At 41.7% G+C, this 497526-nt stretch overlaps 2 protein-coding genes across 2 annotated transcripts; one reads left to right on the forward strand and one right to left on the reverse strand.

The window, feature by feature from the left end:
* Positions 1–19737: 19737 nt before the first annotated feature.
* Positions 19738–210667, forward strand: LOC124722012. Its single transcript, XM_047247189.1, has 20 exons — positions 19738–19862; positions 73078–73163; positions 86591–86852; positions 88854–88983; positions 104664–104815; positions 105587–105719; positions 114305–114447; positions 125489–125788; positions 127878–127973; positions 131146–131453; positions 142445–142569; positions 166736–166896; positions 171323–171501; positions 179529–179668; positions 182836–183072; positions 183262–183412; positions 191028–191174; positions 191351–191511; positions 203287–203415; positions 209962–210667. Exons 1-20 carry the CDS (start codon positions 19787–19789, stop codon positions 210119–210121), a joined length of 3276 nt encoding a protein of 1091 aa, XP_047103145.1. The 5' UTR covers positions 19738–19786; the 3' UTR covers positions 210122–210667.
* A 17257-nt stretch (positions 210668–227924) lies between these two features.
* On the reverse strand, positions 227925–345948 carry LOC124721586 (E3 ubiquitin-protein ligase RNF170). The gene is made up of 6 exons (XM_047246635.1): positions 345669–345948; positions 339913–340001; positions 303514–303600; positions 284675–284751; positions 266335–266469; positions 227925–229401 (listed from the first exon to the last, which is right to left on the reverse strand). The coding sequence occupies exons 1-6, from the start codon at positions 345833–345835 to the stop codon at positions 229120–229122; spliced, it is 837 nt and encodes a 278-aa protein (XP_047102591.1). The 5' UTR covers positions 345836–345948; the 3' UTR covers positions 227925–229119.
* Between the last annotated feature and the right edge of the window lie 151578 nt (positions 345949–497526).

Genomic DNA, 497526 nt, shown 5'->3' on the forward strand with positions numbered 1-497526 from the left:
GTTTGTAAGTGTGGACTATGAGCAGAAGCCACAGTGATATACAATGAAAGTGCATCTACATTTCCTCAAGACACGGCACTTATGTGAGAATTGCGTGTGAAACTTGAACAGTGTGGGATATGTAGGTAAATACGCTGTGTGTATGATGTGCGCTGTTCGCGCAAGAAAACAAATGAACTGTGGAATGAAGCAACAGTCGATAATGTCACTGTTGCAAACAATTGAAGAAACTCTCTGGTTGCGCGAGAGAAAATTATTATAATTTTTAGATTTTTTTATTATGCCTTCTTTACCAGGAGAATTAATTTAAGAATTTTAACTAACATTTTAAGAATAGCAGTTTGTGTGTTTCATATTATGGACATAATTGCTGAAATATATTTCCATAAATGTTCATGAGAGGATGAAGAAGATTCTGCAATTGGTTGATTTGTTAAATGAACATACGTCATCATTAATGATATTTATTTGCAAGTGGATCTATAAAGCAATTAATTATAAGAATAATGAAAAATTTTCAAATTATTCCTTTTGTGGAGTCAGTGTCATATGCCTATGTTTAAAATTTTTCATCAGGTGTAAACTTAAATTTTATCCATAATTTCGTAATTGAAAGCAAACCTCGGACAGATTCAATGCTCTACTTCCACCTGCACTATAACAAAACGAAGATTTGATTAAAAATTTTTTTGAGAGGAATACATTCGATATGAGCTACAACAAAATTTAAATGCCCACAGTCTATTTGGCAATGTTTTGGACAATCAGCAGTTGTAATGCAAAACAACTTTGGTATTGAGGACTACAAAAAAAAAATTCGCGATTGTCAGGACTGATGGATGTTCCAGTCTAGTACAGATGGAAGAATATAAGAATCCACTCCAATTTTGAGTTCAACGATGAAATATGAACTTCGTTGCCTTAATCCACTCTCTTCCAGGGATTTATTCAGTCAGAACCTTTTCTTATTCCACTTTAAACCTGTTTCATGTTCACGTCCCTGACCATCTGTTCCTGAGATCATCTTCCTGTTTCTACGGCACGTTACCAGCTTCTATCCTGTACCATAAGCCATCGCCTGTCCTCCGTGCCGCGTCCACCAAACGCTGTACGTCGCCTACCCGGTGTCCGTACCCAGTGTTCCTGTTCCATCGACTTCACAACGAGATCGCCGGCTACATCGTCGAAAGAAGAATTTTGAAAATTTTTTTTTTGAGCAATATTGTAAATTTTTTTTTGGCTATGAGGCACTTTTCCTTCGATCTAATCTATAGAGCTTCTATATATTTCAAAATTACTGGATTTAGGCTTTCCTATCTTCTTTAATACCTGAGCTGGGGTCTATTCTTCCGGGTTTTCCAGGGTTTCCCTGTGAAGGCCAGTTCCCAAATGGGTAGACCTTTTTCGTAATTACACCAACCTACATCTTCCCTGGTTATGTACTCGGGATGCGGGTATACCCCGGTACATGTAAAAGCTACAGCTTAGGTATTCTCGTAACTTATTGTCTTAACATGTTACCCATACTCTCTATAGTAAAATTCTACTAATTCAAAATATTCATCTTTTGAATAAACAACCCAACAAATTTTTTCTGTTAGCTTGCAAAGTGTATTATCATTAACTTTGCTCGCTGCGAGGGGCAATTGTAATATCTCTTTATATTCGATGAATTATTCAGATACAATTCTACCCTTGAATGACGTTTACTAATTTTCTATCTTCATACTCGCAGAACCCATGCGAAAAGTAGCTCATACAATAGCTATGCCATGAGCGCATAAGTATTCTTTGTAGTACTCTCTCTGGTGGTTGTTAGAAAAAAAGAAAGGGAGCTTCCGAGATTGTCTTCGTGCCGATTAGCCTGAGCTTGGTTTGTAAGAACTGTAATCTGATTATTGAGATTTATCACAGAAGATAACTGATACGAACTGTACGATTAAGAGGAAATATATATAGATTGCTCCTTCATATAAAAGGTGTGTATTGGAAATATGAGAATTAATGATATTTATCGATATATTGCGTAGTTGTTAAACAGAAGGGAACTTCCGAGAGACTGGATACGAACCTGCATTTAATAATCCAAGAGCTCCATTACTTCTTCGGAAGGTTAAACTTCATCAAAGCCAAATATCCGCTTGATATGAGGTTTCCCGACTGATTATACAACGCTCCCAAAATTACGAGGCATTTTATTTGTACAGATTAGCAGACTGCCGCAAAGCACGAGCCTGCAGAGAAGAAGAATCATCGCCTGATTTCATTCTAACAAGTAAAATTTTCAGAATCATTTTGAGTGACTGAGCTATGACTGTATTTCCTATCATGAATGATTGATTGCTCGAACGAATTGAGAGCTACAGAATTACGTAGAAAAGATAGGAGGAAAAATTACAGGTTATATCCTGTTCTAAAGGGTACTAGGTGCTGGACTCGTAATATATAATGTATTTTTTGCACCACGTGCGTCGGAGTTGCTTCACATAGCGTCAGAGTTGGGTCAGATAGCGAAAGGGTAGGTTTAGCGTCTATTGAGCTTGCTACCTATTGCCCTCTGATCCATTATATTCTTTGCATGGCTCAAGCGAGTTGCACAATGTATGCTTAAAAAGTGTCAAGTGTGTAATGGTAAACTGTGTTTCAAGAACATGCAAATAAAAGAAGAAAATTGTTAAAAGTAACATAATGTTCTAGTAAAATGGAAATACCGTGTGGCTAGGACCTCCCTTCCAGTTGACCGTTCGTCTGGTGCAAGTCTTTCGAGTTGACGCCACTTCGGCGACTTTCGTGTCGATGGGGATGAAATGATGATGATAAGGACAACACAATACCCAGTCCCTGAGCGGAGAAAATCTCCGACCCAGTCGGGAATCGAACCCGGGCCGTTAGGCATGAAATTCCGTCGCGCTGACCACTCAGCCTCCAGAGGCGGACATAATGATGTAGTGACTTGTTATTTAAACGATCCTGGATAAAATCTTTTCAATAGATTATACAGCTACAAAGGAAGCAGCTCTGACCCTAGGACCAGCTTCGAAAGATAAGTGTCATTCATCGGTAAATACAATGCACTTATTCTTAACATATATTATAGCATTGTTTAAACCATGAGATTGTTATTACAACGTAATAATTGTGCTTCGTGATATATGGACATATAAGTAAGGGAGTGAATTATGACATCCATTTCGGAACTCCAGAGGAAAGGTGAGTCCATCAAGCAATTACAGAGCACCCTCGATGAAGGGTACCTCTTAGAAGATCAAGACTACGCTACTTCGACATCAGAGAAGATATGAAAATCTTACATGAGATGAATTGGAAAAATAAATGCCAATATAGAACTGCTTAGTTAAACAATGCATCGTCGGCAGCGAAGAGTTTTCATAGTTTGTGAAGCTTCCTAATAATAGTAATAAAAATAATGATGTCACAAATGATTAAATGAATGCTTTTAGTGCGACCATTGTGTGATGCAGCTCTACTAATTACGTATATGGCGTCAAATCGTGTCCGGCGGCCGAAACACGTGGCGCTGGTGCGTTGTGGGGGCTGGGCTCTGGCGGTGGCGAGGCGTGACTCCGGAAGAGCTGCGCTTCCGCTCCCACACAGGGGAGCCGCTCGCACTGTGAGCGCCCCATACATCCACTATCTCATTCTTGCATTACAGTGCTCATTACTTCAGTAGAAAAAAGGAAATATCAAATTTTAAATTTCCGTTTAAAAAATCATTAACGCAGAAGGGTCGTTCGATCAATGCACAAACTTCCGTATGGAGGCCATACAGATAGGCATCATAGGCGTTGAAACGCAGTTGAATGAAATGGAAATAAATAAGTCGCCAGATGCAGATGTAACCCCATGTCAATTTTACTGAGAGTACTCTTCGGCATTGACCCCTAACTTAGATTGCGTCTAGCGCGAATCTCTCGCCCAGCGGGAAATTCTAAGCGACCGAAAAACAAGCGCAGATGACTCCCGTATATAATAATTACAGACTAATGTCATTAATGTTGATTCGCTACAAAATTCGTGTGCATATTTCGAAATAATCAATTTCCTTGGGACAGAAAACTTCTATCCACAAATTAATGTGAATTTACAAAGCATCGCTCGCCTACATCTACATACATACTCCGCAATCCACCATACGGTGCGTGGCGGAGGCTACCTCGTACCACAACTAGCATCTTCTCTCCCTGTTCCATTCCCAAACAGAACGAAGGAAAAATGACTGCCTATATGCCTCTGTAAGAGCCCTAATCTCTCTTATCTTTTCTTTGTGGTCTTTCCGCGAAATGTAAGTTGGCGGCAGTAAAATTGTACTGCAGTCAGCCTCAAATGCTGGTTCTCTAAATTTTCTCAGTAGCGATTCACGAAAAGAACGCCTCCTTTCCTCTAGAGACTCCCACCCGAGTTCCTGAAGCATTTCCGTAACACTCGCGTGATGATCAAACCTACCAGTAACAAATCTAGCAGCCCGCCTCTGAATTGCTTCTATGTCCTCCCTCAATACGACCTGATAGGGATCCCAAACGCTCGAGCAGTACTCAAGAATAGGTCGTATTAGTGTTTTATAAGCGATCTCCTTTACTGATGAACCACATCTTCCCAAAATTCTACCAATGAACCGAAGACGACTATCCGCCTTCCCCACAACTGCCATTACATGCTTGTCCCACTTCATATCACTCTGCAATGTTACGCCCAAATATTTAATCGACGTGACTGTGTCAAGCGCTACACTAATAATGGGGTATTGAAACATTACGGGATTCTTTTTCCTATTCATCTGCATTAATTTACATTTGTCTATATTTAGAGTGAGCTGCCATTCTTTACACCAATCACAAAACCTGTCCAAGTCATCTTGTATCCTCCTACAGTCACTCAATGACGACACCTTTTCGTACACCACAGCATCATCAGCAAACAGCCGCACATTGCTATCCACCCTATCCAAAAGATCATTTATGTAGAGAGAAAACAACAACGGACTACCACACTTCCCTGGGGCACTCCAGATGATACCCTCACCTCCGATGGACACTCACCATCGAGGACAACGTACCGGGTTCTATTACTTAAGAAGTCTTCGAGCTACTCACATACTTGGGAACCAATCCCATATGCTCGTACCTTAGTTAGGTCCGAAACTCAATTCTGTTTCTTCTCTCTCGATATCCTCGCGATATCCTGCGAACCGCGGGTGCGTGGCAACAGACATATTTCATATTCCTAGACTTTTTGAAAGTGTTTTTCACAGCACCACACTGCAGACTGTTAAAAAAAGGACCGATCATACGAAATAGGTTCTCATATATGTTAATAGTTCAAAGACTTTTATAAGTACTTGAACCCAGTACGTTCTTCTGGTTGGCGAGTGTTCATCGGATGGTAGGGTATCGGCAGGAATTCCCCAGGGAAATATGATAGAACCGCTCTTGTTCAGTTCGGAACCGCGCTGTTGCTACGGTCGCAGGTTCGAATCCTGCCTCGGGCATGGATGTGTGCGATGTCCTTAGGTTAGTTAGGTTTAAGTAGTTCTAAGTCTAGGGGACTGATGACCTCAGATGTTAACTCCCATAGTGCTTAGAGCCATTTGAACCATTTTTGGACCGCTCTTGTTCTAAACTGTGTCGTCGTTGGGCGGCTGTAGTAGGAAACAGGATGGTATACATAGGATCTCTATTTCGAGTGATAAATGGCAGCTTGCTCTAAATGTGGAGAAATGTAAGTTAATCCAAATGAATAGGGAAAACAATCCTGTGACGTGTTAATACATTATTAGCCGTGTGCTGCCGACACTAGTACGTCTGTTCAATATCTAGGTGTAAAGCTGCAAAGCAACATGAAATGGATCGAGCTCGTAATCTCGGTTGTAGGTAAGGCAAATGGTTGACTTCGGTTATTGAGAGGGTTCTACAAAAGTAAAGCTCATCTCTCAGGAAGAACGCGCCAAAATACTTCTGCGACCAATTTTGAGTACTGTTCTAGTGTTTGGTACCCCCACCCGGTCCGATAAAAGGAAGACACCGAAGCAAACTCATAAACGTGCTGCTAAGTTCTTTGCCGGTAAGTTCGATCAGTACGCGAGCATTATGGCAATGTTCCATGTACTCAAACGGGAATCGCAGTAGGGAAGAAGACGTCCTTCCCGCGAAACACTATTGAGAAAGTCCAAAAATCCGGCATTTGCGACAGACTGCAGAACGATCCTACAGCTACAAACATACATCTTGCGCAAAAACTTCGAATGGCAAATAGGAAAAAATAGGGCTCGTACGGAAGCATTGAAGCAGTCGTTTTTCCCTTGTTCCATTTGCGAGTGGAACAGAAAATAGAATGACTGGCGGTGGCAGTAGATACCCTCCATCATGCACTGTATGTTCGATTGCAAAGTGTATAGACAGACTTAGTCGTAATAGATATCATATCTCGGCACAGTTGTGATTAGCGATAAATTTTGCAACTTTCCTATTGGCGACAATACAACAATAACATTATGGAATGCTGTAGCAAATCGAATGTTTATTCGTACACATTCTGTATCTTCCCATTACTAAGGCCGGCAGTGGTGGCCGAGCGGTTCTAGGCGCTTCAGTCCCGAACCGCGCGACTGCTACGGTCGCACGTTCGAATCCTGCCTCGGTCATGGATTTGTGGGATGTCCTTAGGTTCGTTAGGTTCAAGTAGTTCTAGTAGTTCTAAGATCTAGGGGACTGATGACCTCCGATGTTAAGTCCCATAGTGCTCAGAGCCATTTGTACCATTTTAAACCATTACTTATTCTGACTGCTACCTCGTAAGTGCAACACTTCCAGGTAGGGGACTGTGTTAAATCGATTTAGAATATACTTTTGTTTCTGTGTTCATAACGATTGAGGGAGAGAGAGAGAACTGGCTCAGGTACACAAACATCTCGTCTCGAATGGCACCAAAGCCACCTATGAGATAGAATTTTACGCAAGATATGGGAACTTGATGCTACTATCTCTCCTCACCATGCCAGCTAACTAATGCTCGAGGATAAACACCAGCACCACAGGTACCCAGATGTCAGCAAAGGCATGTTGCATGGCTGGTAATGATCCGTCCGTTGGACGTTCAAATTAACATCTGTTGTCCTGGTTGGTTGGTTTGGGGAAGGAGACCAGACTGCGTGGTCATCGGTCTCATCGGATTAGGGAAGGATGGGGAAGGAAGTCGGCCGTGCCATTTCAGAGGAACCATCCCGGCATTTGCCTGGACTGATTTAGGGAAATCACGGAAAACCTAAATCAGGATGGCCGGACGCGGGATTGAACCGTCGTCCTCCCGAATGCGAGTCCAGTGTCTAACCACTGCGCCACCTCGCTCGGTTCATCTGTTGTCCTCTTCACACCAATCGAGAGGAGTAATCTACGTGTTGATATTGAGATTCCCTCTCCTTTTCTCTCTCATCGTCATCAACAACACAAACACTACAGTGTTCTCAATACGCATTCACAGGCACTCAGACTAAATCATTACCACTCTCACTTCCCGAACGAATGGCAGGCCTACCAAAGTGAGGCAAGGAATAAAGTTTCGTGGATCATTCAACAGAATATATCCCTCGGGCTCTACCAGTCTTCACATTATTTTCGCGATTTTTGTATCAGAGGATATCATGCTTACTGTATTTCCTTGTGCCCAGTGGTTGGTGCTCACAAAGTTTCTGCATATGAGTGCACACACAAGCATTACAAACGGACTAAGCTAAGTATCATTTTGTTTCCTTTCTATCTTTTATTTGCAGGTAGAGCCGCTAAGCCGGCCGGTGTGGTCCAGCGGTTCTAGGCGCTTGAGTCTGGAGCTGCGCGACCGCTACGGTCGCAGGTTCGAATCCTGCCTCGGGCATGGATGTGTGTGATGTCCTTAGGTTAGTTAAGTAGTTTAATTAGTTCTAAGTTCTAGGGGACTGATGACCTCAGATGTTAAGTCCCATAGTGCTCAGAGCCATTTGAACCATTTTTAGAGCCGCTACTACAGCCTGCTATAATGGGGTAGAGTCTTGGTCAGTTTCAACTGACTACACAGAATTAAGAATATATTGTTTCGTAAATGACTAGTGTTATTGCAAGATGAATGTTCTCACTCCCTAACAAAGCGTTCGCAGGTTTGGACATTGTGTGAACGAAAAACCTTTCCACGATGGACTTTTGTATACTCAGGCAAAATCTAGTTTTCTGATTTCCGACCGGAAAGATAGAGGACTGTCAAAAATACCAGAAGCGTTGAAGTGGTCCGTTCTATTTTTACGAGATGGGATGAGCACTACGGAAATCTGTGGGACGTTGATTACATGCCCGGTAGGCAAACCCGCAAAGCAATGCTGTAGAGCTTTCATGACAGAGCCAAGCAAGCTTGATTTTGACGTTAGAAACACTTTTGTCCATTGACACCCACTATTTCCTGAGCAAACATATTGTGAGTGAAAAGTCTGCAGCCTTTTCATATGACAGAACAGTGACTGCAATTAACAATAAAAGTTTATCGCTATATAATCTTAAAAATAATTTAAGCTCTAGCAAACGACCTGGTGTGGTTTCGCTATTTAATCCTTCAATTAGCGGGCACGACGAATTTATTGAAGGTTACTAGGAGTCTGCAGCTCAGCTGTGACACATTTCGAGACTACAACGAGGTCTAGTTATGAACGAAGGATGACTTCTGTACTCTCCCTCAGTATTTCAGCAAAACCACTGGAAATATATAGTCGAAGAGCTGGTGTATTTATTATCATGAATTGTGGTGTCACCGCCAGACACCACACTTGCTAGGTGGTAGCCTTTAAATCGGCCGCGGTCCGTTAGTATACGTCAGACCCGCGTGTTGCCACTATCAGTGATTGCAGACCGAGCGCCGCCACACGGCAGGTCTAGAGAGACTTCCTAGCACTCGCCCCAGTTGGACGACCGACTTTGCTATCGATGGTTCACTGATAAAATACGCTCTCATTTGCCGAGACGATAGTTAGCATAGCCTTCAGCTACGTCATTTGCTACGACCTAGCAAGGCGCCATTACCAGTTACTATTGATACCGAGTCATGTACCGTCAAGAGCGACGCTCATCATTAATGGATTAAAGTTAAGTATTCCACCAGCTACGTCCGTTTTTCTAAAGTCTAAATTCCTTGTCCTGTTCCAGACCTCACGCCAGCCTGCGTGAGCTAAAACGCGTGCCTTTCGGCTTCCTCTAGTACCCGGTGTTGGCTCTCCTGCCAACCCACAACATGAATTACACCATCGTGAATGTGATCTGCACGAGAATCTAAGAAATGTGAGAAAACTGCGTTTGATTTCCTATATGGACACCTTAGTACGAACGAATAGGATTCAAATCCCCACGCGAATATCGAGATCTGGAATATCTCCGATTTCTCTAATTACTTCAGGATGAAAACAGCTGTGGTTCTTTTAACAATAACTCTGCCGGCTGCGTCTCCAGTCTTCGCAGATCTTAACTAGCAGCAAAATTACACATTGTTCAGTATGTAGTTTCCGATATGATTAGCAACACTAGAATCCGATAATTCTTCTCCATTTAACCCACCAATACGCTGATTATATGGCGCCCTTTGTCATCGACAAGTTACAGTGATCCCCTATGCATCATTTACCGCAGACAATTTAATAAGCCAATCAATGCATAAGTATCTGTTTCAGATTTATGAAAGAAATTATTGTATACTTCCCATTTCATTACGAAATCAAAGTATGGAGATACGTGAACTGTGTTAGCATGTCACAAAGTCTCTCATATAATGTTTGTCTCCTTTTAATCTTTGCAACAAAAAAATAATTCAAATGGCTCTAAGCACTAAGGGACTTAACATCTGAGGTCATCAGTCCCCTAGACTTAGAACTACTTAAACCTAACTAACCTACGGACATCACACACATCCATGCTCGAGGCAGGATTCGAACCTGCGACTGTAGCAGCAGTGCGGTTCCGGACTGAAGCGCCTAGAAGCGCTCGGCCACAGCGTCCGGCTTAATCTTTGCACAGTAATATCTCGAGAAACATACGTTCTAAGAGAAAAAACTTGTGGACCAAGGGCTCATGATGTGACCAACCTTATTGACTTTGTTAAAGTTCCATCACAGCATGGTTCTGAAATGAGGTAGGGATATACGGCAAATCTGACCTATGATTTGATCCCGCCTTGATCGATTCAAATGTTCTGTCCTGCTGAAGAAATGTAGACTAGTTAGTGGTACTGTCAGTTCACGTTTTATTGACACTGATATATCATAACCGCTGAATTGTTGTCAACTTCTGGATACCACGGTCATCCCACATAGCCTGCAGTCACCATAATTACTACTCTAGTTTGCCGTGAATCACGACGGGAGTCAGAAAGCCCCAGAGACGTCTGAACACTGAACTCGTCCAGAAAGCCAAAACCTTTGACAGACAAAGACCGTTGCTACCTGTAGCATTTGACGAAGTCCAAAGGCAATTTTCGCTAGAAACCATGAGTACGTACTTCAAGTTTGGCATCACTACTAGACCCTGCGAGAACTGAAAAGTATCATGTGGAGTAATCGATCACTTGCACGTTGTGACAAAGCATTGTATAAGTGCACATCGACTTTGTGACCTGATGTTAGTACTCTAGTGTCATTTCCTTCAGCTTCGCTTTGCTGATGACTATCACGTTTTCATGGTTCGCAAGAGACAGACAATAGTCCATCCTTAATTTAACAGTTCTTTTATTTCTATTTCCGGATGCCATTTCTGTAAACTCATCGTCTTTGCTGTAAGATGGGAAGGGAAGTCGACTGCGATATCCGTCTACGACACGAGTAAACTTAGATCTGTGTGTTTTCATGTTTCGACTGTTTATATTTTACACACAAATCAACAAAAGTTTTGCGTCACCTCGGTTCCCAGAATTCTTGAAGATAGACGTTGACTGTGGATATTGTATCACAGGCACAGTCTCTTTGACTGTTCAGAGATGTCACTAAACACGCACAAAGATGTAAACAACCATGCATGCGCAGCGCCTGTTAGACGGAGGGTGTCCGACAGCCGGTCAGTTCCAGTCATTGCACCAGGAAGGAGGTACACGGCTTGTGTTGGCTGTCGTTCAACTATGCCTAGACGGTCAATTCCGCAGTTCGATCGCGTCCGCATTGTTACTTTGTGCCAGGAAAGGCTCTCAACAAGTGAAGTGTCCAGGCGTCTCGGAGTGAACTAAGGCGATGTTGTTCGGACATGTAGGAGAAACAGAGAGACAGGAACTGTCGATGACATGCCTCCCTCAGGCCGCCCAAGGGCTACTACTGCAGTGGATGTCCGCTACCTACGGATTATGGCTCGGAGGAACCCTGACACCAACTCCACCACGTTGAATAATGCTTTTCGTGCAACTACAGGACGTCGTGTTACGACTCAAACTGTGCACAATAAGCTCCATGATGGGCAACTTCACTCTCGACGTCCATGGCGAGGTCCATCTTTGCAACCACGACGCCATGAAGCCGTACAGATGGGACCAACAACATCACGTTCTCTTCACCGATGAGTGTCGCATATGCCTTCAACCAGACAATCGTCAGAGACGTGTTTGGAGGCTACTGGGTCAGGCTGAACGCCTTAGACACACTGTTCGTCATCGTAGATATACACTGAAGAGCCAAAGAACTGGTACACCTGCCTAATATCGTGTAGGGCCCACACGAGGACGCAGAAGTGCCGAACACGACGTGGCATCGACTCAACTATTGTCTGAAGTAGTACTGGAGGAACCTGACACCATGAATCCTTCAGGGTTGTCCATATATCCGTAAGAGTACGAGGCGTGGAGCTCTCTTCTGAACAGCGCGTTGCAAGGCATCCCAGATGTGCTCAATAATGTTCATGTCTGGGGAGGTTGGCGGCCAACGGAAGTGTTTAAACTCAGAAGAGTGTTCCTGGAGCCACTCTGTAGCAATTATAGACATGTGGGATGTCGCATTGTGCTGATGGAATTACCCAAATTCGTTGGAATGCACAATGGACATGAATGGATGCAGGTGAGTAGACAGGATGCTTACGTACATGTCACCTATCAGAGTCGTATCTAGACTTATCAGTGGCCCCATATCACTCCAGCTACACACGACCCACACCATTCTAGAGATTCCACCAGCTTGAACAGTCCCCTGCTGGCATTCAGGGTCCATAGATTCATGAGGTTGTCTCCATAGCCGTACACGTCCATCCGGTCAATAGAATTTGAAACAAGACTCGTCCGGCCAGGCAACATGTTTCCAGTCATCAACAGACCAGTGACGATGTTGACGGGCCCAGGCGAGGCGTAAAGTTTTGTGTCATGCAGTCATCAAGGGTACACGAGTGGGCCTTCGGCTCCGTAAGCCCATATCGATGTTGTTTCGTTGAATGGTTAGCACACCGATACTTGTTGATTGCCCATCATTGAAATATGCAGCAATTTGCGGAAGGGTTGCAGTTCTGTCACGGTGAACGATTCTTTTCAGTCGTCTTTGGTTCCGTTCTTGCATGATCTTTTACTGGCCCCGGCGATGTCGGAGATATGATGTTTTACCGTATCCTGATATTCACTGTACACTCGTGAAATGGTCGTATGGGAAAATCCCCACTTCATCGCTACCTCGGTGATGCTGTGTCCCATCGCTCGTGCCCTGACTATAGAACACCTTGTTCAAACTCAATTAAATCTTGATAACCTTCCATTGTAGCAGCAGTAACCGACAAATGCGCGAGACACTTGTTGTGTTATATGGGCTTTGCCGACCGTAGCGCCGTATTCTGCCTGTTTACGTATCTCTGTATTTGAATACGCACGCCTATGCCAGTTTCTTTGGCGCTTCAGTGTAGGTGTTTGCCACAACTAGTGAAACGTTTCACAGAATATGTAGAGAATCCCAAAGCGCCAGTGCCCAGTCCCACAACTAAGGGTACATAACAAGATTTCTGGTACTTGTTTTGATGTTTTGAACTCTTGCTTGCACTGATGGGCTAGACAGGGTGTCCCAAAAGGAATCTTCAATATTCAGGGACATGACAGGAATGATCATTCGAAGCAAAAATATCTAGTAAATATGGACTCTAAAATGCATACCTTAAGAGCTATGTGTACATTTTTCATGTTCGCTATTGTGAAAGCCATCTAGTCTACTGAACAAGTGCTCATAGCACTTAAGAACGCATTTTAGAACCCGTGTGTTACATGACAATTTTTTCTTGTTTTGCTCGATATTACCTCCTCCCAAAACATGGAAAGCAAAGAGCTTGAAATAGAATAGACTTGTTTCATAGTATCGGAGATGAGGCGCTCATACCTCTTAACGTTTGCATTTTAGATTCCTTATTTACTAAACTTATTTCTTCGAATGATCGTTCCTGTCATATCCCAGAATATTGACCATTCCTCCTGGGACACCCCCTATGTGTACCATAGCTACAGCAAAGACACACCCACGCCACCCCCAGACCCAACCACCATGTAAGACATGTTGAGACACGACGCGTGCAGCAGCTTCATGTATTAATCGCTGGCGACGCGGTGTCAAATTTAAGCAAGGTCACATATCCGAAGATAATACGCTTGAAAAATATACCTACTCATGTACCTAGTCATCACGGGTTTTGACAAGATCAATGTGTAGTGTACAGAAAATCCCCTGGAATCACATAATATGCTGTGACAAAATTAATACGAATATTTCATATCAAGCCCGTGTGGGGATTTGCCAGTTACCTCGATCGGGTGCATCCCCATTGGAACTGGGTCTCGCCGGGTCTTTCGCCAGCAGTGTCGGAGTGCAGTGAGGAAATAAAATATGCACCGTGACAAAATTACTGGACTATTCCTCCAGACTGGGGGTTGGGCACTGGTCTAATAACGGGACCCATAAAAAGAAACATGGTACAAAATGTCAAGAACATGCCTCAGATGAAAATGGAAAGAAGGCATATGGAAAACACCATACGAACAAGGACTTATTAACATTAGAACTTTAGCAGCACGTGAGGCTCTTAAGATTTTGGTAGAACAACTCGAGAGAGATGATATGGATTTAGTTGCACTACAAGAAACAAGATACCTAGTAACAGGAAAACTGGAAACGGACTAACACATTTTATACTACATGGATGGGACGATGAGAAATTTCAAAATGGAGTAGATTTCATGGTTATTAAAAAATAGCGGCGCAGTAATTTATTTTCAATCATTTGATGACAGAATAACTGAGTTAAGGCTAATAAGTAGATTCACAAAAAATATAATAATAATTACGCTACATGCTCCAACTAAGGTAGCGGAGGAGGAAAAGAAAGACAGTTCCTATAAAATATTTGATGGGGTGTAGTAATGAACTAGGATATGACATTTGACATGAAACTTATTGGTGGAGATACCAATACTGAAGTCGGAAGGGAGACCTTTTGGAAGGGAATAAATGAGCACATACTTTCCTCGGAAAGACATTTACAAGGCAACTTGGGTTACCAAATAGGTCGTCTTGGTGGACAAAAGGCACAAAATCAGTCTAATGAATGTGAAAACCATAAGAGGTGTCGAGGTAGGCACGGACCGCTCCTTAGTCACAATAGCGGTACGGCAACGAATAGCTATAGAAAAGCGAAGGGGAGGAAGTAGCATAAAAGAATGGCATATTGTCGCAGACAAACTGAAAGATAATGAAAGGTACCGGAGTACGTCATTAAGCTTCGAAACAGATTTGAGTTTCTAATAGTGGAAAATAACCTCAACATTGAATGCCAGTGGGAAACGACGAAAACAAACGTGGAAGCAGCAGCAGCAGAGGTGTGTGGAAAAAGAAACAGAAGGAAGAAAAAATCCATTTTTTTCGGAGAAATGTGAGCAAAAAGTGAAAGAAAGATGAGTAGCAAAGGAAAAGCACCTACAGGAAGATTCGAATGAAAGCAAAGAGGCATATGAAAATGCTGACAGGAAAACCAAAAATATTCTCGTAAAGAAAAAGAAAGAACATATCGAAATTCTAGTTAAAAAATCATAAGACGATAAAACTGGAAGGAATGCTAGAGATTTTTACAGATCGATTAGGTTTTTCAGAGAAAGATACACATCATACATGTATGGCACTAAAGATAAACATAATATAGTTTTGGAAAGAACAAAAGCTATGGAAATTTGGAAGGGATATTTTGAGGAGGTTTTAAACGTCGAAGGTGGAATTACGAAAACGGAGGAACAACGTAAATATCAGAAAGTAGAGCCCTTAGTTGTACTGCCCAGATTGAAAGAGATAGTAGACGCAAGCAGAATACTAAAAAACAACAAAACTCCAGGGAAAGATGGAATAACAGCTGAGCTACTAAAGAAGGGAGGTGATACAATCGCGAAACATGTACACAAAATCGTGACCAACATTTGAAACGAAGAAAGAATGCCATCTGAGTGGAAAGAAGCGGTCATAGTCCAAATCCATAGGAAAGGTAATAAGCAAGAATTCAGAAATTGTAGAGGCATCTCATTAACTAGCACAGCCTACAAAGAGTTTCCAAGATTTTCCAGAAAAGATCGGAACCGTATTTAAGAGAGACAATAGATGAGAAACAAGAATGAAGAATCGATCCACCACTGATATTTGTAATGAAAGAAACCATATCAAAATATTGGAAATACAGCAAAACAATGGCAATATTGTCTTTTGGTTCTAAGTAAGCCTACGATAGTACAAACAGAGAAATTTGCGGTAGAAAAGTCAGAAATCTGGAATAATGTAGAATATTCCACGACTTTTGTCATAAAAACAGGAGTCAGGCAAGGAGACGGAATATCACCACTCTTATCATTGTAATAATAAAGGAAGCACTGGATGGAACAAGTGAAGGAGAGGAGTGAACTATCACAGGAATAAAAATGAATGTACTGTCATTTGCAGACGATGTAACATTAATCGCCGAAAATCTAGATTACCTGAAAATACTGGCAAGAAAGCTATTTCAAAAAGCAAAGGAAACTGGATTAGAGGGGAGTGACGGGGAAACAACACTTACGAGAGTAGAAAGAAATTACAAGACAAAAAGGCGGTAAACCATACGGATTGATGACCACGTGTTCGAAGAACCAAAAGAATTTAAATATCTGGGAATTGTAATAAATAACGGAAACAACGAGAAACAAGAAACAGAAACGAGGATAAAAGCGGAATCCATAGCATCAACCAATTAATACCTATCAAAATTTTATGAAGAAGAACCAAAATATGGATAAATAAAACTATAATCACACCAGTATTACTACATGGGGCAGAAATATGGAGAATGGATAATAGATAAAAGTACAAACAAAGGAAGATAATAGTTTTCGAAAGTAAAATCCTGTGGAAGATATTTGGACCAACTTGTGAGGGAGGACAATTGCGAAGAAGAGAGAACAGGGCGCTAAGGGAGGTACCGTATATAATGAAACAAATACTTCTGTGGAAGCCAAGACAAGGAGGTGGTCCAGGGGCATCTATAAGAGAGAGAGGAAGGATCAAGATTGAGAGAAGTGTCTGAGAAAAAATTCGATGTACGAAGACCTATAGGCAGACCGAAAATAAGTTCGAGAGACCAGGTGGCCAAGGATCTTCAAATACCTGGTGTAAGGGATGAAGATGCCAAGAACAGAACGCTGTGGAGGAGGTTACTTGACGAGACTAAATGCTGACTTCATTTTTTGGGACCAGGACAGTAAGAGTAAGTATTTCATTTCAAGGCTTATGCGTATTACGTGTTTACCCGGCCCACGGTTTTTCGACGGTTCACACGTAAACCTCATCGCGCCATGTTGGGATGTTCATTGGGTATATATTTGTCGGCTAACTTTATACAAGCAGATATACAACGTTTGACTGAACTATAAAGCCTTCATTGCTACTGTGAAATACGAAAAATTGTTTAAAGAACCTGCATTGTTTCGTGGTATTCGCTTCGATTTTATGTTATACAGTGTCCATGGAGGTCATAATTGGATTACGATGTCTAACATTCTGCGTGGTGTCTGTTTGTTCTATATCGTGTCTCCATACCACCCCAGCTATGTGACTTACTACTGGATTTGCTTATCATGTCAGGGTTTTCATGGAAGGTGTTGGATTTGCCTGACACCTTACAGATGGCTGTCTTTCGTGCCGATAATGACCTTAGATCTTAGACAGTGCAGCGTCCTGAATTGACAGTTTCTCCAGACTCCAGGACATCCAAATGAACCACACCCCGGCTATCCCAGAAGACTGTGCACATCACTTTGCCTGCATACGGCTGTGTTTTGAATTTATTCTTTGACGGAGAATTCGCATGTCGCCATTCAATTGACTATGTTTTCGATTCCGGCTCGCTGTGTTGACACCACGTCTCGTCTCCGGTGACGATGCCATTCAGAAAATTGTCACCTTCAGATTCAAATTAGTCCAGCAGGCCCCGACAAATTTCAATTCGATGAATTTTTGTTCTTCTGTAAGCATCCAAAGGACCCATCTCAGACAGACTTTGCGACAACCAAGATGTTCCAACATTGTTTCCAAGGCATTACAGCCGATATTCAGCTTTGCACACAATTCTCTGACCGTTATCCTCCGATCAGCACGGATGAGTTGATCAAGATGCTCCTCATTGCGAGGGTGACAGCTGCGCAGGGTCGTCCGAGCTGTGGCTTGTTATGCACACCCTTTACACCACCTTGAAAATGCCGTACCAATTGCCTCACATTGCTCACATCTGTTGTATCGTCTCCATACACCTCAGCCGTGAGGAATTCAATCACACATCGCTGTTTTATACGCACTTCCATATCATACTTCATTTTGGAACACTCATGTGCTGGCGCCAACTGCCTGAAACTATTTTTATTTTAATTTTGTTTTTTAGAAGTAACTGTACCTTTAGCATAAAACTACAAATTCTGTTGCAAAACAGAGACATCTAGTAGTACTCTGAGGTACTTCTGCGAATGTAGTGTACTGTAACAGTCACTTCCTGCTTTCAAAACAACAGTCGGTATGGAGATAGTACTGTGTGATTGGAGGTTGTGACGTGTTTTTTTATATAGTGATCATATTGAGGAAAACATCGACAGCGGAAGTAAGTATATCTGAAGTTATTACAACGTAAATTTGCGTTTATACTACTGCCGGTATGAGTGGTTTCCATGAGAAACCACTGAAGCAGTATGTACTTTTGATATAATTTTTTAAATTTAGCCGCATTTTTGTTTGTTATTTAGGACTGTAATTTGTTTTGGGCATTACGAGTTCATGGGAGTTTCGATATATGGGATTTTGTCTCGGAAAAATGCGAAATTGCTTTCAAATACCTCTCCTGAAATCATCTGTGGTTAAAACTGTAGCTTCCATTCGTTCCAAAGTGTAACTACAACTATACTACAATTGATGGTTTACTTCTTGCCAGTTTCTTCTTGTATTCGTTGTTTACTGTGATAATAATGGTTAATTTAGTGAAAATCATAAAATTATATTTCAAAGTGGAACCACCTCCTTAAAATAATTGATGTTTATTTTTTTTGCCAATTTCTTCCTGTATTTGTTGCTTACTATGATGAAGGTCAAATTTGTGAAACTTTTTTAAATTTTTTTTATATTGTTGGGACTCGAAGAGTTAATGGACATGAAGACAAGGATTGCATTTGCAAAACAGGCATTTATGACTAAGAGAAACATTTTAACTAGGAAACATACGCATGTAGATGTCAGAAAATCTTTTGCAAAAGCATCTGTATGAAGTACACTGCTCTATGGATGTAGACGTTGGACTCTGGGTAAATGGAAAACGAATCGACTTGAAGCTGCTGAAATATGGATCTGTCGGAAAATGACAAGAACGAGCTGGAGCCGGCCGGAGTGGCCGAGCGGTTCTAGGCGCTACAGTCTGGAACCGCGCGACCGCTACGGTCGCAGGTTCGAATCCTGCCTCGGGCATGGATGTGTGTGATGTCCTTAGGTTAGTTAGGTTTAAGTAGTTCTAAGTTCAAGGGGACTGATGACCTCAGAAGTCAAGTCCCATAGTGCTCAGAGCCATTTGAACCATTTTTGAACGAGCTGGACGGATAGAAAAACCAACGTGGAAATCTTAAGGGAATTCAAGGAAGAGATATCATTAAAGGAAATGGAAAAGAAAAACTTAAAATTTATTAGATGCGTCATCAGATACAACACCTCCAGCATTAAGACTCTTGAAGGGAAAGTGCTGAGAAAGAAAGGAAGAGAACGGTCTAGGAAGATGTATTTGGAAGACATTGAGGGGACGATAGGATGTGACATTATATGGAACTAAAACGAACGTCAGTGACAGAAGCCATGACCGCGCCACACCTCCACCCCTCACTCATCCCCCCCCCCCCCCCCCACCTCTCTTGTATCGATCCTTGGACTCCTCGGTGCGAACAGCTGAACAGATAAGTCCAATGAGAGAAAACGCTGTTGAGCAAGCTTAGGCAGCGGCGGCGCCGTGTGGTCCAGTTAGGCGGACAAAGCTGCTCTGAACGGAAACGGGATCACAGCTGAAACTCGAATTCTTGCAAGAACGGAGATAACAGTTTTGATTTCACAGCACACAATTAGCCGTTCCATACAGTGACCCCTGCGCCAGGAAACGGGCGCACAAAAGAGCGCTTCCGGCGCGCCAAGGCCGCTGGCGGACTGGCGAGGGTGTGTGGCTGGCGGGGCGACCAGCGGCCAGTTCGTGCCTCAGTTCCAACATGAACGCATGAGTCCCGCTGCAGTACACCGCCCAAAATGAGAAGGAAACACTATCTACCCACCATGGTGCACGCTATATCTGTCATCACCGTTCTCAAAATGATGGCTAACGGTAAGTTCGACGCACATTCTAAAGTTCGCCGTCTATTTTATTTCTGTAATACACAATTTTTTGACTAACGAGTTGAATTACTGACAGTGACAGAGCAGCTTAACTTCGGAAGCCGATATACTTTTATACATAGCACAGAAATACCTATCGGGTCCGCCATTTACTTTCTTCCATCATAGCTGGCGTTGATTTCAATGCAGAATATTTTTTGGATGCAATCCAATGCGCTATACTTTTAGTCTGTTAACAGCTCGCTGCGTACTTCGCACATTCGCAAAAGCTAAAACAGTCCTTATGGGTGATCGGGTCAGGGAATATTCATCCAGCAACTTGCTGGAAATTCTCGTAGACTCTGATGCGTGTGACCAGTACCGACTGTGAAATAGTCACTATCGTACAAGAAGGGTTGGATTCACCAAACCGCCAAGCCGCTGGCTCTCCGGTGGGTCGACTCTGAGGGAAACGAGACTGCGCGGTAGAAAGAGCTCCACTTGGCACGTGATCTCTGCGAAATAAGGCAATGGCCGCAGCAGACACGTGACTCTGGGGCACGGCGCTCTTCCAGTAATCGCTGGAGTTTCGTCATTGGACTCTATCCGAAGTTTTTTTAACTAATCTTTCGTAACAGTTGTCATGAGAAGAACTATCCTAGAACGAAACGCTTAATGGATCAATCACATTCCCGTAATTCCAGTTGTTAGACTGCCGTATTTAACTGAGAGTGTGACTGGGCTGCCACTTCATCTTCTGTTTATAATCCAACGCTATTACTATTCACATAAGTACGATGATCGCAAGAAGTAAACGATGTTTACTAAGACTACATTTCATTGTTTGTCAAAAACGAAACGTGGAAAAAATCACAGACGACAAAATAAATCTGACATGCTTGAAACCGTATCATTAATGGTGCTATCTTCTCTCTATCTGAATTAGTTTAATTGAGTTAAGAAATGCCATTATTTTTTGCTAGAGCGCAGTAATTTTCAAAATTAAAGTATTTGAGAATGAAAGCATCGTATTCTTAGAGGGTTTGTATGAACCTATTGTGGCCATTTTCAATGTGGGTAGTGATACCACCATAGTGCACGCCATTGTCGATAAATGATCTACTAAGGTCGTTTTATGTTCTGTTTTTTTGATTAAAACTTGCGGTATATATGCTCGTAAACGTTAGGAATGTAAAACTTTCTTGTAGTTGCTGAAATTGTTAATTTGTCGTCCTTTTTAATACAATGTATCTACGATTGGCATCCTTCTAATAACCTTCTAAATTTTGATGCCTATCTACTGGCCTGCGTTGCTACTACTGCATAGTGCTTATCACTCTCCAGCAAAAAGCCGTCATTTGGTGTTTCTTTAATTTTAAATGTTAGTTGTTATACTGATTTTCTTCTTTTTCTGCTTTAGCGAGTAACAAGTTAATTTGCAACGTTACTATATATACATATATTGTGTAAGGATGGTACATGATGCCATGTTGCGTAATTTTTCTAATGTCGGCAGTCATATCACCCATGAATTATTGGTTCTAAACATCCCCGCGGTTTTAAAGTTTGTGTTCTTTTTTAAGGGAGTGGTAGGGAAATTTTTGATTTGTTCATTGCATCTCAGCGGTGTTGGTTGCATAAGCTTAGCATTTTTTGTTTACTGGTTGTGTGGAATATTGTTGTGAGTGTATCAGCTGAGCTTCTAATCTCGCGAGTTTCTTGTTACGACGTTCATTGTTTTTGCTATTTCAGATTCAGAAGATAACTAGAATCACAAACTCAAATATGTATTTGAAATTGTAGTTGTAATCTCTACATCACCTTGGTAAGATGTTTCTTTTTATAAACATGACACGTTTAGGTTGAAAAATACTGTTCCTGAGAAACTACTAAGGCGGTTTAGCATTTATATCGTGGCTTTTCTGGGCGGTAGTTTGCTATAACCACTCGATAAAGCAAATTCTATTTCGTTTACTATGCTGTATTATTTCGTCTGTTGTCTCCACTTGGTTTTTAATTGTTACGTCTGACAAGCATTGCAATACATTAGCAACAGTACTTTTTTGCACAAACAGTTAGTTTCTTTTAATTATTACTAGCTTTTGAGTGGTAGTAAACAATAGTAGCTTTTTCCGTGTGCATTAGTGTTTTATTCTCAATTTCTTCCTGTTTCTGTTTTTACCTGAACTATTCTCGCACGTGCACTGTAGGTTCACACCGTCATAAGCCCCATTGTCCCGCGATTCGAATACATCAAAAGATCTTGTTCAGTAGTGCGTTAGCAAAGAGTTTTGGAGTACTTCGTTTAGTACATGCTGTTAGTTCTTTAGATAATTCGGTCTGACTGCGAAAGTTGACAAGAAACTGTATTAGTTGTGAGTCGATACAGTGGGGGTGTGCCACAGTCCGAAAAGAACTGCGCTGGCCATGGTCGACAGGCATTAGCCTGCTTCTCTGGACTGTGGTGGCTCTTGGATCTTTGTGCAACGACTGCGGAACCTCAGATGTGTCCGGCGTCACCTTGGATCCTTGACGCGACAGCGTCTTTCTTGCGCTTCACCTTGCAGGTTCGTCTTCACCCGAAATTCAATAGCGGTTAGTGACTGGGTCGGAAATGTCCAACCAGGAGACGAGTGTGCATAATGGGCACACGGCTATAGATATAGGCGTTTTCACCATGCGTTAGGGGGTTGACTTGATAAGACGAATGACCCGTCACGAGTGGCTCCATAGTTATGACTACGGCCGATATTCCAGAAAGATCTGTACTTCCACAAAGGAAGGAACTGCTCAAATGTTACGCACATGATGTAACTCCTATGAAAAATAGCAGTCAGAATGGGAAGGAAGAAAAATACCGACTTCTTACGCCTACTGAGATTTCTCACTCGAGATAAGTAGTGGGCGACATTGGCAGCTGTCGAACACACTGAGTGCAGTCAGCAGCAATTCATTAATGTCAGCATCAATGATGATTTTGACTTTGGTTCTCAGGTAATCATTACAGCCTCCATTCAACGCCTGGCCCAAGTGGTGAAAATGTCTAATTTCTCTAGCGAGGTAGAACCACAGCTCTCGATTTTTAGCATCCTTCCGAGAACTGACAGCGATCCTTTGATTTGGGACCTACTGGAAGCATAAAATAGAGGCTCCGTCGAAAATGTGACGATTCAGTACGCAGGTTTTTTGCCCTTTGCTATCACATTTGGAACTAATAGGTCTCTCTGAATAGGTCAGGCGTGAATTATACTCCGGAAGTTGCTACTCGCTTAACGAAGTACGGGTCGCATGCATATAAATTTTTGTAGGTCAGTCAAACCCATTTTCCAGTCACAGTCTTCATCATCCACTAAGTAAGCGCGCACAATATGCTCGTCAGCACAAGTTCATATTTCTCCGGCGGGTATGTGGTAAAACTGAAATTAATTGAATTGCATAAACCACTTCTTTACCCGATGATCTAGCCGCGCGGTCTAGGGGCGCCTTGCCACGGTTCGCACAGCTGCCCCCGTCGGAAGTTCGAGTCCTCCATTGGGCATGGGTGTGTGTGTTGTCCTTAGCGTAAGTTAATTTAAGTAGTAAGACTAGGGACCGATGACCTCAGTAGTTTGGTCCCATAACAACACAAATTTCCATATTTCCCTATGATTCCTCTGTGAATATGGAACACATTCGCATATACGTTTATTGTCGCAAGCGTATTTGTACGAGGGCAGTTCAATAAGTAATGCAACACATTTTTTTTCTCGGCCAATTTTGGTTGAAAAAACCGGAAATTTCTTGTGGAATATTTTCAAACATTCCCGCTTCGTCTCGTATAGTTTCACTGACTTCCGACAGGTGGCAGCGCTGTACGGAGCTGTCAAAATGGCGTCTGTAACGGATGTGCGTTGCAAACAACGGGCAGTGATCGAGTTTCTTTTGGCGGAAAACCAGGGCATCTCAGATATTCATAGGTGCTTGCAGAATGTCTACGGTGATCTGGCAGTGGACAAAAGCACGGAGAGTCGTTGGGCAAAGCGTGTGTCATCATCACCTCAAGGTCAAGCATGACTGTCTGATCTCCCGCGTACGGGCCGGCCGTGCACAGTTGTGACTCCTGCAATGGCGGAGCGGGCGAACACACTCGTTCGAGATGATCGACGGATCACCATCAAACAACTCAGTGCTCAACTTGACATCTCTGTTGGTAGTGCTGTCACAATTGTTCACCAGTTGGGATATTCAAAGGTTTGTTCCCGCTGGCTCCCTCACTGTCTAACCAAACACCATAAAGAGCAAAGGAGAACCATCTGTGCGGAATTGCTTGTTCGTCATGTGGCTGAGCGTGACAATTTCTTGTCAAAGATTGTTACAGGCGATGAGACATGGGTTCATCACTTCGAACCTGAAACAAAACGGCAATCAATGGAGTGGCGCCACACCCACTCCCCTACCAAGAAAAAGTTTAAAGCCATACCCTCAGCCGGTAAAGTCATGGTTACAGTCTTCTGGGACGCTGAGGGGGTTATTCTGTTTGATGTCCTTCCCCATGGTCAAACGATCAACTCTGAAGTGTATTGTACTACTATTCAGAAATTGAAGAAACGACTTCAGCGTGTTCGTAGGCACAAAAATCTGAACGAACTTCTCCTTCTTCATGACAACGCAAGACCTCACACAAGTCTTCGCACCCGAGAGGAGCTCACAAAACTTCAGTGGACTGTTCTTCCTCATGCACCCTACAGCCCCGATCTCGCACCGTCGGATTTCCATATGTTTGGCCCAATGAAGGACGCAATCCGTGGGAGGCACTACGCGGATGATGAAGAAGTTATTGATGCAGTACGACATTGGCTCCGACATCGACCAGTGGAATGGTACCGTGCAGGCATACAGGCCCTCATTTCAAGGTGGCGTAAGGCCGTAGCATTGAATGGAGATTACGTTGAAAAATAGTGTTGTGTAGCTAAAAGATTGGGGAATAACCTGGTGTATTTCAATGCTGAATAAAACAACCCCTGTTTCAGAAAAAAAATGTGTTGCATTACTTATTGAACTGCCCTCGTACAATGGTCTGATTGTTAAATATACAATACGTATTGGCTGAATAGAACCTACTGTTATATTATACCACCTATGAAATTCGTTCGTTGGAGTGTGATTTGGTGGAAAATTGTTTCGATTATACGTCTCATGTTGCAGTGACTGTTGCTACCGCTGTCCCTTGCTCGTAAGAGGAAAGCGAAAACTTTAGACTGTGGCTGAATCTTCATATACATCTTGGCTAAGTAGAGCTCTTTGTCAAAGGGTACTCCAGACATAATATTTCAGCCACCCATTGCCTTTCACTTACAATGTTGCTAAAGAATAATAGGCCTCTCTGTAAATCAGCCATCGCGTTATAATTGCCTCCATTTGCTGTCGCCATTGCAAGATTTGTGTAATAACCATTTACTGTTATTACGATTTGCTTGGATCTGATTAATTCGCAATGCATTACCGACGATATCGAATGTATTCGGAAAACACACTTTGTCATATAACATACTAGCTAAATATTTCCAATTACCGTCAGAATATTGAGTCATAATACTGTCTCGACTGAAAACGGTGGTGCAACGTTCAAAGAGACAGAAGAAGTTCCGGATGTCCTTCAGAAAAGTATGATAGGTCCATTTATGTTTGTAATATGTGTTAATGACTTAGTGGAGAGTATTGTTTGCAGTCTCAGGCTTTTCGAAGATGATGTGGTTAGTTGTGAGGAATTGATATCGGAAAACAATTTTACTAACTTCCAATAGGATCTCGATAAAATATCAACCTAGTACACTCCACTGTAGATAAAGCAGATGTCAGGTATCGATTTACTGGTATGATACTGGAAAAACTTAAGTTTTCGTTACTTAATCAGTAGTAGTCGTTACTGAATAGAAGGTCGCGTTACGAAACGGGAGGCGAACTGAATCTGTGACCGGTTTTGATTGGATGGTTACGAACAGATCAATGACACGCGTCATTCCATTACACGTGTTCCAAGTAATACCCTGTGGTGCATTCTGTAACGGTAACAGGAAGTAACTTTACCACATGGTAACGACAGAAATGTCATGTAGTCATTCCTCAGATGTGTTCAGAAATTGCAAATGCATGGTGGATTATATGAACTGCAGAATTAACGTTATTTAGCTGCATTACACTGTTGAGTATGGTACATTAAAATGACAGGAAATAGCGCCTAATACTTTCAGTAGACCGAGAAGTTTGTTGTGGGTGCCCAAATAACGACTAGGACTAATGTCCTATTTGGAGTCTACGAAGTGATTTTCCGTTACCTAGCAACCTTAACATCTGTCAGTCTGGTCATAAACCAGAATTCGGCTACTCGTGCGGTGTGTTACATCTACATCTATACTCCGCGAGCCACCTTACGGTGTGTGGCGGAGGGTACTTATTGTACCACTATCTGATCCCCCCTTCCCTGTTCCATTCACGAATTGTGCGTGGGAAGAACGACTGCTTGTAAGTCTCCGTATTTGCTCTAATTTCTCGGATCTTTTCGTTGTGATCATTACGCGAGATATATGTGGGCGGTAGTAATATGTTGCCCATCTCTTCCCGGAATATGCTCTCTCGTAATTTCGATAATAAACCTCTCCGTATTGCGTAACGCCTTTCTTGAAGTGTCCGCCACTGGAGCTTGTTCAGCATCTCCGTAACGCTCTCGCGCTGACTAAATGTCCCCATGACGAATCGCGCTGCTTTTCGCTGGATCATGTCTATCTCTTCTATTAATCCAACCTGGTAAGGGTCCCATACTGATGAGCAATACTCAAGAATCGGACGAACAAGCGTTTTGTAAGCTACTTCTTTCGTCGATGAGTCACATTTTCTTAGAATTCTTCCTATGAATCTCAACCTGGCGCCTGCTTTTCCCACTATTTGTTTTATGTGATCATTCCACTTCAGATCGCTCCGGATAGTAACTCCTAAGTATTTTACGGTCGTTACCGCTTCCAATGATTTACCACCTATGGCATAATCGTACTGGAATGGATTTCTGCCCCTATGTATGCGCATTATATTACATTTATCTACGTTTAGGGAAAGCTGCCAGCTGTCGCACCATGCATTAATCCTCTGCAGGTCCTCCTGGAGTACGTACGAGTCTTCTGATGTTGCTACTTTCTTGTAGACAACCGTGTCATCTGCAAATAGCCTCACGGAGCTACCGATGTTGTCAACTAAGTCATTGATGTATATTGTAAACAATAAAGGTCCTATCACGCTTCCCTGCGGTACTCCCGAAATTACCTCTACATCTGCAGATTTTGAACCGTTAAGAATGACATGTTGTGTTCTTTCTTCTAGGAAATCCTGAATCCAATCACAAACCTGGTCCGATATTCCGTAAGCTCGTATTTTTTTCACTAAACGTAAGTGCGGAACCGTATCAAATGCCTTCCTGAAGTCCAGGAATACGGCATCAATCTGCTCGCCAGTGTCTACGGCACTGTGAATTTCTTGGGCAAATAGGGCGAGCTGAGTTTCACATGATCTCTGTTTGCGGAATCCATGTTGGTTATGATGAAGGAGATTTGTATTATCTAAGAACGTCATAATATGAGAACACAAAATATGTTCCATTATTCTACAACAGATTGACGTAAGCGAAATAGGCCTATAATTATTCGCATCTGATTTATGACCCTTCTTGAAAATGGGAACGACCTGCGCTTTCTTCCAGTCGCTAGGTACTTTACGTTCTTCCAGCGATCTACGATAAATTGCTGATAGAAAGGGGGCAAGTTCTTTAGCATAATCACTGTAGAATCTTAAGGGTATCTCGTCTGGTCCGGATGCTTTTCCGCTACTAAGTGATAGCAGTTGTTTTTCAATTCCGATATCGTTTATTTCAATATTTTCCATTTTGGCGTCCGTGCGACGGCTGAAGTCAGGGACCGTGTTACGATTTTCCGCAGTGAAACAGTTTCGGAACACTGAATTCAGTATTTCTGTCTTTCTTCGGTCGTCCTCTGTTTCGGTGCCATCGTGGTCAACGAGTGACTGAATAGGGGATTTAGATCCGCTTACCGATTTTACATATGACCAAAACTTTTTAGGGTTCTTGTTTAGATTGTTTGCCAATGTTTTATGTTCGAATTCGTTGAATGCTTCTCTCATTGCTCTCTTTACGCTCTTTTTCGCTTCGTTCAGCTTTTCCTTATCAGCTATGATTCGACTACTCTTAAACCTATGATGAAGCTTTCTTTGTTTCCGTAGTACCTTTCGTACATGATTGTTATACCACGGTGGATCTTTCCCCTCGCTTTGGACCTTAGTCGGTACGAACTTATCTAAGGCGTACTGGACGATGTTTCTGAATTTTTTCCATTTTTGTTCCACATCCTCTTCCTCAGAAATGAACGTTTGATGGTGGTCACTCAGATATTCTGCGATTTGTGCCCTATCACTCTTGTTAAGCAAATATATTTTCCTTCCTTTCTTGGCATTTCTTATTACACTTGTAGTCATTGATGCAACCACTGACTTATGATCACTGATACCCTCTTCTACATTCACGGAGTCGAAAAGTTCCGGTCTATTTGTTGCTATGAGGTCTAAAACGTTAGCTTCACGAGTTGGTTCTCTAACTATCTGCTCGAAGTAATTCTCGGACAAGACAGTCAGGATAATGTCACAAGAGTCTCTGTCCCTCGCTCCAGTTCTGATTGTGTGACTATCCCATTCTATACCTGGTAGATTGAAGTCTCCCCCTATTACAATAGTATGATCACGAAACTTCTTCACGACGTTCTGCAGGTTCTCTCTGAGACGCTCAACTACTACGGTTGCTGATGCAGGTGGTCTATAGAAGCATCCGACTATCATACCTGACCCACCTTTGATATTTAACTTAACCCAGATTATTTCACATTCGCATTCGCTAATAACTTCACTGGATATTATTGAATTCTTTACTGCTATAAATACTCCTCCACCATTGGCGTTTATCCTATCCTTGCGGTATATATTCCATTCTGTGTCTAGGATTTCGTTACTGTTCACTTCCGGTTTTAACCAACTTTCCGTTCCTAATACTATATGCGCACTATTTCCTTCAATAAGAGATACTAATTCAGGAACCTTGCCCTGGATACTCCTGCAGTTTACCAATATTACGTTGACTTTTCCTGTTTTTGGTCTCTGAGGACGGACGTTCTTTATCAACGATGATAATGTCCTCTCTGGTAAGCCGTCAGGTATTTTATCGTTTCGCCCAAGGGGGGGTCCCTCTAACCTAAAAAACCCCCGTGTGCACGCCACACGTACTCTGCTACCCTAGTAGCTGCTTCCGGTGTGTAGTGCACGCCTGACCTGTCTAGGGGGGCCCTACAGTTCTCCACCCAATAACGGAGGTCGATGAATTTGCAACCATTATAGTCGCAGAGTCGTCTGAGCCTCTGGTTTAGACCCTCCACACGGCTCCAAACCAGAGGACCGCGATCGACTCTGGGCACTATGCTGCAGATATTAAGCTCAGCTTGCACTCCGCGTGCAATGCTGGTTGTCTTCACCAAATCAGCCAGCCGCCGGAAGGAACCAAGGATGGCCTCAGAACCCAAGCGGCAGGCGTCATTCGTTCCGACATGTGCTACTATCTGCAGCCGGTCACACCCAGTGCGTTCAATAGCTGCCGGAAGGGCCTCCTCCACATTACGGACGAGACCCCCCAGCAAGCACACCGAGTGCACACTGGCATTCTTCCCCGACCTACCCGCTATTTTCCTAAGGGGCTCCATAACCCGCCTAACGTTGGAGCTCCCTATAACTAATAGGCCCGCCCTCTGTGACTGTCGGGACCTTGCCGGAGAATCGGCCACTGGCCCAACAGGCGAGGCATCCTGTGGTGGCTCGGAAACGATGTCATCACCACTAGGGAGCACCCCGTACCTGTTGGAAAGGGGTAAGGCAGCTGTCACGCGGCCAGATCCCACCTTCGCCTTTCGGCCAGGCACGCGCGAGCCCACCACTGTCCGCCATTCACCCTGGAGTGATGGCTGACCGGTAAGATGCTCACTGCCGGAAGACGCAGCGACATCAGGGGTTCCATGCGATTCCAAGGCCACCGAAGTAGGCATAGGTCTCACCACAGTTGCCCCAACGCCACTACGAGCCGACGCCTGCGCCTCGAGCTCGATGAGCCTAACAGACAAAGCCTCCACCTGCCCCCGAAGAGTGGCCAATTCTCCTTGCGTCCGCTCACAACAACCACAGTCCCTACACATGACTATGTTTACCCTACAAGCGAACGGTGTACTCGCCTTATTAGCAGCAGGAAATCGAAGTGCTCTCTCACTGACGGTCTAACCGACACTGAGCTGTTCTAACCAAACAAACAAAAGCCTGTACGATACGAGGGTCGATAGCAACGGCGATACTGTACACTACACTGTTATTAAAATAAAAGGTTGTGTCTAGTAGGCACTCAAACACGCAAGAAATTACAAAAATAAAATAGTAACTACCCAGATAACTGAAAATAAGTTGTACCTGTTTGAAGCTCGTAAAAATGTGTAACAAGCGAACGGTGTACTCGCCTTATTAGCAGCAGGAAATCGAAGTGCTCTCTCACTGACGGTCTAACCGAAGAAATAAGTGCACATTCAGCGCATTTAATGAAAGCGTATATACAGGGCGACTTCAGTAACTATTTTATTTATCTGCATGGATTTAAGTGGCTCGATGAGCGTTTGAAGGCTAAATATCTCTTGTCCTTACAGAACATGATGCACTAGTCAACGTTTAGTTATTGTGTTGTAGAGTGACGGTCTATTATACAGGCTGATATTTTCTACCGTGTACAAACTCTAGGGATTGATCGATGAGAGGATACGGAACAAAAAAGGTCTAATAAAATTATGTCCGAAAATGTAGAGACCGTTCGTTCAATCATACATTGTTACAGAGACTGTGGTCTGATATGCGCTGTACCATTCAGCCATAGTTGCAGTATGTGCTGAAAATGGTTCCATGTGCATGCGTGTACGCGCCGTATCATGTTCTGTCTCACACGTTCGCATCGGTCGGGATGCATCCAACAGTGTGCAAGGCAGCATGAATACGCTGTTCCAGTGTCTCCACACCTGGAAGAGGCTACGCGCACACGATACTTGTGAGATGACCCCACAACCAGAAATCGCACGGGTTGAGATCCGCTAAAGGAGCAGGCCATGCAACTGGACCCCCTCCTCCGCGCCATCGAGCAGGGAAGATACGATTGAGATGCGTCCGGATGTTAACGGCCAAGTGGGCTGGAGCACCATCATGTAGCAGCCACATAATTTTTCGAATCATCAATGGTACTTCTTCCAGCAGGGGAGACAAAGTCACCCACAAGAAACGCCGGTAGTTCCGGCCTGTTAGATGACGTGGAAGGAAGACTGTTCCCAAAATACAGTCGCCAATTATCCCGGCCCACACATTCCGGCTGCACCGATGCTGATGATTCGCTGTCACCATGCCATGAAGATTCTGCATACTATCCCACCGATGACTGTTATGAAAGCTGAAGATACCACTGCCCGTAAAGGTGGCCTCATTTGTGAATAGGATGTATGACACAAATCCCGGAATCGTGGTTGCCTGGTGAAGAAACCAGTGGCAAAACTGCTCCAGATGTGGAAGATCTGTCGCTAGTAAGCCCTGTACACGCTGTAAGTGATAAAGGCAATAACAATTTCTTTGGAGAATGTTCCAAACGATCATCTGGCTTACGCTTTACTGGCGGGCCATCTGCCTGGTACTGACACGGCGGTTGCCTTCCACATTGTTAATCACATTTTCCTCCAAGTCTGGTGTCCGAACTACGCGTACGTCCTTCATGATTTCCTGCTTCCTGAAACGACCCTGTCTCAGACAAACGGTGAAACACTGTTGCAAACATTGAATGCTGTGGTTATTGTCGCCGGGGATAGGTCTCCTGATAGAACCTTGCTGCCCGCCGCCATTTGTTATTTGCCTTTCCACAAGTAAACACCATGTCGGCAAGCTCTCGATTCGAATACGGAACCATTGTGTGCAACGCTGTATCAGATCCACTACAAGGTGAGTCAGCAACAGAAGTGAATGGCACACAACATTACCAGTTACTATGGAAGGAGGCGGCGCTAGGGCATGGGGTATGAGGAACGGTACCACCTACTAGGAGGGAGCCATGCATGCTGTAGCTGTGGCTGCATGGTACACGCGTATTAGACCGCAGTCTCTGTAACAAAGTATGATTGAATAAGTGGTCACTAGCATAGAAATCCTGCATTTCGGACATAAATTCCGTATTCTGTCATCGATCAATCCCTAAAGTTTGTACACGGTGGACAAAATCACCCTGTATTCTTCATCTATTTTTATCACATCGTGTTGCAAAAACATATATTTCTCTTACGCTCCTGAAACATGAATCCTATGCACATAATGAGTTAATTTAATATATAACTAAAATTTATTTATTTGCAGTTCAGTTACAATATGTTATCATGGTTCTAAAATAGACATTAAACAGTATACTATACAACACATACTATAATGAACCACAGAACTTGCTGTTGGTGCCTCAGCTATACAGATAGCTGTACTGTAGGTGCAACCACAATGTGGGGGTAACAGCTGAGAGGCCAGACAAACGTGTGGTTCCTGAAGAGGGGCAGCAGCCTTTTCAGTACTTACAGGGTCAACAGTCTGGATGATTAACTGATCTGACCTTGTAACATCAACCAAAACTGCCTTGCTGTGCTGTTACTGCAAAATACTGAAAGCAAGGGGAAACTACAGCCGTAATTTTTCCTGAGGGTATGCGTCTCTGCTGTACGGTTGAATGACGATGTCATCCTCTTGGGAAAATATTCCGGAGGTAAAATAGTCCCCAATTCGGATCTCCCGGCGGGGACTACTCAGGAAGATATCGTTATCAGGAGAAACGAAACTGACTTTCTACGGATCAGAGCGTGTAATGTCAGATCCATTAATCGGGCAGGTAGGTTAGAAAATTTAAAAACGGAAGTGGACAGGTTAAAGTTAGATATAGTGGGTGTTAGCGAAGTTCGGTGCCAGGTGTAACAGGACTTCTGGTCAGGTGAATACAGGGCTATAAATACAAAATCAAATGGAGGTAATGCGCGAGTAGGTTTAATAATGAATAAAAAAATAGGAATATGGGTAAGCTACTGCCAACATCATAGTGAACTCATTATCATAGCCAAGACAGACACGAAGCCCACACCCACAACAGTAGTACAAGTTTATATGCCAACTAGCTCCGCAGATGATGAAGAGAATGAATAAATGTATGAAGAAATAAAAGAAGCTATTCGGATTATTAAGGATACGAACATTTAATTGTGATAGGGCAATGGAATTTGATAGCAGGAAAAGGAAGAGAAGGGAAAATGGTAGGCGAATATGGACTGGGGGAAAGAAGTGAAAGAAGGAGCCGCCTGGTAGAATTTTTACAGAGAACAATTTCTCATAACAAACACTTGGTTTAAGAATCATGAAAAAAGGTTGTATACGTGGAAGAGATCTAGAGACACCGGAAGGTTTCACATTCATATATAATGGTAAGACAAAGAGTTCGGGACCAGATTTTAAATTTTAAGACATTTCCAGGGGCAGGTGCGGACTCTGACCGCAATTTATTGATTAAGAACAGTAGACTGAAGCTGAAGAAACTGCAGAAACGTAGGAATTTAAGGAGATGGAACCTGGTTAAACTGAAAGAACCAGAGATTTTAGAGAATTTCACAGGGAGCATTGGGGAATGATTGACAAGAACAGGGGAAGGGAACACAGTAGAAGAAGAATCAGGAGCTTTGAGAGATGAAATAGTGAAGGCAGCAGAGAATCAAATAAGTAAAAAGACAAAGTCTGGTAGAAATCCTTATATAACACAGGACATATTGAAGTTAACCGATCAAAGTAGAAAATATGAAAATGTAGTAAATGGAGCAAGCGAAAGAGAATACAAACGTCTAAAAATGAAACTGACAGGAAGTGCAATATGACTGAGCAGGAATGGCTAGAGGACAAATGTAAGGATTTGGAAGCATATATCGCTAGTGGAAAGATAGATGCCGCCAACAGGAGAATGAAAGAGTCCTTTTGAGAAAAGAGAACCACCTGTATGAATATCAAGAGGTCAGACGGAAAACCAGCCCTAGGTAAAGATGGGAAAGCAGAAAAGTGGAAGGAGTATATAGAGGGTCAATATGTACTTATATTATGGAAATGGAAGAGGACGTAGATAAAGAAGAGATGGAAGATATGATACTTCATAAATAATTTGACACAGCACTCAAAGTCTTAAGTTGAAGGAAGCCCCCGGGAGTAGACACTATTCTCTTAGAACTATTGACAGTCTTGTCAGATCTGCGCGGAGTGACCGCGCGGTTTGAGGCGCCATGTCACAGATGGCGTGGCCCTTCCCACCGGAGGTTCGAGTCCTCCCTCGAGCATGAGTGCGTGTGTTGTTCTTAGCATAAATTGGTTTAAGTAGTGTGTAAGTTTAGGGACCGATGACCTCAGCAGTTTGGTCCCTTAGGAATTCACACACACACACACACACACACACACACACACACACACACACACGCACGCACTCAGACACACACACACACATAGCCTTGGGAGAGCCATCCATGACAAAACTCTTCCATTTGGTAACTACATGTATGAGACAGGCGAAATACCCTCAGACTTCAAGAAAAATATAGTAATTCCAGTTCCAAAGAAAGCAAGTGCTGACAGGTGTGAAAATTACCGAACTATCAGTTAAATAATTGACGATTGCAAAATAATAACACGAATACTTTGCAGAAGAATGGAAAAACTGGTAGAAGCCTACCTAGAGAAGATTAATTTGGATTGCGGAGAAATGTAGGAACACGCGAGGCAATACTGACCCTACGATTTCTCACAGAAGATAGGTTAAGGAAAGGCAAATCTTCGTTAACAGCATTTGTAGACTTAGAGAAAGCTTTTGATAGTATTGACTGGAATACTCTCTTTCTAATTCCGAAGGTGGCGGGAGTAAAATACAGGGAGCGATGGCTATTTACAATTTTCGCAGAAACCAGATGGCAGTTATAAGAGACGAGGGGCGTGCAATGAAAGAAGTGATCGAAATGCGAGTGAGACAGGCTTGTAATCTATCCCCGATGTTCGTTGAGCAAGCAGTAAAGGAAACAAAAATAAAATTTGGAGTAGGAATAAAAGTCCAGGAAGAAGAAATAAAAACTTTGAGGTTCGCTGATGATAATTTAATTCTGTCAGACACAGCACGGGACTTGGAAGAGCACTTTAACGGAATGGACAATGTCTTGAAAGGAACATATAAGATGAACATCAACAAAAGCGTACCGAGGATAATGGAATGTAGTCGAATTAAATAAGGTAAAGCTGAGGGAATTAGATAAGGAAATGAACACTTAAAGTAGTAGATGAGTTTTGCTATTCGGGCAGCAAACTAACTGATGATGGTCGAAGTAGAGAGGATATAAAACGTAGACTGCCAATGGCAACAAAAGTGTTTCTGAAGAGTATAGATTTAAGTGGCACGAAGTCTCTTCTGAAACTATTTGCACTGAGTGTAGGCATGTATGGAAGTGAAACATGGACGATAAACAATTTAGACAAGAAGAGAATAGAAGCTTCTGAAATGTGGTGTTACAGAAGAATGATAAGTATTAGGTGGGTAGATCACGCAGCTAATGAGGACGTACTGAATAGAACGGGGGAGAAAAGAAATTTCGGACACAACCTGACTAGAAGAAGGGAACGGTTGGTAGGACACATTCTGAGGCATCAAGGGAGCACCAATTTAGTACTGGAGGGAAGCGTGAGGTGTAAAAATCGTAGAGGGAGAACAAGAGATGAATACAGTAAGTAGATTCAGAAGGATGTAGATTAAGTAACTACTCGGACACGAAGAGGCTTGCACAGGATAGAGTAGCATGTAGAGATGCATCAAACCAATCTTCGGAATGAAGACCACAACAACAATAACATTTGAATAAAATTTAAGCTGTCTTACTATGTTTTATCATTATGCTTTTTACGAAGAAAAGTAAAATAGGTAGGAGGGAAAGAAACGTGAAAAAAAGGAAGAGAAAGAGAGGAGAGAAGAATGATTGCACGTTAAGAAAAGGAATATGTGTACTTCCTAGTGATATTTGTGACTGGATTAAGGGTTTCTTGGTAGGGAGGACGCAGCATGTTATCTTCGATATTAATTTCAGGAGTGCCCCAGGGAAGTGCTTTTGGACTTTTGCTGTTCACGTTTATTATTGACCTTGCAGATAGTGTTAATAGTAACAGTAATTTTTCACAGATATTGTAGTTATCTGTAATGAAGTACTGCTTGGAAAAAACTCCACAAATGTTCAGTTAGATCTTGACAAGAATCCGAAGTGGTGCAAAGATTGGCAATTTGCTTTAAATGTTCAGGAATCAAAATTTTTCATTTCACAAAACGAATAAGGTAGTATTCTTTAACTACAATATCAATGAGTCACAGTTAGAACCACTAAACTCATACAAATACTTGGGTGTAGCTATTAGTAGGTATATGAAATGGAACGATGATATAAGATCAGTCGTTGGTAAAATAGGTGGCAGACTTCGGTTCATTGGTAGAATACTGTACTACCAAATAAGATTAACAGGAGATATTGAAACTATACAAAGAAGGGTAGTACGAATGGTCTCATATTTGTTTGACCCACTGGAGAGCGTCACGGAGGTGCTGAAAGAACTGAAGTGGAAGACGCTTGAAGATGACGTAAACCATACCGTGAACGTTTACTCTTTTGTTCAGATTTTCGTTGGTTGGTTCTACCTTTTTCTTTCTTGTTATAGAGTGACAAGCCTGTTTTTGTTTAATAAGGATTTGTTCACATCATCCAGATTTTGTAGAAATTTTATGCCTGTTATCTTTCTGCCAGTAATATCTTCAGTAAATTACCACCAAACCATCTACTTCAGTTACAATTCTTAAATCTTAAAATTTTCTTTGAGTTATCTCTTGTTATATCGTTTAAGTATTTCTATTCATTTCCAATTGCAGTAACTGAAGAGCTATTTGCCTTTATTTACAAAATCCTCTACGAATTCCTGACATATTATGAGGTCTGTGAGTTTTGATGTATTTGGGTGTGTGTGTGCACGTTCTGCCACTGCCTTTTACATGAACATTTTAGTTAAGAAGAAGTTTGAGTGACAGTCCACTCCTGACAAAAGCTATGCTTGTTTTGTGATTTCTCTGGAATATATGATCAATTTGATTTTGTGTAATGCTATCTGCAGAGACCCATGTAAGTTCGTGTATATTTGTGTGGGGAATTAATTATATATAATTACAGTATTCCTTGTAACAAAGTCTAGGACTTTGATTGCATTATTTTTTATATTTACATAAACTATGTTCCCAAACTGCTGTTATAAAACAAAATTTGTGACCTATTTTTGCATTTAAATCACCAATAAGCATCTTAATACTTAGGAAAAGTGCCATAAGTATCTTGATGCCTTTCATCAAATTAGTCTTTAGTTTCGTCTTGTTTTGCTTCTATAGGTACACATACATTGATGATAATTGTAGATATCTACATTCAGTTATGAGCTGGCCAATCCTCTCATTTCTTGCCTGCAGTTTGTTAACAGTGGGGATGATACTGCAGTTCGCTATGAAACCAGTTCCAAATTCATATTTTCCAGAGATATTTACACAATAAAGTATTGTGGTGTTATCTTTTGACGCGGTAGCTTCATTCTTGTTCCATTCATTTTGTATCTAAAGACTTCTTCAATTACAAAGGATATTGTGCTAGGTTTATAAGGGTTACTTACATTCCATGGACTCAAAAAAATGATCTCAATGGGACGATCGTCACATTTCTAATGTATAGCTGAATTGTTTATAAGGTTAACAATTGATTTTGTTTGTAAAATGATTTCGTGGTCAGTTCGTTAGTCTATGCACAACTGCTAACCTGAAAGATCAAGTGATTTGTCTTTGAAGTTATATTCCTGTAGTCTTTGAAGATCAGTTGCTCACTGGAATTAGAACTTTTTAAAAAAGCATTTTGACCCACCAGCTGTATATATCACATTTATTCTAACCCAGTTTCAGTTTTAGAACCATCAACACAGGAAAATTTGTACACTGATGAATTAGAAATTAATTAAATTGAAACAGGATGCAGCTGCAAGTATACTATAAACATGCTCTTTAATAGCATGCATAAACGCAGTAACCTTAAGAACAGTTTGAATCAAAAAAAATGGTGTATAGTATATATGTGCATGTTGTTGTTGTTGTTGTTGTTGTGGTCTTCAGTTCTGAGACTGGTTTGATGCAGCTCTCCATGCTACTCTATCCTGTGCAAGCTTTTTCATCTCCCAGTACCTACTGCAACCTACATCCTTCTGAATCTGCTTAGTGTATTCATCTCTTGGTCTCCCTCTACGATTTTTACCCTCCACGCTGCCCTCCAATACTAAATTGGTGATCCCTTGATGCCTCAGAACATGTCCTACCAACCGATCCCTTCTTCTGGTCAAGTTGTGCCACAAACTTCTCTTCTCCCCAATCCTATTCAATACTTCCTCATTAGTTATGTGATCTACCCATCTAATCTTCAGCATTCTTCTGTAGCACCACATTTCGAAAGCTTCTATTCTCTTCTTGTCCAAACTATTTATCGTCCATGTTTCACTTCCATACATGGCTACACTCCATACGAATACTTTCAGAAATGACTTCCTGACACTTAAATCTATACTGGATGTTAACAAATTTCTCTTCTTCAGAAACGCTTTCCTTGCCATTGCCAGCCTACATTTTATATCCTCTCTACTTCGACCATCATCAGTTAGTTTGCTCCCCAAATAGCAAAACTCCTTTACTACTTTAAGTGCCTCATTTCCTAATCTAATTCCCTCAGCATCACCCGACTTAATTAGACTACATTCCATTATCCTTGTTTTGCTTTTGTTGATGTTCATCTTATATCCTCCTTTCAAGACACTGTCCATTCCATTCAACTGCTCTTCCAAGTCCTTTGCTGTCTCTGACAGAATTACAATGTCATCGGCGAACCTCAAAGTTTTTATTTCTTCTCCATGAATTTTAATACCTACTCCGAATTTTTCTTTTGTTTCCTTTACTGCTTGCTCAATATACAGATTGAACAACATCGGGGAGAGGCTACAACCCTGTCTTACTCCCTTCCCAACCACTGCTTCCCTTTCATGTCCCTCGACTCTTATAACTGCCATCTGGTTTCTGTACAAATTGTAAATAGCCTTTCGCTCCCTGTATTTTACCCCTGCCACCTTTAGAATTTGAAAGAGAGTATTCCAGTCAACATTGTCAAAAGCTTTCTCTAAGTCTACAAATGCTAGAAACGTAGGTTTGCCTTTCCTTAATCTTTCTTCTAAGATAAGTCGTAAGGTCAGTATTGCCTCACGTGTTCCAGTGTTTCTACGGAATCCAAACTGATCTTCCCCGAGGTTGGCTTCTACTAGTTTTTCCATTCGTCTGTAAAGAATTCGTGTTAGTATTTTGCAGCTGTGACTTATTAAGCTGATAGTTCGGTAATTTTCACATCTGTCAACACCTGCTTTCTTTGGGATTGGAATTATTATATTCTTCTTGAAGTCTGAGGGTATTTCGCCTGTTTCATACATCTTGCTCACCAGATGGTAGAGTTTTGTCAGGACTGGCTATCCCACGGCCGTCAGTAGTTCCAATGGAATATTGTCTACTCCGGGAGCCTTGTTTCGACTCAGGTCTTTCAGTGCTCTGTCAAACTCTTCACGCAGTATCATATCTCCCATTTCATCTTCATCTACATCCTCTTCCATTTCCATAATATTTTCCTCAAGTACATCGCCCTTGTATAGACCCTCTATATACTCCTTCCACCTTTCTGCTTTCCCTTCTTTGCTTAGAACTGGGTTTCCATCTGAGCTGTTGATATTCATACAAGTCGTTCTCTTATCTCCAAAGGTCTCTTTAATTTTCCTGTAGGCGGTATCTATCTTACCCCTAGTGAGATAGGCCTCTACATCCTTACATTTGTCCTCTAGCCATCCCTGCTTAGCCATTTTGCACTTCCTGTCGATCTCATTTTTGAGACGTTTGTATTCCTTTTTGCCTGTTTCACTTACTGCATTTTTATATTTTCTCCTTTCATCAATTAAATTCAATATTTCTTCTGTTACCCAAGGATTTCTACTAGCCCTCGTCTTTTTACCTACTTGATCCTCTGCTGCCTTCACTACTTCATCCCTCAAAGCTACCCATTCTTCTTCTACTGTATTTATTTCCCCCATTCCTGTCAGTTGCTCCCTTATGCTCTCCCTGAATCTCTGTACAACCTCTGGTTCTTTTAGTTTATCCAGGTCCCATCTCCTTAAATTCCCACCTTTTTGCAGTTTCTTCAGTTTTAATCTACAGGTCATAACCAATAGATTGTGGTCAGAGTCCACATCTGCCCCTGGAAATGTCTTACAATTTAAAACCTGGTTCCTAAATCTCTGTCTTACCATTATATAATCTATCTGATACCTTTTAGTATCGCCAGGGTTCTTCCATGTATACAACCTTCTTTCATGATTCTTAAACCAAGTGTTAGATATGATTATGTTGTGCTCTGTGCAAAATTCGACCAGGCGGCTTCCTCTTTCATTTCTGTCCCCCAATCCATATTCACCTACTATGTTTCCTTCTCTCCCTTTTCCTACACTCGAATTCCAGTCACCCATGACTATTATATTTTCGTCTCCCTTCACAATCTGAATAATTTCTTTTATTTCATCATACATTTCTTCAATTTCTTCGTCATCTGCAGAGCTAGTTGGCATATAAACTTGTACTACTGTAGTAGGCGTGGGCTTCGTATCTATCTTGGCCACAATAATGCGTTCACTATGCTGTTTGTAGTAGCTTACCCGCATTCCTATTTTCCTATTCATTATTAAACCTACTCCTGCATTACCCCTATTTGTTTTTGTGTTTATAACCCTGTAGTCACCTGACCAGAAGTCTTGTTCCTCCTGCCACCGAACTTCACTAATTCCCACTATGTCTAACTTCAACCTATCCATTTCCCTTTTTAAATTTTCTAACCTACCTGCCCGATTAAGGGATCTGACATTCCACGCTCCGATCCGTAGAACGCCAGTTTTCTTTCTCCTGATAACGACATCCTCTTGAGTAGTCCCCGCCCGGAGATCCGAATGGGGGACTATTTTACCTCCGGAATATTTTACCCAAGAGGACGCGATCATCATGTAATCATACAGTAAAGCTGCATGCCCTCGGGAAAAATTACGGCTGTAGTTTCCCCTTGCTTTCAGCCGTTCGCAGTACCAGCACAGCAAGGCCGTTTTGGTTATTGTTACAAGGCCAGATCAGTCAATCATCCAGACTGTTGCCCTTGCAACTACTGAAAAGGCTGCTGCCCCTCTTCAGGAACCACACGTTTGTCTGGCCTCTCAACAGATACCCCTCCGTTGTGGTTGCACCTACGGTACGGCTATCTGTATCGCTGAGGCACGCAAGCCTCCCCACCAACGGCAAGGTCCATGGTTCATTGGGGGGGATATATGTGCATACTATACTGTATTGTATTCTTATGGCTTATAGCACTGGACATGCAGCTGTATATTATTTGAATGTAACGTATTTTTGATCCATCGATGTACAGCTTCTGCTCCATGATGATGGTTGCTAAGACTGAAACCAGTTGGGAATAAAGGTGTATACATAGGTCTGGTGGCTCAAAATGCTTTTCTTCAAATTTCCCACTGGAAGGCTTCAGCTGCTGTCTTTCGCCCACACCAGTTATTTCAGTTTTCTGCTAAACAGCAAAACTATTGAGCCACAATGGGAAGGCACACAATGAGAGAGCAACAGCTCTACAGGGGATAAGTCACAACAATGAATAAAATACAGGGACAAAAATGCTGTATTATCAAGGGTGCAGAATATGCGATGCATCATCACTGTACTGGAAATCATAATCATAGTAAATAACCAAAGTTAACGAATACTGAAACAGAGTAATGATAAGGAGTATTTGACTGGCATGCTATATCATGTGACTAAAAGTGATGAGATGGACATTTGCAATTGCAACTTCAGTTCATATTTAGCTGCTAGTGGCGCTAATACGAACTCTCACTTATCCAAGTCTACTTCCCATCAAGAGAATTGAGGCTTAGAGAAATGGGTCGTCCATTCATCACTGACAGCTGCAACAAAGGAATTCAGTATATTTACAACGACATTCAAATCAGAATTCTAAGTTGTGTAAACCCTAAAATTAATGAACTCTTACTTTTAGATTCATACCAGTATTAATTTCCGATATTCGATGTTGGTAGGTAACAGTAAAGTGCTCACAATATTAGGTTTTTTTTTCATGTCACTAGCATGTAGAGCAGCAAAACCCCCTGAGTGTCTTGTGGGCCAAGCAGAACCGCATTGTAAATCCTTCTGCGTACACAACACTGCCCTTGGTATATCATCCACAATATTTTCTTCAAAGTAATACGCTTCCATTGGAGAACGACATGTGGACCAGGATTTACTACAGCAAAATAAGAGGGGTATATTTTAAATAAGATCCATTTGTGAATGAGAGTGAGTCTGACATGTCACTGTTGCAGTGGGCAAATGCAACTGCTCCCAGAATGCTTTGCGCGTGTTTAGATGTCCTGTCAGCCGTATCGTCTGCCTGTCTGCTGAGATGTAGAAATTTATAATTCCGAATACCACTGAGTAGCTCGCTTACTGTGAAATAATATCTGTAGTTCCATTCATTAGTGGAAAAAACTTAGCACCAACGCAAATTCACCGTCAATTTTGTGAAGTTTACGGTGACAATGTTGTGAGTGACAGTAAAGTTGGAAAGTCGGTGAGAATACTCAAGGACAGGCGGATTAATGGGCATGAGGTTGACCTTTTCCTATTTCTGATGATTTGCTTCCTGATGTGAAAACCAAAATTCGAGAGGATTAGTGAGTCACGATTTCGAATTTGCCAATTTAATTTCCACAGATTTCAAGGTTCGTTCTATAAAACATTGTTTCTAGAAACTGAGTTACCAAAATTATGTTCTTGACGGATTTCAAGCTTGTTTTCTGATGATCACAAAACAAACAAGGGAAGCTGTGCTTTATCATTTTTGACTCAGTCCCATCAGGAAAGAGATGAACTTTTGGCCCACATCTTTAGAGGATCTGAAACTTGAGTGTCTCACATGACTTCTGAGACCAAGCAACAGCCAATGAAATAGCGACATACATCGTCACCAATCAGAGTGAAACCCAAAGAGACAACCTAAGAATGAAAGATCACAACAAATGTCTTTTGGGACAGGCTAGGGAATTTGTTAGTGAAATTTACGCTGAAGGGTACAACAATCAATTATGATGCATATTAGATGACCTAAGAAAATTCTGGCGTGCCATAAAAAACACGCAACATGGCTGACTGTTTTCCGATGTGATGTTGCTCTGCAGCAATGCGAGGCACAAAAAACAAGGTCTACTCATGTCTTTTGGAGGGGAACAATTGGATCATCCACCTTGCAACCCAGATATTGCACCCAGTGATCTTCAATTGTTTCAGTACTTAAAGGAGTTAATTAGTGGTCAATGGAACAAAGATGATGAAGGAGTGACAATTTCAGACATAGACTGGGTTCTTTCAAAGGTGGAAGATTTTTTTGACATCAGAATTCAGAAATTTGTTGAGTGGTATAACAGATTTGAACAACAATTGAAATTACGTGAAATGCATACTGTTGTAATAAGATCCACCAAATGTGTCTTTTTGTGTTGTATGTGCTACTAATGGTTTCGAACAGTGGCTCAGTTTCAAGTTGTATCTAAATACAATCAAGATATCACCAACAGATAACCATACAATTTTTGGTTGTGTTACAACTCTTTACTTATGTTATAAGATCTTAAATTTCATTTTTCAAATATGATCTACTTTTGTTTTGAAATATTTGTGCATCGTTGTTACAACATAGATGTATCAAAGATAAAGTTTGTTATTAAATTCATATTTTTGAAAAAATTCAATTTATATTACATGTAAAATTTAGGACTGTCTATTGTTCTGAATTATTTATGACCAATAAGAGGTTTGTCGAAGTTCTCAATATATCTTTTATTCCTAAATTCTGTTTCTTTATTTAAAACATTATTCATATCTTTGCCAACTGTGTGTAAATTTCTATTTCCTCTAAGATGTTCATCTTTTTTCTAGTCTATGAAGAATATAAAGATTAGTGTTTATCTCTGCTAAAGACTGTCAATCTTGTTGAAGATTCACACTAAATGTGGAGAGGTTGCTTTCACTTTTCTTTACATTTTCTTATTATACTGCAGTAAATTTTCATCATGTTTGTCTGAGCTAGAACATCTCACAGTTGTTAATTTAATGTTATATATTCCTAAGTAATGCTTTTTGTCTTTGTCTGTTCTATGTTTTACCTTCACTCGTAGTTTATTCTCTGTGTGATAGCTAATTTTAACACTAGTATTAAGAAATGTGTTACGTAATATTGTCAAATATTTTCCATATATGGTAACATAACGAATATTTGTTTCTTTTTTCTTTCTCCTTTTGTTAATGTTATTTGTTAATTTTTGTTTGAAAATTTGACCCAAATTTTCTTTCTGTATATTTTATCACCTTTGTTAGGACTGCAGTCATGATCTGTGGGTCCAGTTGTAATTGTACACTATGCTGTCTTTATGTCTTCTTTGGTGAAGCAAACTCTGGTGACATGATCTACTGCAATATAAAAATATTCCGTTTTATGTGCTAATGGGTGACATGACACATAATGTATTTTACACTCACTTGTGGTTGGTTTATGAAATATCAAATTTAAAGACACAATTAAAATTATTTACTTTGATGTTTAATAAGTTTATACTTTTTACTAATTCCCTTTCGAAGATAAATTTGAAGCTATTATTCGTTTTATTTATTAGACAATAAAATAATTAATTTTGTCATTATTTCCATTAAAGAGAAAGAAAGAATGATCAATATAGTGTTGGTAATGAGTTACCTTCTCTGAAAAGTTTAGTTTCTAAGTAATTATTTGCCATATTTCCTGTAAGGCAATTTCCCAAAGCTAATTCATCTTTTTCCTTGCATATCTTTGATAAGTTCATATATTTCTGGTTGGCTAATCTCACTAAAATTTAGCTGATTATTCTTTGCAATGTTTATGGTTTCTGTAATTGGCACATTGGTATACAAATCAGTAACTTCCAATCATATGAATTTTCCATTAACTGGCATTCTTGTGTCTTTAATCTGATTAATTAGGTCCATACTATTTTAATTGTTTATTTCTTGGTGTATGTATATTTATGGTTAAGCAATTTATTTAGTATTTTAGTAAGTAAGAGTACTGGAATATTTATGTAATTTAAAACAGTCTAATAAGAATCCCTTGTTTTTGTAATTTAGGTTGTGCTCTCAGTTTAGATGCTTGGGGATTGACAATTATACAACCACTCATTTTTGTGCTAGAAAGTATAAAATCACGTTTCTTAACTACTTGTTTAATAAGTGTCTGAAATTTGTTCATTGGGGCTATCTCTAATCACTCAGTCTTATTCACTCTGAAAAATTATTACTTTTTATAACATAGTCTTCTTTATATGCAAGTATAATTGTGTTGCCTTTATATGCTTTCATTGCTACAGCATCCTGTGATTATAGTTTTTTTAGTTAGTAAATTCATTAATATTATTTTTAGAGCTGTTAAACTCCTATAGTTGTTTACTGATGAGACCTGCGATTTTGCTGCTTATTTGGTCATCTGTTCAATTTTTGGTAATTTTGGCATCTAATGATCCTTTACTATGGTCAGTTATATATTTGATATTAGCGTCACTAAATGTTGGAGGTATATTGTAGTTTAGTTCTTTATGCAACAATTCTGCTTCTTTCATATTTCATCAACCATCAAAGTAACCTTAGGTGCATCTTTGCCTTAATCCTTATTTGTTTTCACAGTGAGAGCAGTAAAATTTTTGACGTGTCTTTGGCTGTTCACTTCACTTTCTCTATACACATTTTGGCACTGTTCCCATTATTCTATCTGAATGAGTCTGCAGTGAATTTTTTCTTAATTTTGTATGTGCTAAGTAGCCACATAACCAAATAAGCAGGTAAATTACAGGTATTATCAATAAGCAACTACTGGAGACTAAGAATTTAAAAATAATAACGAGGAACTTACTAAGTTAAAAAACATCAATAATAAATTATAATAACGTTATCCCCCCCATGAACCATGGACCTTGCCGTTGGTGGGGAGGCTTGCGTGCCTCAGCGATACAGATAGCCGTACCATAGGTGCAACCATAACGGAGGGGTATCTGTTGAGAGGACAGACAAACGTGTGGTTCCTGAAGAGGGGCAGCAGCCTTTTCAGTAGTTGCAAGGGCAACAGTCTGGATGATTGACTGTTCTGGCCTTGTAACAATAACCAAAACGGCCTTGCTGTGCTGGTACTGCGAACGGCTGAAAGCAAGGGGAAACTACAGCCGTAATTTTTCCCGAGGGCATGCAGCTTTACTGTATGATTACATGATGATCGCGTCCTCTTGGGTAAAATATTCCGGAGGTAAAATAGTCCCCCATTCGGATCTCCGGGCGGGGACTACTCAAGAGGATGTCGTTATCAGGAGAAAGAAAACTGGCGTTCTACGGATCGGAGCGTGGAATGTCAGATCCCTTAATCGGGCAGGTAGGTTAGAAAATTTAAAAAGGGAAATGGATAGGTTGAAGTTAGATATAGTGGGAATTGGTGAAGTTCGGTGGCAGGAGGAACAAGACTTCTGGTCAGGTGACTACAGGGTTATAAACACAAAATCAAATAGGGGTAATGCAGGAGTAGGTTTAATAATGAATAGGAAAATAGGAATGCGGGTAAGCTACTACAAACAGCATAGTGAACGCATTATTGTGGCCAAGATAGATACGAAGCCCACACCTACTACAGTAGTACAAGTTTATATGCCAACTAGCTCTGCAGATGAGGAAGAAATTGAAGAAATGTATGATGAAATAAAAGAAATTATTCAGATTGTGAAGGGAGACGAAAATTTAATAGTCATGGGTGACTGGAATTCGAGTGTAGGAAAAGGGAGAGAAGGAAACACAGTAGGTGAATATGGATTGGGGGACAGAAATGAAAGAGGAAACCGCCTGGTAGAATTTTGCACAGAGCACAACATAATCATAACTAACACTTGGTTTAAGAATCATGAAAGAAGGTTGTATACATGGAAGAACCCTGGAGATACTAAAAGGTATCAGATAGATTATATAATGGTAAGACAGAGATTTAGGAACCAGGTTTTAAATTGTAAGACATTTCCAGGGGCAGATGTGGACTCTGACCACAATCTATTGGTTATGACCTGTAGATTAAAACTGAAGAAACTGCAAAAAGGTGGGAATTTAAGGAGATGGGACCTGGATAAACTAAAAGAACCAGAAGTTGTACAGAGATTCAGGGAGAGCATAAGGGAGCAATTGACAGGAATTGGGGAAATAAATACAGTAGAAGAAGAATGGGTAGCTTTGAGGGATGAAGTAGTGAAGGCAGCAGAGGATCAAGTAGGTAAAAAGACGAGGGCTAGTAGAAATCCTTGGGTAACAGAAGAAATATTGAATTTAATTGATGAAAGGAGAAAATATAAAAATGCAGTAAGTGAAACAGGCAAAAAGGAATACAAACGTCTCAAAAATGAGATCGACAGGAAGTGCAAAATGGCTAAGCAGAGATGGCTAGAGGACAAATGTAAGGATGTAGAGGCCTATCTCACTAGGGGTAAGATAGATACCGCCTACAGGAAAATTAAAGAGACCTTTGGAGATAAGAGAACGACTTGTATGAATATCAAGAGCTCAGACGGAAACCCAGTTCTAAGCAAAGAAGGGAAAGCAGAAAGGTGGAAGGAGTATATAGAGGGTCTATACAAGGGCGATGTACTTGAGGACAATATTATGGAAATGGAAGAGGATGTAGATGAAGATGAAATGGGAGATACGATACTGCGTGAAGAGTTTGACAGAGCACTGAAAGACCTGAGTCGAAACAAGGCCCCAGGAGTAGACAATATTCCATTGGAACTACTGACGGCCGTGGGAGAGCCAGTCCTGACAAAACTCTACCATCTGGTGAGCAAGATGTATGAAACAGGCGAAATACCCTCAGACTTCAAGAAGAATATAATAATTCCAATCCCAAAGAAAGCAGGTGTTGACAGATGTGAAAATTACCGAACTATCAGCTTAATAAGTCACAGCTGCAAAATACTAACACGAATTCTTTAGAGACGAATGGAAAAACTAGTAGAAGCCAACCTCGGGGAAGATCAGTTTGGATTCCGTAGAAACACTGGAACACGTGAGGCAATACTGACCTTACGACTTATCTTAGAAGAAAGATTAAGGAAAGGCAAACCTACGTTTCTAGCATTTGTAGACTTAGAGAAAGCTTTTGACAATGTTGACTGGAATACTCTCTTTCAAATTCTAAAGGTGGCAGGGGTAAAATACAGGGAGCGAAAGGCTATTTACAATTTGTACAGAAGCCAGATGGCAGTTATATAGAGTCGAGGGACATGAAAGGGAAGCAGTGGTTGGGAAGGGAGTAAGACAGGGTTGTAGCCTCTCCCCGATGTTGTTCAATCTGTATATTGAGCAAGCAGTAAAGGAAACAAAAGAAAAATTCGGAGTAGGTATTAAAATTCATGGAGAAGAAATAAAAACTTTGAGGTTCGCCGATGACATTGTAATTCTGTCAGAGACAGCAAAGGACTTGGAAGAGCAGTTGAATGGAATGGACAGTGTCTTGAAAGGAGGATATAAGATGAACATCAACAAAAGCAAAACAAGGATAATGGAATGTAGTCTAATTAAGTCGGGTGATGCTGAGGGAATTAGATTAGGAAATGAGGCGCTTAAAGTAGTAAAGGAGTTTTGCTGTTTGGGGAGCAAAATAACTGATGATGGTCGAAGTAGAGAGGATATAAAATGTAGGCTGGCAATGGCAAGGAAAGCGTTTCTGAAGAAGAGAAATTTGTTAACATCCAGTATTGATTTAAGTGTCAGGAAGTCATTTCTGAAAGTATTCGTATGGAGTGTAGCCATGTATGGAAGTGAAACATGGACGATAAATAGTTTGGACAAGAAGAGAATAGAAGCTTTCGAAATGTGGTGCTACAGAAGAATGCTGAAGATTAGATGGGTAGATCACGTAACTAATGAGGAAGTATTGAATAGGATTGGGGAGAAGAGAAGTTTGTGGCACAACTTGACCGGAAGAAGGGATCGGTTGGTAGGACATGTTCTGAGGCATCAAGGGATCACCAATTTAGTATTGGAGGGCAGCGTGGAGGGTAAAAATCGTAGAGGGAGACCAAGAGATGAATACACTAAGCAGATTCAGAAGGATGTAGGTTGCAGTAGGTACTGGGAGATGAAAAAGCTTGCACAGGATAGAGTAGCATGGAGAGCTGCATCAAACCAGTCTCAGGTCTGAAGACCACAACAACAACAACAATAACGTTATTCTATAGTAATAAAAGCAGACAAAAGCAGTATAATTATACTTAAGCATAAAGAGAACTATATTACAGAAACAAAATAATTTTTCAGAGAGACTAACATTGTGAGATTAGAGAAAGACCAACTAACAAATTACAGAAATTTGTTGAACATGCAGTTAAGAAATGCGATTTTCTACTTTCTAGCACTGAAATGAATATTTGAATAGTAATGACTCAACTAGCATCTAATCTGAGAGCACAATCAAAAATACACAAAGAAAGGATTACTATTAGACCTATTCTAAATTACAAAATACTTACTAAAAATTGCTTAGCAGAAGTTATACATACACCAAGAAATAAACAATTAAAATATCATTTACCTAGTAAATCAGAGTAAAGTTACAAAGATACCAGTTAATGAAAAAATCTTTTCATTATAAGTCACTAATATGTACACAAATGTTCCAGTTATTGAAACCATACACGTCATAAGCACTCCGTCTTCTGGCCACGAGTGGCCTACCGGGACCATCCGACCGCCGTGTCATCCTCGGTGAAGGATGCAGATAGAAGGGGCGTGGGGTCAGCACACCGCTCTCCCGGTCGTAAGATGGTATTCTTGACTGAAGCCGCTACTAATCGGCCGAGTAACTCCTCAATTGGCATCACGAGGCTAAGTGCACCCCGAAGGGGAATGACCAAATAAATTTTGGCATGATTAGCCAACCAGAAATACAGGGGTTGGACAACAATATGGAAACACCATGGGAAACGATTGCTTGAATATAAATGCAGATGCTAGCCAAGGTTGAAGGTTGAACTGATGTATTTCACCACTAAAATCATCTCTGTAATGGCATAAACACGTTACAAGTGTCAGTTGTGGTCAGAACGGTGTTCTGTGTACTGGTGAGTACATTGTGTTGGAGCTAAGTGACTTAGAAAGTGAACAAATTGTTGGGCTTGTATGGTGGGTGCTACCATAATTAAGGTAGCTGAACTGTTTGGTGTTTCAAGAGGCATCATATCGAAGATTTTGTACTGCATACAGGGAAAAGGAAAAGTATCACACAAAGTCACAATTCAGAGGAAAGAGTGTGCCGAGTAATTATGACAGGCAGTTATTGAAAAGGATTGTAACGAAAATTAAAGGGCGACAACCGCAAAAGTCACTGCAGAACTGAATGTCACATTCATGTATCCTGGCAGGGGATCCCATAAGTTAGGAATTGCAGAGGGAACTGTAACTCCAAAACCACACATCAGTGATTCAAATTTCTAATGCCAATAACAGGAAAACATGGTGCCAAAGCCATAAAGCCTGGATTACTGAACAACAGAAAAAAGTGATTTTGTTTGATGATTTTTGTTGCACACTATTTTCAACTTCTAGCTGAGTTTATGTCAGAAGACTCAACTATGGTGGGGGTTCAGTAATGATTTGAGCAACCATATCATGTTATTCCATGGGCCCCACAGCTACTCTGCAAGCTCACATTCTTGCTGAGTGTTGTGTGATCATCCCATGGTAAAAAGTTTCTTTTCACCAAAGGTGATACAGTGTTCAAAGAGAACAGGACTCCTGTTCACACAGCCCACATGATCCATGACTGATTCTGTGAGCAAAAAGATAAATTGTCACGTCTCCCCTGTTTTCCCCTGTCCAAACCCTGAACAGATCTCAATATTATTGGGCCTCTGTGATCTACTTTGGAGAGAGGGATGTGTAATCACTATCTGCCACCAACATTCTTACCCAAACTTGCCATTATTTTGCAGCAAGAATTGTGAAAGATTCTCTTTAAAACCGAAGAGGACCTGAATTTTACATTTAGAGATGACTAGAAGACATTTTGGATGCCGCCGGTTTTCCTACACCTTATTAGGCATGGTAATGAGTTGTGTTTTTGGTGTTTCTACATATATGTCCACCCCTTGTAAATGAATTGATCACTCTCCAACAAACAGTGCTGTCACACAATTATTTCACTTTTCAAGCAGATATATATATATAACCAAAATAAAGGTTAGCTATGTGAAGTAGCCTTGCAGGAACCCTGTCAAACATTTTCTTAGATCACTTAGAAAATAAAATTTTTAGAGAACAAATCCAATAGGCTGATGAAGTCACTTTATACTGACGCTATGTTGATGATTCCCTCATACTCTCCACGAAAATAATGACGAAATTATCTATTTTGACTAGCAAATGATTAAAATGAGTAATAGCATTAAGTTTATCATCGAATTTGAAACAGAAAAGAGCATAAACTTATTAAAAATAAAAATAGATAATGATATTGTGTCCATAAATTTGACGTATTTCATAAACCCGCAAGCTTAGGAAACAAAGTATTTAATACTACAGTAGAACATGTCATTCGAGTTCTCCTAACTAAAGAAAATATAAAGACAGACTCGTATATAATTACAACTGTAGCCATAAATAATGGCTACAGTACTAATATAGGCACATTAAGGAAACTAAGGTCAAATTTCCAAATGAAAATTAATGAATAACATTAGAAAAATTAGAAAGAAAGAAAAAATAAAAATTCTTTATGCTACCATATATGGGAAATATTTCTCACAAGCATGTAAAAAATTTCGTAATACTAATGTTAAAATTAGCTTTCACACAGAGAAAAAACTAGGAATGAAGGTAATACATATAACAGACAAACATAAAAAATATGACCACTTAGGAGTATATAACATTAAATGCAACAACTGTGAGATGTTCTAGATCAGACAAATAGGATGAAAATTCAGTACAGTATAATAACAACATATAAATAAAAGTGACAGCAACTCCTCCACATTTCACATGAATCTTCGAAAAAAGCTACATTCTATAGCAGACATGAGGAATAAGCCTTACATTCTTCATAAAGACGAAAAAGGAAGCTACTGAACATCTTAGAGGAAATAGAAATGTACGCACCTGTGGCAGATATCCAAATAACATTTTAAATGAACATGCCAGATGTAGAGATAGAAAAATATATTGAGAACTTCGACATTACTCTGATTGGTCGTAAATAATTCAGAACAAAAGATACTTCTAAATTTTAAATGCAATCTGAATCGACTTTTGTCAAAGATATGAATTCAATAACAAACCTTATCTCTGATACATGCATAAATGTTTTGAAATCCAAGTAGACCAAATCTGAAAAATGACATTTAAGATCTAATAACACAATGAAAAACTGTACATTTACATCTATAAATATAGGTATATATGCTGAAAATAGCGTGATTGTATTTAGGTACCGCTTGAGAAAAAGCCATTGCTCAAAACTGGTAGTGACAATTAAAATACACATACAGCTGCTTTGATATATCTTATTATAACAGCATGACTTTCATACGATTTTTTGAAGCTGCAGAACAGCAGGATATGCATATTATGTAGAAAAGTAGATAAAACTATGTATAATACAGACAAAAATATTTTAATGATATTTATAGCATTTTTCTTGTTATTAAAAACTGGACCTTATTTAAAAAATACATCTCATAGACATTGACTGGAAGTTAACAACTACTGTGCCAAATAATCATGACTGTGGAAATAAATACTAGAAGGTCATGGAATTCTTGAATGACAGTGGTGATAGAAAGAAGTTGGTTTGCTAGAATGAGCTTACCAGTTCACTACCCTCTTTGACAATCTAAGAACATGTGTAGCTAAAAGACTGTGTAAGCCTTTGTTTTCCAAAGAAGACAGCCACGAACTAATAGCTCTTATTGAGATGATTAATGGCCATCATAACCCTTGTCACTAATTTCTGATACACTAAATGTGGGCATTTTCCCATTATTTCTAAGACTGGTGAATAGTAGTGCACTGAGCAGGCTAATACATAGTTTAAACTATTTGATTCCTAACTATATGATACTATATATATATATATATATTAGTAAAAAATAACATTTATAAACATTATTTTCTTACGCATCTAATATTGCATAACAAAATGTTATTATGGATTGCTCCTTTTCCAGTAGCAATTTATATTCTTCCATTGTAGCAATTGTTTTCATCATATGCTCCTGTTTCCATTACCTGACTTCGACCTTTTCCTTACCCAGTTTCTTTTTTCGTCCACATAACACGTTCATTGAACTTAAAGGAGTAATTTCTTTATCTGGAAATGGTTTAAATCTGTTTGACACATTGGTATCGTTTTCTAACACTTGTGGAACAAAATTTTCGTGGGACCCATATTAATCCGGTAACATTCATATTTGAAGGTATTATGGAGAATAGTGCCCTGGATCGCGAAAAATATGTTTCTCCAGCTTCAATAGTCCGTTCCGCCTCTATAGTTGAGTGGTCAGCACAGCCGCTTGCTAAGCCAATTGAGGAGCTACTTGACTGATTAGTGGCGGCTCCAGGGGCAACTGACTCCACGGCCCACTCCACACCACATCCAATGACACCACTGTCAGTTGGTACCAATGTGCCTGCCAGGGACTATGGATAAAGTCAGAGAGAGCTTTAATATAACACTTCTTTATAATACTTATATTTTCTTCGTTGGAGTCTGTGTTAACAAATTGTAAGTAGTTTCCACATAAATTAAAATTATAGGCAGACAGAACATAGTTAATAATCTTTTCTCGTTCTTGATTGTCCAGAAGTTTTATTTGTACACCAGTCGTCTTTTGTATGTTCTTACGTCCCCAGTAAACAAATTTCAGAACGCTGTTAAATACAACACAGCAATTGTTTCGTACTGTATCTGATAATTTACATCACACAGGAGTGATTATCACAGAGTACAGCAGAGCATATTGAAAATACTAATTTTTGACATTTAATAAACTTAAGTCTTCCTGTGGTTCAAACATACCATCAATTCCATAATTATAAATTGTAGCTTACAGTATGATCATTCCAAGGTCATTAGTCAAGGAAGACGCAAAAGATTCTTGTAGATTCATCTCAGAAGACATTATAAAATCGATGAGATGGCTAACTTTGTTCATTCTTTGACTTATGATTTCACATGTAAACTTGTTACATATCTTTATTCTGCAGTTGGAGCACATCCACGTTAAACAGTCTTATCGTTGCATACAATAACAACGCTGTTTCCTTAGCGCTCGTCGTGCACACAGAAGTTATGGTTTGAAATTAGGTAGTCACACATCTCCATTTGGTTGAAAATCCCAGCAAAATCTTGTGTTTACGCAGGTCCATAATCGTCTACATAAAGATATTGCAATAGTCCAGGCAGTTGCTCCATTAGACAATTCATTTTAATGTCAGCCACTATATGTGGTGTAGTCACAGGATGTTTAAATCTTTGTGAAATGGTTTCCAGTGCTCCATTGCCAGTTTTATCCAATATGCTTCTTACTGCCGCATTATTCCTGCCTTGTAGGAGAAATGGTAATTTCATCTTGACACTGTTTCTCTAGAATGTTTCGTCTTTTCTTTATTAAAGTACAAATATGTTGTGTCATCTTCCTCTTGTATCTAGCACAACGGTTAGAATTCCAAAGTTTCTGTTACAAATTCCGATTACTTCCCTTGTATGCTGATATTTGTAGCTGTGTCTTGAAATGAGTGGGAATTACAAAGGATTCTGATACACAGGTGTAGACGCAGCTCTGGACGAAATGTCACGAACCGAAAAATTTCTTCGAACATGGCTGTACAAACCAGAAGACTCCTCAGTATCTTTGATATAGAATGTTGGTGTGCAGGCCTAAATGTCTTCACGAATGTAGACAGTGTTGTAGATGGGGGTCGGGAGTAAAATGATGTTTTTTAAACCTGTGGAAGACAGTCTACATCAACAAATGCCTGTAATGTGCCGATTCTCCTCTCACAATTCTACATTATGGCACTAAAACATGATTCTTTGATGGTGGCCAGTTTTTTAGAATGAAGTGTTAAGATCATGATGTAATCATATTAATCTATCTACCTGTTATCTGTCTTGGTATAGAATCATACAACGGAGGCTTTCATGACTGGATGAGATGTTGATGAGTCTTCCAGGTTGCATGCCCGTGGTCAAAGAAACAGTTCGATTCCTGACGTTTCGTCCAGAGCTGTGTTGAACATCTTCAGAGGTACTCCTGGCGAACGCTGTCAGTAGTCAGTGGTAAGACGGCACGACTCAGCGTCGCCAGGAGTATCTCCGAAGATGTCCAACGCAGCTCTGGGCGAAATGTCACGAACCGAAAAATTTCTTCGAACATGGCTGTACAAACCAGAAGACTCCTCAGTAACTTTGATATAGAATGTTGGTGTGCAGTGCCTCGCTACAATAAAACAGCCACAGCCATTGGGCATATATATTATACAACGTTTTTGCTAACACCACCTTAGGAACAGTGGCTGGGTATCTTTAATTCTACGTAAAACATGCAGAATATCCAATACATCTCTTATATTCTATATCTCTCACGTCTGAAGTAACATTTAAAATAACGTGCATTGCTATATATCATAGTAAAACTGCCTTTTGTTACATAATTATTATTGTCCTAATTACGATATGGAGTTTAATAAATTATAGTGACGAGGAAAGGGTAGTCCTAATTGGGTAATGCATTATACTGATAAAGGAAAGGAACCCCATCCATGCATGATACCTCAGCCAACCGGAGACGAGCCTGTCTTTTGTACTCGAACCAGTTTGCTGACAGGATGGCAAGGAGGGGGCTGGGAGGGAGAGGGGGCTATAAATCATCCTAGACCACCATGACGGGGTGGAAACTGCGCTCGTTCTCTCGTTGCTTCAACGCTCACTGTCAGCCAACAGATGCTTCCAACACCACCTTATTTACATGGCTTAGCGAACTATTCCCTTCACTTGGGTGAGAGGAATGCCTTCTGTTCTACACAGCAGCCTTCTCTTATTCCTGGCTGTTGTAAGTTTGTGCCCAAACTGCCGTTTTTGTTATAGGAAGAATTATTAAGGTCATACAATTTTTCGCTGATGTTCTTTTGTGCGGACTTCGGTTTGATGGCGCTGTGGTCAACTTTTTGTACAGGAGGCAATCAAATCTTGTGCAGACCATATCCGTCGTTTCTTTCATTTCCTCACGAGAACGCTACATTGGTTTCTTCACCATCTCCATAATCATTTAATACTGTATCTTTGTCCAGTTATGCTAGCTGTTCATCTCTAAAGAGCTCGTTTCGCTGTATTTCATCCCGCTATCATCAGCGGTGTTGTTTCGCAGTATTTTCATTGTAAATTACGTTAAAGTTTGCACGCTACTAGATAGTAAACTGTTCGTGTACCCAAAAACGTCATACGAGTAGCAGACAGCTGCAAACAGAGTACATTGAGATAAGGAAGCAATGGTCAGACATAAATATCCCAGGCTTTAAGAGGTCAAGAACGAGCAATGCATGAGAGGCACGTATTTGCAAACTGTGGGTATTTCATAACAAACAACTGCATTCTTGGCCAGGATTCCACTTCTGACCACTTCGGTGACTCGCACGTCGATGATGATGAAATGATGATGAGGAAAATACACACACCCAGTCTCGAGCGGAGAAAATCCCTGACTCGACCGGGAATCGAATACAGGGCTTTGTGATCCAGAGTCAGCAACGCTAACCACAAGGCCACGAGCTGCTACGTCAGCTGGTTACAAAAACTTGTAGACATACATTTAATGTATGGATGTAGCCCCAGGAAAGTCGAACGACTGTATAGAGAAAAGTATCACAACAGATGTCATTCTCCTCTTTCCTGTACTAACTATATCATATTTGTCAAGAATAATTGACTTCGTTACAGGGTTGTGATGCCGTTATCAACATGCCTGAAATACCCCGTCAGTCAAAAACGTTTCGAGACTGGATTAATAAAAAGTAGAGAACCGTTAAGATTTTGGTGTGCTTCATAGTCCTCCCCCCCCCCCTCCTCCTCCCTCCCCCGCACACTTGAGTAAAAGACACAGAACTTCAATACAACCATTCGAAATTGTCAGAAAAGTTCTTCTTTGGGATGTTGTTCAACTAGAGCGTCACATCGGTTTGAATGTCGGTTACGTCGTCAAAGTTTAGACCCTTCATATGAATTTATGCACTCTGTCTTTTCTGGACGGTTTGTATTCATAACACTAAATGTCATCACACGTTATGAATTTTTACAGAAAAGAATAGTCTCGATTTTGCATTTCAATCAAATTGCCGTATGCGTCCACGTATCTTTGATTTGGTTCAGGAGTCACGGTGTATGTAATGAACTTTGTACACACGTTTCCCCTCTTCAAAACGTTATGGAAAACGTCTTGACCACTTGATTCAGAGATGTTGCTCAGTTGCGATTAGTGCCATAATAACACTGACACACTACAGTCACACGTCCACTACTTAACATTGCCTGCTCACATCTGTCTGATCAAATACACATCTGTTGTTTACAGATATTAGTTGAAGCTGCCACCGTAGTTACTGTGCTGACGTCGCTTATACGCTAGGCATAAAATAAACCTCCGAACGTTTTGAATGGACCGTATATATAATTGTTTCTGCGACAATTCTAACAAAGAGGCGGTTTTGATTATGTAGGTGTTGACTGAATTCGATATTCCATGTCCTCTGGGAAAAACAATTAAATTCATCACAACATATATGTTGCAGGAACTAATCACTGAGATGGATTTCTGTTACTCCTCATTCTCTTCTTCACGTATCTACGTTTGTGAACTGTATACAACATAGTTTTACCATAGCCGCGCAGCCGACTCAGCAAGGGACAACAGTGTGTTACTAGTGGGGGAAATGCTGCGTGACTGGGTTGAATATACACTGTTTGTCAAAAATGGTGGAACCCCATAAGACATAATCGGATGTCAATGTAACTTCCTACATATTATACACACTATCAGCAATGATATAAATCATTAGAGTTGCAATAGTTAGAATGGCCACCAGAATGCCTTAGTATCGATCGTGTTTAGTGTTGTTACCAGGATTGGTAGGGTACATAGGGAGCGCTAACAGCATCAGGTGCTTTGACATCACTTTGAAAGGCACGAAGATGCTGCGTACTCCTGTGAAACTGCGTTACCAGTATCTGAGAGTTTTAAAGGGACCTCATTGTGGATCTCGATGTTGTCAGATTAGGGAATTGTGCAATACGTAGATTTTTAGGGCGTTTGGACGTGACACTGGGCCAGTGTTGGACAACTTGGACCGTAAGGGCACCTAAACTCGTCTTTAAGATTCCAGCCGACTACATCTGACCACCACAAGTAAGGATCGCCAGATAGTACAACAAGCACGTCGTAACGCCTTCACAACTGCGCCTGCTATCCGATAACAAATAAAACACTCCCTGTAACATTCTGTGACTTCCTCCACCATTGGTCGCAGACTATCAGCCGCATATATAGGGAATTACCGACCCACATGTAGGCTGCTGTTGAGAACACAATACAAGAAAAATGTTTCAAATGGCTCTGAGCACTATGGGACTAAACTTCTCAGATCATCAGTCCACTAAAACTTGTTGTTGTTGTTGTTGTGGTCTTCAGTCCTGAGACTGGTTTGATGCAGCTCTCCATGCTACTCTATCCTGTGCAAGCTTCTTCATCTCCCAGTACCTACTGCAACCTACATCCTTCTGAATCTGCTTAGTGTATTCATCTCTTGGTCTCCCCCTATGATTTTTACCCTCCACGGTGCCCTCCAATACTAAATTGGTGATCCCTTGATGCCTCAGAACATGTCCTACCAACCGATCCCTTCTTCTGGTCAAGTTGTGCCACAAACTTCTCTTCTCCCCAATCCTATTCAATACTTCCTCATTAGTTATGTGATCTACCCATCTAATCTTCAGCATTCTTCTGTAGCACCACATTTCGAAAGCTTCTATTCTCTTCTTGTCCAAACTATTTACCGTCCATGTTTCACTTCCATACATGGCTACACTCCATACAAATACTTTCAGAAATGACTTCCTGACACTTAAATCTATACTCGATGTTAACAAATTTCTCTTCTTCAGAAACGCTTTCCTTGCCATTGCCAGTCTACATTTTATATCCTCTCTACTTCGTCCATCATCAGTTATTTTGCTCCCCAAATAGCAAAACTCCTTTACTACTTTAAGTGCCTCATTTCCTAATCTAATTCCCTCAGCATCACCCGACTTCACTCGACTACATTCCATTATCCTCGTTTTGCTTTTGTTGATGTTCATCTTATATCCTCCCTTCAAGACACCATCCATTCCGTTCAACTGCTCTTCCAAGTCCTTTGCTGTCTCTGACAGAATTACAATGTCATCGGCGAACCTCAAAGTTTTTATTTCTTCTCCATGGATTTTAATACCTACTGCAAATTTTTCTTTTGTTTCCTTTACTGCTTGCTCAATATAGAGATTGAATAACATCGGGGAGAGGCTACAACCCTGTCTTACTCCCTTCCCAACCACTGCTTCCCTTTCATGTCCCTCAACTCTTATAACTGCCATCTGGTTTCTGTACAAGTTGTAAATAGCCTTTCGCTCCCTGTATTTTACCCCTGCCACCTTTAGAATTTGAAAGAGAGTATTCCAGTCAACATTGTCAAAAGCTTTCTCTAAGTCTACAAATGCTAGAAACGTAGGTTTGCCTTTCCTTAATCTTTCTTCTAAGATAAGTCGTAAGGTCAGTATTGCCTCACGTGTTCCAGTATTTCTACGGAATCCAAACTGATCTTCCCCGAGGTCGGCTTCTACTAGTTTTTCCATTCGTCTGTAAAGAATTCGTGTTAGTACTTTGCAGCTGTGGCTTATTAAACTGATTGTTCGGTAATTTTCACATCTGTCAACACCTGCTTTCTTTGGGATTGGAATTATTATATTCTTCTTGAAGTCTGATGGTATTTCGCCTGTTTCATACATCTTGCTCACCAGATGGTAGAGTTTTGTCAGGACTGGCTCTCCCAAGGCCGTCAGTAGTTCCAATGTAATGTTGTCTACTCCGGGGGCCTTGTTTCGACTCAGGTCCTTCAGTGCTCTGTCAAACTCTTCACGCAGTATCTTATCTCCCATTTCATCTTCATCTACATCCTCTTCCATTTTCCATAATATTGTCCTCAAGTGCATCGCCCTATATACTCCTTCCACCTTTCTGCTTTCCCTTCTTTGCTTAGAACTGGGTTTCCATCTGAGCTCTTGATGTTCATACATGTGGTTCTCTTATCTCCAAAGGTCTCTTTAATTTTCCTGTAGGCAGTATCTATCTTACCCCTAGTGAGATAAGCCTCTACATCCTTACATTTGTCCTCTATCCATCCCTGCTTAGCCATTTTGCACTTCCTGTCGATCTCATTTTTGAGACGTTTGTATTCCTTTTTGCCTGCTTCATTTACTGCATTTTTATATTTTCTCCTTTCATCAATTAAATTCAACATTTCTTCTGTTACCCAAGGATTTCTACTAACCCTCTTCTTTTTACCTACTTGATCGTCTGCTGCCTTCACTACTTCATCCCTCAGAGCTACCCATTCTTCTTCTACTGTATTTCTTTCCCCCATTCCTTTCAATTGTTCCCTTATGCTCTCCCTGAAACTCTGTACAACCTCTGGTTCTTTCAGTTTATCCAGGTCCCATCTCCTTAAATTCCCACCTTTTTGCAGTTTCTTCAGTTTTAATCTACAGGTCATAACCAATAGATTGTGGTCAGAGTCCACATCTGCCCCTGGAAATGTCTTACAATTTAAAACCTGGTTCCTAAATCTCTGTCTTACCATTATACACTCCTGGAGATGGAAAAAAGAACACATTGACACCGGTGTGTCAGACCCACCATACTTGCTCCGGACACTGCGAGAGGGCTGTACAAGCAATGATCACACGCACGGCACAGCGGACACACCAGGAACCGCGGTGTTGGCCGTCGAATGGCGCTAGCTGCGCAGCATTTGTGCACCGCCGCCGTCAGTGTCAGCCAGTTTGCCGTGGCATACGGAGCTACATCGCAGTCTTTAACACTGGTAGCATGCCGCGACAGCGTGGACGTGAACCGTATGTGCAGTTGACGGACTTTGAGCGAGGGCGTATAGTGGGCATGCGGGAGGCCGGGTGGACGTACCGCCGAATTGCTCAACACGTGGGGCATGAGGTCTCCACAGTACATCGATGTTGTCGCCAGTGGTCGGCGGAAGGTGCACGTGCCCGTCGACCTGGGACCGGACCGCAGCGACGCACGGATGCACGCCAAGACCGTAGGATCCTACGCAGTGCCGTAGGGGACCGCACCGCCACTTCCCAGCAAATTAGGGACACTGTTGCTCCTGGGGTATCGGCGAGGACCATTCGCAACCGTCTCCATGAAGCTGGGCTACGGTCCCGCACACCGTGAGGCCGTCTTCCGCTCACACCCCAACATCGTGCAGCCCGCCTCCAGTGGTGTCGCGACAGGCGTGAATGGAGGGACGAATGGAGACGTGTCGTCTTCAGCGATGAGAGTCGCTTCTGCCTTGGTGCCAATGATGGTCGTATGCGTGTTTGGCGGCGTGCAGGTGAGCGCCACAATCAGGACTGCATACGACCGAGGCACACAGGGCCAACACCCGGCATCATGGTGTGGGGAGCGATCTCCTACACTGGCCGTACACCACTGGTGATCGTCGAGGGGACACTGAATAGTGCACGGTACATCCAAACCGTCATCGAACCCATCGTTCTACCATTCCTATACCGGCAAGGGAACTTGCTGTTCCAACAGGACAATGCACGTCCGCATGTATCCCGTGCCACCCAAAGTGCTCTAGAAGGTGTAAGTCAACTACCCTGGCCAGCAAGATCTCCGGATCTGTCCCCCATTGAGCATGTTTGGGACTGGATGAAGCGTCGTCTCACGCGGTCTGCACGTCCAGCACGAACGCTGGTCCAACTGAGGCGCCAGGTGGAAATGGCATGGGAAGCCGTTCCACAGGACTACATCCAGCATCTCTACGATCGTCTCCATGGGAGAATAGCAGCCTGCATTGCTGCGAAAGGTGGATATACACTGTACTAGTGCCGACATTGTGCATGCTCTGTTGCCTGTGTCTATGTGCCTGTGGTTCTGTCAGTGTGATCATGTGATGTATCTGACCCCAGGAATGTGTCAATAAAGTTTCCCCTTCCTGGGACAATGAATTCACGGTGTTCTTATTTCAATTTCCAGGAGTGTATAATCTATCTGATACCTTTTAGTATCTCCAGGGTTCTTCCATGTATACAACCTTCTATCATGATTCTTAAACCAAGTGTTAGCTATGATTAAGTTGTGCTCTGTGCAAAATTCTATCAGGCGGCTTCCTCTTTCATTTCTTAGCCCCAATCCATATTCACCTACTACGTTTCCTTCTCTCCCTTTTCCTACACTCGAATTCCAGTCACCCATGACTATTAAATTTTCGTCTCCCTTCACTATCTGAATAATTTCTTTTATTTCATCATACATTTCTTCAATTTCTTCGTCATCTGCAGAGCTAGTTGGCATATAAACTTGTACTACTGTAGTAGGTGTGGGCTTCGTATCTATCTTGGCCACAATAATGCGTTCACTATGCTGTTTGTAGTAGCTTACCCGCATTCCTATTTTCCTATTCATTATTAAACCTACTCCTGCATTACCCCTATTTGACTTTGTGTTTATAACCCTGTAGTCACCTGACCAAAAGTCTTGTTCCTCCTGCCACCGAACTTCACCAATTCCCACAATATCTAACTTTAACCTATCCATTTCCCTTTTTAAATTTTCTAACCTACCTGCCCGATTAAGGGATCTGACATTCCACGCTCCGATCCGTAGAACGCCAGTTTTATTTCTCCTGATAACGACATCCTCTTGAGTAGTCCCCGCCCGGAGATCCGAATGGGGGACTATTTTACCTCCGGAATATTTTACCCAAGAGGACGCCATCATCATTTAATCATACAGTAAAGCTGCATGCCCTCGGGAAAAATTACGGCCGTAGTTTCCCCTTGCTTTCAGCCATTCACTAAAACTTAGAACTACTTAAACCTAACTAACCTAAGGACATCACAAACATCCATGCGCGAGGCAGGATTCGAACTTGCGACCGTAGCGGTCGCGCGGTTCCAGACTGTAGCGCCTAGAACCGCTCGGCCACTGCAGCCGGCAACACAATACAAACGGTGGCGGTTGGAGTAGAGCCATAGCCGAGAAAGACGGGCTGCATAACATATCCATCAGGGACATTTCAGTCCTCCTAAAGGTCCCAAGCCGACCTAGGTGATGTGATTGTGAAGTGGAAAGGTAAAGGAACGATCACAGCTAAACCAATACCAGGGACATCTCATTTACTGACTGACTGGGGCTGTCGTGCACTGCTGAGCATGGTTGTAAAAAATCACATGAAATCAGTGGAAGGAATCATTCGTGAGTTCCAAACTGCTACCAGCAGTCCAGTTAGCAGAATGAATGTGTCTAGGGACAGTGGTCGAAGAGCTGCTCATAAGCCACAAATTTCTGTAGCCAGTGCCAAGAAACGCTTGAGGTAGTGTAAATAGCGGCATTACTGGATAGTGAATTAATGGAAATGAGTGATTTGAGAGATGAATCACGCTATATTCTGTGGCAATTTCATGGAAGTATTTTTGTCTTGTTAATGAACCATGGAGCTTGCCGTTAGTGGAGAGGCTTGCGTGCCTCAGCGATACAGATAGCCGTACCGTAGGTGCAACCACAACGGAGGGGTATCTGTTGAGAGGCGAGACAAACGTGTGGTTCCTGAAGAGGGGCAGCAGCCTTTTCAGTAGCTGCAGGGGCAACAGTCTGGATGATTGACTGATTTGGCCTTGTAACACTAACCAAAACGGCCTTGCTGTGTTGGTACTGCGAACGGCAGAAAGCAAGGGGAAACTACAGCCGTAACTTTTCCCGAGGGCAAGCAGCTTAACATCGAGTATAGATTTAAGTGTCAGGAAGTCGTTTCTGAAAGTATTTCTATGGAGTGTAACCATGTATGGAAGTGAAACATGGACGATAAATAGTTTGGACAAGAAGAGAATAGAAGCTTTCGAAATTTGGTACTACAGAAGAATGTTGATGATTAGACGGGTAGATCACATAAATAATGAGGAGGTATTGAATAGAATTGGGGAGAAGAGAAATTTGTGACACAACTTGACTAGAAGAAGGGATCGCTTGGTAGGATATATTCTGAGCTATAAAGGGATCACCAATTTAGTACTGGAGGGCAGCGTGGAGGATAAAAATCGTAGAGGGAGACCAAGAGATGGTTACACTTAGCAGATTCAGAAGGATGTACGTTCCAGTAGGTACTGGGAGATGAAGAAGCTTGCACAAGATAGAGTAGCATGGAGAGCTGCATCAAACCAGTCTCTGGACTGAAGACCACAACAACAACAACAATGCTTGGAGAACGTTATCTGCCATAATGTTTAGTACTAACAGTGAAGTACGGAGGAGGTGGTGTTGAAGTATGGGAGTGTTTTTCTTTGTTAGTGTGTCGTCTCTTTATTGCCTTTAAGAAATCGTTAAATGCGGGAGGATATGAATACATTTTACAGTACTGTGTACTGTGTACAGCAGAGGAATAGCTCGGAGACGTTGATTGTTTTCTGTCAGCATGACAGTGCATACTATCATAAAGCAGCATCTGTGAATCAATGGTTTGTGGACAGTAACAGTCCTGAAATGGACTGATCTGCCCAGAGGCCCGTTCTGAACCAATGGGACACCTTTGGTATGAGTTAGAACATCGATTTTGCTCCAGATCGGGAAGTCTAACATCACTACCTTCACTGATTTCAGCTCTTGAGGAAGACTGGCCTATTCCTCCACAGACGTTCAGATACTTCACTGAAAGTGTCCGATGTAGGGTTCAAGCCGTCATAGAGGCGAAGGGAGGATACTCCCCATATTAAAGCCTGCTAATAGGTATCTGGATACTGCTTATCAGATAGTATATGTCAGGATGGCTCACCATCGTAGAGACAAAGCTACGGCGCGTCGCAGCTGTTGCCAGCGGTTGCGACACGCTGCTACGTAGATGTGTTCTCTCAACTGCTCACGAACGTGGTATAATGTCGCAATAATCACCATTCAAGACTTATAAATTAGGATTCAGACTGTTTTGTGTACCTAAAGTTATCGTACTTCACTGTAGACGAGTATTCGTACTATTTTCTTCACTCTTTGTATTCTTAACTGGCAAACGGCTATCCACGATCTTATTACATTCTTGTCCCTTTGTTTGAAATTTTTTCTTGAAATAAGGTGTTGCCATAGAAAGTTACATCGTAACACATTAAGAAATGAAAACAAGAAAAATGATCATCAATGACATCATTTTTCCAAAACTGGTTGTCATGCGTGCCACGGCAGCTACAGAGCTCTAGAGAAAATCAGAAATATTCTTTTTTCTCATTTTGTTTCCTTGTGAATACGAACAACTAAGTGCTCTGAACTTTCCATCTACCTACTAACTTCCCCCAGGCACAATGTTTCTATTTTTATTACTTGAAGTGATGGTAACGTTATCTGGTAATTCAGCTACGGGAAAATAGTTTTCACACTCTCCAGTACGTACTGTGGGAAATCACTAGCTCGATTTTCCCTGAATTTCTCTGGGAATTCTTAATGTACAGTATAGGTGTCAAAAGTAAATGTTCAACGGAAAAGGGAAAACGCACGTCATGGGAAGAATACCTGCAAATTCTTTCACAGATGACAAACGTAATTTAAAGCCTTATATCATTTTAAATACATCTGATTCATTCATCATGTCTTGGAAGTATTGAAATATACTACACGGTAGACCATTATAAATCGTGTTAAAAATTACAACGCAATAGACATTGATAGCGCCAATACAAGGAAATTGCAACTGAGAAGACTGTTAACTGAGCAATGCTGCAGCTAAGGATTTAGGGTAAGCTAGAGGAAGTAGCTGATATCGGTATTAGAGTGAAGTCGTAGGCGAGTCACTCACCATAGCGGCTTGATACCTAATACACCAATTGCAATTGCACGTTCAGCGTGTCGTCTTGTAGAAATATTTAGCTATTATTCAATTCCCTTATCCTAGATATCAGAGCGATTCTCAAAGATTCTCCTTCACAGACTGACTATTATCTTCAAAAATTAATTTTCTCTTCTTATTCACGTTCGATTTTTTAATTGTATTTTAACTCGTTTCTTAATATTTCATCTCTTTCTATCCGATAAGAGAGAATCTGGTTAAATGCATTATCGATGACTGCTGCTGACAATTAATGAAATAAGGCAATTGTGACCGGAAATTGTTATTGGAGTCCTGTCCGAAGGAACATTGCTCCTGACTACATGAGACAACACAAACACTGCACTACAGTATTTCAAACAATGGCGAGGCGACACGACGAGACGAAACAGTATCTCAACCTGTGCGAGAATCATGAGAATATGATGTTGCAGTGTATGTGTTATTCCAATTACGATGCAAAGTTCGTTTGGACATGCATGCCGGCACGGTAGCTCAGCGTGTTCGGTCAGAGTAAATGGGTGTCATCGGACGTCCGCCCCGAACAAGTTCAACGAACAATATAGAACGAAATGAGATCAATAAAAAAGAAAAAAAAGATAAGGCGATCACTCGCAATCAGTGGGAAATCCGGGTTCGAGTCCCGATCCGACACAAATTTTTATTTGTTCTAAAATATCCTATAGCTGATGCTGAACCGTAATCGCAGATTGCGAGTTCATCCTATTTTGTGAGTGTTTCTGAATGGGAGAGCAAAATAATGAAACCTGAAATTCACCCGTATGAATAAGGAAAACCACAAAAAAAACCATACTCAGACTAACCATAATGTGGCCCCCGAATAGCATCGCTTCTCGTCGATCGAAGCAACATGCATTTGACTCAGTTGTGTAGTAATACGCTGATGATCGCTAAAGGCGACCTTTAACGAGTACCTTCGAAATTTGTATAAAAGAAAACCGCCATTGTTAAGGTAGATGATTACTCTTATGTAGACTGCGTTAAGACGTTTCCCAAGACATTGTCGATGCTTGCCTTCCAATCTAGAAGTTGTGACCACTTTTCATGGCTTCTGCTGACTTACACTAAGAAATCCTCCTCTACTCTCAAGGGTATCAGTCCCATTTTGTCCAGTGTTGCGTTCTATATGTCGTTACGAATTGCTTTGCAAATGAATGAAAGGGACAAGGTTTAGCCCGATGACAACATATAAACTACTCCTTTCATACAACATGTTTAGTTAAGCCTCTCAAACATTACAAGTCATCATTCCACCAGACACTGCTGAGTTATTTGAGATTTAACCTTGGATACTTTCTCACATTCCGGTGAATAGAAATTGAACACGGCGCCTATCCTCATTACAAAACTTTTCTCTCCTTATCAGGATTCGAACCGGTTAGCCCATAATTCGACATCACGTGTGCGTTAGGGACACCAGTCACAGTCACCGTTTTCTCATGACACAAACAAACTAAAAACTACATGTGACTTCTATCCTGTAATTTAGTGTACAGTATAGGATGATCACAACATGGATTTTCCACAACAGTTCACAGGATTGCCTATACATTATGTATCCTCAACAATGTAAAGAACACATTTCGGTCATTCATCATCTACAATGCTCTGCAAAATGAAGCGTGAGCTAGATAAAGGAAAAAGTGAAAAAGTAAAGTCGTATGGCGTGAATGGCCGGGAGATCCCTAGGGGCATGTTCAGCCGCCTAATTGGATAGATTTTCCCAATCCTTCGCGCCAGCAGGCACCTTTTTTTAGGGAACTATGAGATCTGTGTGTGCCATTCTGTTAAGTGAAGGTGAGTAGGCGACTGTAATGGGTGTGTGTTCGTATTGAAGATGAGAGAAGACAGAGGGGGAAACCCGATGCCAGCATATAGTCTATTCCTTTCCAAGAGTACCAACGGGACAGCCGAGCTTAACGTCGCCATCCAACGGATGGATAAACAGTGTCAGTTGCCCTCACTTCATGAAACACTGCGGAGAGGTTTGGAATTAAATCTAGGACATTGACGCAAAGACCTTATCCCACCACCCCTCCTGTCCCCTCTGCCGTAGAAATTCGACAACAGCAAGTGGCGTACCCGCACGTTACCCATCCAAGTACTGGTCACGCACGACGGTGCTTAACTTCTGGAACCGGTGTATCTACCTCGGCACGGCCGTTGAAAGATAAATGAACATAACACTAACTATTCGGTGGAAAGGAATGTAAGTATGGGAGCATTTAGTCAACGGTCTCACACTCGTGCACAGAAAGATGGACGTCACATAGCGTCAGGTCAGGGTGACTATAGCACCAAATGGGGCTGGCTCGCAACACGAGCCAGTTGAAGGAACGGAAAATACAGCGAACAAATCAGCGAGCAGTTACGGTGCACTGTGGTAATGTTCTTCATTACAATATGACCTGGGGACAACATCAATATGACTTCACACAAGGAAGAATCATCGGGAAATTGAAAGAAGGACGAAGCAGTCCAGGTGTTTGGTATTTTTCACAGAATTGTTTCAGGTGCACTGGGAGCGTTCCGAACCAAAGGCACTGTTGCCCGGAGGATAGAACGTGGTCGATCACGGCCAACCAGAGCAGCAGATGACCGCTACATTGCGCAACAGCTAGAAAGCGACCCACGCGAAACAACGGGTGTAATTGCAACCACATTTAACAGGACTGCAAAGCACCACAGTGGCACGGCGGCTGCATGGGCGTTGTATCGTTGCCCGACGACCAGTATGTTGTGTTCTGATGACATCCATACATGAGCGGCACTGTTTAGGATGGTGCCAAGGGAATAGGAATAGAATCGACGAGGAGTGAGGTCGCGTGTTCTTCTCGAATATGCAGCCTGAGTAGTACTTCTAGACTTACCCTCACATGGCGAGAGATGCGAACACGTAATGCACCAGTAACAATGTCGAAAATGAGCGCTTTGGTGGTCCAGTTGTTATGGTATGCAGAAACATAAAGTTGCATGACCGTACTGACTTCGAAATCTTTGAACTCGGTACTCTCACCAGTCAACGTTATCGTGACGTTGTACTCCTTCCCCATGTGCGACAGGGTGCATTCGACGCCGACTTCAGTTTTATGGATGATAAGGCGCGACCTTATCGAACAGCTCTGGTGGGAGAGATCTTGGAAGGAGAGGATATTCAGCGAATGGACTAGCCTGACGTTCCCCCGACTTAAATCCCATAGAGTGAGTGTGGGATGCGTTGGGCAGACGTACTGCAGCGCGTTCACGTTCACCAACGACAGTCCAGCAGCAGTGAGCGGCGCTAGTGGAGGAACATAATGCCCTACCACAGGAACACCTTACCAACATTGGCGCTAACATGGGAGCACGTTGCCGGGCATGCACTGCCATCCGTGGCACTCACACACCCTGTTAAGAACTATATCCTTACGAAGTTCCCAGGGACTATCATAGATTGCGATGACTTTAGTATAATTATTGTCTTTGAATGAAAGTGTGATTTCTGATCGCCGCACTCCGTATTTCTTTCAGTTACCTTCTTTACTATACGTAGCAGTTCTTTCTGTGTATGGTCCAAGTTTCATCGAGGTATATCAGTTGGTAGTGACACACCAGGCGAGAGTTATTTTCGTCCTTAAATTTTGCACCCCAGTGCATTTTACTAAACCAGTATCCCAAAACCGAAAACCAATTGCAGACTGCCTATCTAAAGGCTTCTATGGGCAACAAAAATTGGTTTTTAGTCTTTCTCGAAATTACTGACCTAATTTAAAAATTTTAAATGCTGTCATAATGTAATCAATAAGAGGTATAATCTTACGTAAAAAAACTTAACACAATAAAACAAATATTACAGCTAGAAACTGTGTGTTTGTGTTGAGGTAGTGTAACTGATGGCGCTCTAATACCCGGACTTATTCATCCAATATTTGAGAGTGAGAGCACTTAGGGACATGCACCTAACTTTGTACATAATTTTAAACCTTTATGAAAGTTTTTGCTCGCTGACACCCCCACAAAATGATGAAAGGAAAAACGTTTATCACTTACTACCATTTCGCTGTTCGTGTTGTCAAACTTCAGCGTCAGACATGACGTTTTAATTTGTTACTTCTTTGCTGCTATCTCTATTTGCAATACACTTTGCAGACAGTATCTACATACATCACTGAATTTACCTCCAAAGTTATATTATTGTACGGCACACAGTTCAGGAGATATGACGTCACAAACATTGAGAGGCGAGAAAAACTAGCTTTTACTTAAAATGGGGCGCAAATTACCGAGACTATATTCATCCAGTGATTCATAATGAGAGCACTTAGCGAATTCCAACAAGATATGCATAATTTCAAACCCTTCCTAAACTTTTCCTCGCTTACATGCTTAAAGTCAAGTATTTAACCCATTCACACATTTTAACGTAATCAGACACACGAAGCTGTTTTATACATGGGAGTTACAGACTTTCAAGAATTACTGTTAAAATCTACTTCATCGCTGAGGTCCGGATGCTTCGATAGCACAAACTTCTCTGTAGGTGCATCAAAAAATGGCTCTGAGCACTATGGGACTTAACTTCTAAGGTCATCAGTCCCCTACTTAGAACTACTTAAATTTAACTAACCTAAGGACATCACACACATCCATGCCCGAGGCAGGATTCGAACCTGCGACCGTAGCGGCCACGCGGTTCCAGACTGTAGCGCCTTTAACCGCTTGGCCACACCGGCCGGCTGTAGGTGCATCGTTCTTAATACAAAATGCCGGCGTTGTGTCGTTGAAGCGAAAGTGCACATACTTGTGTCCTCTTAAGAATGGTGGTGAAAGTCTAAAAACTGTCCGCAGCGAACATAAGCAATTGGCAAAGATAGTAACACTGTATCTCTCAGCTTCCACGCATCATGTACACTATTGCATTGTGTTTGTGCCACATACGCACAGAAATACGACATATACCTGTACACGTGTACCAGCGACGTAGTAAAATGTGAAATGAAGTGTTAAGCTTAAAATACACTATGTGATCAAAAGTATACGAACACCTGGCTGAAAATGACTTACAAGTTCGGGGCCCCTCCATCGGTAATGCTGGAATTCCATATAGTGTTGGCCCACCCTTAGGCTTGATGACAGCTTCCACTCCCGCAGGCATACGTTCAATCAGGTGCTGGAAGGGTTCTCGGGGAATGGCAGCCCGTTTCTCACGGAGTGCTGCACTGGGGAGAGGTATCGCTGTCGATCGGTGAGGCCTGGCACGAAGTCGGCCTTCCGAAACATCCAAAAGGTGTTCTATAGGATTCAAGTCAGGACTCTGTGCAGGCCAGTCCATTACAGGAATGTTATTCTCGTGTAACCACTCCGCCACTGGCCGTGCATTATGAACAGGTGCTCTACCGTGTTGAAAGATGCAGTCGCCATCAATGAATTGCTCTTCAACAGTGGGAATCAAAAAGGTGCTTAAGACATCAATGTAGGCCTGTGCTGTGATAATGCCACGCAAAACAAGGGGCGCAGACGCCCTCCATAAAAAACACGACCACACCATAACACCACCACCTCCGAATTTTACTGTTGACGCCGCGCGGGATTAGCCGAGCGGTTTGGGGCGCTGCAGTCATAGACTGTGCGGCTGGTCCCGTCGAGGTTCGAGTCCTCCCTCGGGCATGGGTGTGTGTGTGTGTGTTTGTCCTTAGGATAATTTAGGTTAAGTAGTGTGTAAGCTTAGGGATTGATGACCTTAGCAGTTAAGTCCCATAAGATTTCACACACACATTTTTACTGTTGGCACTACACACGCTGGCAGATGACGTTCACCGGGCATTCGCCACACCCACACCCTGCCATCGGATCGCCACATTGTTTACCGTGATTCGTCACTCGACACAGTGTTTTTCCACTGTTCAGTCGTCCAATGTTTACGTTCCTTACACCAAGCGAGGCTTCTTTTGGCATTTACCAGCATGATGAGTGGCTTATGAGCAGCCGCTCGACCATGAAATCCAAGTTTTCTCTCCTCCCGCCTAACTGTCATAGTACTTGCAGTGGATCCTGATACAGTTTGGAATTCATGTGTGATGGTCTGGATAGATGTCTGCCTATTACACGTTCCGACCCTCTTCAACTATCGGCGGTCTCTGTCAGGCAACAGTCGAAATCGACCTGTACGCGTTTGTGCTGTACGTATCCCTCCACGTTTCCACTTCACTATCACATCGGAAACAGTGGATCTAGGGATATTTAGGAGCGTGGAAATCTCGCGTACAGACATATGACACAAGTGACACCCAATCACTTGATCACGTTCGAAGTCTGTGAGTTCCGTGGAGCCCCCCATTCTGCTCTCTCACGATGTCTAATGACTACTGTGGTCGCTGATCTGGAGTACCTGGCAGTAGGTGGCTGCAAAATGCACGTAATATGAAAAACGTATGTTTTTGGGGGTGTCCGGATACTTTTGATCACATAGTGTTTGTGCTTGTACAAAATGCACGGTTGAATTGCCTAATTGCACAGGTAATAAACAGATTACAGCCTACTTGGACCATGTTTTAATTATCAAATCATGTTAATGCTGTCTCATATGAAATATTTGTTACAGCTCAAACGACCTGCAACCAAGGTATTGGAAGGATCGTTTACGAGCGACTACCGGATCAACAACTCCAGGGCTTCGATGATGATGTGGTAAGCTAAACTAGAGTTTGTTCGCTTTAATAAATAATAGAATTACGCTTGAGAGAGAGAGAGAAAACTACTTTCATATTTGAGCTCAACTGGTAAAATTACGACATTAAATAAATATCATATCGCTCCTTAACACGGGATGTAGTAATGTAAATAGTAGAACTACGAAAATTCCGTCCACAGGCACTGGTGGGCCAATTGGTACCAACCGACCGCCGTGTCATCCATTGCTGATGGCGTCATTGGATGCGATACGGAGGTGTGTGAGGTCAGCGCAACGCTGCTCCGCCGTGGTCAGTTTTCGTGACCTTGAGCCGCTACTACTCGATCAAATAGCTCCCCAATTGGCATCACAAGGCTGAGTACACCCTGTTCCAGTCCTCCCCCCAAAGGCAAAACCCCTGTCGGTACCGGCGATAGAACCCGGGTTTTCCGTGTGGCAGTTAGCTGCACTGACAACTTAGCTACGGAGGCAGAACCTACAGAGTGTCTTGTCCTGTCTTCGTATGGCGAGCGAGCACGACCCTTGCCATTATCGGTTAAATATTTGTGATGAGCCGGTTGTCTACCGCATGGATTTGGCTCTGCTAATCCTGGGTCGTGCGTCAGTAGCCTCGGTTATCCAGAAATTGAACGAAGTACTTAGTCTTCCACTGCGACGCGCGAGCTTGCCAGTGGTAGACCACATAGCGAGTGGAAGAGGGAACTACGTGTCCTGATTCCGTTTTACAGTGATTTCCCTAAAGCTGCGGCCTGTTTTCATGTGTCTTTACCCTAACCGAAATTGAGTACGCACCCTATTTGACTTAACTAACAAAAATAGAGCTACCTATCATATTTTGACACTAAGGTATAAAACAGAAGCTATACCAACACGGTTACATCCGTCTGACATAACAACACTACATAAAAAGGTAAAATAACCATTTCGGTTTTCCTTTGATGCTGTTCTACTTCCCTTAAGGGTAGGATGAGAAATTGGCGACTGAATCAGTTATTATCCATCCCGATATTGGCCTGGTTTTGGAGTATGGAAATCTTGTCAACTATAAAACCTATAAGATGCATCTCGATTTTTCGATAATGACTATCCCATGTTACACTAGACTCTCCCCATTTACGTAGTAAGCTGGAAGTCAATAGGCCTCATACCACATAGTTATAAACTATTAATCAAAGTACTGGTCAAAGAATTTCTCAAATGTTTAATGAAAAATTGCCATTGGAGCAGTTTAACTGATATGAATTTACAAGCCACATTAACACTGAACACTGGTTCTTATTTTTATAGCTTTTTTCCATTACATGGAACTTTGGAGTTTTCAAGTAAACAACATTTCAAAATAAAAAGGGTAACTGAATATAGAGAGAAAACGGCTCATAAAAATTTTATTGGTAATGGCATAAGTCGGTTGGCCAGGATCCTCAACAGCATGAGATCTGGAGACCTATTGTTTTCGGAATAAGCAAAGAATTAGGTGAAATAACAAAAAGTTGAAAACGAAAAGTAAAAAATTCAGATGTAAATAAGTTTGGAAAAGGCTGCTTTACGACGAACGGGTAAACGCTATCACAAATGGTAGCTCAGGTTCGTTTATTTAGTGTACAAATTGCTAAACGTACAGAAAATAAATCAAACTTATCAAGGGCAGATTTTACCTTCAAAACAATATTCCGACTCAAAATTTTTAAAGTAATTTGGAATTATACCTTGATAATGCGTCTGTACAGATAGCGTCGTGGTTCGAAGAAAATCTAAGTGATTTGATGCAGTAAACCATTCTAAGCACGAATATGAGTCCTACTGAACGCACTTGAAATGACCTAAAGAGCTGGTAGAATGAAAGACACCTGTAATTCGTCCTAAACTGTGGTAACAACTATTCGCCAGACCCCAGGAAGAAATGAAACAAATTACAATTTAGTGCAAGGACGACCCCTAAGATTAAAGGTTATAGCAGCAGTAAATCGAGTTAATATACGCTATTAACTACTTCGTATCTGGTGTGTTTGGAACTAATAACGACGCGTTTGGTCACATAACGTATATTGCACAGATATATTCTGCCACAAAAGACTGTGTATTTGGCACAGACATTTTCCCAGCAGATGGGAATAAATAGCTAAAAACAGTATCTGTTTTGTATCCTATTCGGCGAAGGTAGAACACAGTTTATGACACTCGATCTTGCGGCGTCGCAGAGACTACTGGAACAAACAGACGGTTACTGTGGTCGTTGACAGAACGTCCATAGTATAGCGAAAGTAGTCGTAAGCATGCGGAAACTGTCCAGGGAGCCATCCGAACCGAAAAACAAACACAGGTAAGGTCAGTCAATCTATCAACGGCATGTAGCGAAGGCTTCAGAGTCTACCGAAAACTGTGGGGCAACTGTGGGACTGCCGGCCTGTGTGGCCGTGCGGTTCTAGGCGCTTCAGTCTGGAACCGCGTGACCGCTACGGTCGCAGGTTCGAATCCTGCCTCGGGCATGAATGTGTGTGATGTCCTTAGGTTAGTTAGGTTTAAGTAGTTCTAAGTTCTAGGGGATTGATGACCACAGATGTTAAGTCCCATAATGCTCAGAACCATTTGAACCATTTTTGAACTGTGGGACCACGGCATTTTACGGACTCTGTCATGTCAGTGGATTAGCCCATATGACACGCTCCCTGCGGCGGTGGCGCCTTCCGCGAGAGCAAGCTGCGGCCATAGTGTGAAGCCCGAGTATCTCTGGTTTTTCTTCCATACTCGGGCTCGGCAGGGAATCGGAATCACTGGCGGATGCTGACAACTGGATAAAGCTGAAGATGTTATACGTCTGAATGAGTACCCTGAGAGAAAGATAGTCGTGGAATTTCGAGAAACAATATATCGGTGCAAGCAAATGACAGACATTCTAAAGACATCGGCAAATTAACACCATTTTCATAGAATGGGCGACAATCTGTATCGAATAAAGTACTCGAACAAGGAGACCGTAGGAACTTCCCTTCACCGATTTAATTCGTATTGACGCGGTGTGTAGGGCCCGAGTAGGACTTCGACATGTGTAAATAGGAAGACGCAACACTCAACCGTTTTCGAGAAATATAGTTTGAAAATTATATGCGTACTTATATACTTTGTATGGTTGCTGATATTCCAGGAGTCCGCAGTAGAGCGAGTAAGCGCTTAGTTTCACATGCATGAAGTCTCTGGATCGAATCTCACTGCCAGTACGACTTCTTTTTATTAGTCATCTGTGGTCGTGCGGTAGCGTTCTCGCTTCCCGCGCCCGGGTCCCCGGGTTCGATTCCCGGCGGGGTCAGGGATTTTCTCTGCCTCGTGATGACTGGGTGTTGTGTGCTGTCCTTAGGTTAGTTAGGTTTAAGTAGTTCTAAGTTCTAGGGGACTGATGAGCATAGATGTTAAGTCCCATAGTGCTCAGAGCCATCTGAACTATTTATTAGTCATCTGCACCAATATTCGGTGCTATTTTTCGATACGCGTGGTGCACCAGGACACTTTGGGACGATCGAAAACTATTTATGATTGTAAACCACGTCTGGTTTGCAATGGACACATTGAAAAAAATCATGGACATGCACAAATTCTGAGTTCATTACTTTGTTGTATATCGCAATAATTATTGTTTTGCATGTTTCTACGGTCAGTATCATCCTGATTCGTGCAGTGCTGCAGAGGTAACACATTATACTTATCGCAGATGTAGATAGAATGATATAAATAAGATTACTACACTGATTTGATGAAAGTGCACTTATATCCTTTTCTTGTTTCCAATCTCCTTAAGGGAGGAAAAACTATTTCTCCTTTCTTCATGTTATAGATTAGGAAAATAGTAAATGAATTACTAAATACTGATACTTTGCACGGTCATAATAAATATGTTGTTAGAATTACATTGGAACGAAAAAAGAGCTACCGGCAGCGAGATTCGATCTAGAGGCCTCGCGGTTGTGAAACTAAGCGCTTACTCGATTGCCTGCAGACGCCGTGCACCCGCGCGGTCCTACAAATCGTACAGCATAAGCACACCTATAATTTTAAAACTCGATTCTCTCGAAGATTTTGAGAACTGCATCTTGTTGGTCACAGACGTTAAAGTCCTAGTTGTGCCCTACGCACCCTATCAGTGTAAAGCAAATTGATGAGGAAAAGTTGGTACGGTCCCGTGGTAAGATGTTAAAACCACTGATGAGTTTATGAACCTTTGATCGGGCAAAGCCTCTCCTCATAAACTTGAAAAGTAGCAGCCGTTTAGTGACAGATCCAATGAATGCGGAAGTGTCAATCTCTGCCGATAAGCAGTTTTTGTAGTGTCGCTGTCGGCGCATATCGTCTGATGGATGAAATGCATGGATAACCAAGAGTTACATAACAGAGACCGATCAGTAGAAACGAGGTGTTAGGATTGCACGGGAAACAGCCTCCGTTTAATGTAACTGAAATGATCCAACTTCTGCTAAGTAACTAATATATTTCCACACAGTCCAGCGATCAAGGAGTAGATGCGTCTCGCCATTAATTGTGTCTTAGCGTCTGAGAGTCAGTAGCGAATCGTTCCAATAATCCACCACCACTCAATCATGATCTCACTCGAAGAAAGGTCAGGTTCATAATGTATTTTGTGCCTCATCAACACACAGCTAATGCGTACAGCTGCAACCGTTATCGTATTATCCCCACCCGTTGTCAAAAGTAATCATTATTAGGCTAGTGCGTAAGTTCGTAGCGTTTTTTCATAACTCTGGCGAAGACAACAAATACACATAACAGAGACTTTCGTCATCAATAATATATTCTCCTTCACTATTTACAACAGCCTGCCAACACTGGAGTAACTTTTCGAGTGTAGGAACTAGGTGGTTTTCAGACGAAGAACTCGTCAAGCCATGTTCGGAACGCATTATCATTCGGAAAGGAAGTTTCTTGAAAGTTGTTCGACTGACAGCGGAAAGGCGAAAATTTGAGGGTGCATGGTCAGGTGAATAAGGTGGGTGCGCATTGCGGAATGACCTCCAATCCAAATTCTCCTTTTTAAAAAAAAAGGAAAATGCAGGCAGGCGTTATCGTGGAGTAGCGTCACTTCCTGCTATCTTCCTCGTCGTTGTCGTAGATTGCGTGATTGCGTCTGCAAAACGTCTCAGTTGGTGACAATAAATACCAGCAGTGATGGTTACATCTCGGTGAAGTAATTCGTAGTTCACCACACTGTCGCACTTCCACCAGGTGCATAGCTTTGTCTTCTGTAGATGTGCGGAGGTTTTTGTATGGGGAGTTGCTGCTTTGTTTGGGCTCAACCATTCCTTTCTTTTCTTATAACGAGCAAGCAGAGATGCACATATGACCACCTGCTGATTTCTGTGATTTTGGCTTAGACCATGCAGTACCCGTAAACACGATTTTTGAACCTTTGGCATTGCATGCAAATGTCGCCAGATGGTGGAATGATCACAGTTCATCACATTAACCAGTTCTCGAGGACACTGACGGGGATCAATGTGGATTCATGCCTTTAAACTATATTAATCAAACCCCGGAGGTCTTCCTGAATGTGGAGAGTCACTAGTGTCAAAACGATTCTTCTGAAAACGAGAAAACAATTTTCTTGCGGTAGTCTGCCCAACGACATTGTCCCCATACACGGTGCAAATGTTTCTGGCTGCCTCCGCTGCTCTCCTATTGAACTCAGACAGAAGAATATGTCGGAAATGTTCCGATATCTCTACTTGGCACTCCATTTCCTAGCGTCCACAGCATATGCACTATTTCCAGATGACAAAATGGTAACACGTAAACTCAAAAAGCAACAGTGAACTACAAATAAACCATGGCAATCGATAATTAAACCCACAACAACCGAAATATCAACATGCAAAACAAAAACGTTTCGAATTTATGCACTAATCTAGTATTTTGTAGGAGCTGAAATGAATCCGATCTGAGAGAGCAAGGAAATATCACGAACTGGTCCACAAGTTAATGGAGAAAACAGTCGACTTCTTCAGGTGCTGCAGGAGACAAAAGTTGTGGGATAACGTAAGCCCTACGACATCGTGGGTGACGATATATATTCACGCAGTTCACTTTCAAAGACCATGTGTCACGATTCGTCTTTTCCTTTGTTGTGTTACGTCCTAATTACTTAGCGTTTTTAAATAGGTTTATATGACGCGCGCCCATACATATATATCCGCTCTTTTCCAGTATACTAGTGCTATTTGTTAGAGTTACGCAAAACCCGGCTTGCGTCAAGTTTATCAAATAATTTGTGTTAAACGATCTGACAGTTACATTGTAAGTTGTTAACTTAATCCGCGATGCATGAGTTTTCTCTACATCTTCCTATCTTTATTTTGTTTCTACTCTTGAAAAAACCTGTTCTCATCTTAGTTATGACACTTCAAGAGTGGACACTGAAAACGTTCTGTGCCGTTAAAAAATAAATAAATAAAAAGTTTTTAGTGCCATTGCGTTCTCGGTACACTGTTGCATCTCCCTAGATTTGTTCCATGTGTCAAATCATAGATAAAATGTTTCAAACATTCATTAATAGATGGCGCATTGTCCTAGTGCCAAGCAGTGCTTCTCAGTTCAGTTCCAAATGACATGCGCCATTATGCCTGGAATGGTTTGAAGAGATAACACACAGGTTTTTGGTGAATGGGCACACCTTTTTGACTTGCGACAGAGAATTTGCAGTTACAGAGATGTGAAGAAAGATAAGCAAGGCCTTTGTTCCGCAAGGTTTACACGAGAGTGTTGACTCGGCTAAAGTTACGAACCCATTGCTTGTAATTCTAGTGCATACAACTGATTTCTTTGATTTTAAAGATACTGCTAAAGCACTCGCCAATGGAGACGTTAAATATCCCCAAATGCAGCATAATTAAAGTGCCTTATACTCATTCATCTCAAACAGCTATCTACAAATTCCTACTTTGAAACAGGAGAATGGGAAAATGTCAATGTATTGAAAAGAGGAAAGACAATGGTAGAAGTATACCGTACCGCACTTCATGTGAAAGACCAACCACATTTATCAGTTGTAAAACAGAAGAACCTGTCGACGATAAATTTTGGAACATTTGATCCAAAGAGTCGAGTAGTGTAAGAAACAGAAGTCTGTAATCAGATATTTTTCTTGAATTTAATTTTGTTACTCTCTTGTAAAAAAAATTAAAAAGGAGCAAGGTATGGTTTTTGTTGAACACAGTTCTGCTAGTTAAAATATCATTGTTGTGTTTCTGTATTGTATTATCACAAATAAAACCTAATGCCTCTGTATTAATGCCACTTGAAACAAAAACTTTCTTATTGGCGCTTAGAACAAGTCAGTGTCCTGGTATGAAACTTAGGACGTTCTTAATAAATTATTTATTTTCCAATTTGTCTCATCATTTTTTGCAGGATATGATGGATAGCATAATTTTGTGGTATCAGAATATATGGTTCTGACTAAACAAGACGGGTTGCTGACGCAACTATTTTGATCTAAATGATACTTAATGATCGAAACATGTAATCTAATTAAAAATGTGCAACTGAGACGGGACAATAAATAAGAATTATCTTAAATATCAACATTGTTGCTGAATCTCTCAAGACGAATATGTCGGCTATCGTATCAGAATACCTTCTTAATTTATGGATAAAAATAAGTGATGTAAAGGAGATAGGAGATACATTGTTCTTTGATTCTTCTGACAAATGTGGGGGTTGGCAGTTACATCATTTCCCATTTCTACTCTCCACTTGTTTCTGTAGTCAGATGCCTTCCCTGGCGCCATGTCGTCTTAATCTGTAGGGGTAACTATCAGGTACGCTATTAGCCTGCGTTTCATGTAACTCTATTCTGAAAGAAGATTGTAGCTTAACGACACATCAACTGTGACGTCACTGGAAACAGGGCACTAGCTTAACTCAAGGAGAGAAAAGGAACTAGCCCGTGGCCTATTCAAAGGAACTATACCAGCATTCACTCGAAAACAAGCTATTGTCCTAACCATGGGGCCTAATGAATCGGTATATCACTATCCTGCGTGTTTTCTTGATTTAAATGTCCATGTGTTGGGTTATAGAGACGGACATAAGGAACGTGCTCGTTATATGAGAATCTGTATAGGACGCGTTTCTTCCGCGTCCCGGAGCAACGGGTGGTTACCGTAGCGTGCGTATTACATCCGGATTTGTTTCACCTTTCAATCTCACAGGCTCTCTCTATTTTTGCGTTGCGTTGACATTTCTGTCAAAACTAAAAGTTTACTACCACCAAAGAAGCGTGTCAACTGCAATACTTCGACCAGTGACCGTTTTTTCTCATTTTTACATAAAAATTAGTTTTGAGCCTTTCTTTTGCGCTTTTGCGCTTACAAAAAGTTCTTATGGACGTCTTTCAACGGTAAAATCCGTATTTTAGGTGCGAAACTGGTTAGCTAACTGTGGCACTGGGCCGAGTGAAGTGCGCAGCGGTTAGCACAGTGAACTCGCATTCGGGAGGACGACGGTTCAAACCCTCATCTGTCCTTCTTGATGTAGGTTTTCCGTAATTTACCTAAATCTCTTCAGGAAAATGCCGGGATGGTTCCTTTGAAAGGGTACGGCCGATTTCCTTCCCTAATACGCTGGGACCGATGACCTTGCTGTTTGGTCCCCTCCCCCAAACCTTTGGTGCTGAACTTATGATCTGATTTTGCTAATTGTTCATGGTTTCTGTGAAAGCCTGCGACTGTGAAATCAATGAGTTCGTTTATAATTAATTTTTCTGCTACCAGTCACTATTTTCTTTTATTCATACTTCACACGGCGCGTTTCAGAAAATGATTCCCATTTTCAAGTATGTTTTCTCTTTGTACTTTGCCATTTTTATGTAATGTTTTCGTTCTGTGACATTCTGTTTTGTTTTGTTGGTTTTATTTCAATATATAAAAATACGCACAATTTTTAGTTAGTTACCTACTTTTTTCTACTTAGTTAGTGGCGAAATTTGGAAAACCGGCACTTACAGTTTTCTTATTGTCCCCTTGTGCAAAGTCTCACACATGTTAAACATCACACACAATTTTTAGTGTAGGGTGTACATCGAGAATAACTTACATAAACAGTTACAAAGATGATTTGAGACGTAGTTGACAGAGAAAATGTTACAGGTGTTCCACAGTCAACTTAGGACAAACAGTCCGAAATTTCAACACCAGGTACAGAGAGCGCATTAAAGCCTACACACACAACAGATAGACACCAGTAATAGCCACACACAAAATTAACACAGGGCACCCATTTGTAAAAGTAGAGAAAATTTTCAAAGTACTCCACCGACTAAATAAAGAGCGTAAACTCCGTTTGTTACAAGAACTGGAGATATATTCACATTACAGAAAATATGAAGACAAAATGTTAAATGGTAAACTTGAAAATCAATAAGTGAATCTCTTTAGATTCTTTGACAATCTACTTAAATAAAAATAGTAACACATAGAAATAAGCAGCACTGTAAAAAAAATAGATATAAGCAAATTATGATCCATACTTTTAAGATAAGTACCCTCTGTATAAAAGAGTATCATAATCTGTGGAACACCTGTAACATTATCTATGTCAACTATATCTAAACTCACCTTTGTAACTGTTTGTTTATGTAAGTTATTCTCGATGTACACCCTGCACTGAAAATTATGTGTGATGTTTAACATGTGCGAGACTCTGCGCAAATGGACCATAAGAAAACTGTAAGAACAAGTTCTTCTAAATTTCGACGCTAAATATATACAAAAAATCGATAACTAACTAAAATTTGTGCGTTTTTTATAAAGTGCAGTAAAGTCAATAAAACAAAACAGAACCTTACATATCGGAGACAATGTAAAAATGGAATAGTACACAGAGAAAACACACTGGAAAATGCGTATCATTCCCCAAATGCGTCGTGTAAAATATGAATAAAACAAAACAGTGGCTGGTAGCAGAAAAGTTGTTTATAAACAAACCCATCGTAAACTTTTTCCGCTACTGTGCTCTTCCCACTGCCGTTGCGCGGCTCCTCCCTACAGCATCCACGGAAGAATCGCGGGCTGTCCCGCTGTAGGGCGCGCCCGGAAGTGTACTCATCAATAGGCGCACTTCCACTTCCGCCTGCCGGGCCTCTCTGACGTCATCTAACGGCGCTACTACTCTCAACTGCGACCGCATTTCCAAGATATTTGTAACGAAGTAAAAACCTCCCATTTTAATTTATTTTCTAGATTTGACATAATTAAGCCACTCATTTCTTTCTATACCTGCATCAGTTATAAATAATTAATCATTCCATTTTAGCCACATATTGTGTAACAGATACCATACCCCTGTGACTGAACGGTTGGCGTATCTGATTAATAAGATGGGGACTCGGTGTCGATCTCCGATACCACCAGGGATATTTCTTTAATGAGAGGTCTGAAACGGGATCCACAGTCTCGTAACGACAGCTTAGATGGTATTTGAACGAGAAGCAGCAGCTCTGCCAATGTTATTCACTGGAAGAGCTGTACGGTGACTCTCCGCCATCGCAATACTCCAAACAAGGCGATTAATACACTACTGGCCATTAAAATTGCCACACCAAGAAGAAATGCAGATGATAAACGGGTATTCATTGGACAAAGATATTATACTAGAACTGACATGTGACTATATTTTCACGCAATTTGGGTGCATAGATCCTGAGAAATCAGAACCCCGAACAACGTGATGGTACGCATTTCTCCTCATTACACGCTTCTGTAGCACGTCATCTTCGTGGTGCAGCAATTTTAATGGCCAGTAGTGTACATTGGACTAGTATATGAGTAGTGGGATTCAAACGCCGTTCAGTCAGATTTAAGGTTTCAGCGATTTCCCTAAATTACTTTAGGAGAATACGTGGATGGTTCTGTTTAAAAGGCTACGGCTAATTCACTTTCCCTTCCTCCTCCAGCTTATCTCACTATCGGGGGTGCAAAACTTTACCTCTCCTCCTTATCCTGTGTCGCAGTTACACCACAGAGAGAGGATGAAGTAGCAGTCACTCTGGAAGAAAAATGGTTCAAATGGCTCTGAGCACTAAGCGACTTAACTTCTGAGGTCATCAGTCGCCTAGAACTTAGAACTAATTAAACCTAACTAACCTAAGGACATCACACACATCCATGCCCGAGGCAGGATTCGAACCTGCGACCGTAGCGGTCGCTCGGCTCCAGACTGTAGTACCTAGAACCGCACGGCCACTCCGGCCGGTTCTATGGAAGAAAAAGTCTTGCCAGGACGATGGAACCACAATGTTAGTATCATTTTTTCTTGTTAACAACTCTATTTTGAGGCATTTGTTTTTCATAGTGGGTAGCTATCTTCCTTTCCTGTTCATGAGAGTTTAAGTTTTCTTCCATATGTTTCAATAGCAGATCCCCCATCCAAAATAACGCGAAGTTTTAAATAGACCAAGTCGCAATCTCTACCAAAATGAAACAAGAAAGATGAAAATGTAGTTTTGTCTCATTTCATACCCACAAACTAGGAAGGCTCATAAACAGATACAATCTTTGACACCGAAAAACTAAAGCGAGCGCGGAGTTCCTGAAAACGGTTCTGTCAAGCGAATATGACTGTAATGAATATAAAATACGTCTGAGTAGGCTCTGCATGGAGCTCACGGAAATCAAAAGAAAGAAAACATTATATTTCTAATGGAATAACACCTCCAAACCGGTTTTCAAATAAATCTATAAAGCGTGGAAATTAAATTATAAACTAATTCGAGAACCTACTGCAAATCTTTCAAAATAGAAGAGACCAAATATCTGGAGTGGTCAGAACTGAAAAATGCATTTATAGAAAGTTTCATACTGAAAATACAGAATAAACCTGTAAGGGAAGAGAAAACATTAAGTAACACAGAATCTTTAAAAGGAAACTCATGAGCTGAAAGCTAACGTCGCTGTACTTTCAACGAAAGGCCGGTTTGTTCCGAACCGGCAGGACTATATTAAAACTCGAACAATCGGCGGTAAACGCACAGGACTTATCAAGACGGTGAAAATTACATCCAGCTTCGGCAGAGTACAGGTTTGGCAGCCCCAGTCTTCACGAGCTGAGGGCTGGTCAGCAGTACCACTCCTACACTACCTGATCAAAAGTATCAGTACACTCCGAGAGATGCGGAACTATTAGATGTTACGAAAGCCGGACCGTCAGTATAACAGGAGGGAAGGGTGGAGTATTTTGTTGTCAGTACAGAAGCAGCAACATGAGAACTCTGTGCCTTCGAATGTGGACTAGTCATTGGATGCCACCTCAGTAAAGAATCATCAGGGACATGTCAACCCCTCTAAAGCTGTCCAAGTCGACTGTTGGTGATGTTTTTGTGAAGTGAAAACAAACAAGAGCAGGCAGATCTCATGTACTGACCGTCGAGTATTGCGGACGGTGGTTGTAAAAAATGGCATGAAATCAATGGAAAAAATCACTCATGAGCTCCAAAATGATACCAGCAGTCCGCCTAGCGTGTTGACTATGCGTAGAGCGTTAAGAAGAATGGGGTAAAATGGCTGAGCAGCTCCTCATAAGCCACATATTCCTGTCCTAAGCGACAGCTGAAGTTGTGTAAAGTGCGACGGCACTGGACAGTGGATGACTGGAAACTGAAGTATTTAATTTAAAAAGCTCCAATTTTACATAACGTAACTAAATTATCTTCTCCATTTCGTACCTAAAGCCTCTTCCGTAGCTTAAGTGTATCTAGTGCTTAGCCTATATTGTTTACTTGAAAAGACAAGAAAAATCATAAAAACGTCCGTAACATCTAAAATAAGAACTGTAACAAAATATTATTTTCGTGGGGCAGTTTTCAGTTGCACTAATATCTTAGTGCAAAATTTAGCATATGTAGCTATTAAACTGAGCGTCTCTGAAAAGACCGTAAAATTGCTAAATTTGGTCAAACTACATGATTTAATATTTCCAATATTTATTACACCCTTTGGTTGATGGTATATCTGTACTACCGATTATTTGGGAAGGTATACCACAACATTTCAACGCTCCCTATGGTTGCGGTAAAGCCACGCCTACATCCCTGATAGACCAGTAGGTATCTACAATGTAAACACAGATTTTTTAGAATGAGCTGTATGTCCATTTGAAGTCATATTTTGAAATAGCGCTAGTGCTTTTGTTCTGATATTTGCTCAGGTGAAGATTACTTTTTTTGTCGCTCACAAGGGGAATTCCTAGCAGACTTGAAGAATGTATAGAATTATCCACACTGTACAGACCACTGAATATCTGTGCGCAGTGCATTTATATATGAAGAATAGTCATGTGTCACTGTTACAAATGTTTGTTAACAGCTTTTTGTTAATTTCAAATAAAGCCTAGTTTCATTATCAGTATTATCATATTTGTTTTACAGGTGAGAGATACGTTGCCGCCATTCAAGGTTTTAGAGAAATGCCAGGATTTGTGCCTACGAGATCGGACTGCTACGAACAATTTAGTCAGGACTTGCACATCATTTGACTTCCAAGCAGGAAATCGTATTACTTCGTTCAGTGGATCATCAGAGTATGAAGAATCAACGTGTTATTTAACGAGAGAACAAGCTCATCCAGAGGGTATCGGGAACCTTGTCTTAGTACCGAATAGTGTACACTTCACTGAAGTGTGCTTGATGTGTAAGTAATTATGCTAGTAATACTTTCGTTTTTAATATTCCTTATACCTTATCTGGTAACAGTTAAGTTTTGTAAAACTATTTCTTGTATTTACAACGTGAAAATGAAATGGACCCATTCTTCACGTCTTGTTCATTAGATTTCTCCAAAGTCTAAAGCTGTTGAGAGAGTGCTGACAATGAAATTACTATTGTAACACCATTGTCCTGTGATATAATTTGGATCCTGAAAGTTTGATATTATTCTATAGAAGGAATCCACAAAATATAAATGAAAAAAGAAAGCATGACCGCCAAGAAACTGTAGTAAGAGTATTTATTCATGTCTAGTTTCTATATTGTAGTCATCTTCTTGTTGAGATAATCAAATCATACTGGCTTGCAAGGATGAGCGAATGCCATCATATATTGTGAAGCATTAAGCATTATAGAAAGTTTCTGTAACCGTACTTGTAAAATTGGCATACTATGATAATAGTGTGGGACTGGGGAGCTTTACAGTAAGCATTTACGTCATTATACAGAGTATTTTCTATTATAAGTACAAACGAAAGGGCCGAGCAGAGGACCAGGAAATAAGTAAATAATTCTAATAGACACAGGTCCGGAAACCAATGGATGCAAACTGCAGATATGCACTTGAGAACAAACACTTTACTAGTATTTCACGTGGCAACCGTTCATGTGAAGGATAGTTTCAGCATGTTTCATCATAGTTGGCCGTAAACGTTCAAAAATCTCAGGCGTGTTCCGAATACATTGCAACCATCCAAAATGCGTTCCCAGAGTTCGTCGGAACTATCAACGGGACTAGAATACACCAAAGCTTTTAAACCACACAAAAAAATCCAAAGGGTTCAAGTCGGGGTACCTGGCCACGCAGGAAATGTGGCCCCATCAACCGATCACCAACGACACCTTCTCAAACGTTAATGGAGAGTCTCCGCTGATGTGCGACCTCAATGGTTGTATGAGGGTTTCCATAAACCCAAACGTGTGTGATGTGGATGCTCATAATACCATCTCGATAAAGCATGCTTCATCTGTAAACAACAAGTACGCGAGGAACTGTGTATCATTCCCACATTGTGCAAGGATCCATTGATAGAAGACAACCCTGACTGAAGAGCCAGGTGCGGCCAGTGACTGCACATTTTGTACGTGATATGTGTATAACTGTCCTTTATCTAATATCTGCCATATGAGGAAGGGCGAAACGCGTTCTGCTGCAACAATCCCTCTGGTAACTGTGCCCGCACGCACTTGATGTAATACACACTCCCGCTATCGTGGTGTCGACATTGTTCTTGGTCTACCTGCATATTGTACGTTGGGTTTGAAAGAACTGGTCTCGCGCAGATACAGACGGGACAAGCTGCTGTCTGACTGTCTACTCTGAAGATGCGCTTCGCAATCGTGCTGCCTCACGTGCATTACCATTTGCACGCTATTATATGAGATGGATGTCGACCATTTTGTCGTTTGAAAATGTGTGTGGAGCCACGTCAACCGCTTCAAATTCTACTTGTGCTGTTCACTGTAGGAACCGGTACCTGGACTGTAAGGCTAAGTTTATGCTGCAGCTTCGCGGCTGGCACATCACTGTTGGTTAGTTGAATACTTTACTTTCACTGGTGACGTGAAGAGTGACCTTGAAGACATTAACAGGGTTGTATCACTGACGTGACCGCGCATGGGGGAAACCATTCGTTATCGGACCTACTTTTATAAGGATTATTTGCTTGTATTATTGTCTCTACTCCCCCCTTTCGTTTATCTTATAATAGTCAAGCATGCTATATAATCAGAATATATTTGATGTAGTGTATACACTGTCTTGCACCACATACCAAATGCTATGTGTCTATATGTCTGTTGGCGGTCATGTCTATCTTTATCAAGTACTTGGTAGCTTTGGAGAACCACCCTCACAAAAAATAGTGAAGTATAAATGGTTTTTCATTCATTTGTTCATTTCATAGTATATTCTTCTTCGTTGCAGCTAGCCGCATCGAGAGGGATTGTCCTAACCGTCATTACGTCTTTGAAAGGCATCCACGAAAAAAACTGAAGCTTCCAGCAAGTGACGTCAAAGATGTGACAGCTTCTAATCGAACAGATTGTGAAGACAGGTTAGTTAGAGACTTCGACTAAACTGATATATGTATATTAGATCAGAAGTTACAATAGATTTATTACGAATACCGCTATTTTTCTTACAGCAAGTATGTTTCTTTCGAAACAACCTGCATGTTCCCTGTCAATTTGTAATTTCACGCTTAATATGTCGTCAGATCGATTACTTTAGTGTACACTTACGAGTAATTGTATCAGAGATGACGGCGATCTCACGAAGCGAAGCTTCCACAAGCAAGACGCTACCGAGGGGGTGGCGAGGTAGGTCCCCGCCAGAAGCACAGGCACAGAGAGAGCCCAAAAACAGACAAGGAAAAATGACAGTTCAAGAACGAACCGGAGGAGATACATGACTCTCTTACACCTCGTGTTCCTTTTTTCTGCCCACAAGAAAAAGCCGTTCACTCGACATACGACTGTAAACGCACGATGTTGCCACAGTGTCATTTCTAGTCATGTAGTCCAAGTAGCATCATAAACAAACGTCTACCACTGAGCTTCTAGGATATTTATGGCAGTTCTAGTTACTGCAGTGTATCGTGAACGGTAATCAGCAAATTAGGGATGATAAAAAACTACTTAAGGTCGATAGTTGGGAACAAACTATTGTGTCGATAGAATGCAACATAGCTGCTAAACTTGACTTCAATGATTAAATCAGTGAGTTTGCTTCACTCAAATCAAGGAAATGCGAAGTATAATTGTAACAACAACCCAAGAGATATTTTCTCAATTCTTAATTATATCCCTTTTTCATTTATTTATATTAAATAATTTATGCTCTTTAGGAAGAGCAAATAAAATCTGATGACCTGTGTCGTTGTTGTTGTTATTGTTGTGGTCTTCAGTCCGAAAACTGGTTTGAAGGAGCTCTCATTGCTACTCTATCCCCTGCAGCCTCTTCATTTCCGAATAACTGCTCCAACCCACATCCTTTTGAACCTGCTTACTGTATTCATCTCTTAGTTTCTCTCTATAATTTTCAGTCTCCACATATCCCTCCTATTCTAAATTGAAGTTTCCTTGATGTCTCAGAATGCACCCTATGAACCGACCGCTTCATGTAGTCCAGTTGTGTCACAAGTTTATTTTCTCCCTAGTTCTATTCAGTACATCCTGATTAATTACGTGATCTACTCACCTAATCTTCAGCATTCTTCTGTAGCACAACACTTGAAAAGTTTCTATTCTCTTCTCGTATGAAGTGCCTGTTGCCTACGTTTCACATCCGTAAAAGGCTGCACTCCAGACAAACACCTTCATAAAATGTTCAAATGTGTGTGAAATCTTATGGGACTTAACTGCTAAGGTCATCAGTTCCTAAGCTTACACACTACTTAACCTAAATTATCCTAAGGACTAACACACACACCCATGCCCGAGGGAGGACTCGAACCTCCGCCGGAATCAGCCGCACAGTCCATGACTGCAGCGCCCTAGACCGCGCGGCTAATCCCGCAAACACTTTCATAAATGACTTCCTAACACTTAAATTTATATTCGATGTTAACAAAATTCCCCTCTGCACAAATGCTTTTTATGCTTTGTGATTTTATATCCTCTCTACTTCGACCATCATCAGTTATTTTGCTGCCTAAATAGCAAAACTCATCTCCTACTTTTAGCGTCTCATTTCCTAATCTAATTCCCTTAGCATCGCCTGATTAAATTGTTTTTGATTTTGTTGATGTTCATCTTATGTCCTTTCCAAGACGCTGTCCCGTTCAACTGCTCTTCCAAGTCCTTTGCTTTTTCTGACAGAATGTTACAATGTTATCGGCAAACTTCAAAGTTTTTATTTCTTCTCGCTGAACTTCTTCAAATTTTTCTTTGGTTTCCTTTATTGCTTATTCATTGTATAGACTTAATAATGCCAGAAATAGGTTATAACATTGTCTAGCTCCATTCTCAAACGTTGTCTCCCTTTCAAGCCCTTCGATTTTTATAACTGCCGTCGGGTTTCTCAACAAGTTGTAAATAACCTTTCGCTCCCTGTACTTCTCCCCTGCTACCACAGAATTTCAAAGAGTGTTTTCTAGCCAGCATTGTCAAAAGCTTTCTCTAAGTCTACAAATACTATAAACGTAGGATAACCTATGTTCTAAGAGAAGTCGTAGGGTTGCATTGCTTCGCGTGCTCCTACATTTCTCCGAAGCCATACTGATCTTCATCAAGGCTGGTTTCTACCAGCTTTTCCGTTCTTCTGTAAATAATTCATGTCAGTATTTTGCAACCACTACTCATTAAACTGATAGTATGGTAATTTTCTCACCTATCAGCAACTGCTGTCGTTGGAATTGCAATTATTACATTATTCTTGGGCTTCTGAAGATACCTCACACATTTTGCACACTGGCTGGAATAGTTTGGTCATGGCTGTCCCTCTCAAGGATATCAGTAGTTGTGAGGGAATGTCGTCTACTCCAAGGGCCATGTTTCAACTTAGGTCTTTCACTGCTCTATCAAATTATTCACGCAGTATCAGATCTCCCATTCCATTATCACCTAGTTCTGCTTCGCTCTCTATAATACTGCATCCAACTCTTTTCCCTCACGTAGCACCTCTGTATATTCTTGCTATCTTTCAGTTTTCGCTTCTTTGTTTAGCACTCTTGATGTTCAAACAGCTGCTTCTCTTTTCTCCAAAAGACTCTTTAAGTTTCCTATAGGCGGTATCTACCTTACCCTTTCCTATACATGCTTCTGTGTGTCCTCTAGCGATTTCTGCACTTCCTGCAAGTCTTATTTTTTTATACGTCTGTATTCACTTTTGCTTGCTTCATTTGTTGCATTTTTATATTTTGTCCTTTCATTAACTAAATTCAGTATATCCTGTGTTATCCAAGGACTTTTACTAGCACTTCTCTTTTTACCTAATTGATCCTTGCTCCCTTCACTACTTCATCTTTCAAATTGACCCATTCGCCTTCTACTGTATTCCTTTCCCCAGTTTCAGTCAGTCGTTGCCTGATGGTCTCTCTGAAACTCTCAACCTCTGGTTCTTTCAACTTATCCTCGTCCCATCTCCTTAACTTCGTACCTTTTTGCAATTTCCTCAGTTTTAATCTATACTTCATAACCAACAAACTGTGGTCAGAGATCATTTATGGCCCTGGAAGTGTCTTACAGTTTAAAATCTGGTTCCGAAATCACTGTCTTACCATTGCATAATCAACCAGAAATCCTGTAGTGTCCTCTGATGTCTTCCATATATTCAGTCTTCTTTCGTAGTTCTTAAACAGTGTGTTAGCGGTGATTATATAATATTCTGTGCAACATTCTACCAGGCGGTTTCCTGTTCCATTCCTTTCGCCCAGCCAATGTTTCCTTTCTTTTCCTTCTCCTCCTTTTCCTACTATCGAATTCTAGTCTCCGAACACAATTAAATTTTTTCTCTCCTTTATGTGTCTGAATAATTTCTTTTATCTCATCATACATTCTTTTAATCTCTCCATCATTTGCGGTGCTAGTTGGCATATAACCTCGTACTACTTTGGTGGGTGTTGGTTTCGTGCCTTTTTGGTTACAATAATGCGTTCACTATGCTGTTCATAGTGGCTTACCTGCATTCCAATTTTCTTCATTATTAAACCTACACCTGTATTACCCCTATTTGATTTTGTATTTATAATCCTGTATTCATCCGACCAGAAGTATTGTTACTCCTGCCACTGAACTTCACTAATTCCCACTATATCTAACTTCAACCTATCCAGTTCTCTTTTTAAATTTTCTAATCTACCTACCGATTAAGGGATCTAACACTCCGCAATCCGATCCGTAGAATGACATTTTGTTTTCTCGTGATAACGATCTCCTCCTGAGCAGTCCCCTCCCAGAGATCCGGGGACTATTTTACCTCCGAAATATTTTACTCAATAGTATCTCATCATCATTTAACCGTACAGTAGAGCTGCATGCCCGCGGGAAAAATGCGGGAAGCATAGCAATGCCATGTTGTCTAACGTTACAAAGACAAATCAGACCGTTAATGATAATGAGCGTATGGCAATGTTCGCCGGGAGGCTCCATGCGGGGAAGTTCGGCCGCCGGATTGCAAGTTCTTTTTAGTTGACGCCACTTCGGCGACTTTGCGCGTCAGTGATGATGAAGAACACACGACACCCAGTGATCACGAGGCAGAGAAAAATCTCTGACCTCGCCGGGAATCGAACCCGGGACCCCGTGCGCAGGAAGCGAGAACGTTACCCCAAGACCACGAACTGAGGACATCAGACGGTTATTATAGATCTACTAAAACCAATTATAGGAGCTGCTGTAAAGAATAAGATATAGCTGCAGTTTCTTGTACTTTCAATACTTCTAAAAAGTTTGTACAATTTGATTTATTTAATTCAGCGATGCATTTCATTAATTGTGTGCAGTATTTTCGTTAATATACTTCATTTAGGTACCATTATATTCGTGAAAATTGCTTCACTTTTATTAAACTTGCTTACAAAATCACAAAATTTTCTTAAACTCAACAGAATAAAATTGTTGCAGGAACATGGTCTTTTGGAGGACGGATATCATAATCACGCTGTTGATCAATGCAGAATCGTTCGCTCCCAACGACTCTTCCGACAAAAGTATCTAGTGGATATCTTCAAAATTTTCCATAAACAAGTGCGAACGGTCTGCGAATGTATCTCTATCCCCAGAACAAGAAAAATATTACATACGTGTCCCAGATATGCAATAACAGTATACTGCACACATCGTGAAGATAACTATGAAAAATGTAATACCGAGCCATTTAAAAATATGTAGAGACTACTCTGAGTGCCAAAACTTCAGATGACTGGGCTATTCGTAATGCGTTGTTAGTCTGGTAAACTAATTTGATATAGTAATAATTTTTGACGGACAGTCTGAACGAATTACGGGTATCAGTTGCTCCCAAAGTGTTTTCAGTCATTTTTTCTTTCATCCATCCATCCAAAAAGTAGTCCAGTACGTCAACTACGCCATCCTACCAACTTGTTGTGCAGACATGCTCTTTTATTACATTTCATAAAGTACTAAAGTACACTTACGTCGTTACCCATGAATTACCTTATCGCTATGTAAAAAGATGCACTTCTTCCAGGGCAATCTGTCGCTCGATAAAATGCCACGCTGTATATCCACAAGAAATCATTTTTCCAAAGTCTGCAAAAAAATCTTGGAATTTACACGTAGACCTCCAGTTGTGGTGCGAGTTAGACGGTGGAGTTCAAGCCTCCTCACCGTTGCCCAAGAATTCATGGTGTGAATATAATTAAATCCATCACATCTTTTCTTTACAAGCAGAAAATGTATGGGTGTGCATTACATGCTAACACCTAAGAGCACGGCTTGATCCGTTTATCGATCATCGCCCTCATTCCACTTTTTTTTTTCTTTATTGTATTTCAATTCCCCATCAGGGCGGGCTGGCAGCAGCATATGCGCTGCTCTTCAGCCCAAAGACATAGAACAAACAATAGAAGACAGTGAAAAATATACAAAGGAGAGAATATGGTGAACATAGATATAAAAAAGGGGGAACATCACGGAAGGCAATAGACAAAAAAAGGGGCGACTGTAAAAGGGAGATAAAAAACTGTTTAAAAGTAGCGCACACAAAAAGCCACACACTGTGAAAATTAAAAGAACACAAGGCACAGTATGACTGGAGCATAAAAAGTATCGACAGATGGTGTAACACAAAACAAACACTGACAGCGAACCTCAAGGCAGTACACAATTAAAATCACACCTCTTGGCACACAGGAGAAGCAGCACTAAACACAACACTGACGTGGCACACTGGCGATGATCAAAACGGAGGATCTGCCAGGCACAAGGAGATGAGGGAGACCGGAAGAAGGGAGGGAGGGGAAGAGAGGGGGGGAGATGGGCGCGCTGAAGAGGGCCAGGTAGGAAGGGATGCGGGAAGGAAAGAGGCAAGTATGGGATGCAGGGTCTCAGGGGGGGGGGGAGGAGGAAAATCCGCTCTGGGAGAAGGAGGGGAGAGGAGAAAGGGGGCCCTGGGGAGTGGGGGGGACAAGGCCAGGTTATAGTTGGAAGGAAGGGTAGATGTCACAGCAAAGTTCGTCATCCGAGAGGGGGAGACACTGGAAATTGCCCTGATGAAGGAGATGGAGGGTGTGGAGGTGGAGAGAGGGAGGGACACAGCAATAGAGGCACGGCAATGGGTGGGGGGTGGAGAGGAAGGAGGAAAACACAGGGTGGGGGGGGGGGGGGATCAAGCCTGCAGACAATGTAAAGGATGTGGAGATGTTGGAGGAACAGGAGGAGGTGGGGGAAAGGGATCAGTTCATACAGGAACCGTGTGGGGGAAGGAAGGCGGATATGGAAGGCCAGGTGGAGCACATGGCGTTCAAGGATTTGGAGGGCCTTGTAAAAGCGGGTGGGGGCGGAGATCCAGGATATGCTGGCACAACAGAGGATAGAACGGATGAGGGATTTGTAGGTGTGGAGGATGGTAGAAGGATGCAATCCCCATGTCCAGCCAGACAGGAGTTTCAGAAGGCAGAGGCAGGAATGGGCTTTCTGCTTGATGGTCTGGAGATGAGGGGTCCAGGTGAGGTGTCGGTCGAGGGTGAGGCCAAGGTATCTCAGGGTGGGGGTGAGCTCGATGGGACGACCATAAAGGGTGAGGTAGAAATCATGGAGGCGAAAGGAGTGAGTGGTGCGTTATATGATGATTGCCTGGGTTTTGGAGGGGTTGAGATGGAGGAACCACTGGTTATACCAAATGGTGAACTGGTTAAGGTGGGTTTGAAGGGTACATTGGGACCGTTGAAGGGTAGGAGAGAGAGCCAGGAAGGCGGTGTCATCAGCATACTGGAGAAGGTGGACTGGTGAGGGTGGCTTGGGCATATCAGCCGCATACAAGAGATAAAGGAGAGGGGAGAGGACAGAACCCTGGGGGACGCCAGCCGTGGTATAAAAGATACAGGAGCTGGTGTTGTGGAGGGTGACATAGGAAGGACGGTGCGAGAGGAAGGAAGCGAGTGTGTGTGTGTGTGTGTGTGTGTGGTTTGAGGTTTTCGGGCGCTAAACAGCGTGGTCATCAGCGCCCAAACGCATAGAAAATCGAAGTGAAACAAGTAGGTAATCGTGACTGGCGGACCTCTTACCTAAAGCCTGGGTGAACCAGTCACCCAGCAGCACATTAAAATCCTCTCCCTAAAATCCGAGGCAACAAATTGGACAGGACACAAAACCGTAAGACCTTAACCACAGTCGTTGCGTCGCCTTGCAAAATAGAGGGCAAATCCGGTGGCAAGGAAACCACCGCCCTCTGGTCAGAGAATAAAGGACAGTCAAGTAAAATGTGGCGGACAGTTATCTGGACGCCACAAGCACTACAGATTGGGGGGTCCTCCCGCCGGAGTAAAAAACCGTGCGTTAAGGGACTGTGCCCGATGCGGAGGCGGGTGAGGAGAACCTCATCCCGCCTGCATGACTGGTAGGACGTACGCCATGGCCGCGTGGTGGCCTTGACCAGACGCAGCTTATTTTCACCGACTGCCAGCCACTCCTCTTCCCATTGACGCATAACACGAGAACGCAAAAGGGAGGTAACAGCATGGAGGGGGACGGCACATTCAACAACGTGAGGGAGGGAACATGCATCATTGGCAGCCACATCCGCCAGTTCGTTTCCCCTAATACCCACATGCCCCGGCACCCAGCAGAAAGAAACCTCCTTCCCCTGCCGTTGCAGGTGGAGTAGGGCATCATGGATGTTCTGGACGACCGTATCCGCTGCGTACAAGTGTTGCATGGTCTGAAGGGCACTCAGGGAGCCAGAACAGATGAGAAACTTAAGACTGGGAACACATCTCATCTGCTCCAATGCCCGCAAGATCGCAAACAATTCGGCTTCAAAGATGGTAAACGCTGCAGGAAGCCGTAACTTGACGACTCGATCAGGGAAAACAACAGCACAACCTACAGAGTCCCCCTGTTTAGAGCCATCCGTAAATACTGGTACATGGTCTGCATGCTGGTTTAAAATATCGTAAAATAAGGAGGTAAAAACAAACGCAGGAGTGCAGCTCCTCCGGTACTCTGACAAGTCTAAAAGGACGCTGGGCCTCTGGAGCAACCAGGGAGGCAGGCGGGTAAAACCCTGGAGTTGGGGTGCCACACGCTCCACACCAAGGGACTCAAGCAAATGCTTGGCACAAATCCCAAATGGTCTCGTTGCCCTTGGACGACTGGAAAAGAGACGTTCCATAGGCGGTCGGGCAACAGTAGGGTATGCAGGGGAGGTAGGACAGGCAAGGAATTGACACACTCGTCGCACCATGAGGAGTTTCCGCCGGATGGCGAGCGGCGGTTCCCCTGCCTCGGCACACAGGCTGGGGATGGGACTGGTACGGAAGGCACCAGTAGCCAGCCTGATACCCTCATGGTGTACTGCGTCAAGAATCTTCAGATACGAAGGCCTCGCTGACCCATACACAGTGCATCCATAGTCAAGACGCGACCGGACGAAAGCCCTATAAAACTGCAGCAGACGCGCCCGATCTGCTCCCCAGGACCGATGGCTCAAACACTTCAAAATACCAGACGGACAAAATTGATAGGCAGGGCGTAGGTTTCGAGTTTAAAGAGGAGACCGGGATGCCATACACGGTCATAGGCATTTTGCAGGTCAAGGGAAACATAAATGGCGGAGCGACGGGAGTTGAGCTGGAGGGACAGAAGGTGAGCGAGGTTTAGGAGTTGGTATTCAGCAGAGAAGGAGGGTCGGAAGCCACACTGGGTAAGGGGGAGGAGGTGGTGTTGAGTAAGGTGCTGATGGATACGGTGGGAGAGGATGGATTCAAAGACCTTACTGAAGACGGAGGTGAGGCAGATGGGACGATAGGAAGAGGCGGCAGAAGGGGGTTTGTTGGGTTTGAGGAATAAGAGGACGTGGGAGGTCTTCCACAGGTCAGGGTAGAAGCCAGGAGAGAGGATGACATTATAGAGATGGGCGAGGACAGTCAGGAAGGAATAGGGGCTTTCTCGAAGGTGGCGGTAGGTGACACAGTCGTGACCAGGGGCCGTGTTGCGTTTGGACCGGAGGATAAGTTTAATGTCTTGTGCTGTGATGGGAGTGTTTATGTCGGACGGGGGCAACTGCCCCGCGTACTGGAGACTAGGAACATCATTCCACCTTTTTCCTTTCGGAGATAGTTAGGGATCGTAGCCACGTTTATTGTTGGGCACGAATCATAAAATAATGAAGATTTTGTCAGCTACGAACACAGATATTGGACGCACTTGTCGTACGTTGGAAATGATCAGTTTTGAAGGGGAAAAGGGTTATTTTCAAATGACCAGTACAAAACCAGTCATCTAGAACTTCTTGGATCCAGAACAGTATCGAAAACCGACGGCTGATAGGTGGTACAGTTGTGACACTCGATTGCCCTTTCTGGAGAAATACAATTCAAAGTCGAGTCCTGAATTGTGTTCCAGGTTTTCGGTGGTTCCCCTATATCATTTAATGCAAATACCGTGATGCTCCTTCCACTGCGTGCATTGCGTCACAACTTGGGGGTCATTAATCATTGAAGTGTTACCAAAGAAACGAAAGATGTAAGAAGCAAAATACAATGAACTCGCTGATTTGGTTACAGAAAGTTCCATAATGGCTTTACTGCCGCAGAAGATTTTAAGGTATTACATTCACACCCTTTTTCTTATGTTCGCGTTTCTTTACCCTGATACAATACAGGTTTATCTCAGTGAACTGAAGCATTCTAGAGACCCGTGAAGAAGTAGCTCCAGTGGTGTTTCCTCATCGCACCTCTTGGAGGGCACTGCTAGCTGTAGATCCTCCGTTCACAATTAATAAATAATCGCTTTGTAATGCGGTGCCAGGGAAATAAACTCGATTTTTTCGTTGTAGAATATCTATGGCACTATTCCCGCTTGTTGGGGCTCGCTTCAGATGATCATTCGTTTGCCGTGGATTTACTGCTCTTTTATTCTGGGGCCGAATCTCTTTCCTGTCCTCATATCATCACTTTAATCTGAGATGGCAGGGAATGTAAAATATAGCAGCTGCATGATGGATGTGAGAATGTTTTACGGGTTTTGTGTTTTAACTTTACTAGTACCGTGTTGCTGAAGTGAAGACGGTGAACCAACCAGGATGTTTCCCAGGAGGGTGTAGTAACTACCCGCAAAGCTTACACTGAGGGACTGACATGTAAACTGAAGACTAGAAACCAAGCAAAGTTAAGCCGGCCGTGCTGGGTGGTTCGGTGTCCCCTTACCGTTTATCTACACGATCAAAATTATGCATAGGACCCTAAAATGAACATTTTCAGGTAAAGAACCACCAATGGTTGCAAACTAATATTTCGAGAGTCGGGAAAATGTATATGAGCGATGCGATGTTCGGGAACCACATGTTTGTAAACTGCTTCTGTTTTAACTTTGTCACTTTCACGTGTTTGGCGCAAAAATGGTTCAAATGGCTCTGACCACTATGGGACTTAACATCTGAGGTCATCAGTCCCGTAGAACTTAGAACTACTTAAATCTAACTAACCTAAGGACATCACACACATCCATGCCCGAGGCAGGATTCGAATCTGCGACCGTAGCGGTCGCGCGGTTCCAGACTGAAGTGCCTAGACGTGTTTGGCGCTACCTTAAAAACAATATACAATCGTTTGTCATGTGTCCTCCACTAAGTTGTTAAGTATTTATACACTCCTGGAAATGGAAAAAAGAACACATTGACACCGGTGTGTCAGACCCACCATACTTGCTCCGGACACTGCGAGAGGGCTGTACAAGCAATGATCACACACACGGCACAGCGGACACACCAGGAACCGCTGTGTTGGTCGTCGAATGGTGCTAGCTGCGCAGCATTTGTGCACCGCCGCCGTCAGTGTCAGCCAGTTTGCCGTGGCATACGGAGCTCCATCGCAGTCTTTAACACTGGTAGCATGCCGCGACAGCGTGGACGTGAACCGTATGTGCAGTTGACAGACTTTGAGCGAGGGCGTATAGTGGGCATGCGGGAGGCCGGGTGGACGTACCGCTGAATTGCTCAACACGTGGGGCGTGAGGTCTCCACAGTACATCGACGTTGTCGCCAGTGGTCGGCGGAAGGTGCACGTGCCCGTCGACCTGGGACCGGACCGCAGCGACGCACGGATGCACGCCAAGACCGTAGGATCCTACGCAGTGCCGTAGGGGACCGCACCGCCACTTCCCAGCAAATTAGGGACACTGTTGCTCCTGGGGTATCGGCGAGGACCATTCGCAACCGTCTCCATGAAGCTGGGCTACGGTCCCGCACACCGTTAGGCCGTCTTCCGCTCACGCCCCAACATCGTGCAGCCCGCCTCCAGTGGTGTCGCGACAGGCGTGAATGGAGGGACGAATGGAGACGTGTCGTCTTCAGCGATGAGAGTCGCTTCTGCCTTGGTGCCAATGATGGTCGTATGCGTGTTTGGCGCCGTGCAGGTGAGCGCCACAATCAGGACTGCATACGACCGAGGCACACAGGGCCAACACCCGGCATCATGGTGTGGGGAGCGATCTCCTACACTGGCCGTACACCACTGGTGATCGTCGAGGGGACACTGAATAGTGCACGGTACATCCAAACCGTCATCGAACCCATCGTTCTACCATTCCTAGACCGGCAAGGGAACTTGCTGTTCCAACAGGACAATGCACGTCCGCATGTATCCCGTGCCACCCAACGTGCTCTAGAAGGTGTAAGTCAACTACCCTGGCCAGCAAGATCTCCGGATCTGTCCCCCATTGAGCATGTTTTGGGACTGGATGAAGCGTCGTCTCACGCGGTCTGCACGTCCAGCACGAACGCTGGTCCAACTGAGGCGCCAGGTGGAAATGGCATGGCAAGCCGTTCCACAGGACTACATCCAGCATCTCTACGATCGTCTCCATGGGAGAATAGCAGCCTGCATTGCTGCGAAAGGTGGATATACACTGTACTAGTGCCGACATTGTGCATGCTCTGTTGCCTGTGTCTATGTGCCTGTGGTTCTGTCAGTGTGATCATGTGATGTATCTGACCCCAGGAATGTGTCAATAAAGTTTCCCCTTCCTGGGACAATGAATTCACGGTGTTCTTATTTCAATTTCCAGGAGTGTAGTTCACGACTGGGTGTCGAAAATGGGACATTACTCGTTACAGGAACTGGGAGACATGTACGCAACGTATGATTCAACAATATGTAGTGACCAAAAAGCCGGGCACAAAAGTTTCTCGAAGGTAACATCCTAATTGAAAGGAATTTATTGCCGTGAATAGAAACTGTGCCGTTCAAATCACCGAAGACTAGCCACGATTCGCGAGAAAAAAATGTTCTCACAATAGAACTTTGGGAGATAGTTTTGATCGTGTGAGAGAAGATTCATTAACAAGCACCCGTCAATTTGTGAAATTTAAAACTTTCCTGGGATGTAGATTGTGCCACGAAATTTCGGGTGAACTGCCGGATGTCAATAACTTGCTGCCATGATATTTCGCTGCAGAGTTTTCTGAACACACTGAGTTCCTCCATCAAAAATCTCGGCGCTTCTATGATCAGTCAAGGACGACGTGGAGCTGCGCACGGCAAATGTTTATAAGATTTCGAGTGAGCGCGGCAACTCATATACAGGCTGGTCAGAAACTGTCTGAAAAGCTTATAAGGATGCTGCAGGGTAAGTTGCGCAGAGAAATAAATGTTAAGAAAAAAATTCGATACGTTGCGCCGTTCCCCGAGTCAATAACAGTTGAAGTTAGCCAATCAGGCCGTTGCGCGCGTATATTCAAGCTTCCGCCAGGCGTAATTAGTGTCAGTTGTTCTTATAGCATAGATGAGAGCACACGAGACTGCTCAGCCTTTGGCTCGTGTTCGATTCTTACTACCGTCCCATGTCCAATTTGTGTATCGCTCTCTTTTCGGTTTTAGAAAACTAAACGAAGTAAACGTTTGGCGGGACCGCCTCTGGCGAGCCGCTTGAATTAGGGCGCGCAACGGCCTGACTGGCTGCCTTAAATGCTAACTAATTGGGAAACGGCGCCACGTATCTAATTTTTATCTTAACAACTATTTGTCAGCACATTCTACGCTGCAACATCCTTACGAGCTTTTAGAACTGTTTCTAACCACCCTGTCTAGCGTAAGTGACGCGTGGTTCTGAGGACACCTTCGTCTTACTAGTCTCCTTCAAGCCAACAAATCTGCTATCGCATAACAGTGTATTTTTACTGGTAATTCGATGAAACACAACGAATCATACGTTGACCTATATTTCAAACTTTTGGGGCTCTGAAACTTCCTGGCAGATTAAAACTGTGTGCCAGACCGAGACTCGAACTCGGGACCTATGCTGTGAGGACGGGTCGCGAGTCGTGCTTGGATAGCTCAGATGATAAAGCACGTGCCCGTGAAAGGCAATAGCTCCCGAGTTCGAGTCTCGGTCTGGCACACAGTTTTAATCTGCCAGGAAGTTTTCATTTCAACGCACACTCCGCTGCAGAGTGAAAATTTCTTTCTTTTGGGACTGTTGTCAATAGACCAGCGGAATTACTACTGTGTGAGACCCTTATCAATCGTGACGGCGGTTTCCAGTTAGATAATGGACGGAGTCCTGCCGTAGAAAAACTTGGTGTTCTACAAAGCCGCCGTCGTTCTGCGATTTTACAATGTGAAGACGATCGATCTGACATCAATAAGGAGAGCTTCCACCACGAAGGGCGCTCACAGCTATGCACAGACTTGCAGCAGAAGCACGTGCGCCCTAACAACACATGCGTAGTGACAGCTGTGACAACTGAGTACATCACGTATGCGCCGACGGGGTCTTAAATAGGGAAACTCAGTGTACTTTCGCCAGAAACCAGCCGAAAATGACAGAGCGGGATGCCTCAGTGGTTGGCACACTGTACTAACATTCGGCAGCTCGATGTTTCATATCCTAGTTCGGCCATTTTTATTTTATTTTTTTTAATTTTTTTTTTTTTTTTTTTTTTTTTTACTATGGGACTTAACATCTGTGGTCATCAGTCCCCTAGAACGTAGAACTACTTAAACCTAGCTAAACTAAGGACATCACACACATCCATGCCCGAGGCAGGATTCGAAGCTGCGACCGTAGCAGTCGCGCGAGTTCGGCCATCCAGAATTAGATTTTCCGTGATTTCCCTAAATCGCTCCAGGTAAATGCGGGGATGGTCCCTTTGAAAAGGACACAGCCGATTTTCTTTTGCCAACCTTTTGTAATCCGAGCGCGTGCTGCCTCTCTAATGACCTCACTCTAGACGGGAGGTTAAACACTAAACTTCCTTCTTTTTACACCTGAAGATGGCCAGACGACTCTGTGCCGAAATTTCGTGGCAACAAGTTGCTGACATCCTGCAGTTAGCCCTAAATTTCGTGGAACATCCGTCAACTTTTCCCGTGAAATGTGCATTTTGAAGAATGCGGTGTTGAGAGTAGTGATGGAACAGCAATTACACCGCTATACATACAACGCTTGCAAGAAATGGGCCAGTTGATTTTGAGCTTAGATATCAGTTTCATCAACAGAGTGTGCTGTACTGCAAGCATTCAGACAGATGGTCGTCATTTTGAACAGTTGGTATGAGCTTATATTCTTGCTATAAGGTATAAGTTCTTTATGTCAATAAAATTAAATATTCATTTCTGACCCTTAGTTCCTCATCTTAAAATGCCCGTTTAGGATGCTCTATCACCCGTATAATGTTGAATTCAAGTGAGAATCTCTGGAAGGAAGACGACGTTCTCCTCGCAGAACACTATTGAGAAACGTTAGAGAACCGGCATTTCAGGCTGACTGCAGAACGATTCTTCTGCCAGCGACGTACGTTTCACGTCAAGACCACTTGCTGCGGTTCTAGGCGCTGCAGTCCTGAACCGCGGGACTGCTACGGTCGCAGGTTCGAATCCTGCCTCGGGCATGGATGTGTGTGATGTCCTCAGGTTAGTTAGGTTTAAGTAGTTCTAAGTTCTAGGGGACTGATGACCTAAGATGTTAAGTCCCGTAGTGCTCAGAGCCATTTGAAGACCACATGCATGAGATAAGAGAAATTAGGACTTGTAGGGAGGCGTATAGGCAGTCGTTTTTCCCTCGCTCTGTTTGCGATTGTTACAGGAAATTAAGTGACCAGTAGTGCTACAAGGTATCCTCCGCCACACACCACATGGTGGCTTGCGGAGTATGTGTCTAGATGTAGATATAGAATAATAACTCTCAACATGAATCCTGTATTGTTTTTCCCCAGGTATGAAAGGATGAAACAGTTAAATATCACACACTCGGCGCTCGTCTTCAACGAGACCTAATTCTGATATATTAATCAGAATCTTCCCACACGCTGGAAAGCGCAGCTTATCACAATATATTTATGCTTCATTCCAGTAGTATGTTTTTGGATGTCCTTAAGCCTGCCACAAGTAGGAAAACGTTAGATTGGAGCGAGCTTAATATCCCACGTCATTATAGATCCGCAAAACATTTTAGAGGAAACCCTAAGGGCGCATGCGTGATTACTTAAAAGTTTTTGCATTTGTGGTTCATGTGGTAAGCCATCGTTGTAGACTATTTGAGACAGAATTTGTTTTATTAATGAATATTTTCAGGCAAGATTCAAGTTTTAAAACACTTGTCTATCTATTTCCAGATGTTTAAACGAATTTGCTTTCGTTTGTCGATCTGCAACGTACGATGCATCTGCTAGGAGATGTTCTCTCAGCAAGTTCACGTGGAGAGCTCGCCCTGATCTTCTCGAAGATGATCCAAACTCTGATTACCTGGAAAACACTTGCTTGGATGGTAATACCTTCAGCTTCTTACGAGATTTTCATCTTAAATTATGCATAATGTATTTACTTACTGTCTTGTCAGTTACGCAATTATTTTAAAGTGAGCCACAGTACAACAGTCGACAAAAGTGTACAAGAAGAATTTTTTTCCTGAAATAAAAGATTAACAAAAAAGGTATCTGTACAAATAAAAAAGATAAGTATTGCGAACTCTCAGGTTTTCTCGGCGTGACTGATTAATGGTATACAGCCGTGTTGTTTTGTCACCGTATCATGCACAACGCATAATACATAAACAACAACTCGGCTGCATACCCGGAAGCACGTCATTAAGATTAGCATTTCTTACTATCAGAATCTGCCAAAATCGCTTCATGTGATTTCAGACTTTCACGGAAATTTTTTCTGACCAGATATCAAGAGTATGACTCATAAAACACGTCTGTCAACTACGGGAGACTCACCTGTCAAAATAATTTTATGTCTTGGCTTCGTAATAAACGTTTCGTTTCAGTGTAAATCACAATATTGTTCATAAATTGGAAATATACAGCGCTAATTTATTGAAACACTCGGTAAAGCATATTCCAGTAAGTTTAAATGCAATTACATTCAAGAAAAACGGGTAAAACAGACATCGATTGGCGAAAAATTATGGAACCTATTCTCACGAGGATATGAGGGAGCGAAGTCTCCTAAGAGGCGTAATTTGCCACATGTTTAAAATAAAATGTTTTGGCCCTTCCGTGATATTTTGTAACATTTTCTTTCCTTCTTTCAGCACAAAGACGGTGCGACGGTCTCACTGTTTTCATCAAAGAAGAAAATAAACGACTAGGTGGACCATTCGAAATAGACATTTTTAGCAATCTGACTGTTGAAGAATGCCAAAGTCAGTGCGTATGGTCTGAAAAGTAAGTCTTAAAGCTTTATACAATCATCTCATTACTTCCTTCTTTCGTTAACAGCCTGATAATTTCTCTTATACACTCCTGGAAATTGAAATAAGAACACCGTGAATTCATTGTCCCAGGAAGGGGAAACTTTATTGACACATTCCTGGGGTCAGATACATCACATGATCACACTGACAGAACCACAGGCACATAGACACAGGCAACAGAGCATGCACAATGTCGGCACTAGTACGGTGTATATCCACCTTTCGCAGCAATGCAGGCTGCTATTCTCCCATGGAGACGATCGTAGAGATGCTGGATGTAGTCCTGTGGAACGGCTTGCCATGCCATTTCCACCTGGCGCCTCAGTTGGACCAGCGTTCGTGCTGGACGTGCAGACCGCGTGAGACGACGCTTCATCCGGTCCCAAACATGCTCAATGGGGGACAGATCCGGAGATCTTGCTGGCCAGGGTAGTTGACTTACACCTTCTAGAGCACGTTGGGTGGCACGGGATACATGCGGACGTGCATTGTCCTGTTGGAACAGCAAGTTCCCTTGCCGGTCTAGGAATGGTAGAAAGATGGGTTCGATGACGGTTTGGATGTACCGTGCACTATTCAGTGTCCCCTCGACGATCACCAGTGGTGTACGGCCAGTGTAGGAGATCGCTCCCCACACCATGATGCCGGGTGTTGGCCCTGTGTGCCTCGGTCGTATGCAGTCCTGATTGTGGCGCTCACCTGCACGGCGCCAAACACGCATACGACCATCATTGGCACCAAGGCAGAAGCGACTCTCATCGCTGAAGACGACACGTCTCCATTCGTCCCTCCTTTCACGCCTGTCGCGACACCACTGGAGGCGGGCTGCACGATGTTGGGGCGTGAGCGGAAGACGGCCTAACGGTGTGCGGGACCGTAGCCCAGCTTCATGGAGACGGTTGCGAATGGTCCTCGCCGATACCCCAGGAGCAACAGTGTCCCTAATTTGCTGGGAAGTGGCGGTGCGGTCCCCTACGGCACTGCGTAGGATCCTACGGTCTTGGCGTGCATCCGTGCGTCGCTGCGGTCCGGTCCCAGGTCGACGGGCACGTGCACCTTCCGCCGACCACTGGCGACAACATCGATGTACTGTGGAGACGTTACGCCCCACGTGTTGAGCAATTCGGCGGTACGTCCACCCGGCCTCCCGCATGCCCACTATACGCCCTCGCTCAAAGTCCGTCAACTGCACATATGGTTCACGTCCACGCTGTCGCGGCATGCTGCCAGTGTTAAAGACTGCGATGGAGCTCCGTATGCCACGGCAAACTGGCTGACACTGACGGCGGCGGTGCACAAATGCTGCGCAGCTAGCGCCATTCGACGGCCAACACCGCGGTTCCTTTTGTGTCCGCTGTGCCGTGCGTGTGATCATTGCTTGTACAGCCCTCTCGCAGTGTCCGGAGCAAGTATGGTGGGTCTGACACACCGGTGTCAATGTGTTCTATTTTCCATTTCCAGGAGTGTATGTTCCTTAACAGTTTCTCACAAACGCATTTCTTTCGTTATCACAAGGTTGAGACACCATCAGTTGGTTAGTTCATTTTTGTCTGTAACGACAATGCATCTCGTGCTAAGTAAGATCGATCATTAATCATCGCCCGCTGAATATATTTCAGTGTCAGATAACTGAGTGTTTCAAAGTAATCACCAGGAGATTTCATTCTTATTAGGCGTTTCATTTAATTGTGCAACGGAAACAATGATTGCCTCTTCATAACAGCTTTACATTCTGATTTGAGTACTACTCCCTACTATTTTCAACCTTACCAACCTCTGTACCCTTTTCAGTATATTATTGCTGGACATGAAAGTCGCAACCTCAGTAAACTACTTAATTTTCCGTATAAATACTTCTCAAGAACTACATTATTGCTACTCTTAGGTGCGATAGTCGATATCTCAACAACAGTGCTACAAAGTTTTGCCTTCGTCTTTCTTGTCTGCTCATTACTTTTGCACTGATGAGCCAAAACATTGTGGACACTGCTCAACGTGAGGCTGAAGGCGTTCCGGGCACGCGGCGCGGTAAGGAAAATACAGGGTGTTCATAAATGAATATCGGGGATTTAACGCTTTATAATATTTATTATATTAAACTTACAGCTATAAATGATATGTCAAATGAAAGAGAAACTCAAACAGTTTTACCAAGAACCTTATAAATGTTCAATGTGAGGACCATTTGCCACACGGCACACATCAAGTCTATAGTCGAGTTCTTCCCAAACGTTGATAAGTGTCTCTTCAGTGATTGTAGCAACAGCTGCTTCAATCGGTTTCTTAATTCAGGGAGGTCTGCTGGTAGCGGAGGCACGTACACACGATCCTTGATGAAGCCCCAAAGGAAAAAATCTCATGGCGTTAGGTCGGGTGAACGTGGAGGCCATGCAAAGCAAGCCCTGTCATTGGGCTCCTTGTGGCCTATCCAGCGCTTGGGTACAGTGAAGTTCAACCAATGGCGTACTTCGCTATGCCAATGCTCACATTGAACATTTATAAGGTTCTTGGTAAAACCGTTTGAGTTGCTCTTTCATTTGACATATCATTTATAACTGTAAGCTTAATGTAATAAATATTATAAAGCATTAAAACCTCGATATTCATTTATAAACACCCTGTATATAAGCGGAGCTGACACGAATGGGGAATCAGTCTAGCGACGGTACGGGCCAAAAATGGGGAAATAAACTGACATAAGCGACTTTTACGCCCGGCGCCTCGAGCATCACGGAAATGACGATGCTGATCAGCTGTTCGCATGGTACCATGGAAAACTGTTTAACGATGGTGAAACCACGAGTTAGCGACAAAGATTTGAACGACCACTGTTCACCACAGATCGTGGAGGTCGGAAGCTTGCCTGCTCTCTAAAACAGAATAGGCTGCGATGTGTAGCAGATATGATGACAGAGTATGGTGCTGGTGCAGGCACAAGTGTTTCAGAGCATACTATTCATCGTGCATTCTTGAAGATGGGCACCGCAGTAACGGACTCCTGTGCGTTCCCATGTTGACCCAACGACATTGCCAGTTACGATTGCCGTGGACGAGTGATCGTTGAGAGTGGGTTTTGTGTCACTGAAAACACGTCGTTTGGTGAGAATCGCGTTTCTTGTTACAAGTCAATGATCGTGCCCGGGTACGTCATCGTCCAGTTGCTCGAATCGTGCTCCGCGCCACGAACGCAGACCGGTGGAGTCAGTATTATGCTATTGGGGACAGTCACCTGGACTTCTATGGAACCTATAGTAACAGGCACTGTGACAGCGGACTATGTGAACATTATTGCGGACCACCTGCATCCCTTTATGCCTGATGTCTTCCCCGACGGCAATGGCATCTTCCAGCGAGATAACTATCCTGGTCGCAAGGTCAGAATCGTGATACAGTGGTTTTATGAGCATGATAGTGAACTCAGTTGATGCTTTGGCCACGAAGTCCTATTGATCTGAATGCAATGGGAAACGTTTGGGACGCTATCGAGCAGCAGCTCTGCAACCACAAACCACTGGCCCGTAATTTACAGGAATGACGTAATACGTGTATGCACACGTACTGCCACATAATACCTCCAGAAGCCTACCGAGGACTTGTTGAATCCATGCCACACAGTGGAGCTACTGAGGTGATCGCTGTGATGGCCTTCAAACCTACATCCATCCCTTATAACACAGGAGATATAGTAACACGTAGGAGTTGCCTGCGCTTCTCAGCCAATATCTGTAATATATTCTCAAAAGACAACATAATAATTATCGTTTCTTCACTCGTTTCAGTTACATCGAATACATCAATAACTGCGAAAAATCTGCATCCATATTGTTTTTGGAATATTTATATAAGTGGAAAAATATATGCATATTAGTTAAAATAATAATACCAACTTTTTTTTATTGCTTCTCGCTTGTTTCGCGGCGCTACAAATAACTTTGCTGGATTTTTCCATTGTTCCTTTGGCTCTTTCGTTAACCTTTTAAGTTATTATGCATTTTACTTGTAGATCCAGAAGACATAAATCTAATAATATTAACCCCCAAGAATTAATCATACTCTGGGAGCAGGCTTGGCCAGAAAGTCTGTATACCAAATTACAGGTGCCATAGCTGGCTGATATTCTAAGTTTGACTAACTCTAAGGTGCAGACATAAATACACTCCTGGAAATTGAAATAAGAACACCATGAATTCATTGTCCCAGGAAGGGGAAACTTTATTCACACATTCCTGGGGTCAGATACATCACATGATCACACCGACAGAACCACAGGCACATAGACACAGGCAACAGAGCATGCACAATGTCGGCACTAGTACAGTGTATATCCACCTTTCGCAGCAATGCAGGCTGCTATTCTCCCATGGAGACGATCGTAGAGATGCTGGATGTAGTCCTGTGGAACGGCTTGCCATGCCATTTCCACCTGGCGCCTCAGTTGGACCAGCGTTCGTGCTGGACGTGCAGACCGCGTGAGACGACGCTTCATCCAGTCCCAAACATGCTCAATGGGGGACAGATCCGGAGATCTTGCTGGCCAGGGTAGTTGACTTACACCTTCTAGAGCACGTTGGGTGGCACGGGATACATGCGGACGTGCATTGTCCTGTTGGAACAGCAAGTTCCCTTGCCGGTCTAGGAATGGTAGAACGATGGGTTCGATGACGGTTTGGATGTACCGTGCACTATTCAGTGTCCCCTCGACGATCACCAGTGGTGTACGGCCAGTGTAGGAGATCGCTCCCCACACCATGATGCCGGGTGTTGGCCCTGTGTGCCTCGGTCGTATGCAGTCCTGATTGTGGCGCTCACCTGCACGGCGCCAAACACGCATACGACCATCATTGGCACCAAGGCAGAAGCGACTCTCATCGCTGAAGACGACACGTCTCCATTCGTCCCTCCATTCACGCCTGTCGCGACACCACTGGAGGCGGGCTGCACGATGTTGGGGCGTGAGCAGAAGACGGCCTAACGGTGTGCGGGACCGTAGCCCAGCTTCATGGAGACTGTTGCGAATGGTCATCGCCGATACCCCAGGAGCAACAGTGTCCCTAATTTGCTGGGAAGTGGCGGTGCGGTCCCCTACGGCCCTGCGTAGGATCCTACGGTCTTGGCGTGCATCCGTGCGTCGCTGCGGTCCGGTCCCAGGTCGACGGGCACGTGCACCTTCCGCCGACCACTGGCGACAACATCGATGTACTGTGGAGACCTCACGCCCCACGTGTTGAGCAATTCGGCGGTACGTCCACCCGGCCTCCCGCATGCCCACTATACGCCCTCGCTCAAAGTCCGTCAACTGCACATACGGTTCACGTCCACGCTGTCGCGGCATGCTACCAGTGTTAAAGACTGCGATGGAGCTCCGTATGCCACGGCAAACTGGCTGACACTGACGGCGGCGGTGCACAAATGCTGCGCAGCTAGCGCCATTCGACGGCCAACACCGCGGTTCCTGGTGTGTCAGCTGTGCCGTGCGTGTGATCATTGCTTGTACAGCCCTCTCGCAGTGTCCGGAGCAAGTATGGTGGGTCTGACACACCGGTGTCAATGTGTTCTTTTTTCCATTTCCAGGAGTGTATGATCTGCATAATCTCGTAAACGTTCCTAGGCTCCAGTATGAGACTGGTAGACACTGATGTTACGTAATCCACATAGAAATGCATCTTAAGAGATGACTCCTCTTACATTGCACTTTTAAACAAGCATGTGCCATCAGTTAGTTTAGTATTATATATGCATCACAGCGTACAGTTTTACGTACGATAAGGAGCACTGGTTTACCAGAACATATTAAAAACCTGTCGAAGAGCCAGAGATGCTATGAAAAATCAGTGTGCATTGGAATAAGATACTTTAACTTCAAATATGTGTACAGTTAAATAAAACTTGTTGCAGCCCACAGAAAAGAATTAACTTCTAAGGAAATTGTGTCACTGCGGTTCTGCTTAAGGTGCTTCCTTCAAATACCGATCTTTAGCTGTTAGATCTCAAGGCAGAAGAATTTTGTGTTCGCCTGAAAAGTAACGTACGTTTTACAGTAACATCAACATTAAAGACTGCTCTCCCACGTTTCAACAAAGAAGAGGTGAGGATGTCAGTCCAACAAATCTTGGACGTGTAATTGAGTTTGCGAGAAAAGTTGCAAAAAATAAAAAATCTTGAGATTTGTATCTCCCTGTACAGTTAGGAATTCTTCTCATCTTCCAGAATGTAGGTCCACCTCGAACTCCACTCAGGTTCTCTTTCGCGTTTTTACGTTAACTTGAGACGCTATCGATACTGATAATAAGAGTATATATAGTAGAAAGAGAAAATATATTATCTATAGACTTAGAAAATCTCAACACATATTACAAAGTATGCAGACTCCAACCAAATACAGTCTGCGCATTCCACTTAAACACCAGAATTGCAAACCAACAGCTCAATGTGAACTTTTGTCAACAGAGGATTAGACACTATTTCCAACCTAAATATTTCGGTGTCACACTCGATCGGTCTTTGACATGTAAAATACACATGGAAAACACTAGCCAAACGCTAAAGACCCGAAATAATATCACAAACAAACTTGCTGGCACAACCTGGGCTGCTGCAACATCCACTCTACTGACTGCAGCTCTGACATTAGTGTAACCACTAGCAGAGTACTGAGCCCCAGTGTGGCAACACAGTGCTCATACAAGGAAACTAGGCATCCATCTGAATGAATCAATGAGAATTATTACACCGATCCCTTGTCTGAACACCATCAGTAACATTCCACCATCTGAATTGTGACCCGAAGAAGCAACCGGTCGAAAATGGAGGAAGCTGCATCATCCCGCCTGCCCCGAAGGCTTCCCAGTTCATACAGTCTTAAATGACCGTCCTCCAGACCGCTTGACATCACGCACTCAACTGTGGCATAATGGAAGAAACAACAAGAAGTTTGACCTTAAAGAAAAGTGGTGCAAGAGATGGAACGCTTCAACAATAAAAGATCAATGTGTTCAAGATCCATCTGCCAGTCTACTAGAATTTGATCTGAAGAGAAGTGATTAGACACGATTAAACAGGATAAGAACCAGTAACGTCAGTTGCAGTGCTCTGATGCACAAGTGGTGACTCCGAGACTCTTCAGCGTGTGGTTGTGGGGCCCAAGACCAAACCGTACTGCATGTTGCACAAGATTTGGTACGTAGGCATCCGCAACTGAGAGGCATGATAATTAATTTAGAGAGATCTGCTTCCGTTGTACTAATTATTTATTCGAACCACGACCGGTTTCGGGATTTTAGAATTTCATCTTCAGGTGTTCGATATTATTGTATTTGGTGACACATAACATGCCAACTACTAGTAGTTGGCGTTCCTACTGTGCGGCTGCGCGACGGCGGACAGTTTGTTACCAAATACAGTTATTTTATACACTTGAAGATGAGATTTTAAAATCCGGAAATCGGTAGTGGTTTGAATAAATAATTAGTACAAATGAAGTGGACTTCTCTAAATTAATTAATGTTCAGCATATTGTCAGAGACTGCTCTTTGAGAAAGTACCGAGGACCCTTCAGTGCTTTTATAAATGTTTCTCCCTCTGCTACCAATTGGCTTCATTCATTAGATGTTGAACTCTGATTAAATGTGTGTGTTCTAATTAACAGCCCTAATCTTGTAGTTTAAATGTCATCAATTCAGTATTATTGAATTATTAACTTTAAGAATGTGTATATATTAGCTCTGTCCCTCATTTCTTAAATTTATGATTTTAAATTGTATGTATTTCGTAATATTTGATAAATAAATACAGTAGAGTATCGACTATCTGAAAAAATCGGTAATGGAGGGTACCCGGTTAACTGATTTTTCGGATAATCAATCATTTACGAAAACATATTGTACCAATGTTCATATAATTTTCAAACACAGAAACGATAAATTTAACACGAAACTGTACTATACATTTTGCATCATACGTTTTATGAATAACACAGAAGACTGACTACATAGCCTAGTCTGAAAAGACCAAAACGGCCATTAGAGGTGAGACTTTTGTGCCGCTAAATCTCGCAAACATTTCAAAGACAGCAATTGGAAAGCATCAGGTCCTTCTTCTTGTTGAAACCTGTTCATAGCCGTCTCAAGGTTCCGTCACTGGATGGTTCTTTCCCGGCACGGTCGCTGTCGCAAGAGCGTCGGTCGTCGATGACACTGGCAATCATTTCATCACATTCGAGCCAGTCTTCAATATTTTCCTTATCGCATTCTTCAATTTCTGAAAATTCCATAGTTTCCAACAATGACGACTGGCAAGGAAGGGAAAACCGCCGGATTGGTCTGCCCATCGTGGAGCCAACCCAGTGTCTGCGGAACTTCTATATAACACGCGCGCAAATTTAAACTTGGCGCATGAAACGCTTTTGGTGAACCGATGTTTCGGTTGATAGATATTCAGATAACTGATGCTCTACTGTTCTGACTACAAATCAAACGGTATCTTCTGCCTCGATTAGTTTGTCGCCTAGCGTTGCCATACGCTTACAAGAACAGCTTTCACGATATGTTTTGTTAACAGGTTCTTTTGTCGCGCAATTGAATACAACGAACAGACTCAACTGTGCATTCTTCTGGAAGAGGACTCCATGTCTCAGAGAGATGACCTGCAGACGAGCAACAGCCCATCACATCACTTATTTGACTTGGTGTGCCTGGATACGTGTAAGTGGCTTTGTTCGACTCACATGAAAACTGGTGCACGTAATGAGATACTTTAAATCGGTAACAGAATAACCTGTCATCCTGAATTCCAGTTTAATTTTATGTGGCAATAACATATTGCACTCAAAATTCAAAATTAAGATGTAGTTTATTTTGTTACTCATGATATATTTCGAAAATTAATTCCAATCTTCAACTGATAACAGCTTTATATCATTACATTAAGATGTGTACTTTATAACGAGCAAGATTTAATCTGACAAACCACAAAATTCAAAACTGCACTGGTAAGAAGGCACACATTGGCATCTTACTGTAACAACGTAAACTTAATATTACTCGTAGATTAGTGTGATTTTCCGACTCGTGATGACAACAGAAAAGTTTAATCTAAAAGTAAGAAGTAATTTTATAGTGTGATTTTCTTTATTAAAATCGGATACCTGGCAGAGTGTCTGTAGAATGCCGCACTGTTTTTCTTTATTTGTGTACTCATGCGCATAATAATTAACACGATGCACTTTCTTGCTAGGATACAATTTTGTATTTTTTATGCCCAAATACGTTTCACAGTTGTTTCTGCATCTTCAGTGACCGTTATTTTGTAATTTTTGAGGTTCTGATAGTAGAAATTACTTCAGTTTAGAATTTGTGGGCACTAAATTTATCGCTACTGGTTATGTTATACTTCTACATCTGAAAACTGTATTAAATGCGGTTCATGGCAGTTCGCCTTTATTTATACAGGATGAACCCGAACTCCATCGACAAATTTTCGGGGATTGTTCAGAGATGTTTTCTGAGTGTTTTAGTGTAAGTGACTGTGGTCTCTGGTGGCTCATTACAGAGTAATGATGTAATAATGTCTCGAACAGATTGTTATCCCAACAACCTTTGTTTTTGTGAAAAATCCTTCACAACAACGAAAAAGCCTGTGGTATGCAATTACAAAAACGTTCAGTAATAACACAGAGCAATGCATAAAATCCCAGATGAAGCAAAAGTTCTGTGCTGTGACTGCCGTCCCTACGGAAACAGCACAATGTAACGTCGCCGTGTCGTTCTTCCACTGCATTCAGTGAACACATGCGCAAGGCGCATCTCGGCCAGCATTTCATACGTAAGCCTATCCACATTACTGTGTGTAACTGTTGACGTACAACTAACACTGCAGGAAGAAAAATCCCGATATAGAACCAAACAATCTTGAATGCGATATTGAAGGCAAAAAGTAAAGTGGGTGAGTGGACGAACATCTTCCAGTTGAAAAATGGCACCACGATACTGTCCTATGAGAGGTAACACATGAGGACGCAGGATGTACTGTTGTACTGTTAGTTTCCTCTGTCAATGTCAGCCTTCACACAAAGCCATACAAGATGGTTCTCCCACGCACTGACTCCAGCAGTAACACAGCTGTGCTTCTCCAAAACATGCGAAGATTGAGACCTCTCCCCACATCGCCACCATACTCGATGACGATGATCATCCCTGGTAGTGCAGAACATAAAGCTATGCCATTCCCTACTCTGACTGCTGCTGGTCTCAGACCAATGATGTGGGATGATACTGAAAGCTGCAGGGAGTTTATTACTTGTTCTCGGATGGCAGGTGCAGATGTGAAGAGGTTAAGATGTGCTTGCTGCACAATACGGCGAATCTCTTTTGTCGCAGTCAGATGCGGTCGGCCGGAACCTTGACAAGTATGCCTCCCGTCACGTTCCCACGCAGTCCAACATTGGGCCACTGTCACATCCGAATGCCGCACAAACCTGTGCGATTCGACCAGCTGGTCAAATGGAGGGCCACAATGAGAAGCCTTTCAAACTCTGTGCCAGGTGCTGGTAACGGCGTCTCTCACGAATACGCGACATATCTGCGTTCTTCACAGCGATCACTCAATGTCTGATGCTGTTCACATCCCAGGCCTAGTAATATTACTGAACTCTAACAGTACTAATACACTGTTGATGGCTGTCGTACCCATTACAGAGAATTGCAACCCTAATCATTTACATACCCACCAATGGCGCATTCATTTACAAAGTATTACATTGGCATCCGATGATGTGTTCTGGTTGCTTCTCTTTTTGTGTCAGGCAAAGTACAGGGTGTATCAAAAAGAATCATCTGATTTGGCACGTCTATATTTCTGAAACTAAGAAACATATACAATGAATTTCATTTTTTGATGAACGGGAAACTCAAAACGTTTTTTCGTATCTTTTTATAGGTGTTCAACACGTCTCCCTTGAGATGCATGGCCTATGTCAAACCGAGCGAGGTGGCGCAGTGGTTAGCACACTGGACTCGCATTCGGGAGGACGACGGTTCAATCCCGTCTCCGGCCATCCTGATTTAGGTTTTCCGTGATTTCCCTAAATCGCTTCAGGCAAATGCCGGGATGGTTCCTTTGAAAGGGCACGGCCGATATCCTTCCCCATCCTTCCCTAGCCCGAGCTTGCGCTCCGTCACTAATGACCTCGTTGTCGACGGGACGTTAAACACTAATCTCCTCCTCCTCCTCCTATGTCAATGCAGTATTCAAATTGTTCCCCCACTGCAGCGAGCACGTCTTGAGTTACAGCTTCCACAGCTGCTGTTATGCGATGTCTTAGTTCATTCATTGTTGTTGGTAACAGAGGCACATAAACAGTCTGTTATAAACCCAACAAGAAATAATCACAGTCAGGTCCGGTGACCTTGGAGGTCAGTAATGTAAAGCTGAAACATTCGGTATAGTAATACTTGGATTTAAAAATTCCCGCACTTCCAGATGCCAGCATTTCCGTGCCACATCCTGTTGGTAAACTAAGTCATTCGAATCAGTCTCCAACTGTAGGAAAAGAAAGTTCTCAAGCATATCGAGATATATGCTTTCTGTAAGGCTAGGCGCGTATAGCGCGTGTGGCGCGACGCATCGCAGCGCGCGTTTTTGTAACATCACGGTTCAAATGGGACCGCGCAAATTGCGACGCGACGCGACTGGGACGCGACACGCGCCTGCGCCAGGTCGCGCGGCGTTGTGGTTGAGGAACAGTTTCTCGCGCCGCGCGTCGCGCGTGCCTCGCTAGCACAGTGAGAAATTTGAGACGGGGAGCGGAACCGGCCATATGCTCTAATCGGAACGACGCATATGAGCAGTGGTAGCATTGCCCATACGATAAATTTTGCCTTACTGTGTACTAAATTTTATTGCCTCTGGGTAGTGTTTCGTTTATCGCCATTTAAGCGCTCCAGCTCTCTTCGTAGGTACATTATGCTTTTTTGTTATTTATATCTGTATAGTTTTGTTTTGTTTTTCTTCTGACAAGAAAAATGCATACTTCAGTAACTGTTGAGCCATTGGCCTCTGGAATTGTATCATATGTCTCCACGATGTTTTCAGATCGCAAGAAGGGACAGAGGGTTAGTGAATAAGGAAGCAAGGAATATTATAAAATCATGTGATTAAGAAACAAGGCAGGAAAGTAAAACAAGGTTATCTTCTCGCTGCCTAGTATGCTGGCGTATCTGTACGATCTGTTACAAAAATTTAGAAAGGGATAATGGCAAAAATGGTTCAAATGGCTCTGAGCACTATGGGACTTAACATCTGAGGTGATCAGTCCCCTAGAACTTAGAACTACTTAAACCTAACTAACCTAAGGACATCACACATATCCATGCCGGGGGCAGGATTCGAACCTGCGACCGTAGCGGTCGCGCGGTTTCAAACTGAAGCGCCTAGAATCGCTCGGCCACACCGGCCAGCAGAAAGGGATAATCTCCACAGGTGTGATACCTTTGTGCTCCTGATAAAATGCATCGAAGATCTGAAGTATAGGCGTCTCAGTGTGATTACGCTGATATGGATGTAATAATGTAATACGACACACTGTACTACATGCATGTGAACATCACATTTCCACTGAAAGCTAGAAAGAGTCGAAAAGCAGTCACAAATAACAGTGTTTCAATTGGTTCGCCGTTATGAAAAAAGCACTTCAATTGTTGCATGCACATTATCAGCATTAATAAACTAATTATACAACAGCCTACACAAATGAAGAAAATGGTCGGTATTATTACGAAAGTAGGAATATCCTAAAAGAGTGTTATGTTTAGATATATTTAATTTGTTGAAATGTGCTGTTGACAAAGGCAGATCTACTTTCATGACAATGTTCTTCGAACTCTATCTCACAAGGCACACATGGCTAGCTTGTGCATTCCTGTCGCGCGCATTATCCTTCGCTGCTGACAATACACTGACGATTGTGTTGTGCGACAGATCAATTGTTTATTTTTCCCAATAACAGCTATTTTATTCGCGATCACGCATTGTCAGTTTGGCAAGCCCTCGGTGAGTAAACAGTATCTGGCATGTGCCTATCATTCCGACTGAAGGAACGCTCGTCATTATTTTAATACTGCTCAGATCAAGAGAAGGAATAAAATCCTTTGGTAAATTTCCATTCCAGTCGCTCAGTGTTAAAAATACGATGGGTTACGGGGATTCCACCAAAATTCCAACAGAATTGCCAATCTGTTTTTGTGTGCGTTGTTAACCTTTTCTCATTCGAAGAAGCATCACCACTTATGTGTAAAGGCCACATTTCTCTTGGTGACTGGTTTAATTGTACTTCCTTTGTCACAGTGTAATTTGCCAAACTCATCTCACAGCAGCTATTGAGACAGAATTCCGAAACGGAGGGCCTCATTAAACAAGTTATCGGCAATCACAGAGCTCAATAGCTTACGAAAAACCTCATAGTATCGGTCTTCAGTAAAATAAAAGAAGAAATTTCATGTTTATTTTCATACGAGAAAGCTCTTGTTTCGCTAGCCGTCGACAACACTTCAAAAATTACAGTCACTGGAGTGAAATAAATAATAAGGGAAGTATAAGTACTGATATATCGCCATAGATAAGAAAGTTCCGTGTGTTTAAGAATTGTCTCCTCCTTGTGTGGCATCATTCGCCAAACTTTCGTATCGATGTCTCGAGCGGTTTAGGAGATATGAGAGATGTTGCGAGTATTTCATTCTCGCGGGTAAGATCGGAAGTGAGCGCGCTACGTGGGATCCATTTTCTCGAGATCGGAGGCAAAGAGAGACCTCCTCCCAAGTCTAAACAAAAATTCAGCATGTTAGCTAAACTTCGTAATACGCACCAAACGGAAAATCATAGCGACCCATAATTTTCGTTGCAAACTTTTTGAGTTTTGCGTAGTGTCTTACGAAAATGTGTACATCACAATTAGAATGGTCATTAGCGAGGTGATGGGCACTTCGCCACGAAGCAGACATATAACGCTACAAGTAAGGCAAAAGTCATGTATTTTCAGTGAATAGTTTCTGTAAAATCGTTTTAGAAAGAAAACAGGCTGCGCGCGCTTCAGTTCAGTCAGCGCAGAGCGTCGACAGTCGGCGCGTGCGAAGTATGGTGTATGCGTCGCAATATGCGCTGCACCCGCGCGATTCGTGCGGCACGTGCGTGTCGTGCTGTAGTGTCGTGTCACGTCACACGTGCTATACGCTTCTCAATTTGCGCCTAGCCCTTGGCTAGGCGCAAATTGAGACGCGTATAGCGCGATGCAGCGCAGCGCGCGTTTTTGTAACATCACAGGTTCAAATGGGACCGCGCAAATTGCGACGCGACGCGACTGGGACGCGACACGCGCCTGCGCCAGGTCGCGCGGCGTTGAGGTTGAGGCACAGTTTCTCGCCGCGCGTCGCGCTTGCCTCGCAAGGCGGGGAGTGGAAAAGTAGCCTGGCCATATGCTCACATTGGAACGGCGCATATCAGCATTGGTAGTATTGCCAATACGATAAATTTTGCCTTACTGTGTACTGGATTTTATCGCCTTTGGGTAGGGTTTCGTTTCTCGCCATTTAAACGCTCCAGCTTTCTTCGTTAGCACGTTATACTTTTCTGTTATTTATATCTGCATAGTTTTGTTTTGTTTTTCTTCTGTCAAGAAAAATGTATACTTCAGTAACTGATGAGCCATTGGCCGCTGGAATTGCACCATATGCCTCCACGATGTTTTCAGATCGCAAGAAGGGACAGAGGGTAGTGAATAAGAAAGCAAGGAATATTATAAATCATGTGATTAAGAATCAAGGCAGGAAAGTAAAGCAAGGTTATATTCTCGCTGCCTAGTAAGCTAGCGTATCTGTACGATCTGTTACAAAAATTTAGAAAGGGATAATCTCCACAGGTGTGATCCCTTTGTGCTTGTGGTAAAAAGCGTCCAAGATCTGAAGTATAGAAGTTTCACTGTGATTACTCTGATATGGATGTAATAATGTAATACGACACACTGTACTACATATTTCCACTGCAAGCTAGAAATATTCGAAAAGCAGTCACAAATAACAATGTTTTAATTGGTTCGCCTTGATGAGAAAAAGCATTTCAATTGTTGCATGGACATTATCAGCATTAATAAACTAATTATACAACAACAGGCTACACAAATGAAGAAAATAGTCGGTATTATTACGAAAGTAGGAATATCCTAAAAGAGTGTTATGTTTAGATATATTTAATTTGTTGAAATGTGCTGCTGACAAAGGCAGATCTACTTTCATGACAATGTTCTTCGAACTCTATCTCACAAGGCACACATGGCTAGCTTGTGCATTCCTGTCGCGCGCATTATCCTTCGCTGCTGACAATACACTGACGATTGTGTTGTGCGACAGATCAATTGTTTATTTTCCTCAATAACAGCTATTTTATTCGCGATCACGCATTGTCAGTTTGGCAAGCCCTAGGTGAGTAAACAGTATCTGGCATGTGCCTATCATTCCGACTGAAGGAACGCTCGTCATTATTTTAATACTGCTCAGATCAAGAGAAGGAATAAAATCCTTTGGTAAATTTCCATTCCAGTCGCTCAGTGTTAAAAATACGATGGGTTACGGGGATTCCACCAAAATTCCAACAGAATTGCCAATCTGTTTTTGTGTGAGTTGTTAACCTTTTCTCATTCGAAGAAGCATCATCACTTATGTGTAAAAGCCACATTTCTCTTGGTGACTGGTTTAATTGTACTTCCTTTGTCACAGTGTAATTTGCCAAACTAATCTCACAGCAGCTATTGAGACAGAATTCCGAAACGGAGGGCCTCATTAAACAAGTAATTGGCAATCACAGAGCTCAATAGCTTACGAAAAACCTCATAGTATCGGTTTGCAGTAACATAAAAGAAGAAATTTCATGTTTATTTTCATACTAGGAAGCTCCTGTTTTGCTAGCTGTCGATAACTCTTTAAAAATTACAGTCACTGGAGTGAAATAAATAAAAAAGTAAGTATAAGTAGTGATATATCGCCATAGATGAGAAATTTCCGTGTGTTTAATAATTGGCAAAACACTCTCCTCTTTGTGTGCTATCATTCGCCAAACTTTCGTTTCGATGTCTCGAGCGGTTTAGCAGATACGAGAGATGTTGCGAGTATTTCATTCTCGCGGGCGTGAGATCGGAAGTGAGCGCGCTACATGGGATCAATTTTCTCGAGATCGGAGGCAGATAGAGATCTCCTCCCAAGTCTAAGCAAAAATTCAGCATGTTAGCTAAATTTCATACCCAGCAACATATGGTTTAATACGCACCAAACCAAAAACCATAGCGACCCCTAATTTTCGTTGCAAACTTTTTGAGTTTTGCGTAGTGTCTTACTAAAATGTGTACATCACAGTAAGAAGGTCATTAGCGAGGTGATCGGCACCTCGTCACGAAGCTGACATATAACGTTACAAGTAAGGTAAAAATCATATATTTTCAGTTTCTGTAAAATCGTTTGAGAAAGATAAGAGGTTGCACGCGCTTCGGTTCAGTCAGCGCAGAGCGTCGCCAGTCGGCTCGTGCGAAGTATCGGCAAAGAAAAATGGACCATACACATTTTCCCATGAAACTGCACAAAACACATTAAATTTTGAAGAATTTCTCTCATGTCGTACAATCTATGTGGTTGTTCGGTACTCCATATTCTCCCATTATGACTGTTCACCTTTCCATTTAAATGGAATGCTGCCACTAAACACTAAGCGTGGAAGAAAACTGTCATCCTCCATATTGGCAAGAACGAAATTACAGAACGCCACACGTTGTTGGTCACCTTCACGAAGAGCTTGCAGTAGCTGAATTATGTACGGTTTGATGTGTAAACGACGACGCAACACACGCCAAGCGGACATCGAGGACATGAGCTGTCGAGCTGCACTATGAACGGATTTCTGCGGCCTCCTTGCGAAACTACGACGGTTGCGTTCGGCGTGTGTGTAAGACACTCGGGGACTGCCCGGCGATTTGCCTTTACACAAACAACCTGTTTCTCGGAATTGTTCATGCCACCGTTTAATGCTCTGTGCTGTAGGAGGATCCACACCATACCTAGTACGAAAGTCACGCTGAACAGTTATTACTGAACCGCACTGCGCAAAACGTAGAACACAAAACGCTTTCTGTTGTTCCAACATCATTTTCACGAGAACTGAAGTGGGCGCACACTGGTGCTACCTAGTGGGAACCAAACAAAACTCCAGAGTTTGCTCTTTCCAACAGTACGTTGTTCACACACATGTCTCAGATAACATAATAGTTACGATTTTTAAGCAGGTGTTGATAGATGTGAAAATTACCGAAACATTAGTTTAATAAGTCACGGCTGCAAAATACTAACGCGAATTCGTTTCAGACGAATGGAAAAACTGGTAGAAGCCGACCTCGGGGAAGATCAGTTTGGATTCCGTAGAAATATTGGAACACGTGAGGCAATACTGACCCTACGACTTATCTTAGAAGATAGATTAAGGAAAGGAAAATCTACTTTTCTAGTATTTGTATAGAGAAAGCTTTTGACAATGCTGGCTGGAATACTCTCTTTCAAATTCTGAAGGTGGTAGGGGTAAAATACAGGGAGCGAAAGGCTATTTACAATTTGTACAGAAACCAGATGCCGGCCGCGGTGGTCTCGCGGTTCTAGGCGCGCAGTCCGGAACCGCGCGACTGCTCCGGTCGCAGGTTCGAATCCTGCCTCGGGCATGGATGTGAGTGATGTCCTTAGGTTAGTTAGGTTTAAGTAGTTCTAAGTTCTAGGGGACTGATGACCACAGCTGTTAAGTCCCATAGTGCTCAGACCCATTTTTTTGAACAGAAACCAGATGGCCGTTATAAGAGTCGAGGGGCATGAAAGGGAAGCAGTGGTTGGGAAGGGAGTGAAACGGGGTTGTAGCCTATCCCCGATGTTATTCAATCTGTATATTGAGCAAGCAGTAAACGAAACAAAAGAAAAATTCGGAGTAGGTATTAAAATCCACAGAGAAGAAATAAAAACTTTGAGGTTCACCGATGACATTGTAATTCTGTCAGAGACAGCAAAGGACCTAGAAGAGCAGCTGAACGGAATGGACAGTGTCTTGAAAGGACGATATAAGATGAACATCAACAAAAGCAAAACGAGGATAATGGAATGTTGTCGAATTAAGTCGGGTGATGCTGAGGGAATTAGATTAGGAAATGAGACACTTAAAGCAGTAAAGGAGTTTTACTATTTGGGGACCAAAATAACTGATGATGGTCGAAGTAGAGAGGATATAAAATGTAGACTGGCAATGGCAAGGAAAGCGTTTCTGAAGAAGAAAAATTTGATAACATTGAGTATAGATTTAATTGTCAGGAAGTCGTTTCTGAAAGTATTTGTATGGAGTGTAGCCATGTATGGAAGTGAAACATGAGCGATAAATAGTTTGGACAAGAAGAGAATTGAAGCTTTCGAAATGTGGTGCTACAGAAGAATGCTGAAGATTAGATGGGTAGATCACATAACTAAGGAGGAGGTATTGAACAAAATTGGGGAGAAGAGGAGTTCGTGGCACAACTTGACTAAAGAAGGGATCGGTTGGTAGGACATGTTCTGAGGCATCAAGGGATCACCAACTTAGTATTGGAGGGCAGCGTGGAGGGTAAAAATCGTAGAGGGAGACCAAGGGATGAATACACTAAACAGATTCAGAAGTATGTAGGTTGTATTAGGTCCTGGGAGATGATGAAGCTTGCACAGGATAGAGTAGCATGGAGAGCTCCTAACAACCCTACCACAACAAACGTAAAATTTAATTATGATTGTAGTGTTGCTCACGCTGCTAAATATTGCATATTTGGGCAACAACAAAGTTACATTACGTGGCAGGTGTCATTAGAGCACAGTTAATAAAGTCATTTCATGAAATATTGGATAAATTAGGCACTCATCTTTTCGTGTTTCCCACGCTGGTCTCGTTGGTCTCGTTGTGAACTCATGGCTCAATCGTCGAAAATCTAGGTAGTGATGATTCCAAGCTCGGATGCAAAGAGGCCTAGGTGTTATTCTGCGATATTCAAAAGTTTTATAGATGTGTTTCATAAACCATTCTTGGAGATAAACTTTTGCAAGTTAAGACAATGGTGATGTAAAAAAGGAATCGGCACTCTGAATTTAAGTTACACTTATTTTTTATTACTTTTGTTGCAATATCTCGTAACTCACAAAACATCACAATATAAAAAACATACTTGAAATTATCTTCCTCACTGTTAAAGTTCAGATTTTATAAACTGACTACAATTTGCGTCTTTTCAACGTGACGACCAAGACTTGACTCTCTAATAACCGCTTACGCGCCCAAAAATCAGAGTTATAAGTACGTCAAAGATCATAGTGACAAAAGAAAGAATACACATAAGAATAATATCATTGCAATATAAGCATATCGATGTATCAAAGCACTTCTACATTAATGAAATCAAATCTGAATGTTGTCTCAGAAATATGTTAACTACTTTACAGAAACACAGTACAATATTGCTGGTATCGAGAGGTTGAGGTGAGGTGCCGTAATGATTACGTAATTCAAGTACCATTACAAGCTGCATCAAACCAGTCTCAGGACTGAAGACCACATCAACAACAACGATTTTTTAAACTCGGATGATTCTTTTGATACACCCCGTATTTTTCGTGTATATAGCGAATCCCGTTGTAAAGGTAGAGTGCTTTTCTTTTGCAGCTCGAGGAAGCGAGTTCCCCGACAACTCGGTGACGCAGCACCTGTTCGCGGACGGCAGGCGGCCGGACACGGCGTTTCAGCGGTACCGGAACAGCCGTCTGGGCGGCGACTTCCAGACGGAGATCACGGGCCGCACGCTGAGCGAGTGCCTGGATGACTGCCTGCGCCAGGCCAGCTTCCAGTGCCGCTCCGCCGTCTACAGCGACCGCTTCCGCATCTGCCGCCTCAGCCGTTACAACCAGCGCGACGGGCTGCGCATCATATACGACGCCGATTACGATTACTACGAAAATCTCATGAGTCAGTAAACAGTGCATCACAGTTACCGCTTTTAAGTAACTCGACGACTCATCTTTAACACTTACGCGCATGTCTCAAAGAGCAGACACTGTAGATGATGCATAGCTGTACGAAATAATTAGAAATTAATTCGCTGAATGCGAATTCCTTGACATTAGCTTTATTAGGTAATACATCTATTACACAGTACTGATATACAGGGTGAAAAGTATTTAAACCGACAAACTCTGGGAGGTTGTAGGGGACATCAAAACAAATATTTTTCCCTAATGTCATTTTTTCCTATGAGGATTATTTAAACCAGTGGAGGCCGTATTACGCTCTTCAGTTGTTAGAGGCCGTATTACGCTCTTCAGCTGTAGGCAACTGCTGTCCACCAGTGTAGTAGTGCATTGTCTCTTATTACTAATGGAGCGATACACCTGGAGTGAGTATGCTGATACGGTTGGTGCGTACCACGTAGCGCACCACAACGGACGAGCTGCACAGCAGGTTTATCAACAACAGTATCCTAATCGCCGTGGTGGTGGTGGTGGTGGTGGTGGTGGTGGCGGTTAGTGTTTAACGTCCCGTCGACAACGAGGTCATTAGAGACGGAGCGCAAGCTCGGGTTAGGGAAGGATTGGGAAGGAAATCGGCCGTGCCCTTTCAAAGGAACCATCCCGGCATTTGCCTGAAACGATTTAGGGAAATCACGGAAAACCTAAATCTGGATGGCCGGAGACGGGATTGAACCGTCGTCCTCCCGAATGCGAGTCCAGTGTGCTAACCACTGCGCCACCTCGCTCGGTATCTAATCGCCGTATCCCGCATCATACGACCTTTGCTGCTGTGTACCAACGTCTGCGTGAGACCGGGACATTTAGCAGATTACCTGGACAGGGACGCCGTCGCACGGTAAGAACGCTGCAATTTGAGGAAGCTGTCTTGCAGCATGTGGAGCGGGATCCTTCAATCAGCACTCGTGCAATTGCACGTAACATGGGGACGAATCAGGCGAATGTAAGAACAGTCCTTCGAGAGCAATTGTTACGTCCATTTCACTTACAGCGTGTCCACAACCTGGAACCAGTAGATTATCCACCCAGAGCACAGTTTTCGCAGTGGTACCTGGGACAGTGTGAAATGCACCCTACATTTCCATCCTCTGTGTTGTTTACCGATGAAGCTACGTTCGGGCGTGATGGAGTCTTCAATGTGCACAGTTCGCATGCTTGGAGTTGAGATAACCCACATGCCATAGTTACTAGCGCTCATCAAGTGCGGTTCTTCGTTAATGTGTGGATCGGTGTTGTTGGGGACTGTTTATTGGGCCGTATCTGCTACCTAGTCTATTATATGGCAGGCACTATTACAATTTTCTCGCCAGAGCATTGCCAAAATTGCTGGAAGACGTCCCGCTCCCTATAAGACAACGCATCTGGTTCCAACATGACGGGGCGCCAGCACATTTCAGTCGTCGTGTGCGTCGATTCCTGGACCGACAGTTCCCAGAAACGTATCATGGCCTGCTCGATCCCCAGATATGTCCCCTATGGACTTTTTTGTGTGGCGAGGGATGCGCAACCTTGTTTACGCAACTCCTGTTGCATCAGAAGAGGATCTGGTTGCCCGGATAGTAGCAGCAGCAGGAACAATTCAGGATACTCCTAGGGTTTTTGCCCGTGTCAGACAGAACATGATCCGACGGTGTAACTTTTGTTTGCGTGTCAATGGAGGCATTTTTGAAAATCTACTGTAATTGAAATTGGTTTGTGTTAATGTGTTGTCTCTTGGTCATAAAAAAAATGCAAAATTGTTTGTTGGTTTAATTAATTTGCCGCCAGAGAAATCTTCCTCTACCGGTTTAAATACTCCTCATAGGAAAAAATGACATTAGGGAAAAATATTTGTTTTGATGCCCCTACAACCTCCCAGAGTTTGTCGGTTTAAATACTTTTCACCGTGTATACAGGGCCAGCTAAAATTTTCATATCACTTTTGGGTGGTAGATCTTTACCTAATACAGCTGATGTCAAGAAATTCTCATTCAAGGGATTAATTTCGAATATTCTTTAACAATCGTTGGCCGAAACTGTCTCTGTTTCAGATCCTTATATTGGCGATGCGCCAGGACCTAGCTACCGTCCTGATCCCCTTGGCCAGGATTCGAATCACCACGGGCGGCCACCTTACAATGCCTACCGTAAGTGCCATCCTAATAGTAAATTATGTCGTATTATAGAGTAAATAAGTCTTTATTTACTTACATTCGCGACTTATTCGTTAGATAAGGTGATTAATCCCACCTTGAAACTTTCTGGTAGATTAAAACTGTGTGCTGGACCGAGACTCGAACTCGGGACCTCCGCCTATCGCGGCCAAGTGCTCTACCAAATGAGCTACCCAAGCACGACTCACGACCTGTCCTCACTGCCTCAATTCTGCCAGTACCTCGTCTCCACTTTCCAAACTTCACAGAAGCTCTTCTGCGAACCTTGCAGAACTAGCACTCCTGGAAGAAAGGATATTGCAGAGACATGGCTTAGCCACAGCCTGGGGGATGTTTCCAGAATGAGATTGTCACTCTTCAGCGGAGCTTCTGTGAAGTCTGGATAGTAGGAGACGAGGTACTGGCAGAACTGAAGCTGTGAGGACGGCTCCTGAATCTAATGGAACATCCTTGGGATGAGTTAGATCGTCGTCTTCGCTCCAGATGCCAGCGTCCAACAGCGCTCCCTTCTCTGGCTTCTGCTGTAGAGTAAGAATGGGCTGCCATTCCTCCACAGACATTCACACACCTCATTAAAAATGTCCCCAGCAGAGTTCAAGCCGACATAAAGGCGAATGTTGGACACACGACTTATTAACATGCACTAATAAGTGTCTCAAATGGTTCCAATGGCTCTAATCACCATGGGACTTACCATCTGAGGTCATCAGTCCCCTAGACTTTGAACTCCTTAAACCTAACTAACCTAAGGACAGCACACACATCCATGCCCGAAGCAGGATTCGAACCTGCGGCCGTAGCAGCAGCGCTGTTCCGGACTGAAGCGCCTAGAACCGCTTGGCCACGGCGGCCACCGCAGTACTCCAAACAAGGCGATTAATACATTGGACTAGTATATGAGATTAGTGGGAGTCAAACGCCGTTCAATCAGATTTAGGGTTTCAGTGATTTCCCTAAATAGCTTTAGGAGAATACGTGGATGGTTCTATTGAAAAGGCTACGGCTAACTGGCTTTCCCTTCCTCCTCCAGCTTATCTCTGTATCGGGGATGCTAAACTTTACCCTCCTTCTTATCCTGTGTCGCAGTTACGCCACAAAGAGAGGATGAAGTAGCAGTCACTCTGAAAGATAAAGTCTTGCCAGGACTATGGAACCACAATATTAGTATCATTTTTTTCTTGTTAACAACTCTATTTTGATGGATTTGTTTTTCATAATGGGTAGCTGCCTTCCTTTCCTGTTCATGGGAGTTTAAGTTTTCTTCCATATATTTCTATAGGAGGTTGAAATGGCTCTGAGTACTATGGGACTTAACTTCTGAGGTCATCAGTCCCCTAGAACTTAGAACTACCTAAACCTAACTAACCAAAGGACAGCACACACTTCCATGCCCGAGGCAGGATTCGAACCTGCGCCGGCCGGGGTGGCCGATCGGTTCTAGGCGCTACAGTTCGGAACAGTGCGACCGCTACGGTCGCAGGTTCGAATCCTGCCTCGGGCATGGATGTCCTTATGTTAGTTAGGTTTAAGTACGGGGGTATACACAAAGTACATTACGTTTTGGAATTAAAAATAAATAAAGTATTGGAATTTTTTTTATTATATACAGAAGAAAGCCACACTTAAATACTACTTTTCTACATAGTTGCCATTTAAATTAAGGCACTTATCGTAGCGATGGACGAGCATGGAAATTCCTTCATCGTAAAATTCGGCCGCCTGCGCCTTCAACCACGTGGTTACCTCTTCTTGAAGCTGTGCGTCGTCATCAAAACGCTGCATAGCCAACCACTTCTTCATTGCAGGAAATAAGTGGAAGTCGCTCGGTGCCAGGTCGGGACTGTACGGCGGATGAGGAAACAACTCCCACTTAAAAGATTCAAGAACTTCACGAGTCGCGTTTGCCGTGTGGGCCCGGACGTTGTCGTGAATCAGCAAGATCTTTGAGCCCAACTTTCCCGTGCGCTTGTTGTGTATTGCTCTTCTGAGGTTGTGCAAAGTTTTGCAATACCTTTGAGAGTTTATTGTAGTGCCTCTTTCCAGGAAATCCACAAAAATCACACCTTTTCTGTGCCAAAAGACAGTCGCCATCACCTTCCTTGCCGACATTGTCTGCATGCATTTCTTGGGTTTTTGGGGGGAATTTGTGTGCCTCCACAGCATTGACTGCAATTTTGTCTCGCAGTTCACATGCTTAACCCATGTTTCGTCACCAGTAACGATGCGATCGAGTACTGAGTCGCCATCTTTCTCGTAAGCGTCCAAAAACGTTAACGCTGCAGCCATTCGCTGATTTTTGTGAATTTCTGTCAAGATTTTTGGTATCCATCTTGCACAAAACTTGTGGTAACCAAGCCTTTCGGTAATGATTTCGTGCAACAAACTTCGTGAAATTTGTGAAAAACTCATAGAGAGTTCCGTTATTGTGAAATTACGGTTTTCACGGACCGCGGCATCGACTTTTTCGACAAGTTCGGCAGTCACTATGCTGGGTCTTCCACTTCGCTCTTCGTCGTGAACGTTAGTTCGGCCATTTTTAAATTTTATGACCCATTGACGCACTCCACCTTCAGTGATTATGTTGTCCCCATACACTTCACAAAGCTGCCGATAGATTTCAATCGGTGTACAGTTTTTTGCAGTCAGAAACCTTATTACAGCACGCACTTCACACTTCGCGGCATTTTCAATTAACGCTTTCACAGTAACTCAACGGAGTACAGCACGAACCTCTCACTAGCACGGCAGGATGCCGACTGAGCGGCGGAATGCCATGACACCAAGATGGCCGCGCTAGCCCCGCCCCTAACGGACACAAACGAAAACGTAATGTACTTTGTGGATAGCCCTCGTACTTCTAAGTTCTAGGGGACTTATGACCTCAGAAGTTAAGTCCCATAGTGCTCAGAGTCATTTGAACCATTATGATTCGAACCTGCGACCATAGCAGCAGCGCGGTTCCGGACTGAAGCACCTAGAAACGCTCGGCGACAGCGGCCGGCCGAGGAATAAGTGTGGATACTTTTGATCAGATAGTGTAGCTAGGTAAAAAGAAAGGGGTCTCGCCTTCTGGTTCTGACAGACTGTAGCTGTTGAGTTGCTCTTCTAATGTAATGCAGTGTAATAAATGCTCTGTTTGGGACAGCTGGCGGACCTGGATACTCTCCTCCACACGGAGGCTACGGAGGGTACGGTGGCTACGGCGGAGGCGGCGGTGGCGGAAGCGGCGGCGGTGGCTACCCGGGCCCAGGGGGGCACTACGGCGCCAGCGGCGGCGGCGGCGGCTACGGCAACTACCCCGGGCCTGCCGGGCCTCCGGGTCCGCCCCTGCCTCCCGTACCGCCGGTGCCACCGTACGCCACAGCCGGGGACGCCGTCTACGGCGGCGGTCCGCCCCCGGGACGACCGCCCTTCACTGCGCCTCGCTGCGACGAGGGAGACAGCTTCAGACAAGTAATCTTCTCTTCTTCGTCGCGGCATACGCCGCACATTACAAAAATTGATCGTAATTGTATGTGTGAGGGAGCGCATGATCGATGTACACTGTACTGTTTTGCAGTTTGATTTACAAAACAAGTATACACTGTACTGATTGAATTTTCTCATGTTCAGAAATGAGAAGGAGCGATCTGTTTCACTTGGTAAAAAAAACTTTCTACAGCCAAGATCGCGTAACTACTTCTTTATTATCGGCAACTGGTTTCTATAGACTTTGCTGTCGCCACGCGGGATTAGCCGAGCGGTCTCAGGCGCTGCAGTCGTGGACTGTGCGGCTGATCCCGGCGGAGGTTCGAGTCCTCCCTCGGGCATGGGTGTGTGTGTTTGTCCTTAGGATAATTTAGGTTAAGTAGTGTGTAAGCTTAGGAACTGATGACCTTAGCAGTTAAGTCCCATAAGATTTCACACACATTTGAACATTTGAACTTTGCTGTCGTATTCTGGTCTTCAAAACTTTTTGTTGCAAAACGCATTCATTGTGAGCTGGAAACTCCAGCCAAGTTGTCATATTAGTGGAGAAAATGTAGCACATGATACAAAGGTTTGTAAGAAATAAAATATTTACAATCAAAAAGCACCTTGAGCACATGACTATGCCTATACATGTAGCGTTCATACGAGGGTAATCCTAAAAGTAAGGTCTCCTATTTTTTTATAAATACATAGACCTGTTTATTTCTACAATGGTTTACATCAATTTACAACGTGAATGTTCAAATGTGTGGGAAATATTATGGGACTTAACTGCTAAGGTCGTCAGTCCCTAAGCTTACACACTACTTAACCTAAAGTATCCTAAGGACAAACACACACACCCATGCCCGAGGGAGGACCCGAGCCTCCGCCGGGACGAGCCGCACACTCCATGACTGCAGCGCCTCCTAGACCGCTCGGCTAATCCCGCGCGGCTTACAACTTGAACATTTAGCTATTTTTCAACATAATCACCATTTCTGTCGATGCATTTTTGTAGACGATGTGGCAGATTTTGTATGCCCATGTCATACCAGCTCACCGCCATGCTGTTCAGAAAGTTATATTAGAGTAAATATGAACCTCTTCATTCACCTCGTCGTCGGAGCTGAATCGCTGGGACCACAATGAACGCAGACAGGTACTGTGAGACTCAATCGGGCAATTCAGAACCGGAGAAGAGGAATGTTGAGCAAGGGCGTACACATTCTCCATGACAACGCTCGCCCACACATCGCTCGGCAAACCGTTGCACTCCTGCAACAGTTTCAGTGGAACGTAATCACCCACCCACCCTATAGTCCTGACTTGGCGCCCAGTGACTATCACCTGTTCCCTAGGTTAAAAGAACATTTGGCCGGAAAGCGATTCAGCTCCGACGACGAGGTGAAACAAGAGGTTCATAACTTTCTGAAAGGCGTGGCGGCGAGCTGGTATGACATGGGCATACAAAAACTGCCACAGCGTCTACAAAAATGCATCGACAGAAATAGTGATTATAGTGATTATGTCGAACAATAGCTAAATGTTCAAGCTGTAAACAGGTCTATCTACTTATAAAAAGTAGGAGACCTTACTTTTGGGATTACCCTCGTAGATAACTGTTAAGTGCAAAAATCACAATACACAGTAGAATGCATAATAGAACACCTGTTTACGTTAGCTAGACATGTTCCATTCATTGATCTTTGGTCAAGAAAACGAAAATTACGGCAACTACGCCTATCACTTCATTAATGGCAGGCAGAAGCAGAAACAATGGAGGTAGTTTCCTTGTTCAGTTACCTCGGCTCCCAGATTTCTGCTGATGGTGACTGCAGCCACGAAATCAGGAGACGCTTGTTACTTGACAGAAAGGCAGCGTTCTACCTTGATAATGTTTTAAGGAGTAGAGACATAACTTTAATAACAAAGATCCGTTTAGTAAGAGGTGTGGTCCTTCCCGTTGTGATGCACAACAAGAAAGACTGAACGGCATAGAATAGATATCTTCGAATAGTGGTGTTGGAGGAAACTTCTTAAAGTTCCATGGACCGCAAAGAGAACGAATAGGTCAGCACTACAGCAAATAAAACCAGACTGCTCCTTGGAAGGTTTGATACCGAAACAAAAAGTAGCCTACCTTGGGCACATTATTAGAAAACATGATTCGCTGGAAAAGACGTTAATATTGGGGAAGATCGGAGGCACAAGGAGAAGTGGGCTACAAAGGTTGAAATGGATTGATAGCATCGCAAAAGTAATGTATTCAACCAGGAAAGCCCGCGGGAGAAAGTAAAGGACAGAATAAATTGGTGTGCCTTAGTTCATGGAGTCACGGAGGGCAATAACCGACTAAATGAACAGAGAGAGAGAGATCATTCATGCAGGATACCAAGACCACCAAAACCCTGTAGCAACATTCCAGAAACTGCACTCAAAATGCTTTTTTTTTTCATATGTGGAAGGTGTTAATTCACCTAAGGCTGTACCTAGAAACCGTAGATAGGTGGGTTCGGGGTATCTACTGTCACCTCCACACATCACCCTGGAAACTAACTCAGAAAAATCACCCTGCTAATGGGTTGGACCCTGCATACAGTATTACCTATACCCAAGGGTCAGCAATAAATTATGCCTCCTAGTGCCAACTGAGAAAACACAACGCCATGTAAGATCCAAGATGCTCAGACCCGCCCACTGACTATCCCCAGTTTCCCAAGATACACAGTCAGTTCCTGTGCAATCCATCTAACGAGCTGTTGCCAAGGACCGTGCGAGTTACCTATACCATACATCTGTGCTGTTGTTATCCACATGTATGTGACTGAAAAGCCCACGGATAACTTAACTGCTGAACGTTGTGTGGGTGCCTACTAAAAGGAAGGAAAGAAAATTAAGATTTAATGTACCGTCGACGACGAGGTCATTAGAATAGGAACACAAGCTCTAACTGGCGAAGGATTGGGTAGGAAACCGGCCATGTCATTTCCAGCGGAACGATCTGGCATTTACCTTACGCGATGTAAGAAAACCACCGAAAGCCTACATCTAGATGGTCGGGAGGGAATTAATACTGCTGTCCTCCCGAAGGCCAGTCCAGTGTGCGATCTCTCTCGGTCTTCTGCCTATCGACTTCATCACAGTTAAGAAAAGCTTTTAGATACTAACGAAACCCGAAATAAGAGTAACACATCACCTCAAACGGGTGCATCAGCATGCAAACCAAGCACAGAATACAGTAACAAGTGCTGTCGACAAGGGATCTCAGATCGATTCCATATTCCTAGATTTCCAGAAGGCTTTTGATACCGTTCCTCACAAACAGCTATTAATCAAATTGCGTGCATATGGAGTATCGTGTCAGTTGTGTGGCTGGATTCGTGATTTCCTCTCAGAAAGGTCATAGTTCGTAGTGATAGACGGTAAATCATCGAGTAGAACAGAAGTGATATCTGGCGTTCCGCAAGGTAGTGTCATAGGCCCTCTGCTGTTCCTGATTTATATAAATGATCTAGGTGATAATCTGAGCAGCCCCCTTAGATTGTTTGCAGCTGACGCTGTAATTTACCGTCTAGTAAAATCATCAGACGATCAATTCCACTTACAAAATGATCTAGAGAGAATTTCTACATGGGTCGAAAAGTGGCAATTAGCACTAAACAATGAAAAGTGCGAGGTCATCCACATGGATACTAAAATAAATCCGATAAATTTTGGGTATACGATAAATCTCACAAATCTAAGGGCTGTCAATTCGACTAAATACCTAGGAATTACAATTACGAGCAACTTAAATTGGAAAGATCACATAGATAATATTGTGGGGAAGGCGAAACAAAGACTGCCCTTTGTTGGCAGAACACTTAGAAGATGCGACAAACCCAATAAAGAGACAGCCTACATTACACTTGTCCGTCCTCTGCTGGAATACAGCTGCGCGCTATGGGATCCTTACCGGGTAGGATTGACGGAGGACTTCGAAAAAGTGCAAAGAAGGGCAGCTCGTTTCGTGTTATCGCGCAATAGGGTTGAAAGTGTCACTGACATGATACGCGAGTTGGGGTGGCAGTCAATGAAACAAAGGCGGTTTTCTTTGCGGAGAGATATATTTACGAAATTTCAATCACCAACTTTCTCTTCCGAATGCGTAAATATTTTGTTGACACGCACCTACGTAGGGAGAAATGATCATCATAACAAAATAAGAGAAATCAGAGCTCGAACGGAAAGATTTAGGTGTTCCTTTTTCCCACGCGCCATTCGAGAGTGGAATGGTCGAGAAGTAGTATGAAAGTGGTTCGATGAACCGTCTGCCAGGCACTTAAATGTGAATTGCAGAGTAACCATGTAGATGTAGGTGGATGAAAACGTATTTACCAGCATCATCGTCACTGAAAGAAAAATACCAAATCATTAAACAGAAACACAAAACCATGGGTCAAAAGCCATTGGGACATCATTACCAGTGTAGACTGATGACTCCAAAGGTAACAAATCCAGGGAAATAAAGGAGGTGGCCAGAGGAAACAAACCAGTCCCTCCTGTGAATGATTCAATGATATAAGTTTGCAGTCAGTAGAAAGAGAAAAACGTAGACATAGAATAACCTAAACAATAAACAGCCTTGATAGTATAGTGAAACATAAATTCGAAAACTTCAACTAGCACAGAGAGGGCCATTATGACTTTGTTTCCAACACACCCACACACATTTAGAGGCACGAATACCCTTGTGCTAAGAGGTTACAGTCTCCACCAAAAGGCAAACTTACACCGAAGAGGGCTAACGGTGGTGTACCCGTTTGTGTTGAACATATCACACTTTGCTTTTCCCCCTCACAACCAAGCAATCGCTGTAATAGTGTACTTGCTATACAAGGTAATGCTATGTTTTCTATGCCTGCTTCCTAACGACACTGTAGAGATTCGCACAGGGCTCATAGCGTACTCCCCATCCGTTCCTCGTCTGTTGGAACTTTCATACTTATAATGTACGATGGGAAGTCAATTATTATCCGCAATTTAGTTATATTTTTGTTTATTTTGGTAGTGCTGTCGTTTTACGTTGATGACGCATGCTTTGTTTATTTGTTGTTATATCTTTGCAATTTTCAAGCTGCTAGGTTAGTTTCGTTACCGCTGCCGTGCTGTTAATCATGGCTGCTCCGCTGTCTATTTGCACCAAAGAAGAGCAACGTTCAGTGATCCGTTTTTTGTGGTGGGAAGACTTTCGGCACACTACGGGAACAGTGTTTTGCCACAACGGAGTGTCTACGAATGGATTTAAAAATTCCGAAATGGTCTCACAAGTGTTACGCACGATGAAGGAACCGGACGACCGACCATTGAGCGTTCACGTGAAATGATTCTCTTAGGCAGACGATTAACTGTTGACGAAGTGGCACATCGTGTGCAAATTAGTCACGGTTCTACCTACGAAATCATCCACAACAGACTTGTGTTTCATAAAGTTTGTGCAAGATGGGTCCCAAAACAACTCACGCAGTTGCATAAACAAACGCGCTTGGAGATCTGCAAAAAACATATGGATCGCTATGGTAACGAAGGGGACAACTTCTTAGACTGGATCATTAATCCAAATTCGCCGTGCAAGAAAAAGTTCAAGACCCAACCGTCCGCAGGAAAATAGATGCTTACGGTGTTTTGGGACGCACAAGGTCCAGTACTGGAACATTATGGGGAAAGCGGCACAACAATAAACAGTGTACGTTACAGTGAGAGGCTTACTGCCAGGCTAAAGCCTGCAATTCGAAGCAAACACCGAGGACTGCTGTCAAAAGGTGTTGCGTTGTTGCACGACAATTCCCGTCCGCATACTGCTGCCCACATTGCTGAAACGCTCCAGAAACTCAAATTTGAAGTACTGGATCATCCTCCATATAGTCCCGATCTTGCACCTACTGACTATCACTTGTCTGGTCCACTCAAACAGGTACTGAGGGGTCGTCGACTTTCCTCAGTGAAAGAAGCGGTGCATTCCTGGCTCGCAGCTCAACCGAGAACCTTCTTTTATGAGGGCATCAGGAAGCTTGTACAAAGATGGACCAAGTTTGTTGACACGCAAGGAGACTATGTCGAAAAATGACCTTCTTGCAAGTTTCTTATTTGGTTACAATAAAATTTTATAACAACTTTGCGGATAATAATTGACTTACCCTCGTATTATGAAGCTCAGTTACAATGTTTCCAAGAGACAGAACTGTTAAGAAGCTGAGGTTTTCAGAGGCCCTTTATGGTCGGGAGAACACAATTGGATACTGATACATGCTTCATCTCTACCAATTATCAGTTAGTATGTTCCTTGGCGAAAATCAGTGGACAATGGTCGACACGTTTCCCTCCAGTGATTCTTTCCCGGTAAGGATACACTAACCAGATCGATTAGTGCCTGAAAATTAGGTGTACAAATGAATGTTCAGCAAGGCTAATTGGGTGCTATACAGACAACCGGCTGTAATAGCGTCCGAGATTGTGTGGCTCGCATAATGAATGGGATTCACCACCTCGCTGATGCCTCCATTACACTATCCTGATGCCTCCATTACACTATCTTCGGGCCAAAGGCAATATTTTCCTCCGTGGAGTGAAGAGTGTAATTCAGCACTCAAGGACAGATGTGCAGCTATGAGAAGGTTCAAATGCCAGCTAACTACAAAGAACCTTCCAGTGTTTCTGGTGGTCAGGACAAAGGCCTTACGACCCACTGATGAGAACAATAATAGGTCATACCAAGCATTCATGAACCAAATCAATCATTCCTCTAGCGAAAATGTTTTGTTGACATCCACCTACGTACGGAGAAATGATCATCATAATAAAATAAGAGAAATCAGAGCTCGAACGGAAAGATTTAGGTGTTTCTTTTTCCCACGCACCATTCGAGAGTGGAATGGCAGAGAAGTAGTATGAAAATGGTTCGATAAACCCTCTGCCAGGCGCTTAAGTGTGAATTGCGGAGTAACTATGTAGATGTAGATGTAGCACCATACGAGTATGGGAAACTGTCAGAAGGGGTTCCAGAAATGGCAGCCTGGAACCTGTAGTAGCTATATTAAAAGAGCGTCGTCTTCAGACAACATCAAAGGACATTAGTCGAAAAATGGTGCAACATTTCACCAAGAGTACCACCACTGGCTTCCTGGATACAGCATACTGTTGTCATGGGTGATCACGGAGAGAATGACGAGGAGGGGGAGGGCGAGGTTAAATTCAAAGCCAACAATTTCGAGTTTTGTAACTACTTCTTCTCTATCTGTGTGCCAATTTCAACACTGGCTGAGGCTCATTATTCAGCACTCAGTTATAGCGGAATCAAATACAACATACTGTGTATCTTGACTATAAATCAGAGGAAAGCATTCTAGATATTGTTAATAAAATATGGCTAGAAGTACAGCATCTTAGTTGGAATCAACAATAGGCAGGTTATTATAACAGGTTACGTTAAATAATTTTAAATTTAAAGTAAGTTTGTAGTATATGCCCAACCTGGGCAATGCCACAGTGTAGCGACACGTGGATGTTCGGTTATGTTGGATCGGTATCCACATCACAGGCAGCTAAGTCGGAGCGAACCACTTCCATGGGATGCACGCTTGCCAGACTCTCCAACAAAGAGTAGCTGTGTGTGCGTGGGGGGCGGGGGGGGGGGGGGCTTTTAACTGTTCTCGTCTTTTCAGTTTATCTGTTTTCTGTTTTATGAATGAAGGACAGTATTTTAAGTTTTAAATATTCATTGAGGATCCTGGACTTACGATAGCTTCTCAGTTTTTGTGGTTGCCATACCTAAGCAACGCACCGAGCGAGGTGGCGCAGAGGTTAAACACTGGACTTGCATTCGGGAGGACGACGGTTCAATCCCGCGTCCGGCCATCCTGATTTAGGTTTTCCGTGATTTCCCTAAATCGCTCCAGGCAAATGCCGGGATGGTTCCTTTCAAAGGGCACGGCCGACTTCCTTCCCCGTCCTTCCCTAATCCGATGAGACCGATGACCTCGCCGTCTGGTCTCCTTCCCCAAAACAACCCAAAGCCCTAAGCAACGTGAGTAACATCTCGCAACAATACACGTTGACTGGTGGGACTGTTTAGCAGACTGCTACCTTCTTTCGCCTCGGAAGGATCAGCACTAGACACAAGCATTCATTAAGAAAAAACATACGCGTATCAAAGTTAACAAATTGACGAAGACCTAATGACACAGAACTCGAAAAAACAAAAAGGTAAGACAAAATAAAAACATTTCATTTGTTATAAAGCACGCGTGAATATATAAATCATTACCTCTTGCAAATTTCTCCTCGATTACACAATATTCACTAACGTCAAAATCAGTGACTGACGAACTCCAATGTGCTCTTTACCAACAACGAATTTCGAATCCACATGAGCAGGAGTCGGTAAATGGGGTAGAATGCTCCAAATTTTTAGGTGTACATATTGATGAAAACTTGAACTGGAAGAAGTGTATTACTAAGCTTCTCAAACAATTAGATTCAGCTACTTTTGCTTTTTGTATGATTACTAACATTGGAAACAAACGTATCAGCCTCCTGACATAGTTTGCATATTTCCATTCAATAATGTCTCACTTAATAATTTTCTGGGGTAACTCATCACTTAGAAAGAAAGTATTGATTACATAAAGGCGAGTAGTAAGAACTATATGAGGTGTTCACCCACGAACGTCATGAAGCTACCTCTTCAGCGAGGTAGGCGTTTTAACTGCGACGTCACAATACATACACTCCTGGAAATGGAAAAAAGAACACATTGACACCGGTGTGTCAGACCCACCACACTTGCTCCGGACACTGCGAGAGGGCTGTACAAGCAACAGTTGACGGACTTTGAGCGAGGGCGTATAGTGGGCATGCGGGAGGCCGGGTGGACGTACCGCCGAATTGCTCAACACGTGGGGCGTGAGGTCTCCACAGTACATCAATGTTGTCGCCAGTGGTGCCAGGATCCTACGCAGTGCCGTAGGGGACCGCACCGCCACTTCCCAGCAAATTAGGGACACTGTTGCTCCTGGGGTATCGGCGAGGACCATTCGCAACCGTCTCCATGAAGCTGGGCTACGGTCCCGCACACCGTTAGGCCGTCTTCCGCTCACGCCCCAACATCGTGCAGCCCGCCTCCAGTGGTGTCGCGACAGGCGTGAATGGAGGGACGAATAGAGACGTGTCGTCTTCAGCGATGAGAGTCGCTTCTGCCTTGGTGCCAATGATGGTCGTATGCGTGTTTGGCGCCGTGCAGGTGAGCGCCACAATCAGGACTGCATACGACCGAGGCACACAGGGCCAACACCCGGCATCATGGTGTGGGGAGCGATCTCCTACACTGGCCGTACACCACTGGTGATCGTCGAGGGGACACTGAATAGTGCACCGTACATCCAAACCGTCATCGAACCCATCGTTCTACCATTCCTAGACCGGCAAGGGAACTTGCTGTTCCAACAGGACAATGCACGTCCGCATGTATCCCGTGCCACCCAACGTGCTCTAGAAGGTGTAAGTCAACTACCCTGGCCAGCAAGATCTCCGGATCTGTCCCCCATTGAGCATGTTTGGGACTGGATGAAGCGTCGTCTCACGCGGTCTGCACGTCCAGCACGAACGCTGGTCCAACTGAGGCGCCAGGTGGAAATGGCATGGCAAGCCGTTCCACAGGACTACATCCAGCATCTCTACGATCGTCTCCATGGGAGAATAGCAGCCTGCATTGCTGCGAAAGGTGGATATACAATGTACTAGTGCCGACATTGTGCATGCTCTGTTGCCTGTGTCTATGTGCCTGTGGTTCTGTCAGTGTGATCGTATGATGTATCTGACCCCAGGAATGTGTCAATAAAGTTTCCCCTTCCTGGGACAATGAATTCACGGTGTTCTTATTTCAATTTCCAGGAGTGTATTTTCGCTAATGAAATTCGTCATAAGCAATCCATCACAATTAGAGAAGAATTATGTTGCACATACCTACAATACTAGAGGGAAAAATGACCTTTATTACCCATTGTTAAAATTGTCTGTGGCTCAGAGAGGAGTTGAATACGCAGCAATAAAAATTTTTGATCATTTGTCCAATAGCATGAAATGTTGACAGGTAGCGAAGCAAGTATTAACCCCATTTTAAAATCATTTCTCTTGGAGTTAAGTGTAATTGCATGAGTAGGAATAAGATGATAATGTGTTCGTTAATGTTAACACTAATCATGTATACGTATCCTGTAAACTGACTCCTTCCATATCATTTCGATAAAAGAATCGTTCAAATGATCTATGGAACATGTAACTAGCTAACTAATTAATTAAAACTAAGACTGCAAACAATGAGTACGTATCGTAGAAATTATAAGACCACTCATCAAAGTCTGGTATTATGCACGAATAAAGTGTATTCTCAACTCCAAAGGGCAAATACTGATGAGCGACAGAAAATTAGCATTACTGACAATATTTTTTTAATGTGTACCCCCATTCTTATTAACTAGCTAATAGTCACGATTCTCTTTTGAGTTCATCATTAAGTTAAAGCAAGAACAGTTGCGAACCAGTGATCGAACCGTGTGGGATTCCCATTGTAATTTCTCCCTTTGTACAATATGTGACGTCTTTCTGTATATTACTCGAATAGCCTCGGGTGTATTGTACTGGTACGACCTTTTTTTAGTAACCATCTCGAAATACATATTTTACTAATGTTAGTGCCATTATCTTCGGCCAAGCTAATCATACACATGCTGTTACTATATTTAGTGAAATACTGAAAATTGTATCCCAAGATCCTACAACATTTGGCCATTGGTGCAAATGTCAAACATAGCCATCCATCAAACATTGTTCCTTGGAGAGCATCGCACATCAGCTGCATGTTCTGGAAGGGAAAGAAATTTTTTTGCTTCGTACCTAAAAATTATTGCATTAGTATTAAGAATAACGATATCCATAAACCGACTGTTGTTTCTCAGGTGGGCGTTCGTCTGCGCATGAGACGACAGTTTATACGGAGGTTTGTGTCGGCGCCGTCACTTCCGGTCTGTGAGCGAGAATGTGCCGAAGCGAGAGATTTCATCTGTCGGGCGTTCAACTTCAGGTAATGAAAATTTTCTCCTTTAGTAAATCCTAGAATTTGGAGAAGCTACTAAATACATTGACTTACTGTTAACCACTAGCAGTGACAGCCTGACAGTGTAATTACCGGTAACATTACCTACTTACATCTTACCTACTTACAACGCAAGCCATCTTACGGTATCTGGTGAAGGGTGCTTTATGTACCACTGTTACATTCACCCGCAACCCCCCTTTTGTTTATTCCAGTCGCGAATATTTCGCGGGAAGGATGATTTCCTTAAGCCTCCGTTTGGCCTCAAATCTTCATGGTCTTTGTGCAAGAAATTCACAATGTCCAGCGAAAAAGTTCTCGTTCTCAAAACTAAATTAATATCTCGAAAATTAAGATAGAGACGAGTGCAACAAAATGTATGTTTACTGTGAAAGCTGTAAGAATTTTAAACAAAAGTTATATGGAAATTTCGAAATTGTTCGAAAAGCTGCTAACAGATGGCGATGGACGCTGTGCAGCTCGTACAGTATCAGTCCTCTGCAAGCAGTCTTTGCAATCACATCGCTATCTTTTCTATATGTGCACCACTCGCCATATGGAGGTGGCGCAAAAGAATAACTAAATTTGCCATCACATCTTTTAGTGTCACAACGGAAGTTGATTCAGGGGTCACACAGATCGCCGACTCAAGCTCGTCCAGAGTGGTGATATGGTTCCGCTCGACAGTGTCTTTCAACGTGCCTCACAAGAAGCAGTCATAAGAGGTCAGATCGGGTGGATATGGAGGCCAATCCATCCCTGCGCCAGTAAATTTACTATAATCCAACACAGTGACTCTATTCCCGAAGAATTCATCGAGAAAGCGAAGCGCATGTTCGGTGCGATGTGGTCTGGCCCCATCTTGCATGAACCATTCAATACCTTGTCGATCCTTCAGTGCCAGCAGCTTTATGGCGACAAAGTTGTAACGTAATATTCAATAGTGATCGTTTATCATACGAAAAAAGGGACAATAATGCAGATGCTGTATACCGCAGTCCAAACAATAACTTTGGGAGAATACAGTGGTTTCTCTACACACAAAAGGGTATTTTCTGAAGCCTAAAATCACCAGTTCTGTTTATTCACGGCTCCATTCAGATGGAAGTGGGTTTCATCTGTGAACTAGATGCAGCCAACATCAAATTCCTCATTATCACTCCTGGTTCGCAGAGTCAGCCCTCTGCCGTACATATCGTACAGGTATGGCCTGGTGGCTTTGGATTTTGAATGAGAACATGAGTAGATTCTGTCTCAGTATCTTTTGCTTGCTGGACCGCTTCAAACCAGTCTCTGTTGCAATTCTTCCGACAGATTTCCTTGGATTGTGCTGAATAGTTTCAGATTCTATGGCGGCATTTTCAGGAATAACTACACTTTGTCTGCAGCCCACATTCCCCGCCATATTATCGGCCATGCAACCTGTCTGTTGGAATGTGGCAAAGAGCTTGCGAATGGTTTTCGCATCGAGCCGTCATGGAACATTCCATCGTGTTTGAAAACAGCGCCTTGTTCTAAACTGTGGCATTCTAGTGCCATAAAAACACGTTGAGCAGTGGAATACATGATTTCACCCCCTTCCTTCAGCAAACTAACCTCTTCCGTTTCAACGGTGGAACTAAAGTGCTGTGGCACACTATTTATCGGGTTGCGATTACAGCGCTATCTGTTAGCAGCTTTTGGAACTATTTCTAAACTTCTTTACAACCTGTATAGAATTCTCGCAGCTTTCACAATAAACATATCGTTTATTGCACTCGTCTATCGATCTCATTTTTCGAGACATTTAAATCTGAAATAAGGACTCCTTCGCTGGACATTGGACGAAACAATATGTTTGGTGACTCTTCTAGGAACGTATGCTTCCAGAACACTAACAGTAAACCACACCGTGATGCAGAACGTCTCTCTTGCAGCATCTACCATGGAGTCGGTTGATCATCTCCACGACACTTTCTTCCTCACTAAATGAACCCGTAACGAAACGTGCTGCTCTTTACTATTTCCTCTAACAGTTCTATATGGTACAGATCCCATATTGATGAACGGCATTCAAGTATTCCCGCTGCGAGGACTTGTACAGCAGCTCTTTTGCTGACGGTCTACATTACCTGAAGATCCGTCCACTGAATCTCAGTCTGGCACCTGCTTCCCTGCGACTACTTTTATGTGGTCGTTCACTTTAAATCGCTCCTACGAATAGCTATTTTATGGAAATAACTGCTTCTAGTGATTGTCCTGCAATCGTGTAATCATACAATAATCAGGGCCCGTTTATGGCACAAGCGAGGCAAGCCGCCGTGCGTAACACATTTAGTAGCGAAAACTGACGCGGGCGAAAATACGCAAGGGAAAAAGAGGGAGGGATGGGCGGGGGGGGGGGGGGCGCCAAATGGTAAGTCTTTTGCGTAGAAAAATGTTCTCGAACCAGCCGTGACAATAATGGGTCTTTGTGTGTATCTATGCGCAATACGTTACATTTGTTTGTGTTGGTGGTCAAGAACCATTCCTTACACCAAGGTCGATCACCTGCAGATCTTCCTGCATTTCGGTACAATTAACTTCTCTTTATAAAACAGAATCATCTGTCAGAAGCATCAGGAAACTTCCGAAGTTGTCTACTATGTCATTTACATATTGTGAAAAGTAAAGTAATGGACCTGCGTATAACGTTCCCTTGGGGTACTCCTGAAGTTAATTTTACGTCTGAATATTTCTCTCCAGTGAGAATGACACGCTGTTTTCTGTTTGCTAGAAACTCTTCAGTCCAATCTCAAAGTTGAAATGATAATTAAATCAAGCCCCCAAGCTGTCGACAGGCGTTGATATACCGGTACATCAACGGGGACAGTTGAACATGTGTGCCCTGACAGGGACTCGAACCGGGGATCTCCTTCTTACATGGCAGACGCTCTATCCATCATTTTTTTTTTTCGTTGCGTTTGGTCTGGGCGGACGTCACAAGACATCCGTTCAAGTTGATCGTTGATTCTTTGACTCAGTTTTTTTTTATTACAGAGAGCACGCAGCCCTCTGACCGAACACGTTGAGCTACCGTGCCAGCAAATCTCATTTTGTTCGTTGCATCTGCTCGGGGCGGACGTCGTAAAACATCCGTTTAAGTTCGTTATTGATCGATTAACTCAAGTTTTTTTTCATTACAGAGGGCAGCTAACCCTCTGACCAAACACGCTGAGCTACCGTTCCGGCATTATTCGTTGCGTTTGTTCGGGGCGGACGTCCCATGGCACCCGTTCAAGCTCATACTTGATCTGTTCACTCAGTTTTTTATTACAGAGGGCAGCTAACCCTCTGACCAAACACGCTGAGCTACCGTGCTGGCAGATCAAGACCCTAAGCTCAACGGGGACAGTTGAAAAATGTGTGTCCCGACCGGGACTCGAACCAGGGATCTCCTGCTTACATGGCAGACGCCATCTGAGCCACCGAGGTCACATAGGATAATGCGACTTCAGGTATTTATCCCTTGCACGCTCCCCGTGAGACCCCAAATTCCCAACTTAATTTCCACACACTACATTCATAGTGCCCCTGCCCATTACACTCATTACTCGCGGCAGTCAATCTTACCGAGTCCCGTAAGAGTTCGGGCAATGCGTGTGCATCCAGCACAGAAGAAGAAGGTCAATGGCCGGTTAGCCTTAACTACACTCCTGGAAATGGAAAAAAGAACACATTGACACCGGTGTGTCAAACCCACCATACTTGCTCCGGACACTGCGAGAGGGCTGTACAAGCAATGATCACACGCACGGCACAGCGGACACACCAGGAACCGCGGTGTTGGCCGTCGAATGGCGCTAGCTGCGCAGCATTTGTGCACCGCCGCCGTCAGTGGCAGCCAGTTTGCCGTGGCATACGGAGCTCCATCGCAGTCTTTAACACTGGTAGCATGCCGCGACAGCGTGGACGTGAACCATATGTGCAGTTGACGGACTTTGAGCGAGGGCGTATAGTGGGCATGCGGGTGGCCGGGTGGACGTACCGCCGAATTGTTCAACACGTGGGGCGTGAGGTCTCCACAGTACATCGATGTTGTCGCCAGTGGTCGGCGGAAGGTGCACGTGCCCGTCGACCTGGGACCGGACCGCAGCGACGCACGGATGCACGTCAAGACCGTAGGATCCTACGTAGTGCCGTAGGGGACCGCACCGCCACTTCCCAGCAAATTAGGGACACTGTTGCTCCTGGGGTATCGGCAAGGACCATTCGCAACCGTCTCCATGAAGCTGGGCTACGGTCCCGCACACCGTTAGGCCGTCTTCCGCTCACGCCCCAACATCGTGCAGCCCGCCTCCAGTGGTGTCGCGACAGGCGTGAATGGAGGGACGAATGGAGACGTGTCGTCTTCAGCGATGAGAGTCGCTTCTGCCTTGGTGCCAATGATGGTCGTATGCGTGTTTGGCGCCGTGCAGGTGAGCGCTACAATCAGGACTGCATACGACCGAGGCACACAGGGCCAACACCCGGCATCATGGTGTGGGGAGCGATCTCCTACACTGGCCGTACACCACTGGTGATCGTCGAGGGGACACTGAATAGTGCACGGTACATCCAAACCGTCATCGAACCCATCGTTCTACCATTTCTAGACCGGCAAGGGAACTTGCTGTTCCAACAGGACAATGCACGTCCGCATGTATCTCGTGCCACCCAACGTGCTCTAGAAGGTGTAAGTCAACTACCCTGGCCAGCAAGATCTCCGGATCTGTCCCCCATTGAGCACGTTTGGGACTGGATGAAGCGTCGTCTCACGCGGTCTGCACGTCCAGCACGAACGCTGGTCCAACTGAGGCGCCAGGTGGAAATGGCATGGCAAGCCGTTCCACAGGACTACATCCAGCATCTCTACGATCGTCTCCATGGGAGAATAGCAGCCTGCATTGCTGCGAAAGGTGGATATACACTGTACTAGTGCCGACATTGTGCATGCTCTGTTGCCTGTGTCTATGTGCCTGTGGTTCTGTCAGTGTGATCATGTGATGTATCTGACCCCAGGAATGTGTCAATAAAGTTTCCCCTTCCTGGGACAATGAATTCACGGTGTTCTTATTTCAATTTCCAGGAGTGTATATGAAGATGGTCCGAAAGAACAGATAACATCTTCATATAATCAAAGTTGGTCTTATATTCCGTACGCTCGAATTTTATTCAGTATGTGGCAGTGCGGAACTGATCGAATGCCTTGATGATGATGATGATCGTATGGCATTGTTGGCCGGGAGGCCCCATGCGGGGAAGTTCGGCCGCCTCTGAATCTCATGAACGAACAGAACGAGCTAGGTGTCACAAGGTCGTCGTTTTTCAAAAATGTTCTAATGTGTGTGAAATCTTATGGGACTTAACTGCTAAGGTCATCAGTCCCTAAGCTTACACACTACTTAACCTAAATTATCCTAAGGACAAACACACACACCCATGCCCGAGGGAGGACTCGAACCTCCGCCGTGACCAGCCACACAGTCCATGACTGTAGCGCCTTATACCGCTCGGCTAATCCCGCGCGGCGTCGTCGTTTTTAGAACCCATGTTGACTTCTATAGAGGAAGTTTTCGGTTTCCAGAAATGTCATAATACATGAGCATAAAACACGTTCCAAAATTTTACAACAAACCGACGTCGGGGATATAGGCGTATAGTTTTGTGCATCTTTCGACGACCCTTCTTGAAAATGGAAATGACCTATACTTTTTTTTTCAATCATCAGGAATACTTCACTCCTACACTGGCCTTCTCTCTGTTGAGCGATTTCAGTTGCTTTTCTATCCCTTGATCACTTATTTCGATATCAGCTATTTTCTCATTCGTGCGACAATTTGAATGAAGTACCACAGTGTGATCTTCTTCTGTGTAACAGTTTTGCTAAACACGTTCAGTATTTCGGCCGTTTCTGTGTCGTCATCCGTTTCAGTACCATTGTGGTCATAGAGTGTCCGGAGAGACGGCTTCGATCGTTTTACTGATTAAACATAAAATCAAAACTCCTTGGGATTTCCTGTCAAGTCGGTAGAGAGAATTTTACTTTCGAAATCGTTGAACGCTTCACGCATGGCTCTCCTCACATTAATTTTGACCACATTTAATTTTTGTGTGCTAGGTTTTAGCTACGTTTAACTATGCAATGAAGTTCTCTTAATTTCGTAGTAGCTTTCCAACACAATGGCGGGTCTTGTCCATCTCCCTCAACTTTGCTTGGTACGTGACCTGTCTAAAGTGTATTGTATAATGCACTTGAACTTTTTTCATTGATACTCAGCCTTATTAGTGTTGGATGTGAAAATTTCACGCTGAACGCTCAGGTAATCTGTTTCCTGTCGCTCTTGCTGAACAGAAAGCTCTTCCTACCTTTCTGTACATTCCTAATTACAGTCGTAGTCGCCGGCCCATGTGGCCGAGCGGTTCTAGGCGCTACAGTCTGGAACCGCGCGACCACTACGGTCGCAGGTTCGAATCCTGCCTCGGGCATGGATATGTGTGATGTCCTTAGGTTAGTTAGGTTTAAGTAGTTCTAAGTTCCAGGGGACTGATGACCTCAGATGTTAAGTCCCATAGTGCTCAGAGCCATTTGAACCATTTGAACAGTCGTAGTCAGTGATGCTGTAACGCCTTTGATCACTGATTCACTGTTTCTGCGCTGAGTTGAAAAGTTCGGGTCTGTTTGTCACACGCATTTAACATATTCGATTCACGAGTCGTTCTCTGATTAACTGCTCAAAGTAATTTTTGGAGAAAGCATTTGACAATTTCACGCGATTCCCTACCCCTTATACCTGATCTAATGATTTGAGTCTCCCAGTGTATAGCCTCCGCAGTTCGTGGTCTCGCGGTAGCCTTCTCGCTTCCCGAGCACGGGATCCCGGGTTCGATTCCCGGCGGGGTCAAGGATTTTCACCTACCTCGAGATGACTGGATGTTGTTGTGTCGTCTTCATCATCATTCATCCCCATTGCGGTCGGAGGAAGGCAATGGCAAACCACCTCCACAAGGACCTTGTCTAGTACAGCAGTGCGGGTCTGCCGCATCGTCCCATACACTCTGTGAAGGAGTATGGGACTTCACCAACATCAGTCTATACCTGGTAAGTTGAAATCTTCACCTAATACTGCAATATGTTATTATTTACAGTGCATAGTAAGCAGATTGGAGGACATAATCTATTGTGGCTGTTAGTTTCTGAAATAATATCAACAAGGAGCAGGAATAAAATGCACGGAGCAAAAGATTATTTACAACTTACATAGGAACCAGACGGTAGCTATAACTTGAAGGGCATGAAAGGAAAGTAGAAGCGAAAGGAGTGAGACAGGGTTGTAGCTTATTCCTGTCGTTATTCAATCTGTACATTACGCCTACAATAAATAAAACCAAAGAAAAATTTGGAGGTGTAATTAAAGTTCAAGGAGAAGAAATAAAAAGTTAGAGGCTCACTGATGACAGTATAATTCTGTCAGAGACAGCAAAGGACTTGGAAGAGCAGGTGAAATGAATGGATAGTGTCTTGGAAGAAAAATACAAGATGGACATCAACAAAGGCAAAATAGGGGTAGTGATATGTACTCCAATTAAATCAGGTGATACTGAAGGAATTAGATTAGGAAATGTGATACAAAGAGAAGTAGAAGAGTTTTACTATTTGGGCAGAAAAATAACTGACGATGATCGATACAGAGAGGTTGTAAAAAGCAGACTGCCTAAAGCATGGAAAGCATTTCTGAAAAAAAAAAGGAATTTGTTAACACCTAATATAAACTGAAGTATTAAGAAGCGTTTTTTGAATGCTATTCAAGTTGTATATTAATGGCCGTGCGGACAGTATTAATAGTAACCTCAGACTTTCTGCAGATGATGGGGTTATGTATAATAAAGTACATTCTGAAAGAAGCTGCACAAATATTCAGTCAGCTCTTGATAAGATTTCAGACAGGGTCAAAGATTGGCCATTAGCTTTAAATGTTCAGAAATGTAGAAGTGTGCACTTGAGAAAAAGAAAAAACGTTGTATCCTATGACTATAATTTCTGTAAATCAATGTTGGAATCGGTCAGCTCATACATATATCTGGGTGTAACACTTTTCAGGGACATGAATTGGAACGTCACATAGGCTCAGTCGTGGGTAAGGCAGCAGACTTCGGTTTATTGGCAGAACATTAGAGAATTGCAATCAGTCTACAAAGGAGATTGCCTACAAATCACTCGTGCCACCAATTCTACAAAACTATTCAAGTATGTGGGACCCATACCAAATAGAACTAACAGGGGATACTGAATTATACAGAGAACGGAAACACAAATTGTCACATGTTTGTTTGACTCGCAGGAGAATAGCAGAGAGATGTCGCAAGAAATGAACTGGTAGATTCTTAAAGATAGACGTAAGTTATCCTGAAAAAGCCTACATACAATTTTTCAATAACTTGATTTAAATTATACCACAGCCCCCTAAATATTGCTCCCTTAGTGATCGTGAGGACAAGATTAAATTAATTACAGCACGCACGCGGGCATTTAGAGACTCATTCTTCCCGCAGTCCATACGTGAATAGGACAAGAAATAGCCCTAATAACTGGTACTCTGGGACGTATCCTCTGCAGTGCGCTAAACAATGGTTTGCAGAGATTGGATATAGATGTATTTGTCTGGTGTGTAGCCGTGTAGGAAAGTGAAACGGGAAGAATAAGCAGTTTAGACAAGAAGAGAACAGAAGCTTTTGAAATGTGGTGCCAAGGAAGAACGATGAAGACTGGGTGAGTAGATCATATAGCTAATGAGGAGGTATTCAGTAGAACTGGGGAGAAAATAAATTTGTGGTACTATCTTACTATAAAGCCTAGTCTACATGACGACACTGGCTTGAGCCAGTCGTTGCATGCAACGAGTTGCACGCCAGTGATTTCGTATATGTCCATAGACACGGCGCCACCAGTGTGCACTTCAGTTTCGTCATTTTGTGAGTGCCATAATCGTGCGTAAAATGAAAGTTTTGGCAGCTGTACGAGTTGTCAGGAGTTAATGCTTGTTTTCAGGAAATCACCGCATATGACAAGACATTTAAAAAAATAAGAAACGTGTTTGGGTTCGTGGCTGAATAAAGGAAAGACGTCAGCTCAGTTGGTCAGCGACCGTGCTGAAAGAAATTGTACTGGAAGACCATATAAGTTATTTTAATTTTTTTAGCTACAATTTGTGAACGTAAAGCACTTCTGTGACATTCTAAATAAATTAATACTGAATAAAGAATTCAGCTTTCCAGAATTCTGTAAGCTTTTCTCCTGTGAACTATTTTTCTTAAAAAAGAATCCGCCAACTCGTACCATGGAATTTTAGTCTTGTAGACGTGGGCTGTTCTGCAGCCAGATGTTTTGTTGCGTGTATTTTTCTTAATTCGTTTTTGTATGCACTCCTATAATTTTAATTGAGTGGATTTTGCTCTACAGCTCATGTATTGTCTATCAGTCCATGTGGAGATCGAGTATGCCAGTCTCAAGCGCAGCAACAACTCGCTACTTGTTTTGGTAGTCAACATAATTACAGTCCTACAGAACATCTATGCACAGCACTTATAGTCTTATACCCATAACAGGAACGGTTTCCTCCGTTCACTACTTCATATTTCACTTTGTTTACCCTCTATCTACACACCTAACCTCAATACTCATGCAACTAGTGTCGTCAAAGTTGGAACAATCCGAAAATCTTTAGTTTCACAATGTGTTGCGCAAACGTGCTTCGCGCATGCGCACTGGCTGGTAACCCAGTTGCATGCAACCCAGTGTCGTCGTATAAACTAGGCTTAAGAAGCCGGTGGTTGATATAAGGCATTCTGAGACATCAAGGAATCATCAATTTAGTACTGAAGGGAAGTGTGTGTGTATGAGGGGGAGAAGGGAGGGGGCTTTGAATTGTAGAGGGAGATCAAGAGATGAATACAGTCGGCAGATTCAAATGTATGTAGGCTGCAGTAATTCTTCGGAGATGAAGAGGCTTGTATAGAACAGAGTAGCGTGGAGACCTGCATCAAACAAGTCTTGAGACTGAAGACCGCAACAACGACAGCAATCAATACTGGCAGAGAACTAGCTTGATGATGTTTGTGTTTTCTCTCAGTGATTCAGACAGGTTAACCGGTACCCTTTACAAAAATAACATATTTTATCGCAGTGAACAAACATTCAGCTACTCTTAGATATTTTACTGTTGCCACTGTTTGCAGTGATTTATTGCATGTAGGGTAAACAGCCTATTTATGTGCAGTATGTTACATTTACTCATGTTGAGGGTCCCTACACCAAGCGTGTGTCTTCTGCAGGTTTTCCTTCATTTCGTTACAGCCTTGGCGTTGTGACCTTGTCAGTAGTAGACTGTGGTTCCAAGCATCAAGGAAACTTGCGGTCTCCAAAAAGATCGTAATGCTCAAGCATAGAACGTGGTCTATAATTGTGCAACAGGTTGGCAACAGCTATATAGGGCTATAGTCATGTGCATATGTTTGGAAATGGATCCCACGCCATTCTTCCACTGCTTGTAAGGCTTCCTTGCTCTAGCAACCTACGATAAACTGCTTCTAGAAGGATAGCAAGTTCTTTTGAGTACTCTATATAGAACACGGGTCCAGTTGCCTTTCCTTTGATGAGTGAATGTAAGTGATTTTCTATTCAGCCATCACTTCTCTCTATATCTCATTGCGGCCTTCATCCAATGACTGAAACTACGATCAGTACGGTACTACGATCTTCTACAGTGAAACAGTTTGGGAATAGCGAATTCAGTATTTCAGGCTTCTGTCTGCAATCCTTATCCTGCATCCTGCATACCAGTGAGATCACATAGCGCCTGTGTGCAATTTGTTAACTAAAGCTGGTCAGTTGACAGAAGGGATAGCGAGGAGCGGATGAACCAAGCCCCGACCCCTACATAAGAATGCCAAGGGGTGAGGAGCCGTGTAGGGGGAACACGCCTCGCATGTCAGTCGCAGTTCAGGCACCTTCACCTGTGCTGCATGCTTTCGCTACAGTCGATGTTACACACGGAGGTAAAAGCCGCCTAAATGTTATTCGTAATCGAAACTGAAACTGTTACGCATGTGGATGTCTTATATACACTGATCAGCCATAACACTATGACCACCGACCTACTATCGATATAAAACCGTCCAGGCGATAGCAGCGTCACCTAGTGAGGAATGACTGCTAATCAGACACACACGGTGCATGAGGTATCAGTGAGTGTGCTGTCCATGTGTAGAATGTAGATAGTGTCGGAAGTTTCATGCGGCTTTTCGCGGATGATGCTGTAGTATACAGAGAAGTTGCAGCATTAGAAAATTGCAGCGAAATGCAGGAAGATCTGCAGCTGGTAGACACTTGGTGCAGGGAGTGGCAACTGACCCTTAACGTAGACAAATGTAATGTATTGCGAATACATAGAAAGAAGGATCCTTTATTGTATGATTACATGGTAGCGGAACAAACACTGGTAGGAGTTACTTCTGTAAAATATCTGGGAGTATGCGTACGGAACGATTTGAAGAGAAATGATCATATAAAATTAATTGTTGGTAATGCGGGTACCAGGTTGAGATTCATTGGGAGAGTCCTTAGAAAATGTTGGCCATCAACAAAGGAGGTGGCTTACAAAACACTCGTTCGACCTATACTCAAGTATTGCTCATCAGTGTGGGATCCGTACCAGGTCGGGTTGACAGAGGAGATAGAGAAGATCCGAAGAAGAGCGGCGCGTTTCGTCACAGGGTTATTTGGTAAGCGTGATAGCGTTACGCAGATGTTTAGCAAACTCAAGGGCAGACTCTGCAAGAGAGGCGCTCTGCATCGCGGTGTAGCTTGCTGTCCAGGTTTCGAGACGGTGCGTTTCTGGATGAGGTATCGAATATATTGCTTCCCCCTACTTATACCTCCCGAGGAGATCACGAATGTAAAATTAGAGAGATTCGAGCGCGCACGGAGGCTTTCAGACAGTCGTTCTTCCCGCGAACCATACGCGACTGGAACAGGAAAGGGAGTTAATGACAGTGGCACGTAAAGTGCCCTCCGCCACACACCGTTGGGTGGCTTGCGGAGTATAAATGTAGATGTAGATGTAGATGGAGAAGGCATGCGAGCTATCTGAGTTTGACCGAGGGCAGATACTGATGGCCCGGAGGCTCGACACGTGCATTTCGGAAACTGCACGACTTGTCGGGTGTTTGAGGATTGCTGTGGTGAGTGTCTTCAACACGTGGTGAAACCAGTGTGCGATTTGTGCTTTTACCAGTGGGGGGGGGGGGGGGGGGGAGGGATGTCTTAGGGGGTTAGTATAATTACATATGTTACTAGCTTGGACCGTGGCGTTACCCATGGTTAAACATTTATTTATAAATAGATGCTAATGCCGAAACTCACTATTCACGCGTATGCACTATCAGAAAAGCCATCCCTTGTTATATCTTTAAAAGTACATTATAGATAAAGCTTATTTACAGAATCATCTACATACATGTATACGACGGGAATTCAAAAAGTAAAAGGCATATTTGTGAAAAGCTGCACTTATTCTGATGATAGAAAACTGAAACATGCGTTATTTTTCTACGTAACCTCCCTGGACTTCAATGCAGTTTTCCCGACGTTTTACGAGGTTTTTTTTTATTTCATCAGAAAATACGTTTTTCGGTCGCATCTGTAACCAATTTTGCACCGCAACAATGACGTCTTCATCACTTTCAAATCTTCTTCCCTGTAGTGGTTCCGTTAAGGATCCAAACATGTGAAAATCGCTTGCAGCCAGGTCTGGACTGTATGATGGACGTTGCAGCACCTCGAATTTCAGCTCCTTTATTGCGTCGGCTGTCCGTTTGGCAGAATGTGGGCGAGCTTTATCTTGCTGCAGGATGACACCTCTTCACAGTTTTCCACGACATTTGGATCTGATTGCAGATTTTAGTTTCGTACGCAACACATCACATCCACCATACAATACAGACCTGGCTCTAAAGCCTCGTTTACGCTGGGGCGACGTCTTGCAACATTGTGGCATGCTACGGAAATGTGGCGTGCGTCGTCTTGTAGCATGCTACAACAGGCAACATCTTGCGGCGTATGTTGCATACGGCAGGTTAATTTATACCAAAGCCACAGAATTTGTGCCACACGTGTGCCACGTCGGTCTTACAGTATAAAGGACGATAAAGTATCGCAGCGCCGGCCTACTTGGTACTTGCACACGCAGCTAACAACGGAAATGAAAACCAAAGGAAAAGAAAACGATGGTTGAAGAGAAGAGTATTTAAAGAAGGTCCACGAAATAGTATCCAAGGAACTAGAAGCAGACGATGGTGCGTTATTTAGTAATGTGTGCTTTCCTCCCAGGCGCGTTAGTCCGCGCCATACCGTTGCCAAAAGGTGACCTAACGATAAATGTTCGCACAGGTACCGGGTCGGTCACCACCCTGTGTCAGGGCCCGGGGTGGGAATTTCAGTCCCCGGTTCACCCAACTCTGCGGTACGACTGCTGCGGTATGACTGCCACACTACTTCCCTCGCAAGCTCGAAAGTAAACGGTTGACGCACCTTAGACGAAAGCAACAATGACAACATGAGAACGATGTTTCGAAATGCTTAACTATTACATAACACTTTTTCAAAATTAATAAGCAAACATATTAACAGTAAGACTGTATTAAAAACTTTCAGTGTTCGGCTTCACAAATTTAAATTATATGTAAAGTTTTACTCCAGTGCGTGGGAAATAAACATCCCAGGTTGGGATGCATAAACTAAAGCCAGAGGAGGGGATGGTCTGATACAGAGGGGGGGAATCCCCCCCATCTCCCCCTGCAGATCGCACACTGGGTGAAACCACGTCCAGACGTCGTGGGGTTGGGCACCTCATTACAGATGTCAGACGTCGTAGGCTGGGCAGACTGGCAAAAAAGGACAGGCGGCGAACTGTAGCGGAACTAACACCAGACTTTAATGCTGGGCAGAGTACAAGTGTGTCTGAACACACAATGCACCAAACGCTCCTAACAATGGGCCTCTGCAGTTGACGACCCATGCATGTGCCAATGCTACCACGACATCGGCAATTACGACTGAAATGGGTATGTGACCATCGCCATTAGACATTGCCATAGTGACAGAGCGTAGAATGGTCTGACGAATCCCGGTACCTTCTTCATCGTGCCGATTGGAGGGCGCAAATCTATCGTCTTCCACGGGAACAGCTCCCTGAAACCTGTACGGCGGGATGGAGACAAGCTGGTGGTGGCTCTATTATGCTCTGAGGAACATTCACGTGGACATCTGTGAGTCCAGTAGAGCTCGTGCCAGGCACCATGACGGTCAAGGAGTATCGAACACTGGTTGCAGACCATGAACATCCCTTCATGACGATCGTGTTTCCCGATGGCAGTGGCATATTTCAGTAAGATAAATGTGCCATGTCACAAGGTCAGGAGTGTGATAGAGTGGTTCGAGGAACACAGTGGCGAGTTTCAATTGATGTGCTGGGCCCCCAGATCGCCAGATATGAACCTGATTAAACACATCTGAGATGTGATTGAACGTAGCATCAGAGCTCACCACCACCCTCCCTGGAATTTACAGGAATTAGGTGACTTGTGTGTGCAGATGTGGTACCGACTTCTTCCAGCGACCTACCAAGGCCTCACTGCTTCCGTTAAATCACTTAATAAATGCAAGTCTTCCGCTCCAAACTGTATACCAATTAGGTTCCTTTCAGAATATGCTGATACAATAGCTCAACGTGTAACAATCATATTCAACCGCTCGTTCGACGAAAGATCCGTGTCCAAAGACTGAAAAGTTGCACAGGTCACACCAATATTCAAGAGAGGTAGTAGGAGTAATCCACCAAATTTTAGGCCATATCATTAAGGTCGATATGCAGCAGGATTTTGGAACATATATTGTGTTCGAACATTATGAATTACCTCAAAGAGAGTGGTCTATTGACACATAGTCAACACCGATTTAGAAAACATCGGTCTTGTGTAACCCAACTAATTCTTTATTCACACGAAGTGTTGAGTGCTATTGACAAGGAGTTTCGAACTGATTCCGTAAATCTAGATTTCCAGAAGCCTTTCGACATTGTACCACACAAGCGCTTGTAGTGAAATTGCGTTCTTATGGAGTATCGCCTCAGTTATGTGACTGGATTCGTGATTTCCTCTCAAAGAGGTCACACTTCGTAGTAATTGACGAAAAGTCATCGAGTAAAACAGAAGTGATTTCTGGCGTTCCCCAAGTTAGTGTTATAGGCCCTTTGCTGTTCCTTATCTATATAAACGATTTAGGAGACAGACTGAGCAGCCGTCTTAGGATGTTTGCAGATGATTCTATGGTCTATCGTCTAGTTAAGTCATCAGAATATCAAAACAAACAGGAAAACAATTTAGGAAAGATATCTGTAAGGTGCGAAAATTGGCAATTGATCCTAAATAATGAAAACCGTGAGGTCATCAACATGAGTGCTAAAAGGATCCGCTAAACTTCGGTTACACGATAAATCAGTCAAATCTGAAGGCCGTAAATTCCACTAAATACCCAGGAATTACAATTACGATCAACTTGAATTGGAAAAAACACATAGAAAATTTTGTGGGGAAGGCAAACCAAAGACTGCGTTTTATTGGCAGAACACTTAGAAAATGTACCGTAACACATCTGCTAAAGGGTTGCCTACACTACGCATGTCCGTCCTCTTTTGGAGTACTGCTGCGCGGTCAGGGATCCTTATCAGATAAGATTGACAGAGTACATCGACAAAGTTCAAAGAACTGCAAAACACTTTGTATTATCGCGAAATAGGGGAGAAAGTGTCACTGACATGATACAAGATTTGCGGTGTACATCATTAAAACAAAGGGGCTTTTCGTTGCGGCGGAATCTTCTCACGAAATTTCAATCACCAACATCCGAATGTGCAAATATTTTGTTGACGCAGACCTACAATCATCGTAATAAAACAAGGGAAATCAGAGCTCGCACGGAAAGATATAGATGTTCGTTTTTTCCGCGCGCTCTTCGATATTCGAATAATAGATAATTATTGTGAAGATGCTTCGATGAATCCTCTGCCAGTCACGTAAGTGTGATTTGCAGTGTATCCATGTAGATAGATGTAGATGTAGAACTGTCCCATAAAATCCTATTTACAAAGTATTAAATGAAGAATCTAGAGATATTCTTCATCCTGCTATTTATTGCTCTCATACGGACTGTGAAGACGAGATCAGAGTAACTACAGTGCACCCAAAAGCACTTAAGAATTATGTGTATTTGTTATTACACACAATGCTGACAATGGGGACGAATATGAGGGAATGGAGTTTAGGGGGTCTGGAGCCCCTCCTCCCCCCCCCCCCAACCCCCACCCTTATCTTACGCGAAAAACTGGAATATTACCCGAATATCCGCTTTGTGAAACCCGTGCCACATTTTAATAGTCACGCACTGTAATTAACTGAGACAGCAACAAACTATGGAGTTGCAATGCAATAAAGTGGGGTTTCACCTCTCCCACATCCCCTTCCCCCCTTCACGGGCTCAGTCCGGAACCGCGTGACTGTTACGGTCGCAGGTTCGAATCCTGCCTCGGGCATGGATGTGTGTGATGTCCTTAGGTTAGTTAGGTTTAAGTATTTCTATGGGACTGATGACCTTAGATGTTAAGTCCCATAGTGCTCAGAGCCTTCACGGGCCCACCCCATCGCTATGCGCGCAACGGGCTGATGTGCAGCTTCGCTCTGGGCAGTCAACAATTAACGGTGACAGTTTCGGGCGTCTTGAGTCAACCGAGCTTAAACTTCGCGTGCTTGTGTTTGATTAGTCACGCTTGAAAAAACAGTGAAACCGGACAAGTCAGAAATCTGTTTTGGGGTTAGATCATCGGGGAAGGTTTTCTTGAATTCATCTACGCAGAAGATGTTTCAGCTCAAGCACTGGCAGCAACGATTATAACGCATTTCATGTCTTATGACTTGGATATGGATAAATTTATTGGGCAGGGCTTTGATGGCACTACAGTGATGAGCGGCCGGTTACGAGGCGTGAGAACAACATTTGTAGAACGATACCCAAGAGCGCAATTCAATTCAATTTATTAGCGTCCTTGTAGTACATCATCGAAATGACATAGGACTTGTCAATAAACATTACAATTTAAAATACATATACATGAAAATTTATAATTGAATTTACTTGTCACTTAGACATTACAATTTTAATAGAACTTTTAGAACATTAACATAAAAATATACCAGTAGGATAACAACGTACAAAAAAAAAAGTTAGTGATTCTCACATCAAAGATTATTTACATTCTTACATTAACACTGTTTCACACTTTCATAGAAACAGCAAGTATTTAAATGTGAGCAATTACACATATTTATTATGTCAGGGAAATATTAACTGCACTTTTATTGCCAACGATTCATAAACTCTTCAATACTGTAAAAACTATTGCTCAATAACATGTTTTTTAATTCTCTTTTAAATATGTACAGTTTTGGTATTATTTTTAGTTCTTTGGGGAGAGCACTGTATAGGATTTTGGGTTGGTATACTTTCTAATCCCCTTTGTAACCCATGTTTTGGTTTTATGTTTAGTTTTGACTCTTTTTATAGGAAAGGCAACATCGAAGCAGTGTTTGTAGCTTTCAAGGAATGAGTCAAACTTTCTGTTGACATCACCACTTGATTCACTACCCCAGTTGTTATTTTCCAGAATGTAATTAAAAATTCTTATTCTGTCATCATTTATAAATCTCCTTTCTCTGTAATTGTTATTGATAACAGGGTCCTTGTAAGATGTGACATTTAAACTCAATTTGATACCCTTGTGATCCGAGAAACCAGTGTCAATTACTTCAGTGTTATATTCACACTTGTCCTTGTTTATAAATACTTGATCTATTATAGTTTCAGACATATTTCTGCATCTGGTAACTTCATTTACAGTTGCCATCATATTATGACACAAAAACAGATTGCACAGTTGCTGTTGTTTACTACAATCATTCTTAAAGTTAACATTAAAATCACCAAGAAAAATTACATTATGTTTAAGTTCATTCAGCAGTCCCTCAAGGTTTTCCATAAAAATGGCAAAGTTGCCCAGTGGTGATCAGTACAAACAAACAATAGCAATTTTTAATTTGGTTAGCTCACATATACTGTATTCAAAATCTTTTTCTATGCATTTTAGTTTACATTTAATTTCTTTTGATTCCATCCCTGTCCTAACATAAATACATGTCCCACCCCCTTTATGGTTGATTCTACAAAATTTGCTAATCATTTCAAAATTTGGAATAATTATGCTAGACGCTTGCATTTCTTTTACCCAGTGCTCACTTATGCATAGTATGTTAATGTCTTTTAGATAGTCAGTTAATAGAACTTCTATTTCAGCTAATTTACTTTCTAGTCCTTGCACATTTTGGTATACAACTGTTAAATTTTCATGTAGTGGATTTGCTGCCCTATTTACCTTTGTACTTTCTTGTTGCTGACACTGTAAAGATTCTGCCTTTTCTTCTTCTTCAAATTGTGAAGATCCCATAAAAAATAGTCACTACGCACAGCAGCTCTTCTTATCCTGAGGCTCTTCCTTTGAGATGTCTGCAGAGCAGCTGATGAGTTTCTGGATCTAATTGAATGGTTTTTGGCTGTTGGTCTGGTTGCAGTCCTAGTTACAAGTGAGTGTGAAGCATTAAGTGTGTTGAATGTGCTGACAGCTTCATCCTTGGAGGTTTCAGGTGCACATGATTTTACACTAGGTTTGTAGGCTTTCTCATCTGAAGAAATTGTTTCCTCTTCAACTCTGCTGGATGTTCCTGACATTTCTGCTGGTACCCCATATTCTACCACTCCTTGAGATACTGGTACCGGTATGTTAGGTATCTCTCTCATCTTAGACGTTTCCTTGCAAATTTCCATTTGCTCAGTTACTGCTATGGTGAGGATACCAGGCAGTTTGTGTTGATCATTGAGATTATTTATTGTTTTCATAATTTGAGCACAGACATACAGTTGTCCTGCTCTATTTAGAAGATCTCCACTGTTTATGAAATGTTGTTTTCTGAAATCTACCTGGACAAATGTTGAATTTGGGTAGCACTTAGTTATTGTGTGAAGCAGTCTGTTAGTTTTTTTTATTTCTTCGTTAACACGAGATTTCTAAAAAAAATCGTATGGAATGCTGGTTACCATCACATGTACATTTTTGAGCTTTTCGAGCGCCTCTCTTAGCGCTCGTCTTGCTGATAATACATCATTGCAGCGGACGTCTGCTCCGCCCCCTAGGATTAGAACACAATCATTTTTCTTTATCTTGATACTTAGATTTTCGCAGTTGTTGACGATCTCTAAACTGTGTGGCGCACGTTCTTAATTTAGTTCCAGCTCATTCACGCGCGACACCGATGATAAGGAACTGTGTCGGAGCAATGAAAACTGCAGTAAACCTTTTTCGACAATCTCCACTTCGGGAGCCGGCCGCGGTGGTCTTGCGGTTCTAGACGCTGCAGTCCGGAACCGCGGGACTGCTATGGTCGCAGGTTCGAATCCTGCCTCGGGCATGGATGTGTGTGATGTCCTTAGGTTAGTTAGGTTTAAGTAGTTCTAAGTTCTAGGTTCTAGGGGACTGATGACCTAAGATGTTAAGTCCCATAGTGCTCAGAGCCATTTGAACCATCCACTTCAGGACAACCTTTTGAAGAAAATTGCGGGACAAATCAACTCTTCTCATTTGACACTTATCGCCTTTTGTAAGACGCGGTGGACCGAAAAGCATGTGGCTGTCAAAAGATTTGCAGAAATGCTTCCTGTAGTGCGCGCAATGCTTGGCACTTCAAGACGATACATGTAGGGATGTCGCCACTTCACCATACCAACTGCAGACCACCTTAGAAAATAGTCAATTTATTGTGTCGAAATTATACGAAGAAAAGCTTTTTCGTATACAGCGAAGCTAAACAAAGCAATGCAAAAGGTCACTGTTGACTTGACCAATGCTTGCAGCTATGCTAAAACAATAAAATAAATAAAAAATAAAATATCCGGAATGAAAGTCAATTCTCAATCCTTTTTGAGCAGGCAAAACAGATGACTCTGAGTGACATAGCTGTTCCAAGAACGACTGGAAGGCGATCCCAGCGCAGCAATGCACCAGCAGAAACTGCTGAAACGTATTACCGCCAATATGTCTTTTGCCCTTTTATTGACATGTGAGTATGGAACTCGATACTTGTTTTAAACATGAAGAAACGATCGAAGGGATTTAGATGCTTTTGTCTGAGAAAACCAGTAATCACTCCAGGACAAAAAGATAGCACAAATACTTCTGGGTGAAAATGCTGGCACAGAACTTCCGAGTGAATATGAGATATGGCAAAATCACTGGAAAAGTGTAGAGAAGAAATATGCCATTGCAAGAGAAGCTATTGATCAGTACAATGAACAGTTTTCCCTTTGATAAAAAAACTTGTCATCATTTTAACACTCCCAGTGTCACTGCGACCCCAGAAAGATGTTTCTCCACTTTAATGAGGCTAAAAACTTATATCAGAAATAAAATAGGAGATGACAGACTTACTGGTCTTGCTCTAATGAGTGTTCATCTTGATCTGGCAGTACATCTAGATTCCAAAGAAATCACAAATAAGTTTACAGTGAGATGTGAAAGGCAAGTCACTTTTGTTATTTACTAAATTACAGTAACTTATGACCTAAAGTTACAGTCAAATGTCAAAGTGTCACAAACGTAAATATAAATATAGAATTCTGTAATAACGTTGTAATATTTTATTAAGATGAACGTAAACAAAAGCTAAAAAAGGATAATGGAATGTAGTCGAATTAAGCCGGGTGATGCTGAGGGAATTAGATTAGGAAATGACACACTTAAAGTAGTAAAGGAGTTTTGCAATTTGGGGAGCAAAATAACTGATGATGGTCGAAGTAGAGAGGATATAAAATGTAGACTGGCAATGGCAAGGAAAGCGTTTCTGAAGAAGAGAAATTCATTAACATCGAGTATAGATTTAAGTGTCAGGAAGTCGTTTCTGAAAGTATTTGTATGGAGTGTAGCCATGTATGGAAGGGAAACATGGACGATAAATAGTTTGGACAAGAAGAGAATAGAAGCTTTCGAAATGTGGTCCTACAGAAGAATGCTGAAGTTAGATGGGTAGATCACATAACTAATGAGGAGGCATTTAATAGAACTGGGGAGAAGAGGAGTATGTGGCACAACTTGACAAGAAGAAGGGACCAGTTGGTAGGGCATGTTCTGAGGCATCAAGGGATCACAAATTTAGCATTTGAGGGCAGCATGGGGGGTAAAAATTGTAGAGGGAGACCAAGAGATGAATACACTAAGCAGATTCAGAAGGATGTAGGTTGCAGTAAGTACTGGGAGACGAAGAAGCTTGCACAGGATAGAGTAGCATGGAGAGCTGCATCAAACCAGTCTCAGGACTGAAGACCACAACAACAACAAAGTTAATTATATATTTTAATAATATGTAAAAACCTAAAATTTTACATTTTTTTCTTTTGCCATTCATAAATATGTTATTACAGACATTATGTATTTTTATTTGAAAGTGCCTAGATTAATTAGTGCTTAACTGCAGCTTTACTTGCATGTGATGTGTATTCTAATGTGCTTATGGGATTTTTAATTTTCAACTGATTGATTTTATTGGGGAAACAACAGTGACTTTTTATGGCATGAATGAGATTATGAGCAAAATCCAGTTTACCTTCCTAAAGTCCAGTGTTCGACACTCCCCTTTTAAAAGCGATAGGTATGTCAGTGTCAGACAACATTATAACAAAAAAACTTTACCTACCTCAAAACACCTTCCCACACTCTACAGGTGAATTACTGAATGATAATTTTTCATCATCATTGACTCGCAAGTCGTCGAAGTGGCGTCAGCTAAAAAGGACTTGCACTTTCTGCGGCCCAACACCCCTCATGGGGTCTCCCAGCCAACAATGCCATACGATCATTTCATTTCATTGAATGATAATTTTTTATTCATTTGTTTTATTTTATCATGAATTACATTGACCCTAGTAGCGTTAGAGTAGTTAGGATATGACATGAGTCAGTTTTTTTACAGTATTTACAATTATAAATTTTGCATAAAATTTACAGTAATGGATATAGTTGAATAAAATGTGATAGATTTATAATAATGCTCATATCAACTGAAGTTACATTATATTACATAAAAATAAATATGGTACATAATTGAACAACACATCAGAATTAATATTTACACATACACTTTGAGAAATTTATATCAGTAATATCTTAATATTTGAAAATTAATATAGATTTATGACAAAAATAATTCATATTTATGCTTAAACTAAATTTAATGACTCAGTTATACAATAACTACACACATGCATGCTCATTTGTGCTAAAAACCCACCAGTTGAGTGGAATGACTTTTGTAACTGGTATTCTTTCGACTTGCTCTTGAATTTTGGTGTTTCAGGGGCAACACTCTTCATGTCTATAGGTATAGCATTGAAAACTTTCATTCCTAAGTAATTACTTCTTTCTGCACAAGGGTAAAGTTTGTCAAGTTACTATGTAAGTCCAGATTTGACCTCATACTGTGGCCATGATATGCATTATTGGTTTTGAAAAGAGAGTGGTTTTTAACAGTGAAACATACATGGGAGGAGATATACTGAGATATCATTGTAAAATATGTAGTTTTCATAAAAGGTTCCTGCAAGAGCATCTTGGATGAACAGCATTCATAATGCATATAACTCTCTTCTTTTGTCAGGGGTTGATTACCCCAAAATATGATCGCTTAAGACAACAGTGTATCCTTATGTGCATATGATGCAATTATGTGTAAGGCAAAAGTCGTAGAATGAAGTCTTTTTGCCAGATCTAGGATTTGGTTGGGCCAATTTAATTTGATATCAAAATCCAACAAGATCTTAGCAGAATCCATTTGCAGTACTTCATGGCCATTGCACTTCATATTATGTTCCTAATGTGTCACATGAAATTGCACATAACGATGATGATGATGTTTGGTTTGAGGGGTGCTCAACTGCGCGGTTATCAGCACCGTACAAATTCCCAACCTTTACTCAGTCCAATTTCGCCACTTTCATGAATGATGAGGACAACACAAACACCCAGTTCCCGGGCAGAGAAAATCCACAACCCAGCCGGGAATCAAACCTGGGACCCCGTGATCCAGAGGCAGCAACACTAGCCACTAGACCATGAGCTGCAGATGTCTTGCCAAAAACCAAACTGACATTGACTGAGAATGTTGTGACTGACAACTAGCCTGAACACCAGTTTCTTTAGGTCTTTGGAAAAACTTGTTAGCAGGGACATTGGGCAGTAATTTGTTACAGTTTTTTCACCATTCTAAAAAAGTGGTTTCACACATGCATATTTAAATCCCAGTGGGACAATATCTTGTGTAGTGATTCACTAAATATGTGACACAGAACTGCACTTATATAAACATGACAGAGCATAGATTTCTTATGGAAATATTATTGACTTCAAAAGAACTTTTTGCTTTCATGTCTTTGACTGTTTTCTTGATCTTATTAAGGATGATATGAGGCACATAACTTTGGTTCCATTAGCTTTACACAGAAGGGCTAATCCCGTCACTCACTGAGCCTTTGCAGCCAGTTTTCTCAGCAGCTGTTAAAAATATCTCTAGCTATATAGCTGTTGCAATATTTCTACACTGACTTATATCTTTATCAGAAATACAATCCAATTTTTTCCCACTCTCCCTGTTTACAACTTGCCACATGGTTTTTACTTTGTGGCTCAAGTTGTTAATTTCAGATATGATGTGCATATTTTGGGGCTTTTTTTAATAATTCTTTTTAAAATATTACAGCACAATCAATGGCTCACCTTTTTTATAAGACATCACATACTTTTAGTGATTCTTACAAAGAAACCTTAACTTGTGGTACAATGCTAAACATCCTCTGTCATGCACTTTTGAAGTACTCTGCTTTATGTTTTTCAGTATCAGCACAACAAAGTAATCTATAACTAAATAGTTTTGCTGGATTTCTCTCCCACAGGGCATATGCTGCACCCTATGGTGCAGAAAGAGAAAACTGTGAACTAAGTGATCGTGATACAAAAGATTTTGATATCAATAATCCACTATATTTTGAGACAACAGGAGACTATGACTTCTATGAACGGTTTGGTGGAAGAATTGCAGGAGACTGTCTTGATGGTAAGCTTAATTTTTTCATGCTTTACAACAATTCAAGGGCACCTTCCTCATTCTTTACTTTCTTCTTTATAAACTTTACAATATGGGTGCCCCCCCCCCCCCTTCTGTAATTAATATGATTCACAGAATCCAGTTAGTTATGCCCTACCCCCTTCCATGAGTCACATCATATAGCAAACCAAAGTGTGATCATACAGTGTATAGTTTACCAACTGGTGCTTAATTCCTTGCTGACATCTTAGTTTTGGGACTTTGATCATGATCTTAGGCATCATCTTCTGCATAACAATCCACCATTTGCTGTTGGAAACATCATCAGTGGCTATGTAACTAGGTTTTTGAATCTCCAAATGTAATTCCTCTGAAATTGCATATTTTCTTAAGCATTCATCATCTGAGAATTTGAACACATTTCCATATCCTCTGATGTCTTCCATGATTAGACCCATAATAATCTGCAGAAAAAATGCCTAAGGTTATGGTGTAAATCTCAAAAATCACTTGTCATTGAGAATTCACACTTCTAAAATTGCAGAAAATAAACAGTGTTGAAAACTTCTGTCACTGGATTCTATTATACTTGGTTCATCACTGTTTTGATATTTTTGAAGAAAGAACATTTCATGGTATAGCCTCTGAAGTGTTGCAGGTGCTTGTTATATGAATTTTCCCCTTAGCTCAAGATTACTTTAGTATCCCTAGCACTATCTATAACTTTCCTTTCTTTTTAGTACATTCAACATTCAATCTCTCTCTCTCTCTCTCTCTCTCTCTCTCTCTCTCTCTCTCTCTGCCTATGAGCCTTGCATTCAGGAAGATGACAGTCCACATCTGGCCATCTTGATTCAGGTTTTCAGAGATTTCTCTAAATCACTCCAAGAAAATGCTGAAATAATCCCTCTGAAATCACACAATGAAGAGGTGTGAAAGTGTGGATTGGGAGGGGTGACAGGACATAGGAAGGGGAAACTGTTGGCTCGAAGATGTGGGGACAGTGGGTAAGTGGAGAATGAGGCCATGAGGATTATGGAAGCAAAGGATATTTTGCAAGAATAACTCACATCTACAAGTACATAATTCAGGAAAGTTGATGCTGGGTGTAAGGATCCTAATAGCACAGATTGTGAAGCAACTATTGAACTTAAGCATGTTGTGCTCAGCAGCATGTTGTGCCACTAGATGGTAAACTTTGTTCTTGGCCGCAGTTTGACAGTGGCTATTCATTCTACTGGACATATGACTGGTTGTCATGCTGACATAGAAGTCTGTGCAGTGGCTGTAGTAGAGATGATGTAACACATGGCTGCTATCACAGGTTGTCGTGCCTGTGATGGCACAAGATAAGTCTGTGACATGACTGGAGTTGTAAGTGCTGAATAGGTGAAACAGACAGGTCTTGCAACTGTGTCTTCCACAAGGATATGACACTTGTGGCAAGAGGTTGGTAGTGGGAGTGGCGTAAGGATAGACTACAATACCATGTAAAGTGCATGGGTGATGGAATATCACTTTAGGACAGATGAGAAGGAACTTGGGTAGGATCTCCCTCATTTTCAGGCATGATGACAGATATTCAAAGCTCTGGCAGGGGTATGGTTATTTACTACCCCAGGCCAGGGTGATGTTGGGTGATGATATGGGTGCTCCTTTGTAGAGGATTCATGGGGTTGGTGGGAGGATTTGGATGTGTGAGAATATGGCATATGCGATCTGTCTGCGGATTAGGTTTGGTTGGTAGTGCTTGTCTGTGGTGGTCCTCTTGAGGCCTTCAGGTTCACCCATGGGTGGCCAGGCTTCATTGTACCGATTTTTTTGGTGTGGGTTCTGTCAAAATGCAGGTACTGTCAGTCGTTTGTGAGTTTAATATGGACAGAGGTGTGTATGGAGCCAACAGAGAGGTGGAAGTAAACATTCAAGAAGGTGGCACATTGGCTGAGGAGGACCAGCCTAAGTGGATGGGAGGGAATGTGTTGAGGCTGTGAAGGAATGAGGACAGTGTGTCTTGGCCCCAAGTCCAGTTCGTGAAGATATTGTATATCAGCCTGGACCAGACAAGAGGTTAGGGGTCTTGGGAGGCTAGGAAGGTTTCCTCTAGATGACCCATGAACGGGGTGGCATAGGAAGCTGCCGTGCAGCTGCCCATGGCTGTGCCGCTGGTTTTTAATATACCTTCCCCTTGAAGGAGTAGCAGTTTTGTGTGAAGTTATAGCTGGTAAGGCTTATTAGGAATGGGGCAGTGTCTTTTGAGTTGGAAGGACATTGGGAGAGGTAGTGTTCAATAGTGGCAAGGCCGTGCGCATGAGGAATGTCAGTATATAGGGAAGTGTCATCAACAGTGATGAGTAAGGGTCCAGGTGGTAAAGGGGTGGGGATGGTAGAGAGTCAGTGAAGGAAGAGGTTGGTATCTTTGATGTGAGAGGCTAGGCTTCAGGCAATTGTTGGTCAAAAGAGCAGAAACTCGTTTGGTGTGAGTACAATAACCAGCTACAATGGGGCATCCAGGATTGATGGTTTGTGGATTTTGGGGAGCATGTAGAAAATGGGTGTCATGGTGACACTGGAGTGAGCAGAGAGGTGGACTCAGTGGACAGATTCTGGGATATACATAAAGATTTCAGTAGTGGTTGGAGGTTACATTGGACTGCTGTGATGGGATCAGTATGGCAGAGCTTGTAGATGAATGAGCCAGACAGTTGGTAGTAGCCTTCTGGCAGGTAGTCACTATGATTCATCACTACCAGTGGTAGAACCATTGTCTGCAGGGAGTATAATTAAATTAAGGTTTGTTTTGATGTTGTGAATAGTTGTCCTTTCTTCTATTGAGAGATTTGAATTCTTGGGAAGGTACCTGGAAAAGGATGGTGAGCCCAAGTTGGAAGTAAGGAACTCCTGAAAGGTGGCCCATGGGATGGCTAGGTGGGAGGGAGGAGGGTCGCAGTTGATGTGTTAGACCATCAAAATCCTGAGCTGGTTGGAGGGCCCTGCTCATAATGCTCCAAATGTTCTCAGTTATGGAGAGATCTGGTGACTTTGCTGACTGAGGTAGGGTTTGGCAAGCATGAAGTCAACTCTCACTGTGGACAGAAGGGCATTCTTGATGCAATGTAAGCCCAGGGTGGCTTACCATGAAGGGCAACATAATGGGGTATAGAGTAACATTGAAGTACCACTGTGCTGTAAGGGTGCTGCGGATGACAGCCAAAGTGGCCAACCAAGAAAAGGCATGCCAAACCACCAATCCAGGTTGTCTAGCATTATGGCAGGCATTAGCCAGGTTGGTATCCCACTAGTGTCTGGGACATCTCCCAACACATCTTCGCTGGACATCAGGGCTCAATTCGAAGCAGGATTCATCACTCAAGACAGTTATACTCAAGAGATTCCAGGCCAGAGATGTGTCTGTAAAGACCCTGGACAGTGGTGGGATGCCATCCTGAATGTTGTCTGCTATATGGCCTGACAATCGAGGGTGATGATCTGGTGTGCCATTTCTTTTCATAGGAGGACCCCTTTGGTTGTCATCCGCAGCACCCTTACAGCACACCTGTATGTCACCAGTATTCCACTCCCCATTTTGTTGCCCATTATGGCAAGCCATCCTGGACTTACATTTTAGAAAAGATAAAGTCCGCCTGCATAGGCTAAAGCTTCTACTGCTTGTCTTCGTGATTGCCAAACCCTACCTCAGTCAGCAATGTCACTGGATCTCTCCCCAATTGAGATCATGTGGAGCACTATGGTTGGTTGGTTTATGGGATTAAAGGGACCAGACTGCTACGATTATTGGTCCCGGAGCACTATGGGCTGAGCTCACCAACCATCTCGGGATTTTCATGAATGAACACACAATTTGGACAAAATCTGGCACAATGTACCTCAGGAGGACATTCAACAACTCTATCAATGCTAAGCTGAATAACTGCTCACGTAATGGTCAGAGATGGACCAACACATTATTGACTTGCTCAATTTGCGGAGCTCCTTCTCTTGAATAAATTATCCATATTTTCTGAAATTGTATTCATTTTTTTGTCTGTACATCTACATCACACCAATTGATTTCTGTCACATTCAGATAATTCCACCATGGAGCATATCTTTTTGTTTTTTCCACATTATCACATCCTATAGCATGCAGACATCTAGGTCATAGTTCAAGGACTTTTACTTCTCTAAAGTGCTACTGGATTCATGATTATAGGCATTAGAAACATTAATAAACATGTAAAAAATGTGACAGAAAGGTCAAGGTCAGTTTTTTATGTATACTTATACATAACGGATCATTTTTCAGATATCCAGATCAGTACCTATCTTGAAAAAGTAATTTAAGAATTTTTTCAATTTTGAAATTGTTTTTTAATACATTGTATTGTTATTGAAATAAGGAATAAAATATACATTTTGTTATTTTGCTCATACACAGTCAGCCAGCAATGTAGTGAAGATGGAATGGAATTTACTCTTAGAACACCTGAGGGATTCTTTGGCCGCATCTATACATATGGTTTCTATGATCGCTGTTTCTTCCGGGGGAATGGAGGAACACTGAATGTTTTGAGAATAAGTGGTGCACAGGGCTACCCAGAATGTGGAACACAAAGGGTTTGTTGATGAGAAAATATCATTTTCATTTTTTCATAAAAATAGTAAAACTATTTCACAGTGTCGTTTACATAGTGGTTTCAATTTTTGAATTTAGATTTTTTTGATCAGTATGTAACATTCATGTTTGATAATAAATTTCCATGAGAAATTTTCATAGTCATGTGGAAATAATAAATTATTGCCTTTTCTTTTGAAAATCTATTTCATATCTAAGGCATTCTGTGCTTCTATTTCACAGAATGGCATCTTGAGTTAAAGTTAATACACATTTGTTAACTTCAGCTTCTTTTAAAATTTTCCATCTGTGACAGTAGACAGCTTCCAATTGGTAGTTTTATTTTTTAACTAAGAAATCATTTGAATAGACAACTGGCTGCCACTGAAGGTCTCATTCTGGATCTGTGTTATATTTCATGTCAAGTCTGCTGTTATTAAATCACCATACAGATGCAACACTAATTAATTTGTAATCCTTATTTTCTTATTGGTTAAATTTTTATGCTATATATCATTAATCAATCTTTATTATCTTACTTACATGAACGGTTGAACTATAATGTGAATGTATCTGTGGTTTGTTTGTGAGCAATAACTACAATTTGCCTGTCTAAATAAAACTGACATATTCTATTTATCCTTGTTGCAACTTTGTCTCACCAGATCTTTGGATAGGTTTTCTTCCTATCAAGTCAATCCAAAAAATAACATTTTTATCCTGCAAGGCTTATTTGTATTTCTGTTTTGCACCAACATCCTGCATATGATACTGTCTTTTCAGACTTCCTATTACAATCTACATTAATTACAACATACTTTTCCTTAAACAGAAACAACATCAAAATATTTGTTTCCGTCTATCCATGGATTATGCAAAATTATATCTGTACAACTGCTTGTGATATATTTAATTGATTCTGAAGCAGCAGTCAACAAACCACTTATGTAAATAAATCACAAACACCCTCAAAATTCATATCCAGAGCAATTTGTATGCAAGACCTTGGATGTCTTCCTCGATAGTATACACTAGTGCAAAATAAATACCTTGTAGCAATTGTCTCACATGAATGAAGTTTTATTCACATACACAGTTTCATTCACATACACAGGGTGTGTATAAGGTACTATTACAATCACAGTATCATACACCAATGCACAGATGATCTTGGACAACTGTTCCAACATATCATATGCCCTCCTCTAGCTGCAGCTCAGACCAGCGATTGGTAATAGAGAAAATAATGTAGGTGTTAGCTGTCACCTTGCAAGAGATAGTGTTCCATACTGGTTCCACTTGCTGAAACTTTTAAGCAAAGGATTTAGCCTGTAATACACACCATACTAGATACAATTCCATCATGTTGTACAGAAGCCCATTGGGAGAGATATCTGCTGTCACAGGCCAAATCATTGAGCTTATTATTGAACCACTACTGCCCATTATAACACATACCTTCAAAAAAATTGCAAGTGTTTTCCCTGAAGCTTGGAAGCAGCTACATAAGCCACTACTTAAAAAGGATGTTGCCACAGCACCCTCTGACTACCAACCAATCTGCCCTCTTTCTGCACTGTCCAGCAACCTACCTAAGTACAAACAACCTACTAGATGAATACAACCAGATGTCCATAAACATCACAGCACAACATCTGCCTTAATGAAGGTAACAGATGATATGAAGCTTGCCATGGATACACAAGAGGCAACTGTCATGTGCTTCTTAGACTTCAGAAAAGTCTTTGACACTGTCAGCTTCAAAATTTTACTTGCCAAAATTAGCAGCCTGAATTTCTTGTGAAGTGCAGTGCAATGGTTTTGCACATACCTGACGTCTCACCAGTAATGTGTCCTGTCCAGGACCATTAAGTCACAATGGAGGCAGGCAGTATCAGACATCACCCAGGCTTCAGAACTAAGTCCTATACTTTTTCCACTGTATATCAATGATGTGTCATCAGCTTTGTCCTACTACAAATACCACATGTGCACCTTCAATTGTATCTAAGTTCAAAACCGATAAACTCGAAGTGCTATTGAGAATCTCAATACTGACCTGTGTGTGCTATAAAAATTGGTGCAAGATAAAGGTTTAAAAGGTTTAAAAACTCAATCCAGATGGTATTTATTGGTCTTTCTAGGCTCATTAGACTGAAACATGAGGGATCCCTACTACCTGTAATACTAAATGGAACAAATATCAGCTTCTCCCCCTCAGCAAAGAGTCTAGGAGTCTAGGAGAATCTAAATTTGACTGAGCACATAACTGCAATGTGTAAGAAGGCATCAGCATTCCTCCATGTTCTACCAAAATATAAAAAGCCTTTCCGTCTTAAAATGAAAAAGAAACATGTGCAAACACTTATACTTCTACATATTGATTACAGTACTGTTAGCCTGTTTGGTCTTTCTCAGGAAAGCTCATGGTACCTGGAACCAGTTATGAATGCCTGTATTCATTACATATGTGATGTTTGACTCTTTTATCATCTTTCACAATCATATGTGCAGCTATCCTGGCTGTGTTCAGACAGGCACAGAGATTTCCATACTCTCTGTCTTATCTACTGTCTTATCAACATACACTGTCCCTCATAACTCTCCCTCACCATTACACTCTTGTCTGAACAACATAGCAGAAACACCCATTCCCATCAGAGCAAAAACCTGTCTGTCCCACTCCGTCGTTCAGCCACTTTCTCACAGTCCTTCTCAGTAGCAGCAACACAACTCTGGAATAACCTCCCACATTATATTAGAGAAATAAATAATAGATCCAGCTTCAGAAGATAGTTAATGACTTAGCTACTGAAGCAACAATAATGATTACCATTGTCCCTGTACACACTCATTATTATTATTGTTATTATTATTATTGTTATTGTTGTTACTATTATCATCATTATCATTTTGACAGTAGCAGCAGCTGTAGAGATACTTGCCAGTATTAGCTTTATTAGTTCACAGTCCATATTATTTACCCATATTGTCACTACAGAAACTCAGATCATTTTAATAATATTTGTCATATTAAAGCTGTTGATACTTAAGTAACTATGATGCAAGAAAGGTATTATATGTGTGAAACTCTGGTCTGGCGTAAGAAAGAGCCTGATGGTCCTAATAAGATGGAGTGAAATCAATAAATAAACAAAAATAAAACCAAGTGAACAGGTATGCTAAATGAAACATGTCTGGTTGGAAATGTGTGAAGCCTTCAGTGATTACCATAGCAGAATTTTATTGAAACATACATCATAAAACCCAAAGAAATTCTGGCCAACTGTAAAGGCTGTGAGCAGCACCAAAGTTAGTGTCCAGAGAGTGATGAACAACATAAGAACTGAAACTGAGGTTAGGAAAGCAAAGGAGGAAGTGCGTAACTCTTCTGTCAAAGGAATTTCGAGGTGTACTGCCCCAGTTTAATTCTTTGGTGTAGATATTAGTGTCAGCGGCATTGAGAAAGAGCTAAAATTGAACAAAACTCCAGGGCCCAATGGAATCTCTGTCAGATTCCATACATAATTTGTGGTTGCGTTATCTCGTTTTTTAATCATAATATACTGTAATTCCCTTAAACAATAAGCTGAGCCCAATAAGCTGTGCCCACAGATCACATTTGTCTACAAAAAGGGTAGCAAAAGTGATCCACAAAACTACCCTCTACTATCTTTGATACACATCTGTTGAACAACCTTAGAATATATTCTGAGCTCGAACATAATGAGGTATCTCAAATAGAAAACTTCCTTCATTCCAACCCATATGGATTCTGTGAACACTGATAATGGGAAACCCAGCACACACTTTTTCACATGATATCTTGAAAGCCATACATTAAGGCAATCAGATGGATGCAGTACTTCTTGTCTTCCAAAAAGCGTTTGACTCAGTACTATGCAACTGGTTATTTTTTAAAGTACTATTTTATGGGGGTATCAATGAAAATTTGTGACTGGACTGAAGACCTTTTAATAGTGAGGGTGCAGTGTGTTGCGTTGGATGGAGGGTCATCGACAAAATTAGAAGTGCCAAAATTAGAGGTGCCAAGGAATATGTATTGGTTGCCACACCATTAATACACAAATGTTTTGTACATGTGGTGCTCTGCAGTTTGCATTCATAGTGTACATAAACATATTTATCTATCTGGAGGAGTGGTCTTCAGTTTGTCCTTCATATTAAACACTAACCTGTTGCCATGTGTATCATTTTTCTAATTTTCAAGTCCATTGTATCTCTGTAAATATAAGTTCCACTCACTACTGTGGTATTTCCCCGTTTAAGTTCCTCAGTCCATCAAAAATATTAATCCACTGCTTTCTTTCTGTTTTGCTCAAAAGTTGTAATTATCACTACTATGATTTTCTCCCCAAATTCCACTATGATTTGCTAACATCAACTCTAAGAAAAATGCAATGAACAGCCTCTCTTTTTAGACTTATGTAGCTGGGAGAAGACTTTTGATTCAGTCCAAAGATCTACTGCATGAACAGTTGTTGTTCACTACTAGTGTGCACCACGTTCTGTTGATCCAATTGAGATCATGATCTGTCAAGTATGGGATGACTGGAAACATTCTGTACTTACACAACATGTCTGAATTAATTATTGTCATTGTCTTAATTCTGATCTTACATAGACAGGACCATAATTATTTGCATACACTAGCTGTCTTAATATTATGTTTATCAGCCATGCTACATGGAATGTTATTAGATAATTTGGATATTGATCTTGGATATTACATTGATGAAGGTTTTGTTTGCAATATGGCTGAATTTCTCTCTGGAAACTAGATTAAGTCATACACTATGTGATCAAAAGTATCTGGACATCTGGCTGAAAATGAATTACAAGTTTGTGGTGCCCTCCATTGGTAATGCTGGAATTCAATATGGTGTTGACCCACCCTTAGCCTTGATGACAGCTTCCACTCTACAGGCATATGATCAATCAGGTGCTGGAAGGTTTCTTCGGGAATGACAGCCGGAATGGAGTGCTGCATTGAGGAGAGGTATCAATGTCAGTCGGTGAGGCCTGGCACGATGTCAGCGTTCTAAAACATCCCAAAGGTGTTCCATGGGATTCAGGTCCGGACTCCGTGCAGGCCAGTCCATTACAAGGATGGTATCGTTGTTTAGCCACTCTACCACAGGCCGTGCATTATGAAAAGGTGCTCGATCGTGATGAAAGATGCAATCGCCATCCCCAAATTGCTCTTTAACAGTGGGAAGCAAGAAGGTGCTTAAAACATCAATGTAGGCCTGTGCTGTGATAGTGCCATGCAAAACAACAAGAGACACAAGCCGCCTTCATGAAAAACACAACCACACTATAACACCACCCCCTCTGAATTTTGCTGTTGGCACTACACACGCTGGCAGATGATGTTCACCGCGCATTCACCATATTCACACCCTGCTATCAGATTGCCACATTGTGTACCATGATTTGTCATTCCACACAACATTTTTCCAGTGTTCAATCGTCCAATGCTTATGCTCCTTACACCAAGCGAGGTGTTGTTTGGCATTTACCAGTGTGATGTGTGAATTATGAGCAGTCGCTTTACCATTAAATCCAAGTTTTCTCACCCCCCGCCTAACTCTCATAGTACTTGCAGTGGATCCTGATGCAATTTGGAATTTCTGTGTGATGGTCTGGATAGATGTCTGCCTATTACGCATTATGACCCTCTTCAACTGTCGGTGGTCTCTGTCAGTCAACAGACGAGGTCGGCCTGTACACTTTTGAGCTGTATGTGTCCCTTCATGTTTCCACTTCACTATCACATAAGAAACAGTGGATCTAGGGATGTTTAGGAGCGTGAAAATCTCGCATACAGACATATGACACAAGTGAAACCCAATCACCTGACCACATTCGAAGTCCATGAGACCCATGGAGCGCCCCATTCAGCTCTCTCACGATGTCTAATGACTACTGAGGTCGCTGATATGGAGTACCTGGCAGTAGGTGGCAGTACAATGCACCTAATATGAAAAACGTATGTTTTGGGGGGTGTCTGGATAGTGTAGAAGTAATGGAACTCGAATATGCTCTCAGACCATATATGCTGTAAACATTGATGTAAATATCACTGATGTTTGAACACTGCATTAAGGATTCATCATAAACCTTTAACTATAGCTTCAGGCTTTTTTACAGAGGGCACATTTATGATGAAATCATATCTGAGAGAAACCCTGCAAAAATCTAAGGTAGACTTAAAAAGACTGCAGGTTTGTACTAGTATTTTCTGCTCAGCACATACATAAATTATGTGAAGTAGTGTGGTTATAAATTTATTGAGTGGTGATTGGAACTAGTTAAATCATGCAGACAGTCAAGAGTAAACAACTGTCAGGACATAGTCAGGATTGAATATATGCCCAGAAAGTAATGCACCACATTTTTTTTTCTGCTGAAAACAATGCTATGAATGTGAAACGTTATGTATGTATTATCTGGAGTCTCCTGAGTGAGCATACCAAGTTTCCAACACTTCCAACAGGTAGCGTAGCTGCAGGACAGTTTCAAAGTGGCATCTGTAGGTGATGTACATTACAATCAACATGCCGTCATTGTATTTCCCATTGCAGAGAAATACACTGTGTGAAATATTCACAAACACTTGTGCAAAATCTATGGACCATCTGCTGTCGACAGAAGTACAGTTAATTGCTGGGCACAGAGAGTGAGATCATCAGAAGGCAGTGCAGCAGAGCTCCATGATTTGCAGTGTTGGGGAGACCATCCGCGGCTGTCACACCTGACATGTTGCAGTGAGCTTGCATTGTCATTCACAAGGACAGATGCATTACAGCATTACAACTCAGCATTTGGTGCTGCATCTGTCAATCAGCAAAAGAAATGTGGATGCAATTATCTGCACTCTTGGATATTCAAAAGTGTGTGCAAGATTGGTCCCGCAGGTCTAATGGTGGATCACAAATCACACAGAAAAAACATTTGTCATGATTTGTTGCAACATTTTGAAGTTGAGGGGGAGGCCTTCTTGTCCCAGATTGAGACAGGTGATAAAACCTGGGTTCACCATTTTGAGCCCAAAACAAAACAAGTGTTGATGGAATGGCACCATTCCCACTCCCCACAGAAGAAAAAATTCAAAGCGACTGCTTCCACTGGTAAGGTCATGATCATCATGTTCTGGGGCTGTGAAGATGTGATTCTTATTAATGTGATGCCAAGAGGCAGTACCATTAATTCAGAAGCATATGACAACACAGTAACAAAACTCGAGATGCGTTTCCGGCAACTTTTGCACTGCAACAACCCAAGAGATGTTTTGGTGCAACATAATAAAGCTTGACCGCACACAAGTCTGAGGCTGCTGAACACATCCCAAAAGAGGGTTGGACAGTGTTACTCCATCCACCCTACAGCCCTGACCTAGCCCCCTTGGACTTTCACTTGTCTGAGCCATCAAAGGATGCCATTCATGGAAGACATTTTGAGGACAATGAGGAGGTGATTCACAAAGTGAAGCACTGCTCTGCCACCAGGACAAACATTGGTACTGACAGGGCATACACACCCTTGTTTCATGCTGGAGGAAGACCATAGAAGAGGATGAAGTTTACGTGGAAAAAATAGGGTGCGTAGATAAAAATGTTGTGCATTACTTTCCGGGTAGCCCTCGTATAAACTCAATTGTAAGTGAGGAAAATAACAGGCATACGTCCATTGGGGAAAGCTCCCATGTTCACTCTTCTACTGGTGCCAGATCGTCAAATTTTTACTTTTATTTCACTGTGACCACCAGTGTTGACTTTTCATCAAGTTGTAGTGTTACACATTTTTGTTGTCAACAATTTAGGCGGCCACATTTTCAGACTTACTTTCATGAGTCAAAAACTTGTGCTATATCCACTTTACTGTAATGTTAACTAGCTGCTTACTTCATAGTGATTTGCACAAAATGTAACTTCATTGTAAAATAACATCACATATACCAAAACGAAATTATTTTGAATGTAAATCCAGGAATGTTTATTTTCAGTATGGTGACACCATGACAAACATTGTAGTTGTACAATTCAGTGATTATGTACAAACTGGACGAGATAAAAGGTATAATCTAACTTGTTTGTTCCGTGGACCTGGAGAAGCTGTGGTTACATCTGGATACATTGGAGCTGGGTAATTATGATTTAATTTTGAATTTACTCTCTACAGTATTTGAGTTATTTGGAGCTACATTAATTGTTTGTTTGTTATCTTTATAGTTAAGTGTGATTTTGAAAAATTTTCTTGTTTTTTTTTTGCATTATTTGTGTCCGGCATTGATGTATTCAACCTTAAAATTTTAAACAATATTTTGAACCACCATATGGACTATCTCCAGTTTCCACTAGAATTCTGTATAGCCTAGTCACTTACTAGTTCTTATTTTTGCACCCCAAAGAGTTAGTCATAAACTGTGTTAATTAACTTTAGAAGAATAAGGGACATTGGTTGTCTATTACGATACCTCCAATGAGGCCCTAAAATTTGTGGCCATGTAATATCAGTATGTAACGTTCTCAGTTACATGTGTAATACATTATTAATTCATGGTATTTTTAACAGGCCTTTTTTAAGCCTCACTAGATGTAAAGTGTAACCTCAAACTTTAATACCTTCTATCCAGTTTTTTAAAAAAATTTAGAGATCATGTTCTCAAGGCTTGTCACCCACCTGCATAGTAATGCAGTACTCCATTAATCACAGTTTGGATTTAAAAAGGGCTGCTCTGTGGAAGCAGCTATTTCCGCATTCACTGAGCAGATAATGTAACTTTAAATTATATATGTCAGCAACTGGCATCTTTTGTAACATTAAAGGCATTTGACTGAGTCAATTATGATATTCTAGAAGAAGTATTTTGTTTTTATATGATAAATGGTTCAGTACATACCTATTAGAATAAACAAGTTCCAGAAAATTACACTAATATGTTCGAGTAATACATATATTTTATGGGGTTCAGCACAGGCCCATTACTGGTCTTGCTTTATGTTAATGATCTATCACTTTATTTGAATCAGGAGGCAGAATTACTAGTCTTTTTGTAGATGATACAAGCATTATAGTTAAACAAAGCAAAGAAACATCAACACAGAAAATAGTAAATTTTTTATGTTATTAGTTGGGTTTTGCAAAAACTTTGTAAAACACCATCCATCCAGTATTACACTCTCAAAAGTATCTCAACCTCTTATTAATGTAATGTACCAACAAAGCCGGCCGAAGTGGCCGTGCGGTTCATGCGCTGCAGTCTGGAACCGCGAGACAGCTATGGTCGCAGGTTCGAATCCTGCCTCGGGCATGGATGTGTGTGATGTCCTTAGGTTAGTTAGGTTTAACTAGTTCTAAGTTCTAGGGGACTAATGACCTGAGAAGTTGAATCCCATAGTGCTCAGAGCCATTTGTACCAACAAAAATAATAAATAGAGTAAAAACTTAAGAGTCCATATTGATGAAAACTTAAACTGGAAAAACTATTTAGAAGAACTATGACAGCATTAACTTAAGATACTTTTATCAAGACAGTAATTGCCAATTTGGGGCCTAAAATCAGTAAGTTAACATCTTTTGCATATTTTCATTCACTTGTGTCCTACAGGATAATGTTCTGGGGTAACTCCTCACTTGGGTAAAATGTACAAAAGAAGGTAATTTTAAACGTGTGCTGAAACACGTATAGGCATCTGTTCAAGCAATTGGGCATATTAACTATTGCACAACAGTACATTTATTCACTGGTGAAATTTGTTATCTGCAATCAATTGCAGTTTGGAAATAACAGAGATATAAATAAATACAATAGTAGCAGGAAAATGACCTGTACTTTCCTCTGGTGAATGTGGCCCAGAATGGAGGAAAATATATGACTACAAAACTCTTCAGCAATCTTCCCATGGAAGAACTGTTTTCAAATGTAGATTGAAGTCATTTATCTTGAAAAATTGCTTCTATTCCATAATAGTAGTCTTGATGGGAAATACGTAGTCAATTACAAACCTGTAAATGGCTAGAGACTGTCATGATGTGTAACTGTTGTGTTCTGAGAATCCAAATATTATGACCTCACTGCTAATGATAAATGGGTGGAAAGTTGGCCAAAGCGATCTTTCGCTGTAGGTATCTGGACAAGAAAGCAAAAGATTAGTTGACATAAGTGCACTTTAAATAAATATGATTTACTCAGATTGTGTGAAAGAACTGCTACACTGTTGACTACTTGTGGCAGCCATGGCTAGCTATAAACAATGTCCTGATGTGGGTGAGCATCTAAGTACACTGAATATTTGCCAGTAGAGGTAGATATTAACAACTTGGTCTGTGTCCAAGTAAACTGAATGTTTGCCAGTAGAGATAACTATCAACAACTTGGTGTAACATTCAGCAGTAAATAGCAACACAGAAGTAATCTCAACTAGCAGCAATCTTGAACTAAAAGACTGGTGTCCAGGTGGCTATCACTTATAACACCATCCTGGTGGTCTTCACTGGTCAGCAGCCTGGAGGATCTTCATTGGTGGTGAAGTTCAAAGCACCAGTTGTCTCTCCAACTTTTTCAACTGAAATATAGCACATCATAACATTTATTGTGAAATGCAAAATGTTATTAGGATCTCCGCAATGCTCAACAACAACTTACTTTCTTTTCTCTAAATTTTTCATCTCTCCTTCTCTCCTTAGCAAATTTCTCATAGCACATATTCATTCCTTCAGTGTATGATTATTATTATCACTGTTATCATTTTGTTACTTCTCCCACCTCATCTCACTTACATCATGATGGGTCTAACTTAGCCTATGTTTACTTTTGGCCTGTGTTTGCCAAGTTCACAATGCTTTCATATATCTCTGGAGGAAGTAACTCAAGAGTACCAAAAGAAAGTAATCGGCTTCAGTTTTTAAATTTGTTAGCATACCAAGTGTGTTTCTTTTGATTATCATCACAAAAACTCTGTTATTTAAGTCTTGAATATTATACAAACACAATTAATGTCATTTTCTGATCTCAGACTCCAAGGACAACAGCTGTTATAATATAATTATACAAGTATTATTCCTTCTTTTAATAAATGATTTTTGTTTACACTGATTATGAAACACTTTTCCAGCTCCTGTTAACACATTCCCAGATGTATCACAACCTGCTTTATGCAAATAAATAACAAAATAAAACAAAGTACAAACAACATAACATTTCCATAAGTGAAGAAACCGTTTTTAATAACATGACTTTTTGTAGTCATAGATACTTTCTTTCTATGCAACAGCATCCACAATTTGTGAAATGGAAATGAATATTTCAGGTCTGGAAGCCCAATTCCAATTGAATATTTGCCTGCTGAAAATTCATTGAGTTCAAGGGTGAGGTTGCTGATTTTGTACCAAGGACGTCCAACAACAACAATTGCTGTCGGTGATCCTTTGACATTTCGTCTCGAGGCACAAGATGGTTACAATTACGTTACTGATATTTTTGCTACAAATGTGATAGCAAGAGATCCATACTCTGGACGATCTGTGCAACTTATTGACAGATATGGGTGAGTAGATGAATAATTTAGCTAGAACAAAACAAATATTTTTGTGTTAAATTCACAACCACTGGTCTAACAAAATTAGTACCAAATATAAATGCCCATGGTTCTATATATTCTGTGAAGGGGATGAATGTTATGCATGGCTCTTTTTGTTGTTCATAATTAAATCTTGAAATATGCATTCCTTTTCAGGTGTCCAGTTGACAATTATGTTTTCCCAGGCCTTGATAGATCCAGATCAGGTGATGGGCTCGAGGCACGATTTAATGCTTTCAAAATACCTGAATCAAACTTTTTAGTGTTTGAAGCAACAGTTAGAACATGTCGTGATGGATGTCAGCCAGTATGTACAAACAAATTATTTTCATTTTGTTGCAATTTTATGATTAAAATTTTGAGAAATTTGTATGGCTTGTATAGATAAGAGGACATTATCATGTGTTGACACTCTGTTTATTAAATTATGTTAAAGGCAAAGTAAAAGTAGGTGTGTGTGTGTGTGGGGGGGGGGGGGGGGGGTTGGTTTTCAATTGCACATTAAATAATGTGTGCTTCTCAAATATTATGATTATTGACAACAAATAGTACTGTTTCATCTGCGTACATATGTAACCTCTGTGATTTTATAAGATCAGACATGAGTCATCCATGAAAATGGCATGTTACTAACTTGCATGTTGTCCTCACTTGTATGTGGCTACATCTTGGAATGTTGGAAATTTGTGACCGAATATCAGCAGCACCACTAGAAACACCTGAAATGTCATCATGATCATGATCATAATCTGCAGCAGCAGCAGCAGCCATTCAACAGCCACTGCTGGAAAAAGGCATGCTTTAGACTTTTACATGCATTACAGTTGTTATCTAGATACATCATTGTTATTCCTATATGTTTTCTCATGTCGTCTTCTGTTAGCTCATCATCGTAATATTTCTGTATCTCTTGAAATCCAACAAAGAACTTCCTTGGTCCATGTACCAAGCATTAACCTAGTTACACATCCTGCCCACCTCGATTCCATTTGGAGATAGTTACATCCTCCACTTCAACCTGTTTCCTGTTTTCCTGTTACTCCCAGTAATTAACAACATGTATCTCTACATTTCTCATTCAGAAACTCTAAGGATGAGAATTTTTCATGTTAAAAGTATATCTAAAACTGCCATAAGTTAAAACTGGCAATAACACATTTTCTTTTTCAGACACACTGGATGCTCAGTTTTGCAAACTTCTTCAGTGCACTTAAAGCACTTCAGGACACTTTATTCTTCTGTTTATTTTCTTTTTCTGTCTATCCAGTTGTTGCCTTTGACTGTCCTAAATACAAAATCTCAACAACAGATTCTATTGCCTGTTAACTTACACTTAACGTTATCATATTTGGTTCCCCAGAAACATGAAATTTCTTGAAAGGTTGGTTGGTTTAAAGGAGGGGGGGAAGGGACCAAACTGCGAGGTCATTGGTCCCTTTCTTGAAAGGCTACATTAATTTCATCAAGACAGTATACAGGGTTTATCACAATTAATAGCAAAAACTGGCCCAAGTGTAAGTATACAATACTCGAAAGCACACACATGTAGTAAATATGGGTTCACTACTGAAATGTTTGTGAGATATTTATGAATGTGTAGTTATGAGACACTACTGATTTCAGTATGAAATATTATCTTGGATAGCACAAATGTATTTTAAATGCAATTTTTTTCAATAACGTCTCCATGTGATTGGGTTTAAACATGACATAAACCCATATACTGTTGATGAGTTGACATATTGGCAGTGCTTCTCACTGAATGTGTGGTTGGGGTACTAGGTAGCCATCTCACTGGACCTCACATTCTTCCAAGAAAATTTGATGTGTTAGGGAATACACCATATGCACAATGCAACAATGGCATATTTTTCTGCCCATGTAATATGACATATAATGCACCAATATGGTCCACAATATGTGATTCAAGTATGACCTGTTCCTTGATCTCCAAGATCATTTGGCTTCAGGTATCTGAATTTTTCTGTCTGGAGTTGTCTCAAAAGTTAATTGTACAGTACTTCCATTGATTTGGTTGAAGAGTTGGAGCAGCAGGTTCTACAATGTTGTCCAGCTTTACAAGATGATCTGAAGGTGTTTAAACTAATTCATAACTCACTGCAGGGGTGAGTGCAGTATTACATCCAAATGCAAGGATGTGTATGGAACACTTCTTTCAACACACTGACTGCTGCATACATAGTGATAGATGCATCATCACAATAAAATAAATTCCTAGCAACCATAAGCTTTGTGAAAATCGATTGTATGTTTGACTGATTTATTTTGCTGTTGGCCCACTTGAAAATGGCTATACAGCCAAATTTAGCCAATAATGGTTTACATAAGCATTATGTTCTGTAAATATACAGTCTTGGCACAAGTAATATCTTCTTTTGTAAAATTTCATTTTCAGTGTATTCACTGTACATTATTTTCATCTTAGTTTAGATGATTTTGAGGTCAGCTTTCAAGCTCTGAGTGTTAAGTTCTTCCATTCATTGTTGAAGATCACCCGTACTTACGGCAAAACAGTACAATGTCATCACCAAACTGAAGATGGTTCATATTAATAACATCAATAAATGGTTCTTCTTTTTCTTCTTCTTTTATCAGTTAGAACACCTAAAAAACTTATTTCTTGATGCAATAATTTACCAACAGCCGCATGTATTGTAGAAATTTATTTTATGAACTTCTTACTGTAGGAGTGCTGAAAATAGTTTTGATGGTATGGAACCTCCTTTCCAGCTTGCTCTTTCAGTTTTGAATTTTGAAGTAAAAATAAAGAAGAAAGGAAGATTAGGGTTTAATGTCCTTCCAATGAGGCCATTAGAAAAGAAGCAGCAGCTCAGACTGAGAAAGAATGTGAAAGTAAATGAATTGTGTTCCTTGGAGCAAACCACCTCAGCTTTCACCTAAGCGATTTAGGGAACCAATGGAAAACTTAAACATGAATGGTAACGTGGGAATTCAAACAGCTGTCCTCAGGAATATGAGCTTAGTGTCTTACCACTGCTGCATATCATTTGGTGAAATATGAAGTGACAAGTAGATTGTCTTCTTTACAGGAAACATGACCAAATACTGACAGTAGTCTTCATATAACTGCTAACAGAAAAGTTAAAAGCACTGCAGTTGCTAACACATTCATCCTCCCAATCCATTATGAGCATGCAATAGATGTGTGTATCTTTCCCTGTAGTACTGCAATTTTAATGTATCATGCTATACTAAGGCATTAAAAAACTCATCTCTTCATCAATATTCATACTACTATGACTGGAGTAGATTGGAAACTTTAGCACTACAGCAGCACAGCTTCCAACATGCCAAAAATACTACTGTAAATCTTCATGGTGTTGATATTTCAAATAATATGATGCAATAAAGCTCATGCAAGGAAGGAAGATTAGGGGTCAATGTCCTGAAGAGGTCATTAAAGATGGAACATAAGCTCAGACTGGACAAGAATGGGGAAAGAAATTAGTTTTGCACTTTTCAAAGGAATCATCCTACCATGTGTGTTAAGAAATTTAGTGAAACTATTGAAGATCTAACTCTGAATGATCAAACATGGGTTTGACATGGTGTCCTGTATGCAAGTTCAGTATCTAACCACTGCACCACCACCTTCAATACCTAATCCAGGAAGTATTATCTCACAACATATCAAGGAACAGAAGTGCCATTATTTATGTCAGCAGGGGCAATTTATAAGGTCCTACTGTAATGTAAGTGTATGACTTACGAAGTTGTAACTGTAATCATCTGAAGACATTAGAGTTATCTGCAAAACCGTTAGGGTTGCAACTGATTTATTTTATGAAATATCTGTAAAAAAATAGTGTATGATTTGGGAACACACTTCAGGCCAAAAAATAAAATGTGTCTTTGAAGAGAGAAATGTGTGAAACTGATCGGCTTACAGATCTGTAACTTCAGTCAGTATTATTAGATAATGTAATCCTGCATGTTCTGTTCACATTATAGTTCTGAGCAAAATATGAGACTCCAGGCATTATATTGCAAGAGCATGTGTGTAAATATTTTATGGATATCATGGTAATAATATAAATTCCAAATCATTAGCTAAGTACTAGAAATTCTTGGCTACCACTATGTAGTAATAATAATAATAATAATAATAATAATAATAATAATAATAATAATATTTATTCAACATCGAATAATCAAATACAATCCCTAGAAATAATACAGTTTCAGGACATCATACAGATTATTCTTCTGAATACGTCAGTTTATAAATTACAAACTAAAGATTTATTTGTATTAATAAATTTTACATTTTGATGGATTTTACATTTGGTAGTATACAATCACGATATTACAAATGCTGTTTTTATCAACATTATATTAGTTGTAGGTTACTTAAAACTATGAGCTTGACATACTTATGAAGCACTTTTCATATGGATATAATACTCGTCTAGGGAATAAAAAGGGTATTCAATTAGAATTCTTTTTAGCTGATCTTTTAATTTGTTAGTAGGAAGGGCTGAGAGACTTTTTGGTAGGGCATTGGCTAGCTTCAGCCCAGCATGAAGTGCATTTTTTTCATATAAAGCTGTTCTGTGGCTATTTACATGGTATCTGAACTTTTGCCTTGTATCATACTGGTGCAGGTCACAGTTGAAAATTGGATTTATTGTTTTCACAAGCAATATAACTTTCAATATGTATACACCTATAATGGTAAGCACACCTAATTTTGGAAACAGATTCCGACATGATTCTCGAGGTTTGGCGCCACAAATAATTCTGATAACTTTTTTCTGTAGTATTAATAATGTACTTAGGTTGGCTTGAGTTGTTGCACCCCATATTTCTACAGCATAGTTTAAGTTTGATGAGAATAGGGCATGATAAGCAGTTTTTAGTACACACGTCCTTACAATATTTGCTAATCATATTTATAGCAAACACATTTTTCGACAGCTTACATGCTAAGGAATCAATATGCGTGTCCCATTTGAGGCTGTCCTGGATTGTAATTCCCAAGAACTTTGTCCATTTTTTCCTTTTTTACAATGTCACCTCCTATGGATAATTTCATGTCAAATTCTATTTGTTTCCTTGTGTTAAAGTCCATCATTGCAGTCTTTGAAGCACTTACATTTAGATGGCTTTCATTAAAATACTTGACTATTTCATTAGTTACACTAATGCACTGTACCTCCAGACTCTCATAGTCTTTGTGTTTACACACTATTGATGTGTCATCTGCATACAATATTTTTGTACAATTAGGAGAACAATACTGTATATCATTAACATAAATCAAGAAAAGAAGGGGTCCCAAGACAGAACCTTGAGGCACTCCATATTTGATATCAGTAATTTTAGATTTGTAAGACCCACTGTTTGTTTTAAGCAAGACAAATTGTTTTCTATTGCTCATATACAATTTTATTAGCTCATAGCCAGTTCCTCTGATACCCAGGTTCCACAGCTTGTCAAGTAATATGGCGATGTTGACACAATCAAAAGCTTTTTCTAGATCAAGGAACACTCCAGTTACATACTCCTTGTTCTCTATGGCCATTATTATTTTGTCTATTAATTGTGCTGCTGCTACTGATGTTGACTTGTTTTTCATAAAGCCATTCTGATTTTCAAATATTAAATTGTGTTGACTCAGGAATGTCATTAGTCTAGTATAAATAACTTTCTCAACTACCTTAGAAAATTCAGGTAAGATTGAGATGGGGCGGTAGTTTTCAATTTTAGATTTATCACCTTTCTTGTGAATCGGGGTTACTTGTGCTGTCTTTAGACTATCTGGGAAACAACCTAATGCAATTACATCATTTACTGCTGTGGCCATGGCATCAGATATGTTGTCTATGCATCTTTTCAGTGTACTAATAGACAATCCATCATAGCCTGCTGATTTTGTATTTTTTAATGACATTACTATGTTTTTGACTTCCTTGTTATTGGTTGGGGCCAAGTATATGGTTTGTTTGATTGGAATGCCCCTATATCTATTCTGAAGATTCTTAAAATGGTCATTGACAGATTTTCCAACAGAAGAAAAGTACTCATTAAAAACATTTGCAATCTGACATTGACATTTCATGGTATGCCCTTTATGGTTTATAGTAAAATCACTTGTTGGTCTGTCCTTACAATCCCTAAAGCTATTTATTACTTTCCAAACAGCTAAACCTGTGTTAGTAGAGTTTCTTAACATTGAGGCTACATATTTACTTTTAGTTTCTAGCAGAAGATCTTTATAGTAATCCTGATAGTTCTTAAATTCTACCTTTAGCCTATTATTATTGTTATTATTTATCATTGCATATTGGAAAAGTCTAAGTTTCTCTCTTGCTGTTTTTACTTCTTGATTTATCCAGTTATTTTTTTGTATCTTTTTGCAGTCATTTACTGTAAAGGTCATTTCTGGACATGAGACATTGAAGCAATAATAAAAATCTGATGAAAACTCACTGAAAGTAATGCTGTTTTTTTTTCACCCCATTGTAGGCTTTTTAGCAAACTGTTGAAATCTTTAACATTGTCATCATTGGTCATTCTTTTTGTCACATATTGTTTCTCTTTTCTATTGACATGAAGATTTTCAGCTTCTATCAATACCTGTACTGCGTGGTGCTCAGAAATGGCAAGCTTCAGAACTGATGCACTGCATGTAAAGTGGGACATGTTAGTTATAATGTTGTCAATGCATGATTTTACACTAGTGGGCTCGTTTATCAGAAATGCTAAGTTAAATTGAGCTAGTATTAGCATTAGTTTTTTAGACACAGAGTCATTGGACAGCAAGTCAATGTTTATATCTCCAGTTAGTATTATGTTAACCCAGCCATTTTTATTGCAGTGTTTACTGTCAATGTCAACAAGCAGGTCATTAAGAACATCAAAGAAACTATCTAGGCTACCAGATGGAGGTCTGTATAGGCCTATAATAATTAAGTTCTCTTTCCCCCACTTATAATTAATTGCTGCTAGTTATATTACACCCTCAATGCTGAAAGCACTTACATCTATTACGCTATAATTACTAGCACTGGCTGCAAAGATAGCTACCCCACCACCACGTTTCTCTTTTCTACTGAAGGCAGAGCAAAAGATCATGGAAAGTGGCTTACATACACTAATTAGCTCATCTGTGTACCAGTGTTCGCTTATAACTAAAACATCAGGGTTATCAATTGCTGCAATGGTATCCAACTCGTTGTGCTTATTGCCAAGACTTTGAAAGTTCTGCTGAATTAATTTGAAAGTGAGCTTGGATTGTTGAACACTTGATGGACGTGTCACCCTACCAGAACCACTTATACATTTATCCCTAAAAAAGAAATATCAGTTGACAGAGTGGGTTTGGTATTTTTCACTATCCATTGATTCAAGTTGGTCTGTTTCCATGTACTGGGAGCCTGGGAAGAATCAGCTTTACCTGGTGTTTTCAGCAGCCATTTGTCCAATGTCTTCTGTCTATACCCATTGCTGCAGTCTTCTTGTGTTGTGGAGCACTCATTCTTCGAATGTGTGTGTTTTGAGTATACGTTGCTCCTAGCATTTACGACGATTTCACAAATAATGGACGCTAAGTGACTTTTTCCGCGCCGATTGAGGTGAAGGCCGTGAGTGGTGTAAAGATCTCTACTAAAATGTTGCACGTTAACCATTTGTATATTTGCGTAAAATACAAATACAAAATAATGGCACCTTTATCTGTCTCAAATGTTAATGTTCAATAACTGCTCCATAGTAAAGTATTTCAAAGCTGTTGCACACATCCATAAGAAATAAAATGATAATCATGTGCAAATACACAAAGTCTAAATAATGAAACTGTGTTGAGAAATTTTGATTCAGGTATGGTTTCTTTTTGCTTTAATAGTGTTACATTACATATAGCATAAGTTATATTTCAGGCTTACTGCACTGGCCATTCTGGCAGAAGTGAGCCATCTTTTGGTAGACGGAAAAGGGATGTAACAAATGAAACAGGAGAAGTGGAAGAAAATGATCAATACAAAAATGGAACAGAAGAAGAGGAACAAGTTAGAGAGATGATTGAGGTAAGCTAATAACAGTTTTTTCACACCATTAAATTGTTTTTTATGTTCCTGTAGAAAAAGAATAGCCGTAAGATCTGCTTTAAATATAGCTACAGAGCAAAATTTTCCTGCTGCACCCATCACCCATCATTATATAACTTATATTATATATTTACTTTCATGTGAATACTTGACAGGTATTTGAATCACGACATGATATCCTTCAAGAGGAAACAGTTGAGCCACTGACTGCAAATATTTGTCTCACCAACCGGGAGTACTATGGGCTAATGTCTGCAGTCATTATCTTCATGCTTGCTCTCATTGCTGTGGCCAGCTTCTCTGCAGTATGTTACAGGTAAGTATATTGGGGCAGCAAACTAATTATGAATTAGGAAGTGAGGAGAACTGCAAAAATTTACCTCCAGTTGCGTACTCACACTCACTCATGCATGCATGTCACCCCTTATGCCCCCCCCCCCCCCCATTTTCAATGCAATTAAACTTGGATGGAATTATGTAAAACTTGCTATACAAAGATCAAATAAAATAAAATAAAAGATGAAAACACATTTCTGGACTTAATGTACATGTTACTGGCAGTGTCCAATCAAGGCACTGTACAGAATGCCTACGCAACTTATAGAATACCTAGAATTTTTTGGCAAGATGTTTAATTTAATACCTTTCATAGCAAATCTATAAAATGTCTAGGAATTTTACAAAATGAAAACAGATGCAGGCAAAGCATAAAGTTACAATGAAATAATATTTTCAAACTAGAAATTTTTATATTTAATGGAAGCTAAATTAGAACATGAAAATTATCGCAATTCTGTGTGTCTGAAAACTGGCTTATCCTGGAGTACATGTGTTTTAATAGTTGTTAACAATTACCTATATGTAATAAACAACTGAAAAAACATTTTAACAATTATTACAAATGCATAATATGCAATAACTGAATCAAAACTTTTGACGTTTTATGTACTTCAAAGCTGTACTTCTGTTATGCTTTATTTATTGTAACAAGCAGCAATACTGAAATGATGATTTGAATTGCAAATAACTTTTCTTTTTAAAAACAAACACTTGAGGTTCTGACATTTATTTTTGCACATTCACTTCAATTCTTGTCCATTCCCAGTATATTACCTTGTTGCAGCTGACCTAAGAGATACTTCTTTGTCCAACGTAACATCTTCAGACTTTAGAAGATATTTCTTGCATGCTGTGAACTGTGACCTCATGTACAACTGCTTTAGAATTCTTTCTTTGGTACCTAATTTATAAAAACCATCATTTTTCACAAAAACCACGACAGCCAAAATGTTGCAAACATTTCCATAACCTTTATCAATTTCAGGAACTGGAACACTAACTGTAGATCCTTTTTCAGCTAATGCGAACATTTTCTTCAAAGAAAATTTTCATTTTCTGTGCCTGAGACTAGATGTTTTGATGAGTCTGTCTGACCAATAATGACTTTTTTGTTATTTATGCAAAGGGGGCATGTAATATGCATACCAAACCTCCTCCCATTTGAGTTGAATTCCTGCAGATAACGTGCATGTAGCATTCACAGAGTGGACATTAGCACGCATCCTGTGTCAATTCTGAACAGACACAACAAATGAAATCTTGTATTTTAGACGCTTGAGTTGATGTTGAAGCCATAGGTGTAATAAACTCATGGTGGGCTTCTCCTGAATTTTCACAGACATCTTCACATTCACCGGCTTTTTCTAATGAATCAATGATCTCTTCCAATTCTTCTTCTTTTGTAATACCATTTTAAACCTGTTGTGGCAGAGCTGACATGTTCAGTCCAACCTTTATTTTGCAGCATAACAGCGCCTCATATGGAGACCTTTTAATACCAGAATGATATGGTCAGTGTCTCATTAACTGGGTGAACCATAAACCTATGCTCCAATTATTATTTTGCTTGATCTGCATCCATGTTGTCAAGATGATGTCCAAATTTTGGTTTATTCTTTAAGCATTTCCTTAAAAAAATGTCATGTGACTAAGGCCACCTGTCAGGTAGACCGTTCGCCGGGTGCAAGTCTTTTGATTTGACGCCACATCAGCAATTTGCGAGTCAATGGGGATGAAATGATGATGATTAGGGCAAAACAACACCCAGTCCCTGAGCAGAGAAAATCTCCAACCCAGCCACGAATTGAACCTGGACCATTAGGATTGACATTCTGTGCTGCTGACCACTCAGCTGCCGGGGGTGGACAGCATTTCCTTGACTTCGGCTATGACAAGATTCTCCATATAAGATTTTCAGTTGAGACCAGTACTCTTATTGACAAACTCTCTCCTGGCTGACTGGGGGATTGGTGGAGCTCTCAGAACAGTGAATATATCAATTGAGTGGTATTCTACTTCCTCAGCTGTCTTTGTTCTAAGGACATCATGTGATCCTGATGTACTTGAATGAGTCACCATCTGGATGGTTTTGAAAATCAGTTAGGTCAACCTGATATTGAGAATTAAATTCAGAAGAAATCAGTGGTTTTACTACTATGTCTTTTCTACAGCTCTTTTGTTTCTGTGGGCAGGGTTCACAGATTTGTATGAAAAGTTTTATATCATGATGAGCTATATTAACATATCTAATAGACAATTCCTGTATCATCCTGTCTTGTCCACCATGGCCAAAAGAAGAATGGGTCTCTCAAAGTATGTTAAACAACTCACCATCTGTTATATAAAATTTGGTTGCATCACATATATCATTCAGTGCTTGCATCAATTTCTGTGTTCTCTGTGCATTCATTACAGTGTACTACCTCATTAACCAGTAATGAAATGAAATGTCGTGTGGCTAGGGCCTCCCGTCGGGTAGACCGTTCGCCTGGTGCAGGTCTTTCGAGTTGACGCCACTTAGGCGACCTGCGCGTCGATGGGGATGAAATGATGACGATTAGGACAACACAACACCCAGTCCCTGAGCGGAGAAAATCTCCGACCCAGCCAGGAATCGAACCCGGGACCTTAGGATTGACAGTCTGTCACGCTGACCATTCAGCTGCTGGGGCCGGACTTAACCAGTAATAATGAAGTTGCTTCTTTTTCACAGTCTCTGAAGTTTCAATGTCTCTTATTATTTCCATGTCGTGATCATCAGAAAAACACCATTTCTTCAGGAATTGCTCCTCATAATCTGTAACTCTCTATAAAATCTTTGTTTCATTGCATATACACGATCATCAACCACAACAGTTTCACAGTCATTACATGCAGCCTCCATTTTAGTGAAAGTGGCACTCTGGCACTCTGACACAACTGAACTCCATCCAAAGTGGACTAAAACTGTTACAACAGTGATGTCTGTAGAAACTGTCAAAACATTTAAATTGTATTTCTTTCATACTTTGCCTTAAACATAACTGGCATTTTATTAGATGCCTAGGCAAAGTGTTGAAAAAGATACATTTAATACCCTTCCTAATGATTTTTTTGTATTCTATATATTGCCAAGGCATTCCTTAAAATGTCAGATTTCATAGTTTTCTGGTAACATACTCACTTACAGCATGTCTGTAATGTACAAATGGAGGTGTCACAACTTGGTGTAGGAAAATAATATTAATATATTAGCTCAAGCAGTACAACAGAGCATCTAGTGATGTGTAACACTGTTAATGATGATGTCTGTGATATCAAAAACAAACGTATGCAATTCATGTTTCAAAAGTTATTTTCAGTGAGGTAAGGGTCTGAGGATCGGAACTGTGAACATCAACAGACGTCACAAGAAGATGAAAAACATTCTCTATTAGGGAAAGTGTTGTCTCATGGTGATAAGACTGAACAAAATTTTCTCAGGTTCCCTGCAAGGTCAAGTTCTTATACATATGAGGTGTAATTAAAGAGTAATGTGATTTTTTAAAGAATCTTTATTGATTCATGAACATCAACTTTGTTCCCTTCAAAGTAATCCCCCTCAGATATATATATAATACACTTGTGCCAGTGCTTTTTCCAGTCTTGGACACACTTCTGGAACTCACTTTTCATTATGATGTTCAGCTCCTACAGTGATTCTGTTTTTATCTCATCAGTGGTGGCAAATGATATCCTTTCATGGTTCTCTTCAGCTACAGGAATAGAAAGAAGTCACAAAGGCCATGTCCAGTAAATACAGACAATGTAACAGTTTTGTTTTTGCCAGAAAATCATGAACAAGCATTGAGATGTTAGCAGGAGCATTTTCATGATACAATTTCCATGAGTAGCTTTGCCACAATTCTGGTTGTTTTCTCTGGACTGCTTCAAGCAAACAGTGCATAACTTCCAGGTAGTATTCTTTATTGACTGTATGAACATAAGACAGGAACTCATGATGCTCTATCCCACAGTAATCGAAGGAAACAGTGAGAAGAACCTACACATGTGATTGGACTTATCAAATTTTTTTTGGTCTTGTCTCTTCATGCAGTTTCCATTAGGATGAATGGGCCTTGGTTTTGATGTCATACCTGTATATCAACATTTCATCACCTGTTATAACCTCCTTTGGAAGTTTTGAATCATTGCCGGCTTCATTCAGCAATTCCAGATCTTGTTTTTGGTTGAAATTCAACAGTTTCAGAACAAACTTTGCTGCTATACATTTCATGCCCAAAACATCCAAAAAAATTGCTCAGCATGAGCCAAAGGATATGCTGACATCATCAGCAACCTCTCTGATGGTGATTCGGCGATTTTCCAGAACAATTTTCTTTACTTCTGCCTCATTTTCATCAGTAACTGATGTGCTGGGGCATCCAGGGTGGTTGTAGTCTTCAACACCTTCTTGACCCTCTTTGAAATGTTTATACCACTTAGAAACTTTTGTCTTCCTCATAGCAGATTCGCAAAAAGTCACAGTCAACATTTTGAATGTGGTGCTGCACTTTATTCCATTTCTCAAGCAAAATTTAATGCAAATTCTCTGATACATCTTCTTTAAAAGTAAAAATTCACCAAGAACACAAAAACAACAATAAACTAATTATTCAAAACAGCTAAAAATACAAATATACCTAAGGGGGCATGAGTAACAACAAGACAAAAAAATTTTGAAAATCAGGTTTACAAAGCTCATGAAATTAAAAAATTCCCATTACTTATGGATCACACCACATACATGTGTTTTCAGCTGCGTGCTCCTCAGTCATTGTCAAGTAGCAATTGACTTTCAGATGGTTTCAGGCCTCATCCTTAAACAGCCATAGTACTGGCTATGACATCACTGGTGCTCTGTCCATTGCTGTATAAGGTAATGTTTTCACACTGTCTGCCATGCCTGCTTTAAATTTGCAATGGCCAGGTTCCATGCTGTAATAAGTAACAAACTCCCATCTAACATTTATTATGATGGAGGTGGGATTACATGCAATTTTATGTCCATCTTCCAATGCATGTTAAGCTACTGACTATTTCTCTGTATACTGTAGCTCCCAACACCTCTCATATCCAGATCAGCCTTATTCCATCGTGCACACAGTCTGCTGAGCAAAATATCGTCCACACACACTTAGAACATTAACTTTCACAGGCTTGATGGATTGGCATATTTTAGGTGGAGGAGTGATTGATTTGGTGTTATATGTCTTCAGGAACCTTCTAATCTTCCCTGTCACTGAACCACAGAATGGCCAAAATGCAAACTAGATTATGTCTCCAATACCTCACATATCATGTGTCTCGCTAATATATTTTGATAGTAGAGGATCCTTTTTCCTCTTACTATATCAACAATGAGCAGTTGCATTTCAAGCTGCTCTGGACACAAAGTTCTCCCTATAATGCATCGAGATACCCATAATTGTGCCAGTTCTTGCATTAATCAAGTTGCTTGGTTGTAAACTTACATATGACTTACCGGTATTTCCCCTTTGTCTCATTATTAGTTATAATATCCACTTTCATTGTCATATGATTGGTTTTATAGGCACTATTAACAATTATTTCTATACATAGTTTGCAACAAATATATCAGTGCTGAAATGTATGCTCATACATTGATTTTGCTGCCTAGCAGCAATTCTGCCTTAAACTCTATTTTTTCTCTTTGTTGTTTATTTCTATCAGCAGCTGTCTCTACTATTAACTAACTGGTTGAACATTCTGCACATTTAAAATATCTTAATATACTAAGTTATTCTTAACCTACTTTTCATAGTTTCCCAATGTTATCAGCAAATACCATAATTTTGTTACATAGCATCTAGTCAATTGTCACTTACATAATCTGAAACAATTAATTTCATTTCTTCAGAGATGATATATTCTTCCAGAGAGTTTAAAGAAATATTATCTTTAATCCTGCTTCCTTTTCATGCCCAGTAAATAAGAGATCCCCTTCAAGAATTCAGATTCGTTTTTTCATGTCTACCTAGCTCTCTCTAAATACATTTACATACATTTGATTTATAAAATGAATACTTACCAGCAAATTGAAAAAGAAAGAGATTAGTAAAGATGTCATTTGTTAGCAGTCAGACAGGAATCATACTTCATATTGACTAACAATTACAGAGATACAGAGGGCATTCATGTCGGTCCTCAATGCTTAAAGGCCATCCAACAAGTTAGAGAGGGATAAGTTTATATTTCAGCACTCATTATCTGTAGATATGCCACAGTGCTCTACAAATTGAGTCCAAGTTCCATGACCTGCAAAGTCTTATCTACTCTCTGTCTGCTTCTTCATGATTATGTACATGGCAGTCTACCCTCTTAGTAACTGATCTCATTGGAACATCAACTGACTAACACATTGTGTGGTTTGGAATGGAAATTTGGGTGGAGGGTGTGTTAGTGGAAATTATCAGTGATAGGTGTTTTCCTTAGATACACTAGTGAGCCAAAATATGGTGACCTCCTGCTTTATAGCATGGTGATCCACCTTTGGATGCAACACAGAGCAATTCTGCATGACATGGACTTGAGAAGTACTTTGAAGTTTTCTATAGATATGTGACACCAGATGTCTATACATAGGGCACACAGTTCCCACACATTATGGGCTGGTGGTTTTTGGGTGTTAAACTGGCATCCAGTAACATACCAGATGCCAGCCTACATCAATGGCACAATGCATGTTTCAAGTAGTTCTCTGTCTGGATGACAGCATATCCAGAATGACCATCAAACTAGTGCAGAAGAAATGTGACAGATCTGACCAGGCGACACGTTTCCATTGATCCATGGTCCAATCTTGATGATCCTGGGCGCACTACAGTCATAACTGACAATATTGTTGAGTCAACCTGGAATACATTGAGGTCATCTGCTGCAGAGCCCCATGTTCAACAATGTGCACAGAATGGGGTGCACCAAAACACATATGCCTCTACCAACACTGTACTCTGTCATCAGATCAATCTCATTCCAAAGAGCAGGTGCATCTTCAACCTCCACTACCTGTGATGAAGCATTTAGGTCTAACACTGTCACCTATTTGGGGTTTCGCTGTCCTTCAACCACTTTCCATAGATGCTCACAATGGAAGTAAACAAACAGCTGAGCAGCTTTGCCCCTTCCAAGACACTCATTCCCAGGTGCCAGACTACAGCAATCTGCCATTTGTGAAAATAATTTTTGTCAATGGATTTCTCGATTTGTACCTGAATAATGATAATTAAATACAACAGCTGTATTGTAATCCAACGTCGACAATTCAAAACATGCCAGTTTTGACGCCAAGAAGTGTCATCTTCAGGCCCAAAACATAACTTGGCATCAATGTACAAACCACAATGACAAAGACCAGCAGAGTCTTCAGATGGAAACTTTGGGCAAAGTTTATAATCTTTGGCTTTGCCTCCATGTGCCTTGGAGTTTCAGTTGTCGTCTGCCAATTGCTGGGCTTGTTACAGCTACAAAGATACAGAATTCAGTTGATTTTGCTCCCTCTGCATGTGACTTTGTTGGCTGCACATGCTGGCGCATATGCTTAATAAGTCATACTGTTTCCATTTGAAGACCTCGCTGGTCATTGTCACTGAAGTTTGTACATTGATGGCAGGTTTTGCTTGGTGCCTTAAGATTATGCTTTTTGGTGTCGAAACTGGTAGCATGTTTTAAATAAGTGATGTTGGATTACAAAAAGGCTGCTGGTTTTAATAATCTCTATTCAAGTTCTAACAATACCACCACTTGGAAAGTAGATTAGAAATCAGATTAATAATGTTGCTCATGCAGCATATGTTCGCTTTATCGGGCAACAACAAAAGCACTGACTGCGGATGGTATCGTCAGAATGGAAATAATGAGGTCACTGTAAAAAAGTCATTAATTTGGCACTTATCTTGAATGGATTCCCACGTAGATTTCATTGAAATCATTATGGTTCATCTTGCTGATTCTAGTTGCTAGAAGGTCCAGATCTGTATTTTAGCAATATTTGAAGACCTAAGAAATACGTTTTCAGGAAATTCTTAATGATCAAACAATCCCAGATCAGAACAATGGTATGGTAGAAATAATTTTTGACTTGGTGTTCATGATCCACATTTTTAATAAACTTCTTGTAAATTCACATATACTTCTTCTTAATTGTCACATCATCAAAAAAACAGTTTTGTATCAATCTTCACATATTTAATTTCCACTTTAACCAAACACAAGACTTGACTGCTCTTTTACAAAGTGAAATAACAACATAACTTCTGCAAAGTGAAACAAAGACTGCTCTGTGTGCATTCACACCAAAATGATTACAAGCAAGACAAAGATTATGACAGTCTCACAGAAATGCATACACACAAGAACCATATCACTGTAATATATCGATACATTGGAGTAACTATACATTAATAAAACCAAATGTGAATATTGTCACAAAAATGTCTGTTACTTCACAGAAAAGTAGTTCGATATTACTGGTATCGAGAACTGGGGTTGGAGTGCCGTAATGGCCACGTAAATAAAGAACCATTACAAAGTACTTCACATTCGGCTGCTGTTCCACTGTCCTTGATGGATTAGCAGACTTTCCCATTTATGACCTGTATCATTGCTAGAATGAGTCACCATTTCTCTATGCTCCACTTATATAGTTTTCCTACCTTGCCATTTATCCACAACACACTAAGCAGCATTCAGTTGTGATGAGCAGTGGTCATAATGTTTTGGCTCTCACAAAATTTGTGTACTCTTGTGATTATATAGCCTACATGGAAAGCTAAATGACAAACTGACCACCCAGTTTCATGTGTTCCAATAAAGAACATAAATGTTTGTAAGAATATGCATAGGGAAAACACCCATCACTGACCTTTACAATCGACCTCCTTCTTACCTGCCCCTCCACCACCCCAGCCCCCCATACAACGTGTTACTCAGTTAATGTTTCATTGAGATCAGCTGCTGTGATATAAGAATACAACATAGATAATCATGCAGTAGCAAACAGTTGTGTTTCATCCAGACAGACCTAGCAGATCATGGAGTTTGCACTCCATTTGCCAATCTCCAGCAGCCCTAAATTATTGTATTTGACCTGTGTACATGACATCTTCTGCATTGCGTATTCATGTCTCTTTGCAACATACAGCTCACCATGAGTTGTACACAGAATGTCACAGTTGTACACAATAATGATAATGAATTAAATCCACTGATTAATTTCACTTTAGTCTTGGTATGAATGATGATCACAGAATAGCTTGTTACCATAATATCCAAGGGGTAGGCTTATGTGGGCAGTGTCTATTGTTTCATGGCAAAAATGGAATGGCAATCAAAGTAGGAGGTAAGAGCTTATTACTGTGCAGCAAAGAAGACAAAGCCATTTTTATTCACCAGAAATATTAAGACCACTGTTTTCTGGGATAAAAAAAGGTTTTTCTTTTTTATTACCCTGCTGATTAAAGCAACAACTGACGACTCCTGAACGTAAGTCTCCTTGGCCAGCTGGATTAAAAAAATGTGAGTGGAGGTCTGGATTACAATGGAAAAAAATCTCTCATCACGACAATGAAAGGTGCCATGACAATCATAAAAACGAAGGACTTCAAATATTAATTGTTTGAACACACAGTCTGTTCAGCCAACTTGGAACATTTTAACTTCCACTTATTTTCACATTTAAAGATATCTGGGACTGGAAAATATTTATGGAGCCCAGTGAAGAGGCTATGACAGCCACTGATTTGTTTCCTGCTGACCTTTCAGAACCACACTTCAGGGACAGAATCTACTCATGGGAAAGGCACTGGACAAAGTGAGTTGACCTAAAAGGGGACTATACTGAAAGCAATGTGTGTGTGTGTGTTGAATTAAGAAACAGTTTTTCACTACAAGGTCAGAGACCTTTCACCTTGCCTTTATACATCAGGCTGCTCTAGAACATGGATTTCTTGCTGGTGAAGATACTCCTCACATTGACTTGTCAGTGAGGTCTCCAGATCTTAGTTTTATCAGAGGATTCATTGATACATTGGGAATATGCAGGCAGTCTGTGGCAAATAAGCATTGTTAAAGACCTTCACACAGCAGTGTTCTTGGTTGCAGCTCACTGCCAATTGAGCCCTTCAGCCACCTCATAGAGTGCTCCCGCCCACATCCCTACAAAGGATGTGTGATACCTGGGAGGAGAGTTCATCCTGTTCACTGTTCTCCAGTTTTGTTAATTTTTTAAATGTTCATCTAACTATATATTTTGGTTGCTGTTGTACACCAAATTTCTTATGACTAAGTTACACCACGTTTTGCAAATTCAGGAAATATGTTCTTATTTCTTTATTTTACTTACTATTTGTATATTTTTACATGTGCTAGTAGAACCTTCCTCCTTCCACACAGTTGTTCTCACAGTAATAAAAATAATGCATAACTCACAACATTTAAAGTGTATGATTTATTTTTATTTGTCTATCCATAGACAATGCAAATTGTGTGGATGTTGTCAACACATAAATACATAAAATACAGACACAGGGAAAAATAAACATACACAATTACACACATAAATAGATACATACATTTCTTGCCTTACTGAGTTACCCATTTGGACATTGTATTTCACTGTTCTATTTAACATACTTTAAAATGCCTCTTAACTGCAGTAATCAATCATTAGCATAATTGTCAACAAAATTTACACATCATTTTAGGTAATCCTTTATGGTATAAAAACACTTTTCTAACAAATAATTTTAGGGTACTCCAGAAAGTACGTATTTCGCTTTTGTCTTAGATCTCTTGTGGTAGTTTATTGTATAGATTAATTCCATTATACAGCACACTATTTTGGATTTTTGTTCTGTTTTTTCTATTGAGATACAAGTAGTCACTGGATCTGGTTCCATATTTGTGTAGAGACCTGTTCATTGTGTCCTGATCCATGTCTCTTTTAACGTGGATCGCTATTTGCAAAATGTACCCACATGGGACAGTCAGGATTCCCACAGCTTCAATTAATTCACCATTCTGCTTCAGTTTTACTTTAATAATCTCTTTTTCTGTAACTGATCAGATTTATACACACATTTTCCAAAATGAAATAGTCAATGAGCAGAATACAAAATCACTCACTCCTGTTAAGTGGATACATGTAAAAAATGTATACATTGTTTTCTGTCTTCTCATTTTCAATGAGATAGCAAATTTATTTATTTTTCTCTTTCTATCTCCTACCAAGAATGATAATATTTGATATATTTCATGTTCACTTTTCTAAGAGGTTTCATTTAGTCTGCAGAGCATCCTTTCTTTATCACAAAGATTGTCCCATTTGGACAACTGTTTCTACTCATATGTTTATTCTCAATCATATTTAGATTTATTCTGAATCATATTTAGATTTCTCCGGTGGAAGCTGTTATAAGCATGTTAAAGTTTTTACCTTTAACCCACTTGTGCACATTATATTGTGAGGAAGTGAGATAAAATATTTAATTAATTAGGAAACTACACATCAAATACAGAAAAATTAGTCAGCAATGTTTTTTTGTAGAAATATGGTATTGCAGATGATGTGATATTATAATAATTCTTTCTTGCACAGTACATAAAACACTGTGAACAGTGTAAGTTATTTCAGATGCAAATTAATTTTACACAGAATGTGGCACAGATATTTTTGTACCTGTTTTTTATCATTATTTTGTGTTATTCTCTGTAGGCGCTACTGGTCTGTCCATATGAAGAATGTTGCAGCTGACAGTACACATCCAGCTAATATTCCTACCATATCAAACAGACCAAATTTCTCTTTTCTTGTTCCAAATGCCAAGAAAGCTTTTGGAAACGGGTGAGTAGACATGTAAAAGTACAAGGGCTGGCTAAATATATTTCCTGGGGAAAGTATTACAAATAGTGTTTCCTGATGAAATGATGTATTATGGTAGCACTGTTTGTTTCATATACATCATGGAGATAGTGTGCAACTATAGGCATCCCCCCCCCCCCCCCCCCCCCCACACACACATACACACAAACACACACCTTTATACAGATGGTTGCAGGACCTCAGCTGTTTAATATAAAACATCAAACCAAAACACCTTTCGGCTCTGAAAATTTCCTATTGTTATTGTATTTGTGATTCACAAATAGCATGAAACATAAAAAGACATAGCTTCAACATTTGAGTGCTTTATTAGCATGTGGAGATTGGCAGGAGATATGACATCTTTCAGAACTGAAAGCATTTAAATTAAATCTGTGGCCATTATTTTGAAATGAGTTTGTACATTGAGAGAGAGAACATCCAGTATGGAATAAAAGTTGTGTATAAAGACAGAGCACTATTCACCAACTAATAGAGAGATAGAACAGAAAACAAAGTAGAAATGGATAAAGATTAGCTGATCTTTCAAGTTAAGTATTTTTTTCAGATAGCTCACACAGTTCTCTACCAGCACTGCAGCCTGAAAAGTTGGTTCATTGCAAGCACAAATCTGTATTTTAGTTTCTCAAGACAACCACAGATCTTTCAATTCAATTTACAAGGAGAGTACAGCACCTTACCAAATAGTGTAACCTACAGAACAGGATCGTGACTTTGAATACAGTTTTACCATCTGTCTTATAGCTATTATGTTCTGTCTTCAGGTTTCAGACCATCATACACAGAACATGTGTCACTGCTTCAGTTTTACTGGGTGACAAGAACTTAATTCACTACATTCCCTCTACAAGGTTTTGTGCAATTTAAACTTTCTCTGCTTAATACATCCCCCTTATCTATGCAAGGCAAATTTTCTGCACCACTGCTATTTCTCAAGTAAATTTATGTGAATGATTAATGACAACCTTTATGAAATTTTGTACACATATCCTCCCACACCCTACAAGGAAGATGGTTGTCTTATCCATTTTTAAAGAGTATTTTAACCAGTAATGTAAATTACTGCACATAGTAATTTCTTGTAAACTGACAATTCAGCACTATGGTTTCTGTAAAGTGTTCAATTGTAGATCTCACCACACATTTGGAGCTGAGGTGACTACTGCTCAGTAAAGCAATACATTAAATATCCCAACCGATTTTTTGTAAAACAAAATCAGTTCATAAATTTGTCAAAAACTATAGAGACTGAAATGCTGGCTCATTCTTCTGTTCAGGAAGTGCAACTCCCAGCATTGCCAACAGAAACACTTGAAATAGAACACAGGATTCCTGCTTTTGGAAACAATAGTTTCCTTCTCCAGGCAGGAAAGAAAGACTGGTGTAGGGAGGTTGGAGGTGGGAAAACTGGTCACTGAGCTCCTAGGTTAAAAGGGAGTCACATTTCATGTGGACAAAGGGAGGCAATAAAGCATCTAAGAGTGCTGTGTTCTGTTTTAAATGCTTCTATCAGCAATAATAGGAGTTGAACCTCCTGAAGACAGAGATTTTAAATGATTTATTGTAATGACAAATAATTCAAGCAAACTGGTAATACTATCTAATAAGTTGAAGCACAGCTAGCCATTGTCTCTCTACCTATACACCCACTTTTAGTGGCACCTATTCACTAGGGTCACTAGGAACAAATAGCTTTCAAGCCCAAATAGGTGCAGTTAAAACTGGACAAGTTGACCTGACCAATCACAAACAAAGTGCTAGACGCCACTATGTGTGTAAACAGTGACTGGCAGAATTCAACAATTCCACAAAGCACAATATGGACTTGTGTGTGTTTCTTATTTATTGCCAACTATAAGATAAAAATTGCTGGCAGAGGGCCTCAGGTGGAACTGAGCCTTTTGGGCCTTGCAACAGGTCCAAATGAAGCCGTGGCCAAGGCATGGACCATGGAGGTGTATGTAAGTGGACCTGCAGGAAAGGTGGTAAGAGTTAAAGCGCTGAGTTCAGTATGAAGCAACCAGACACAGAGGGCAAGGGGATTCTCAGTTCTGGGCCACTGTTGCTGGAGAGATGGATTGCCATGTTAGGGGAAAGGAGATGGAAATTTGGGTGGCAAGGTGAATTATGAATCTGGGCGGTACAATTTGCAAGCAGCAGTTGCCGTCTAAGCCGCAACGGAGGAACACCAGCATCCATGTTCACTGGGCTCATTCAAAGAGCTCTTGTTGTGAGCTGAATTCCACTCTCACTGAAGTTGAATGACCATCTCATGTTTCTTTTGCACTTACCAACAGAACCTGCAATTAAATACACTGTTCTTCTTTGGCTTTGTCTCAATCCCATGTGAAAAGGTTCACAATTCAGGAGCAATGCTCAGGAACTGATTCCATGACAGATATGTAAGATCTCCTTTATGGGTGCCTACACTACTAGATGGTTATTCCAATGAATCTTTCTAGCATCTGCCTTTCCAATGATTAGTTTCATCTGGTCGTTCCCCTACGAATTATTCTTTATGTATGTTCCCAGAGATTTAATGGATGGGATTCTTCTCAGTGATTGTAAGCAATCATGTAATCAACCAATAATGGGTCTCTTGGTGTGTATATATGGGAAATACATTACATTTGTTTATGTTAAGGCTCAGCTGCCAATTTCTGTGCCAAGCACTGATCCTGTGCAGGTCATATCAGCAGGCCATATTTTTTGCATTGCAGCAGCATCATCCATAAACAGCCACATTGAACTTCCTGTGTGTTATATATATAGGGAAACATTCCACATGGGAAAAATATACCTAAAAACAAAGATGTGAAAATGTCTGCTTGTGTCTGTGTATGAGCGGATGGATATGAGTGTGTGTGCGAGTGTATACCTGTCCTTTTTTTCCCCCTAAGGTAAGTCTTTCCGCTACCGGGATTGGAATGACTCCTTACCCTCTCCTTTAAAACCCACATCCTTTCGTCTTTCCCTCTCCTTCCTTCTTTCCTGATGAGGCAACAGTTTGTTGCGAAAGCTTGAATTTTGTGTGTATGTTTGTATTTGTTTGTGTTTCTATCGACGTGCCAGCGCTTTCGTTTGGTAAGTCACATCTTTGCTTTTTTTAATATATATATATATATATATATATATAATGGCAGTGGGCAGGACATATTGCATGAATGAAGGATACAGAGATGCATGGAAACACCTCTTAAAAATGTATTTAATAACTTAAAGAGGCTACATCTCGTGTAGATTGAATTAGCTGAACAATAAATAAATAAATAAATAAATATATGAGCCTTGCACTGATCCATACAATTTAATACATATGTAGTCAAGGTGGGAACAAACAGAGTTCAGTAACATTGGAGCAGATAAATCTGAATTCAATTTTTAAAAATTTTGTGCTCCATGAGACCTTGCTTTTAAACAGCTGAATTGTGCAATCATCAAGGGAACTTTTCATCAACATTACCCATAAATCTCACAGTTATTTTGAATTGCTGTTCCTCAATCTCAAACCAGGCAAATTAAAAATGATGTGTGCATAGTTAAAAAGGACATGCACAGATTTGTCTGTCATAAATTTAATACCTGTTTTATCTGCTCGTAAATTGCAACCTCTTAATTTCCATTTGCAGCTTGTATGTGCTACCTGCAAAGAGGTAAGAATGGAAAACTCATCAATGAACTTACCGTGGATGTAATATTGTTATTAGCAATTAGAGACACTGTTGTCTTGTTAAAAATGAAAGGACTAGATGTTTCCGACTCTATATTTAAAATGTGAGGAATGAAAGTATTACACAAAGATGCCATCAGATGTTCCATTCATGGAGATGTCAGAGAATATTATGACTCCAAGTAGTATTTTACTTCTTCTCAAGGTTAAAAAAAATTGTGATGTCTTTGCAAGGAATCTGTTGTATAGTTACCTTCAGCAGTGCTAGTTTATCAATCAATATCTCCTGTATTCACAATGAAATTGTGGCAGCAGCTTACCATCTGATTCAAGGTCTTTCCCTCACAGTAAGTGGGGAAAACTTTACAAAAGCTACTTTCCATGCCTAGACAAACTTAAAATGGGCAAAGAGGATTTCTTTGCTCCCCTCTAAAAGGTTCTGAAAAATACAGTAATGGATCCTATCATGATCAGGTGATGTGTTATGAGTAGCAGACAATGCCAAATCAGTCTCCCAGATAAAGATGGGGCAGTTATACATTTCCAGAATAAATTTTCACTCTGCAATGGAAAATATGCTGATTTGAAACTTCCTGGCAGATTAAAAGTGTGTGTCAGTAGGGACTCAAACCTGGGACCTTTGCCTTTCACAAGCAAGTGCTCTGCTGACTGAGCTATCCCAGCATGACTCACAACCTGCCTTCATGGCTTTACTGACAGTGTGTTGGTACCTGCCGTCATTTATGCCTGTCTGCAGAGAGCAGCAGGTTTTGAGGTAAGCACATTTTTGCAGTCACACTTACAAAGGCAGATATTTGTGTTGGCACTATTTATCTGCATTTGTGTTGAGGCATGAGCTATCCAGATTGGGATTTTAAGAGCCAAAATAGTCACAGCAGCAAATGTTGCGAGTTGAAAAGCTCTGTATACTTTTTTGGCTCTGCTGTGTGGGGGAATCTTGTTGTTTACATGAACATGAGTGTTTCTATGAACATAGTCCTGCTGCCCAAATATTTTACTAACTTTAAAGTGTCAGCAATACTTCTCTATTCTTCTTGATCTAGGAAAGTGGCACTTTCTAAAAAAAAACTTCTTGTCTTAAGAACACACTTGTGTTTTGTTACTCTTGTTTGAATACTGTTTTCCAAATCATTCCTCAGGGGAAATGCTAAGCCATGACCTCTAATTAGGTTGAATGTTGATATGTACCAGAGGGACACCCATTTTCTGACATTTGTAGAAAAAGTCAGAAGTTACATCCTGTCCCACAGATAGGCACAATATTTTGTGGACTATAAGACACTATGGACTACAAGACACACCTTAATTTTTTAAGCTTTTTTAAAAAAATTACATTTTTATTATTAAACTGCAAAGCCAGACTAAAAAAACCTTAATTTATAAAACCGAACTGACCTTAAAAATACCTGAAAACTGTCATCTGAACTTTCATCGACGTTGTCGTCATCTCCTTCTCCCCTTCTCCTCCTCCTCCTCCTCCTCTGTCTTTGTCATCATAGTTGTCCTCTTCATATATAAGGTGGTCTTCACTGCCACGGAGAACAGTACTTATGCCACACTTCTTGAAAGATTTAACAATAATATCTCCTCTCACTCTAGACCATGACTGTTTCATCCACTGGCACACTTGTTTGATTGTATGTTGTTTTACAGCTTCCTTTGGCATAAATTCATGTTGGGTTTCATCTGTCATCCAGTTGTTCCACTCCTCTCTCATATACACTTTAAATGGTTTATTTATCGAGACATCAAAAGGTTGCAATTGTGAAGTAAGTCCTCCCAGAATAACAGCAAGCTCTTTATATCCCTGTCTCAATTTCTCTTTCACAGAATTTTTCAACTGAGTACTAAACTGATCTTGCATGAGAAGAGAACTCTTCTTCAATAAAGCACCTTTCCTTCTCTCCCACACAATGTTAATCCGTAATTTCATACCAGTCTCATCCATCCAACCCTTGTCATGTACTGATACATGAACAACACCTGGCGATATTTCAGAAGGTTTTGGTATTGTTTTGCACTCGAAAATGATCATTGGTTTCCCATGGCATCAGCAGCTATATGGGAATTTTTAAGACTGGTGGGAATTTTAAATAAAACACTGGACATTTTTACATTAATTTCGAGTATAAGACACACCTGAATTTTGAAGACAATTTTTCAAAGAAAAAAAGTGTGTCTTATAGTCCATAAAATACAGTAGACAGTCCCCATCTTGTCTGAATAAGCCTTATGCAATCATGGTGTGGTATGTGCACCAGAAGTTGCCCATTCATGGCTGTTTCAGCATCATAGTACAGACAGCTAAGCTAAGATCCCCACTCGATATGATACAATGATCCACTGTCTTGTGGCAAAGTGCTCTCTGAAATGTGCAGATATGGTGGCGATAACCAGTCCCCAGCTAAATGCAGAGAGCCTTGAGATGCTTGCCACTTGGCACAACCCATCTCATATTAGAAGTGTCCAACTCCACATGTGTGTATATTGATACACAAGAGTGAAGCTGCTCGACTCCACTTCTTTGATACAACACATGTAGTTCACTCACATTAAAACAGGCAACCATGTGAATATGATTTACATCCCCACACACATGAATTAAAATAGTTTACATTACTCATCCTTCAAAAACTTCGTATTTTTACCATAGATGTTGTGCAAGAACATGATAGCAGTTGGATATTATTATTTAAAGCTCATTTCCATTGTTACCCACCACACATTTACTAGTCAAAAATGTGTTGAAATATAAGTATATTAACATCTGGGATTATATTTATATGAAAACTGAATGATAGTTTTTCTTTATACAGGAATACAGCAAAAATAATGGATCCAGAAATGCCAAATAGATGTGGTAGAGGATTTGATGACCCAAGTGAGCCTATCTATACAGATCCATCATTGTTTGAAAGGTCTCGAAGTCTAAGAAGCATTACAGCATCACAGGCAGGACATAAAATGCAAGTATAGGTAACGAAAGCCTTTGGGTATGCAGATTGCGTATTATGTAAGACAACAAAAATGTTTCTCTCTGTTTGGTATAAAAGGCACAAACTACTGACATCTGTTTATTGAACTCCTTTCCTTCAGTGAGTAACATGGAAGAGAATGTTTGTCTTGAGATTTTTGTTTTCTTTTGAAGGTGTAAACAGATTTAATGTGTTCATTTATACATTGATGTTAACATGTTTCAATCTATTCATAATATTTTCTCAACATTTTCTGAACTTTCAATTTTTTTACTTCTATACATCTTCACTCAGCGATCAGTCATAGTTGCTACCACTTTGATTTTGAAACAAATAGTACATACTATTTTCCTAAAGCTTTTAGAGACTTTACTGTAACTAAACCGTTTTCTGCCAATGTGTACTCCTGTGACATTAAGACTTTCATCCTACATTTTATTTTCATTTTGTAATATTCTGAAATCTCAATGATTATTAACTCATGATATATATATATATATAAGACTGTAAATAACCCAATGAAAGTTTGTTATACAAGAACATAATGTAACAATTATCAGTTTCACACTATGAGCTAAATTTGTAATTTTTTAGTTATATAACATCAATAAATTTTGTAAAACATACAGATATTAAATTTGTGGACAATTCTACTTTATTTTCCCTGCAAACAAAAGTTTAAAAAAAATTGTTTTTGTGCCATGTCAGTATTGTCACGTATGATTACATTCTGAAAAGGTAAATAGAATGAAAAACGTTATTTAAAATTTCCAGCCAGGGGTTAGATAACAGTAGAAAAGTATGTATTGCCAACGACCTTGCTGCAGTGGTAACACCGGTACCCGTCAGATCACCGCAGTTAAGCGCTGTTGGGATGGGCTAGCACTTGGATGGGTAACCATCCGGTCTGTCGAGTGCTGTTGGCAAGCAGGGTGCACTCAGACCTTGTGAGACAAACTGAGGAGCTACTTGATTGAGAAGTAGTGGCTGTGGTCTTGTAAACTGACATACGACCAGGAGAGTGGTGTGCTGACCACATGCCCCTCCATATCCGCATCCAGTGACACCTGTGGGCTGTGGATGACACGGCAGCTGGTCAGTACCGTTGGACCTTCCAAGGCCTATTGGGATGGAGTTTTAATTTTTTAGAAAAGTATGAAATACTGTAGACATGGAAGAAATATACATGGTGTGTCAGGAAATATGTAACATCCCTTTTATTTCAGGAATAGTTCGAAACATTGAAATGAGGTTTTCAGCAAATGATACTATGCTAAGGGGCATATACTTATGTTCTGTGATATATAGTCTTAACTCTTAAGATGTTGAAGCAAGTATGATATTTCAAATATAATTTCTTTTTCAATGGCATTTGAAAGTGCTTGAAAAGATGAGTACAGTGATATACTGCTTCTTAATTCTGAAATTGGTAACTCTTCTCTCTCTCTCTCTCTCTCTCTCTCTCTCTCTCTCTCTCTCTCTCTCTCACACACACACACACACACACACACACACACACACACACACACACACACACACACAAAAGTCACCATTTACGTGTCTGCACTGCAAAACTAGCAGGAGCCATATCATCTATCAGCAGGTCATTTCTGCTTTGACATTTGTGCAGACACGTACAACAATGAGGAGAAATTAGACATTCTACTTCTATATGGCAAATTTAAAAAAAATGTTGTCGAAATAGTGCAGCAGTACTGGAATGTCTATCCTGATCGTCATTGTCCATCACACCAGGCACTCTCACGGATTATTACGTCACTAGTGCAAACAGGCAGCTTGAACGTCAGAGGGTGAGGACTATGAGAGCAAACGCCGAGAGCACATGAAGAAGCTGTTCTGGTTACGACACTTATCAGTTCACATGTTGGCTTGAGATGTATAGCCAACGAATGTGGAGTCAGCTAGATGAGTGTCATTCGCATCTTGCATTGACATTAATTTCACCCTTATCATCTGTCACTACATCACACACTCACTCAGAGGATGTGATTTCAAATGTCATACAGAATTTTGATGGTTTGCATTGCAGCATCTGGGAGAAGATACTTTGTACCACGGTGGCACAGATCTACATAAGATGCAATATTGGTCTGCAGAAAATCCACACTGGATTTGTCAGGTACAACCCCAATGACTGTGGTGTGTAAATGCATGGTGAAGCACCATAATAAATTCCAGCATGGGACCTCACTTTATCCTATGGGTGTTAAATCAATATAAGTACACACAATTTCTTATGAACATTCTACCTGGTCTCCTAGAAGAGGTACCACGGCATAAGCAACAATGTATGTTGTTCCAACACAATGGCTGCCCAATGACCTCTTCTCATGTTGCAGTGCTTATAATGAATGAAAAGTTTCCAACCAATGGATAGGACAGAACGCTGCTGTACAGTGATTGGCCAGGTTCCCTGATTTGATTCCTCTTGATTTCTTTTTATGAAGAGCACTAAAAGATGAAGTCTATCCTGAAGTCCCAACTATTCCAGATGATATGTGCCATCTAATTCTTACAGCATCCAGCAGCATATCATCTAATGTACTTTTCATCTGTTCATCTATCTCTTGAGTGATGATTGCAAATATGCAATGCAGTCGATGGTAAACAATTTGAGCACTGGCTTGTGTAAAGTTTAAAACTATGTTTCTTTATGAAAAGTAGTTATTTTTAGGGTGACATGTCATCAGTACATCTGAATAAAATGTTTAGTTTATTTACGGTGTATTCCAACTAATTTCAGTTTTGAGTAGAATCTACAGACACATTTGCCCAATAGCAGGTGTTTTACCTTTTAAGAAGCATTCAGACATCTCCAGGAAAAGGCAGGTCAGAGTTGTTTTTTTCCAAATCTGTTGTTGTTGTTGTTGTTGTTGTTGTTGTTGTGGTCTTCAGTCCTGAGACTGGTTTGATGCAGCTCTCCTTTCAAGATACTGTCCATTCTGTTCAACTGCTCTTCCAAGTCCTTTCCTGTCTCTGACCGAATTACAATGTCATCGGCGAACCTCAAAGTTTCTATTTCTTCTCCATGGATTTTAATACCTACTCCAAATTTTTCTTTTGTTTCCTTTACTGTTTGCTCAATATACAGATTGAATAACATCAGGGAGAGGCTACAACCCTGTCTCACTCCCTTCCCAACCACTGCTTCCCTTTCATGCCCCTCGACTCTTATAACTGCCATCTGGTTTCTGTTCAAATTGTAAATAGCCTTTCGCTCCCTGTATTTTACCCCTGCCACCTTTAGAATTTGAAAGAGAGTATTCCAGTCAACATTGTCTAAAGCTTTCTCTAAGTCTACAAATGCTAGAAACGTAGGTTTGCCTTTCCTTAATCTTTCTTCTAAGGTAAGTCGTAAGGCCAGTATTGCCTCACATGTTCCAACATTTCTATGGAATCCAAACTGATCTTCGCTAAGGTCAGCTTCTACCATTCGTCTGTAAAGAATTTGTGTTAGTATTTTGTAGCTGTGACTTATTAAACTGATAGTTCGGTAATTTTCACATCTGTCAACACCTGCTTTCTTTGGGATTGGCATTATTATATTCTTATTGAAGTCTGAGGGTATTTCGCCTGTCTCATACATCTTGCTCACCAGATGGTAGAGTTTTCTCAGGACCGGCTCTCCCAAGGTCGTCAGTAGTTCTAATGGAATGTTACCTACTCCCAGGGTCTTGTTTCGACTCAGGTCCTTCAGTGCTCTGTCAAACTCTTCACGCAGTATCGTATCTCCCATTTCATCTTCATCTACATCCTCTTCCATTTCCATAATATTGTCCTCAAGTACATCACCCTTGTATAGACCCTCTATATACTCCTTCCACCTTTCTGCTTTCCCTTCTTTGCTTAGAACTGGTTTTGCATCTGAGCTCTTGATATTCATACAAGTGGTTCTCTTTTCTCCAAAGGTCTCTTTAATTTTCCTGTAGGCAGTATCTATCTTGCCCCTAGTGAGGTAAGCCTCTACATCCTTACATTTGTCCTCTAGCCATCCCTGCTTAGCCATTTTGCACTTCCTGTTGATCTCATTTTTGAGACGTTTGTATTCCTTTTTGACTGCTTCATTTACTGCATTTTTAAATTTTCACCTTTCATCAATTAAATTCAATATTTCTTCTGTTACCCAAGGATTTCTACTAGCCCTCGTCTTTTTACCTACTTGATCCTCTGCTGCCTTCACTACTTCATCCCTCAGAGCTACCCATTCTTCTTCTACCGTATTTCTTTCCCCCATTCCTGTCAATTGTTCCCTTATGCTCTCCCTGAAACTCTGTACAACCTCTGATTTAGTTTATCCAGGTCCCACCTCCTTATATTCCCACCTTTTTGCAGTTTTTTCAGTTTTAGTCTACAGTTCATAACCAATAAATTGTGATCAGAGTCCACATCTGCCCCTGGAAATGTCTTACAATTTAAAACTTGGTTCCTAAATCTCTGTCTTACCATTATATAATCTATCTGATACCTTCTAGTATCTCCAAGACTCTTCCATGTATACAACCTGCTTTTATGATTCTTGAACCAAGTGTTAGCTATGATTAAGTTATGCTCTGTGCAAAATTCTACCAGATGGCTTCCTCTTTTATTTCTTACCCCCAATCCATATTCTCCTACTATGTTTCCTTCTCTCCCTTTTCCTACTCTCGAATTCCAGTCACCCATGACTAGTAAATTTTTGTCTCCCTTCACTACCTGAATAATTTCTTTTATCTCATCATACATTTCTTCAATTTCTTCATCATCTGCAGAGATAGTTGGCATATAAACTTGTACTACTGTAGTAGGCATGGGCTTCGTGTCTATCTTGACTACAATAATGCGTTCACTATGCTGTTTGTAGTAGCTTACCCATACTCCTAATTTTTTATTCATTATTAAACCTACTCCTGCATTACCTCTATTTGATTTTGTATTTATAACCCTGTAATCGCCTGACCAAAAGTATTGTGCCTCCTGCCACCAAACTTCACTAATTCCCACTATATCTAACTTTAACCTATCCATTTCCCTTTTTAAATATTCTAACCTACCTGCCCAATTAAGGGATCTGACATTCCATGCTCCGATCCGTAGAATGCCACTTTTCTTTCTCCTGATAATGACGTCCTCTTGAGTATTCCCCACCCGGAGATCCAAATGGGGGACTATTTTACCTCCGCAATGATTTACCCAAGAGGACGCTATCATCATTTAACCATACAGTAAAGCTGCATGGCCTCGAGAAAAATTACGGGTGCAGTTTCCCCTTGCTTTCAGCCGTTCACAGTACCAGCACAGCAAGGCCGTTTTGATTGGTGTTACAAGGCCAGATCAGTCAATCATACAGACTGTTGCCCCTGCAACTACTGAAAAGGCTGCTGCCCCTCTTCAGGAACCACACGTTTGTCTGGCCTCTCAACAGATACCCCTCCATTGTGGTTGCACCTACAGTATGGTCATCTGTATCGCTGAGGCATGCAAGCCTCCCCACCAACGGCAAGGTCCATGGTTCATGGGGAGGGTGGGGGGGGGGGGGGGTGTAGATCACATAACTAATGAGGAGGTATTGAATTGAATTGGGAAGAAGGGGAGTTTGTGGCACAACTTGACAAGAAGAAGGGACCGGTTGGTAGGACATATTCTGAGGCATCAGGGGATCACAAATTAAGCATTGGAGAGCAGCGTGGGGGGTAAAAATCATAGAGGGAGACCAAGAGATGAATATACTAAGCAGATTCAGAAGGATGTAGGTTGCAGAAGTACTGGGAGATGAAGAAGCTTGCACAGGATAGAGTAGCATGGAGAGCTGCATCAAACCAGTCTCAGGATTGAAGACAACAACAACAACAACAACAACAAATTTGAAAAAAAAAAAACAAAAAAAAAACGAACTCTGACCTGCCTTTTCCTGGAGATGTCTGAATGCTTCTTAAAAGATAAAACACCTGCTATTGGACAAATGTGTCTGTAGATTCTACTCAAAACTGTAATTAGTTGGAATACACCATAAATAAACTAAACATTTTATTCAGATTTACTCATGACATGTCACCCTAAAAGTAAGTACTTTTCATAATAAAACATAGTTTTCAACTTTACACAAGCCAGTGTTTCATTATTAAAAGTACTTATTTTTAGGATAACATGTCATGAGTAAATCTGAATAAAATGTTTAGTTTATTTATGGTGTATTCCAACTAATTACAGTTTTGAGTAGAATCTACACACACATTTGTCCAATAGCACGTGTTTTACCTTTTAAGAAGCATTCAGACATCTCCAGGAAAAGGCAGGTCAGAGTTGTTTTTTTTTTTTTCCAAATCTAAGAAAGTTAATACAGTAGTTTCCTTTTATTTGTGAAGACGGCTGCTTATCATTATGAAGTATGAACAACTGACATTTATGTTTTGGCTTTGTCACGTAACCAGCAAAGGGAAGGATTTAAATGGAAAACTGACTGACATAACTGCAGCAGTTTCCGCACAAATCTGGAAATGTAAACACACTTTAAATAGTTTTCCTAAGCCACATCTGATGTGCCAAAAGCTGGCATATGCTGTAGTTCCAAACACAAGATTACCCTGTATCTATGTCATATAGGAAATGAATTTTTATCTTAGTAGTGTAGGCCTCTCTTGCTGTATGTAACTATGAAGCATGGCATGAGAGCTCTACTTGGCACTGTTATCACTGCAATAGGTGACTCTGGCCACATTTCTTTTGAATTATACTACATTTTTTGGATTCTTTTGTAAAAGGCTTCAACCTCAGTATTAACAAGCATTGTATCTGTATAATGGTTTTCTCCAAATCTACTGAATGCAGTTATGAAAGGCATATGGTTACACACACACACACACACACACACACACACACACTTGTTTCAGTATCTTGGTTGACACCAGAGTTCAGGGCATTATCCATACAAAACATTACGTACCCCTCAGTGCACTATCAACTGCAGAAAACCTCATTTTGATACCTGGAACAGTTCACGAAATAAAAGGGGTGGTATGTCTTGTATATAGCCTCATAAATGTTTGAATACTAAGGGCCACCCTCAGTGTTCAGTATTATTGATGATGATTTATGGCTGGGGGCACTAAACAGCAAGGTCATCAGCACCTTTGAATTAATGATATAATGATGGGCATGTTAAAAATCTATGAAAGGAGGTCAATAAAATGGAAAACGCAGTTTCACCCTCCCACAAGAATTGCAAGGCAACCCCAATAAGGGGAGCTTCAGAAAAGCCCATGATTAAATCCCAATGAGACACAAAAGAATAGCTAGATAAAATAACTGTAAAAACATGGTTAAAGGAGGGACAGATAACTGCAACTGGATAACTACTTATAAATAATGAGTGACCCAGCCACTTTGTGACACACAAAAAACTTACACCCAATATTTTGGGAAGAATTCTGGACACCACACAAAAACTTAAAACACGAACAACACTCACCTCATTATCAGTTAAGACAGAGAGCAGATCCTGTGGGAGCCCCAGTTCAACCCTCAGGTCATCATATAAAACACACTCAGTTAAAATATGTCATATTGACAGCTGTGTCCTGTATCTCTGACATACTGGGGGCTCCTCCCGACATAAGAGGAAGCATGTGTCAGTTGGCACTGTCCCATTCTAAGCCGTGTTAGGGCCACTTCTTCAGACCATCATAGGCAGAAGGAGGTGAACCACAATCACACTGAAGTTTTTATGGAACATAGTTTATTATTCCTCACTTCCAACCACTTAGCTTTCCACAAACACATGGCCTTCCTGATCACAAATGAAGTGACAGCCTGCGGGGGGGACTGAACAGCGAGCAGCAGGAGGAACAGAGCAAGACTCCTTGGCAGCCACATCAGTGAGCTCCCACTGCCCTCAGGGTAGCAAACAATTCTGTGTAATAAACTGAAAACTGCTCTAGGAGCCCTATCCTCAGGACAGCGTTGGGGGACACAATAGAACAAACGAGAAATCTCCCTGCTTACATCCATATGTGTACACAGTAATAAAATCTGAATGGTGATGTAAGATCTCATTAAATTTAATTGTAAAAATATAGTCTGTGGTATAATGCTCCCTGTAAGCAGTCGGTTCTAAAGGCAATCTGGGTCTCGATAGTAGCCAGGGCGATGCCCTATTTCACCCAGGCTTTTGCCCTTAATGCCCCCACTTGTAATAACTCAAAGCTCTCCCTTACATGGATTCCAAATGACCTTGTTGCCTGTGGCAGATGACTGAACAGACATTCTAGTGGCAGCTGCACAATATAGCTGGATGCTGGCGGTGATGTAGGAACGGACAAAGCCTTATATGCTTGGTGCACCACAAAAAGATGTCGAATAGACAGCGGCGGCTCACCAGCCTCCACATACAAGCTAAGAACAGGGCTTGTGCAATAGGACCCTATTGACAGAGTATTACCCCCGTGGCGAACTGCATCTGGTATTTTGAAGTGTGAAGGCCTTTCTGACCCATAAATCTGGCATCCATATTCAAGCTGGGACGAACAAAGGCCTTATAAAGTTGGAGCAGATGTGCCCTGTTGGCTCCCAAAGACCTATTACTGATGCATTTAAGGATGCTTAAGGCCTTGAGACATCTCAGTTTCAGTTCTTTAAGGGGTGGTAGCCATGTTAACTTCTCACCAAAAGTAAGACCCAGATACTTCGCCTGTTCTTAAAAGTGAGAATGATGTCCCCCAATTTTAAAACGAACAAATTAAAAAGAGTGAGTGAATTATTAAAATCAACACAAACAGTTTTCTCCAAAGAGGATTTAGAAACTATGGTATAAGACCACTCCTCTAACCACCTAATTGTCAGTTGTAATTGCCAAGAAGCCGTTGCAAGGCTGAAGGATGCACAGAAGATGGAGAAGATGTCCACAAACAAGGAACATAGTATAGGACATCGCACTATGGATGTAATACTGTTCTTTGCAAATGCCGTGATTCTTAAAACACTCCCTTGAGGGACACCATTCTCCTACTTAAAACGGTCAAGCAGGATATTCCTGACCTTGTATCTAAAATATCTGTCCGAGAGAAATGACCGTATGAAGGTGGGTAGACATCCATGGAATCCCCACCGATGGAGCTGCGAAAAAATATTATGCCTCCAGGTAGTATCGTAGGCCTTTTCGAAATTGAAGAAAACAGCTGCTTATGAAGGAAAGCTCATTGAATTGCTTCTTCGAGAAGGGTCAGGTTATTGAGCATGGAGTGATACCTCCTCAACCCACACTGGGAACGACTGAGTAGGGACCTGGTTTCGGGAACCCACGCTAGGCACTGACTGAGCATACACACCAGTGTCTTTCCTAAGCAGGTTGTCAGACAAATACTACAACAACTACTGGGGTCTGTCTGATGCTTCAATGGCTTTCAAATTTGGATTAAAATAGTGTCTTTCCACGAGTTGGGAAAGTCACCTTTCATCCAAATTTCATTAATGAGCTGAAGAAGCACCTCCTTTGACCATGGGTCCAACTGTTTCAACATGCTGTACGTTATGAGGTCACTTCCAGGGGTCATATCATAAGCTAATGACAATTCAGAATCCAGCTCCCACAGAGAGAAAGGCTGGTTGTATTCTCCCATATTGGTTGAACAGAAATCAAAATCAGACTTCTCCTGTGTCTCCTGATATCGATAGAAAGTAGGATCCTAGCTAGAGTCAGCTGTAATGGGCTTATAGGAGTCAGCCATTGTCTGAGGTATCCCTCTTGGCAGTGTTACAAGAGACCTCTGTATCTATACAGCTGCTATTGCCAGTCAAGAGTTGCACCTAGAGATCCTCCTGATGGCTTCCCATACTTTACTTGTGGATGTGAACCTCTTGACGGGGTTCAGTAACTTTTGCCAAGACCTCTGCTTACTCTCCTGAACTATTTACCTGGTCTTGCATGCATCATTCGAAAGTTTACAGTATTCTCATATGTAGGGCATTGACTGAATACGTGCATAGCCGCCCTCTTGTGCCTGATTGCAGAATGACATTCATCATTCCACCAAGAGAGAAGTAGCCTCCGAGGTGTTCCTGTTGACTTTTGGATGGAAGCATCAACAGCGTGGTGAATCACATCTGTAATGTGAGCCACCCAGTTCTGCAGTGCTCAGAAACAGCTAACTGCCTGTGAAGCATTCAGTTAGCCTTTTTGGAACGACCATCTCGGTGGCTTCCTTTTGGGATCCGTTCCATCATGCAGGTGGATCCAGATAGGGCAGTGGTCGCTACCACTCCCCATTGAGCAGCGTCTGCAAGGGCAGGTGAGCTGAAGGGGAGGTCTATGGCTGTAGACAGACCGGTAGCAGTGCTAAAACTTGTAGCGTGACCGATGTTCACAAGTATGATATCAGTAGTGCGTACCAGATCCTCAAGTATCTGACTCTTGGGGCCAAGTGGTTTTAGAACTCCATAGTGCACTGTGTGCATTGATGTCCTCAAGGGAGGAAGGGACAGGGTAGTTCATCAAGATGAGTGAGGTTCATACCGTCTAGAGGCTCATGGGGAGGTAGGTACACAGAGCACACCAAGATGGTAACATGGGCCACTATCTGAACAGCAACTATTTGTAGTGTTGTGGTTAAGGACACATGTGAGGAGTGAAAACTGCAATCCTTGATGAAAACTGCAACCCCACCTTTCACCCTGTCACCAGTAAGGTCATCTTCTCTGTAGAGGTGATAGCCTCCAAGTACAGATGTGTCAGTCTCTTTAAAATGAGCCTCTTGAAGACAGTGGCAAAAGGGTTTCTCCTGTACAAGGAGTCTCAGTTCCTCCAGAAGAGTCATTTATCCACTTATATTCCATTGGAGCATGGGAGCCATTTCATCAGTGTGGCCTTGATTTACCCCGTCCTTACACCAGGGTGCTAAGGTGCTTGTAGAGTGAGGTGGCATGGACAGCTGCCTGCGTTCGGTGCTGAGGCATCAAAATCCAAGCCCCTTAATAGACTTTAGGGTACCGGAAAGCCCTTCTAAGCCTTTATGGATGTAGAAGGGGGACACTTTTTCAAATGTTCCCTTCTTCCTCTTGATCACTTAAAGACATTCTGATTCATGACTCCTTGAGCCCCATTACTAACAAGTTGATTATGGATGAATGGGTATGAGTAATCCCAGGTGGTATCCCCATCACACTGGGAGGAGAAGAGGACGATTTCGAGGGCTCATCTCTGTCCCACAAGCAGCTAGGGAAATAAGGGTCCACTCAGACACAGCCCCACATGTCTGAGTAAGCCTTATAAAACTGAAGTGTGGCAGGTTCCCAGAGGTTGCCCACGAGCAACTGTTCCACCTCAACGCCATGCATGTCATCAGCATGCAGCACACCTTGACATTGAGGGTTTTATTATGGAGGTTTATTCCACCCTTGCAATTCGGTTGGTCACGCAAAGATCCCTGTTCCCTGACACACACAATGTTCCACCGCTGCGCCACATGATGGTCGCTGAAGTGTGCCCACAACTTATGGAGAGACAGGACTGGTGGTGCTTACCAGTCCCCAGCTCAGGAACCCCAGGGTCACCATGCCTGTACCCAGTAAATGAATGCTGAGCCCCTGAGGGCCCAGTATTGTGACAGAGATAGACACAACCTTTAAAAATAATTTCAGTACAGTTTTGAATAAATATAAATGTGTATTAACTGGAACACCAACCACCATGAACCACTGATCGTTTGAAAGTGAGACGCCTATATGAAACAGATAACAATCCATTGGTGCAACTGCATTAGATGGATATCTGTGGAGAGGCTAGATGGACATATGGTTTCTGAAGAGGGTCAGCAGCCTTTTAAGTTGTTGCAGGGACACGTCTGGATGATTAACTGATCTGGTCCTCTAACTTGAGCCAACATGGATTTGCTATGTTGATACTGAGAGTGGGTGAAAGCAAGAGGAAACTATTATAGATTTTTTTTTCCAAGGATATGCAGATCCTCTGGAGTAAAATACTCTGGATGTAAACTGGGCTTCCATTTAGATCTCTGGGCAGGGACAACTCAGAGGAGGTTGTTACTATCAGGATAAAGAAAACTGTAATTCTATGGGTCCGAGTGTGGAATGTTAGATCACTTTACCAGGTAGGTGGGTAACTGAATTCAAGTAAGATGAATAGATGGGTTTAATTTAGATATAGTAAGTGGTCAGGTCAGTACAGGATTATCAATAAAATCAAAGAGAGGTAATGTAAGAGTAGGTCAAATAATGATCGAGAAAATGAAATGAGGATAAGCTACTACAAACAGCATAGTGAATGCATTATCATAGTCAAGACAGATACAAAGCCAAAACCCACTACATTAGTACAAGTTTATATGCCAATTAGTGCCGTAGATGTTGAAGGATTGAAAGCAAGTATGATGAGATACAAGAAATTATTCAGATCATTAAACGAGGTAAAAATTTGCTTGTGATGGAGGGATAGAATTCAACAGTAGGAAATGGAAAAGAAGAAATAAAATAGTAGGTGCTTTCATACACATAATATAAGGGTAATACTGTGACTGCGAAACCAGATTTTAAACAGCAAAACATTTCCAATGGCAGATGTGGATTCTGGTGACAATTTGTTGGTTATGAACTGCAGATTAAAACTGAAGAAACTGCAGAAAGGAAGAAATTTAAGGAGGTAGGACTTGAATAAACTGAAAGAATCACTAGTTTTTGGGAGTTTGAAAGGAAGAATTAGGCAAGCATTAATTGAAACAGGTGAAAGGAATACTGAGAAGACAAATGGGTAGCATTGAGAGATGAAATAGTGTGGGCAGAAGAGCATGAAATAGGCAAAAAGACCAGACCCAGTAGAAGTCCTTGAATGTCACTGGAGATACTGAATCTAATCCACAAAAGAAGAAAATATAAACATAAAGCAAATGGAGCAGGCAAAAGGGAATAGAGAAATCTAATAAATGATACTGACAAGAAATGTAAAATGGCAAAACAGGAATAGCTAGATGTTAAATGCAAAGCTGAAGAAGGATGAACGACTAGGAGAAAGATAGGTGCCACCTATAGGAAAATAAAGTAAACTTTTCGTGAGAAGAGAAGTACCTGTCTGAATATTATTAAGAGCTCACATGACAAGCACTTGCTAGGTAAAGAAGGGAAGGCTGAAAGGTGAAAGGAATACATAGAAGGGCTATAAAGCGACAAACGTGAAGACAATATCACAGAAGGGGAAAAGGAAGTAAATGGAGATGAGATGGGAATACAATACTGCAAGAAGAATTTGACAGAGCACTGAGAGACTTAAGTCATAACAAGGCCCCTGATGTGAATTCAGTACCTTCACAATTACTGAGATCATTGGGAGACCCAGCAATGACGTAACTATTGCTCCTGGTATACAGGATATATGAGACAAGAGAAATATCCTCAAATTACAGGAAGGAAGTAAGAATTCCTATTCCAAAAAAAGTAGGTGCTGACAGGTATGAACTGTTGCATGGTTGCAAAATACTGACGAATTATTTTTTTTAAAGAAATACAGTAAAAGCCAACATTGGGGAAGATCACTATAGGTTATGGAAAAATGCAGGAACATGCAAACTTTAGAAGATAGCTGAAAGAAAGACAAATCAATATTTATAGCATTTGTAGAATTAGAGTAATCTTTTGGCAGTATTGACTGGAATACACTCACTGATATTTTGAAGGCAGCAAGGATAAAAGACAGGGAGCGAACAGTTATCTACAACTTGAGCACAAACCAGGCTGCAATCATATGAGTCGAACACATGACAAGGAAGCAGCAGTTAAGAAGGGAGAAAGACAGGAAAGACAGGGTTGTAGCCTGTCCCATATGTTATAGAATCTGTATACCAAACAAGCAGTAAAGGTAACCAAGGAAGGAACTGAAGTTCAGAAAGAAGAAATAAAAACTGTGAAGTTTTCCAGTGACATTGTGATTCTGTCAGAGATGGCAAAGGACTTGAAAGATCAGTTAAATGGAATGGACAATGTCTTGAAAAGAAGTTATAAGGCGAATATTAATCACGTATGTTGAGGGAATTGGATTAGAAAATGAGACATTGAAAGTAGTAAATGAGTTTTGATACTTCAGCATCAAAATAACTGACGATGGGAAAAGTACAGAGGATATAAAATGCAAACTGACAATAGCAATAAAAGCATTTCTGAAAAACAGGACTTTGTCAACATCTAAAATACATTTAAGTGTTGGTTGGTTGGTTGGTTTGAGAGAGGACCAAACAGCGAGCTCATTGGTCCTGTCGGGTTAGGGAAGGATGGCGAAGGAAGTCGGCGGTGCCATTTCAAGGAAACCATCCCGTCATTTGCCTGAAGTGATTTAAGGAAATCATGGAAAACCAAACTCAGGGTGGCTGGATGTGGGTTTGAACCTTTGTCCTCCCAAATGCGAGTCCAGTGTGCTAGCCACTGCGCGCCACCTTGCTCAGTTACATTTAAGTGTTGGGATGTATTTTCTGAAGGCATTTGTCTGGAGTGTAGCCTTGTACAGAAGTAAAACTTGGACAGCAAGAATTTTAGATAAAAAGAGAATTGAAGGCTTTGAAATGTGGTGCTACAGAAGAATGATGAAGTACAAATGGGTAGATTGGATAACTAATGAGGAGGTACTGAACTGAAATGGGGAAAAAGAAATTTGTGGTACAACTAGTTTAAAAGAAGGGATTGGTTGATATGACAAATTCAGAGGCATCAAGAACTCATGCAACTAACATTTTCACATTTTCCCAAGTTTTAGTAGTAATGATGAGAAATTACTGATGTCTGAAAATTATTGCATAAACACAGTTGACAACAATGTGCTAATTTTGTTACCAAAATGGATGTCTTGGTATCTCAGTTTGATACAATCATTTGAAGAAATTTAATTCACTGTACTTTTTGTTGCATAGTAAGATTTGTTCTTAGATCATCAGTATCATTCTTGGACTAAACCGTTATCTATTACACTCTTGTTTTGAGTATGGTAGCAGAAGTAATGTGATTTGAGGTAATTCAGGTTGTATCATCCAGTGTTACACAGATCACTGATTGAAAAAAAAAAAAAACGGTTCTCAGGTTATGATACTCATGTAGGATGAATGGAAATATTTACACAGTCAACTTCAATTTTACTAATAAGATGTCAAAAGACATGGTTTATTCACATTTCAAAACACAAGAAACACATTCTTGTTTCAAAAAGATGTTACTGTTTCACTAAGAATTTCCACACGAGATGCACTGGTACTTTCACAACAAAAGGGATGGCTGTTACACAGAACATTGGGTCTCTTAAATTAAGTGTTTAGCTGAGTGATCATAAACAGTTCTAATATTTCTGAAAGTACTGGTACAATGAGGACCAGTAACTAGCCCTGAGGGAGCCGTAGAATGTGATCTTTAATTACCAATATTCACTTTTCCACATAATCACCAGGCAATTGGATACATTTCTGCCAAACATGAACAAGTTTTCTGAAGCTGTCGAGGAAGAAGTTGACACTCTGTTTCTGCAACCACAGTCTCACAGTTCTCTCAACATCTCCAGCAGAAGCATAATGATGTCCCCGCAGATCATCTTTCATTATCGGGAACAGATGGAAGTCAGACGGTGATAAATCTGGACTGTATGGAGGATGCCATACGGTGGTGAGATTCAGTCTCTGAAGTTCTGCTGTGGTGGCACGTCAAGTGTGTGGTTTGGCATTGTCATGCTGCAGGAAACCATTTCCCTTTTACTTTTGGTCCCTTGTTAGCTGTCGTTTCAGAGTTCGCAGCACCGTGATGTTACCCTCTGCATTTATTGTTGTTCCACGATCAAGAAAATCAACATGGATAACACCATCTGCTTCCCATAACACTGTGGCCATGATTTTTCCAGCTGAGGGCTGCGTCCGATTTATTTTTCTGGGGCGAGTCTTTGTGTTGATATTCCACAGGCTGATGTTTCGTCTCTGGGTCATAATGGTGCACCCATGTTTCATCTCCTATCAGAATTGAATGGAGAAATGCGTCACCTTCATTCTTGTAACGCGAGAGGAGTTCTTGGCAAATTTCAAGTCTGTTCACTTTCATTTCAGGAGTCTGCACCTGAGGTACCCATTGTGCGCAGATCTTCCAATAGCCAAGCAAAGCACTAATGTGACCCATATGTTCTTGTGAAATGCCGATTGTGCTTGCAATTTCTCTCTGAGTGATACGATGATTGTCCTGAATCAATCTGTCAACATTTTGCTTGTGAAACTCGGTGGTTGCTGTCACAGGATGTTTCTCACGCAAGTCAGATGTTCCCGCTTCAATATCTTTAAACTTACTCACTCAACGACGCACAGTACTCACATCAACACAATCACCATAAACTGCTTTCATTCTCTGATGAATCTCCTTTGGGGTGACACCTTCTGCTGTCAAGAGTTCAATGACTGCATGTTGCTTAAATAGCATTGACTGACCATTTGCGCAGTGTTCCATACTTTACACTGTAACAACACAGCCGTTCATTGCTAAGGCTTCCCACCAACAGGTGCTGTAGAGAAGAGGTTATGGAACAAACAGTACCTGCCACATACCAATGATGCCTACTGTTGAAGAGTTACGAAAGTGGAGGCATTACTTTTCAGTCAACCCTCATAGTTACAGTAGTTATACAGTGATGACGAGATGTGCATAGGATGGACTAGCATGGAGAGGTGGATTAAACCAACCTTTGGACTGAAGACCACAATAATAATTATACACCAGTGGCAGTTTGTATTTCTAAAATTGGGGAATTAAGATAATTTTTTAAAGGTCACTGGGTGTGGTAGTATGCCAATGAAAGACCTACCCTGTTGACAGCTGTGTAACAAGATGCTCTGATTTATGAAATAAAGGAATTTCCTTAACAGTCTTAAGTCTTCAAGTGTGTAAAAAGGGTTTTCCTTAAACCTCTTATGAGTCACATTTTTAAGGAGATTAAGCAAGGCATTACATGCCTGGAGAGGCAATGTACTGATAGCCTTGTATCTAAATATTCATAACTGCAGTGTGTTTTCTGAAGTATAGTTGTAGGTATGTTTGATACATATTCCTGTAAAATCATATTGATACATATTATCTCTGAAATAAGATCTACAAGACGTAATTTTTTGCACTTCCAGAGATACAGCGATAGCTATTACTATAGTGATGACTGGAATGTTACCTATGCTGGTTGTTCAATGAAAGACAGAATTCGGATGTGTGTGTCAATTTTGGACTCCATTTTGGCGTTATAACCTCAACTCTTATGGCCCATTTTGTCAGTTGTTTTGATAGATCCTCAAGGCTTGTCAATCAAAATAGAGAGTACTATTCCACTACGATTGTTAATAGTCTACTATGGAAATAGAGACTGGATTTCCTGATCTCCAAAATAACAGCAAGGTGGTACTCCTTGATTTTACAGGAATTGTTCGATGACTTGAAGAGTAGCTAAGGCAGTCATATTTTCAGTACCTTTTTAGATTTACACTAGATCTGTGCCTATCATATAACTGCTAGCAACAGTAAGTTTTTCTTTCTTGGCATTGTTGTCATGCAGTGCCAGGACTGGGGAAGGTGTAAACTCCTCTCGCTCCTCATTCACCTTCAAAATTCTGAAATATTTCAAGAACTGAATCTAAGTATATGATTGGAAAACAGCACATGGTCTAGAACATTCTGGCTATCTGACACAGACAGAAGTTCCCTCTATGTGTAATCATTGCTATGCACTCAAAAGGCACAAAGTTTTAAAAGATAGGAGGCATGTGCAGAAAATAATGCATTTTCAGTATCTCATTTATTTAATTTATGGTTACAAATAATAAATAAATTGGTTCACAAAACAGATCATGCACCTCTGTTTACTAAACAAGTCTGACAAATATTTACTGACATATTCAGTCAATGAATTTATCATCATGGGAGCTACTCCATAACAACACACACAAAGCAAAAAAATCAAACAACGTAAGTCACTTAAAACTCTTTCCTTCATCGTTATTTATTTCCTTCTAGTAAACAGGAAATCCTCAACCAAATAATATCACAGTGCTATATTTTTCTTATATTACATAATGCAGGAATAATTTACGTTTTCTGTTCTGAATCTGCAAGAGTACAACGTTCAGGAGTTCTCTCTGTAACCTTCTTAATCTTTCTAAAGCATTCTGCAGTATCATCAGTTACTACAAATGCACGAACAGTTTCTCCATCATCACTCTTTCTGTCCCAATTTTCCATACTTGGGGAGAAGTATTACCAATACAGGTAGTACACTGTGGCCCAATAAATTCAACAGTTCTTCACTCTGATTAGCTATTACTCAGTTCATGTATATTTCAACTTCTATCTGTCATGTGCTACAGGCATGAATCTGTAGAGCAGGAATTCCGTCATTTGACATTCGCTCACTGTCAATACTGTTAACTGCATATGTCAATAGGTCAACAACCATTAATCAATCAATGGTTACACATAGCAAGAGAAACCTTGCCCACTGAAACTTGGTCCACAGTTATAATAAAACGATGCAAGGTCAAGAAAGCGAGAATTACAACAAGATTAACCTCTTACCTCTACTACTTCAGTACATGAGCAGATTCTGACAGCAAAACATAGTGTCATTTCAATAAGACCACATGACAAAACTCCTGAGAGCTGAACATCAACATAACATAAAAAAGAGAAAAAGAGAGAGAGAGAGAGAGAGAGAGAGAGAGAGAGAGAGAGAGAGAGATCAAGTATAACTAAAGATATATTCAGTAAATTTGTATTAAAAATATTTAGATGCAATGTATATCAGCTTTAATTTATCACAGTTTTGCAGTTTAGCATGGATAAATAATATATACATATATTTTGAGCAAACCTATAATAATATTTTGACAAACTGGTCAGATGAAGATTTCAAGTCTCTGTCCCTAGTATCACAATCAATCATGCCAGTAAACAGAACACAGAGAACACTTACTGTAACAGTCTTCATATGCAATAGTAAGTGAATTACAATTAGTATCTGTGAGGCAGGAATGGATCATTCAGAACAAGTCCACGATATGCAACACTTACATACATACACAATAACACAAAAACAAAAAGATCATCAACCAAACCTAAAATGCCATAAACAGATTCAGGAATTATGTCCAGTGGTGACAACAAGTATGCAATTGCAACACTAATGCAGAAACCCATTCGCAACTGGAAGAGATAGAAGAGCCCTCTCACAGAAAAAAAATCTGCTGTGAAGTTGCGGATTAAAAAAGGAATATCTCTGATAAACTCTGGGATCTGAAACAGACACAAAGTAAAAATAATGAATATTAGATCATATATAATAACCACACTATCTTGTGAAGTCATTCTGGAATTGGGGGGGGGGGGGGGGGGGGAGAGATACTAAATGGCTATCTCTTATAATATCAGGGCTTCAACTGTATATAAAGAAGTATTTCATCCTGAAGTTACACGGAATACAATGCTGTCTTCACAAAACTTTTACCAAAAATACTTCTTAAACAGTTTAATTGGTGGTACAGGTGATGAGGATTTGTGTCTGATAAAGGTAATTAGTTCAGCATGCCCACGATTAGTGGACAAATTTGTTGAATCTATTCTATTTGTCATCAATATTTTGTATTTTTCAACGAGACCAAAATCCACTAAACCAGCTGATCAAGCCTTATGATGACAAAACTACTTTGGTAAATGTTATTCCACAACTGACTTGATGCAAGAATAGTGAACAAACATCGAAACCATTAAAGAAAATTTTATATCCTACTTACCTTTTTATTTTTGACGTATTTCAGTTTATATTTTGTTTCTTTCTATGTCTAATAAATATCCAGAAAAGAAAAGGGCTTTTTCACCTCCCTCTTCTAAATTCACCTTCACAAAACTCCCACTATCATCACCATCATCATAATCATCTACAGTGAGCTGTTACCATTTATTAGCCCCTCTAACTCATCATAGACTACTTCTCCTTCTTCCTCCTCCTTACTATGTTTCAGTATACCTTTTGCTTATTTTTAAAACAAGCCTTGATATTCTGTCCAAGATTCAATCGATAATGGTAATTCCTACACCCCCTCCAGCCCAAATTGTTTAAGAATCAAGCCTACACTTGAATTTCCTCACGCCTATATTCCTCTAAAATAAAATAGATGTCTTGTTTTTAATTTTATTTGGTCTTTATTTTATCACTGAAATGTAACACAACTACACCTGATCACATGCCAGAACAGCCCTCTAGTCTCTATCCAATATTGTCATTTGGCAGTCAATAAGTCAGTCGATCTATGCGTCACCTTTATCTTTGGAGGCACGAGTGCCTGGACTCTCAAAAATTCATGAGGGGGGGGGGGGTCTATAAGACTGCTACATCAGAACAAAAGCTATATATTAACACAAAACTATCACATAACAATGGGCTTGGAGGAGTGAAAATGAAAGTATTGATTATGATATTGTGACCTTCATTTTAGGATATGAAACAATATCATAAATTAGGTTATAATTATCCTGAGATAACAAACTTTCAGTTTTACTGGCCTTACACCAGGAGTTCAGCTCACACACACACACACACACACACACACACACACACACACACACACTCTCTCTCTCTCTCTCTCTCTCTCTCTCTCTCTCTCTCTCTCTTTATTGACACAATGTTCTTACAAATATTTTATGTGCATTTGCGGTATGTTTGACGATATTTTTTTTGTGTAACCAATGTGGGCACACAAAACATCATATATTTGTGATAGTCCATTTCCAGAACCTTCAGTTGTTGGCGAGTAACTCTAAAAGGTGCCATGGCTTGTAAAACATTCTTCTGGAGGGGTGTGTTGCTGACCCTTTTCTCCACATGAGGATGTACTGTTTCTTACCCTAACTCCTTCAGGAAAATTCTCCATTTATCAGATCTGTCCTCCTGGTAGTTAGGATGCTGCTGTGAAAATAATTATAGGTGCTACATCCATTACATTTGTCCATAAATCAAAAGGCTATCCTCTTGACTGTCACTTGCATTTCAATGTACATGCCTTCTGGTCAAGAGCATCAACTCCTGATTTAGTTTTATTATTGAATAAAATTCTCTCTGGCTTCTTTTTACGTTCTTCATCTACCATGGCACCGTGGTGCAGAGAACTGAACTGGATGACACTTTTGCTCTTTTTGGGCACATAACCTACTGTTGTCAAATTGTCTTCAAAACCAAATAGTCAAATGATTAAGATGAAACTTCTCTGGACTATGAGACCTTCATCTCTGATGGAATTTCCTCATCATTTTGTCACTGCTGTAATCTTTTCCTGCAATAGTTCTTCAAATGACAGGAAATGTGCAAAATTTTCCGTTCTAGTATTTGTTGAGATTCCTCTCAATGTCTTTGTTAGTGTTTTCACTGTAGTTGAAGCAACACTGGTTTGTTTTTGTGATCAGACTGCAAAAAATTCATTTTCTAAGTTTAATATTCTGCCAATTTTTTATTGATAACAATGTACCTACCTTCTAAACTAGTACAATGCACATTTTCTTCCTTCTTTGTGTAATAGTCCCACGTTTTCTTAGTGTGACAGTTACACCATCTCTTATTGAATCAGGTGCAATTTCCATGACATTGTGTACTCAAATTTTGCTTTAATCCACTCAGTTCCATCATGACCAATAAAGAAATCAGCACTTCTGTTGGCTATCTTCACTTGAAATGCTACAAGATGCAGAATCATTATCCTGGGGACTATCACTGTCTGAATCACTGTCATCTTCCTGATCAAAAAGAGCTGCATCTTCAAGCCACTCAGGAATGGTTGATTCAAAATTTTGATCACTTTTGCTGAATTCAGATGACGTTGTTTTGCTTCCAACAGATTATACGGAATGCCTAAACTATCTTGCATAATTATTTTGTTCATGAAACTAAACTTACAATCACCTGAAGCAACTGTGGCATACACAAATACACTCACCTTTCAAAAGAATACTCAGCTGTTTGCAGTACTTCCAACAATGAGTGTAGGTGTGCCAAAATGCTAGCTCTTGGCAGTAATCTTGCCAAAATGATGTACAGTTCATACCAAAGACAAATAATCAATTACTATTCATATCCAAGATAAATAAGCTATTTGAAGGATGGTTTGTTTGTTAAAGATGTGTTACTCAAGGTGCAGCTGTTGCCTGCAACTGTGGCTGGACCTGCCCACCGTTTATTGCTCAGGTATACAGGGTGGTTCATTGATCATGACCGGGCCAAATATCTGATGAAATAACCATCAAACGAAAAAACTAGAAAGAACAAAACATGTCTAGCTTGAAGGGGAAAACCAGATGGCACTATGGTTGGCCCCCTAGATTGCGCTGCCACAGGTCAAACGGATATCAACTGTGTTTTTTTAAAATAGGAACCCCCATTTTTTATTACATATTCGTGTAGTATGTAAAGAAATATGAATGTTTTAGTTGGACCACTTTTTTCGCTTTGTGATAGATGGCGCTGTAATAGTCACAAACACATGGCTCACAATTTTAGACGAACAGTTGGTAACAGGTAGGTTTTTTAAATTAAAATACAGAACGTAGGTACATTTGAACATTATATTTCGGATGTTCTAATGTGATACATGTACCTTTGTGAACTTTCTCTGAGAACCCATGCTGTTATAGCGTGATCACCTGTAAATAACACATTAATGCAATAAATGCTCCAAATGATGTCCGTCAACATCAATGCATTTGGCAATAAGTGTAACGACATTCCTTTCAACAGCGAGTAGTTCCGTAATGTTCGCACATGCATTGACAATCCACTGACGCATGTTTTCAGGTGTTGTTCGTAGATCACGATAGCACATATCCTTCAACTTTCCCCACAGAAAGAAATCTGGGGACGTCAGATCTGGTGAACGTGCGGGCCATGATATGGTGCTTCGACGACCAATCCACCTGTCATGAAATATGCTATTCAATACCGCTTCAACCGTACGCGAGCTATGTGCCGGACATCCATCATGTTGGAAGTACATCGCCATTCTGTCATGCAGTGAAACATCTTGTAGTAACATCGGTAGAACATTACATAGGACATCAGCATACATTGCACCATTTAGACTGCCATCGATAAAATGGGGGACAATTATCCTTCCTCCCATAATGCCACACCGTACATTATCCCGCCACAAGGCCACTGATGTTCCACTTGTTGCAGCCATCGTGGATTTCCTGTTGCCCAATAGTGCATATTATGTTGATTTATGTTACTTCTGTTGGTGAATGACGCTTCGTCGCTAAATACAACATGTGCAAAAAATCTGTCATCATCCTGTAATTTCTCTTGTGCCCAGTGGCATAACTGTACACGACGTTCAAAGTCATTGCCATGCAATTCCTGGTGCATAGAAATATGGTATGGGTGCAATCGATTTGATGTAGCATTCTCAACACTGACGTTTTTGAGATTTCCGATTCGTGCACAATTTGTCTGCTACTGATGTGCGGATTAGCCGCAACAGCAGCTAAAACACCTACTTGGGCATCATCATTTGTCGCAGGTCGTGGTTGACATTTCACATGTGGCTGAACACTTCCTGTTTCCTTAAATAACGTAACTATCCGGCGAATAGTCTGGACACTTGAATGATGTCATCCAGGATACCGAGCAGCATACATAGCACATGCCCGTTGGGCATTTTGATCACAACAGCCATACATCAACATGATATCGACCTTTTCTGCAATTGGTAAACGGTCCATTTTAACATGGGTAATGTATCATGAAGCAAATACCGTCCACACTGGCAGAATGTTACGTGATACCACATACTTATACGTTTGTGACTATTACAGCGCCATCTATCACAAAGCAAAAAAAGTGGTACAACTAAAACATTCATATTTCTTTACGTACTACATGAATATGTAATAAAAAATGGGGGTTCCTATTTTTAAAAAACGTAGTTGATATCCGTTTGACCTATGGCAGTGGCATCTAGCAGGCCAACCATAGCGCCATCTGGTTTCCCCCTTCAAGCTGGACGAGGCTTGTTCTTTGTAGTTTTTTCATTTGATGTTTATTTCGTGAGATATTTGGCCCGGTCACTATCAATGGACCACCCTGTATAGTTTAGGTTTTTATATGTCCTATGAATCATATTTGCAAAAACTTGCTATGACACAAAACATGTCAGCAGGTTTTAAAATGAACCACATTTTCTCTATGAAAACGTTGTTACAAGCTGGCCATTTATATAACTAGATTTTTTTATCTTTATCTACAACAAAATTTAATAAATATAATCAAACCACATGAAGATACTATCTATTTAGTAATTCTTCTATGGAGCAGGAGGAGTTATCCAGCACATGTGGTTTCAGTTTGTGTTTTAATTTAATTTTACTATCCACAAAATTATTTTACAATCAAGTAAATTCTTAAAATCACTCAGTAAGTGGTCAAAGATTTTTATGGCTGAATACCTCACTCCTTTCTGTACTACACGATGACAGTGATGTATAGTGTATATCAGTTCTCCTTCTAGTATTATATTTACGAATGTTACTGTTGTTTTCAGAATGTGATTCACTGAGAACAAACTTCATAAGAGAGTAAATGTACTGTGAGGAGGTTGTCAGATCCTCAACTGTTTAAAGAGCTGTCGACAAGAGGTTCTGGGTGGACACCACATATTATCTTTATTATTTGCTTTTGTGCAACGAACACTTTCTTCACCAATGAGTAGAATAGGATGCAGTGAGACATTAGTGAATGAAAGTAGGAAAAGTAATTCAACTTTTTCTTACACTTGCATCTCCAAAATCTGATATAATCAGTGATGCAAAAGTTGCACAGCTAACACATTTAAGGAGATCTGCAACATGTGACTTCCAGCTCACGTTCATATAAAAATAAACACCAAAGAATTTACAAAGATTCTGTTTCATTTATTGATTTACTCTCACACATTATTTGTAATCCTGTGGTCAGGCCTGAATTGCATATATTGTGTTTCAGCTAAGTTCAGTGACAGTCCATTGGGAGAGAACTAATTGTTAATTTTCAAGAAAATATTACTTACAGTTTCAAGTGTTGGAGTTACTCTGTTACGCTTGATTATTATACTTAAACAATGAAAAATCCAGGATGGAATAATGACAATATTATGAAAAGAATGCACTACTACTCACCATATAGAAGAGTCACCAACTTGCGCGCCGACACACACACACACACACACACACACACACACACACACACACACACACACAAAACACTACTCATTTATCCATCTCTGCTATATGGTGAGTGGCAATATATCCTTTTCATAATATTGTGATTATTATACTTGTAACAGCAGCAAAGCAAACTACATCTGATTCTTGGATATATAATGGAAGACCATTTATATATAACAAAAACAGTGGACCCAGTATCGATCTCTGTGGCACTTGTAAACATGTAGACCATTTACCAGCATGATCTACAAAATCACAATATATGTGCTTCTCTAGGAGAATACTGTGAACTAAACAATCGAATGCTTTCATCAAGTTACAGGAAAAAGTTGGTAATATTTTGTCATTAAAATTTGTATAATTGGTGAACTGACAGGCAGTATGTTCTTTGGAGACCCCCTTCTGAAATCCAAATTGATGCCGACTAAATTCTGAGACAGGTATGCTAAGGTTCTTACACACACAATTCTTCCCAGAGCATTCCACAAGGAGGTAAGTCGTGAGACTGGTCAGTAATTACTAACATCTGTCTAGACAGAATAATAATGACTCACATTTTTGTAAGAATATTTGAAAGTTTCCCAGTAGGAATCTATATACTGTAACAGCTATAAATGAATTTTCTGGTAGCAGCAATTCACATGCAAAGACATCCGATTGTTGATCTAAGGAGAAACCACTGGTATCAAAAGATTTGAACTTAATGTTATTTCCAACAAACATGACGACTCCTCCAATCTCCTTATTTTCATTAAGAAATGTACTGCTAATTTATGGTATTCCAAGTTCAACACAAAGGGATTCCTGTATTGAAAGGACGCTCAGGCAGACATAATACATCCAATTACTTTTGACATTTGAGACTGTGTAAACAGACAAGACTTTCTTTACTTTTGTTTTTCAGTCCTTTAAAATTCCAAAGCATGATGATAAGGTTATTCAGACAAGTGTGACCATTTATCTGGACCCATTTCAAAGCAGTCAACTTGAATGAGGCAACTAAAAAAAAACTTGTCTCGCACCTATAATCACAGGAATTCTGCAATTGGTGGCAAAGTCCACACTCCTCCACTCCCCCCTCCCTCCTCCCATGTTTAGCTGTCAGTTCAGATAATCTATCTTTCCCCTTCCTGTTATTGTGTAGGCCGTGTCTTGTATAACCCTCATCTCCCAACAGCAGCAACTGGCATAATACTAAAGAGAGCTCCGTCCCAAGTCAACAACAAATCAATCAGTTCCAGATTAACTCACCCGATGGCTTCATTCATCCAAGGTCTATCATGCCACTGCAGAACCTCAACAAAGCCCATGTTTGTGTGTGATGTTGTTGCCTGTAGATTCTCCAGGTCACTCCTGATTCTTTGCCTGGCTGTTGCCTGCTCCCCAAATTATCAAACCCTGGTTCTTTTCACTTAGATCCCTAATCAGTTCCTCAATATCCACTATCATATGACCCAGGCTAGCGCTAGGTTTTACAATACTTGTGACCTACTACCTTAATCCTCAGTTTTCCTGCATATATTGGCCGACACAATTCCCATACTGCTTCCTAGCAGCAAGACCTTTTTCCTTCCTGAACTTAGTTTCTGACCTGTCTTCTGAAACCTGCAGCACCCTTCTTTCCTCTACAGGTCAATCGAACTTCTTCACAAACTACTCCCTTTTCACCCCTCTCCTGTTATCTTTTTTCATACCTCACTGTCTTCCCACCCCTTGATATGCTATAATTCAATTTTTGCAGCCTCAATCTCTGCCTTAATGGCAAAAATCTTAACCTCTAACTCTACACTCTTCCTGTTTACACAGTAACTACAGATCCATGGGACAGCCTCGTTAGAAATGCCTTCTTTTGTCCCACTGCATTCACCACAGTGAAACCACAATTTACAATCCCCACACATCAATCCTAAACTATTAACTAGCTAGTGGCAGCATGCACATTTTTTAATCTTGGTGACTACTGTTTTATTGTTAACAATAATTAGCTGGGTTAAGTGAGACCAGTCACTGAGTTGTTTACTGACTGTTCATTTTTTCTCGAAGATCCTAAATTTTGTCAGCTTTTATTATAACTGTTGTGTCATCAGTAAATAAAATTATTTTGTGGGCTGCAATATTTAATATCTTGTCATTCCCATAGTTAAGAAGAAGAAATGGTCCCACGGCAGACCTTTGTGCAATACCAGGATGACTGAGGCTGTCTTTCACATGCACTCCGAGACTAATCTAGTTTTGTTGTCCAAAATCTTATGCTAACATTCTGTCTATGGCTGAATATGAATGACTGAATTCATTCATTTGATAATCCCCTAATGCAAAAGTTTTCAAATTTCCTAAGGAGAACAGTGTAGTTAACCATGTGAAAAGAAACTTCCTGGCAGATTGAAACTGTGTGCTGGACCAAGACTCTAACTCAGGACATTTGCCTTTTGCGAGCAATTGCTCAAGCACAGAAGTTTGGAACGTAGGAGACAAGGCACTAGCACAATTAAAGCTGTGAGGACAGGTTGTGAGTGTACTTGGGTAGCTCAGTTGGTAGATCACTTTCCTGCGAAAGGCAAAGTTCCCAAGTTTGAGTTTCAGTCAGGCACACAGTTTTAATCTGTACAGGTGTTTCACATCAGCGCACACACTGCTGCAGAGTGAAAATTTCATTCTGGAACCATGTGAAATGTTTTCGTTAAGTCTAGGAGTATTCCTGTTATTTGCCTTTAGCATCCACAATTTTTGCAAGATTGTATATAGAGTCATATATAGCAGCTACTGTTGGTTTCTTGTTTCTGAAACCCTGCTATGAGGGAGATAATATATGATACTTCTATCACTAGCAAACAGCACTATTTTTGTTACATCAGTGTAAGATGGAAGGCCATTTATACATAGAATGAACAGAAGTTCTTGCCACAACTTTAAAGTTTATTTGAATACCACAGACCTTTTTACTATGATTGGTCTTTTGGAGTTGGCATGCTTGTGCCCTCCTAGAATCTTTATAAGTGATCTACCCAGTCAGGTATAAGGGGTGGGGGTGGGGACCTACAGTTAAACATGTATTCTGAACTGTGATGCTACTGGAGGACTGAAGTAAACACAAATACACACACAAATCCTTTTTTTCCACATATGCATTGAGAATCGCATAAAATGTAACACCCTTTTTATTTTGTGAACAGTTCACAGAATGAAAATGAGGTTTTCAGTATATAACGTGTGGCACTTAAATAACACAACTGTGCAGCATCTCCTATTGTGCAGCCACATGGGACAAGGCTGGTATTGGAATACAGTTGACCTTGAACCCTATCTGCCTTAGTCTGCTTCTGAGTTTTGGTTGTAGAGCAGTGTGTTAAAGAGAGAAAAAGAAAGAGAGAGAGAGAGAGAGAGAGAGAGAGAGAGAGAGAGAGAGAGAGAGAGAGAGTCGTCAACAGATTGTTTTCATTTGTTAAGGGACAAGTATGATGATAATACTATGTCACGAATGCAAGTTTCTCAATGGTGCGAACGGTTTTCAGAAGGTCAGAATGAGATACAAAATGAGGAATGCCCTAGTGAATCCACGAGTTCAAGAACTGAAGCAACATTCGGAAAGTTCTGAGGAACAGTCAATGTCTGAGTATTTGGATGATCACAAACATTCAATGAACATGAACAAAGAGACAGCAAGACAACTTTTGCATGATGAATTAAACATCTGTGGAAGAATGAAACGTGGATTCTGCATAAGGACAATGCGTCAGTCAACAATGCCATATTTGTGAAACAGTTTTTTTGTGGACAAGAGGATTCCTGTGCTCAAACAGCCTACATATTCACCAGATTTGATTCTGTGTGACTTTGATCTGTATCCAAAAGTAAAAAGTACATTGTTGGGAACACATTTTCAGTCTGTTGAAGAGGCAGAAGAAAAACCAGCACAGTTGTGGGAGAGGGAGTCAAAGTGGTGACCTACAGCACAGCTTTGAACAATGGAAGACACACACATGCAGTGGTGTATAGATAGGGGAGGGATGTATGTTGAAGGGGATAAAAATTAGTTGTAACTTCATTTGCAGTAAATCACATTCCTGATACCACTCTCGTTATTTAATTGCCACATCTCATATGATAGCAAACAGAGAGGCATTCAATTTTGTGTTGTACTTTACAATCTTAACTATTGCATCAACTGAGAAATTCAGCTAGATATATTTTATTACAGCCCCCCCCCCCCTTTTTTTAAACTATTTACGATAACAATTACGTAATGCTTGCTAAGTTTAACTTTGTAACTTTTCCAAAAGTATCTGCAAAATGTGCTCAAAATGAGAGCAACAATGGCTGATATCTGTTATTTCATTTACACACAAACAAACAAGGTTGTCTACCAGCCTCTTTTCATTATATCAAAGCTTTTGTCCTTTTAAGTTGTTTGCGTTGCAGAAATAATAAGAAATGTCATATATCAACCTGCCTACTATAATACACCTTATTTCTACTTCAATATTTTTTTGTGTGCTGGCGTGTACATGAATGAGAAGTTAAATAAGCTACTTAGATATGATCAGTGTCACAGAAATTCTGGCAGAACAGTACAACAGTATACGGATCTCTATCTTCACCACCAATGTCTGTCATGTCACGTATTTGCATACATTATCAGGACACTAGTGGGAATGGGCTACATGAACAACAGTGGATAAGAACTACATATGACAGAGCACGCAAAGAAGCTGTTCTGGGTATGATGCCTATCAATCCATATGGTGAAACAATAGAACGAGATGTGTTGGCATGGACTGTGGACTTATCCATATGTAAGTCATTCTTATTTTGCAACAACATAAATTCCAACCATTTTGTACGTCAATATATCAGGCGCTCTACGGATATGGTTTCAAATGTTGTATATAGTTTTGGCAGTTTGATCAGCAACACAGGAGATGCTATAGTATGTTTTTGAAAAGTGTGCTTCACTGACAAAGTAATAGTTACAAACCATGGAAATCTAAATTTAGATAGCTGAAACTGCTGTCCCCATCAAGGTATGTCCACAACACCTGTCGGCAGCTGAGGGTTTCAATTAATTATCATTTATTCTAGAGAAGCTGCAAGGTCATCAATGGTATCTGTTCTTTAGAGAACAGTTAATATCGTCACATATAGAAATCTATCTTGTTTTCATTTGATGTGATAGCAGTAAATGAAGAGGAAACGAAAAAAGTCAGTAAATGTAAACATGCGTCACACGGAGACTACCCACTCCCATAATAACTCTGACTGCTCTGCATATCAGAACAGCACAAATTTAGAAAAAAGAAGACTTTTCAAAAATAAGTTCATTTTGTAGCGCACGTCTTTCTGGAGAGTCAGAGACATAAAACATATATCTTCGAGGAAATGTAAGACATGTTATTTGGCCTTAAGTGTACCAAAGTGCAGTGTCACGCCTCTTCAAACAACATTCTTATACCACTCTGTGGAATTCAAACGTGTATATTTTGTAATGGATGCCATCAAACTATTTCAGGACAGTGAAAATCAAAATGGCCTGTAGTGTCTCTCCTGCTCCCAGTTGGCCGGTTTGACATCTTGCCCCCTTTTAAAAATAAACTAAATAAATAAATTAAAAAATCGCAATTAATACTGGATGGGATTATTTGTAACCAGGAGAACAAGAACTCTTCAGAAAATGTGGTCTCTTTATTGCCTATTAGCTAATAACTTACTCTTCTATGTGACATAAAATTAAATATAGGATACCTAAAACCAGTAAAGACAAGAGATAGGCAAGACAGTACACATTTCTTCAATACTTAGGTCCTCGCGATTTTTCTCTCTGATCTTGCTACAGCTTTACATGGTGCATTTTCCTTTCTGCGAAATAACTATTACCTCATCAAAGCTCGTCAAACGTTTTGCTACATGAAAAATCAAAATGTCGTCGTCTAATACTGAAAAAGCTGTTAATACAAAAAGGACCCAACACTGTTGTGGTTTCTCTATCTGATTACTTCTATTTTGTCACCATGTGCTGGATAAAATGAAATAGGCCTTTCTAATATTGCAGCAATTGTAACCACATCAAATAAGCAAGACTGTTTTGGCAATAATGATCATTTTTATAGTACAACAATATAATTCACGAAGTACCAATACGAAATACCTATTTGGCCTGCTAAATCAAAAAGCTTTATGTTAGTAAATAGTTTCACATTTCATTCATACGCTACAGTTTCTTATGCACGAGACCGAAAAGTGGTAGAACAAAATTTTTGTATAATTTTGGAATTGTTATATTCTTCCATATTTGTGTGATATCCCCATTTCTTCTCCTTCCTCGTTCTAACAAACAAGGTTGTCATCGCTAATTCTGTAACTATTCCTACCACTGTCAAAATTTGTTCTCTGGTTAACTTTACTAACCCTGCCATAATCACCGGTTTAGTTATCCTGCAATTATTCTCTGGTTAGGCGTTGTTACATGTTCGTACAATGCTGCTAGCCCGGACTACACGAGAAGATAATACATAGTCTTTCTTACCTGTTATTCCTGTTAGTTATTTATTTCCACTCTGGTAGTCTGACTCTATGGGTTTCACTAGTAATTATAACAGTGCTGAACATTTGCAAACCGAATCAACCACTTAAACAAGCAGCAGTTGGCATTCACCGGTTCAGCTTTATTCTGATCAGCTCGTATAGCCCCATCCCATTTTGTCTGTGGGAAAGTTCATTTCTAGATGTGACAAGGGTTTCCCTGGCAGAGACCTCATGTTCACTATGCATGCATTCAAAAATCAACTTACAATTCATTCAAAAATCAACTTAAAGGCTGTGTTCAAAAGTATCCAAAAACCAGCAGAGGTGTGTTTCAAAATCATATGAATAATCGATAGCCCGACGTGCGCTGGATGCTAGGTGCTTTGTGAAACCAGGTTTTTCTCCTCAAGAATATGAATTTGCCCTCTCCCCCCGAAATCGCTGCCAGGTTCAGACACCCGGTTTGTTGCCCCCCCCCCCCCCCTCCCACTAGATCCAGGCCTGCTGCACACGAGTGAATCTGGCAGCTTGGCCATGCCAGTAAAATTTTTTCGGGTACCCCATGTGGTAGTTTGCTGCAACTGCTGTTTACACAGCTAACAGCCACACTTCTGTAGCCAGAAGAGGGGGAAAGTATTACACGTATGCGACTCAACTGCATGCATGCATGACCCGCTCGTAACTGCTTATATGAATCTAATGTAAGCAGTTGTGACGTCATGCTCACCGGAGGTAATTTGTTGTTTTGAAGCACTGCACAGTCTTCCTAAAGTCTTTGACATATTTTGCTGTTGGCAGACGCTTGTACGTGCACTGTGTTATTTTATAAGGCACATTTACTTAGCAATTTAAGTTTTATTTTAGTGTTTTTTTTCTCTCATTCATGTTTTAATGCTGCAGTATTATTCTGCAGTAGCGGGATACAGTAATATCCTTTGTTAGAGTATCTGTTCTTACCAGTCAAAATTGCAAAAATTTAACTGAAAACTAACACAACGAAAAATTCCCAGAATTCTAAAAAATTCCCAGGTCTTTCCCAGTTTTCTCCCGGATGAAAAAATTCCTGGGTTTATCCCGGATCTCCCGGTTGTCCCAGGTTGTATACACCCTTCACACACTGCAAGTATTAAAAACTGTTGAACTCTGCCAAATTCCTAGTTCACCAGGCAGCTAGAGAAATGTACACCCCTTCTGTTGCTGTAGCAGACAGCACATGCCCAATATGGGTGGTTCATAGCCTTGGTTAATGTCACATTGGTAAGAGGATAAAATGGTAATCTGTAAAGGAAATTTCAGTTTCTGTTGATAGTATCTCTGACAAAATTGTTCAAATCTGCAATTCATTTAAAATCCATTATAATTTGTAGTTGTCTCTACAGTATCACTAAGTGTTAACATCGTAGATAAAACTGAATTAAAATCGTCTCTGTTTCCTTCTTATATGCTTGCTGATAGCATCTGTCTTTGTGCGGTTTCCACAGTAATGTGGAATACAATTAATGTCTTCAACCTTGCAAAGAGGACACAAGAATATGTGGTATGCAACCGAAATCACCTACTTCTCCTAAAGACCTACATATGTGTTATTAATTAATTTCCTGGATATTCATTCAAATGATGTCAAAATTTCATTAGAAATTGTGGAAACGTTGGCAGAAATTGCATGAATTGCAGTTCAAATCATGGTATTTGTGCTAATTAAAGTCCAGATCAAAAATAGAATACCTTCACAGAACAAAGGATACATTTACTGTAATACACAGAAGTGCCAAAGAAACTGATATAGGCATGCATATTCAGATAATATAGACACGTAAACAGGCAGAATATGGCACTGTGGTCAGCAATGACTATATAAGACAACAAGTGTCTGATGCAGTTGTTAGATCAGTTACTGCTGCTACAAAGGCAGGTTATCAAGATTTAAGCGAGTTTGAATACGATGTTATAGTCAGCGCATGAGCGAGGGGACAAAGTATCTCTGAGGTAGCGATGAAGTCGGGATTTTCCCATACGACCATTTCAAGAGTTTACTGTGATTGTGAATGTAAGAAATCTGGTAGACCATTAAATCTCCAACATGACTGTGGCCGGAAAAAGATCCTGCAAGAATGGGTCCAACGACGACTGAAGAGAATCGTTCAATGTGACAGAAGTGCAACCGTTCTGCAAATTGCTGCAGATTTCAATGCTGGGCCATCAACAAGCGTCAGCACGCGAACCATTCAATGAAACATAATTGACATGGTGGTGGTGGTGGTTGTTGGGATGTTTAAGGGGGACTAAACAGCTAAGGTCATCAGTCCCCCATTCCAAAAACAGGCGAGACATAAATGCACGAAGCAGGTAAAGCACCAAGGGGAAGGAGACTCCCCCCAGGCCCTAAAAGAACACAAATGCGGGAACGAACACGACAGACATGAAGACACCAGACAAAAGAAACAGAACAAAAGAAGATGACCGGAGACTGGTTGACGGACCACGACAGCAAAAAAGGGAAAGACTCAACCAACCGACGACACACTAAAATCTGCAATCAAATACGAGACACTCGAGGACAAGAGACACACAAAGGGAAAGGAGCAGGACCTCCCTAAATGGAACAATAAAAAGGACTACCACGGATAAAATTTAAAACGTCATCAGCCACGGAGGCATTGTCACTTAAAACCAAAGGCAAAGTACCTGGGAGATTAAAAGACTGCCGGAGGGTGCGCAGTCGGGGACACTCCAATAAAATGTGGGCGACCGTCAGCCGGGACCCACACTGACACAGGGGGGGATCCTCCTGACGCAAAAGATGGCCGTGCGTCAGGTATGTATGGCCGATGCGCAGCCGACACAGGATAACAGAATCCCTGCGAGAAGACCGCAGGGAGGAGCGCCACACATTGGTCGTCTCCTTGACAGCCCGCAGTTTATTAGGTGCTGTCATGCCTCGCCACTCAGCAGACCACACCCCAAGCACCTTACGGCGCAACACCAGCTGCTGATCGCGAGCTGTGAGGCCGATCTCCAAAACTGGGGCGTCGATCGCCCCTTTGGCCAGCCTGTCAACACGTTCGTTCCCCGGGATGCCAACATGACCTGGCGTCCAAACCAAGACCACCAAACGACCAGAACGGGCAATGGCGGAAACAGACTCCTGAATAGAGGACACCAGAGGAGAAGAGGGATAGCAGCGGTCGATGGCCTGAAGGCTGCTCAGGGAGTCACTGCAGATGACGATGGACCCACCTGAGCAGAAACGCATATGCTCAAGAGCGCGTAAGATGGCCACCAGCTCTGCAGTAAAAATACTGCAGCCAGCTGGCAAGGAGCGTTGCTCAACATGGGCAGCATGAGCAAAAGCGTAGGCAGTGCGACCATCAACCAAGGAACCATCAGTGTAGACAGGCTCACAGCCCGGAAATGAGGCGAGGAGTGCAAGAAAACGGCGACGGAGGGCCACAGCCGGAACCGAGTCCTTGGGTCCCTGCGCCACGTCCAGACGGACGGACGGCCGGGACAAACACCAGGGAGGCGTAGGTGCACGGACCCGGAAGGGAGGCAGAAGAGGGAATGACCCCAGTTCCAACAGCAGGGACCGGATGCGGACAGCTACGGAAAGCCCAGACCTAGGTCGCCGTTCGGGCAGATGGAGGATCATGGCAGGGAAAAGCAGGCGACGATTGGGATGGCCTGGCGAGCAATGCACATGGACAGCATAGTCGGCGAGCAGACGATGGCGGTGAATCCGCAGCGGGGGAACCCCGGCCTCCACCAGTAGACTATCCATGGGGCTAGTGCGAAAAGCGCCAGTGGCAAGCCGAACCCCACAGTGGTGTATGGGGTCTAACAACTTCAACACTGAGGGTGACGCAGACCCATAGGCCAGGCTCCCATAATCAAGCCGGGACTGCACAAGGGCTCTGTACAATTGCAGCAGCGTGCAGCGATCTGCACCCCAAGACGTGTGGCTAAGGCAGCGGAGGGTGTTGAGGTGCCGCCAGCATTTTTGCTTCAGCTGAGTAACATGAGGAACCCATGTGAGCCGGGCATCAAACACGAGTCCCAAGAAGCGGCAAGTGTCCACCACTTCAAGCAGGTGGCCGTCGAGGTAAAGTTCAGGATGAGGGTGGACCGTCCGACGCCTGCAGAAGTGCATAACTCGAGTCTTGGCTGCAGAGAACTGAAAACCATGAGTCAGAGCCCATGATGCTGCCTTGCGAACGGCGACTTGCAGCCTGCGGTCGGCGACTCCCTAGTCGTGGAGCTAAATGAGATGCAGAAGTCGTCAGCATACAAAGAAGGAGACACCGACGACCCCACTGCTGCAGCCAGACCATTAATGGCCACTAGAAATAAGGAGACGCTCAACACTGAGCCCTGCGGGACCCCATTTTCCTGTATATAAGATGAACTAGAAGTGGCACCGACTTGCACCCGGAAAGAGCGGCGCAATAAAAAGCTTTGAAGAAAAGCCGGGAGCCGACCACGAAGACCCCACTCATGCAACGTGGCGAGGATGTGATGCCTCCATGTGGTGTCATACGCCTTCCGCAGATCGAAAAATACAGCAACGAGACGCTGACGTCGGGCAAAGGCCGTACGGACAGCAGATTCCAGCCGCACCAAATTGTCCACTGCAGACCGGCCCCGACGGAAGCCACCCTGGGATGGAGCGAGGAGACCGCGCGACTCAAGGACCCAACACAAACGCCGCCCCATCATACGTTCGAGCAATTTGCACAAAACGTTGGTGAGGGTAATGGGACGATAGCTGTCCACCGCCAGTGGGTCCGCACCGGGCTTCAAGATGGGGACAATAACACCCTCTCGCCATTGCGACGGGAACACGCCTTCGCTCCAAATGCGATTAAATGTCGCGAGAATGTGTCTCTGGCAGTCCCTGGAGAGATGCTTCAGCATCTGCGCGTGGATGCAGTCTGGGCCTGGTGCTGTATCAGGGCAATCGGCGAGGGCAGCGAGGAATTCCCTCTCGCTGAAAGGAGCATTGTATTTTTCAGAACGACGCGTGTGGAATGAGAACGGCGTCCGCTCGGCTCGCTCCTTTAGATAGCGAAAGGCGGGGGGATAAGATGCAGTTGCAGAGCTCTGAGCAAAGTGCGCGGGAAGCCGTTCAGCAATGGCGGCAGCGTCCGTGCAGACAGCGCCGTCCAAGGAGAGCCCAGCGACACCCATAGGGGTCTGGTATCCATAAATCCGCCGGATCCGGGACCACACGAGCGAGGGGGAGACATGGGAGCCCAAGGATGAGACATAACTCTCCCAGCACTCCTGCTTACGCCGTGCAATAAGATGACGGGCCAAGGCACGGAGCCTCTTAAAGGCGATGAGGGTCTCGAGAGACGGGTGCCGCCTATGACGCTGGAGAGCCTGCCGACGGTCGCGAATAGCCTCAGCAATCTCCAGTGACCATCAGGGTACAGCCTTCCTCCGAGGGAGGCCAGAAGATCGGGGGATGGCAGCCTCGGCCGCTGAAATGATGGACGTGGTTAAAACACGGACCACCTCGTCAATGTCACCCTGTGGGGGAGACTCAATGGTTGCAGCGTAAGTAAAAGCCGGCCAGTCTGCCCTGTGGAGAGCCCAGCGGGGCAGGCGCCCAGAAGAATGACACTGGGGCAGTGACAAATAGATGGGAAAATGGTCACCACCACACAGGTCAGGATGCACTCTCCAGTGGAGGGATGGGACAAGTCCAGGGCTGCAAATAGAGAGATCGATGGCCGAGAACGAGCCATGGGCCACACTGAAATGCGTGGGAGCACCGGTGTTCAAGAGGCTAAGGTCGAGCTGAGCCAACACATGCTTCACAGCCCGACTGCGGTCATCAGAGACAGTCCCACCCCATAGAGGGTTGTGGGCATTGAAATCGCCCAGAAGAAGCAGTGGTGGCGGGAGTTGAGCCAGCAGCGCAGCCAAGACATGTCGGGGGAGCTCCCCATCCGGAGGAATGTAAACAGAGCAAACAGTAATAGCCGGCGAGAGCTCAACCCTGGCAGCAACGGCCTCTAAAGGCGTCTGAAGGGGTACTGGCGAGCTACAGACAGAGTGGTGAACAAAGAGGCAAACCCCACCTGACGCTCGTTGACAGGCAGCACAGTTCTTATAGTATCCCCGATAACCGCGAAAGGCAGTGGTCCGCAGTGCAGGAAACCAAGTTTCCTGCAGAGCAATGCAGAGAACAGGGGAATCACTCAGAAGCATCCGGAGCTCAGGCAGGCGGCGGAAATAACCGCCGCAGTTCCATTGGAGAATGGAAGCAGGAAGGGACTGGGAGGGCGTGAATGCGACTAAGAGGCAGACAGCGCTTCAGAGCCAACTGCCGCCACCGGAGGAGAGTCAGCTGAGTCCATAGGAGAGGCCCCCAAGGGTTCCGTGAGGGCGAGATCCGTGGCAGAGGCGAGGATCTCCACCTCATCCCCGGAGCCAGGACTATGTACAGCAGGCAGTGCTGAAACCGCCGGAACGTCCTTCTTCTTGGACACATGCCGTTCCTTCTTCTCACGTCGGCCCTTAGGGTGAGAGGGCTGGGAGAGCTTCTCTGAAGGAGCGTCGGAGGCTGACGACGACGCGGAAGCCCTACGACCAGCAGGTGGTGGAACCTTCAGCCACTGGCTGACATCTGGCTGGGAAGGAGAAGAAACGGAGGAAGGGAGAGCCCCGAGGGATCCCTTCCGCGAGAGAGGAACCGGCGGAGGCAACGCCGGTGGAGAAGGAGGGGGAGGGATCGAGCCTCCCGGTTGTGGAGCAGACGTCACTCCCGAAGTAAGCGTGGGGGGAGCGACAGAAGAGGGTTTGCCCCCAACTGCTAAGGGGGCAACAGAGGAAGGCTTGCCCCCAGACACGAGGGAGGCAGACAGAGATACACGGCCCCGAGGGCCCACTGAAGGCGGCACAGATGAGGCGACAACCGTCGCTCGCGTGGGCGACGATAACGTGGCTGCAGCGTAAGATGTTCGAATGGAAGCAGGATACAACCTTTCATATTTCAGTTTTGCCTCTCGATAAGTAAGCCGGTCCAGGGTTTTAAATTCCTGGATCTTCCGCTCCTTATGAAGAACGGGGCAATCCGGCGAGCATGGAGAGTGGTGCTCCCCACAGTTGACACATACAGGCGGAGGCGCACATGGAGAATCGGGATGAGAGGGGCGTCCGCAATCTCGACATGTAGTGCTGGATGGGCAACGGGAGGACATATGCCCAAACTTCCAGCACTGGAAGCACCGCATCGGGGGAGGGACGTATGGCTTCACGTCGCAACGGTAAACCATCACCTTGACCTTCTCGGGCAAGACATCACCCTCGAAGGCCACCCTGTTAGTCTTGGGTCCTCTATGTACACGACGGACAAAATGTACACCACGTCGTTCCAAGTCGGCTCTCAGCTCGTCATCGGACTGTAACAAGAGGTCACGATGGTAAATAATCCCCTGGACCATATTTAAGCTACCGTGGGGAGTGACGGTAACAGGGACGTCACCCAGCTTATCACACAAGAGCAACGCTCGTGACTGGGCTGGGGAGGACGTCTTGAGGAGGATACCCATTCCTCATTTTAGACAACCCCGCCACTTCCCCAAACTTATCCTCCAGGTGTTCCACAAAAAACAGAGGCTTCGTCGTAAGAAAGGAGTCACCATCAGTCCTGCTGCAGACAAGATATTGCGGTATGTAAGGCTCCCGCTTGGCACTAGATCGGCGTCCCTCCCATGGCGCAGCCAACGAGGGGAACGACTGAGGGTCATATTGTGCAGCATCAAAATCTACTCTACCACGCTTAGAGACGCTGGTGGCCGTGCGACCACCAGCTTGGTGTGATTTATTGCGCTTCATTGCGCCACATCCGCCCAGATGCCACCTACTCCGAACGAGGGCTCTCCCCAAGGGCGCCACCCAGCCAAAGCATCGGGTACCTGGCCGATATCCCGTTGCCCGGAGTCCCCGTGCCCCAGACAAGATGGGCACATACTCCTTGGCATGCATGGGGAGGAAACAGCTCTGGCATCTGTAGTGCGATCCCTGCGTGGTCAGGGGGCTACCACCAAGAGGGTACATGACGACCCCACCACAACGGACTGGCTACCGTGCTGGATTTTAGGTGTTGAAAGGGTCCACAGTTGTCGTAGGCGCTAAGAAGAAGAGTGCGCACAAGGCGAGAAGGAGACAACCCAGAAGATATTGGGCGTAGTCCCCCCCCCACACGACAACAGGGAACATGCAAGATGGTGGAGCATGATGGACCAATAGAAAAACACCACGTAAGGTGTCCTTCCCCAAATGGCACGCACTAACAACGGAAATTTGGAAAAAAAAGGAGGTCAAACCCAAGAGGGGACCATCACAGAAGGCCGAAACGTGTGAGACTCCTTTTAGTCGCCTCTTACTACAGGCAGGAATACCGCGGGCCTATTCTAAGCCCCGAACCCGCAGGGGGGAATTGACATGGGCTTTCGGAGCTGAAGGCCCATTCGTGTACCCTTGATGACTGCACAACACAAAACTTTAAGCCTCCCCTGGGCCCATCAACACTGGCATTGGACTGTTGATGACTAGAAACATGTTACCTGGTCAGACGAGTCTCGTTTCAAATAGTATCAAAAGGATGGACGTGCATGGGTATGGAGACAACCTCATGAATCCATGGACCCTGCACGTCAGCAGGAGACTGTTCAAGCTGGTGGAGGCTCTGTAATAGTGTGGGGTGTTTGCAGTTGGAGTGATATGACTCTGACAGGTGACACATATGTAAGCAGCATTTCTGACCACCTGCATCCATTCATGTCCATTGTACATTCCAATGGACTTGGGCAATTCCAGCAGGACAATGTGACACCTGACATGTCCAGAATTGCTACATAGTGGCTCCAGAAACTCTCTTCTGAGTTTAAACACTTCCACTGGCCACCAAACTCCCCAGACATGAGCATTATTGAGCATATCTGGGATGCCTTGCAATATGCTTTTCAGAAGAGATCTCCACCCTCTTGTGCTCTTATGGATTTATGGACAGCCCTGCAGGATTCATGGTATCAATTCCCTACAGCACTACTACAGACATTAGTCGAGTCCACGCCACATCATGTTGCGGCACTTCATGGTCGCGGGAAGCCCTACATGATATTAGGCAGGTGTACTAGTTTCTTTGTCTCTTACGTGTAGCTTTCAGTGACAAAGAAAAGTCTATAAATTTTTTGGTTAAACAAAGGCGGGAGAAAACACTCAATGTTAAGCACAGCGCAAAGCCTGTTTCATTTTGTAAAAGCTGAATTTGAATTGTATAAATGGAAGAAAGATTTACATGAAGTACAAAAAAATGCTGTTAAATGAAATTCGCCATAGTGTGAAAGAAAAACTGTTCGAAAGATTTAGAACTGCCCAGAAGAGTCAATGTACCACTGCTGAGGGAGGTCTACGAGACTGGGCCCTCTGAATTGCAAATGAGGCAAACATAACTGATTTCCAGAGTTTTTCTACTTGGTTAAACAGATTCCGGAAATTATATGGAAAAGGAAGTTATAAAATTACCAAGTTTACTTCAACTATATGTGTAGAGGAGGTATTATTAATAGATAACACTATGGAGAAAATTCATAGCTGATGTGAAGACAAAGCTTCTTGTCATCCCCTAAAATGCTGTGCAAAAAGCCAGCCAGTCAGGTTATGTCCAAGAACTGCATGCAAATCGCACTTTATCATTTTGAGTGGGGGAGAACACACAGAGTCGCTTGTGCAGCTGATGAACGATATGACACATTCGTATACAATGCCACTGGTAATCATCAATAGATTATTGTTTCCACAGTTATACACCTGTCTTCAGGAACCTTAATGCTAATCAGGACCAAAACCTTAAAAAAGGACTGCGTAGTTACGAAAAATCTTATCATCATAGCAAAATATGGAAAAATGGGAAATAATAATTTTCCATATTACATCCGAAACAGAAAATAATTCATCACTTTTGTTGGACCTTTGGCCTGGACACAAGGCAACTCTCTATTTATGACAACAAAAAGACTGTCAATGTATGTAATTCAGATTCCATCTAGAACTAGTAGTGTGATTCAGCCTCTCAATAAAGAAATTTTTTGACAGTGTCACACTTTCAGAAAATTGTCTGACAATACAACTTCCGATCACTCTTTGTCATTTCAGGTTGTAACACTATTATCGATATTACCTATAATGGTCTTACCTAAATTCTTTGTCTGTTTTTATTTAATGTGACTTCTGTATAGCTATGTTCTTTGATGTAATGTTTGATTAATTATTTATGATAATTTATGTAAACGTAATTAATCTAAGAATGTAATATCAAAAGTAACGTGCTGTTAAAGAATGTAAAAGTTAAAACTTTAACTGTAATATTGATTCATGCATAGGGAAAGTATCTCTGTAATCACATAAAACTTGGAGGGAAGTCCCTCTACAATGGAACTGGTTAGGTGGGAATAGAAAAGATAGATCTGATGGTCGAACTGCGAGGCTCCTGTGTGAAATGAGTCAGTCGGTGGCTATTGCAAAGGGTGCACATCTTGTGAACTGAAAGATGTGAGAATAACTGCAAGATTATATAAGATATCCTTGGATGCGGAAATAATTCGGCTTATTATTAATGACATATTTTGGTTAGTTCTGTACAATGAAAATCTGACATTAAGAAGAGAATTTCCAGAGCTTGTTACACTGGAAGAGCCACGGATTCTTTTGCCACCTTTTTTAAATAGCACATGAGGTCAACACTGCCACCACCTTCATCTGAAATTACCAGTTGAATACTGTACAACTGCATGAACCAGTTATGTGGTTCTGTTTTCAATAATAAGTCTGTATTCTGTAAACTTTGTGTTGAATTACCATATTTTATTCTTAGTCATTTGCCTAGATAGGGTGCTACCCAAAGTGCTATGATGAATCTGAGTATCCTATCTTACTGAACTGTAAAGCAGTTATTTTCCTTAATAAAAGTTAAAAACTTTTTGATGTTGTGTAGTATATAATTATTTAGTGAGCATAAGCTTTGAAATACTCCACATAGCCTTCATAAATGGAAGGTTAAAGTATTCAGTTCTAAGATTCTTCTTACTGAAATAATAATGTTTACAATTTCATGTATCATGTAGTTAACAGTGATTCCCAATCTTTGTTGTGACTAAAGTGTTCAGCCTCAATCTGAGTCGATTGATAGATTAGTTGCTAGGTACCCATGGTAATAGTTGAGACAGATTTAAATGTCATATTAAAAAACAGCAATAAAGAAACTGCCTACAAATATTCAAACTATACTACATCCAGGTGTCACATCTTCCACTTCAACTAAATAGTAGAAGGAAGTGAATATTCTTTGAGAATGCAAATAATAATCAGTACAAAAGATACAATTACTTCATAACTATTTCAATAATACTAATTTTCCATAATTAAACTAACAAAAGACTCTCTTGTCAAAGTCAGTAGTGCTCCATCATTAGTATTCATTTACCTATAACTATCATTAGCTTCCAACTGTAATGTACAGATTGCAAGTATTAGGTGAGAGCCAGTTTTTACCGAAACATATTAGTACTACTACTGTGTAGTCCAAGTAAAATCACTGGTACATCACTTGCTAAATTGTGCCACTGTCTTGTATCTTATCAGCAAAACAGAAGTTCAGTATCAAGTAAAGTCAATCTCAATAGTTAACTTTCTTCATGAGCCACGCTAGTAATGGGTACAACTTTGCCTAAATAGGCTGGCGACCATTTCTTTTTACTTAATTACAGTTTAAGTTATTGCTAATAGAACTCTGATTCAATTAGTGTTTGTTTCGTTGTTGTTTCCTCTCAATAACAATTTTTCCAGAGACAAAAAACAATCTGATACCTCTCCATTATGCACAGTCACAAAAATCCTAGGTGTATTGCTAATTTAGTAGTAGCCAGTACTGTTATAAGGTGTATCAGCAGCACAGTATTGTTAAACTTCATTCATTTGTGCATTGTCAGTTTGCATCACCATGGCTTACGTATTTGATCACGCACGCCTGGTACAGAACACAATAAGTGGAACAATGGACATGACCATTTTTTACTCCATCCCAGTTCAGTCCAAGTACGATTATTAATTACTGTGAAGTGCCTGAATGTATTGATTTTTCTTATATCAGGTATGCCAGGTGTAAGGGAGTGGTGGTTTTCATTATTGAATACACACATCACATTTTTGTGAGGACTACAGGGAATACACAAAAAACTGTTTCAATGTTAGTGAAATACACATTACTAAAAAATGATGATAAGAACTGTGCTACAGGGTTGTAACAAAATATTTCATGGGAACAAATTAAAGTCTGAATTGAGGGACACCATCTGTAATATAATATGATACACTGACTTGATTTTGTTTCCTCTACTAGTCACTAGATTAGATGGGTAGATCACATAACTAATGATGAGGTATTGAATAGAATTGGGGAGAAGAGGAGTTTGTGGCACAACTTGACTAGAAGAAGGGATTGGTTGGTAGGACATGTTCTGAGGCATCAAGGGATCACCAATTTAGTACTGGAGGGCTTCGTGGAGGGTAAAAATTGTAGAGAGAGACAAAGAAATGAATACACTAAACAGATTCAGGAGGATGTAGATTGCAGTAGGTACTGGGAGATGAAGAAGCTTGCACAGGATAGAGTAGCATGGAGAGCTGCATCAAACCAGTCTCAGGACTGAAGACCACAACAACAACTAGTCACTAGTGTAACAATTACATCTGTAACAGTTTATCTATTGATATGAACAGCAATTTATTCAAAAAATTAGTTATTTGAAACATTTATGGTATAGTTGAAGTACTTAAAATTCATGAGTGTGCACTTTGGACTTTGCACTACACGGCACTACATTCTCGTCCCAGCTGCGTTTGCTTATTCATGCTTTCCATGCACTAGACAGGAAGGCCTATACAAACCACTGTTATAAGTGGTTCTTCATGAGGCAAAAATCAGTAACTTTAACACTTTTTTTTAAATATTTGGAGTGTCCCATATTACATAAAATTTTGATATTGCATTTCTTTCGATGTACTCTTCCTGGGTGAAAAATTTCAGGGTAGGTTTCGACATGTTGGATTGGATCTTTCCCTTGTTGGTTAAAAATACATGCTTGCAATGGCAAATAAAAATCCCAACATTCAGTTTCTGATTGTATAAAGCAAAACAACAAACACGGACAATGTCTTTATCTCAATGTACTAAATGGCACAACTCTCCATTCACTTTCTGTGGGACTACATAGCTCTCAACACATTTCACAGTATGTAATGTAAAAAACAAAAAATTAATGTAAACAACTGATGATTCACACAATTCGGACATGCTGTTACTAATTAATGCAGTCAAACTCTGAAGGTATCTCATATAATTTGCAGAAAATTGTTATAACATTGTGCGATAATAAAAACTATGTAATACAACTTTTGAGCAGTTTATAAGCTACTCTTCTCCTTGAATTCTGTTATTCATGAAACTGAAGATATTATAAGATAATCATAGAGTGAGTGTGTGTGTGTGTGTGTGTGTGTGTGTGTGTGTGTGTGTGTAGCACATTATCACCAACAACATAAAGACTACAGTCAAACCATGAAGTCTTAACAAGTACTGAACTTAATTCATTGAGGAGTGTGGTTTCATCATTGTCTTCCTGAAGTACATGCCTTTCTGGCATGTAGAAATGAGTCAATACTTAGTTAAAGTCAAATCTCATATTCTGACAAAAACACCAAAGTCACTGACACAGCACTACAGACTGGAAACTGTTTCACTTACTGATAGTAAACACACTTTTTTTATGTTTACAGTTTTCATTCAAGATGATTTACTCATTGTATCTGGCACATACTTCAACACACTCCTATTCCAGACAAATTGTAAGAAATATTTTCCTACAATCCAAGAGCTACATGCCTCAAGAGATGGATGACACAGTAGAATTCCAATTACTTTCTGCCTTGTATTAATACTGTTATTTACAGATGACCCTATCACATTGGATATAAGAATACAAGTGATTGGTTGTGGAGGTGCTGGTGGCGGGAGGCCTGCAAGGCAGTAAAAATAAAATCTGATTTTTTCCTACTTTCAATATATTTATAGTAAGATGCAAAAGGAGTGATGAAAAGGGTTTCACCATGCAGCTATTTCATTTAGTATATGAAACAGTACGACATGCTATGAAGGAAAACTTCATCTGAGAGAGAGAATAAAATTTATTATTGTTAATGTTTACATGGTGTGAACAGCACACATGGATTACTTACTTAGAGCTGACAATGTTAAAGAGGGAAAAATGGTTATGGCTTTGACTAAAAATCCTTCCCATCATTCATCTGGAGTGATTTAGCAATACCACAACCATACTGGCAATCGACCAGGGTCCTCTGAAATACGAGTCCCGAAAATGAACTGTTGTGTTACTTTGTTTAGAAGAACAGATCTATTATAATAGTACTTGCAGTACTATGGGGAAAAAATCAACACACACACACACACACACACACACACACACACACACACACACACACAGAATGTTACCAATTGGGAACTGATGGCACCAGAAAATAAGCCACACAGCATATCTTTATTCCTTCTCTCCTACTGTTCAAAATAACCCATAATCAATATTTAACTAACTCACTTAATATTTATTCACAGTAATGTTTGTTCCACTCCATTTTGGCTGTCCAATGGAGTAATCAGTTATGAATATTTTGAATGAAAACAGTATCTGTAACAAAATTGTTTTTACTAATGACTATTATGTATTTCACCCTTGTAAGGCATCATCACATTATCTGGAGACAATAGAACAAAAATTAATATGACAAAACAGTAAATACAATAAGACATGGTTCTAAGCTGTGCTTACAATGAACATTAATATTTACATTAACTCATAAAAATGTAGTATGATAAGTTTCGTCCATCAGTAGCCACTCAACTGTATTAAATAAGAATATGAAGTGTGGATATGATATCTGGTCATCAAGTGTCTTATCAGATATGTGAAGAACCTACAATGCATTTAAAATTATTTGTGACTGTTGATGTTTCACTGACTGGAGGGGGATATGACGCTGTTGCCCAGATAACGACAGTGGTGAGCTGGCTTTCCCTACCATGCAGCCAGCAGTTCAGCTGGTAAAGTGCCCCTGTTGCCACATCATGAATGAACAGTACCACATGGTGTCACACATTAGATGCATCAACGTTCATCAGCTCTCATTGTAAAGTTGTATTGTGTGGCATTGAAGTGTTCTGTAGCCATTAGGTATTGCGAACAAGTTTTTTGTGTTGGCTCTAGATTAATAACACAACAGTGCAGTACATATGAATACAAGATTTGAAATAAAAGTGTTGTCCGAGAACAGGTTCATCAGCTGGGAAGATAATGTTCTGATGCAAAATATTCCTCAGAATTCCACAATAGTAATGGAAAAATGCCATACCACTCTGTTGTGATGCACAAAGCTCCACCAACGCAGTGGAGGAAAGTGGACAGTTTGCTCTGGGTACACAGAAATGTTCCACGAGATAAACTGAATCCAGTATGTATAAGGTGAAGTTAGTGGAACTTGTAGTGCTGTACAAGCCAAAACTTCAAGTTACCAGGTCAATGAGGTACAGGCTTCTTCCATACCATGCTCATTTAAATCTGACTTGAGTTATATGGCCCTAGGTGAAAAGTAATGTGGCAAAAAACAAAACCAAGTTTATGCTCACTGAGGTTGAAATGCTGGCAAAAGAAGCCACTGCAAATGTTACATGACAGGACTGGTCTTCTTGAGTTGTCAACCACACCAAGAAGGTAGTTGAGGAGACATTGAATTACTCTCTCTTCTTGTCATGTTAAAATTTACTTCTTTTATCAAAACACAGCAGAATTTAGAAATATTCATCTCACTAACATTTTAATGCAGTTGAAATTGTGACAGAATCCAGAAATACTCTAATATTAAACTAACAGCTGAGTACCAGTCAGGTCAATAGTTTATGAAACAGCCCATTCTCAGTATAAAGATAAACGTGCAACTTCTTCACTTATATTGTTACAAGATCCATGGCAGTTCTCACTTCACCAGCGGTTGAGAGCCCTCAATAATTACATAATTTCACTGAAAAAATCTGTAGTCACTTGAATATTGTGGTAGATATGGAAGTTTCGCATATTAATCAAATGGCAAAGCACTCTTGTCTTTCATGCTACTATTTGCCAAAATCTTGTTCTGATATCTCAATACCATTTATGAGATATGAGGAATTTATGAATATTTCATTCTAGTTTTTTCACTAATGCACGGTTTGTGACAGTGCTTTACATACATTCTATCTTCTCAAAATTGGAAACAGACAGTGATATCCTTCCACATTTAATATGCAGAAACATGTAACCTAATGCGCACCAACACACAAATTCATAGTGACACCTATTTTTCACTACAAACTAAAAATTTCTTGCAGTAGTTTACCAACTACCAAAATATCACAATAACTATGACCATAAACAAATAGGTGGTTCATCATGAAGCAGACGAATTAAATTAAAAGATGTGTGAAAATGAGAGAGAATCACTGAATAGTTTCTCTCAAATCATTTGAGAAAGATTGCAGATCAGCCTACTTGTGCCACTTGCTGTTCACACAGTCCAGTGAGCCTGCCAGGTTCTGCACCAAGTAGACCTGGCATTACACTGTGGTCAACTGCTAACACACACAGCACACATTGGGAACCACACTTCCCTCCACTCATTCCGTACTGAACTGTCAAAAGTTGCAACTTATTTTCAACACACTATAAATAGGAAGTACACACAGAAAAGTAGAATTAACCAGGATTAGTGTAGTGAAGGGTGGTGGGAGAAATGGCATCTAAAGTAGATAAAATACCAGATCAGTTAGATACTTTATGTGCTTTGTGTGTACTGAAGGAGGCATAGTGTACACAGCTCAGAACCACATGTACAGCATGTGGATGTAGAGTAGAAAACAGTTGACTAAGCAGGCCCATCCAGCGCAAGACCCCGTTTGGGTATGAGGTGTGCAACTGGATATGCTGTGCTCATAAGATGGGTATGGGCTGGGTGGCACAATAACTCAAATGTAAATGATGACACTAATTGCATTGCTTAATTTCAACAGTTTAACAACTTATTAAAATACATGTGATATCATTTAAAGCTAGAACAATCCCACTGTAAAGAACTAGCGGAAACTTGCTAATAATGGTTATATGTAATTGATGCGTAAAAATACACAAATAATGTAATAGCACCAGACAAATCAGTGCCACATCCAATAAAGCTTATAACAGTGAGATATAGTACAGCAATATTAATAAAATAATTGCAAATTCATAAGGGAGTATTTGATGTGGCTGAAGAAACAGTCAGTACAACATATGTGTCACAAATGCTGGAGTGTTACAGAGCCAACACATTAATTTATAAACTGCTGTAGTTTCTGAAAGGATCCAAGAGAACCTTAAATAAAGCCATATAGAAGTGAAAAAACAGTAGCTATCATAATAAATGTCCTCTCTGCATTCATGTTGTTTATGACACACAAGCTAGACCACCCCTTATGCCAGATCTCTAACAGAATAGGAAATCCAGGTGAACTGATCCCCAAATATACATTGGAACTATTGCATCAAAAATTTGTATTTGAAGAGAGTTTCACCATCTGCAACAGGAATGATCTGGTTAATCTGCTTAGTGGTATAATCTTTCCACCTACCTGTACCTTGTTATCTTTCGATATAGAAAACTTACACACAAATGCCTCGTACACAATGATCTTCTTAAGCAATGTCGAACAACAACGTATGAGATTAACGAAAAAGTACTTTTATCCTCAGATCGCTTACTTCATGTAATTATTTCTCACACAATAATCAATATTACAAGCAAAATGATGGCCTAGCCATGTTTGGTGGGTTTCATTGCTGATGTCTATGTCAACCACTTAGAATGAAATTTGGACAGACAAAAGAAGGTCCTTTTCCCGATTTTGTCCATTATAAATGGTTATGTGCGAGATTGTGACTGTGAAAGCAATGGGTTCGTTATTTAATAACTTTTTCTGCTAACAGTCACCATTTTCTTTCAGTCTTACTTTGCATGGCACATTTTAGGAAATGACTCCCATTTTCAAGTATATTTTCTCTTTGTGCTATGCCATTTTTACATAATGTTTTTGATGTGTGAGGTTCTGCTTTGTTTTGCTAAGTTTTCTTATGGTCAATTTGTGCAGAGACACATACATGTTAAATGTAAGTTATTTTTTATATATATAAAATGTGCACTGAAAGATGTGTGAGTCTCTGCACAAATGGACCATAAGAAAACTTGAAGTCAACAAAACAAAGCAGAACCTTACACATTGAAAACATTATGTAAAACTGCAAATGGGGATCATTTCCCGAAACGCATCATGTAAAATATGAATAAAAGAAAATCGTAACTGGCAGCAGAAAAGTTATTTACAAACAAACCCACTGAGGTCCTTTTTTATCAGCGATATGTAAATGACATTTTCATTTTCTTTAATGGTTCTGCAGTCGGCATCCCATTGTTGGTAGATGACTTCAACTCATTAAACCCAAACATGACTTACTCATGAATTAATGGATAATAGCAAAATTCTTAATTATTTGAACCTACAGTTGCAGATCGATGGGGGTAAAATCCAATTTGATATATTTCATAAGACCATCACAAGTGATTCAATTACACACCCTTCCTTGTAATTCTTATTGGTATAAGATCAGTTACTTCAAATCAATAACACAGTGTATCAGTGAACTTCCGCTATGCCACTCATCTATTGCTGAGCCGCTCATCTATACAGAAAAAGTTAGCTATCCTAAAACATGTGGTTAGCAATGATTACAACCCAAAATCCCACAAGACTTGTCAGTCTCCAGTATGAAACTTGTGAAGAGGCTCTTTGCAGGAAACCTGTCATATGGCCTTGCTAAACCATTTGAGAAGCAGAGCATGGAAGTTGTTTGTTTTATTTGGTCAACAAAGTTCTGAAATAGTTATATACATAACACACAACCAAGCAAGCAAACAGGCAGGATGTTTAGAACTACATTTCATGAGCACCAACTAAATAAGAGAGGACAAGTTAGGCATCACCCAGTCATTACTGAGCATCTGATATCAAGTGATCATCAGCCTCCAACATTGAGCAACATGAGCATGCTGCATACCACTGGCAAAGAGAAGAAGATGAATTTGTTAGAACAGATGGAATCATTAAACACTAATGTGCTATTAAAGAAAGGCTATTGAATGATCAATTGGTTAGTAAAAACCAGTCTTATTACAGTGTAACGATGCCAACTATAAGATCCCTCCCATGATACTGCTTACCCCCACAATTGGGCAGCATAACTTTTGTTCACTCTCTCTTCTATGCTGATAAGTGTTTTTGTCTTAGCTCTTATTCTTTTGTCTCTGGGATTTTAATGTAAATCACAATTTCTTAAAATGTTTTTACTCTGTTTATGCTGTCCTAAACAACAGGTATGCACAGAAGATATTTATTATGTTAGTTACTGTTTTTCAATTCTATGTGGTTTTAGTTAAGGTCCTTTTGGAACCTTTTAGAATATATCACAGTTCATAAATTAATGTGTTGACTCTGCAGCCATCCAGCATTTGTGATACATACATCGCCGAACATTGTTTCTTCAGCCATGTCAAAAGATTCACTTATGAATCTGCAATTATTTTACTAATGTTGCTGTACTTTTGTTTACCTTGCTATTCTTATGGATGTGGCACTGATTCATGTTGTACTATTACTTTTTTGTTTATTTTATGCATCCATTATGTCTAATTGTTATCAGTAAATTTCTGCTTGTTCTTTACAGTTTGTTAACTGCAATGGGATTTGTTCTCTTTTTAAGCGGTATCACATATATTTTAACAAGTTTTTAAATTGCTGACATTAAGCAACACAATTAGTGTCATCTGTTATGTTTGAGTCTTTGCACAACCTAGCCCATACCAGCATATCCGGTCACACACCTCATAATCAGTTCTGGTCTTACGCTGGACAGACCTGCTTAGCTGATTGTTTCCTGCTCTACATCCACATGTTGTATGCATGGCTCTGAGCTGTGTACACCATGCCTGCTTTAGTACACCTAAGGTACAGGGTGACAGTTATTGAACTATACGAAATAAAATCATCGTAACTTCTGAATGGTTTGTGTTAGGTTATTCAAACTGCACAGTAGGTCGCAGGGCATGATGAGAATTAGTATGGTTTGGTTTAGTGACAAAGCCGACTTCCATTTGGATGGGTTAGTCAACAAGCAAAATTGGCACATTTGGAGGATTGAGAATTCGAATTTTGGGATCGAGAAGTCTCTTCACCCGCAAAAGGTGACTGTGTGGTGTGGAATGTCCAGTCACAGAATAATCAGTGTGGTATTCCTTGATGGCATGTTGACTACTGAATGGTATGTAAAGGTTTTGGAAGATGATTTTATCTCCATTATCCAAAGTAACCCTGATTTTGGCAAAACGTGGTTCATGCAAGACGAAGCTCAATCCCATCGAAGCAGGAGTGTGTTTGATGTCCTGGAGGAGCACACTGGAGACCACATTCTGGCTCTGGAGTACCAAGAGGCCACTGGAATGGGCCTCAATTGGCTGCCGTTTTCTCCAGGTCTGAACACATGCGACTCCTTTTAGTGGGCTATAATAAAGATGAGGTGTACAGCAATAACACCAAAACCATTGCTGAGCTGAAAACAGACATTCAGAAGGTCATTGACAGTATCGATGTTCCGACTCCTCTGCCGTTCATGCAGACTTCTGCCATTCGTCTGTGCCACATCATCACAAATGAACATATCATAACCTAAATCTGAATATTTGTAATGACATTTACATGTTGAATAAAGTGTGTGCACACCATTGTTTATGACTAATTTATGTTTCTTTTCATATAGTTCAATAATTGTCACCCTGAACCTAACTGGTCTAGTATTTTATCTACTTTAGATTCCCATTTCTCCCACCATCCACCATTAATCTTGGTTAGTTTTACTTGTTCATTTTTACTTCCCATTTAGGGCCTTGTTGTATCTGATAAGAGATTCAATGACTGGATGCCATATCCAGACAATTCTTATCCTTAATAAATGCCCTTCAGTTGCAATTGATGGATGAAGCTTATCCTACTGTCTTTTTTGAGTTTATGTATATATTACTGCCCTTTGTATGCATGCCTGCACAGCTTACAGCTATGCTTCATTCTATTTACTGTTTTGTCATATTAATTTTCGTTCTATTGTCTCAAGACAATCTGCTGATACCTTACGAGGGCAAAATGTGTAATTGTAACTTAGAAACACAATTTTTCAACCTAGACTGATTTCATTCAAAATATTTATATACAGTATCAAAAAATTAGTCCTGCAGTAATCTCAATTTATCAAAGAGATCACTGCAGGCACCACCACAGAGCACATTTCAGCAAGTAAACAACTGAGAATGAAATTTTAAAATTATCATGACAACTTAAAATATTGAATATTTTCTTGAGAACATTGTACAATAAATAACAGAAAGATGATTACTGAGTGAGAACATCACTCAGTTTATAATATGTAGTGGCAAATTTTAGTTTCACACAGGAAACTGGAGAGCTCTGAAGTCCAAAAAAATATTAACGGTGGCTGAAAAGTAAAATTTTAACTGCTGTCTACAGAAGCAGACACGACAACACAACTAAAAACAAACTTTCTTGTTTCCACAAAATCCTCATATGACAGTATAAGCACAACCTGGCAGGTTAAATAACTAATTTCCCAGCTGACAACATATACTGCACTTTCATATCCATCCATATGATGAACCAGAAAACTGAAAGATGTTCTCTTGGTAAGACACAACAGAAGAGATGAGATGAGTATAAACTGATACCAAGGGGCTGATGGAAAACATGCCAATTTTGTAAAAAAACCTGCTTGTCTGTGAAGTTATTGTATTACATCTGGAGAGACGACTCCATCTCTCCCAAGCGTTGAAGCAGGCATGAGTATTACATTAATAATTATACTCTTCATGTGAACTCTAACAAACATAATCATTTTCTGTCCCCAGTAGCATAAAACACAGAAACTTCTATCGGTACATGGAAATCTTTTTAGACTACATCATCACTTACCAACTTTACAGGCAGAGAGAGTTAAATTTACTAGATAATGTCACCACCACCAACAACAACATAACTTATGCATACCTTCATCCAGTGTAAGACAGAGATCCTCAACAATTATAACTTATTATCAACTGAATTGGGTTCACCAACAATGAAATTACTGATGGGGATGAAATCAGTGCAGATGCAATGACATGAAATGGTACCAGTGAAAACAGGTCAGAAACACTGAACTTACAATGTAATGAAAATGTTATAACATGTAAATTCATGTTAAGACTGGAACTCAAACACTGATTTCTTGAGCATCCCTGCGGGTCGGACTCAAACTTTTATTGCCACTTGTGTTTCCCATTCCTAATGTCTGAACACTACAACCAGCGGTTCTCTACAAGGTATGTGGGAATAGCATCATTGCAAAATAATGGATTTGATGGACTATGAATTATCCCGCCACAAGGAATATGTAAATACGGCACAGATTTTCATTTGTCAGGATATACTCATTAGATCGCCAGTTCAGCATTTCTGAAGGCTTTTTCATGTTCATCTTCATTGATATTATCCCCATTAATTCTTTCATTTCCAAGAATCTAATTACATTAATACATATGCCTTGTGGCAGGGAAAGCCACAGACCTCCACCCAATGGTGCTACTCCCACATATCACATGGGAGACACTCTGGTTGTAGTGTTCATAAATCATAGGTGTAACCAACAATGAAAATGAAACTTTGAGTCAGGCCTGCAGGCATACTCAAGGCCTAAGGACATGTTCAGACAGCCTAATGGTTAAGGCAGCCGTTTGCAGTTCAAGCAGGAAATCTGGGTCAAAAACTTTCTCTTACATTATTGTCATTAGTCATGACACATTCACAGATTTACTACTATTTATGAGTTATCTTGTCTCTCTTCCAACTATAAATTTCCATTATGTATTTTCATCACACTGAAAATATCATCTGCCCTTTAACACCATCTAAAGAAATAATTTTTTGTCTGCAAGAAGCATGGTCATGTTATTACTCAATATATTCAACTGCCCTATGTCTAGAAGCTTCTTTGACTTATCATCACTAATTTTAGTCTCTTTATGTGCATTTTTGCAATTTTCCAGACCAGGTTGCAAAAGTTTCAGCCATTTCAAATAGTATTTCAGCTACATATGTGTAAGTGGTATCTGTTACATACAACAATTTGCATTTCATTAAATTAACCTCTTCTACAATGATGATCCAATAACCAATTTAGCTGAAATCCCAAATCCTTAAATATTTTTCTATGTATGGACTCAAACTACTTAATATGTCTTCCTGTCAAAGTTGATTGAAGTTTTACCTGTTCACACAGTTAAACATAACATGCAAATGGAAAATCAGTTACAAAGAACAGAACAGTTCAGACGGAAATTTCATCTAAATAATGTAAAGGTAGTCATCCACTTCTCACATAGCAGCAGACTGACTATAGCCTTAAAAGCTATGTGACCCAAAATATATCAAAACTTCTAGTTTTTCTTTCTGTCAAAAAAGGGGGGACTTTCCCCAAATTACATCCTTTACTGTTGTCTTTCTTCATTGTAAATCACAGCTGATTTTGCTGTGTAATACTTTTCGTGGTCTATTTTCCTTCATCCTCTCTTTTTAACACACTATCCCAAGTTCTGAAACTAGTGACTATCGTTCTTTTGTTGGCACCAATCTGATATCACTTGGTAGGTAACAAACCATTATGTTTATCTTTTGCTGTTATAAGTTTTCATATTACACCATTTCAAATGTTAATTTATGACAAACGGCAAGTACAACAGCACAAACCCTTGCTATTACTTTGTCATCTGGACACCTAGAAAAATTCTGTATTGATCAACTTACACAACACTGCTTGTCCGTGTGCTTTAGCTAGGTTTCAAATATAGGTGGTTCAATCACATTTCATGCAGCAGAAAGTACAACATAAATCACAATGTGGGACATTCACAACATTTAATTGATCTTTAAACAAAGTTTTTGTTGTATTGTGTTATAGCAATTATCTTGCAGTGTACAATTTTTCAAACAACATCTACAAACACTGGATGCTTACTGATATTTTAGTAATAAATCTGATTCAAAATGAATGCCATTCACACAAAAGGAGTTACTGTACTACGCACATTCTGATTCTCAGCACACCACACAACGTGAAGTCTTGTACAACCTGTTCATAATAAATTAAATGAATGTAACACAGAAATTACCGATCTTGGCACTCCATATGACTGCCTGTTGTATGCTGTAACAAAGTTCCGAATTTCTATACGTCTCTGTGCTAGGTCAGTGCCATCTTGTGCCTGCCTTTCCTCTGGAGTAAATCGAGTCATAATCAATGTCACCTGTGAGAAAAATGAAAAGACAATTATGTAGCAGTAAGATGAAAGTTGTTAACAGCAAATAACGAGAATCATTATGGTAGCAGATAGTCAGTGCTGAACACACTTTCAAAAATTGTTGGAAATAGTTATAACAAAGGTAAGTCCAGGATGGAATAACAGGAATTATGACAGAATGCAGCTCACCACTTTAAGGATTTAATATTGTTGCCATTGGACACAATCTATAGCAGATTAGAAGGATTACAGTTAGTGTATGTCAGGCATCACTAGAGGCAGAATCTATGAGTCACATGGTCCTACCCGACCGACAGCAGCATGGGGCTAGGCGAGTGGCTACGGCTGAGTCTTATATAGTATGCACTATGAGCTCTTTCATATCTTTGCTATCAGCTATAAGGATACTGGTCTGGCTGTGGGTTTGGTGTCTTCTGGTTTTTGTTTCTAGCATTTCTACTGCATTCAGATCACGACAACCTTGGCTTGTTTATGGATTACACAATCGTATCAGGGCCAGACACTTACAACGTGATAAGTTCTTAGGGTCATACCCTATCATGTTTTTGGCAACATGTTCACATTCAGTGCCAGCACTACGGACACAAAGTTTGTAGAACTTTGGCAGCAACAGCAGTTGTCCCAACAGCAACAGTTTGCAGCTCTCAGCAATGGCATAAAGAGCAGCATGCTGCTGTCCTGCAGCTCGTGCCATAACAACAACAACATTCTGTGTTTGTTTTATTTTAGGACACAAAAACAACCAAGGTCATAAGTTTCCACACAACAACATTCAGGGTCCATGGTTGTGGCTACATTCTCACCACCATTCACTGCCTTCTACAAACCTTCAGAAAGCTGGGACGTATGCCTTCATCAATTTGATCTCTACTGGTTCCCTCACAGGTATAACACTGGTGGTAGGCAGCAAAGTGCTTTGCTTTTGTCTTCTAATGGCAGTTCATACAAGGCGGTGTAGAAACTGTAAACACTCTTCAATCTTGGTGACTTGTCATTCAATAATCTCTGTGTTCTACTAACTGAATACTGGGTCAGCAGACACATCTGATTGTGGCTAGGCTCAAGGTTAACCACAGTCATAAACAACAGGGCAAGACCTATGCAGCACTGGCTGATGACTTGCAGGGTCTTGCTAAGTGTAATTTCAAGTGCTAGAACTGTTAACACTCATGTGTGGAACCATTAATTTGAGATGTAATCGTGTACCTCTCACCTGACAGAGAAGTCACAGCTAAAGCAAGTCCAAGTCTAGCCTTGGTGACATGCTTAAACATGCAAAATGTTTCGAGGTTGCTTCGGCATCTCAGCATGCTTTCACAAATGAAATGCATGTGTGCCAAGCTGTTAGTCACCATCACGAGCAGTGGTCATCTGATGATTCTGATTCATCATCCTCTAATTCTGCATCTAAGTCTCACTCAAGTTCATAGGCACCCAGATCGTGGGCATCTCTTGAGAGATTTAAGTATATTGATGACTCTGCTTGCCTTCAGTGGTGAATGACATTTTTGCAATGTTAGTCGGGCAGGTCAGGAACGTCCTCCTTCCTCATCATTCACACTATGACATGTACCTCAGAGAAACTTCAGTCCTGTCCTTACTGCAGTAGTGGGCATACCAGAAGCTGTTAACTGCATCATGCAGTGGACTGCTGGTCCTGCAGTGAGCATGGTCACCTCGCTGTAATGCCAACAAGTGGCCCACATGTCGCGTGCTCTGAGGCAGCACGCGGACAACACTGTGATCCATACAGTCATGACTGCAGCGCGGGAAGTTCCCCTGCAGACACAGAAGCTCACTTTGAAATTGATGACAGTCCATGGAATTCCAGCTGGACACAAGTGCTGAGATGTGTCTAATGATTCAAGTCTGTTCCCCTCCACTGCAACAGGCCCAGTACCAGGTCCTGTCTTACAGCATGTCCAGGCCTTCCCTCTGAGAACTGTCACTGGTGGCTAAGTGCAAAAACATTGAACACATACTAATCATCTTAGTAGTGCAGTCCCCCTACTAACATTTTCTACTCAGGCAGCTTTACCAGTTTTGGGTTCAAAGAAGAGAACCAAATTAACTTAGTGTCAGACTCAGTGTCATTTTCTGCTCTGATGTGCATGTAATTTTATGGCTCAAATTTCTTTGAAGCCTTCTGCAGTGCCTAAATTTTGCCAAACTCACCCACTTCCATTTATGATTCATGAGGCTGTTCAGGAAGAACTCTCTCAGCTTTAGGACCGGGACACTACTTCCCATGTTTCCACCAGTTAGTGGGTGATGACTGCAGTGGTCATTAAGAAAGCAAATAGATCAATACATATTTGTGGTAATTTTAAATCCACTATTAATTCCCAGTCTATAGCCACTGCCTCGCCCAGATGAGTTGTTGATGAAACTGGCTGGGAGCCATTGCTATTAAAGGATGCATATCTCCAACTGCCACTTCTACATATGCATCCACATACATACTCCGTAAGCCAACATATGGTGCACGGCGGAGTGTACCCTGTACCACTTCTAGTCATTTCCTTTCCTGTTCCACTCGCAAATAAATCAAGGGAAAAATGACTATCTATATGCCTCCTTATGAGCCCTAATTTCTCTTACCTTTGTGCTTCTTACGTGAAATTTATGTAGGCAGCAGCAGAATTATTCAGCGGTCATCTTCAAACGTCAGTTCCTTAAATTTTCTCAATAGTGTTCCTTGAAAAGAAATTCTCCTTTCCTCCAGGGATTCCTATTTGAGTTCCCAAAGCATCCTCGTACTACTTACGTGTTGTTGGAAACTACCGGTAACAAATGTTGCAGGCCCGCTCTGAACTGCTTCAATGTTTTCTTTTAATTTGACCTGGTGTGGATCACCAACACTCAAGAAGTGCTCATAATGGGTTGCATTGGTGTCCTATATGCAGCCCCCTTTACAGGTAAACCACACTTTCCTAAAATTCTCCCAACAAACCGAAGTTGACAATTCAGCTTCCCTACTACAATCCTTACATACTTCTCCCATTTCATATCACTTGCAACATTATTCCCAGATATTCAAACGACATGACTGTAGCGAGCAGGACAATACTAATGCTGTATTCGAACATTACGGGTTTGTTTTTACTACTCATCTGCATTCATTTTACTACTCATCTGCATTCAATCTCATTTTTTTAGGTTTAGATCTAGTTGCTGTTCATCACATCAACTAGAAATTTTGTCCAAGTCATTCTGAATCCTCCTACTGTTACTCAATGATGACACCTTCCTGTACACCATAGAATCATCAGCAAACAGCTGCAGATTGCTGCTCACCCTGTCCACCCTATCACTTGATATTTCATGTCAATTACTAATTTCAAATATGCCTTTTGGCTTATACAGGTAATATTGCTCTATGAAAATGCCAGGCTAATTCCTTCAAAAGGACAGAGCCAATTTCCTTGCCAAACCTTGACACAATCCGAGGTTGCGCTATGTCTCTTTGACCTCTATTTCATAAGTGTATTAAAACTTAATCTTTCTTTCTTTTTAAATTGGTTTACACTGTCAGTTGGAAAAGTGCTGTTTGTTTGTCTGCGGTCAATTGAGAGGATTACAGCTTGAGAACGTATAGAGTTGGAACCACTCCCTCCTTCATAACCTTCCTTCACCATGGTGGCACTAGAGCAGCCTCATGCCATGGTTGCACTATCGCATCCTGCAGTTCTCGATCAGGCCTCTTGTGCCACCGCAGTCCTTCACTGGGCATCCTGGGCCACCTCAGTCCTTCAATGGGCATCCTGTGCCACCACAGCGCTGAATTGAGCCTCCTGTGTCATCACAGTACTTAATTGGGCCTTCTGTGCCACTGCAGTGCTTAACTGGGGCACCTGTGCCAACGCAGTGCTTAACTGAGGCACCTGTGCCAACGCAGTGCTTAACTGGGGCACCTGTGCCAACGCAGTGCTTAACTGGGGCACCTGTGCCAACGCAGTGCTTAACTGGGGCACCTGTGCCAACGCAGTGCTTAACTGGGGCACCTGTGCCAACGCAGTGCTTAACTGGGGCACCTGTGCCAACGCAGTGCTTAACTGGGGCACCTGTGCCAACGCAGTGCTCGACTGGGCCTTCTCTGCCACTGCAGTCCTCAACTGGACCTTCTGCTGGGGTCAGACCAAAGCCAATGGTTCTAGATCTGCTGGTGGAAAGTGCTGCCTCTCCACTTCCCATCGCTGGCAATGGCTGGGCCATTTTTGATCATATGTGCAAAATTCAAGGGGGAAGGGATTCAATATCTGTTGAGATTTAATATCTGTAACAGCAGACACAACTGACAGTGAATCAAAAGCATTACAGTCAGTGGCTGTCAAGTGCCACCACGTGAACAGTCACCAGGTCACATGGTCTTGCCTGACAGCAGCACAGCGCTACGCAAGCAACCACGGCTCAGTCTTATGTAGTACACTGGGTAAGGGTGGAGGAAGAAGCTATAGTGCTACCTATAGAAGCATACAGGGACAGGGTGGGGAGATTGTGCTGGAGAGAGGGAGGGAAAGGAGAGAAGTGGAAAGGACTACACGAGTGCAACAAGGGGACAGAGGACTCATGTGAGGCTGTAGTGGGAGGAGGGAAGGGTCTAGAGGCAGGTGGGAGAACAGGGACTAGTGAAGGTTGAGGACTGGGTGGTTATGAGGAGAAGGGATGTATAACAGGGGGGAGTTCCTACCTATGTAGTTCAGGAAACCTGTTGTTGGTGGGCAGGCTACAGAAGACATGGGCTGTGAAGCAGTCAATGTCAAGAACACTGTGTTCTGCAGAACGCTCAGCAACTGGGAGATCCAGCTTTCGATGGTCATAGTTTGCTGCTGGTCATTCATGCAGACAGACTGTTTGTTAGTGGTAGTGCCCATGTAGAATGCCACACAGTGGTTTCAGCTAAATTGGTAGACCACATGGCTGCTTTCACAGATGGCCCTGCATTTAATTGGGGTAGTAAATATCTCTAACAGGACTGGAGTAAATGGCAGTGTGAGAATATATGGAACAGGTCTTACATCTACATCTTTAGGTACTCTACAGGGATTTGAACCACAGGGCAATGGATTGGCAGCAGGGGTGGAGTAGGAACAGACGAAAATATTACATATGTTGGGTGGGTGTTGTAATACCACTGTGGACAGAGTAGGAAGGATACTTCTAATTTCAGGACAAGACAATAGGTGGTTGAAATGCTGGCAGAGAATGAGATTCAGCTGCTTTGTCCTGGATGGTACTGCATCACAGGGGAAGAAGGGAGGGGACAGGAGGGGGGGGGGGTGCACTCCTTTCTGGCCAGTCCATAGATATATACACAAGGGAGGGTAGGTGACAGGGGAGAGACAGAAAAGTAGATCCGTTTCAGGACAAGGTGTGGAGATTAATTATGGTCCGTGAAAGCCTCAACAAGACCATCGGTGGATTTGGAGAAGGACTGCTCATCACTGCAGATATGACAGCCACAGGACTTCTTGGTGTGGAGTGGGTGGCAGCTGTCGAAATTGAGGTGTTGCTGGTGGCTGGTGGGTTTGCTGTGGCTGGAAGTACTGATGGAGCCATGTGTGAGGTTTAGATTGTCATAGCTGAAGGTGACTTCTTGGGCTGAGGATGACCAGGTGAAGTGAATGAGGGAGAAAAGGCCGAGGTTCTGGAGGAATGTGGATAGGATGTTCTCACCCTCAGTCCAGATAATGAAGATGTTATCAGTAGTTTTGAACCTGATGAGCGGTTTGGCATTCTGAGTGGCTAAGAAGAATTCTTCTAGATGGGCCATGAATAGGTTAGCATATAGATTGGTGGCAAGTGGATGCCCACAGCTGTACCATGGGCTTGTCTGCAAGTGATGACTTCAAAGGAGAAGTAATTGTGAGTGAGGATATGGTTGGTCATGGTGTGCAGGAAGGGGCAAGTTCCCCTCATGACTCAGTACTACCCAGGCCTGGAGCAAATGAACCATGTTCTTCTGGAGATGATGACAACCACTTGTATATGAGTTGGGTATGTAAGAATGTGTGAGTGTTTTTCTAAATTTGAAGGTGAACTATGTACAATAGCTTACTCTACCTCTAACTGCATTTCTAAATATTGCTATTTGTCACTCAACACTTCGTTTGTTGTTAAAAAATAGCCATAGTACACACGTACATGGCACGAAATCATAACAGATAAGAAATAGGGATGTGAACCGCTTCAAACTGGTAGACATTTTTATCAAACAAAGAAGAGTCTTCAGGTATTGGTCTCTTCTGATCAAAATTATGCCAATTTCTCTTCCTTCAAATAACTGGATATTTGTTAGACAAGCTGCTCACTCGTGTGCTCACATAAACACTTTCTCCCAAAAAAGTGAGGAAAATCTGTAGAACTGAAGGGGATGGTGATGTTTACTCATAAACTATTTCCATTTGTCTTAATGTCTTCAAAACTCAACTAAGACTGCAGCTTTGTCTGAAGTTTTCCTATATGAAGTCGGATATTAAACTCTGACTCTTAAGTAACAAAAACAACCTGCATCAAATCTAATCAAGAATGGTAATTTTTTCCATACTTGACGCTGCAAGACTGAGCTTTTCTTAGCTCTCTAATGGTCTTCTCAACTGCACTGTTCTACTGACAAGCAAGCAATAGTATGCTGTACAAGTAACTGAAAAACATAAGACTAGTTTCACCATAGTTGGTGATGTTGGATAGCCAGTGACACCAACTTGTTCCTACCCAGAGGTTGGAATGGGGGAGGTTTGATAAGCTCCTTTTCCAAGTCACCTTGGTGGTTGACTCTGTCTAATATTCTAGGCAGGAAGATGTTCCTGACTGCATGAATGATCATGCAATATGATATTAAGTCCTGAACAAATTTAAGACACTGTTGAAATCAAAGTTCTTTTACTGAAGCAAGGTATTGGTTGGTTGGTTAGTTTAAAGGCAGGAGAAGGGACCAAACTACAAGGTCATTGGTCCCTTGTTCCTAATAAAACAATGCCACAAGTGTGAGAATAAAACAGACGAAACATATAACACAAAACAGAAAGAAAGGAAAAGCCACAAGAACAAAGGGAAAGCAACAAACACTAAAAGGAACAAAAGAGGACAAGAAAACAACAGAGAGACGCTAGAAACAGAAGAGAGTAAAACATGAAAGCAGATTACAGTGGTTGGCCAATCACGAGAATAAAAAGGGAAAACCAGCCACTTTGCAACACATTAAAACTTCCACCCAAAAAAGCACTAGAGTGGAGGACACAGAGGGCCAAAGGACATGCACTAAAACCTACATAGAAGTATAAAACCCACTCTCACGGATAAAACATAAAACAAAAGCTGCTATGGAGGCATTATCACCCAACACCGAAAGCAGGGTGCTGGGAAAGTTGAAAGCCTGGCGCAGAGCGGCTAAAAGTGGGCAGTCCAGCAAGAGGTAGACGACTGTCATTTGGGAGCCACAGCGACACTGAGGCTGGTCCTCGCGATGGAGTAGATAACCATGTGTTAGCCACATATGGCGAATGGGGAGCCGGCAGAGGACAACTGATTCCCTGCGAGAGGCCTGCATGGAAGACTTCCACACATTCATAATCTCCTTAATGACACGCGGTTTGTTGTGCGTGCTGTTATGCCATTCCGTCTCCCAAAACCGGTAAACCCTGCAGTGTAAGACAGAACACAGGCCAGCTTTGGAGATGCCTATCTCCAGAAGCGGTTTCCAAGTCGCTTGTTTGGCCAGCCTGTCGGCAAGTTTGTTGCCGGGGATTCCAACGTGTTCTGGGGTACACACAAACACGACAGAACAGCGGGACTGTTCCAAGGCTTCGATGGACTCCTGAATGGATGCTACCAGAGGGTGGTGAGGGTAGCACTGGTCGATAGCTTGTAGGCTGATCAATGAGTCAGTACACAGGAGAAATGACTCGCCAGGGCACGAGCAGATGTACTCAAGAGCACGAGATATGGCCACCAGCTTGACAGTGAAAACACTGCAGCCAACTGGCAAGGAGTGCTGCTCAATACGTCCTCCATGAACATATGCGAAGCCTATATGACCATCAGCCATTGAGCCATCGGTTAAACCGCTTCAGAGCCCCGGAACATGTCAAGAATCGAGAGAAAGTGACAGCGGAGAGCGGTGGGGTTAACAGAGTCCTTAGGGCCTCAGGTCCAGACGAAGCTGCAGCCAAGGTGTACACCATGGAGGTGTACGTGAACGGACCACAAGTAGAGGTGGTAAAGGGAAGGACTCCAGTTCAGAGAGAAGGGACTGCACGCAAACCGTAATTGTTAGCCCCAATCTGGGCCACCAATGCGGGAGATGGACAGCCGCGGGCGGGAAAAGAAGAAGGTAATTTGGATGCTCAGGGGAACTATGAATGTGTGCTGCAAAGCTGGTGAGCAGTTGCGCACGTCTGATCTGCAGTGGAGGGACACCTGCCTCCACCAGTACACTGGTCATCGGGCTCGTCCTAAAAGCTCCTGTCGCTAATTGAACCCCACAGTGGTGCACAGGGTCGAGAAAATGCAATGCTGAAGGTGCTGCCGAACCATAAACCACACTCCCATAGTCAATCCGGGATTGGGCAAGGGCTCTGCAGAGCTGCAGCAGCGTACAGCAATCTGCACCCCAACTGGTGTTGCTCAGGCAACGGAGGACACTGGGGTGCTGCCAGCACTTCTGCTCAAGCTGACGAAGATGAGGGAGCCAAGTCAATCGAGTGTCGAAAATCAGTCCTAGGAATTTATATGTCTCCACTACAGTGAGTGGATTGTCATTAAGGCAAAGTGTGGGTTCCGGAAGAACGGTATGCCACCGACAGAAATGTACGACACACAACTTTGTGGCTGAAAACTGGAAGCCGTGGGCTAGAGACATGACTGCGCATTTTGGATAGCTCCCTGGAGGCACCGCTCAGCAACAACATTACTGGAGCAGCAGTACAAAATGCAGAAGTCTTCTGCATAGAGAGATGGTGAGACGGAGGGCTCGACAGCTTCTGCTAGACCATTAATGGCCACTAAAAATAGCGACACACTCAATACAGAGCCCTGCGGAACTCCATTCTAACTGGATATGGATGGAACTATGGGATTCACCAAATTGGACACGGAAAGTATCGAGAGACAGGAAGTTTTGGATAAAAATCAGGAGTGGTCCCCGGAGGCCCCACTCATACAATGTGGCAAGGATATGATGTCGCCAAGTCGTGTCATATGATTTACGTAAGTCAAAAAAGATTGCAATCAGGTGTTGCCATCGGTAAAAGGCTGTTTGGATGGCAGACTCAAAGGACATAAGATTATCAGTGGTAGAGCGACCCTGGTGGAAGTCACCCTGACATGGAGACAGCAAGCCACATGATGCCAGGACCCAACCCAACCGTCGACGTACCATACGTTCTAGCAGCTTATAAAGAACATCGGTGAGGCTGATGGGCCGATCGCTATCCACATCAAGAGAGTTTTTACTGGGTTTGAGCACCAGAATGATGGTGCTCTCTCGCCATTCCGATGGAAAGACACCATCGCACCAGAGCCGGTTGAAGATGATGAGAAGATGTCGCTTGTAGTCAGATGAAACATGCTTAATCATCTAGCTGTGGATGCCATCAGGCCCAGGAGCTGTGTCAGAGCAATGTGCAAGGGCAGTGAGGAGCTCCAACTCTGTAAATGGGGCTTTATAGGATTCACTGCAGAGTGTAGTGAATGAGAGGACGTTCCCTTCCAGCCACCGTTGGAGTGTGCGAAAGGCTGGGGGGGTAATCCTCCGATGCAGAGGCTCGAGCAAAGTGCTCGGCAATCGTGGTTGCATTGGTACATAACTCGCCATTTATGGTAACACTGGGGACAGCTGTTGCGGCCTGGTACCTGAAAAGACGTTTGATCTTCGTCCAGACTTGGGAAGGTGACGTGTGGCACCCAATGGTGGAGACGTATCTCTCCCAACACTCCTCCTTCCGTTGTTTGCTAAGGTGGCAAACACGGGCACAGAGCCGTTTAAAGGCTATAAGGTGTTCCAGGGAAGGGTGCCGCTTATACCGCTATAGAGCTCGCCGACACTCCTTAATTGCTTCAGTGACTTCCGGTGACCAAGGGACTGTCCTACACCTCGGGCACCCTAAAGAACGAGGGATCGCATTTTCTGCCGCAGAAACAATTGTGCTAGTCATCTGCTCAACCATCACATCGATGTTACCATGTGGGGGAGATTCAGAGGTGACAGCAGAGGTGAAAGTTCCCCAGTGCACCTTGTTCAAAGCCCATCTGAGCAGGCGCCCATGTGCCTGATGTTGGGGCAGTGACAGGAAGATGAGGAAGTGGTCACTACCACACAGGTCGTCATGTGCTCTCCACTGGATAGATGGGAGAAGTCCTGGGCTGCAAATTGATAAATCAATGGCCTAGTAACTGCCATGAGCCACACTGAAATGTGTGGTAGCCCCAGTATTTAAGAGGCAGAGGTCAAACTGAGACAGTAAAGTTTCGACATCTCTGCCTCAGCCAGTAAGCATGGTACCATCACACATGGGGTTATGGGCATTAAAATCTCCCAGAAGTAGGAAAGGTTTAGGGAGTTGATCAATCACTGCAGCTAATACATTCAGGGGTACTGCACCATCTGGAGGAAGATATACATTGCAGACAGTTATTTCCTGCATCGTCCTTATTCTGACAGCCACAGCCTCAAGAGGGGTTTGAGGGGGCACATGTTCACTACAGACCGAGTTTAGGATATAAACACAAACTCCACCTGACACTCGATTATAGTCGCTACAGTTCCTGTGATATCCCTTATAGCCGCAGAGGGCAGTGGTCCGCATTGCTGGGAACCAGGTTTCCTGGAGGGCAGATAGCAGGTGTAAAGCTTAACAGTTGCTGTAGCTCAGCCAGGAGGTGGAAAAAAACGCCGCAATTCCACTGGAGGATGACATTGTGAGACTAGGAAGGCATGGAGCATTCAATGGGGCAATTTACACCTCAGAGTCACCTGCTGCCACCGATTTATTGCCTGAGCAGTCTATATCCATTGTGTCTGAGTGTCTGGCGAGATCTAGGTCCTCAGCGGATGCCAAAATCTCAACCCCATCCTCAGCCGCAGAGCTTGTAGGTAGTGGTGGTGTGGGTGGCACCGCAATTTCCTTGGTCTTAGGGGTCTTCTTTTTGGATTTCTCTTGCTGCTCCTTGGGTTTGCCTGGCTGGGAGAACTTCACTGACTGCGGATGAGCGTGAAGCCCTATGACCAGCTGCTTTTGGGCTCTTCAGCCATTGGCGGGTGTCACCTTTCCCACTACACGAAACCTGGGAAGGGAGTGACCCAAGGGACCCCTTCCTAGCAAGAGAAACCAAAGAAGACTTAAGCTTCTCCGGCTTAGAAGTGGGGACAGACGTCCCCAATGGTTGGGGGGTTGTTGCTCCCAAAGTTGGTGGTGCAGGAGCAACAGGAAGGGAAATCATCCCCCCCCCCCCCCCCATCAAGGGGGCAGGTGTAGTCTTCAGGCTCTGAGAGGTGACCTGGGTTGGCAGAGCTGATGGTGCCAGAACTGTTGTAGTGGCGGCGTAAGATGATGTCATACACACAGGATGCAGGTGTTCAAATTTTCTCTTAGCCTCAGTGAAGGTCAGTCGGTCCAGGGTCTTGTACTCCATGATTTTCCTTTTCTTCTGGAGAACCCTGCAGTCAGGCGAGCAAGTCGAATGGTGCTCTCTGGAGTTGACTCAGATGGGAGGCGGGGCACATGGAGTATTGGGAGATGATGGGCGTCCGCAATCTCGACATGTGATGCTGGAAGTACAGCGGGAAGACATATGGCTGAACTTCCAGCACTTAAAGCACTGCATCGGGGGAGAGATATAGTTCTTTACATCACACCGGCAGACCATCACCTTGACCTTCTCGGGCAATGTATCACTCTCAAAGGCCAAGATGAAAGCACCAGTGGCAACCCGATTATCCCTTGGAACCCCGATGGACGCGCTGGATAAAATGAGCACCTTGCCGCTCTAAATTAGCGCGCAGCTCATCATCAGACTGCAAAAGAAGGTCTCTGTGAAATATGATACCCTGGACCATATTTAAGCTCTTATTGGGTGTGATGGTTACAGAAACATCCCCCAGCTTGTCACAAGCGAGTAACTCCCACGACTGGGCAGAGGATGCTATTTTGATCAAGACTGACTCAGATCTCATTTTGGACAAGCCCTCCACCTCCACGAACTTGTCCTCTAAATGCTGAACAAAAAACTGAGGCTTCATAGTCATGAAAGATTCCTCATCAGCTCTCGAACATACAAGGTACCAGGGCGAATAAGATCTACTGCCATCTTTAGCCTCACGTTCCTCCCATGGTGTGGCCAGGCATCAGCAGAGCAATCCCTGTGTGGTCAGGGGGCTACAACCAACAGGGTACATGGCAGCCCCACCACAACGGACTGGCTACTGTGCTGGATATCAGGTGCAAAGAAGTCCATGTTCATCGTCAATGCATAAATCAACACTGCATAGTGCATTGTGGAAAACGCACCCAGGAAGGTGTCCCAAGAGATAGAGAATGGGCAGGACTTCAATGCGGCGACGAGCAAGTGGGCTAAAGATCTCAATGCACAATGGACATGATGCACCTTTTAAGGCACCCTTCCCCAATTGGCTCGCTCTTCGTGGAAATTTTGAAGAATGGAGGTCAAACCCTACAGGGAACAATCACATAAAGGCCGAAATGTGTGAAACTCCTTTTAGTCGCCTCGTACGACAGGCAGGAATACCTAGGGCCTATTCTAACCCCTGGACCCGCAGGGGATGAAGCAAGGTATTCGGCACCCTGATGGCTAAACTAAAACCTGCCAATAAAGCATATTGTATACTGTACTAGCTGCGAGACAGGGGGGTGAGCTGGATAGGAACCCAATTTATATACCAACGTATCAATGATGAAGCACACTGAGCACTAATCAGATGCACTAACAGGCTTGAGTGTAATTGCTGCATGATTTCCCACGACTGTTAAAGAGCAAATACTGGCATGGTCCCACCCTTGTGCTACCTGCATGGCAAGGTAACAGCTCACGCATCAACAGTGCATTGCCTGTGCAGCCAGAGGGCCACCAACATATGGGCATCTTATGACCAAGCATGTGGATTGGTAACCCCACTGTGTACCGGGTGATCTTCCCTCACAACACACACCTCTGTACAAAAAAATCTGAAAAGGTGTAGTTCAAACCCAGGTGTTGGGTTCAAACATGAGTTAACTGAAGTAAGTGGTGTAAAATAAACAAAATTGGAAGATCTATAATAGATTTCATACAAACAGGCAAGGTTATCAACAATGAACCTGTCCTACAGATCAAGTCAGGAAGTCAAGTAAGGAAGAAGTACTACAACGATTTGGGACCCCATACTCACCACACACTTATTCACACTCACAAAAGAGTTGTGAGGCCCTTGGGGAGGGGTGGAAAGAGTGGATTCTCAGAACTGATTGTAGTCTCCTGGTTCGGAGCTGGGTGGAGGGCTTAAATCTTAGGAAGGGAGGGAGGAGGAGAGGGGAGGCTCAGAATGCTCTACACATACGGGCTATGGAGAGGGGCAAATATCAGCCCTATTAACTACAGAGGTTAGCATTAGTAATTCCCGATTAGAGAAAGAAAATGTTCATGTAGCACCAGTTAAATGCAGCACCATGAACAGAAAGCACCCAGAACGAAACTCATTTATAAAGGTAATAACACTAACATAGTACTATAGTGGTGCGCACATAAGAAGGTAGTTGGTGGGGTGATGCGCAGTGGCAAGCTGCACTGTACCACATGTCGTTCCAGCCATTAGCATCATTCTACCGTGTCTGCCAGCACCACACACTTTGGCATGCACATAGAATATTTAGCATTGACTTTTGTGTTAGTTTAGGTATGGCGAGGTTACTTAGCCACTATAGTGTCCATTATGCATGGCATAAAGCAAACAAAAGTCTTACACTAAAAAGTGACAGCTATGATTTTCCATATAAATTATACCAGTGAGAGTCAGAAGTAGAAACAGCAGCCCAGTATATTGCTCACCCTGGGGTTGCCAGTTATCAGGGTAGGCAACGGCTAGAGGATGAGCAGTGGGACAGAGACCACACTGGTGACAATGGAAAGTATTTTTCATCTCTCTTTGCACAGTATGCATCACACTGTCTGATTCTTACATGCACACCACCATAAGAAAATAAAATTGCCTGAAATCAGAACTGAATACCAACGAAATTTTGAATTCTGCTAGGAGTGTCTACAGCAACGAAACACCAGACATCAGTAGTGGATGCATGTTTATAGCCAGAAATAAAATGACGTAAAGTAAGTTTGGTGAAAATGAGCATTAAAGGTGCACTGTGAGTGGTAACTGGGTGCTTTTATAGACTTCCTGCCTCTAGGGCCACAGCGGCAGAGCATTTAAGAGAAAACTTGGAGAAGATTGTGTGTAAGTTACCTGATCATGTTATATTTTAGGGGTAATATTGCAACTTACTGGTTATTGACTGGAAGCTGCAAATGACTAGAAGTGGTAGGAACAGAGATTGGGTGGTTTTGTTCTAAACAACTTAAATGAACTTGAGTAGCTAGTCAAGAACTGACTTGCAAGGGTAATGCCTGGAATAATCTAATTACAAACAGGTCTATACCATTCAGTTCACTTAACATAGAGCAGGGAATCTGTAATCATAAGGATGTAATTGCATCATTGATGACAGGTATCAATAAGAATGTTAAGAAATGTAGGAGGATATAGGAAGATATTTCTCCTTAGGAAGTGAAACAAGAAACATATTTTAGATTACCTGAGCATATAACACCAATCTCCAACTCTGAGACAGAAAATCTTGAGTATAAATGGGCGAAGTTCAATAATATTGTACAATACATCTTAGACAAGTATGTGTCAACCAAAGTTGTGACGGATGGGAAAGGTTCACCAAAGTTCCAAAAGGTGTGCTAGAAAGTTGCTCCAAAACCAAAGAGAACTTCACTATGACAAAAGCATTGCCAAAATAGTTAGTTGACAAACAAGCCGGTGTCAATCTATAGCAGGCTTTTGTAGCTTGGTATTAAAACCTACCCAGAACACAAACATCATCTTTTTAGGAATCAACACATATTCTGAAAACAACAATCTTATGAAACCCCACTTGTTTTGTTGCCCACAAGATTATGAATGCACTAGATACTGGTGCCTGGGTCTAGTATATTTGTAATGGATTGAATTCAACAATTTTTCGATTCCTCAGAAACTATTAGGCTACAGGCCCAACATGTATTAATAAAATTTACTCATTTTCGAATAGTCTTATGAGTCCACCTGGCATGGAATGGATCCCAAGTAATGACCATTGACCTAAGTTTTTCTACAATGGAAGCATAGTGGCCTAAATACTTTCACAGGAGCTTCTTTCAAGTGGCCCCTGACTAGTATGTTGAAGCTTGGCTAAATCAGTGGGTTGCAGGATATGTCCTTTCCATGCCAGACTCAGTCCAGGCAATAGTTTCACATTCATGAGACATTCCTCAGAGTAAAAGCCATCAATGACCTTCCATGTGGATTGTAACACACATGATGGCTTTCCATACAATTCTGAATATAATGACTCAACTGGTCAAGGCTTTGAACTCTTACAAGAATCTTTTTTGCCCAGTTCAGTTGTGTATCTGGCAACCACTCTTACCCAAACTGTTACAGATTTTTTTCTGTTATCCTGAGGGTACTTGATGATGCTCACTTTTGAGTGGCAATATTCACCTGCCAAGACTGTGATGAAACTTAGCTACTTAGCCACACATTATCCCACAGATTCCATTGAGGATACAGTTCTATAGCTTCCCATGTACATCAGGATTCATACGTATGCAGAGCTACTCATAGATTTACAGAGATTTCTCACAGAAACAATGCTTGCAATAGAAGAACAGTATGTCAGTGTTGGATAATAACCTCACCGCAGCCCTGAAATGTTTCACCATTTTTATTAAAAGGGCATCAGATCCTGAATTAATTCATATTCACATAAAATGCCCAATGGAACATTATGTCTATTATGATTAGCCAAGAGAAGGAAATGTTAGGCAGTTCTCTGATATGTCGTAAAGAGTGTTACTAATGACAAGTTCTTGTGATGGCAAGTAGACTAAGGCTACATTCACCTAGCTGTAGGCAGATACTGTAACAACTATTCTGTGCACAATAACGGCTGTAGCAACATGTGAAATGGTACAGAAAACTTACCATGCAATTACACTACCTTCACATTTACTCATTATACGAATTATCACTTGTGCATGAATTTTAGTCATTAAGCACAGGTGTGCTTGTTGGCTGAAAGTGCCACCTCTATTGGCACATTATGTTTTAGCCACACTAGAAGCTTTAATGTCTCTTTACAACTCTTTATACTTTCCCTAACCTTTTTACTGAAATGAAGAGTAGTGAGGGAAGCAAGCTAGATATCAACATCTGTTGTCAGCATTGGTCAATAAAACAGCACAGTGTACTGAAACACTCCCCCCTCCCCCCTTTTGTTTTAACAAATGAAGTAAGAGATACAGGGATACACTAAAAAAAATAGATCTCTATACTAATGAACGAATGAACTTCGAACATACTTTTAATTCTATCATTAATAGAATTAGAATTTCAGATAATTATGATGATTTTAACATACTTTGTGCTGATTGTTTTACACTTGGGGGGGGGGGGGGGACACTTGGTTGTCCAGTAGTTTTCTATGATCATATTTGACTTACCAACACTGGCTGGAGGTGAATTGCAGTAGGTTGCAAAGAATCAAAAGTACTAAATATGACATCCCTCCTTTGAGTCACTTGAATGAGCATCTGATACAGTCTGCTTGCACATGGCTCCATACTCCAGTGGGAGCACCAAAAACACTGTTGTGTGCCTAAACATGCATATTACCACCCACAGTCCAGTGGTTGTCAATAAAAAATGCACTATTCTGTTAAACATCACTTATTTTACATTTTGAAAAGCCCTTCAAAGTCCCATATGAATACAAAAATATCACATTCACTGAAAACTTTTACTTTCTTCTTTAATAGTGAGAAAGATAGAGAGGAAACAGATCTTTAAATTCAGTCATTACATTTTTAAGATAACCTCCTCAGGTCTAACTATCTGGTACTGGTAGACTGTATATTCGCTGACAATCTATCCAGACACTGGGAATTCTCACATCTTCAGAGTTTACATATACAATAACATCACAAGCAGCTACGTAATTCAAACTCTGAAATATAGCCTCAAATGCCTGAGTAAGCCCAAGCCAATAGGGTGTAAAAAGTGGCCCAGAGGTTACACAATGATAAAGTTTTTTGTCTATAAATGAATTCACTTCCTCAGAACATATCTCACTTTCAAGCTTGGTGGTTTGATACAGGTTTCTATGTATCTCACAATCAAAGCCTAGAACCACAAACTCTGTAATATCAATGTTCTACAAATGTAATAATGCAAAAATAATGACCCCTGAAGTATGCAAAAAGTTCATATTATTAAAGGACCAGTGCTACTTATTAACCGCAGCTTTGGCCACCCAACTGTCAAACTTAAGGTGAGCAAACACAGGCAGTGAACTGTAATATGTGAAATACATAAATTGAAGTCATAATGTCTAACAATCCTCCTCTAATGACTGGCGTAACAGCAGTGTAACATACATGGTGGTTGCAAGTGCTATGTTGTAACATTCAGTGGTAATTGCTTACTTAAGGCATACAAAAAGTTACTTTTGTAACTACAGATAATCTGAATAATAATGAGATGTTTCATTCTCATCAGACATTTTTGATTCATGTGAGAAAATGGGGGGAATGCAATGAAGCAATAGAGAATACTGAAATGGGAAAAAATCTTAAGGGTTTTTTTTTCTTTGAATTTGGCAGTGTGTATGGTCATTAAGTTTTATTGACTGTGTCGGCTCTGTAACGCCATTCTAACTGGTAACATTTGTCACTTTTTCATCACACACACACACACACACACACACACACACACACACACACACACACACACACACAGAGAGAGAGAGAGAGAGAGAGAGAGAGAGAGAGAGAGATGTCCTTCACAAACACTACATTTTGCCTACTGCTACATGCTGATGGGTCTTGGAAATCTCTAGTCTTTAACTATATCTTACCAAAAATCACATTTACTTACATTTGCTCTACACAATGGACATGGCTTGATTACTTCTATTAGAGGCCTATGGCGAAAAGTTTGCAGCAGACAGTGCCCTGAAATTAATCACATGGCAGGTTATATTTCGGTAATACACTAATGTGACAGAGATAAAAATTATCTACTACTTCATCCTCAAACTCCAAACCATAATTAAGCATAAAAAGTAATAACATACAGATGTAAATACATATGAGGTCAATGGCTTATGAAATTCCATTATCTAATAGCATGTTGCAAATTTGAAACAGAGAAAGCAAGAAAGCAGTAATTATAAAAATCAGCAACACTTTGGATGAACTGAAAAAATTAGAAAATGGTTACATATCAAGGACAAAGTGTCATCTCTAAGCAACAACTGGTTGATTCTGTTTCCCACTATTGTTCAAATCAAATTACCTAGCAACCTCCCTCCCACCCCCCCTCCAAATCCCCTCCCCCTCTACTGACCAAAATGAAAGGACATTAAATTCCAACCTCGTCTTTTCTTCTGGTAGCTGATCTCCAAATAAGTCACCAAAATCTATAACTTTCTGTAGGTCAATTTGATATTTTCTACAAAATAAACTGCAGCAAAATGACATGCTGAGCAGAAAGTGTTCTGAAAGCTGCATTTGACATGCAAGAATGTATAGATACAAACTAAAAGCAATCCTTATGAAACAACCAGGGAATGTGCTAAGTAAAACTATTTCAGGGGGGAGATGGATGACAGACTCAGTGGTATAATACGGTTACCCCTTGCAACAATACCAAAACTACGTAGGCAGATGTCATGCCAGAAGAGCAATGGGGTGGAAAATAACTGAAGATAAAAAGTATAGGGCAAAGAAGTGAGATGAGGGACAAGAAATGAGAAGGGAGTGGTAATGGCGTCACTCAGGAAGGAGACTATTGCAGGGTTAGGCTGGAGGGATTGTGAGAATGGAGGATGTGCTGGAGGGACACAACTCACCTTAGCATTTCAGAGAGGCACTCAGGTATTAAAAACCTTAGCCACATTCCTTGTCAGGGTCTGACCATTTTACCATCTATATCTACATCCCCACTCTGCATGCCACTGTGAAGTGCCGGGCAGAGCATACTTAGAATCGTGCCACATGTTTGGGTTGTTTCCCCATTCCAATTATGTATGCAATGTAGCAATAATGATAGCTTAAATACCTCTGTGTATGCTCTAATAAGTCTAACCTTATCTTCACAATCCCTCAGGGAGTAATATGTAGGAAACTGAAGAATCTCTCTCGATTGTTCATGTAATACTACATATTCTTGAAACTTTGCAAGCAGGCTTTCATACAATAATTGCTATTATCTTCCAGCATTTGACAGTTCAGGTTTCTCAGTGTTTCAGTGACTCTCCCCCATTGGTCTAATAAATCCGTATGCTTTGTGCCACCATTCTTCATATTGTTTAAGATTCCCTGTTAGACTTACTTAGTATGGTTTCCACACACTTACGTTATATTGTAAGATAGGACACAAAGTGATTTGTAATCTATCTGCTTTGTAAATTAACTGCATTTCCACAGTATCCTGACAACGAACTGAAGTTTGCCACTTGATTTACCTGTGACTTAGCCTATGTGCTTACTCCATCATACGTAAGATCTGTTAGCCCAGGTATTTGTATGAGTTGACTGATTTCAATTGCAACTCATTGATATTGCTTTTGCATTTTGTAAAGAACACAAATTTCTGACAATTTAAATCAAATTTAAAAACTTTGTACTACTATGAAATAATATCAAGATTTAACTGGATATTTGTGCAGCTTTTTTCAGATTGTATTTCATTATGGGTAACTGCATTATCTGTAAAGGTTATAAGGTTATTATCAATAGTGTCTGAACAAACATTGTCCAAAACACTTCCCTGTGTTGAAGTTATTTCTACTTCTGTTGATGACACTCTATCGAAGATAACATGCTATGTCTGCCCTGCCAAGACATACATTAATAAGCACTGGAGTAATACTGCGTCCATCTGATTGCCTTGACTCACAGCTTTCAGGATGTCGCTGAGAAAAGTGGACATTACATGAGCAGTATCTTCATATAGAAGACATCATTCTGTTTGAGATATCTCATTACATTTGAGCTCCAAATATGTTTAAGTAATCTACAAGTGATGGATGTCAAAGACGTTGGAGACTCATTTTTCAGATCACTTCTGCTACTCTGCTACCCTTCCTATTGGTGGATGTGACCTGTGCTTTCTTCCAATCACTGGGCACAGTTTTCTGTTTACACACTACGAGTATATTATGGTTAAAAATGGGACATAACACAGCTGTAAATTCAGTACTGAATCTGACAGGGATTAGACTGGGCCCAGGAGCCTTGTTTAAATTTAGCATTTTTAGCTATATCTTAACATAACTGATACTAATAACTGCCACTCATCTTTGCAGTAGTGCAGGAAATAATCTGGGGCAATACTTCTGTATGTTGCTTAGTGAAGAGACACTGGAAAACTGAGTTCGGCATTTCTGCTTTCACTTTGCTACCTCCAATTTCACTTTCAGTGTCGTCAATGAGTAACTGGGCACTAACTTCGGTGTCGCTGGCAGCGTACTTATGACTAGAATTTCTTCAGGATGGATGGATAGAATATAGTGTTTTAAGAGACCAAACTGTTATGATCATCAGTCCCTCCATAATGAGTATGTTAGAAACATGGGAGATGAGGGAAGGCCATTGAGTTTTAAACCACAAGCAAACAGGAGAGGGGGTGTGGATCAACGACTGTTATAGGACAGACACAAGAGGCATTAAGAATGAATTATCAAATGAGTCAGGGGGTAAAAGATAATAGTGTAGAATATATGTCTGCTTGGAGCAATTCAAGGCTCTCAACAGCTTATCACACAATGCGAGATGCATCCCACCCGACTAGGCTCCCGTGGTCACTGTACCACATTAAGAGTCAACAGGACAGCTACCTAATAAGAGGAGCATTAAAACATTTAAAAAAAGAAATTATGACTCATGGCAATATTAAAACGAACTTGGAATGTCAGGTGTTGAACCAGCCTTCCATCTGGGCAAGCAGCCTGAGATCCCTGGGGCTAAAAATGCAGTAGCAGGTGACCCTCTTCCCCATCTGGCAGCTGGCAGGACCATAACAATGCATGTTTCAGATAAAAGTATGCTATCCACTGCAACGGATAAAATTTGAAACCTGATTTTCTGCCTGGACATTATCAGCTAGGACTTCAGGGAGTGTCTTAGCCAACCGTGAAGCTCAGTCTGCAGCAGCTAAGATGGGGCACTCCAGCCGTATATGAGTGACTGTCAGGGATCAACCTTCAACTGCAATGGATGGGCCAATTTGTTACAGGATGTATCCATGGGTCAGACTGGTGTAACCAACATGGAGGTGGCAGAGGATTGTGGATTCATGACAAGATGAACAAAGAAAAGACTGCCACACACTCATATACACTTTGACAGTCTGTAATTTATTTGGTTGTGGCTGAAACACCCCATTCACTGTTCCATACTACTAAGAGTCAGTGATATAATATTGTCTGCACGCCAGATCCTGGCACTTTTATTTCCAGAGCATCCTTCCTGGTAGCAGCATTGACGAGCCAGGTCACAAGTGTATTCCCCAAGATCCCAACATGACTGGGGGCCAAAGGAATACTACTGTCTTCCCACTGTCATGGAAGTCTAAAAAGAGAGCTTGTATTTGTGTTATCAGTGGAAGCCAGGGCCAACAGAGGGTTATACCATTTATGTTGCTCAAGTAGTCACTGTAGGTAAGGAAAGACTCACGTAATTGGGTGCAGTTGAACTGAAACATACACAGTTGCCACCAATTCAGCCACAAAAGCACCGCATTAATTAGGCAGGGAGGGTTGCTTGCTGGTTCTAAGGCATGTGAAGGTTGTAATGTGACAACATGCCATTCAGTGAAGGCTAGGCATAGTCAAGGTGCAACGGTAGAGAAAGTGGACGCTTATCCCATCTGTGGGCCAGAATCGAAGGCAAAGCGGAAGTGCTTCTACCTGGTGGCAGCTAAATTAAAGAACGCTATGTGGGAGACAGTGTCTGGCTTGTGCTGCACTCTGACAGCGAAATAACAAAAGAATTAAACTAAATAATATTGTTATGTGTAGTAAAAATATAAATGTAATATTACTTTAATATATGAAAATGACTGTAATTGAATATTGTAATGCTATGGTATGTTTAATTGTAAATACAGAACTTGGCGTAATGTAAAATAATGTTTAGGTGTGGGGGGAATCTCCGAGAATGATAACAGTGTAAAGGTTGGCGCGTAATATTGGTGGTAGAAGCAAGTTGGCTTAGCTCTGAGGCAGAACAAGTGTTAGGTGGCGTAAAAGTGACTGCCAGTCTGTGCTATGGTAACGTTGCTAACAGACCTTTTAGAAGTGAGCTGAAAACAGGTATGGACTTCGTTTATCGTATAGCTGCAAGCTAAATGGACACTAAGGCTTGTAAGATGCAGTATTTCGATGGAGATGGACTGTGAGTGGCAAAATAGTACGGTTTCCCGCTCTGGGGTACATGGTACTGCACGGTGCAAGGCTGCGTTAATTGCGACGAGTTGCTTGTGCCAACGGCGAGGTGTGAAGGGACCAGTAGCTGCATCCAATGGCGTATTGTGATCTCAATAACTGATGAGGTCCATGGGTGAGCTCACTTCGGTAGCAACGAACTAGAAGTTATCTTACAAGAGTATTATTACGAACAGTGGTTGTTATACAGACGCCAGTACCAGCACATTTATATTTTGTGTAATAGTCAAACCAAGTTCTCTACAGTGTGTAAAGGTTGGAGGCAATAATAATTTTGTGGTTTAAATTGCATTCCCCGAGTGTAATCAATTATTTAAAGGAAACAGCTCATTATTATTCCATATCCAGTGATTTCTATGTGCTACAACATCAGTGAAAAGTTATGGTGCGTGAGTATCGGCGTAGCTATATTACAAGAGAAAATAGTCAGAATTAACGCCGAAATCGCCAGCAGATGCTGCTTCATGCAATGGATGGAAGATGTCAGGTACTGTGCCACCTTAATTACTATCCAGCTCGATGTGGTGGCTCTTCAGTACATTGCCATAGTCAAAAATTACTCAGTTCCATCCCAGCAACGTAATTCTCAATTAGTGTTTTCAGTAACTATATTGGCAAGCAGATCTATATTGTTCTTTAATTAAGCGTTCAAGGATATTGCTGCCACCACAGTACACATTGTGCCTTCAGCACAATGCAAGCTCAATAACATTAAATTCAGTAATTATAATTTGTGTAGTTTACATTAACCTAAAACAAGTTCAAGTGTTTATCATGTGTGTTTATGTATTGTGAAACGATTTCAGGCTGTGGTAGTGTTTTAAATGAATAATGTCCTCCTGCTGGGCAATATCAAACATACAGAAGTAAGTGCTCCCCGTTCAGTTACTTCAAAGAGATTATCACTGCTACTAATAATCAAATATAGACGTAAAAATAGGTTGGTTACGCACCATTATCATTATTTATTCCAAAAATTCCATGTAGTAGTTGGATCACCATACGGTGTCTATTCAAACCTATTACACGCAAGAGCCGCTTTCCAGAAGTCCGATGCCGCATGGTCTAATAATAATACAGTAAATTTGGGTAGTGGCATCGCAAGGTATAGCCTGTCAAGCCTCCAATTCTTGAAGCACTTGCATATACAGTACTCACCGAGTACCAAAAGGAAGAACTGGTGAACAACCGAAGGGTCTATCACATCCTTTCGATTAAGAGAAAGATTTAGACAAATTTGCAGGTAAGGGATGTACAATTGGGGGTGTTTCAAGTGTGATGTAGTGATAGGATTGAGAGGATGTAAGCAAAAGTTGGAACTGATGGACTCTTTACCAGTACAATAATGGAATTTTTTGACCAAGGCTGCTTTTCTGGAAGTCTTACACCCCTATCAGGAAACATCAGGTATTGGTTAGGATTTTCTGGATGGCTAAGACTATGTATGTCATAGCTGAGGAGTAATTAGTGGTTCCTGATCCATAAGGGGCAAATCTCTGCCTCTATCAGGTGGTGGTCTACAGGGCTCGTCTGGTAGTCACCAGTTGCAAGCCTGATCCCACAATGGTGGATCGGATCTATGAGACTCAAGGCCAATGGTGCTGCTAATCCATAGGACAGCCTTCCATAATCCGTATATGATAAAATGAGAGCTTTGTAGAGTTGCAAAAATGATGGAATGGTCCACACCCAAGGAAGAGTTACTGAGACAGAATAGGATGTTTAGTTAAAACTGGTGTGTCCACTTAAGCTGTTGTATAAGGGATAACCAACTTAACATCAAAAATGAGTCCTAAGAAGCAATATGCCTTGACCACATTAAGTAGCTTATTATGTAGGTAAAGTTCTGAGTGTGAATGAACAGTTTTACATCTGCAGACACACGTGGTGCAAGTTTTGGTAACGGAAAAAACATAATCAATATTTTGCCTTCCTTACAGCAACCTACTGTCATCCCTCTGTTGGAAGAACTATAGTAGATGCAGAAGTCATTATTGCATGAGGATGGTGAGACTATACATCCCACTGTCCCTGCAAATCCACTGAACACTATTAGGAAGAGGATCAGACTCAGCAGAGAGCATTGTGCAACACCATTTTCTTTTATGTGGGAAGCACTGTAGTAATTACCGATTTGAATTTTGAAGGATCACTGGGAGAAAAAATGTTGGATGGAAACCATGAATGATCCACAAAAACCCTACTCATATAAGGTGGTGAGGATGTGGTGGTTCCATATGGTATCATAGACTTTACACAGGTCAAAGAAGACAGCAATGAGATGCTGATGACAGGTAAAAGCCAATCTGATAGACTCCAGGCAGAGCAGCTGATTGCTCCTGATCAGCTGTCCTGAAACCCACACTGTGAGTCAGACAAGTGATCCCTGTTTCCAGGGCCCAGCACAGATGTTGCCTTGCCAAACACGCAAATCATTTGCAAAGGACATTGGTACAGCAGATTATATCTGCTCCATATGGGGTCTTCCCTATCTCAAAACTGGGGTTATCATACTTTCCCTGCCGGCCGGAGTGGCCGTGCGGTTAAAGGAGCTACAGTCCAGAACCGCGTGACCGCTACGGTCGCAGGTTCGAATCCTGCCTCGGGCATGGATGTGTGTGATGTCCTTAGGTTAGTTAGGTTTAAGTAGTTCTAAGTTCTAGGGGACTGATGGCCACAGCAGTTAAGTCCCATAGTGCTCAGAGCCATTTGAACCATACTTTCCCTCCATTACCTCTAGCCAGATTCAGTTAAGGTTGATGTGCCTGCATTTTATAGACAGATGGTGTGACATTTAATTTTGTATTCTATAAGGACCCAGAGCTGCATTTCAATAAATTGTAAGAGCACTGAGGAGTTCCCACTCAGAGAAAGGGGTGTTATACGGTTCCAAACATTGTGTGTAGGAACACAGGGTGACACATTTTCCTAGCCTTATGAGGAGAAGGAAGGTGGATTAGTTGTCAAACACTTGATGCTAATGCAAATTGTATCCCCAGATGGTAAGCAAAGACAATAGGGTTGGATTTCACTATGCCATCCTTACAGATGCCTGAGATACCAGTCATTTTTAGCTGACCACACAAACACAGTAAATTGCTAGGTCTAACGTACTTAGTAGAAACAGACAAAGACAAGTACTGTAAAGCTGCAAAACGTTTTTACTCAAAGGAAAGTGACCTGCATCTGGGGTACAAACTGAAGTGAGGGAAGATGAAGAGTACTTTGGTCTCCTGCATAAGAAAATTGATTACTCTGTAAATGCACTTCAAAGCCATTATAAGAGCATTTCTGATTTAGCAAATTATAGATGACAAATTACAGATTACTTCTGATGAAACTAACAATAAAATTGTTAGTAGTACAATACAAGATGTTTGCATTCAGACTTTTTGAGTTTGTTGAGATTGGCATGATCACAAGAGGCATAAAATCCTAGCCAACCGCTGAAGCAGTCACAAGAAAGTAGAGTTTCAAGTACTCCTTATAAAAACAGGAGTCAACATACTATTAAGTACAGGAATTTGGATAAAAACTGAAATTAACAGCAGTGAAATTTTTGAGGTGAATCTAAGAATATGTCAAAAGGGGTACCCAGAAATCAAAGCTGCATGCTCTGTGGGGGGAAGGCTCAGTAGGCTATAAACTTATAATTGGGTCCTCCTATTAACCTGCAGACACAATAGGCTTGTTTTACTCATGGGAGACCATCACAGAAGGGTTGAAAATCTTGAACTGCCATCTTAACTGATGAAATGTGATGCCCTCCCAACATAATTTTCAGTTTTGTTCTGTTTGTACACTTATCCTTTCCAACTGTTTCTCTCAAATTTCTACTTTCTTCCTTTCATCTCCTTGAAATCGCTCCTGAGTATTGTATTTAGTTCAGCATATTCCACCAGCTTTATATCATCAATTGTTTGGCACTCTTACCTGCTCTTTTATAGTTACATAGTTCTTTTGAGATTTTTCTTTTGCCTCTTTCATTCTTGCAAAATTTGATACTGTCTGCACAAGTGTCTTTTTATATAACTGTCCATTATGTACAGTTCCATACTTTCTGCTGCCAAGTTGGTTGCTTAACGCTCAAGCAAGTATGGCTATGTACAAAATGCACCAACTACAAACAACATTGTTTTGTACCATTCCACTATTTTTTGCAACTGCTAGCCCATACCTATTCCTTAATTATTACTTCAGCTAATACAGTGATAAGTTGTGTTTTTACATACCCACGTGAACAGCAACAATATAAAATAAACAGTGAACTATGTGAGGAAAAAGGGTTTACAATTTGCGAGGGGGGAGGGGAACAATGAGTCAGCTATCTAGAAGATAATTAGCAATCAAATAAGCAGTTGGCAGGGATCTGATGCAACTGCTTTGTTTGATGCTTCAAGTAGTTTATTATTGTGGGGTAACACTTTTACACAGCAACAGAGTGGTATAATGAAAGTTGACTTCATTATTGTTTAATTGAACAATGATTTAGCTCACACAACGTAAGTTTATTTTATTACTGTTTAATCAAACTTTAAACTGAGATGTTTACCTTGGTAATATAAAGACAGCCATTCTTTACATGTGTATCAAGTATAACACAGACCCACTTCTGTTAAGAAAAATGGCATGCCCGCTTATATTGTCAAAATGGTGTGCCTACTCGAGAGTTCATTAAATCTCCTCCTAAATAAATTTGCATAATCTATATTTCTGATTTGCTACTTGAAGAGTTTGTAACTGTCTTGTTTTGCATACTGTTTTACTGTCAATTTTACTTGTCTGTGACCAATCGAAATTCTAAAGTAGTTAAGGACTGTCACATTTAGTACAACTAATTTGTTATTTGATAAAATATGGTCAATTCTATTTGGTGCTTGTCAACTTAACTTCCTATTTCCCCCTCCTCCTTCCCTCCCCAATAGAAGATTGAATCATACTGCTCTCATCTGCCATTTGTGTTGTCATACCAAAAGATAACCACTAAAGATTTTTTGTTTACTTTTCTACCTACTTTGCATTAAAATTGCACATTATCTTGCAGTTGGATATGCTGCCATTTATTAGTTTCTACAGCTCTATGATACTTCTGAATCCTCATCAGAATGTGTGCATGTTGGTCCATACATTTGAATGATTACTGTGGAATATCTTACATTTACCTTAAAACAAGTCTTGCTAATCTGTCTTTCATTCTTTCAATATAAGTTCCATTGTTTTTCAATTTTCTTGCTTTAGAATAAAGTCAACACAGAAGTTTCTTTCCTGTTCTTCTGTAATAAAATTTATTGCTCAAAAAAAGTTTTGCACCACATGCATATCTGCAAAAATAAAAGAAAACTATGAAATAAGAATAGGAAAATAACCAAAATACTGGCAGTCTGCCTGAAGGTGAGCACCTTTGCTTATCTCTTAAATCAAAATCTGTTACTGAGTAACATTCAATACTATGTTGGTCCACCTCATGCACTGTAACACACTTTGATCCTCCTCGGTGTTCTCCCCACAAGTGGTAGAGATGTTGCTGCTCAAACCTGTTCCATCCTTGGGATCATCCAGTGTGTAGGATGGTTAATATGGTGAGAAACTGCAAGTTCATCTGACCTCAAGCCTGCTCCATTGTGTTCATGTCAGCATATACAAAAGATCATTTTGTTCTGTCAATTACTGCCTTGTGAAAGAAGGCACTGTGTGCTCATGCATTACCATCTTGAAAGTATCCCACTGTTGAAATGTCAAGTGTTAGGCTGGGAAATAGGTCAGAGGATCCTACTCTGTTTAATTGACACTGAAATGTAGGCCAGTTTGGTGAGCAACTTCCCATACTGACAACCTTTCTTCTCATAAAGCAGCAATGTGCACACGGTCAACAGTTACATCGATTCTTCACTGCATGTGAAAGATTAGATAGTGAACACAAGTAATATTGTTCCAGTCACCACTGGAGACACGACACATGCACTATTCAACTTCTCCAATGCCACATAGCAAACAAGGCCTTACATGTGTGGTATGATAGCACGCATCTTGAGCTTATGCCAAAACAATAATTTAGTCTTCAGTGAAGACAATACACAGACTTCTTGGCAAATCACAAATACCAGACACTAAATTTCAATATGAGATCCAGCTAATATAATGAACTTATTGAGAAATACATTTTTTACCATTAAGTTAAAGTTCAAGACAATTTTTTTTTCTTTTTTCAAATATATTGCATCCTATGTAAAATACTGACCATCATTATAGCAAAGTTTTCTTTGTGCCAATTTCATTTTATCATGATAATGTTTTACACAACACTATTAGAGTAACCAAAATTACAAAAATTAAATCTCGTACTTCTGAATTACTGTGAAAATTCAACTAAAAACTTTTGAACAAGTACATAACCTGCAAAATTCGCACTTGCGATAAATGCAAATTCTGCATCAAAATCTGAAACTGTGAATACATGTAATAACCTTTATTTCAATGCAAATTGTATCCAGATGAATTATTTTATCAGAGATGGTTTGAAACTGAGTTATTTTCTACATTTAAATATTGAAAAAGTAACCAATTTTCAGTTACTGATACTGCACTTCATCTGCTGGAGCCCAATTTGGAAAGAGAATGTGCAGAATAACGTACTTGCAATATAAATAGTGTATCAATGCTCAAACACAGTGGTATATCAGTGCGTTCTGAAGTTACGCTCCAGCCCCACAGCAAACAGTGGGTGTCTGAAAGGGCTTTATAAGATAGATGTAGCATTTGACAATGTAGGACTCAGCCATGGGACTTAATATCTTAGCACAGAGAAATGTGTGTGTTTTTCTGCTAGCTAAAGTTGGTATTGTACAAAATGCCAGACACTATAAAGTGGTAGTTGCACGTGTAGGGTGTTTTGAACTATGGTTGCACAACATCCAGTAATGGTCAGGCCTGAACCAGCTCGTTTACTAAGATACCAACCTCACCAAGCAATTGCATGGTAGCTGCTACCAAATGCTTTTTGCACCTCACTTTGCTTTGCATTGTACACAACTCATTATTTTGTTTTCTCACTTTGAAATGAGTGAAGAGCATAATTCTGGTCTATCACGGGGTCCAACTACAACTCTCATGACACCAAGAGAGACAGGCAAACAATGTGACAATTCCACTTTCATAGAAACACAAAACAAAGGTGTAGGCTGGCTGAAGAGAAAGACAAATACAAACAGGAAGAACAATACAAGACAAACCTAAATCACGACATTTGAGAAAACTAAATACGCGATATTCTTATCAGATCAATAGCTAGCAAATGCCACATGGTCAACCATTTGCTAACACTATTCACACTATCCTAAATAATGACAAAATAGCAAAGACTGCTGTTCAGCTTTTAAGTCACGTGGAAAACAGTCAGCCCACACCCAGCAATACCATTACAAATTTTTGTTGAGAGCAAATATCATACATCTGTATGAGATCAGTTATTGAAAGACAGCTTGAGAATATGCAGCCAACTGAACCAACTGCAGAGTGTTCCTTTATCATCTTCAATATTGGCACTATCATACATAATTATCACCATACACAAGTAGGAAGCCTACCTATATGTCCCCAAGTATTAATGGGAAAAAAAAACTGGAGTATCAAAAGGTCACCCACAAAAGCAAAAATCAGAAGAATTGCAACTTCACACTGACACCATACGACAGGCAGAACTAGAACAGGAAAAATGAAACCATACACAATATTCTCTATAACATATGATAACAATGCACAGACAAAGTAGGATATGTAGTGAGAATATGAGGTACTAACACAGCTTACAAAACCAGCAATTTGGTACAGAAACATCCACCAAAACACAATTAAGGCTCTACCAACTAAGCTATTAGAAATACAAGAGATGCAATGGCCAGTCGAACTGTTGACATATATACAAAGAACACACAATGTCATTTAAATACAAAGCCACCCATTGGACACTAGTGAGACTCTTACACAAATAAATTACTCATCAACAAGAAACATACATGGATATAATCAGAGGTAGTAACAGCAGACATCTCACTCTTCTGGAAAACTACCACGCATGAACATCAATAGCATAAAATCATTTCAAATACACTGAATATATTTCAGGGCAAATAAGTCTATGACTACAGAGACAAACCACTCAAGGACACTCCCCCTCCTGCAACAAAAAATTATGACTAAAACAAAAAACCAGTCCAAAGTTCCAAATTTTACTTTTTTATTCACTCAGTGACTAGTTTTGGGCTGAGACCCATTTTTAAATCATCTTAACATAGTCAAAAATGGCACATCTTTGAAAGTGCCATTTTTGACTATGTTACGATGATCTGAAAATGGGCCTTGGCCCAAAACTGGTCATTGAGTGAGTAAAAAAGTAAAATTTGCAACTTTGGACTGGTTTTTCTTTCTACTGATTAACAGAAGTAGCTGCCCCACAGCTAATCCAGCATGCTTGAAGTTCATACAAAATTATGAGCTAAGGAGGCACAAATGCAACCAAACAAAGGTGCTGATTTCTTGTAGCAGGCAGCGAAACTACTAAGTATTCATTTATCTGTTTATACTATGCACTTCAACAACAGTTTTCTGTTTAATAATCTCTGAATTTTGCCATTTTCCAGTAGTTATTAAGAAAAATTTCCTCGATTCTATTAGTGAATGTTAGAGAATTCTATCAAAAACTTATTACTGTCCATATATAATCAGGAATTGGAGAGATACGAAGGGCAGGTACGATGTTTGTGGGGAGGGCAAATTTTCCGAGTTGTTGCTTGCTTACTTTTCCAACCTACTGCACAAATTTCCCATAGTATATTTTTTTTTTAAAAAAAATGCAAATAGCAAACCTATGAAATTAAGAAAAATATATTGTGCTTTGTCTGCTGCAACTTTTACTGTGAATAAAACTTTTAACTGCCAAATATTTACATTAAAAAGCAATCTAGTTACCACAGAATACTCGCCAGGAACAAGTTATACCTCCTGGTCACAGAAACCCAAAGTCTCAGAAACCCACTTCTTACGTAATATTCATAGACTGGGAATTTCAAAATGTGAACTTTCCTGTTCTTGTCATAATTACTGATGTGTGCTACGAACACAACACTTGTTCACCACTCTAATTAGTAACAATCAGTTGCTAAAGATAGTGTAGACCCTAAAAGGCTACTATGATGCACAAAAGAACATAATGTCTTTGCTAACAATATAAGGCATCAACAAACATCCTATGTTACTGTCACCCACACAATGCACCTGCTTTACTTGCAATATGTGATGCCACTCCCTACTAATCAGACAGTTGTGTGAACTTGTCCTGTAACTTTCCTCCATTAGACAGATGGCTGTACACTGTGATTTCCTGTGGTCAAAAGACCACTGAGAAAGAGGTTTCAAATAATAATAATAATAATAATAATAATAATAATAGTAAAGAGAAAAAGGGATGGGCAAACTATGCAAGTCTTTAGATCTGCATTTAAACCACAAACTTCCACTACATAAAAACTGGTTGAAGCACATAGGTTCCAAAGATTAATCAAACTTTTTGTAGCAGTGTGGGTGGTACAATTTTCTTGCACCTGAACCAGTATACTGATATCGCAGAAACTTCAAAATGTACCAGTAGTGTCTCCAACACCTAATTACAGTACACTAGGCTGATGGGCCCAAAGAGTTCAGCAATTCTCAAACTGTGCTATACTTCACCGTCTACAGCAGTCTCAGGCCAAGACTGAATGATTCTAAATCTCAAAGCCTGGGGTCAACACAACAAGGAAGTGATAGTTCACATGCCAGGCAGTGGCAGTCATATGCTAGGAGAGCCCTCAAGTCAACGCTGTCATTTAGCAATTAGTTTGTCTGTGTGAGACTCCTAATGCTTTCAAATATTGTTCAGAGTGTTGCAGATACTGACTCTCACAATATTTTGCAGTATGGAAGGATGAACAGCCCATCCACATTTGTTGTCCACAGAGTAATCCATCATGGTGGCTACCTTAAGGGTACTAAAAGCTGCAAGATACAATGCTGGATAGGACACTGGGCTCCATCACCAGTTAATCTGCTCTAAAATGTACTTAAGGTCACTGCTAACAGAACTTCCAATTTCAAACATATAGGTTATAAAAGAAGATTATGCTGAGTTGTTAATAAGTTGTTTTATTTTTAACTGGGGAATACAAAAATTCAAATACTGCTGCACCAAATGCAATGAACTCAGTGAAGATTAGATTCAGAAATAACATTGTGACTGTTATGCTGCTCAGTACACACTTTTAATTTGCCACATATCATGAACACAGTATATAATTCGCACAGAAACTTCCTGGCAAATTAAAAATATATGTCAGAGTGGGATACAAAAACATCGCTTGCATTTTGTTGCAGTGTGAAAGATTCCCAATGTAATCCACACAGAGTAAGATAATAAACTCACAGTGGGAAATCAGAAATGGAATAACAATATGAACAGGACAGACTGCTATTCACCACAGGGTGGAGGTGTAGAACAGCAGATAGTCACATTTAAAAGTAAACTACTGGATATCTTTTTCAGCTACTGGACCAAATCATTCATCGTGTAAAGTCAGTCAGTCAGTCAGTCAGTCAGTCAGTCTCTCTCTCTCTCTCTCTCTCTCTCTCTCTCTCTCTCTCTCTCCCCCCCCCCACCCCCACCCCATTTTCAGGCACTGTGGTTGCACTGGGTTGAACAGCAATCTCAGCTGGGGTTGGCAGTGGTGGGAGTGCAGAACAGGCATGGGGTAAGGAGGAGGAGGAGGAGGACTGGCTGAATGTGTCATGCAACAAGTTGTTCTTGACTTCAATGGCTTATCCCCTTTGTGAGCCGTGGGAAACATGTTTCCCACTAAATGAACTCGCTCCTAGCCCGTGGGATTCACAGTTCCCACCTCTTATGGTGCTGCCACCTAGTGCACAGTATAGGGTACTTCTTCCAATCGGAAGTTCCCGCCATTTTTGCTGTATCTTCGCACAGAGGCATTGTATGGCTGAGTATTGTTCTGTAGAGGAGCCTTTCAGTGCTGTTCGCACGAGATTTTGTTGATTTTCTTCAAAGCTATAGTATTATGTAAATACTTTTGATTTTTGCTATGGTGTCTTATTATTTGGTGTTCCCTGTTTGTTGTAAAATGTGTTTTACTTACATTACTTGTGGACTTTACTTGTAGTATTTGATTTTGTTGGTGGGAAGTATCCTTCCCACCACCTATTTGGTAGCCCATTGTTTTATGCCTCTAGAATGAATATTTCTATATTTTGCCACATTTATTTGACATTTTTGACTTAGTGGGTTTCAGAAATAATGCACAGATCATTATGTTACTAAGGAATGTCAAGTTTACCATACCAAACCAAGTGCTTGCTTCTGTTGAATCTGTCATAGTATTTTTTACACTGTTCAGTTCTCTATTTCTTTGCATTGCTTTTCTTTCAGATGTCTCATTCCCTAGACCTCAGCAATCCTAAACATGTTGACGAAATTTAAAATATATTTTCATTACCTGATGAAAGTGATTCAGAAACTGAAGGAGATGAAGATGCTGCAGATGAACTGAATGTTCTAGATAACACAGTCACCAGTGATTCAAGGCATGTTTCTGTGGAACAAGACATTTATGGTGACGAACATGACAGCGAATCATTTGTGCTTCCGACTGTTGCCAGTAGTGATACGTTGGACAGTGAAAGTGAAGAAGAATGGAATGGCAACTGTTCTTTCTTTGACAATGTGAAGAACAACTTTGAAACACGAATGGAAGGAAAACCAAAATTTCTCTGTAGTGCCAATGATCAGGATTCACTTAGAAAAGTAAATTCCTTGAAGACGATGTTTTCACTCTCATTGTAAATGAAACAAACTTGTATGCAAAACAAAATCGTGGTAGTAGATGTCCATCAAAAACCTGGGTGGACACAACTACTCAAGAAATGAGAGCTTATATAGGATGTCTTATTCTAGTGGGAATTCACCAACTTCCTGCTCTCTCTAACTTCTGGAGTTCAGACCCTACACTAAAAGTAGAGACAATTGCTAATGTAATGACAAGTAAAAGATTTAAAAAGATTGTAGAGAATGTTCAGTGTAATAACAACGAAACTGCAAAGCCAAGAAATCATCCAGAATATGATAAAATGCATAAATTACGGTCACTGAGTGAAAAGCTTTTGCAGAGTTGTAAAAATAATTATGAGCCGTAATCATTTATTTCAGTGGATGAATCGATGATTCCTTTCAAAGTACGGTCATCTATGAAACAGTATATGCCAATGAAGCCAGTGAAATGAGGTTACAAAGTATGGTGCTTGTCAGATTCACTAACTGGATATATAATGAACTTTGATATTTACACAGGCAACTGTAAGGCAGATAGTGACTTGACACTGGGTGAAGGGGTTGTAGTAAATCTAACAAAGGAAATACATAATAAAAATAATGTAGTTCCATTTCACAGATTCTTCAGCACCGTGAAATTGATGTCAACACTTTTGAAGAAGGGTGTGTATGGATGTGGAACAGTAAATACCAACAGGAAAGATTTACCCAAATTTATGAAGGAAAAAGTAAAACTGGAATGAGGAGAATTCCAGTTTGAAATAAAATGAGCCATTTCTGCAGTAAAATGGATGGATAACCGTCCAAGTCACTCTCCCGTCCTCAATTCATGACCCAAGAGAAACAGCCACAGTGAAGAGGAAAAACAAGGATGGTATTAGTACAGAGATTTCTTGTCCTGAGGTTGTGGCAGAATACAACAAAATAATGAGTGGTGTCGATAAGTTTGATCAGTTACGAAAAAGGTATACTATTGGCAGATGTTCTGTAAAATGGTGGCACAAAATATTTTATTTCCTGGTGGACATTGCTACAGTGAACAGTTTTATCCTGTGGAAAATAAGTAAAAGAGAAAGTGGACAGCATGATCAGCTCACATACAGGATCCATCCACCCAAACAATTGATCGCTGGCTTCTCATCCCGAAAACGGTGCGGACAAAAACCTGTCTTTATGGCAAAAAGGGATGAAGTACCTGAAGATGTTCATCATGTGGCTGTAGGGGAGCATCAACTCATTTTAGGAGAAACCTACAGGAGGTACCGTCACTGTAGTACCAAAGCTGCAGAAAAGCGCACTCATTGTGTTTGTACATATTGTCAAATACCACTTTGCATAGAACCATGTTTCGGAAAATTTCATGGTAAGTAATTGTGAACAATCATTGTAACAAAAGAAGTAAATTTATCAAATAAATATGACATATATTGAAAAAGTTGTTTTTATCATTTAACTCCAAGGAAGGGATAGTGGAAAGAATACTTCCCACCTTGTTGTGTGACCTCACTTTCACAGTTGGAGCAAATTTGATATTCTGTATGATAACTATATCTATCTGTTGACTACTATCTGCTCTCCATTCATTGAAAAAATTGCTCAATAATTTTGTCCATGAAAGGGTTATTCACAGCCGATGCAATCTGGATCTTTCTCAACAACACCAGCTTTTCTGAATTACACAAGTAACTCTCCACACAATTTATCCTTCACTCCTGTAACTCCCCTGGCCTTAACTTTTGCTACTCCGTGTCCCTCACCTCCTCCATCTCTTTCCCTGATCCCACTACTGCCTCATACAAGCCTAGTACCTTGCTGCCCACATGCATACTCCTTTCCATTTCCCATCTCTCCCCTCACCCATTTCCTCAGCACTACCCACACCATAAGAGATCACTAGTCATCCCAGCGAGGCCAGAGTGCCTGCAGATGACATTTTGTGTGTGTGTGTGTGTGTGTGTGTGTGTGTGTGTGTGTGTGTGTGTGTGTTTTCTTTATCTGAAAGGTAAAACTAATATATGAAAATCTACTTTTAAATATGCCTGCCCATTGTCTCCTCTATGTGGTGGGCACCAACCTATCAATCAATTCATATAATTCAATCACAGATGTTTCTTTTTGTGAAAAGTGTTCCTCACTTTTTTATTTTACCAAATACATCAGTACGCCCTTTTAAGCTCTTGGTTTGGCACATAAAAACGTCACACATTTAGTAAGTGTTCTATGATTAATTTGTTCCATAAAATTATTTTCCTAAGCCTGTCATTCATCTCTGTATTAGCCCAGTCTTTGTAAGATAAATTACTAAAGACATAAGAGAAAATCAGAGGTCAGTAATAAAAGAATTTAACAACAAAATATAGGACAAATATAGAACGCCATATCATCATGTAAGTTTACCACAAAAATGATGTCCACAGTTTGTCTCCACTGCTACAGTAAGTTGTTCCAAACAAATACAGCAGCTGTGCTCAGGAAGTGGACGATCTGAAATTAAGAAATAGTTACTTAGTCTTATTTTAAGATTATTAATTGTTACACTAATTTATTTATTTACTCTTTTACTTGGGAAAAAACTTTACTGTGGCTTGATTAAATATGCAAGGGCACGATGTAATGGATGAAGAAGAGAGCTGGGACAAATAAGGACATCCTGTCTTGAACAGGAATAAATAAATCTATAGGTATAATACATGCATTTAAGGGAATGGGTTAGGTACTAAAAATTTTAAGCTTAAAAAAAATTTGTGTGCAGTTGTTATGCACTTGACATGTTCCACATCATAACAGTTACCATGAGATTGATCAGTGGAACATTAACTAACAGGTTTCAAGGTCTTGAGATCCAGTACAACTATAAATGAATGTAACAGAGAGAAATTCTGCCATAATAAAATGCCAAATTAGATACAACGGTAGTACATCAACATGGCCAAGCGAGGCACCAGATCCTGGGAATATAGAGGCAACAAGTGCAAAGATACGACTGTGTGAATTAGACTTTTTTTCCTGATAGTGTTTAATGTCTTAATAACGAGAAGATCACCACAGACAAAGCTCTAGCTCAGTTAAACCACAAGAGGACACTATAGACATTCACCAATATCTGACAAATGATATATCTGAATCAGAAGGTATAGGATATAATGTGAATCCAAGTTCTGCACTGTTACAGCATTGTCCACTTGCAAGTGAATGGTCAGAATTGTCGGGTGTAAGCCTGTTTCATTGTTATTCAACTTTGGGAAAACTCCATACACAAAATTTTAGTTGCTGACATGAATAGGAAGGGACAAAAATAAATAAATAAAAATATGAAATAATACATTTTTATATGGTTTCCACAATTGATATTGCCTGGCGCACAGCACTGAAATCTTGTACTACTCAACACAACATGCTTTTGTCACCATTTCCATTGGTTTGCAAGACGACCTCTAAGCCGCCAATAAAGAGATCAATACATAGCTACATATTCATAGAGAAATGCAGTGTTCATTTGCAAGACTAGAGTCTCACAGTGGTAACATTGACTAAAATGTTCTGAGGTTTCCAGCTGCATCAAGTGGCTAAAATGGCAAAAACTTTCAACCAAGCACTCCCTAGTCATTATGAAGTGGAACAATTGCTGACAGGCTGCTGGTATGCTTGTATACACTCTAGTTCACAGTTGTGACACCACTGGTGCTCATGGCATCACCATATACAGGCACACATGGACTTCATGTTCTTGCGCTTGCTTCAACCTTGCAATCATTGGAGCCTAAGCTGTGCTGAGCCGCAAGAAGTCATCTCTATTAACATTGTTATCAGTGATTTTTATTTTGATTACTTCTTTAATTACACGATCCCAAAGGCTGTTAGTGCAAGTCATGACAGATGTTTCATCAAATTTGATCCGGTGACCATTTTCCAGAGCATGCTCAGCAAAAGCGGATTTTTTGGAGCAGCATAGATGCGTGTCCTTCCTGCATCATTTGACAGAGTACACTGTTTCTGTGACATAAGATTGGTGACACTCACAAGGTATCTTGTAGACCCCATGTGTTCTGAGACCTGCTACATCTTTAATTGGTCTCAGTAATTGTCAAACACATGAAGGTCGATTTGATTTTGTATTTTCAGGACAACTGAGCTCCTTAAATGCTCTTTGCTGGAAGATGATGATGTCATAAATCTTCTCACAAAGGCATCTAGACTACATGCTGTTTACATTCTACTAAAGATCCACAAGGATTGGATTACTGACATGTGAGCTGGTGAAGTACTTGGCCAACCTCTGCACACCACATGTGAGTCACTGTGAACATCATATTAAGAACTCAACTGACTTTATCAGTCAAATTACCACCTTCAACTTTGAAAGGGTGACATTATGGTCAGTTTTGATAGGGTTTACCTATTTATGACTGTCCCTATAAGACTTTTTAGACCTAGTATCCCACTTCTTTGAAAGTACCATATTTAGGCACATTCTGTCATGTTATTTTCCTTACAATGGACAGTATTACAATCAAGCCCATGAGCTCCACCTGTTGCAAAGCTCTTTATGGAGGATTTCAAAAATACTGACTTAGATACAGGCTCATTAAAACACAGTGGATTCTTCCGATACGTTAATAAAACAGTCATAATTTGGCCCCATTGATACAAAATACTTTAGGAGTTCTTGGAAAACCTCAACAGCATTAACAGTAACATCGAGTTCACTATGGAAGTACAAAAAGACGAAGCACTGCCCTTCCTCGACATCCTCTTCTCCCATGAATGAAATGGGTGCCTTGACCACAGCATCTACAGAAAACCTGCACATACTGATCTGATCTTTACTTGCACATGATCAGCCATCATCACCCAGCAAAGACACGTACTGTGCTACAAACATTGCTATATCATGTATGAATGATATCACATGCTGATAACCGGCCACAAGAGCTAGTCCATGTATGCAAGGTCTTCAGAATCAATGGCTGCAATGTTCACCAACTAAATGAAGTGATCTCAAACAAGAATCACAATATCAATGAGGAAAAAACAAACTTCCTTTTTGGCACCCTGTGGCTCCAGGTCAGGCAAGATAAGCTGTCTGCTCAAAAGACACAAAATTGAATTAGTCCTCATGCCTCTGAAAGAATCCAACAGTTACTGAGACCATTTAAAGATGCAGCATGTCCCAGAACACCTGGGATCTGTAAGATACCTACTGAATGTCACCAGTCTTACGTTGGGCCAAGTTTCCTGAAGTGCTCACCATCTGGTTTGACCTCAATGGTACATGCTGCTTTTTTAATGCTACGGATGCAGCAAGCATTATCCCCACTCTCCCCAGAATGAATAATTCATAAATCAACTGATACAGGAACTCCAGACTAGGGTTATTTTTGTGGGATCATATTCTCTTCCCAGAGAAAACAATGTGGTGATTTGGACATTCCACATCACAATGGACACTTAGAGCACAGTTAAGTAGCAGCTGATGGAACGTTATCCACAGAGAGGGAATCCCCCACCACTGTCAGCAGGTGGTCTACAATGGTCATCCAAAAGGTAATGGTCACAAGCTTAATCTCACAGTAGTGAAACAGGGCTATGATATGCAATGTTGATGGAATTGTTAACCCGTATGCCAAGCTGCTGTAATTCAAACAAGATACAGGCTCTGTAGAGTTGTGAAAGAGTGGAACAATCTTCATCACAAGAGTTGTTAGTGATGTACCAGATGGTATTGAATTTTAACAAGCACTTATGCTTAAGACAAGGGTGTGGAGTAGTGATGTTAGCTTGCCATCTGAGTTCTAGTAAATAACATGACATGACCACAGGCAGCTTGTGATTTCAATACTAGGGAATAGCATGTATAAAAATGTGTCAGAAACTTTATACATTTCTTCTCAACTTCAGAACATTCCAAAAGTTCAAATGAAGATGGGTCCAAAAATCACTTGTTACAGAGGTATGAAAGTAATTCCCTGGAGTGACTTACTTCAAATCCGTAATTTTACGTACTTGGTCATGACATTTGTTTTGTCTGATGGTCGTTTGCTGTGTTTAAGAGTAACTTCCAGCACAATGCATCAAACAATGTAGTCAGTGTCTGAAATGACAGATGCATCAGGTCAACTTTATGCTGACCATTACCCTGGGAGGCAGTTACCTCATACAAGAATGTTTGCACGACTCCACCAATGCTTGCTTTTTGTTATTGTTTTGTTTTAGGCCAGAAAACAACTAAGGTCACACACACCAATGTAAGAACCTTAGAATACTAAAACATAAAAAAGTGTTAAAAATTACTACACATTGAGCCCAATTGATGGATGGAAAAAGAGCTAAGAAAAAGGATTTCCTCTTGGAGAAATGTCCACAAAATACACCATAGAGACAACGAAACTCCTGAACTAAAGATTAAATGTCCTTTCTCATACTACTACGATTGATAAAAGGTAAAACGTGGTTGATACCCCACATGCATTCACTAAAACAGAAGATAACACAGATAGCGAACATATATTACAATGTACAGGGTTAAAAAAAATGGCAGTCAGGGAAAGGCGAACCAGCAAAGGTTGATGACAGTGAGTACAAAATGGTGGGGATCACCACTTAAATGGCGATGGCTGAAACGACAATTCTCAGTACGCAACCTAGCTAAAATGATCTGCTCGCGGTGAGAAGGCCGAAAGGAGACCAGCCACACTGCTGGGAGAGGTTTAATTACCTAGAGCTCGTTCTCATGAAGGGAAGAGCAGTGGTGATGCCAAAGTAACACCACCTGCTGACAGAGGACAACATGGAGATCATCAGAAGAAATGAAAGAACTAGCGGGCTGAGGCAGGGGCACTGCAGCCTGGGCACCAGTGCCAGCAGCCTCGCTTCCCATTAGACCGACGTGACCAGGAACCCACATGAACATCACAATGGCTCTCTCAAGAGTGAAGAAGTGGAAGCTTTCTTGGACCTGTTGCACTAAGAGAGAGACTGTGTACAGCACACAAAGGCTCTGAAAGACCCTGAGAGATTCGGAGCAGATGACAATTGAAAAGCCTATGTTGCTGGATGTACTGCATGGCCTGATAGAGGGCAAAGAGCTCTGCTGTAAATACTGAGCAGTATTCTGGAAGCTGATACCAAAAATCGTCAGTGCCAATGATGAAGGCACACCCAACACCATGGTCAATCCGAGAGCAAGCAGTGTACACAAAGGTACTATTGCTAAGTTCCAAGCGAAGGTCAAGACACTTACAGTGATAGATCAAATCTGAAGTAGTTTCCTTAGGACGCGAATGAAGTCCAATGTGGGCCACCGCACGAAGCCAAGGCGGTAAATGGTTCACACCTATCTGGAAAGTGGCAGGTAGTGTGAAGTTAAGCTGCCAGAGCAATAGCCGAAAGCAAACTCCAAGGCGTAACAGAGAAGAGGGACGTGCCCCATACTGGTGGTCAAAGGAGTCAGCAAAGAAAGAGGCACAGGATGGGTGGCCAGACATGGCAGACAAAAGGCACGCGTATCCACTGAGGAGAACATCATGCTGGTATGACAGTGGTAGTTAGGCAGCTTCTACACAGAGACACTCAACTGTGCTAGTGCGAAAGGTGCCAGTGGTCAAGCGGATTCCATGATGGTGGACTGTATTTAGACGCTACAAGATGGACGGGTATGGACATGCATAAATGAAACACCCATAGTTGAATTTTGAACAGACAAGGGATCGGTACAAACTGGGGAGGGTGGTCCGATCTGCTTCCAGAGAAGTACTGTTAGGACACGTAGTACATCGAGGGACAGGGTCATCGGGTGGCCAAGTAAGATACGTGGGAGGACCAAGAAAATTTTCTATCAAGCATGAGCCCCAGGAATTTCGTAGTTTCAGCAAACAGAAAAAAAAACCATGGCCACAGTCAGGTATTTCCATAGAAAACCATTCATGACATGGGTTGACAAAGTGATGAGATGCTCGACTGCAGAACGACACACTTGAAATCCACAATGTGGAGTGGTTAGTACATTGCGAGACTCTATCCACCATACCAGCTGGTTATGAATCATACATTCCATCATCTTGTAAACATAACTGGTAAGAGAAATAGGGCAGTAGCTAGAAAGATGATGTTTATCCTTACCGGGCGTAGGTATAGAAATCACAGTGGCTTCATGCCAGCATATGGGAAACGTGCCATCTGCCCCGATGCAATTGGACATATGAAGGAGAAAGTGCTTGCCTGCAAGAGAAAGGTGCTGCAACATCCGAATGTGAACATCATACGGTCCTGGGACAGAAGTTTGGGATGAAGGGAAAGCATTATCTACCTCCCTCACAGTAAAGGTGGTATTGTAGCATTCATGAATCTGAGACGAGAAGGGTATCACCTGAGCCTCCTCCACTCATTCCAATGGAGGAAGGTAGGGTGATAGAGGGTGGAGCTTGAAATCTCTGTAAAAATAGCAGCCTAAGGTGTTGGAGGTAAGAATGAAGTCCACAATGACGTCATCTGCTATAGTAAGGCCAGAAATTGGGGAATGGACCTTGGTCCCAGAGAGCCGTCACAGGACGGCCCACATGATGGAAGAGGGAGTGGAACTGTTAAATGAACTAATAAATGAAATCCAGCTAGCTTTTTTTTGGCTAACCTGAAAAATGGATGACACTGCGCACACAACTATTTATAATGAATACAGTTTGCCATCATAGGATGACAGTTAAAAATGTGTAGAGCACGTCTCCCTGCGCAAACTGCGTTGCAGCACGCCTCAGTCCACCAAGAGACAGGGCCAAGCACGGTAAAGAGGAAGCGCGAGGAATGGAATGTTCTGCAGCAGCAAGGATAACATTTGTAAGGTATTCTACCTGGTCATCACAACTGGGGAAATGTTTGTCGAAGCTGACAGAGAGGAGTAAAGCCTCCAGTTAGCCTTAGAAAGCTGCCAATTGGGTTTACATATAGGTGAGATAGGAGTCAGCAAAGGGATAGCCGTTGGAAAATGGTTGCTCGAGTATGTGTAAGAGAGAATGGACCATTCAAGACAATGGGCAAGCTGGACAGTGCAGAACGAGAGATCCAAATGGGAACAGGTGTGTGTGGACATGGGTGCTCCAGTATTAGGGCAGATGAGGTTGAGTTGATTGAAAAGGTCAGCCAAGAGGGCACCCTTTCAGACAAGGTCTGTATGAGTCCCAAAAAAGATGAAGTGCATTAAAGTCACCGAACAGCAAAAAGGGGTGAGGGAGTTGACCAATAAGCTGGAGCAAGTCTTCCCTGGTGAAACTGACTGATGGAAAGATGTAGATGCTACAGAGAGGAAAGATGAAGCGAGGAAGGAAAATGTGAACTGCAGTAGCTTGCAGTCGGGTGTTCAGTGAAATAGTTTGACTTTGAGCATCATCCTGGATGAGTAGCATGACTCTCCCATGAGATGGAATGCAGTCCTCAGGGCAAAGGTCAAAGTGGACCAGAAAAAAATGCAAGAGGTCAAAGTGGTCATGAGGATGCAGTTTTGTTTACCAGAGGCAGGAAACAAGAGAACGCTGTGATTCCAAAAGCAGCCGCAATTCCTCCTTGTTGGATCTAAGACCATGAATGTTCTGCTGGGGGAGACTCACGATGGGGAAAGGGGAGGCGGGAAAAAAATGAAGGGTTGCCACCTTGGCGGCTGCCGAGTGAAAGTCTTCGGAGACTCACTGATACAGGGCGCAGAGGCTGAAAGATCCTGTTCCAAGAGATCGACAGAAGCATCGACATCTCTATGGGTCGGCCTGTGGGCTCCAGAGCAGAAAAACGATTTGTGATGTGCATCAGCAAAACAGAGGTCAGTGGGATGAGTGTATCACACGACGACACCATCAAAGAGGATCTCAGAGTCAGCAAAGGAGAAGGACATTTGTCATTGATTTCTTAGAGCCTTTGGGGCTGGTATATGTTTGTTGGCTGGAGGGACATAAGTAGTCTTTGGGGAAGTGTTCCTTTCGTTCTTTCCGGCCTGCCAGCTGTGAAGCGTGGGATTTCGCCACTGGGGGCAAAGACTAGGTGGCTTGTTCCACAGCTGGAAGAGAAGGAGACAGGGATGCTATTATGACACTGAGTGGTTTTATAACTGCAGAACTGTATTTGAGATCACAAGTCTGCATGGCCATGTCCTTCATGGAGCAAGGTGTAGCAAGAGCGGTACTGTAAGTGCCAGATGATAAAACACAGGGCTTTCGACTTGCCAACAACTGCAAATAACAGGATATGGTACTTTTTCCTTCACCCGGATCTCCTGGATGGCCTGCTCATTGAGATACATGGGGCACTCACGGGATGAGGCGGAATGGTCTCCATTACAATTGATCAGTTGGGAGCAGGCGGCAGGCAATTGCCCCCATGAGCATCCCCACCACAAGCAACACATTTGGCAGTGGTTTTACAGGACAGTCAAATGTGGTTGTAATGTTGACACTGGTAGCAATGCATTGGGTTTGGAATGTACAGTCAGACAGCGATTATTTCATAGTCTGTTTCGATCGTCCATGGAAGCACTACTCAATCAAAAAAATGGCTCTGAGCACTATGCGACTTAACTTCTGAGGTCATCAGTCGCCTAGAACTTAGAACTAATTAAACCTAACTAACCTAAGGACATCACACACATCCATGCCCGAGGCAGGATTCGAACCTGCGACCATAGCGGTCACGCGGTTCCAGACTGAAGCGCCTAGAAGCGCACGGCCACACCGGCCGGCACTACTCAATCAAATGCGAGAAAAAGAGTGCATGTAGGAACTAAGGTAGCATCAACTGCTTTTGTTACCCAATGGACTGCAGTGATGCTCTGATCAAAGAGGTAAGATTGGATTTCTCCCTCAGTCAGACCATCAAGCAGTCCAGTTTAAATAACACCACACAATGAGCCTTGACACAAAAAGGATAGCCATGAAGCAAAGACGTTGTAACCAGTTGTTGGACTTGAAAATCACTATTGGTCTCCAAAAGCATAGTCTCACTATGTAAATGAGACCAAGATTTCACAGTGCCAACAATGGCATCAACACCTTTCTGAATAATAAATAGATTACCAGTAGTAAAGGACTGACCTTCCATATGTGATACCACAAGGAACCAAGGTGAGGCTGGGAGAGTCTTTGAATATTTAGCCTCATTCCATTTACATTTAGTAGACACTGACTGAGATGAAGATGAGTGGCTCATTGCAAAAAAATCCCCCATGACTGCCAGCATCTTAGATGGTATGCTGCTTCCAACTGGGGGACCCCCTTGGAGTGGGGCTCACTCACCTTAGGTGATTGTTAACACCTCAGATCATACCTTCCGAACTTCTGTCAGAGGGAACAATCGGCTACTTGGGAAGGTCATGGCTCAGGCAATCACCCATCCCTCAGCCTGGCCTGTACCAGGGGGTACATGTGAAGCCTACGTATCAGCCCGGCACTGGAAATTATGCATTACCCAGCCAGCTGTTATGTATCAAAAGCATGGACCATCCTTCAGGAGTGCACAGGGAGGAAGAACAAACATAGAGTAAACTCAAATGCTAAAACGAAGGATGGTATGAGATGGAGAACGATGAATGAACAAAAAAACAGATGAGGGGCTGTTCTGATGTCAGGCTATGAAAACCTAGAACAAATTCCCAAAAATATCCCAGGCATGTTTCCCAAGGAAGGGGACAAAGGATAGCAGAAGGATAGACATGCAGTACAGAAAGTGAAGAGGCTCTGCAAAGGCCCTGTGGTAGCCAAGCAAAAACTCATGAAAGAGTGGTGAGCCCCTGGTGGGATCAATGCTTGTGAGAGACAGACTCATTTGAGGAGGTACTCCATCAACCAATAATTGTAGAATTGCGATACATGAAGGCATATGTGATTAATATCACATGATGATCTCGATCATCCTGCACGAAAATCTTTTGCAATTTTATCTTCAACAGGTGCAAGGATTAAATCGGGCTGACTTTTATCCAGGAATAACTTTCTGTCAAAGCCTGTTAGGGCTGTATGCCACGTTTCTGCAGTTCTTAGTACGTACCTTATTCACTGAGGAGACTGATTTTTGCATGACACAAGATTCAGTTGCCACGACAATCAAATCAAACCTTACAAAAAAACCTCATCAAGTGTGACAAGATAGACATCACCATACGTTCAGCCTCAACACATGGGGTGGAATCATTCACGATCATCTTTTGGCCCCTACTTCTTTTTATGTCATCTTACTGGACAAACATATCTGGTTTCTAAGGTAGTTGCTTCATTTACTTGATGATGTACCTCTAGACATATCTAACAAATGTGTTTTATGCATGATGGTGCTTCATCTCACTTTACATGGATAGTTCGCCAGTATCTTGATAACCACTTTCCGAACAGGTAGATTGTTCCCCCTACTGCCAGATGTAAATCCAAGGAATTTTTTCTTTTTGGAACATTTAAAATATGTAGTGTATCCAACTCCCATATCAAATTTTGATGTTCTGAGCCAATATCTCAAATTGCGAAGAAATTACAACACAGCAAAACCAGTACAGATATTGGCCCTAATTCAGAGAGAGAGAGAGAGAGAGAGAGAGAGAGAGAGAGAGGGAGAGAGAATTCATAGACTTCTGGGCAACAGACTCCTATGTCTGAGCATGATGGCCACCAGCAAGACAATACTGCACCACAGGTTGCTTATGCCTGAGAGTGCAGGGCCAAAACAAAGCGTGTCAGTGTGACAACAATAATAACAAGCCACGTTATGGACTGCAACCGCTCCAGATGCCACCGCTGCAACTCCATGTGCTAGTCTCGCCGACAGACAGCAGTGACATACTACTAGGAGGCGCAGTTAGCACGAACTTTTTGCTTTCACTACTACATGTCGTCACAAAATTTTGTGAGCAATTCATCCTCCTGCTGGTACTTAAGCCATTGCCTGGCTCATATCCAGCAGTTGCTACCAGCCAAACTGGGATCATCACCTTCTGGAGCTAATGGAGGCACCAGCAACCTTTGTCCTGGCTGAACTTCGGTATCTCATCTCATTAATTTGTGTTTCGAGAAAGTTGTCTCACCATGTGGTAATTAAGACTTTTACTATCATATCATTTGTGATATCAGTTTTATGTATTGTGTAATGATTTTTGTGTTTACATTTCTGGTAACAGTTCTTGACAGGCAATTAAAATGCCAAAAAGTGAGAACTTAACTGATCAAACTTCGCTTAAAATCACACCTGTTCACTTCACTATCCCTGATGTTAACCGGCTGAATCACATTCCAACACACATAATGTAAAATTATTAGCACACAAATTTTTATCTTAAAATCCTGATAGATACAAGGAACAAAAACTTCAATAAGATGTCAGGAAAATTTGGTTGAGTGATCAGTTTTACAAAAAGATGGATGAGAAAATCATGCTGACTTCATACTATGCATCAACAGAAAGTATCTACCAATATTTTGACACAAAAAAGATCCTTCACCAAATCTAATGACATTCACAAGGAATTATCCTGTCCATTCAGATACTGTAATTGACAGTAACATAGCCGAGCAGGTAAATTCCAACTGTTGCATGATACTACTTTATATGACAGAAAACAATTACACTCATCAAACCAACAAGCTTGTGAAGTCCTTCAATTTGTGCTATTAATCCAAATTTTCTAATTCATTTGGACAGCATATAGATTGAAGTATTAGAAAGAATTTGAAACATTTGATCACAATTCTCTCTCTCTCTCTCTCTCTCTCTCTCTCTCTCCCTCCCCCCCCCCCATCCACCCCCCCCCACACACACACACGTATTACCACCTTTGTTTCAAAATATATTGACTACAGCAACAGTCACTGCTAGCAAAGGAAACAGCATGGAAGAGTGGACACAGTATTTGCTATGCATAATGCTTACTCTGCTTCTACAGCTGCTTAATCGCTTCCCTGAATTCTTAAATGTCCTGTTACCCAGCACTATTGTATCTCCTTGCCTAGCCTCTCTATTTGGAGAAAGGAATCCTGGATGATCTTTTACCTATTGGGTACATTTGAGCATAGCTTGCAGGACACTCAAGAAATTCAAGCAGACGAGGAATTTCACAGCGAGAAACGTCTTGTCTCTACTAGAGACCTCATGATTCCATATGACTTTGCACAGAAATACCACAAATCTATTTACTAGAAGGATCTTGAAAAGAGAGACTGGAAAAATAACAGATCAGTAAAGTGGAACTCTGCTGCTGAGGCCTATTCGGTAATATTACCAAACCGTCCGCAAACAGAATGCCGGAAGAATGACTCTGTGAATGCTGGAATTTATATAATCTTGTCTTTGCAGTTCCTATGGGAGAAACTCCCAGATTCTTCATATAACACTGGTTCTTGAAACTCTGTACATAGTTTTTTGCAGGATAGTTGACTGGCATCTACCAGTTCAGATTTTTCAGCATTTCTGTAAGGATGTCCTGGGTCAAACAGAACTGCAACCAACCACACTGCCCCTCTCTGAATATGTTCAATATTCCCTTGTAATGTGGCAGAAAGAAACAATAAATTAAGAATACTACCAACACCATGTCAAACTGCAAACTATGGTACCACATGTTTGTCACTGTAAAGGTACATTACAGTGAATTATCTGTTTTATATATGAATTTCAATGCACAAAAGATCACACTGGAATATAAAAGGCCAATTTTCATTACATATTCAATATGTATTACTCATTAAACTTTGTAATCCAAATTGGAGTGTAAACAGATGCGGATATAATAACTTCTAAATTGTTTAGGCAGAAGGACAGTAATTTAATTTGAAGCACTCAACATTATAATATCGAGAATATACACAGAATATTAAAATCTGTCTAACTCAAAAGTTACAAAACATTCACAATTCACTTGGCATGAGGGACAACCACAGCTGTGATGATACATTTCAAATGATGAAAACTGCAACATCTGCATCAAAATGATTTATTAATGACGACTAATTTAATGAGATGGTCACATCTTCAGGTACCAAACTGTTAACCTCAAGAAAATACAAAAATCATACTCAGAAGTACCTTAAATCAGGAACTGCCATATTAATATAGTGTTAATCAGCGACTGAGGTACACAGACAGTTTAACAAACAAATTGAGAAAGTCACTAGTAATGCATGAGTCCACATCTGGCTCTCGTGCAGGCAGTTATTCGACTTGGTATTGACTGATAGCGTTGTTGGACCACCTCCTGAGGGATATCATGCCAAACTCTGTATAATTGCCACTTTCAATCATCAAAATCCTCAGCTGGTTGGATAATGTTCCAAACATTCCCAATTGGTTTGGCAAGCACGAAGAAAAGCAGTACAAACTCTCATGATGTGCAGGTGGCCATTATCTTGGTGAAATGTAAACCCAGGAAGGCTTGCCATGAAGTGCAACAAAATGGGTTGTAGAATATCACTCATGTACTGATCTGCAGTAAGGGTGCTGCAGATGACTACCAGAGGGGTCCCACTATGAAAAGAGATGGCACCGCAGACCATCAATCCTGTTTTTGGGCCATGTGTCAGGTGACAGTCAGGTCAACACCCCACCACTGTCTGCTTGTCTCCAGACACACCTTCACTGGTCATTGAGGCTTATTTTGATCCGGGACTCATCACTGAAGCCAATTCTGTTACAGTCAATGAGATTGCAGTCCAAAGACATGTCTGGAGATGCCCCAGATAGCGGTGAGATACCAACCCGATTGTCACCCACCATACAGCGCAAGAACCAGGATTGATGGTTTGGGGTGCCATGTCTTTTCGTTAACAGGACTCCTTTGGTAGTCATCCACAGCTCCCTTACAGCACAATAGTATGTGGATTATATTCTACACTCTTGTTTTGTTGCCTTTCATGGCAAGCCACCCTGGGGTTACATTTCAGCACGATAATACCTGCCTGCACACAACATGGGTTTCTACTGCTTGTCTCTGTGCTTGTCAAACACTACCTTGGCCAGCATGGTCACCAGATCTCTCCCCAATTGAGAACAGGTGGAGCATTATGGGAAGGACCCTCCAACCATCTCAAGATTTTGCTGATCCAATGTGCCAGTTGAACAGAACGTGGTACGATACTCCTCAGGAGGGCATCCAACTATTCTATCAATCAATGCCAAGCTTAATAACTGCTTGCATAAGAGCCAAATGTGAACCAGCATGTTACTGACTTGCTCAATTTGTGAAGCTCTTTATCTTGAATAAACCTTCCAATTTTTCTGAAACTGTAATCATTTGGTTGCCCTTAAACACACATCACATCTGCCGATTTTCATCCCATTTGGATAAATTCTTTCATGGTGTGTCTCCCCCCCCCCCCCCCCTCCCCCCGCCAGAGTGTATGTTGACCAACTTATAAGTGTGCTAAAGGAAACTATGGGTTTTCCTAGCAAAGTTGTGAAGAACTCACTCTTACATATGAATTCTTGTGCACCTACACTTGGAGCTAAGTTAAAGATACATAAACTAAATGTGTCCGCGAGACAAATCGTTAACACATGTAGTGGACTGGGATACAGTATTGAAATGGTTTTGGCTAAATATCTGAATCAATATTACTTAAATCTTTATTACTTCATTTATTACTTAATAACATCAAGCACAGGGATCATCATATCACAATACTGAATGCAATCAGCATTCCACTTGGAACTCACATTGTGTCTCTTGAGATTAAGAATATGTATACTACTGTCCCCCCAAAGTTGAATTATTTAACTTGGATTGCCCTGAACCAACACACAAACGGCAGCCCAAGTGATGAAGTAGTTCTTGATGATAATTATTTTAGATTTGTTGACCCATGTTACCGACAGCAACTGAATCTTACTGTTTAGATTAGATTTACTTTCATTCCAATTGATCCGTAGTGAGGAGGTCATCCAGGATGTAGAACATGACAGAAAATAATCCCATATGACATTACGGAATGAAAGTAAGTATAGTAAGCCAGCTTTTTCATTTTTATATCCCCTATGTCTGACACAATTCGCACTGCAAACAGAGATTTGTTAAGACGGTTCAGCAGTTCTGTGGTGTGCTCCTCCCAGTTGAATTTATTATCAAGCTGTAATCCCAAGAATTTAACACTGTCCACTTCTATCTGCTTATCATCATATGTTAGGCATATACTTGCGGGACACCCCTTACAAGTTCTGAACTGCATGTAGTGTGTTTTTTCAAAGTTTAGCGGCAAGGAATTGGCTAGGAACCAGTGATTAATGTCCACAAATATTTTATTAGCCGATCTTTCTAAGACTACACTTTATTTGCTATTTATTGCAATGTTTGTATCATCGGCAAACAAAACGAACTTGGCATCTCGTAATGTTACTGATGAAAGGTCATTGATATACACAAGAAAAACTAATGGCCCTAAAATGGAACCTTGTGGGACCCCACATGTAATTAGTTCCCAGACGGATGATGCCTGATAGCTTAATACATGTATCTTTCCTAATAACACCCTTTGTTTCCTGCCAGAGATATAAGATTTGAACCATAAAATCACTTCTAGCGTATTGTCTGGCTAATATTTTTATGACTAATTTTGAACATCAGATTAAGACTTTGCTTCCTCATTTCGCCGATAAAATAATAATCTGGAATCACTACATGGCTGACGTGTTATTGCTCTACCAGGGTACTAAGGAAGGCTGTACATCTTCCGTAGATTCTCTAAATATGCAAGATTCTTGTAGGCAGGTCACCATGCACGATAATAGCCAAAGGAAAAATTTCTTGCCTTGATTTGCTTGTTATGTTAGAAGAGATATAAACTAGGTAATTGGTACTCCACATTGATTAACACCATCCCTACACTTGTAAGATGGCTGGACTCAGGTCATTACTCAACAGACTGCACATTGTAGCACTTAGCCCTTAAGCCCTCAATAGGAAATTAAAAGTAATTCAACACATTGCCTATGCCAATATTTACAATGCAGGGTTTATTACCAAAGTTAAAAGAGGAGTCATTAGAAAAAGAATGAGTAGGTCTGGTAGGGGGGCACTACGATCAACTCAGATCAACTGGGAGCTACATCATAGGAGATACTATCAGATCCCATATCTCAGTGCAATATCTGAAGGAGCTGGCAAGGTACTGCATGCAAAGAGCGTTATACAGTTTTTTTTGTTATACCTAAGGATCTTGGTGCCTCCATTAAAAACAGAGAGATTTTGGGACCCAATTCCTTTAATGGTATGGGTGTTTGTAGTATTTGTCATAACTACTTCCCAGAAAATATGTTGGTCAGACAGGCAGAAGTTCTAACTTTCGATTTAAAGGTCACCTTGACAAGATGAACTCAAAAACAGTGCTCAGTGCACACCTATGTACTGAGGGACACTCCATTATTAATGTTTCCAAAACTAAAAATTTTATACAAAGAAACTAAAGGCCTTTTATTTAACATTTTAGAAGAGGTAGAAATAATGAGTTCTGTTAAAACTATGCATAAGTGCACCCTCAATGGGCAGGTAGAACTATATCACTATTCCCTTCAGCAACTTTGACACACACAAGTGACGAGAGTGGGGGACACATACACATACAAAGTCTGTTCAAAAAATTCCAAAACATTCTTAATTTTGCAACAATGGTGTGTTGGAGTGAAATGCAGCTGGCATCCCTCCACATGCCTGTGTTTAATGTGTATCCGCTATATTGAGGAGCGCACTGTGTCACACAGTTTGTGAATTTCGAGATGGCAGAGTTAGATGAGCAATGGGTGTGCAATTAAATCTTGCAAGAAACTTGAGTAAACCTTTACAGAGACACGCCAAGTGATACAGGAGGCCTACAGTGATGACTGCTTAAGCCATATTCAGAGATACAAATAGTTAACATGGTTTAAAAAATGGCCTTGTTCAGGATACCCTTCGACGTCTGCCAACAATGTTCATGTCAGGAACATCAACGAAATTGAGTATGCCAGTCTAAGACTATCTCCCCAAGGCAGGAGGAGGTAACATTTCAGTTGGATCATGTCATGAAATCCTGACACCGCATCTTGGAACGCATTTTAATATATGTGACATGTAAAACCGCGTAGTCATTTTTCATTTGTTTATTTCTTTCAAGTAGTCTTTGTACGTTACTGGCAGTACAGTTAGCCTTCTGCCGCCGAGCAGTGTGTCAGCAGTGCGCTAGTATCAGCATTACTGCATTTACTAGGCAGTCTAGTATTTTACTAACCATTTAAATTTTTGTGTCGAATTGTTTGTGCTCTCTGTAGATTAGTTCTGGCGTTCTTTGCACAACAGTATTTAGCATGGATAGGGACTGCGACTGCTGTGTTCGGATGCGGGCCGAGTTGGCATCCCTTCGCTCCCAGCTTCAGGCAGTGTTGGTTTCGATCACACAGCTTGATGCGGTTGCCAATGGGCATCACTGTGGGGGTCCGGACAGGGGTTTGTTGGGGACGGACAGCTCGTCCCACGCATCCCCCAATCGGAATACGGCTGTGGCCCTCCTGGGATACTGCCCACATTGAGGCTGACCCCTCACCCATGGCAGAGCGGGAGGTCCTCTCGAGGTGTGGCAGGGGGCAAAAGACATTCTGGAGGGCTGAATGGAAGGCCTCTCCAGTTTCTCTGATGAACCGGTTTCAGGCTCTGTCTCCAGCTGATACTGATCTTCGGCCGGACATGGGCTGCTTGTCCTGTTCCAGAGGTTGCCCCTCAGTCTGCAAGATCCGGGCGGTCGCAGAGGGTGGGCTTACTGACAGTTGGGAGCTCCAACTTCTTGCGCAAGAGAGGGGAAGAAAACCAATGTGCACTCCATATGCATACCGGAGGGAGGGGGGGGGGTGTCATTCCAGATGTGGAAAGGGTCCTTCCGGATGCCATGAAGAGTACAGGGTGCACCCATCTGCAGGTGGTCACTCACGTTGGCACCAATGATGTGTGTCGCTATGGATCAGAGGAAATCCTCTCTGGCTTCCGGTGGCTATCTGATTTGGCGAAGACTGCCAATCTCGCTCGCGGGATGAAAGCAGAGCTCACCATCTGCAGCATCGTTGACAGGACTGACTGTGGATCTTTGGTACAGAGCCGAGTGGAGGGTCTGAATCAGAGGCTGAGACGGTTCTGCGACCATGTGGGCTGCAGATTCCTTGACTTGCGACATAGGGTGGTGGGGTTTCGGGTTCCACTGGATAGGTCAGGAGTCCACTACACGCAGCAGGCAGCTACACGGGTAGCAGGGGTTGTGTGGCGTGGACTGGGCGGTTTTTTAGGTTAGATGGCCTCGGGCAAGTACAGAAAGGGCAACAGCCTCAAAGGGTGTGGGGCAAAGTCAGGACATGCGGGGATCAGGCAGCAATCAGTGTTGTAATTGTAAACTGTCGAAACTGCGTTTGTAAAGTACTGGAACTTCAAGCACTGATAGAAAGCACCGAAGCTGAAATCATTATAGGTACAGAAAGCTGGTTGAAGCAAGAGATAAATTCTGCTGAAATTTTTACAAAGGCACAGACGGTGTTTAGAAAGGATAGAGTGCATGCAACCAATGGAGGTGTGTGTGTCGCTGTTAGTAGTAGTTTATCCTGGACTGAAATAGAAATGGATAGTTCCTGTGAATTATTATGGGCGGAGGTTATACTCAACAACCGAGCTAGGTTAATAATTGGCTCCTTTTACTGACCTCCCGACTCAGCAGCATTAGTGGCAGAACAACTGAGAGAAAATCTAGAATACACTTCAAATAAATTTCCTCTGCATGTTATAGTCTTAGGTGGAGATTTCAATTTACCAGATATAGACTGGGACACTCAGATGTTTAGGATGGGTGGTAGGGATAGAGCATCGAGTGACATTATACCTCGAGCAATTAAACAGAGAACCGACTTGTGGAGATAACATCTTGGACCTACTGATAACAAACAGACCCGAAGTTTTCGACTCTGTAAGTGCAGAACAGCGAATCAGTGATCATAAGGACACTGCAGCATCCCTGAATATGGAAGTAAATAGAAATATAAAAAAAGGGAGGAAGGTTTATCTGTTTAGGAAGAGTAATAGGAGGCAGATTTCAGACTACCTAACAGATCAAAACAAAAATTTCTGTTCCGACACTGACAATGTTGAGTGTTTATGGAAAAAGTTCGAGGCAATCATAAAATGCATTTTCGACAGGTACGTGCTGAGTAAAACTGTGAGGGATGGGAAAAACCCACCGTGGTTCAACAACAAAGTTAGGAAACTATTGCGAAAGCAAAGGGAGCTTCACTGCAAATTTAAACGCAGCCATAAACTCTCAGACAAACAGAAGCTAAACGATGTCAAAGGTAGCATAAGGAGGGCTATGCGTGAAGCGGTCAGTGAATTCGAAAGTAAAATTCTATGTACCGACTTGACAGAAAATCCTAGGAAGTTCTGATCTTACGTTAAATCAGTAAGTGGATCAAAACAGCATATCCACACACTCTGAGATGATAATGGCATTGAAACAGAGGATGACACGTGTAAAGGTGAAATACTAAACACCTTTTTCCAAAGCTGTTTCACAGAGGAAGACTGCACTGCAGATCCTTCTCTAAATCCTCACACGAACGAAAAAATGGCCTACATCGAAATAAGTGTCCGAGGAATAGAAAAGCAACTGAAATCACTCAATAGAGCAAAGTACACTGGACCTGATGGGATACCAATTCGACTCTACACAGAGTACGCGAAACAACTTGTCCCCCTTCTAACAGCCGTGTATGGCACGTCTCTAGAGGAACAGAAGGTTCCATATGATTGGAAAAGAGCACAGGTGGTTCCAGTTTTCAAGAAGGGTCATGGAGCAGATGCGCAAAACTATAGGCCTATATCTCCGACATTGATATGTTGTAGAATTTTAGAACATGTTTTTTGCTCGTGTATCATGTCCTTTCTGGAAACCCAGAATCTACTATGTAGGAATCAACATGGATTCCGGAAACAGCGATCGTGTGAGACGCAACTCACTTTATTTGTTCATAAGATACAAAAAATATTACATACAGGCTCCCAGGTAGATGCCATTTTCTTCAACTTCTGGAAGGCATTTGATACAGTTCCACACTGTCGCCTGATAAAGTAAGAGCCTACGGAATATCAGACCAGTTGTGTGGCTGGATTGAAGAGGTTTTAGCAAACAGAACACAGCACGTTGTTCTCAATGGAGAGAGGTCTATAGACATTAAAGTAACCTCTCGCATGCCACAGGGGAGTGTTATGGGACCACTGCTTTTCACACTATACATAAATGACCTAGTAGATAGTGTCAGAAGTTCCATGTGGCTTTTCACAGATGATGCTGCAGTATACAGAGAAGTTGCAGCATTAGAAAATTGCAGCGAAATGCAGGAAGATCTGCTGCGGATATGCAGTTGGTGCAGGGAGTGGCAACTGACCTTTAACATAGAGAAATGTAACGTATTGCGAATACATAGAAAGAAGGATCCTTTATTGTATGATTATATGATAGCGGAACAAACACTGGTAGCAGTTACTTCTGTATAATACCTGGGAGTATGTGTACGGAACAATTTGAAGTGGAATTATCATATAAAATGAATTGTTGGTAAGGCAGGTGCCAGGTTGAGGTTCATTGGGAGAGTCCTTAGAAAATGTAGCCCGTCTACAAAGGAGGTGGCTTACAAAACACTCGTTCGACCTATACTTGAGTATTGCTCATCAGTGTGGGATCCATACCAGGCCAGGTTGACAGAGGAGATAGAGAAGATCCAAAGAAGAGAGGCGCGTTTCATCACAGGGTTATTTGGTAAGCATGATAGCGTTACGGCGATGTTTAGCAAACTCAACAAGTGGTAGACTCTGCAAGAGAGGTGCTCTGCATTGCGGTGTAGCTTGCTGTCCAGGTTTTGAGAGGATGCGTTTCTGGATGAGGTATCGAATATATTGCTTCCCCCTACTTATACCTCCCGAGGAGATCACAAATGTAAAATTAGAGAGATTCGAGTGCGCACAGAGGCTTTCTGGCAGTTGTTCTTCCCGCGAACCATACGCGACTGGAACAGGAAATGGAGGTAATGACAGTAGCATGTAAAGTGCCCTCCGTTACACACCGTTGGGTGGCTTGTGGAGTATAAATGTAGATGTAGATCATGCTGCCGCCAAGTTTGTCCCATGGCTCATGAGTCAAGACCAGAAAGACTTTTGCCTTGCAATCTGTGAAGAACTTTTGAATTTCACAAATGAAAACAAGATGCTCCTTAAGAGAATCTTAACTGGTGATGAGATGTGGGTCTACGGTTATGATGTGAAGAGCACAGTCCGATCTTCACAATGGGCCGGGAAAGGTTCTCCAAGACCAAAAAGCTCACCAGGTCAAGTCGAATGTCAAAGCTATGCTGATAGTTTTATTTGATTTTGAAGGATTAGTTCATCATGAATTCGTGCCGCAGGGACAAACTGTTCATCAATGTTACTGTCGGGATACGTTGCAACACATGCGAGAAAATGTGAGAAGAAAACGGCCTGAAATGTGGTGGACAATTCGTGGCCCTTGCATCATGGTAGCACACCCACACATTCATCCCCGTTGGTATGTGATTATTGCACAAAATAAAGAAATCACTGTGCTGCTTCATCCTCTGTACTCTCCACACCTGGCCTTGGTACGTGATTTTTGCACAAAATAATGAAATCACTGTGCTGATTCATCCTCTGTACTCTCCACACCTGGCCCCTGCAGACTTTTTTTTTTTTTTATTTCCAATGTTGCAAACCACATCGAAAGGACAAAGATTTGCAACAATAGATGAGATAAAAGAAAAACGCGCGATCCAGCAAGAGACATACCAAGGCGGCTTCCGGGAGTGGAGATGGCATTTGGAGTGGTGTATTAGTTGTGGAGGAGAGTATTTCAGAGGAGACCAAGCACAATAAGTAAAGAGTAAGTGTAGAAAAATTTTGTGGATGAAGTTCTGGAATTTTTTGCACAGACCTCATGATAAGTAAGTTACCCTTTTTCTGTGCTTTCCGAGGCATAGTTTCCATTCTCTTCCTGTGTCTTAACATTTTGCATGTTATTGTGATACAGTATTACATTATTGTAGTATCTTCTTGTTAACTGTAAAGTTGGCAACACCTGCTAGCAGAGCATTTGTTGTGTACAGAGGTTTCTGTATCTTCCAAGGCTTACATGCATTCATACATTTGGCTCAGTTTGGCATTTTGCTGCTGCTTTTCATGTTTGTTTGTGGCCTCTGGCCCACTATATCAGTTTCCCCGGGTTCTGCACATGCACTGCTGCGCATTCTTCATAGCAGGGGTCTCCTTATTCAGTCTATGTTGTGCTAGTGGTGCTGGCGCCTGTACCTGAGAGCACATGCCACATATGTCTCGTAAGGTTGGGGGTCCTTTTCAGTGTTTTATGATGACAATTCCTATTCAAAATTTTTTCTATACGGGTATGTCTTTCTTTAGTTCCAGTGGCTATTTTATTTATGATGGTTTTTCTATAGGGTTATGTCTTTCTTTAGTTCCAGTGGCTATTTTATTTATGATGGTTTTTCTATTAGGGTTATGTCTTTCTTTAGTTCCACTGGCTATTTTATTCATGATGGTTACATACTTTATGACTCCAGTTTTGTGCAAGAAGATAGGGGACTTATATTATTTAACCTTGTGGAGATTTTAAGGACATATGTCAAACAGGGACACCCCACTTGCTAATCTACATTATATTAATTTGGTAGTTCCTGTTTTGGGATAGTTCTACTAATGATTTTTGTATCTTCTTTAGGTTAACAATTGGGGACCTGAAGATGTGACCATCATCTCATGAAACTAGTTCTGATTAATAAATCATTCTGATGCAGCTGTTGCAGTTTTCATCATCTGAAATATAAAGGTTTCTTTTAATACATTGTTAACTCAACCGAAGTCACATTATTATGAAAATAAATGTCTCTATATAATCAACATTGTTACTGTATGTTGAAATCTATGTCAAGGCTAAGTTTAATCTATCACCAAATTATTCAGATGTGTAAATTATTAATTGTAAATTATAAAATGTAGAGAATCACAAATGTACATTTACAACTTTAATTACTGTCAATTTCTAAAGGCAGGATATTTATAGCCATGAAGTGGCAGCGCTGGAACAGTATTTGTGACAAACTCTGTGATTGTCTTTGTTGTATTTTAATAAATGAAAGTTTATGGTGTGGATAACATTCTCCAGTAACTGGTGTGCTACAAATTGTCCTCATACTATGTGAAACCAATGTCAGGAAAGTTAAAATGCAAAAGTTATCATCTCACTGAGATGTACCAGCAACACTAGAAGCTGAAGATCTACAAGATGAGTATTGAAATTATGCTCATGACTACAGTTGGCAGATTTCACCCTGACAGTGCAATTTCGTATGGATCCCACATGAATACACAATATTCTAAGATACGTCAAACAAGTGTTTTGTAGGCCATTTCCTTTGTACACTAATGGCATTTCCCCAGAGATCTATCAGAGAACCAATATCTGCCACTTGCTTTACCTACAACTGAGCCTATGTGACCACTCATTCCCTTCCAATAAACTGTTAAACCCTGATATTTGTACGAGTTGACTGATTCACACTGTGACACATTGATATTATAGTCTTAGGATACCATTTTCTCTATATTTTGTTAAGTGCTCAATTTTACACTTCCAAACATTTAAAGCATTAAATTGGTAATCTTTGTATCCCTCTGAAGTATCTTCAAGATTTGACACATTTATGCACCTTTTTTCTGATAGTACTTTATTACAGATAAGGGTATTGTCTGCGAAAAGTTTGAGGATAGACATAATATTGCCAGCCAGATCATTAACTCACAACACTACACTGAGCAGCCAGAATATTATGACCACCTACCTAATAGCCGGAATGTCCACCTTTGGTGCAGATAACAGCAGCGACATGTCACCATAATCATAGTTACCGATGTTGTGGAGTTAACATTTGTACACGCATAGTTTGATGGCTGCGGAGGCCCATCGCTAGGAGTGCTCAAGGCATCGAGTGTTCAGACACACTTGTACTCTGCCCAGCATTAAAGCCTGATGTTAGTTCCACCAAAATTCATTGCCTGTCCTGTTTTATCAGTCTGCCTACAACGTCAGACATCTGCAATGAGGTGCGGTCACCCAACTCAATAACGTCTGGACGTGATTTCACCACATGTTGAAGACACTCACCAAAGTACTCATTAAACACCCAAGTTGTGCAGTTTCCCAAATGCTCATGCCATGCCTCCAGGCCATCACAATCTGCCCCAGTCAAACTCTCATACATCGAGCACCATTCCCATTCTACACATGGACAGCACACTCACTGGTACTACATGCACTGTGCGTATGTCTGGTCATTTCTCACCAGGTGACATTGCTATCACCTGGACTGTTCATATTGATAGCAGGTTGGTGATCATAATGTTCTGGATGATCAGTGTACCTGCAACACACTTCTCTGAGCCACTTTTGGAGTTACCAGTACATCTGTCAATCAGTAAAACCAAGATCATATGCTGGGACCTCAATACCAATAATTCCTCAATCAAGGTGCAAATTCTGTTTGATACCCCATACGACCAGACTTTTTTTTTTAACAACCACTGGAATGATACTAAGTCAAATTCTTTTTTGAAGTTAAGGAATACTGCATTTACCTGATTGTCTTGATCCATAACTTTCAAGATATCTTGCACGATACAGGTATCGCGTGACTGGTGTCTTTGTGGTCGGTATGGAAGAGGTCATTCTGTTCAAGATATGAAGTTTCAGTTCAAAATATGTTCTAAGTTCTACAACCGACAGGTATTGATGATACTGGATGGTAGGTTAGTGGATCTCTTCTGCCACTTTATCGCACTTTCTCGTATACAGGTTTTATCTGTGCTTTAACTCAGCTGAAAATTCTCTAAAATCTGCAGCTCTGGGGCCTTGTGAAATTTTTATTATTACAGCTGTTTCTCAGTGTCACTGACACTATTATCTATATCACTCACCTTTGCAGTGATGCAAGGATTAAACTATGGAAGTACTCCTGTACTTGTAAAGGAACATTTGAAATGGGAGTTACACATTTCTGATTTTGCTTTTCTACCCTAAATGTCGGCTCCTGTGTTATCCCTGTCTATCAGTGCACAAAGTTTCATGTCACTGACAGACTTTACATATGACCAGAATTTATTTCGGCTATGTGAGACCTTTTAAGATTCTGGTATGTAATGCTCTATGCAACAGTCACTACTTCTTCTAAAGTTTTTTTTACACAGCCTGTATACCATGGAGGGTCCCTTCCACCATGAACACTGCTACGAAGTACATATCTATCCAACCATTGGTCAACTATTCTTATAAACTTCAGTGACAGTTCCTCTACAAGCACCTGCCTAGAGCTTAATGTTTAAAGTTCCACCTTGACATATGACACCACCATCTCTTTATCTAGTATACAGCATGTTTGTAGTTTTCAGAGAAGACATTTAGTATTGTTTTTCAGGGTTTCTTGTCACACCCACTACTGATAAAACTAACTATCCCAATTGAATGTTGTACAACTAATGTCTCCTCCAGTGATGACATTATGATTGGCCAACATAACACATTAGTGAGCTGAGGTTCTATTTAAAGTTCTTGACAGAATATGGAGCTGAGCCTTCTGAGTGATAGAAGGGCCCAATTATTATTCTATGTCTACCATTGATTCTGAGTCGCGCACAAAAACAAAAGACCTCACATGCAGAATGGAAATTTATCTCTGAACATCTGAATCCTTGTCTACAGTGACACCTCCCAAATTTTCCATTAGCCTATCCTTTAGATATACACGCAGATTTAGGACAAAAATCTCACTATCACCAATTCTGAATTCTAGTCAGTTTTCTGTACCTAGTGTTATGTTAGCTTGTCATCAATTCTGAATTCTAGTCAGCTTTATATACCTATTATGATGTTAGTATGCTGCTTTTTAGGATTGCTTTGAACACAGGCACATGTTTTGGCAAATGATCATTACACTCTGATCAAAAGTACTTGGCGATTGAAAGATTGCAATGGCAGTGCTGTGGTGGGGAGTAGAGGGGGGCAGTGTTGCTAGCCTGTAGCCAGCCACACTTCACAAGGCACCATCCAAAACAAGCAACACAGTGAGCATGAAGAACTATGGCTGGATAGCATCTGACCCCTACCACTCAACTTGCTGAACCATCAATCAAAAAGCAATTTCAATTGAGTATATGATTTTAATAGTCATCTGCAGGGAGTACTTCTTTAAGTCTTTCACGAATACTTCATGGTCTCGTACAGCTATAATCATCTTGAATGTATGGAGAATTGCCTAATCTAAAAAGTCCTTTTTGTGAACTCTGTACACAGTAAGCTAACTGAGGAGCAGTATCTGATGCACAGTGCACCACTGACCCATTTATGTTCTCAACTGTAAGATAAGTCGAGAGAGTTGTAGAGTAACTTGTCAAGAAACCCCCAAAGCCAGTTGTTCAAGCCTTCTATTTGACTCAGAACCAGGTCACCATGACCAGTTCCAGTGAAAATGCTGGAGATCATGAACTTTGCTGTAATTCCATGAGCAAGGCTAGAATTCTCCACAGCAGGTGCATGTTGTTGGAATAATCAAAGTATGACCTCAGAGCTCAGACAGCAGCAATTAACTGGTTCTAACATACACCACTATCTGCAGATGTTTGTACCCTGTTCCCTCAATGGTTGCTATAACAGACTCTTTGGCATATTGAGAGAGAACCCCAACCATATAAACTGATTGCACAAAGTGAGCCTTCCCATCTCTTGGTGTCATTTCTCTGTGGAATACCATTATTCACTGTATGTTTGAACTGATTAGGATTAACAAATCATTATCCTTTTGAACTTTCTTCCCCCTGACACTGGACATAGCAGGCTTACCAACAGATGAAGTATGCAGACTGGCTCAGTTACAGTTTCAGTGGATGACATAACCTCAAACTTGTTGGTAACAGTTATCAGTATAGTAACCTTTTTCCTCTGGTCCCTGCTTCCTTTCTGTATAGGGTGCCTAGACATAAAACTGACACCTCACTGACAGTCGAGTCCACAAATAGAAATAGCACGCTTATTTGATGGAGAGGAGACAGTATCTACGGGAGAGTATGATACCTAGGTACTTTTGGTATCTCTGGAACATTATTTTGGTAGTTCACCCAACATACCAACTCACAGCTGCCTCCAATTGCTTGACAGCAGTTGGTATGACTCCCAGCTGCTTACAAACAGAAAGAAACTCTTCTTAACTTCAGGATCTATTATGTTATTAGTGCTTGAAGATTCCCTATAAGGACTGAGCTACAATCTCCAAGAAAGTGGTTTACATAACAACAAGAGAAAAACCTGGGATAAAATTTACTGGTTCCCTAAAGCTAACTTGGTGTTTTAAAATACTGTTTTGTCGAGGTTTAACAACTCTAGTACCTAATTTAAAAATATTAGTAATTTACAAAAATGCAGACGGGCACTGATATATATCGATGGGGACAGGTGAAAATTTGTGTCCCGACCGGGACTCGAACCCGGGATCTCCTACTTACATGGCAGACGCTCTATCCATCTGAGCCACTAAGGGCACATAGGATAGTGCAACTGCAGGGACTATCTAGAGCACACCTTCCGCGAGACCTACATTCTCACCTTATATGTCCACACACTACATTCGTAGTGTCCCTACCCAACACATTCATTACTCGTGGAAGACATTCTTACCAAGTCCCGTAAGAGTTCGGGTGATATGTGTGCATCCGCACAGAAGGAGGTCATGGCCGATATTGCAAGAACTATATACTTATATGGATATGCTGTCTGTTCTTTCGGACATGTCCGAAAGAACAGACACCATTGATGACCTGCAGCCATCTAGAACGAAATTAGAATTACATATTAATACCTTCAGCTGCTGATGGGTGTTTATATATATCAACGGGGACAGGTGAAAATGTGTGCCCCAACTGGGACTCGAGCCCAGGATTTCCTGCTTACATGGCAGATGCTCTATCCATCTGAGTCACCGAGGGCACAGAGGATAGTGCAACTGCAGGGACTATCTCGCACGCGCCTCCCGCGAGACATGTCCGAAAGAACAGACACCATATCCACATAAATATAATACACAATGATGCTGAATGAGGAAACTAAATGGAACATGATATGACAGTTATAATATGTGCGAAAGACAATATTAAGTTACAGTAGCCAACTTAACAAATTGAAATACTTAAGTACCTAACCTGCAATTAAGAGTACTGATTTTCCAAAATATGACACTCCTTCCAAAATTTTTGAAATTCATAACTGTAGCTCACAACCACTGATTTACTACAAAATATGTTACACACAACACAATGGGTAGGCTTCCATATTTTATTTAACGTAAATTTTTCCATCATTTTCAGATGCTTGTGAGCGCTGTAAATCACTACCTTTTTCAAACTTCTTGTGTAAGTCTGTCAAGAAGCAAAAACTCAACAAAACAAAATTCAAGACAAAAAGTTAGCTTCTGGGCATCAGTAAATTTTATTCCAGATGTTTCCCTTAAAGTACAAACCACTTTCTTGGACATTGTAGCTTCAGTCCTGGAAGGGAGCTTTAAATCCTTCTAGCTTAACAGACACTGAAATTCAAATAGAATCAGTGTGGTTAATTTACGATTATTTCTTTACTGTATATATGCATATATATAACAGCAGACCTCCACTTAAATTTACTGCTGTTCTTATCATAAAATAACCCACATAGAATTTAAATGTGGTATACTGCAATGTGTTTACAACGTGCACTGATTGGGCCTCTTCCCAATGCAGAAAACCACAGTACAGAAGATTACACACTTCACAGAGATGGGTCATTGCCATTCTTTCCGATCTCTGTGACCAAGAGGAGGATCAGTTTGGAAATAAGTGTGGTTCCACCCACTACAGCTTATTGCCACTGTTTTCAGACATCGTATGAAGATGGTTTTCAACACTTACTTAATAATCACACAGGAACAGCACATTGCACTGATTAGATGATTCTTTAACTGCTGTCCTGCTTGCTTGTTTTTCTGGATCCCAACATGACCTGTTACCCAGCAAACTTATGTAACCACCTGCAGTTTTAACAGATTTAAGGAGCCATGAATCATCTGAATATTTTTTTCTGTTGAGTAAATCTGATTGGTTGGAGGGACTGGGGGAAGATGTTTAGTGCCTTCAAAAATGAAATCCATGGGTATTCTCATTTGCAGATCAGATGAATAGGATAAGAGTAGTTAAAATTCTCTGTTTCCGCCATTCCCCAAACTTCCAAATGGTCAACTCCAATGGATGGTGGTGGTTGTATTGTTTTACGAGGAACAGAAAGAAGCAAAACTGTCTACAAGTAACAAGCACTGCATTGTATTATATTTCTTGCTATGGCATTTGGGGTTGCCTTGTGTAAATTAGCAGTAACTTATGCTGACAAAATTACTCAATAATTTTTAATTTGTAAATAAATGAAAGCAGTCTATGTTATCTTCATTAACTAAAGCTGTCCAAACCTTAGCGAATTCTGCATCTATCTTTTGGGGTCATGATTGTGCAGGCAACCCCTCTAACTTAGCTGTTGCAGTTAGTCACCATAGAGAACATACATTTATAATGTTAAGCGTTTTCATTTCTGTTAGTTACTGGTCAAAATGAAATTGCACTGCTTAGGTTAATTACTTCAGCACCATTTTAATTGCTCCCCAGTGTATATGACTATGACTTTGGTAAACTACAGAGTGATAACTTGGATAACTCAGATATTGTGAGCAACCAGATAGATGTCACTCTGACTTACATCACACAGCTAATGTGTGTATTCTGCCTGCGATGATTCCAACAGAATATTACATGGCAAGCAATGGTTGTTGCACATGGTGAACCAAATGTGAGTACAAACAATTTCTGTAGAGAGTTTAGAATCAATTCAGAGTGCTTGTTATGGAATCAACGTGAGACTCTGTGATATCAGAAACACATAAACAATAAGAGATCATGACAGTAAAATGTTTTGCAGGCATATTTAACTTTCTCGATCAATCACTAGCTGAATCCAGGGAGAGGACGGGTTTGGGGGGGGGGGGGGGGGGAGATGATGAGGAGGAGATGGAAGCACTCATGATGGCATTAGATGACAACAAAGCAACAGAACATATGGTTATGAGCAACTGACAACTGAGTTCAGTTATCCAACTGAGATACATCACAATATTTCACAGCACACAAAGCAGACAGCAAAATCAGTTAAATGGCATGCAGCATAATAACAGGAAGTAAGTTTATATAGTGAATGTGTGAACAGTGTTATTAAAAGGGCAATAAAATGGAGTAAGATAGCAGAGAAATTTTGTGAAGAGAAAGAACAGGGAATACGTGAAAGTAATTATGAAATCCTTGTATTGTCAAATGCAGGAAAACAGCAATTCACAATGCCTTTACAAAAGTTGATAAGGCAAGGAACTCATTTACAAGAAACAATGTTAAAGGCATGTGTCACGGAGAGGTAGACAAGGGACAACAAAGTCAAGGGATCAATATGTGAAGATGGGTGTCAATGTATAATGAAATATGTTAGATACAGAAGCAAAAGCAGCACACTAGAACACCAAAAGAAGTTCTAGAAACACATGAGAAAAATATAGAAAAGGCAGGAATGACCAGCTCAAGTGCCCAAAAAGAGAGAGGTAATGCAATAAACACTCAAAAGGTCAGAGGAGGAGCAAAGCAAAAGCAGAAGTGCTTAACTCTGTTTTCAAATGTTCATTTACAAAGGAAAATCCAATAGTATCACCCCGGTTTAATTCTTTTAACACTGAAATGATGAACAAAATAGACGTTAGTGTAAGTGGTATTGAGAAGCAGCTGAAATCATTATAACAGAACAAAGCCCCCAGACCTGATGGAATTCATACCAGATTCTTTACCCAATTTGCAGATGAGTTAGCCCCTCTATTACGTATAATCCATTGGAGCTCCCTCAAGCAGAAAACCGTGCCCAGTTGTTGGAAGAAAGCACAGGTCACACATGTCTACAAGAAAGGTAGTAGAAGTGGTCCATAAAACTACTGTCCAATATCCTTTATATTCATTTGTTGCAGAAACTTAGAAATAATTCTGAGCAGAAACATAATGAGGTATCTCAAACAGAATGACCTCCTCCATGCCAACCAGCATGAATTTCGGAAACATAGGTCATGTGAAATCCAACTTGCACTTTTCTCACAGGACATACTGAAGGCTGTGAATCAAGCCAGTCAAGTAGATGCAGTATTTCTCAATTTCTGAAAAGCATTTGACTCAGTGTCACACACCTATGTTACTTATCAAAATAACTATCATATGGGGTGTCAGACAAAATGTGAGACTGAATTGAGGATTTCTTGGTGTGGAGGACACAGCATGTTATCTTGGATGGAGAGTTACCAACAGATGTAGAAGTAACTTCAGGTATATCCCAGGGAAGTGTGTAGTCTCCCTTGCTGTTCATGTCATATATTTATGATCTAGTGGGCAATATTAACAGTAACCTCAGGCTTTTTGCAGATGATGCAGTACCTGGTTAGGATTTCAAAGTGGTAAAATGACTGGCAACTTGTTTTAAATGTTCAAAAACATACAACTGTGCACTTCACAAAACGAAAAAACATTATATCCTATGAATATATAATACTAGTGGGTAAATCTGTAAACTCATACAAATACTTCAGTTTAGCATTTAGTACAGACATGAAAGTGGAATGATCGCATAGGTTCAGTCGTGAATAAAGCAGGTATCCGACTTCGGTTCACTGGTAGAATATTAGGGATATGCATCAGTTTACAAAGGAGATCGCTTGCAGATCACTTGTGCAACCCATCCTTGAATATTGATAAAATGAGGACTAGCAAGGGATATTGAACATACATAGAGAAGGGCAGCACAAATGGTCACAGGTTTGTTTGACCCATGGAAAAGGGTCACTGAGATGTTGAAAGAACTGAACTGTCACTCTAGTGGGGAGAGGGAGGGGGGAGAGGGGGAGGGAGGGGAGGGAGAGGGGAGGGGAGGGGAGGGGAGGGGAGGGGAGGGGAGGGGAGGGGAGGGAAGGGAGAGGGGAGGGAGTCTAGTGACAAAGTTTCAAGAACTGGTTTTAAATGATGACTCTAGGAACATACTACAACCTACATATCGCTACCATAAGGATCATGGCAATAAGGCTATATTAATTACATCATGCACAGAGGCATTTAAACACTTCCCGGACACCATGTGTGAACAGAATGGGAAAAAGTCCTAATAACTAGCACAGTGGGACATATCCTCTGTCATGTATTTCACAATGTTTTACAGAGTATAGATGTAGATGTAAGTGAGGAGGAGCAAACTAAAATATTGAAAGAGATAATAGAGTTCAGAATAGAAACAGAAGAAACAAAATCAATGGAATGTTCTGAAACAAGACACAATAATTAACAGGCAGTCATCTAAGCAAAGAGTAAAAGAGACACAACAAATTTACATTTCTGAAAGCTAAAAACTGATAAGACAAATGAATTAATTTGTTGAACAGGTATCTGCATTGATAAATTATATTATAATAATGTGCATGTGGAGAGGGCTGGGAGCAGGGTTGTACTGATACCTATCTGAAAGGGTTATAATGGAGATAAATAGTAGGAATTTTGCATAACTTTGTGACTAATGTTTCTGTGAATTGAATGTTAAGGGGAAGGTATCATTCACTTGAGCTGTATCTCAGGCTCCACATGCTTGTTGTGTCTCCTGTTCTGCAGGCACAAGCAGCAGAGCCTTGCCAGGCAACATGGACTGCACAGGGTGGAAGGTCCAGTTGAGGGAGTTGAGAGGGTAGGGGAGGAGGAGAGCCCAATACACAGTGACTTTTGCATGAACCATTCTGCCACTATAAAAATATTGCTATGCACATAAAGAAAAGCTACATGTACTGCTGTTGAAAAATTTAAGGCAACCATCAGTAATAATTATGGACAATGCCTCCTACCATTTAACAATTCTTGTTAAGGTACCTACAGTAGCCTCAAAAAACAAGGCATTATCAACTGGCTACAACAAAAAAATATACTTGTACCAGATGATGGCATGGCTCAGAATAAGCCACCTTTGCCTCTACATGTTGTTGAAGAACTGGCAAAAAAATACGGCCATAGGGTCCTCAGACAGACACCCTATCAACAGAATTCAGTTGTGTTTATAACTGATAATGAGAGTGCAGGTCATTTAACTAGTACAGCTACATGTGCGGTCAGTATAGAAACATGGCCCCACATTTACAGACTGAGCCACAATATTAGAAAATTGCTGCTGTTATTAGTGTATACTCAGAGGAAGATTTTTTACTATTGAGTTCGCTAAGGCACCTCGATGCGTAACTAATAGTCAATGAAGACCAAGAAGGTCGAATGGGGAAAAATGTCCATGTAGTTCCAAATTTTTGTGCAGTGGTAGTGGGGAGTGTCATGATCAACATACTAAAAAATGCTAAGCAGTAGATGGTGAGCACGGGGTGGGATGGGTGCTGGGGTGTTTAAAGGTAACTTTTCATGTTTTTCTTGAACAAATCAAAAGCTGTGGCTCCTAGTGAAAATGTTTCCCAATACAAAATTAAACTGCATTAAATTTCCTACAAAAAAGGTCCTCCCCATTTTTCCCTTATGACTAATAGTTTCCATGTTGCATGGTATACAAAAACCACAGTTTATTAAAAATAGTCTTCTAATGGTAAAAAAACTGATGTGAGTTGGTAAATGAAGTGGGTTAAGAACAAATATTAAATGTGTTTTCCACATGTAAGCGTAGGAGAACCATATTAAGGGATTGTGTTCTGAGGGTGTAACAGGGTGGAAAGGCTGGGGTGGAAGTTAGAAGCAGGAGTGAAGATCGGTTGCCCGATTGTGGCCATGCACTGTCATCCTTCACAGGTCTGCAGACTGAACAGCCCACTTCATCACAAAAAGCAACTACAGGGTGCTTCACTAGGTTATACCGAGCCTCCCGCAGCTCTCCTCATGAATTACTGGTGATACAGTGTGCAGATATTTCCAGGGGTGTTCATTTTCCACAAAATGCGTTAACATCACATGAAATACAGATACGAATTACTAATAATACTAATGCAAGAAACACATAAGGACAGACTCTACATAAATCTCTGCACACTGTTCTACGCTGCTAGAGGGTAAATTGATTGTCAGTCATCCTGTATGATTATATAGTGGAGTTATTTTCAGTTTATTTAACAAGTACTTATGTGCAGTTCTTAATTGAGCATTTTTGTAAAATATGTTGCTGCAAACAATGAGACAGAAGTGCTTAATTTGTAAGTGTGATGTTGTCAGTGGCCTATGTGGTGTTGATGGGAAATGGATTGGGTTGGTACATATAGCATCTTGCTGCTGTCCATCACTGACAGCATGTTGTAAGACCGTGTAACTGTGTTGTAGTCACTTGGTGGTGAATTAATGAATGACCAGAAAGTTATGATACTTCTTTTATCATTAATTGCACTACTTGTAGATGGCATAAATCTCTTCAGTTCAGGAACTGTTGGCACCTGTAAAGTGGGCTGCACTGAGTGGAGCCACTTACCACACCTCCACAACATCTTTGCAAGAAGGGTGTCAATTTGTCTGATGGAATAGGACTGATCATGCTCAAATCTAGACCAATAATCTACTGTACTGCATAGCTCCAACCTTGAGAAGAGGCTGTCCGTAATCATACAGCAAATATAGAGGGGGGCTCCTCCTCTGGCAGTGTACATTTCCCCTCTAGTAGTGTACAACACTGTGCCACTGTGCACAGTTTTATGCAGATTATGTCCTTTCCATTGTCTTTCATTAGTTTTACTAGTAATTATATACCATTGATATTAACACACTTTGTAGAAAATAAACACCCTTGGGCATATCTGCACACTGTGTCACTGGTGATTCATGAGGTGAGCTGCAGAAGGCTCAGTATAACTTTGTGGAACATCCTGTAGTTGCTTTTTGTGAAGTAGTGGGCAGTTCGCAAACCTAAAAAGGATGACAGTGCATGGCCACAATCCAGCAACCTACCTTCTCTCATGCTTCTAGCCTTTAACCCCACCTTTCCACCCTGTTACACCCCCAGAACACTGTCCTTAACACGGTTCTCCTACACATTAATATTTGTTCTTAACCCACTTCATTTAACAACACACATCCATTTTTTGCCATTATAAACTATTTTTAATAGTCTGTAATTTTTCTGTCCAATCCTATGTGGAAACTATTAGTTGTAGAGAGAAAATGAAGGGGACCTTTTTTGTAGGAAATTTAATGCAGTTTAAGTTTTTATTCAGAAAATAATTTTTGCAAGACAATGCAGTTTTCAAGATATCGAAGAGAAATATAAAAAGTGACTTTTAAATGCCCCATATCACACACACACACACACACACACACACACATTCTCTCTCTCTCTCTCTCTCTCTCTCTCTCTCTCTCTCTCCCTACTGGTCCAGATATTTAGGATGTTGTTTTTATCACACTCCCCCCTATCAATGTACAAAAATTTGCTGTACTTTTTCCTTCACTGACTGATCTATAACATAATGCTGCAACTTTTATTTTTGCTACATTTGCTGAAGCAATGTTGCAGGAGGTTACGACTGGAGGTGGAAAATCGTATCGATCCACTGAGACACTATTCAAGTAAAAATGAGCAGGGTGAACATGGGCTTTGTATGAGGACTGTGAAACTGTTACACTATAATCCTAAATTAGCAATGACTAAGTGTTTCTATAAATTAAATCAGAACAACAAAGTGCTAAGTAGGAAGCGTTCCAGTGCAGCACATTTTTCATTTTCAGAGTTCTACAATGCAATGTACCTTATGTGCCAACAGAAGTTGTTATACCACAGTGTTTCTCTTCTACTGGACAATTTTAGCAAGAATCTGCCTTCCTTCAAACATGCGAGGCTGTGTTGACAGTTCCAACAACTGAAAATCTTTTACTAGTTTTCTTTTTACAATTATTCCTTTCAGCTGAGCATACAAAATTAGAAGCTTAAAGCAACACATTTCAAAGCAAAGTTACATGGATGACAAGAGCTCAGAAAGCATATTTGTGTCATTACATGTGGGATGAGAAGACCAGACACGCACTACGCTCTGAGCTGTTAAAATGTAAGACTACTAAGCACCCAAAAAGCATGTATTTTTAGCATATGGAGGAAACACCAAAAGTTTAGCACACTATTGAAATGATTACTGGGAACTCTTGTGAAAATTAACAGCACATTTTGCTGTATATGCTCGTCAATAACTTTTAATTTATATAGCCTAAAAAAAAAAAATGAGAGTAGTAAAATGTGTTTGTGTAGCTGACCAAAGTTGCATAAAAATTACCAAATCATTCATTAGAACTCTAAATTCTGAAGGCAGTCTAACTGAGCTGCCACTTGACCATAGTGAACGTAGGCTAGGCATGTTACGAATGTTGGTTTGTTGAATGTGTGAGCTTACTTTTCTCCATTTTCTGAAATTCAACAGAGACTTCCTAGGAGATCATCTAGAGAAAAACAATGTACTGAATAAATACAACATTTGGGTCGATTCCTTGATGAAAATCTAGTTAAGTAGTACAATGTGTGACTACAAGTACCTCATCAGCTAACTAATTTGTATTGCTTGTAATGGTATGAGAGAGTTTTTAACAGCACAATTTTAATTCTATGCGCCTGAAATAGTGACTGAAAAACTTACCTACTACGTCTTCGATAGCATCTTCTTGCTGGCTTTGCTCTTCCTCACCAGAATCACTGGTCTGCAATCTCTCCCAGATATATGCTATCCTGTAGTAGAAACATTGATAAAACAATAGCCACATAGTTACTAGACAGTATTAGCAAATAACTTGTTATAAATCACACTCTTTTAACAATGACTCTTGAAAGATTTGAAAATACTTGCTCAGCCAGAACTGGCGATGAATTTGAAGATCAGCATGACATGTAATCTGCCATAAGTCTTTCCACATTATACACGGTACTGTAACTTATGAAAAAATTGCAAAAATATCGAGGAGTATCAGTATGTAAGTCATATGCATTAAATAATTGATTGGTCTGTGAGTAAGAAGGTGAATATTTTAGCTAAGTTTTTAAAACAGCATTGTACTCCTGGAATTGTGTAACTGAGGTGAGAGGTTGTGGAGCCAGTGAGCAGAGGCAAGTGATAAGTGACAAGATGTGAGATTCAAGTATAGTGAGTGGTTGCTTTTACTCATTCTATTGTTTGCATTCCATCGAGAGTGCCCATTATCATTTTTGTATCTTAAATTGACAGCTCAGACAATCTCGTCAGCCATCACATTCACCAAAACAGAGAAACACTGAGAACACGTGCTTTTCATGGAATATCACTGTGGACTCTAAAAAACAAGAGAACATGAAAAGGCATAAGGGGCACAAGGAGCTGAACTCACAATCAGATGAAAATAGCAGCACCAGATGAAAATAGCAGCACAATACACACAACAGTTCATAGTCTGTTTGTAATCCAGGCAGCATGTACACAAAACACTAACTCACAACACATGAAGAAGACAGTTGTCAAAATACTGTGCAGAAACAGAAACAAAAACTCAGCTGGCCACCCAGAAGTACACCATTAATCAAGCACACAAATAAAACCTTAGAGACCATGAGGATAGCTATGCTTTACATGATACACCTGAAAGTTGCTATTCACCTTTGAAATAATGGCACATTTTTCCACTAAGTTTGGATTTCAGATAGGTTGTTCTATTCTGACAAATATTTACACATTCACCAAACATAAAATACAACCAAGTGATGTGGCACAGTCGTTACAGCACAGGAGTCACATAAGAGAGTATCAGAATTCAAATCTCCACATGAGCATCCACCTTCAGATTTTTTGAGGTTTCCTTAAATCACTTATAGCAAATGCAGAGACAATTCATATCAAAATTTCATTCTTCATTGTGGAATACAAAGGTATATAAACCAAAACTTTACCTCTATGGTGATGGCAACACTGGAAAGTCAATGCTGAGAAAGTTGTGAGTCACCAACAAAATGTACATATGTCATATTCTTTGGAATATGGACTTTGTGGTTAAAAGAAGAACATTCACAAACTGATATTGCTTCAACAATTTGATTGACATGGTGGCAAAACTCATATACTTTCAAACATATTGTTGCAGGGCAGCCCGTGACAGTGAATGTAAAAAACTGTACTGGTTTAAATGTCTGTCTTTTTGGGCCTTATATATTCATTTATAATGAATTTATTATTAGTGATGAAGGTTTAATATACAGTTACAAACTGTACATGCTAAATCTCATATTATTTACTGGAAGAACTGTTTTACACATACGCCACAATTCTTATCCATGGTTTTCTAGATGTCTTTTTTTTTCTAGCACAAATGAAATGAAAGTAAGAAAGAGTATGAGAATTAACTTAAGCGTTCAATGCCACTTCATCTCTGAACCAAAATCTCATGTTTCAATCTAACCCAGGCCTCTGACTACACTTCAAACAGTATGTCACTACATCTGAGATTTTGTATTCATGTTCTTTGGCTTCACCAACTCTCAAATAAACTGGTACCTTCCTACCTAACCTTGGAGCTACAATACAGATCATCAAAACCTACATTTAAAAAGAAACACGTACTCAAAAAGATATTTTGTCACTGTTCTGGTCTCTTTCTTATTGTGCACATACGATACCACACACTACAACATCATCATGATACAAGGCGAAGCTGACATCTGTTATCAGTTAACGGGGTTGACCAGTATTTGTAGTACATCGCTTGACTAGTTTCAGTAGTATTTTATAGAAAGTATATATACATACAAATATATGTTCAATAAATAATTGACTTCCAGAGGTAGGAAGGCATGTTCTGAACCTTGAAAATGAAGTTTACTTATCTTTAGGATTAAAATAGACACACAACAGCATTCAAAAGTGGAGTAAACTAACAGATGGATAAAGTGGTATTGCATTTTAAGCTTGTAAAGTACAGACTGAAGAGTTAAATAAATAACTAAGATTGTGCACATTTTAAAATAATTTTTTTCTGTAGGAATTAACTGTCAACATTACAGACACAGAAATCAAGATTGTCACACATCAAGCACATCCCTGTTCACTGCTACCCTGCTCTACAAAGTTGGAGGCTGTTCTATAGTTTACACTTTATTAAAAACAGTAGGAATAACTAAGAGTTCAAACCATATGTCTCTTAGTATTTGGTTAAACAATTGGGAATATTTATAAGCCTCCATGGTACTTATATTCTCCATCAAAATCAACAGTATCAACTTATTTTATTCCAATTGGAAAATAGCTGTGATATTTACAAATACACAATTATAAGAGAGGATATCATTACCACACCCAACCCAAAAAACTTTAACTTATGATGCAGTGCAATTCAGAGTTGAAAACATAGTACTGCTACATATTTAAGTCAAATGGGTAACAAATATGGTTAATAATAGATTAAAGTTACTTTTTCCTTAGTAACTCATCTTATATCAATCACAAGCTCTTTAAAAGAAGTAAATAACCATATACATACATCATGGGTAAATGACCAACATGTGGATGTAACCACCTCTCATGAAAAGCTGTAATACAACTAACACATTCCACACAATAATGCAGGACATGAATGTAATATATGTAACATGAAATTAACCAACAATAATTCTGGTAACTGAATTTGTATAAAATGTTGAACTGACAGGAGTATAAGTAAACTCAACTTTGAACCTTAAATATTACTTCAGTAGAAGTTATAATTAATATCAGTGTTTTACACTGTGCTAAATGCAAACAGCAGCATATTAAAAAATAAACATAGCTAACTCAGGCAAAGAAGATAGCATACTAGACATTGTGGAGGGAGAAAAAGAAGGGGAAAAAAAACTGGCAGCCAGGTTTCTAGCGTAACATGTTGACACAAGAGTTATTAGGCCTACAGGTTTCTGAAACAACAAAAAGTATTTGTGGTAAAGTTTAATAGAGAAAAAGGACAAATGGAGGGAGAGAAATGTGAAAGAAAATTAAAACTACTCATTTAATAACACCAAACTCAAGTTTTTGAAGACCTATCCTTATTTAAATAAACATCAGATGACCACACAGTACTACCAATATGCTTGTGATGTTCCCAAATTATTAGTGCTCAAGCAATAATAATACGAATGATCTGGGAAAAAAATGGTATGACACACAAACATAAAGGAATTTTAATTCTTTTACAAACTTCTAGGGATTATGAAGATCAGTAAATGTATCAATTTGAAGTAAGATACCCTGGTCCGGAAACGATCAAGTCAAAAGTTATAAGTGAAAATCGTTTTGATACCTATGGCAGTCTAATAGATGTATCAGTACTGATGTTGCTAAGACTGTATGCAGGGTAGTCAACTTTCAGATGTAATACTATAGACAAAACAAGAAAAAAGTCTAGTAAACATGGGCTCTACAATGTATAACTTAAGAGCTATGGACAATACTTCAGCTTCACTACTGTGAAAATTGATAAAGTTACCATTCTAAATCATCTCTGAAAGTCTGTGTCATCCTCACAGATATTTGTATATTTCTTTCTTTCATATGACCAGTTAAAAATTGAAATAGTGGAAGTTTAGATGTTGTAGATTACAGTTTGAGTTCTCTTCTGACACATACATTAGACAGATTAAGGATGTTGCAATAAAACAGGTATAATAACTCAAATCTTTTCAAATAATGTTTATTCACAGTAGCTCAACACAAACACTTTATCACACTGAAAAATGGACTGTCATTCTGGGAACCTACTGTGATGTACACACACAGTGACCTGACATTTATGAAACAAGAACTGGTCTTAGTAATATCTACTGATCACTGCAACAACTTCAACGATCTGTTATCCTCAGATTTGTAATAAGGGGAAACCTACTTACATATAATCACAACTGAAACCTCTGATACTCCTTAGGAAACCACCAACCAAATTTTCGCTTTTTGACATAACTTAGGCATCAGGCTATGTTACATACCAGTATTACACTACAATTACGATTCCGTATTCATATTCGATGGCTTCGCCAACTCACGATCAAATTTACACCTTTCATCCTAACTTGTGACTAATGCTACGTTACAGATTAGTCTGTCACCATAACCCATATTCCAAAAACTAATACTGGTGCAAATGAATTTTGACAGTATTGTATTCTTTTATTGTTTGCGTGCATATAATAACACGTGCTACTACATCATCATCCTCACGTCACAGGACGAAGCAGATGCCCAGTATCGGTTAGTTTAGTTAAATCAGATTTTTCCTCTCAAAGAAATCAGCCCTCTAGCTTGAAAAACTTTCTTCCAATTCCAAGTCTTTCAAATACACGGCTACCTGCATGGAGATGGAGATGGAGAGAGAGAGAGAGAGAGAGAGAGAGAGAGAGAGAGAGAGTTGTTTTCCTATGGTTGGTGAAATTACATGAACAACTGATTCTATGCTCTCTCCCCCCCCCCCCTGTTGAACGTCGACAATGTGTACTAATTTGAAAAATATGTAAAAATCTGCCAACCGGTTGCATAGATTTTCTATATAGGTACCTTGACCAGGTTTTGTCACATCTAAGGGTGACTTCATCAGAAGGTAAGGTAATTACATGAAGAACATATCGTCAAAGGCTCCTCACACCACACCAGTGTTACTTATGTTTGACTTTTTGAAGAACATTAGGTCATATTTTAATGTATGACTTGAGCAACTAAGGTCTTAAATCACTGTACATCTTTGTAGATATGTTCTTCATGTAATTACCTTACCTTCTGATGAAGTCCCCTTAGAGGTGACGAAACCTGGTCAAGGTATATAGAAAATCTATGCAACCGGTTGGCAGATTTTTTACATATTTTTCAAATTTGTGTATACGGTTGCTGCAAACGTCAGCCATGTTCAACTGCGTACTAACATGAAGACAAGAAGCTGTACCTGTTCTGAACTTCGCATACAGATAACACTGATGCTGTTGCACTGCACTACAATATTTGTGGGCTATTCTACAGTCAAAATTTTGAACAGTCATGGTAAAATGTCTGCTATAGTCAAGTTTCATTTCGTTGCGTAAGGGTGTGTGTGTGTGTGTGTGTGTGTGTGTGTGTATGTGTGTCACAGACTGGAAAGATTTTGAGCGTGAGTATATGAAAGGCGTACATGTTAGGATCTGAAACCAGCACAATGACTATTACATGATTTTGACGCACAGAAATTCTGTATAAATTATTCTACAATACAACTGCATTACGAAACATTCTTCACATACGAAAAACGTCTTAAGAGTGGCAATGTAATACAAACGTGTCTTCAGCTAACGAAAATTGTATTTCACGTTACAAAGGCATTAGTAGACGTACAGTAAACAATTCATCGTGAATAATAGTAGACAACAGCAAACCACTTCACTCACCACTTGGAAACTGTCGTTATTAAGTGGAAAAACAGAACTAATAACGGTACGGCAACAATGATCAACGCCAACAACACTTCATTTCCCAGTCCTACAATCCACACGTCGTTCATAAACTCACTCACACCAGAAAACGGCATGGTTATATCAGCCACCCTGTTGCACATAAATCCATTTACCACATATGTAAGCACTCGGTATGCGCAAACAAACAATCTACCACTACCCGCACTTCCCACATGTCACCCTCCTAGCCGTGTTTACGATTAACAAGTTAACAACTGACAGGTGTGTCCAAAGACAATCAGTGTGCAGTGAATTCAGAGAGTAGGAAAAGCCCACAGTGGCTCCCCGTGGAGACGGCTGGCGAAACGTCATGAGCAATACTGCAAGCGAGAACACTATGCGTACATTGTTAATGAAAGCAAATTGCCAAAATTAATGCGTTGAAATAAATAAAATTTAGTTGTTTATTAGCTACTCTTCTCTCTGGTCGTTTTGTACTACTATGAGCCAAATAAGAAACCAGTGCGCTATTTCTGAATTTAAAAATGCTCCATATAAAACTGCGGATGTCGTTTACCATCGAAGTCGGAAAGACAAGACAAGTATAGCACAAAAGCCTCTCACGCTGTATAAAAACTGATCCTGTTAATGTGAATGATGCAGGGATTTGCTGAAATCATTTCCGTCCCGAAGAATATGAACGGGACTTAGAAAAACTGAGCTTTTGGGGTTTCCTTTGAAAAGATAACTAAACTGTGACTTTTTGCCACCACAATAAATGCCAAATTAGTATGGAGATGGATCTGAGGTTGACGCAAGCACCAGCAAGAACAACGTTCAGATAATTACCAAATATTAATCCTCTTTAGAAACACTTTTCTATGTATTACTGTTTTTGGAATTATTCGCACATTATTTTTATAGCGTTTACAAACGTTTTATTTATACATCGACATTAATACTATCCGAAAACAGATATGCTTTTATAAATAAATAACACAAGTAAGAGATCAACGATACGAGAAAAGTACACTGTCTGCTTTAGAAGCTTTATGTTCAGAGAAAATTAAATCAGATCTGTCGATCAGCACAGAGGTAGTTCTCGATCTAGACGTTACTGCTGAACACGAAACAGGCAGGCTAAAAACTGAGATACTGCTGCTGAGGAGATAAAACTACGTTTGAAATGAAGTAACAAGGTCTTGCAAGCCAGTTATTCCATGAGTGTTGTGTAAGTAAATAGATATGCTTCTTCTACATGTACAGTCGTGCTCAAAAGTATCCGAACGACCTGAATTGCATTTCGCCTGATTCGCATGCAACCCACATAACGCAGCTGTCTAGCAGGTCCTCTAATCGTTCCTCAGGACAGTTGTTTGACTATTGAAAATGGTTCCAACAAGTCACCACCTGAAAACATTGCTCTGTATTGCAATAACTCAAAATGTAACGTAATACCACGATACTGTAAATATCAGGGAACGCCTTATCACAGATAAGACTGTCCTTAAGGCTTGTAAGCTCACATTTATTACAATAAATGACATACCTGAAATGTCACCACTCTCATAATTACGTCAGATAGGTAATGCACGTAGTAAGTTCGTCGTATTCATGATTTCCTCTTCAAAGTAACATACCGTACTTATTATTTAACACAAAATGACATTAAAAATTTAAGTTATCCACGAGCAGCTAGTTGAGAATATGTATGAACTTCAAATGACACGACGAACCGATCGTTCTGCATATGGATTCAAACCCAGGTCATGAAGACTAAGCAAAGATTTCGTGACTGACGGAAACTAACAGTCACTCCTGACTAGGCATACAGAGAGTAGTATACCTCGATTTTAGGGAGTATCAGTTAGCAAATATCAACTACGGCCTGGAATAAGTAATGCATCTGATTCGCATTTCAGTCACTAGGTTTAGGGACTGGAGCGTAATTACTCATAATACTCAGAACTGACTGCAAACTAAGCATCACAAATCAGTAACTTTCGTAGTTGTTTCTATATTTCTTACACGAGTTTACACAAAACCAAGAAATTCATCCACGGACGTTTTCTTGTCTCACTGATAGTCGAGCGCAACAAACAAATAAAAATAAAAAAGAATGTGTATGTCTGTGAGATAGAGAGAATATATATATAAAGAATGGAGAGAGTGTAAAAAATTGTTGTAAATAAATTGAATCATGGTATGTAAAGAAATCTTTCATTAGAATGACATGTTCCACATCATTACGAAATGTCGTATTCATGATACATGGAACAAGTATTAATCTAATCCAATCATATTGCTGACTAGCCTTGAATAGTCATGAATTTTCGCCAATATCAGAACCAAATCTAAACTTTAAAATAAAAGACAACAGTTTTTGTAATAAACTGGGACTCCTATCATGACCCTTTCGTCCCTGTGAGCTAACCACAAGTGATGTCTGATATACCTCCACTCAGGATTAATAAAGAGTGCATGCATTTAAAGATGAAGCGCATGATGTGAAGTTCTGTGATGGAGTTGCGAACCCAACATGTAACCTGATTGTTAACTATGTAAAATCTAATGTTACGTATCGGTTATTCTCACCACCTGCTAGGTGTCTGAATCTAAAATAAGGATACAAATTATTGTGCCTGAGCGACAATCGAAATGTACACCTACCGTCCTTCTTTATCATCCACGAATATAGCTTAACTATCAATTGCTTACTCACCAGTAGTCAAATGTGTATGTGTTTGACCAGAAATAACGACACCTACTGCGATTGTTGGCAACACTGAACAGGCATTAAAAATGCACCTTCATTTTCCACTAGGAGGCCGGTGTGCACGTGATAGAGCTTGAAATGAAATTATGAGTATTTTTGTACTGGATCAGGATTCGTACCTACATACTTATCTTTGGAGGAGATCTAATGAAGATTGCAGGCTTGAAAAAAGGAACAAAATGATTGAACTATACTGTTCAAAAAGATTCAGATCCTCGAAAGAGGAGATACGAATTCGAATCACAGCCCAGCACGAAATTTTTCAACGTCTATAGTTCAATTAAGTACAAGTAAAATAAGATGGTTCAAATGGCTCTGAGCACTATGCGACTTAACTTCTGAGGTCATCAGTCGCCTAGAACTTAGAATTAATTAAACCTAACTAACCTAAGGACGTCACACACATCCATGCCCGAGGCAGGATTCGAACCTGCGACCGTAGCGGTCATGCGGTTCCAGACTGAAGCGCCTTTAACCGCACGGCCACACCGGCCGGCCAGTAAAATAAGAGCTCTGTTCCTTAAGTAGCTATCGGTTCACCAAATAAAACAAAAATTTCTAATGTAAGTAAGTTTACTGGCGACAGTATTACTGTTTTGTTTACCATGACTTCCAACTATGTCATATCCCAAACGTAAACCAGCTCTGCACAGTTGGTAATGAAGGAATGTAATGTTTAATGCTGATTCTGGATTATAACGTCTTTCTCTTGTGGATACCAGAGGTAAAGTAAATCTGTTTGTGCCTCTTAAAAGTAAATGCCTGAACCCAAGCATTGTACCTGTGATAGTTCGTTCCACCAGACCATCGTGACCACATTTCGCAAACCCCTGGAGTGTACTATAACGGATGATGTGCTTTGCTTATAAAATTAGTCACAGTGGATAAAAATGTGAGTCTATTAAATGGTTAAGTAGAAGCAAGCTTCTGACGCGGAGGGTATGCTATTCTCATGTCAGCAGGATGTAAAGACTCTTCTAGGCATCATAGCTCCGATGTGAAGCCATTTTGAAATTTTCACTAATTCAGAAAATTTCTTAGTTGGACAAAATCCACTGTGAAGTGTGAAGTTATCATAATTCGATTATTACCGTCATTATTACTATCATTTTCTTCATACTGCTGGTGGAACACATGTGCTTGAAGATCATTTAATGCCGTTTGGTCATTATACAGGTAGTTGCCCAAGAACAGGTTCTTTCCCTGTCTACGGATTCCTTTTAATATTAATATCAAACATCAGCAATTACTCGTAGATTGCATTAAAACTAAAGTAATTGATGAAGATGTTACTTTTAACAAAAACGCTCTGCCTTTCTTCATTTACTTCCGCCTAGAAATGGCTGTTGAATACTGCCATACCGAATGCCAAGGGATCTTACTGCCTTCCGATATACGTCGCTGTCAGTTCTTCCGTATGATTTGGTCGACGTGACCTGTTTCAAATTGTGTATGAGAGAATGTTTTAGGAAATCAATTGTTTTCCTTTGCAATAAACAGAAAGATTTTAATTCTAAGCTATCCAAGTTCAAAATTTTCGCAATATTAGTTGAGTTTTAATATTCGCTTCTATAAAGTAGAAAAGTATTTCACAGTTGCAAAACCTGCATCCGACGAAATACATTGTACATTCGCTTGAAACACACTGATATCTTCAGCATCGAGAGGAAAGGAGCAATAAAATTTTTGTCGACGTGTGTTTTCGGTTGCCAGACGTCGTATTAGTTAGTCCCGCGTTTTACTTCAAGACTACAGTTTTAGTCAAGAGTGATGTAATCAGACTGCAGTCAAGACTTCCTCCAGGAAGTGCTGCAGTCTACAATGTTGCCAGATCGAGCATATCGCCAGACATAGAATTCTGAGGGGAGCACGTGTGTATTGTCCACCTTACGTTAACGACTCGGCGGTCAATTTTTTGTCTAATACTGTATCTACAACACGTATGGCACGCTGAAGACCCAGAAGAATTAAAAAAACAAAATTAGTTTATGAGAGCAACGTTAACTATAGCGTTCGAAGTATTCATAGTACTGTGTACATGTGTGGAAACGCCTTCCAATGCCCACTCAAGGAAGGCAAGGATACACAGTCTGGCTTCAGTATTATAAATACGCCCCAGTTTGTGGATGAACGCAGACTTAGGTTGATAACCATTTTAAATATTTAGCAGTACTGTACCCATTGGTGTTAAACTCGTTTTCAACCAATGATTCCCACAGCTACAGGGACACTACTTGTAGTACCTATTAGGCGAAATATTTACCCAGTGATATCAGACAAAAAGATCAACCTGACACAAAACATGAGAAGTTTGTTTTACAACCTTTGTACCTGGATAAATAGCTTTTCCTATTTGAGATATCTGTTAACGTTGCTGCATAAGACAATTTAAGAACAAACTAAATTCCCTCAGCTACAACAATGTTTAAAGAAATCGTCTTAACGGCACTAAATCGTGGTTTGTGAATCGTTTACCGGCCGTACTCTTTTGCATTTCGCTGGTTGGCAGGCAAAAAGCTTACTGACAAATTTCACAGAAGGAAAAGGGAAACGAAATGTCTCTCAGCGGAAGGTCATGTTTTATTTAAATGATTACGAAATCAGGTAAAACGAACAGTGAGGTTGTCAGTATAAGCACATTACTGTTGTCAGTATGATGTTGCATTGCCCAGTGCCTGTAATGATAAAGGGCCCGTATAGGTCAGGCATATTGTATGCCGTAGTGGAAGAGAGAGCACCACTAAATTGTACAATCCGTATGCATTGCATACACACAGAAATTACTGTTACAGTGTACTTATGGAGCCCAATGAGTGAATTGCGTATTTTCCAGTAAAAAAGAGCACTGGCAAACAGTCTTCGCTACATTACGTTACTTAAACTGGTGTCACTCTGTACTAGAACTTATGGTCAGCGACTAAGTGTAAGGTCAATGAGTCGAATGCGGGTTTTGCAACTGTGAAATACATACCTACATTATAGAAGCGAATATTAAAACTGAATTAATATTGCGAAAATTTTGAACTTGGTTAGCTTAGAATTAAAATCTTTCTGTTTATTGCAAAGGAAAACAATTGATTTCCTAAAACATTCTCTCATACACAATTTGAAACAGGTCACGTCGACCAAATCATACGGAAGAACTGACAGCGACGTATATCGGAAGGCAGTAAGATCCCTTGGCATTCGGTATGGCAGTATTCAACAGCCATTTATAGGCGGAAGTAAATGAAGAAAGGCAGAGCGTTTTTGTTAAAAGTAACGTCTTCATCAATTACTTTAGTTTTAATGTAATCTACGGGTAATTGCTGATGTTTGATATTAATATTAAAAGGTATCCGTAGACTGGGAAAGTGCCTGTTCTTGGGCAACTACCTGTATAATGACCAAACGGCATTAAATGATCTTCAAGCACATGTGTTCCACCAGCAGTATGAAGAAAATGATAGTAATAATGACGGTAATAATCGAATTATCCGAGAACTTCACACTTCACAGTGGATTTTGTCCAACTAAGAAATTTTCTGAATTAGTGAAAATTTCAAAATGGCTTCACATCGAGGCTATGATGCCTAGAAGAGTCTTTACATCCTGTTGACATGAGAATAGCTTACCCTCCGCGTCAGAAGCTTGCTTCTACTTAACCAGTTAATAGACTCGCATTTTTTCCACTGTGACTAATTTTATAAGCGATGCACATCATCCATTATAGTACACTCCTGGGGTTTGCGAACTGTGGTCACGATGGTTTGGTGGAACGAACTATCACAGGTACAATGCTTGGGTTCAGGCATTTACATTTAAGAGGCACAAACAGATTTACTTTACCTCTGGTACCCTCACGAGAAAGACGTTATAATCCAGAATCCGCATTAAACATCACATTCCTTCATTACCAACTGTGCAGAGCTGGTTTACGTTTGGGATATGACATAGTTGGAAGTCATGGTAAACAAAACAGTAATACTGTCGCCAGTAAACTTACTTACATTAGAAATTTTTGTTTTATTTGATGAACCGATAGCTACTTAAGGAACAGAGCTCTTATTTTACTTATATTTGATTGAACTACTATAGACATTGAAAAATTTCGTGTTGGGCTGTGATTCGAATTCGTATCTCCTCTTTCGAGGATCTGAATCTTTTTGAACAGAATAGTTCAATCATTTTGTTCCTTTTTTCAAGCCTGCAATCTTCACTAGGTCTCCTCCAAAGGTAAGTATGTGGGTACGAATCCTGATCCAGTACAAAAGTACTCATAATTTCATTTCAAGCTCTATCACGTGCACACCGGCCTCCTAGTGGAAAATGAAGGTGCATTTTTAATGCCTGTTCATGTGTTGCCAACAATCGCAATAGGTGTCGTTATTTCTGGTCAAACACGTACACATTTGACTACTGGTGAGTAAGCAATTGATAGTTAAGCTATATTCGTGGATGATAAAGGAGGTCTGTAGGTGTGCGGTTCGATTGTCGCTCAGGCACAATAATTTGTATCTTTATTTTAGATTCAAACACCTAGAAGCTGGTAAAAAAAGACCGAAACATAAAATTTGATTTTGATTACTTAACAATCCGATTACATATTACGTTCGTATCTCTGTCACAGAACTTCCCATCATGTGCTTTGTCTTTAAATGCATGCAAACTTAGTTATTTCTGAATGGATGTATATCAGACATCTTTCGTGGTTAGTTTACAGGGGCGAAAGGGTCTTGATAGGAGTCGCAGTTTGTTACAAAAACTGTCGTCTTTTATTTTCAAGTTTAGATTTGGTTACTGATGTTGGTGAAAATTTTGGTAATTCATGACTCTTCAAGGCTAGTCAGCAATATGATTAGATTAGACTAGCGGACACGACAGACGTTTTCCTGCATGATATTTCAAGCGATTAGGATATTAAACGAAGTATGAAATGTGTGGTGTCACCACCAGACACCACACTTGCTAGGTGGTAGTCTTTAAATCGGCCGCGGTCCGTTAGTATACGTCGGATCCGCGTGTCGCCACTATCAGTGATTGCAGACAGAGCGCCGCCACACGGCAGGTCTAGTCTAGAGAGACTCCCTAGCACTCGCCCCAGTTGTACAGCCGACTTTGCTAGCGATCGTTCACTATCTACATACGCTTTCATTTGCAGAGACGACAGTTTAGCATATCCTGCAGCTACATCGTTTGTTACTACCTAGCAAGGAGCCATATTCAATTACTATTGATATTGATATTGTGAATCATGCACCTTCAAGAGCGACGTTAATCATTAATGGATTAAAGTTAAGTATCAAACTAATTACGTCTGCTTTATGAATTCTCATTCCTTGTCATGTTCCAGACCTCACGTCAGTATAGTTCTTCCCTCCTAACGCCAGCCTGCGTGAGCTAAAACGCGTGCATTTCGGCCTCCTCTCGTAGCACGGTGTTGGCTCTTCTGCCAACACAACAAAATGAAAGACGAATAATATAATAATAATTTTATTATCCTTTATTTTGAAATAACATCAATTTTTCTATAAACAATTCGTTATAATCAATAATGTTTGTTTAATTTTATCTTAATGCGAGTTAATGAACAATATTTTTAGTCAATTCCTGAGGAGTATAAATGAATAAACTTGACGGTTTTCCAACGCGAGAACACGCCACATATAATTGGACATGTGAAAAGACCGGATTTTCTAGATCCAACCCACAAATCGACACTGTTTGACCTTGTGGTTTATTAAAAGTCATGGCAAATGCCAAGCGAATTAGAAATTGCAGACGTCTAATTGGAAAGGGTAAGTCTGAATGGATCATTGGGATTCGTGGCAGGAGAACTTCACCTTCAAATCTGCCGTTCAAAATTGTAACTTCAAGAAGATTGCCCATAATTTTCTTTATGACTAATCTTGTATCGCTGCATAGCTTAGGTGCATTAAAATTCCGAAGCAAATTTATAGGTGAGCCAATTTTTAATCCCAAGTTATGTGGTGGCATTCCTGGTAAATTCAGCGAATTGAAATATTCAACAGGATGGTTGACGGCTTCGTCACGATTGGTAACAATGTCGTTCGATTTGAACAATATCTCATTGCTGGGCAATGACTGTGGTATTTTGAAGTTAATTGCGTCAACATTGATAATTTTTGCGGCTTAAATAGCTCGTTCACGAAGCCACGCATTATTAATATAATTAGCTTGTAAATCTGGAAATATGCTTTCAATCAAAGCATCTTTCATATTTACCATGTTGCAGCAATTGTCTCGCAATTTGATGCATTGTGTGTCTCCATGAGATGGTATTGTTCCATTTCCAGTGTTGAACAATTGCTCGGAGAATGATAGTGCCAATGGATCATTTAGCAGTTGAACACGTATGTTTGTGTTAAGACGTAATGTACTGACGTTTCGTCATAGATAAGATTGTTTTATACATGTGTTAAATTGATCCGCATATGTAGCGTTTGGAATGACCGGCAATGTCTAATATTACCGGACAGACCTTTTATCATTTTATCGAGAGCTTCAAGTGAATGCTTTTGGGCCATAGCACATTCATCCCAGATAATTTTGCATTTTTGCAAAACTTTAGCCATAACGGAATGCTTTTTTATGTTGCACACTGCATCTGGATTTGTGTGAATGTTCAACGGCAACTTGAGTGCTGCATGTGTAGTCCGTCCGCCATCAAGTAAAGTGGCTGCAATACCTGATGAAGCAATTGCTAACGCAATATGATTATGTGATCGAGTGCGCGCAAGTATTAGTGAGATGAGAAACGTTTTTCCAGTACCACTTGGTGCACCAAAAAAAAAAACAAAAAAAAAATCTACCTTGTTCTGCTGCAGCTGACAAATTAATTCGATCGTATACATTCTTTTGTTCATGAGTGAGTAGTTGCTCATTATTTTCAACGAAAGTAGTTAAAGAGACCGTATTGAACTGTTGTTCGCGCTGAATCTCGCTGTTAATGACGTCTGTTGCTGGGCGGTTAGGTGAGGCCATACCAAAATGAATGAGTGGCATATTCGAAATCACAATGCAAATATCTTCAATCTTTATTAGCGTCTCGTTGTATATTTCCGGCGAAAAATCGATAATGGGATCTTGATCAGCGATCCGAATGCGATGCAGAATGTCGTCGCTCATGGAATCTTTATATTTGTCCCAGAGGACAGACGCTTGAGATGGAAAACATGTTGTCAAAAATATGGCGAATAATTGGCAAATTTGATGAGGAGAGGAACTCAATCCTGCATCTGCAAGTGTAATATCCCAATGGTTGTCATCTTCCAGCCTATGTAATTCGCGACGCGCATCATGGTATGCGTCGCACAAAATGCCATTGACTGTTCGCAAGTATTGGAATGACGTCGGTCCGGGAACATTAACCAACAATAAACGCAAGAAGAAACATTCGCGTTGCTTTGGATGGACTGTGTATAACCGGCGTAATGTATTTCCCATAAATATGCCGTTGCATTCTTCAACCGGAACACCTCGCATTCGTGGTTCCCACTTTTTTGACTGTTTGTTCCATGTGAAATATCGTGGCACATCAGTATACATTAATGTCTTTGCGAATTAACCGGGAATACCTGGTCGGTTGCGTAGTTCGAAAAACTCAGTTAATGTGGTTTTTGGGGCAATGGATGCACGTTGTAGAGCAGTCTCTTTCGCGAAATAAACATGCTCTCCATTTTCAAGGTGCACGCCCAAATGTATACCAGCAGGGTCTCTTTCGTGTATCGGAAAACCTACAATACGCCAAACTGCTTCATTGCTGCTGATGTGCCATTGTTTTATGTACGTAACTTATATGTGAATATAATACACTTAATATTCACTGAAATGCGACACCTGAAATACCAAAAGACACAGTACAAAAAATTAAAATGTCAAAATAACGAAAGACACATAATACACTCCTGGAAATGGAAAAAAGAACACATTGACACCGGTGTGTCAGACCCACCATACTTGCTCCGGACACTGCGAGAGGGCTGTACAAGCAATGATCACACGCACGGCACAGCGGACACACCAGGAACCGCGGTGTTGGCCGTCGAATGGCGCTAGCTGCGCAGCATTTGTGCACCGCCGCCGTCAGTGTCAGCCAGTTTGCCGTGGCATACGGAGCTCCATCGCAGTCTTTAACACTGGTAGCATGCCGCGACAGCGTGGACGTGAACCGTATGTGCAGTTGACGGACTTTGAGCGAGGGCGTATAGTGGGCATGCGGGAGGCCGGGTGGACGTACCGCCGAATTGCTCAACACGTGGGGCGTGAGGTCTCCACAGTACATCGATGTTGTCGCCAGTGGTCGGCGGAAGGTGCACGTGCCGTCGACCTGGGACCGGACCGCAGCGACGCACGGATGCACGCCAAGACCGTAGGATCCTACGCAGTGCCGTAGGGGACCGCACCGCCACTTCCCAGCAAATTAGGGACACTGTTGCTCCTGGGGTATCGGCGAGGACCATTCGCAAGCGTCTCCATGAAGCTGGGCTACGGTCCCGCACACCGTCAGGCCGTCTTCCGCTCACGCCCCAACATCGTGCAGCCCGCCTCCAGTGGTGTCGCGACAGGCGTGAATGGAGGGACGAATGGAGACGTGTCGTCTTCAGCGATGAGAGTCGCTTCTGCCTTGGTGCCAATAATGGTCGTATGCGTGTTTGGCGCCGTGCAGGTGAGCGCCACAATCAGGACTGCATACGACCGAGGCACACAGGGCCAACACCCGGCATCATGGTGTGGGGAGCGATCTCCTACACTGGCCGTACACCACTGGTGATCGTCGAGGGGACACTGAATAGTGCACGGTACATCCAAACCGTCATCGAACCCATCGTTCTACCATTCCTAGACCGGCAAGGGAACTTGCTGTTCCAACAGGACAATGCACGTCCGCATGTATCCCGTGCCACCCAACGTGCTCTAGAAGGTGTAAGTCAACTACCCTGGCCAGCAAGATCTCCGGATCTGTCCCCCATTGAGCATGTTTGGGACTGGATGAAGCGTCGTCTCACGCGGTCTGCACGTCCAGCACGACCGCTGGTCCAACTGAGGCGCCAGGTGGAAATGGCATGGCAAGCCGTTCCACAGGACTACATCCAGCATCTCTACGATCGTCTCCATGGGAGAATAGCAGCCTGCATTGCTGCGAAAGGTGGATATACACTGTACTAGTGCCGACATTGTGCATGCTCTGTTGCCTGTGTCTATGTGCCTGTGGTTCTGTCAGTGTGATCATGTGATGTATCTGATCCCAGGAATGTGTCAATAAAGTTTCCCCTTCCTGGGACAATGAATTCACGGTGTTCTTATTTCAATTTCCAGGAGTGTATAATACACTCAAATTGAAATGAAGAGCCGGCCGTTGTGGCCAAGCGGTTCTAGGCGCTTCGGTCTGGAACCGCGGGACTGCTACGGTTGCAGGTTCGAATTCTGCCTCGTGCGTGGATGAGTGTGATGTCCTTAGGTTAGTTTGGTTTAATTAGTTCTAAGTTCTAGGGGACTGATTACCTCAGATGTTAAGTCCCATAGTGCTCAGAGCCATTTGAACCATTTTTTGAAATGTCGAAAAATAAACGAAATCCTATACACGTAGCTTAAATCTGAATATAATACGCTCAATATTGCACACAAAAATGCAACGCCAAGTAACGTGCTGATTTAAAAATGTAAATTTTCCAGCCCCCCCCCCCCCCCCCCCACTTGAATGCATGCACAAAAATTCATTTAAGTCCATCCAGCCGTTTAGTTGCAGTATAGATAAATAACCTAGATACCGACCGCAGCGCCATCTGCCAGGCTGATTTGTGAATCTAAACCATCCAGGCCCACACTTGAATGCATTCACTAAATTTCATTCGTTTAGTTGCAGTATAGATAAATAACCTAAATACCGACCGCAGCGCCATCTGCCAGGCTGATTTGTGAATCTAAACCATCCAGGGCGCCACCTAAACGCATACAAAAAATTCATTCAAATCGGCCCAGCCGTTTACGAGGAGTTCAATGACATACACACATACAGTAGAATTATATATATAAAGATTAGATTAATACTTGTTCCATATATCATGAATACGACGTTTTGTAATGATGTAGAACATGTCATTTTAATGAAAGATTTCTTTACATACCATCATTCAATTTCTTTACAACATTTTTTAAATCTCTCTCTCATTCTTTTTTATTTTTATCACTCTCTCTCTCTCTCTCTCTCTCTCTCTCTCTGTCTCTCACTCTCTCTCTCTCTTCCCTCTCTCTCTCTATCTCACACACACACACACACACATTCGTTTTTTATTTTTATTTTTGTTTGTTGTGCTTGACTATGGGTGAGACACGGAAACATCCCTGAATGAGTTTCTTAGTTTTAAGTACTCTCACGAATGAAATATAGAAACAACTATGATAGTTACTAATTTATGATGCTTAGTTTGCAGTCAGTTCTGAGTATTATGAGTAACTACGCTCCAGTACCTAAACCTCGTATTCCAGATCACTTGGGCACTTCCCAGCCTGCTGTAGGATCACATCGGTTCGTCTTCTTCTTGCTGGTACTGTAACTGAGATATGGCAACAAGGCAAGATAAGTTTGGCAACTCTGTGATCGACAAGTTACTTCCTGGTGTGCACGGAATAAGCCTCAAAGTTCACTTGATTTTTCCTGTCATTTCCATTGAATAATCTGAGTTGTTATCGCTTGAGGTGTAACAAATCAGCCAAGGAAAGTCGTTGCAGGTGTAAATCGCAACCTATCTCGTCCTTTAAATAGCGGTTTACGAATAGTAGCAACTATTGACCTCATAAGATGAAGATAACCCTCATACCTCTTCGCTAGCTCTGTGGTAACGTGTTGACCTGTGAAAAGGAGTCTGTTATGGTTCGCGCTTTCAGTGTCGCTGATTGTAACGTTTTTATCCCTTCTGTGAAAGAGCTACAAGCAGTCAGATCAAACATCGACAAGGAAATCACATGAAAATACTTGCGCCTCATAGTGCAATGGTGAAAACCTTTTGATGTGTTGGCAGAAGAGCCAACACCGTGTTGCTAAAGGAGGCTGAAATGCACGCGTTTAAGCTCACGCAAACTGGCGTGAGGTCTGGAACAGGACAATGTAATTAATATAGCCAATGAGGTACGTTGCTGCTGGAATACTTAACTTTAATCCATAATTGGTGTACATCGCTCTTGACGGTACATGTTTTACAATCTCAATATTAACTGGTAATGGCGCCTTGCTAGGTCGTAGCAAATGACGTAGCTGAAGGCTATGCTAACTATCGTCTCGGCAAATGGGACCGTATTTGCCAGTGAACCATTCCTAGCAACGTCGGCTGTACAACTGGGGCGAGTGCTAGGACGTCTCTCTAGACCTGCCGTGTGGTGGCGCTCGGTCTGCAATCACTGACAGTGGCGACACGCGGGTCCGACGTATACTAACGGACCGCGGCCGATTTAAAGGCTACCACCTAGCAAGTGTGGTGTCTGGCGGTGACACCACATTCCTCCCCCGCAAATCGGCGTACGGTTGTGTTATAAGGCTTCCGCCCGCCGTGGGGAGGACCCCATGTTGACGTATGCGACGAGGTGGGGAGCCTAACAACAGGCGAGGCTGTGCCACCCGCACCCTGCCATTCGGTCCGAGGGGAGCTAGGAAACGCCTGAAAACCTAGTCCAGGGTGCACGCCAACATGCGGTGTATGCGCCCGTAAAGAGACAGGAGGGGCCGTAGGGTCGCCATGGGGCAAAATGGAAGGCAGCGTCGGTAACACCTGGGGATGAGGCGAGCCACGTCCGCCTGTATTCGAGGCCAGAGTCGTCAAGCTGACAACGTTGTGGCCTGTGACGTCAGTAGGCCGGCTAGCGTGACCAGCTAGGCTGAGACTGAAGTTTAGATTTCGTCGAATGCAGACGACGTGTCAGATATAAATACGGAATCACTTCCTTTTTTTTTGTAGATTTGGTCCCTATAAATAACACAGTAACCTAGAAAAGCTAATTTCTCGCAGTATTACGCCGAATTTATGTAGGAATTACGCATTTTATTCTCGTTTCCTTGCAACGATGAACTGTTCAATAACTCACACGTGCTTCATAGCAGTATATTATGACGTTTCGTACCCGAGATTTGGGGATACAAGTTCAGCAAACAATTTTGTGAGGTGCCTACTAACATTATTTGCAGACTTGCAAATATTTCAGTCTGTTATTTGAAATGTATTATCATGTTCCTTCCTATATAAATGACAAACTAATATAACAGTTTCTGACAGCTGCAACATATCTTTCACACCTTTATATATGAGGGTGGCATAATAATAATAATGTTTAACGAATGTTTTTTGTGTATTGGTCATTAGTATGTTAGATTTTTTTTTTAAAATCACAGGTCTTCAGAAAAATCTATAGTATAAAAGAATATTTTATTCTCTTTAACACTAACACTCCACTTTCCTACACTGTTATTCTGTCCTGGTACTCAGCACACAAACACTGAAAATTTGTAATAATGTCCTCATTTAGCATGGCTTCATCCTTCTCTTCATGGCGTGCACGCTTCCTTCTTATTTCTGGGTCACACCTTTTTGGAAGCTGCACCTTACTTAAATACGATGGTAACCCAGGGAATATTTTTGGCACAGCTTCTGGTAAAAGCAATGGCTTTTCTGGGTCACACCTTTTTGGAAGCTGCACCTTACTTAAATACGATGGTAACCCAGGGAATATTTTTGGCACAGCTTCTGGTAAAAGCAATGGCTTTTGAGAGGAAACTCGTGACAGTTCCCTTCAGAGTCCTTGTAAATCTCCACTCTTGATACATCACATTCTTCAAAATGTTTAATGCAAACAACACTTCTATTTGATGGAGTCCAGTCCTTTCTGGGGATATTTCTTGTCCATCGTTTTCTGTTTTCGTCTTCAGTAGGGCATCTGAACATTGAGAAGTAACCCTCTCACTTGCTGGATTTGTAGTTGCTATTGCAACCAGGAACACAACATTTTTCTGGCATCTGCAAATAGAATGATGAATTAATTGCTAACATCTTAAATGAAAATACTATTATGTAAAAATAGTAAATGAGAATTTGAGGGGACTGGTTTTTTTCTACTGCTTGGACATCACGAAACACAAGTCTACAAATAGAATCAAATGTGTAGAAATATTCGTAATATTAACACAAAATCACTTAAGAGAAGATTCTGATACTAAACTTATGAATTCAAAACTTTGTTTTCAAATTGTATCTAGAATATAGTAGAACTTTTTTTGCAATTGTGTAGACGAAAGTCGTTCACGTAGAACACTTGCACATATACATGTAAAAACACTACAAACTTCACAGGATTGTATACTTACATTGTGTTATATCTTCGACTGTAGTCATGACTAGTTGCTATAATTTTTACAGAGTCCATTGTATCATAATTACACTGTAATGTCGGATAAAACTGACACCGCGAAAGTACGTAAACAAATGCTTCCATTCACTACTTCATAGCCACAGCGATGCGGTAGGCCTTAACGTAACGTTGCCACATTTCAGTCCTCCGGCCTCTAATACAGGCGGCCGTGGGCGAGCCAGTAGATGGGTCCCCAGGGAGCTGACCGAACGGCACCGTCGCTGAAAGCAGACGGGGAGCGGCAGAACCCGTGCGACGACAGAGGCGCAGCTGATTGAGATGCCGACGCACCTCTCCAGAGGCCCCCAAAACCAGATACATAGCGCGGCCGAGGCAGCGAAGAATGCGAGCCAACGCCGTGAACCTCGATAGTTGCGATAGTATACAACGTCGCCTGGAGCAAAAGCAGGTGGCTGCCGCTGCACAGGAACCTGATGCGGCGGATGTAGCAGAGGTTCGATGAGGACGACCGTGGAGCAACTCAGCTGGCGAGCGACCATCTCGGGGCTGAGAGCGATACGAGGACAAGAAGAGCAATAACGCGTCCTCCCGAGAATGCGACTCTTTCAGCTTCAACATCTGTGACTTGAAAGTCCGGACCAATCGTTCAGCGGCACCGTTTGAATGAGGCGAAAACGGCGCGGATGTCAGATGTTGAATACCATTGGCCTTGCAGAACGACCGAAATTCTGCGGACATGAATTGTGGGCCATTGTCAGAAACAATAGTCTGTGGAAGATCTTCAATGCAAAAGATAGCGGACAACGCTTGGATGGCGGCAGATGACGTCGTGGAAGACATCCTGACAACAAAAGGAAAATTACTGAAGGAATCGACCAGAATCAACCATCGAGCATTCCAGAATGGACCAGCAAAATCTATGTGTAAGCGTTGCCAAGAGGAAGTGGCTTTTGGCCATGCAAAGAATTTCCGTGGTGGTGCGGTTTGTTGTTCGGCACACGCCACGCAAGAAGAGCACATATTCGTAATCGCAGCATCGATTCCGAACCAAGTACAGTGCTGACGAGCAAGTTGTTTCGTGCGCACTATACCCCAATGTCCTTGGTGGAGAAGCCGTAAGACAGATGACTGTAACGAACGTGGGACCACGACCCGGGACTGATCATTATCAGAACGCAACAGCAAAACACCACGTCGAACAAAAAGTCTCTCCTTGTCAGCAAAAAATCGGCGAACCAACGGATCCTCGATCCGTGACTTTGACAAGGGCCACTGCGTAGCAACAAAACGCAAAACGGGAGCAAGGACAGGGTCAGCAGCTGTGGCTGTAGCTACACGACGAAAATCAATCGGAAACGATTCGACCCCGTCATCAGTTTCCGAGTCAATGAACACGCAAGCAAGTTCGGAGGAATTGAATGCTCTATCCTCAGCAACAGGCAAACGGGACAACGCATCGGCGTTGCCGTGCTTAGCAGTGGACCGATACAAGATATCGTAGCGGTACTGCGAGAGGAAAATAGACCAGCGAATGAATTTCTGCGCTGTACGTGGAGGTACAGGGTTGTTCGGATGAAACAGCGACGTCAAGGGTTTGCGGTCTGTGATGATGGTAAAGTGACGACCATACAAGAAATCATGAAACTTAGTAACACCAAATACGAAAGTCAAAGCTTCTTTCACTATCTGTGAATAATTTCTTTGCGCAGACGAGAGCAATTTGGACGCAAAGGCAATAGGGCGATCATGCGATCCATCTTTGTGCGCAAGCACAGCACCGATCCCGAAATCCGATGCATCTACCATAAACAAAAGGGGTTTCTGGGGATCGAATGGCGTAAGGCAAGTAGTGGAAAGCAACGCCGATTTCAACTGGCGAAAGGCGCGTTCGCATTCCGTCGTCCAGACGAACGGAACACCTTTACGGCGTAAGAGATGAAGCGGAGCTGAAATGAAAGAGGCGTGGCGCACATATTTATAGTAATAATTGATTTTTCCCAGCACACACTGTAGCTGCTTCAAATTCTGCGGCGAAGGCAAGTCTTGTATGGCACGGAGGTGCTCGGGACTGGGATGTATGCCTTGGGCATTGATTACGTGTCCCAGGTAGGGAAGCGAAGACCATTTTGTCCCAAGACCTGAAATAATGTTCGGAGATTGGCGAAATGTTCGTCTTCTGACTTTCCGGAGATCACAATATCGTCCAGATAGTTTGCTGCAGTAGGGACCGAGGCACAAACAGTTTGCAGATACTGCTGAAACAATGCAGGGGCGGATGCACACCCGAATGGCAGTCTTTTGAATCGATACAAACCAAGATGCGTGTTAACCACCAAGACGCGCTGGGATTCGTCGTCCACTGGTATTTGCAAGTACGCATCTGCTAGGTCCAACTTCGAAAAATATTTACCCAGGCACAGTTTGTCAAAAAGATCTTCTGGGTGGTGTAAAGAATAAGTTGCAATCACTAATTGTGGATTCACCATTGCCTTGAAGTCCACACAAAGTCTCAATTTTCCAGAAGGTTTTGGCAAAATTACTAGGGGTGATGCCCAGAGAGAAGCCTGCACACGTTCAATCACACCTTGTGATTCCAAATCGTGTAATGTTCCTGCGACCTCATCACGCAATGCGTGGGGAACATTGCGCGCTCTGAAAAATTTCGGTTGCGTGTTTACTTTCAGTTCCAAATGTGCTTCATAGTTCTTAGCGCAACCAAGGCCCGGTGCAAAAATGTCTGCAAACTCTTCACATAGACGAGAAACACTGGCTGAAGGCACAGTCTGGTTCACTGAGAAGACCTGATTTACTATAGACAAGTTAAACAACTGAAATAAATCTAAACCAAACAAGTTCACAGCAGAAGAAGAACGAAGAACGTAAAATGACACAAGTTTTGTTTGTCCCTTGTATGTTGCAAGAAGGCTGCACTGCCCTAACACAGGGATATCCTGACCGGAATAGCTAGTTAACATTTGCGGCACGCAACGGAGGTGTGCCCAGTTGTTTGTACGTGTCTTTATTGATCAAGGAAACTGCAACTCCGGTATCGAGCTGGAACGGTACCACGTTGCCATGAATGTCCAAGTCTACAAAAAGTTTATTGTCCTGCTGACGACAAGAGCGACTGTCTCGTGCGACGTGAACAGACACTGGTACAGAAGCACTTGCGACTTGACGCGATTTTCGGCGATGTCGACGCACACTATTTGTGGGACGAACACAGTCGCTGTTAGAGAGAGTGGTAATGGGCGGAGTGGAATGAACTGCATGAATTTCCATGGGCGATGGTTCACGAGCCTGAGTATTCTTGGTTCGATTCCGGCGCGAAGCAAAGGGCCTGGAATGATTGTGAGTATCTGATCGGAGCTCTTTCTGGCAAACACTCTGAACATGTCCTTTTTTATTACAGAAAAAGCAAATAGCGTGGCGTGACGGGCAATTCTCACGCGAATGTCTAGTAACACACTGCGGGCATGACTTTAGCACTGCATTTGCTTGCTTGTGCGGCACACGTAGCGGAGAGCTTGGCGGCAGCTGCGCGGACGGTCGTGAGGGCTGTTTACTGTTCCGTGCAGCGCGCCCGGCGGGCCGGTTAATGTGACACACAGGTGGCGAAGTTTCAAATGATTCCTGAGCAAAGTCAAGTGTGTCTTGCCTATCCAATATGTCCATCACTTGTTGAAGGGAGGGATTGACTGGTTTCAAAATCTGTTCCCTTATACGAACATCAGAAACGTTCTGTGCAATTGCATCGCGGACCATAGTATCTGAATAAGGGAGTCCACATTCACACTCAAAAGCACAATCCCTAGTAAGGCCTTGCAAGGTTGCAACCCACTCCCGATTAGTCTGACCGGCTGTACGTTTTGTACGAAAGAACGCATACCTTTTTGCAACTACATTGACTGATTCTTTGAAATATGCATCTAAGGCAGACAAAATTTCTTCGTAGCACAGAGTTGCTACGTCGCGTCGGGGAAATAATTTCACTATCACATGGTACGTGGTCACTCCGATGCAAGAAAGCAGAAAAGGCTGCCGCTCATTACCTTGAATTCTGTAGGCGGCGAGATGGAATCCAAATTGGCGTGACCACTCCGTCCAGCTTTCCAGTGCCGCATCAAAAGGACGAAAAGGTGGTGCAACTGCGTGTTGTGGCTGCGGTAGCGGTGGAGCGGCGGCTGCCACATCGTTTAGCATTGCACGTTGACCCTGGACGAGCTGTCCAAGGGCATCCAATAAGGCCTGCGTCTGCTGATTCTGCAAGCGATAAAATTCGGACGGTATATCTGGAGATTGTGGCGAAGCCATGACACAAGTAATTTACGGTAATGTAGTTAGTAACGAAAAATCCTCGGCACCATGTGATGTGTTGGCAGAAGAGCCTGTAAGTAGGCTGTTTATGTTTTCTCTATGTAAGTAGGCTGTTTATGTTTTCTTATTGGCAACGTTACATAGCGCTCAATATGAAAATCACTGGCTGTGCTGTGTGCAATCTGTGGCTGCTTTGCATTGTTGTAATACTCGCCATTGTAGTGTTAGGCAGCTGGCTGTGAACAGCGCGTAGCGTTGCGCAGTTGGAGGTGAGCCGCCAGCAGTGGTGGATGTGGGGAGAGAGATGGCGGAGTTTTGAAATTTGTCATGAACTGCTATATTTATATATGATGATATCAAGGTAAATACACTCCTGGAAATGGAAAAAAGAACACATTGACACCGGTGTGTCAGACCCACCATACTTGCTCCGGACACTGCGAGAGGGCTGTACAAGCAATGATCACACGCACGGCACAGCGGACACACCAGGAACCGCGGTGTTGGCCGTCGAATGGCGCTAGCTGCGCAGCATTTGTGCACCGCCGCCGTCAGTGTCAGCCAGTTTGTCGTGGCATACGGAGCTCCATCGCAGTCTTTAACACTGGTAGCATGCCGCGACAGCGTGGACGTGAACCGTATGTGCAGTTGACGGACTTTCAGCGAGGGCGTATAGTGGGCATGCGGGAGGCCGAGTGGACGTACCGCCGAATTGCTCAACACGTGGGGCGTGAGGTCTCCACAGCACATCGATGTTGTCGCCAGTGGTCGGCGGAAGGTGCACGTGCCGTCGACCTGGGACCGGACCGCAGCGACGCACGGATGCACGCCAAGACCGTAGGATCCTACGCAGTGCCGTAGGGGACCGCACCGCCACTTCCCAGCAAATTAGGGACACTGTTGCTCCTGGGGTATCGGCGAGGACCATTCGCAACCGTCTCCATGAAGCTGGGCTACGGTCCCGCACACCGTTAGGCCGTCTTCCGCTCACGCCCCAACATCGTGCAGCCCGCCTCCAGTGGTGTCGTGACAGGCGTGAATGGAGGGACGAATGGAGACGTGTCGTCTTCAGCGATGAGAGTCGCTTCTGCCTTGGTGCCAATGATGGTCGTATGCGTGTTTGGCGCCGTGCAGGTGAGCGCCACAATCAGGACTGCATACGACCGAGGCACACAGGGCCAACACCCGGCATCATGGTGTGGGGAGCGATCTCCTACACTGGCCGTACACCACTGGTGATCGTCGAGGGGACACTGAATAGTGCACGGTACATCCAAACCGTCATCGAACCCATCGTTCTACCATTCCTAGACCGGCAAGGGAACTTGCTGTTCCAACAGGACAATGCACGTCCGCATGTATCCCGTGCCACCCAACGTGCTCTAGAAGGTGTAAGTCAACTACCCTGGCCAGCAAGATCTCCGGATCTGTCCCCCATTGAGCATGTTTGGGACTGGATGAAGCGTCGTCTCACGCGGTCTGCACGTCCAGCACGAACGCTGGTCCAACTGAGGCGCCAGGTGGAAATGGCATGGCAAGCCGTTCCACAGGACTACATCCAGCATCTCTACGATCGTCTCCATGGGAGAATAGCAGCCTGCATTGCTGCGAAAGGTGGATATACACTGTACTAGTGCCGACATTGTGCATGCTCTGTTGCCTGTGTCTATGTGCCTGTGGTTCTGTCAGTGTGATCATGTGATGTATCTGACCCCAGGAATGTGTCAATAAAGTTTCCCCTTCCTGGGACAATGAATTCACGGTGTTCTTATTTCAATTTCCAGGAGTGTACATTGTTTGTTCTCTATTAATATCTTTCATTTGCTAACTATCCCTATCAGTAGTTAGTGCCTTCCATAGTTTGAATCTTTTATTTAGCTGGCAGTAGTGGCGCTCGCTGTATTGCAGTAGCTTGAGCAGCGAAGATTTTTGTGAGGTAAGTGATTTGTGGAAGGTATAGGTTAATGTTAGTCAGGGCCATTCTTTTGTAGGGAATTTTGAAAGTCAGATTGCGTTGCGCTAACAAAATATTGTGTGTCAGTTTAAGCACAGTCATGTATAATTGTTCAAAGGGGACGTTTCATATGTCGACCCTTAGCCGAGGATACCTCACTGGAATCTTCTGATTTTTTCTTGTAGTTTGTGTAATTAGTGTAGCTATTCTTTATTGCTAGCGCGTAATTGCAGAGAAAATCTCCTTTGTAGTTGCAGTCTTTCATTGTTGTACAGTAAAACAGTTGTGGCATGCATGTAGATTTGCACCAAGTATTTCGCAGCTGCAATTAACTAGATATTATTTTCAGTGCTATGTGAATGTGTTCTCTTATTTTTGATCTTCAAATTGTGTTTTTCTGTGTTGTCGTGTGAAATATTGTGACAATAATGGCGTGTGAAAAACGTAATACTAGGCTCCAAAGTAAATTGAGAAATGACAGTGAAGACGAAAGCAGTGTGTTAGTGCCACCGAGTAATGAATTAACTGATGTTCAAAGTAGTAATTTGGTAATTGTGCATAGGGAAATGGAGCGGGCTGCAAACAATGGTGTAGACATTGAAACAGGTAGTGAACAGGGAAGCATTATCGATCGATCGGTCGGCAACAGCTCGCCTCAGGGATCCGAAATGACAGGACACAATTTCGCAAATACTGTAGATTCAGGTTTTGGGTCATCACCATTTTCTCAAATAAGTCAAGACACATTTTCTGCTTGTCAAAATGTGAATGTTGCCGGTGCAAATGCACTGCCGAAAAGCGTAGAGAAACAGATTCCAGACACTAATACATTATTATTGCAATTAATGCAACAAATGGAACAAAATCAGAGACAAATGGGACAAAATCTTAAAAAGTTAGACACAGTGGAACAAAATCTTAAAAAGTTAGACACAGTGGAACAAAATCTTAAAAAGTTAGACTCAGTGGAACAAAATCTTAAAAAGTTAGACACAATGCAACAACACCAGAGACAAACACAGCAACAGTTAGACACAATGGAACAAAATCTTCAAAAGTTAGACACCACACTTGAACAAACACGTGAAGATTTAACTACTGAGTTACATAACATTGAATCGAAATGTCAAAAAGTCTGTAATGACGTAAAAATACAAATTTGTGAGCATTTTCAACCTATTTTTTCGCGGCATGAAAATGCATTACAGAATCACGAAGCAGCCATAAAAGAACTGCAAGCCATTGTTCATGAAAATCATGAGACCTTGTGGGCTAAAATTGACTCAGTTGCATCTACCGATTCGGTTACGCAACTTGCAATAACTCAGGAAAACTTAAAGGACACAGTAGATTCGATTTCAACACAAATGGACACTCTGAAACTTGGTTCAGAAAAACACACTGAGGAAATGTGTTCACTATCAGAGAAAGTAGCCGAACTTTCGGATCAGGTCACTAACTTATCTACAAAGGTAGATGATGATCTGAATGACACAAGACCTGTAGCCTTCACTGACACAGAAGAGTATGAACAAATTAGAAAATTCAAACAGAATCAAAATCAAATCAATACACAGTACAAAAGAGAAATCCGGGAAGTACAAGATCAGCTGACACAGGTAATACAAGAATTACGTATTTCAGAGGATACTCGCGCCCCAATACGGGAAGAGGGACACAGAAATACGGAACAGCCACAAAATAATAACACAGGGCATTTCGGAAGTTATGAAAGAAATTGGCAATGTGCACCGAATTTTGAGATGGAACGGCCGACACGACCTAACAATGACCGATATGCGACTCGCCGACATGATGATTTTGACTATAAGCTGTTCATTACTACACGTAAATTCAAAACATTTAAGAATTCTGGCAACGACATTCATCCACAAGCATGGCTTCATCAATTCTCGCATTGTTTTCCTCCCAACTGGTCGTTAGAACACAGATTAGAATTTATGTGTGGCTACTTGGAGAATGAACCAGCTGTAAAAATGCGATCGGTAATTCACGATTGCCACAGTGAAGGAGAGTTTTACCATGCCTTCCTCTCAGCATATTGGTCTCAAGCCACACAAGACCGAGTAAAACATAGCATCATAATGATGAAACGTTTCGAACAATCTGAATTTTCCAGTCTTATGAAATATTTTGAAGACATGTTGCATAAGAATCAGTATCTTTCAAACCCATACAGCCCCTCAGAACTCATCCGCATTTGCTTAATGAAATTGCCTGAACATTTACGACATATTATTTTAGCAGGACGTTGCAAAGACGACATTGAAGCTTTTCAGGGACTGTTACAAGAATTAGAAATTGACACAGACAGTCGCGGGATGCAAAAACAGGAAAACAATCACTACAGGTCACATCCGTCACAATTTCGTGACGACAGAAACAATAACTGGACACAACAAGTGTATTCTTACAACGCAAATCGTGACCAAAACAGACACCATCCATATGACAACCACTTGCAGAGTAGTTACAGAGAAAGATCGCATTTCCGTAGTAATGAAGATGACAGAGATTACCATAGAAACAGGCAGTATGGGAACCAAAATAATTATTATCAAGGGAGACAGAATAACTTCAGATGCAACGGTCCAGCGCGCAGTTACGATTCACGGAGAAATTCTTCACCACGTGACCGACAAGGAAGAAACTACGGAATCTACCGACCTGACGACAGACGATATAATCATAACGACAGACGTCAATTTCATCAGAACTGGCGGGATTCTAACATAGCTGGGCCCTCTCGTGACGGTGAATTTGTAGAAGTTAGGTCTCCAAATCCCAATAACGACGCGCGCCAACAAAGAGACAATAGGCAACGACTCGCACCGCAGGCAGCCGCTTGCGCCGGCTGGCTCAGAGAAAAATGACATAGACGCTAACCTTAAGAAAAAATTCTAGTATTGTTTAACGACGTATACCGCACGATAATTGCGTTGAAGCTGAAACTCTGCGTACTAGGAAGAGTAAAGGTTTACACCACATTTCACATGTAAAACCGTTTATTAAATGATAATCTGCTGTTTAACTTTGTCTTTGCCATATAACTTTTCACTTTACATTACTAGTATGCTTTGTCAGAATTAGAATCTGTTAATATGCAACAATGTTTGAAGTTAAATATCCAGTCAAGAACCAAGAGAACTTATTTAAACAGAAATTACGAATGCATTGTTATAGTGAACAGACGACACAGTGTTGTATTTGTACGTTCTTGCTTGTTAGTTGCACGATTACGTAACGACTATGAGGCTTACATACATAGAACATGTACTGGTACTCCTCATGAGATTTTAATGCAACATTTTGGTTTACTTGAAAATACATTCTGGGTTTAAAGTACTTTCTGTGAGATACCAGACGACACAGTGGTTAGTTTATGTGACAACTACACGGTTTTATCACGACGCTACTAATGAGTGACAATTTACAATGTTGCTTTTGCGGTGTATCTGTTTTATATCTGCACAGTTTTTCTGAATTCTTCTGGAAAGTAAAACAGGTTTTAGTAGTAACTTTTGTAGTATAGCTACAATGAGACAGGGTTTTCCGTAGCACAACAATACGTTACAGTACAGTACTTTCTTCATCACAACAATAAGCGTAATAACTACGATATCTATACACAAAGCATTTCACTTTTGTTTATCATGAGGTAAGTACATTGACTTCTGCAGAACTTAGCTTTCGGAGGACGATAACTACGACACTTCCACAGAGATTATCTTACAGCAAGACGCACATTCAGCACTACAGGACACGTATCTGAGTGATTGATTTTGTACTTAAAATATTTATTTTTAAAGATATTTGGAGTACAATGATACAAAGGTTTTCCGTGATACATTTCATTCCATTGCTGTAATCTGTAACACCTGAGGGTATAATTACATTAATCCTCAGGGGGGTATACGCTTACTTTGTGTACCATGTGTGTGGCAACCACAAGGAACCCTAGCTAATATGGTATTTGCTTATACAACTTTACACATCGGTACCATATTTCTCTAACACACAAATTACACAGCTATCTGATCATTTAACTGAGAGATAAACATGTTTTTTACTACGTCAGTGACACATGTTTACGTAATTACACCGTTGGATAACTTCACACTTACGAAATTGTATTTTGTCTGTACTGTGTGAACTCTTCATATTTTTTCGGAACCATTGTGATACTATGAGAGCTTTGAATGATGTATTTGGTAAGGGAGCATGATTTTAAAGTACGTTTGAGGTAGATGACACTATTGAAATGAGCAGAGAATTTTTTTTAGGTTTTGAAATTATTGCAGAAAGCTATGACGTTTTTGAGATTTGACTGAGGTGTTATGATGTTATTATTACAACGACGATGTGTACTATGCTGTTGAGATATGTTTATGATCAATAAGATGATGCTACCGTATATCAGGAATAAGAAGTATGTTGGAAACCAAGAATCGTACTTTAAGAGTTATGAAATGTGCGTAAATGCGTGACTGTATTACAATGCTGACGAATATTTTATTTGGACACTTATATTTATAGGATTTTCTTTCTGCAGATTTGCAACGCTAATTCTTGACCTGTGAAATATTTTTATGTGAGACTGTCACTGTAGCGGAAACTGCTGTCGTAAATATTTCCGTAAGAAAGTTAAGTGACCACCTGCACGTAATGCGTCGCGGCCACCCACCTGGGCGACAGCCGCCCGAAAAAAAGCCATTAGCCTTTCAGCGGCACATGTAGAAAAAAAAAAGGGAGGCCATTATCCTCGCTATTGACATTTCCTTGTTGAAAGCATACTGTGGAGCTCGTAATTTATGATATTTACTGAAATGCCTAATGAAATGACGAGAAATATTTTTACATCTGCACACCTGATTACGACAAGCGTCTTTCTACGAGAGTTGAGAGAATTTCTACTAACTTATGAAATGTCACATGACTATTGAATGATGTTTTTATGCTTTGGTTTGCGTAATTGCTTATTTCATTTGACATCTGTTTTCCAGCTGTGTTGCAGCATTGGTTTCATAAAATAAAATTAAATGCATTTGCTAATGTGAACACTTTCTGTCAACAGATCTATTAAATAATAATTTTGTGATCCACATTCTTCAAAAAAGGAGCACTTGGAAAGGAAAGAACAATAAGAAGGGACTAGTAACAGTAACTGCATACATAATATTCTTTTCAAGTACATGGTAATATTTCTTTTACAATAAGTTGTTGTGGTGCACCACTTTAATTACTTAGACATTAAGATGTGATTATACATTTCCCTTATCTGCATTGTTATCTTTAGTGTACTATTTTTTCTGCTTGAGCTATGTCATGTTTAGATACAAGCTGTTGTTTGCCAGGCATAGTGCTACTGAACTTTAATTTGTGTTACTCTGCTAAGCCAGATTTATTTTTTTGTTTGCTGCCCATTGCCTCATATTAGTTGTAATGTTGAATTGCTTGGTAATTTAGATTTACTGTAGCTTGCTTTGCGATTTTCCATTTTTTTTTATTGCTGTTTATATTAATTGTTTTATGTGCTGCTGCATTGCCTCGTCCCTTAGTTTAGCATCTGAGCTCAGTAGATTTAAGTTAGCTTAAGAGGGGGTAGACTATATAAGAAACTGACTATGGAGAATAGGTAAAGAATGCATTGCGAAGTTATATGAAAAAGATTTGGGCCCAAATGAGTATTGTACGAAAGCAGGCTTAGATAGGACTTTTTGGGAATAATGATGAACAAAGGGAGATCTCCATGCAAAATACTGCAGTAAAACAAACCCTGTCTTTCCCTTTTGTGTTATCCCACTATATGTTTGTGTACCCTTGTGTATTTGTGATTTTCCTGTCTTTATGTGTTTATCTGATAAGAATTGTAGAATTTTTCTAGTACTAAGCTACATTCACTATGATGAGGAATACTGTTATCCTCAAATACAATTGGCATTAATAATGTGTTATTTACTTTGTAAAGATGTTTAGACATTATTTATTCTGTTTTGTGTTAATGCTCATGTGTGAAGTTGATGTTTCGAAAGTTATTCTGATATTTTATGTATGTACTCATGTCATGATTCCTGTAACACTGACGTATATGTCTATTTCTATTCTTTTGTAACGCCTGTTTTACGACAAATGTTATTTGTATTGTTATGTTCTTTAATGATGTATTTTGTACCTTTGTAATTGTATTCTCATGTTATAAAATTGTAATTGTCACCAGTTCATGATATTATTAACTTGTAAGTTACATTTCACTGCACACGTTTCTGTTGGTCATAGTATATGGACAATATGTGAGAAGTAGGGACTGTTAGTGTTTGCACGTGTGTTAATAATTCAGCAAGGGACTGGATAACAGCATTGCTGGTTCTAAGGACAATTCCAGAAACTTTGTGAGTGCACAAGTGGTGGTTTATGGACTTGCTATATTGTCCGCAAGACTCTTCTATGGTGATTGTGCACCTGCACATTTGCAACAGATGGCTGCTGGCCGTCTCTACAAGGACTACAGTGGGTCTGCGCCTCTGGTGGCCCACCAATACCGTAATCTCTACCAGGACTACAGTGGGTCTGCTCTGTGATGACCTACCTACCAATATTCTTCAAAACTTCGACTGACTCTGCTGTGGGTTTGCTCTGTTGTGGCGCATTACCTGTCTGCATGTCAAGAGTCAGCACTGTCTTTCCATTGGAAGGACAACACTACTTCTTCAAGACAGCATGGAAATCCACTACTTCTGTGTGCATTTTCTTTTACTGCTCAGACTTTGAGAAAAACACTGCAATTTTACTGTGACGAATGATGAGGACTGTCTTTATGGACTGTGAGAAAAGGTTAGCTTTTGACCAACATTGTATCAATAAGTGTGTGCATTTGATTTCTTTGTTATTGTAATTATCAAAAATTTTATCAAATCATTATTGGCCACTGCCCAAAAAAAATTTGTAAAATTTTTTTGTGGGGAGCATGGGGGCTATGTAAGTAGGCTGTTTATGTTTTCTCTATGTAAGTAGGCTGTTTATGTTTTCTTATTGGCAACGTTACATAGCGCTCAATATGAAAATCACTGGCTGTGCTGTGTGCAATCTGTGGCTGCTTTGCATTGTTGTAATACTCGCCATTGTAGTGTTAGGCAGCTGGCTGTGAACAGCGCGTAGCGTTGCGCAGTTGGAGGTGAGCCGCCAGCAGTGGTGGATGTGGGGAGAGAGATGGCGGAGTTTTGAAATTTGTCATGAACTGCTATATTTATATATGATGATATCAAGGTAAATACATTGTTTGTTCTCTATTAATATCTTTCATTTGCTAACTATCCCTATCAGTAGTTAGTGCCTTCCATAGTTTGAACCTTTTATTTAGCTGGCAGTAGTGGCGCTCGCTGTATTGCAGTAGCTTGAGCAGCGAAGATTTTTGTGAGGTAAGTGATTTGTGGAAGGTATAGGTTAATGTTAGTCTTGGCCATTCTTTTGTAGGGAATTTTGAAAGTCAGATTGCGTTGCGCTAACAAAATATTGTGTGTCAGTTTAAGCACAGTCATGTATAATTTCTCAAAGGGGACGTTTCAAGCCAACACTGTGTTGCTATAGGAGGCCGAAATGCACGCGTTTAAGCTCACGCAAACTGGCGTGAGGTCTGGAACAGGACAATGTAATTTATATAGCCAATAAGGTATATTGCTCCTGGAATACTTAACTTTAATCCATAATTGGTGTACATCGCTCTTGACGGTACATGTTTTACAATCTCAATATTAACTGGTAATGGCGCCTAGCTAGGTCGTAGCAAATGACGTAGCTGAAGGCTATGCTAACTATCGTCTCAGCAAATGGGAGCATATTTGTCAGTGAACCATTCCTAGCAACGTCGGCTGTACAACTGGGGCGAGTGCTAGGACGTCTCTCTAGACCTGCCGTGTGGTGGCGCTCGGTCTGCAATCACTGACAGTGGCGACACGCGGGTCCGACGTATACTAACGGACCGCGGCCGATTTAAAGGCTACCACCTAGCAAGTGTGGTGTCTGGCGGTGACACAACACCTTTCAATGTCGCACAACAGGTAACGCCACTTTCCGCTGCTGACAAGCAAATTTTGGGTTTCTAGGAATACATAACTTTATTTATGAATTGACACATTTGCATACCTCTTGAGTATGACACAGTATACCAATTAAACACAGACCCAATCTAAATCTAAGTGAGTAGTATTTTACTAATTCGTGCCGATTGAGGCATGCTTGTGTACAGATACTCAGTTTTATTAAAACGGACTTTTGTCGTAATGTTATCGTGGGTAGTTTCATTTCATTTCTTATAATACAGTGCACAATTTTCGTAAGGTTTCTTTTAGTGTTGTTAAAACAATAGTAAACATAAGAGAGAAATTAATCATCAACGATATATGTGAAATCTCTGATGTTATCTATTACAGTCTGACAATGCACGTGCCGTTTATTGATTACATGCATATAGAAAACTTATTATGAGTTAAAGCTGTCAAACAAGGTTTGAAGAAGAATAAAATGCCGCTACTACACGGCAGTAAATGTAGAAAATACTTTTCTGCCGCATTTTCGCGTGATGTGCTCTCCCCATACATAATACAAAAGTTTCGAGATGCATCAGCTGCCTGGCCATCTATTAAACCTGGAAAGAACAAAACGTCGCAGAAGTTAGCCATTTTTCCACATGCGACTATTTTGGGTTGAGAAGTGAAGGGAATTATGCTCAAAGTTCTATTAGATTGATAACTTAAGCAGACAGCAAAAATGCATTTTAAAAAATGTAGCAGTGAATGTACTCGAACTCAGAACTTTTCATCCCTTGTGCAGGACACTTGGCGTTATGCTTCTAGCTGACACTGAACTAGACACCCTCCACAAGTCAGAAACAAGTTCTCCAGAACTTCCGCATTCCACACTAATGTGAGATAATGCATATGGCCGGATCTAGACTTCTGAGAGACCGACAGTTACAGCTTTTCTTTTGCACTGTACGACGTTTTCAACAAACAGATAGCGCAATAGAGTAGCTCAAGTGGAAAGTAACACTTCCTATTTAAATTTCTGCATCTTTCACTGTTGGCAGTTCTGTGGAGGTGGCAGTTACGTGATTTTATTTCGGTGATTACAAAATAGAGTCGCATGTATGCACTGGGTAGCCGAGACAGCTGGTTTATGGCGATTCGGTCAACCAAGTAAATGAATGTACTGAAAATGCTGCAAACCATTACGGGGAGCCTGTGTGTCAGAATTCTCATCCAGTGCGGCGCAACGGATTTATGATAGAAAGATGGTACATGGAGCATAGGAGTTGGTGGTATATTGGTTTGGTAATAGGTTCAGGTACTTGAGGGTCTGGGTTCGTTTCCAACTACTACGGAAGATTTTTGATAGATAGATACAGATTCTGTTCTCTGCTGGCTATGCCAAGTGAAGAAGGTATAATGGTATTGTGGTCTGAAATTCATATTAAACATCATATTCCTTCTCTACCAAGTAGACGTCAGGTTGAACCACAATAAAGTCAGGAGTGGCGACATGTAGAAACTATCTCCAGTAACCTTTCTTATACTAGTTATTTATTTCTAGTGACGAAACAAACGCTATGTAGGGCCACAGGACACTTATTCCATCTTTTATTTGAGATTATGTATGTCGATAAAATTGGTTCTGAACTGGGAATGCTATTCAGACCGCCCGTAACTCGGAATTTGAGCACTTTGTGTCAATACAGCTCGACTACAATTTGTTGTTTGTTCAAAACTGCAGATTTTTCAATGTCTCCACAGATTGAGCGTGATGGGTTCGAATGCTGGTCCGGCACTAAAGTTTTCATTATGTATTATCAAGCTCTAGCATGAGAACACCTATCTGCTGGTGGATAATAATTTTGATTTTTAATGTATTTTCATTCGTTGTCAACACTATAGATATCTGACGTTTTTGACTCCCAGTGAGACACAGAACTATTTGCGAGATCACTGTAACTCCAAGGATGTTACTGCGAGCTGCTGGTGGAGAAAAATTCGGTATCTGACGTCTCTTCGCGTGTAGTCAACAACGATATGTGGGGTGGTTCGATTCTCAGCCAGCACTGAACTCTTCGTCACATTATTTCTAGTACAAAAACGCTCACATGTCACTGCTGGTGTAATAAACCCATATTCAACGTTCGTTTCCTCTGGAATGTAACAGCAACAGGTGTCGGGTTGGAGTCCTGGGAAGGAGAAAATTAATGTTTCGTCTCGTCATTTCAGTTAAACATGTAGGTATTGCCGAAAAAATCCGATATGTCACAGTTGATTGTGCTTCGATAACAACCTGATTAGGTTCTGGGCTCGAAACCTGCGCAACACATAGCTTTACCTCATGGCATTTCATGTAAGTTACTTGTGAAGATGCAATATTTAACATCTCTCGTAGTCGTTAACAGGGACAATCGATGCTGCGTAGGAATTCGCGTCCGGTAAAAATGTTTACGTTATGTAATTTAAAGTTGATATTTGCTAACTGATACTCTCTAAAATAGAGGTATATTAGTCTCTGCATGCCTAGTCAGGAGTGACTGTTAGTTTCCGTCAGTCACGAAATCTTTGCTTAGTCTTCATGACCTGGGTTTGAATCCATATGAAGAACGAGACGGTTCGTCGTGTCATTTGAAGTTCATACATATTCTCAACTAGCTGCTCGTGAATAACTTAAATTTTTAATGTCATTTTGTGTCAAATAATAAGTACGGTATGTTACTTTGAAGAGGAAATCATGGATACGACGAACTTACTACGTGCATTACCAATCTGACGTAATAATGAGAGTGGTAACATTTCAGGTATGTCATTTATTGTAATAAATGTGAGTTTACAAGCCTTAAGAACAGTCTTATCTGTGATAAGGTGTTCCCTGATATTTAAAGTATCGTGGTATTACGTTACATTTTGAGTTATTGCGATACAGAGCAGTGTTTTCAGGTGGTGACTTGTTGGAACCATTTTCAACAGTCAAACGACTGTACTGAGGAGCGATTGGAGGACCTACTAGACAGCTGCGTTATGTGGGTTGGCCGGCCTTGGTGGCCGAGCGGTTCTAGGCGCTACAGTCTGGAACCGCGCGATCGCTACGGTCGCAGGTTCGAATCCTGCCTCGGGCATGGATGTGTGTGATGTACTTAGGTTAGTTAGGTTTAAGTAGTTCTAAGTTCTAGGGGACTGATGACCTCAGAAGTTTAGTCCCATAGTGCTCAGAGCCATTTGAACCATTGTTATGTGGGTTGCATGCAAATAAGGCGAAATGCAATTCAGGTAGTTCGGATACTTTTGAGCATAACTACTCTGTATTTCCCAATTAAGTGGCTGGCAGACGGTTCTTCGAACTATCTTCAAGCTATTTCTCTACCATTCCTCTCTCACGCAGCTCGACAGTAAAACGAACACTACAGTCTTTCTGTGCGAGCTCTGATTTCTCTGATTTATTGCGATGATCATTTCTCCCTACGTAGGTTGACGCCAGCAAAATGCTTTCGCATTCGGGGAAGAAAGTTGGTGATTGAAATTTCATGAGTAGATCCTGTGCAATTCGTATACAATATATGTAACACTCTATCCCGTGTTGTCCCGGCGGAGGTTCGAGTCCTCCCTTGGGCATGGGCGTGTGTGTTTGTCCTTAGGATAATTTAGGTTAAGTGGTGTGTAAGCTCAGGGACTGATGATCTTAGTAGTTAAGTCCCATAAGATTTCACACACATTTGAACATTTTTCTATCCCGTGTTTCGCGATCATACAAAACGAGCTACCCTTCTTTGGACTTCTTCGATGTCTTCCGTCAATCCTACCTGATGCGGATCCTACACACAGCAATACTGTAGAACAGGACGGACAAGCGTAGTGCGTGTTTTTGGTACTTGCATTGTTTAATTCATAAATTTCGGGCGTATTACAGTATTTGAGAGTTACAGCATCGCGTTTTAGTACCTGAATAGTGTAAATTCGCGTAGTCGTCTGTCTTCTGTTTTTGTTTTGAACGGCCAGTGTCGGTTGGTCACAGTCAGTGTGCTCCCTGCCGCCGTTGGATAAGCAGCTGCAGCAGCAAGTCGTATACTCCTAGCTCACTCATTTGTTACATAGTTTAATTCTTAATTTCTTTGCGTGTTTTTGGTACTTGCATTGTTTAATTCATAAATTTCGGGCGTATTATAGTATTTGAGAGTTGTAGCATCGCGTTTTAGTACCTGAATATTGTAAAATCGCGTAGTCTCCTTCCGCCGCCGAGCAGTGTGTCAGCAGTGCGCAAGTAGCAGCATTACTGCATTTACTAGGCAATCTTGTATTTTAATAACCGTTTAAATTTTGTGTCCATTTGTTTGCGCTCTCCGTAGATTAGTTCAGACGTTCTTTGCACAACAGTTTTTAGCATGGATAGGGACTGCAACTGCTGTGTTCGGATGCAGGCTGTGTTGGCATCCCTTCGCTCCCAGCTTCAGGCAGTGTGGACTTCGGTCACACAGCTTGAGGCTGTTGCCAATGGGCATCACTGTGGGGGTCCGGATGGGGGTTTGTCGGGGACGGCCAGCTCGTCCCACGCATCGCCTCGATCGGACTACGACTATGGTTGCCCGGGATACTGCCCGCATTGAGGCTGATCCCTCACCTGTGGTAGAGTGGGAGGTCGTCTCAAGGTGTGGCAGGGGGCGAAAGACATTCCGGAGGGCTGAACGGAAGGCCTCTCCAGTTTGTCTGACGAACCGGTTTCAGGTTCTGTCTCAGTCTGATACTGATCTTCGGCCTGACATGGCTGCTTGTCCTGTTCCAGAGGTTGCCCCTCAGTCTGCAAGATCCGGGCGGTCGCAGAGTGTGGGCTTACTGGTAGTTGGGAGCTCCAACGTCAGGCGCGAATTGGGGCCCCTTAGGGATATGGCAGCAAGAGAGGGGAAGAAAACCAATGTGCACTCCGTGTGCATACCGGGGGGAGTCATTCCAGATGTGGAAAGGTTCCTTCCGGATGCCATGAAGGGTAAAGGGTGCACCCATCTGCAGGTAGTCGCTCATGTCGGCACCAATGATGTGTGTCGCTATGGATCGGAGGAAATCCTCTCTGGCTTCCGGCGACTATCTGATTTGGTGAAGACTGCCAGTCTTGCAAGCAGGATGAAAGCAGAGCTCACCATCTGCAGCATCGTCGACAGGACTGACTGCGGACCTTTGGTACAGAGCCGAGTGGAGCGTCTGAATCAGAGGCTGAGACGGTTCTGCTACCATGTGGGCTGCAGATTCGCCATAGGGTGGTGGGGTTTCGGGTTCTGCTGGATAGGTCAGGAGTCCTCCACACGCAACAAGCGGCTACACGGGTAGCAGGGGTTGTGTGGCGTAGGCTGGGCAGTTTTTTAGGTTAGATGGCCTTGGACAAGTACAGAAAGAGCAACAGCCTCAACGGGTGCGGGGCTAAGTCAGGACATGCGGGGACCAAGCAGCAATCGGTATTGTAATTGTAAACTGTCGAAGCTGCGTTGGTAAAGTACCAGTACTTCAAGCGCTGATAGAAAGCACCGAAGCTGAAATCGTTATAGGTACAGAGAGCTGGCTGAAGCCAGAGATAAATTCTGCCGAAATTTTTACAAAGGTACAGACGGTGTTTAGAAAGGATAGATTGCATGCAACCAGTGGTGGAGTGTTCGTCGCTGTTAGCAGTAGTTTATCCTGTAGTGAAGTAGAAGTGGATAGTTCCTGTGAATTATTATGGGTGGAGGTTACACTCAACAACCGAGCTAGGTTGATAATTGGCTCCTTTTACCGACCTCCCGACTCAGCAACATTAGTGGCAGAAGAACCGAGAGAAAATTTGGAATACATTTCACATAAATTTTCTCAGCATGTTATAGTCTTAGGTGGAGATTTCAATTTACCAGATATAGACTGGGACACTCAAATGTTTAGGACAGGTGGTAGGGACAGAGCATCGAGTGACATTATACTGAGTGCACTATCCGAAAATTACCTCGAGTAATTAAACAGAGAACCGAATTGTGGAGATAACATCTTGGACCCACTGATAACAAACAGACCCGAACTTTTCGACTCTGTATGTGCAGAACAGGGAATCAGTGATCATAAGGCCGTTGCAGCATCCCTGAATATGGAAGTTAATAGGAATATAAAAAAAGGGAGGAAGGTTTATCTGTTTAGGAAGAGTAATAGGAGGCAGATTTCAGACTACCTAACAGATCAAAACGAAAATTTCTGTTCCGACACTGACAATGTTGAGTGTTTATGGAAAAAGTTCAAGGCAATCGTAAAATGCGTTTTAGACAGGTACGTGCTGAGTAAAACTGTGAGGGACGGGAAAAACCCACCGTGGCACAACAACAAAGTTAGGAAACTACTGCGAATGCAAAGAGAGCTTCACTCCAAGTTTCACGCAGCCAAAACCTCTCAGACATACACAAGCTAAACGATGTCAAAGTTAGCGTAAGGAGGGCTATGCGTGAAGCGTTCAGTGAATTCGAAAGTAAAATTCTATGTACCGACTTGACAGAAAATCCTAGGAAGTTCTGGTCTTACGTTAAATCAGTAAGTGGATCGAAACAGCATATCCAGACACTCTGGGATAATAATGGCATTGAAACAGAGGATGACACGCATAAAGCTGAAATTTTTCCAAAGCTGTTTCACAGAGGAAGACTGCACTGCAGTTCCTTCTCTAAATCCTCGCACAAACGAAAAAATGGCTGACATCGAAATAAGTGTCCAAGGAATAGAAAAGCAACTGGAATCACTCAACAGAGGAAAGTCCACTGGACCTGACGGGGTACCAATTCGATTCTATACAGAGTACGCGAAACAACTTGCCCCCCCTTCTAACAGCCGTGTACCGCAAGTCTCTAGAGGATCGGAAGGTTCCAAATGATTGGAAAAGAGCACAGGTAGTCCCAGTCTTCAAGAAGGGTCATGGAGCAGATGCGCAAAACTATAGACCTATATCTCTGACGTCGATCTGTTGTAGAATTTTAGAACATGTTTTTTGCTCGAGTATCATGTCGTTTTTGGAAACCCAGAATCTACTATGTAGGAATCAACGTGGATTCCGGAAACAGCGATCGTGTGAGACCCAACTCGCTTTATTTGTTCATGAGACCCAGAAAATATTAGATACAGGCTCCCAGGTAGAGGCTATTTTTCATTTTTCTTGACTTCCGGAAGGCGTTCGATACAGTTCCGCACTGTCGCCTGATAAACAAAGTAAGAGCATACTGAATATCAGACCAGCTGTGTGGCTGGATTGAAGAGTTTTTAGCAAACAGAACACAGCATGTTGTTATCAATGGAGAGACGTCTACAGACGTTAAAGTAACCTCTGACGTGCCACAGGGGAGTGTTATGGGACCATTGCTTTTCACAATATATATAAATGACCTAGTAGATAGTGTCGGAAGTTCCATGCGGCTTTTCGCGGATGATGCTGTAGTATACAGAGAAGTTGCAGCATTAGAAAATTGTAGCGAAATGCAGGAAGATCTGCAGCGGATAGGCACTTGGTGCAGGGAGTGGCAACTGACCCTTAACATAGACAAATGTAATGTATTGCGAATACATAGAAATAAGAATCCTTTATTGTATGATTATATGATAGCGGAACAAACACTGGTAGCAGTTACTTCTGTAAAATATCTGGGAGTATGCGTGCGGAACGATTTGAAGTGGAATGATCATATAAAATTAATTGTTGGTAAGGCGGGCACCAGGTTGAGATTCATTGGGAGAGTCCTTAGAAAATGTAGTCCATCAACAAAGGAGGTGGCTTACAAAACACTCGTTCGACCTATACTTGAGTATTGCTCATCAGTGTGGGATCCGTACCAGATCGGGTTGACGGAGGAGGTAGAGAAGATCCAAAGAAGAGCGGCGCGTTTCGTCACTGGGTTATTTGGTAACCGTGATAGCGTTACGGAGATGTTTAACAAACTCAAGTGGCAGACTCTGCAAGAGAGGCGCTCTGCATCGCGGTGTAGCTTGCTCGCCAGGTTTCGAGAGGGTGCGTTTCTGGATGAGGTATCGAATATATTGCTTCCCCCTACTTATACCTCCCGAGGAGATCACGAATGTAAAATTAGAGAGATTAGAGCGCGCACAGAGGCTTTCAGACAGTCGTTCTTCCCGCAAACCATACGCGACTGGAACAGGAAAGGGAGGTAATGACAGTGGCACGTAAAGTGCCTTCCGCCACACACCGTTGGGTGGCTTGCGGAGTATAAATGTAGATGTAGATGTAGATGTAAGCCACCTCTTTAGTATACGTCCTCAGCTCGTGGTCTCGCGGTCGCATTCTCGCTTTCTGAGCCCGGGGTCCCGGGTTTCTATTCCCGGCGGGGTCAGCGATTTTCCCCTGCCTCGAGATGACTGGGTGTTTGTGTTGTCCGCATCATTCTATCATCATTCATGAAAGTGGCGAAATTGGGCTGAGCAATGGCTGAGAATTTGTACGGGCGCTGATAACCGCGCAGTTGAGCGCCCCACATACCAAACATCATCATCATTTTTAGTATACCTGCGGCGTTTTCTAAGTGTTCTGCCAATAAATCGCAATCTTTGGTTTGCGTTTCCCACCAACATTATCCATCTGCTTGTTCCAACTTAAGTTATTCGTAATGGTAAGCCCAAAGTACTGTATTATGTTGGATTTACAGCCTTTAGACTTTTGTGATTTATTGTATAACAGAAATTTAGCAGATTCTTCTTAGTACTCGCGTGGATGACCTCACATTTTGCAATAAAACAACAAATTAGAAAATGTTTCACCGCAGACCGGATTTCATCTTACATTGACAGTCACCCAGTCTCAGAGAAAATTCTTCTGAATTCAGATTACACCACCGGTAATGACCAGATCTCCGTAATATCCAGAGGTGGGCCCGTGGGCTCACTTTTCCTTCAATTGACTGGTTCAATAAAATAAAGAAGTTTTAAGTGTATTTTGCGCTTTTCATAGGCTGCATGTTGCTAATTGTGATGGAGTGATGCAAAAGATAAGTTTTACAATAACTTCAAAACCTACCGAAATGCATCACAAAGTGGTTTCTCTCTACTTTCGGCAAAGAACCTTCATTAGAATAAGTCATCTGAACACACAAGTAAAAACAGGAAACATAAAAAATTTGCCCCGAAGAGAAATCTCATGCGGACTGCGTAGTAATTTTCCTGAGCTATGGTGGGTATTTATGAATGCAGTAAGATGTTCTAGCTCTTTATGTAAAGCCTTCGAAGGTAGCATACGAATGTTTATTTATTACAATTTTTGATTGAAGCGAAGCTTAATAATGTGCATCAGCACTTAACAATATGCAATTTATGACACTGGTGTCAAAACTTTAGCGCACCGAGATAGAACAGAACGTCATACGCGTTGCCAATAGCAGCGCGACCCCCCCCCCCCCCCCCCCCCCCCCCCCGGTTGTTAGTAGTTGCCTTGCTTCGTAGCTGCCTTGGGGGAAAGCAATGGAGTGCCCATATAACGTACTGCCCGAAGTGATAGGGTTTTCGATCTCTTTGGTACTGCCCGTAAGATGTAGAATACTCTATGGCAGGGCTTCCCAACGTGTGGTCCGCGGACCCCTTAGGGTTCCGCCGGCTCTTTCTAGAAGGTCCGCGGCCACCTTTCACCAAATCGTGTAAAATAATGAGTAAAATTATTGAATAAAAATGTGAAAATCAAATTCATCACTTTTTTTTCGTGTGAGTAACGTGTACTTTTACTTCAGATCATATCCCCAAGCAGCCTTTGCGGTTCCTAAGCGAGAACGTATACACAGTTTAGTGCCGGAGAATGCGGCTTCTCTGGTCGACTGTTTCGTGACAATACGGGGCTCGTTTGTGCACCGGCTCACGGCGGTAGATGCGCTGAAACCTTTTACGGGTGCGCGGAGCGAGCTTTGTCGACCAATCACAGCGCTCGCTGGCACGTATGTGGCTCCAGGCATCATTAAATGTTAATCTTGCTTTGTCAGTGCACTACCTATTTCATAAGTCGATTTTTGACCAGTTTATTACTTCTAACATGGATCGGTGGCTGAAGTCAGGATCATTGAAGAAGGGTGCAGTTTCTCCATCGCCTTCACAATAAGGGAAGTTTCCAGTTGAAATGAATGAGGAGGGAGGACGACCGAAGGAAGAGTTTACACACTGTTGAACATTTTTCTTCGGGTTAGATAGAGCAACCACAGTCGTTGCGTGCACCCACCCCATGGAGGGCAACCTGATTTTTCTTCGGATTTCGCGGAAAGCCACACACACACACACACACACACACACACACACACACGAACACACACACACACACACACACACACACACACACACACACAGACACGACTGTTACGAAATATGCATGCTTCTTACACAGCAGTAGCCAAATAGTGGAAGTGAACAGAGCATAAGCGGCAGCTTGTCAACAGCGAACAGTTTGGACGTGACGTTGATTGCTCTTGGAGGAAGACAGCTCCAACGTGTGAAATGTCAGTTACCAAGTAATTTTAAACAGGCTATAGTGTGTTGAACAAAGTGAGTAAATCCATTAGTAAGTGTCTGGATACAGTGGTAATTCAAATTGGATCGTTAATTTCAAGTTTTTTTCATTCATCTCTAAACCAAAGACTATTGATACTTCGGGGGTGGGGGGAGAGCAGGGGGGGGGGTGTCATTGGGAACATGGCACTTGCCTTAAGAAGCTTTCAGTTCCCATGGGTTTCGCTCTGAAATTTAAAGTTACTGTGCTCTTGACTGACTATGGGTCTGCCATGGATTTTCGACTGAAGAAGTGGTCCGCCAGCTGAAAAGGTTGGGAAGCCGTGCTCTATGGTACTGCACATGTAGGTATTACGTTATAGCTCGGAGCTATAATTCTTATCTCCATGTTTTATATCTACACGATATTGCTCAAAGAGGTTAGAATGTTTTAACCTCCGTAGTACCACAGTCTAACATGTTAGTACTGCCCCGACTCAGTACAGGCAGCCGCGACCTGAGTCATGAGAAGTGGCAACGCTGTGCAGACGGCTTACTACTGCTGTAGTACTATGTTCACGGAGATAAAAAACTTTTTGGCTTCAGTTTTTGAGATATGTGAAACGTCTGGCTAAATCTTTACCTTAGAAGCCCAAAGACTGTTGATTTGTCCTTAAATAAGATTTTTCTTACTGATCTGTTATCATGGGGCTTCAGTCACAAAGGGTGCAGGCCGAACACTGGAAGAACGTAGATACAGGAACCATAGTTATAAGAGCTGTAAATTGTCGTAGCTGTGTTGGGAAAGTACCAGAGCTCCAAGCGCTAACAGGAAGCACTGATGCTCAAATCGTTATAGGCACTGAAAACTGCCTGACGCCGGATATAAGCCCAGCCGTAATTTTTGCGAAGAACCTGACAGTGTTCCAAAAGGATAGGCTAAATACGGTTAGCGGTGGCGTGTTTGTTGCTGCTAGAAGTAGTTTATCTTGTCACGAAATTGAAGCCGATAATTCCTGTGAGTTAGTATGGGCAGAGGTCATTGTTGGCAACCGGAATTACGTAATAATTGGATCCTTTTACCGAACTCCCAATTCAGATGAAACAGTTGCTGAAAGATACAAAGAAAACTTGAGTTTGATTTCAAACACGTAACCGACTCATACAACTATAGTTGGTGGTGACTTTAATTTACCCTCGATATGTTGGCGAAAATACATGTTTAATTCCGGAGGTACGCATAAAACATCATCCGAAATTGTGCTAAACCCTTTCTCCGAAAATTATCTCGAGCAGTTAGTTCATGAGCCCACGCGAATAGTAAACGGTTGTGAAAACACACTTGACCTCTTAGCAACAAATAATCCTGAGTTAATAACGAGCACTACAGGGATTAGTGAACACAGGGTTGTCGTAGCGAGACTGAATATTGTAACCCTCAAATCCTCCAAAAATAAACGAAACTTATACCTATTCAAATAAAGAGATAAAAATTCACTTGACGCCTTCCTGAGAGACAATCTCCACTCCTTCTAAATTAATAATATAAGTGTTGACCAGATGTGGCTTGAATTCAAAGAAATAATATCGGCAGCAATTAAGAGATTTATACCAAATGAATTAACAAACGACAGAGCTGATCCTCCTTGGTACACAAAACGGGTCGGAACACTGATGCAGTAACAACGAAACAAACAAGCCAAATTTAAACAGACACAAAATCCCCAAGATTGGCGATCTCTTACAGATGCTCGAAATTTAGCGCGGATTTCAATGCGAGATGCTTATAACAGTTTCCAAAACGAAACTGTCTCGAAACCTGGCAGAAAATCAAAAGAGATTCTGGTCGTATGTGAAGTATGTTAGCGGCAAGAAACAATCAATGCTTGATAGCAATGGAGATACTATCGAAGATAGTGCTGCCAAAGCAGAGTTACTAAACACAACCTTCCGAAATGCCTTCACAAAATAAGACGAAGTAAATATTCCAGAATTCGAATCACGAACAGCTGCCAACATGTGTAACGTAGAAGTAAATTTCCTCGGAGTAGTGAAGCAACTTAAATCAGAATGAAAGCAAGTCTTCTGGTCCAGACTGTGTGCCAATTAGGATCCTTTCAGAGTATGCTGATGTGTTAACTTCATACTTTCAATCATACACAACCGTTCGCTCGAAGAAAGATCCGTACCCAAAGACTGGAAAGTTGCACAGGTCACACCAATATTCAAGAAGGGTAGTAGGAGTAATTCACTTAATTACAGGCCCATATCATTATCGTCGATATGCAGCAGGAGTTTGGAACATATGTGTTCGAACATTTTGAATTACCTCGAAGAAAATAGCCTATTGACACACAGTCAACATGGGTTTAGAAAACAACGTTCTTGTGAAACACAACTCGCTCTTTATTCGCATGAAGTATTGGGTACTATTGACAAATGTTTTCAGATATATTCCGTATTTCTGGAAGGTTTAGACACTGCACCACACAAGTGGCTTGTAGTGAAACTGCGTGCTTATGGAATATCGTCTCAATTATATGACTGGATTTTTGATTTCCCAGCTGGCCGGTGCGGCCGAGCGGTTCTAGGCGCTACAGTCTGGAACCACGCGACCGCCACGGTCGCAGGTTCGAGTCCTGCCTCGGGCATAGATGTGTGTGATGTCCTTAGGTTAGTTAGGTTTAAGTAGTTCTAAGTTCTAGGGGACTGATCACCTCAGAAGATATGAAGTGCCATAGTGCTCAGAGCCATTTGAACCTTTTTCTTTTTTTTGTGATTTCCCATCAAAGAGGTCACAGTTCTTAGTAATTGACAGAAAGTCATCGAGTAAAACAGAAGTGATTTCTGGCGTTCCCCAAGGAAGTGTTATAGGCCCTTTGCTGTTCGCTATCTATATAAACGATTTGGGAAACAATCTGAGCATCCGTCTTAGGTTGTTTGGAGATGACGCTGTCGTTTATCGACTAATACAGTCATCAGAAGATCAAAACAAATTGTAAAACGATTTAGAAATGATATCTGAATGGCGCGAAAGTTGGCAGTTGACCCTAAATAACGAAAAGTGTGAGGTCATCCACATGAGTTCTAAAAGGAATTCGTTAAACTTCGGTTACACGACAAATGAGTCAAATCTAAACTCCGTAAATTCAACTAAATAGCTATGAATTACAATTACGAACAACTTAAATTGGAAAGAACACATAGAAATGTTGTGGGGAAGGCTAACCACAGACTGCATTTTATTGGCAGGACACTTAGAAAATGTAACAGCTCTACTGAGAAGACTGCCTATACTACGCTTGTCCGTCCTCTTTTAGAATACTGCTGCGCGGTGTGGGATACTTACCAGATAAGACTGACGGAGTACATCGAAAAAGTTCAAAGAAGGGCAGCACGTTTTGTATTATCGCGAAATATGGAAGAGAGTATCACTGAAATGATACAGCATTTGGGCTGGACATTATTAAGAGAAAGGCGTCTTCGTTGCGACGGAATCTTCTCATAAAATTCCAATCACCAACTGTCTCCTCCGTAGGCGAAATTATTTTGTTGACATCGACCTACGTAAGGGGGAAACGATCACCACGATAAAATAAGAGAATTCAGAGCTCGTACGGAAAGCTATAGGTGTTCGTTCTTTCCGCACTGTACGAGATTAGAATAACAGAGAATGTGGAGGTGGTTCGATGAACCCTCTGCCTGACACTTAAATGTGGTTTGCAGAGAATCCATGTAGATGTAGATATAGATAGGGGGGGACGTTGACGCCTTTATTATAGAAACAATATTTAAAGATGTAATGAGAGTGTGAAGCTACGTAAAGACAACATAAATGTAAAATGTAGATAAAAGATGGTGTGCGTGGATTATACTAAATGTCTATAATCATTAAGTACCATTTTTCAGATGCGAGATGAATATTTTGTTGATTTGGTGGAGGAGACCAAACAACGAGATCATCGGATTAGGGAAGGAAGTAGGCCGTGCCCTTTGCCGGAAGCGATTTAGGGAAATCACGGAAAACTTAATTCAGGATAGCCGGACGCGTGGTTGCACCGTCGTACCTCCGAGTGCGAGTCTAGTGTGCTAACCACTGCGCCACCTCGCGCGTTAAAATACTTTGTCACAGGATGTGGAAGCAGTTATCGTTACAGTGGCGATAAGAGCTAACCACGATTCCGGTGTTCAAAATATAACGGACGCGCACGAGCTATTCCGATGAAAAGTCGGATAATTTCCAAAAGTTCCATGGACTATGTGAAGCATTTACAAGAAGATGACTTTAATAAAAAGATTCGCAAGGATATGAATAGAAGTACCCAAGAGCTCGACCAATATTACGTAAAGGTACAATTCCAAGAATTTTCCCCAGTCTACCACATTACTTAAACAAACCAAGTAAATCCGATTTCGGGGAAGATCCAAATGAAAGAAGACAGAAGCGAGAGGAAGCTGTTCGTAAGAGAAATGAGCAGTGGCTTGCTGAACATGCGATTAAAAAATTTAACGACGTGCGTGAAAGTGTAGTGTATATAAAATTTTAGGAAGTTTCACGCTGTACCGTACGGTAATAAACTATTTATTATTTAACTAACGTTGATTCTATCAGGAATCGTTGTACACAACGACCGTAGACTATAAGGAAGGAGAGCCACACAGCAGTCAGTCCCAAATCTAGATTTCGGCTATAAATAGCCATATATAGTGCATTTTGGTTACAATTCAATAGGCTCGCGGAAGTTCATGTTACCATATGTTCTTGAAAGTGTCCTTTTGCCTATAAACCTGCAAGAACATATGGTCACTTGAACTGGCGCTAGTCTGTTAAACTGTAACGAAAATGCACTGAAGTTGGCTATTTATAGCCGAAATATAGACTTGCAAGAATAATAAAAACTAATGGGATTACGACTGCCTGCTGAGTGTCTCTCCTTCCTCATTCATTATATTTCTACAGGTTATCATGCAATAAATAACAAAATTAAAATTAGTGTAAACGTTTCACAGCTACAAAATTATTGCTTCCTTGGAAACCACTTGGTACATTTTACATTTAATAGACGATAGCTGAAAAGAACTTAAATAAACCCATACCTGTAACCAACTAATTTCATACTTTGTTATTCTGTATCTGATTCTAGATTTTTACCTGTTGGTTTTTTGGATTAGGAACTATATCTTACTGTTTACACATGCAGCGTCAAACCTCCTTACCCATTTTATTTATTGCATTGATTTAGAACTCCACTACTTTGAAACGTCTCAGGCTTTATAGCCATGAATAATTAGTGCATCATTTTAGAATGGATAGGAGCTGGCAACGAATGTAAGAATGAGGTGCCTGTACCTGTAAGTGGAGTAATAACAGGAATGCCTGACTGAGTGATAAGAAAAACCTACCCTGTGGTCCCTTGTACTCATAGTCCATCTGTATGCCCTCTACCTGTTAAATCCTACCTAACTTTACTTTGTCTGCAGTCGTTCTTAACACTACACTCCAATTGGTGTTACATATTTACCCTTTGCATTAACCCAACACAATTCAGGAAGAGGGTCGGACACCATCGAATAAATAACACGCACCTTTGGTGCAACCACACTGCATTGTTAAGGAACTATGTCCTCCATTTAGTTTGGTATACAGTAGTACTAAGCAAATGCAAAAATACAATTGCTACACAACAGAATTCCTAGAGATTACGCAGAAGCCGCTAATTCGAAAGGACAAGACACACTTCTAAATTTGACTCACTAGCGACTCCTGTCTGAGATCACAATAATACAGCTGTTACACAGGACGTTTAAAAGTAAGTGCTAGGATATTTATGAATCAGTTTGGTAAGTAAGCGCCATATTCTCCAAAACTATAAAAAGTAATACCCACACTTGTAACCAAAATCGTCATCAGCAACTATTTAGCACAACACTGAGGACGTCCACAACAATATAATAAACATTGTCCTACTTACCACCAGCAATGAGAGATACAACTCAAGAAAGCAATATAAACTTTCTGCATGAGTGTTCACCTGTTGACTTTTCTCAACATAAAATGAACGATCAAAAATCTTATTTCACCACCGACGTGGAACTGCCATCAGCTATAGGTCCATCCTTTAACAAGTGCCTGGGACCCCTATTTATCACTTTTTAACTGCTTGTGATGTCAGACATGGCACTTTCCTCAATATATACAGCTTTGATTTGATAATGCAACACAGTGATTCCTACAATACCAACTCACTAGTAACTCTGCTAAAAATAATTTTATGATCTTAGTATCTTCACAAGTATTTTTCTGGATGAATTATACTTGCTTATCTCACTGAGATGGGTCCAGCCACCTGTTGGCAAGGGGTGTCTGCCCCCCGAAAACTGCGTCTTACTTTTTGCTTTTTGCGGTAGTATCCCTGCACCAAGACTCCAGAATCCTCCCACATGCTTGAGTGAGTTCTGATTGGGACACTCAATTAAAATTAAAGTATCTGTAGATCCAAAGATCGGATTACAATGCGGTTTTCACCAAGTGATATTAAGCAGAGCACATTCAAAAGATATGTTCTAATAGCACTCTGCTGATTCGATTACGTAACTTTGGTGATGAGAAATGAGCATAGTCAGTGAGATAGCAGATCACTGCCAAGCCTCACACTGATAATGAATTTGTATTAAGTGAGTATAGCGTTAGAGACCACTTTATGTAACTTACGTTTAATACACAATAACAATTTACCACCATCTTTTACATTTATTGATATGGGGAAGTCGTTTTTTAATGTGTTATATGCGTGCATAACATACATATTGCCCTTGTACTTGACAGCTACTAACTTATGATAATTTTCATCATTTCCAAAAATATTCATTCTTGAGCATTTAAATGAGAATATTATAATTGATTTTTTTCTTATTCACATGTGTTGATCGTAGCATTGCACTTGTAGATTTTACCCAGAGATGGGATAAATGTAAATGTAGCAATGAAACAGTTGTGTATAACATGCACTTCAAAAAATGGCTCTGAGCACTATGGGACTTAACATCTGTGGTCATCAGTCCCCTAGAACGTAGAACTACTTAAACCTAACTAACCTAAGGACATCACACACATCCATGCCCGAGGCAGGATTCGAACCTGCGACCGTAGCAGTCGCGCGGTTCCGGACTGCGCGCCTAGAACCGCTAGACCACCGCGGCCGGCTAACATGCACTTCATTGCGTAATCGACAAAGTTCATGGCAGGCAGAAATCACGCTGAATCATGGTTCCTAACCAGAAACGGCGTCAGTCACGAGTGGTTTGTACATTGTCGGTATGGGTGACGTCACATAAGGTTCAAGCCAGCTTTAAGTGATGACCACCACAGCGATAGGCTTACCATGAAGCAATATGTCGAAAGTTACTGCCTTGTCTGATGACAGTGTGAGTGCCAGTGTCAGGTGGCTGTAATGCTAGGTGACTAGTGTTACCCTGGAGCCTGATGTAGTCACATTCTGCTGGTGCCTTATGGACGAAGATTTTGGAGAACTGTGTGGCTGTGGACACAGCATCCTGAACCATTCAATGTGTTGTTTGACAGATCTGATGGGAGCAGGAAATTCTGTGGACTCTATCAATGGCACTTGTAGCATGAAGGCTGCAGGCAGAAAGAGCAACTCACCGTAAAGGACTTGTGGGAGGAAGACGGAAATCATCTCTGTGAGTGGTGCGCACACAGGAAAAAGTGAAATTGGGTTTAACGTCCCATCAACATCGAGTTCATTAGAGACGGAGCACGAGCTCAGATTGTGTTACGGATGAGGAAGGAAATCGGCCGTCCCCTTTCAAAGGGCATTTACATGGAATGATTTAGGAAAATCATAGAAAACCAAAGTCTGGATGGCCGGACGCGGGTTTGAACTATCGTCCTCCCGAATGCGAGTCCAATGTGATAACCACTGAGCCGCCTTGCTCGGTAGCAGTGTGTACACCTAATACCTAGCAAGGTTAATACTTTCACCCACCGAACGCTGTGACACATAAGGACAGCTATAAGTGTACGGTGCCTCGTTGAACAAGGCCATTGCATTGTGGATGGCAATCTGTTATGCGGTAACGTTGTACGAGGGCTATCCACAAAGTACATTACGTTTTGGAATTAAAAATAAATAAAGTATTGGAATTTTTTTATTATATACAGATGAAAGCCACACTTAAATACTACTTTTCTACGTAGTCGCCATTTAAATTAAGGCACTTATCGTAGCGATGGACGAGCTTGGAAATTCCTTCGTCGTAAAATTCGGCCGCCTGCGCCTTCAACCACGTGGTTACCTCTTCTTGAAGCTGTGCGTCGTCATCAAAACGCTGCATAGCCAACTATTTCTTCATTGCTGGGAATAAGTGGAAGTCGCTCGGTGCCAGGTCGGGACTGTACGGCGGATGAGGAAACAACTCCCACTTAAAAGATTCGAGAACTTCACGAGTGGCATTTGCCTTGTGGGCCCGGGCGTTGTCGTGAATCAGCAAGATCTTTGAGCCCAACTTTCCCCTGCGCTTGTTTTGTATTGCTCGTGGAGGTTGTGCAGAGTTTGGCAATACCTTTGAGAGTTTATTGTAGTGCCTCTCTCCAGGAAATCCACAAAAATCACACCTTTTCTGTCCCAAAAGACAGTCGCCATCACCTTCCTTGCCGACATTGTCTGCATGCATTTCTTGGGTTTCCGGGGGGGAATTTGTGTGCCCCCACGGCATTGACTGCAATTTTGTCTCGCAGTTCACATGCTTAACTCATGTTTCGTCACCAGTAACGATGCGATCGAGTAATGAGTCGCACTGCCTCAAGAAGAGGTAACCACGTGGTTGAAGGCGCTGGCGGCCGAATTTTACGACGAAGGAATTTCCAAGCTCGTCCATCGCTACGATAAGTGCCTTATTTAAATGGCAACTATGTAGAAAAGTAATATTTAAGTGTGGCTTTCATCTGTATATAATAAAAAAAATTTCCAATACTTTATTTATTTTTAACTCCAAAACGTAATGTACTTTGTGAATAGCCCTCGTACACCATAGTTCGTTAAATGTGACCAATTCAAACTGTTGTCCTTGGTCACTGGTTATAGAGATTGGACAGCCAAATGCCATATGCCAGCAATAGCTATTGCTGTCGTATCTGCCACAATGTTCTTGAATGAATGGAGTGGCTTCCACCCAGCGTGTCACTCGGTTGTTGACAGAGAGTACATAATAATAGCTTTCAGACATACAAGGAAGGGGGTGGGGGGCACGACGTTGAGATCAGGGATTTACTTCAGACTTTGCACACGTTTAGTCAGTCGTTAAACCAACATAATGTGCTAGTAGTAAGGTGCAGTACTCTGACAATTCAGAGAACATCGCAAGAGTAGTTTTACGCGTCTGTTATATACATGACGTATTTGTGTGTCGGTACTAAATGTTAGAATTCATGGCGGTCAAGTGGTTAGCATTGTGTAATTAATGGAATACTTCTAGATAAGCTCAAGTACTGTGGTATGAATGAGACAGTCCTCAAATGGTTTAAATCATACCTAACTGGAAGAGTGCAGAAAGTTGAAATAAGCAGTTCACATAATATGCATGATTTCTCAAACTGGGGAGCAATCAAGAATGGGGTGCCGCAAGGTTCGGTCTTGGGTCTTCTGCTGTTCTTAATATATATTAATGACTTGCCATTCTATATTTACGAAGATGCAAAGCTGGTACTTTTTGCCGATGATACAAGTATAGCTAACACACCCAACAGACAAGAATTAACTGGTGAAATTGTAAACGATGTTTTTCAGAAAATCATTAAGTGGTTCTCTGCAAATGGGCTCTCATTAAACTTTGACAAAACACAGTATATACAGTTCGACACAGTAAATGGAATGACACCATTAATAAATATATACTTCGATCAGAAATCGGTAGCTAAGGTAGAATATTCAAAATTTCTAGGTGTATGCATTGATGAGGGGTTGAACTGTAAAAACCACACTGAGGAACTGATGAAACGTTTGAGTTCAGCTACTTATGCTATTAGGGTCATTGCAAATTTTGGGGATCTACATCTCAGTAAATTAGCTTACCACGCCTATTTTCATTCTCTGCTTTCGTATGGCATCATATTCTGGGGTAACTCATCATTGAGTAAAAGAGTGTTCATTGCACAAAAGAGAGTAATCAGAATAATTACTGGAACTCATCCAAGATTATCCTGCAGACTCTTATTTAAAGAGCTAGAGATCTTCACTGTAGCCTCACAATATCTATATTCACTTATGAAATTTGTTATTAACAATCCGAACGAATTCAAAAGTAATAGCAGTGTACATGGCTACAACACTAGGAGAAAGGATGATATTCATTACTCAAGGTTAAATCTAACTCTGGCTCAGAAGGGGGTAAACTATGCTGTCACAAAAGTCGTTGGTCACTTACCTAATAGCATCAAAAGTCTGACAGATAGCCATATAGCATTTAAAAGTAAATTAAAAGAATTTCTTAATGGCAACTCCTTCCACTCATTAGATGAATTTTTGGATATAGAAAGTGGGTAATTTCCCCACCCACCACAAAAAAATTAAAAATATTAAGTGTCATGTAATATTTTGTGTAATGTAATATCTTGTATAGACACCTTTTATTAACCTGACACGTTCCACATCATTACGAAGTGTCGTATTCATGATCTATGGAACAAGTACTAATCTATTCTAATCGAGCTCCGTAACACGAGGGTGTATGAGAGCGCGGTTCGGCTCCCACTCAAACATAATTTTTAATCTATATTTTATTTCATCATTGGTCATATTATTTAATTTGTATGACATTTGAGAGGTAGTATAATTAAAAAACCAAGTGTATTTGTGTGAAATTTTAGTGAATTTCATGTTATTTGATTACTTACTATTTTTAATTAAATTTAATTATTAGAACAAACATACAGGAGACAGGTAAAATAATGTAAACACCTGTACTTACTTGGGAATGGTTTAGTAATAAGGGGTTGGACCCCCAATTGCCCGAAATACAGCTACGATTATCCTTGGAATACTGGCATATAATGATTGCATAGTCTCCCGTGGAATGTTATGCCACTCTTCCATCAGAACCTCTTCTAACTCCTGTAGTGACGATGGAGGCGGAAATCTCCTCACAAGTCTGTGCTCCAATAGCGCCCACAAGAGTTCGATAATGTTCAAGCCTAGGGACTGTGCTGGCTAGGGAAGACGCTGCACTTCAGTTGCATGCTCCTCATACCACTATTGTACTGTCCTGGCCATGTGAATGGGAGCATTGTAGTCCTTAAATATGGCATCATTTTTGGGGAACAACATTTGAATCATGGGGTGCAACTGATCACCTAAAATGTTAACATAATCGTTGACTGTAACACGGCCTTTGAAAGTAATGATGGGACCAGCAGAATACCATGATACGGCTGCCCACACCATCACTCTTCCACCTCCATGCTTAGCCGTTGGAATCAAGCAATCAGTATTGTAGGCTTCTTTTGGCGTTCTCCAGGCGTAAACCGATCCCGATGATGGAAATAACGAAAACGTTGACTCTTCGGACCATATGACGTGTTTCCACGAATTAGCCATACAATATTTATGCTCTTGACACCGTGTTTTATTTTTCCTTACGTTGGTTGCCGTCACTAATGGTTTCGGTATAGCAGCTCGTCCAAGAATATTCGCTTTTTGGAGTTGTCGGCGGACAGTGTCGATAGACACAGAGTCTCGACAATGGCTATCGAGCTCTGTAGTCACTGTAGCCACCGTAGTTGTGTGTTGTTTTGACACAGTTCATCTTAGCGTACAGGATCTCTGTCATTCGGTTTTGATTTGCGCCCACTATTACTTTTACACGATGAACTCTTCCCATATTTCGTGTAGGCTGTCATGACTGTGGAAATAGTTGCTCTTGAAACATTCAATAAGTTGCCTGTCTTGGTTTCTGGTGCTCCAGCTAAACCCCCCCCCCCCCCCCCAATCTGCCCTCTTTGGAACTCTATTGGGTCCTTCGTTGCTCGTCGACCTCGGCCTCTGACTGCAAACACGAAGTGTACACTACTCATAAAGAAACTGCACTGATGCCTAGTCCGTACTGAACACCCACAATCCAGCGCGACACGTGCCTTACCCGCTTTGTTGACCGACAAACACAACCGTCCCATTACTATCACTGTTCACATTATTTTTCCTATCCCTTGTCATTATACTTATCGACAAGTAAATCAAGAAACGCATAGAGATTTCCTAAAAATGTATGCCTATCGTCATTGTACGTACCATATGGTAAGGTACACTAAGTGATCAAAAGTATCTGGACACCCGGCTGAAAATGACTTGCAAGTTCGTGGCGACCTCCATTCGCAATGCTGGAATTCAATATGGTGTTGGCCCACCCTTAGCCTTGATGACAGCTTACACTCTCGCAGGCTTACGTTCAGTCAGGTGCTGGAAGGTTTCTTGGGGAATGGTAGCCCATTTTTCACGGAGTGCTGCACTGAGGAGAGGTATCGATATCAGTCGGTGAGGCCTGGCACGAAGTCGGCGTTCCAAAACATCCGAAAGGTGTTCCACAGCATTCTGGTCAGGACTCTGTGCAGGCCAGTCCATTACAGGTATGTTAGTGTTGTGTAACCACTCCACCACGGGGCGTGCATTGTGAACAGGTGCTCGACCGTGTTGAAAGATGCAATCGCCATCCCCGAATTTGTCTTCAACAGTTGGAAGCAAGAAGGTGAGTAAAACATCAATGTAGGCCTGTGCTGTGATAGTCCCACGCAAAACAACAAGGGGTGCAAGCCCCCTCCATGAAAAACACGACCACACCATAACACCAACCCCTCCGAATTTTACTGTTGGCACTACACACGCTGGTAGATGACGTTCACCGGGCATTCGCCGTACCCACACCCTGCCATCAGATCGCCACATTGTGTACCGTGATTAATCACTCTACGAAACGTTTTTCCATTTGTTCAGTCGTCCAACGTTTACGCTCCTTACACCAAGCGAGGCGTCGTTTGGCATTTACCGGTATGATGTGTGGCTTATGAGCAGCCACTCGACCATGAAATCCAAGTTTTCTCAACTCCCGCCTAACTGTCATAGTACTTGCAGTGGATCCTGATGCAGTTTGGAATTCCTGTGTGATGGCCTGGATAGATGTCTGCCTATTACACATTACGACCCTCTTCAACTGTCGGCGGTCTCTGTACGTGTCCCTTCACGTTTCCACTTCACTATCACATCGGAAACACTTGACTTAGAGATGTTTGAGAGCATGGAAATATCGCGTACAGACGTATGACACAAGTGACACTCAATCACCTGTCCACGTTCGAAGTCCTGTCAGTTCCGCAGAGTGCCGCATTCTACTCTACCACGATGTCTAACGACTACTGAGGTCACTGACATTGAGTACCTGGCAGTAGGTGGCAGCACAATGCACCTAATATGAAAAACATATGTTTTTGAGGATGTCCGGATACTTTTGATCACATAGTGTATCTGGAACTACTTTGCACCTCTACACTTTGAACTGCAGATACAGAGGCAATTCCCATTTGGCAGGTAACCTGCGTAGCGGTGAGACGTTGCTAGTGTAGCAAGAACGAATAATGTAGGTGCAGATTTGTTGAATATAACAGAGTTTACACCTGTACTACAAAAATGAAGCTTAGCACTCGAATCGAGCTGTCGCCTGACACACGTTCGTCTTACAAAATTCGAACGCTAACAACTTTTTTATTTTTATTTATTTATTTATTTATTGTAAGGAACTTTCCCGGCGCCCAATGTTAGGGATGGGGGCAAAGTGGGCAGGAGCAACGCATGGCGTGGCCACCATGTCCCGTTCCCACCCTCCAGGAACCACGGAAAGCATAGGGAATGGGGAATAGAGGTACAATGAACACCATTTATTTATTTGTTTTTCTTTTCTTTCTTTTTTTATTTTTATTTATTTGTTTTTTGGGCATGAATACCACCGAGAATATCAAGAAACCGGCGTCGCTAGGAGGAGGGCGCAGCAAGACGTCAGACTAATTGAGGCTATGAACGTACAGTTTTTTCGAGAAGAACGTTCCGTCGATCAGGGAATAATCGCTTCTAAGTGTGGAAGAGGCGGGGTTCAACCCTTCATGACAGTAACACCCCAGCTCTGGGGTGGGTTGAGGAAGACACTGCAAAGGAAATTGGAGAAAAATTGTCTGTATTTCGATTGTGGACAACTGCACAATGGCGTTTATTAAGGAACTGCCAAAAGTCGAGGATACTCTTCTCTCCATCAGGAAGCAAGTAGTGTGCTACATGTCCACAAATCCACCTCACAGAGTTTGTCATCGCTTGCGGGAAGTATCCCGCTTCCAGAAAGAGGAGCAGTTGAGTAGGTATCTGATGAGGAATCGTACGGGTAATTAGGGACAACGTCTGTCGTACCAAGAACCAGACACCTCCTCGCAATCTGAACACCAGGCGGTGCTCGTCTGTGTCAATAACATTACAGGCGACACAAAACGGGGTGTCTCTGAAGTGAATCCTGTGAAGGCGTGACTGGTTTACTTTCTTCCCATTGACAGTAAGGTACCATGCAGACTGGACGCCAGTGTCAAGATAAGGAAAGCAAACCGATCGCCAAACGGCAAGCCAGTGGACGTGGAGATGCTTCCCCTCAACCACATTCGGTGACCTGTGCTGCTGAAGGAAACCATAGACCACCTTCGTGCATGTCAAGTGCTCTGGCAGTATCACAGCACGGACGTAGCTCAATTCAAGGAAAAAGTGGTGGAAGTAAAAGAAGGGCAGCGGGACTTCCGAAAGCTGGATAGGTGCTGAGAGAGTGTGGTGCAAGGGCCTCCAGCAATAGTCTGGTAAGGCATGTAGGACTACGGTGCCATAACGTCTTGTGAGGGCCAATGAAAAGGGCTACCGCTCTGTCAGGCACAAGATACAGACCTAAACCGCCCATGCACAGCAGGAGGGTGAGGGTCTTGTACCTTATCTTGAACAGCAAAGTGTGGCAAAGAAATGAACATAATGCCGCTAGCATGCAGCGGGCCACGGATGGTGGAATGTGAAGTGTCTGTCCCACGTGGGGGATACGTGACGCCAAATATAAATTGTCGTATTGTGTCCTTTGCAGAAGATCGAGTGCTCGTAAACGGTGATCTAAAAGCCCAGCTCGTAGTCGGGAAAGTAGACATTGGCAGTTGATGGCAACTGTCTTCCGTAGATCACTTGAAAAATCGAGTCCTAAACATTAGATAGTGTCAGCTACACGCAAAGGAGCAGCACTGTTCGCAGGAAGCCCCGCACCTACAGCCATGACGCTAGATTTGCGGACGTTAAGGCAGCTACCAGATGCCTCGCCGTAGGTGCTAACCCATGTCAGTGACTCCCTAACCTCAGCACTACTACGAAGAACAATGACGAGATCGTCTGCATAAGCAGTGCACCTGAATACATGGTCACCGAGAGACATCCCAGAGAGGCGTTGACGGAGGCCGCAGAGCAACGGTTTCATGGGGAAAGCATACAACAGTGCGGAGAGTGGAGAGCCCTGACGCACTGATCGACGGTGCGATGTGGGAGGGGTAAGACCACCATTGTAGAGTACACGAGACGTAGCTCCACGCATTATGACGTCAACGGTAGTATCAGAGTAGCCCATATTGCGGAGCACCCCTTTCGGGTAGTCATGATCGATCCGATCGAACACCTCGCTGAAGTCAAGAGCTGCCAAAAGTCCAGTTATACGACGAGCGTAAGCAAGAGCGATTATGTCCCGACAGCGGAAGAGGGCAGTGCAGATGTTATTGGTACCTGCCAAAGAAATTTGATTGGGGGAAACAAAGTACCGAGCTGTCCGTTTAAGCCACGCAGCCAGCAGCTGGGTAAAGATCTTTGTGCCGGTGATGAGTAACGTCAAGGGCGGTAATCGCATACCCGTGAGGTGACTTGGTTCAAATGGCTCTGAGCACTATGGGACTTAACTGCTGAGGTCATGAACTTAGAACTACTTAAACCTAACTAACCTAAGGACATCACACACATCCATGCCCGAGGCAGGATTCGAACCTGCGACCGTAGCAGTCGCGCGGTTCCAGACTGTAGCGCCGATAACCGCTCGGCCACACCGGCCGGGTACCCCTGAGGTAACCCGAGGCTTGTGAATGGGAATGAGGAAACCATCGAGGAAACCGTCTGGAATCGGTACAAAAGGTGACATAAGATCCTGACAAATTTCCGTCTCCACTTGCGCCAGAAGGGGACAAAGTGTCCGATAACACTCCAGTGGGAGGCCGTCAGGGCCACCGACCTGTTCGTAGAACCCGTCTGGATAGCGTCATAGACTTCGTCCTCCATGACGTTAGCAATCAGATCCATCTTCACATCCACGGGAACTGAGCCAAAGGAGAGTCTGGATACCACTGTAATGTTGGCAAGGTGGTGACGTTGTTCAGAGTACATCATAACATAATGTGCATGGAGGGGAGACTCGGTATCCTGTTGGGTATCAAGACACTGCCCATCATCAGTCGTAAGAACATTAATCAAATTCCTCCGCTATGACATAATTCACAGATGGACGCTCTTGGACTAATCCACCGTATGTGCGCACCCTGACCATATCTCCTTCAAGGGGCGATGAGAGAGGGACGTGAGCTGTGCCTTGGCACGATTCACCATCGCTTGGCGCTCTGGCATCATAGTATATTACTGGAGAATAGCGAAACAAAATTCCTGAGTCCGTCGCCGTCACGCTGCAACCTCCCTTCCATAACCATTGATGACCTTGCGGAGGGCAGTGCACCCACCAAGACAGGGCAGACTGATAGGCATCGCAGCGTCAACAACAAGCTGCCCACGTGGTCTCAATGAGTTGCCGGCAGTCGGGTGAAGTAAGGTGGATCATGTTCAGTTTCCATGGTCATGGCCGAGCCACGCCCTTTGGTGGCAGAGATTGATGGCGCAGATATATGCGTCCTGGTCAGAGAACGGAGCAGGCCAGACTTCAGCACCCTGCACCCCCCTCACAATCTCCCTGGAGATGTAAACACGATCGAGTCGGCTGGAAGAATGGCTAGTGAAATACGTAAAGCCTGAACAATCGACAAGAACATGAGCCCAAGAATCCACTAGGCTGAGGTGCTGGAGAGCAGTCGCTAGCACCACGTACAGAGAGTGACGTGGTAGTTGGTCTTTGGGTGCCTGGGTGCAGTTGGAATCGCCTCCCATGATAAATGCATCCTGCCGTCCTGGTAAGAGAGGTTAGGTTAGGTGGTTAGGTTAGTGCTGTTTAACGTCCCGTCGACAACGAGGTCATTAGAGACGGAGCGCTAGCTCGGGTTAGGGAAGGATGGGGAAGGAAATCGGCCGTGCCCTTTGAAAGGAACCATCCCAGCATTTGCCTGAAACGATTTAGGGAAATCACGGAAAACCTAAATCAGGATGGCTGGAGACGGGATTGAACCGTCGTCCTCCCGAATGCGAGTCCAGTGTGCTAACCACTGCGCCACCTCGCTCGGTGGTAAGAGAGGCGTGAGTGTCTCTGAGAAGAAGGTGGAACGTTCACTGCAACAACCCGAACCGGATGGCGCACAGACATTGACGATCCTGACGCCACTAAACGTGAGAGCCCTAACTCTGGTTGGGGTTGGGTTGTTTGGGGAAGGAGACCAGACAGCGTGGTCATCGGTCTCATCGGATTAGGGAAGGAAGTCGGCCGTGCCCTTTCAAAGGAACCATCCCGGCATTTGCCTGGAGCGATTTTAGGGAAATCACGGAAAACCTAAATCAGGATGGCCAGACGCGGGATTGAACCGTCGTCCTCCTGAACCCTAACTCTGGCATCAGGGAGATAGGCAACTGCATCAGCGAGCATACCGTCCCCACTTCCAGTTGGAGAAACATGAGAGACATGTGCTATAAAACCAGGGGGAGCACAGTATGTTGCAATGTTCACCTCCTGAAGGCCCTGTTAGGCCCCCGTGGAAGGGCCCATCACTGTGACAGGGAGGGAGCCGACCCCACCTAAGGGGTACCATCGCTCTATACATCTCCAGAATGTCCATCCTCAGCATCGACGTCGTCCGCCCAGGAGACAGACGTGTCACCGGGCCGGTTCAGTGGAACACTATCAGAGGTGCGCCAACAGGTAGCGTCAGACATAGAAAGGGAGGCAACTGCATCAGACGTAGGTGGCGAATGATTGGTGTCCAGAGGTGGACGCTGACTGGAGATGTAGGCAGAGAAGGACGTCGTGTCGTCAGATGTCAGGGCGTCAGAGGACAGCGCACCATCAGTAGCAGGATCGTCATCATGTGCAAATGGTTCAAATGGCTCTGAGCACTATGCGACTTAACTTCTGAGGTCATCAGTCGCCTAGTACTTAGAACTAATTAAACCTAACTAACCTAAGGACATCACACACATCCATGCCCGAGGCAGGATTCGAACCTGCAATCGTAGCTGTCGCTCGGTTCCAGACTGCAGCTCCTAGAACCGCACGGCCACACCGGCCGGCCATCATGTGCAGACTTCCGATGGACGCAGTCCTCAGGAGGGATACGGCGTTGTCTCTTCCGTTTCCTCGGCGACCGTTGTGTGTCTGCGCACAGTTCGTCATTCGCTAGCTTTATGTACACAGTAGTACTAAGGATCGAAAAATGAATTACGAGATCATCTTGTGGCGGGAGACGCATTTCATCCCATATGAAACGTTAAAATTCACACGCCTTCAGTCGTTAGTGATCTAGTGCAAAAGTTAATTTAATTTTGGCTTGGTGATAAGGAAACGCCTTGATGGTCGATGAAGTCGGACTCTGAGAGAAGCCGCTACGCGGAAGTAAACAAACGCGCTATCGCTCGCAAGCAACACAACAGGCGAGACGCCTCACCACCGTCAAAGGCGTTAGCGTTCGGCACCTATGCACAAATACATCAGTTACACAACAGATGCGTAAAACTTCTCTGGCGATTTTCTCGGGATTGCCGGAGTATTGCACCTCACCACTTTCACATTGTTTTAATGGCCTAATAAATGTGTGCAAAGTTTAAAATAAATCCGTGATCCCAACGTCGTGACCTCCCCTTGTTGGTGAGAGGCCCTACCAGGTAGAGGTGGACATGCTGACATCGACCTTTCAGAATCTCAAAACAATCGAGTGTGTGGCGACCCACTTTGCTGCAGTGACAAACCATGCACGCACATGTCCATTCTCAGCAATCCTTTCTGATGAAGGGTCGTATGAACCAGTCTGTGACAAATCATTTCCATGGGCATAATATGCTGGGTGTGACACATTGTGGGGTTGGTCTCTTACGGTCTTCCTCAATGATGTGGGCATGAGAGGTAGAATTCGATTTTGTGAAACATCACACAATTCCTTGCTTGGTGGATCCAGAGATGGGACAACGTTCTGTTTGTATGTTGGTTGTAGAATCTTGAAGGAGGTCCATAATTTATCGGTCTTGCAACTGTGTCTCTGATAATTTGTCATAGTCAGCATGTATGGAGAAGTCGTCTATTCTTGACAGATAGTCTCTGATGATATTGTCTGCTCTGCAGAGATTAACATCCATTGTGAATAGGAATATCCAGTCTAGGTGATGGAACCACTGAGGGCATGAATATTTCAAAGGGTTGCGCATCGAGCCTATCAAAACTCGGTGGCCTGTGTAAACTATGAGAGATCTGCCCTCCATGTCATTTATTTACTGGCAGGTTGCAGACTGCCTCATGTGACACCAATAGTTCACGATTTTGGGCAGACGACTTGAGCTGATAATCCTTCAGTTTAAAATGAAAAACATGAAGTGGCTGTTGCACATCCACTACTTCTCCTGCAGAACCACCCCGATGGCAAAGCCACGTGCTTCTGATGTAATAGTCAGTTGGGTGTTAAGTAGTGGGTATAAAGTTGTAGCATGTGCAAGACAATCTCTAATTCTGCCAAAGGCAATTGCATAGGTGGCGTCTACTTGACCATGCACCTAGAGGTCATAGTTTTTCCAGTTAGAGCTTCCGTGGTATCAACAATAGTAGGTAATCATACTGAGAGAATGATGTAGTTCATGGAAGTCTTGTGGTCAAGGTAGTTGCTAAATGAACTCAGTTTGTTGTGGGGTGGGGCAGATGTCAGCAGCGTTGACCAGATGGCTGAGGAAGACCACTTTGGGCTGACAAAGCTGAAATTTGTTGTTAATGACAACGCCATTGTCAGTAAGTGCATTGAGAACTTGTTTGAGATGCAGGTCATACTCTTCTTGTGAAGGGGAGAAAATTGGAATGTCATCCAAATGCACATACAAAATGGGAGCTCAAACAGGATACAATTAATAAATCGTTGTCAGGTCTGGGCCACGTTTTCGAGGCTGTAAAGCACTTATAGAAATTCATATAAAATGAAGGGAGAAATGATGGTCATCTTTTATATGCCCTCCTTACTCATCGGTATCTCCAGGTAGGCCTTTCTGCAATCTAAGACGCTGAAAGCCGAGGCACCAGCGAGTTAGTGGGTGAGTCTTGAATGTTGGGGATCAGGTAGCTGTCAATGATTATGCAGGTGTTCAAGGTGCTATAGTCTCCACATAGCCTAACTGTACCATCTTTATTGGGCACTAATTTCATACAGGAAGCCCATGAACTATGAGAAGGTCATATGATTCAGGTTTGTAGTAGTTCATAAATGGCCGTTGTGGCTGTGTGGGGCTTGTCTGGTGATATCTACTGTGGTACCTGGGGTGGTGGTAACCTTGTAAACCATCCCATAAAGCGTAGCGCTTGGCATAAATTGCTCTCACAGCTGTGTGGTTGGCATGGTAACACACTGAGTCGACACAGAAGGAATATGAACATGATATTCATTATTAACCTGTGAGGGATGTGGAAGCAATTTTGTCACATGTGATGCAGTGGTAGGTGTCCCCATTGTACAGTGTTTTGGGAGAGGTGTGGCACTGAAGTCTGTGGGAGTGGATGAATGAGACTGTTCTGTAGAAGCAGCGTCTTGTGATAGCGAGTTCATCTGACACTTCGGCCTGTAGATGTAAGGACTCTAACCTTGTGCTGAAATAACATTGTCGAAGTTGGGCTAGTGATATGATGTAGTCATGGTGGTACCATTGACATTCGTCAGTCATGTCGGGATATTAAATGCCTTTTGAGAGAGAGGTAGTACAAGCCTGGAGTGGTGGTGGGGCCCATAACTGACAACACTAGCAATGGAGCGACCTCTGTGTTGATGTTGCAGTGTGCCGTGTACAAATTCCAGTGACAGACACAAGTGACAGAGGGAGTCAGCCACAAACATTTCTTCAGTAATCAGTAACGTCTGCAATGAAAACGTTCCTCGTAAACAACTTCCCAATGTCGAGATCTAAGGTATGAGATGCAGATCCGTAGACATTAATAGAGGAGTCATTCGCTGCACAGAGCTGGATGGCAGATATTTCGTTGTCGCTGGAAAATGTATAGGGGTTGAAGTATTCATGTACAAACCTGTGTTGATGAGAAAATATTGCTATGTTGCGGCTTGTAAATAGTTTGGTCGATATGTTGGAAAGTGAGACGACTTGAATTGTCACCATGGTCCAGTGCACCTATTGTGGACCACGCTTCGCTTCTGGGCAGTGGCTGGTAGTTGCCAAACTGTATGTGGAAGCAGCAGAGCTGTCCCCATGCAGGAATATCGACTTGTGAGGGGCGGTTGCTGGTTGTGTGATTATCTGTTGTGGTCGGCTGAAGGTCACCATCCCATGTGGCTGAGTTGACATCACACTCGATATTGTTCAGGCATGGTCGGTCTACTTCGGTTGCGCCTAGACATTTGGCATCGTGTAGCTGTCATGAGTCACAGTCATAAGTATTGTTATCTGTGGGGTTTATACATTGTCAGTGTTTCCAAAAGAATAATAATTCTGTCTGTCAATATTAATTTGCTTGTCAATTATTTGCGTTCATGCAAAATAATCGCCAGTTGTATTTGAGGTGGAAGCTTGATGGTCCATGGCGTCCAAAGTGTGTGATCAGACTGAGGTTAATATCAATTAGTGTACCTATTTGGTGCGAGAGTTTTGAAGGCATCCTGATTCTCAGGCATTCTTCATAGATGACTTGTTTTAATTGCTGCTCCGGTGTCCATGAAAGGCACTGGGGTAGTGCAGACTTCAGGGCGTTGTCTTTCTTGATATCCAGGTGAGCCAGAATAATATCACCGATTATGTCAGTGTGGTCACTGAGCTGGCTGATCAAAGCAACGAATTTTGCACTGTCATATGGGAGACTGTTGGTGGCCAGAATACATTCAGTGATTGCGAAGTACACTGCAGGTTGTTCTGGGCGGAAGGATGGTAAGTTGTGAACTAAAACGGGAGTCGTTAATACACGGTTGTGCTCATGGCCAGAGTGAATCAGGAGAGGCATGACGGTCATGTTCAAAGTATCTGCAGCATGGGTGTAAGTTCGGTGGTAATGTCCATAAATCGTCCAACCGGTTGGACCTCACGATGCAACATGAATGGTTCAACCAAATTTGGACACAGTGTGACAGGCATCTCAGCATCAGCAAACATTCGAGAATTTGCATTTCCAAGAAACTGGTACACAACATTGAAATGAAATATATTTGAGCACACGGTCACGGGTCCGATTCCCGGCGGGGTCAGAGATTTTTCACCTGCCTCAAGATGACTAGGTGTTTGTGTCGTCCTCATCACTTCATCATCATTCATGCGCGTGGCGAGATTGGACTGAGCAAAGGTTGGAAATTTGTACGGACGCTGATAACCGCACAGTTGAGCGCCCCACAAACCAAACATCATCATCACCACAAATGCATTTGAAGAAAAGTCTGATACGATATCACCCAACAGATTGTCTGTAGGGATAAATTGTTCATTACTTTAGGTAACATTGTCAGCACTGATGACACTACACTGAGAGTGATCGTTTTGCTGCATGAACAGCGTTAGTTGCTGAGTATCTCGCTGTGAAAAACTGAACATATCTGTACAAAATTCACTGTCTTGTCATAGGTAATTTGGTACTCGACAGTTGCAAGATGGCCCTGTTGTCAATTCGCAGCACCCAAGCTGGGAATGTAGAAGAGTTCAAATAAGCTGTACACGGTCGTCATGATTAGCCAACGTAGATTTTACCCTGAGATGGAATACACTTAATGTCTAGTAACGAGACAGTTACGTACGAGTGTTACATGCACTGTGTTCCATAAGCGACACAGCAAAAATACACATCTAAGTTCATGGCAGAGAAAAAGCACAGTGATCATAGTTCCTTCGATATTTCACACCAGGCCACTGGTCGCTTGTCAGAGAGTTTCCTCTCTGTGGCAGCCGCTCTCGCTGGTAGAGTCAACATTGCGCCATAAATGTGTATATGAAATTTTCTGCCATCACTTGATTCCTGCACAGTATTTCGCGTTTGTCTTTCATAATTTTCAACACTTGCTAAAATTCCCCTGGTGGCTTTTTAAATGGGAAGATGTCACTGATGACAGTATAATATCTCCCTCTACACAAGCCGAAGTCTTCATCATGTTCTCAAATAGACTGCCAGACTTCCAACTAAACAGAGGGGGCCAAAAAATGGAAAAAGTGGCAATGTGTAAGAAAAATCGAACACTATAATCAATTCAGGCATCAAAGAAAGGAAATATCAAGGATAATTAACTAGAATCATTTTGTCTGGTATGTCGGATATGTACAGAGTGTTAAAAAAAAGTGTCGATTACTTTGAGAGGTGGTAGTACTCTTCGAAACAAGAAAAATAAGCCGGCGGCTGTGGCCGAGCGGTTCTAGGCGTTTCAGTCCGGAACTGCGCTGCTGCTACGGTCGCAGGTTCGAATCCTGCCTCAGGTATGAATGTGTGTGATGTCCTTAGGTTAGTTAGGTTTAAGTAGTTCTAAGTCTAGGGGACTGATGACTTCAGATGTCAAGTCCCATAGCGCTTAGAACCATGAGAGCCAAGAAAAATAAGTCCAATAAACTTGGGTCGGGAAGCGCATACTTTCCGTGATAAACACGTGTTTATAGGAAGGGCACTGCAATGCTTGATTGCGGATATTAGCCCAATCGTTGTATCGGTACTCTGCCAAATGCTTCGGTAGGATAGTATGATGTCTTACTCACGGTACTCTATCTACCATTTGGTGGTCTGCAGTCAGTTGTGTGGCTCGAATCGTGTTGTAGGCTACGTTAGTTTTCATCGTGTTTGTGTACCGTATTGTACAGGTTGTCAACCTTGGGTACGTACAATGGTCTTTTTACCTTCTTCCAAACGTGGATTCACTTACTGTTTACTGTTATTGCACTGTCTGTGCATACAAATGATGTAGTACATTTATATTTCCTCCCTCCCAACACTTATTAGCAATGGAAGTCTACTACTCGACAAGTGAAATGGCGGATATAATATTGTGCTATGGTTTAGCAAGTGCGCCCTCTGACAAGCTGTTTGGCAGACTTTTCCAGCGTTTGGAGGATACAGTAGTAGTAGTAGTAATAGCTTTATTCATCCGTGGATCTCTTTTTACAAGGATATAGGACATATCAAAGTATTTACAAATTTAGATCAATTTAAAATAAGCTAATTCGTGTACACATATATTTACAGACTTCTAGTTAGAGACAATCATTAGATCTACTCCTGGTATATAATACTTTTTTTACAAATAACTTATTAAATAGTGTAATGCCACATTGTTCACTCATATCTCACTATCAGTCACTGCGCACACTATACACACAATGTTTCATATAACTTCACTCACTACACACACACACACACACACACACACACACACGCGCACGCACACGCACGCACACTGGCGATCTCTAGGCCATTTTCTGTACCGCAACTTCCCATTTGGTATGCTGAAAAACTGAGTCGGCATCCCTCCATAATGAGTGTGATGTTGAGCTCAGAAAGAGGAAGAGGTGTTAGTATTGTGCTATGCATAGCTTGGGGGTGAGTATTTCTAGAAAGGAAAAAAAGAAGGAAAAAACAAAAAGTATAGGTGCTATGTGGAATGTTGGATATTTTATAATCATTGTTATTGTTATTTATTTGTATAACATTTTTTATCAAACCCCTACTCTATTTTAGCTAAGTAATCCTTAAATGTATAAAATGTATTGCATAACAGGTACTTTTTTAGCTGCCTTTTTAAATAAGCGTATTTTGGCAATTTCTTTAATCTCTTTTGGTAATGTATTGTACAGTTTTATTCCTTGGTAGAAAATGCTGTTTTGAGTTTTATGTTTATTTTTTCTTGGTAAATGTGAGTTGAGTCTATCTCTCGTTGCATGGTCATGGACAGAGCTGTTTGTGCAGTAATTACCAATGTTATTTTTGATGTGTAAAACTGAGTGATAAATGTATTCACATGGAACAGTTAAAATCCCCAGTGTTCTGAACAGATCTTCACAGCGAGCTTGACTAGTATTTTTGGTTATTATTCTTATGGCTCTTTTCTGGAATTTGAAAATTGTGTTCATATTTTGTGCATTTGTTCCACAAAAAAGAATTCCATAGCTAAGAATTGAGTGTGCATATTAATAATGTGTAACTAAAAGACACTGCTTGTTACACACTGATGATAGGATTCTAAAGGCATAACAAGGTGATGACATTCTGTTTGAAAGTACCTTTGTGTGTTCACGCCACTTCAACTGAGAATCGATATTCATTCCTAGAAATTTTGCATTTGTTACACAGTCTATAGAAGTGGCATCTACATTTAATTTAACATTGTCATTTTTCCTCTTCAAACTGAAATTCATGGCATTAGTTTTCTTTAAGTTCAATGTCACTTTATTACTTATTGACCAATTATAAACTTCGTTGAGAGTTTCATTTGCTTTCTCGGCAAGGAGTTCTCTTGTTTTCTCAGCGACTATAATATTCCTGTCATCAGCGAAGAGGATTTTTTCACCATGAGTAACACTACTGGGAAAGTCATTGATGTATATCAGGAACATTATTGGTCCTAGTATGCTATCTTGCGCAACCCCTATATTAATGTATTTTGGTTCTGATAAGTGTTTACTAAATGTTTAGACGTATGTGAAGTATGTGTTATCTCTACTCTTTGTACCCTGTCTGTTAGGTATGATCGAAACCAGTCGTTAGCTACCCCTCTTATTCCTAATGCTTCTAATTTATTTAATAGAATCTTGTGGTCGACTGTATTAAACGCCTTAGAAAGATCCAAGAATATGCCAGTGACACACTCATCTTTATCAAGAGCATCAAGTACAACTTTTCTGAATTCTACTATGGCTGAATCCATATTTTTGCCACTTCGGGAACCAAACTATGATTCGCTTAAAAGAGGTACCCTTGCACCTCGGAAGACTGACCGTGGAAGGCCCCACACAGTCTGCATGCCTGATATAGAGGAGCGTGTGCTTCGTTAGATGGAAGAACCTCCGCAATCAGTGTGCGACAATTAGCAGCAGCAGAAAGTGTGTCTCACTATCTTATCTGGGGGACAAATCGTGAAAAATTGCTGTAGTCATATCATCTCCAACGCGTTCAGGCCCTAAGGCCACAGGATCATCATAGCAGATGGCGGTTCTGGCAATGATTTTTGCAGAAGTGTGCTGCAGATCCACTGTTCAGATCTAATATTTTATTTACTGATGATGCAAGTTTCACAAGAAATGGTGTTGTGAATTTCCACAACAAGCATATATGGACAGTTGTAAATCCCCAAGCAATTCAGGAGAGAGACCATCAACACCAATTCTCAATCAACGTATGGACAGGTGTACTTGGCGAAAGAATAATGGGCTATACGTGCTACAAGAAAGGTGGCGCATTATCTGGACTTTCTCTTTAATGTGGCATTGCAGCAACGAATTCAAAAGTGGTTCATGCATGATGGTGCACCAGGACAATTTCATGACAATGTGCATGAACATCTAATGCAGACATTTCAGGACCGCTGGATTGGTTGGGAAGGGGGAAGGGGGAAGACCCACTGAAACGTCCCCTTAGAAAAATTTATGAATTACTGTGCTGATAAACCTCTCACGTTATTTGATTTTCAAACAACTGAGCAAAACTGAAAGTCCTGAGACGTTCCTCTCTTTACTTATTCTGATCAACATTAAACTGATACACAATATTTTTAGCGCAACGCAATCTGACTTTCAATAATCAAATGGTTCAAATGGCTCTGAGCACTATGGGACTTAACTTCTGAGGTCATCAGTCCCCTAGAACTTAGAACTACTTAAATCTAACTAGCCTAAGGACATCACACACATCCATGCCCGAGGCAGGATTCGAACCTGCGACCGTAGTGGTCGCGCGGTTTCAGACTGTAGCGCCTAGAACCGCTCGGCCACCCGGCCGGCGACTTTCAATAATCCCTACAAAAGAATGGCCCTGACTAACATTAACCTATACCTTTCACGAATCATTACCTCACAAAAATCGACGTTACCTCAACTACTGCAATACAGCGAGCGCCAATACTGCCAGCTAAATAAAAGATTCTAACTACTGAAAGCACTAACTACTGATAGGCATAGTTAGCAAATGAAATATTTTGATAGAGAACAACCTTAATAGTGTTCAAAAGTCATAATATATATATCAGTTCATGACATCCAGTCTTACAAATTTACTCTCTCTGATGGACACCCGTTCAGGTCATCCGCTCTCAAAACTCCGCCATCTCACTCCCCACATCCACCACTGCTGGCAGCTCACCTCCAATTGCCCAACACTTACAATAGCGACTATTCCAACAATGCCAACCAGCTACTGACTTCACACAGTACAGTCAGTGATTTTCATATAGAGCGCTACGTGGCGTTACCAACATAAAAACCTAAACAGCCTACTTACATAGCCACCATGCTCCCCACAAAAAATTTTACAAGTTGTTTTGGGCAGTGGCCAATACAGATTTGAAAATTTTTTATAATTACAATAACAAAGATATCAAATGCAATGTTGGTCAAAAGCAAAAATTGTTCTCATAACGACAGTCCTGATCATTCATCACAAGAAAATGCACATGGAAGTAGTGGATTTCCATGCAGTCTTGAAGAAGTAGTGTTGTCCTTCCAACAGAAAGACAGTGTTGTCTCTTGACATGCAGACAGGTAATGGGCCACAGCAGAGCAAACCCACAACAGAGTCAGTCGAAGTTTCGAAGAATATTGGTAGGTAAATCATCACAGAGCAGACCCACTGTAGTCCTGGTAGAGAGTATGGTACTGGTGGGCCATCAAAAGTCCAGACCCACTGTAGTCCTTGTAGAGATAATGGTGTTAGTGGTCCATCAAAGGTGCAGACCCACTGTAGTGCTTGTAGAGATTGCTAGCAGCCATCCGTTGTGACTGTGCTGGTGGACAATCACCATCAAAGAGTCTTGCGGACAATATAGCAAGTCCATAAACCACCACTTGTACACTCACAAAGTTTTTGGAATTGTTCTTAGAACCAGAAATGCTGTTAACCAGTCCCTTGCTGAATTATGAGCACACGTGCAAACAGTAACAGTCCCAAATTCTCACATATTGTGCATATACTATGACTAACAGAAACGTGTTCAGTGAAATGAAACTTAATTTGAAGAACTGGTGTCTATACAATTATAAATTTACAACATAAGAATACAATTACAAAGGTAAAAATACATCATTAAAGAACATAATAGTACAGATAACATTTGTAGTAATACAGGCTTTACAAAAGAATAGTAATAAACATATACATCAGTGATACAGGAATTATGACATAAGTAAATACATAAAAGATCAGAATAGCTTTTGAAAATAATGTCTAAACATCTTTACATAGTAAATAACATATTATTAATGCAAATTATATTTGAGGATAACAGTATTTCTCATCATAGTGAATGTAGCTTAGTATTTGAAAAATTCTACAACATAAATCTTATTAGCTAAACACATAAAGACAGAAAAAAACACAAATACACAAGGGTACACAAACACTTAGTGGGGTGACACAAAAGGAAAGGACAGGGTTTGTTTTACTGCAGTATTTTGCAAGCAAAACTTTCTTTACTTCTTGGAGATCTCCCTTCATTCATCATTATTCCCGGAAAGTCCTATCTATACCTTCTTTCTGTATTCTATTCATATCTTCTTTCAAAATAATTATTATTCATTGTAGAGTACCTTTTTTTTACAAATTTTTGTCGTGTAACTTCTCAATGTATTTCTTCCAATTCATTGCAACTCATTCTCTTATATAGCCTAACCCCTCTTAAGCTAACTTAAATCTACTGAGCTCCGATGCATAAACTAAGGTACAAGACAATGCACCAGCACAAAACAGTTAACACATACAGCAATGACAAAAATTCCTAATTGGCACAGCAAGCAGCAATGAATATAAATTAGCAAAGCAAATGCAACAGTACAACTAATATAAGGATAGTGCAGCAAACAAGAAAAATAAATCAGTAGTAAAATGGTTCAAATGGCTCTGAGCACTATGCGACTTAACTTCTGAGGTCATCAGTCGCCTAGAACTTAGAACTAATTAAACCTAACTAACCTAAGGACATCACACACATCAATGCCCGAAGCAGGATTCGAACCTGTGACCGTAGCGGTCGCTCGGTTCCAGACTGCAGCGCCTAGAACCGCACGGCCACTCCTGCCGGCAAATCAGTAGTAAAACTGGCTTAACAGAGTAATACAAAATAAAATTCAGTAGCACTATGCCTGGCAATCAGCAGCAGCAAGTGCAATAACTTATATCTAAACATGGCAAACCCTCAAGCAGAAAAAATAGTACACTAAAGACAACAATGCAGATATGGGAAATGTCTATTCACATCTTAATGCTTATGTCATTTAAGTGGTGCACCACAACAACTTATTCTACCATAAAAATTACCAAGTACTTGAAAAGAAAATTATGTATGCAGTTACTGTTATTAGTCCCTTCTTATTGTTCTTTCCTTTCCAAGTGCTCCTTTTCTGAAGAATGTGGATCATAAAATTATTATTTGACAGATCTGTTGACAGAAAATGTTCACATTAGCAAATGCATTTAGTTTTATTTTATAAAACCAATGCTGCAACACAGTTGGAAACCAGATATCAAATGAAATAAGCAACTATGTACAAAGCAAAGCATAAAAACATCATTCAATAGTCATGTGGCATTTCATAAGTCAATAGAAATTCTCTCAACTCTCTTAGAAAGACACTTATCATAATCAGGTGTGCAGATGTAAGAATATTTCCCATTAATTCATAAGCATTTCAGTAAGTAGCACAAAGTACGTGCTCCACAGTATAATTATATGCTTCCAAGTAATAGAGTATCATATATGCAATGCTTTCTACAAAGGAATGTCAATAGCGAGGTTAATGGCCTCTTTTTTCTGCACCTAATGGCTTTTTCTCCACCTAATGGCTTTTTCTCCAGGCGACTGGCACAGCTGGGTGCCCACAACGCATTACGTCAAGGTCACTTAGCTCTCTTACTGAAATATTTACGACAGCAGTTTGCACTACAGTGACAGTCTGATATAAAAAATTTTCACAGGTCGAGAATTTGCGTTACAAATGTGTAGAAACAAAATCCTATAAATATAACAGTGACCAAAAAATTTTCGGTGGCACTGTGATACATTCACGCATGTACACACATTTCATAAGTCTTAAAGTGCGATTCTTGGTTTCAAGCATCTTTTTTCACATATCAGAGACCCTAACCATTATTCATTACTCCTTACCTTATTCCACATATACATATTTGTCGACACTTCTTCAATATTTCATCATAATAAATAAGTAACATAATCAAATACCACATATAGCATCAGCTTATTGATCATAAACATACCTCAACAGGATAATGCACATCGTCGTCATAATAATAACTTCATAACACCTCAATCAAATCTCAAAATCATCATAGCTTCCTCCAATAATTTCAAAACCTAAAAAAAAATGTCTCTGCCCATTTCAATAGTGTCATCTACCTCAAACGTACTTTAAAAATCATGCTCCCATACCAAATACATCATTCAAAGCTCTCATAGAATCACAATGGTTCCGAAAAAATATGAAGAGTTCACAAAGTTCAGACAAAATACAATTTCATAAGTGTGAAGTTATCCAACTGTGTAATTGCATCGCCGGCCGGAGTGGCCGAGCGTTTCTAGATGCTACAGTCTGGAACCGCACGACCGCTACGGTCGCAAGTTTGAATCCTGCCTTGGGCATGGATGTGTGTTATGTCCTTAGGTTACTTAGGTTTAATTAGTTCTAAGTTCTAGGGGACTGATGACCTCAGAAGTTAAGTCCCATAGTGCTCAGAGCCAATTGAACCATTTGACCGCTACATTCTGCAACAGGCAAGACGGAACCCATGTCAAATAGCGGGTGCAACTGTAACCACAGCTAACAAGAGTACAAGGCACTTTGTAATAGCGTAAACATCTGTCACTGACATAGTAAAAAAAATGTTTGTTTCTCTGTTAAATAATAAGATAGCTGTGTAATTCTGTGTTAGAGAAATATGGTACCGATGTGTAACGTTGTATAAGCAAATACCATATTAGCTAGGACTCCTAGCGCTCGCCACGCTTAGTACACAAAGTAGGCGTGTACCCCCTGAGGATTAATGTAATTATACCCTCAGGTGTTACAGATTACAGCAATAGAATGAAATATATCACGGAAAACCTTTTTATCTTTGTAATTCAAAAATCTTTAAAAATAAATGTTTTAAGTACAAAATTAATCACTCAAATACGTGTACTGTAGCGCTAAACTGTGCGTCTTGTTGTAAGATAATCCCTGTCATCACTTAAGCGTAAAAAATGTGCCAAGTGTCGTAGTTCTCGTCGTCCATAAGCGAAGTTCTGTAGAATTCAATGTACTTACCTCGCAATAAACAAAAGTGAAATGCTATGCGTATAGATATCGTAGTAATTACGTACCTTACCGTGATCAAGAAAGTAATACACTGTAACGTATTGTTGTGCTACGGAAAAGGCTGTCTCATTGTAGCTATACCACAAAAGTTACTACTAAAACATGTTTTACTTTCCAGAATAATACAGAAAAACTGTGCAGATATAAAACAGATACAGTGCAAAAGCAATAATATAAATTGTGTCACTCATTAGTAGCGTCGCGATATAATCGTGTAGCTGTCAAATAAACTAACCACTGTGTCATCTGGTATCTCTCAGAAAGTACTTTAAATGCAGAATATATTTTCAAGTAAACCAAAACGTTGCATTAAAATCTCATTAGCTGTACCGGTATATGTTCTAAGTATGTAAGCCTTATAGTCGTTACGTAATCGTGCAAATAACAAGGAAGAATGTATACACAACAACACTGTATCGTCTGTTCACTATAAAAATGCATTCGTAATTACTGTCTAAATAAGTTGCCTAGGTTCTTGACTGGATAGTTAACTTTAAACATTATTGCATGTTAACAGTTTCTAAGTGTGACAAAGAGTACTACTAACGTGAAGTGAAAAATTTTATAGCAAAGACTAAGTTAAAAAGCAGATTATCTCTCAATAAACGGCTTTATATGTGAAATGTGATGCAATCTTTTACCCTTTCTAGCGCGCAGAGTTTCAGCTTCAAAGCAATTATCATGTTGTATACGTCAGTAAGGAATGCTAAAATTTTTCTCAAGGTTAGCGTCTATGTTATTATTCTGTGAGCCAGCCAGCGCACGTGGCTGCCTGCGGTGCGAGCCATTGTCTGTCTCTTTGTTGGCGCGCGTCGTTATTAGGATTAGGAGACCTAACTTCTACAAATTCATCTTGTCGAGAGGGCCCTGCCCTGTTTGAATGTCACCAGTTCTGATGAAAATTCAGGCCTGTGGTTACGTCGGTAGTTTCCATAGTTTCTTGTTTGTCGGTCATGTGTTGGAGAATTTCTCCCGGAATCGTAACTGCGCGGTGGACCGTTGCGTCTGAAGTTATTCTGTCTCCCTTGATAATAATTATTTTGGTTCCCATATTGTGTGTTTCTATGGTTATCTCTGTCATATTCATTACTAGGGAAATGCGATCTTTCTCTGTAACTATTATTCTCTCAACGGTTGTCATACGGGTGGTGTCTGTTTTGGTCACGATTTGCGTTATAAGAATAGCCTTGTCGTGTCCAGTTATTATTTCTTTCATCGCAGAATTGTGACGGATGTGACCTGTAATTGTTGTGTTCCTGCTTTCGCGTCCCGCGATTGTCAGTGTCAATTTCCAATTCTTGTAACAGTCCCTGAAAAGCTTCGATGTCGTCTTTGCAACGTCCTGCCAAAATAATATGTCGTAAATGTTCAGGCAATTTGATTAAGCAAATGCAGATGAGTTCTGAGGGGCTGTATGGGTTTGACAGGTACTGATTCTTGAGCAACATGTCTTCAAAATATTTCACAAGACTGGAAAATTCGATTGTTCGAAATGTTTCATCATTATGATGCTATGTTTTACTCGGTCTTGTGTAGCTTGAGACCAATATGCTGAGAGGAAGGCATGATAAAATTCTCCTTCACTGTGACAATCGTGAATGACCGATCGCATTCTTACAGCTGGTTCGTTCTCTAAGTAGCCACACATAAATTCTAATCTGTGTTCTAACGACCAGTTAGGAGGAAAACAATGAGAGAATTGATGGAGCCATGCTTGTGGATGATTGTCGTTGCCAGAATTCTAAAATGTTTTGAGTTTGCGTGTAGTAATGAACAGCTTATAGTCAAAATCATCATGGCGACGAGTCGCATGTCGGTCATTGTTACGTCGTTTCGGCGGTTCCATCTCAAAATTCGGTGTGCCTTGCCAACTTCTTTCAAAATTTCTGAAGTGTCCTGTGTTATTATTTTGTGGTTGTTCCGTATTTCTAAGTCCCTCTTCCCGTGTTGGAGCGCGAGTGTCCTCTGAAATATGTAATTTAATTTTTGTATTACTTGTGCCAACTGATCTTGTACTTCCCGGATTTCTCTTTTGTATTGCGTATGAATTTGATTCTGATTTTGCTTGAATTTCTTAATTTGTTCATACTCTTCTGTGTCAGTGAAGGCTACCGGTCTTGTGTCATTCAGATCATCATCTACCTTTGTAGATAAGTTAGTGAACTGATCCGAAAGTTCGTCTACTTTCTCCGATAATGAACTGATTTCCTCAGTGTGTTTTTCTGAACCAAGTTTCAGGGAGTCCATTTGTGTTGAAAGCGTATCTACCATGTCCTTTAAGTTTCCTTGAGTTTTTGAAAGTTGCGTAACCGAATCGGTAGATGCAACTGAGTCAAGTTTAGCTTGCAAGGTGTCGTAATTTTCATGAACAATAGTTTGCAGTTCTTTTACGACTGCTTCGTGATTCTGTAATGCATTTTCATGACGCGAAAAAATAGGTTGAAAATGCTCTCTAATTTGTGTTTTTACGTCATTACAGACTTTTTGACACTTCAATTCGATTTTAAGTAACTCAGCAGTTAAACCTTCACGTGTTTGTTCAAGTGTGGCGTCTAACTTTTGAAGCTGTTGCTGTGACTGTTTTTGATTTTGTTCCATTGCGTCTAACTGTTGCTGTGTTTGTCTCTGGTGTTGTTCCATTGTGTCCAACTTTTGAAGATTTTGTTCCATTATGTCTATCTTTTGAAGCTTTTGTCCCATTTGTTGCATTAATTGTAATAACAATGCACTGGTGTCTGAAACATCTTCCCCAGTGCTATTCGGCAGTGCATTTGAACCGCCAATATTCGCATTTTGAAAAGCACAAAATGTGTCTTGATTTATTTGAGAATACGGCGAGGACGCAAAACCTGAATCTACAGTATTTGCAAGATTGTGTCCTATCATTTCGGAATCCTGAGGGGAGCTGTTGCCGATCGATCGATCGATACTGCTTCCCTGTTCACCAACTGTTTCACTGTCTACACCATTACTTGCCGCCCGCTCCATTTCCCTATGCACAACTACCAAACTACTGCTTTGAATGTCTGTTAATTCATTACACGGTGGTGCTGATAAGCTACGTTCGTTGTCACTATCATTTCTCTATTTACTTTGGAGCCTAGTGTACGTTTTTCACACGCCATAATTATCACGTATTTCACATGATAACAAGAAAAACACAATTTGAAGAGCAAAAATAAGAAAACATATTAACATAGCACTGAAAATAATATCTAGTTAATTGCAAGCGCAGCTAGAAATACTTGGTGCAAATCTACATGCATGCCACAACTGTTTTACTGTACAACAATGAAAAACTGCAACAACAAAGGAAATTCTCTCTACAATTACGCTCTAGCAATAAACAATAGCTACACTAATTACACTACAGGAAAAAAATCGGAAGATTCCAGTGAGGTATCCTCGGCTAAGGGTCCACATATGAAACGTCCCCTTAGAAAAATTTATGAATTACTGTGTTGATAAACCTCTTACGTTATTTGATTTTCAAACAACTGAGCAAAACTGAACGTCCTCAGACATTTCTCTCTTTACTTATTCTGATCAACACTAAACTGACACACAATATTTTTAGCGCAACGCAATCTGACTTTCAATAATCCCTACAAAAGAATGGCCCTGACCAACAATAACCCATACCTTTCACGAATCACATACCTCACAAAAATCTTCGTTACTCCAACTACTGCAATACAGCGAGCGCCAATACTGCCAGCTAAATAAAAGATTCTAACTACTGAAGGCACTAACTACTGATAGGCATAGTTGGCAAATGAAAGATTTTGATAGAGAACAAACAATTTATTTACCTTAATAGTGTTCAAAAGTCATAATATATATATATATATATATATATATATATATATATATATATATCAGTTCATGACATCTAGTCTTACAAATTTACTCTCTCTGATGGACACACGTTCAGGTCATCCACTCTCAAAACTCCGCCATCTCACTCCCCACATCCACCACTGCTGGCGGCTCACCTCCAACTCCCCAACACTACAATAGCGACTATTCCAACAATGCCAACGAGCCACAGACTTCACACAGCAAAGTCAGTGATTTTCATATAGAGCGCTACGTGGCGTTACCAACGTAAAAACCTAAACAGCCTACTTACAACACCTTGGCCTGCTCATTTCCCAGACCTCAATCCTCTAGACGTGTGGTTATAGGGACACTTGAAGGAATTGGTCTACGCGACGCCGATCAGTGAGTTGTGGACACTACAGGTTCCCATCTTCAATGCATTCCAGCAGTTACAACATCTGGACATACCTCAAAGGACGAGTTATTCCTTACACTGGAGGGCAGAGGGGTGCATTGTCATGAATGGACGCCACGTTGAACATCTCCTGTAGAAACGTGTGTAATGCAGTATGCATTTCCAGATCCATGTTAAATGGACTTATTTCGGAAAGTATACATTTTGGGAACCATGTTTATTGTACTTTTTTTTTGTTTCGATTAGTACTACCACGTCTCAAAGTATTAGACCCCTTTTTTAACATCCTGAATATATATACATGGTAAGTCGTAAATGAGAAAAAATATTTCGAGGACTGCATGCTGCTATCCGCCACAGTGACATACTGTTGTTAATTATGTTCTTCTCGGTGTATTGTGTACATAAAATAAAAGAAATAATTAACCATTTAATGAGATACTGACAAACCGAACCATCTCGACATGTTATTCACCCACAGCTTCATCAGACGACACACCAATGAGCTGATTTGAACTGCCAGAGTTTGAAAGATATGAGGAAGAACAAATCCTATCATAGTGTATGTGGAATTATATCAGAATTTATGAACCACATGATGCCAGCAGTAACAGGGTGTACAGTCTCATGTCAGGGAATGTAGATGGGCAGAGGATATGAACAGAGAGAGAGGGGCAGGGAGTAGATGCCTGGTGAGAAGGGGAGAAGGAGATATACAGAGAGAGGAGGCAGAGGAGATGGTCAGAATGAGGGAGAGGAAGAGATTAATTGTAAGAGGGAGGAAGATAAGGATGTGCAAAAGGCAAGTGGAAGATGTACTGGCGTAATGGGGAGATGAAAAAGGAAGAGGGGAACGAGGAGATGAACGGAGGTTGATATGGACACAGGAAGAGGGAAGGAAGACATGGCTGGAGAGAGGGAGCAGGGGAGATAGACAAAGAGAGGGGAAGGAGGAGAAGAAAAGGCAGAGGTAAGTGGGAGAAGGACATAGGTAGATAGTGGCAGAAGGATGAGGTGGACAAATAAATGGAGGGAGGGAGATGTCGACACAAAGAGAAGGAAGGGGGAGGTATGTGCATTATACATGCTGAAAGCACAAGCAGGTGAAGTTCTAGGGAAAAGGATAGTATATATTAACGAAATGTGTTTATATATGTCCAGAATCTACTCCAAGTTCACTGGATAATTTCAATAAAATTTGGTGCACGTACAGCTTAAAAAACAGGTATCAGACCTGTGATAGTTAGAACATCCTAGCTCCCATAGGTGTGGAGATACATGAAAAACCTGTTTTTTTTAAGCCCTAGTTTGTAGGAATCACTACCGGCAGGCTTGTTTGTGTTGGGGTTGGTATCAGCTTTTCTTATTGGCCTACTTTACTGAGCAGCCTGCACTTCAGGAGGAAGAAACTGTTTTCAGATCCCTGGCATGTAGGCTGCCCTGCATGACAGGTGTACTGTATCAGGCTGCTTTATCAGCCTGCTTTGCATGGCAGCCTGAATGTCAGCTACAAAAAAACAAGCCTCTGATGTGCAGGCTGCTCTGCATGACAGACACACTGTGGGAGTAGTATTGGCTTTCTTTATCGATCTGTTCCCAGGGGCTACACTTGCAGATGGGCATGGCCAGGAGAAGACTGAAATGCAGAGAGGTGAGGATGGACAGATTGACGGGGCACGGTTGGCTGGATGATTTGGGAAGGGAACAAAACAGCGAGGTCATCGACCCCATTGGATGAGGGAAGAATGGGGAAGGAAATCAAATGAACCAACCTGGCATTTGCCTGAAGTGATGTAGGGAAATCATGGAAAACCTAAATCAGGATGACTGGTTTGAGCTGTCGTCCTCCTAAATGCGAGTCCAGTGTGCTAAACACAACGCCACCTCACTCAGTTCAGGGCACAATTTGGTGGATATGGAGAGACAAGGGCAGGAGCAAATGGACAGAGAGAAAGAGGGGGGAGGAGGAGCAGATGGACAGAGAGACATTGGGGGGTGGGGGGGATGAACAGAGAGAAAGGGAAGTGGTGGACTCAGAGAGTGGGTAGGAGGAGATAGGTGCAACATACGTGCCAAAAGCATATGCAAGGGAAGCCATGGGGAAAAGGCTAGTAGAATATACTACACATGACTCTTGTAATTGGTATGTCTTTTGGGAGAGGATATTATTTTCAATTGTACCCAAGGTGTGTCAAACACACGAAGAATGCCTTCAATCAGTCGTTAATAGTTATGATATGTGTGGTGTCACCGCCAGACACCACACTTGCTAGGTGGTAGCCTTTAAATCGGCCGCGGTCCATTAGTATACGTCGGACCCGCGTGTCGCCACTGTCAGTGATAGCAGACCGAGCGCCACCACACGGCAGGTCTAGAGAGACGTACTAGCACTCGCCCCAGTTGTACAGCCGACTTTGCTAGCGAAGCTACACTGACCAATACGCTCTCATTTGCCGAGACGATAGTTAGCATAGCCCTCAGCTAAGTCATTGGCTACGACCTAGCAAGGCGCCATTACCAGTGTATAGTAAAAATGGAGATTATATCTGTACAAGAGCGGTGTACACCGATTATGGATTAAAGTTAAGTATTACAAGATTTTCGTACTTTATTGCAATTCTCAAGACATTGTCCTGTTCCAGACCTCACGCCAGTCTGCGTGTATTTAGACGCGTGCATTTCGGCCTCCTATAGCGACACGGTGTTGGCCCTTGAGTCAACACTACAATATGACATACAAGAAAATATACGAGAATGAACGACATGTTAATGACACACGAATGGTCATCAAGTGACAAATAAAAACAACAAGAAACACAAGACAAGTTTAGCAGCCATGAAAAATATTTTGTAAGAAGAATAAACATCACACAGCGACAATATTTACCAAAGAAATAAAAAAACGCGAAGTTCGTGAAATCATAAACAACTGATCACACAGGTCAGCAAATATTCTTGGCGTTCATTACTACACTAACATTGTCTAAGTCGGATAGGACGTGTAAAGTGTATATCACAAATTCCCAAAATATCGCCGGCCGTAGTGGGCGAGTGGTTCTAGGCGCTACAGTCTGGAAACGCGCGACTGCTACGATCGCAGGTTCGAATCCTGCCTCGGGCATGGATGTGTGTGATGTCCTTAGGTTAGTTAGGTTTAAGTAGTTCTTAGTTCTCGGGGACTGATGACCTAAGAAGTTGAATCCCATGGTGCTCAGAGCCATTTGAACCATTTTGAACCCAAAATATCAATAAATAAAATATCAATAAATACAAAATAGAGCCTTCTATTACAACGCACCACTTGTGATCATGAGACGCAAAGTGCGCATTATTCATCTTTGGTGGCCCCCTGTACCTTCTCAAATCTGCGTCCGGCAGTCCAGATTCGGTTTTTCCGCGATTTCTCTAAACCAATCCAGGCAAATGCCGGGATGGTTCTGTTGAAAGGGAACAACGGATTTCCTTCCCCACCCTAGACACACTCCGAGCTTACGCTCTGCCCCAAATGACCCGGATGGCGATGGGGCGTTAAATCTTTACCTTCCTTTCTTGCCTTTCTTGTACCTTCATTACGTGTTATGGTGTGAGCAGTCACATTATAATTACGAATAAACAAAACAAAAAACACAAAGTAAATGGCGACACACTAGCTTGAGCTGCGAAATAATCGCGCGCAGTGGGAAATTTTAAGATCGCTGATGTGAATGGCGTCTCTCAGCATCACTCTGCGTGGCAAGTCAGTGCACGGACAACATACACCCATACATGTGCTCAGCATTACATCCCTCCGAATCCATAGCGATATATATAGCAGTCCTTACACACACAAACAATCACAATAAATACATACTAATCTTTGTCACTTGCAATGTATATAAAAACAGTCTGTTTGCAATCTCTGCAAGTAATCAAACAAATCTGAATTATTTTTTGTGGCGATCTCTCCCATCACTTTGATATATGGAAAAACTAGTGCTCCTACGATAATAATTTAGCTTCAACAACTCTTTCTTTCGTGGATGGGACAACACTGACTTCTACTGATGGTGGGTGGGCGTATCCTACACTCTCATGATGTACCTCAAATCGTTACTCAGCCATATTGCAATCCCTGTCTTGCTTTCCGCTCCACATGAGCTTTTCTGTTACTGTGGGGATTTAATTTCCAACCTTCAGAGTCGTCCTGGTGCGCTTATCAGTGGTTTCGTTCGCTCGTGGTTTGATTGCGACCTCACGCCGCGTACTAGCGTGTTTTTCACTGCGTGTGACTTCCGTACTCGCATTAGCGGCGTGGGGTGCCGTGGGACGATATTCGTTAACGGCTTGTGGCCCTCTGAGCCCTTAAGTACCGGGTGATCAAAAAGTCAGTATAAATTTGGAAACTTAATAAACCATGGAATAATGTAGATATAAAGGTAAAAATTGACACACATGCTTGGAATGACATGGGGTTTTATTAGAAAAAAAAAAAACGAAGTTCACGAAATGTCCGACAGATGGCGCTGGACAGCAAAACGTCAGTGACTGCGCATGACTATCGTGTATAAAAGGAGCTGTAATGAGAGAGAGACGACGAAACCGTTCCGGCCGTGGGCCAGCGCCTGCGGCAGGGACAGAGCAGCAGCACCAGGGGGTCCCTCCGCCCCCCAATAGACGCCGCCATGATGACGCTGTGCCGCACAACAAGCTCCGTGCGGCCACAGAAGACGCAATAGCGGACCTCAAAGCTGCATTCGCGGCAGAGAGGACCGCCCTACGACACGAACTGGCCGCGGCGCACAGGGAAATCCAGGAAGCCAAGAAGACGACGAAATCCGACCACATCCCATTCCCAGACCAATCCATACCCTAGAAATCCAAGCTGAACACAGATTCACGACCCTTTAATCCCATCAGTCCGTTACCACTATCATCAGACAAAAGGCAGGGATGACAGAAGTAGATCCGATCCTTTGACCACAGGGGTATCCATACCCATCAGACCATCTAGAGAATCAGACAGGACTGACTGCGGACCTTTGGTACAGAGCCGAGTGGAGGGTCTGAATCAGAGGCTGAGATGGTTCTGCGACCGTGTGGGCTGCAGATTCCTCGACTTGCGCTATAGGGTGGTGGGGTTTCGGGTTCTGCTGGATAGGTCAGGAGTCCACTACACGCAACAAGCGGCTACACGGGTAGCAGGGGTTGTGTGGCGTGGGCTGGGCGGTTTTTTAGGTTAGATGGCCTTGGGCAAGTACAGAAAGGGCAACAGCCTCAACGGGTGCGGGGCAAAGTCAGGACATGCAGGGACCAAGCAGCAATCGGTATTGTAATTGTAAACTGTCGAAGCTGCGTTGGTAAAGTACCAGAACTTCAAGCGCTGATAGAAAGCACCGAAGCTGAAATCGTTATAGGTACAGAAAGCTGGCTTACGCCAGAGATAAATTCTGCCGAAATTTTTACAAAGGTACAGACGGTGTTTAGAAAGAATAGATTGCATGCAACCGGTGGTGGAGTGTTCGTCGCTGTTAGTAGTAGTTTATCCTGTAGTGAAGTAGAAGTGGATAGTTCCTGTGAATTATTATGGGTGGAGGTTACACTCAACAACCGAACTAGGTTAATAATTGGCTCCTTTTACCGACCTCCCGACTCAGCAGCATTAGTGGCAGAACAACTGAGAGAAAATTTGGAATACATTTCACATAAATTTTCTTAGCATGTTATAGTCTTAGGTGGAGATTTCAATTTACCAGATATAGACTGGGATACTCAGATGTTTAGGACAGGTGGTAGGGACAGAGCATCGAGTGACATTATACTGAGTGCACTATCCGAAAATTACCTCGAGTAATTAAACAGAGAACCGACTCGTGGAGATAACATCTTGGACCTACTGATAACAAACAGACCCGAACTTTTCGACTCTGTATGTACAGAACAGGGAATCAGTGATCATAAGGCCGTTGCAGCATCCCTGAATATGGAAGTAAATAGGGATATAAAGAAAGGGAGGAAGGTTTATCTGTTTAGCAAGAGTAATAGGAGACAGATTTCATACTGCCTAACAGATCAAAACGAAAATTTCTGTTCCGACACTGACAACGTTGAGTGTTTATGGATAAAGTTCAAGGCAATCGTAAAATGCGTTTTAGACAGGTACGTGCCGAGTAAAACTGTGAGGGACGGGAAAAACCCACCGTGGTACAACAACAAAGTTAGAAAACTACTGCGAAAGCAAATAGAGCTCCACTCCAAGTTTAAACGCAGCCAAAATCATCTCAAACAAACAGAAGCTAAATGATGTCAAAGTTAGCGTAAGGAGGGCTATGCGTGAAGCGTTCAGTGAATTCGAAAGTAAAATTCTATGTACCGACTTGACAGAAAATCCTAGGAAGTTCTGGTCTTACGTTAAATCAGTAAGTGGATCGAAACAGCATATCCAGACACTACGGGATGATGATGGCATTGAAACAGAGGATGACACGCGTAAAGCTGAAATACTAAACACCTTTTTCCAAAGCTGTTTCACAGAGGAAGACCGCACTGCAGTTCCTTCTCTAAATCCTCGCACAAACGAAAAAATGGCTGACATCGAAATAAGTGTCCAAGGAATAGAAAAGCAACTGAAATCACTCAATAAAGGAAAGTCCACTGGATCTGACGGGATACCAATTCGATTCTACACAGAGTACGCGAAAGAACTTGCCCCCCTTCTAACAGCCGTGTACCGCAAGTCTCTAGAGGAACGGAGGGTTCCAAATGATTGGAAAAGAGCACACATAGTCCCAGTCTTCAAGAAGGGTCGTCGAGCAGATGCGCAAAACTATAGACCTATATCTCTGACGTCGATCTGTTGTAGAATTTTAGAACATGTTTTTTGCTCGAGTATCATGTCGTTTTTGGAAACCCAGAATCTACTATGTAGGAATCAACATGGATTCCGGAAACAGCGATCGTGTGAGACCCAACTCGCTTTATTTGTTCATGAGACCCAGAAAATATTAGATACAGGCTCCCAGGTAGATGCTATTTTTCTTGACTTCCGGAAGGCGTTCGATACAGTTCCGCACTGTCACCTGATAAACAAAGTAAGAGCCTACGGAATATCAGACTAGCTGTGTGGCTGGATTGAAGAGTTTTTAGCAAACAGAACACAGCATGTTGTTATCAATGGAGAGACGTCTACAGACGTTAAAGTAACCTCTGGCGTGCCACAGGGGAGTGTTATGGGACCATTGCTTTTCACAATATATATAAATGATCTAGTAGATAGTGTCGGAAATTCCATGCGGCTTTTCACGGATGATGCTGTAGTATACAGAGAAGTTGCAGCATTAGAAAATTGTAGCGAAATGCAGGAAGATCTGCAGCGGATAGGCACTTGGTGCAGGGAATGGCAACTGACCCTTAACATAGACAAATGTAATGTATTGCGAATACATAGAAAGAAGGATCCTTTATTGTATGATTATATGATAGCGGAACAAACACTGGTAGCAGTTACTTCTGTAAAATATCTGGGAGTATGCGTGCGGAACGATTTGAAGTGGAATGATCATATAAAATTAATTGTTGGTAAGGCGTGTACCAGGTTGAGATTCATTGGGAGAGTGCTTAGAAAATGTAGTCCATCAACAAAGGAGGTGGCTTACAAAACACTCGTTCGACCTATACTTGAGTATTGCTCATCAGTGTGGGATCCGTACCAGATCGGTCTGACGGAGGAGATAGAGAAGATCCAAAGAAGAGCGGCGCGTTTCGTCACTGGGTTATTTGGTAACCGTGATAGCGTTACGGAGATGTTTAATAAACTCAAGTGGCAGACTCTGCAAGAGAGGCGCTCTGCATCGCGGTGTAGCTTGCTCGCCAGGTTTCGAGAGGGTGCGTTTCTGGATGAGGTATCGAATGTATTGCTTCCCCCTACTTATACCTCCCGAGGAGATCACGAATGTAAAATTAGAGAGATTAGAGCGCGCACGGAGGCTTTCAGACAGTCGTTCTTCCCGCGAACCATACGCGACTGGAACAGGAAAGGGAGGTGATGACAGTGGCACGTAAAGTGCCCTCCGCCACACACCGTTGGGTGGCTTGCGGAGTATAAATGTAGATGTAGATGTAGATGCGCCAGCAGTCGCAGCATGTTGACCTTACCTGAAAAGGCGCTTTTAGTGAAGCTGTATTATCAGAATGGGGAATGTGCTAGTTCAGCGTTACGATCCTATCGCCATAGGAAGGGGATTCGAACGGGTAAAGGTCCGTTAATAAATGCAGAATGATTTCGAAGTTTGAAGCCACGGGTTGTTTAGACGATAGACCCCGTAGTGGCCGACCGAGCACAAGGCGTAATGCTGCTGAGACAGTTCAGGAGGAAATGGAGACTGTAGCGGGTTCGTCTATGCATGGGGAAGTCAGCGCTCGTGCAGTCGCACGTCGCACCGGCATTCCATACACTCCTGTTTGGTTGGCACTTATGCGTACCCTCCGATGCTATCCTTACAAAATCCATCGGCACCATGAACTGTTACCTGGCGATTTAGTGAAGCGGAGGGCATTTGTGGTGTGGGCGTTTCAAAAGATGGCCTAAGATGACGATTGATTAACGTGTTGTGGACCGACGAAGCTCATTTCACGCTCCGAGAGTCTGTCAACGCCCACAACTGCAGAATTTGGGCTACCGAAAATCCTAGAACTGTCGTGGAAACTCCATTTCACGACGAGAAAGTCACGGTATGGGTTGGATTTACCACATCTACCGTTATCGGGCCTTTTTTCTTCGAGGAAATGCGTGATTCTGGTTTTGTAACTGCTACCGTGACGGGTAAGAGGTACGCCGATATGTTACAGAATCGCATCATCCCCAGCCTGGCTCATAAACACCTGCTGGAACGTACGTTGTTTATGCAGGATGGCGCTCCGCCCCATATCGCTATACGCGTGAAAGATCTCTTGCGCGCGTCGTTTGGTGATGATCGTGTGCTCAGCCGCCACTTTCGTCATGCTTGGCCTTCCAGGTCCCCAGGCCTCAGTCCGTGCGATTATTGGCTTTGGGGTTACCTGAAGTCGCATGTGTATCGTGATCGACCGACATCTCTAGGGATGCTGAAAGACAACATCCGACGCCAATGCCTCACCATAACTCCGAACATGCTTTACAGTGCTGTTCACAACATTATTCCTCGACTACAGCTATTGTTGAGGAATGATGGTGGACATATTGAGCATTTCCTGTAAAGAACATCATCTTTGCTTTGTCTTACTTTGTTATTCTAATTATTGCTATTCTGATCAGATGAAGCGCCATCTGTCGGATATTTTTTGAACTTTTGCATTTTTTTGGTTCTAATAAAACCCCATGTCATTCCAAGCATGTGTGTCAATTTGTACCTCTCTATCTACATTATTCCGTGATTTATTCAGTTTTCAAATTTATACTGACTTTTGATCACTCGGTATATGCGCGAGGCCTCCAAAACATGAGCAGTAGCAAGATGTCTGTCAGAGTTTTCTTCGTCGGCTAGATGCGTGGAACTGTAATCAAGATCTGTGGATGGTAAACTGACATCGTCTGGAATCCCTGGTTCATCTACTACATTACCTTTTAGTTCCCGTGGCGCATCCGTAAATATTTCCTTGCCCTCCTTACACGTTACCGAAGTAAACGCGTCCTTAGTGACATTTGCACTTTACACGATCGCATCTTCAAACAAATTGGTCACAGTCTTTGTAGTCCAGTCCGTGACCACGGATATGTCCGGGAGTAGGTCATTGCCCACTGATAACATATGCATTCACCTCAAAGTCAGTTCTTCCGTTACTTAGCGACACCAAGACCTGTTTTCTACTCGTTTCCTTTGCGCTCCACACGCGGGAACCAGTGAGATTCCTTTTACAGGTACCTCAACTAATTTACTATTATTTCCACTAGTTTTAGTAAAAAGACGTTAATAGTGCCGTCACTTCCGAGCCAGAATCCAGGGATTCTCCGGTCTTGATTTCTTCGAAGGTTATCTCGATTAGAGGACACCGACTGTCTGCCTTCTCAGACATCTCTAGGTCATCACAATTCCGATCAATGTCCTCTTGTGCTTGCGATAGCCAATACTGCACATTGTGTATGTGATGAGTCTTTCCTAATAAGGCGTCCCCTGGCAAACCTCACTGTCGTTGATCATGTGTCTCCTCGATCTCGAGCACCTCTGCTTTGGGGGAGGCCAGTGATAATACATATCGTCTTCATACTGTCTCTTCTTACACATGATTGAACGCAACTGACACGGTGTCCCAGATTCGATGCTTTGTTCCGGCCTGGGTCGCTTTAGCGTGGGCCACAGTGTCTGCCCAGTCTCGCCTACTCCTTTCATCTCTCCTTTCACCAACGTTGTTCCACTTCACATCTTCTTGTGCTGCACGAACGCTGGCATCCTCTCTGCATTAATGTGCAACGACCACTGTCCTAAATGTTCTTCGATGTCGTCCAGCTATCATAATACACTGGTGTTCCAATTTTAAGAATGAAAGTAACCGTCGCGTGATGAGTCACTGTCAAATCACATAGCTCGATGAAAGTTGTACCATACACAGAAACAACTGTTACAGTGTACAGGGTGTCCAGAAAAGGACTCCCTGATTTCAAAATTAAATAACTCGAAAACAAAGATCGATAGCGGAATGCAGTAAACGGTATGTTTATTGTGAAAGCTATAAGAAGTTTATACAGCAGTTTGAAATAATAGTTACAAAAGCTGCTAACAGATGGCGCTGTAATCGCCATACGTAATGCCTAGTATAAATAGTGATCCGAAGCCCAGAGCGATCAGTTCCACTATTGAAACGTGAAAGGAGGTTAGCGTACCGAAGGAAGAGATTAAAACCATGTACTCCATTGAACAACGCGTTTTTCTGGCGCTAGAGTACCACAGGTTAGAAGAGAGTCCGACGGCAACAAGGCGAAGTTTTCAAGCACGATTTAATGTTCCAAAGGGACCCGATGCGAAAACCATTCATACGCTCTTCGCAAAATTTCAACGAACAGGCAGCGTAACTGATGATCTAGTGGGGCATGTTGGCCGCAAGCAAACCGCAGTTACGCCTGAAAATATCGCCACAGTTTCTGGAATTATTCAGCAAAATCCAATGTCATCCGTCCGTAGAATTGCATCTGAGACTGGTTTGAAGCGTTCCAGCACGCAGAAAATACTGAGAAAGAGCCTACACATGTTTCCATTCAAAATTCAAACGCACCAGGCCATACCCGTACGAGCTGTGCAACAAAGGGTTGCCTTTGCTAATCAGATGCTCACAATGATTGATAGTGAAGGTTTTGATGCTGGCTGCATCTGGTTTACAGATGAAGCACATTTCCACCTGAATGGATACGTGAATAAGCAGAACTGGTGATTTTGGGGTTCCGAAAAGCCATATTGGTGTGAAGCGAAACCCCTGCATTCTCCTAAAGTTACTGTGTGGGCTGCAGTATGCAGCAGAGGCATTATTGGCCCTTTTTTCATTCGAGAAACGGTCACTGGTGCACGTTACGTTGCAATTTTGGAACAATTTGTCGCCACACAGCAAGCGTTAGAAGATCGACCTGGTACTGAATGGCTTATGCAAGATGGAGCCCGACCACATCGGACCGAACAAGTGTTTCGCTTTCTTGAGGAATACTTCGGGAATCGAGTCATTGCTTTGGAATATCCCAAATTTACTGGTGCAGGCATGGATTGGCCTCCATATTCGCCGGATTTGACTCCCTGTGACCTTTTTTTGTGGGGCACAGTGAAAGACATGATCTACCCGAAGCATCCCGCCACGCTGGACGAGCTTGAATCGGCGATCTCTGTGGCATGTGAATCCATTTCGGTTGAGACACTACGAAATGTGATGGCGAATTTCATTCTTCATTTGTGCCACCTCTGTAGTGCCAATGGTGAACATTTCGAAAACATTTTGATGTGATTGTTTGCAAAGATTGTTTTCATACGATTATTTCACTTATGTATGCTGATATGAGCAGTACAGCGTACAGCGCCATCTGTTAGCAGCTTTTGTAACTATTATTTCAAACTGCTGTATAAACTTCTTACAGCTTTCACAATAAACATACCGTTTACTGCATTCCTCTATCGGTCTTTGTTCTCGAGATATTTAATTTTGAAATCAGGGAGCCCTTTTCTGGACACCCTGTAGTACAGAAGGTAAATGAAAGAGATACACAATGAGACGAACAGAAATGACAGTTTCCTTCAAAGAAAATAATTACAGTGAAGTCACCGAGGTTTATGATGGTCCTCTGGGCATTACAAAACCGGGGCATGGTTCTTAATAGAGTGTGTCATCAACACAGACAGAATGAGTGCTCTGCAACGTACTCCCAAAGTGGCAGCAAGATTGGTAAGGAGCTCTTGTTGTAGGGCGTTCCACTCCTCCATTAGGCGGCCGACAACTGCTAGGTGGTCGTTGATGCGTGTGGACATACTGCAATACGTCTTTCCACTGCATTCCACATGTGCACGATGAGATTTAATTCCGGGAAACGGACATGTCGGTACATTCGCCGAATCTCCTCTCGTTCCAAAAGCTCCTCCAGCTGCACAGTCCAATGCGGTCGCTCGCTGCCTTCGATAAAAATGAAGTCAGGGCCTAATACATCCCTGAAAAGACTCACATGGGGAAGGAGTACAGTGTCACAACAACGTCGACCGCCGAGTGTACCGTGTTCAAGGATTTGGAGATGAGTATGCCCATGCAACACTATGCCACCCCACAATATAGCTCTTGGAGCACCAAATAGACCATGTTCGACAATGCTCTTGTGTGCATTACGTGTTCCCACCTCTCGCCATATGAAGATACGTCCAGAACCACTACTCAGACTGAATCCATCCTCATCCGAACAGAGCACCCGACTCCACTCCTTGTTGGTCCAGTACCTATGATCTTGGCACCATCTCAAACGGTGCCGTCGATGTGCGGGTGTCAATAGACACAGCGTAGTGGTCGTCGGGCGAAGAGACCACTCCATGGAGTCGCCCCGCCATTGTGGAGCGTGAGACTGCGTGCCTTGCAGTCCTCTTAAATGTGGTTGCAAATTGCACCCACTGTTTGACCTGGTTCCCTTCTTGCCTGTTGCACAATGTATCAGTCGCTGGTGTAGTTGACAGGTTTTCAACCCCCTCTCCTTCGGGCAGCAGCGTCTGTGGTTCGAAACGTTCCCCAAGCGCTTGAAACAATGCTGTGAGCAGTACCAAACGCCTACGTTACACACGTCACACTCGTTCTCCTTCCACTTTCCCGATGATTCTTCCTCATGAGAAGTCATCCACATGTTGTCTCTGGGCCATATTATAATGAAGAACACCATCACAGTACACCGTAACTACTAGCCGATTGACACACAGTCTTTTCCTGTTCCTTCAACTGTCTCATTTTGCGCTATAGTCACGCTGATCTCACGCCATGTGACATCCAATTTTCTGTGCCCGACTGGAAGACCTCTGGCAACAAGTTCCAGCACTTTCATTCATTTCCACCGAGCACTTGATATGATATGTTACTTTATCAATCTCGTCTTTAAGTTTTACAGAGCAGTGAATAATGAGGATCTCGCGACAGTACCCCAACGTATGTACGCTGACGTGAGCAGGAATTTGTGTGCAGGGTGTCACATCATTCCTCATCTGTCATTTTGTCTTTCAAATATTCCGCCAAAACGACAACACGAGCAGCGTACAATGTCATAGACTGGCGAGACTGTGGTGCACACTGTCTCCAACATACGAGCATGCTCATTTTTGCACTTACCTGAGCAGCCATGTTCCAGTACGTCACCAGGAACTTGGTGTATCAGTGTCTCATTAGACAACGAAGAACGTACGTCAGGACAGCGCAGTTCCTTCCTGTAATAATCTGTAGCGTATTTTAATAACTTTGGGCAAAGTTTATGCACTGAATGCAACGTGTAACGTCAGTTCTCTGAAAACATGGACAGTGGCATATCTACGTCAATCAACGGAATAGTAACCTGCACAAGCCATACTGCCGTTACAAACTGCAGTAACTGAAGCTATGAATGCTGTCAGTGAACCAGTATATGATACAAATATGGATATGTAAACCACTTACATCATCTCATCGCTGGCGAACATTGGAACATAGTGAAGAGTAAAACAGCACAAGAGTGCAGCAGTTACGACGGCCAGCTCCAGAGGTCAAACAGGTGAGGTAGGAAGCACTGCGGCGCAGTTTGCCGCCACCCAAAAGCTGCTATCAGAACATTCTGTATTTACTAATGCATTCAAAAGTGAGCACTGTCACAGTAAGGGATACGGACGCAAATCAGTCATCTGCTACTGAGGGACAAACTTGGAGAACGCCTTATGAAGCAAATAAAGGTAATCGTTACAGAGATGACGATATCGGCCTCCTTATCATAGACTCGCTGACCACCGGACGTTGCCTGGATATGTATTTAGTCCAGTTCTATTAGTTCATCTCCTCCTTTCCGCACTCTGTCTTTCTCCTTCCCTCCCCCCACCCTACTCTCTGTCCATCTCCTCCTACCCCTCCCTCAGTCAAACTTTTTCCCCCTCTGTCAATAAAATTTTTCTTGGTTTGAGGCCGCATTGTCAACTATAAAATTCTGACGTTTCGGCGACTGTTGCAAGGCGCCTTCCTCAGGGTGTATTGCTCACATTTTCCCTCTCTTTTTGACCATCTTCTCTTCCCCTCTCTCTGCGCATCTGATCCCCTCTGTCCATTTGCTCCTTCCGCCTGTGTCCATCTCCTCCTGCCTCCTCTACCTCCTCCTCACCCTCTCTAAATCCATCTCCTCCTCCTCCTGTCTCTGTCCATCTCATTCTCCCCCTCTTCCTGTCCACTTATCCCAACCCTCTTTCTGTCCATTTACTCCTCCCCCATATCTGTGTCCCTCTCCTCCTTCTCCCTCTCTGTCTGTCATCTCTTCCTCCCCCTTTCTCTCTCCACGTTATCAACCCGACACCAGAAAGAGGTTGCTACTTTTTTACCTCTCACAGTATTTCTTCCCAGACGTGCACGAAGTTTGGTTGAAATTGCTCCAGGGGCTTAGGAGGAGCTTTTTATCCTTGGTTTTGCTCGCATACGCACATGTCACATATATATTTCACATATTTCGACACATATTTCCCCAGTATCTCTAGCGAATTTCGCCATGTAATTTCGTTTTCACGCAGCTCAATGTTTATGACGTAATCTGCTAACTATGTCTCGTACAATGATATAATTTTGCATGTACATCCAGTGGGATAAATGGACGCTGTCTGCAAAATGAGTTGCGGCAGTTATTGACGCATCTCAGTGTTTATGACATCACATCTCTGGAACGACGTGTCGTGCAATTATATATTTTTGCAGGGAGGTTCAGTTGTACATGTGAATATTGTCTGCAAAGTGTGTTGCGAGTAGCCTTATTAGTAAATAAGTAATAAATTAAAAGGTCATGTCAGATGCGGCAGTTTTACTGCATCAATACCGAAAATGTAGTAAATAATGAACTTTTTTCATCATTTTGTGGTGGGTGTGAGCAAGAAACAGTCTCGTAAAAGTTTAAAATTATGTGCAAAGTCTTCCTGGAAGCCCTGTTCCATTTACTAAATTACCTTTTAGTTCCCGTGGAGTACCCATAAAAATTTCGTTGTCCTCGTTACACGTTACTAAAGTAAGCGCGCATTTGGTGCCGTTTGTACTTTATCCGATCGGATCTTTAAACAAATTAGTCACAGACATTGTAGTCCAGTCCACAACCGCGAATTTGCCTGAGAGTAAGTCGTTGCCGATTATAAAACAGTGCGATAATCCGCCGATAACACGTGCATTAACCCCAAATACTCGATGGATATGGACAGGCTATTTGCATATCGCGAACTACGTTTCTTTTTTACCCCCACCCCTCTGAGAGGGAGGTGGTTTTTAACCCTACAGTGGCTGCATCCAGACATTTAGTGATTTGTGAACCGTGATTAGTCGAAATCGGTGCAGTAGTTTAGGCGGAGATGTGGAACATACATACGTAAATACACTTTTACACTGACAGAAAAAAACCGCAACACCAAAAAATAAATAAAGTCGAGTAATGAAATTTGGGGAATACCTTTGTGTAAGTAATGTATGTAAGCGATTAACACTGGAAGATCACAGGTTAATGTAAGCGCGAGATAAGCCATTGCAAATGTGAAATGCTGGTACATTAATAACCGGTGTAACCGCCGGTATGTAGGAATGCCAGCATGTAAACGAGCATGGATTGTGTTGCAAAGGTGCCGGATGTCAGTTTGTGGGATGGAGTTCCATGCCCGTTGCACTAGGTGTCAATACAAGGACGGTTAATGCTGTTCCTAGATGACGCCGGAATTGTCGTCCGATGATGACCCATATGTGCTCGATTGGAGACAGATATGGTTGATCGAGCAGGCCAAGGCAACATGGCGACATTCTGTAGAAGATGCTAGGTTCCAACAGCGGTATGTGGGCGAACGTTATCCTGTTGGAAAACACCCCCTGGGATGTTGTTCCTGAATGGCGGCACAACAGGTCGAATCACCAGATACAAATTTGTAGTCAGGGTACATGGGATAACTATGAGAGTTCTACTGCAGTGGTACAAAATCGCACCCCAGAGCATAACTCCAGGTGTAGGTCCAGTGTGTATAGCATGCAGATAGGTTGGTTGCAGGCCCTCAGCTGACCTCCTTGTATACAACACACGGCCATCACTGGCACCGAGGCAAAAAACACAACAGACCTCCACCATGTTCTACAATGAGCTCTCTCTTGTTCGGAGTTGTCCTTGGAAGTAACCGGTTTGTAATAGTTCTTTGTGTCACTGTGGTGCCAACTGCTGCTGAGATTGCTGCTGGGGATGCAGTACGATGCACCACAGCCATACGCTGAACACGACGGTCTTCCCTTTCGGTAGTGCCAGGCGGCCGACCAGAGGCCGGTCTTCTTGCGACCCTAAATTCTCGTGACCACCGCTGCCAGCATTCACTTGCAGTTGTTACATTTCTGCCAAGTCTTTCTGCAACATCGGAAAAGGAACATCCAGCTTCTCGTAGCCCTATTACACGACTTCGTTCAAACTCAGTGAGGTGTTGGTAGCCGGCCGGAGTGGCCGTGCGGTTATAGGCGCTACAGTCTGGAACCGCGTGACCGCTACGGTGGCAGGTTCGAATCCTGCCTCGGGCATGGATGTGTGTGATGTCCTTAGGTTAGTTAGGTTTAAGTAGTTCTAAGTTCTAGGGGACTGATGACCACAGTAGTTAAGTCCCATAGTGCTCAGAGCCATTTGAACCATTTGAACCAGGTGTTGGTATTGGCGTCTTCCTCGCATTAAAGGCAGTCTTGCCTAACATCAACTCACCACGTCCAATCTCAAAGGTAACTAACGATCACGACTGTTACAGCGTGAAATAAAGCAAACCTAATTTGCATCCTCATAGTGGCGCTACTAGCGCCACGCTTATGCGATTGGCGCAGAATATGATAGGCTTCATCTTTCAGATGTAGAAACACGCCTACCAACTTCCATTTATTTCTCACAACTCCTTCGTGGTATTGCAGTTTTTTTCTGTCAATGTATAACATGTGTGGAATTGATGGAGTAGGTCACGGTGGCAATATACTAAAACTTCACCCCGTTGCATCAGGGAAGCATGTGTTCTCAGTAAATTCACATTTTAGATGAGACGTTAACATCATAATCTCAGTGAGAAGAAACAGAAATATAGTAAAGCTTCACCCCGTGGCACCAAGAAATCATGTGTTCTCAGTACATTCACATTTTAAATGAGACTTTCACATCATAATCTCAGTGGGAAGTAACAGGATTAAGACCGAACTGTCAACGCCAAAGGCAGCCAACGTGTTGGTGGAATCCCATATTTTCTGTTCGATACCTTCAAGCATACAAACCTTACCACATAGTTCACAGTCAAGGTGTAATAAGGAATGTAGACACCCGTCTTAGTAAACAAGAAATACTGACTGCTATAGCATCCCCTATTTCAGCACTTGCAGTGAGACGTATGACAAAAACCTAAATAAAAATGATGAGATCTCAGTTATCATATATAAAATATGCATAATGCCTTTTGACTCACAAAGGCTGCCTGCATACGACGTGGGGCGGCGGATGGAATAATTGTTAATGTTCCTTTTATTTATTTAATGCTGTTGTTTGCCGTTCTCAACACTGGCTCTCTAACTACAATATTGGCAACCAGAAAGTGATTAGCAAAACGTGAAGCCTGTAATTAGAATTCCTAGTGCCTATTTCATCTGAGAAATACATTTATAGCTACAGCTTATAGCTCTGAGGAATTAGGAGATTGTCTGGGACTCATAATCAAAAACCATTCTCTCTAAAATGTTCACTATATTCTGAAAGTCACAGACCAAAAAGAATCCACACAATCCAACTACCAGAAAATGTTCAAATGTGTGTGAAATCTTATGGAACTTAACTGCTAAGGTCATCAGTCCCTAAGCTTACACACTACTCAAGCTAAATTATCCTAAGGACAAACACACACACCCATGCCCGAGGGAGGACTCGAACCTCCGCCGAGACCAGCCGCACAGTCCATGACTGCAGCACCTAGACCACTCGGCTAATCCCACGCGGCCCCAACTACCAGAGCAGCTCAGAGTCTAATGCGCTGATGCAACTATAACTGTTCAAATTAAATGTTTAAGTGAATGCTCGCCATAATTTGATGATAATGTTCATCAAACGCCACGCTAATAATGGTAGAATGTCTGTCCTGCGGCGGCACGTGAAAATACGACATACGCAAACTAAAGATAGATCATTAAAGTCATCCCAGAATTAACACTTCACTCGAAAACGATTTCATGGTTACGCGTATCCCGAGTAACTTGCTGTTTATATCAACGATACCGACGTGACGCGACTCCCGGCACAGGTGGTGCGCTAATCAGCGTCTGGACAGAACTGGGGCCTTCTTTTTCTCGCGCAGCGTTCTTACATATAAAGCCGTGGTGCGGACGGCTAAGGGAACGCCTGATCAAATCTGCTCTCCCGACTAGCCGCTGGGCTAGTAATGCACCACTTTAAGTTATCGAATAAATCATTGCTTCCTTTGCTGATGGCCGATGAAGCTCTCAATTTAAATGTGCAATCAGCACACAGGTAAGTAATCATAATAAAAGTCTGGCGTGGCTAAGTCAAATATTCTGGGCGAGAGAATTAATTTAATTACAATACACGCAATAGACGAGCTCTGAACTTCCGTTAGGAGATACGCTATCGCTATAGTTTTACAGTTATCCAGTTGAAACTTCTCACATTTTTATGATTATAGCAGATCTCCCTTCTACTTAAATTTAAACATCCTAGCTTTATTTATTCGCCTACTTAATCTATCTTGCTGTCTTAATTTCTTAGACAAAAACCAGAAAATCATGAATTTCAACTAAAATTTTAATTTGTGAGATCCAGAATACTGTTTCTACTAAATTATTATGCAAAAGGAATCTAAATATAAATTTTTAAGTTTCTAGTTCTTTTCTGTTGCGCCAATGATTTATACAGAAAAAGTTCAAATTTCGAAAATGGTTGAAGTTATTGAACTGCTATTCAACACATATTGATTTAGTATTACACCTGACATGATAGAAACGTTTCAGGTTATTTATTGATTTTTAAAGTATTGCGCATAATTTATGACGTCAGAGGTAGTTACAGCGGACTGGCTGGCACACAATGGAAAGACTGATGTGAATTTTATAAGGCGTGAGTAGGCTGCTTCCCTACAACGTCACGCTGTGCATGATGGGCTGCCTTGTGGAGACATACATACCACCGGGGCGTCATTGTTTTGTCTGTGGTTCAATCACATCAGCAACCAGTGCCAACCTGCCCCACGCTTTATTAATTGTGAAGGAGATTGCTTTCGCACTGAATGTCCAGCAAAGCTAGGGTGTCCATTTGTCCCGTTCTTCCTGGTAACATCACGTTTTTTCTCCAAATGTCCCGCTGTCTCTTAAGTTATCTTTGGGGACACTCAATTGTCCTGCTTTTCTGTGATTCCACTTGACGAAAGTATTTTAAACTACCGAATGTTTGATTTACAATTTACTGCGCAAGTATAAACGCTAGGAAGCCCTAGAGAGGGAAACCCCACTTGTACTACTTGGTCTCTAATCTTTGTTAATTCACTGATAATGTTCTGCAGTGTTGATAGCACCAATTCATGTTAAGCTGTATTGTACAATTACTGTTTCATCGTGCCAAAACGAAAATGTAATTTTAACGACATACAAAAATGAGTTTCCTTTTATCACTGGTAGTGGAGCAGCTGCAGATTGTAAGTTGTGCAAATCGAATCTTGCTTCTGGATATGGTGGAAGGTCTGAGATTGTGAACCATGTAAGACGAGAAAGCATCGCATGTGTGTTCAGACGAAAAGTGCAGCTATGAGTGACTACTGCATAAACTTAAAAACAGTAATTGAAATGGATAAGTAATTGGCAATGCAAGACGTTACTTTCGTATGCCACAGCATAATGCACATCCATGCCTTTGAACCAATGGATTTCTCTACAGTAGTTTTATTAAAAGAACTTTTCAATCCTCAATTTACATGCAGACACACAAAATGCAATGCAGTCGTTCCAAATGTTATTGCACCATGAGCAGCTCAGTGGGTTCACAATGAACAAACAGTGCACGATTCATTTCTGTGATGATCGATACATCGAATCGTCTGGAATTGGAGTTGGTTCCTCCTCTTGTCAGGCAGTTTTATCATGAAAATATTATAACAGTGAAAGTATTGGAATTGGTTAGTTTATCTGGAGAAGCTTCAAAGGCATTTCCAAAAGGTGTGCTGGAGATTTTAAAGAAATATGAACTTGAGGGAAACGTAATTGCGGCTTCTGCAAACAACACTAACACCAGTAACGCATAATTCTATACAAACTGGTTCAGATTGCCTACCCAACGAAAGCTAATTAATCATACACTAGATCTACAGTGTTTCCACACGTATACAGAACAGTGAAATCTCCCAAATCATTCTGTAACTGTACTAAAAGTGAATACAAAAATGAACTTGGGCACATCAAAACCAGAAATCTATAGTAGTAGAGCAGCGAGGACATCCAGGCGCTTTGTTAGTGCGAGTTGCCTACATCAGGGGCAAGTATCTATTCAAGGCCAAACATACTGCTCTCTTTTGATTGACAGATCCTTAACCTATTGTTTTGCTAAGAGGATTATGACCACTGGGGGTAATCTTGTCTTTTGACTAACAGGTCCTTAACCTATTGTTCCCTAATCCAATGCCCTCCCCCTCCTCCACGCCCTCCCTCCCCCTTCACCCCTACCCCTTTGGGAACTCTCCTCGCTGATATAAGCACACTTTTGACATCAATTGGATTGACTAAGTAATTAACTAAATAAATTAATTAAACGCCTCTCCTCTGGAAAATCCCAAACCCTCCCTCTCCCGTCCCCCACCTGGAAATTGGTGGCTCTGTGCTGGAGAGGAAATTCAATTACATAGCAAAGTATATACTGTTTATTTATAAAATTCAGTTGGCGTGGGTTGGAACTCTATTTGGTGGGAAAAGCTCACATCCAGCAACTACATGTCCTGATTATGTAATTACACTGCAGCAGATTGGAGATGTTGTGCTACTGGAAAATTTTCTTGTGTGTGCCCACCTTGACATGCAGGGATCGACTGAGTTAGTTCACATTGCCTCCATCCAAGGATGTCCCATCCCCCTAACTCTCACTCCTTCCCATTCATCTCTCCCAGAAAAAAAATTATGGGAAAAAGACTCATTCTGTGGTGGAGAGGAAGGATCTTACAACACGAAGTCCAAATCAAAGTAAATAATATACTGATAAATATTCTTTACTTAATCAGATTGCTGGAGACAGTGCTCACCCACTTGGGTAGAGCTCATGACTGCACCCCACACCCTCGCCCGATGACGTAATAACTGCAATCACCAAGGAATGGAATGAAGTGTGGTGTAGTAGCCATTGTTTGGGGTCTCCCGTGTGTGTGTGTCTATCGTCAGGGCACAGCCACGACCGTCAAAACAGCCCAATGTTCTAATTACAGGTCCCATTACTAAATACCACTGACCAAAGATTGCATATCAGTCTCCTCTGACCTCGTGGCTCCGAAATAAAGCGTCAAATGGTGGCATTTTGTTGATTGGCAAAATACAGGCTCGCTTCCTGTCTCTGTTCTTTTCAAGAGGCCACAACCTGTTTATTTGTCTGAACCAACGTCCAAAATCATGCTGATGGAGGTTTTGATCTCTCCTGAGAACACAGTGTTCCTATTGGCTAATGCTGAACACAAATGGAGAGCTGACCCAACCTCGATATCAAAAATAGACTGAAGGAAGCCATTTGCACTACCTTATAAAATTAATTGCTTAACAATTTACAGTAGTCAATTAGATCACTTAAAACACTCACCTCCAACTTAGGATAATCCTTCTTTGTAATAAAACACATTTTAGATGTGCAGACTTTATGCAAACCAAGTAAAGAAATTCCACAACAAATAGATCATAGCACTAGATATATCTGATGTCTTGTATGCACCAACAATTGAGAGCACAAACACCCTCCTCCAGCACAAGGTTCCATCAAATACATCTGGTGAAAAAAATCCTACCGATCACACAAACTAGCGATCGCGAGGCGAGCGCCATTTGCCAACAATAGGGTAGCCCACAACCACACTGGCCAGGGGAGATGACCACACCTGTGCAGGCTATGCCTGCTCTTACCAAATGCATGCGTGCTGCGATATGTTGAGATACACTAAACACAACTTAAACACACTTAAACCACGATCCAGTCTGTAGCAGTAGTTGATGTGGCTATATGTCGGCGATCGCTGAAAACACTCGTACATCCCTCACATATCTCCCAGCTACCCACAGCCAGTGCGCCCATCCCCTCACACAACACCAGCACCGACGTTCACAGGTCTTTAAAAACTGCCTCTGGGGCCACAGTCACAGTCATGGTCATGTGTGTAAGCCAGAGAGCCCAACCCCAGGCCATGGAGTGCGTCCAGGGACAGTTGGATTGGTAGGAATTCGGATGTTATCAATACGTCCAGCACAGACACCTATCATTCTGAATCTTCTCTCACGCAACAGACACACATACACACACATGTCCGCTTCTGTCGTGCTCATCCAGCACACTGGTCACATGGCCAGCTCTCGCAGACGTAGGTAAGATCAGACATGTCGGCACATTCTTTGTGCCTGTCACAGGCTGAGCTAATCCGGTTGCCAAGTCCTCGTGACTGACGCTGCAGCCAGCCGCGGTGCACTGCAAAAGAAGCAGCTGCAGCTTGGATGTATACAGTAGTTATAAACAACTCCACCCTGACGTTGACTCCTCAATTTAAAAATTTCACATTACTCAATCCACGGCAGTGATGTTGTTGACCTTACGCCTCGAATTTCTCACGTGAAATGTACATTTCCCCTTGTATAAAAGTATTTTCGATGACAGGCATACACCCTTTTTCACATCGCTGAAGTATTGTTAGTTGTTGTGAAAATCCTGTATCAATGTGGTATATGCTACATTTCCTCACATTATTTTCTCATCGGGTAGGAAAAAAACTTTTCTTATCTGTTACGTCATGCATCGCAGGACTAGAACATTAAACTCATTTTTGGCTCATGACTGAGTGCTAAGATCTACCACTGTCACAGGACGACTCCTCACTTTCTAACTCTCGCTTAAGGTAACCAGCTGTCTAGTAACATACGAAGTCTCCGAAAGTAACAGCACATAAAAGTTTTAAATATAAAGTTTATATTATGCATCACTTTATAAATTGAGTAATACATTTGATTTTATTACGACGGTTATCTCTCCCTGTATAGGTGGAATGTTGAAATATCGTTAACAGATATCGCCACAACGAAAAAAAAGCACGATTACCACTCCCACTCCCGAATCATTTCCATGGCCATCGCTTCCAGACCCAGCGGCATGTCGCTCCTATCAAATTGATAGGCTGATTAATTAAACTGATCATGAGAGTCACTTTGCATGGCGAGTAATTTTCCTTTTTCAGCAGTCGTGTTACACTCACCAGGTAGTTCAGATGGGAATCGCTGGAGTGAAGACGATGTTCTTTTCAAGGAACACTATTGAGAACTGACATTTGAAGCTGGCCACGCAAGGTTTCTACCGCCAGTAATGAATATTTTGTGTAAGGACTGCACAATTAAGAACACGATCACAATGAGTATTTTACCATCACTCTGCATAAAAGTGGTCTTAGTTCCACAGGCACACACAATAATCGCTAATAGCGGTACAGTTTCTGGTGGAAATGTTATCTGCGATTTGGAATCAAGAGTATCCATTCAACCACACACTTGTGTTGGAGCCTATGGAGACGTCTTTTAATGATTACAGCGGCTGGTGAATAATATTCGTGCCACTCTCATATTTCGAAACAAGTCTCCTTTCTTGAACCTTTCTGCTACAGCAAAGGCGCGCGGTGTAGCTGCGTGGTCTGAGGCGCCTTGTCACGGTCCACACGGCTCCACCTGTCAAAGGTTCAAGTCCTCCCTCGGGCATGGGTGTGTGTGTTGTCCATAGCATACGTTAGCTTAAGTTAGATTAAGTAGTGCGTAAGCTTAGGGACCGATGATCTCTGCAGTTTGGTCCCAAAAGACCTTACCACAAATTTCCAATTTGCTATAGCAAAAACTCTATCACAAGTTTTTTAGACAGCCCCTCTGCATCTTGTAACTAAATCTAAATATACAGGCATTCATTTGTTGGAGCATGTGGCCAGTGATCGAATTTACCTGCATAGACCAGCGTAAATTTTCGTCATCTGTACTGTAGGAGGACCATATCCCACAGACTATCAGTTACAAGAGAGGGAGGGTCCCTGTGTCGTTGTTTGGTACATTGCTTTTTTTCTGCTGTAACACATCCTAGCAGTGTATGACTACAGCTACATACACTGCCATCATTTTGTTTTATCCGCTACAACTTGGAGGTCAGTGTGAGGTGGTAAACCGATATTAATACATTTCGATCCATTGGGTCTCATAGAAAAATGGACATCGCACAGTGTAAATTATGCCGCTGCTGCTTCCACAGCACACAGGATGATTGAAATAAAAGAAAGAGGCGGTGCTTCTTATAGATAAAAAATGCTGAAGACATCACAATATATGGAAACCAAGGCTCTCTCTCTATCACAAACAAGTGATGTCAGTCAATCTTTAACAGTTGATAGTGTGATCAGTTTTAGCAGTTTTACCAGATTTCAACACAGACCAATAACACGGCAGCATTCTTCCCAACAATCACTAAACCATCCCTCCACTACGTTGTGAGTACAATGTAGTCCAATGTACCAGCGAATGTGGATAGATAACTGTCCAGTATGTCCATTCGTTGTTAATTCTATATATATATATATGGGGTGAGTCACCTAACGTTACCGCTGGATATATTTCGTAAACCACATCAAATACTGTCGAATCGATTCCACAGACCGAACGTGAGGAGAGGGGTTAGTGTAATTGGTTAATACAAACCATAAAAAAAGGCACGGAAGTATGTTTTCTAACACAAACCTACGTTTTTTTAAATGGAAGCATGTTAGTTTTGTTAGTACATCTGAACATATAAACAAATACGTAATCAGTACCGTTTGTTGCATTGTAAAATGTTAATTACATCCGGAGATATTGTAACCTAAAGTTGACGCTTGAGTACCACTCCTCCGCTGTTCGATCGTGTGTATCGGAAAGCACCGAATTACGTAGGGATCCAAAGGGAACGGTGATGGACCTTAGGTACAGAAGAGACTGGAACAGCACATTACGTCCAAATACCAACATCTTTTTATTGGTCTTTTTCACTGACGCGCATGTACATTACCATGAGGGGTGAGGTACACGTACACACGTGGTTTCCGTTTTCAATTACGGAGTGGAATAGAGTGTGACCCGACATGTTAGGCCAATAGATGTTCAATGTGGTGGCCATCATTTGCTGCACACAATTGCAATCTCTGGCGTAATGAATGTCGTACACGCCGCAGTACATCTGGTGTAATGTCGCCGCAGGCTGCCACAATACGTTGTTTCATATCCTCTGGGGTTGTTGGCACATCACGGTACACATTCTCCTTTAACGTACCCCACAGAAAGAAGTCCAGAAGTGTAAGATTAGGAGAACGGGCTGGCCAATTTATGCGTCCTCCACGTCCTATGAAACGCCCGTCGAACATCCTGTCAAGGGTCAGCCTAGTGTTAATTGCGGAATGTGCAGATGTAGATGCACCATCATGCTGATACCACATACGTCGACGCGTTTCCAGTGGGACATTTTCGAACAACGCTGGCAGATCATTCTGTAGAAACACGATGTATGTTGCAGCTGTTTGGGCCCCTGCAATGAAGTGTTTCTTACAACACGCAACTGAACGTCGGAGGTTTCAAGCGTCAACTTTAGGTTACAATATCTCCGGATGTAATTAACATTTTACAATGCAACAAACGGCACTGATTACGTATTTATTTATATGTTCAGATTTACTAACAAAACTAACATGCTTCCATTTAAAAAACGTAGGTTTGTGTTAAAAAACATACTCCCGTGCATTTTTGTATGGTTTGTATTAAACAATTACACTAGCCCCTCTCCTCACGTTCGGTCTGTGGAATCGGTTCGTCAGTATTTGATGTGGTTTACGAAATACATCCAGCGGTAACGTTAGGTGACTCACCCTGTATATACAGGGTGTTACAAAAAGGTACGGCCAAACTTTCAGGAAACATTCCTCGCACACAAAGAAAGAAAATATGTTATGTGGACATGTGTCCGGAAACGCTTACTTTCCATGTTAGAGCTCATTTTATTACTTCTCTTCAAATCACATTAATCATGGAATGGAAACACACAGCAACAGAACGTACCAGCGTGACTTCAAACACTTTGTTACAGGAAATGTTCAAAATGTTCTCCGTTAGCGAGGATACATGCATCCACCCTCCGTCACATGGAATCCCTGATGCGCTGATGCAGCTCTGGAGAATGGCGTATTGTATCACAGCCGTCCACAATACGAGCACGAAGAGTCTCTACATTTGGTACCGGGGTTGCGTAGACAAGAGCTTTCAAATGCCCCCATAAACGAAAGTCAAGAGGGTTGAGGTCAGGAGAGCGTGGAGGCCATGGAATTGGTCCGCCTCTACCAATCCATCGGACACCGAATCTGTTGTTGAGAAGCGTACGAACACTTCGACTGAAATGTGCAGGAGCTGCATCGTGCATGAACCACATGCTGTGTCGTACTTGTAAAGGCACATGTTCTAGCAGCACAGGTAGAGTATCCCGTATGAAATCATGATAACGTGCTCCATTGAGCGTAGGTGGAAGAACATGGGGCCCAATCAAGAACATCACCAACAATGCCTGCCCAAACGTTCACAGAAAATCTGTGTTGATGATGTGATTGCACAATTGCGTGCGGATTCTCGTCAGCACACACATGTTGATTGTGAAAATTTACAATTTGATAACGTTAGAATGAAGCCTCATCCGTAAAGAGAACATTTGCACTGAAATGAGGATTGACACAATGTTGGATGAACCACTCGCAGAAGTGTACCCGTGGAGGCCAATCAGCTGCTGATAATGCCTGCACACGCTGTACATGGTACGGAAACAACTGGTTCTCCCGTAGCACTCTCCATACAGTGACGTGGTCAACGTTACCTTGTACAGCAGCAACTTCTCTGACACTGACATTAGGGTTATCGACAACTGCACGAAGAATTGCCTCGTCCATTGCAGGTGTCCTCGTCGTTCTAGGTCTTCCCCAGTCGTGAGCCATAGGCTGGAATGTTCCGTGCTCCCTAAGACGCCGATCAATTGCGTCGAACGTCTTCCTGTCGGGACACCTTCGTTCTGGAAATCTGTCTCGATACAAACGTACCGCGCCACGGCTATTTCCCGGTGCTAATCCATACATCAAATGGGCATCTGCCAACTCTGCATTTGTAAGCATTGCACTGACTGCAAAACCACGTTCGTGATGAACACTAACTTGTTGATGCTACGTACTGATGCGCTTGATGCTAGTACTGTAGAGCAATGAGTCGCATGTCAACACAAGCACCGAAGTCAACATTACCTTCCTTCAATTGGGCCAACTGGCGGTGAATCGAGGAAGTACAGTACATACTGACGAAACTAAAATGAGCTCTAACACGGAAATTAAGAGTTTCCGGACACATGTCCACATAACATCTTTTCTTTATTTGTGTGTGAGGAATGTTTCCTGAAAGTTTGGTCGTACCTTTTTGTAACACCCTGTATACCGGACAGCGATCTATATACACTCCTGGAAAAGGAAAAAAGAACACATTGACACCGGTGTGTCAGACCCACCATACTTGCTCCGGACACTGCGAGAGGGCTGTACAAGCAATGATCACACGCACGGCACAGCGGACACACCAGGATCCGCGGTGTTGGCCGTCGAATGGCGCTAGCTGCGCAGCATTTGTGCACCGCCGCCGTCAGTGTCAGCCAGTTTGCCGTGGCATACGGAGCTCCATCGCAGTCTTTAACACTGGTAGCATGCCGCGACAGCGTGGACGTGAACCGTATGTGCAGTTGACGGACTTTGAGCGAGGGCGTATAGTGGGCATGCGGGAGGCCGGGTGGACGTACCGCCGAATTGCTCAACACGTGGGGCGTGAGGTCTCCACAGTACATCGATGTTGTCGCCAGTGGTCGGCGGAAGGTGCACGTGCCCGTCGACCTGGGACCGGACCGCAGCGACGCACGGATGCACGCCAAGACCGTAGGATCCTACGCAGTGCCGTAGGGGACCGCACCGCCACTTCCCAGCAAATTAGGGACACTGTTGCTCCTGGGGTACCGGCGAGGACCATTCGCAACCGTCTCCATGAAGCTGGGCTACAGTCCCGCACACCGTTAGGCCGTCTTCCGCTCACGCCCCAACATCGTGCAGCCCGCCTCCAGTGGTGTCGCGACAGGCGTGAATGGAGGGACGAATGGAGACGTGTCGTCTTCAGCGATGAGAGTCGCTTCTGCCTTGGTGCCAATGATGGTCGTATGCGTGTTTGGCGCCGTGCAGGTGTGCGCCACAATCAGGACTGCATACGACCGAGGCACACAGGGCCAACACCCGGCATCATGGTGTGGGGAGCGATCTCCTACACTGGCCGTACACCACTGGTGATCGTCGAGGGGACACTGAATAGTGCACGGTACATCCAAACCGTCATCGAACCCATCGTTCTACCATTCCTAGACCGGCAAGGGAACTTGCTGTTCCAACAGGACAATGCACGTCCGCATGTATCCCGTGCCACCCAACGTGCTCTAGAAGGTGTAAGTCAACTACTCTGGCCAGCAAGATCTCCGGATCTGTCCCCCATTGAGCATGTTTGGGACTGGATGAAGCGTCGTCTCACGCGGTCTGCACGTCCAGCACGAACGCTGGTCCAACTGAGGCGCCAGGTGGAAATGGCATGGCAAGCCGTTCCACAGGACTACATCCAGCATCTCTACGATCGTCTCCATGGGAGAATAGCAGCCTGCATTGCTACGAAAGGTGGATATACACTGTACTAGTGCCGACATTGTGCATGCTCTGTTGCCTGTGTCTATGTGCCTGTGGTTCTGTCAGTGTGATCATGTGATGTATCTGACCCCAGGAATGTGTCAATAAAGTTTCCCCTTCCTGGGACAATGAATTCACGGTGTTCTTATTTCAATTTCCAGGAGTGTATTTCTAACACTTCAATCATCGTGCATAATTTATTATTACGACTGCCCGTCTTCCCCTATGTGCATGGGAGTCACAGAGGATTCTCGCATTATTATGATACTGACAGATCTCCTCACATTGTCTTTTACCAATCCTCCCTATAAGACTGTCACTGACTTAATTTTCAACTGGCCAGAAGCAGGAGGCTACATTCCACATCTTGTGAAGGAACAGAGCAAGCCGAGTCCGTAACTGTTGTTACACACCAATATTACTCATGGCACCCATCCAAGTGCACAAAATCTCTCCAGATGTGCGCATGTCGAGGAGGTGAGCACTCCTTATCGGTCTATAGTAGATGTGAGAGTGTTGCGATGAATAACAGACGGTAATGAAGAAGAAACGGTGTGGTTTTATGCATGATGGAGCTCCAGATGGACGAGTTTGAAGCATTACACGTAAGTAAATTGCTCTATCAATTCAGAAGTATTGTTCTAGTGACTGAGGTCAGTACCAAGAAGGATTGGTAAGAGAGAAATTATCATGGAACATAAACACATACAGTCCTTAGGCTACATGGTTTTGTGCTTAAAACACACTATAAAGCTATAACAGTGCGGCTTCCAACCTATCAGTCGTGAGGAATGCAACGCTGTTAATATTCTATTGTAAGAAATATATTCCCTGTGCACGACAGACATTCTCCCTGTAAGTTTCACTATAATAAACTATGGTGACAAACTATAAAGTGACAAAACTACTATCCCGTACACCAAGGAAAACATCTATTCTTTGTAACACAACACTACATAGCTTTCCAGAGGTGTACTGCGCCTTCTGTTTACGAATTTCAAGCCAGGTTACTGTCCGAAAATTATGGTATGTTCACAAGAGCTTTATAAAGTGGAAGTCGACAGCCCAAAATGCATACGAAGAAACAGTGATATCTTACGATGAAATAAACATCACGGTCAGTAGCGAGAGGAGATGTGACAGTCTTATCGCAGTTTACTACCACCCCTGGTAACCTTCCTGTTGCATACAGAAGTCATGGTCCGATTTTAGACTGTATTGCTCATTTGCGGTATAATATTGCTTTTGCCCTTTAACGTCACGTCTCTAGATTGCCTCTTCTCTCCACTATTAAGGTGTTTACATGTAGCAATAGTCTGCTTTCGTCCTCCAGAAAACACAATTTTATTGATTTTGCTCAGTACTGTTTTCATTGTATTTGTATTTTATGTAGTCTCAGTAATTTCCGTGTTTTTTTTCTAGGTTTTCCTCGAATTTTACCGATTTCGTATCATTTTCCGCATTTTTCCTCAGCTTTCCATATGTACTAGGGTAAGTGAATTATTATCCGCAATTTAGTTATACTTTTGTTTATTTTGGTAGTACTGTCCTTTTACGTTGATGACGCATGCTTTGTTTATTTGTTGTTATATCTTTGCAATTTTCAGGCTGCTAGGTTAGTTTCGTTGTCGCTGCTGTGCTGTTAATCACGGCTGATCCGCTGTCTATTTGCACCAAAGAAGAGCAACGTTGAGTGATCCGTTTTTTATGGTCGGAAGGCTTATCAGGGGCTGAAATTCATCGAAGACTTTCGGTACAGTACGGGAATAGTATTTTGTCACAACGCAGTGTTTACCAATGGATTGAAAAATTCCGAAATGGTCGCACAAGTGTTACGCACGATGAAGAAGCCGGACGACCGTTTACCGCCACAATTGAAGAAACCCTTGAACGTTCACGTGAAATGATTCTCTTAGAAGGACGACTAGCTATTGACGAAGTGTCTCATCGTCTGCAAATTAGTCACTGTTCTGCCTACGAAATCATCCACAACACACTTGGGTTTCATAAAGTTTGTGCAAGATGGGTCCCAAAACAACTCGCACAGTTTCATAAACAAACGCGCTTGGACATCTGCAAAAAACATTTGGATCGCTGTGGTAACGAAGGGGACAACTTCTTAGACAGGATCATTACTGGTGACGAAACATGGATCCATCAGTACGAGCCGGAGACTAAACGGCTGAGTATGGAATGGAAACATCCAAATTCGCCGTGCAAGAAAAAGTTCAAGACCCAACCGTCGGCAGGAAAACTGATGCTTACGGTTTTTTGGGACGCACAGGGTCCAGTACTGGAACATTATGGGGAAAGGGGCACAACAATAAACAATGTACGTTACAGTGAGCTGCTTACTGCGAGGCTAAAGCCTGTAATTCGAAGCAAACGCCGAGGATGGCTGACAAAAGGTGTTGTGTTTTTGCACGACAATGCCCGCCGCATACTGCTGCCCACACTGCTGAAACGCTCCAGAAACTCAAATTTGAAGTACTGGATCATCCTCCATATAGTCCCGATCTTGCCCCTTCTGATTATCACTTGTGTGGTCCACTCAAACAGGCATTAAGGATTCGTCGATTTGCCTCGTACGAAACAGTGAAAGAAGCGGCGCATTCCTGGTTCGCAGCTCAACCGAGAACCTTATTTTATGAGGGCATCAGGAAGCTTGCACAATGATGGGCCCAGTGAATTGAAACGTGAGGAGACTATGTCGAAAAATGATGTTCTTGTAAGTTTCCTATCTGATTACAATAAAATTTTATAACTACTTTGCGAATAATAATTGACTTACCTTCGTATATGATCATATTACTGATATACCCATGTACTGTTCGATTTATATGAGAATGTTTGCACATCTTATACACTAACCTACTAAAAAATTCTAAGACTTGTCCTCTCCCTGATGATTCACTTGCATGCATTTAGGATAGTGTGAACATTAAAAGTATAGTAACTGGCACTTCGTACTTATATGGAAATGAAGGCTCGATTTACGTCCAAGATGTGTCACAGAAATTGAATACTTCACATACATCTTCGTTCGTCTGGAGGAGAGTACCGAAACAGGTTTTCCATTAATGGAGATATTTCATGACACATGAGTTGGAAGTCCTCTGATGCCCGTGGTTTAGAGAGGTTTTCTGTTAACAGTTGCAGGTAGATAGTGTTCTAAGTCACACACAGAACACGCAGTTGTTTATGAGTCGATTGCAGGTTATACCACACAACTGATACACCCTGAGAGAACAACGGAAAAAATGCCTAAATGTGTGATAAATGGCCTGCAGCAACATCTCACTCTCTCTTTCAACCGATCACTCCATCTACTTTCTACAGTCCTTTAATGCAGGCCCATTTCAGTTTATAAAAACCATACAGCAACTGTTCTTTAGTTAACAGCGCAAGCTTATGATTGGCGGAGAGTACAGAGAAGCACATTGTAAATACTATTTGTTAGGGTTTAGAACACCTAAATAGTCCTGCAGAGGGTAAAACACGTGATTCATTCTGTAGTTGTATATTGCTGTCACCCCAGTTGGTAATACAACGCTCTTTAGCTAAGGTTCAAATGGCTCTGAGCACTATGGGACTTAACATCTATGGTCATCAGTCCTTAGCTAAGGACACGTTATTGAAATTTATAAGGCATTCACTGATAACTTTGGGTTCGCACCTGTGTTTGTGATCCGACATGTATAAATTTATTACTCTGCATTTGGTGGTCAACCACGTTAAACATTCTATTCCAATCGTGTTATCACCGTCGACGAAAAAAAATGATAGTTCTCCTGGTTCCCAGTGCTTCCATGTCAACTTTTTCCCATATTCCTCTAACTGTCGCTTACTCGTTCCCATGCACAAGAATTGTCCTGCACCAAGCAGAAGACATGCAAGTACTCCCTCAATTTCCCCTCATTTCGGCGTATTTTCCCTCATCTTGTATGTATTTTCCGTCATTTTTCCTAATTTTATAGATTTTATTTCACTTCAGCCCTTGCTATCATGACATCACTTTTCGCTCCATATTCTAAAATTGCATGTATATGTAGTACTGTTGACAACATCTATCACAAATGCACTATTTTTCTGGTCCGAAAGCACAGTATAGCACTGTACCTGAATGCATTCAGTCCCATCCAACCACATAATCTACAGTTGCAGCACATTTGCTCTGCTTTCTGCATGGCTGTCTCTGTGCATATGTCGCAGACAGCTGTCATGACCCAGTCCTCTTGCTGATGGATCCGACTTCGAGCATGAACACATCTCTGGATGTAACGTGTGGTTGATCCATCTTCGAGTCCTATTCAAGATGTGACATACTGTGGATCCGCCTCTGTCGCTGTAATGACGGGCCTGCCTTGGCCCGAGTCGTAGGAGTTTAAGCTTGACTAAGCTATTCCTCCTCAAATCCTCGCTGTTAGGGATGTTTTTCCCCAGGTTTTGATTTGGCCTCTGGTTGTCTGTAAAAGAAAGAATTATCGGCCAGTTGTCTCTGGCGGCTTATTCTTCTTGTTGTTGTTGTTGTTTCCGGACTGCCTGAACTCGATCTTCTCCAGGCGGGAGATGTCCACTGGAGGCGTCTGCTGCTGGATGTACAGGACGGCTTGGTCCGTCATGTACCTCCAGTCGTCGTCTGTGAAGATCGGATGCTCGTTTATCAGCTACAGATCTGCACGCTGGACGAGTTCCCTCCCGTTGACCTTCTGGTTTAGGGGTTCACACCCCCAGTGGAACGGTTACAGTTTATGGGGTAGGGAAGGGATATTGGTTACTGTGAAGGGATAAGGATTGCCATGAAGGGGGTAGCTGCTGTCGCGCAGGGAATCTGCGATCTTGGTGAGTACCTCCCTCACACAATTCTTGTTGGGGAGGGGCAGGCACTCGAACGGCTCGTCTTCTTCTTCTTCCTCGGTTTCCATGGGCGTCTTTTCTGCCGTCTGCGTTTCTGCAGAGACAGAAGTGACGGCTGTTTCCGAGGGGGCCGTCTTCTGGTTGTCGGCGGTTGTCCCCGACTCCATGACCACCTCCCTAGCAACCTGCGTTGCCGCGTCGGCGAGGGAGGCGATCGTTTGTGTTGCCGCGTCTATCGCCGTACTGGTGGGGTCGGCGCCTCGTCCCGTGTCGTGCGAGATGCGAGGTACAGGGTGACCCTCAGTTGTGTCACCTCCCGACGCATCTCGTCTAGTCCCGCCCTCAGGGCCTCCCTCTCTTCCGCCATGGCGGATTTGAGTGCGGTGATGGCGTCCTCGTTGGCTACCCACAGCACTTGGCAGAACACGCACTCGTCGTTTTTGTGGCGCAGCCCACTTCCCCTACTAGAGTAGGAGGGCGGGGTATCCACCTTTTCTTCTTGTTGGGCCACCTCTTCATGTGTGGTGGCCCCTTTCCGCTGCTTCCATGTCTTCAGATAGTCGCAGGTTCAAATCCTGCCTCGGGCATGGATGTGTGTGATGTCCTTGGGTTAGTTAGGTTTAAGTAGTTCTAAGTTGTAGGAGACTGATGACCTCAGAAGTTAAGTCCCATAGTGCTCAGAGCCATTTGAACCATTTTTTTAAGGTGTGCCAGACACACCTTCAAACCCTACCCCAGGCGTGACATGTTGCGGATCCATATTCCAAAATCGCTCCAGTTTTAACACATCATGGATCCACAATATGCCACGCCTAGGTTAGGGTTTGAAGTTGGATCTGCCACACACTATAACTGGAGCGATGTTGGGATGCAAATCCACAATATGCCACATCCATGATAGTGTTTGAAGGTGGATCTGCATCCCAACATCGCTCCTCATATAATGCATGGTGGATTCACCTTCAAACCCTATCCTGGACATGGCTTATTGTGAATCCGCCACGCATTATTTTGGGAGCGATGTTGGGATGGCGGTAACATAGTTTCTGTGATCGTGTCTTTAATAGCGCAGTCCTTACATGAAATGTATGTTGCTAGCAGTAGAATCCGTCTGTGGTCAGCTTCAAATGCCAGTTCGCAATCTTGTTCCTGGAAAGAACATCGTCTTCCCTCCACGGATTGCCATTTGAACTACCTGGTGAGTGTAACACGACTGCTGAAAAAGAAAAATTTACAACTTCTCTGTGCTGTCACCCTAAAAGACTTAATATGTTACTAGACAGTTGGTTACCTTAAGAGAGAGTTCGAAAGTGAGGAGTCGTCCTGTGACAGTGGTTGATCGTAGCACTCTGTTATGAGCCAAAAATGAGTATCATATTCTAGTCCTGTGATGCATGACGTAACAGATAAGAAAAGCATTTTTCCTATCTGATGAGAAAATAGTTAGAAGAAATGTGGCATATGACGCACTGTTGCAGGATTTTCACAACTCACGTTACTTCAGCGATATGAAAAACGGTGTATGCCTCGATTTTTTCTGTCTTCGAAAATGACATTTCATGTGAGAAATCGAGACGTATGGTCAACAACATCGCTGCCTCGGATTGGGTAAAGTGGATTTTTTACACTGGTGGGCCTATGTCGGGGTGGAAATGTTTATAACTACTGTATACATCCAAGCTGCAGCTGTTTGTTTCGCAGTGCACCGCGGCTGACTGCAGCGGCGGCCATGACTTAGCAACCGGAAGTAATCGATTAGCTCGGCCTGTGACAGGTACAAAGAATGCGCCGACCTGTCTGATCTTGCCCACAGCAGTGAGGGCTGGCGAAGTGTCCAGTGTGCTGGGAGAGCGCGACAGAAGTTGGCGTGTGTGTGTGTGTGTGTGTGTGTGTGTGTGTGTGTGTGTATGTGTGTGTGTGTGTGTTGCATGAGCGAAGATTTAAAATTATGGCTGTTTTGGATAGCCCTCGGCCTAGCGACCATTTGTTACCTATCGGAAGAATTAGCATACTGTAACTATTATAATAATATCCCAGTTCCTACTACTCCAATCATAACTGGACGCCCTTCATGGCCAGGGGTGGCGCATTCTGGCATACACGTGCCTCCACGATTGCGGCTGCGGTCGCGGCGATAGTTTTCACCGACCTATGAATGTCGACGCTGGCGGTGTACGACGCGACGGGCGCGCTGCTTGTGGACATCTGGGAGGTGAATGCACGGGACTCCGACGTCTAGCCATGACAACTACTGTTACGGACTGGATCGTGGTTTAAGTGTGTCGTGTTTAGTGCTTCTCAATACATCACAATGGACTCTGTCTTCAGTGGTATTTGTTGTCTCTATCCTATCATGTGGAACACTCTTCGTCCGTCTTTCGAATGTAGTGGAGAGGACCAATTTAAGAATTCTATAGTGCTTTCAAAACCCAATCGCAACGTCAAATTCCTGATTGATAGCGATCTCTGACATCTAACCATGACAACTACAGCTACGGACTGGATTGTGGGTTAAGTGTGTCATGCTTAGTGTTTCTTAATGCACCGCAGTGCACTCTGTCATGCAGTGGTATTTGCTGTTGTCTATATTATCACGCAGTAGTCTTTCCTCCTTGCAAACTTAGTAGAGGGAACCAATTCAGAAATTCTGTAGTGCTTGAAAAACCCTATGGTGACGTCAAATTCCCGATTGACAGCGATCTTTGACATCTAGTCATGACAGCTACTACTACTACTACAGATTGGATCGTGGTTTAAGTGTATCGTGTTTCGTGCTTCTCAATACATCGCAGCATGCATGCATTGAATATGGGGAGGCATGGCCAGTGCAGGTGTGGGTCTCTCTGCTGGCCATTGGGTATGGGGGCTACCTGCTGTCGGCGAACAGCATGTACGTTGCGATCGCTAGTTTGTGTGATCAGTAGGATTTTTTTTTTCACTAGATATATTTGGTGGAACGTTGTGCTGGAGGAGGGTGTTTGTACTCTCATACATTGGTGTATACAAGACCTCGGATATAGCTAATGCTATGATCTATTTGTGGTGGAAATTTCTTTACTTGATCTGCATATTGTATGCGTGTGACACTCAAACGTCGAAAATCTGTTTTATTACGAAGAAGGATCATCTTAAGGTGGAGGTGAGTGTTTTAAGTGCTCTTCGTACACCCATAGTTGAAATGGAGGATAGTGGGACGTCAGCTGGTATAAATTTATATTAAAAATGAAGCAATTCCTCCAGCTGTATTTAAAGTGTCGATTTTATTTTGGAAACTAGTTTCAACGTTGTAACACCGTCATCTTCAGGCCCATACACTTGTTGACGTCAGCTGAGTGCGGCTGATACTAGAAGTCAGTGGTGAGATATGGACGTGCTCCGTGTGGAAGGTGGTTAGTTACTAAAGATAAGGTGTCAACTGTTTTGGATAGCCCTCGGCCTAGCGACCATTTGTTTACCTATCGGAAGAATTAGCACACTGTAGCTATCCCATAGTACAGGATCAGAATTTAAACATTACACACTTTCTGCAGCCAAGGCGAATTGAGCAAATCTATTGGCTCTTTTGACTTACGTGTGGTGTAGGGCGAGCCTCAGGTGTCATAAAATCACCATTTGTTAATGTGCTATTCCCGAGAAAACCAGTTGTGGTAATGACCAATTTTATAATTTCTATTCATAGCAGATTGTCGAAACTTTTGCCATATGTTCTTGAGATGATATTCTCGGGAAATTTCGAAAAATTTTACGATATCATTATTCATTATCAAGATCCAAAGGTTCACATTTGTCGTAGTTATGCTGTAAAATATGTACGTAATATCCGGTTTGAGCCATAAATCTAGTTTTAATAGACGCCGAGGACACTTTGCAAGGGTTCTGAAGTCATCACAAGGATTCTGAGGTAACCAAACTATGTTTTTCATCAGTACTTTTTACCAATAAAACATTATGAGGCCCTGTCTCCGTATAATGGGCACTTCACGCCTAAGCAAATATCTCCAAAGTGATTCTGCAGTAACAAAAAAAGGGTAAAACGATCTTAACGTGTCTAAAAAGAACATAAAATGACTCTTAAAAATCATGTAAAACTGGAAACACTTCAAGTTTAGTCAAATATTTGTAATAACTTTTTTACTGGTTTATTATACAAATAACAAACCGGACGTTTTCCATGAATTGTGATCGATGAGCAAAGTATTCAGGGAAAACGGAAAGCAAACAATTTTGTACAAACCATTGCGAACTAATTTGTTGTTTATAGCATGTATCAACGCATACAAACGTGTCGAAGTATATAAATAAATGAAACTTCCTGGCAGATTAAAACTGTGTGCCAGACCGAGACTCGAACTCGGGACATTTGCCTTTCGTGGGAAAGTGCTCTGCCATTTGAGCAACCCAAGCGCGACTCACCGTCCGTCTTCACAGCCTCACTTCTGCCAGTACCTCGTCTCCTACCTTCCAACAAAACTTTAATGACTTATAGAATTCGTTTTATATAAGCTGCATACGCTGCTGTAGCAGGGAAAAGAGGGGAAGCAGCGGAAAAATGCTCCTGCAGTAGCACAAAAGGACGAATATGTTACTCTTGAGAAGAATCTGACAGATAAGTGGGGAATTAGCTGCCTCAATCCTCCTTCTGCCTTCCTTACTAAAATTTCGGCATGTGAACATATTCCCGCTTTTTTGTGCTGGAAGAGAATAGTAGAGAGTTAGTGACAGTGTTATTGAAAGAGAGAGAGAGAGAGAGATGGATGAAGACGATAGCACTGGCAGCCAAAAAGTAAGGAGACAATTGGTCAGTGAGAGACAGAGGCCGTAAAAGATGCCGTAGAGAGATGCATGAAGATAGAAGGAGTGGGAGGAAAAGAGAGAGGAGACAGTAAAAATTAAAAAGAGAGGTGAGTGGACACCAGAATAGCTTGGGGGGTTTGGACGCTCCCAGACCGGCGAACTTTAACACGTAGATATGGGGGAAGGTGCATTATGGACAGAAATTTTAAGCACGTGGGTATAGGGGAAAAGGTAAGTAGGAACCTTCCCCCTACCCCCCCTCCCTCTCGTTCCCCAGAGCTTTTTGCTGCCATGGTGAAGTCAGTGGCAATGACAAAGAAAGACAACAAGAGCCGATCTACGTAAAGGAGTGGCATGGCAGAAAACTGATACGACTTAAAAACTTCAAGTTCGGCTGCAGGCGCTACTCATATGTATGCCCCATTTCATTTTATTTTTTAAATTGGCTTAATATACTTTCACTTCACTTTAAAACAAAAGGCTAGGTATTATACTGAATCGTTCGTTGACGAAAGGTCTGGTGTCAGCAACCCTGTGATATGGAGCGTTCTGCCCCCACTCGTTCCATGGTGTGTCCACACATTTCAGTAAATAGACATAAGCTCACTCGCATATAAACCGCCATGAGTCGTGCAACGGGGAGCATATTATAACACTGTCAATGGCGCTTTGCGAGCCTTTCGCTTAGGAAATGTTTCAATCCTAGCATCAAACTACTGCGAACTATGGATGAAGGGCAACAGGTATATTCCACATTTCTAGATTTCCGGAAAGCATTTGACATGGTGCCCCACTGCAGGCTGTTAATGAAGGTACGAGCATATGGAATAAATCCACAGAAATTTGAGTGGCTCGAAGACTTCTTAAGTAGTAGAATGCAGTATGTTGTCCTGGACTGCGAGTGTTCGTCAGAGACAAGAATATCGTCAGTAGTGCTCCAGGGAAGTGTGACAGAACCGCAGTTGTTCTCTACATACATAAATGATTTAGCGGACAGGGTGGGAATCAATCTGCGGTTGTTTTCTGATGATGCCATGGTTTACGGTAAGGTGTCAAAGTTGAGTGACTGTAGGAAAATACAAGACCACTTGGAGAAAATTTCTAGTTGGTGTGATGAATGGCAGCTAGCTCTAAATGTGGAAAATTATAAGTTAATGCGGATGAGTAGCAAGAATAAACCTGTAATGTTCGGTTGCAGCATTACTAGTGTCCTGACTGACACACTCAAGTTGTTTGATTATCTGGGCGTAATGTTGCAAAGCGATATGAGGTGGAACGGTCATGTAAGAACTGTGGTAGGTAAGGCGAATGGTTGGCTTTGCTTTATTGGGAGAGTATAAGGGAAGAGGTGTTCAGCTGTAACGGAGACCGCATATAGGACGCTGGTGCGACCTATTCTTGAGTACTGCTCGAGTGTTTGGCAGCTGTACCAGGTCGGATCGAAGGAAGACATCAAAGCAAATCAGAGGCAGGCTGCTAGGTTTGTTACCGGTAGATATTGACAACGCATAAGTGTTACAGAGATACTTTAAGAACTCAGACGGGAATCCCTGGAGGGAAGATGATGCTCTGTTCGAGAAACACTATTGAGAACATTTAGAGAACTGGCATTTGAAGCTGACTGCCGAACGATTCTACTGCCACTAACATACATTGCACGTAAGGACCATGAGGAAAAGTTCGCGAAATTAGGGCTCATAGGGAAGCATACAGATAGTCGTTTTTCCCTCGTTCTATTTGCGAGTTGAACAGAAAAGGAAATCTGTCAGATGTTGATGCATAGTTGATCTGAGACAACTTTTAACGCGAGCCAGAGTGTTGAGAGACCTTTCTGCTTCAGTTACAGTCACTGGAAGAGTGTGAAAGATGCGCATACATTTTATTCATGCATCTTATTCAAGAGTTCTAATGGTTCCAAAATAATGTACTTAAAGTCTGAAGTATGACATTAACTGAATTTTCCGTCGGTACTTGGGACAACATGATAATAATATTAAAAAGGAGTTGTTTTCCTTTTTAATATTTTGAAGTATGAGTTGTTTTCAAATATTTAATTTCTTCATCCAAATCTTTTGTGAAATCATAATGGTATTCATTGATAAATAACTTGCATGCCTCAGCGACCTAATCGTCAGTCATCTTTAAGTACTTCCATAAATTCCAAATGTTTCATCTAAAATCTTCACTGTTGATAATCAGGTTTTCAAGTTAGACGCCAGATTGTCAGTTAACCAAAAATACATTTATCTTGAATAAATTTTCTGAATGCACGTGTGCCACTTCCTTCCTTGCTTCAATGTGAAATGATTTCTCTTTCTTAGTGTGCACCTCTGGATATTCAGGATCGATATTAATTGGACTGGCAACAGCTTTAGATGAGGGAGAATGGCGTCCCAGTTTTCGCGAAGATATTTTAAGTCGTTTAATAAGCTCTCAAGGCGTCTTACCTAAATTTCAATGGTTGTATTTCGAGCTTATAGTAAAGTGCTTCTTTAGTCAATTGGTAGCAACAACTTCAGCTAAATTGATACCATCATTAAACACTTAAATAATATCACATAATCCAAAACAGCCCATACCACAGAACGTGCTTCAGCTGACAAATTTAGTCTAACTTATAGGGAGTTGCAACGGCTAGGAGCGTCAATTCGAGCACTCCAACGTCTATCAGACAGGGAATATAAAGGAACTTCCAACACTGTTTCAGAGGAGATGGACTGCTAAATGAACAGGTTGTAAAAAAGTCGAATGATTCCTTAAGAAGTATCTGCTTCATGACAACCCTCAGCTGTAAGTAATCCACATAACTGAGTGTTTCACAAGTGTTGATCGAATTAAGTGTGCAATAGTAACTCCCGCTTTCTAATTACAATCTAAGAAATCCAAAAACCGTTCGTTTATTTCATATTTATCAATTTCCTTCTTGAAGTAAACATAACGCAGGGCGAACGTTATCTGGTCAAGATTGGGGTCAGAAGTTGCATCAACAATAATTGAATAATACTACACATTTTCTCTCTTTTCCAAGACGGCACCCCTGACATGATGGACATAACTAGAAATAGATTCATTTTGAGTGTCACTTGACAGATAATGTACTTTCCAGATCTTGTCGATTTCTGACCTTGCTAATGAATTTTGCGACAACTGGATCATAGTGACTCAAAAGCTCTAATATTCCGAGGAAATTTGCATTATTTGGATCTCCAATTATCTGACCTGAGCCTCAAGACCAAAAAATAATGTCACAACAAGTCACATGAGAGTACCCATGTAAGTTGACTATTCTACGGATAAACAAAAGAAGAATATTTCCGGTACGTTTTTTCTTCTAAGCATCAGAATGGTCAATGTACATCTTTCATGTCATTTAATTTCTTCAGCTTCACAATTCTTCCAGTAGCACTGCATAAAAATAGAAATGTTTTATGTTGTGTTTACTCTTGAATGTAAAACGCTTTCTGTATACTCATTTTTCGTGTAACATCACCTTGTGATGGAACCGGAAATGCCTTATCTTTGAATGTTGTTGGCAACGACGTTTCACAGCTATTTCTGTGCACATTTTTGGGGGAAATGTTATGGTAGGATTTCCAACAACGTTTAAAAAAAACATATTTTCGAATCCATCACATAATAGCTTTAGTGAACGATGTCCAAAGAAAATATTGTACATTCAAGATTAAACATGAAATGCACACATCAAAAAATGTTTTGGACCACCCCGGTTCCCAGAACTCCTGAAGATAGACGTTGACTGTGGATATTCTATCACAGACACAGTACCTTTGACTGTTCAGAGATGTCACTAAACCCGCCCGAAGGTGTAAACAACCATGCATGAGCAGCGCCTGTTAGACGGAGGGGGTCCAACAGCCGATCAGTTCCAGTCATTCCACCAGGAAGAAGGTACACGGCTCGTGTTGTCTGTAGTTCAACCATTCCTCGACGGTCAGTACTGCGGTTTGATCACGTCCGCATTGTTACTTTGCGCCAGGAAGGGCTCTCAAGAAGGGATGCGTCCAGGCATCTCGGAGTGAACCAAAGGGATGTTGTTTTGACATGGAGGAGATACAGAGAGACAGGAACTGTCGATGACATGCCTCGCTCAGACCGCGCAAGGGCTACTACCGCAGTGGATGACAGTTACCTACGGATTATGACTCGGAGGAACCCTGACAGCAACGCCACCACATTGAATAATGCTTTTCGTGCAGCCACAGGAGGTCGTGTTACGACTCAAACTGTGCGCAGTAGGCTGCATGATGCATAACTTCACTCCTGACGTCCATGGCGAGGTCCATCTTTGCAACCACGACACCATGGGCCCAACAACATGCCGAATGGACTACTCAGGATTGGCACCACATTCTCTTCACCGATGAGTCTCGCATATGCCTTTAACCAGACAATTGCCGGAGACGTGTTTGGAGGCAACCCGGTCATGCTGAACGCCTTAGGCACACTGTCCAGCGAGTGCAGCAGGTGGAGGTTCCCTGCTGATTTGGGGTGGCGTTATTTGGGGCTGGTGAACGCCGCTGGTGGTCATGGGAGGCGCCGTGACGGCTGTACGATGCGTGAATGACATCCTCCGACCGATAGTGCAACCATACCGGCAGCATATTGGCGAGGCATTCGTTTTCATGGACAACAATTCGCGCCCCCATCGTGCACATCTCGTGAATGACTTCCTTCAGGATAACGACATCGCTCGACTAGAGTGGCCAGCATGTTCTCCAGACATGAACCCTATCGAACATGCCTGGGATAATTGAAAAGGGCTGTTCATGGACGACGTGACGCACCACTCACTCTGAGGGATGTACGCCTAATCGGCGTTGAGGAGTGGGACAATCTGGACCAACAGTGCTTTGATGAGGTTGTGGATAGTATGCCACGACGAATACAGGCATGCATCAATGCAACAGGACGTGCTACTGGGTATTAGAGGTACCAGTGTGTACAGCAATCTGGACCACCACCTCTGAAGGTCTCGCTGTATGGTGGTACAAGATGCAATGTGTGGTTTTCATGAGCAATAAAAAGGGCGGAAATGATGTTTATGTTGATCTCTACTCCAATTTTCAGTACAGGTTTCGGAACTCTCGGAACCAAGGTGATGCAAAACTGTTTTTCATGTGTGTACAATTTATGCAATTGGCTTGTATGATTCATAAAACTGAAGTGGAAAGCAAGAGCTAGGTTGGTTATGCTGGTGCTCAGGTAATATTCTTTTATTTATAGTTTGACATAAAATTTATTTTACAAAATCAGTTTGATTTGTGCCAACTGAGTACCCTGAAGGATCCGAAACCTCCCCCCATGAGGCTTGGGCTCAAGTGATTTTGCCCCCCCCCCACCCCCTCTGCTATCCCCTCCGCTGTCGTCGAGCCTGTCTGCAAGGGTGACTTTCTCCAACAGCACTAGTAATTCGTCGCGCAGAAACCAATGATACACAGCATTTGTTAATCTATTTGATAAATCATGGCCCTATGAGTCTGTCACGGACAGTTCCATCCCAGACATCGATACTGAAGCGATTCTAATGCCTCACCTCCACAATAGTTCGAGGTTTGTATCTGGCCACACATGTGTACTGTGGTAATTTATGAATTCTACCTCATCTGCTAACAAAATGAAGCCTGTGAACTGCGGATCTTCTGCAATCTGCTATAGATGCCAAGGACAGAACTATAATCGAGCATGGTGGTCTACTGGTGGAAGAGCTTGCACATGCTGCATATGATAGGATAAAGCAACTGCTCGTGCAGAAGTGGCTACACAAGAGTATGGCTTATACCTATAGCAACTCCAGTTCTTCACTTCTTCACAAATTTGTTTCAGAAGCATCTTCTACATGTCACAATAGCTACTCCTATGTGCCAACTGTGCGAGGCCTATCATGGTCTGTTTTCCTTTCGAGAACGATCCAGTCTCTGCAAGTGTCTGGAACAGCCTGCTGAACATTCTCCCAAGTGGAATGATGCCTTGTGGATATCGTTCAGCATACAGTTCAGAGCCATGGCGGTTATTGGCATCGGCCACTATTTCCCTTGCGGGATAGTACACCTCTATTGCACTGCTTACATTACAGTTTGTTCACACTACACTTATGACTGCTATCAGAACCACCTTCAGTGTCCCGCAAATTATAACCCTTCAGATGTGCACATTGAACAGCAACAGTAAAGCGGCCTATACAACCGAATACTACACATTGTTCGTCTCAAGCAAAACGGCGCATACGGGTAGAGTTTGTGACAAGGAGACAGCATCCCGCTCTCTGTTTACTGGAAAATCTGTTCGCTGGGTTGTGTGTCACCAGGAGCAAACTAATTCGATGCAACAATTCGGAGCAGATAATGCGTCTACAAACTGGCCCGTACCTCAAAAGGTATTGGTTTCCGGACACATCATTATAGTATCGTTTCTTCTAGTTTTGATTATACTACCTCCAGTAGGAACATGTACAAAATTTTAAACGCCCTGCGTATTGTCCACTAAGCATGAAAAGTGAAGTGGAGGAACGGTAAGCCTAAGTCAATCAATTAAATCCGCTTTATGTGTTTTGTGAAGATTTCAGCGCGCATAATGTCTTGTTGAACTGTGAAAGTCAGTAACACATATGGAGAGGCAATGGAAGACATCGTCAATGAGTTTAATTTAATCATTTTCAATGACAGATCGCCAACGCTCATACCACTTCCACGTCATCGATCACTGGCGAGAGACCTCACACTTTACATTTAAAATATCGCATAATAATAAATAGTAAGTATGCCCATGTCCCTTTGGTTCAGACCACTTCCTCATCATGTTAACTTTAGAGAGGTCCACTGCCACATGGCCATACTTTTCGACTACAAAGTAAAAAGAAGCGTGAATTGGAAAATATACAGAGTGTCTCAATCTTTTTGGGTCAAATTAAGACATGTGATAGCGGGTCCACAGCCGATTATATTGACATAGCGAAACAATGGTCGGAAATGCGTATTTATTGTGTTATGGACATACAAAGCATAAACCGCATAACAACAACAAAGCGACAACTGCCAGTCTCAGTGATGTATTGCAATGGCGCATGCAGTTCTGCCACACCCTCGCAAAGATCTCAGGTATGTTTTGTACACTGGAACATGTATTGCACATACTTGACCACCAAACAGACATGCTGTACACAGCTTATAGCACACTTGTCATGTGATGACCACATGCATTGCACCGGCACATTAACCTGTGCCACATGCACCCAACTATCCCTAGCGTCAACTGTCCATTGCATTAGACAGCTTGTGATGCATCCATGGTGAGGTGTTTTACGATGTACAATGCATGACACTTAATCAAAGATGGAATGTTACTCGTCATGAGAGCTGGTAGACACGCATTTAATGTACAGTGAGGCAAGACAGCACGAATGTAAGAAAGTGCTTTTCCAACAGAAGTTATCTTAACTGGAAGAAGCTTATCTCCATGGATACAGGAGACAGGGTTATTCACGCCACAGAGAGTTGACCAAGGACATATCCAACCACCAGACTTTGAGGAGATTGTATTGAATTATGTGGTCGACCACCCAGCAAGTAGCACCTGCAACTTGCCAGTGAAACATACGCTTTGAAGTACACAATGTACTGCTGGAACATATACTACACCCCTATCATAAAGAATGTGCTTAAGCACTGGGATCAACGGATTTTGAGCCCTGCATCATTCACTTCTATCAATGGATTATCCACTGCAGTGCTGTAGTTCCGAAATTCGTACAATTTGTATTGTTCACAGGTCATATCTCATTCACCCATGATGGTGTTTTCAACAGCAACAACAGCCATGTCTGGAAGGAGGACAGTCTCCGCACCACTCAAATCAGAGGCCACCAGCAATGTTTATGTATTGGTGGGCAATGTCCGAGATCACCAAATAGGACCTTATCTGCTGCCTTCCCATCTGACTGGTACACCTTACCTGGTGTTCCTGCGAGACAAGTTGCCACAGTTCTTGGAGACTGTACCCCTTGTTTTCCGCAAATGGATGTGGTTTCAATACAGTAGCGCACTAACCCACTTGAGTGTTAATGTCCACAAGCACCTGACCAACACATACCCTCATCATTGTATTGGAATGGTGGAAGGGGAGGTCCTGTCCCGTGGCCAGTACCATTGTCAGATCTCACATCTCTGGACCTTTTCTTCTGGGGTTATGTGAAGACGCTGCTGTATGAAATCCCCGTAGAAACAGATGAAGACCTGCTTGCTAGGATCCAAGCTGCCTGTCTCCTGGTACAACATATAATAGGGATCTTTGAGAGACTGCAGCAGAATTTCATGTCCCATTCCATGTATGCACTGAGACTGGTGGTTGTCACTTTGAATAATTTCTATGAGTTACCTCGTTTTTATGTGGGGTATGCTGTGTATGTCCATAACACAATAAATATACATTTCCGACCAAAACTCCCATAGAGATGGGTGAAGACCTGCTTGCAAGGGTCCAAGCTGCCTGACTAGTGATACAACATACACCAGGGATCTTTGAGACACTGTCACAGAACTTCATGCGCCGTGATGATGCCCTGAGACTGGCAGTCAACACCTTGAACAATTACTACAAGCTACATTGTTGTTATACAGGGCATGCTGTGTATGTCCATAACCTCATAAATATGTATTTCCGACCATTGGTACCCTACCTCAATATAATCGGTTGTGGTCCTACTACTATCTGTTTCATTTTGACCCTAAACGTCAGCCTGCTTATTCAGAGAGGATTTATGCAAGGTTGTGGTAAGGAGCATTGTTGCTAACTAATTGAATGAACTGTGATGCTGCAATACATGGAAATCTCCAATATAAAGAAATCTAGAACCTGAAACGAATGACAGTACGATGGTGTATCCAAGGGTGTTCATGCATGATAGCAAAACACAGACTTTCATATAACATACGTAACAAAAATATTATTGAAAAACTATAAAGCGATCGCTGCTGTCGCCAACGGAACTCCAGAAACTGCGAGAAACCTATAAACAGTTTTTTGAAAATTCTACTAGCAGTACACCTCTATCAACTGCATGATGTACAGTTTGTTAATTTAAAAAGAGAACTTCGCAAAACCACAACCCTGAAGACTGGATAAAGGCATTTGCTCAAACCGTCCTTGCACACTGGATACTGGACCATTCTTTGCAGCAGAACTTCATGTTGTTAGGCCATTCACTATCAATGTTCTAGAACTGATTTTAAGGAACTCTGGTGACGCCAACTCAGGATATGATGATAGCAGTAGGGTGACGCGGTGCGAGCCCACTTTTGATACCAAATTGATATGCAAATTAATTATCTTGTGAAAGCTGATTGGTTGATGACCATAACCTATTGTTCTGTTAAGTGGTTTTTCATGTAACTGCTAGCACACGACGCTGTGTGTGGTGCACTATGCTAACTACTAAAGCCCCATCTTATTCTATAATTTGCTCCTGTGAACGTGTACGCGTTATGCAGGTCTTGTAGTCACTCACGTCCATCTAGAAAGTACACTACTGGACATTAAAATTGCTACACCACGAAGATGACGTGCTCCAGACGCGAAATTTAACCGACAGGAAGAAGATGCTGTGATATGCAAATGATTAGCTTTTCAGAGCATTCACACAAGGTTGGCGCCGGTGGCGACACCTACAACGTGCTGACATGAGGAAAGTTTCCAACCGATTTCTCATACACAAACAGCAGTTGACCGGCGTTGCCTGGTGAAAAGTTGTTGTGATGCCTCGTGTAAGGAGGAGAAATGCGTACCATCACGTTTCCGACTTTGATAAAGGTCGGATTGAAGCCTATCGCGATAGCGGTTTATCATATCCCGACATTGCTGCTCGCGTTGGTCGAGATCCAATGACTGTTAGCGGAATATGGAATCGGTGGGTTCAAGAGGGTAATACGGAACGCCGTGCTGGATCCCAACGGCCTCGTATCACTAGCAGTCGAGATGACAGGCATCTTATCCGCATGGCTGTAACGGATCGTGCAGCCACGTCTCGATCCCTGAGTCAACAGATGGGGACGTTTGCAAGACAACAACCATCTGCACGAACAGTTCGACGACGTTTGCAGCAGCACGAACTATCAGCTCGGAGACCTTGGCTGCGGTTACCCTTGACGCTGCGTCACAGACAGGAGTGCCTGCGATGTTGTACTCAACGACGAACCTGGGTGCACGAATGGCAAAACGTCATTTTTTCGCATGAATCCAGGTTCTGTATACAGCATCATGATGGTCGCATCCGTGTTTGGCGACATCGCTGTGAACGCACATTGAAGCGTGTAGTCGTAATCGCCATATTGGAGTATCACCCGGCGTGATGGTATGGGGTGCCATTGGTTACACGTCTCGGTCACCTCTTGTTCGCATTGACGGAACTTTGAACAGTGGACGTTACATTTCAGATGTGTTACGACCCGTGGTTCTACCCTTCATTCGTTCCCTGCGAAACCCTACATTTCAGCAGGATAATGCACGACCGCATGTTGCAGGTCCTGTACTGGCCTTTCTGGATACAGAAAATGTTCGACTGCTGCCCTGGCCAGCACATTCTCCAGATCTCTCACCAACTGAAAACGTCTGGTCAATGGTGGCCGAGCAACTGGCTTGTCACAGATTAGATTAGATTAGATTAGATTAGATTAATACTAGTTCCATGGATCATGAATACGATATTTCGTAATGATGTGGAACGAGTCAAATTTTCCAATACATGACATAATTAGGTTAATTTAACAACATACTTAAGTTAATATAACAACTTTATTTTTTTGTGTTTTTTATTTTTTTTATTTTTTTAATATTTTTTTCTCCTTAATTTATATCTAAAAATTCCTCTATGGAGTAGAAGGAGTTGTCATTCAGAAATTCTTTTAATTTCTTCTTAAATACTTGTTGGTTATCTGTCAGACTTTTGATACTATTTGGTAAGTGACCAAAGACTTTAGTGCCAGTATAATTCACCCCTTTCTGTGCCAAAGTTAGATTTAATCTTGAATAGTGAAGATCGTCCTTTCTCCTAATATTGTAGTTATGCACACTGCTATTACTTTTGAATTGGGTTTGGTTGTTAATAACAAATTTCATAAGAGAGTATATATACTGAGAAGCTACTGTGAATATCCCTAGATCCTTAAATAAATGTCTCCAGGATGATCTTGGGTGGACTCCAGCTATTATTCTGATTACACGCTTCTGTGCAATAAATACTTTATTCCTCAGTGATGAATTACCCCAAAATATGATGCCATATGAAAGCAATGAGTGAAAATAGGCGTAGTAAGCTAATTTACTAAGATGTTTATCACCAAAATTTGCAATGACCCTTATTGCATAAGTAGCTGAACTCAAACGTTTCAGCAGATCATCAATGTGTTTCTTCCAATTTAATCTCTCATCAATGGACATACCTAAAAATTTGGAATATTCTACCTTAGCTATATGCTTCTGATTAAGGTCTATATTTATTAATGGCGTCATACCATTCACTGTACGGAACTGTATGTACTGTGTCTTATCAAAATTCAGTGAGAGTCCGTTTACAAGGAACCACTTAGTAATTTTCTGAAAGACAGTATTGACAATTTCATCAGTTAATTCTTGTTTGTCAGGTGTGATTACTATACTTGTATCATCAGCAAAGAGAACTAACAGTATGCCAGTCACTACTCTTGATGAACTGTGGTATCGTATTGAAGCTGCATGGGCAGCTGTACCTGTACACGCCATCCAAGCTCTGTTTGACTCAATGCCCAGGCGTATCAAGGCCGTTATTACGGCCAGAGGTGGTTGTTCTGGGTACTGATTTCTCAGGATCTATGCACCCAAATTGCGTGAAAATGTAATCACATGTCAGTTCTAGTATAATATATTTGTCCAATGAACACCCGTTTATCATCTGCATTTTTTCTTGGTGTAGCAATTTTAATGGCCAGTAGTGTATTTACTGAGGTTAACGAAGGCGATGTTGACCTGATGTACTCGACGATGCCCTTTAGCTACAGTGTCTAAAGGATCGTCCTAAGAAATACCAAATTAGATCAGCCTGAAGATGCCTAAATGAGGTGAAAGGCGTAGTTGATAAATTTAAAAAAAAACTAAAATCGCAACCAAGACTGTTTTCAACTAATGCTACTAAACAGTGGTTTGCTGAGTAATGCCACAATTTTCTCAGCCGCTTCTTTTATAACATTATGCCAGAAACAATTAGTTCAAGAAGTAACAGATGTCTCATCGAATACAATTCGTTGTTCGTTTTCTAGAGCATGTTCTGCTGTTGCTAATTTCTCATGATATCATAGGCCAGGGTTTCCCAAACTAATAAATGTTCCACGGAAAACTGTTAATAACATGGAGTTTTTTCAACATTTTGACGATACAAATTATTTTTTTAAATTTTATTATGTTTCCTCTGTTATTAGTTATGATTTAAAACTGAAATCATCACTGAATAAACTAAGTCGTTCTCATTTTTTAAAAAAAATTTACTAATCTTCCACATAAACAAGGTGTTTCATCAAAGTACTAGTATTCTCAAATTGTTCTGTCGGAGGAAAAGTTGGGGAATCCCTGCCGTAGGCGAAAATATCTCTCATCTTCCACATGGTCCTGTTCAGTAAATAGTATACACAGAGTGTCCGACATAGAGCTGTCCACATTCACCCGGTATGTTATATACGTCTGGCGTTCTGAGACCTACATCGTCTTTCACGGACCTCTTCAGCAGTCGAATTTCTGCCGGAGGTCTGAAGACTGGATCGATGTTACGCTTCTTTAGGAGCCGACAAATCTTTCCTGTTACTAATCCACAGAACAGCAGAAATGCACGCTTCTTCGTTTTCCTCCTTTGGGGGTGCCTTCTGCTTACAATGTTGCGGTCTTCAGTCCATAGACTGGTTTGATGCAGCTCTCCATGCTACTCTATCCTGCGCAAGCTTCTTCATCTCCGGGTAACTACTGCAAACTACATCCTTCTTAATCTGCTTAGTGTATTCATCCCTTGGTCTCCCTCTACGATTTTTACCCTCCACGCTGCTCTCCAATACTAAATTGGTAATCCCTTGATGCCTCAGAACATGTCCTACCAACCGATCCCTTCTTCTACGACTTCCTGACACTTAAATCTACACTCGTTGTTAACAAATTTCTCTTCTTCAGAAACGCTTTCCTTGCCATTGCCGGTCTACATTTTATATCCTCTCTACTTCGACCATCATCAGTTATTTTGCTCCCCAAATAGCAAAATGGTTCAAATGGCTCTGAGCACTATGGGACTTAACTTCTAAGGTCATCAGTCCCCTAGAACCTAGAATTAATTAAACCTAACTAACCTAAGGACATTACACACATCCATGCTCGAGGCAGCATTCGAACCTGCTACCGTAGCGGTCGCGCGCTTCCAGACAGTAGCGCCTGGAACCGCTCGGCCACCCCGGCCGGCAGCAAAACTCCTTTACTACTTTAAGTGTCTCATTTCCTAATCTAATGCCCTCAGCATCACCCGATTTAATTCGACTACATTCCATTATCCTCGTTTTGCTTTTGTTGATGTTCATCTTATATCCTCCTTTCAAGACACTGTCCATTCCGTTCAATTGCTCTCCAAGTCCTTTGCTGTCTCTGACAGAATTATAATACCATCGGCAAACCTCAAAGTTTTTATTTTTTCTCAATGGATTTTAATTCCTACTCCGAATTTTTTCTTTTGCTACCTTTACTGCTTGCTCAATATACAGATTGAATAACATCGGGGATAGACTACAACACTGTCTCAATCCCTTCCCAACGACTGCTTTCCTTTAATGCCCTTCGACTCTTGTAACTGCCATCTGGTTTCTGTACAAATTGTAAATAGCCTTTCGCTCCCTGTAATTGACCCCTGCCGCCTTCAGAATTTGAAAGAGAGTATTCCAGTTAACATTGTCAATAGCTTTCTCTATGTGTACAAATGCTAGAAACATAGGTTTGCCTTTCCTTAATCTATCTTCTAAGATAAATCGTAGGGCCAGTATTGCCTCACGTGTTCCAACATTTCTACGGAATCCGAACTGATCTTCCCCGAGGTCGGCTTCTACCAGTTTTTCCACTCGCCTATAAAGAATTCGTATTAGTATTTTGCAGTCGTGACTTATTAAAATGATAGTTTGGTAATTTTCCCATCTGTCAACACCTGCTTTCTTTGGGATTGGAATTATTCTATTCTTCTTGAAGTCTGAAGGTATTTCGCCTGTCTCATACAACTTGCTCACTACATAGTAGAGTTTTGTCAGGACTGGCTCTCCCAAGGCTACCACCAGTTCTAATGGAATGTCGTCTACCCCCGAGGCCTTGTTTCGACTTAGGTCTTTCAGTTCTGTGTCAAACTCTTCACGCAGTATCATATCTCCCATTTCATCTTCATCTACGTCCTCTTCCATTTCCATAATATTGCCCTCAAGTACATCACCCATGTATAGACTCTCTATATACTCCTTCCATCTTTCTGCCTTCCCTTCTTTGCTTGGAGCTGGTTTTCTGTCTGAGCTCTTGATATTCACGCAAGTGGCTCTCTTTTCGGCAAAGGACTCTTTAATTTTCCTGTAGGCAGTATCTATCTTATCCCTAGTGATATATGCCTCTACATCCTTACATTTGTCCTCTAGCCATTCCTGCTTAGCCATTTTGCACTTCCTGTCGATCTCATTTTTGAGACGTATGAATTCCTTTTTGCCTGCTTCATTTACTGCACTTTTATATTTTCTCCTTTCATCAATTAGATCCAATATTTCTTCTGTAACCCAAGGATTTCTACTAGCCCTCGTCTTTTCACCTACTTCATCCTCAGCTGCCTTGCCTATTTCATCTCTCAAAGCTACCCATTCTTCTTCTCCTGTATTTCTTTCCCCCGTTCTTGTCAGTCGTTCCCTTATGCTCTCTCTGAAACTCTCTACAACATCTGCTCCTTTCAGTTTATCCAGGTCCCGTCTCCTTAAATTCCCATCTTTTTCCAGTTTCTTCAGTTTTAATCTACAGCTCATAACCAATAGATTGTGGTCAGAGGCCACGTCTGCCCCTGGAAATGTCTTACAATTTAAAACCTGGTTCCTAAGGCTCTGTCTTACGATTATATGATCTATCTGAAACCTTCCAGGGTCTCCAGGCCTCTTCCATGTATACAACCTTCTTTCATGATTCTTGAACCAAGTGTTAGCTATGATTAAGTTATGCTCTGCGAAAAATTCTACCAGACGGCTTCCTCTTTCATTCCTTACCCCCCATTCCATATTCACCTACTACTTTTACTTCTCTTCCTTTTCCTACTATCGAATTCCAGTCACCCATGACTATTAAATTTTCGTCTCCCTTCACTATCTGAATAATTTCTTTTATCTCATCACACATTTCATCAATCTCTTCGTCATCTGCAGAGCTAGTTGGCATATAAACTTGTACTACTGTGGTGGGTGTGGGCTTCCTGTTTATCTTTGCTACAATACTGCATTCACTATGCTGTTTGTAGTAGTTTACCTGCACTCCTGTTTTTTTATTCATTATTAAACCTACTCTCGCATTACCCCTATTTGATTTTGTATTTATAACCCTGTATTCACCTGACCAGGAGTCTTGTTCCTCCTGCCATCGAACTTCACTAATTTCCACTATATCTAGCTTTAACCTATTCATTTCCCTTTTTAAATTTTCTAACCTACCTGCCCGATTAAAGGATCTGACATTCCACGCTCTGATCTGCTGAACGCCAATTTTCTTTCTCCTGATAACGACGTCGTCCTGAGCAGTCCCCGCCCGGAGATCCGAATGGGGGTACTATTTTACCTCCGGAATATTTTACCCAAGAGGACGCCATCATCATTTAACCATACAGTAAAGCTGCATGCCCTCGGGAAAAATTACGGCTGTAGTTGCCCCTTGCTTTCAGCCGTTCACGGTACCAGCACAGCAAGGCCGTTTTGGTTAATGTTACAAGGCCAGATCAGTCAATTATCCAGACTGTTCCCCCTGCAACTACTGAAAAGGCTGCTGCCCCTCTTCAGGAACCACACGTTTGTGTGGCCTCTCAACAGATACCCCTCCGTTGTGGTTGCGCCTACGTTACGACTATCTGTATCGCTGAGGCACGCAAGCCTCCCCACCAACGTCAAGGCCCATGGTTTATGGGGGGTATTCAGACACCATGAGATCTATACTGTGTGGTACCATAACTTTATTCTTGACAAAACAAAAACGTAAAACAATCAAGTATTATATTAAGGCAGGTGTCCAGTAAATAATAGTATGAACTTTTTTTACACGCTTATAAATAACACAATTTAATTTTGATCGTTCACGCCGAGTTATATACTCTGAGTCAGAAGTCAGTGTTTGTCAAAACTAATAACAATTTTGATATACGAAACTTGTAATTTTTCATAACGCGAAAGGTAAATCATATAGAAAAATTGCTGCCATGCTCAACATGTGTAAGAGTACTATGGAGGGCTGATAGGCTTTGTAGTCTGCTCCCTTCAACACCCACAAATCAACCAGTACTGTGCAAAACATCGTCAGATTTATACCTCAATCGGGCCAACCAAGGAAGTTGAATGCACGTGACAAAGGGAATCTAATACGAAAAATAAAGAAGGATTCTACAGTTAGAGCACCTACATTAGCAAGTGAGCTTCTAAACGAGACTGGAAAGATGGTTCATCCTCAAACGATTCGCAGGGCATTGAAAAATAGTTGCTACAGTGGAAGAGTAGCCAAAAAGAAACCATATGTGAAAAAAAAACAGAATCGAAAGAAGGGATTGGACTTTTCTAAAGAGTTTGTTACAAAGGAAGAAACATGGTAAATGACATCATTCTTGCTGACGAAAGTAAATTTAATATTTTTGGGTCGGAAGAAAATGAAAACGCCGTGTGGCTAGAGCCTCCAGTGAAGTAGACTGGTCGCCTGGTGCAAGTCTTTTTATTTGACGCTACGTCGGCGACTTGCGTGTCGATGAAAATGATATGAAGATAACACAACATCCAGTCCCTGAGCGGAGAAAACCTCCGACCCAGCCGGGAATCGAACTCAGGTCCCTCGCATGGCATTCTGCAGCGCTGACCACTTATCTTTTTTTAATTTCACGTTGTTCGTTAATGTTCGTTGCATTTCTTCGCGGCTGACGTCCCATGACACCCTTTAAAGTTTGTCGTTCTCGGTCTATTTCATTACAGAAGGCAGCTAACCCTTTGATCGAACACGCTTGGCTACCGTGCCGGCAGCACTCAGCTGTGGAAGAGGACTTCGGGTCGGCTGGATGAAACATGGTGTGGCGCAAGAAGAATGGAGAATTGAAAGTCTCAAATGTTAAGCTGATTGTAATGCATGGAGGTTTTAGTGTTTCTATCTGAGGCTGTTTATCCACATTTGGACCAAGTGAAATAGTGTTCATCGACAGTATTATGGACAAATATGTTTATCTTAACATATTAAAAAACAGTTTACCGAAAAGTACTGAAAAATGAGGCTATTAAACAAGTTCAAGTTTTAGAATATGTTAAAACAACCATCACAATCACCAGACCTCAACCCTATTCGGGACATGTGGGGAGAATTAGAGTGATGTACTAGAAAAACACCAATATCATCTAAAGAAACCTTGAAAAGTCGATTAAAAGAGGAATGAGTCGGTATATGTTCTGAATATTTAAAAAAAGATCATTAGCAGTATGCCGAAGCATTTGAAAGAAGTGATGCAACAGAATGGCTACCCGACAAAATATTGAAACATACATTTTTCGCGAAATTTATCTTGAAATAATTAATTGAGAAAAGTGTCCAAATATTAGAGTAATGTGAAAATAGAAGTTTTATTTCAACCGAATTATTAAAGAACGTTTGTAAGTCATGTTAAATGTATGCTATTATTTACAAGATATGCACTGAGGTGACAAAAGTCAAGGGATACCTTCTAATACCCTGCCGGACCTCCTTTTGCTGGTGTAGTGCAGCATCTCGACGCGGCGCGCCATCAACAAGTCGTTGGAAGTCCCTTGCAAAAATTTTGAGCCATGCTACCCTTATAGCCGTCCATAATTGGAAAAGTGGTGCCGGTGCAGTATTTTGTGCACGAACTGACCTCTCGATTATGTCCCATAAATGTTCGATGGGATTCACGTCGGACGATCTGGGTGGCCAAATCATTCTTTCGAATTGTCCAGAATGTTCTTCGAACCAATCGCGAACAGATGTGGCCTAGTGACATGGTGCATTATCATCTATAAAAATTCCATCGTCGTTTGAGAATATGAAGTGCATGAATAGCTGGCTGCCACTGGTCTCCAAACAGCCGAGCATAACCATTTCCAATCAATGATCGGTTCATTTGGACCAGAGGACCTACTCCATTCCATGTAAACACAACTCACACCATTTTCAAGCCACCACCAGCTTGCACAGTACCTTGTTGACAACTTGGATCCATGACTTAGTGGAATCTGCGCCACATTCGAACCCTACCATCATCTATTATCAACTGAAATCAGGACTCATCTGATCAGGCCACGGTTTTCCAGTTGTCTAGTTTCACACCGATATGGTCAATATCCCAGGAGAGGCACTACAGGCGTTGTCGTGATGCTATCAAAGGCACTCACGTCGGCCATCTGCTGCCATAGCCCATAAACGCCAAATTTCGCCACCCTGTCCTCAGGGATACTTTCGTTGGACGTCTCGCCTTAATTTCTGTGACTGTTTCGAGCAGTGCTGCTTGTCTCTTAGCACAGAGAACTCCACGCAGACGTCGCTGCTTTCGGTCGTTAGGTGAAGGCCATCAGGAAATGTATTGTTTGAGGTGGGAAATAACGCCTGAAATTTGGTATTCTCGGCATCTCTTGACTCTGTGGAACGCGGAATGCTTAATTCCCTAACGATTTCCGAAATGAAATGTCCAATGCATCTAGCTCCAAATACCATTCGGCGTTCAAAGTACAGGGTGTACATAAAGTCCAGGAACACTTTCAATTATTTATTGAACAAGAACTAAACATTGTACAGATGTCATACATATTGCATTTTGAAGAGAAGCGCTGAAAGTTGTTTTTACAAACATTCGATATGTGAATCATGAGTGACTTGGCAGACGTCAATACGATAATCAAATTCTTGCCATACCCGTCCCAGCATGGTATCGTCGACTGTGGCAGTTGCTTTCCGTATTCTTTCCTGGAGCTCTGCTACATCACGTGGTAGAGGCGGTACATACGCCAGATCTTTAATGTGACGCCACAGAAAAATGAACACGGAGTGAAATCTGGTGATCAGGGAGGCCATTTCATGAAACAGCTGCCCCCTTCTGTAGCATGGCCGATTCATCGATGCGGCGGCTCCGTGTTCAGGTACCGACGAACTTCACGATGAAATTGGGTGTAGCCCCCTCCTGCTGAAAGATGAACAGAGAGTCTGATTGCATTTGAGGCATCAGCCATTGCTGTAACATGTCCAAGTAGTCATATCCAGTGACAGTGCTCTCAGCGATGAAGAATGGCCCGTACAGTTTTCGATGTGGCAAAGAACAAAAAAATTTAACTTTAGAGAATGACGCTCAAATTCAGTACATTCGTGTGGATGCTTTGTACCCCAGATTCGACAATTGAACAATTGTAGCACACTTGTTTTTGTCGAACTCTAACACACAGAAAGCTCGCTCCACACCTGAACTCGCCATGTTTGCGACTAGCGCTGACTATCGGCAAATTACCAAACTACGCTGTGGCGGTATACATGAAAAAAAAAAAAACTTTCTGGGTTTCTCTTCAAAATAACATATGTATGATATCTGTACAATGTTTGGTTCTTGTGCAATAAATAATTGAAAGTGTTCCCGGATTTTATGTACATCCTGTATGTTAACTGCCGTCGTGCAGCCATAGTCATGTTGGAAACCTCTTCATATGAATCACCTGAGTACAAATGACGTCTCTGTCAATGCACCGCCCTTTTATATCCTGTGTAGCGATAATAGCAGCATATGTATATGTCCATATCGCTATCTCAAGACTTCGGTCACTTCAATGTATAAAACTTAGCCCCTTCACACCCGTATTTTTTCTGGAGAAAGGAATACTTTTCTTTATGCTCTAATGCTCTTAGGCGATTTTTTAATGATTGTAGACGGAAGATTTATACACATATATGTACCCGCGTGGAAAATATACTTTGTACACTTGGCTTCTGTTTATACACTGCAGCACCAAAGAAACTGGTATAGGCATGCATACTTAAATACAGAGATATGTAAACAAGCAGAACACAGCGCTGCGGTCGGCAACGCCTATATAAGACAACAAGCGTCCGGCGCAGTTGTCGCGCCGGAGGTCATCGCCATTAGTGTCTCGTGTGTGTGCCTTCGTTTGTGTTTAGAGTTTGTTCGCCGAAACGCCGCCACTGTTCACGTGTACCATCGCCATCATCCCTGTTTTGTGCGCCGTGCCAACTAGTGTCAGTGATGTTTTCTCGTCAGTGTTTTTTGTTTCTTGGTGCCTACATTGTTTTGCCCGCCATTTTTGATTGTATTCTCTGTGTCCCCTCTATTTATTACTTATTGTAAATCTCAAGGCTGAAGAGCGGCGTCCTCAGCTGCTGACAGTCCGCCTTGTGTAAGGTGATAAAAATCACAATAAAGAAAAAAAAAAACGGCGCAGTTGTTAGATCTGTTACTGCTGGTACAATGGCAGGTTATCGAGATTTAACTGAGTCTGAACATGGTGTTATCGTCGGAGCATGAGCGGTGGGACACAGCACGTCCGAGGTAGCGATGAAGTGGGGATTTTCTCGTACGACCATTTCACGAGTGTATCGTGAATATCAGGAATCAGGTAAAACATCAAATCTCCGACACCGCTGCGGCCGGAAAAAGATCCTGCGAGAACGGGACCAACGACGACCGAAGAGAATCGTTCAACGTGACAGAAGTGTAGTCCTTCCGCAAATTGCAGCATATTTCAATGCTGGGCCATCAACAAGTGTCAGCGTGCGAAACATTCAACGAATCATCAATATGGGCTTTGGAAGCCGAAGCTCCCTCGTGTACCCTTGATGACTGCACGACACAAAGTTTTACGCCTCGCCTGGGCCTGTCAACAGCGACACTGGACTGTTGATTACTAGAAATATGTTACCTGGTCGGACGAGTCTCGTTTCAAATTGCATCAAGCGGATGGACGTTTACGGGTATGGAGACAACCTCATGAATCCATAGACCCTGCATGTCAGCAGGGGACTGTTCAAACTTGTGGAGGCTCTGTAATGGTGTAGCACGTGCGCAGTTGGAGTGATATGAGACCCCTCATACGTCTAGATACGACTCTAACAGGTGTCACTTACGTAAGCATCCTGTCTGAACACTTGCATCCATTGATGTCCATTGAGCATTCCGACGGACTTAGACAATTCTAGCAGAACAATGCGACAGCCTATACGTCCTGTATTGCTACAGAGTGGCTCCAGGAATACTCTTCTGAGTTTAAACACTTCCGCTGACCACCAAAATCTGCAGACATGAACATTATTGAGCAAATCTGGGATGCCTTGCAAAGTGCTGTTCAGAAGAGATCTCCTTTCCCTCGTACTCTTACGGATTTATGCACCGCCCTGCAGGATTAATGGTATCAGTTCCCTCCAGCATACTTCAAACATTAGTGCAAAATTCTACCAGGCGGCTTCCTCTTTCATTTCTTACCCCCAATCCATATTCACCTACCACGTTTCCTTCTCTCCCTTTTGCTACTACCGAATTCCATTCACCCATGACTATTAAATTTTCGTCTCCCTTCACTATCTGAATAATTTCTTTTATTTCATCATACATTTCTTCAATTTCTTCGTCATCTGCAGAGCTAGTTGGCATATAAACTTGTACTACTGTAGTAGGCGTGGGCTTCGTGTCTATCTTGGCCACAATAATGCGTTCACTGTGCTGTTTGTAGTAGCTTACCCGCATTCCTATTTTTTTTATTCATTATTAAACCTACTCCTGCATTACTCCTATTTGACTTTGTATTTATAACCCTGCATTCGCCTGACCAAAAGTCTTGTTCCTCCTGCCACCGCACTTCACTAATTCCCACTATATTTAACTTTAACCTATCCATTTCCCTTTTAAAATTTTCTAACCTACCTGCCCGAGTAAGGGTTCTGACATTCCACGCTCCGATCCGTAGAACGTCAGTTTTCTTTCTCCTGATAACGACGTCCTCTTGAGTAGTCCCCGCCCGGAGATCCGAATGGGGGACTATTTTACCTCTGTAATATTTTACCCAAGAGGACGCCATCATCATTAACCATACAGTAAAGCTGCATGCCCTCGGGAAAAATTACGGCTGTAGTTTCCCCTTGCTTTCAACTGTTCACAGTACCAGCACAGCAAGGCCGTTTTGGTTAGTGTTACAAGGCCAGATCAGTCAATCATCCAGACTGTTCCCCCTGCAACTACTGAAAAGGCTGCTGCCCCTCTTCAGGAACCACGTGTTTGTCTGGCCTCTCAACAGATACCCCTCCGTTGTGGTTGCACCTACGGTACGGCTATCTGTATCGCTAAGGCACGCAAGCCTCCCCACCAACGGCAAGGTCCATGGTTCATGGGGGGCGTAGGAATAGTCAAAATACGTTAGAAAATGAATTACATACATAAAACTAAGCACAAAATTAGATCTGGTGTTCTATCCTTTAAAACTGAGGGCCAACCTTTCTCTATTATGAAAATGCAGATTATACTCGTGTACGATAATGGTAATTAGTTAAACACGAAAAAATTAATTCAAAGGAGGCAGATGGCAAAACAAGAGAGGAGTTACAAATATCCCAGCTTGCTTCATCACAAGGTTCATTACTGTTCCTCATGTATGTAAACATTTTCAGCCAAGTATTCAACAATCAGAATCAGTTTTTTTGCAGATGACGCTAGTATTGTAATCAGTCCAAGCATACGTACAGAAACAGAAGAAATGGTAATTAAAGTTCTTAAAAGTATCACTGACTGGTTTTCTGCCAATAGTCTCACCCTCAATTTTAAGAAGACATAACCTATTCAATTCTGACATTTAGAGGTACTGCACCAATAATAAATGTAACACATAAATAGGGGGGAAACTTAAAATTCTTAGAGGTCCATATTGGTGAGAATTTAAATTTAATGGAACTCGCAGCCACATTTACGCCTAGATTCATTGCAAATCTTGGGAAGAGAGAAATTTGTTAACATCGCATATAGATTTTTGTGCCAGGTAGACATTTCTGAAAGTATTTGTATGGCGTGTAGCCATGTACAGAAGTGAAACATGGACGATAAACAGCTCAGAGAAGAAGAGAATAGAAGCGCTTGAAATGTTATGCCACAGAAGAATACTCAAGATTGGATGGGTAGATCACGTAACTAATGAGGAGGTACTGATTGGAATTGGGGAGAAGAGAAATTTGTGGCATAACCTGACTACAAGAAAGGATCAGTTGGTAGGACACATTCTGAGGCATCAAGGGAGCACCAATTTAGTACTGGAGGGAAGAATGAATGCGTGGATGAGATTTAAAGTCTGACTAGGGAATAGACAGAAATGATTCCACAAGACAAAATCAAAACACACTATGCAAACTGTATGAAAATCACTTAACATGATCACGCACAGACATCTCCCGAAACAATCAATTGTGCAGCTCTCAGGATATCTCAGCATGTACCCTCATAGGCTCAGAATGCTCTTCCAATTATCTCCGAATCAGAGTCCTACACTGCTGATTCCAAGTGATTTCGAAATGAACCAGAATGGTCAGTATCAACTTTGTCTGTGAACATAACGACGATCATGTGACTCATCTCGAGGCTGCCCCTATTCGGAAGTTTTGCTCATTTTTTCTCCACTCTTTCAGGGCACTGAATTTTCTGTCGCATCATCCTTGTCAATGGTGCGCTCAGTTTGCAATGTCACGCAATGAACGAACGACGCTGGGTAACCACCCTTGCCAATTTTCGTACAGGGTGCCAAACTTATCGATCTTGCTTCAGAAAGTTCCTGGGCAGTGGCTAGCATCGTTATTAGGCAGTCTCCTACTGCGGCAACTGCCCCTGTTGGTCATAAGTTCCCTTTTCTTGAGGAAACCGCTGAGAAAGCCTTCAGGTGTTTAGGTCGCGTCCGACGTTAGGCCGGTATTACACTATCAAATTTCTTTGTCCAATATCTTTGTCAAAGATATTTGATAGTGTAATAGGGATCTTTGACAAATGTCGTCCAATATTTGATCAAATCTAGGCCGAGGCCGTATATTTGATCAAAGAAATCGCTTGTCTTCTGTTCACTGCAATGCGATATGTTACCACGCGGAGCGCTAGCATCGCTGCAGCGTTCTGTCGTCTGTAGTGTTTTTATAACCATTGCCGGTAAATACAAATGGTGTGTGCCGACAACTACAGAATTAATAGCGATGTCTGAAGCTTATGAGGCGCTTTACAACGTGAGGCACCCGAAATAAAAAATAGATTAAGAAGATTGGAGACGTAACCTGACCTAACCTAACCTAACCTAACCTAACATAACATAACCCTCTCCTGTAGCAAGGAATCGGAGTGTTATAGTGATCCTGTCTTCTGAAGATGTAGCAGTTCTTAAGTGAAATTTGTGCTTTGTGATATGAGGATACACTTCATTAAGCACATACAGGAATGTATGCTCATCCATTCTTAAGTAATTGATGTACGACTTCACGTCTTCCACTGTAAGCTCACGTAACAAGTTTTGTTGAATGCTTTTATCGTGTCGTCGTAAAACCCACGGCTTCACCCAGATTATATTAGTTTTTCGTTCGTTCCATAGATCCGTGCTGAGGAGATCCTCGTGGATGTGGAACATGTCGATTTTTTTAAGCTGAAATAAAAATACTAATAGTATGAATAAATACATCATTTGTTTCTATTAAAAATTTCGCCAATGGAGTAGAAGGAGTTGGCCAGTAGTAAGTCTTTCAGGCTCCTTTTAAACTGATCTTTATTTCTAACTAAATTTTTTATGTTTCCTGGCAAATTATTGAAGATGAATGTTCCTGAGTAGTGGACCCCTTTTTGAACTAAAGTAAGTGTTTTTTAAGTCCTTGTGCAGATCATTTTTGTTCCTGGTATTGTATGTATGAACTGAGTTGTTTGTTGGAAAAAGAGATATATTATTTACGACAAATTTTATTAAGAAGTAAATATACTGAGAGGCAGTAGTTAACCTGCGAGCCGGAAGTATAGTGAGACTCTGTCATTTGGGCCTACGAGAGTTATAGTTTTTTTTGTTTGTTTCTCATGCCTAGATAACTGTACAAACATATCGTTGCATGTATTGTAATAATCATTACATATAATGATCCACATGCAATAATATCTCTACGGAAGTATCTAGGCATGAAATACAAAACAAAAAAAGCTAACCTGCAAATCTCGTACGTCCAAACGACAGTCTCACTGTACTTAGCGTCAGAAACGACCGACAGCACGTGACATCTGGATTCACAACATTACACCTAGCAGCAGATGCGTCGGTTGACATGCCCTGGTGTTCTGCGTGTGAGCGACGAACTCCCGCTACAAGATAGCTACTAGAGCCGACCAGCTGCTTCCATAAAACGGGGCCCATAAACCGTAGAATATTGTAGCTCGAGAGCAAGACAGCAAAATTAGCTTCACTTAGCAAAATAAGGGGATAAAGGAGTGCTGTGCATGAAGTTTACAATGGGAGTAATCTTCATGGAAAATATCGTAATTTACTTCATCAACTGCGAAGATCACCAGACTTTGAATATACGGGGTCGATGAGCAGAGATACGTTCGATTATTTCATCAACGAAATATAGGCAAGTGTTTCATAAGTGACCACGAACTTTCAACGGCTGATAAGTACGGAAGAATGACTGACTAACATTGTATAGAAAAATGAGTGACTTGTACCATGAGGTGTATGTGGTATAGTGATATTGGCTAGTAATTTGAGTTGTTGTGTGTCGATGGGTTTGGAGCCAGTTGTTTCATATATCTGAACTGACTCAACTAAAATCCAAGCACCTGTTATGTTTACTAAGTTTTATCTATACTCTTTACAGTGCATCTCGAAGTATAACTTTGAAGTTGTGGCAAAGTACCTGATTTTTAAGTGTATACACATCAACGCCCAGTAAGTCACACATGCAAAATTCCTAATAAAACATGCCATGAAATTTTACTGATATTTGATTGTAAGGAACGTAATTTATCAGTAATCAATGTTAATGCCAAGTGTGTCAATTAATCTAAGTGGTCTGCATAAATAAAGCATAAAAAGTTTGAAAAAAAGATCAAACGTTTTGTGAAACGATTTGGCTAAAAGTAAGAAATAGATTAGAGAAACATTTAATGTATCTCATCTGCTGTACGTGACTTTGAGCACCAGTCAAAGGCACATCAAATGTTTCTCTAAGCTCCTGCACCTTATTTGCAATATATGATTTCAAGCATCACTGAAAGGCGCGGCAAATGTTTGTTAATCTATTTTATTTCTTTTAGCAAATCATTTCATTAAACATTTCACCACTTTATTTTTTATTTCTTTTACTCTCAAGTTTTATTCTGAAATAATGACGCTACTGACACCTGGTTTGCCTTCCTAACGTCCTATGTCCTCGAAATGCCCTAAATTTAATATTTGATTCCAAGGAATCCTTTTTGACAGTTGGATATCACACAATTATATTTTTTAAGCGCAAAATAGCTAGGACTTGAAGAGAGAAACTTCTTAACACTTCAGGTACTCAGCTAGCAGCAGCTGTTCATTAAACATTTAAACTTTCCCACAACTCACTAAGTTTTTCTTAATTATCCCAATTAGTTTCAAATAATTAAATATTTGTTGCAATACTAGACCTCACAGTCGTCAATTTGATACACTGGCCATATTTCACTCTCCGTTTGGCTATGAAAATTCGGATAAAAACCCATTGTGTAATTTATAGGGAGTCCTGTTTTCGTTCTGCTCAAACATTGGACTAAAACGTTTCGAGTGTTAATCGTATGACAAAAAGCGTTCTGTTTGCATGTCATTTGAAAAAAAAAAAAAAAAAAAAAAAAAAAGCCCATGTTTCGGTATCTTGAACCCTTTAACAAATATGACGATTTTTTACGATCACATGATACTCGATGTGCAGGGAAGGAACAGACCGCATTGCACACGATCTCTCCGCTGGATAAAAAACCAATATCTCGACAATGAAGAGAAATGCCATTCTGCTTTCAACTTTAAACACAATTTCGATATGTTGGCTACATTTCATATGCAATAATGTATGGCCCAAAATGAACTATACACAAAGTCTATGCAATACGTTTTTACCTCTACAAATTCTTAAAAAATTTAATGCAGTCATTTACTTAGATGCGTGCAGCACAGTAACTACGGCGAAGAACGAAAAGGAAAAGGTGTTTCATAGGATTCAGGTCAGGACTCTGTGCACGCCAGGCCACTACAGGGACGTTATTGTCGTGTAACCAGTCCGCCACACACCGTGCATTATGAACAGGTGCTCGATCGTGTTGAAAGATGCAGTCGCCATCCCAGATTTGCTCTTCACAAGTGGGAAGCAAGAAGGTGCTTAAAACATCAATGTATGCCCGTGGTGTGATAGTGCCACGCAAAACAAGGGGTGCAGGCCCCCTCCATGAAAAACACGACCACATCATAACACCACCCCCTCCGAATTTTTCCGTTGGCACTACACACGCTGGCAGATGTTGTTGACCAGGCATTCACCATACCCACAGCCTGCCATCGAATCGCCACATTGTGTACTGTGATTCGTAACTCCACACAACTTTTTTCCATTGTTGAATCGTCCAATGTTTACGCTCCTTACACTAAGCGAGGTGTTGTTTGGCATTTACCGGTTTATGAGCAGCCACTCGACCATGAAATCCAAGTTTTCTCACCTCCTGCCTAACTGTTTTAGTACTTGCAGTGGATCCTGATGCAGTCTGGAATTCCTGTGTGATGGTATGGATAGATGTCTGCCTATTACACATTACGACCTTGGGGTGTCCAGATACTTTTGATCACATAGTGTAGCTATCACTGTCCCTGTGGCGCATGCAGCAGCGAATTCGAACATCACCAATTGTAATGGGTGACCAGCATTGGCACAGACGTCGCCAACCTACGATACTTTCGATGTTACACCTGCTTTCGTGTTTTGTCGCCCGAAGCTGTTGCGCACTGTCAGTTGCTTCTGTCGCTCGCGTAGGACATAACCTACTCAGTATTCCCGACTCATCGAGAAGGTTGTAGATTAATAACAGGTCTGTCTGTTTGTAACAAGAAGTGTCTCAGGCGCTCCAAACTCGGTGGTGTCCTTCACAGTTGCCTGGCAAGGAGAGTGGGGGGTAAGCTTTCTTCACAAAGTTCCAGCTCCCTAGGCGTTCTGTGGCAAGAGTTGTAAAAATGCCTTTTTTTTTAAAAATTTTTGTCATTTCATTCCTGACACTTACAGGAGTCGGAGCGCTGCTATTGAGCTTATGGACTGGTCCTGACAGTTTTGCATACATATGCACGTATTACTTCTAAAATGGTGTGTAAAATAAAATTATTCCACAGTATTTGAGACGGTGATGTCAATGATCTTAGTTTGATGTACAGGGTGTTACGGATATAAGCGCAGACACTGTGATCATTGGTGCCTTAATATTTACCCATTTCAGTGTGTTAGTTGTTTTTTCTCTGCATCTAACAGTCTTCCTGCAAGTTTGCAACATAATTTACTACCTGATGTTTTCTGTATGGTGGTTGTAACTGCACCACTAAGTGGATTACTTTTGTGGTCATGCATCCACAGATCAACATCGGACCCTCTACCCCAGGGAAAATAAGCATTAATGACTTGCTCTTGCAATGTATACATGGAGGTACTGACCAACCTAAAAACAAACTACTCCTAACAGCTGTAATTATTACTCTGCAAATGAAGTAGATACTGATGTAATGTTGGTCAGTACACTGCCCTCAATCACCAATAAAAATATTTGCTCTGAAACCTTGTATATTTGTTGTAGTGGTGGCATTGATAACACAGCTTGACAGACAGTGAACTGTTTCACAATTTGGTTGTGCTGTGAAGGTTTTTGTGCTGTGATTAATTTGTAATCAACAGAGATCTGACACTCTAAAATAAAGAAAATTGATCCTTTATTAGCAAAGGTAATGCGATCACAAAGAAATGTTGAAGTTGTGGACTGAAGAGATTTCGTGTTTCGGGATTCCTTGATCCAAAAAATTGTTTTACCATAAAATGAGTAATGAAACACAATACCTTTGTAGGTATATTAAATTATAGTTTCCTTAGAGATCAGGTTCTCTTGTCATTCATATGTGTTTACAACACTATTACACTTGATAAATCATGCAACTAAGTATACAAAGTTACTTACGAATATTTTTTTGTATCTTTTTTTTCTTCTCTTAATCATAAGGAAGTGACAAGAAGTTTCTTTTTTCTTGATGTAAAATGCTCGAAAATTCTTGCAGGATTACTTTGTGACGATGATGGTGAAGAATCTGTTTCTCTGAATCTAAACATGATAAGGTTGAAGAAAGTGAATAATGGCTTCCATTTTTCTGATCTGAACAGCAAAACCAAATTAAACAAGCAGACATTTAGTCAAAAGAGCTCTGCTAAGAAATACAATATTATTTTTGTGCATTTACCTGGAGCTAGGGTGACCAAATGATAATATGTGAAAAGCAAGACCCAACCGTAAAACTGGTCCAGCATGAAACCAGAGCTGTTGTTCACCACAGCTACAAGGATGGTTTTTTTAAATTGTATGAATTAAGAATAAAACAGTGAAAAGTACAAGAAAATACAATATGGGTTGATTATTTAGCACAACTGCCACATCAGACTTTGGTGTCACTCAGTATTTACATGTCAAGTACGTGGTTATGAAATGAAGAAATCTGCCAGCTGTTTTCTATTCATGCAGTTCTCACCCTTATAGGAGAAAGAAATACATGACAGCACGTAACTCTAGAAATATTTGACAATTGGTGAGTAACTCATTCCGGTTCACTGTGTGATCAGAAGTATCTGGACATCTGACTGAAAATGACTTACAAGTTCATGGCACCCTTCATCTGTAATACTGGATTTCAATAGGGTGTTGGCCCACCTTTAGCCTTGACGACAGCTTCTACTCTCACAGGAATATATCCAGTCAGGTGCTGCAAGGTTTCTTGGGGAATGGCAGCCCATTCTTCACAGAGTGCTGCACTGAGGAGAGGTATCAATGTCAGTCGGTGAGGCCTGGCATGAAATCGGCTTTCCACAACATCCCAAATGTGTTCCATAGGATTCAGGTCAAGACTCTGTGCTGGCCAGTCCATTACAGTGATGTTAGTGTCGTGTAACCACTCCACCACAGGCCGTGCACTATGAACAGATGCTCTATCGTGTTGAAAGATGCAATCATCATACCTGAATTGCTCTTCAACAGTGGGAAGCAAGAAGGTGCATAAAACATCAATGTAGGCCTGTTCTGTGATATTGCCACACAAAACAACAAGGGGTGCAAGCCCCCTCCATGAAAAGCATGACCACACCATAACACCACTGCCTACAAATTTTACTGTTGGCACCACACATGCTGGCAGATGTTGTTGACCAGGCATTCACCATACCCACACCCTGCCATCGCACCACTGCATAGTGTACCGTGATTCGTCACTCCACACAATGTTTTTCCACTGTTCAATCGTCCAATGTTTACACTCCTTACACCAAGCGAGGCGTAGTTTGGCATTTACCTGCATGATGTGTGGGTTATGAGCAGCCACTCGACCATGAAATCAAAGTTTTCTCACCTCCCGCCTAGCTGTACTTGTAGTGGATCCTGAGCAGTTTGGAATTCCTGTGTGATGGTCTGGATAGATGTCTGCTTATTATACATTATGACTCTCTTCAACTGTCAGTGGTCTCTGTCAGTAAACAGACGAGGTCGACCTGTACACTTTTGTGTTGTATGTGTCACTACATGTTTCTGCATTGTTGCCACATTTATTCAAGATGGCGGCAATAGATGTGACAATGTCGGGAGGTTCAACTTTTGGTGGGAAAATGGGTCAATTGGGCTGCCTCCACTAACCTAACCCCCTCCCGTCGCTCCCCCAGAAAATGGCAGAAATTTCAAATTTTGGTGGAAAAAAGGTCACATGGGCTACCTCCACTAACTTAAGTCATCCGATCGCCATCTCTTCCTAGGAATTGACATGGAAGGGACTCAGCCTGTACTGGATAGGGTAGATGTAACGTTTATTTTGCAGGCAGTCTTTATTTAAACAATTTGAGGCAGTAGCTCCTTCTAGTGTGTTCACCATGAGGCCTGGAGTCCAACTGACCTAGTACACGGTACTGTCCCCAGAGGGTGCCGTCATCCCTCCCGTGACACAATCCAAGATGACAGTCTGGGGGAAAAATGGCGGGAAACGGACTCAGCCTGTTCTGGGCTGCTAGATACAGGAAGAAGTGTACTTTATTTATTTTGGACCAATTTATATAGGGATGGATTTCACGTAGTTCACTTATTACACTGATACAAAACACTCTGACGTGCTTGGCGCCATAATACACAGACTACAGCACTGCAAACTACTCGTAAATTATCTAAATAATGCAGCACATTGATGTACAGACACACAACTCGTGAATTACCGAAATAATGCATTGCACACGCTGTAGAGCTGCAAATTACTCGTAGATCACTGAAATAATGCATGTAAAAAAACTCTGCAGACATACTCGCTGTCGAAATAATGCATTGCATAGTCTACAGACATGAAAACAACTCGAAATTGTCAAAATAATGCATGTAAAACGCTTTGCAGACACACTCGTTAATTGTAAACTTACGAAATAATGCAGAATACATTCGGGTATACAGTTAGAATTCTTCAAGTGTTATACTGATGTCACATGTCTATGTAAATAAGAGCCAAGTCACTCTCTGGACGCATACCTGTTTACAATTGCTGGCGTGATGCCTCTCTACCTGCAGTCCAGTGAAAACCTAATCACCGAGTGAATCACCCTCGCAGACGCAGCTTAAAGGTTCTCAGTGGTATACTGACATCACAGGTCATGCTGTAGAAATCTGTTGCGATGCTTCCCAGAATAGCACAGGGTGCATTGTTCCTAGTGATCCTAATGGGACAAGTGAGACGCCTCCCGCTGTGCACGTTTACTGTGACTGACATCCACCTGCAAGTCCAGCGTCAAGTGAGAGATGTCTGCATAGCGGTTCGACTGCACAGGCGCAGCTAAAAGGTTCTCAATGATATACTGACATCACACGTCTATGTAAATAAACACCAAGTCTACCTCTCAAGAAAGGCAAAGTGCTGCAGAAATAGTTAATGGTCGCTTTTGTAGGGGCTTTCATGATGTCTCAGCTTGTCTGTATGGAAATTCTTGTCCTAACAGGAACTGTTTACGAAAATAGCCCAGAATAACACCGACTGCATTCTTCCTAATGGTCCTAATGAGGCAGCCCGTCCGTCACATGTTACCCTTTCTGGAAATCGCAATGTCCTGCTTTCAACATACATCTCAGAAATGGTAAATGTTCTCGCCGCTATGTAGAGGCTCCTACGTCCCAGCACAAAGGATGTCTTGCGAATGAATAGCACATTCTGATCGGCTCTTACTGAATTTACCCGTCAGATTACTGACGCTGCCAATATGGAAGCACTCTCTGCCTTTTTCTTTCTCTCTGCAGGCGAGACTTTCAGCAGCTAAACTATTTTGTACAGATCACCATATTGCACTGACAGTTAAACCCTGCAAAAGTGACCTACAGGACGTCAAATACAGAAAGACACTTGTTCAATTACGCTGCTCTACCACTGAGAACAGAAGCTTGAATATTAGAGCGTGAAACCAATCTCTGACAAATGTCATTACTGTTAACTTTTGATTTAGGAGCAGCAGCCTCCATTGCTTATAATAATGCTGAGCATAGTACTTTGAAAAGATTATGTTACCTAGCCATTCCTTCTTCATGTCCAAGATTCCAGTACCAAGTTGTACAGTTTCTTTTTAAATGAAACGAAAGCGATATTCTGAGTCGATGTAGTTACAGTTCTTTTAAAATAATAGTGTGGGATTGTACAACTTGACGAGTATGTTGCCACCATTGCCTATAAGTTGCATTAGCTTAGAAAATAGTCCTGTTTTTATGTAGTTCCATTGCTATGCCAAAACGTAACTAATTTTGTTTGAAAATAACATTCATGGCAGAGCAAGAGTAGTTCTGTGCTGTGATCATACAAAAAACTAGTTTCTTTTTAAAAAATGTGAGACATATTCAGATATGTTCCTAACTACTGCTTACAACTGTTTTGAAGTTGTAAGAATGGATCATGACTAATTCTGTAGTTACTACACAAAAATCTATGTACAAGACAAATGTGAGTGGGCACCATATATTTTTCTACATGTAAACTTTCTGTTCATGAATATAGGGAGTTCTGAAACTTTTCGTTCAAGTTAATACAGGAGCAAGAGAACATCAAAACAAATATATTTCAACAAGGAACATATGGTCTCTGAAATCAACATGTAATGTCAGAGAATATTTTGTTAGTGGTGCTGATGTGAACTGTTGTGTCAGTGTCACTGACTGGGAATTTGTACTGACATTCAAACCTGCTGTGTGTACGGATGGCTGGCTGTACTGGTTGGATGTGCATCTGAATGTTAGACAAATGATGTCCTTCCAGCATGATGAGGCACCAGCCCATTTCAGCACTGCTGTGAGGAATCATCCGAAAGCCACCCTGGAATCTATGAATTGGCCACGGTGTCTTTTGACCTGGTCACCCACATCACCTCACATCATGTGTCTGGATTTCTTCCTCTGGGGGAATATGAAGCACCTGGCACATGGAACCGTTGTGGAAACAGTAGAAGACTTCATCGTCAGAACTGCTGTCACTACTGGTACCATTGCAGACATACCCGGAATCTTCAACGAACACAACAATCAATGGTCAACATTGCTTACAGACCAACGGTTGTGCATTTGAGAATTTTCTGTGAATGCCAGCGCTGTAATTAGCATTCTAAACTACATTATGTATTAATTGTTCCTGCCATCATGGACCTCATGAACATAATTAAATATGTTAGTTTTGATGTTGTCTACCTCCTGTATTAATTTCAAGAAATAGAAATAGTTTCAGAACACGTTTTATAATCCCTAAACTACATGAAATGAAAAATTTTTCATCTGAATTGTTTACAACACTACAAGCATGTTTTTTTTCCTTCACCAACTTAAATTCTCATAAGTATGGACACCCAAAGATTAGAATTAAGATAGGCATATGATGTCCAAGATCTTTTCTAAGGGCTTAAATTTGATGCTCGCCAATACTAGTTCTAAACCATGTATGACACTCATTTATTTATATTTATTATTATTTTAATTCCATGCATGGCTGCCTTTGTTGTCACCCCAGTTGTCAATTACTTTTAGAGAAGAAACTTACGTGCACCTTCTGTCTATGAATGGTGCAGAAGTTGTTATGTACTAAGCGGTTAGGTGACACACAAAGTGAAAATACATTCCTGTATTGTTTTCCAATGAGAGATGATGGCAGGTGTATCACAGGGTCCATTTCATCTCATGTGAACATTCCCTACATAATAAACTCTATTGTTTGTTAGCAGCAGATTGCACTAACTCACAGTTTTCAATTTACTCACACCCCATCAGTCCAAGAAGTTTTGAGACTGGATTAATAAACTAAAATATAGAGATAAGTTAAAGATATTGCTTTTAATGATATGGGTGTTCTATGCAGTCTCCCCCCCCACCTGAGTAAAACATGTAGAATGTTAATACAAGCATGTGAAACGGTCAGAAAAGCCCTTCTCATAGATTTTGTTCAACTCACACATAACATTTGCATGTTCTTTGGCCTTGGTGAACCATCATGAACTCATTATGCATTTTGTCATTTTGTAGTAGGTTCATATCGATAACACCAAGTCTTGCCACCCATGATGGTTTCTTTCAGAAAAGAATTGTCTGTATCGTGCATTTGAAACAAGTTACGGAAAGTGTGCATGAATCGTCATTTTTGTTTGGGAGTCACATTGTTCAGGGCAAAGTTTGCACACACTTTCCTCTTCTTCAAAATATTCTGGAGGATGCCTAGAACACTTGATTTAGATATGTTCAGTTCCTTGGTCCATTGTAATTTGTGACACAACACTGATACACTACAGCTGCATCTCCACTACTTAATAATGCCTGCTCACAACCGAGTGGTCAAATGCACATCTGTTGCTTACATTT

Source organism: Schistocerca piceifrons, chromosome X (assembly GCF_021461385.2).
Source record: "Schistocerca piceifrons isolate TAMUIC-IGC-003096 chromosome X, iqSchPice1.1, whole genome shotgun sequence".
NCBI classification, from domain to species: Eukaryota; Metazoa; Arthropoda; class Insecta; order Orthoptera; family Acrididae; genus Schistocerca; species Schistocerca piceifrons.

Bases quoted from the DNA above. Each gene is read 5' to 3' on its own strand.
- LOC124722012 (XM_047247189.1), top strand. From the start codon at position 19,787: ATGAGAAGGAAACACTATCTACCCACCATGGTGCACGCTATATCTGTC. The intron at 127,974-131,145 runs GTAAGTGCCATC...TGTTTGGGACAG, and splicing joins GCCACCTTACAATGCCTACC to CTGGCGGACCTGGATACTCT. The intron at 171,502-179,528 runs GTTTGTTGATGA...GTTTATTTTCAG, and splicing joins CAGAATGTGGAACACAAAGG to TATGGTGACACCATGACAAA.
- LOC124721586 (XM_047246635.1), bottom strand. From the start codon at position 345,835: ATGTGCAACAGGGTGGCTGATATAACCATGCCGTTTTCTGGTGTGAGT. The intron at 340,002-345,668 runs GTGAGTGAAGTG...TTTCTACTACAG, and splicing joins ATAACGACAGTTTCCAAGTG to GATAGCATATATCTGGGAGA. The intron at 229,402-266,334 runs GTAATTTCTGTG...TGTCTGTTTCAG, and splicing joins CATATGGAGTGCCAAGATCG to ATCCCAGAGTTTATCAGAGA.